We start from the raw sequence: 469,486 nt of genomic DNA on the forward strand, positions 1-469,486 counted from the left end.
TGCCTATAGTATTTGTAACTAACTCAGCTGCCTATAACCCTTTTTTCCTTCCTTCCTTCTTTCCTTCACCACCTTGTTCCTTTTCCCCATAAATACCTCCAAACAAATACCTCTTTCCTCAGAAGAGCAGGTTGGAGGCTTCGGGCTCCCACACCCCATCTTTGCAAAACTCATCACTTTAGTGCTCCCATGGTGAACAGCCAGACCTCCTTTGGTAACAACAGTGTCTTTCAGTCACCAGTCCCAAGGTGTTAGGGCCCCAGGCTGGCCGCACCCAGACAGAATAGAAAAGCTTCTTCCTGCTTCAAACCAGTCTCCTGGAAACCCTCTGCACCCTGGGTTCCTGGTACAGGGAGCCCACAGAAGACATCCTGTACCCCTTAATTGGTGCCCAAAACCACGGATAATGCCCTGTATGCACCCCAAACCCCCTCTCTTGTGGAGAGCCCCGAAATTTTTATCTCTCTTAGCAAGATCCTCCTCCCCTATCTTGACTCCCCTAGAAAACATGTCCTGTTCCCTCCCTTGGGGCCAGCGGTCTTTTCACCCTTGGCCTGACCACACGGGGTCATCGCTGTTTGCTTCAACCGTGCCTGACTCGGTGGCCTCAGTTGTGGCCCGGTTTAGCCTAACAAAGGGTGATGCTGTGAAGTTTTTAAATCACCAACGTATCGTAATTAGTTTAATGGCCACAGGCAGGCAGCTGGCAGCGTTGGTTGTAAGCAGCAATGGAAGAGGAAGAGGAAGCAGAAACTATTAAAGAGAAGGACATAAAGGGATTTATTAACACAAAATAGCTCAATAGCAGAACTATGAACATTTGTGGCTGGAAAGTGTAGCAATATCCATGCTTGTAACCCAACACGGGACCCACTGCACCCAGCCTCCCAGCTTCTTCCTATCCAACAGACAAGAAGTGATTTTTTTCTTCTCCCATCTCTAGGACAGTGGCAAAACAAAATCAGGTAAGAGCCACGTGGTGTCCGGACCGATCACTGCAAGGCTAGAGAAGGGTGCAGTTATCGTCAAAGGCGACACATGAATTCATATCAGGCATTTGGTAGTGTTAATTGGGACCAAGTGTAAGTGAACTGCATGGAGGCTCTGGATTTGAAACTCACGGTGTGGAGGAGACTGATGCAGGTGGAAACGCACATGAAGGGGGTCCTCACCCAACCCAGCTCCGGGAAACAGGACGACATGGTCGCTAAAGTCTTAAAACGTCTTAAAAATCCATCATCCAGCAGGCCTATCCAGCAGGCAGTGCACAGAGCAGACCCAGGAGGGCTCGGACACATCTCAGGAGAGTGAGAGATGCTGCTAACCCTGGCGCAGAAGTGCACACCTGAGACCCCGGAACTCTGGGAGGCTGAGGCAGGAGAAGCAGCAAGTTCAATCCTAGCCTGGGAACTTAATGACTTAGGCGGACCTTCTCTCAAAATAAATAAAAATAATGCTTTTAAAAGGATAGGGATATAGTTCAGGGTGAAGGCGTGGGTTCAATCCCCTGTACAACAAAAAGAAAAGAAAGAAGGATGCTAATGGAGATGCCTCAGCTGGTCTCTGTCCTAGACTTCCGGATCCCTCTAGGAAGGAGCAGGGATGGACGCCCACACTGGTTATGGTTCCCACGTAGAGTGGCCCCCAAAAGTCTAGGGCACACAGAGGTGGGTGTGGGGAAGAGCTAGACTGTGGATGCATTGGTAGCTGCACATGCCGCTGGCAGGTGGGGCCTGATTAATCGGGATGCAGAACACTGACGCAGGTTTTATCAGCGGAGCACCCTTAATTGGAAGATTGGAAATCTGAAGTCCAAAATGGGTACTCAGAGAAGTTTCAGGGTTTGAGGTTAACTAGAAAGACTCATGCAAAACAGAGCCGGCTGTAAACTCACAGACGCGAGGAAAGGCATGAGTGAGTGTGCAGAATAAAAGGCAGAGGTGAGCCAGGCAGGGTGGTGCACACCTGCAGTTCCTGATGAGGCAGGAGGGTCACGAGTGTGAAGTGTGAGCCCAGCCTGAATGACCGAGGGACTCGATCTGACCCTGGCTCAAAAACAGGAGCAAAGGGGTCGGGGATATAGTCAGCACCACAAAATAGCAATAATGGTAGTAATAGTAATTGTTAAAGCATTGCGGATACAGTTCAGTAGTAAAGCAACCCTAGGTTCCTTCCCCAATACTGAAAAAAAAAAGACCAAAATGAAAGTTGTTGAGAAAACAAAAATGACCCAGTGTAAGGTTATTTAGGGCTGGGGATGGAGATTTAGCTCAGTGGCATAAATGCCTGAAGGGCAAGCACAAGGTCCTGAGTTCGAGTTCTAGTACAAAAAACAAGAAGAATAGGACCACGGATTTAGCTCAGTGGCATAAGTGCCTGCCTGGCAAGTGCAAGGTCATGAGTTCAATCCCCAGTACCAAAAAAAAAAAAAGATTAATGTCCCCCTAAAGTAGACAGCCCAAGGAATGGGAGGGGATATAGTCAACCAAAAAACAAAACAAACACAGCATTAAGATAAGACAATTGTTATGCTACTACAAAAGAAAGAAGCTGGATCTATAATATTGGATACAAAAATTAACGAGATGATAAAAGACCTAAGTATAAGAGGTAAATTATAAAACTCTTAGAAGAAAATTATAACACTCTTTTTTTTTTTTTTTTTGTCTTTTTCCTTTTTATCGGTACCAGGATCAAACTCACAACTACCTGCTTGCAAGGAGGCGCTTATGCCGCTGAGCTAAATCCCCAGCCCCCGAAAATTGTAACACTCTTAAAAGATCTAATTATAATAGGTAAAATTAAAAACTCTTAGAAAAAAACATGCACATAAATCTCCATTTCTTTGAAATACTAAGCTAGATTTCTTACAAATGATACCAAAAATGGATGCAACAAAATAAAAAATTAGATTTCACCAAAATTGAAAACTTGTCTGCTTCAAAGAAAAGTATCAAGAAAGGAGTCAGGCATGATGGCACATGCCTATAATCCCAGCACTTGGGAGGCTGAGGCAGGAGGATCGCCATGAGCTGGAGGCCAGCCTAGGCTACATAAGCAACTTCAAGGCCAGCCTGAACTACAAAGTGAGACCTTGTCTTAAAAAAGAAAGAAAGGCTTAATGACAGGCTAGCCTGCTAGTACATGCCCATAATCCCAGCTCTCAGGAAGTGAAGGCGGGAGGATCACTAGGGGTTCAAGGCCATTCTGGGCTATGTAGTAAGTTCAAAATCAGCCTGAACTACACAGGGAGACCTGAGAGAAAGGGAAAGAGAGACAGACAGAGACAGAGACACAAAGAGAGAGACAGAGAGACGGAGAAACATCTAGAGCACATAATTTACACAGGGTTTGCGGGTGTGACTCAGCAGTAGAGTATTTGCCTCATTTGATACCCTAGTTTGAATTCTCAGCCATACAAAGAATGGAGTGAGGAGGAAGACAGAAAAAATAACACCTATAATTTAAGAATAAAATCCCTGCTAACTCCATTTTTCAGTGGGCAAAGATTTGGATAGGTATTTCTGCTAATACCCACCAATACATGAAAAGCAGCTCATGGCATCAGCCGTGAAAGAAATGCACTCACACCCAGTGCACACCTTGCCTTTACCAGCAGGGCTCTGTTCAAGAGCCCAGGTGAGGAGCGTTGGTGAGGACGTGAAGACACTGGAATACACCGCTGGCAGGAACATAGAACACGTCAAGCTTTAGAAAAGAGTCTGGCAGTTCCTCAAAAGATTAAACATAGGGTTCCTATGCAACTCCAAAGCTAGGAATAAACCTAAGAGTAACGAGAGTTTATGTCCTCACAAAAGCTTGTGCATAAGTGTTTGCAGCACTGTTCTTCATAATAGCCAAAAAGGGGCTGGGGATGTAGCTCAGAGGCACAGCATCTACCTTGCAATTGAGAGGCTGTGAGTTGGATTCCCAGTACAAAAAAATAAAATAAAATAAAATAACTAGCCAAAAAGTCCAAACCACCCGAATGCCCATCATGCGATGATAAACCAAGTGTGCCACAGGGGTGGCACTGAGTTTAACTGTCCCTCAAGGATCCTCAGGGATTGAGGCTTGACCCACAGGGGTGGTGTTGAGAGGTGAGATCTAGAAGGAGGTTTTTGGGTCACCGGGGGCACACCCTCGGTGTTGGTTAGGGCTATCTAGAGGAACACATGCACTATAAAACAGATGTCTGATTAGACAAGAATTTATTAGGCACGGTTACAAGATCAGAGGCAGAAGGACCTCAGTGGCCACCTGCAGGATGAAAGACGGGAGAATCTAAACAGCTGCCTTTGTGCTAGAGGACCAGAGAATCCAGGAGCAGCTAAAGTCAAGGCCTAGGAGCTCACCGCAGTCACCACTGTGACTCAACATCAGAAAGCCCAAGACTGTGCTAGAAGATTAAAAGAACCAGAGACCAAAGTCTGAAGGCAACAGCAAAGACCAGAGTTCCTCTGGGAAACAGGCAGATCTCCTCCCTCTCCTTTCCCTTTTTATTCCACCCAGGCCACAAGCTTATTGGCTGATGCCACCCACATCCTGGGTGGGTGCTTGCAGGCTCAGTTTGGGACCTGCATGTCCATCATTGATAGACACACCCAGAGCTTACTTAGCTGCTAGGTGGTTCTAATTCACGTCAAGCTGGCACATCACAATGAACTATTTTACACCCTTGAAGGGACTGTGGAACCCCAGTCTAGCTTTCTGCTCTGCGTCAAGAAGTGATCACTTGATGCAGCAAATTGGTGGGGAGCTCAGTGGTAGAGTATGCACTTGGCCCTGGGTTCAACCCCCTAGTGCTAAAATAAAAGATCACTTGGATTCCACCATTGCTATCTGCCACATGCCATAAGGTCTTCACCAGAGCTACACCAGGGCAGGCACCAAAGCCTCCTTTCCTTCATCAGCAGCCTGGGTCAGGTGTTTTGTTACAGTGACAATAAGCTGATTAATACATGTGGTGGATACACACACTGGAATACTATCTGGCTATAAAAATGGACAAAGTACATTATTCTCCTACAATATGGATGCAGCTTGAAACATGATACTATGGAAAGGTTACATTCAAACAGACACATACTGTGATTCGCTATAGGACGTGCCCAGAATAACCAAGTAGAGAGACAGAACATGGTTAGTGTCTGCCAGGGGGGTGGGAAGAATGGGGGGTGGGTGGGAATTGGCTGTTAAGAGCTCAGAGGTTATTATTTTGTTTTGTTTTGTTTTGATGGGTGATGAAAGTGTTTACAATTTTAAGCACAGCCTGGGAAACCATTGAGACCTTGTCTCAAAATTTAAAAAATTATTCGTGTGTTGCTGCCTAATTCCTATATGTGGTATTAGGCAGTTCTAGGTATTAGGTGTTAGATATATATGGCATAAGGAGATTGTCATGAAGCTGAAGCCCTCAAGAATGGGATTAGTGCTATTAGAAAAGAGGTCCGAGGAAGCCTGTTTGCTTCTTCTGCCATGAAGGTATCATCAAGCCAGGCAGGGCAGCATGAATTCATAGCACCAGGTACTCTTGAGGCTGAGGCAGGAGGATTGCCAGAGGCCAGGACTTGGAAGCCTGCCTGAGCAGCATAAAGAGGAGGAAGAAGGTAGAGGGAGAGAAAAAAAGGGGGCAGGGGAGGAGGGGAGAAGTCACCTGTGAAGCAGGCAGCCAGTCCCCTATGGACTCCAGAGCTACCAGTGTCCTCGTGGCCCCTTGGTTCTTGGATTTCCTGGCCTTCAAACCTGTGGCTCACACATTTGTTTCTTGCTCATAAATTCCCGGGCTATTTGTAAAAGACTCAGTTCAGGGTGCTCTGTCACAGCAGCCTGGGTAGACTAAGACAGGCAGGGTGTCCTTTGGCGGAAGGTTTCAGCCGGGTTCAAGAAGGACCAGACTTGTGCAGAGATCAACCCTGGACAACGATCACCCTTATCGAGCCACATCGCGCATGGCTTTGAGGGTTCAGGGTCACGGTTCCATCAGCGCTGGGCTGGCGAGTGGGCCATGGAGCCCCACGGGAAGATCGATCCCCGAGCAAGGCAGGGCCACCTCTGAAGGTTTGCGTTAGGCTCGCTTTGTCCCTGGGTGCGCTGTGCATCGCAGGAAATATGGTCAGAGAAGGCGAGAAATCTAAGCTCTGTTCCTGAGTTAGCTACAGAAAGGCAGGCCCGACATGCCCATCTCCCTGCATTGTGCCAAGGATGTAGGGCCAGATACAAAGTGATTTTCAACCCACTTGATGACAGGGGTTGTTGTAGTCAGTGTTTGCAAGGAAGGCTTTAATACAGGGCACATAGATTATAGGATTATTTTATAATATTCACCCAAAGAGTCAAATGTTGAAAAGAACAAGAGATGTGTCCACACACTAGAGACCCAAAGAGTCCAGCTGAGTGCCTGGTCCCATGGCAATGTCCTGCATGAGTCAGCAGAAGACTTAGAGCCCATGGCAATGTCCCGTGCAAGTCTGTATCAGGGATCTGCACTGGGAAAGCCCAAAGGTCAGCAGTGGAAGCTAGAAAGTCTGCACCAGCAGAATGAAGGATTTGTGCCAGCAGTCTGAGGTGTCTGCACTGGAGCCAGGAAGCAACACTCAAGATAAGGACCAGGGCTCCCCCAAAAAGAACCACAGCCATCCTCAGTGAGGGTGAGGAGCCCAGCTCCTCTGATGATAACAGCTGAGTTCATTTCTTTTTTTTTTAACCAGGGATCAAACTCACCACCTCGCCCTTGCCAGGCAGGCACTTACACCGCTGAGCTAAATCCCTGGCTTAACAGCTGAGTTCATGTCAGGAAGCCAGCATGACCAGCTTCTCCAGGAAAATCAACAGCACTGTCTCCCCCTCCAGGTCTCCTTTAATGCTGTTAGCGACAATCCTCAGGTGGGCCCTCCACACCCAGAACCACGCTGATTTGGTTCAGCTATGTGTTCAGAGGTGATCATTAGTTAATCCACGACAGGGATGGAAAAGAGGTTGCCTCGAAATGGCAAGCAGAAAGACAGAAATGACACCCAGGATCTGGAGGCAGATTTATTTACGTCCTTGGGCACTGGTCAGGATCATTCCTGGAATATCAGGCCCTGACCTCGGGTGCTCTGGGGCTTATACTGGATAAGCAAGCAGGAAGTACAGAGGCAGACTGGCCTGTCAGCTGGGGACTGGTTTATACAACGTGCATCACAGTGACCAGATAGGCATCACAGTGACCGGCTCTTTCTAAGAGACAGGAGCAACCGGAACAGGAACTATTTATTACTTGGGCAACTGAGAAACAGAAGTACATTGGCTGGGGGCCATTTTCTGTTACAGGTTGTCTCCCTTCTTGTGGTTATGGTGAACCTCAAGGTCCAGGGTACAAGCCAAGAAGGGAAGACTTAGATGTCCATATGATTGTCCAAGGGCTTGGACACACAGCTGATTTTTGTTCTGTTCTGTTTTGCGTTTTTGATTTTTTGGAGACAGGTCTCACTGTGCAGCCCGTGCTGGCCTTGAGCTCACTGTGTAGCCCCACTCTGGCTTCTAACTCACCCGCGTCAGCCTCAGTGCCGGGATTACAACTGTGTGTCACCACACCCAGGTGTCAGAGCTAATCCCCTGCAGGACTTCCGTCAATTCCTAGAGTCAGATATAGATTTAGAGTAATTTTTGGTTTATCCAAAGTCAGGTATAAATTTAGAGGACCCTTTCGCTCTGTAGTCTCCCATGTACACGATATTTGTGGTTTTCAGAGATTCATAAAAGCTGAGCTTGTAATGACCTGGCAGAGTTGCCAAACATCAGAGAGGGATTACATAGCCGTGCAAGCGAATTCGACCCCTGATGCCAGGATCGGGTGGCATTTACTCACTAAAAAAATACTCAGCCGACATCTTCTAAGTACCAGGCTCCATCAAGGCAAGTGACACAGAAGTGAATAACTGAAAACAAACAAACAAACAAAAAACAACTCCACCTTCAAAGAATTTGACTCAGTCCACAAGATCCTGCATGCTGTTCGCTAACACACATGCTACCATCTCCCACCTGTGTGATTTTGGAAAACTTCTAGACTCCCTTGCCATTTGAAAAGTAAAATAAATCTATACACTCTCACATATTACAAACAATAAGAGCTACGTCTTGTAGCAGTAAAGAAACGACCTGCAGTGGCACTGAGGCAGGTTAGGGTATGGCCAGCCCGCTGAGGAAGTGTGCATGACCTGTCAATCACAGAGATCCAGGACACACGCTATGGCTATTCTGGGACCAATCAGAGGATGCTATCTTCAATTCTGACATGAGATTAAGCAAGTTTTTGATTGGATGGCCTACATCTGCCATCAGAATGGGGATATAAAGCTTAACCTGGGATTGAGTCTATGTACAGAGAAGCTTGAAGTATTATTTCTTATTAGTAACTATTTAGAAGTTCAAATATTTCTTTTTTTGTTTTTGGTCTTTTTCTTTTTTTATCGGTACAGGGGATCAAACTCACGACCACCTGCTTGCAAGGCAGGTGCTTATGCTGCTGAGCTAAATCCCCAGCCCTTTCAAATATTCCTGAAATTATAAAATAATCAATAGGTATGGTTTATTTCAAAATTTTCAGTAACTGTATGAAGTCAGATAAAACTGCACTGTAAATAGAATGAATCTGAGTTTCTGTCTTGGGGAATCTTTTTGATGCATTCAGTCTGGTCATGGAAGCATGAATTAGACCTCAGAGGCTGTGTTTCATGACTAATCCCTGCATTCATTGTGCATACCCTGCATTTCCAACCAGCCATGATGAAACAGTACAACTCAGCAAGAAAGCCTGTCTAAACTAGATGTGCTGGCACACAACTCTAATCCCAGCACCTGGGAGGCTGAGGCAGGAGGATTGCTATGAATCTGAGGCCAGTTTGGTTTACATGGTGAGTTCAAGACTAATCTGGAATCCATAGTGAAAGCTGGTCTGGAAAAAAAAAAAGGGCTGTCTAACTTACACATGATGACAATACCAGCCAGTGCTGTCATCTGGGATGGGCCAATTTGGACACAGATCAATACACATGGGTGAAGAGCGTCACCTCCGACATGATGGTGGCTGATGACAAGGCCATAGGTCCATCTGTCCATTTCTACCTGCCATCACCTCTCTTCATGATGCAGTAGCTATTTGGGGAGAAAGCTTTGCTTATCCAGAAGACAGAATTTGTTTTCCAGTCAACAGATGCCTTCGATGGTAATTTAGCTGCCGATGAAATCTAAATAAAAGTTACTGCAGTCTGAGCACTCTCAGAACTCTGCTGTTACTGAGCATCTATCTCCTTCCCGGTTGCTGGGGGAACTGCATTTTAATGTCACCCATCCAGCCCTTCTTTCCTGGATGTAATTGTCGTTTATCTGATGCCTCGGTGGAAGCTGTTCAAATGTTTGGCTGCCGGCAAATATTTCTTGACATCAGTCCTGACAGTGACAGCTCTGAAGCAATTTTAATCCATTTAAAAATCCTACTCATTGTTAACTAACTAGAGAAAGACTCCTGTATACATTGAGAATATCTTTATTTCCAGAAGAAGTACCTAGGAAGACACATTTGCGTCTGTAAAAATGGGGTGCTTTCCAGAGCATGACAGGGTCTTGCAGGACTCCTCCAGAGAGGAGGCAGTATTATACACTGCTTTCTGGCAGGCACCACTAGACACTTGTCCCTGTATCCTCTCATCTCTTCTTTTATTGTTTTTTGTATTTTTGAGACAAGGTCTCACTATGCAGTTAAGGGTGGCCTTGAACTCACAGCAATCCTCCTGCCTCAGCCTCCTGAATGCTGGATTATATGAGAGCACCATCATGCCCAGCTCTTACCCCTTCTTTTTACTAAACCATCTCCAAATTAGTTCCGAGAGGTTATGTGTATGGACTAGCCCAAGAAAAGAAAATTCCATTTTCCAAACTCCCTGTAAGCTTCAAGAGCCAGGCACAGAGTTTCAAGGTGGGATAAAAGAACAAAAGATAAAGCCAGGCACGGTGCGCTCCTGTAATCCCAGCAACTTGGGAGGCTGGGGCCTCAGGAGGATCACCAGGAGCTGGAGGCCAGCCTGGGCTACTAAATGAGTTCAAGGCCTGCCTGGACCGTGTAATGAAACCCTGCCTCAAAAAAGAGCAAAAAGAAAGAATAAATAAGATGGATAAGAAGGAGATGAGGAAATCTTAACTCAAAATTATCCTTTTAAGATGACAGCAACTTCCAGGACCCAGCTGAACCAATCAAGGTGATCCGTATCTGTGCTCCTTCCCTTGGTTCAATTTATTTTTTTATTGTGTTTTCTTTGTTCAATTTAGGATCCTTCCCCCATCTCAAACAAAAGAAGAAAAGAATTTAGGCTCCTTTCCTTCTACGCTATCACAGCCCAAATTCCTCAGGAAAATGCAAAAACCTTAAACAGGTTTAACCATGAAAGCAAAAAGCAGGAACCTGATCCTGGCAAAAGGTTGTGCAAACCTTACTTGGCAAAGAATGAAGCTCTGGGCCAAAAGGAGAAACTGAGGAGAGATTTACCAGAAATCGCAAAGAAAAAAGCACTCAGCTGGATGCCACGAAGGGATTCAGGGTACCTCCAAAGGGGCAGAAACGTTCCATTCCAGGAAATAATCTGTCTCTCTCCTCATCCCCTTCTTTTCTATCTCTATTCTTTCTTTCTTTGGTCTTTTTTGAGGCAGGGTTTCATTACATGGTACAGGCTGGCCTTGAACTTACTTTGTAGCCCCCCTGTGTGTCCTATTAGATTTTTGCCTGTGCGGGCATGGTGGTACACACCTGTAATACCAGCTTTTAGGAGGCTGAGCAGGAGGATCACTGCAAGTTTGATGCCAGCCTGGGCTATATACTGAGGTCCTGTCTCAGACAAAAAAGAAAACAAATAAGTTTATTTCCTAATAAATCTCTTTATGCCTTTTGCTGACAAATCCTGAATCCTCCCCCACTCCCCCCCCACACACACACAGGTGTCAGAATGGGTCAGGGTCCTTATCTCTGCTGCAGGAGCTCCTCAGATACTGCACTGTCAGGACAGTTGTCACTGGAGTTGATAGATGGCTATTCTGGGAAGCCTTTGACAGGGGCAGGTGCTGCACTGAAGAGGCCTTTACACCCTTCCTCTTCTCTCCCACTAGGAGCCAAGAGCCACACTGGAAGTAGGGACCACACAGGAAGTCAGTCAGCAAACCACACTGGAAGTTGGTAGACCACATTTGAAGTCAGGGACCACGTCGGAAGGTAGCAGACCATGTTGTGCCCAGGAGGCTGCACGTGTACTCGGGAGGATGGAACAGAAAGACAATGCCCCAGACAGTTTTCCTGCACTGTGACAACATACCTGAAAGCCATGGACTGGAAGGAGTAACGGTTTGTCAGGACTGGCCCAAGAGTGACCTGAGAGAGACTCGACCTGCCCACTACAGACAATGGACTCTCTGTGACTGGCAAAAGCGCATCGCTGGTAAACAAGAAGCACGGACAATGAAAAGTTGAATGTAGGGCTAGGGTTGCCCTGCGGTTCCCTGATGCCAGCTCTGCATACCAACCTATGCAGCCTTCAACCCAAACGTTCCATCCAGATTCTTTTTTTTTGTCTTTTTCGGTACCAGGGATCGAACTCAGGACTGCCTGCTTGCAAGGCAGGCGCTTATGCTGCTGAGATAAATCCCCAGCCCCTCCATCCAGATTCTTAAAACTGTGCCCCAACCTTGACATCTACCTACACTCGGCCTCCCCTGTAGAATCTGCGGGTGTTCACTCCGATGTCAGCCTGCCTGCAGGTAGAGGAGTAAGATGTGATCTTCCCCACAGCCTCAGTGCTGTTCCTAGGATTTACTTCTGACCGGCAGACTCAATCTACAGCCAGCACACAGTGAGCAGCTCCTGCAGGGCTGTGACACCGGGAGCCAAGAGACCGAGGAGCAGGGTTGATGCTTGCTGGCTACAGGGCTGGCAGGCATGCCAGGGAATTAGGGCCCTGAGAAATAGGGCGTTACCCAGCCCTCAGTGAGAGCCATCAGGAGAGAACCATGGCCACCCTACTTTAGAATAACCCCAGGCATTTCCCACCCACCCCAGCCCACCCTACCCCAAGGTAAGGGACAGAAGCATGCGCACAAGGTAGATAGTGCTGATATGACCACGTGGTAGGTACCACTGCTTCCTCACCTTGGTAAGGTGTACATTTCTAGGTGGAGTTCAAGATGCTAATGAGACCCACACCACATGCTAATGAGATGCTAATGAGACCTGTACCACATGCTAATGAGATGCCAATGAACCTGCACTGCATGCAGAGGCAGGATGAGGAGGAGCACAGAGCCAGGCATGCTGGCTCCCATCTGTCATCCCAGCACCCTGTGAAGCTGAGGCAGGAGGATCACTAATTCAAGTCCAGTCTGGGCAACTTACCAACTTAATGAGATTCTGTTGCAAAATAAAAAATAAAAAGGACTGGAGATGTAGCTCAGCGTGAAGGCCTTTGGATTCAACTCCCAGTACAGTCAGAGGGAAGAAAGGAAGAGGAGGAGGGAGAAAAGAAGAAAAGAGAAGCAACTAAAGCTCTGTCTCTTGACAGCCAGGAGGCAAAAGAAAGAGAGATGGACGAAGGGGCTGGGACCCACATCCCCTTTGAGGAGACTCTGGGTGCCCACATCCTCTTCGGATCCACCCGGCCCCAAGCTGTGGACCCCTGCACCATAATGGGTGTCAGATACAGGAGATCTGGGAGACACTTAGGACCCAAACCCTAAAGACGGGATGATTCCGAGTCCCCAAGAGCAGAAAACAACTCACAGAGCCACTGTTGTCTCAGGGGCTTGGGCTCCCCGCAGGGGCCCTGCTGGGGCCGTCCCCAGTGGGCAATAGGAAATCAGGGTTAGACACAGGGGAGACTGCCATGCACCGGACACCAGCAGAGACAGCTGCGGGCAGCGCTGAGGACCAAACCTGGGCAGGCGCCACCGTTGAGGGGAGGTCTGTGAATCTGTACAGTGGGGAACTTGAAAGCCGTGCAAACCTTCCTCCTATTTCCTCTCCCACCTCCCTGGCTTCAATTAAGGTTAATTAAAGGTTTCTTTCCTATTCATTTATTGACTTATTGATTTACTTACTTATTTACCTATTGTTTGAAACAAGGTCTCACTATGCAGCTAGGCTGGCCTCAAAACTCCTGTTGATCTTCCTGCCTCAGCCTCCCAGTGCTGCCATCACAGGCGTGCGCCACCACCCTCTTCTTTTGGCTTCTTCTATATCTGCCCAAATCTGCTCTTTACATGTTTATTATAAGCACAAGAATCATTCTTTAAAGAAATAAACCACATCCAAGCTGGTGAGCTTGTATACATGCATATACAGGAAAATCTCCTTGCTAAAACCTATATAGAATGACACAGGAAGAAGCAGCTATAAAACTTGTGAATGTTTTCAGATGTAGTGGCACCCACCTGTCATCCCAGCACTTGGGAGGCTGAAGCAGGAGGATCGCTATGAGTTTGAGGCCAGTCTAGGATATATAGTAATTTCAAGCCCAGCCTGAAGTGCATAGTGAGACCTTATCTCAAATAAAAAACAAAACAAACAAATCCAGTAACAATAAGAAAATAATTTGTGAATAGCTTAGGGAGAAATGGTCTAACTGGGAGATCAATGAGATCCCCTAGAATGCTAACATCCCTTAATGTGGGCTTAAATGGTGCACCCCAAACTCCAATCCTCCTATACCTGCCAGTTCTCCAGAGTGGCCCCACCTCTGAGGCTATTTTTAGAATTCTGTGTTCTACTCCATACAACCCAAAATTTAGGGGACGGACAGAGCAGTCCCCAGCCTCAGGCATTCAAATCACCAACCTAAAACCCTCAAGGAGGGCAGATCTCTGTGGCCAGGGTGTGCATCGGAGGTGAGGAACACAGGTCAGGTGGAAAGAAGTGGCAGAAGGTGGAGAACCAGCCTTGGGGAGCAGGGGCCCCACACTTCCCTAAGCCAGGAGAGAAAGCCACCCTCTCGTTATGTGTGTGGCTTCCTCTTCATGAGGGGACCCATGGGGCAAAGTCAAAGGACCCGGTCCACCCAGAAGGAGCCTCAGCCAGACCAGGCTGCGATTTCATGATGATGTGAAGAAAGGGTCTAATCTGGCATTTGGCCCCAAGCGCGTGATCCCTGGGAGCTGCTGCCAGGACCTGCGAGGCCCAGGGCAAGAGCCTTACCCACCCTGTACTTCATCTGCATCCAAAATATGTGAGCAGCTGGGGTGGCGTGGTGGTGCACACCTCTCTCCCAGCACTTGGGAGGCTGAGACGGGGGATCGCTGTAAATTGAGTCCAGTCTGAGTTACATAGTAAGTTCAAGACCAGCCTTACTGCATACCGAGACCTTGTATTGAAGAAATCAAATCCCAGAGAGCATCAAGCTAAAGCCTGACTGACCTGGATTGCTAATCCTAGCTTTGCCCTTGGCTGGATGACCTTGGGAAAATACTTGATCTCCTTAAGCTCTAATTTTATCACCTATGGAAAGGGAAAAAATTGAAGATTAGAACACGTAGCCAGGCACAGTGGTGCACACATGTAATTCCAGCACTCAGGAGGCTGAGGCAGGAGGATCACTGTGAGTTCAAGGCCAGCCTGGACTACAGAGTGAGACCCTGTCTCAAAACAAAACATAACAAAAATTAGAAATAACATATGCAAAAGGCCCTGCCGACGGAGCTAAGTAATAACCACCACATGATTGTAGCAATAGCGATTCCTTATTTTTCTCCTTCTCCAACTCATCTCTGGCTTTGCCACCAAATAGAGCGAGCGAGGCTCTGGGGCGAGATTAAACACAGGCTCGATGCCGTTTGTGCAGTCGCACCTGTCTGTCCACTTAGTGTCCCTGCGCTGGGGATCCAAGATTATTTGCCTCCGGACACAGTTTCCCAGCAACGCACATCTCCAGCCAATTCAGGTGATTTCCTGTCATTGGCGGCCAGCTGGCTCTGCAGTGAGCGGCTCTTGCAAACATCCGCGGTATTAGGACTCTGCAGGTGCAGGGAAGCCAGCACCAATTCTGTTTACACGCGGCCTCCGCAGGGGTCCTCATAAGGAGCAGAGCCACCTGCAGCAGCCTCCGGAGTCTGTCCCAGGGGTGCGCTCCATAAACAGAGGGGCAACCTCTGCCCAGATTCTGACCCCCACGGGAAGCAGTGACCGTGGTCAGTGGCTGGAGACCCCTAGCTGTTCTCTGGCCTCTGCTCTCCCTCAGGGGTCAGGCTGTGGGCACCTGGGAGGCCATTGACAGCTCGGCCACCACCAAGCCACTCAACAAACATTGTGCATGCTTCCTCGAGTGCCTGGCAGATGTTCTTTGTTGGAAATTCTCCTATGGTTCCCAATCCTATGGTTTTGATTCCTTGCAGGGAAGACCTGCCTGCAAGGAATCAATTCATTCATTTATTACGTGGCTCTTTCAGTGATTGCTAGGCAAGCTTATCATATGTTTAACAGCAATATGGTTAACATTGGAAAAATTAGTTATTTTTTTGCTGAGCAAGGTGGCACAAGCCTGTAATCTCAGCCTCTGGGAGGCTGAGGCAGGAGGATTATTGTGAGTTCGAGACAAGTCTGGTCTACAAAATGAGCTCTAGGCCAGCCTGAACTGCATAGCGAGACCCTCTCTCAAAAAGACAAAAAAATAATTTTTTTTTGTGGTACCGGGGATTGAACTCACAACCTCACACTTGCCAGGCAGGTGCTTATGCCCCTGAGTGAAACCCCCAGCCCCTAAAAAGACAAAAAAAAAAAAAAATTTAAATAAATTTTTTAAATCGGTACCAGGGACTGCCTGCTTGCAAGGCAGGTGCTTATGCCACTGAGCTAAATCCCCAGCCCTAAAAATAATTATTTTTATAGAATTAAAAGCTCTTATCATTTACGTCAATATTACAATCATTTTTCTGCATTTTTAAAATCTCTCTCTCTCTCTCTTTTTTTTTTTTTTGTTGGTTTTGGTTTTTGAGGTAAGGTCTTCCTGTGTATTCCAGGGTGGCCTTGAACTCACTCTGTTTTCCATCCTGGTTTCAAACTCAGAGCAATTCTCCTGCCTCAGCCTCCTGAGTGCTGGGATGACAGGTGTGTGCTACCATGCCCAGCACTGTATTTCTTTTTAATCAATTTTCCTGTGCACAACCAGATATGCTTTTTTAATGCTGCTACACTCCATTGGTAACCTGCCCTTTTCTTTTACAACTATATTATAATTTTTTTTCATGTTACAATCTCCATACTTTTTTCTGATTTATTCTTATTTTTCAGTCACTTTAATTTTATGTATCAGTAAATGATTAACCTTTTAAATTTACTTCATGAGTACATCGAAACATAAAAATGGCACACTCAGTGGGGTAATATGTCACTTCCATACCTGGATCCACTGTGTACTGTTTAAATCAGGTGTAAATCTGCTTCCTCCAGCATTTACCACTCCTGTACAGTGAAAACATTCATACCCAGCACACATAAGGTCCTGGGTTTGCTCCCCAACCTCCAAAAGACAAATCAAACTCTGTCTTGGAGCTCTTGCAACACGCTGTTGCTCCCAGATACACCGTTACCTGGTGCCCTGGGCACCCGTACTCCTGGCATGACCCAGCTGGGCCTTGGGTGAACATACACTGCATTTTCTTAATACAGCTACTTCTAAAAGATGGCTTCTTACTGGAGGCACCTTGAGACCACAATGTCTTTTCTTTAACAAAAAAAAAAAAAAAAGGGTCTCATTCTGTAGCCCAGGCTGGGCTCAAATTTCTAGCAATCTTCCTGCTCAGCCTCCTGAGTGCTGGGATCACAGCTGTGCACCACCACACCTTGCTGAGACCACAGTGTCAAGTGAAATAAACTGGACACATGAGGCTTTATATATAAGGGTTTCTTTTATTTGAGGAACCCAAATTATACATAAAGAACAAAATAAAAGACAAGACAGCAGGACATAGGGCGGCGGAGCTTTCTCTGAGAGACAGGGGGTCAGGAGGTGGAGGGAGAGGAGAAGATGGGTGGGAAAGGAGTGGAGAAGAGCTCTGAACATGGACCAGCCCCACACAAGCAGTGTACATCAGGGACCACAATTCGTGTGAATAACGAAAGAAAATAAAAGGCCTCTGACCACGCAGTTAAACTGATAAAAATCTCTACACAGCAGAGCCCCCCAGGACGACCGCTGAGCCGGGATGGTGGGGCCACAAATTTGTACCACTTGCATATAAGCGGATTACCCTGTTTTAAGGCCCTTCCTGGTCCTCTCCCCTTTAACACCTCTCAGCAGCCCGAGCCGCAGCGGGAGGTAAATCACCCAGCCTCTCCCCACTTGGCAGCCGCTGTGCCTGTGAAATGCACACAGTGACACTTGGATGACTCCACTCCGGGAGAGTGAGACCTGTGCCTCTCAAGTACTGAGCAGGCTGTGGATGCCACTGGTGACACGTGTGCCTCACACTGCATTCGTTTCCGACTAAATACATCAGAAAGGGCGAGCAGGGCTTGCACTAGCGGCTGTCAGATGAGGCAGGAAGCCGTGTGCAGCTCTGCTGGCTTTGGCAGGAGCCCCGGGCCCTCCCTGGCCAGGCCACAGCCTATCGACAGCATCTCTGTACCCCCAACCCTGGTCAACTCCTGTCCCCAGCAGCCTGGCTGGCCGCTCCTCTCAGCTACCATGCAGAGTGGCCGCCTGCAAAGGGCATGTTACTTTTCCTCAACCCTCAGCTGCCTGCCAGACATCATTCCAAACAAGGCCTTGTAATGGAGCCTACATTCAATTGACTGTAGGCTATTTTTCAAAGATGCTGAAATGCATAGCGCTGGAAGGGAAGAAAAGTACTAGATCTTTCGGAGTGTTGCAAAGAAACATTTTAGGATTCTTGGGGGGGGGGTTGTGTGTGTATGTGTGTGTTTTGTTTTAAGACAGGGCTTACTATGAGGTTCAGGCTAGTCTCAAACTCACAGTGATCCTCCTGCCTCAGCCTCCTGGATGCTGGGATTACAGTGCCACCATGCCAGCTTCTCCTGCTGTTTCTTAACTCAGTGGGGACATTTGCTTTGCACCTACTGCCACAAGACAAGAATGAACCCTGGGTCATAGAGAAGGCACTTGTCCTCGTGATCTCCTGGGGTTACCTCTGTATCTTCCATCAATGTCTCTGTTCTGGATGCTGGAAAGCCCTCGGACTTCCCACCTGGAAAGGCAGAATTCCCTTCCTTGATTCTCACTTTGTTGCTTAGTGTTATTTCACCCTGTGCTGTTGGCGCTGGGACCCAGATGTTCTCTGCAGAAGCTGCTCCCCATTATAGATTTGCAGACTGAGGGACCCTGGTGAGGACATGGTGGTACTGGACAGGTGAGAGGTGGAGACTCAAAAGCCAGGGTTATAGGGGCTGGGGATTTAGCTCAGCGGCTAAGCGCCTGCCTTGCAAGCAGGCAGTCGTGAGTTCGATCCCTGGTACCGATAAAAAAGAAAAAGACAAAAAAATTTTAAAAGCCAGGGTTATAGCAGGGGTTCCTGGGTGCCTCGTGACTGCTGTGGCCTTGGCTTTCGTACCTGACCACAATTTCTTCTGGGAGAAGAGCTTTTCAGGGTGTCACCAAGCTCTGGAGACGCCGTCCTCCATGGCCCTGAAACCAAGAAAGCCGTGGCCCCGGCAGCCCCCTGCTGACGCCTCTGCCCATGTCCTGGTGACCAATGCTTCTCTGTGACCAGAAGTTCAGGGAGCTCTTCCTCAGGAACTGTGTGCTGCCTACGTTTAAAGGTTACAATTTGTTACAGTGAAGCACTCATTGCCACAAATCCCTCTCAAAATCCTCCCTGCCTTGGGACACATTCTCCCATGGTTCTGTCACTTTCTGCAGCAGCTCTGGAGTCCTCTTTCGTGCATGTCTCTATGAGGTACGATCAAAAGTAAGGGCAAGCACAAGGTCCCAAGTTCAATTCCTGATACCAGGAGAACAAAGTAAGTGAACGCTGCCACCGAGTGCCATCCGATGGAAAAGCAGGCTCATAACACCACACAGTGTCCTCCTCTGCCTTAATCCTCAGATCTGCCACCATGTGACTTGGGCTCTTCCCCAAGGTCAGAATGACCATGAAAGGTCAACATGGCATCTATCCAGGACAAAAGAGGCAGCAAGGACGGCACAACTGAAGACACCCACAGTGGACTCAGAATAAACTATTTTCTTCTTTCCCTTAAAGCGGAGTCATCACCAGAAGTCGGTCTCACCATGGAAATGACCCCAGCTCCTTAACCCTAACCGGAAGGCTTCCCCTTCCAAGCCTGTGTGTCCCAGGTCCCTGCTGGGCCTCCTCATCCCTGGGCAGCACTGTGACGACAGTAAGCTCTCCCTGGAGAACTCCTGTTCGACATGGAGGGCCTGTCACCTCCACCCCTACAGCCTCGGGCCAGTGCGTGGGGTCTCACCCCGCAGGTGCCAGGCTGTGACCCCAGCTCGCTCCTTGCCTATTCTTCCCGCCAGTTCTGGGTGTGTGCAGGGTCCCCAGCAAGGCAGCACTCATCCACGGCTCCCTGGAGAATTTGCTCACTTTCCTCATTCAGAAGCCTCCCCCTGGCTGCCAAGAATGAGACAAAATCAGAACATGTCGCATGAATTCAAGATTTCTTTCTTTCCCAAAACTATAAGATCGGGTAACTAACTAGGGACCTGAGTTCCTCGGTAAAAGGCTCTTCATTTGCTCACCGCTCCCGGGGGAAATGAGTGTTCAACGCTAGAAACACAGAGCTGCGAGGGAAACACGTGGCTCCGGCCCCTCCTGCATGTTTCCCCTGCTACTTGCCTTGCTCAGTGCGGTACGTGGTCCACCGACTGGGGCTGCCTCGGTGGCATCACCAGAGAGCGTGTTAGGAATGCAGACTGGCATCCCACCCTCTGCCTGCTCAGTCCCGCATCATAACAAGGTCCCCGGAGACTCATTCAGAAGCCTGTACCAGTTGAGTTTGGGCTTCCCTGTTCCCTTCAGGGAAGGGAGCCTTGTTCTCTCCTTTTATTAAATTCCCACCTCCTTGGTCTCCTGGCCCTTCCTGCCTTCCCCTCCATCTCGGGGCTTGTGTATTGTTTACTTTCTTTCTTTTTCATTATTCAAGGGGGTCTCCAGAGAGGCACAGGAAATGGATAAAACAGGCTTCCCATTTAGAGCTGTTTGCTCAGGCGTGCTGGGCAGTGGGGAGGAGACAGGCAAGAAGGCTGACAGGCATCCCTGGTCCTCAGGGTGCTGGCCCTGGGGTGTCTCCAGTCACCCTGGTCCACTGCTGGGCCAGCACTGAAATTACCCTCAAGACAGGAACAGGGCAGCCCAGCAGACGCAGTGACCATGTTTCTTTGTTGTGCTGGCTGTATTTCTTTTTTCCGGTACCAGGAATCAAACTCATGACCTTACACTTCCCAGGCAGGCACTTATGCCCCTGAGCTAAATCTCCTGTATTTTGTTTTGCTTCATTTGTTTTTTCGTTTTTTTTGAGACAGGGTCTTGCTATGTTACAAGGCAGGCTGGCCTTGAGATTGTGGAGATCCTCCTGCCTCAGCCTCCCGAGCACTGGCATGACAAGTGTGTGTCACCACACCCGACTGGTATTTATATTTTTAGCATCACAGTTGCTACTGCACATTTGTCCCAGGCAGTCATCCAAGTATTTGTGGAAGCAAACTTCAGTGTTACGAATGCTTTGCAGTGGACAAACCAAGGCTGATAGAAACGAACTGGTTCTGATCTTCTCATTGTTTGGGGTCTTAAGTTTTATCTAGGAAAAGGGAGGAGAGGGGAAAGGGAGAGGAGGACAGAGGAAGGAAAGTGGGGAACTTGGACTCGCTAGGTAGCTTGGGCCGGCCTCAAACTTGCAGGGATCCTCCTGCCCAAGTCTCTGGTGTGCACCACCACACCTGGCACTTTGCTTTCCATAAGAAATTGCAGGGTACGTTCTCCCCGCTGGAGACTGAATCCCCACTACAAGTGGCCGAAAGAGTGGTTCTCAAAATAGGCCACATGTTCGGGTCCTGTCAGCTAGGATCTGACTCTCTGCTGTAAGGCCCGGCTGGGACCCCCAGCAGGACTCCCACTCACGGCCACGGCCCAGGACCCCTGACCTGGACAACCTCCCCCTCAGGGTCTCTGGGCCCTGGGAGCTGAGGTGGCATCGCAGGCCTGGCTTGGGCATTCAGGGTTCCCCCTCCAGTGTCACATGAGTCCTTCTCAGCCTGCAACCCAGGTCTCTACTGTTGGACACAAATGGCTGTCGTAACTCTGACCTCAGGAGAAGGATTCAAATACAGCAGGGAAAGCGAGGTCAAGCCAAGTGCAGTGTGCAAACCTGGAATCCTAGCGCTTGGGAGGCTGAGGCAAGAGAAACACTGCTAGTTCTAGGCCAGCCTGAACTACACAGGGAGACCCTGCATCCGTCAGTCAGTCAACCAACCAACCAACCAAACAACCAACCAATCCTTTGGAGGTTGAAATCATTTCCCCATGCTGGGGAGTCAAGAATAGAAATTACCTACTACTGACTACAAATGCCACAGTGGGGTCTCTCATGGTGTGCTGGGGGACCCTGCCCTCTATTCTCCCCAGCCTCCAAAGTGAGTGTCTTACACAGCAGGGGTGCACTATAGAAATCCAGAGACCACCAGATACAATCTGTATAACTTACATTTCACCAGTACACACTCATCTGTGTGTGTGTGTGTCTTCTATCACATGTGTTGCCTCGTGACGCGATGGACATTTCCTACTCACCCAGACACCCTCATCAAGTCTTGCCACCCTCTCCCCTTTCCTTCTAGCTCTGGGGACTGAACCCACAAGCCTCCGCAGTGAGCTATGTTTGCAGCCCTTTTCATTTTGAGACGGGTTTCTCCCAGTCACTAAGCGGCCTAGGCTTGGCTGGAACTTGTAATCTTCCTGCCTCAGCCTCCTGGCATGCTGGAGTCACGGGTGGGTACCACTAACCCAGGTCCCACCACCCCTTTACCCTATCTTAACTGCAGGGCAGAGAAGCGACTGCCACCCCATCCTCGCGAGCCCTTCTGTCTCCCTCTGCAATTCTGGCACCCATTATGTGCTCCCCTTCTGTTTTCCAGAATATTCTCTGAGCAGAGCGAGGGGGTGTGTATCTTTTTGAGGCTGGATGTGATGGGTACTGAGACTTCCTGGGGTTAATCTGAGCTGCTAGTGCTGACCACTGGAGCAGTGTGGCTGTCCTGGGTCTCCTCACGGCCACCCAGTGAGCGCCACCTGGGCCTTTGCAGTTTGGGGCTGTGGGTGGCTAGCTGCCATGATTGGTCACCAACAAGTTCCTTCCAGATGGGTCTGCTTCCCCGGCCTGGGATCACTGCCTCAGGAGGGAGCCGCTGCGCCACCTAACTGGCAGGTCCAGTTGAGGGAAATTGGTCCCTTTCTGACAACTACCTAACAGTCATAAGGCTCTGCACTGCCTGCTGAGGTGCCTTCAGTCCCCATCTGGCTGCCTGAAGCTTGCTGTCCCATCATCATCCCACCCAGCAGGCCTCGCCGGCCTCTAAAAGGGCTGTGTGCATCTTAGCTCACTTTCTAGCTGGGCTGTAGTTTTGGTTTTTCTCCTTCCCTGTTGCATTTTAAGAGTTCTTTCTGAATTCCAGATACCCCAACTACTACCTGTAATCAGCTGCTATAACCTTTCATTTGGAGAGAGAAGAGGTCTTGAGGAGCCTTTATCTCACAGGCCACACTAACACTCCTCCCTGTTTAGAAACTAAACCATTCGTATCAGCCCGTGGCCAGCCGCTTCTACCACAGCGCAGGTTACATTCCCAGAAATCCCCTTCCCGCTACTAGGACCTTGCGCTTTCCAGGCAGGTGCTTATGCGGCTGAGCTAAATCTCCAGCCCACTTTCCTTTCTCATCCATGCCATAAAATAAGTTTATTTCTGGCTCTGTCTCAGCCTGCAGCTGGCTCCAGGGCAGGGCCGCAGGGCGAGGGGAAGGAGGCAGAATCCACAGAGGAGTGCACATTTACCCAGGCTGCTGTCTGCTTTTTAAGAGTTCTAAGTCATTGGGGAAATGTTAAAAATTGCTTATAGACTATCCCAATTTCCTTTCTTCCTTGGATTTTGTTTTTGCTTTTAAGACACAGGGTTTCACTGTGTTCACTCATTCTAGGCTTCTGGGTCCAAATCCACAGGGTTGAGTCAGGTGTTTTCTGGCTGTCCTTGTTTTGAGACAGGGTCTCACTAGGCAGCCCAGCCTTGAACTCACCCAAACTTGCCTTGAGTTTGCAATCCTCCTGCTTCAGCCTCCTGAGTGCTGAGATTACAGCCATTAGCCGCTACACCCTGCTGTAAATAACTTTATTACCATTTTAAAATAACTTTATTATCATGATTCACATAGCATACCTTTATCAATTCAATGTGCCCAATTCATCAACTTTTAACAGAATTGTGCAATTCCTACCACTACCAAGATTTCAGAATCTTTTCATGGCAAAGAACTCATCAGGGTGTGGTGGTGCATGGCTGTAATCCCAGCACTCAGGAGGCTGAGGCAGGAGGCAGGAAGACTGCCATGAGTTTAAGGCCAGCAGGAACTATATAGTAAGACTTTGTCTCAAAAACAGGAAGGAGGGAAGAAAGGAAAGAAACAAAGAAAGAAAACTGTGATCATCAATCACCCCCCCCCCCCCGAAACCACCTTCTCTCATCCTTCTCCGTGCTGGCCCTATTCTGATGTAAAGGAAATTCTAAGACCTGTAACCTGAGTGTATTAGGATCAGGAAAGGCAGGCCCCCCAGCTCCCCCCAGCCAGCTGCAAATTGTAAGACAGACATAACAGCCAGAAAGAAAGCTCATCTTCCGTGCTAACTTGCACCAAGGACAGACTCTGCCGAAGACAATGGCTGATTCTACTCGCTTCCCCAGCCCCTGACCTTCCTGCTGTGTGCTAAGAAACCATCTTCAGGCCCAAACAGGTCTGCCTGGTAACCTACTTCCCAGCCTATGTGACCAGGTACAAAGGAACCTGTCTCAGCCTTTTGTGCATCCTGCCTAAACATACCTAAGTGTCTGTCTAACCCCAAGGCTGGGCTGGTGATCTGGAGCTGTGTCCCCCAGCCCACTGCAGTAGTAAGAGCTCTCGCCAGCTCCTCGGTGCCTGCGGACCTTCCATCTGATTGGGTCCTGGTTTTTGCACAACACTGGAATTTCACGTATGTGGAAACATAAACTACGAACTCTGTCGTCTTTCGCTTTTGTGTCCTCCACACCCGACACCCATCAGTACTTCCCTTGTCACTGTCCAGTACCAGCCTACCATTATGAACATATCCGCTCATCCGCTGTCGACCATTTGGCTTAGGAAATGTACGGAAAAGTGGGGCTGTAAACATTTGTTGAGGAGGTTTTGCATGGACACGTTTTCATTCTCTTGGGTTCCCACCCAGCTGTGCTAGGCATCTCCCCATTTCATCTTTTGAGGAACTAGCACCTGGCACCCGTGGCTACACTGAGTATGTTTTCCTGTGCTTATTGGCCATTTGTAGGTTAAACTTCCTGCCTTAGACTTAGGTCATCTCTTTGTGATTGTTTACTATATATTCTAGATGTAAGCCCTTTATCAAATTTATAATTTTTCTCCATTCTATGGGTTCTTTTTTCACTTTCTTGATGTTCCTGGATGCCCCAAAGTTTTTAATTTTTATTTCATCTGTTCTGTTGTCTGTAGCTCTGTGGCCACAGAGAAGTTACTGCTCAATCCAAGCTCACAAAGATTCACAGGTTTCTTAGTAAATTCTTAGTAGCATTAGTGCTTCAGTTTAAGTCTTAATCCTTTTGGGAATCTTGTTTTGTTTTGTGTTACAACTTCACTCTTCTGAATGTATTTTGTTGTTCCGGCACTATTTCTGGAAAAATGATCCTTTTCCCCATTAAACTGTCCTGGAAATTTTGTCAAAAATCAATTGGCTGTCAACATGAGGGTCATTTCTGAACTCTCACCTCTGTTCTTCTGGGCTTGTCCTCCTGCCAAGCTGTCTTGATTACGGTGGCTCTGCAGTAAGTTTTGGACCTGCAATATATGGATTCTCCATCTTTTAAAAATTATTTTTCAGACTATTTTGGCTATTCTAGGACCCTGGAAGAATTTCTCTGTGAATTTTAGGATCCATTCATCAATTTCTGCAAAAAACCCAGCAGGGATTTTGATAGGAATGGCAGGGAATCTGTGAATCAGCTCTGGGAGTCTGGCTGCCTTAACAGTACTGCCTTAGCTCATACCTGGAGCTTTCCTGGAGAAAGGGGGGGATCTTTTCCGCCAGCGGTTTTATGTATGTGTACACATTACTGGGTATTTACATTATGTGCACACACATGCACACTGAAATGTAACACACAGGGCTGGAGGTTTAGCTCAGCGGCGTAAGCGCCTGCCTTGCAAGCAGGCAGTCGTGAGTTCGATCCCCGGTACCAATAAAAAGGAAAAAGACAAAAAAAAAAAAAAAAAAAGAAAGAAAGAAATGTAACACGCAAGGACCACATCCCTAAGAGTTACATACTTAGCACAATAACTGAGGAAATAAACACATGTCTACAAACATGCTTTTCAAAACGGTATAAATAAACCTTCACTTTAGGATCTTGAAATCAAATTCGTTTTGATGCATGCAGAAAACCTAGTAACAAGCAAGATGAAACAGGCAATAAATAGCAAAAGAGTAGTCAACATTTGCACAAGACCTTTCTACGAGTCAGGAGCTGCGAGCTTTTCTCCCTTAGTTGTCAGGACCTTGTGACTTAGATGTGACCCTACTCACTTGCAAGGGCTTGGAGGCTGGAATTCCCCAAGGTTCCTAGTGGGGATCCCTTATCCCTCCCCATCTCAAGGCTCACAACACCATGGCACAGGTGAGAAAACCAAAGACCTGAGCCTGCCATGGAAAACTCCAAGTTCCAGGCCAGGACGCACACCACCAGTGACCTGCAGCAACCTCTCTCACCTGCACTCACGGAAAGGTCTCATGGCTGGACCGCACCCACACCATCAATGACAATGGAGGATGATGGGAAAGGACACGTGCTAGAGGCAACTGACATGACGGCCCCTACAGTCCCGCTCTGGAAGCCCCAAGGAGTTGCCCCAAACCAGTGCAGCATTTGAAATCCCTACAGCTCATGCCATTTCCCTCCGCAGAGAGCCCACACCAGGCTCGCTGTCGCCTTTCATACCCCGTGTACTCATAGCTCACCAAAGCAGAGGAGCCTGCCCGGCCCGTCTCCAATCGTAACGAGTGGGTTTTCAAGCTTGACTGTGCTTTAATGTCTTTCAAAACCAGCTATTAATTCCAAAAATCAGCAATGTATTCCTTCCTAAGCTGAATCGACATGGGATAAGAGATACCTCTGTTCTGAACTTTCAGTCTTACTACTGTAAACCTATGAACCATCGCCAATTTCAAATCACCCTTCGTCTACCCGTCCCCGGCCACCTGCACTTGACCTAGGCTCCCCTTCTGCTCACCTCTGCCCACAGCAGCCACGTATGCGTGTGCCAGGCTGGCCCAAAATAACAGCGAGTTAAAGCCCTCCTCCAGCTGGAAGCACACACAGCTGCTGGCCACGCAGGCCTGCGTGGCAAGCAGAGGCCACTTTACCATTTGGTAGAAAGCACTCGCTTATTCAAAGCTGGCTCCAAGGAGAGGAAGCGGCTCCACGCCCCGGCACACAGGGGGCTGCTGGGCTCTTTCAGAGCCATGCAGGCCGGCCCAGCCCTGCACCTCCCAGGATGGCAATGCAGCTTCTGCCACCCTGTGGGTTTGGGAGGGAGCAGCACGTGTGTCCTAGGCCCGAGGGAGTCTGGAGACGACACTGCTCTCAAAAGGAGAAACCTCACTTTAAAGCTCCATCTTGGGGTGCGGGTGATGTTATCAAGACTTCAGGGACATACTCAGGAGCCACAGGGGAAACAGAGTCCAAGTCTTCTGGACCACTTCCCCCTAAAGGAGACACTGTGAACAGCCTAAGCCAAATATGGAAATGAAAGCATTTTATTTATCAAAAAAAAAAAAAAAAAAGGCTTACAGACAAATTTTTTTTTTTTTTTTTTTGTCTTTTTCCTTTTTATCGGTACCAGGGATTGAACTCACAACTGCCTGCTTGCAAGGCAGGCGCTTATGCTGCTGAGCTAAATCCCCAGCCCCCGGCTTACAGACAATTAACAGCAATATATGACAAATTTTTAAAACACAAACAAGAAATCGGGACTCATCAACAAGATTATTTACAGGTTTAGGGTGCACATTTAAGAAGAAATGTCATTCCCAGGTCTCTGGTAGCATGCGTGGGAGGAGCCGTGGCTGGTTCTCCCCAGGACTCGACATAAATAGAGCAAATACCTAGAAGGTAGTTCAGCCTGCAGAGATGTTAACACCCTGGTTTTGAATATGTTTGAAAATAATGACCCAGGCATAGTGGTGTAATCCCAGCACTCAGGAAGCTGAGGCAGGAGGATCTCTGCAAGTTCGAGGCCAGCCTGAACTACAGAGTGAGACCCTGTCTCAGAAAACAAATTAAAAAAAAACCCAAACTGGCTTACAGTGAACATGGCTATGGTTTCCACTGAACAATCACAATCGAGATGGCTCTGCTCCATCTGCAAGCAAAGCAATTTGCCAAGATGACTGTTTTTACAAATGTCATTTCCTGCACACTTTTCCCCAGTGCCGAGGTCCAGCTCAGGGCCCCACATGTGCTACGAAGTGCTGCACCCCAGAGATGAGCATCCCGCAGCTCCCTAGAAATCTAAGGCAGCAGTGCACGCAATCAAGACTGAGAAACAGTTCAGATTCATCAAAGAGGAGCAAAAACAGCTTTGTTTTCCCCAGGTCACTTCCGACCTTCACTCCTGCTTAAAAGCAAAGGCTGACAGTTTCTGATTAGCAGACAGATCCAAAGATTTTTGCTTTTTGGGCAAATTCAGATTTTCCTTCGCCGCTTCCTCCTGGCTTTCCGCGTCATGACTCCCATCCGCCCCGTGTTTTCGCTTCTTGGCTTTACCTCCGTCGCCGACAGCTCCCGCCTTGGCCTTGTTAGTCCACTCCTTGGCAAGAAAAGCACAGTGAGAAGGAAATAGTTTTAAGCAATAACAACAAAACTGAATAAAAATGATTTCTTTACATTTCCAGGTAACACTCTTACAGATAAGATAGAGTAATTCCTATCTAAATTATTAAGCTAACCATTAAGGGTTCTGATTATTAGCAGATCTTTTATTTTATTTTTTGGTGTTTTTGAGACAGGGTCTCATCATGTGGTTCAGTGGGGCCTGTGCTCACTTTGTAACCCAGGTTGGTCTCAAACTCACAACAATCCTCCTGTCTTAGCTTCCCCGGTGCTAGGATTATAGGAGTGAGCCCCCAAACCGAGTTTCAGATTTTTAGTCTTTAGGAAAGGAAATTCGCAACTGTTGGACAAGAGATTGATGTTCAGAATATTTAAGGAAATTAAAAAAATCCACAGACAGGCATGAACACCTGTAATCCCAGTACTCCAAAGAATGCATTCCTCTAAGAAGGCACTCGCGCAAAAAACACTTGGGATCAGGAATCAACAGGGAAAGGCAAGTCAGAAGCACAGCGAGATGTCACCTTACCCTGAAAACAGGTCTCAGCAAAACCCCCAAGGAGCGCATGCTCTGTAGATGGAGCACAGGTGGCCTTGCACCTGCTGGGGAGGTGCTGAAGTCTCCCCAGCACAAGGGCAGCCCCAGAGGCCCAGCGGCCCCAGGTGCAGATGCACCGGTGGTGGAGTGGGGGACACTGCACTCCCATGCTCCGCACAGCCAAGAGAGGCACCAAGCACGCAGTGACCGAGGAGCAGATAAAGAGCCTGCTGCCTTCTCAGTGCCATGCTGTCAGACACACCACAGAGAAGACGATGCCCTGACATTGGTAATGGAAAGGGAGATGACACTAAGTGAAGAAAGTCAGGACAAACACTGCATGCCTGCACTCATCTGAAGCCTGAAAGCATAAGCGAGCTGGGGACACAGCTCAGGGCACAAGGCATGAGGCCTCCAACACCGAGAAAAATAGACAGAAATGAAGAAGTCATGCTGGGTACAGTGGCACACACCAGCACCCGGGAGGCTGAGGCAGGAGGATCACTGCAAGCTTATAGGCAGCCTGGGCTATAAAGCGAGTTCAAATCCAGACTGAACTACACAGTGAGACCCTGCCTCAAAAAAAACAAAAAATGTTGCTCCCACAGAGGCTGAGAGGAGGACAGGTCACCAAGGCTAGGCAGAAGGGCTGGGGGCATGATGGGAAGGTCAGCAGCGGGCACTAAGCAGCCGCTATAAACAGTACTGTGTGGAAGGCTTCAAAGAGCTGGGGAGAAGGGTTGGCGTTTTCACTTAAAGCATAAAACAGTGTCTGCAGGGCCAGACATGCTGCTTCTAAATCTGATTTAAAAGAGATACAATGTATTCATGCACTGTAACCTAAAGGGTAGCCTGTTAATATGCACCGTTTTCATTTAGCAGTTAAAACATTGAAAACACGTCTAAAACATCACATCTTTTATTCTTAACTGCAAAGCACACTAAAAACTGCTGTCCTATTTCTATAATATTTCAGTCTAAATTCAGCTTGTCATTATTCGTATTAAGTAGAAAATTGTTAAGTGCTGGGACTTTTTGAGGTAACTGTAGGGTTTTTTTGGAGGTGGGGAAGGTGGTTTCCAATACTGGAGACTCAACGCAGAGCCCTGGCATTGGGTACAGACAATTTTTACTTATTGATATTTTAAGGTGCTAAGGTGAGGAGGCTGGGTAAGAACTTGCAATCCTCCTGCCTCAGCCTCCCAGGACCGCCATGCTGACTGCAGATCTATGTGTAACTGTAGGAAAGGTCCTGAGTGGCCTTGACCCAGCAGAATCAGTGCTAACATCGTTCAGAACCACAGTCGTCCTCACAGGCAGGGGAGGGACTCAACCTTTATCCCTCCAGGGGAGGGAGCATCCTTCATCCTCCTCCCAGCAGACTGTGTGACAGGCAAGCGCACCCGTGTCATCCCCGAAGCCTGACCCTGTGGCTCCCGCCCCACTGACCACCTGCTTTGCTTCTGAGTTACAACACACGCTGTCTGCTCCCACTCCGGCCACACTGCCACCCTGGAAACGCCATCTAACAGCCTCTGCGCACAGATCATTCATTCTTCAAGGGCCAATAAGGCACAGCATTTCATTCGTCTCTTACTCTTTCAAACTGTGATAGTTCCCTTCCTCTGCTTCACTTTCCTGGCCATTTACTGATCAGCCTCCACCCCACACTGGAAGCTGAAGCCAGGACCTTCACACTGAGCTGCAGCCCTGTCCCTTTTTATTTATTTATGGGATGGGTACCGGGAATTGAACTCGGGCCTCAACTTGCCAGGCAGACACTGCCCTGCTGAGCTAGGTCCCCGGCCCTTTATGCTTTATTTCGAGACAAGGCCTCTGGCTAGGCTGCCTAGTTGCCCAGGTGGGCTGGAACTTGTGGCCCTCTTCCTCAGCCTCCCGGAGCACTGGGATTACAAGTGTGCACTACATCTGGCTCACATCTAATTCTGAGCATTCAAAACCACATGCACAGGCTGCAAATGTGCCCCAGTGGAGGCTGCCTGCATAGCAGGTGCAGCCTCTGGGTTCAGGTGCTGTGTCTTTCCTTTCATTCACTCAGATGCCTAATTCTGGAGAATTAGGCATCTAATTTTCTAATTCTGCAGAATCTTTACTCCCTTTAAAAATACTGACAAAAAAGGGCAGGACACATATAAACTCAATAAACGGTTGTACAAGAGGCTGGGAGTGGGTAGGTCAGATTCTAACTTCCTCCTTACTCAAGACCTTCATGCATAAACCCCAGAGGGAGTGGCTGTGTCACTGTCATTGTGGCCCTGGGGAGGTGTCGGGGGTAAGGTCCTGGTGTGTGAAGCACAGGATTCGCAGCTTCCCAAGGCCAGCTCCTCTTCCCTCCCACGGCAGCTGGACAGAACTCTGATCCCGGTGAGAAAGGTGGGGACAGAACAGGACACCAGCTTTTTACCCAAAAAGACTGTTGTCCGGTAAGCAGGTGGCTTTTTACAATTCCACTTGCAAGGATCATAAAAACATGAATTAACTTTTTTTTTTTTTTTTAAATCTTTTTGAGACAGGGTCTTGCTATGCAGTTCAGGCTGGTCCTGAGCTCACTTTGTAGCTCAGGCTGGTCTTGAAGTCACAACGATCCCCCGAGTGCTGGGATTACAGGCGTAAACCACCTTCAATTTTACTTATTCATCATTTTTGCTTTTGATTTACAACTAATGGATCTTTTCTTGAGGGCATTTCCCAAACAACAAACATGGAGGAACTATACAAATATAAACACTCAACTGCCTAAAAATTAAACACTATCACTGAGCAGGAAATACTACAGATCCACATGTTTGAAACTGACATTTCCATTTATTAATTCCCTCTTTCCATGAGTTTTATGCTGTATTCAATTTCCTAAAACCAGATGAAGGCGCTTCTGTGAAACTTTTTTAAGCCTGGAAAATTCACAAAGATCTTAACCTCAGCCCAATTATCCTTACCTTCCTTTCTTCAGCTGACAAAACTCTAAATCGACTCATTCCTTCTTTGATTATGTCTGCTTCATCTGAAAAGTCAGGATTGTCAGACAAAATATTACTTCTATTTTCCTCCAGCCACATCTGGAACCCAGTCTTCGGCCTAAAATAGCAATTGTATTAAAAAAAAAAAAAAGATGATCAGTACACAGCATAAAGTTCATGGTTTGAGACAGGGTCACACTATATAGTCCAGGCTGGTCTTGAACTTGTGATTCTCCTGCTTCAGCCTCCCCAGTACTATAATTACAGGTGAGGAACACCACCACCTGCTCTAGCCACTTTTTAAATTAGTAGTTAACTATCAGTCTTTTTTTTTTTTTTTTGGTCTTTTTCATTTTTATCGGTACCAGGGATCAAACTCACGACTGCCTGCTTACAAGGCAGGCGCTTATGCCACTAAGCTAAATCCCCACCCCTTAACTATCAGTCTTTATCCACCTGCATAAAGTAAGGGAGACCCTGCTACCCTGCAAGTACTGGCACTGCTCTAAGTGTCCAGGGACCACAGGATTAATGTGCTGAAAAATCCACCACAAAGCTAACCCAGCGGTCACTCACGTATGTCCCGAGGGCATCAACACAAGCTTCCCGCCTCCCACTCCCTTTCTCAAGGCTGCTGGCTTCCACCCAGCTCACTTGGCCCAGCAGCCCCGGGCCACTGTCCTGACTTCCATGGAGTCCTCGGGACCCCTTGCTCTCTGGGCACCTTGACTGCTCTCTCCATTGGGGCACCCACATCACAGGCGCTATCTGTAAGTGAAGGTTGGGGAGCCTGCCCAGCTTCAGCAGCATACTCCCTGGGCATCCTTCGGGCTGTGAGTGACCACTGGTTCCTTCAGGACATGGGCCCAGAGGGCAGGGTCAGGCCAGTCAAGGGTGGCTGGGTCCCCATGTTTACTGCTGCTCCACACAAGGTTGAGTGCAGCCCAAAGGGCAGGATCAAGCACATGCATGACAAAGACATGGGGCAAACGGGCATGGTGATATCGTAAGGAGAGTCAGGCATGGTGGCCCACAACTGTGATCCCAGCACTGGGGAAGGAGAGGCAGAGAGGCTGTCGGTGTTGTGAGTTCGAGGCCGGCCCTGGCCACAAGGTGAGATCCCATCTCAACAGCAAAAAGAAAAAACATTTAAAAGGAAACAAGTGGATATAAAACTGTACCTCTAATACAAACCTCATTAAGTATAGAAGCTTAAATTCACTAAAGAAGCATCAGAAGAAAAGGACTACTTCCATAAAATAGTAGAATCAAGATGTCTAAACTTTTTAACTTTTAGAATAACAAATCATTAAGGAATATTTACAGTGCTCCACGTCTGAAAATTCACAAGTTTCAAGCAATCTTAATTTAATCTTATTCCCAGAAAAAATTACAACAAACAAAAATCAATGCTAAACAAACGTTCTTGAATTTCCAGTCATTAGAAGACTCACTTTAATCAAATTTGGGACCACAACACAGTCTGACTACCAGCATGCAACCTTTTCATCTAAACAGCTGTTTATCAAAAGAAAACTATTTTCTTCTGATTCAGTACATCAACATCTGTGACAAAATATCTGATTAAAGAAGTAAAATTTGGTATCAGTGACCTCGTGCTTGCCAGGCAGGTGCTTGTGCCACAAGTAAAAGGTGTGTTTTTTATATAGGCAGCTGATAGTATGGAAAGCAGAATTATCAATATTCTTAAGTAAAATTTTCACTTTACGATATTTTGACGGGGTGGGGATTTAGCTCAGCGGCATAAGTGCCTGACTTGCAAGCAGGCAGTCGTGAGTTCGATCCCTGGTACGGATAAAAAGGAAAAAGACAAAAAAAAAAAAAAAAAAAAAAAAGATATAAATTGAATTTTAAAAATGAAAACAATTTAACACCACAGCTAGGGGTGGGAAATTAGCTCAGTAGCTTAAGTGCCTGCCTGGCAAGTGCGAGGTCCTGAGCTTGATTCCTGGTACCCAAAACAAAACACCCCACAGTGCAGCTATTCTCTCCTACTCAAATTAAGCTACTTAAGAAAATGAGAAGCTGAATGTGGTAATCACAGCATTCTGGAGGCTGAGGCAGGAGGATAATCTTGAGTTCATGGGCACCTTCAGCTACATAGTGAGTTCAAGGCCAGCCTAATACACAGCAAGACCCTTTCTTGGAAAAAAAAAAGCTATATTCAATGCTAAAAGAAAAATGACACCTTTTAAAATTTAATCGATACATTTATAATAAATCTAGCAAACCAGATATCAAGAAATTTGTTAAGTTTAGGTGGGTGCATGTCTGCAACCCCAGCTATGAAGGAGGCTGAGACAGGAGGATCACTTGGACGTAGGAGTCTGAGGATCACTTGGATGCAGGAGTTTGAGGGCTGTTTAGAGACCTCACCTCAGAAAAAAATAAAGAAAGAGGAAGAAAGGAGGAAGGGAGGGAGGGAAGGCAGTAACAGACTTTAAACGTACTGCATTGGTGGATTGATAGGAAACGGACAGACAGGAATTCTCGTGCGGCTGGCGACACCTAAAATGACACATCTGTATAAAACCACTCAGTAATACCCAGCAGCATTAGAAGTGGATAATAATTGGAACTGCAAGAGAACTGGAAATATAATATATAAATAATATTACATATATATATTTTTATACATACACGTACTGCTTTCAGTCTCTTTTTTTTTTTGTGGTACTGGGTATCGAACTCACAACCTCATCGTTGTCAGGCAGGCGCTTATGCAGCTGAGCTAAATCCCCAGCCCTTCACACACATATTGTTTTGTGATGGTCTTGAGATGCAGTTCAGACTGGCCTCAAACCCATGGTGTTTCTCCTGCCTCAGCTTTCCAAAGGTTGGGGTGCCAGCACAGCTGGCTCTCATATATATTTTTTTATCTTCTGTTGTTGTTTCCTGTGCAGCTGTACTATAAAAGAACAAAACTGAGTCTGTGAAATGTCGTGTCCTAGTGGAATGTACCCACAATCTAAGGCACACTTAGCCAGTGCTGTGACTTCCTGATGCCACCTGCATCCAAGCCCGGCCGTGCCCAGGCCTACCCATGGCGCAGAGCAGCAGACGCCTGTGTGGGATTCTGGCTTGTAGCTAGGTGGGGCCCCGTGGGCACTGACCTCTGGGTTTCAGCATCCGGGGAACACGACGTGGGAGCCGCGGGGGCTGGGGAGGTGGTGTGCGTGGGTGTGGGGTCCTCTGCTTTCACTCCCGAAGGCTGGTCGGCCTGAGCAGCTCTCTTCTGGAAATAGGATGCTGCAGAGGCCTGGAAAACGAGCAGCGCGCTGAATCAAACAGACTTTTACACTACTATAAAAACGGGTTCTGTAAAAACGAACCCTGGCACACATGAAGGAGCATGCACGATTATTTAGGCTCCTTCTTGCAACAAGCGAGGCTTTAAGTTCTCGGCTGAAGATAAACATAGCCACTCGGAGCCCAAAAGCACTATATGCCACACTCGGTGTCTTCCAAACGGTAAAATGACCGGAAACAGAGAAGATAAGGAATAAATTCGGTGAACTGACCACACACATGGGGCGGAACACATGTACGACATCGGACAAACTCAGAACACAGACCAAGGGCTGCATAGGTAACTGCCTGATTAACAAGGGAGGCGTTAAAGCCTGCGGATGGACACCAGGGGCTCTGAGAATGAACGGATGGACGCACAGACAGACAGACACGAACAAGCAGACCCCTAATGGAACATATCCCCCCACCCCGAGCTGGACAATGAGGGACACCTCGGCTCCTCCTCGCACCCCAGACCTGCCGTCAGCCTCAGGCCGAGGGGCCAATTGGTACCTGCTTGGACTTTGGCCTTGGAAGCAGAGGCTTGATGACCGGGGACTTCTCGCTGCCGGCTGCCCGGTGCGGGGCACTGGGCTTCCTGGGCAGTCTGCTCATACTGTCTAAAATATTGGTTGAACGTGGTGGGTTCATGGCTGGGGCTGGCTCTTTGGAATTGGCCAACACCTAAGAGCAAACATCTCATGTTTAAAGGAGGAAACAAAACTCCCGCAGATTCATTTCTCCTTTAGATTTCTGTCCCATTCGTACCATGGTGTCATCTTTGAAAATGACTACGTAAGGTTACGATCTAAAGTGAGATAGTGTACACCCCTCAAACACCACATCCCCCAAACAGGATGCATGGCCCTAAGCTGCAAAACCCAGAAAGCAGAAAGCAGACGGGGAAAAAGGTTATCTCAGCCCTCACTAGTGAGCCAGAGCCGTTGCTCTCCAGGAGGCAGCGGGAGGTATTTTGTGGTCTGGCCATGTATTTAAATAATAGAAAATGTCACTGGGACTTTACCTTGAAGGGGTTCACCCGTCCTTGGCTGCCAGGAGTAACTGCACCTTCACAAAAAAGAGACCTTTATTCTAGTGGCAAATAGCAGATGACTTCTAACTTCTGTAACACAGTGAATATTTTTGTCTGTATGTGGTATATAAAAATACAGGTGCCTTGTCACTGCAAACTCTCCTTAACACAGATGACTTGGTCCCTACCCCTAGGGCAAAGCGATTACAATGGGAACACCCCAACTGCCTGAAGAGACGCCTCCACTCCTCCTCTTACTGATGCAGAGCACTGGGGACCCAGGGTCCCGCCTGTCCTGCCTTGTGCTTCACTTCCCCCAGCATCTGCTCCTCTCCCTCAACCACAGAACTGCATCGCTCAGCTGGATCCCGACCTGTGCTCCTGACCCTAATACTCCAAGACACCTGTTTGCCTCACAGCACCCTACTGCTCCACCCCGGTGGCTCCTCGACTCGGCAGAGGCTGGGTGCTCCCCACTCCCACCCTGTACCTTGGAAAGACTCCGTTGTGAGGCCTTCCTCGGGCTCCCCACCCATTCCCCAGAACTGCCAGGGTCACATGTGCTTAACATCATAAATATGCCTTTTAAGCTAACTGTTTTGCAAGTTAATTTTTTATCTCAGTAATATTTGTATACTACTTTTAAAGTAGGACCACAGTGCTGGGGATTTAGCTCAGTGGTATAAGCACCTGCCTGGTAAGCACAAGGTCATGAGTTCAATCCCCATACCAAAAAAAAAAAAAAAAAGTAGTACCAAAGTAGTACAGACACATTATTTTAAAAGTCAAATGGTGTCATAAGGATTCTGTAAAAACAACAAAACCAAACCCCAGGAGTCCCCTACTCTGCCTCTCCTGTCGCCGGCCTTACTCCCAAAGCAAGTACTTCTGACACCTCTTAAGTGTTTCTCCAGCACCTTGAATGCTTCCTTAGTGACACATATGTCCACACCACCTGTCCCTCAGCAGGACAAAACTGCATTAGCCAGGGACCAACCATGAGCATCTAGCAGGAGTTCTATATTCCTATCCAGCAAAATACCTGACACACACCAGGGATTCAATAATACCATTCAACGGTCAGTTTCACAGGTTACATCTCTGGCAAAACAACACTGAAACAAGTCCCAAAAGGGAAGCTGAGCTTATACAGATAAATCACTTTAAAATCACATGTAGGGGCTGGAGGTTTAGCTCAGCGGCATAAGCGCCTGACTTGCAAAGCAGGCAGTCGTGAGTTCGATCCCTGGTACCGATAAAAAGGGAAAAGACCAAAAAAAAAAAAAAAAACCCACCCTGACCTTACAGATTTACTAGGATTCCTCACCTGACTTAACAGCTGGCACATCAGAAGCACTGGCACTTTTGGAGAACGAGTTCTGTCCTAGGTGTGATTAAAAACAGCTCAACATAAACGAAAATAAAGCCATTCATATTATTCAAGAATCAGAATGCAAAGACAGCTTGGGAAGGTGCGGGGATTCCATGTCCCCAATCACACCGGTGGGGTCAGCCACAGCCCAGACAGCTGACATCTCCTGTTGCACACGTGTCTCACCGTGCCTGTGGGGTTCGGGGTTCTCTTCCATCTCGTCAGCACCACTGTCCTCAGCATCTTCTTCCACCTGGTTTCTTAGCCGTGGCTGGCCCCACTCTGTGGCCGTCCTGCTGTGACTAACGGACAACAGCACGACCCAGTGAGGTGCTGCAGAAACGCTGAGTGCCATCAGGACGTGCCAGGAAAGCGCCAACAACTGAATTTCCTTACCCGGCACTCAGCTTTTGTCTGAAATCCTCCTCTTCCTCCTCCTCCTCCTCCTCCTCCGCCTCGGTGGCTGCCAATTCAGCTGCCTTCTCTACAGCCAGCTCACTAAGTTTTTGGGCCAGTATTAATTTCCGAGAGCGAGAAGCATATTTAATGGCTAAATTCACAGCATTTTGAGTCATCAGATCTGCAAGTTCCACACAACGGAATTCTCGCTCCAGTTTACAAGAAAGCTAAACCGAAAAGAGGGGGAAAAAAACCATTCGAATTACATTCAGTAAAAACTGTTCAAAAACAGTACAGCTCTTTAGATACTGTATCTCATCAGTTCTAAGATGCATAATTTTACACCTTAACGAGTTCACATTTGGAAAGCATCTTACAATTAAAGCCCGGTCTGTCTGGCAGCAGTTTTTTTGTCTGTGGCTTAAATGAACAAAATTACAGTGCCATGTTACAATCAACAGATCAATAGCTGCTTCAGCTCAATGCTAGATGGCATATCATTTCAAGGTGCAAATTGCAAGGAAGGTAAGGAGCTTGTTTAAAAGTCAAACATGGCTCTCTCTCTTTTTTTAAAATGGGGGGGGGGGTCTCACACTATGTAGTCCAGACTGGTCTTGAACTCACTATGTAGCCCAGGCTTACCTCAAACTCATGGTGATCCCCGTCTCAGCCTCCTGAGTGCTGGGATTACAGGGACTAATGTGGCTTAAATGTTCTTTTAAATTAATTTCTAGGGGCTGGGGGTTTAGCTCAGCGGCAATAAGCACCTGCCTTGCAAGCAGGCGGTCGTGAGTTCGATCCCTGGTACCGATAAAAATGAAATGAAAAAAAAAATTAATTTCTAGCTGCTGCCTATCCTGATAGGGTAGAAAATGTGAAAAAACAAACTGTAAAAAATTCAGTTACAGGGCTGGGTAAAAGATTTAGCTAGCAGCATGAACGCCTGCCTGGCAAGCATGAGGTTGTGAGTTCAATCCTCCGTACCGCCACAAAAAAAGAAAAAAAAAAGTCAGTTATGCTGGGCATAGTGGCTCACATCTGTAATCCCAGCACTTGAAAGGCTGAAGTGGGAGGAGCATGATGAGTTTGAGACCAGCCTGGGCTACCAAGTAAGCCAGCCTGAACTGCATAGCAAGACCCTGTCTCACAAAAACCACACAAAAAAGTTAACTACCTTAGAACTGGTGCATAAATGTTGCTATATGAATTGGAGTGGGAAGACTTATCCTTAAATTTTTTTTTTTTTGTCTTTTTCCTTTTTATTGGTACCAGGGATCGAACTCACGACTGCCTGCTTACAAAGGCAGGCGCTTATGCCGCTGAGCTAAATCCCCAGCCCCTATCCTTAAATTTTTAAGTGTGTCTGTGTATGATCTTCAATTACCAGAAAAAGATACTCAACTTCCAAATGAGCAATTCCATGTTCCTGCTCTGTATTTTTATACTGCAATTATAAATGAACAGCATGCATTTAACGTGCTTTAGAAAACACTGCCCTTTGGTCTGAATTTTTGCCAATTCAAATGAGGTGACTCAGTTTCAAAGTGAGGAACCCTGCTAGCTGAAGCCCACTGAGGGTCTGGTCATTCAGCACAGAGCAGTTTGTCACTTGGGCCACATCGGAGCCCTCTGCACAGGTGCTGCTGGACAATACTGGCCCGCAGCCACTACCCACTACCCAGCCAGCGTGCCTTTAGGCAAAGGAGCAGAAAGGGAACGGCATGAGTCTCAGCGATGGGGCTGAAGGAAGCCACAGTCACCACCCCGAAGACTGCCAATCGGCTCAGCATGAGAACTGAAACTCAGGAACTGGGAGATTCTTGCTCCAAAGATAAATGCAGCCCAGTGCCCAAGGTACTGAGGCTGGGCCCTGGTTCCGGACAGATTTTACTGCACATGGCTTCTAACTGGAAGAGGCTGGCAGAAGGCAGGCAGATCTGAAACAGTGGCCGATCCACTGTCCCTGAGCTGCGCCTGTGACGGGAGCCTGAGCGGTGGCTCCGTGTCCTGGTCAGCTGTGATCATCGTGGTCAGCTGCAAACACACCAGGGCCAAAACCACAGGCAGTGGCACCAGGAGTTTATTTCTGTCCATCTCAGCTATGAGGTGATGTTTAACAGCAACGTCACATGGGAAACAGAACTCTTATGAAGGAAAAGTGTGGTAAGAACCAAGACTCTCAGGTGGTAGAACCTAGTGCTTATTCACATCTTTCAGAAATTTAACTACAGAAAACATCTACCTTTCATTTTTGCAGTGTATTTATTTTACTTACCGCAAGCATTTTCATTAAGAGCTCTTGTTGTTCTTTTACTGCTTGATTTTTAGTGCTCTCGTCATACTCGTAACCATTTTCAGCTAAGTAGTCCAGGTGGTTGTGAAACAGAAGCGAACGCCAGAACTGTTCCTACAGAATCAGATGAAAACGCTCAGCGCCAAACATTACCTAATACGGCCGATACCAAATATTTACCGTAGGATTCCAGTTTCTGGATGCTTTCTAAAAATCCTCTTTCTTGTAACTTTAATTTACAATTCAAATTCGAGTGACATTCTGGCTCAGCTGTCTCCTGTCCTTAAAATAGGAAGATGCAGGTGTCTCTACCCAGAGTGCTCTGAACAGTTTCCCAACCAGCGTGATTAATCTTGGAGAGCTTGGTAAGCTGGCACTTTAACTAGCAAGGGGACACGTTTCTTATTTAGAGACCCTGACTGCCCGATTTCAAATGATTTTTATGACACAGGGATAGGACAAGCCAGATGCCTTGGTCACAATGCAGCAGGCCCTACAGAACCTGGGGAGGGCAGCCCTGACGGTCCTAACCCTTTACCTCCTCAGCCAAGGCCCTGGAAGCAAGTGACAGGATAATACACGCTTGACATCAGTCATCATGGTGACTGTAAAACATCTGTGCAACCAAACTCACAGGGCCGCAGTGAGACTCCCACGTACCTCCATCTGGCCCTTCTCCGATGCGGTCTGACAGTACGGAAGCTTAAAGGGCAGCACAGCCACCGCAGGGCGTGGAAGGGTGGGGGGGAACCGGGAACCTTTACAGGGGATGCACCTGTCGGGGGAAGGGGGAAATTCACACCGTGAATACTTTCTGAAATGTCACAAAGCCGCTATCAATCAAAAACCATTCAAGAGTTAGTAAGCAGGAGCAGTAATATGACTCCACTAGCTGGCTAGACGTTATGTAAGACATTTCTTTTTAGGAAAGCAGGTTAGCCTGACGGGGCATGAAGATTATCCCTCCATGTTTTCACCTGCGCTTGGTTAAATAACCATCATGACAATCGGCCTCTTCAGACTTTTCTTAGCAAACTGCCAGCCTTGCAGATCCTACCTAACCTGATGAACTGGGTGACACACACTTGCCGTGAGGACGATATCAACAAGACACAAAGCTGACGCCATGGGTTCCCTCTTATTCAGTGAGAAACCCTTGGGACACACAGTAATGACAGGTTGACATGCCCCGGTGACCTTAGGGGCCAGTGAGACTGAAGCAAAGTGTCCAGTATCAATGGGAAGGCAGTCTAAGAGGCACCAGTGCCAACTTGTCTAAACCTCCTCTCACCAGGCTGAGACACTGAAGATAACCACCGTGGAAAGAACTTATGCTGTTTAATAAACAGTGCTCATTAATCACAGAGATGTGGGCACACATAGCTCTCAGCTTATGCACTCCAAATGGTAGGAACCCACTGGAAAGCCGTAAGTACACACTGGAAGGACTGAGGACCACTTCCTTGTGCTGATAAAGTTATTTATAAATACAGTGTTCTGGTCAAGGCTCCCAACACCTGTCCATTTAATGCACAGTACAGCCTTTCAGTCAGGCTGAAGCCAAGGCATCCTTGAAGGTAAACACTCAGGAGAAGTCAGGCCCGTGGGTTTTTTCCTGCACAGCTCCTCTTGTAAACGCCTACTAGAGCTGGTAAGCTGGTAAGAAGTGCAATACACTAATGCTCTTCAAAGGGTCCCTTTCTACGAGGCAGGAACGTCTTTCCTTCTTTTATGGCCACACAATAAAAACACAAACGTGCTTCCTGACTTCCGACCTGGTTCACCAGGCAGTCCTAGCCTCCTTCTCCACCTCTCCATTGTCCATCTGGCAGAAACTGGGGGCAGCAGAGTCAAGGCAGCATTGAGAAGACCTCACATCTGGGAAAGCTCTCGTCCCATGCAGGGTCACAGGGCGACGACGGCACAGGAAGCACGGTGACACGCATCACGTACATGTGAATAAAGGAGGACCGCTGTTTTGTCTGAACAGTCATTAAAATATGACTAAAGTATGACATCTCTTTAAAACAGTATTTTACAGTTCAAAGGCTTTGTTGACTTAGACACAGCAAACAGTTATTACAAAGAAAAAGGAGATAATGATTAGGATTTCATTAAGAGTCACTTTGTTTTTTGAGATAGTCTCCTTCCATGTTGTCTAGACTGATTTCAAACTCCTGGGCTCAAGTGATCTCTCCTGTCTCAGCCTCTTGAGTAGCTGGGACTACAGTCAAGTATGTAGCCTTTGGCTTTTAGTAGCCATTTTGTTCATTTTTTTTAAAACCATGCTGGGAGTTGAACCCAGAACACCATACGTGCAGGGCCTATGCTCCACCGCCGAACCACAGTCCTGCCTTGATTTACATCAAACCAGAGTGTCAATTCCTATCACCTATTACTTTATTTGGTTTAAAAACTTAAACTAGCTGGGCATGGTGGTGCACACCTGCAATTCCAGCATTGTGGGAGGCTGAGGCAGGAGGATCACAAGTTTAATTTTTTTTTTTTATTGGTACCGTGGATCGAACTCACAACCACGTGCTTGCAAGGCAGGCACTTATGCCGCTAAGCTAAATCCCCAGCCCCAGATCACAAGTTTAAATGCAGCCAGGCAACTCATTAAGATCCTGTCTCAAAATAAAAAATAAAAAAAGAGCTGGGAATGTAGCTCAGGGCAAAGGCTCTGGATTCAATCCATAATCCTGTCCCACTACCCCAAATCAGAAACTTGAGCTGAAAAATACTTTTCCTCTGTTAAATATCCTTCTAATGGAAGAAAAAGGAAATAAACATTCTGACTGCTAATTGGTGGATTTTGTCTACCATGAATGAGTTTTCTTGAAATGCTATCCCTAAACCATTTTGGGGAGGAAATGGGAAAAAATGAGCCACAGCTTCTAGAGAGACCAAAGTACTGCACTTCAGTTCTTTTCCAACCTGACCACGGAATTATTGTTTTATTCTGAGTTGAACAAATACCAAACAGCAGAAGACAAAGGCCAAGTCCAGATAAGCCTCCAGCTAGCGAGTTTTGCTTTCTCCTCCATGGGGCAGGACTCTGCTCACACCGCAGTCAGGGCCCTGCTCAGAGGCCGTGGAGACAAGCGCACGGCAGCACCAAGCTTTAATCCACAAGATACACACTCAGCATTGGGCAGTCAGAACCGAGACAAACCTCATTAGATCTACTTTTCCTGTCCATTAAATATAACCCTTCCGGGATTTTAAAAACTAAAGAGAAAAGAAAGTTTGCTGCTTGCAAAGAGCAAAGTAGACTCTAGCACAGCAAAATCAGATCCTTCGGTTATGAATTAAATTAGCAGTGATCAGAAAAACATCTTTAGTAGCAACTATAAAGGCAGATTTACTAAGCTGTTGTGAATTCAGAGGGAGGAGGGATGACACCGCTACAAACAGATTATTATATTCATAACTAAATAGAGATATTTTGAATTTACGACTGAATCTGTAAAAAGTATCCTGACAAAATGTATTTTCTTCCCTTTTAAAGGATCCCTGAACAAATGAAAGGATGACTACTGCTGTACTGGGTTAGAAAAAGTATTTAAAATGAAAAGATAGAACAAACAGGAGACATTAACCATGGAACCCAAGTTAAACACCGTAAGAACAGTGTCAGGCCCCTCTTCTCACATAGCTAACATCCAAGGCTGCTCGGTGCTAAGTCCTGCTACAAGCACCCCCTCCATGCGTCCTCTTCATGCTGAGCCTGTCAGATGGGGCTGTTTGGGTTTCAGAGGAAAAGAGGCCCAGGGTCTAAGCAGCAGAGCCAGGTACCTTCACCACCGGCACCGAGCATCGGAACTTCTGCAAGTGCTCAGACTCTTGGCTTGCCAGCAAGGATGGGCAAGCCCACCCAGCTGCTGGAGGGTTTTCTCCCTGGACTTTCATGAGTGGGAAGGAAACGCAAGCCAAGCTGCTGTGCAAAGTGCAGCCAGCTGCTATGACTATGCACTTTCCAATCTCTGAACACCACACAAGTTTATTTTCCAGAATGAAGCCAAAAACCAGGCATGGTGGCACATGCCTATGATCCCTGCACTTGGAGGGTGACACAGGAGGACTGCAGTGAGCTCAAGGCCAGCCTAAACCACCTAGTTTTTGAGACCCTGTCTCAAAACAAAAAGCCAGAAAGAAAAGGGCAAACATCCCGAAATGAATCAGCTTATCACCACAGACAAATTCATGAAATTTTCGGCACTCTCCCATTTCTGTGGCATTCGCTTCCGTCTCTTCCATCACTGCTCCGTATGGAAGGACGTTCACCCCGTCTCTCACTCACTCCCTCGGTTCCTGCCACTTCTTTATTGTAACACAGAAAATGCAGGTTTGGGGCCTCTACCAAGCCGTGAGATCTCACACACATTTCCTAATCTCTGGAACAAAGAGGAAAGGCTAGTGGGCAGGCAGGGTGCTCAGGGCTGACCCAAAGGAACCACGGTTAGCATTCTTGTACCCCTGTAGTGCGGCCGAGGATGCAGGTGCCCACATAGGTACCAGGAGATGCTCACAGACGGGTAGCCCAAGTATTCTCCACTTTATGGACTTAGATTTTATCATGTATGTAGGGGATGTGATTTGTAATTACAAATTCATATTTAAAATGTCAGTTTAGGTCTACAGAAGCTGCTGTTTCTATGAATTGTAGAACTACTAGCATTCGAAGTTGTGAAGTGGCCGATATCCAAAAAGACTCTCCTATCTCCCACCAGGCAGGACAATGTATAAAACCCTTCCAGATCTGAACGCTGCTTAGAACCCATTATTTCTTCATCCCATGCTGACTGTAACGGTTACATGTTCCCAGCTATCGTTACTGTGCCTTTTGTGTTTGTTTTTTGGGACAGGGTCTCACTCTGTAGTTCACAGTTGCCCAGGCTGGCCTTGAAAGCCTGGTGATCCTCCTGCCTCCCTTCCTCACGTGGTGGACATCTGCACTGTTTCAACTTCTGAGCTACTGAGAATAAATCTGCTGGGCATGGTGGTACCTGTAATTCTAGCACTGGGGAGGCTGAGGAAGGAGGATCACAAGTTCAAGTTCAATCTGGGCAACACTGTAAGTTCAAGGCCACCCTGGACTAGACAGCAGGAATCTCGTCTCAAAAAAAAGGAAGAAAAAAGAAAGAAAAACAACAGTTCTGGCTCAGCTGGCCAGGCCAGATCCACATTTCACACAGCACACACTGCAGGATGTGCCAGGGCAAAGGGCTGCCGTGTCTCTAACTCCGGCAATCTGTGCTCACCAGGGATTACCATGGCGTACGCCACACTGGCAGTGCGGGAACAGTGATTACCCCACAGCCTCGAGTGTCGGTGAGCTTTCACACTCTCCTCCTGGTGGCTCTCACAATTCCTGTCAGCTAGGAAGTGTACTTGGGTTGAGAGCTGTCCATCACTCAAGGGCCAGCTATTACTCCCTCTCTGATGTTGCCCTTTTGCGGCCGTTTCCACTGGCTGCTCCCAAGCTGACCGCCTCGGGTGATTTTCCTTTTCTCTGTTTTCAGTTCTGCGCTGGAGATAAACCCAGCTCGCTGCACACCACTGTGGCTCTGGTGCCCCAATCCAGACATCGCCCTGCACCCCCAGGCATCCCGAAGAGGCAAACTCTGGCTATGACTGGCCTCTGCCCTTCGATCTGCTCACCGCGCACACCTTGCTGTCTCTCACATCGGGGGCCAGATGACCCCAGTCCTCCAGGCGAGGCCCTTATTACAAGCCACATCTGAACTCCTCCTGTGTGCCCTGTAACACAGCCTCACTTTCTCACACCAGGAGGGCTTAGTCCCCCACCCTTCCGTTCATGTCCCAAAGCCACATCTGTAGCCTTCCAACCCCTCAAGGACACAGGTGTTTTTCTGATCATCAGGTCTTTTGTACATGCTGTTTACTCTGCATGGACATTTCACTCAATTTTTCGATGACTGACTCTTTAGCTTCAGGATTTCTGTCTGTCTGTCTATCTGTCTATCAATCTATTTATATCTGTGGCACTGGGATTGAACCCAGGTCTTAAGTCTCTAAATTGCCCAGGTTGGGCTTGAATCTGCAACCCTCCTGCATCAGCCACTCAAGAATACTGGGGTGAGAGCTGGGTGCCATCACAACCAGTTAAGAAGTCCCATTGTCAGTGCTGCCCCTGCTGAAAGTCTTTCCAAATCACCTGTCCCCACTGTGTCCCTCTATGAGCCTCCACACAGTCTGCAGAGTGACAGAATGCACCCCAGGTAGTCAGTACTACTTTCTGTGCTTCTGTTATCCGCCTCCCCAACCAGACTGTCAGCCTGGAGACACAGCTCCTCACTCCCCAGCCCCTCCACACAGTGCTGACCGAAGTTCTTTCCCGCTAAGAAGGAACCAAGTGTCAAAGAGGAAACTTCAATACAATAGTACAGTGCAAAACTCTATACCAACCCTCCACTACAATAACCATTGGCCAGTCCAGTTACTGAAATGCAAGGTGACCAAATAGTGCACATTTGTTCATTAACTTTTATAAGTCACTGTAACAGGAAATATAAAAATGACAGTCTTATTGCATCTATTTAGGAACTGCCCAAATGAAATGACGCCAGCCCCAGCAACACTCAGGACAGTCAGTATGTAAATGGACGCGTTGCCTGGTGACCCGCAGGTTGCACTGTAAAGTTGGCTGAGCAAAAAATAAATCTTCAAAATCAGTGCATTTATACACATTCAACTCTAAATCACAGTTTGAAATAGAAGATTTTTTTAGAACTAGAACTCCTTTCCCTATCTGGCTGCAGGATATGAAAGTCACACGAATCAACAAAATTCCTGTTTTGTGGAAGCAAAGCTTTTTGTAAATAAGAAGGGGAAGAGGGATTAAAGGGAAGGAAGGGGAATGGGAAAAAAAATCAAGTTACATAATGTATAGGTATAAGCCCCCTACAATGAATGTGATCATTATGTATATCTAAAATGTACCAATAAGCCAGGCTTGGTGGCTCATGCCTATAATCCCAGCACTCGGGAGGCTGAGGCAGAAGGATCACTGTGAATTTGAAACCACCTGGGCTACAAAGTGAGCTCAAGGCCAGTCTGAAATGCATTTGAGACCCTGTCTCAAAAAGGCAAATAAATAAATACATACATACATAAAAATAAAATGAACCAGTAAGGTTAATTTAAAAAATTGCTATTCTGTTCAGTAAGTTTTGTGTAAAGCAGCTGGTTGAAAACTTTAAAGTGAATACAAACATTTCTCATTTAATGACTATGAAAGCCAGTTTGGGCCAAGGATACCTGGCTGCCTGGTAAGTGCAACATCCAGAGTTTGACAGCTGGTACCCAAAATCAAACAAACAAACAAAAAAACCCACCAAAAAAAAAGAAGAGGAGAAGGAAAAGAAGGAGAAGAAGAAAGCAAGTTCCTTACTTGGGCTCACTCAGCCCCTACAAGGGAATTCAAGGCCTCTTTTACAAGGTCACCTTCGCCCGATCTGTGTCCACCCACCTGAGCTGCTGGGGGTGTTCGTGGATCCCCACCACCCAGTAGTGGTCGGACTTCCCCTTGCAGTGCTCCCTGGTGTCACACACAGGCGTCCATGCGTTGTCCAGCCCTCTGTTTAGCATCCGAACGCAGCCTTCAGAGTCCACATAGCAGGGAGTACCTAGGAAATGGCAAAGAGCTCACTCAGAGGAACGGCCCCACCTCCAAACCACATACCCAGGCTCCACTGTCACCTCAAAAGCAAAAAACAAAAGGCAAATAATCCAAGACTGCTTTCTGTAAAACTTTCTGATGTGCACAGCTAAGAACTTAAGGAAGAAAACAACTGCAGGTGATGGGACAATTTGCGCAAATAAAGAGAAAAACAGTTTCAGTGAACACTGTGCCGCCAGTTAGAGCATAACTATTTTTAAGCCCTTTTCAAGAAACAAAATACAGATGAAGGCCCTCATTAAGGGACTGGGTCAGTGCCAGCAGCTGATACAAGGTGGTGACATGAAGAAAAACGCCTCTGTCACTTTTTTCTCCCTTTTCATTGCTGACCTTTCCGTTCCCAAGGCCGAGGTGAACAATTCTCAGGAAAACAAGGAGGCATCACTGCTTCCCACTCACTTTGCAAACGTGCTGGGCAAGCGATCTAAAGAGCCCTTTTCTGTATGTGGCTGCAGACCCTCCTCACCATGCAACAACCAGGGTCCCAGGGACTGCATCTGTCCGGGGAAGGAAAAGCTACCTAAATGGAAGCTGTTACTATGTAAGTACCGAGGATCCTATCCCAGCAGGAAACTGATCTAGAAATGACTCACACTCTCCAGACAGTCAGGTTTTCAGTTATACAGACGAGGGGCATGAATCTCTAGCAGCAGAGATACTCAAGGCCCTGAGAGATGGCTAACGGGTGCTCTAGAGGAAGGTCTTCCTCCCTGTCCTCAGATCGGGGTGTGGGCCACCAGAACAGGTGGACAGTGGAAACAGTGCATGAGTTACAAGTGTAACCTTTAATTTGCAGTGCTACTTTAAAAAGGACAAAAAGAAAAGTGAGCTTTTATCATGTGATCTATTTAATCCAGTATACCTAAAACATTCCCATTTAACATACCATCAGGATAAAAGAATTGAGATTCTTTCCTATTTCTTTTCTCATACTAAGTTTTTGAAATGCAGAGTATTTTATACTCACATCCTAAGTCACATTTCAGGTGCTCCTCAGCTACCTGTGGCTAGGAGTTAACATAGCGGACAGTACAGTACTGAAAATCTGCTAGTCTCTGTGCACAATCTGCTGGAAAAGGCACACCTTCACTATCAATTTACATCTCCTCCTCGCTATCTACCCAGTGAATGTACATAAGAAACAGCTCCCTCTCTGCAAGTCTTCGGAGATCTTCAACATAAAACAACGGCTGTTTTGTCTAACACCTGCATTTTCCAGCTCTGCCAACATTAAAATACAGCAACTTAAGTGTAAATACAGGCAGTTTATCTTTAAAGAAATTATAAATACAACAGGGAAGAGATTTTCCTCTTGAAAATTATCTTGAAAGAAATAAACCGGTCTTGCCTTCAGCCGAGAACCCGACCCAGGTCAGGTGGGCTCTCCTTGTGAGTGGAAGCGGCTCACCGCGCAGAATCTGCCTTTTCTTCTTCCCCAACTCTAACAGCTGAACTCCAAGACACTGATCTCCATCGAACCCAGTACCTAGAAAATGGAATATCCGTCAGGCATCCAAGGTTATTCAGCAACACTGCCATCTACATTCTCTTCTGAACCGATTGTGTGATAATGTAAATGAACTGGCACCACGAGGGGAGCAGGAACAGAGTAACACGGTACACGGACTGTGCATAGAACCTGGCTCTAAGTGGTCATTTCTTCACTCTGGAAATACTTAGAGAACTTCCTAGATAGGGGCACTGTTTTAGGCAAAGAGGCTAACCGGGTCACTGTTTGCAGGAAATTCATGGATGTGGAACGGGGGATTTAGCTCAGCAGTATAAGTGCCTGCCTGGCAAGCACGAGGTTGTGAGTTCGATCCCCGGCATCACAAAAAAAAAAAAAAGAAAGAAAGAAATTCAGGGATCGGTAGAAGACAGACAAATCAAAAGGCAGAAATAGGCCAGGGATATAGCTCAGCAGCTCAGCACCTGCCTGGCCAAGTACAAGGTCCTGAGTTTGACTCCTGATACCAAAATAAACCACCAAAAAAAAAAAAAAAAAAAAGAAAAGAGAAGCTGCCAGAGTTACATTAGTAAGGTGGTACAGAGTGCCTGGCAGATAGAAGGGCTGCTCTGGACAGAACAGTTAGGGGTGGCCATGAGGAGAAAGTAAAACTTGAGCCAGAATAGGAACTGTAACTTAGGCCCAGCAAAGCCAATGTGAAGGGAAGGAAGATCACGGTAGGCACAGGGAAAGCTTGAGGAGAAGTTGGCAGACAGGAACAAGGTGTCCGTCCAAAGAATACAAGGTGTCCGACAGGGCCAGCACATGGTGCTGAGGGAAAGCGGCCGGAGGAGGCTGGAGCAGCCAGCGGAGGTCAGGTGCACAGGACCTCGATCACCTTGCCGGCTGTGCTGACTCCGCCTGCTGTCCAGCAGCGAAGGAGAGCGGGGTGGAAGAGTGATGACGGGATTCATGTTTTGAAAAGGCCACCTGGCTGCCCCAGGAAGCACACACTGTGAAACAAAGGAGCCGGAGCTGGAAGACTAAGCAGAGAGCCCGAAGGTGCAAACACCCCGCAGGCTGGAGCAGGTATGAGCAGAGGAGACACTCTTCCCGGTCACACTCTGCTAGAGTCCAAGTCTGGAGGCCCAGGACAGGGGCCACTGACAGCCGTTTCCAACCCATGGACAGACGGATTGTTCTAAGGCCACGGTTTTTGGTAAACTCCCCAGAGCAGCATCTCAATCTCAATGCGTGGGTCTGGGTCATGATATCAATCAGAGTATTAAAGAATAAAGAGTAAAATGGGCCGGGAGACTTTTGTTGTTCCACTTGTGGACACGCACAAAGTGGCAGGGCAGAAGCTGTTTTCCCAGTGGCTAAGCTGTGCAAAGAGTGAAATACCCTGACCCTGACCACACCAGAGAGGAAGGGCAGATTCCAGCTAAATGACAGCACCAGGCGGGAAGGAGGAACCAGCAAAAAGGTGAAAAACAAGCTGTTAGGGAGGAAAAACACTGGAGATGAATGGCACAGAAACCAAGAGAATGAAGTGTTTTCTACAGAAATGCAAAGAAAAAGAAAACAGAAGCAGAAGAAGCAGAGAGATCTTCTGTAACCGAGACAAGGTCAGCCGAGTGTAGGGTGGGAACTGAAGACAGAAGAGGAGGTGAGAAAAAGCAGCAATCTTGGAAAAGCCACATGCCAGGCGGCTTTGGTCCTCACTCAGGGCTGGTTAATTTGTGAGGAATAAGCTCTTGTGGTCTTTCAGTGGGCTCGCTGAAAGGTAAGACTCACACATGGGAGCAATGAACCAGACTCCACCGAGGAGCCCCGCTGCAATCCAGTTCTGTAAGTAGGATATTCCCACTGGCACTGCTATTGGTAAATACAATAAAATCTCCACATTCAAAGGTCATTCTAGCTGGGCGTGGTGGCACCCGCTGTAATCCTTGTACAGGAGAGGCTGAGGCAGGAGGACCACTGCAAATTCAAGGCCAGCCTGGGTTACAAAGCGAGCTTAAGGCCAGCCTGAACTGCATAGCAAGACCCAGTCTCAAAAAGACCAAAAAAAAAAAAAAAAAAAAGAAAGGAAAAAAAAATCATGCTGATGCAAACACTAAATGCAAGAGGAGACACGGGATATAGTTTAGAACAAAAAAAGCAGCAACAACGAAACAAGTAATTTCCATTTTTCTTCAAATCATGGCAAATGATGAAGAACTGCAAAAAGGCCTACCTCTGTGATAAACGACGAACAGCTGCTCTCCATGTCCCGCCAGCGACACCACGGGCCCAGGGAGGCTCAAGACCTCTTTCTGAACGCCCCCGATGGTGAAGAGCCGCAGGAGCAGGGCGCTGGTGGCGGCAGCGGCCCAGCCCTGGCCCAGGCAGATGGCTTCAATGTCCTCGTTCGGGGGCATGTCTACCATCCACTCTTTGCTGGAGTCCCAAGAACTGAAGTGCAGGCAGTGAAGCTTGCTACAAGACGAGACAGATGCATTCCAACCCTCACATGTGGTGGTTTGTGTCTGTGAAAGCTAATCCAGCCACTAGGCCCTGGAGAGTGTTTTCCTGTGTGCACCACTCATTCAACTCCTTCCAGAAAGTCATTCTAGAAGGTCTTACAGTGACCCCTATGAAAACCATTAAGCAGGGTAACAACTGTCGAGAGTGACTGGATACTGTAAATGTTCGTAAAACCAAACCATACTTTTACAACACAGGAAGCACCACAATCAGGCTGGTTTTACCTATTTACATATATATATATATATGTATACACACACACACATGCAAACACTAAATGCAAGAGGAGACACAGGATATAGTTCAGAACAAAAAAGCAACAACAACGAAACAAGTAATTTCCATTTTTCTTCAAATCATGGCAAATGATGGACTGCAAAGAGGCCTACCTCTGTGAGGTAGTGTATATATATACACAGCAAATATATATATATACTTTTTTTTTGTCTTTTTGAGACAGGATCTCATTATGCAGTTCAGGCTGGCCTTGAGCTCACTTTGTAGCCCAGGCTGGTCTCGAACTCACAAAGATCCTCCCACCTCAGCCTCCCAAGTGCTGGGATTACAGGTGTGAGACATCATGCCAGGCTATACCTAATATATTTTGAGTTTCTTTACATGCTTTAGCAGGTACTTACACAAACAGATAGGTAGGTGTGTACACAAAATCATGACAGAAAAGCCTTGCATGCAGAATGTTTTTTTTTTTAAAGAAAAAATATTTCCAGGCTGGGGCTTTAGCTCAGCGGCATAAACGCCTGCCTTGCAAGCAGGCAGTCGTGAGTTCGATCCCTGGTACCGATAAAAAGAAAAAAGACAAAAAAAAAAAAAAAAAAAAAAAAAATTTCCTCTTTTGTTTTATATAGCTAGATTACCTTCTCTGGATTTCTTTTCTTGACGCACCTGATTACTTCTAATGTCTTTCTCATGATTTGAGATTAAAATCTTTCTGATGAGATATATTTGCTCAGCAGCCAGGGATTTAGCTCAGCAGTTAAGTGCCTGCCTGGCAAGTGTGAGGCTCTGAGTTCGATCCCCAGTTACCTCCCCTCCCCCTAAAGAAGACATGTATTTGCACCTCTCTGCTCAAAGTCTGGTCTGCAAACTAGTTGTGGGTCACCTGGGAACTCGCTGGAAATGCAGGACCTCAGGCCCTGCCTCTGACTTCCAACCGGAACCTAAACCCTACAGACTCCTGAGGGGCTGAGTGCCTGTCCAAGCTGGAGAAACACTGTACTGGGTCATCTTAATGTTTTAATTGTCTACCCCGTGTACACATTACCCAGGTGCTTATTAGTTACTGAATCGACTCAAACGTATTAAACTGGGACTGTGGCACAAGGGCAAGGTGCTTGCCTGTACAAATTTAACTACAAGACATGGGAGAGAACATCTTAGAGAAGTGTTTTTTTTTTTTTTTTTTTTTGTCTTTTTCCTTTTTATTGGTACGGGGATCGAACTCACGACTGTCTGCTTGCAAGGCAGGTGTTTATGCCGCTGAGCTAAATCCCTAGCCCCCTTAAAGAGGTTTTTAAAAGGTACTACTTTTGAATGCAGTAGTAACTCATCTACACATCAGACTGTATACAATATGTAATTTACAGTATATAAACTATGCCTCAACAAAATAAATATTTTTAAAAAGAAAAATTCAGAGCCAGAAGTAGTGGCACATGCTTGTAGGCTCAGCACTCAGGAAGCTGAGGCAGGAGGATCAGAGATTTCAAAGCCATTTTAAACCCAATAGTGAGTTCAAAACCAGCCTAGAAGCCAGCTGTGGTGGTGCTTACCTATTACCCCAGCACTCAGGAAGGCTAAGGCAGAAGGATCACTGCAAGTTCAGTGCCTGCCTGGGCTACATAGTGAGTTCAAAGCTGGCCTGAACTACATAGTGAGACTTTGTCTCCAGGCAAAAAAAAAAGACCACCTGAAATGAATAGACCCTGTCTCAAATAAACAAACAAACTTTGCCAGGTGCAGTGACAGGTGCATATAGTCCCAGTGCTTGGAAGGCTGAGGCAGCAGGATCACCAGGATTTCAAGGCCACCCCAGACTACACAGTGAGTTCAAGGCCAACCTGAACTACTTAGTAAGACCATGTCTCATAAAAACAAAATACGAAGAATTTTAAAAAGCAGAAGAGAACCTCAGACAGAAAGGTATCTGAAAGGACATACATTGAAGTTTTAATAGTGGTTACACCTGAGAGCAGACTCTCACCATGAACTTTCACTTTTTAGAAATTCCTTATTTTCTTATCAATGAGTGTATTACTCTTCAATAGCAGTATTTAATAGCAGTAACACTGACAATGTAAAAAGTAATCCCGTCTCCTGTGCACTGCAAGTGATGCATGTATCATTTTGCTATGCAGTTCAGGAGGTAAAGAGGGGCAACCAGGGCAGGAACAAACATCGTATTTTACTAGCTTCTGTGGCTGAAGCAGCAATTCTCCCTGGCAGTGCCCAGCTCTTCCCAGTGACCCTGTTTACCTTGCCAAGTCATCCATACTCTCGCATGCCAACAAGATAGCTTCGTGGGAGAGGTCCGCGACCGTGTAGTTCAAGCTGTTGGCAAGGTGTGTGGCGTGGTGCACGGAGGTGTCGTGGAACTCCACGTCAATGGCATTGTCCTGCTCGTCATTGTAGCAGCGGATGATTCCGACAGAGTTCCACACCTGCAAAGGTGGAAGGTGAAACGAATCTGAAAACAGAGCCTCCTCAAATCCGCAGGGCACCACTGTACAAAACCACAAGACTACCACTCAAACTGCATCGAGGTTTAATCAGGGAAGCTACGGCACCCAGTGGAACCGTAAGTAGTGTCAGACAGCAGGAGTAGCATCGGACCTAAGGTATACACATGCACATTGACCAGCAACTGAAGTGTTTCACATTTAAAATAAACTACACAACTATATTAAAAAAGTACTTTATAATGGGCTTCTGAAAAACCAAACCATTTAACTCCTCAAAAAAAAAAAAATTCACAATTTTATGTGTAATATGGACACAAATGACATCAGACACCTTTCGATTCCAACTAACTGGTTTACATTGTAGAATAAATGTGTATTTTAAAGCAACACAAATTGATACCACTTGCAAAACTATCTTCCTGATGTACACTACAGGTTTACACTAAATCCTAAAGTTTCTAGTAAAATTAGTACTGACATTTTCTTTATAGATACAATATATAATAAAAGTTTACGCTAACAGGTTAATAAAAATTATTAGTAATAAATACTAATAAAATTAATATATATTATGTGAAGGTTATTGATGGCAACAGTTTTATTAATATTAAGCACATCCTTAGTATATAGACCAGGTCCACACTTTTCAAAACAAGAAGACAGGGGCTGGGGACTTAGCTGAATGGAGTAAGCGCCTGCCTAGTTATGAGTTTGATCCCCGGTACCAAAAAAAAAGGTAAGATAAGACGACAGGCAACTCCTTAGAATAGGAAACCTCAAAAACCAACAAACAGAAATATTAAACTTTCAAAGTTCTCAAATCTGAGGCAAGTAACTGATCATTCAACAAATACATACTTAATGCCTTTAATGCCGTATCTTGTTCTAAATGCTAGGATATCAACTTAAAAAGCAAAACCAAGCCAGCGAAGAAGGACTGGAGACACAGCCCAGCAGTAGAGCAACCGCCTGAAACACACTGGGCCTCGCTCCCAGTACCACAAACGAAGGAAAGAATCCCAGCGCCTCTCTACCCTGATGGAATGGCACTTCAGGGCGGGGTCCTGCGGGGCCATTTCCCTGCCCACAGTACTCATCTCTGTCCTTCTAAAACACCACACAGGAAGTTGCCTGCGAACACCTTCTACAGTGTTCTGGAATCACCGTGACTTTGTATATGGAAACGAAGGTACTGTGAGGAGGAAGGTTTGCAAGGATGGCTATAAGACAGTCATTTATTTAGGTCATCATGGCATTTTTCCCAGCAGAATTTTATTCAACTGATTTTCAATCATAATGTTGAAATGAGATTAAAACAATGAGTGAAACCAACTGTAAGATTATAATGAAATAAAATGGAGCGGGCCATTTCATCAGGGTTTTAAAAAAATACTTCGTTTTTTGGGGGGGTTACCAGGGATCAAACTCACAACCTCATACTTGCCAGGCAGGGGCTTGTGCTGCTGAGCTATATTCCTGGCCCTAAAAACATTTCTTATCCCATGAAATAGCACATAGAGAAACTGCTGGAGGGAGACAGGACAGTGAAATTCGGGTCCTGGACGCACCATGAACCTGTGGGTGAGGTAGGCGGGTGTGGACCCCGGCTGGAATGGCCTCTGCCGGGGAGTTGGCCTGGGCCCGTCCCACAGTGGCCTCTGGGATGCTGCTGGTGGCAGGCCACGCAAGTTGCCTGTGTGGTCCTCTTCCTCCTCTCTGAGAAGCCCGGACTTCAGTCCTGCACCATCTGTAACATGAACGGGAGAGCACTATGGACACAGGTGAGCTGAGCGAAGAAATGGCAAGCCCTCCATCGCCCCTGGTGACAGTGGCAGTGACAGCAATGCACTCCACCCTCTGCGGCCTCACTGCAGAGAGAGAGGGAGACCAAGGCGGCAGCACTGGTCCAAATCAGCAGCCACTGCGTGCCCAAACTACAGATGCTAACCGTGGTCAATGGCGACCCCTGCACAGGTGGTGCTGGGAGTGGAAGGAGAAGTGTACAGAAAGACATGGTTGGCAGGAAAGTGCTCGGGCAGTGCGTGTCCTACAAGCTGGGCCGCTCGACTCTCACCAGAACCCAGCTGACACGGTCCTGTGGCCCACGATGTGTGCCCACTCTCAGTGGGAATGAAGTCACTTAAGAGCTGAGTTTGTTACCAGTGAGAAAAATTTGAGCTTTCCAGCAAAACTCTGAAAACTGGAAAACCTGTATTTGCTCTCATGAGCCTGACAACAATCAAACATGTAAAAACTTTTTTTTGGTACCACAAATTGAACTCACAACCTTGTGCTTGCCAAGCAGGCACTTATGCCACTGAGCTAAACCCCCAGCCAAACATTTAAAAACTTGATGAGGTCAGTGACAATGATTTACATGAGGAAATGAAACAGGATGAATTCGAGGAAGGCCATGGACTTCAGTGAACCATTATCTTCCAAAGCACCACTGCACAGCAAAAAGCAAATAAGCAGAAATACAATCCATTCTAAGTTCAACCAACCAGTGGACTTCAGAGTAACAGAGCAGAAGTTCAGACTCCACAGTACAGTACTCTCTAGGAAACTGCCATTACCAGGTGTATGGCACACACCTGTACAGCCACTCAGAGGCAGAGGCGGGAGGATCACAAGTTCGAGGTCAGCCTGGGCAACTGAGCAGCACTCTTAGATTACCTCAAAATAAACAGGGCTGGGGCTGTAGCTCAGGGGTAGAGCACCTGCCTGGGTAGGACATAGGGAGACAGACAGAGACAGGAGGAGGGGGGATAAGAGGAGGAGGAAAGGAAAGAACAGCCAGCAGGTGGAGGGTACACACATCAGCTCAGTTCGGGGAAGTATCACAGCCTGTCAGTAACTCCCTGAACAGGCTACCTAAATACTTCTCCTTCATGAATTTCACAGTCGTGTGAGGTCGAACTTTCTTCAGGCAAAACTGATCCATGGCAACAAATTTAATCCACAAAATGAGACAATGCTGGTGTATCCTGTGACAGACATCACAAGCACTGCAAGGCCACGCCTCACTTTCTGTTTTCTGTGAAAACATACTCAGGTTTACCTGAGTTTCTATGTAATGTCTAAATATTTTTTTAAGTTTCTCCACTTCAATTTCTAATATAGTAAATAAAAAAGATATTGCTACATTACATAAACAAATGTTCTCTGGAGGCCTTCAGGATGTTTTTTAGAGTAAACTGCTCCTAAAACCAAAACATTCAAACAGGGCATGGTGGCTCACACCTATAATCCCAGCACTCAGGAGGCTGGGGCAGGAAGATCACTTGAGTTCGAGACCAGCCTGGGTTACAAAGTGAGCTCAAGGCCAGCCTAAATTGCATAGTGAGACCCTCTCTCCAAAACACACACACACACACTGAAGCCTGCTGGATCCAGAAACAGTGTGATTTCAGCGCAGGATGAACTTACTATGTAGCCCAGGCTGGCTTTGAACTCATGGTGATCCTCTTGCCTCAGCCTCCTGAAAGCTGGGGTTACAAGTATATGCCACTAACCCTAGCTCAAAACTTTTCTTTTTAAACAACTTTTTTATGGTGACACTTTATTTGGTAATGGTCAAATGTGTTATTTTTTCCATTTAAGTTGTCTTAACAGGTAATCTTTGAAGGTTTCAAATTATAATCGCATGTTAACAGATACAGTATTATTCTGCTTATTTCTCTTTGAGTTAGTTTGGCAACTTGCATCTGAGTAAGTTTGTCCATTTCATCTACGCTGAGGAATTTGTGAAGACAAACTTGTTCGTATTTCCTCTCATCTTTTGGTATCAGCAGCACTGCTGTCTCACAGAAATGGGTGACACACATAAACTGTCTAGTAGCCCTTTACTCTCACAGTTAAAAATAACACACTGCATTTACAGCACTCTTTTTTGTGTGTGTGCCGAGGATTGTACTCATAACCTCGAGTTTGCCAAGCAGGGGCTTACGCCACTGAACTAAACCCCCGGCCCTGGTATTATCTTTTCAACACGTACTCAATATAAAAAGTTGGCTGTGCTGTTGTGCATTCTTTTTCTCATATTATCTTTAAAGTCCTACCTGGTTTCACTTTACACTTAGAGCACATTTCAATCTGAGCTAACGTCACTGAACAGCTCCCCGCCACATGGACTGCCCACATCTACACGATCAAGGACACAGCCTTGATTTGTTCCTTATTAATCATGTATCTTCTCTTCATCACTTATGATAGTTATCCGTTTCATTGATCTTTACAAGGAAACAGCTTCAGGTTTTGATGATTGCACAGTTCTTCCAGCGTCACCTTTATTGACTTTTGCTCTTTTCTTATTTCCTTCCTCCTTGTTTGGAATTTGACTCCTTTTTCTAGTCTGGTAAAGCTGAAAGGTTATACAACATTAAACTTCTGTTTTGAGTCAGGGCTCCCTATGTTCAAGGCTCGCCCTTGAACTCACTATATCTCCCAGGCTGGCCCTGAACTCAGTGATCCTCCTGCCTCAGCCTCCAGAGTGCTGGGGATACTGATGTGTGCCACTATCCCTGGCTGGAAATTTTCTGACATAAGGATTCAATATGATTGATTTTCCTTGGTATTGTTAGCTACATTCTACAAGTAGAATAATGAATAACACTTTTAATAAAAAACTGAAAATATTAATCAACCAGGTAGAGTATCACATGCAAAAACCTAAGTCGTACCTACTGAATTTTCATCATCTTCTAGGATGTGGTTTCGCTGTCGAGGGTGACCTGAGGCCACCATGAGATCATCGTCATCCTCATCGTTTGTAATCCCTCTCGGAAAAGAGGAGATCCCCACTGCGTTGTCATCTAGAAAACCTCCCGCATCACCTTTATCGTCTCCATCGAACAGGTCATCGTACTCCTTTTCCACGCTGCTAGGGACCTCGAATAAAGAGATTAACAAAACTTAGGAATTATTAAGTAAGCTTCCTGGACAGACTTAACTACTCAATGGACAATCTTTTTCTTTTCTTTTTTTTGGGGCAATCTTTTTCTAACTGTTCAGGGTAGGGACCCAACCCAGGGCCTCACACATGGAAGGAACACGTTCTACCACTATCTACATCCCCAGCCCCAAAGGCCACCTTTTGATATGCATTTATAAATTCTGTCAGACAAATGCCTCAGAGAGAAGTATAACTAGAAAACATATTTATAAAGACTGTATTTACATTTCTGGAATAAGATTCAGTCCTTATTTTAAATGGCTTGTGGTCGGTGCCAGATGTGGAAGCAAATTTACAGTACACGCCAAAACAGAAGACAGGAGTTTATTCCTCGTGTCATTCCCCAGCACAGAAGCTACCCTGCGTTACTAACGAAGTCAGTCTGAAGTCTCTCACACTGTAAGACACTGTCTTACCCACTTTCACTTGGCATAAGACACTACTCAGGAAAGAGACACTTGCTCTTTGCAATCCCGGTTAAAGCTGGAGGGTTTTTAAACACAAAGAAACAAAGTGCTAGAACCAACACAAAAACAAGGAGCTAAGGAAACAGAACACAGACTTAATCAGCACTAGTTAAGAGCAGGCATAAAACCTGTGTAGGAGTTGGGTATTACTGTTACAAGCTTTAGCAGGGATCATGCAGTTCTTGCCCGGGACAGCGCAAACTACATAGACGCTAAGCCAAAGGAGAGTTACAGTCCTGTGGTCAAAATGCTGACAAGAACACCAATCACAAATTAAAAGGATTCTATCGCAAACCTTTGAAATGGACATAAACATGACTGAATTTCAGAAAATTAACATTCAACAAAATGGCAACAGAAAAAAACTTCTAAATTCATATAAACATGAATTGATGAATAACTAAACATACTAAATGCTGTAAGGTAAATTAACCAAGCCAGCAGCAGCTGTGCTGTGAACTAAAGTTGCCAAAACCTTCTTTGGGGTCTTGTTGGAAAATAGGGGTTTTATTATTTACGGTGAAGGCAGAAATAAATACTGCAAAGAATAAAAGTCAAAAGGACCGAAGGTCCTCAGAAGAGGTGACCCTTGAGCTAAGTAATTCTGGCTTACTCTACTTCTGTTTTTATCAATGTTCTCCTTCTGTACTGGTTTGTCAGTTTACGATAAATACGAGAAATCTGCAGAGCCCCAACTTCTCAAGCTGTTTGGTTTCTGGGCTGCTCTCTTTCCTTTGTGTACGCAATACTCCGGGAACACTTTCCGTTAGTGACCCTGACCTGTGCAGGACCTGTGCGGCAGGTCCTGTTACTCTCCTGCTGCGGAGGACGGGACAGCAGACACCCTCTTCCACCCGCTGCCCTGGTGTGACCAGCGCTCTGCTCTCCGCTGCTCCTGCCCACAGCAGTACGTTCTCAGTTCAGGTCAAGCCACACAGAGCACCTGGGCTACTCAAATCGCAGGAATACTGCTCATGGTGAGTACAAACTCTACAGCCAGCGTTTACAGCATGCATGGATTCACGCATTCTCCACAACAACCCCGCAGGCAGGCACTACTGCTGTCTCACAGATGCGCTGCTGTGGTCACTTCTCCTTCCCTCTACAATTTTTTGTTTTCCCACAAGGTAAGAATCTCTTCTCTCTTTCAGTCTTTTCTTCTGAAGGGATTCCCAAAGATGATTCTTCCTATTGCCTGTTTGGAAAGCATGAAACTGGCTGACAGAGCCCTGGAACATGAGCTCCGGAGAGCTGGGAATCTCTCCACGGAGGTCTCCACTACTGTCATTTAATCCTGCGGTTTCATTCAGTATCATTCCCTACCCGCCTTGCTCACTGCCTCTCAACTGTAATCAGCAGCCAGGGCCAGCGGCCTCGTCTGTTTCACCTCTGCCCGAGATCCAATCCCAGCATCAGCCAGAATGTACATAGGGGCAGTGGGCATCGCCCAGGGGTGCAAATGGACACTGAAACTGGGGGCGTCTATGTGCTCAATAAATCAACGCTGCTGCTGTTGGCCTCCCTTTCAGAAAGCCTAATGCGACCAGGTGGGGGTTCAGTTAAGACAAACTGAGCTGCCCCTGGGCTTCTCTCGCTGCGGTCTCAGGAGCCAATTCCTTGAGAAGCTACTTTTTGACCATCCTTCTGTCTGGCTTCCACACTTCTATTCCTGAGCTGGAGATTTAGCTCAGCAGCACAAGCGCCTGCCTGGCAAGTGCGAGGCCATGAGTTTGATCCCCAGTACCAAAAAATAAAAAATAAAAATTCTATTCCTTCTTGATTTCAACTGTCATCATTAACCTTAATGGATTATTCATCTGATTTTTTGTTTTACCGCATCAGGGTTTCACAGTTTGAGGTTTCAGGAAGAGAATAAAACGCACATATTTAGTAACATAATCTTTAACAGGGAGTCTAAAGTACAACTTGAAATAGGAAAAGGTACATATAACAGACAGCACAATGAACAGAAGCAGGGACATATAAAACAACGTGATGCACTGAAACCACTGGAGGACAGCACTATGACAGAGCAGAAGGGTGCAGGGTGCTCTCAGGAGTTAGGGCAAATTCAGAGCAGAAAGTGTGAGGCTCAAGCTGACACTGCTGCTGCACGGGCTCCACGCCATGGCTGTCAAACATTTACCTGACCATCTTCAAAATGCCAAAATCTTCAAAAGAAAATACCAAAATCTTCAAAATACTAAAAGGAAATACCAAAATCTTCAAAAAACAAAAAAGAAAAAACAGGGATACTAACACAGAATTGTACAATACAGAGGACATCCCTTGGAAAGATACTCTACAGAGGAAGCATTTCCTAGTAAAGTATCTGGAAAAAAAAAAGACAGGTTGAACGAGCTTAAGAGCAGTTTCCTAGATTACTGATTATTACTGGGTCTCTAATTCTGAATGAGATTTTCATTGTCTTTTTTTTTTTTGAGACGGTCTCACTATGCTTGTAGCTTGGGGTGGCCTTATACTCACTTATGTAGCCCAGGCTGGCCGCAAGCCTGTGACAATGCTCCTGCCTCAGCCTCCCGAGCACTGGGATTACAGGCATGTGACCCCATGCCTGGCTTGAACTGTAATTCTGTAAGACAGTCAGGTGGCCTATGGTGTCTTCCAAGAGCACAGCATACAGAAGGCTGTGAAGTGACGGCTCCACCATGCCCTCCTTACCTTGCTGCCCGACACCTTCTCGCTGGGCTCACACACGTTCTCCAGCAGCCCCAGGTTCCCCTGTGCATCTGTGTACGAGATGCGCCCACAGGTAGGGTGCCAGGCCAGGCCGCAGACTGTGTAGCCTTTCTCATGTTTCACCCTACAAATTAAAGAGTGGGCTCTTAACATACTGCCAGGAAGAACATCAGCTGAAAGCAGCTTCTGATAAATTTTGGTTAGAAAGCTGAAACAGCTTCTGACGATGCAACAGCTACACATTTTCATTATAGTTAATAACTGCAACTGTGAATGCTTCCTAAGAAAACAAAGCAAAAAGACTCACAGGAAAAAGTGAAGAACCTAAGATACACTAAAGCGTACCTTTCCACACAGGCTTTGGCTTCCACATCCCAAACTACAATTAGGCCGTTGGTACTACCTGCAGCTACATAGCGCCCACAGGGGGACCAGGTTACCACATTGAGGCTCTGTAAAGAGAAACAGTAACAATTCTAGGTAATTCGAATATTCAATTCATTACCAAATTCAAAGATTTACATCCCTATTCTATCTTATTTATTTGAAAAACGGAATACCAAGACACGTGTTTCTGTTTTTGAGACAGTCTTGCTATGCAGTTCAGGCTGATCTAGAACTCAGTTTGTTCATTTTTTTTAATCGTTCTTTTTCATTAATATTCACCTAACATTGGCAGTTATTGTTTTGTTTACCATGAGAAAATTATTGCACAATTTTAAAAGTTAAATGCAAGAACTACTGTTCTTACAGAAACAAGAGACAGTGCAAGGTGTCCTCTCAGCATCCACCTGAGACAAAGCAAAGCAGTACACGGAGTGAGCCTTACTGAGCCACCGCCCACCTACAGGGCCTCGGTCCCTTGATGACAAAATGTATAAAGTGCACCAGGAAAGAGTGAGCAAGAACAGAGATCAATGACCTTTCCAGGTCTAAATTACAAGGACAGAAAGAGTAGGGGAGATGGAGGAAGGGGAAAGGAAGGAGAGAGGGAAGACAGTGGTACAGAAACAGATTAACAAGATTGTCCTAAAATTTCAGAGACTACAATCCAACTCTGAGTAACACACCCTTAATAGAAGCCAATTACTGATCAGGGCATAGAGCTCAGCGGCGTAAGTGCCTGCCTGGCAAGTATAAGGGCATGAGTTTGACTCCTAGTACCAGGGGGAAAAAGAAGCCAATTACTGGTTCTCACAAAGGAGAAAAGTCAGATGGGTCCCACAAGTATCCAGTTACCGTTGCAACACCGGTGGCAGGGGCAGATGGGAGACACCAGCCACACAGCCTGCAGTTGGTCCCCACGTCCACTCACAGCTGACAGCAACCACGTTTGAAGAAGGAAGCGGAAGCTGTTTCCTGCGGCCCTGGAACCTACCTGAGAAATGGAGCCATCTGAAAGATCAAACTGATTACTCCAGGTTTCTCTTCTATACAGCTTCACAGACTTTTCCACTGGAACTGCCAGTAACTATTAGAAAAGGACAAGTTAAACAGAAGCAGATACTACGTTCATTGAAGAGGAAAATACGGCAGCAAACTCATCCAAATAAACTTATAAGAACCTCTGTTTCCACTCTTCCACTCTGTTTTCTTCTTCTAATGACATTTCTTAACAAATCTAGGCTCTTTGGACCTAAAAATTCATCCCATTTGCTAGAAGGAAACAGCCATAATCCTCTATGTTCAAGAAAAAAAGAACAGGAATTTGTCTTCTTAAGTAGCCTTCCAGAAAACAAATCAGTAGTTTAAAAAAAAAAAAAAAAATGGCAAGGGTAAGGGTCCAGCTCAGCGCAGAGCACAAAGCTTTAATCCTCAGGAATCCTCAGGACAAAGAAGAGAAAATTTGTGTGTTTTCCATATTCACCCTATACATATATGCACATATGAATGTAGTTAAAAACCGTAAAGCCATGTCAGCTTAATTAATTCTTACATTAATCAAGTTAATTCCTGTTTTCAAAGCGAAGAAAAAATATACACTGGGTTTTTAAACTATCATTTCAATGTGGAAAGTATATGCTTATAAGTCATGACTTAAAAAGGTACACATTTTTGGTCTTTTTCAGAGACAGAGTCTTGCCACACTGCTCAAGCTGACTACAAAAACTGGCTGCACAACCCAGGCCGGTCTTGAAGCTGGAACCCTCCTGCCTCAGCCCCAAGTGCTGGGAGTCTTAAGTGTGCATGACGACACAGGCTTACACAATGGGGTATGGTATGTTCAAAGTCCCCCTCTTGTTCCTAAATCCTATTTCCACTCTTCTGAGGCAAATGTAACTATAGGATACATGGAATGCGTATGTACATATATTTAAATATACATAAAAATATTTGTATTAATAAGCTAGCACCTCGTTACTGTCTCACAGTTTGAGGTCTTTTACTTAACAATGTATCTTATCCCCAATGAGGATATAAAAAGAAACTTCATTCTAACAATTGGCAAGACCCACACTTTGAAAACTATCAGGTTCACAGCCAGGTGTGGTGATGTAAGCCTGTAATCTCAGCACTTGGGAGGCTGAGGCAGGAGGATTGCCGAAAATTCGAGGCCAGCCAAGGCTAAAGAGTGAGATCCTACCTCAAAAAAACAATAAACCCTAAACAACAGTAACAAAAAGAGACTACCAAGTCCCTACAAATGAGCATTTGAGACGGTCTCAATCTTCTCCTCTATGAACCGTGGCAGAAGTTTTTGCTTTACACACTCCGCAGAGCACATACACGTGAACATAGTTACAGGATATGGGTCAAGCCCTCCTTGGGGTGCAGAGGGCAGCAGATATACGACTGCCACCAGTGTCTCTCTGCACACTGCCTCTTCCCGTGTCTCTTCCATTTTTTCACCAGGCCCTTACCAATATGTATGGACACTGCATCAGGAAGACTAGCCTTCGTACCCTGTTTCACACTGTTTCATCCTGGCTGGCCCTCGGTCCTAGTACTTATCATGCAAAAATGTTTATGCCTTAGCCAGGTTTCTGAAGCATTTCACGTAAATAGAAAGCTTGAAAAAGTAATACAGCAATTATCTCCAGATTCCTCACAAGAGGCCTCCGAGAAGCCCGTCCTTCTGGGCTCCTGGCGTCCAGGGCTTTGTTCCTTTTCTCCACCTTCAACTCCCACATATCCGCGTCTGGTTCTGTCTAACAGACATGCGTGTACAAGTCAGCAGCACACTTTCCACTCCCATGTTTTACAGTGTGCTCTAATATCAGATGGAATTAGACGCTTTCCGGTGCGCTCCCTTTCCAAACTTTCAGCTGCCACAGACTTCAGAACTCGCTCTGCTGGTCCTCCTGAACCTCTTACGGGTATTTTTATATTTAGTGCTGTTGACATAGCTGATTAATTTAGGGAAAACCACTGTCTTTCTATATATCAAAAGTTCTTTCTAAAAATGGAATCCATAGCCAATAGTGGTGGTGCACGCCTATAACCCCAGCACTCGGGAGGCTGAGGCAGGAGGATCACTTTGAGTTCAAGACCACCCTGGGCTAGTGAGTTTGAGGCTGGTCTGGACTACGTAGTGAGAAGCTGTCTCGACATAAAAAAAGAGGGATTTCTTTCTCCTAGACTACTTCTACTCCTTAGCAGCCTGTTAAAAGTTTTCATGCAGATCTTGCACATTTCATAGTACATTTATGTCCATTCACTTTATATTTTTTGACTTCACAGCAAAAACATTTTCCCCCACCGTATTTATAAATGGCTGTATTTCTACATAGGATTGCTTTTGCTTTTTTGTATTCATTATGTTTCCAGCTCCTTTACGGAATTTTCTTCTTTTGCAGTGCTGGTTGGGGATTGAACTCAGGGTCTCACATATGCTAGGCAGGCCCTTTAACACTGAGCTATTTGCCAGTCCTCGAATTTTCTTAATAGCAGTAACACTTTGTTCTCTATCTGATTTCTTAGGAGTCTCTTTTATATAGGCATCTGTTTGCAAATTGAAAACATTCTCTCTCTTCATAAACTTCTCGTAACTGGCTTATCTAACTGCATCTGTTAGTACCTTCAAACATGTTACTAGGAATGCGATGAGACACAATTAGACTGTTTCTATAATTATTCCATTAACCATGAATGTAGAGAGAAATCTAAGCTTAATTTGTAAAAGACACACTCCAAAAAGAATCTAATTCCAGGGCCCAAAAAAAAAAAGAATCATTAAAAAGCTGAATTGTTTCTTAAAACATTTAAATATTAATAACCTGGCTTGTGCTCCAAAATTTATAATCCAAATAGAACAGTTATCATTTAAAAAGTTATTTTTACACTCCAAATTGACAAAGATCAGAAATAATTCAAAGGCTGGAAAATCAAGTCATTTACCTTCCCACTTCCAGGCTGCCAAGCGAGTCTGCAGATGGATTTTGCGTTTATCACATCGTTGCATTTCTGTAACAGTGGCCAACTCACAGCACACGTCTAATTGTGAAAAAACAAAACGCATTTGCCTTTACAAGAATTCTCGCTACAGATGTACGCAGAACTGAATACGCTTAATAAGGGTTCTCTTATATACCTCAGGAAAACAAAAACCTAATACATTTAATTCTAATAAATATTTGAAAACTTAAATTCTATTTTTTCTTCTTTTGGTCTTCTGAGACAGAATCTTGCCACGTAGGGTAGTTCAGGCTGGTCTTGAACTCACTATGTAACTCGGACTGGCCTCAAACTCTCAGCAATCCTCCTGCCTTAGCCTCCCAAGTGTGAGGAGTACAGGTATGAGCCACCATGCCTGGCTTGATTAACTTAAATTCTTTTAATCTTCAGGAGTATGAAGAATAAAAGCTTTAATTAAGAGTATTTTTTGAGAGGAAAAAGCAAACAATATACTAAAAACACTCAATACTTAAAAAACTGTGTCTACAAAAATAAATAACATTTTATAAATAAAAAAATAAATAAATAAAACTTGAAAGTTTAGGAGAGAGGTGAAGGAATTGCAGCTACTGAGGGAGAATTTTCTCCCAGGCCACATTATTTCCAGAAATCCCACGTTTGCTTTTAAAATCTTGGAAAGGCTTAACCATTTCCTCTATACAGCCTTTAAAATTTGTATCAAGCTGAGTGAGAAGTTATATACATGTTTAAAATCAAGCGTGGCCCTTACCTTGTTTATCCTTATGTCCATAACAGTAAACACAAGCCCAACATATACTAATTATCTTGTTTATGCATAACCGTACCCTCCCAAGTAGGAAGCTTCAAAAGTAAAATACAAATCTATCATTCTCCTTGGGCCAGGGACAAAAGCAATTAGTTGTCTCCAACACAGCTACTTTTACACTTATTATTCTTTGCTACTCAGAGAAACAAATCAGAAAGAAAAATAGCTATCTGACCCAATCACACACAGGCAACACCAGACGTGCTACAACAGTGGGTAAAAAACTTTTAAATGCAAATGACTGAGCTTACCTGATCTGAAATTTGCCACACTCTGACACAGCCGTCACAGCTGGCTGATGCCTGTAGAGACAAACAGATTTCTCTGTCACAGCTAGAATGCCACAGGACGCTAGGTTCAACAGACTCGATCTGCTTTCTACCAACTGAGTAAAGTTTTTCTAATTCTGCATCATTTTCAACGCATTAAGAAACACACACACACACACACACACACCATGAAAAAAAAAAAAAAAAAGAATTACCACAAAGACGTCTTTAGGATCAAAAGCAAGACTCAAAACAGGGGCATCGTGTCCTCGCAGTGTCTTTTGCTGGCCGCTATCCGTCACATCCACGATTTTGATGAGGAAATCACTATAGACAGCAAGAGGAACAGGCAGGCCTAAGTACAAACACAAAGCCTCTCCCAAAAGCTCTGACTCAAACATTTCACAATCGGAAGGACCAATGCTATAATTTCTTTACAGATACTTACAAAATTGGCAACTGAAATTTATTGACCTTTACATTAAATTTTTTTTGTTTTGCTTTATAAAGATGCTTAAACACAAGTCAAGATTTCCACTATGTTAAAGTATAAACAGCGCCCAGATGGCTTCTTCAGTCTAAGCTGAAGCTTAAGCCTAAGCTTTATTATTTGTTAATCTAATTCCAGCCACAATCATATTTTCAATCTTTTTTATTTTCATCAGTTCGTGTCTGTAGTACACAGTGATTATGTTCACTGTGTGGAGGTGGGACATGTACATAGCACATCTTAATGGTTAGGGCCAGGGATGCAGCTCAGCAGCACAGTATCTGCCTAGCAGGCACCAGGTCCTGAGTTCGATTCCTGATAATCCCCAAAGTTCTTTTTACCTCTCCTGTACCTCCCTTCCCTCCCTCCCCTCCTCACCATCTCTTTGTCTCTTTCCCATTTGCAAAAGTTCTCTCTCCATTTCCTACATCTATCTTTTATTTTGCTCTTTAATTTATTTATACTTTGGGTTTCTCTTAGCCACAATCATTTTAGATTTTTTTTATTTAAAGAGAAAAAAAAGAAAAAAAAACCAGAAAAAGGGTAGAATACAGTTTCAAAAAAAAAATAAACAGTAAGAAACCACTAGTTGATAAATTACATATTGTCCTCTTAGAAATAGTTGTTCAAGTTACAAAAGTGAAGCATACAAAGTGAACATTCAAACAGCGAGACTACAAACAGTTCTGTTCAACGATCCAACAAAAACTTAGTAATATGGTTATCAATCCTATATACTTAAAACATATATGCAGTTATATCCTTTAGAGCAACTTTCTTTTCCCTCTTTTTTACAATAACAATTACACATTTAGGGCTACATTACTCCTATATTTCTTATTAATTTTTACTAGAGAACTACTAGAGACACAATGTGATATTAATAAATATGATTATTTATTTCACTAATGAGGATGGTCTCAAGTTGTCTCCATTTGCCTACGAGTAATATTCCATTGTATAAAAATACATCTTTTTCATCCACTCTGCAGTTGATAGGCATCTTGCTTGTTTTCAAGATTTAGTTATTACAAATTGTGCTGCTATGAACATGGGTGCACATATATCACTGTGAAATGACCTTTTCAGTTTTTCTGGGAAATACCCAGGAGGGGAATAGCTGGATTGAATAGAACTTTCAATCCTAGTCTTCTGAGAAATCTCCATACTGATTTCCATAGTGGTTGCACTGGTCTACACTCCCACCAACAGTGGAACAGTGTTCCTTTTCTCCCCACATCCTCGCCAACATTTGTAATCAGTTGATTTCTTGATGGCGGCCATTCTTTCCAAAGTAAGATGAAATCTCAATACTGTTTTAACTTGCACTTCTCAAATGACCAGTGATAGTGAGCATTTCTTCATGTATTTATTTGCCATTTGTATATCTTCATCTGAGAGTGTGTTCATCTCAGATGCCCATTTTTGGAGAGAGTCCTTGAATATGGGGGGCTTGATGTTTTTCAATTCTTGATATGTTCTGCATGTAAGTCCTTTGCCTGAGGAGTTGTTGGCTAAAATTCTTTCCCATTCTGTGGGTTTTCTTTCCACTCTGTTGGTGATTTCTTTTGAAGTGCAGTAACTTTTCAATAATAAGAGATTCTTTGAATAATATGTCAATTCTTTGAAGTGTTACTCAGGCAGTTTGTGTTTTGTTCATGAATTCTGTGCCTACCCCTTTGTCTCCAAGACTTCTGCCTACCTTGTCTTCTAGTAGATTTAGTGTTTCTCTTTTAATATTTAGATCTTTGATCCATTTAGACTTTAGTTTTGGTGATAGGCATGGGTCTAGTTTCAGTCTTCGGCATGTGGAGAGCCAATTACTCCTGCACCATTTATTAAAGAGGCTATCTTTCTTCCAGTGAGCATGTTTAGCCCCTTTGTCAAATATCAGGAGCCACGATCATTTTAAAAAGCACTATGCTTTTTATTCCACCTCAGCAATTCAACCAGAAACATCTTCTCTATGACAAGCCTGAAGAGAACCAATGAAACTTCCGATTGTACCTAAAGTAAGTCAAAAAGTTTGAGACCCATCATCATTCCCAATCTTTCTCAGCATTTATTCAACAGGTAGTCTGAAAGGCATAACATGTCACAAAAAAGCACAAATTTGTCTTTACAAACCATTACTAAATACGTGACTTAAATGAAAAGCAAGTTGATAACAAAGGAAAATAAACCAAAGAAATCCTAAAAATACAATCCTGACACAAAGCAACCAGGCCTTTTATTTCTGATGCTATTTTCTTCTGACATCATGGGGCCTCACCCTGAGCCAGCGGCAACTTTGGTCCCATCTCTGTTGAAGACCACGTGGTTGGCGTTGGTTGTGAAGCGTGTGAGGATGCCATCCGGAGCCCCCTCGGGGAACGTGTGCACCTGGACGGTGTTGTTAGAGACAGCAGTGACCAGTCTCCCATTCTGCAAGAGAAATCAAGGGAAGAAATGGTGGCATAGCAAATTCAAAGCAACTGGGGGGATTCCCATAGCTCAGAATCCCATCGAAAACAAAACTCTTCAGAAAGGTAGCTCCCGCCACGAGAAAAAATGTCCCACTCAGCGTCCAGCTTTCCAGAAATGTCCATTAGGAAGAAGAATTGGCTAGCTTTAGAAACCTGGATTCTCTCTTCACCAGCTGATCTTTTAGCCTCTCATTTTTCTCTTTAGTAAGAAAAATATTCAAGTAGTATTTTTATGGAGCCTAAATATAAAAATGAAGGAAACTCAAAAGGGCTTAGCAGAAAAGAACAAGGAGAAACCAGGAAAGCAGAGCTACGGCAGCCACTGTCACGTTCCTGTTTCTAAGATGAAATCGGCACGCCCTTCCGGAGTGAGATAAAGGGGAAATGGCCCACTGGAGGGATAAGCCCGTCAGCCAAGAAACAAAACTGTCACCCCACAAGGACTGAAAGGACAAGCACAGGATGGATTCTGCTCCGGAGCCTTGGAAACAGCTTGGAAACAGCCAAAACTCCCCAGCGGACCCCTTGATGTCAGGCCTTGGGACAGCTGAGCTGAGGGGCACTAATTCTCTAGGGCCTGAAGCCATCAGGGAGGTAGTGATTTACTGCAGCAGCAAGAGCGGAAGAATGTGAGGTTCCCGATCAATCTTTTGCACGAATGAAAGCAATATACTCTCACTGTCGGAGAAAAAAATAATATGAAAGTGTCCTGAGCACAGCGACTTCACCTAATCTTACAAATTGATCTCCACAGCCACTGGGGGACAAGCCTTAACCCTTCTACACCCATGAGTGTGTTTGTGTGTGTGTGTACTTTTAACAAGTATAAACAGCTTTTCAATAAGCATGTTTATCTTTTTCATTTATTTACTTTTTTGTGGCTACACAGTATGGCTTTAGCAGAATATATACAACGCCTTCTTTACCCATGGATGAAGCCTCAACTGTTTCCAGTTTTGCCACCACTGTATTATTACTAACGCACTTGTCCACATAAACTTCAAAGTGTGTATTTTCCTAAAGAAAGTAATCAGAAGTGATTACTGCTGGGTGTGATGGTGCACGCCTGTAATCCCAGAACTTGGGAGGCTGAGGCAGGAGAAACGTTGCTAAGTTCAAGACCAGCCAGGGTTATAAAGTGAGCCTAAGGTCAGTCTGAAATGCACAGGGAGATCCTGTCTCATAAAGAAAAAAAAAAAAAAAAAGTGATTGTTGACATCCTCATCTAGATACAGAGCATCAACTTGCTCTCACAGAGGGAACAGACATCCAACATTAATTTGCACTCCTCTGTTTATTGAGGAGAATCAGCTTATATTTAATACATGTTGGTCATTAATATTTTTTCTTCTGGGAATGTATATTTCATTATTTATAACTGTTTAGAAAAGACTATCTAAAGTATTAAAGACCATTTCATTTTCCTTAATGAGCCTGAGTTTAGAAAAAATATTAATCCTGTGGGAAGCCTCTTTACGTCTAAACAAAGTACACTCGATTTTAATTCATCACAAATAAAAACCTTAGCAGTTTTTAGATATTCAATTTCCAAAATCTCTCTGAGAGCTGGGTGTGGTGGCACATGTCCGCAATCCCAGCACTACGGAAGGCTGAGGCAGGATCGTCACAAGTGCAAAACCAGCCTGGGCTTCAAAGTGAGCTCAGAGCTAGCCTGAACTGGATAGTAAAAGTCTGTCTCAAAACGACTCCCCACAAAAAACTCTCTGAAAACATCTTCATTCTGGAGCTGGGGATTTAGCTCAGTGACCTAAGCACCTGCCTTGCAAGGGTGTAGTCTTGAGTTCAATCCCAGATACCAAAACAAAACAAAACAAAACAAAAAAATCTTCATTCTGTAAATGTCTATATCTCATTCCCAGATGTATCTAACACAAAACAGTCCTATTTTCTTGAATAATGCCATCAGCAATCTGAGTTAGTGTCTGAATCTGTTCTTTGCGGCCACAACATTAACAGAGGGGGTAATTTACAATGAGCAGAAATCTACTGGTTCACGATTTTGGAGCCGGGATGTCCAAGAGAAAGGGACTGGACCCGGTGAGGGTCACCTTGCTGTGTCATGCCAGAGAGGGAGATCAAAGAGAAAGAGGACCCTGCCTGACCTTTTATAATGACCTTGGACGGGCGGTGACAAACCCACTTCCACAGTACTGCACAAACCCTTTCCCAGAGCAGAGCCCCCTGGCCTAATCATCTCCCGTCTGGGGAGTTCAGTCACCAAACAGTCTTCTGGGGGGACACACTGGCATCACAGCAATGAGCTAGAAATGAGGTGCCCAAGGATTTAGCTCAGCGACATTCTGGAATACCATAAGAGAAAGGACAACGGGACACATCTATATTCAAGGGCTTGCCTGGTAAGCACAAGGTCCTAAGTTCAATCCCCAGTACCAAAAAAAAAAAAAAAAAAAAAAAAAACGAAAAGAAAAGAAAAAGAACTACCACTGAGGTTTCCCTCAAAGGCAAAAGGACCCCACTTTAACCTTTCTTAAAAGCATAATCTTCTACTTTTACTGTTCTGTTTTCATTGGCTTTACTGTTTTATTTTGTTTGGTTTCATTCTCTTTAAAATTTTTTAACAAGTGTAATTCACTGATCATCTTCAACAAACCATTCACATTTTACTTTTAAAATTCTGGGGCAAGTCATGGCATTTTTAGACATTCTGGAATACCGTAAGAGAAAGGACAACGGGACACATCTATATTCAAACTTCTATTAAAAGCATCTTCACTGCCCATGAAAACGGCACCCTGCACATTTCACAATTACCCTCAGAGCGCATGAGTACGCCTTCTCGCCAACGTTGATGGACTTGGGGTCATCGTCGTCCAAGTCTTTCCAAATCCGCACATCACCGTCACGTCCACAAGTCACGATGCAGCTGCAAAGGACACACATGCACGAGAAGTCACCCAGGTCTCCACGAACTGTTTCTGGGGCCCTTGACAGGTACTTTTAAATCAAACTGAAGTATTAGCCTATATTTTTTTTCTCAAGCAACCCTCAATACAGTAAGTGGTAACTCCATGTTTTATGAAATGGAGATGAGCTTAAAGTTCTATACAATTCTCTGACAGAAAATCCATTTGTTTTTGTTTTTCCCGTCATTTTTGAGGCTTCATTACACGATTCACATTGCCCTTGAACTCACTTTGTAGCTCAGGCTGGCCTCAATCTTGTGGCAGTTCTCCTGCCTCAGCCTTCTGAGTGCTGGGATTTCAGGTGTGCACCACCACACCCAGCTAGAAAATTCATTTGTAATAATAAAGTGAATTTTCAATCTCCGTGACAACAGGGGCTAGGTTTACCTTGCTCATAAATCCACACCGCCAATCTGACACATAAACTTTGAATTTTGTGATTTTTATTTTTTTAGTGAGGTTTTGCATTTATTAAAGGCAGGAAAATGCGTCCTGCAGACTGAGTGTGGGTCAACAAGTAGGCCAGATCTCCAGATCAAATGCCTGCTTGAGTAAGAGCCCAAATAAAAGCACAAGAATCGGTGAAGACCATGGAGAAAGATGGTGAGGTTTAGTAAAGGCAGGGAAAGCAGCTCACTCTGTAGATGAATGTGGGCCAGTTATAAGGAGAAAGGAAAGTCTGCTTTACACAGAAAGAGGACACAGTGGAAACAAAGCAACTTCCATCAGTGTTTGTTGAATGAATAAAAAACTGGGCCCCTGAGCTCGATTGTCCAGAGGTGATTATTCTATTAGCTGACTGCATCTGTCACAGTGGGTTTTTGGTTTGTGGTCACAGGGCTTTATACATGCTACAGATCAGTGCTTTGCTGCTGAACTACACGCAGACCACCACTGGTTTCAAAGCTCCACTCTTCCCCAGGCTGTTATTCATTCGGCGTATGCCACATTTGGACACATGTAAAAAAAAAGCAAAAACAATAAAATGAACGTGAGTTGTCCTCATTAAAAAAAGCACTGCTCTGATTGGTCAAGTGATATCAAGTTCCCCATCAGTGTCATCAGAGGTTCTCAATGAGAAATCACTGGGGGGACAGGGTGCAGCTCAGCAGCAGAGCACTTGCCTAGCCTGTGTAAGGCCCAGGGTTCCTCCCCAGCTCACATGCAAACACACATATGCAAAGCAATGGATGCCCACTGGCTACCTCTGTCCCCCAAAATGCTGGGCTTACAAGCATGTGCCACCACGTCTGGTTTTGAGATCTTTTTTACTACCTGTCTCCCGAGATTCATTGTCCATAAAATCTCCACATCCTTTTTTTAAAAAAACATCATTCCTGGGCTGGGTGTGGTGGTACAGGCCTACAACTCCAGCACTCTGGAGGCTGAGGCAGGAGGACCATTGTAAATTTGAGACTAGTTTGGGCTACAAAGTGAGTTCAAGGCCAGCCTGAACTGCATAACGAAATCTTGTCTCAAAGATCCCTGGGCTGGGGATATGCCTGGCAAGCTCGAGGCCATGAGTTTGATTCCTGGTACCAAAAAAAAGTCATTCTCTGAAGTCAACAGTGTTCTTTTAGGGTGCAGCTGATTTTCTTCCACACCTCTCTCGAAGTCCTTATCACTTTCATGCTATTGCCATGTTGCCCTCTCTTAAAAACGTTAAAAACAATGCAAAACAAAACAAAGCAAAAAAAAAAAAAAAGCATTTGAATTTCTGTTACCTTTGGATTCCTAAAGAAAAATTCCTCAAATCCTAAGGAGTTTAGCTTTTGGCTCATTGGTGTTTCTCTCTAACACCACTCCCAGCATAATTCTTGGTGTTATCTATGTAGCTGGAAACCTGGTACAGCTCTCCTCTAACAATTGTCCTTTATTTTGGACTCCCATGGTGCCCATGTATAATCCCATTACTGGGGAAGCTGAGGCAGAAGAATGACTGTGAATTCGAGGCCAGCCTGAACTGCACAGCCAGACCCTGTCTCAAAAGCAAAAACAAGATCGCATCTTGTTTGCACTATTGAACCTATAGACCCCAGCACACTAGACTCACACATTTTCCAAGAAATCAGTCAACACAGGAATGGCAGTGGAAACCATGCATCTGGACAGTATTGCATAGCAATGAGATTTACAAAAGAGATATCATTTAGGAATTAAGCAAAGAAAAATTTAAAAGTCAGAAAGTTAGGACAACTACTGAATCTCACAAGCAGGCAGAATCTAATGACCTGACAAAATTAATAAGAAAGACAGAGAAAACAAAAATTTAAGAAAATGGAGAGGGGTAGCTTGCATCTCTTTTCTCCACTTTTTATCTTTTCATTAGCCCATATTTGCAGTACATAATGATTACATTCCTCAAGACAAATTGGTATACATAACACATCTTAATTCTTTTTACTTCTCCTTCCATTTCTCCATCTCCCTATTTCCTAATATCTTTTATTTTGCTCTTTGTTTTTGTTTTTCTTTCTGTTTTGTTTGTTTTTTTGCTTTGTTTGGTTTGGTTTTTTGGGGACAGGTTCTCACTCTGTAATTCAAGTTGGACTTGAACTCACTATACAGAGTATGCTGGCCTCAAACCTGCGGCAATCCCCCTGCCTCAGCCTCCCAAGTGCTAGGATTACAGGCATGCACCATCATGCTCAGCTTGCTCTTTATGTTTTTGGTTTCTCACATAAAACACGTGGTATTTAAGCTTGTGTGTCTGATTTATTTCACTTATCACTATCATCTCAAGGTGCCTCCACTTTCCTGCAAGTAACTTAGATTTATTATTTATGGTGGGCAGAGTAACTCTCAATTGTGTATAAATCCCACATTTATTCACTCATTCATCTGTTGATGGGCGTACACTGCTTCCAAGATTAGCTGTTAAGAATGGTGGTAGCTTGCATCTTCCCAGTCCGTCTAGACATAAGATCTTTAACCTTTCTGATATGCAAAAACTACCATGACAGTCTGAAAGAAACAAACCGGAGGAAATTGCAGGTGTCCCTTTAGATTTCGACGTTGTTCCTGTCTGTGCGAGTCGTTCTTAGTGGCCTGCACATTTGCTGTGTAAGAAACTTTCCAGCACTCATACTTGGGACAGAAACAAAGCACCTCACCTCCCAGAGTCATCAAAACAGACGTCCGTGTGTCCTTCTGTGTGTCCGTATCTCATGGGCTTCTGGGTGGCCGGCATCTTTCCTCCTCAACCTGAAAGCCAGGGTCAGCGGGGAGGTGAGCGTCCCCCGGGGCTCCATCTCCCCAGTCCCGCTCCCCCCAACCCGAGTGGCACCAGCAGGTCACAGCGGACGGCCTGCCATGCTTCTAGGCGAGCGCGGGGAGCAGGAGCCAGGACTCACCCAGGTATACACGAAGCAACCTCACAAGAACCAACACCACTACAGCGCTTCCCGCGCTCTGGCGCGCTCCACACGCTGCGCCTGCGCGGACCGCCTACTCCCCGCCCCCAGCCCCGCCCCGCCCCTCCCCGCCCAGGTATCCACGGGGGTCGCAGGATGGTGACGTAAGCGTCGCGCAGGCAGCTGGTGGGGGGGGCGACGGACGGGAGGGGAAGAGCTGGTTGCTGGGGTGATGAGAGAGGAAAGGAAGGAGCCGAACGCGGAAGTGGTGGCGGCGCCTGGGGAGCAGGCGGAGGCGGTGACTGCCAAGTCTGAGACAGGAACCTTGCGTTGAGGGGAGGGGAAGGCGGGGGTTGGCAGAAGGGCATCCGCCTTCTAGGACCGACACGCGGTGCGGGAGCAGCCGGGCCTCCTTGTCTCCGCTTCCACGAGCGCCCCGAGTGATGGCGACGGTGATGGCGGCAGTTTCTCCGACAGCCTGGATGAAGCTGCGCTCCGGGAGGTGAGTGGGGGAAGGGTGGCCGCTGCCTAGCCTTAAAGGCCGGGGTCTTGCTCTAACCCTCCAGATTTCCCTCCCGGGCGACCCTATCCGAGGGCTTGGACGGATCCAGCCCCTTCTTGGAGCAGTTAGACAGATCTTTGGTCATGTAGAGAAAAAGAAAGGGAGTGCTAATCGCAGCTTTCATCTTGGCCTCCCTGATGCCCTCACCCTGTCATCTTTGTAGAGATAAAGAATTAATTAACGCTTACATCTTGCGACTGTGTCCACACAGTTCTTTTAAAAAGTAGCTTGTGTTTTCCCTATTCAGTTCTCATCTAAAGTGCACCAAAGTAGATCTTTGAATCTAAAAGGAGAACTAGAACTAAAGTGTATACTGAGAGTGCTTCATATGATCCTTACAATCTTTCTAAGGTTTTGGGCTTCAAGTTTGTGCTGTGTCTTGACATTCTCCATGTTGGTAGCCCGGTCTCTCATTGTGAAAATGATGATACTGTTTCATGAGTATGTTTCTTTGAGAAATTTACTAGATTTTTGTAGTATTCACCTTTCAGTTTCAATCAGACTTCATTTATGCTCTAAGAGACCTTTTTACGTTGATTTCCCTTTCAGTCTAGTTCCATTGCGAAAAGTTGCAAGCACAATTAGACGATGTTTTTGGCTTAGTGGCACTGTTTGAGGAGTTGCTTTTAGTATTAGAACTCCACATAGGCTTGCTTGAAACTGACGTTTATGCATGAATAAAAAGGAAGGGTGATTGGTTTAAAAAGAAATTTGGGATTGTGAGAGAAGAACGTGCTGCTCATTTTCAGCAAGAGGAAAAGGATTTGAGATGATGTCTGAGTAACTTAATTTTACCTAGAGCTCATTCTTTTTGAGGCAGATTGATTTATAATTTTTTTATCTGAGTAACAATGTCGCTGGAGAAAGTATGAGCTCTGGTAATTTTCGTTTCTATTTTAAATAGATCATGATGAGATTTTAAGAGTAATACCACTCAGCACTCAGCATAAGAAATATCTACAAGTTGAAAGAGTTACAGCTATAAAATATTTTAAATGCATCCATAATACCAGGTGACTTTAAAACTGTGAGTGATGTCCACGCATCTGCCCTTTCTGACTTAGCAATCAAACTATTTGATTCCCGGGTTAAAGAAAAACTTCCTTTGCAGATTTCACATGTATGAATTATCCTAAGCAATAGGATTGAATAATTCTGGGCTTTAATTTTAACTCTGATACACTGTGTGACCTTGAATATACTTTACTTTGCTAAGTGTCAGATCCCTCATCTCTGAGTTGGAGCTCTTACCAAATTGTTAAGAGTCCTAGGAAATAGTTATGGAAGTATAAAACTAACTGTTGTTCATGTCTTACACTACTAATGGAATACTTTGGGCAGGTTCTTAAGTGGGATTTAAATGATTATCCAGTAAAATTTGTCAAATATTAAAAGATGTATCTTTGCTTTTGCTAATGTAATATGTTTCACAGTTATGTTTGTTTCAGTCACATGCCCACAAATTTTAATGCCTTCTGTGAGTCCCGGTCCTGTTAAAAGAGAGAGATGTTCAAATCATACATACAAAAAACTGTCTAGTAAGACAGTCTAGGCTTTTTGAAATGAAATCAGTGCCACTGATGGGCGTCAGAGTTTTTCAAATGAACATAGCCATCATTAACAGTGTATGTCTCACCAGAGTGGGAAGCTGAGCAGACTGTGGATGATAACAAGGTTGAGGGAAGACTGAACGCAGTGGAGGTTAGTTAGCACTGTTATGATCACTTTAACACTCGTAGGCTTACACTGATTGTTGGTCTCCAGGGCAGTAGGTGAGAAAACCTGCACAGGTTATCATTCTACCAGCAGTGGTGTCCTCTGTATAAATACTGTGCCACAATCCTATAGAGTTTATCCAAGAGACTGTGTCAGTATTGCCTTAAGGAAGTTTTGTCTTTGTTTTGTGGCACGGGAGATTGAACCCAGGACTTTTGCGCAGAGTTACAACCCTTTTATCTTCAGATTTCTAAACTGTGTCTCTGTGCAGGCTGTCTAGCATTTTTTGTGGCCCTTTTTCACCCTCTCCTTTTCCTTAATTTTGCTGCTTGCCTGCTTCTCATATCTAAGAAAATGTTTTTTTTAAAAGTAATACTGTATTGATTTTCATTAATCTCCAGGTATGTTGTTTTCAGACATTTTAATCTTAATAGTAAGAACGTGTCCCAATTTTTACCAAGAACACAAAAGCTAAGTGAGTTAGGTTGTTTTGCGGCACTCAAGGTAAACCCAGGGCCTTGTGCTGCTAAGCCGTTGGCTGCACCACTGAGCCACATTCCCCACTCGCACCCCCACCTCTACACCTTTTAAAGGAGATTTCAAGACAGTGTGCACCTGGAAGTGGCAGGGTCAGACCTTTAGCTCCCAGTGGCAATTTTTACAATGCTTACCTTTAAATGTGGGATAGTGAAAAAGTGTTGGTTTTTAATTTTTAAATACTTTCTCTTTAGATTGAATTGGTCTCAGAATAAAAGAAGTGGCAAAAATGTGAAAATGCACTTGTTCTAGGTAATGGAAGTATATCTTTTCCCTCTCATTGTTCTGAACATCTCATGTATTATTTAATAAGCAAATATTGAGCGGTGTTGTTGTTATTGTTGGAGTTGTTGTTTTTGAGACAGAGTCTCACTACATATCCAAGCTGGTCTGAAACTCACCGCCAGGCAGGCAGTCCTGCCTCAGCCTTCCAAGTACTAGGATTACAAGTGTGCACCACCGTGCCTGGCACATACTGTTTTTAATAATTAGAAATTACAAATTGGAAGGGAAAATACATCTACTCAGTTTATTTCTTAAAATGTTTTGAGAATGTGTCTTCAGTACTCTGGTTCCTAAGATTCTGTTAAAATTGTTTCCTCTTTTGATGAATGCAAACAGAGCGATTCAGTCATGCTAATTAACATACTCATTGCGTTAAGTTTTTGTGGTAAGAACATTAAAATCTGTTTTAGCAATTTTAGAATGTGTGTTATTTTTAGCTGTGGTCACATGAAATGTGTTAATGCAGTAAAACTTAGTCCTCCACAGAATGCATTAATCTTTCAGTAGTGACCACTAGAATGCACATTGGGGAACACTGGATAGTCAAGCTAATCGGGCAAAAAAGTAGAGAAAGTGGGGAAACAGGGAAAGGAGAGGGAAAATCCCACAAGACAGGGATTTTCTTCTTTATTTTTAATTGCCATTACTGTAGTTATGTCTCATAAGATTTAGCTATTTTTTAAAGGACATATCTAAAACATTTATTGAACTTAATCTGTATTGTTTTTATGAGAAATACATGTATTTTAATTTTAAGCATTTTTCTGGATATGAACAAAGCCATTTTCTTTCTTTTTTTTTCTTCTGCCACACTCCAAGGAATTCATCTGTTGTTTGCTAACAAACAGATTCTTTATGTAGAACCTCAATGTTTCTGTAGACTCTAAATCCAGTATCATAGAATGTGATCAGAATGCTTTCAGGGATTTTGGGGGGCACACAATAGCAGGTAAACATGAAATCGTGAATTTGGTAGGGCTGAATTACTACCAGAATAATAGTTCATTTGTGATTTTTTTATGTAGCATACTAAATTTTTGTAAACTAAATTTACTTCAAGTTAGTATTTATGTGAATTCTGGTCTTAAAAATGCATCCACGTTTATGGACATAAATTCAATAAATACATAAAAATCTGTAATACTGTGTTATCTGACATCTTAGAGAATAAAAATAATTTTCCAGATAAAGCTTAACCTTTTATTAAGTTTTAATTGTTTTCCCAGCCTTATTCAGTAGAACTAAATATCATTTAAATCTTTTGTCTGTGATGGGTCACATGAGACAGTGATTTTGTTAGTCTAGTCATTGCAATTGGTAGTGAAACCAGGGAAAAATGGCTTCTGAATTTGGAAATTTGCTTTCTTTTTGAGATAGGCTCTTTCTGTGCAGTTCAGACGGGTCTTGAACTTGCAAGGATCCTCCTGCCTCAGCCTCCCAATTGCTGGGCTTACAGGAGTGAGTCACCATACCTGGCTTGAAATGGCTTTTGTATAAACAGTGTTTCAGCCATTTGTATCTCACTCATTAAAAAGTGATTTTTTAAAATGTCACTGTTTACTCCCCAGAGCATTGTAACATAGTTCCCTTTCATAAAAAATTAAATTGAATCAGGAACCAAAGCAATGATTCTCAGGCTGGGGATTTAGCTCAGCGGCATATGCACCTGCCTTGCAAGTGTGTGGTTGTGAGTTCGATCCCTGGTACCGATTAAAAAAAAAAAAAGAAAGAAAAACACACACACAAAAAAACCAAAGCAATGATTCTTTCAATCTCTTTTAAAAGGAAAAAAAAAGTGAGTTTGATCCCCAACACCAAAAAACAATTTTTTTAAATACATAAATAAAAAGAGGAGGGAAAAAAAGCTTCTTTGCAACTACTGTCAAAGATCTTCAACTTGGTACTCGTAATCCCGCTTACTGAGGAGGCTGAGCCAGGAGGATTGCGCTGTTCAAGACTAGTCTGGGAAATTTAACAAGACAATGTCTCAAAACAATGAAAATGAAGGGCTAGGAGTGTACGCAGCTCAGTGATAAGAGTACTTTCCTAACACGAACAAGAGTCCAGGATCAATCCTCAGCACTACAGAAAAAGACAAAAAAACAACCAGATAAAACTGCCGGAATTAATAATAGGCTGTTTGGAATGAGTCATTCTGATTCAGAGCCCTGCACAGCTTTGACATTCAGGTTTCACATGTGTAGGCAAGACACCAAAGGACCTTTTGTAAAAACCCTTTGGTCTTTATAACACTAAAGACGGTTTTGCTCCCACCAAAACTTAGTGATGTTGTTTCTGTTGAAAGTGGTGTGATTGAATTTTTATGTTCTAAGAATCTTGGTTTAATGAAGCTCAAGAAAGAAATTAGAAAACCTTTTCTGTTTTAAGTGCAGAGAAGTAACCTATACCACGATATGGCTAATTAAATGCATGTATTTTTTAAGAATATATTTGCTCAGCATCACTGCGAGACCCAGGCCAACCTGGACCACTAGCTCCATAGCCTCTGAGAGCCACTTGCTATCTCTGTGAACGTCATTACATTTGGAACACTTGTCATTTTGTGAAAGACGCATGCTTAACTCTTAAAAGTTCAACTACTTGCTTAAGGACTTTGGAATAACTAGCAAGCCTCATGTAATAAAATTTCCATAGTTATATCTCATTGCAGTATATTAAAGAGGTTCTCTTACTAAAATAACATAGCTATGAGAGGCAGAGGTAGGAGGATTGCCACAAGTTAGAGGCCAACTAGAGTTACATAGTGAGTTCAAGGCCAGCCCAAACTGCATAGCAAGACCCTGTCTCAGAGCGCGCGTGCGTGCACACACACACACACACACACACACACACACACACACAGTAACACACACCTATATCCCAGCTCCTCTGAAGGCTGAGGAGGAAGACCTGCAAGTTCAGCCTGGGCAGCTAAGTGACATCTTGCCCCAAAATAAAAAGTAAAATGGCTAGGGATGTAGCTCAGCAGAATAGCACCTTGCTTTCAATCCTCAGTACCACAAAAATAAAGGAAGAAATAGAGCTTACTGTACCTTGTCAGATTCGGGGGGGGCTGCCACTGTTCCCTCAGAAACAACATACCGTCTGACAAGTAACAGCCTGACAGTTGATAAGTAACAGTCTGACAAGTAACAGTCTAACAGTATTGTTATCACCCATGTATTCAAGTTAAATTCTAATTTTTCTACTTTTAGACAATCTAAATAGAAATGATACTTTCTTCCTACTTAAAAGCTAACAGCGATGTGGCAGAAAGTTTGTTTCCCAGCTGAGACTAGAACCCAGGACCTTATTATGCCTGCTAGGCAAGGGCCCTACTGCTAAGCTCCATCTCCAGCCTGTTTTTTTAATTCTGTTTTGAGACAGTCTCACTAAGTTGTCCAGGCTGGCCTCAAACTTGCCATCATCTTGCTTCAGCCTCCCAAGTAACTGGGATTATAGGGATGTGCTACTACATGTGGCTAAAAGTAGGATTTCTCCATCACGAACTCAGATTTCTAGAAAAAAAAAAAGCTTTGGAAAGGTTATGTAAGGCTGTGATTCTGAGATAATTGTGAAACAATAATCAGCCAGAAGATTTTCAGTGCATTAATTCTGAAATGTATGAAAAGTGTGTAAGTGTGTGGAAAACTTACATAGGACATTGGTGTTTTTCACTGTTTTATGGACATCTGCGGCATTAGCATCCTAAGTACTCTTCATCTAAGATCCATGGATAATTGATTGGAGCTATTACTTCCGAGGGGGCAAACCGTGCCAAAGTCAACTTGTACCGAAGGAAGGCTGGAGATTGTTCTCGGGAGGAAAATGACACATTGCCCTATAACTTCATAGTCTATTGATTCCAGCTGTATCTGGCATATTGATCATTTTTCACTTGAAAACACTGCCTGTGTTCCTCCAAATTATATTCGCTCATAAAAGTCTGTACTCTGTAGTTAGTATCAGGCTAGAGACAAGTAGTCTGATTTTTTCATTGTGAGCTGGGCAGAACTCACCTGTGGCTTTAACCAAATAGCGTATCTGATCTTTATTTTTAAATACAGGGAAGTACATGTTGGCATTTACTGAGTGCAGAACACACATAGGGGCCGAGTGCTTTATCAGTGCACCCTCACGCAGTCCCCAGCCTACAAGATAGGTGGCATCCGCCTCTCTGTATGCAGCACACTGAACTGAACAAGCCAGGTTGTGTGCCTGTCATGGAGCAGAAGTGACACCCAAAACTTCGTTTCTAGTCCTTGCCTTTGCAGCTGCTACCGTACCTGCATGGGCAGTGAAAATGGTATGGTGGCCACTCCTGACTGATAGCCTTCTGGTGAGTTTGTATGCATAACGTGATACTTGGTTTGACTTTTTCCACAATGAATGTGAATTACTTTACATTGATCAAAATGCTACACGCCCTGGATTTAACATTAAATGGAGCTGAAAACCTTTAGGTGAGCTAAGAAGTGCTGCAATTCTCAGTTATGCCACCCCAAAGGCATTTCCCCGCAGGTATTGTAACTGTTTCTAATAGCAACCGAGGTGTTTGTCACCCGTGACGGAGTGTCACAGAGGGGAGAATGCCAGAAGGTGCAGCACAGGGCAGGCTTGTTGACGGCCTCTGTGGTGAAATAGTCAGACACTGAAAGGTGTCCCGCAAGGACAGGGACAGTGCCAAAATGGGGTGCGGCTGGGAGGGTCATCTGATCCAGGACCCAAGTTAGGACGGGACAGTATGTTTACTGTCGTCATATGGGCCACTGGAAGGACAGGTACCCTCTCTAGCACAGTAATTCCCAGGAGGCCTCATGCAAGAAAGAAGAGGCCATGTGGTCCAGGGGCGACAGCAGCCAGCATCACAGCCTGACAGGGCCCCCAAAGATGATTTCATATGCAGCCATAAAGACTGTGGGAAGACTAAGACAGACCAGGTTCTATTTTGTTGGGGCCCCAAGAGCCTGTGATCCGAATAAATGTGGTTGGGGGTATTTTGTAGTGACCCAACCCGTATACTGCCTCTCAGAGAGATGAGCCACTGTCATGGGTACCTTGGGCAGCTGAACATGCTGTTCTTGCCTGCTGTCCTGAAGGTGCACTGTAGACAGCCACAAAGTCACCTAGTAGTCACTGTGCCTCCCCAGCCCTCCATGACTTTCCGGGCTGAGATCTGATAGAGGAGCTATGGGCCCAAATCCCTTTCACCTTACCTGTTGTGCGTGCTGAAGATGATCCACCCACACCCAAATCGGCCCAGAGTATCCCAGACAGAGCCAGTTCACCCAAAGCAATATTGTATCTCTCGAAAGGCACAGATTGGGGTCCAGAAACACTAGAGAGGCTCTTGCACTGTGGGACACCCCAACCTTGCCAGTCACTTTGGAATACACCTTCCTGCCAGTTCAGAGGCGGGGCACAGCTGCCGGTTCAGGATCCTAAAGCCTCTGGCACCCAGTTGTCTCAAATCCCTATACTCTCTTGGGCCTCATCCCTGCTGAAGCTGCTTTCTTTACATATCTGGACTTCAGAGATGCCTTTTTCTACATCTGCCTGGCCCCACAAAGCCAGCCAATCTTCACCTTCCAGTGGAAAAGTCCAGAAAATGATGACAGAGGCCAGCTGACTTGAACCAGGTTGCACTAGGAGCTCAGAAATTCCCTAACCATTTTTGGTGTGGTGCTGGCCACTGATCTGAGAGCCTTTCCTGTGGATCAGCACAGCTGTGTCCTGTTCCCGGATGTGGTGACTTGCTGCTGGCTGGAAGGTCTCAGGAGGATGACGTTAGAGGAGCTTGACAGCTCCTCACTCTCCTGTGGGAGGCTGGGTACAAGGTCTCCAGGAAACAGGGCCCAGATTCACCAGGAGAAAGTCCATTACCTCATTTTCCATTGGTTGCAGAGACAGGATTGATTTGAATCAGGGAAAGCAGGTAGTTTCCTCAGTCCCAGTACTGACAAGCTGCCGCCAGGTCCGGGAGTTCCTTGCAGCCACAGGTTTTTATAGAGTTTGGGTACCTACCTTTGGGATCTTGGCAAAACCCCTTGTAAAGTCAGCCAGTGGGGAGAACAAGAACCCCTAATGTGGGAACAAGTACAGCAAACAGCTCTCAAAGAGATCAAAGAGGCCTGGGACTTCCAGACGTGGCTAAGTCCTTCTTGGACATCAGCGAGCATATCGGCTAGGCAGTGAGTGTTTTAACCCGGATGTGGGGGTCATGGCATCTGCCAGCGGTATACCTCTGCAAACAGCTGGACTCTGTCACTCAGGGCTGGCCACCATCCTGCCTATAGTACTAGCCACTATGGCCCTTTGGGTGGCAGAGGCTGACAAACTGGGACAAGACTTGACGGTCTAAGGATCACATTCAGTGTTGACATTAAGGGAGTATAAAGGTCAATGCCGGTTAAGGTCAGGGTGGTTAGGTACAGTACCAGAGGATGCTATGTGCACATCCGCACAGATACCTGGGAGTGGTGTGGCACCCCTGCTGCTGTCAGATCGGGCCAGTCAGAGCGTGACTGCAACTGACCAGATTGGAGGGCCCTGCCCCCAAGCTGCCCAACACAGCACATTTCACTGGCAGTGGCAGTGTCATAACAGAGGGAGAATACCTTGCAAGATGTTCGCGGTAACCCCAAGCTTGGTCATTGAGGCCTAGTCTCTGCCAAAATGGGCCTTGGCACAAAAGGCAGAGCTTACCACACTAACCCACAGCCTCCAACTGGTGTAAATGTATACACAGAAGCCAGGTATGGTGGTGCGTGCCTGTAATCTCAGTACTCTGGAGGCTAAGGCAGGAGGATCACTGTGAGTTCAAGGCCAGCCTGGGATACATAGAAAGTTCAGGACCAACCTGAGCTGCAAAGCGAGACCCTGTTTCAAAAACATTCTCCCTCTCCTCCAGAAAGAGAAAAGCTCCAAATATACCTCCATGTATGGGGACCTCTATATAAAGAAAAGGGTCTAATAAACTCCAGAGAAAACATGAAACATGGTAGAGAAATCCTTGAACTCCTACATGTTGTATGGCCCCTTACAAGAGTGGCAGTCATGTCCTGTCAGGGACACCAGTAGGAAGACACCATGGCCACTCAGAGAAACCAGAAAGCCAACTGGAGAGCAAAGCTGACAGTTTCCAGGGGAAAGACAAGCCGTGGCTGCAGCTGCCACGTTTCCTTGGCCCCTGGCAGAATGGCATCCTATTGACAGCAGGGACTTGGCTTCAGATCGAAAATAAATGCTACCTCCCACGTGGCTGGTGAAAATTTGAAGGTGACAGGGTTGCATTCCCCAAGGCACTAACTCCAGCTTTGGTCAGAAAGTTGCCTCAGGACACCCCCACAGGCTGGGTGACTCTCCAGCAGGCCTGAGTGGTGTGCAATATCCCATGGCGAGGGCCCCAGGCCACTGTGGCCTGCACAGTATCGGGAGCCCCATTTAAAGATTCGGTTATGAACTCCGCTGAACTTCCCGAGGCCATGGCTGCACATGCTCATTAGTCTGTGTGCACCGTCTCAGCAAGGGTAGAGGCCTTCCCCACCATACCGAGAAGGGGTCCAAGGTGGCCGATTCGGCTGGAGAGGAGTCATTTCCTGTTTGGAAAGCCACAGACAGCGAGCAGACCAGCATTCCTCTTGGAGGTCGTGCAGCTGGTGACCACAGGACTAAAAGTTAGAGACTGCATGCAGCATGCTGTCCCCAGAGCACAAGGAAAATGGCACAAGTGAGCCAGACTGCAGAGCCACAGTCGAGTGGGCTGTGGAGAAATTCCCTGCACGGGACCAGCTGTAGCCCTGCTGAGGACTGGGTCTGGTCTCACCACCAGACGAACTGGGCTGTCCTCCTGTGTAATTCTCTAGGCACGCTGCTTTACTGAGGGAATAAAGGGGGATGTCATTCCTCACTTGCGGTAAGAGTCAGGTGTAGGCTTAGCCTTAGCCACTCTATACTAGCAAGTTAAAGAACAAATGCTCTTGGCTTTGACCTCAGATGCTCACTCTTTTAAAAGAGGAGATGCCTTGGGCATGGTGGTGCACTCATAAAAGAGGAGGTGCAGTGCAGGTAAAAAACAGTCCAATCCCTGAAACCCCTTTGGAGGGTCCCATTCTCTATCATCCTAGCACAGTCAAGGTGGCCAAGCAGCCCCTACATTCATCTCCGGGATATGGCTTCTCAGGACCACAGTTGTTAGAATTGCCGAGCCTGATGGAAAAAATGGCTCACTGTCCCCGTCAGAAGCCTACCATGCATAAGTCAAAGATTGAATAATTTAACCACCTGGAAAACTCAGGAACAGGGTCCCCAAAGGATCCTGAGCCAGGCCCCCACTCCTTGTCTCACTTCTCCCATTGCTGAGAGGCTTGGACAGCATTGGCACAGCCTCTGGGTATGCGGAAGGATGGCCCGCACTACACCTCAGCCGGCCAGGAGCAGTCCACCTTTTCCCTGCCCACTGTGTCCAGAGAGAACTTCCAGGTATCCAGGTACATGGAGACAGAGAAACTAAGCGAAAACTGCAGGTCCTACATATTGGTAACTAAAAGGACTCTGAATGGCCCCAGAGCACATGATCCAATATTACAGCCCTGCCATGGGTAGAAGCTGGGTCTTAGGGCTACCACACCCCCATTTATGTGCTGAACCACTTATCTACTACCACCAGTTGTAGAAATTATAGCTAATGAAACTGCCAAAGCCTTTAACTTGTTAACAAAACAGCTCGCCAAAATGTGCAATGCTACCTCTCAAAACCATCTTGCTTGCCTCAGAGGAGTTGGTGAAAAGTTTAGAGCAGTGGCTGCCTACAGATAGGTGATGAGAAAAACATCACAGAAGAGATTGCAGATCTGATACAGAATAAAAAATTGCTCATGTCCTGACAGACCTAGAATGCCTGGAACCCGGGAACACTTCCGGAGAGTCAAAAGCCTGGTTTGTAAGTGTTGTGCTCCGTAAGAGCTTGTCTGCTCCTACCTTCCTAGCTCCCCTGGTCACACACTCTGTCCCCAGCCTTTTTGAGGCATTGGTCAAAAGAAAAATGGCCACACATGAGAGATGCTGTAAAAATACAAACGTGTAGATCTAGATGATGCTCTTTGACCCAAAATAAGGCAGTCTGAGCATCAACGGAGGGACTGTGGCAGGCACCTTCTCAGAACCAAGAAAGGCACCGTGGCACAATTAGTTCCCAGATAGGACTGTGTCCTAGGACAGCTCAGTGACACAGATTGTACCCAGCCAAGCTGTTACAGGTCTGTATGTTACCATTTAAAAGAGGCAAAGACACAAAAATTGTGTAAAAAGCAAAACACCACCATGATGGGGGCTCCGCGAACCCCTGAGCCCCAGCTGGCACAAAAACTGAGAATCCTGCTACCTTTTAATCAGCAGGGGTGGCAGCAAGGCAAAGGAAGGAACCAGATCTGAAGTTTACAAAGAACTCACTGATTAAAGCTGGATGTGGTGGAGCACCCCTGTAATCCCAGCACTGGGGAGGCTGAGGCAAGAGAATCATTGGCAAGTTCAAGACCAGCCCGGGCTACAAAGTGAGCCCAAGGCCAGCCTGAACTGTGTAGCAAGACCCTGTCTCAAAAAGAAAAAATTCACTGGTGTATTATGAAATGTAAAAAATGAATGAGTAGAGATGGTCATAAAATATACTTCCAAACTAGAAATGATCCAGGTTTGAGCATAAATGATGACCAAGAGAAGACGCTTGGCTTTTTCTGGCCCATCCATCTTAGTCCTTGTCACATAGTAATCTTTTCTTTTCCTCTCCTAATTGGAAAGTGGACAACACATAGCTAATGATTTTTCTCCTCCCCCCCTTTAGATACATCCAGAAAGTGCCCAGAAGCTTCCTGTCAGAAAAATTGAAAAAACAGTATTTATAACATTGCTGGAATTTGTGGACGATTTGTTTAAGATGGCAGAAAGCAATGAAAATAGTAATAAAAATGTAGATGTGAGGCCCAAAACCAGCCGGAGCAGAAGCGCAGACCGGAAGGACGGCTACGTGTGGAGCGGCAAGAAGCTGTCCTGGTCCAGGAAGGGCGAGAGCTGCTCCGATGGGGCACCAGAAGGGACCGGGACCAGCACCGGGGCTGCGACGGGGACAGGGACCGAGCGGCCGCTGCGGGACAGGAAGCACAGCTGCTCCTCCCTGGAGCTGGACCTGGACCACTCCTGCGGGCACCGCTTCCTCGGCCGGTCTCTGAAGCAGAAGCTGCAGGACGCCGTGGGCCAGTGCTTTCCCATCAAAAACTGCAGCAGCCGCCACTCACCTGGGCTTCCGGCCAGAAGGAAAATCCACATCAGCGAGCTCATGCTGGACAAGTGCCCCTTCCCGCCGCGGTCGGACCTGGCCTTCAGGTGGCACTTCATCAAGCAGCACACCGCACCCCTGAGCCCCAAGCTGGACGAGTGGGGAGGCGCAGACCACGCGGCGCGCGAGCCTGGAGACAGGCTGCCGCAGCCCACCAGGGCCATGGCTGAGGCTGCCCGCGGCTGCCCGCAGCCCGGTGTCCCAAACCTCTGCGCCACACCCGGCTCCATGAGCAACCTGGCGTCCAGCAACAGCGTAGAGGACAGCGACATGGACTCCGACGAGGACATGGTCACGCTTTGCACGAGCTCCAGGAAGAGGAACAAGCCGAAGTGGGACGCAGACGAGGAGCTGCTGCAGCTGGAGTCACCCCCGAAGTACCACACCCAGGTGGACTATGTGCACTGCCTGGTGCCCGACTTGCTGCGCATCAACAACAACCCCTGCTACTGGGGCGTCATGGACAAGTATGCAGCTGAGGCCTTGCTGGAGGGCAAGCCCGAGGGCACCTTCCTGCTGCGGGACTCGGCGCAGGAGGACTACCTGTTCTCCGTCAGCTTCCGGCGCTACAGCCGCTCGCTGCACGCCAGGATCGAGCAGTGGAACCATAACTTCAGCTTCGATGCGCACGACCCCTGCGTCTTCCACTCCCCCGACATCACCGGGCTGCTGGAGCACTACAAGGACCCCAGCGCCTGTATGTTCTTCGAGCCCCTCCTGTCCACGCCCCTCATTCGGACTTTCCCCTTCTCCCTGCAGCACATCTGCAGGACAGTCATCTGCAACTGCACAACCTACGACGGCATCGACGCGCTCCCCATCCCTGCGCCTATGAAGCTGTACCTGAAGGAGTATCACTACAAGTCCAAGGTCAGAGTCCTCCGCCTGGACGCGCCAGAGCAGTGTTAGGGCAGGGCCAGGATGACTGCTGGCCTCGGTCTCATTCAGTGTTGTATTTTTACTCTGCCTCTTTCTACAAAGGCAATGGGGTAGGAAAGAAACCTCTGCCCTACATTTCCAAGTCAGTTTATTTTTCTTCTACTAATTATGTAATGTTATAGCCAAGAGGTTAGTAGATACTTTTAACCAGATGTTTGGTTTTTGTTTTTGCAATGTAGTTGTATACTTAAACTTTTTTCTTTACCTAATTTATGTATGGTCTGGGCATATTTGAAATTTGATAGGCATTGCAGATATATTTGAATATCCTTATATTACCGTTTTAAAATAGTTATATTTTTTGTTACATGTAAAGTATTTCATTAATCTATAACCATCAGTATTCCTAGACATAAAATAGTCTTTTCCCAGCCCCTTTCATTGAGTTTTGAAATTCTTTAGTCAAGTGTTAAAATTCATCCATAATAATGTAATTCAGTTTTTTAACTTGCTAGCAGGGATGTTAAAAGTAACAAAATGATTTCAAGTCAACTTTTTTGTAGGATGTTTTCTTTCCTTTTGTTTTGTTTTGTTTAGACAGGGTCTCCCTATGTAGGTCAGGCTGGCCTTGAACTCATAGCAATCTCCTGCCCCAGCCTCCTGAGTGCTAGGATTACACATCCCTGCCAAGATCACTAAATTTTTGATAATCTGGCCAATGAGAATATGACTTTCTGGAAATGCATTTATCCCACTGTGCAGGGTCTTTTATTACATAGCTCAGTACTTGCCTCTCAGCCTTTAAGCCATCTTTAAAACATAAATTTTATTTCTTTCTCACCAAGAACTTTAATGGTAACACTATTAGTAGCTAGTAGTTGCTACAGCAGCTGGGTTTTCTGTATTAATCTATGAACTATTGCTCTTGTATTAGGCCTTTTATACAAACCCAGAGCCTGCGCAAACTGCAGTTGATAAATAGACACAAATTTTTACTGATAACCAAAGAGGACCTAACTAGTGTTTAATTATTTTAGGTTTGATTTGAATAAAGGTTCAAGAAATAAACATGGAGCTCACTATTGAGAAAGCTTAATATTTTTTCAAACATTTTTTCCTGTTTTCAGAATTAATGTATGTCTTTAATGTGGCTTCAAAATAGAAGAGCATTTTGACAGCCACATGGCTTATGTCATACCCAACAGTAGGACAGAAGTAATAATATTTCGTAGAACAGGGCAGCACTCAGAAACGTCATTGGTCTCTGATAAGTAGACCCTGTCTCTTCTAAAAGAGTCAATGACTAGTGTAAACAGATTGCCTGAGCTTTCTCCCGGTAAGCTGTCTGCCCCTTTGTACAAGTTGGCATTTTTAACTCAGTTATTTCTTTATGATGGTGTAGCTAGATTAGGAAACTTTCTTCCACCTGGGTTGGAAGAACTTGACTCAACCTTTGCAAGTTAGGACAAATGCTGTTTATCTGTGTTGAAACAGCATTTCCCTGACCTGTAATTCTGCCGAAGTTTGCAGCAGTCACAAAATGAAACCAGAAAGTCTTCATCACCATTATCCTGTAGCCTTTGTGTTCTCAGTGGTCTCTGGGCGAGCATGGGCTCAGCCTCCAAGGGGAGCAGTGCCCAAAGCGGCACCTGTTCTTATGGTGAGGGGCTCAGCACATTGCGACACCAATGCCAGGGTGGGTGTCACTTCTACGGGTGACACAGACCTTCCCCACAGGCAGAAAAGTCTCACTACCTCATCTTACTATGGCGCTTTTGTCGATCACTGAGAATCTTCTCTTATTAACCAGTATCAAGCTTCCTAAATATCCATCTTTGGTGAAAGACAATTAATAGTGTGGTAAGACTCTACCCAAAATTATAGTTTTTTTTATCAGAATTTGATAAGACTTTCTGTTTCCGTGAAACAATTATTTTAAACACTTTTCTTTAAAAAAATAACTTTTTATCAGTACAGAAAAACCTAGGGGATGACTAGCTTATGAAAATTGTGTTAAAGGATAGTTTTTTAAAAGAAAATGAAATATAATTATGTTGTCTTTTATAGTGGTAAAATGTTTATATGAACATTTATCTTTTCATATAATTCAAACTGATTGCTTGTGATATATTTTCTCTTTTTAATTTTTTTCAATTCAAGTTATTAACAACTGTTAACATTTTTAAAATACTGCCAGATGCAGTATTTTAATGAGAATGGGGAAGACTCATTTACTCTGGAATGGTTTGTATTTTTCCTTTGGTACTTGCTAAGAAATTTGGAAAGTAGAAATATAAAGACCTGAGAAGGGAGTAACTTATCCTGAAGGAAAGGGAGGAGTTAGTTTTTAATCAGCATTTAAGGATCAGAATTTAGAAAGGCTACATACCCCCTTTCTGGTTTTGTGTGTGAGTATAGCATTTGCAAGACATGGGTCTTTAAAACCTAGCTTATAAGAAATGCTTAAAATATATTTCTTGTACTATATAATGAAAGTGAGGAAGTTTCAAGAAGAAAAATGTGATAAATGTGTTTGAAAAGCAGCATTCCAGAGCTGAGCGGGCACTGAGCTCTCTGGAAATGTGTAGCGCCTCTGATGAGATGGGCTGGTGCTACACAGCCAGATAAAATCCTCAGCTCCACCGAAGCGGCTCCAAGTGGGGAGCCTTGGAGCTGCTGTCTGGCTGACCGAGTCTGGCCCACACACCCAGCTCCCCCTGTGGCACATCAGGAAAGAAGCTGGGCTTCACTAGTTTTTCTAAAGCTTTTCAAGACGTACCCCATCCCCCCTATTCTAATTCAAAAAACACTTGTGGTTCAAACTGTAATTCCTGAAATTGCTGAACTAGATTTTCTTTTAGATTCCCTGAACGTTTTATATTGAGTCATGTGTTCTTTCTATAACTGTGCCATTCACCTAAATAATTCATAAAAAGAATGGTTTAATTTAAAGGAAGACCTAATAGGAAGATGAAAGGAAGCTTTTAGTCAGCCTGAGGCTAGATTTATTGATTTGGTGATCAGACCTAGGTACTTTCCTGAATTTCCGCTAATGGCCAACTGTGGTCAAAGAATGGCTTTTCAGTGAAAGTTCTGATTTCTTGTTATAAATTATATAAAGAGTGTTGTAGTAATTAGGACTCCTTTAAAAAGTAAAACAAATGTGGCAAATAGGACTTACATCATTGTACAAATTACATTTCTTTTTAGAAGAAAAACACATAAACCTTTATCATTTATTCATGAGCCAAAGCTATTAAGATAAATCAGGTTATCAACTTCCTGTCTCTGAAGTTTGGACCATTTTATAGATCCATGTAATGGAGCACTTCCTTCCTATGAAACACAAACCTTGACATCTAACTCTTACACTTTTTAATTTAAAGTATTCCTTGTCATTTTAGCTAGAACCAGAATCCAGTGAGTAGCTTATATGCTGATCTGGGTGGAACAGCTTTCACAGGAAGGCACACATAACTCCAGTGATCACTCAGTGTTTCAATGTAAAATAGCCTGTGTAAGGTTAGATAATTTAATGCTCAAGTGAATAATAAAAGATTTTAGGGCGAGGAGTCCTTATGTTTCTACTTTGGGAAGAAATGTTTTTGTTTTACACTTGGTCTTAGCCAAAAGGCAGAGAAATGGATGCTAATTTTGTTTTAACATAAGCAGTTTCCATTTTTATTTCTAAAGAATGAACAGAAAGCACAAAGGACTTTTCTTAATGGTCTACTACCAAGTCTGTCTATAGGATTCTAATATATTAAGATAGGGAACACAAACTGGCCTGTAGGTACAAAGACAGATGAATGATTATAATCTAAGAGAATGGAGTTTAGGATACATGAAATCTGTCTCAAGACTAAAGCATATTTATAATTTACTTTTGAATTTTAAATATTAATCCTAAATCTTCCTTTACCCTCAAACTATAAAAATACAGTTTTAATACCTGTCGCTTGACTTCGGCAGGTTCATTCTTCATGAAGGAATGACCCTTGGAACATACTTGAAAATAATTGCTGTACAACCAGTACAAGCAACTTAGTACTTGCTGTCAAGTACTAAGCCACAGTTTTCAGACTTGCCCGTTAGACTAGGCTGCTTGCTAGATCTGACAGTGGACATAACAGCACAGTTTCAGTCTGGCCTAGATTCTGCAGTTAGTTGAGCATTTGTGATTGTCTTCTGCCCTTTATAAGACCCGTGGAAAACTGATATTTGCCTAACCTATTTTAAAAGTTGATTGCATTTGCAGGAAATGAAGAGAATCCGTTTGCCATGTTTATAATCAAATCTAAGCTTTCAGACTTGAGAGCCATGGTGTAAAACTCAAGGAAGTTTACTCAAGTTACTTTGCTAGAATCGGATAAATTTTCCATAAGCCAAGTATAAACAACATATACTTGAATATACAGAGTTTAAGTAGCAAATTTGAACAGCGTTTATTTTTGTCAGACTAGTGTGATCTACCCCTTCCCAAAAGTAGTAGCTGATTTCCTCTCTTATTTCTTCATGGATGTAAGTTTAAATAATTTGAATAAATTTTCACTTAATTAAATCTTCATGTATGAAATCCAAAGTCTGTGTTTTGTTTTAAAAACATATCCTTACGTCATACATTGCACTTAGAATCCGAAAGGGAGAAACTGAAATGCCTGTATTACACACCACCAATTTTCAACACTTTTGTTTCTGATATATCACCTAGGGTCTTCAGAAGCAAAGGCTTTTGTTTCCAATATATCACCTAGGGTCTTCAGAAGCAGAGGCTGAGCACAAGATGAAGAAGGGATAGAGGCAGAAAGTAGGCTGGGAAAATGCAAGGCGGGCAGGACATGGCTACCAAGCCAGGGTGACCTGTAGACAGGCCAGTGGGATAGGATGCCTACCATGCCCATTACTGTGGGCCAGACACGGGGACAGCCCACTACCCATCACTGCGACACCTAGGGCCAGGTCATGGAGGTGGGCGGTCCCGATGGACACAATGTTTATGACCAAAGATTAGAGAAGATATTTAATGCAATGTTTAAAATCAGAACAAAAAAATTCTTATGAATAAGATATTAAAATTTTAAATCCAGCCAGAGCTTGTTATTGATTTTTCCTGTTGCTTCAGGCTCCAGTGACTCAAGACACTGCTGATGGCCTCCTGCAAGCCATGGGTGGGTCTCCCACATCATGGGTATTTTCCACAGCTCTGTTTCCCTGCAGAAAGGCTTGCACACTCCCCGTTCCTCTGTTGCTCCTCCCAGTGAGAGCGCTGTGCATCCCAGGAGGCAGAGGTGCACTCGGTGTTTCTTTGATTCATAGTCAAAGGTCCATCCCCTGACTGCTAACGGCTTACGTGTGTATATCATGTACATTAAAACGCGTAATAATGGCTGGGGATTTAGCTCAGTTGCAGAAGCACCTGCCTGGCAAGTTCGAGATCCTGAGTTTGATCCCTGGTACCAAAAATAAATTTTTTTAATTTTAAAAAATGTATATTGTGTGTATATTAGGCCATAGGATTTTGTTTTCTGAGACAATAGCAGTTCAGGCCAGTCTTAAACCCACAGCGGTGGTCCTGCCTCAGCCTCCCCAAGTGCTGGGCTTATGGCATATGCTACCACATCCGGATTAGGCTGTATAACTTTGACATCATCAGTTACTAGCTAGCAGTACCTTGAGAGCTGGGGTCATGTGTCAACAATTATCCTGGCCTAGGGGCTGGGGATTTAGCTCAGCAGCATAAGCACCTGCCTTGCAAGCAGGCGGTCGTGAGTTTGATCCCCGGTACCGATAAAAATGAAAAAGACAAAAAACAAAAACAAAAAAACCCAATTATCCTGGCCTGACATGGTAGATGTGAGCTGGGGCTGCTCAGCCCACGCGGGATCCTGGGTTCGAGCTTCAGTAGATAAGGAAACACCCTAACGAGCTGCAGACCCGCCTTAGCCTGGGCACTTAAGTAATCCAGGGAGAGCCTATCACAGAAAAAGGCTGCGTTCCTGCAAACGTCTTTCCATTCCCGCACTGACTTTCTAGGTCCGCTCAGTTTTGCCTCAGCGCCTGGGTTTCGCATCCAAACTGGCCCAGCTCGGGGGCTTGGCAGTAAAAGCCGCAGGCAGAGGGAATCTAGAACGTGCCCCCTGAAGCCAGCAAGTGAGCAGTGTCACCAGACAGCCGGGGACGCCTTCGGCAGCCGCTAGGGTGTCCTCCACACCGGCCCGACTCCGAGAGCCTCTGGAAGTTTTCGGCCGCCGCGGGGGCGCAGTCCCGCAGGGATCCAGCTGGGGGCACGCAAGCATAGCCTTCGGAGGGCGAGTACCGCCCAGAAGAGGCGGGGCTTAGCGCCCAGCACTTCCGGTTCCGGCGCCAGGAGGAGGGCGCGCTGCTTGTGCCGCGCTCCCGTCAGTCAGGCTGCGCCCGCCGCTCACGCATCCATCTGCCTGGGGCTCGTCGCCGTCGCTGCGCTCGGATCTTGCCAGGTGAGGCCGCCGCTGTGCTGAGGGGTATCCAGGGCTGGGCACGGGTGCGTGGGGTCGGCCGATCGGGGGCAGCGACGCGGGCGAGGCTCCGGGACTCAGGCGAGCGCGGGCCGTGAGCTCCCGGGGGCCGGGCCGCTGCTGCCGTCGTCTTCCCGCGCTACTGCCCCGGCTCGCCCTGGAGGGGACTGAGGCGTCGAGGACGCTGACGTCAGGCGGGCGGCCCCTCCCCCACGCCGGCGCCCGACCCGCTCTGAGGCCGGTTCGCTCCGGCCGATTCCCGACGCCTTTGTTCCAGGGGCGCCTCCGCCCGCATCTCCGGGCCCCGCCGCTACCGCCCCATTCATTAATTTCTCACAGGAGGAGAGAAGATCCCAGATCGATCCTTATGAGACGGCGCTGCAGGTCACGGGCTCGTGACAGCTAGAAAAGCTGCTCATCGAGGCGGTGGGTGCCTGCTCGGTCTCCGATCTTCTTTCAGGACCGAGCGGGGACCTCCAGACCGCCGAACCCTGTCCTACAGTAGTGCTTTTAACAGGATTCTTCCAGTGTGGCAGTATCAAACCAGGTTCCACTGAAAAAAAACATGCAGTAGTGCATCCCACTACTAGAAAAATACACACTTGGACAGCTGATGGTGATAAAGGTTTTGATTTCTCGAGTTCTGACTACAGGCTTAGGTGTAGAAACGGCTCGTGAGTTCTTTGTTCAGCAGTACTACTGAACGGGAGCGGGGAAAAATAGAAATTTCGGTTGTTGCTCATATCTCTTTGAGTCCACTGTTCAACACTGATTTGCTCCAGAAACGGTTTTGAGTTGCGCGTGTTGGAAAGTTCTTTTCCATTTTCCAGGAGGAATAGGTCTCTCTGTAGTTGAGAAAGATTTCAATAGACATCCTCCTGCCTCAGCCTCCCGAGTGCTGGGATTACAGGCAGGCATTATCGCGCCAGGCCAGGAATTTGTATTTTATGTAAGGGATAGGTGGCAGCTCCAGAGTTTGGGTTTCGGCCTGTAACTCGGGAAGAGTCTGGCACGGGTGAGGAAGGCCCTAACGTCCTGTCCTCAGTACCTAGGAAAGAGAAAACTCTGCAGCCATAGATTTGTATATTATCTCTAAGTGGGGATTGATAAAAACAATAAATAGCTTCAGGTCAGATTTTGCCACCAGAATTGTGTGCCAAATTTGGGAAAGTTTCTTTTGAGGGGCTTCTGAATTGAAATGGCAGATGGATCCATTACAGAGGTTGTGAAATGTGTTTGTTACTCAAAGCCACGCTGTGATTTGAGAGTTGTTTAAGCAAATCTGGGAGGTGCATTCTACTGGTCTTTACCTTTTGAGCCTTGGAGAGTCAGGCTGGTCCTGAGTCTAGCCAGCCAGTAAGGAGCTGCAGTTTTACCTAGCCAGTCTGAGCTGAATTTTATATGCCCATATACAAAAGAAGAGAGGAGAATTCAGTATTTGTTGCCTGCCCACTCATCTCCAAGCACTATATGAAGAGCTCGATGGAGTAGAGGTTCCCTTGGGTCCGCATTCAACATTACTGGCTCTTTATATGTCACTGAAGAAATTCACCAGCTAGGCTGTTAAGCCAAGTGATTCCAATCTTTTGGGTTTCTCTGATAAAATGTTACTATCACTTTCTTTTCTCTGCATTTTCCAACTGCTTATGCTTCCCCACTGCTAGGCAGACCTCCCTCCCAGCTTCTCCAAAGTTGTCCTTGTCCCGCCAGCTGCTCCCTGGTTTTGTTTCCTAGATCAGAGACACCATCTCTCAGGAATGTCCCTCCCATCTTGCTAGTGTCCCGTAGCCCAGCACTGCCTGGCACATGTGCTCCAGTGATTGTCTCAGTAAATGTTAAAGGTGTTACTGAGGATTTTAAATTTCTGAAACTTTGTGTCCCAGTTTCTTCAGTTAACTCAGTATTACAAAAAAACAGAATGTCCTCTGATATAGGAGCCAATACTAACTCTTGCCTGTTTCTGACGGAGAATTTGTCTTCCATAGGTACCATCCTCGTCCCCTTTACTAAGCAAATCACAAATGTCCAGGCTGTCTTAGTTTCTCTTAACAGATGTGTGTCTGGCACTTTACTGTTTGCTTATTAGTTCTCTGTGAGGTAGCAAGAGTTTATAACTGGCCGATTCCTGGAGTCCTGGAGCGGCATCTGTGGTTACTGACACACAGGGAGCCCAGCTCTCATACGTTCCCTGCGGCACTGTGTCCTCCTGCCTCTGAAGGCCATAGGAATTACTGAGACACCGTTGTGTAGTGTAGGTCAAAAATTTTGTCCTCTGGCTTAAAATTGTTATTCTTAGCTGTGCTTAGCAGTGATGCCTCTGATCCTGGCCCTCTGGGAAGTTGATAGCCAGACAGCCAAGTGGCTTATTTTAGCAAGGCCCTCTCTGTCTGTCTCAGAATTGGCCCGAATACACTCACCAATACCAGTAATTAAAAATAACTATTCTTGGGACTCGGGGACTAGCTCAGCAGCACAGTGCCTGAGGTCATGAGTTCCATCCTCATACCAAAAAAAAAAAAAAATTCTTGCAGCTCAGAAAATTAATTTTTCTGGATGATAAATAGAATGTACCATAAAGCTATAATGGAAAGTTTTGCAAATAGTTCTTGAATGTTGAAAAAAATGGAAACACTTTTTGATTATAAAAGCTTTGGACAAGTGTATCAAGATTTTTTTTTTTTTGTCTTTTTCCTTTTTATCGGTACCAGGGATTGAATTCACGACTGCCTGTTTGCAAGACAGGCGCTTATGTCGCTGAGCTAAATCCCCAGCCCAAGTTTTGAACAAGTTAAGGGTTACCTTGGCCTCATCTTATTAATTAGCATACTTTTGAAATGTTTTGAAAAAGGTTTTTAAGCAGCCTAGATGTCTCTGCATTCATTTTGCAACTTGGCTCTTGAAGCACTGGTGATTAACCTTTTTCAGATGCACTAACAGCCAAGTGGAATGGTTTATCTTCCACCCTTTTTGAAGTTAAAACTTTTAAGAGCAGAGTAATGAATCAGATGAATATGTAGAATTATTTCCAAATCTCCTGACTTAACTGAATATCATGTATATGTTTTTTAAGCGCCTCGAGGGAGCAGAGTAATTCTGAAAACTGAGCGGGCAGGCCACATGAAAGTGCCTGGGTCGCTGATAGAATGCTCTGGAATTAATGGGAACTTTGGTACAGAACAGTTTTCTGTTTCAGAGAGGCTTGCCCTGTGTGACAAATACAGTCAGTCATCCCATGGACTTTAAAACTGACCATGCATCGGTAGTTTCTTCTAGCATTAATCCTTTTTCATAAAATTTTTTAAAACATTTATTAGTGTGTTTGCAATACATAATGGTTACATTCATCTCAGGGAGTCGGTATACATACATAACACACCTTAATTTAGCATGTATTAAGAGTACCACTGAAGCCTCAATATTGGAATGAAGAGGTAATTATATCACCTGTGCATTTAAGATGTGCTTTTATAGTTTGAATAAGAAGCAAGGATATAGCAGGAGTGACCTAGGGTTTATGTTCTTTTCCTATGTTATTCCTCTTTTTTTTTTTTTTTTTTTTTTTTGTGGTACTAGGAATCCAAGCTCATAACCTTGCATTTGCCAGGCAGGTGCTGTGCCACTGAGCTATGTCCCTGGCCCTATTCCTCTTAATAAAACATAGCTGTAAATTAAATGTTTAAGTAGTCAAAGATGGCTCAGTTCACTAAGTCAAAAGAAAAACTGAGGTTGCCTCACTAGATACTGAAAGTTTCTGTTTCTGTTTTTGTTTTTTTGGTAGAGTCTCGCTTTGAAATGTAGGCTGCCCTGGAACTCCCTACTAGCCCAGACTGGCCTCAGACTCACTGTCAGCCCTTCTGTCTTAGCCTCCCAAGTGCTGGAATACTTACTTACAATATAAGAGACCGGGATGAAACAGAGGTGCCACAGTGCAGAGGGGTTTGAAGGATGCAGCCCACAGTCGCAGTAACTGGTGTGTGGCTAGGTGCGAACCCCTGCCCCGCCTGTCACTCCTAAGACTGCAGGCCCAGTAACTTACTTCACTTCCCTTTCTCCAGCTGCAAAACCTGGTGAGAACCGAACTTGCATCATGGGAAACACGCAATATGATTTAAATAGTGCAAACGTAAATATGCTACAAGAAAACAAAGCAGTGTTTTAGAAAATCTTGGCATGGCGAAGCCTACATCACAAAATCCAGAAGCATCATGTAGGGAAAATTAATAAGTTGCACAAAATTTAAACCTCTTAGTACCAAAAAAGACCCTCTAAGAACTGTAACAGTTTAAAAGGGGAATTTGGGAAGATAAGTTTTGACCAATAATAGGGTGGTTCCTTGGTGTCTTCCAAAGCAGTGAAGGGCAGAAGTGAGCACTGCGGAGTAGTGAGCAAGGGCCGAAGAGCAGCTGCTGTCTCCCTCTTGTGTAAATGTCAAAGGACTCACCAACTGATGCTGGATAGTGAGTGGAGAGGGCAGCAGTAAACGTTCAGGAGCAAGGAAAATGGGTGCCTTGCAGGAGCTTGGGGATGGGCGCCACTGTCAGACAGAAAGACCGCTGCACTTCGTTGCTCCTCTGCTTTAACATAAAGATCCACAAGGGTTACTCTTGCCTGAGAAGCCTAGAGTGTAAGGAAGGAGCAGTCGAGGAGGGAGGGCCCTAGGTAAAGAGGGAGAGAGCAGGGTGGGAGGGAGTAAACATGATGGCGATGCCACATGTGCATGTCCTGTTCCTCAGAGAATGCCCAGGGGTTCCTAAGCATGTACCTGAAATTGACAGGCCTGGCCCTGCAGCCCAGTGGTTGGTGCTGCCCAAAGCCCAGGATTCGGTTGCCAGCGCCAAAATAAACAAAACCTGTGAAAGGTAGTTCAGGGATGTCAGCAGATACACAGGAGAAGGATGAAAATGTGAGTGTAAACTGGCCTGGGCTTCTCAGGTGGATTTTAGGTTAGCTCGTGGCCTTGGAATTCCACTTCCAGGCCCTTTTCCAGAAAAAGAGAAGTATTCAGAGATGTTTGTGCTACACTGCTTAAAACAACCTATACTGTTCCCAAAACCCCTGTAGAATAAAGTCTACATCAGCCTGAGCTTTTGGCACACGCTTGTAGTATCAGCTACTAGGGAGGCTGAAGCAGGAAGGTCAGTTGAGCCTAAAGATTTAAGACCACACAGTGAGAACCAATGGGTAGGTACGGAGTCATTTTTACCTGATGTGCAGCCATTAAAAAAGGATGACAATGGAGGAGCTCTATCCGCTTCTGTGGAAAGGTGACATAAATGATGCAGAGCCCTTTAATTGAAAAAGTTGTATGCCTGAAAGCCCCTTTAGGAGTTTATCAGAAGTACTAAATACTCATTTTGAAATTTTCTTTCTTTCTTTAGGAAGATGTCTGATGACTTTTCGGTAAGTTAATATTTTTATCCTTGATGAAAGTTTTATTTTTGAAGAACAGCCCTGTCGGTAGGCCACTCATGTTTTTGCGGTACTGGGGATCAAACTCAGGACCCTGTGCATGCTAAACAATGGTCTACCATTGAGCCGCACCCCAGCTCCTTCCAAGTCTTATCTTATTTATTTATTTATTTTTCCAAGTCTTACAATTTAAAAAGATGCTTTTTGTGGTGCCTGGATTTGGGGAACATGCAATTTTGATAGATGGTTTTCCTTTACTTATATAGAGGGAGCATATTAGAAAATGTACCTGGAAGTACATGAGAAGCTTGAAATGAACAGTGTCAGTGTGACCCTGGCTTACATTATAGCTATAATAATCCACACGGCTCCGCGTGGAGTGCCACGGGTCAGCAAGCCCCAACCTCAGAATGCGGCGGCTCAGGTGCGGGCCTTGCCGAACCTGCAGGCCTGCCTCAGATTCCGAGCTGACCAGAAGCTGCTCCCGGTTCCTGCACGCACTCGATCCTGCCTACAGAGATCGCGCCACAGGGTTGTGGATGTGTGTGCAGAGGCACTGTGCTTCTACCCTAACCCTAATCCCAGCGACTGCCCTGTGCACCCAGCGCTTAGGCCGAGGCCTCCTATGAACGCGCCCCCTGCGGGGGGGCGGTGAGACAGGCGAAACACCTCTTGTCTTGCAGTTGGCAGATGCGCTCCCCGATCCCTCCCCCGCCAAAACCTCGGCCGTGAGCAGCTCGAAATCCAGCCAAGCCACCCAGGGCTGGGCCAGCTCCAGCCCCTGGAACAGCCCCAGCGCCCCTGCTTCCCTGCCGGCTGGACCCCCGCCAAGCGCGACGCCATCCACCGTGCCTTTTGGAGCTGCGCCCCCAGGAATGTACCCATCTGCACCGCCTGCCGGGCCACCCCCAGGCCCCCCTGCGCCTTTTCCGCCCTCTGGACCCTCATGTCCCCCACCTGGGGGTCCTTACTCCACCCCCACAGTGCCAGGCCCAGGCCCCACGGGGCCGTACTCCACACCAAATGTGCCCTTCCCTGAGCTCCCCCGGCCCTATGGTGCACCCCCAGACCCAGCCACCGCAGGGCCCCTGGGGCCGTGGGGCTCCATGTCTTCTGGGTCTTGGGCGCCAGGCATGGGAGCGCAATACCCAACTCCTGGTATGCCCTACCCTTCCCCAGGGCCGTATCCCACACCTCCCCCCCAGGCGCCAGGCACAGCACCACCTCCCGTGCCCTGGGGCACTGTGCCACCCGGGGCCTGGGGACCACCTGCCCCATACCCCGGGCCTGCAGGCTCGTACCCCACGCCTGGACTCTACCCTACCCCGAATAATCCTTACCAAGTGCCTTCGGGACCTTCTGGTGCTCCACCGCTGCCTGGCGGCCCCCACGTAAGTCACTTGTTACCTCTGCTGGGCAGCTGAGCCTGTCCCCTCCCCCATTCTGGACAGAAGGTTAGGAAGCTGCTAGGAGTGGGGGTGTATGAGCTTGCAGACTTGAGGAACAGCATTTAAAAGTATGAGAGCAGAGGTGTTCCTGGTACTGAGTACAGAAGGGAGAATTTCCCAGGATCCCAAGCCTATGCAGTAGAGATTGGACCTGGACGGTGGCCTGAGGCCTTCCGGGAGGTGCGAGTCCCTGGTTTTTCCATTCCTGTGAGTTTTCTAATACATCTGATTAGGGCATCACAGTGACACACAGGTCAGTAGAAGGCAGTCTCTGCCTGTGAGGGTGATGGAGATTTCCAGAGGCCCTTTGCAGCGAGCCTCCCAGCTGCTGCCCAGCTGCAGTTTTGTTACATTCTTGGCAGCCTTGGGCTGCCTTGCACTGCTATTCTTGATGGCCCCTTTAGGAGTCATGCGCTCTGTCCCCACAGCTGGAGTCGGATGGACAGTTAGGTTGAGGCGCCTGTCTGCAATGCTGTAACAGATTAGAAAAGCTTCTTAGGAAAGCTAAGTACATGTGTAAACACAGTCAGCACTTCTGCTTAGCCGAAAAGATCTGTTAACTCTAAGAGTTAAGAAGCTAATCTAGGGGCTGGGGATTTAGCTCAGTGGCATAAGCACCTGCCTTGTAAGCAGGCAGTCGTGAGTTCGATCCCCGGTACTGATTAAAAAAAAAAAAAGCTAATCTACAGCAGTTTTAAGGAAAAACAACCTGAAAGGATCCCTAAAACCTTGTTATTATAAATTGTTTATATGTCTGTTCTCTAAAAAAAATTTTTTTGCTGGGAGTGGTGGTATTTGCCTGTAATCCTTAGCATTTGGGAGGCTGAGACAGGAGGATCACAGCTAGTTCAAGGCCAATTGGGCTATATAGTAAATTCACTGCCAACCTGAACTGCGTAGCAAGACCCTGCCTCAAAAAAAGATTTTATTTTTATTTTGTTATTCTTTATTGTTTTTGTTTGCAAAGTGTATACCAAAATAAATGAAATAACTTGCTGTTTGGATTAGGAATCAGCACTTCTTTTAAACCACAGTGAGGAGTTAAATTCCATTTACAAAGTCTTGCCGTTGATTTCTTTCTCTATTGCAGTCCTACCATTAGGTTAACAATGGAAGAAGAGACAAAGCTTTGCTTTTGGAAGTGCGTGCGTGTACTCACGAATGCGTGTATAAAAGCTTCCCATCTCACTGTTCTCAGAAGGCATTTGTGGAAGACCAGGTCCGCCTCTCCGAAGATGCCTGCCCCGTACTTGGACATGTAGTGCATCGAACGGATACAATCAGATGTAAACATAGCAGTAAATCAAGCAGATGTGATTTTTATTTGGTTTTTGTGGAAAGTTAAAGTGATTATATTGAATAGCTATTTGCTAAAATTTGTTTAAATTATAACTATACACTTAAAATGTAAAATAGGGATTATTGTTGAAGTAATTTGCCATTGAATTGTAGATTCTAGGTATTTTTCTATAACCTCTTCCTCCATAAATAATTATGAAAACAATCACATTTTATTCTAAACACATGATGTGTCTCAGCATTTTGAGCTGCTCTGTCTATAAGGTGAATAACTAGTCCTCTTTGGGTTATATTTTGGATATACCTTTTAAAACTGGTTGTCAAATGTCAGGTTTATTAGCAACTGTTCGTTCTTATCTTGGAGCAGTTTGTAAAAACCTGCGTTTCGTTTATGCCATGTGGGTCGCAAAAATGTGCCATTTATGAAAACTCTGCTCGGTGCTGGTGACCAAATCCAGGGCCTTGCACATGCCAAGTAAGTGCCCTGTCTCGGGGCTCCCTGTCCGTCCTGACTTCCCCCTTTAACGCCAGCCAATGTACATTACTGCCTTCTTAGAGAACCATGCTACGCTGTGCAGTGGATGGCGAAGCGTGTATTACTTTGGGGTGAGCTCAAAGAAAGAATTTTGTCTTTTGTTGTAAACCGTAAACAAGCCCTAGGAATTGCTTTTCGTTCTTGCCCGACCTGAAGTGGACCTTGTGCCAGGCCTTACCTGCGGCCTCCCACCCTCACCAGGTCTCCCTGGCCCGGAAGCTGGGGCGCTCTCGGGCCCTGTTATTACAGAGCGGCCATGCTTAGAGTGACCCGAGTGAGTCAGGCCTGGCACCCTCTTTGTGCAAGAAGAGTCTGGGTAAGCAATAGCACTGTCCTTGCATGGTTTCCAAAATCTGTTCGTAGTGTTTCTGGCTGACAGTTCGGTTCTTTGTTGACAGGCAGATAAATAGATCATCTTTGAAAAGATCATCCAGAGTTCTAACACTGAAAACAGTAAGCTGTAGGTTCCCACGCTGGGCTTAGGCAGTGTCACTGTGTGGCTTGAGCAGTCGATGCTGTTTCTAACTGCAGTACCACCTGGTTAGCTTTCCAGCACCTGCCTCAGAGTCAGTCTAGATTTGTGATGGACTTGACCTTGTTTCATCAAATTGAATGTTGAAACCATGAATGTATCCATTGGGTCCTTGAAAGTATTGTGAAATTTCCAGATAGCTATAAGAAAACATTTATGCTGAAGATGTTTTTATTCTGAAATAAGATGTCCCGTGGTTCACTTCTCCTAAGATTAAAATAGCAGTTGCTGCCCATACAGTGGTGTGACAGCTGCCTCCTTTTAAGAGGGTGAGATGGCCACCTGTGAGAGGGACACTTAGCATGCACTCAGGCCTCGCTTCTTTCAAGTAGAGGAGAGATCCAAGCTTTCAGAAGGGACCAATGTGGAGACTCGCTTCGGTCATTCCCACAGTGAAATGTCCTTCGGCAGGTCTTACACAGTGCAGAATTGGATGGGTTCCTTTCACTTCGCAAGGACAGGTGGTAGCTGTTGGTGACACCCGGAGCTGGGGTCAGCAGCTGCCTGTCTCAGGACAGGTAACCTGAGGGCTCCCACGCAGCTTAGATTACCTGTTACTGTCAGAACGCCCGTTAGCTGGAGGGTAGGAGGGTAGGGAAGACGGCAGGGGAGAGGCTCTGTGGGTCATGACTGCCCTGCCTTGGGGTATGTTAGCCTCTCTGGCTTCAGATGCAGGATTTAGTGTAACACTGAGGACACAGAAAAGGGGAGGTAGAAGGTGTGGGGATCCATAATCAAGGAATCCATTGATAACAGGAAAAAATCTTTGTGCCAAAGGATTTATAAACCCAAGATTTGAGAAGTTCCAGCCAGGCATGCAGAGTGACTTGGCTGGTGACCTGAACCACCCAGCCTTTGCCCATTAACTGCCACATGAGCCATTGGCCTTGGGGCTTGTGCTGACACCTGCTGGCCCCTGCGCTTAGCTTCCTGCCCGCCCTGTAGCCTGGGGTCAGGCTGGCGGAGACCATCCCAGACCTTACAGCCCCTCTGAGCCCAAAAGTGTGTTTATTTGCAGCGTAAAGTCAAAAGCAAGTGTCAGTGGATAGATGGGACAATGCATCCAGGAAAGCCCCCATTTCCAAAGGAGCCACACTGGGCTGTGATTGGCTTGTGAGAAGCACGTTGGCCGCTCTGTTCAGTCTTCAGATGACTGTTCTGACATCAGGGTGTTCGAGTGGTTGAGATCACCCGTGTTTCTCAGGTTAGGTTCTTAGGTTTTGAAGTGTTGAACCCCAAAGTGACCATGCAGGTGAAAGTGAAGCGTAGTCACCAAGTCCCCATTCACACTTCTCAAGATGAAAAGGAATCCGCTGTGGCACCTGTGGCCCCTGTTGAGCACGGTGACAGCACAGTCCTGGGGCAGGTCAGGTCCCCAGGAGCTCCTGGCTTAGCTGGCCAGTGCTGTGCCATCCCTTTCCTGGAGAGCCAAGCAGAGGAAGCGAGGCTGGGCACCACGGATGCGAACCCTTTCCAGGAGGCGGTTGCCCGAGACACCGTGGCCTCGCAAGCGGGCAGTGCTGCACGCTCCGCGGGTTAACCACAGACCAGCTGAGCACCCGGAACTCCCTGGAAACTGCTGTGATACTCAGCTCGGCAAAGCAGTGTGACCGCGGCCCCTCCCTCCTGCTCAGAATGCTGCCCACACCAGAAGCGGAAACGGAGCCACCGCTGCAGTAAAAACGCCCGCCTCTGGCTATGGGGACACTGAGGACCTCACTCAGCGGGTGCGAGGTAGAGAGGCCTGTCGAGGACAGGGACGGGAGCAGCCAGGCACACGGGCCCAGATTTCTGAGCTCACAGTAAGCAACTGTCCACGCGGACCAGCAGAAGAGTGGGCTGTTACCACCACCACCACCCACCCCTCCCACCCCACCCCCACCAGCGGTGTGCTGGTGGCCTGGGCCTTGCCATCTACGGGTTGGGGATCACAGCAGACTTCTTATGTGTGCTCTGTTATTATAACAGTTTCATAAATTTTTTTTTTTTAATTTCTGGAAGTTGTGATTTTGTTTTTCATTGACTTAATGATAACAGATTTAATGTATGTAACCGTCTATGCATTTTAAGCTACACTGCCAGAAATGATTGGATTGGAGACCCACTTGTTTGTATTATGAACTGTAAGGCAACTTTGCCATGTTAGGTTTATTACCTGCTGCTGTATTTGTAAACAAAGACAAGTGTTGCTTTAAGAAGTCATTATAATTAGGAACAGACTATAGATGTCATACTTGATATTTTTGAAGATAAACTTGTTTGCTTTTGTGTACTCCACCTGAAAGCTTTTTTTAAAAATGTATTTTCATGGTTTCGTGGTTTTGCCATGTATTTTGTTCACCAGACCAGTTGTGGGCTTTCATTTTGGTTTGGTTTAGTTTGATTTGGTTTGGTTTCTTTGAAACAGTCTTGCTGTTTCAGGCTGGCCTCAAACTCGTGACTGTTCTCCTGCCTCAGCCTCCCAAGTGCTGGGATTATAGGCATGCACCACCACGCCCAGCTCAATTCTGGGCTTTCTAAGGCAAGTCCAGAGCCTCATTACTCATTACTTCAAACATTGGGTCATAAAGAAAACAAAGGAGCCAGGTGTGTTGGCACATGCCTGTAATCCAGCACTAAGGCTGAGGCAGGAGGGTTGACACGACTTCAGGTCCAGCCTGGAGCACATAGGGAATTCAAGACCAGCTGAAACTGCATAGTGAGTCCATATCTGGAAACATAAAAATAAGAAAAGGACCTGTAATACCTCCTTGTGTGTGACTGACATTCACTAAGAAATTGAAATAGGGTGCCTAGAAAGAGCCCTTCCAGGGGCACCCGTTGGGCAGTGTGGTGTCTGGTAGGATGGTTGCCTCTCCCTGCAAGGTGAGACTGCATTAACCAATCACCTGCAGGTGTGCAGTCCGCCCACCCCTCTGCCCTCACCCCAGCTTCTGTGATGAACTGCAACTGCTTTGGCCCCAGCTGCTGCACTTTCAGGGTGGGTGGAATCCAGCCTGCGGTTGCTGACTGCTTCCTTTGCAATTTGAGTTCTCTGGCCTTTCCCAGAACTCCAGGACAGTGAGGCTAAGAAGGTTTGGATGCCAGCATGGCGGTACACACCTACATTCCCAGCCCTCGAGGCTGACGCAGGAGCCCAATTTGGGCTACCTTGGAAGTTTGAGGCTAGGCTGGACCATACAGCTAGACCCTGTCTCAAACAAAAATAAGTTAACCTGCAGTAATTCTACTGTTGGAAGAGGTTTTTTCCTTTTTCCCTTATAATTGAGCACTACGGAACTGTGAATTTTAAAATTGTAGTTGAGGTCACATCCCTATCTTCTCCAAGCACCTCCCTAACATGAAGGTAAGAAATGGAAATCGAAAGCCCTTTCCTGAGCAGGTCCAGTGGGGTTTTGTCTGCTGGCCTTTGTGCATTGCCCGAGCCCTGAGCACACCTGAGTCTCTTGGCCCAGGCATCCATCTGCTCACAGCTGGTGTGTAAGGTGACTCCAAACCCTAACCGATAGTTCACTTCGAGTAAGATATCAGTGGGATCCCAAGGCCCGAAGAGATGAGGCCTCCCCTAGTTTGTTCCCATGCATTCAAACCCAGTCTCATATTCATACAAATTGAGCCGGAAAGAAGCAAATAAGCAGGGGTTAGGGCGGTCTCACTTTCTCTAGAGCAGCTGTACGCTCCTCATCAGGAGTGGAGTGAAGGGCTGGGAATTCAGCTCAGTGGCACAGCACCTATCTGGCAGGACTGAGGTCCTAAATATGAGTCCTTATTCCAAAAAAAAAAAAAAAAAAAAACATGCCTATAAATTCTAGCTTTAGGGAGGCTGAGGCAGAAGCGTCCCCATGATTCGAGGCCAGCCTGGGCTATATCAGTGAGACTATCTCAAAAAATGAGTGGAGGGGTCTTGTTGATGTCCATGTCTCCAAACTGAGGTTTGCTTAAGTTGTCACATGTCCTCAAGAGTCCTGGGCTGCCCAAGGCACCAAGCCGCACTTGCCTGTGAGCATCAGATAAGAAAAAGGAAACCGAGATGTTCTTGCTGTGGTTGTGTTTTGCATTGGATCTCATGTTGTGTAATGGTGCATGCCTTCAGGGAGGTAAGTAGATTTAAAGAGCAGCCTCTTTATTAGTGTGTTTTTTTTTTTCTTTGTTAGTATTTTGAGACAGTCTCCCTGGCAGCAATCCTCCTGCCTCAGCCTCCTAAGGGCTGGGACCAAGGCCTGAGGCACCACACCCAGCTAAGACATTTGTTTGCCCTCATTTATAGTTGATGACACCAAGGCGGGGTGGTTGGAGAGAGCACAGCTCCCGCATGGGGTGCAGCGGGGATTAAAGTCCTGGGTGTGACCCGCACCTGAGTCATCACAATCCCAGAAGCAGGGTGGTCAAAGCCCTGGGTCAGCATAGGCTGTGGGTTTGGGACCTTTGTGTGGGGAGCGGTGAGGGGCAGCATCGATTGTCCAATGAAGGAGAGGCCAGGCCCAGAGGTGCCACTGCACACAGAGGAGGGCTCTGTTCACAGCGGGTGGGCAGCCAGATGGACAGGAAGGGGGGGGCGCAGTTCTTGTTTTAAACTGGCCAGAGCACGCTGCGCTGAGGGCAGAGGTCTCTGCTGTTGCTCAGTCCCATCCTGCAGCCCCCCTCTCCCCCCACCATGCCTCTGATGATTGCGATCTTACCCAGGCTCCTCTGCGAGTAGGACAGACACCAAGTGAACCAGCACTTAAGCCCCAGGGGTTCTTCCCCTGCAGGGCAATGGGTTTCTGTCCCTGCCTGAAGGCATCACAGCCTTCTGGGTTCAGAGAGCAGCTCAGTTCCCCAGGGCTCGCAGTGGAGTCTGTTCTGAGCTGAGTTCCCCCCTAAGGTCTGTTGTGGGGCAGGCAGTGACCTGATCCCTGTGCTCCTTTACCTGACTCAAACAAGTGTCAGAACTACAAAGGCCAGGCATGGTTCGGACACCAGTAATCCCAGCACTTGGGAAGCTGAGGCAGGAGGCTTTGAGTTCCAAGATGGCCTGGACTACGTAGATAGTTCAAACCCAGCCTGCACTGCGAAGTCCCCAGAAGAGAACTACGTGGGAGAAGAACAGAGCATGCTCCCCAGAGGCACAGAGATCTGTCAGGTGTAGTGGGTAACCCTAAGAGTGCTAGGCTAGTCGTCTGTACTCCTGTTTCTTGCCAAAGTCCGATGTCAAGCTTGAGTGCTCAAAGTGACAGCACAGTGAAGGTTTAGCAGCCACCACGGCTGCGCTGTAAGTAGTGGTACCTCCTGGCTTGCCTGAAACAATCATCGCTTGTTTTCAGCATAATTATTAATAACACCCTAACTCCATATGCATTCTCAAAAGTGTCCTGGTTTTAAGACTAAATTCTATAGTTTTTAAATTTTATTTTTGTGGTTTGGTTTTTTTTTTTTTTTTTTTTTTTTTTGGTCTTTTTTTTTTTTTTTTTTGAGACAGGGTCTCGCTGTACACTTCAGGCTGGCCTTGAGCTCACTTTGTAGCCCAGGCTGGTCTTGAACTCACAACGATCCTTCCACTTCAGGCTCCTGAGTGCTGGGATTACAGTCGTGAGCCACCATGCCTGGCTTAAATTTTATCTTGTTTTATTTATTTTGAGGCAAGACCTCATTGTGTAGCCAGGCTGGCCTTGAACTCCAGGTGATCCTCTTGCCTTAGCCTCTTGAATACTAAGATTACAGGTGTGTGCCACTGCAGCTGGCTTGTATGGTTATTTTAAATATAAGGAGAAAGGTGTTTATAGCAGCACAGTTTGTAATAGCTAAATCTTGGAAACAGCCCAAATGCCCATCAACCGATTACTAGATAAAGATGTGAGGTGATAGAATTTTTCAGCATGGAAGAGAACCATCTGATAGGATTTTGGCACGGCTGAGAAGATAAGAAATATGAAATATAAATGACCTTTATTTTAAGAATGTGGAGAGAGACCCCTGGGTTCGTTTATAAAGGTCATTTGTATTTCATATTATCTTTTCAGCCACACCAAAATCTTATCAGATGGTTGCCTTCTGTGCTGAAAAATTCTATCATAAGGTTTTTTATGTAATGGAGTACTACTCTGCCATAAAGAAGAATAAGCTGGAGATACTTGTAGCTAAATGGATGCACCGTGAGGCCGTTCTCTTAAGTGAAATATATTGGACACATGTAAATACCACACTTTTTCTCTGGTGTGAGAAGTCAAAAGGATAAATAAGGAACAGAATGTGTAATAGATCTTGTGAAATAGGAAGAAAATGTTCAAATGGGAAAGGGAACTGGGGTGAGGGAATGAGAAAAGAAGGAAAAAAATGGAAACAAAGCTGTTGTAAATAAGGAAGGGGGAGGGAGGAGAGGGGGAATGAATGTACAGGTACAAATCCCCTAAGATGAGTGTGATCATTATGTGTACCTAAAATGCACCAATCAATTTATTTTTAAAAAATAAATATAGAGGGAAAGCCAGGCACAGTGGTTCACATTTGTAATCTCAGGAGTTCAGAGGCAGAGACAGGAGGATCCTGTGAGTTGGAGGCTAGGCTGATCACAAACCCCTATGGCAAAACAAAAATCAGGGGGAAAAGCTGGGTGTGGTAGTGCACGCCTATAATCCCAGCACTTGGAGGCTGAGGCAGGGGGATCCCCATGAGTCTGAGGCCAGGCCGGGCTGCCCCGTGCCAGGGACAGTTTTGTGTGTTTACCTCAGAATTGCATGCCTCTGAGTCACACATACTCGGTGGCACAGGGAGACACAGTGCAGCCCAGGCCTGGGACCAGGCCTCCTCGCAGCTCCTACAGTGTGTGTGCTTTTTCTTGGGCCTTTGGCTGCTGTGCTCAAACCTCGCCAAGTCCTCAGGAGCCCACATTCAAGTGCTCCTCATTCGTGGAGTGCTGAGAGGAAGGAGCTGTGGGGTTCCTTCCTGGGGTTCTTCGGCAGCAGGCTGAAACCAGAGTAGGGGCACACACCTGTGATCCCAGTCCTTGGAAAGCTGAGGCAAGAGGATCACCAGGAGTCCAAGGCCAGCCTGAGCTACAAGCAAGATCCTATCCCAAATTAGGCAGTGGCAGAGGGAGGAGAAAAAGGACCTGGCCAAAGGAGTAATTGTCCAGTTTTTGGAGCTGGAGGCATAAGTTTTTTCTTTGTGTGTGTGTGTGTGTGTGTGTGTGTGTGTGTGTGTGTGTGTGTGTGTGCCTGTGCTTGGTTTCATTTTGTTTTTTGAGACAGGGTCTTGCTGTGAATAGTTCAAGGTGGCCTTGAGCTCTGTGTAGCCCAGGCTAGCCTTAAATTTGCAGGGATCCTCCTGCCTCGGCCTCCAGAGTACTGGGATTACAGGTGTGGGCCACCACATCTGGCGGGGGGGGGGGGGGGATCGTTCTGAATACTAGTGTCAGGCTCCACTCAGCCTGCTTCCCAGCACCCAGCCACGTTGTTCTCAGCCAAAACCATGGCCCCAGTGGAGTACTGCCTTGGCACCCTCAGGACAGGATGTCATAAAGAAGAGATAAGGCAGAGCCAGAGGCTTCCCAGCGGGACATGTGACCACACCCAGGCTTTCATCCCTGGTTCCCACCCGCACATTCCCAGGACTTCGCTGCTGCGGTCTGCTCTGAGCTCTAACTCCCCCACCCCCATCCCCCGCTGAGGGCCTGGCCCGCCCCCAGCACCCCTCCCCCATCTCCTCACTTCCTCCCGCCCCTAGCCCCATAAAAGGCCCCGAACAGGGGGGGTGGAGTTAGCAAGCGGCTCTCAGTGGCTCCACATCCTGCAGGAAGGGCTGTTGGGGGACAATAGGGTGGGGTCTCCAACGCTGAGGGAGCGTTTGTCATGAGATGCAGTGGCCTCAGCTACAGTGACCTTGGGACGGGGCAAAGGCTGCTTTCACGCAGCTCTTTGTTAGAGAAGCAGAAACCCAGCCAGTTTCACTGGCTCACTGGGCAAGAAGCACTCTACGCCTCAGAGACAAATGGGGAATGGCGTCAGGGTCCTGCTCTGTTATTTTTATTTATTTTTTTATTTTCATTTTTTTTTTTGTCTTTTTGAGACTAGGTTTTGCCATGCGGTTCAGCTTGGCCTTGAACTCACTTTGTGGCCCAGGCTGGTCTCCACTTGACAGTGATCCTCCTGCCTCAGCCTTGTGACTGCTGGGATGACAGGCGTGCACCACTAAGCCGGGCTGTAATGCTTGAAAGAGTTTTGGCCCAGGCCGGGCACTGTAGCTGGAAAAGCCTCAGTTGGAACCAAGGAGTCCCTATCTCCCCCACCCCTAGGAGTTTACCTATGGCGCCAAAAGTATAGTAATAGGCTACTTGTGCATCCCTAATGCGCCCTCAGGTGTTGGGCGAAGGCGCTCAACATACCATACCCCACCCGGAACTAAGGACCACGCCAGCTTCCGCAATGCGCTACGTCCCTCTTTAAATTAGCCAACCCGTGTGCACTTCGTGCTCACTCCGTACTCTGTGGCAACTCCTGATTGGCCACAGCTGGATATAGTAGCCAGAGCCTGCGTCCCATTCCCGCCCTGCTTTCTCGTGGCAGCCTGTGATTGGTCACGGCCAAATATATAAACCAGAGCCCCCGTAAATAAACCAGCAGTTAACTGTAGTCCACAAAAGCGTCTCCTGTTTCATTGGGGCTGCGCCGGTCACTCAGGCACCACCCCTAACCTAAGCTACATGTATGCCCCCACTCCACGTGTTCCACGGAGAGATAGCAGACCCTGGGGGGGGGGGTGCGACCCAGGAGGGAGGTGGAGATGCCGCGCCCCAGGGGATCCTGGGTGTCTCTCCCCGCATTCTCGAAATAAAGGTCATTTATATTTCATATTTTTCAGCGGCCGCCGGTCCCCCACAGTTCTATCATGTGGTTTGCTCTGTTTCTTCCTGGGTGGAATGGTTACGCAGATGCGCACCTCCACGCCTGGCTCCTGCTCTTCATTTCCTGCAGGCTCAAGCATTTCCTCGAAAAGGCCCCTGGGACTCGGCCCAGTGTCATCTCTAATGCACCACGGTGCTCAGAGAGGGCAGAGGATGAATCCTGGAGGATCTGTGGCCTCCTTGGATGAAATCAGGCCATTTATGGATGGAAAAGGGCTGCAGTCTCTGCTGCTACAGGCGGGTTTAACAACCTCATAATTTTTACAGATTTTACGCTGCATTTCATTGTACTGAGCAGAAAACTACAGGGCGGGGAAAACGGCAGAAAGGGTGTTTTGTGATGTGAAAACCTTTGAGACCAATCTGCATGTTTTGAAGGAGACCATGAGAGCACGTGACTGAAATACTTTCCAAATCTAACACTGCATTTAGAAAATTCACCAGGCAGTGTGGTGGTGCCTACTTGTAATCCCAGCACTCCAAGGCTGAGGCAGGAGGGTTGCCATGAGTTCAAGGCCAGCCTGGAATAAAAGATGAGACTGTCTGGAAAGACATCCCGCTGAGGTGACGGGGGGGGGGGGGGGGGGGGGGGGGGGGGGGGGGGGAGCCCAGGCTGTTGGGCAGGGATGAGAGTGGCAGGAAACAGAGGCAGCCTCCCTGCCTGTCACCTGCTTGCTGCCATGGAGCTGCAGCAGCTGAGATGGGGACTCTGTGCAGAATGTGGCTCCTGGAGATGAACCCCTTGAGGAGAGGATTCTGTGGGGACACGGGGGCAGCTGTGTGACTCTGCTCAGCATATCAAGGTGCTATAGGAAGCCAGCGGTCACCTGCCACCTGCGTGCCTCTCGCCAGGGCCCCTGGAGTAACTGGCTCTGAGAAGGCTGCCTGAGAGTGCAGCTTGAGTTTATCGAACATTTATTCTGGACTATTAGCAAATCCGGTGTCACAGCGACAGAGAAGTCAGTGGACAGAGGGTTTGATGGTATTTTACATGTAATTTCAAAGTACTCAGTTCTCTAAAATGATAAGTGAAAGCCAGGCTTGGTGGTGCACACCTGTAATCCCAGCTCTCGGGAGGCTGAGGCAGGAGGATGCCCGGAGTTCGAGGCCAGCCCAGGCTACACAGTGAGTTCAAGCCCAGCCTGAACTACAGAGCAAGACCCTCTCTCAAAAAAAGAAAAGTGGGGAGGGGACTGGATGAGCCAGGTAGAGACAACACCTCTAATCCCAGCGATGGGAGGCTGAGGCAGGAAGGTTACTGTGAGTTTGAGGCCAGCCTGGGCTACCTAGCAAGACCTCATCTCAAAGAAAAAGTAAAAAAAAAAAAAAACAAAGAAAAGGAAAGGAAATGAATGGAAGGCGTGCGTACGAGGATTGAGGCTAGATTGCTGGTTAGCATTCAGGGCCAGGAGCAAGGGTTATACACACAGACAGCTGAAAGAGCCTAGAGCCAGCGCACGGCAAAAACCCACACGAGGGCCACCTGAGTGTGCATTAAATGTGCACGGCTGTGAGTCCGTGGCTACCTGTGTCCACTGCTCCGTAGCCTCAGCCTCGGAGCAGACCTCAGGGCCCTCCGAGAGGCCTGGGCCAGCCCCGGCAGAGCCAGCGTGCCGCACGGATCCCCTGCTTCCTCATCACCTGAGAGCCCTGCAGAAGGGTCAGCAGGGTCGCCAGGTGACCAGTATTCTACCCCGTGGGTCACAGACATTATTCATAACAGCCAAATGTGGGAACGCAGGTAGCGCCCACCAGCCGGTGATGAGAAGCCAAGGGCACCAGAGCCTTACGGCGGAGGAGGGGCTGAAGTTCCCACCTGTGCTGATGCAGGATGCCCCCACACATTTGCTGAATGACAGCCAGGGACACAAGTCTGAGTAAAGTTAGGGTTCCGTGGGCGTAAAATGCTCACATAGGTGAATCCATGGAGGCCCAGGGAGAAGGGGGTGAGTGGAGAGTGAGTCCTAGTGAGCACAGGGGCTTTTATTAGTCACTTTTTTATTGTTGGAACAAATTACCCAACAGATACTGCTTAAAGGAGCTAGTTTCAGAGGTTCAGTCCCCGGCTAGCTGTTTCCAAGGCAGGAACATCATAGCAGAAGGATGTGGTAGAGAAAAGTCACTTGCCTCCTGGCACTTGGAGAGAAAGGGCTAGCATCAGACTAGTCCTCAAGGTCACCGGCCCGTGACCTGCCCAGACTGTGCTGTCCTAAGCTGTAAGGTGTCTCAATCCAGTCAAGTTGACAAGCACTTAGACTGCCAGTTTCTTTTTAGGGGGCTGAAAATGTTACTGGGTAATCATGCACAACACTGAACATGAATTCATCACTTTAAGGAAATGAGTTTATGCCACATAGATTGTAGATCTCAATAGAGTTGTTTCAGTCTGTGCCGTGTTGCGTGTTACAGACTAAAAACCAAGGATGAATAGCTGCAGAAAAACTCCGGCATCAATTCCGGATTAAACAAAAACACACACAAAAACCTCTCAGGAAAGGAAGGGTAAGGGAAGGGGAGGGGAGGGAAGGGGAGGGGAGGGAAGGGAAGGGGAGGGAAGGGGAGGGGAGGGAAGGGAAGGGGAGGGAAGGGAAGGGAAGGGAAGGGAAGGGAAGGGAAGGGAAGGAACTTTTCAGCCGGTTTAGGGTCATCTATAACCAACCTTGTACTAAATGGGGAGAAACCAAATGCCTGTCTCCTACTCAGGCCGAGGCAGGGCTGTCTGCTTCCCTGAGTCTGTTCAGCACGGCACCTGGCTGGGATCAAGCCATAGGGCAAGAAAACAAAAGGCCAGGCAGACTGACAGGGAACAGTAAAATGTGTCTTTTCACACACCACCTAAGTATCTCTGGAGGAAACCCCGCAACAACTACCAAAGCAGCTGCTAGACTAAAATGGGCTGAGAGAGGTTGCTGGATAGGAGTTCAGTGTACGGAAACACCAACTGTACTTCTGTGTTGGGCTCTGATGGGAATAGAAAGCATTTTAAATGCCATTGACACTGATACAAAAGCTGTCAAATGCGTATCAGTAAAACTGAGAAGTGAGGGGCTGGGGATTTAGCTCAGTGGCATAAGCACCTGCCTTGCAAGCAGGCAGTCGTGAGTTCGATCCCTGGTACCAATAAAAATGAAAAAGACAAAAAAAAAAAAAAACAACTGAGAAGTGCAAGTCCAGGACACTGAGGACTGCGAAAGCAGCTGTGTGAAACTCCAGACCTAAATAAATATTCCACATCCTCCACTGTTAAAATGGTCACCTCTTTCCAGTTTATGTATGCAGTTCTAATCCAAGCTTCAGAAGGGTTTTCATACTAGTGGACCCCTCAGTTGGGGGAAAACTCTGCCAGGCATGGTGGTGCATCTCTGTAATCCAGCAATTGGGAGGCCAAGGCAGGAGAATCACCATGACTCTCAAAAACACAAAACAAAACAAAAAGCTAGACATGGTGGCACATGCCTGTAATTCTAGCACTTAGAAGGCTGAGGCAGCAGAATCTCCTTGAGTTGGAGGCCAGCCTGGGCTTGACATAGGGAAATCCTTTCTCCACACGAAACAAACAAACAAAAAAAAACAGCTTGAACTGTATAAGACCCTGTCTCAAAAATAAATAAATAAATAAAACTCTGGACATCTACTATGTGTAGAGAATCTTTGTGATTTTAATTTGAATTTGTCTCATGACTAACGATGTTGAGCATTGTTAATGTGCTTATTTGCCATCCATATGATTTTGAAGAAATGTCTGCTCAAATCATCTGCTTGTTTTTTTTCAAACAATTTTTATTTCTATTAATACATACTTGCAATGCACAGTTGGTACTCTCTACCACGTCCTTCTGCTATGGTACTCGGTACTCGGACATCACATACCTTACTTTTTTTTTTTTAATTGTCGGTACCGGGGATCGAATATGACGCTGAGCTAAGTCTCCAGCCCCCATCAGCTTGTTTTTAAAACTGGTAAATTTTTTCAGCTGGGCATGGTGGTGCACACCACTAATTCCAGCACTCAGAAGGCTGAGGCAGGTGAATCATTTGTGTTCAAGGCCAGCCTGGGTTACATAGCGAGACCATGTCTCAAATAACAAAAACAAAAACATAACCACAAAACGCTCATCGTACCAAAAGCTCGTGAGAATACAGAGCCACTGGGATTCAGACAATGGTAACGAAAACGTAAAATGGTCGGACCGCTTAGAAGACACTGGCAGTTCTTTCTTTCATTCATTCATTCTTTCTCTCTTCTAAAATAAGGTCTTGCTGTGTAGTTCAAAATGGCCTTTTAAAAAATGGCCTTGAACTTGTGATCCTCCTGCCTCAGCCTCCTGAGTGCTGGAATTACACACATGTGCCACCACACCCCGCTAAACTTTTTCTAAAATATCAGTTTTCCAAAACAAACCAGCCACCTACCATAGAAAGCAGCTAGCATTCTAGCATTGCGGGTTGCTGCAAGCCACACCCTATGGTCCTTGGGGGTCACCGGTTCCTTTCATGCCCCCTGACCTCTGGGGAATAACTCCCGCAAGCCAGCGCTGACAGTGCCTGGAACCTCATTACCCAGGGTCCAGACCAGGCACGACAGCTCCAGGGTTTGGGGTCCAGCAGAGAGCTTGACCTGAGTGCTGGCGAGCCTGGGGGAAGCGGCTCAGGATTGGTGGGAGCCTAAACCACAACCTCTGTGGAGTGCAGGGCGGCGGGTCCTCAAAAAACTAAAACTAGAAGTTCCACTCCGTGAGCTGTTCCTCTCCTGGTATCTTCCTGGCAGAGTTACAGGCACCTTACTATAGCAACATACGGATAGCACAGCTTGTCACCGCTGAACCTTGCAAGCAGCCGTGTGTCCATCAACAGAGGAACCATACAGACAACGTGGATTTGCACATCAGGGAGTTCTACTGTGCCATGAAGGATAAACTGAGTCATCTGTATGAAAGTGGATGCCCCTGGAGACCACAATGGTACATGAAATACATCAGACACACAAGCCTAAAAATTGCATGGTTTCTCTTCTATGAGAAACCCCACATATAAATAAAGAGCAGAATAAAAGCAAATAGGAGGCTAGGAGATAGCTCTTATACAGATGAAAAGGCATCAAGAGATGGAGAGAGGCAGAGAGAATTAAATGCACCAGTTCCCTGCACTGCATGGAACCATCATGTACTCAGACACGGGCTAATAAAAACAACAAAAAAAATTTTTTTAAAATTTTATTTAGAGAAAGACTAAATAAAACAGAAAATAGAAATAATACATACGTTCAGAGAAAAAAAAATAAACAGTAAGAAATCACTAGTCGATGTTTACATATCGACGTTTTACAAATAGTTCAAGGTACAAAAATGGAACATGTAAAGTGGGAATTCAAACAGCAAGACTGCAAACAGTTCTGTTCAACTGTCGGACAAAAACTTAGTAACATGGTTGTCAATCCTATACACTTAAATATACATGCAGTTATCCATGTCTTCATTTATGTTTAAACAAACTAAAGCAGGTTAAAATCATTCTGAACAAAAAACAGTATTCCGGGCTGGGGATTTAGCTCAGCGGCATAAGCGCCTGCCTTGCAAGCAGGCAGTCGTGAGTTCGATCCCCGGTACCGATAAAAAGCAAAAAGACAAAAAAAAAAAAAAAAAAAAAAAAAAAAAAAAAAAAAAAGAGAGAGAGAGAGAGAGAGAAATCACTAGTTGATGATTACAGATTGTCTTCTTACAAATAGTTATTCAAGATACCAAAGTGGAGCATATAAAGTGGGTATTCAAACAGTGAGACTGCAACTAGTTCTGTTCAACTATCCAACAAAAACTTAGAAATATGGTTATCAATCCTATACACTTAAACATACATGCAGTTATCCATATCTTCATTTATGTTGAGATTGAACAAACCCAAGCAGGCTAATATCACTTTGAACAAAAAATAATACTATTGCTGGGTTTCACATTATGACACTCCAGGATCAGCCTGGGCACTTTAGTGTCTCTTTTTCTTCAAAGTATCTATTCATTTCATCATGTGTCATAAGATCAGTTCTCATAAACTGTTTATAGATTCTACACATGCATGAGTCTTAACATGTATTTCTATCCTTTCTATATTAGAGGGAGAAACGAAACAAAGCAAGGCAAAACAAAACATATTCCTATAAACACATGAAATGAAATAAACATATAAGACCGTTGTACAGAGAGTTCCACCATGGTTCCTGTGTTGTCTCTTGTTATCTACAATAGAAATGGCTATATCATCAGACGTAGTATAATTGAATATATCAGTACATAACAGTATTAATAAAAACACAACTTTGTATATAGTATAGAACTTCAAAAACTGGCAGTTATCAAACCAGAATGCATATCATAGAGTCTTGTGATCTTCAGTGTAGTTGCCTATACTCTCAGACTTGATACTATCAATCATAACAGTTTTGAATAAAATCTTCTCTGCCTCATTTCTGTTATGCTCTTTTTTTTCCATCAGTTGTCTGCTTATCTTTTTCATTCTGTTTTTTGCTCCATTCATTGAGGCCTCTCTGTCACTGTTCCTGGAATCCTAGTACTTTTCTCTCTCTAGAATGCCCTGTAGTATTCTCTGTAGAGTTGGATTGGTGGTTGCAAATTTCCCAAGTTCCTCTTTGTCTTGGAAGCATCTTGTTTCTCTATTATTTCTAGAGACAGTTTATCAGGGTATATCAATCTGGGATGGAGGTTATTTTCTTTCAGGGCTTGGAATATTTCACTCCAGGCTCTTCTTGACTTGATGGTTTGTGTCGAGAAGTCTGCCATTATTCTGATTGGCCTTCCTCTATAGGTGATCTGTTTCTTGTCTCTAACAGCTTTTAATATTCTGTTCTTATATTGAATTTCTGGGATCTTGATTATTATATGCCTGGGTGTAGCTCTGTTTTGGTTGTAGGTGGCTGGAGTTCTGTGTGCCTCACATATCAGAATATCATTTCCTTTTCCTATGTTTGGGATATTTTCCTTAATTATTTCTGTGAATAACCTTTGTAGTTCCTTTGTTTGTACCCCGACTTCCTCATTCACATTCTTTATTCTCAAGTTATAAATCCTAGGGGCTGGGGATTTAGGTCAGCAGCATAATCGCCTGCCTTGCAAGCAGGCAGTCGTGAGTTCGATCCCTGGTACTGATAAAAACGAAAAAGACAAAAAAAAAAAAAAGTTACAAATCCTTTTGTCATCTTCTAGCCTTTGTATTGTTACTGCTTGTTTCCTTATTTTTTAAAAGTTTTCCCTTTCAGGGGCTGGGAATTTAGCTCAGCGGCATAAGCGCCTGCCTTGCAAGCAGGCAGTCGTGAGTTCGATCCCTGGTACCAATAAAAACGAAAAAGACGAAAAAAAAAAAAAAAAAAGATGATAACGTGTAACCTATTAACTGGTGATAGCTTACTGTTAAAAGGGGCTGGGGATTTAGCTCAGCGGCATAAGCGTCTGCTTTGCAAGCAGGCAGTTGTGAGTTCGATCCCTGGTACTGATAAAAAAAAAAAAAAAGTTTTCCCTATCATAATCCCACATTGCAAAATTGTCCTCCAGTTTGGATATCTATTCTTAGTTTCTTTCAAGCTGATATGCCACCTTTCCATAGAGTTTTTAATTTCCTGGTGATCTCTTTGAATCTGCTTCATGATTTCTATATTTTTAAAATATTCTTCACCAAATGGTTCTCTCCTTTGTTTGAGTTCCTCCCTTCTTCCGTCTGTGTCTGCTTGAGGGGTGCTTAGTATCTCTTTTATTAATCTTCTTATATCTTGCTTTACTTAGCTAAATATTTCACTTTTGAACTTGTCTATGAGGTCCCGAATATATCTCTTTATGTCCACTGGCACTGTGTCTGATATTGCATGTTTGCTGTTCTTATTCCCTTTGTATTTATTGTCCTGTGTCAGTGTTCTCAGAGTTGGGACCTGGGGACTTTTTGTTGTTGCTTCCTCTTCCCATCTTTTTTGCTTCTTTGTTTCTTTCTTTGTTGGTTACAATTCTTCTGAAGCACACTGGCCAGGTGACCCTTCCCACTGCAGTGCACTAGTGAGTTGCAGACAGGGACAGCGTATGCTGGTCCCTCCACTCTGGATCAGTCAAGCTGCTGTGGACTGTACTGTATTACCTTGCACTGCCTCCCCTCCAGATCAGTCAAACTTCTGAGGCTTCACTGGGTTAGTGTGGTTAGTGTGCACCACCACTGTAGGGACTTGATTTCAGATAACCTATTAGGTCTCAGCCAGGTCACGTGACCCAGGCCTAGCTCACTCCACCAATCCCATTAAGGAAGGGAACAACTGAGTGAAGTCACTGCTGTCCCTTGTACTTGCCAGTCCTGCTTGATCCCAGAATGTTGCCCACTGGAGGCCCCTTATGTATGGAATGGCTCCACTCCCGTCACTCACCACAGGTCAATGCTGCTATCTGGCCAACTCAGCTCTACTTTCAGCTTGCCGCCCCTCGAACTCAATGTATCTGCGCCTCCAGTAAGTCAAAGCAGCAGGATCTCGGACGGCTCAGCGAGTCGCGGTGAGACTACAGCCAGTAGTGGCGGGACCTGGCAATTCACAGTATTGGCCAGTCGTGGTGGGACCTCTGATGGTTGGCAAGTCGCCTTAATTTCTTCTTGGGAGGAGAGAATTCATCTCCCTCTGTTTGGGGCTCCCCACTCTGTATTATGTTGAATTCTAAGTTGACTGTCTCAGGGAGCCTCTGTAGCCAGTTGTTATCTATCTGCCATCTTTGCTCCTAGTCCCTCTAAAAACAAAAATTTAAAAAGGCCAAGTGATATCTTAGTGTTTGTCTCAGGTAAGAAAAGTAAGAGTTTGGGAGGCTGAGGCAGGAGGATCGCTCTGACTTGAGACCAGCCTGGATTCCATAGTGAGTTCAAGGTCAGTCGATCTGAACCTCAGAGGGAGACTGTCTCAAAAAAAAAAAAGAGAAGAAAAGAAAAAAGAGGGGGAAAAAAAGATAAACAAGAGTGCAAATAAAAATAAGAGTGATAATGGAAGAGATGAGAGACAAGGCCCTGAGTCCCTAGGTGCTGGGACACTGGCCAGGAAGCAACACTCCAGCACCTCCAGAAGATTCAACCAGAAAAACCCAAGGCGAAGAGCCCAGAGGGTGCCCTTTCAGGCCTGGGCAGCCCCTGTGCTCATCTGGGTCCTCCCTGCAAGCTGTTACACCTTTTCTCAAAGGGTAGGATGCTGACTCACATCTATGAACTGTCACCTTCTCCAGCAGTACTGCTGGCCCTGAGGAAAGGTCTGGAGGTGATAAAACTGTGTCATTAAATAACTAAAGAGGAAAATCCCCAGGGTGTGGTGGTGAAGGAACACCTGGTACTCTAGCACTCCAGGAGGCTGAGGCAGGAGGATCACCAAAAGTGCAAGGCCAGCCTGGGCCACATAGTGAGTTCAAGGCCAGACCCTTTCCCCTAAAAAAACAAATAGTCATACTAATAAAAAATAATTAACTTTGGATGCCTTTATATCATGTTACCGTCTGATCATAAAGTTAACATAGCATGGTGGCGCACGCCTGTAATCCCAGTACTCAGGAGACTGAGGCAGGAGGATTGTTCCAAGTTCAAGACCAGCCTGGGCTATAAAGTGAGCCCAAGGCCAGCCTGAACTGCATAGTGAGACCCTGTCTCAAAAAGACAAAGAAAAAACAAAAAGAAAAGAAGAGATAGGTTAATTACAGACACATTGGGAAACCTGGGCTGTGAGGCAAGAGTTAACCAAGTGCCACAGCCTAGCCACGCTGATACATAAACACATAAATGAAGCGTCCCAGGTTAGTTTTTGTTTGCCTAACCTCAAAGAGCAGATGAGACCAAAGCCGCGCCCCACCCCGACCAGCGCGATCCCCGGCAGCAGGGGGCGCTGCTTCCCATCTGTCGCATCCACAGGGGACCCAACAGGATGGCATAAGAAGTGGACACGGCTTTCTTCTTTTCTTTCTTTATTTCTTTCTTTCTTTCTTTCACACAGCCTCACTCTGCAGTTCAGGCTGGCCTTGAATACACAGTGATCCTCCTGCCTCAGCTTCCCAGGTGCTGGGATCACAGGTGTGTGCCACCATGTCCGGCACTGGACACTGCTTTCATTTTTTTTTTTTTTTTTAACAGCCCTTCATTAAGCCCAGCGCAAGCTTCAGCGTTGCAAATGCTTGTGAACTTTTCCCACACTCTCACTGAAGTGCCTCCTTGATGGCACTTGGGCATTGTGATCAGTAAGCCGGAAAACTTATTCTGGGGTGACACGTCCTCTGGGCGTCCCGGGGAGCCCCGAGGATGCTTGCAGACCAGGCTTAGCGGGGCCTGGGGAAGGAGGCCCCCGGGCTCCACTGCAAGGCGTGCAGGAGGCGGGGAGCTGGGGAGCTCCTAAGCAAAGGGTTCCTTTAGGTTTAGTTAACAATTCAAAAGCTCGCTCCTGTGGCTTTAATCGCGGCCAGCACGAGCCTTCCCAGGGGGCTTCCCGTCCCCGAGGGACCGCGAAGGTGCTAATTATCCAGGGCGGGCGGTGGAGCTACCCCGGGAGAGGTCTGCGTCTGACCTCAGCCCGTGTCTGCCCCAGCCGCCTTCCGGCCAGCGCCCAGGCTTCGGGAGGATTTCTGCGCATGCGCCGCCCCGAAGGGTGAACGCGCGCCTGAGCGCAGGCCCGCGCGCCTTCCATCAGCCCTAGTGCCGCGCTAAAGGCAAAATAAGAAACTCAACCCTTTTCTTCTTCTTCATTTTTTTTTTTTTTTTCCATACAAAGCCTCACTATGTAGCCCATGTTTGCCTTGAACTTCCTGGGGCTACGAGTATGCACCCCCACCCTGGCTGAAAATCCCCCTCTCTCTCAGCCTAGAGGTACCGAGGTACAGCTGCTACCTCCGGATCAGAACCCGGCGAGGCCTGGAGCAGCGGGCTGCAGCTGCAGGAACGGCAGGGCTGGCTGTCCCAAAGCCAGAATCGGAACCAGACCACAGCCGCCCCTAATGCATCCCGACTGTTTCTCGCAGGGCCAGGGTGCAGCAAAATCTCAAAGGACAAATGCCTAACTCCGGACAGCCAGGGCTGGCCACCTCCACCCTTCAGCCTGGGCCAGGGATGCGCCTGCCCGCGTCCACATGCAGCTGAAAGTTGCAACACGCAATGAAGTTCAGATGTATTTATTGGAGCCCACAGGACGAGAGCATGTCAGGGGCTGGACAGCTTCCAGAACCGGAGTGGTTCGGACAACTCTCTTCCACAGCATAATGGGCCGGAGGCAGACACTCACAGTGAGGCTTAGAAAACAGCCTCCATCGGCTACAACCTCGTTCACCAACTAGTCAGCCGGCCACATCTTTTTTTTTTTTTTTTTTTTGTCTTCTTTTTTTATCGGTACCGGGGATCGAACTCAGGACTGCCGGCTTGCAAGGCAGGCACTTATGCCGCTGAGCTAAATCCCCAGCCCCCTAGCAGGCTACATCTTAACCAGTTAGCTGTTTACAGTATAGCAAGCTAGCTGTGGAGTGTGAAGGACCAGCGGGAGGACTCTCCTGGAATAAAGAGCTGTTACCTCCACTCTGACTAAACCCGGCCCTGTCTCCAGGCACTGGTAGGTGCAGAGCTTGCTAAGCCGTTCCCTTCTCTCTGCAGTTGGCTCTGAGCAGTGTAATTAGGGCTGGCTGAGGTGCTGATGCGTAATCTTTGAAGCCTGGTGATAGTTGCTATTTCCACGCCCTGTAACTCCCAAAAACATGGTTGAGGGGGCAGGTACAGAGCCACCAATCCATGCTGTCAACTGGCCTCAAGCCTTGAGATAAGGGGTTATGACTTCCCAGGGCAGAGAAGTTTGCACAACAGAGCTGAAGCACCGCTCTGAACATTAATGCTACCTCAGCTAGCTATGCTATGCAGATCCGTCTTTCTGCATAACTCCTCTCTGTATATTGCAGAGGTGCTTTCTGGCTTCCTAGCTAGCTCAACTCATAGTACTTAGGTAATTCCCACCATTCTCCCAGTCACTCAGCCTCTAGTCAAACACAAACTTCCCCTGACAGAGATCAGGTCTGGGAAGGGCTCTCTATAATAGGGACCTCTGAATCCAGCCGAAGCTCAGCCCCTGAGCTAAACCCTGGATTGGAGTGGCTTTAAGCAGGTGCCATCCACATATCCCGGCCCTTTGGGGAACCGGAACTCAGGACTGGATTTGCAGTCTTTATTTATTTATTTATTTATTTATTGTCTTTTTCCTTTTTATCGGTACCAGGGATCGAACTCACGACTGCCTGCTTCCAAGGCAGGCGCTTATGCCGCTGAGCTAAACCTCCAGCCCCAGGATTTGCAGTCTTTTTAGACAAGGTGTCACTATGCAGTTCAGGTAGGCCTTGAGCTCACTTTGTAACCCAGGCTGGTCTCAAACTCGTAGTGATGCTCCTGCCTCAGCCTCCTGAGTGCTGGGTTACAGGCATGCGCCACCACATCCAGCTGTGGATTTCCAGTCTTGATACTTTATCCACAAGTGCAATGTCCTTATGGTCACCTGAAGGTAGCAGAAGAGAAACCATGGCTGCTCACAGATGGCACGGACAGGACACAGTGCACCAAGGGGTCTGGGTTGTGACCATTAAGGGGCTGACACCAAGAGCAACCTGACAGGGTCAAGTGAAGCAGGACATAGCTGTGCATGGCTTGGGCCCGCTGTGTCCCCAGGGCTCCCTGCCCTCCAGCAGCACTCCCGGCCTCCTGAACCCGCTATGGGCTTTTTGTTCTTGCTTTTTCCAGTACTGGGGATTTAACCAAGGGCCTGGCACCTGCCCTGCTACTGAGCTGCACCCCTTGCTGTCCTCCTGCCTCAGCCTCCTGAAGAGTGGGCTGGCAGGTGTGCAGCAGTATAATGGGCTAAGTGTTTTCTTATCTGACTTAGGTCCCTAATACACACACAGGACCTGGTCCTGTTCCGGTCAGGACATCCAGACCCAGTTCAGATTTAAAATCTGATTCAGGGCTAGGGCTGTAGTTCAGCTGCATAAGCGCCTGCCTGGCAAGCATAGGGTCCTCAGTTAAATTTCTGGGACCAACAACAAAAAGAATATTTGCTTCAATCAGCTCTGTTCACAACACACATCTAAACCAGCTGTTGGCAGGGGACACCCAGTTCCAGACCAGCCTGAAGAACGCAGTGACACTGTGCAAAGCAAAAGCAACAGGACGAGGCCCTCTCCCGCCACGCTCTGCTGTGCAAAGGCAAAGCCCCGGCAGTTTGCAGCCAAGTGGTGTCTAGGGGCACCGAGGACCGGAGAGTCCCAAAGGTGCCACCCGGGTTCCAGCAACATGGAGGCGGAACGGGCAGCTGGGCAGGCTCAGCTTCCCTAGTTATCGAAGCGGGGTTAGTGGTTCCTGGCCAGGGACCCGGCTGTGAGCCTCAGTCACCTGGGTCACGCTCTGGGTGGGTTTGGGTGGAGGTTAGGACCCAGTCCTGCACTTGTATTTAATAACACACAGTCACACACATACACACGCACTCATATGCACATGCACAACACATGCATATACACACGCACACACCTCACTCCCTCGGTCCTGCTGTTGCCCAGGAGTTTCCGCACCCCACACCCCCACAACTCATTTCTTCCTCTTCTGTCCCCGAGTCTCCACCCTGGGTTCCCCTGCCCTCTGCTCTGGGGACCCTGCCTCATGCAGGCCCCGTGCTGTGCTGGCAGCTTGGCCAGCAGCTGCTGCTCCCCCAACTTGGATTCCCTGCAGCGAGACCTATGCCTCCTCCAGGGAGGCCACAGTCCTGCATTCTGTCTTCCTGCTGCCTCAGCACTGATGCTGGACTGGTGGCCAGAGGTGTCCTGATGTGCCTCTGGGTTAAACTGAATCCTGTTAGTCACTGTGATGACGCCTGATTTCCCCGTCTCCAAATTCCTTTTTATTTTTATTTTTTTCAAATTCTTTGAGACAGGGTCTCACTATGTTGCTGAGGCTGGCCTTGAGCTCACTGTGTAGACTGAGCTGGACTTGAATTCATGGTGATCCTCCTGCCTCAGCCTCCTGATTTCTGAGATGACCAGTGTGCCACCATGCCCAGCCTTGCATCCAGATTCCTAGCTCATACCAAGCAGAGTGGGTCTGCAGGCTTTGTGGTGGAACTGTGTTTTTATTTTGTGGATTTATTCTTCCAGTACTGAGCCACATACCGAGGTTTCTGAGAACTCAGTTCCAGTGACAGGGAACCATTGAGGTGGCTGGACAGTTTCCTGGTTGCTCAATGCCTACAGGACACTGGCCAGGCTCACGGGGTGACCTTGCAAGCGACTGTCACCTGTCCCCGAGGAAGGGCAGGTGTCAGCCTGGGCACAGAAGAGCAAGATGTGGGACCCGCAGCAGCACTGGCACTTGTGTTAGCCTGGAAACGCTTTCGGGGTCAGGCAGGTTGGGGGCTGGGTCCAAGGTCCACAGAGAACAGGGCGGTGCATTCCTACAATAAGGCTTAATTGCTGGTTGTGTTCCCAGTACCAGGGCTGTATCCAGAATGTCCTGTCCTCGAGAAATGCATGCTGAGTTGAAGCAGACACTTTGTATCTACAAGTTCCTGTTAAGTCGTGTGAGGCCAGAGTGAGACCCTGTGTCGCCCTTCTTTCTTTTCTTTCTTTCCAGTCTGGGGTGACCTTGGGGGCCACTGTTTCACTGAGCACCATCTCCAGTCCTTTTTCTTTTTACTTCAACACAGGGCTTCAATTAGTTGCCTGTGCTTGGCTCTAACTTGTGATCCTCCTGCCTCAGCCTCCCAACATGCTAGGATTACAGGTATAAGCCATAGGTCTGACTCCCCTCTTTTTCACATGCACAGGGTTGGACTCCCACTTTTCCCCAGGGGTAAAGCAACATGAGGTCCTTACCAGATGCAGCTGTCCAGTTCCGGACTTGCTGGTTCCGGGCTGGGCTCGGGGAACCGTGAGCCCCAGTCAGCCTCTCTTCGGCGTAAGTTCCTTGGCCTCGGGTGCTTTGCTGTAGCAGCAGAGAATTGCACAGAGGCCAAGGGCAACTGAATCAAGCTCAGAGGCTCTGAGGGCTGCTCTTGCCATTCTTCTATAATTTTGAAAGCGGTCCTCAAGGCAAACAGAACAAGCCTGGAATCGTGGTCAGGTGCCAGGCTGCCAGTGGTCAGAAACTCGCGTTTCCCAGCTGACCGGGTGGCCCCAAGTTCCTGCAGGGCCCAGGAGGCCTGGTTGCTGGGGACGCGTGCTGTGCAAATTATGTCACTCCCTAGACCAGGAGCCCACCTTGGCTCCTGTGCTCTGGGCGGAGAGGCTTGCAGCCATGTGAGGTCAGCTGATTCCTAGGCATCCTGCCCGAAATGGAAGAATAGGGGGTACATGTGGGACTTGTGCTGGGACTTGATCTCTTTTCATGAGAACCTCACAGTTTACATTCAGTCTGCTTTTGTTACAGCTCATTAACCAACAGCAAGTGAATTAAAAAAAAAAAAACTGAGCCAGGATCTCTCTAGGTAGTTTAGGTAATCTTAAACTCACAGCAACTCTCCTGCCTCAGCCTCCTGAGTGCTGGGATTACAGGTATGTGTTACTATGCCAGCAGAAGGCTGACTCTTAGATGTGATAATCACTACCAAAGAGCAGGAATCCCTTGCGGTTCCCCTTTCAGTAAGGTAGGGCCTAGGGCATTCGGTTTCTCTAAGCAAGTGCTTCCTGGGAGAGATTCGTATGTGCGAGGCAGCCCATGGTCTGACATACATGGTTGCTCGTCTGGTGGTGGTCTCTAGCTATGAGCCTCTAGCTCATCATGGTGAATTTTTCTCTGCTTTTGTTGGCCAGGTCTCTAAATCAGTAATTGCAGAATTTCCTCCGTTTTGCACCCCTCCCCCACCAAGCTTTTCAGATTTTTTTTTTTATTCTTTTGAAATGTTTTGTTCTGGTAAGTGGCTGCGGTGTGGCAGACTGCGGCCCTTCCAGGGGGAGAACCACCAGCAGCTCCTGAGATCCGAGCCATGTTGGAACTTAGGATGCTGGGAAACCAAGCAAGCAGCTCGCCTCCCTGCTAAGCAATAATGAACCTACTGGTGCACGGCCTAGAGTCAAACATCCTACTTCCCCTACCCACTTCTCCTGTCCCCCCGACTCCTTTAGCAAATGGGAACCAGAAATCTGAGCATCTCCTGGGAGGTTGACGGTAGCAAATAAGGGGTACTCCCTTCTACTGTCTCTTTGAAGGCAAATATTTTTATTACTGTTTTACTCTATTCTGATTAACGGCACTGCTCTATTCAATATTATGTTTTGATAAGTTCTATAATGTTCTGTATTTCATTTTATTTTGATATACGTGATTGAATGAACAACTATTGTAAAGATAATGAAGTATACTGTGATACCTATTACTGTTATCCCGGTAACCTGCTATGAAGTTCTGTATCAATTTCACTACACGGTCTCAATTGGCTTTATTCTGTCTTGTTCTGTTGTATTTTACTACTTTCAAAATAAAATTTTAAAAAAAATGTTTTGTTTTGTTTTTGAGCAACTTGAATGTCTGCTCATACAAACCCAAGGGGCTGAAAGTGAGACCGACTTCTTCCCACGACCTCTAGGGGAGACATCAGCTGTGTTTTTGTTTTGTTTTTTGTCTTGTTTTTTGAGACAGGGTTTCTACATGCAGCCCAGGTTGGTCTCAAATTCACAGCAACCCTCCTGCTTCAGCCTCCCTCCTCAAGTGCCAGGATTATAGGCTTGGGCTACCCAGTCCCCTTTGGGAATTCTTAACCGTCTCACCTGCATGCAGAGGGATGGAGCCCTTGGGACTGGGGACAGAGGTTCACTGCCTTTTCCCTCTGCCTGCCTGTGGGGAGTGGCTTGGCTCCCATCTGGGTTCCTGCAGGGCAGGGCCCAGTGAGGCATCTGGCCTGAATTACCGGCCCTGCCCATGGAAGGCCCGGAAACCATGGGCCTTCATGAAGCAGTCTGAGTCATCTGGGTGTGGAGCCTGCCAGGTCACATTCTTGCAAAATAGGGAGCAGAGCAGAGCACAGTGCAGGGGAGACTCCAGCCAGCGCTTTGTAACGCTCTCTGCAGTCCGGTCCACAAGCAGTGCCTGTCTGGGAGCGGCCAGGCACACCTGCCACACCCAAGGCCACATCAGGCAGGGGGGCAGGAGGGCCCCACACACTCACACACTCCGTGAGGTCTGAAGAAAAGCTAAAGCCAGGGAAAGTGACCTCTGTCTTCAAGGTTCCTTTGGGCCACCGGGCCCCCAGACTGTCTCCAAGCTGGTCTTGTATGTCTGGCTGAACCATGTTTAGTAAAGTGCAGATGGCAGTCACAATCTTGGGTGCCCAGGCAGAGAGCTGCACTTCGGAGTCGAGAGCCGCTCTGAGTGCAGTGCTGGTGTGGAGCTGTGAAACTGGGTGAGGAAAGCCCAGCTCCATGCATTTGGGCGGGGATCTGAGGACCGGCCCCTGACCCCAAGGCCAAGCTAGTGCTGTCCTTTATGAGTAAAAGCTCCCAAGAGATCAAGCAGGGGGCACAACAGAGCAGAAGCTGACGCCTGAACCCTGGCATGATGTCCACACCCAGATGCCCGCTCCTCACCAGGGCCAGCGTTTCCTTAGCTTCATGCGCGCGCTCTCGTGTGAGGAAGCAGAAGGGCTCTGCTGCTCCCTGTGGTTATTTTTCTCCTGCTTCCTGAGCGTGGCTGGAGAGAAGGAAAAGCCCAAGAAGCCCAGGAGGACGCCACAAGATGGTCCTTGGCTTTGGCACAGCTTATGCCTTGCCCCTGTAGCGTGGGCCACCAAGGCTCGAGGTGGCTGGCCAGTCCCCTCTCCTGGCTGTGTCTCCGTATGTGTTCCTGACACCAGGTGTGCAATGCAAATTCACCTTTGCCTCTGGAAAAGCAAGTCAGAAGCCCACCTTCTGCAGGGTGGGACCCCAGAAAGCCAGGCTATCGTACAGTACTATGGGGTCTGGAGGGCTCAGTGTGCCAGAGCTATGTTGTCACATTGTACCCATTTTCACAGGTGAGGCAACTGGCAGTGCCTATTTGGCAAGGCTGGGCTGTGCCCAGCAAGGTTGGGGTTTGAATCCAGGTTGTTGCATATACAAGCCAGCATGCTGGCCATAGGACACGAAAATGGCGCCTGGTTTTCTACTGAGCTAACCCTCAGGCCATCTGGTCCTCCTTGGCCACCCAACATTTCTCAGATTTTTCATGTTTTATGTGAAGATATCTAGCAGTGATTGTGAAGTCACTGTGATTTGACGTTTAGCTTTTAGTTTTTTGTAGCTGGTATTGAACTCACGACCTCACGCTCACCAGGCAGGTGCTTAAGCCACTGAGCTAAATCCCCAGCCCTTGACTTTTATCATTTAAATAGATTTGATTTGAAAGCTAGTGTGGTGGCTCACACCTGAAATCCCAATATTTGGGAGGCTGAGGCAGAAGGATCTGCATGAGTCAAGGCCAGCCTGGGCTGCATAGCAAGACCCAGTCTCAAAAAGAAATTGAATTTTATATTCTAAATTACGTGGATTTCGCTTTTGTTTTGTTTTGTTTATGAGACAGGGTTTTACTGTGTAGTTCACACTGGCCCTGAGCTCACTGTGTAGCCAGAGCTGGCCTCTAGCAGTGTGGCCTCTCCTGTCTTGGCCAACCGAGTACTGGACCACATACCCATCTGGTCCTCACCTGTCTCTGGTTTTTGGTCTTTGTGACTGTCTGTTTATTTTCTGTCCTCATGGATGCACTTACCTGGTTTGGGAGAGCTCTGGATCAAGAGGTTCACACCTGACCCCGTTGGGGCATGGAGAGCCCTCTTTCTCTATAAAGCCCCACTTGGACTGTGCATGTGTGTGTGTTATCTACACAAGTGTGTTTGTTACACGTGCATGGTTTAACAGCACTGGGAAGTGTCCTTTGATTCTATTCTATTGTCAAAAACCCAGTGTGGAAAGTCTTGTCCTGGAAGATACAGGAGGCTGGGGCACCAGCCATGAGCCACCCGGGGCCACCTTGCTTAATCCTGAGTCCCCAGTCCGTGCCCAAGCAGGGGGTCAGGCCCTTCCTGGGTAAGAGAAGGGCAGGGAGCTCTCAGGGAGGCTGAGGCAGGAAGGCGCAGGTGACAGGGTGCCTGTGCTGAGATGAGACAGGAGTTAGGCCCGAGCGACATGTGCTGTCCCCAGCAGTCTTTGACCCAGGCTGGTGTTGATCAGGGCTATGACTCTGGCCATGGAAAAGGACAGTGAAGTGCCACAGAGGTCCGCTCTCAGATTTGGATTCACTCAAAGCAGCTGCAGAGCTGCAGATCTGGGAGGCCAGAGCTATGGGGGACCCGGAAGAGATGCTGGAAGAGGCTGTGAAGACAGTCAGCGCCACCAGACCAGCTCGGGGGACTTCAGAGATGACGATGACTGTCGTGTCCAGCCCTGTAGGCGGAGAGAGAAGGGCAGGAGAGGTTTCCAGAGAAACCTAGGCCAGCCAGTCTGAGTGTCTCCAAAGGAATGGGGAAGTGGGCCACGGGACGCCCACGTCACCAGAGACCCAGACACCGAACCAGACCTTCTCTCGCCCCGGTCCCCGCCCCTGTGTCTCTGCAGTCAGCCCACCAGGTCACCATGCAGTGACCGCCAGGCTTCAGATCCCAACTTTGTCACTTACATGTCCTGTGACTTGGGCCACGTTTTGTAATGCCCATTACAAGCATAAAACTACAAGGCACGACTGTGCCCTAGTATTTTAAGATTCATGATCTACTAAATTAACTTTGTCATCCAAGGGTGGGTCACATTCTACAGTCAGAAAAGACCGCTGTGATGCGGGCACTACTCCAGTTTCACTTATCCAGGTTATCCAGGGACTTTAGCACAAGCTGCCTAAGCTGCTGTTAAAAACCTTTATGCAGGGCGACTCCAATTTGTCTCTGCACTGGTAACGTTTGATCTCTCTGGGCCTCCGTTAGTATAATAGATGGCACTGCATGGGAACTGTGGGTAGACCAGATGGCCCATTCAGTTTCCTCTCTCTGTGGGGGCTCTGACCTTGGGATTCTAAATGCTGGGGATCTGACTCCCAAAGGTGATCCCTTCCGGTCCCTGCATCCTCCTGTATCTTTGCTTATGCTCCCTTCAGCTGCCTCCTCTGGCTTCTGTCTGTTGACATCACTGTCCATCACTGTCCCACACAAGCAAGGACGCTTGAAGGATAAGTCAGAACTCACTAAGAGAGCTCAGCTGGTCCCCGGGGCTGGCCAGAGACGTGCAGGTGACAAGAGAGAGGCAAAGCTGGGGGGCCAAGATCTGTGTGCTGTCTCGGGGGGGGGGGTGGGTGGGCAGTGACAGTTCCTGAGTGGGTATCACAGGCTTGAAGGCGCGGTCTAAGGAGACTGATTTACCTATGGCTGGAGGCAGAGGGTGTGTATTTGATAACCAAATAGACAAAGTCTGAATCTGAGTGGCAGCAGGCTAGGCCAGGCCAAGTGGCGCTAGGAAGTCTCAGCTTGGCCGCAGTGGGCACCCTGAAGCGCAGGAGGCTCGGCCTCGAGATCTACAGAGCAGACTGGGCACAGAGATGAAAAGTTGCCAGCTCTGGCCATACAAGGCAGGGGCACAGCTGAGGACCAAGCAGGGGGAGCAGAGCTCACGGCAGGAGAGCCACGCCCTGCCTGTGACAGCTTTCCTGCCCAGTCCTTTCTGCTCAGGTCAGCTGGATTCTAGAGCCTGGGACTGAAAGACAAACTCTCAAGCTCTCAAGCTGGGAGGAAGTCACCAACTGGCTTTCTGCTTGGCACCCAGAGCTTGGGCAGGGTATGCTTCGGTCACTGTTCACTGGGTTGATTTGAAAAGGGACAGTTGTTTCTATTGCTCTCCCCTGTCATAATAGTGCTAGGTTTTCAGTCTTCCTGGGTGACATTTTTTTGTGTCCTGGCCTTACAGTCTTAACAGAAAGAGCCTGGATTCCTCTTCAAATACCAAAGCCATCAGGCTGATTAGACAGACGCGCCGATCTCAATCACCCAGAAACATTTCTCCGTGAAAGGCTCTGGTGTGGGTGAGCCGCCACCCACAGTCACTTGGGCAACACCGAGGTCCTCTTTCAGGGCAGAGGTGTTGAGCAGCAGCAGAGCTCTCAGTGCTATCCTTATTTCTCTTTTCATTTTGTCTCTTCTGGACTCAGATAGCGCTGGGCTCCCATGGTTCAACGTCCAAGCTTTGACTTTATTATGATTGATATGCACTCAACAGAAACTGGGCTTTGGACGTTGGATTAAGGTCTCTCTCAGACTCTGACAGGCAGCAGTGTGATCCTCTCTCTTGATGCCGGGCTGCAGACACAGCTCCCGCCCTACCAGCCTCAGGACCCCAAGGGGAAACCACCAATACTCTTCACTGTGTTGCTAACCTAGGGAGGCTAAATTTTTTTTTTTTTTGTCTTTTTCTTTTTTATTGGTACCAGGGATTGAACTCACGACCACACACTTGCAAGGCAGGCACTTATGCAGCTGAGCTAAATCCCCAGCCCCAACGGGGGCTAAATTTTTAATTTAGGATGTTTTCAATTTACGATGAGCTTAATCAAGAGATAATGCCACTGTAAGTCAGGGAGTGTTTATAAACCATACATGTTTTGTTCCCTCTCACCAGGGCATCAGGAACCTTAGAACTAGATGTCTGAGTCAGATTCCCATTTCTGGGAAAAAATACTCAATCCCCCCAACTTAAAGGAGGAGATGTTTATTTGGCTCACGGTTTTCAGAGGGTACAGTCGATGTCTACTGGCTCTGAGGCAGAAACAGCATGGTAGGAGGGCCTGGCAGGGGAAACGTGCTTACTTCCTGAGAGCCAGGAAGCAGAAAGAAAGTAAGAGCCAGGGACAACAATATACTTCCGAGTCAGGCCCCTAGTGACCTCCTCCAACCAGGCCCTACCTGAACTCACTCATGAATTCAGCCATGAACTACCTCAGTCATGGATGAGTTAGTTCCCTGATGCATATAGCACCCCATGATTCAGTTGCCTTTCATATACATGAGACTTTTGAGGAATGTTTTAGGTCTGCATCATGACAAGGGAGATGGTAAGGGACAGACAGTGGGTGGACCCAGGACTCACTCATGTAGCTGATAGTGTCTGTGTTGGGTCCTCCTGGAGGGCCCACCCCTGACATGACTGGGAGAAGCTGGCTGTGCTCCCAACAGTCCCTTGGGGGTGAAGAAGGGATGCCTGAGCACCCCCAAAGTGTCCTAGTTATTCAGTGGGCAGCGTCCCTCTGCTAAGGGGCAACAGAGAAGGCAGTTGATTCCACTTTGGAGTTTCTTAGGATATTTCTCCAAATGTGCAAATGGCAAAACATGATTTACAAAATTATAGCATATTTTAGTGTTTGTTATTTACATTAAAATTGCAAAAAATTTTGCAAGAAGGATATTCTCTTCTTTTCCTCCTGTACGTGAATTCACAACCCACTTACAATTAGCACAAAAGTCTAAATTTAAAGCAATTTCTTGTTTGTTTGTTTGTTTGTTTGGTTTGATTTTTTTGAGACAGAGTTTGACTGTGTAGCCCAGGCTGGCCTTGAACTCACTATGGAACCCAAGGTGGCTTCAAACTCTCAGCAATCTCCTTCCTCAGCCTCCTGAGTGCTGGGTTTACAGTTGCACATCGCCACACCCCACACAGCCTGACTTTTAGTCAGGAGCTTCCAAGTCAGAGCAGGCTCACCCATAGCCACCAGGGAAGAAGTTCTCAGGAGACTTTCAGCTAGACCCATGATAACTGTCTCTAAAGCCTGTGGGGGAGAAGGAGGAACCCTGCTGACCAAACAGGAAGTGCACGATCTGATTTCCACTGTGATCATTTGAGAAACTGCAAGTACTCATTAAAAAAAAAATAACAGCCTGAGACCTAACCCAAAACACAAATATCACATGCCAGGTATGATGATGCATGCCTGTAATTCCAGCTACTTGGAAAGCTGAGTCAGGAGGATCACAAGTTCATCTCGAAATAAAAACCCAAAAAGCCTGGGATGTAGCTCAGCGGTAGAGCACTTGCCTGGCATGCACAAGACCCAGGGTTCAATCCCCAGGTCTACAAAACAGACAAACAAAACACGAACACATCTGCTGTACAAGATTCCGGTTTGGAGGGTGCAGGTGGAGAGCGGGCACTGACCTCTTCTAGAAGGAAACTGGAGCCCTGTGACCCTTCCATGCCTTTGGGTGGTGGACCTGGTTCCTGCCCCAGAGGATGGTGGAAATGCCAACGGGTGGCCAGCGATGGGGAGTGGCACAGGCAGAAACCAGCCCAAGCCACTCGGCTACCTAGAAAGTATTGATGTGTGAAGACACCTGCCTTTCAGAACATCAGATAAGCAAACAAGCAGGAAGATATATACCGCAAAAGGAGTAAAAATACTTGTTTGCTTTCCTCCTTTCCTTCCTTCCGTTCTTGAGACAGAATTACTATGTAATTCAGGCCAGGTTTGAATTGGCAATCCTCCTCCCTTAGCCTCCTGGCCACCATGCCACCATGCCTGGCCTACAATACATTTTTCATATCTCTCTTAATTATAAAGAGGCATTAACATGTAGCTGCTACTATTGTGTTTTGTGGTTGTTTGGTTTTTTATTTTGGCAAACAGCTATACATAATCCGGTTTTTCCACAGGCTTATGGCAAAGGAAAAAACATTTAAGCAAAAATTTTTTAAATCGTTAAGGAAAAAATACCCAAGTGGCAGGAATATTTCCCGCAGACCTGACCCCATTTCTGTCTGTAAACTACTTGTCTTCGGCACAGTCTGCCCTGCAAAGACCAGGAAGGGGTGCGGGTTGCTGGTGCTCACTGCAGTCACCGGGAGGTGGCAAGGAAGGGCCTGATTTCTGGCTTCTAGTGAGCAGTTCCAAAGGACGAAATCCTAACCCTAATCCTAGCGGTTGCCTTCTGTTCCATAGGACAGAAGGTTCTAGAACAGTGCTAACTCCAGCCTGACTTGTGCTTCCTGTCTCCTGACCGCCAGCTTGGTGCTTCTGAGCCTCGTGGGCACACAGGGCCGGGTGTCCCTCGTGCATGAGGAACCAAGTGGTCTCCTTCCTGGGCCCAGGACTCTGGGGACTCTGCTCCTCCATCCGGCTCTGCTCCTTCTCCTCCATGCCATGGCTTGGTGCCCTTCCTCTCCTCCTCCTCCCTTCCATCCTCCCTCCCTTGCTTTTGACCTCTGCCCGGTGGCAGCCTTTCCTTCCTGCTCTGTCCCCTCCTCCTCCCCACCCTTATCTCCCCTCCTTCCTCCTCCAGATGCCCAGTGGTCTCCTGGTCCAGTCGTGCGCTCCCCTTGTGCGCAGCCACGTGGAATCCTCGAGGCCTGAGGTCATGCGTTCCTCTGTTGGGCACCCTGGGCGCTCTGCGTGCGGTCAGAGCGCGGTTGGGGACCGCAGACCTGGGGTTGGAACTGCGCCCACTTTCTGTTCCCTTGGCAACCGCGTCTGCTCCTGTCTCCCTTTTCCCCAGCCCGCCCACCTCGGCCTCCAAAGCCCCATTGGAGCACAGCCAGGTGTCCACGCGCACTGCCCTCTAGGCCGTGACTCGCTTGGGAGGTCGAGCCGCTGAACAACACCAGTGGAGGGAGACCCCAGATCGGCTCTGCAGGAAGCCCAGGCCCACAGCTGTACTCAGGGCTTCCCCACAGCCCAGCTTCCTGTGGCAGCTTCTAGGAGATGTGAACCGCCCCTCCTCATCCTCCCGAGTATGGTCACCACCCTCTGCCTGCCAGGGCCCCGCGTCGCATCTGTCGGTCCATCCGTCGGTGTGGACTGTGCCATGGTGGGTTCTGGGAGGGAAAAAAGGGTCCACTCACTCCCGCTGTGATTGTGTTCACTGCTCCCGTTAGGGACCTGCGGACTAGGGGTCAAGACCAGGCCTGTGGACGCAGGGAACCGATGAATGGATGAATAAATGGATGGATGGCTATATGGATGAATGGATGGATAGATGGATGAATGAATGCATGGATGAATCGATGAACATACGAATGATGGATGGATAGATGGATGAATGGATGGATAGATAGATGGATGGATAGGTGAATGAATGGATGGCTAGATGGATGGATGCTTGTATGAATGGATAGATGGATGGACAAATGGATGGATAGATGGATGGATGAATGGATGGATGGATGGATGAATGGATGGCTAGATGAATGAATGAATGAATGCCTGAATGAATTGATGGATGGATAAATAGATGAATGGATGGCTAGATGGCTGGATAGATGAATGGATGGATGGATGGATGAATGGATGGATGGACGAATGGATACATAGATGGGTGGATAGATGGATGGATGGATGGATGGATGGATGGATGGATGGATGGATGAACTGGCAGCATGGGCAGTCACATCAGTCACACTTGAGTCCAGTGAACTCTGCCTGCTGACCCTGGCCTCCCCCCTGGGTTTCTACACCAGGAGCGGTGAGTCAGCTGCTGAGCATCTCAGCTGTGTCTCTGCCCCTAGAAGGCTTTCTGTGAAGTGCAGCAGACTGCACCACTCTCATCTCCACAGGCTTAGGTCTCCCTTTCCAACGCCAGATCTCTGGGACCCAATTTCCTTTCCTGTGCCAACCCGACCATGGGCACAGAGGCCCTGGCGACCTTGGATACTATCGCTCCAGGCCATGGCGGGCATGTGGAGGCTGGGTTTAGCCTGCAGGTTGGGGAGTCCAGGCCCTGTCCTGAAAAGCGCCCCACCGCCCACCCCCCTGGGGATCAGCTGCTCACAGTCAGTCTCCGGGGCCCTCTCTGCCCTTCTGCTTGCCGCCGAGGGTGCAGAAGCTCAGCCTGGCTGCAAACCTGCAGGCCGCACCATGGCTGCCAGCACCTGGCTGGTTCTTCCCGCCCAGCCGCCTGTGTCTGAGATGCTTATCTGCAGCAGCTTTGGGCACAGCCGGCGCCTCCCTCGGGCTCCGCCTTGTACGGAAAGGGCACGCTGGGCTGGGCCATGAAGATCCCGGGGAGAAACTCTAGGGAGCTGGGCCGAGATTTTGCAGGGAGCAGGACTGGGAGAGGCTGAGCGCGGGTGGCAGAAAGAGGCTGGTTTGTGCCGAGGGGCAAGGGGCAAGGTAGAGGCCAGAACTCTCGGGCACTGGAATGGGTGGGGAACCAGAGGGGGTCAGCAGTGATGGCAAAATTCAACGCAATGAGAAGAGGGGACAGGAATTAAGCCCTTCAGGCTGAGCTTGCTCTGGCCCACTGACAACTGGATCCATCTCTGAGGACTGACTTTCTCCTCCCCTAGTCTTTTTTTGGGAGAAAGAAGAGAGACAGGGTCTTGCCAGTAGCTGAGACTGGTCTTGAGCTCACAACAGTTCTCCTGCCTCAGCCTCCCGAGGAGTGCTGGGTCCACAGGTGTGCCCCGTCACACTTGGCCTGATTTCCTTTATCTTTCACAGAGCATCAGCTCTGACGAGCCAGCTTTTCTTAACTTGTCCAATGTAGCGTGTTTCTGGGAAATTTCACGTCTCTTTTGTCTTGAATTTCCCTCACTTTTTATAGGGCCACCATTTCCCTAGTCTCTCTGGCCAGCCTTGGAAATTCCATTTCTCTGTTAAAGTGGTGACTCCAGGAGTCAGGAATGGTGGCCCCCAACCATAGTCCTAGCCCTGGGGAGGCTGAGGCAGGAGGACTGTTGTGACTTTGAGGCCAGCCTGGGCTATGTATGAGGCCCTGTCTCAAAAACAAGACCCCCCCTCAAAAAAAAAAATAGTCAGTTTAAATTTTTAATTTTAATTTTTAAAAAATTCTTTCTTACAGGGGGTTTGGCTCAGTGATGTAAGCACTTGCCTGGCATATTCGAGATTGTGAGTTCGATCCCCAGTACCAAAAAATATATATATAATTTTTCTAGCTGGGGATTTAGCTCAGTGGCTCACGGGCTTGCCTGGTAAGTGCAAGGTGGTAAGTTCTATCTGTGATACCAAAAATAAAATTCTTTTTTCTACCAACTTATCTTTTTTAAAATTAGTACACACTTGCAAATACATCATGAATAATCGTGGGGAGTCCATAGGTATCATAACTCCTTCATCTTTTTAGCTGCCCTCCCTCCTCCTCTCTCTCCATCTCTCCATCCTGTTCCCATCTGTCATCTACCTTTCCTTTCAATCTTTAAAGTATGTGTACTTTGGGACTCTCACTAAGAGGAACCATGCAGGATTGAAACTCGTGCATCTGATTTATTTCACACAACATTATGGTTTCAAGGTGCATCCATTTCCCTACAAATGACTTTGGCTGATCCGTGTTTATGGCAGAGTAGTACGCTACTGGGTATAAAGAGCACAATTTCTTAGCCATGCATCTATTCATGGACGTACAGGCTGCTTCTGAGAGTTGGTTGTGCTGCTGTACATAGGAGTGTGCTGCTGTCCCTGCTTACAGTGTCTTTTGCCCATGGGGAGGTACTCAGAGGAGAGATGGCTTCTTCCAGCTTGTTTTCTTTCTCCTTTTTACTTTTTCATTTGGCTTTTATCACCTTCTCTCATGCATTGCTGGCTTTCACTGCTTCTCCTCCCGCAGAGGCCTTGGACCTGCCGTGCTGGGCACTGGGAGGCCTGCGCGGACCTTACCCTTGAGCCTCTCTTGATCTCCCCACACTGCCTTTGATTTGCCTTGGAAGCATAGATACAGGCTGGGGTGGGGCACGGTGAGCGGTTTACTGCGTGTGGACAAACCCTAAACCCCAGACACACCCCAATTCATCGAGAGCCGGCCTGAGGAGGGCCAGGGAAGTGGTGGGGACTACGGAAAGTGCCACCAGGTGAGCAGGTGAAAGGAACCTACTAAGCAACAGGGTCCAGCTCATTCTGTCCCTGAAAGGTTGGACAGAAAGACAAGGTGTGACTCTGCCCTGTCTCCATGGAAACCTGTTTGGCCAGTACAGTTCTCAGGTGTAGAGCCCAGCCCCGGGAGGGCACCACGCCTGGCCACAGGACCCCATGACTCAGCGCCATAAGGTTTATGGCACTTTTCTAGGAGACAAAAGGGCACCTGTGGGCAGAGCCTCTGGGCGTCCACAGGGTAATCATCTTTCACCCAGGGGGTGGCACATCGGGCTACAGCCTGAGCCCTGCTGTCACTTTAGGTTTGAAGGTTGAGGCCAGGTCTCACTAAGTTACTAATTGCTCAGACTGGATTCCCATTTGGGACCCTCCTGCCTCAGCCTCTCACAGTGCTGGGATTACAGTGTGTGCTGCCACACCTGACTTCCCTCTCCTCACATTATAAAATCATCAGCTATTTTGGCAAGCACAGGTGTCGTGTTGGAACCAGACAATACCTAGTGTGTTCTCTGTGTGAGACTGACGGAGCAGGCCCTGCAAAGGCTCTCCGGTGTTCTAGACAGGTCATGAAAGTCAGCACTTGGGATTCTGTGCTCAGGTACGAAGGGGTTGGGGGAAGTAAACATCTTCCCAGAATCAGCCCATTGGGCTGCTGCGGTAAAAACCACACCTGGTGGCTTCTGTACAGCGGAATTCACGTCTCATGGTCTGGGGCTGCCGGATTTGGTGTTTGGCGAAGAGCTGTTTTCTGGCCCCCTGGGTGGCTCCTCACGGTGTCCTCGAAAGGGTAAGGACCAGGGACACATCTTGCTTGGGCCTGTCTTCTAAGGCCAGCAGTCCCCCTCATGAGGGCTCTGTGTTCATCACCTCTGGCCTCCCAAAGCTCACACCTTGAAAGGGCTGAGGACTTCAGCAAGACCTCTCCCTCTGAGCTGGAGGGAAAGTGAAGAGGAGAATTAGCTTTTCCTGCAGAAGCCGGGCTGAAGCTTTCATTGTTTGACAGCTGCTCCCCAAGGAGCCACTTCCAGATTAGCTCCTGGGGTCTAAATAAAGTAGTCAGTGTTCCTGCAGCCGGCTACCTGGGGAACCGCACTGGGGAGGTTTCTGTTTGCTGCTGGCTTGGCTTCTACTAATGGAATTCTCCCCTTGTTACGTGTTCTATTTATTTCTTCACCACGGGGCTGGGGCCAGGAGCCAGGGCCCTGTGCACCCGGGCAGAGCACTCCACGGAGCAGCCCCTCAGCCCCACTGTCTCTGAAGAGCACGGAATACCTAAGCAGGGGTGAGAGCCTCAGAACCACCGGGCCAGGGAGCCTGCTGGGTCTGTCAGCTGTGCTTGCCCAGCCAGGGAGAGAGGGCAGGTCGGGAAGCCAGCAGTGAGCAGTCATACAGGTCTCTAGGCTGGCCTGGAGGTGACTGATGCCATGGAAGGAAGGACAGTCTACCAGGAGCAGCGGCACAAGGAGGCCAGGAAGGCACGAGCTGCATTCTACACAGTGTCACAGAGGCAACAGTGGATCCATCTCCCCTTTGTCCCATGCAACTGCACTGGTGATCCGTACTGCTCTCCCTTGTGCTGCAGGGGTGCCCGTGCCCCCAGGGCCTGTGCTGTGGTCCCTCCTGTTCCCATCCCGGCCTTCCACACCCCTTGCTGGTCCTTACATCCACTTCCCTCGGGCTCCCCTAGGTGTGTTCAACAGTAAGCATTCCTGCTCCAAAGGGGAGCCTTAGACCCCGACATGCTCTCAACCCCATCTGCGTGATGAGCTCAGTAATCTTTATTCTCCGTTCCTAAAGTCTTTACTTTCTTGTCCTTGAGATGGAAATCAAAAAAGAATACCCCACATACGAGTATGTCTTAAAAGGACAAGGCCCCAAACGAGTTATTGATGAATATTAGCTGTTGTGGTTGTGATGCAAACTTTAAAAGCACCATTTTACAGCCAGACATGGTAGCACACTCCTGTAATCCCAGCACTTGAGAGGCTGGGGCAGGAGGATTGCCACAAATTCAAGGCCAGCCTGGGCTACATAGTGAGAGACTGTCTCTCACTATGTACAACACTATGTAAAAACAAAAAACAAAAACCCATCTTACATAAATAGAATTAAGACTTGTTATGCACATGTACCAACTCTCCACAAGGAATTAATTATTATGTGCTGCAAACATGCATTAATAAAAACAAAAACAAAAGATTGCATCTTGGACATTCTTTTTTCCCCCATCTTGGATATTCTTATTCATTCCGATGTTTTTACCCAGCTAAATGTGATCAAATGAATGTCAGTTGTCCCGTGATCCCGGTCCCTTGTAACAACCTTTCCCACAACCTTGCCTTGTTCCATTGCTGCCTCTAACAAGGGTACTTTGAGTTTAAGGTTTCCTGTCTTACAGGACTCTCCTTCAGTCTTTTCTTTCTTCCTTTTCTGAGACAAAGTCTCCTGTGTAGTTTAGTGGCCTTGCATTTGTCTATTTCAGCCTCCTGAGCGCTGGGAATCCTCGCTTCTTGGAGAAAACAGATTTTCTGGAAAGTAATTCATTCGTTCGTTCATTCATTCAACAAACATTACTTGAGAACCTACTATGTGCCTGAGAACGGATTATACACTACAGCTGAGGATGCCGAGGTCCCCAGGGAGGCAAACACTGAAGAACTGAGCGTTCTCAGCGCTAATCCGAACCGATGTTGGGTCGGGGTCAGGGTCAGTCAGCAGAAAGGCAGGGGGGAGCCCCAGCACCTGGGAGGCCGAGGAGACGCGGAGTGGGGTGCAGGCTCCCCAGTCCCGCCCTGCCCTGCCCTGCCCTGCCCTGCCCTCCCCTCTGGCCGCGTCCCTGGGCGTGGCCGGGAGTTGGCTGTGTCCCGCCCCGGGGAGGGGAGGGCGCTGGGCCCGGTACTTGAGCACAGCGCTGCCTGCGCCCTCCCGCAGCACCTCGGGCCGAGCAGCAGCACAGCAAGGTGAGAGGGGCCCGGGTCGGAGAGCGCCCGAAGGTGGGAACGAGGTGGGAGGGGGACACCGCTGGGGGCCTGGACCACCCCCTGCCGCCGCCCGGTGAGGTCGAGCCGCGGGTGTAGACGGCTCAGGATCCCAGAGAAGGCTCTGCTCAGCTCAGTGCAATTGGGTCAGCAGCCTGGTCCCGACCCGGGGCCCCGCAGAGCGCCGCTTCCGCGACCCCGGCCCTGGCCCGGCCTCTTGGGACCCCCGCTACTGCCTTCTCCTGGAAGGAGCCAGCGGCGTCCACCCGCGGACCGTGCAGAAGACACCGCGGGGGCGGTGCTGCTGCAGACTTAGCGGCTCGAGCTTTGCTCTCAGTGACTCATCTGGGCGCCCGTGAGCCGGGTGTGGTCAGTGACTCAGAGCGGGGACACCGGAGTCATGGACACGGGCGCGGCCTGTCCACTCCGGAGTGTCTGGAAAGTGGCTCGGGGCGCTGGATTGCATGCAGGGCGGCGGGACGCCTGCACCTGCGTGACACGGTTTCTAGAGTCCTGCGGCCAGCCCTGGAGTTGGGCTCAGTGAATTTCAGGGGCACCTTGGGGATGAAATTAACCACCAGGGCACGGGGCTGGCAAGAGGGGGAAGAAAGTTCAGCAACTTGCAAGGCGCTAACTCACCTGACTCTAAGCCACCTGCGTGCGCTGCTTCTGTTCAATAATAAACTTTTCTGTATCGATAACCTCTGCTTATCAGGGGCACTCTACCACTGAGCTACACCCTGGCCAGTTTTTCCTTTTTGACTTTGAGACTGGGTCTCACGAAGTGGTCCAGGCTGGGCTCCAACAGGTAATCCTCCTGCCTCAGTCTCCGGAGGAAGCCGGGATTGCAGGGTTGTACCCGCGCATTCAGCCAAGTCTCCTTTCCAAGGATTCCTTGAATCCTTTCCAAGCAGGGTCTTTCATTCCCAGGACGGCACGCAGTCCTTGTCCTTTGGAGGACTGGAGCTGTAGGCAGTAGAAGAGGGGACACTGCTTGTGGGTGGGCCCCCAAACGTGTGCTCTGCTAGTCTTGCTGTGTCGCACGTCTGCACAGGGTCTTGCTGAAGGCCTCGGCGCTGTCCAGGGGAACCCGGCGCCCCCTGCCTGGCCAGGGAGGCGCTCCTTTTCCCCGGCAGGTGCTGCATGCAGAGGGCGTCACTTGCGAATCTCACACTGACGGTGACTCCTAGACCTGAAACTCCGAGGCCACGCCTGCGCCACCTCCTCCACTGTGATCGTTTTTTTTGGGGGGTCGGGGGGAGGGGTTCTAGGGCCAGGGCCGGCCGGTAGCGCTGCGGACTCCGCACCGGCACTGGTTTTTACTCGGTTCTGCTCGAGCAGCTGAAGACCCGGCCCGGTGCTGTTGGCCAGCTCGCTGCTGGCCGAGGGTCACGCTTCCCCGGCTGCTCCCCGACCTTTCCAAAGGGGAAAGTCTGTACCCGAGGAGCACAAGTGGCTTTCCTTTCCTGGCTGCAGCGGAGGGGGAGGGGAGTGGGGAAAGGTAGTCCTAGGAGAGGAGGGGCTCCTTTCTCCCCGCTTGGCATCTCTCCCTGTGGAGCAGGAGGTAGAGCAACCAGTCTGGGTTCCCAAGGAATGTAGGGGCTTCCTGGGCCCCAGGAAATACCCCAAGGCTAGCCGTTTTATGAGCAGGGATTCACAAGCGTGGGGCCCGGTGCCCCCCTCCTACCGCGGCAGCTGGATTAATTGCTAGGTGAGCGGACAAGGGCAGAGTGGGGTGCAGACTGCTCTTTATGAAAGGGAGGAGCTGCCCACCGTTCCCAGGCTCCCAGCCTGCTCACAGGGCTGCAGCTCAGGTGCAAATCCCTTACTCCAGAGCCACTGGGAGTGCCTTGCTAGTGGAGACCTGAGTCTCTCTGTCTCTGTCTCTCTCTTCCTGGCTCTTGAAAACTTTCTGATTCTGGAAGAACCAGGCTGGAATTCATTCCTTTACTATCTGTAGAGGAGGAAAAGTTTTCATTTCACCGTGTCTCTCTACAAACTCCATTTTTTTTTTTTTGTATCTGGAATTGAACTCAAGATCTCACTTGTGCCACTGAGCTATATTCCTGGTGTAAACTTTATCTTTAAAAAAATCAAAACAAGAACAAAAGCAAACGTCCAGGCAAGTCAGGAAGATATTAATGTGAATAGATTTCCCAGCCCTGGAACTAAAGAGCTGAGCTTGAGAACCTGGACAGCAAAGAAATGCGGGTTATAAAAAGAGATCTCGGGCCAGCCATGGTGGTGCACGCCTGCAGTCTCAGCACTTGGGAGGCTGAGGCAGGAGGATCATCATGAGTTGGAGGCCAGCCTTGGCTACCTAGTGAGTTCAAAGCCATCCTGAACTGCATAGCGAGTCCCTGTCTCAAAGCAAAACACACACACAAAAACAGATTTCATGGTTGGCAGTTGACATACTCAAAATAATTCACATCCAATTTTTGGAAAAGTACACTGTGTTGGGTAAAATGTAGTTATTAATAGCAAAGTGACGTGGGAAATGGCTCCCGGCTGTTGAGTGAGGCTTTTAGCTGGTTTCTGGACAAAAACATGACCTCGCCTTCAAATTTGTTTACTGTTTCAGTGTATTGTGGAGTTCTAGATGAATAAGCCAGAGACGTAATTTCTCAGTGAAGACTTGCAGAGGACTGCAGTTGGAAAGGCCAAAGTGCAGAATTTTAGTTTAGTTTGAGACAGGATCTCACTCAAGTCCAGGCTGGCCTCGAACTCGTGGTGATTTTCCCATCTCAGCCTTCCGACCACGCCTGGCCTGGGATTTTAAATTAGGATAGGATAAGCCCCGAGTGAGTGTCCGCAGACTTGGGTCACTGTGTCAGCTCTCTGGGCCTCAGTTTCCCCACTTAGGGTGGGAATATTAATTTTCTGGGGTCCCTGTTTCCCCTGGCAGGGGACCTGCGGTGGGGTAGATGGAAGCTGGGCCTATGCTGGGCTTCTCAGGTCGCTTAGGACCGCTTGGGAGGGAGTAGAGGTTGAGCTGGGTGAGTCTCCACTGCCCAGATGCTGACCGACACTTCTTCATCAGCAAGGACCAGAGGCCGCTGGAACTGCCTGGTCAGGTTTGACTGACCTGGGCAGGGACATTGCCTAGGGCCGCACTTGCTGACCAGCCTGGGATTGCGCCTGTGTAGGTCTCAGCCCCGCCCCGTTGGGGGGAGGGGGGGGCTGTGCGTAACTCTGCACCTGAGGGGCGGAAGCTGATGACAGTGCACATGCTCCCGAAGTGCACAGGCTAGGTGGCCAGCCACACGGTCCCCCGCCCCGATGACGTGGGACAGAGGCAGACAGCAAGCCCCCACGCAGTAGGGACATTTCAAAGAAGTCAAAACAGTGAGCACAGTGCCACACCACTCAAGAGGCTGAGGCAGGAGGATCGTGGGGAGTCTGAGGCCAGCCTGGGCTACACAGTGAGACCTAGTGTAAAAAAAAAAAAAAAAAAAGAGGAGTCCAGATGCTGAGTTATTGTGGGGCCTCTGGGGTGTTGTCCAGGGATGGGAAAAATGGGGGGAAGCCAAAGGCACTGAGCTCTTTCCCACCTTGAAGTTCAAGTTTGTTTCCCTAAAAAAAAGCTCTACTTTTTTGTTGTTGTTGTTGCCGGGAATCAAACTGGGGACCTCATGCTAGGCAGGCAGGCCCTGTGCCTCTGAGCTCTACCTCTGGCCCCTCTGGTTTCTTAAGGGAGGTGTCCTGTAAGAGCACTTTCTGGGGCCAGTGGTTCCCAGCAGCCTGGAGGCTGCCTGGTGAGGAGCAGCAAAGCAGAGGCGCCCCCACCTTCGCTTTTAGAGGTCCAGTAACAGCCATGAGGCGTGAGAACAGCTGGCGTGTGTAAAGGAAGCTCCCACTGAGCCCTAGGGGAGCTCTGCTTAGGTGTGATTTCATAGGAAAAGTCAATACCGTACACTTTTAGACCGGGTGTGTTGGTACACTTGTAAAACCAGCCCTTGGGAGGCTGAGGATCTCTATGAACTCAAGGACAGCCTGGGCTACATAGCAAGACCTTGTCTCAAAAACCAAAAATGTACATTTTTAGGACCTGTGAGTAGTCAACCTTGTCTTGGGGACAAGGTAATTTCTTAAAATGACGTCAAAATAGAACATATCTTCTTTGGGGGGGGGGGTGCAGGCTGGAATGAGCAAAGTCACTCTGGGCCGGGTAGCCCGGCCGATAGCGTCCCCGCTCCTTAGAGGTGTTTAAGGTCCTGTGCTATTGACTCAGCCTGTGCCTGTGGGGTTCAGAGCTGAGCCCTTTAGGATGCTAACATGTGCGCAAAGGGGGCCCCTATAGGAGCACTTGGTGACCCCCTTGTCTCTTCTCCCCACAGAAGGATGTCGGACGGCTTCTCGGTGAGTGTCTCCTGGCTTCCCAGCTATGTTCCCCTTTCTGCAGGGCCAGCTTGCAGGATTCACTTCCCTTTCCCCTCCCCACTGGCGGTGCCCTGGCCTCCCTGGTTCAGTGGGGGTTTGTGGGCTCCAGCCCTTTCCCAGCTGCAGATGTGGGAAGGAACCAGGTGACAGTGGCCCCCTCACCCCTCTGTGTGTGCAGTCAGCACCCAGAGGAAGTCTGGGGCCTGTGTGTGGAGCAGAGCCAGCTCAGGCCAAGGGAGAATAAAAATTCCACTAGCGTGGGATTCCACAGTTTAATTTTGTTTTCCCACAGTCTAACTTTTTGAGACATGCTTTCACTATGTAGTCCAAGCGGGCCTTTAACTTACTACGAATCTTCAGGTGACCTGCCTGCCTCAGCCTCCCAAGTGCTAGGATCTCAGGCATGGGCCACCCCACGTGGCTCTAAAGTCTTAATTTCAGCCTTTGGAATTCAGCACTGTGGTCAGGTGGGAGAGAGCCATGCTGATGTGAATCTCACCATTCACCGCATTTCTCCAGCTGCTGCTTAGGTAGAGTGGGCCAGGCCGGTTTTCTCCTTGTCTTCCATCCTGTGATTGCTGTTGTTTTTCTTTGCAGCTCAATGATGCCTTATCTGGACCTGGACACAAGAACCAGCAAGGATGGCCTGGGGCCTGGGGGAACCAGCCCGGGGCAGGGGGATACCCAGGGGCTGCCTATCCTGGTGCCTACCCTGGGCAGGCTCCTGGGGCTTACCCTGGACAGCCGCCTTCTGGGGGCTACCCAGGCCAGGCAGCCCCTGGCGGTTATCCTGGGCAGGCACCAGGTGCCTATCCAGGCTCCAGTGGGCCTGGCTCCTACCCTGGGGCCACACCTGGGGCCTACCCTGGGGCCACTCCCTACGGTGCACCCTCTGGACCGCTGGTAAGTTGGGGCAGTTCTCGTGTGAACTTGGGGGCCCAGGGCACATTCAGGGAGCCCTGGGCTGGGACCCAGCTCCTAGGGCCACCTCTGAGGGACCTGTCACAGGCACATGTCAGCCCAACTGCAGGACCTGAGCTTGTATTGAGCTGTGTTTACTGTTAGTGTAAGAAGGTGTCACATCTTCTAAAGAGCAGCAGGTGTTGGGGAGGGGAACAGGAAGGCTGGTGCCATCCTGTGGCCCAGAATGAGCCCTGGCAGATTCCCATCCATGTGGGCGGCTTAGGGTCCTCTCGGCCCTTGGCAGGTCCCAGAAAGGAGCGTCTTCTCCTCTTGGTCATTTTGCTGTTGTTATCACTGTATGTCCAGGATCCATCCCTCTGCAGGCCCCGAGCGAGGGGATCCAAACCACAACTGTGTCACAGTCACACTTATGAACCGTGATGGAGCTTTGGCAACATCACTTTCTTCCCCCAGGCAAACGGGACTCCAGGCTGACGGCCCTGTCCTTGTTCCTTTGCAGACAGTGCCCTATGACCTGCCCCTGCCCGGTGGAGTCATGCCGCGCATGCTCATAACCATCATGGGCACAGTGAAGCCCAATGCCGACAGGTAAGGGGGCGCTGTGCACGGGTTATGGTACAGAGGGGGACTCATCGTGCTGTTTAATAGGACTTTAAAAGTCTACACCGGAGGATCTCGGCTGTGCCATCACAGGGCACCCCGCGGTTCTTAGGGTTCCTATCTCATTTTTCTAAGTGCCACTCAACAGTAAGTAACATATCCGTGTTCTGTATTTTGCTGCGCACTTTGTCATCCTGGCTGAGGCAGGCAGGGGGCGCTGCTGGCACAGGCCTGGGACCACAGTCGGCTAGGTAGGTGGCTGCCTGCGTGCCTGGCCCTGTCCCGGAGTTAGCCCCGGAGACGCTGACCAGTGCATGCCTCTGTCTCCCGGCCGTGCGCACAGCCCGCTGGAGAGGCTGGGGGTCCGTCACGTCACTCTATGTGCATCAGCGGGAGCCGCCTCCGCCCGAGGCGCAGGTCCCGACCCGATCTGATGATTTTCACTCACCGAGCCACTCGCCCTCCCCGGCCCCTGTCCCCTGTGGCGGTCACTGGCATTCTTTTCTTGCACAGTAGTCCAAGCCATGCTGAGTGTTCCTGCTTGGACAAACACTTGTGTGAACTGGATTCCTCTCTGCCTGCGCCCCCACCACCAATATAATGTGTGCACCTGTGACCAGATCTCTGTCCCCCTGCTGTGACTGCAGCACAGAACCCATGCAGAATCCTGGAGGGGGGGGTGAGGTGGGGGGGTGTTACTGCACGGGAAGCTTAGTGCCAACAGCACTAGAGATGTGGTCCGAGCACGTGGCTGTTTTGGCTGAATGTGTGATGGTAGTAAACTAAAAAATTGTTGCTTGGTGCTGCAAGTTTTTTTTTTTTTTTTTTCTTAAGCTTTTTCAGACAAGGCCTTACTATGCAGTTCAGGCTGGCCTTGGGCTCACTTTGTAGCTCAGGCTGGTCTCAAACTTGCAATAATCCTGTCTCAGCCTCTGGAATGCTGGACATACAGGCGTGCTACCACACCCGACTTTAATTTTTTTTTTTTGGCACTGGGAATTGAACTCAGGACCTCACATTTGCCAGGCAGGCACCATGCCACTGAGCTAAACTCCCAGCCCCTTAAGCTCTTTTTTGAGACAAGGTCTTACTATGTAGTTCAAACTGGCCTCTAACTCAGGATGAGCCTCCTGCCTCAGCCTGCTGGCTCACCTTACCACATGTTACACTGGGCCCAGTATATTTTCTGGTTTGAACCCATTGCCTGGCTTCTTTGCTATCCACTCGAGATGTTTTGCTGTGCGTTGCGATCAAATTTGCCCAGGGAAACCTATGACCCTCCGGTCACTTTCCTCACTGCTCTCTGGTTCCCTGCAGACTGGCCCTGGACTTCAAGCACGGGAACGACGTGGCTTTCCACTTCAACCCGCGCTTCAATGAGAACAACAGGAGAGTCATTGTGTGCAACACCAAGCAGAACAACGTCTGGGGGCGGGAGGAGCGGCAGCAGGCCTTCCCCTTTGAGTTCGGCCAACAGTTCAAGGTTAGCCACAGCCACTCTTACAGCGGTTTTGTCTGCTTCCCATGGGGAATTGCTGCAAAACCCCACACATTGCAAGCGTTTGGGAGACAGGGTCTCGACACTTAGTTCACCTAGCCTTGAAATCACTATGTAGCCCAGGCTGGCCTCGAACTCCTAGATCCTCCTGCCTCAGCCTCCCAAGTGCTGGGATTATAGGCATGTTGTACCATGCCCAGGGAAAGTTGCTTTCTTTGGATAGAGCAAATGTAGGACATTGTGAGTTCAGGCTACCCTGGTCTGAAACAAATGGGTATTTCCCACAGCCCTCCCCCCCCCCCCGCCCCCTTCGTAGTTTTGAGGCAGGGTTTTGCTATGCAGATCAGTCTGGCCTTGAAATCACTATGTAGCCCAGGGTGGCCTCAAACTCCTAGATCCTCCTGCTTCAGCCTCCTGAGTGCTGGGATTACAAGATGTGCCACCATCCCTGGCCCTACTTCCCTATTTATTCTATTTATTTACTGGTGTTTTGGGACAGGGTCCAGTTATGCAGTTCAGACTGGCTTTGGACTCACTGTGTCCCAGGCTGGCCTGGAACTCAGGACAGTCCTCCTGAGTGCTGGGATTACAACCATCACTCCCAGGTCCCTCTTGCAAATCTGACAGACAAAGTTACATAGATGGGTCCCGTGTTCCATGGTGCTTTGCAACACGGATCCCATAGGGGCTATGGGAGGTGACGAACCGGTACTGACTGTTGTTTGTGCTTTGCAGATCCAAGTGCTGGTGGAACCGGACCACTTTAAGGTGGCGGTCAATGACTCCCACCTGCTGCAGTACAATCACCGGGTGAGAAACTTCATGGAAATCAACAGACTGGGGATTTCTGGCGACATAACCCTCACCAGTGCGTCGTACACCATGATATAATCCGGAAGGGCAGATGCTCCAGTAAAGAGGATCCAGTCCAAACCTTACCTGTTCAAAGGCTTCAGGCACATTGCAGGTGGAAAGTTTTACATTTGTGCATCAATATTCTCCTCAAAAGTCATTCATTTAATAAATGTCACGCTAAGAGTCACCTCTCCCCCTTGGTCATTTCATTAGAGCAGTTTACACTCATTTACAATGGAAATGCAAACATGGAGCAATGCTGACAGTACAGTGGGGCTTCCCGCCAGCCCACGTAAGGAGAAAGCAGTAGGGCACGACACCATGCACCTGTAAATCATGGCACTCTACGAGGCTGAGGCAGGAGGATCCCAAGTTTGAGCCCAACCTGGGGAATTTAGCCTTAGTCTCATAAAAATGGGTTGAGGATGTGGCCTAATGGAAAGGCCCCAGGTTCATTCCTCACAACTGGGAGATGCTGCAAAGAAATAGCCTGGGATCTCCCCGGAGGAGACACAGTGGAAGTGGGAGGAGCAGGAAGTTCACCTGGGACACTTCCTGTCTGTGTTCTGGCTGCCTAGCAACAGGGAAAGCTAAGGAAGGCGGGTTGGTGGTTTTACTGCAGGAACAGGGAACATGGTGGCATCCTCTAGAGGTCTGCACAGCCCCAGGTGCTACAGGCCAATCACTGTGGACTTCCTGATGCAGCCAGGAGCCTTGGTCACCAGGTGGATGCAGGGCTACTGCTGCTGCTAATCACATAGTCAACTTTTTTTGGGGACAAGGTCTTACTTGTAGCCCAGGCTGGCCTTGAATTGGCAGCAATCTTCCTGCCTCAGCCTCCTGATTGCTAGGATTACAGCCATGCTGTTCCTTGTGGCCATCGAGCTGGAGGCTGACCACATTTCAGAACTGGGCTGTGGTCACACTGTGCCTCCCTGCGCCCCCCTTTATTTGACCACGATTTTCTCTCCAGCTCATCTCCTACACACTTGGACCTGCAGCTGTGGCAAAGCGGGCTTCCCAGGAGGCAAAGTAGGGGCAAGAGGTGGGGAGCAGGAAGCTGGAGGGGAGTGCAGGGGACTGAGAGGTGACAGAACAGGGGAGCTGCAGGGCTGAACCCATCAGGGTGTCTGGACTCTGGAGGACCTGTCAGATGCGTGGGGCCCGCCTTCAGTCCACACCCGGGTCCACCGTGTACACTGCAGTGGAGTATTCCATCCATGAGATTCCGTACCCTGACCTGATGCTGGCTCTTCTGCTCATGGCTGCATGGAAGGGCATAGCTTGCGGGGGAGGGGGCAGCATCTTGGCCTAAAATGACTGAAATTCGGAGGCATGGATCCTTCGTCCATAAAATGGGGACTTTTGTAGGTACTGAGGATGGAAGGGGCTGGGTGGTAGACCTCTCCCTTGCATGCACGAGGCCCTGGGTTTGATCCCCAGCACCACACACACACAGTACAGGGCATTGTAACATTCCAAAAAATACCAGTGGCACGTGGGACTGTCAACTGATAGATCAATTAAACAGAAGAGTTCTTATTCTGAGCTCATTTTGTGCCTAAGATTTCTTAGAGCCTGAAGCCGAGGAACAAGTCCTCCAGGGACAGGGCTGTTTGCCTCGATACTCGGGCTCCATTTCTGGCCAGCGCTGGCTCTTTTCAGGTGGCCTCGGTCTCTGAGGGACCCCGATGAGGGCAAGGCCATGCTCCGCAGGGAGAGGTGACCTTGGGCCCCAAAGGACCAGGCTTGGGGAGCCAGCACCCAGGACAGTGAGCCCTGGACAGAACGCTGGGCCTGGGTCACTGTCAGCTGTCAATGCTCAGTGTTGCTCTGATAACACATTCCTCAGCCTGTGAGTCTATTACTTACCGGAAGAACTCAGGCCAGACAGAAAAAATACACACTCGTAAAAGTTAGGGATTTCTAAGGGTTAGGCTCAATGGCCAAAATAAATCCTCCGACATCAGAAGCAGACACGAGCTGGGTGTGGTGGGGCACCTGTGGTCTCAGCTGCTGGGGAGGCTGAGACAGGGCACTGCAAATTTGAGTGCAATTTAGAGAGACTCAGTGTCAAAGCGAAAAGGGCTGGGAATGAAGCTGGCTGTTCTGGTGAGGGCAGCAGGCACTAAAGTGTCGGGGTGATTTCTTGCTGAAGGTCTCCCCATCTGAAAAGGTTAACTGTAGGATGGAAAGTGAGAGAGAAAAGGAAGGCGTGGACCGAGCCCCTCCCTGGCACCCTAAACCACCTTCCGAGTGCAGGAAGCTCGGCGGAGGACACAGAAAACCCTGGAGAGGCAGGCGGTTAGGAGCCTGTGGGACAAAAGGCAGCAGATGTTCTGATCCAGGTGTACAGATCTGCGCACCCTACACAGTGCACTCGGCTCTAAGGCCACGCGGCTCACACTGAGGGGGCAAGACCAAGTCTGCTTTTTATTATTCTGTGTGGTAAGTGTACAAAGCCCCCCACCCCCCAGAAGGATCCCGCCTAAAACACACTGGGCTGGCCGCTGGGCAGGAAAACACCAGGACGCCGGCAGAGAGGACTGCACGGGGTGGACACCAGTCTCTGTCTTCCAGATTTCCAGTGCAACTCATCCCCAAGGCAGACACAGGCGTGGATTTGTGCAGTCACACATCTTCTAGCTGCTCTGCCGGAAAGGGCTGCAGCGGGGAGAAGGAGATCAGGTTCCCGCCGAAGGAGGCCAGTCGGGTTCCTTGCAGTTTCCGTCCTGCCCAGGCTGAGGGGTCGATGCGGGTTGGGCCTGGCTGGGGAGCAAGTCACAGACGTCACTGAAGCCGCTGGGTTTCCCTAGGCCTAAAGGACCATGGATAGTTACAGAAAGGGACAGCCTGCGATTGCGGGCTCAGTCCCACCACCTGCCTCCCGCAGCTGTGTAGATTCTGCAAACCCGCAGCCCGCAGAGCGACATCATGGGCCTTTCTTTGCTAGTGTGATCAGTCCATGCTTCCGCTCAAGCTTTTATCAGGCTCAGTGGTGCAGGAATTTGGGCCTAAACAGCCCACCCTCTCCTAGGGCATCTGTGACACGAGCTGTCACTCCAGAAATCAGGCTTTACCCAAGCAACCATGTTACCTGAGAACTGTCACACTCAACTCTCCACAAATAGTTAAATGTGTAAGGCATGCTCTAATGTTGCTGTACAAATGTAAGCCAGATGTGGTGACCCACACCTGGAACCCTAGCACTCTGGGAGGCTGAGGCAGGAGAATCATGAGTTCACACCCAGCCGGGGATGTAGCTCAGTGAGAAGAGCCGAATTCAATCCTTAGTACCAAGGGGGAGGGGTACGTGTGCACTTAAACCCAAAATAACTAAATTAGAATATTTAATCTGGAAAAAAATTATGAAGAAACCAATGATTAAGAACCTTTTTCAATGAGCAAAATCAGGGGCTCCAATAAGCCGCCATGTCCCAGGCTCTGCAGGGCATCACTGGGCCCTGTGCTCGCTCTGACAGCTACCCTGGAAGCTTCCAGAGTGGGTGCTCAAGGGGAGGCGTCCTCTCCGGTCACATGCTAGAACTGCCTGACCAAGACTGAGGCCACAGCACTACGTCAGCTCACTGCAAGGAGGGAGGAAATCAGTGTGGTAACTCTCCGCAGCAGCCAGGTGAGGTAACATACACCTGGAATCCCAGCGCTATTGGAGGCTGAGGCAGGAGAGCTGCAAATTCGAGGCTCCCTGCCCCAGTTCAGGTGATTTGGTAATTTAGCAAGAGAGCTTCAAAATGAAAAATAAAAAAGGGACCCAGGCTTGGTGGTGCTTGCCTGTAATCCCAGCACTTGGGAGGCCGAGGCAGGAAGATCATCGTAAGTTCAAGACCAGCCTGGGCTACAAAGTGAGCTCAAGGTCAGCCTGAACTACACAGTGAAACTGTCTCAAACACACACACACACACACACACAAAAAGAGAAAGAGAGAGAGAGAGAGAGAGAGAGAGAGAGAGAGAAATAAAAGTAAAAATCGGCAGGGGATGTAGCTCAGTGTGAAGGTCCTAGGTTCTATTCCCAGTGCTGAAAAACAAAAAAATATAAAACAAACCCAGGAAGAAAGAGGCAACTATTTCATCCACAGCACAGTCTCCACATCAGAGGCTAATGCGAACTTAGTTATTAAGGACACAGGATCACCGACACAGGATTAAGGACACAGGATTCACCATTTTAGAAGTAGAACACACTCATACTCCACTTCAACGGGGTGAAATGCATACACCACTCACTGATGACCTGCATCTGTGTGCTGTGCAAGCATTTTATCCCTCGACTTTGGGGGCGGGGTGGGGGGGGACAGGGGAGGTTTCCTAGGCAGGCTCCGCAGGGAGCTGACGCCCAGGGCCTCCATGGCAGGAAGCAGAGGGCAGTACTGTGCTCCACGAGGAGCCTGCAGCCAGCTGGGCAGACAGACACAGAGGCCAGGAAGCCTCTCTCCAGTGAGCCGAGGGACAGTGTGGCTTCCTGACTGAGAGGGAATGACCCAGAAGAACCAGGACGAAAGTAAAGGTGGACACCTGGAAGGGGGCAAGGTCTCCCCAGAGCAGCAGGACATTGTACTGAGGGCCAGGCTTTGCTTTAACCCGTCCTTGGATGCCTCAGATCCCTCCTCTCACTAACGGAGGCCATGCATCGCACACCCGGTACCCACCGGATCTGCAGGGTCAGATCTGACCCATAAATCAGATGGGAAAATAAACCTTCAAGGGTCAACATCTGGAGAGAACTAATTTTATAAAAGGAACAAATGCAGACAAAGCTTGTATAAATGGGGAGGGGCAGAAGGTTTGAGGGGACAGGAGGGAGGGGAACAGGAGAAAAGAATTAAGATACATTGTGGACAGGTACAGCTTCCTTGAGATGGCTGTGATCATCATGCTTGAAAAATATGCGCTAGGACTTCCGGGAGAACATGGCAGACAGATAGCAGCAGCTACGGAGGCTCTCTGAAAGACCCAGCTTAGAATCCAGGAATGGTGCGGAGTGAGGAATCCTAAGCAAGAGGAGATATGCCCTGCTGATCTAAGAACGAACTGGGCTGAGAGAAACCAACTGGGAATGCAATCCTGGTGCTGTAACAGGAACAGATAAAGCCTCAGTGTGGAAGCTGGAGCGTGCGCCATTGGAAGCCGCGATTTGGGTTTCCTGCCGCTGCCGCTGCAGCTGCGTCTGAATCGGCTCAGCAAGGAGAGAGACACGCGAAAGCTCTGAGAACGGGAATCAGTGAACGGAGTTGAGAGCGGGACGGGCGGGGAGCCGTGCATCAAACTGCGGTGAGTGAGAGAAACTGGGACTCTTCCACGGTCTAGGAGGCTCCAAAAGAGGACATTCTGGGACCAGGCAGACTTGCCGGAACAGGGCACTGTAGTGACTTCAGTCACATATGCCCCTCTCAAGCGGGATTGGTGAGGAGTGCCTAGCTTACGTGACGCTGCTGGCTAAGACCCAGTAGGCTAGCACAACCCAGGTCCCAGGGCCTGAAGGTGACCTGGAGGGGCGGGTCCCGCATAGGCTGCCCGATCCGTAACTCCCTGGTGTGCTGGGGTGGGCAGGAACGCCTAGCCGGCACAATTCAATCAGACTGTGGCCAACAGAGAAGGAAGCTGGGCCTCCTATATACGCTTGCATATATAGAACAAAGAATATGGGAAGAGGGAGCAACAAGAAAGGCCCCTTGGCCCCCAATCCTGAGAAAAAGGCAATAGCAGACACAGCACCAATAGACATAAAGCGCTATCTCCAGAGCCTCATAGACGAGTTCAGGAATGAAGTTATTAATGACCTGAAGCTAGACATAAGCAGAATAGTTAGAGAAATGCTAAGTACCACCCAAGAAAAAACAGATGGTGGAATGGAAGAACAGAAAAAGAGGGGAGAATTGTTTGATGGAGAAAATAGAGAAAGCATAGAATACGTGAAGCAGGTTCAAAGAGATTACCAGGAAACTAAAAACTCTATCGAAAGCTGGCATAACAGCTTGAAAGAAACTAAGGACAGATTATCTGAACTGGAGGGCAGATTTGTAATATGGGAGCATGAAATGAAAAACTTCTTAAAAATAACAAAGAAACAAACAGCAATAATACAAAGCTAGAAGATGATAAGAGGATCTATAACTTAAGAATTAAGAACATAAAAGAAGAGCTAGGGACACAAACAGATGAACTACAAAAGCTATTCACAGAAGTAATCCAGAATTTTCCTAATTTAGCAAAAGGTAAAGATACTCAGATGTATGAAGCATCTGAGGACCCCAGCCACCTACAACCCAAACAGAGCTACACCCAGGCATATAATAATTAAAATTCCAGAAATCCAATACAAGAACAGAATACTAAAAGCCGTCAGAGACAAGAAACAGATCACTTACAAGGGAACACCCATCAGAATTACAGCAGACTTCTCGGCACAAACCATCAAATCATGAAGAGCGTGGGGGGAAATAATTCAAGCTTTGAAAGATAATCACCTCCAGCCAAGATTGATATATCCTGCACAATTATCCCTGGAAATTGATGGAAAAACAAGGTGCTTCCAGGATGAAGAGGAACTAGGGGAATATGCAACCACCAATTCAACTCTACAGAGAATACTGCAGGATATTCTAAAAAAGAAAAACACGAAGAATCCAGAAATAGTGGCAGAGAGGCCATAATGAATGGAGCAGAAAACAAAATGAAGAAGACAAATGGACAACTAATGACAGAAAAAGAGCTCAACAGAAATGAGGCAGAGAAGAATGGATGATAGGAACAGCTATTTTGGAGAAAACAACGTCGTAATAGGTAATGCTGATTTAGTATCATCTTGTTTTGAAGTCTCATCAAGCTTTTGTTCTTCTGTCTCCATTGGTCTTAACATGTTGTATCTTATTGGATTTTATTATATGTGATAGTATAAACAAAAACTTTTATAGACAAGGAGATTATACAGAAACCATTGTTCATTTTCTGTTAGTTGATTCTAAATACCTTGTAATACTGTCATTCTCTTGAATGGTTTTACATTGTTTTGATATATTTGATGCTACAGTATATGAAGTTATACTCAAAGATTTCAAGGAAAGAGACAATATGGTAACTACTTTTATGTCGGGATTATCTTGTGGTGAAACACTATTTTACTTAAATGGTTATGTTTTGATCTGTGCTGTTTTGTTGTTATGCCCTCTTTTTATCTCAATCTCCATTTTATTATTTACTTTTTTATTTTTATCCTTTTAATTAAGGGAAAAATAAAAAAAAAAGTAGGATATATTATAGTAACCCACTTTGATTTACTATTAACTTGATTTGAAGCCCTGTATTGCTCTCACCATCTTGTTTTGACTGATGTTCCTCTATTCTGTTTTGCTTGATAGTACCAGGTTAGAAAGTTTAGGCAACAGCTGTGAAGATAGTGGGATTCATTATGACGCCCATTCTGGTTGACTATTATCTACTTTTGAAGACCTGTGATGTCTCCAATGTTTTGGTTTTGTTGGTTTCGTTCTTCACTGTTTTGTTCAATTGTATTATAACTGATGATATAGGCAATTCTATTAGAGATATTATGGTAACCATTGTTGATCACCTTGTATTATGTTTTTACATTATCTATTATGTTCACCCTTTTTATTTGAGCGACTCTGTTCTGTTATGTCACATTTGGTTTTACTCTCTTCTAAAAAGAGTAATAAGAACTGTGGGAGCAATAAAACCCAAAATGTGTAATAGTCATTGTACAAAAGAGAGGAAAAGAAAGTGCTCTAAACGATATAACTGCATGTATATTTAAGTGTATAAGATAGACAATGATATTACTGAGTTTTGTTGGATCATTGAACAGAACTGTTTGGTCTCACTGTTTGAATGTCCACTATATAAGCTTTAATTTTGTAACTTGAACAAATATTTCTAAGATGACAAAATGTAATCCATTAACTAGTGATTTGCTACTGTTTTATTTTTTTTTCTGAAATTCTGTATAACTTGTACCCTTTTTCTGCTTTTTTCTTTTTCTCCTTAAATAAAATTAAAAAAAAGAAAAAAGAAAAAAAAAAAAAAAAAAGAAAGAAAGAAAGAAAAATATGCGCTAATAAAAAGTTTTCAAAAACCCCCGTGGTGTACTAAAGTAGACGAGCATAGAAAGTTTCTTTGCAGTTTTAGAAAATTAATAATAAATGGATTTCAGAGGAAACAAAAACAATGACAAGATGTCAACTTTAAACCTCACATACAAGTTGAAAAGTAATAATTCACTTTATAAAACAAATTGAGAGCCGGGCACCCCTGTAATCTCAGGAGGCTGAGGCAGGAGGATCGTTGTGAGTTTGAGACCAATCAAGACTACAAAGTGACATCAAGGCCAGCCTGAACTGCAGAGTGAGAGACTTTGTCTCAGAAAGATAATCAATAAAATGTATGTCACATTAGCCTACTCAAAGTTGTACATAAAATAAAACAAGTCTAGAAAACTAAGACATATCAAATTAACTTGGAAAACTTACTGAATCAAGAAGGTGGTATTCAGTGGTGACAGCTTCGGTATCAAATGGTACTGGAAAACAAAAGAAAAATCATTGTTGACTGTAAAGACTTCTCACAGAAATGGACAAAGCTTTGAGAGACACAAAGTTTTACACATCAAAGACAAACACACAGGCTGTTTTGTGCCATATATATATATATATTTTTTTTTCTTTTTTCTAATTTCTTGGTAAAATTCTTTTTTGTTTGTTTGTCTTTTTGAGACAGGGTCTCTATGCAGTTCAGGCTGGCCTTGGGCTCACTTTGTAGCCCAGGGTGGTCTCGGAACTTGCAACAATTCTCCTGCCTCAGCCTCCAGAGTGCTGGGATTACAGGAGCACGCCACCATGCCCAGCTTCTTGGTAAAATTCTTATCCTTACTTTCAGAATAGTTTTCTACAAAAAAAGTCTCATGCTGAAAACATTAAAAAGCCGGGAAACATCAACTATTTTATGAGGCACTGACTGTGAGTGTCGACTTTTCACCTCTCACCTTCAGGACTGGCACTGGGAATTACTGACGATAACTAATACCTTAATCCGTGTTCATTTCAAACAAAGCCTACCTGCATTTTAAAAGCCCTCACCTGACTGAGAGGCTGTCACTGCTGCTTCCTGCAGGGCGTCACTCTGTGACAGTGAGCTTTTCTCAGGACTGTCCATTGGAGCATCCTGGGTGGTAAAGGAGGAATTCAGCTCCATCCTTTCCGTGCCGCCCGAACTCTCCTCTTTAGCAGTGGTCGGGTCACTACCAGCAAGAAGATGCGAACTCACTGCTTTGTGGGATAAGTAATTCATCTCCAAGTCTGTCTTAGTTACATCCTGAAACTAAAAACAGCCATTATATTTAAGTACAAAACACTGAAACAAAGAGCGAGGGATTTAGCTCAGTGGCTCAAATGCTTTCCTGGTTAAGTGTGAGGTTGTGAGTTCAATCTCAGCACCAAAAAACAAAATAACTGGAACAAAGTCTTGCTGCTATTAAATGTAAAACAAAAACCAACAACAACAGAAAATATTTTGACATTTTGGACACAGCCGAAGAATATTACCCTACTCTACTGTCTTGCTTTTTAAAATCTTTTTCATCTTTTTGAGACAGGGGCTCACTGTGCAGTTCAGGCTGGCCTTGAGCTCACTTTGTAGCCCAGGCTAGTCTTGAACTCACAATGATCCTCATGCCTCAGCCTCCACAGTGCTGGGATTACAGGCATGTACCACCATACCTGGCACCGAGTTGCTTTTTCACAGTGACCTCAGATAACATTATAGGAATATTTAGGAGCTAAGAGAAGTTTTCACTAAGAACCTGCACTGGTTTCCAACTTGATTTGAGAATGGCAGATGTTTTCTGTGCAGAAACAGGCAGTGACTATTCCAGACCTGCTGACCCTTAGATTCCGCCTCTATCACTCAGATGGACCAGGCATCCCCAAAAGCAGCCAGATACAATGCAGACAAAGGAATGTGACTGCATCACCATGGAGCCTGGTTTACACAAACAGTGGCCAAAGTGCTCCGGTTCCAAAGTCACAGGACGGGATCTGAAGAGATGTAAAGCCCCTGCGGTGTGAATGGTCCATGGATGTGGCTTTGTGGGGCTAAGCCGATCGGAGGGTACCCCGGCCTCTCCAGCATGGTGATGGGACTCACCTGGCTCACTTTTGTCAAGTCTTGGGATCCATGACACTGCGCATCTTCCATGGCACCACTCCTGAAAAAGCAAAGTGTCCCACTCAGTAATTCAGCCCATGGCCACCGCCCCTGGGCGTAGGTTCAGGGACAGAGCTTGGGGAATGGGTTAGCAACAGGACCCGAGGAGACCCGTCTGGCTCAAGGGTCCTGGCCCTCACCCCAGCAGGACTTGCCCAGCCCTGAGTCGGGGACACCCAGACGGCCACGCTGCTTGTCCCTGGTCACACAGTACATTCTGAGAGCGAAGCACTTAAAATGTTTCAACCTCTCCAAAGTTGTTTTTTCCAAAATATGCTTCATCTTCCTAATTTCTAAATTCACTGTCCTTTACCTGAGAGTGTTGGATCTCTTTTTTGCTACTGGGGATCGAACTTGCGACCCCCCGCTTGCCAAGCAGGTGCTTATGCTGCTGAGCTACATTCCCGGCCCGAGTCTTGGCTCTTTCAGCATGGTTTGGGGCGACTGATCAACACAAGTGAGAGAGGATTTATAAGATGATCTGAATGCAATTCTGGATCCTTCCAGGGTGAGGGGGTGGGCGGCTAGTGCAGAGAAGCACAACCAATTGGTGTTTTAGGACCCGCAGAGTTAATACTAACAGATCTCACCCCACCAAGGCCGAATCCTTTGGGAAGACATTAGCAGGCCGAGGCTGGGAGCTGCTGTGTCACCAGTGTTGTGCTAGGGGCCTGCAAGGTGCCTGCCTGCACCCACTTGGGTCTCAGTGCGGAACGGCTCCAGCAAGGCCGGAAGCTGGTTCCGCTCCCAGCACCCGAGATTACTCCTCTGCCCATCGCTGTGTGGGACTCCAGGCAGGGAGACCCCAGCGAGTGCCATGCATTTGTGCAGGGGCAGAGCTGTGCAGTGGGAAGTCAGTGGGCACATCCAGCTTCGCCAACCTTAAGCTCAATTTCAGGGAGTTAAACAAATTGCAAATTTTCCTACTTGGAAATTAGGGCCGCAGCATCTCACAGGATTGAATGGGCCTCTGCTGCAGTCTAATTGCCTCCTCTTCTGAGGGTGGGGTCATCATGGCATCGGAGGTCGGGGGTCATCAGAGGAGAACAGGGCTCAGTTCACTCAATGGCCCCTGAAGTTTCTTAGTCAGTCACTGAGCCGGATTCTCCATCCAGCTTAGGGACTTGATTTTTATGAGATGGAGTCTTGCTATGCTGCCTGGACTGGTCTCGAACTTGTAAGCTCAAGCAGCACTCCTGTCTCAGCCTCCCAAGTCCCAGCTTCCTCAGCAATGAAAAGGAAGGTTTTTAACCTCATTTCCCAGGATCTCTGTGAAATGTTATTAAAAATATATGTCTCACCACTGCACTGGTTTGACTGAACGATATTTTATGCGCCCTGGGTTAAACTCTTAAAAACACATGAGAGAAATAACCTGCTCTCAGGAATTTCTGCCAATGAAGACTTCTCCTCTCCATGTCCACTCTGGGTGCCTCGAGGGCCAGGGCTGTCTGGTGATGTCCTCTGTCTCTGAAGGTTGGTGTCAGCTCTGCTCTCAGGAACTACTCTGGTGACAGACTTAGGCGACCCAAGCCTTTGTGACCGGCGTTCGCAGGAAAGCACTGGAAGACAAGAGAAATCAGCACCAAAATGCTCGTTCCATTGTCTCTATTAGACAGTGCAAACCCCACTGAGCCCTGCTTGTTTCTCTGTCGGTGTCAGAGTCCTGTGCCAGACAGCGTGGAGCCCTCAGTAGACTTGGGCTCCTGACTGACACCCACTGCTGCGACAGGAACAGGAATAACCTCCAAGGGCGGGGCTCCACAGGGACGCAGGGAACCAACGCACACAGACCAGTGAGGACATGCAGGGAGCTGCAACGCAGACCTGCAAGGGCTCCATGACCGAACCAGCCAAGCGGTAGGAGCCACCACTCAGGAGAGAGGAGCTGCTGCAGATCGACTGCCCACACCCGGCCCTCTCCACCTCTGACAACTAGAGGTTTATTTCCAGAAAAGGGTGACACGGCCGGTCTCCGGCTTAGGGGATACCGGACAGAGTGGAAAGATGCCACGTGGGAGACAGGAGTGAGCACTTCCTGCCAAGCCGCTGAGATGCTCAGCTTCCTTCCTGCTACCTGGCTCTGGAGTTGTTGGCAGCCAGAATACAAAAGGGGGTGAAAAACTATGGCGAATGCTTTTTTTGGGGTGTGTGTGTGTGTGTGTGTGTGTACCAGGAATTGAACTCAGGACCTTGCACTTGCCAGGGAGGCGCTGTGCTGCTGAGCTACATCCCTGGCCCCAATATGGTGGATGTTTGTATTTTAAAAACTGGTTACAGTAAAAACCACACTGCTATTAACCTCCATCACCTCACACCCACCCACCCCACCGTTCCCTCTGCTTTCTAAAGCAGTTTTCCGAGTCCTCTTTCTCTGCTGTTTTTCCTCACATGAGCGCTGTCACCCAAGGAGAGGACCTGGGAGTACATGCAGTGCGCCCTCACCCACACTACTCACTGGCTCTGGGGTGTGGGACTCCGGGCTTCTACCCAGGCAGGGTGACCATTCGGGACAGAAGCCATGCAGGGGACAGCGAGCAAAGACACTCAGCACAGAGGACTTGGGAACTGCTCCAGAAAGCGGCAGGGCCGATGGGACGAGTGTTTGGAACAAGGGGAAAACACCGGGGGACTTTGCCAACCCGCCCTTTCCTGTAACGCATTTTTCAAAATTTAAACACAAACTGCGTTTTCCAACACTGCCTAGGGCACAGGTGAGAAGCACCTCCCTGGGGAAGCCGCGCAGCCTTCGGGAAGAGTTAAACAGCCATGTGCAGTCCCAGGGGGACCACCCAACTACCTCGGCAAGGGGCCTTGCGCCCCATCTTAAACCCAAGCCAGCAGTAATGGAGCAGATGCCCGAGGAGAGCTTCTAACACAGGGACAGAGACCAAGAGCAGGAAACAGAAACGCTCTCCACTGAGGAGAAAGGAAGCCCAGTTACCCTCACCCCTAGAAAAGATAAGACCAACCAAACTCAGGAAACAGGAAACGGGGGCAGAATGTCAGATAATGCAAGCTGGGCATGGTGGTACATGCCTGTAATCCCGGCTCTCAGGAGGCTGAGGCAGGAGGATCAAACTGTGAGTTCATGAACAGCTTGAGCTACAAAGTGCGCTCAAAGCCAGACTGAACTGTACAGCGGCACCCTGTCTCAGAAGACACACACACACACACACACACACACACACACACACACACTCTACAGTCAGAAAATGGTACATTTGGTGAATGGGGAAGACTCCTCAGGAATTAAAAATACTAGGCTGGGGATGTAACTTAGCGGCACAGCTCCTGCCTGGCAAGGGTGAGGCTTTGGGTTCGATTCCCAAAAAGCAAAAATCCAGAAAAACAAAAACCAAATATGACGGCCAGTACGAAAGCCGAGAAAATCTCTCAGTACATAGAAAAAAATAGTAAGAAAAGGAATGAAGAAGATAAGTATCTAAAAAACAAAACATTTCTTTAAAAAAAAAAAAAAAAAAAAGATCCAGCCTTGGTTAGAGATGGTACAAGGCTGCGGTGAGGCCGGAAGGGAGGGATCTGGGTGGCCTCTCTGCAATCTGCTATCTCTGAGGAGCTCAGGGCCCTGTGTGCTCTGTAACCAGACTTCAATTGCAAACGATGGGCTTCTGCACAGACTCTCCATCTGTGAGGAGGAGGCCGCCTGGGGCAGGCAGCTGGCAGGTGCAGCACTGCCTGGCCCTCCGGGGTCATGACGGAGGTTCCTGGGTTCAAGTCCAGCAGCTTCAAGTAGAAAGAACCGAAAAAGCAAATAAAAACCACTCTGGCTCCCCCACTCACCCACTCCGACAAAGAGGTCCTGCCCACAGAGGTGATGGTGGAGAGCAGGGTAAGTGAGAGAGGTTGGCCTTCAGTTTCAGAGGGTGTGCCCCATGGACACTTAGTGGCCTCTAGTGGACACCTACAGCTTATATACAAGGAATATCAACCGAGAGAACGACATTTAATCTAATCAAAGTAGCTTGAAAAAAGTTTCCAAAAAACAAAAAACATTAAAACGGTTTTCTAAAGTATTAAAGACTAGTTCTGATGGGTGTGGCGGTGCACACCTGTATCTCAGCACTTACGAGGCTGAGGCAGGAGGGTTGCTGCGGGTTTGAGGCCAGCCTGGGCTATACCTTGAGGATTCAAGGCCAGTCTGAATTGCATAGAGAGGCGCTGTCTCAAAAAACAAACAAAACCAAAACAACCAAAACCAAATCAATGAATCTCTCCCATGAAACCAGTTTGACTAGAATATTTTCAAATTGGAAACTTAATTCATTAGTGCCTCCCAAACACATTTGCCCAAGAGCTTTAACTCTGATGACCACAAAACTGAGCCCACCTTCCCCAGGGGGTATTAAAGGCCCCACTGGAGAAGTGCCCACCCCTGGGGCCCACTCTCCTCCTCTTCCCTTGCTTCCGTCCACCTCCCTGGGTCCAGAGACCCAACCCCGGATTACTGACCTGAGAAAGACTTGGCCGGGCTCTCGACCCTGAAGAAGCCGGCGTCGAATACGATGCAGTCGGCGGCCCCGGCCTCGGCCCCCTTAGTGCCCTGTCTCAGCCGCTCGCGCATTGCGTTCTTGACCGCGGCCAGACGGCTCCTGGCGGCCGCACGCGCGCCGTCCTCCGCACTCCGCTGGCTCCCTGTGCAGGGGACCGGCTTCTTCTGTAAAAGAGAGGCCTTGTATGCATGGAGGCTGCCTAGTGCCCTCTCATCAGGCCACCGTTCTGTCAAAAGTGAAGGCTTAACGCTTAAAACGAATATCTATAAAATATCACGAATTCACCCTTTGTTTTTTTTTTTCTTATTTTGTTTTTTGTCTTTTGGAGGTGGTCCATGCAATGTAGGCTGTCCCTGAATTCCCTGTGTAGCCCAGACTGGCCTCAAACTCAAAGTGATCCTCCTGCCTCAGCCTCCCGAGTGCTGGGATGGGGGGCCTGTACCACCACACCCGGCCACCATACATAAGTGAGTTCCCAGCATGTGCAAAGAATCTGGGGCACCAGGTGAGGACAAAGCCCTGATTCTAGGCACCTGGTGCTCACCGGGATAAACACAGATGGGGGGTGGGGGGGGATGCCTCACGGCCTCGCTGCTGCGGAGGTTAGCACCCAGAGGTCCTCTACCTCCATGAATTGCTGCCCCTCTGCCATGTACCACCCTCACCTAGGAGCCAGCGGAGTATGGGCTGAAACCTCCACAAACTGTGAGCTACACAGATCTTTTCTCCCTTAACTTTGGGCACCAGGTATTTTGTCTCTGCATGGAGGAAAGTAACCAAGACATAAAGCAAACCAAGAAATTAAAATATTGAGCCAACAGTAGCCTATAAAATGCAGGAGGAGAGCGCCATCTGCTAGTCCCAGACCCGCAAGACTCTCCCTAGATAAACACCCATTACCCACACCTCTGATGACCTGGTATTTCTTAGTAAGAAATAGAACATTTTTCACTATTGAGTGGATTTGAAATTATTTTAATTATTTAGATACTGCCCTCGCTGTCCTTGTCATGAGACTTCATTAATAATCATATTATTACGTGGGGAAGGTGGGGAAAGGTGTTTGGGAATTGAACCTTTGCACAAGGCTACGTGTTTTTTGCACAGCCCTTTATGTTTTTGTACTTCTCAGGAGCTCACACAGCCAATAAACACATGAAAGAAAAGGCTCCACATCACTGGTCATTAGGAAACTGCACATTAAAATGAGAGTGGGATTTCATTTTACTCCAGAAAGAGTGGCCACCAAAAAAGCAAATAACAACAAATGTTGGCAAGGCAGGGTAGAACAAGGAGGCTCTCTACTAGGGATTGTGGACATTAGCACAGAGACGCCTCAAAAACTAAAACTAGAGCTTCCACTTCACCCAGCCCTTCTCTTCCTAGGTATCTTCCCTGGGCTGGGGATTTAGCTCAGCAGCTTGAGTGCCTGCCTGTTAAGCACAAGGTCATGAGTTTGATCCCCAGTGCCAAAAATAAATGTTTTTTTTTTTTTTTTTTTTTTTTTGTCTTTTTCATTTTTATCGGTACCGGGAATCGAACTCATGACTGCCTGCTCGCAAGGCAGGTGCTTATGCCGCTGAGCTAAATCCCCAGCCCCAATAAATGGATAAATAAAAAATAAATTCCTAAATGGGCTAGATATCTTCCCAAAAGAGCTGAAGACATCCTGTTACAGTGGGCCATGCACACCCAGTTTATAGCCGCACAACTCATAATGGCTAAGTCTTGGAAGCAGCCTGTGTGTCCATCACCAAATGAATGGGTACAGAGAAGGTGGAATTTACACTCCAGGGAATACTACTGCCATAAAGAAGGATAGAGCTGAGTCATTTTGTAGGAAAATGGACACATCTGGAGACCACAACAATATGTGGAATAAATTAATCACGCAAGCTTAAATACTGCATGGCTTTTCTTGTGCGAGAAGCCCAAAATAAAAAAGCTAGTAGGGAGATCTTTCTCAAACAGAAAGAGATCAAGAAATGGGGGGATGGGGATGAAGAAGGAATTGGGATGTGTTTTCTACATGCACAAACTCCTCACAACAAAGGTATCACTGTGTCATGCAAACATATACTGATAAATAATAAAAGCTGAAAATAAGCCAGGCATAGTAGCGCACGTCTGTAATTGCAGCACTTGGGAGGCTGAGGCAGGAGAATCGCCACGAGTTCAAGTCTAGCTGGGGCTACACAGTGAGTTCAAGGCCAACCTAAACTACGTAGGAAGACCCTGGCTCAAACCAACAACAAAAAGCAGAAAGCAAATAAAACCTATTACACCTACAGGTACACAAGGCAGTCTATAATCAAGAACATAGATTCTGGAATGGGAACCTCTGGCCAGAAGCCCAGCTCCACTTTAGCAAATGACCCGGTGGTTCTAGGTCTTGGATTGCAGGCTCTCTGGCTGTGGGGGTTACAGGAGTCAGCAAGAGTAAAGCTGCTGGGCTCATATCTGGCACACTAAACATCACATACGTTATCAACTAAGCCCCTAGCATTCTTATCACAACCAGACCTTTTAGGCGCAGTTTACAGAATAAAGCTGATGCTGATGGAACCTGCTGTCCGGGGATGTGCAGGGCTCCCCAGTTTAATTATGGCCCTTACTTCCTTCTCCCCAGCAATGATTGCCTTACATTTTGTGCCGATCATTTCCTGTGCTTTCTTTAAAAGCAAGCAGGATGCTGTGAAACTATAAAGCATGAACTCAGAAGCTAAACGGTTTTTAAAACTTAAAAAACAAAAAAACAATCAGGAGAGTCTGCATTAGAAACCGGGAGAGGACTGGAGATTTAGCTCAGCAGCTCAAGCACTTGCCTGGTAAAGTACAAGGTCATGAGTTTGATCTCCAGTACCCCTCCCCCAAAAGAAAAGAGACCTGGATATAAACCTCACAACTCACCCGTAAGACTTTTTTGCTTGTGGTACTGTTTTGCCATCCGGATTCTTCAAGTTTCATCAGATTGATGAATTTTTTATTTACGTCTTCTATCTGTTAATAAATAAAGCCCAAGTTTTTATCAGGTTAATGCTGCCATATTACAGGTATAAATGAATGAACTAAAGGCCCAAAACAAAGCTGAGAATGGCAACTCATAAATGCTGAGCTACTAAAACTGAGTCTTCTTTAGTGTACAAATGAAGAATTTTTAATTGTAGGGGCTGGGGATTTAGCTCAGCAGCATAAGCACCTGCCTTGCAAGCACACAGTCGTGAGTTCAATCCCTGGTACTGACAAAAAGTTTTTTTAATTGTAAAACTGTCCTTATCTTTGGTCTTATAAACCTCCAAACTCTGTTACATAAAGGATGGACATAGATAACTCTCCTAGATTATTTTCAACTGCTATAATGGAAGGAGATGTCTGAAATGGTTTTGTTTCTGAAGTTATATAATACAGAGATCATCTTTTTAAATGTTGCTTATCCAGTTCCCTAATGAAGGACGGCTTGGTTGCTTTTATGCTTTGGAAATCATGAATCATACATGCAAAGTTTAGCTGGGTGTGGTGGCACAGCTCCTGCAATCCCAGCACTTGGGAGGCTGAGGTAGGCAAGTTCAAGACCAGCCAGAGCTATGAAGTGAGCTCAAAGCCAGCCTGAACTGCATTAGCGAGACCCAGTCTTAAAATGACAACAATAAAAAACAAAAACATACAAAGTTTTAGTGGACAGCAGCTCTATGCCCATTTGGATAAAGGTGCAGGTGGTAACTGCTGGACCCTGTGTTAAGTGTTTAGTGGCCAAAGATGCAGCCGAGCTGCTTCCCAAAGGAATGCATACTTTGCCATCCTGGGAGCACCCAAGGAGCCCTCTGGGCAGCCTCATCAAGTGGCAGCTTGGCCCGCCTGGGCCTGGGCCTGGGGCTGCCTGCAGGGTTCTTACAAGCATGCCCAGTGCTCCTGACCCTGTTTCACAGGTGTGCTCACCACCTGCTTCTCTTCCCCGGGGAAGCAGGTCTGCTGCCTGCTTTTTAATTTTCGTGTTCCTGTGTTTTCTTCCCAATTTGCAGCCATGGTGATGGATTCTAGAGTCCTTGCATGCTGGGCGGGTACAGTCTATCCTGGAGCTCACCCAGCCCTGCTGTCCATCTTCCCGCTGCTGAGCTGAAGAGTTCTTATGTTTTAGATGTCTTTCAGTGGACATGTCTTCAAGTGTTTTTCTCCCAAGCTGTTGCTTCTCATTTATTTTTTAATTTTTAAAATAATCTTTTGGTACCAGGAATCGAACTCAGGACTTAGTGCTTGCCAACGGGCACTGTGCTGCTGAGCTGTATCCCTGGCCCCTGTGGCTTCTCATTTAGAAGAGTTAGGCAGAAAGCTTCCTGGCAGGACGGAAATCAGCATCTCCACCCAGGCACTGCAGGGCTCCTTCTGGAAGTGAACCCTGCTCACAACCCTTCTGCACACCCACACCCCCTCTTCACATGTGTCCATGCATCCTCTTAAAACACGGAAAGGGCAGAGGGACCCAGGCCTCAGCAGTTAGCCACAGGTGACTTCAAACAAAGGAGCCAATCGGATTCAACCAGGAAAGGCTATTATTCCTGAATGCTCAGGGTGGATATGCATCCACAGAACAAAGTTAGACCCTCTCAATTCACACGCAAAAACTAACCAACTAAACTGAAGACCTAGCTGAACGGCTAAAACTATAAGAAAAAAGCAAAGAAGAAAATCTTTGCCGAGAGGCTGAGGCAGGAAGATCGCCACGAGTTTGAGATCAGACTGGGCTACATGGTAAATGCAAGGCCAGTGTGAACTACATAGTGAGACCCTGTCTCAAAAAATCTTTCAGGCTTGTAGTTGAGCAAGAGTGCTTAGGCATGGCCAAACCACAACAAAAAAGAAAAAAATCTCATAGACCGAATTTCACCGAAGTGTAACACATTCACATTTTTAATAAGATGATTAAAATCACAAAACAAGGGGGCTGGAGATTTAACTCAGCGGCATAAGCACCTGCTTTGCAAGCAGGCGGTCATGAGTTCGATTCCTGGTACCGATAAAAAAAAAAAAAAATCACAATATAAACCTAGAATTCTCCTCGTGGCATAATGAAAAATAACCCGATCAGGTATTTCATGCGTTTGTTCATTCATTTTTTCTCAGAGCTCTGAGCCTCTCAGTGCTCGGTCTGAGCTACTACTTCTCAAGCTGCCATGTAGAAGGTCTTGCTATATAGCCCAGGCTGGCCTTGAACTCGTGGCAGTCCTCCTGCCTCAGCCTCCCAAGTGCAGGGTTTATAGGTGTGCACCGCTATACTAGTAGATTATGTTAAATCCCTCCTACACTTGCTGCTGGCCACTTCCTCAGTCCCTTTCTAGGGCTGCATCTTAACCCCTTCTGCTCTTCTTAGCCTACTCGATCTGTGAGGTACACTCTCACCTTCCTGAGAAGATAGTCAGGAGAGGAAGAAAAATGCGGTCTGAGAAATGCCTGCTCAGCCTCATTCAACTCGGGACAGAAGTCCAGGCTAGAAATGACTTTTGCTTGGATTTTCTGGGTCTTAAGATTGACAGGTGATCTCAGCACTCAGGAGGCTTGAAGTGAGTCTGAAGCCAACCTGAACTACATAGTGAGAGCTGTCTCAAAAAGCAGATCACCAGGAGATGCTGAACTCGCTTATGCATCCTTCTCATGCTGCAACCCTCTAGCTCTCCCTCCTGGAGAGTTCCCTGAGGGCACTGCCTAACTTTCTAACTCCTCTGCTTTGCTCTTATTGTCTAACCTCACAGGTGCTTGCTGTGGTCCTGTGGATGCTCTTTTAAGTACTTTTGTTTGACAGAGGAAACACCCGCTCCCTTTGGGAATCGTACCACTTGCTTTAAAAGTCCTGCTCCCCTGACACAACCCTACTGACTTCACCCCAGGAGCCGCTACCCTGGAGGTCTGCTCTGGGCTCTGCCTTCTAGATCCAAGGCGCCCCTGGGAGCTGGCAGGGAGCTCAATGGTGGAGTCCAAGCTTAAATGCATGAGGCCCTGGGTTCAATGCTCAGCATGGCTGGAGAAGAAATAAAACACTCTCCTTCCAATGTCTGTTGTTGGCTATTAATCCTTAAAATGGCATTTTATATGTGCATTTCTAAAATAAATTCGAAACTGAGTGTGGTCACGCCTGTAATTCCTGTACTCGAGAGGCTGAGGCAGGAGGATCATTGCAAGTTTGAGGTCAGCCTGAACTACGTACATAGCAAGACTCTGTCTCAAAAAGACAAAATAAATAAATAAATAAAATAATATAAACAAAATAATAATATAATAATAATATAATATAAATAAAAAAATATCTCGACAAGCCAGAAAGCATTACCTGACTCCTGAGCCTTTACTAACTCTAACAATTTCCAGTACTGTAGAACTTTCTGCTTTAGATTAGACTGAATCGCTGTCTCTAAGTTGCTCACCATTTCACAACCCCTCTGGGACAGAGAAGCCCAGCCACTAATTCAGCCCAAGACTGGCTCACTCCTCACGTGCGGATCGCCATGGACTGCTTGAGAGTTGGATATAATACCGATTGCTAATCACACAGAGTAAGCTGACGACACAAGGCAGACGACGGTCAGCAACACACCTGGATAGATAGCGCTGCTTCCAAAAGTTCTCAGCAGCTCACTAATCATCACGGTACCCAAGCGACCATGATGCCTCCCTTAAAAACTCAGTGGATGCATCAAAGGATGTGGGTGCCTACCTGAAAACTAACCATATCCCAAAACCCATCCAGGTCGGTGCAGGTGGTCTCCTTCTGGCCACGTTTATATTCACAGTCGTCCACCAGGCCTTCAAACTGCTTGAACCGCTCCTTCATGAGGAGTCGTGTTTGGCCCACTGCTGTGCGGATGAGCTCTTTCGCTGAAGGAGGAGAGGGGTTCAGAGTTAGAGGAGAAAACAGGGCCTGTGCCAGAGCCAGGCATTGGGGGAAGACTTCATCCTAAATTCCCCAGGGTTTACCACCTCGGACCTCACAGCAAGACAAAAACACTTCATCCTACAAATGTTCACCATCACCCTGGCCTCTACCCATGCCTAGCATGCCAACTGCCACACATACTGAGCAGCACTTTTTTTCTTTGTCTTTGTGAGGCAGGGTCTCACTATGCAGTTCAGGCTGGCCTTGAGTTCACTTTGTAGCCCAGGAAGGTCTCAACTCTCAACGATCGTCCTGCCTCAGCCTCCCGAGTGCCTGGCTCTCACACGGTGTATTTTTATAAGAATTCAGCCTCGAAGAACACACTGCACACAGCACTGAACAGAATCCACACTGAGAGTAGCACACGTGTTTTTTTCCCTAAGCAGCTTTGCCAAGTAAGATGAAGGAATGTTTCAGAAAATATTGATTCAGTAATTTCCAGGGCTGAGGATTTAGCTCAGCAGCATAAGCGCCTGCCTTACAAGTGCGAGTCGTGAGTTTGATCCCCAGTATCAAAACAAAAACAAAACCAAAAAACAAATAAATGAAAAAACAAAGGTAGTAATTTCCCTGTATTCAAAAAATATTTCTGTATCACTAAGCAATACTAGAAATTGATGTTACCCATAAAGTCATAAAAAAAAATCTAATAATAAGTCTTGCACCTCTTTAGCACAGTGATAGTGGGAAACAAAACTACAAGAAACGGGAAATTTTGCTAGCAGCTCTAGATTTCCATGCTGCGGATGAATGTGATCATGTTAAGGAAAGAAAGCCAGGACGTCTTGGAGACACAGCCCCTCACCGTCGTCGGGGATGTCTAGCTCGAGCTTCCGGTCCCAGTCCAGGCAGTGTGAAGTTAACTTCTCAGTTTCAGAGCGGAGGATATTTCTAAAATTAGACACAAGACCGTGTGACAAGAGCCAGGTTAGCATGATGACGCAGAGCACAAGGAAAGTCTAAGAGGGGTACACGGTGTTAGTTTCCCAGAATTGCTTTTTTCTTCTTGGTACCCGGAATCGAACTCAGGACCTCTGCCACTGAGCTAAAGGCCCAGCCTGGTGCTTCACTACTTAACGAATGGCACCAAGCGTTCACTTCCAAGCTAACATTTTTATCTTGATCTGTGCTCGTTCCCCTCCATTAGCTTACTACATTAAATGCTTATATATATTATTATTATTATTGCTATTTTGTGGTTCTAGAGATTGACCCCAGGGCCCTGTGCTTGGTAGGCCAAAACTTCACCGCTTCATGGTGTTTTGCATTTTTAAAAATTTTATTTTTTGGCCTGTTTGAGAGAGGGTCTCTCTATTCAGTTCAGGCTGGCCTTGAACTCACTCTGTATCCCAGACTAACCTTGAACTTGCAATGATCCTCCTGCCTTAGCCTCCCGAGTGCTGGGATCCCAGGCGTGCGCCACCATGCCCAGCTCCTTCGCTATGTTTTGGAGCCAACATCCCATTAACCCTCCCAGGCGGGCAGAAGCTTGCAATCTTCCTGCCTCAGCCTCATTGGAAGCTGAGGTTACAGGTGTGTACCAACATGCCCAGCTAAAATCAAATAGTTTACCTGGGGCTTGAAATATCTAGACATTAATATGTAGCTATTGGACTGGGGACAGACGAACCTGAAATACGGCACATCGTGCTGTGGCTCGGGGATCTGACCTCCACAGGTCTCCAGCGGTAAGGCTTTGTCTCCAGACAGGCCGTCGGGATCTTCAGGAGCAACTGCATTTTGACTTAAGCCACATTCTACAAATAAAGCTACACATAAATCTCAAAATAGCAATTCTAAAATGACATCCTTCACCAAAGAACTTTTTAAAAAAAGTTTTCAATATTCTCAATGCTACATTTTAAGTTTGTTTTTTAACAATTATGAAGTTTATTTGAAAAAGTAAAAGTGATGAGTCTGAGAAAGTGGCCCTGAGGAGCGAGCACGGGCTGAGGAAAAGAGGAAAAAGCCAGATAAAGTAGTCCACACTGGAGGGTGGGTATACGGCTCAGTAGTATAGGTGCTTGCTTGGCAAGCGCAAGGTCCTGAGTTCGATTCCTGATGCCACCCTCCCCTCCCCCAAAGTCCACACTGGAGGACATGGCGGGCTTGCAGGATGAAAGCCAGCAGAGTCTAAATGTAAGTTTTGATTCCTACCTCAGTTAGTTCACTCACCACATCTATTCCAATGTGGTTGGCGGTATCTTTCATCTTTTAAAATCATTGATAAATTATGATCCAAAAATATCAGCAAAAATCCAGACTAAAATACTGTACCTTCTTTGAAAACTGTTACGGAATCCAGGGGACATAGGAATGAATCCTGCTGCACAGTCTTGGTAAAAGTTTTACATTTTGGGGCCAAGATTTCTTTTCTTGTTTCTTGCATCTTATCACTGAAAACAATGACAAAAATGTATTTCATGGGTCCATATATCCAATTGCAGGGTTTAAAACTGTGTTGCTATCTAAAAGTCTAAACTAAAAGACATATTTCTACTTTAAAAAAAAAGTCCATTCTGGAGCAGAAAATTTTAAAACCTGCAATTAGAATGCCACTTACATTAAATTCTAACGAGAGCCAAAGATTCAGGAGTTCTCTCAAGGGAGCCTCACAACTCCGTTGCCTTGGAGACCGAATGTACAGTGGACCCTTGAGCTATGCTTGGCCTGACACATGAACCACTTGGGTCTTGACCAGAATTTTAGTTTTAACTTGGGGCCAGAGTCTTGAGTTGTGACCCGAATGCCAGCTGCCTGTGCTTCCAGATGGCACAGATATAGACTGAGCCCTGACAGAGCTCTGGAAGGAACATTGCCACCTCCTTTTCTGCATGGGGTTCATTGGGAAACCTGGGCCAGGGTGTCTCCAAGGACACTGAGTGCTGCCTGTGACAGGAGAGGCTTGGAGGGCTGGAGAGGAGCCTGAGGCTCCCATTGACAGCCTGAGTTGCAGCCTGAGTACAGCCAGCCCTGGGAACACACTGGGTTCCCCAGTCACGGTCCACCCTGTTTGCTGCCAGCCAATCTCCAAAAAATGATCGTGCCTTGTCATTCAAAGATTCCACCCTATTTCCCAAGTGTTAGAGGTAATTTCTTAAAGGAACTTTGAGCCCAAAATAGCCAATCTGACCTACACTCTTTTTTTGGTCTTTTTGAAACTGGCTTTGAGCTCACTTTGTAGTCCAGGCTGGTCTCCAATTAGAAATGATCATCCTGCCTCAGCTTCCCGAGTGCCGGGATTTACTGACCTACATACACTCTTATGGCAATTTTCTAAGTGTTACAATTAAATCAATTATGGTGAGAATAATAGCAACGATAGGAAATATGAAAACCGTCAAGGAGGTTTGAAGCAGGAGGATTATTTAGAGTTTGAGACCAGCCTGGGCTACAAAGTGAGCTCCAGGCCAGCCTGAACCGCATGGCGGGATGGTCTCAAAAAGACCCCCCCCCCAAAAAAAAAAGCCATCCGGGGCTGGGGATTTAGCTCAGTGGCATAAGCACCTGCCTTGTAAAGCAGGCAGTTGTGAGTTTGATCTCCAGTACCAATAAAAAGGAAAAAGACAAAAAAAAAAAAAAAAAAAAAAAAAGTTACCAGAGCCTTCTACACATTCCTTAGAAATAGAAATTTTAATTATTTTTTTCAACATACTTCTCTAGCTAAAAATGCACAACCAATCAAGATTGGCACCTGCCCCACCCTCCCATCGGGCAGGACACCCAACTCACCCTGAGGGCTGTGCGAGGTTCCAGGTGAGGCTGGGCGTCAGGAAAGCCTCGGCGCTCCTGGGCGTCATGGGCATCACCTGATAGGTCCTCACTCCCTCCAGGGGCTGGAACACGAAGTCTTGAGGTGCGAAAGAATTCTTGCCTCTTGTCTTCGGGAGGTTTCCCGGCTTCGCTAAGACTCTGTCTGGCTCCGTCTCCTTTGTGGCACTGGTATGTGACGAATCTCCTTCACTATGGACTTTAAAAGAAACGGCCTGGATATCAGGAAGCAGAGCACAGTCAGAATTTCTAAGGATGCAGTCAGGCCATCTTCACAGGCTTGAAACTGTGACAATGGGGCTGGGGATGTTGCTCAGGGTAGAGCACTGGCCTAGCATGCAGGAGGCCCTGGGCTCCATCCCCAGCACTGCAAAAAGACTGAATGAAGGAGTCAGGTGGGGTGGTGCAGGCCTGTAATCCCAGCACTGGAGAGGCTGAGGCAGGAGGACTGCTGTGAGTTTGAGGCCAGCTTGGACTAGACAGTGAGACCTTGTCTCCTAATCAAACACAAGAGTAGGTATTTAAATGTAAGTTTCAGAGGTATGTATGCTGCTGGTTTTTAAACTTCTTTTAGGTTTCATTTTTTGATCTTTTTGAGATAAGGTTTCACTATGTAGGTTCAGGCAGGCTTTGAGCTCACAGCAATCCTGTCTCAGCCTCCCGAGGACTGGGATTACAAATGTGGGCCACCATGCCCGGCAGCTTTCTGACTTTTAACAAGATCTGTACTCAAACTAAAGTACTCCAATGTGGACAAGAGGTTAGGCGGTCAGTATACCTGGTGTGCTCCTTAGGGGGAACAGAATCTCAGGGCAGAGCTACGGGGCCCAGTTGATCGGCATCACCCACAAGGCAGGATTGCTGTCTGATGCTCAGTAAGAAGCTAGATGAACTTCTCTCTCTTTAGCACCACCTCTGTGTGTTTAAGGTGTCACAGTGAGGATTACAAACACAGAGATGGGAGGCTCAGGCTCAGATTAGGACTTTACTAGCAGCATGCCAGGTGCTCGCAGAGACCTTAGCTTTCTCTCTTTTTTTTTTGTCTTTTTGAGACAGGGTCTTGCCGTGCAGTTCAGGCTGGCCTTAAACTCACATTGTAGCACAGGCTGGTCTCAAATTTACAGCGATCTTCCTGCCTCAGCTTCCTAAGTGTTGGGATCACAGGAGTGTGCCACCATGCCCGGCTTTAGCTTTCTAACCCTTAGGAGCACTTTGTAGGGATTGTCTCTTAGAGACAGACAACAACCCCAATGCAGCTACGCCCAAGCAGAGATGATATCCCAGACTAAGGGAATCCAGCACATTTTACCCTACTCTGTCCTACCTAGTATCTACTTTTACATTGTGGCTTCTCTGTTGTTTTTGTTATTTTTCTCCATCTTCTATTTGTTAACCACATTATGGGACTAAGAAATGCTCGCCCTGCTTCCTTCCGGTCTGAGGGGCTCCCCTGCCCGGGCAGGTTCACCTGAGTCCAGCGTTAGGAAACAGCAGTGCCATGCAGACGGGAGCTCGTGTGTGTGCCCTACCTTGTCAGCTTTCGTTTCGACCTTTGCGGCGGGTCTTCCTCTACTGGGTGCCTTTCTTTCTGGTTCATTATCTAAAATTAAAATGAAATAAAACATCTGTCTTGACAAGATACAAAATGGAAAGTAAAGAAAAAAAACAACAATAGGAAGCTATGACTTGAAGGGTTTTTCTGATGGAAAGTTTTATGATAAAAAGTGAAATGTCCTGATAAAGGTCAAACGAAACGTGCCTTACCTTTTTCTTTTTCCTCTGAATGGCAAATATATATTTATTACACAGTTAGGAAACAGAAAACTTATAATCCTAGCTATTCAGGAGGCTGAGGCAGGAGGATTGCAAGTTCAAGGCCAGCCTGGACAACTGAGTGCTTCCATCTCAAAATTTAAACAATCTACAAGGGTTGGAGCCGGCTGAGTGACAGAGCCCTTGACCAGGACCACACCCACATCCACACCCTAAAACACCCTCCATCCCATCACCAGCACTGCAGACTATGCTCTTCTAGCTTTTTTCCATATCTGTGATATCACACATTGTTTCACAGAGCTTCGACCTTAGTTTGACCTGTTTTTCTTTACGTACTTAATACATCACTGCTGACATCATTAAGTGTTCTTTGAGAGCACTGTTCTTAGTGGCTACATTATATCTCACCAGGGGCATGGAGTAACTTTCAATTTGTTTTTTTTGAGGTCTTGATGTATAGTGCATGCTGGCCCCTAACTCCCAGAAATCCTCCTGCCTCAGCCTCCCAATCTATGGGATTACAGGCATGCACCACCATACCCACCCAGCTAAAATTTCTTAACACATGGACTAAAGTTGGAGGGGATGTTCATTTTTAATTTGAAGCACAATTTATGCTGATTCGGGGCGTCAGCATCTCGGTGCCCACTGTGTGTGGATTCTCGAGGCACAGAACAGAGCTCAGGGTTAGACCCTCTCATTTCCTTCTCAGAGAGCACAGGCTGACCTTAATAATTAAACACAAACACCTGAAGGACCAAAGCATTGTAGGTTAGCCAATTCCAATAAACAGTACTTAGCCAGGCTTGGTGGTACACGCTTGAGATCCCAGCATTCTGGGAGGCTGAGGCAGGAGGATGATCAATTCAAGCCCAGCCTGGGCAATTCAGACTTATGGGACCCTGTCTCCAAATAAAAAAACTGTGAAAAAGCCCAGGATGTGACCTGATGCAAAGGCCCCCAAGTCCAATACCAAAATGAAAAGTTCCTCACCCTGGGCAGCCCTCGTGACTGGCTTTCTGACTGTGGCAGTGGGGACGGGCCTGGGGACCTGCTTGGTGGCCTGAGTAGCCGATCGTGTCATCCTGATGGGCACCGGAGCCACGGGAGTCACAACTGCGGGAGGAAGCACCAAATGTCCTGTGTCATTAGTGCACATCGGTGCAGCAGGGGCGGGACCCGCACGACACAAGGGGCTGTCCCCACCTTTATTTTCTTTGTCCAGTGCCCTCCTGTGAGCGGCCTGTCTTCCTCCAGGGCCGGCCACTTGGACATCACTCGCAGCAGGGAGCTATTTAAGACATGAAGATGATTCCTATGTGAATCAGAGCATCCCATTGCTAACCTAGAAAGGGACCCGCACCTGAATCCTGGCAGTGACAAAGAATCCAACAACAACAAAATGCACTGACTCAAATAAAACTAAGAAAAGGTTTTTTGTTATGCAAATCTCCTGACAGTCTCTTACAGAAGCCCAATATTGATAAAATATAGTAAACTAAATGATTAGGGACAACTGATCCTGGTCGGGGATTTAGCTCAGTGGCAAAGTGCTTGCCTGGCAAGCACAAGGTCCTGGTCCGATCCCGGGTACTAAAAAAAGAATAGCTGATCCTTCATTCTGCTGTCCCGAGGGGGTCTCATTTCTGGCTAGGAAGCCTCCCCTGGCCACCCCAATCCTCCCGCATCCCCAGCCCTTTCTTTCTCCATCTCCCCCACCCAGACATTTCAGTGTCTGGCGACTACAGATTTATTCTTTTCTTGCCAGTCTTAGGTGAAAGCTCCACCAAGCTGGGAGTTTTGGTTTCTCTCTGTTGATTTTTACGGTTTGTTGTTTTTTCTCGTTACTGTGATCCAGAGTCTACTGAAATGCCCGGAACATGGTGGTCATCTGGGTCTACCGAACACAGGTGACCCAGCTTCCTGATCTGCTAAGAGGGACCCCACTCCCCTGCACTTATTTTGGGGACCTCCCAGAGCCCCGCCTGAGATGGGATTTAGAGGAGCCCGAAGACTCAAAGGCCCTCCAGCCACCACCTCCACCATGTTTTCATTCCTGCCTGCATTTCCGACAGGCAGCCGGCAGCACCCAGGGACGCTGGCTGTGGCAGGATGAGGGCTGCGGCGTCTGGGGGACCCGTGGGCAAGGACTGCTTCAAGTGGAAACATCCTCAGTGTCTCCCGGAAACTGCCCCAAAGCATCGCGTGCCTAGTGATCACTTTACTGCCTGTTAAGTCAAGGGAATCGGTCGCTGTGTTTGAATCTGACATTTGATTAAAAACAATTAGTTGGCGACTTTACCTTAGAGGGTTCCACTTGGTCCCTGGCCTTGGATCTTGTGATTCGTACAGAAGATGGAGCAGCCTTCAAAGCATTAAAGGATCAAGTCAAACATGATGACAACAAAGACAACTGGGAGAGTCCATTTTCATGTCTCATTATAAAATGAAACTCCTGGTTTAAATTTTATCTTTACATACCCCCTTTCCTGATTCTGGCTGGAATGTGAACTGTGTTTAAGTTAGTATCTTCAAAACTTAGATTTCTTAGGAAAAGAAGGTACTTGAAGCCACATTTCCCAGGAATTAGAATCCTAATTAACAAGACTGGCTGATTTGCCAAGTGTGGTGGTGCACGCCTATAATCCAGCAACTCAGGAGGCTGAGGCAGGAGGAATACAGTGAATTTGAGGCTAGCCTGGACTACATAGTGAGTTCCAGGCCAATCTGAACTACACAGAGTCAATCTAGATAAATCTAACACACACAAAATATACCTAGCTACATCTTTCTACTGTGAACTATACCTATCAGTTTTGGTTTCTTCATACTATCCTGAAGTCAAACTGTACTCAGAATAAATAATCAGAAATCTGCTAAGTAAATTAATGAGATTTCATGAGGCCCAGAAAAGCAGGTAATATCTTGGGCCTTTACACTATTAATTTTTTTTTTTTGAGACAAGGGTCTCGCTATGTAGTTCAGGCTGGCCTTGAACTCATGGTGATCCTCCTGCCTCAGCCTCCTGAATACTAGGATCACAGGAATACATCACAAGTTGATAATAGCTCCACCTCATTTATAAGCCTCCCTTCAACTCTCATAATCTCCAGGATAAATACCAAACCCTGTGGCACAGCGTGATTCAGCCTGGCTCTGTTTTCCTACATTTATCTTATCTCAATCTACATATGTGCCAGGGGTTTAGCTTAGTGGTGGGTGTAAGCGCCTGTCCTGGCAAGTGTGAGGCAGTGAGTTCAATCCCCGCCGCAAAAAATCACTACATATGTATCAAGAAACATGGCAGGTATGGTGGTACACACCCCACATCCCAGCTACTTGGGAGGCTGAGGCAGGAGGATCTCAAATTCAAGGCCAGCCTGGGTACCTTTACAAGATCCTACCTTAAATTTATATATATATATATATATATCTGATTATGTGAATGAATAAAGGGACCAAGGGGAAGGGTTTATTTCAATCATTTAATCTCTGAATCAAAATTCAAGATAAAAAAGAACTTATTCCTCTATACCAAACTAAAATTATACATTTACCTTTTGGGGTTCTTTGGGGGCAGGGTACCGGGAATTGAACTCGTGACCTCACATTTGCAGGTGGGTGCCGAGCAGCTGAGCTGCATCCTGTTTGCATTTACCTTTTTCGGCTCAGCTTTCCTGACACAGGGCCCTGATGAAAGGAAGGCGGGGACGTCGGGTGTAAAGAGGCCCACTTTAAACACTCCCCGCTTGGCTCTCTCCCTCTGCTCTTTCAGTTTCTGGAGCTTCTTGTCCTCTTTGTATTTCTGGAGCATTTGTTTGCGTTGATCACTTAGAACAGTTTTCAGCGACTCTAGCGGGAAGGAAAGAAAAACCCGACCACTGCATTTCAGATAAGAAGCTTCCCAAGAGCTGGGAAGGTTGTTTCTGCCCCGCTGCAGGCATGGCTAAGGTCACTTCCAGTCCAGGCTCTGAAACACCACTCCTCCTCCTGTGCACCGGCTTCCCACGGCAGGGGACGAGCCTGCTGGCCAGGACAAGGACCGAATAGGGGCCTCATTAGAGTTTCTGGCTGATCCCGACTAGAAGGAGTTAAAGCTTCACTGGAGAGGGCACAGGTGACAAGAGGGGCACAGGTGACAGGAAGAGGCCTGAAGCCAGGACGGCTCCTCTCCCCATCTGTGATTTGATGTCAGGGACACAAAGGGGAGGAGGGCTACAAACTTCAAGGAAAACTTATAAAGAAATCTGCATCCTAGACCCACTGCGTCCTTACACCAGAGCTGTAGCCCTGCCTCATCTATCCCAGTCACCCCTCTGCAGAGCTCCATGGAGAGCCGAGGCCCTGACCAGGCTGGGCTGGCCAGTGGTCGAGTTCCATCCATGAAGGCTGGGGGCCAACCAGGATGAGACAAGTTCCCAGGTTCAGCTGGAGGGCAGGTCCCTTCAAGAAGGAAGCTGAGGACAAAGGGGTGCCCCATCTCCGTCCTCAGGGTGCCCCCACCCTCCCTCTCAGGGCAGCCTCTGTCTTCTGTTTTGTTTCTTCTCACAACTTTTAAACCTTGTTGCTTTACTCCTCACTGGGGCTGCGGAGTGGTGGTGTGCACCCCTGGACACGGCTCTTGTGTGCTGGACAGGTGACTGTCACCTCCTAGAGGCCACCCCCATAGCCCCCTGCACTGTAGGGTCCTATGCCTCCTGTGTGAACCACAGGGCTGTGGGAAGGTGGGGCAGGACCATCAGACCAGCTCCACCTCACTGCGAGAATCAAGGCGCCCGCCCAAGGCAGCACCACTCAGAGCTCCAGGGCGTGAGTCCCAGCAGCAGACCCTCCTGCCTCAGCCTGCCTTTGAGATGATCCTTTCCTCCACACCTGCAGCTGCCTTCACAACTACCCAGCTCTGCCTGGCATAGTAGTGCATGCCTATAATCCCTGCACTGGGGAGGCTGAGGCAGGAGGATTACTGCAAATTGGAGACTAGCCTGGGCTAGAAAGTGAGTTCAAGGCCAGCCTGAACTGCAAAGTGAAGCCCGGTCTAAAAAGACAAAAAAAAAAAAAAAAGGGGGGGGGGGAGACAAGAAGTTGTTCTACTGAAGAAGTAAGAAATGTTCTGATTTTTTAGATTGGTTACTTTGAACTGAAGCACTTGAAAAAGTCAGTCTCTGGGGCTGTGGGTTTAGCTCAGCGGCATAAAGCACCTGCCTTGCAAGCAGGCGGTCGTGAGTTCGATCCCCAGTACCGATAAAAATGAAAAAGACAAAAAAAAAAGAAGGGGCCACAGATGCAGCTCAGACAACTTGCCTGGCAAGTGTTAGGTCCTGAGTTTGAGTTCTGGTACCAAATGAGAAAAAAAGGACCAAAAGAAACAAGGAAACAAGTCAGTCTTAAAGCTCTGAAGTCTCAAAAAATAAAAACAAAAACATCAAACTAGTGCTATGGAGACCTCCTATATCCTATTTCCCCATTTTCATGCTTCCTGCTCCTGAGAAATACTATGCTTTTCCCTCTCCCTAGAGGGCCAGCCCATTTCCTTGACCTTCAAACATTTTGAGTGATGAACTCACTCAAAAACGCAAACTAAAGAACCCTAGAGATTCCCGCTCCTGGGACTAACCTGGGGCCTCATACACACAAGCTTTCTACAAGCCCATGTGGATTAGTAAAACAGTGTAATTATCCACAGGGAATGGCTTTGGCCTAACTAGGCCTGTGCAGTTATTTATATAGAAAACATCAGGTTATATAGAAGGAGATCTCAAAATTGTTCCTCTGGTCAAAATCACCCCAGGCCCACAGGAATTAAACCAACTTGTAAACTTGTACTCTTAAAAAAAAAAAGTACAGTGCTTTGGTCGGGGATATAGCTCAGTGGTATAGCGCCTGCCTGGCAAACGCAAGGTCATGAGATCGATTCCCAATACCAAACAAACAAACAAAAAACTCCCACAAAAGTATGAGAGACTTTAATTAAAATAATAACTAAATAGAAAAATAAAGCATAAAATACAGATTCCACTTACGTGGCTTGATATTGGACTTTTCTGGAACAAGTTCTTGAGATGTCTCATGTAATTCCACAAAAGCCTTGCTCTGTGAGGTTGGAATATTGACATCTTTCAAACCGAAGTGTCTGTTGCGTTCGTACTCCTTATGTCTGTTTTCTTTTTGAGACAGAGATTTCCTATGAGCGAGTTTAGTTCTGATCATCTCAGTACTTAAATCCTTTCTGTGACGGCTGACAAAATACAAAGACATCCTGGCAGAAAAAAATAGAAACCAGCTTACATGGGTTTTCCTTAAGTTATTTAAAACAATCGAGGTTTCCAGTTAGCTCCTGTCCCATCTCAAGAGGCCACAAAAATAAAAATATTAATACACACAATGGGCTAAACGTGTGACCAAGAGAGGAAAAGAGAACATTAGAGGACAAGATACTACGAATGACTTTGTACTTCTGAAGGGGCGCTTGCTTGGCAGTGAAGTGGAACCCAGGAAAACTACAGCCAAGAGGCCCTGCGATTACCGCAGAGCACACTGGAAAGAATGTAAGTAAAGATGAAAACAGAAAAATTAAGCTGTTAATAGAACAACTTCCTTAATCTGACGGTGAGCACAAGAGGCCTATCATTTCTTCTCAATTAAAATAAAACAAAAACATTCAGACCATGGTGATGTACCTTGTAATCCCAGCACTTGGGAGGCTGAACCAGGACTGCCACACATTCAAGACCAGCCTGGGCTAGATAGTGAGGCGCTGTCTCAAAAAACCAAGACAAACAAAAAAACTCCCAGCAAAACTAAAAAATAAAAACTCAAGATGTCATGAGTATTTAAGATGAGAAAAAAGGTTTTTAGGGACTTGTTTGCCATATTATTATTATTATTATTATTTTTGTCTTTTTCCTTTTTATCGGTACCAGGGATGGAACTCACAACTGCCTGCTTGCAAGGCAGGTGCTTATGCCGCTGAGCTAAATCCCCAGCCCCTGCCATATTATTTTTGTGCATGCAAGCAATCACATAATTTACCTGGTATAGACCCTTATTTTAAAGCTTGAGTGTGGGAAGCTGAGGCAGGAGGATCACAAGGTCAAAGCCAGCGTGGGTAATTTATGAAGATTGCCTCAAAATAAAAGGGTGAGCTGTTGAGGGGCTGGGGATAATAGTTCAGTGGCAGAACCTTTGCCTAGCATGCAAGAGCTTCTGGACTCAGTTCCCAGTATGACACAACAAAAACCACCTCTGAGAATGTATTCAAACCAAGCAAGGCTAGTAAAGGCAATGTCATTTGAGCTAATCACGCGTCAGACTGAGGAGAAGAGAAAGTGGTCCGTTTGAGGGGGTCACCTATGCAGCTGGTAGCAGAACTACCAAACCAAACCAGAGGAAATAGAATGGTTCTCCAGAATGAAGATCTGGGAGGGGAGGGCAAAGAAAAGAGAGTGAGGCTTTGTGATTAGGAGTGTGAAAAAGGCAGAAGTAGCTGGGTGTGGAGGTGCATCCCAGTAATCCCAGCATTCGGGAGGCTGAAGCAGGAAGCAGGAGGATTGTCGAAAGTTCAAGACCAGCCTGGGCTACAAAGTGAGTACAAGGCCAGCTGAACTGTATAAGGAAACCCTGTCTCAAAAAGAAAAACAATAAAAAAAGTATAAGTACTGAGAATATAGGAATAGATTGTTTCTCTCTTTACACTCACATCTGTCAAGCAGGCAGTCAATCTAGCGTGGACATCAGTTGAGTATTCACCTCAATCTATTCTGATTGTGCCCACCGGGAAGGGTGTGCAGGATCCCACAGAGGATGGGCTCAGTCCCAGGAGATCCCCCCACCCGCTACACCCCACATGACGCCAATGCCAGCCGCAGATTGCTTCAAGGCCCCCACCCTGCCCTGCTCAGGTCGCACTAATTGGCCAGAGGGCCTCAGAGAACTCACACCTGAGGGCTTATCATAAAGGACTCAGGTGAGGAGATGCTGGGGACCAGGCATGGAGCCCCTGGGCTCACCTCCCTCCAGCTGTTTCTCTCCATAGACCCTCACAATCTTCATCATTCAGGTTTTTACAAAGGCTTCATGACAGCCATGACTGAATCACTGACCAGAGGAGACAAACTCACCATCCAGCCACTCTCCCCTCTCTGGAGGCTCCAGTCATCTTTCCTGTGCCCAACCATGTACCTAAACTACCTGGTCTCCTGCTGCCTGCAGCAGTCAGTTCACTAGCCTGTTTATTCAGGTCACTAGCCTGTTTATAACAACACTGCTTTCAGGAGTCCAAAGATTTTCAGAGTTGCAAGCCAAGAAATAAAGAGAAAGACCAAATAGATATTTTATAATGTCGCAGGCCTACGATCTACTCCAGAACTAAGAAGTCTCCTAGGAAACTTCAGAAAAATGAATCGATGCGAGAACGTAAAAAAGGAAATGTTACATATAATTAGCAGCATACAAAAAAGCCAGAATCCATCTGATCTGGATGCTAATAACATCCTCCTTAACAAGCCCAGGGGAAATGATAGTGATTGTGCTTCTTATGGAGAACTCTACGATGTGATTTGTTATCTCCTACAAATATTAATTTGCTGAATACTGAAGAAAAGCTGCAGCCTGTATCTGGTCATTTGGAAACACCCAGAGCTCACGCTAGAGGCGTACTTGATTACCCCCTTAACCCTAGAAGGTACACACAGTGGATCAGCATTGCTATCCTGTTAGCTGCTCAAGGGCGCTGCTAAAACCCGGCGGCCCCAGGGCGAGTAGTCTGGCTCTCAAACCCAGCTGGGCTTCCCGGGGCTCCCTATTGTTCCTTGCACCCCGAGAGAGGGTGTCGCTCTGGTTTACCCAGCGGTTCCCAAAGGGGTGGTTTCAGTGGTCACGGCATCTGGGAGGAGCTACCAGAAGTCAAGGCCGGACCGGGAATGTAAACGTCACGCTCCAGCGGCGAGACACTGCTTGCCGTGCAGATCGCGGCAGCAAGCTCGAAGTCTCCCGGAGGACCAGCTGGCGGCCTTGGGCGGGCGAGAGGGCGACTCAGCCCCAGCCGTCCCCGGAGCCGCGACTAGCCCGCAGCCCCCGGCGTTCTCTAGAAGCGGAAGGCAGCCTCCACTCCAGCTCTTCAGCCCCCACCTACCTGAGGCACCTTCTAGCGTGAAAGCTCAACCAGAGTGAAAATAGGAAAGCCTTTTGGCTCAGGAGGTCCTGCTTTGCCTCCGACGCGCTGAAGCCTACTAGTGGAGCCCAATTCAAACTTCCCGCCTGGAGCCTCTGATTGGAGGGATTTCCTAGCACTTCCGGGAAAAGCGCCCGCCTCTTCCTTTGGGCGTGGCTTGCGATTGGCTCACTATACATCTCGTTTGAATTGATTGAAACGAGAAGGGGCGGTTCTGGAGCTGGTTGGGCGAAGGGAGGTGGGACCTCAAGGTGGGAGGAGCTGGGGTGGGGCAAAGGGGCGGGGCTCAGCCGCAAGTTTCGGTGGCCGGAAGGGGCTTTGCAGGGCCTGTCTCTATAACCCGAGGTTCGCCGGTCCCAGAGGAAGGACCAGAACCCCAGCGGGGAGCCGCCCAAGTTCAGTGTTTAGTGATGTCCTTATGTAATCGCAGAAATCCGCTTATTGGTTTGCTTTTTGGTTTTTGTTTTGGGTACTAGGAATCAAAATCAAGGGTTTCACGTTGAGCTGCAACCCAGCTCTTTATTTTTTATTTATTTTTCTTTTTGGTACCGAGCAGCGCTTTATTTTTTATCTTGATACAGAATCTTGCTAAATTGCCAAGGTGCTCAGGCAGGGCTGGAACTTGCGATCCTCTCGCTTCAGCCGCCCAGAGTGCTGGACCACAGGTATGTGCCACAACCCCGGCTTTTAAAAAAATTTTTTGAAAGCAAGTGCTTGCCCTCACAACCCCTTCTTACAGCGTCAGCTGTGACGTCGCATACTTCTTTTTGTAGTCTTTTTTTTTTGCTGCTATTGTTGGAGGCAGCTGAGTTAGACATATCGGTGAGACAGAGCTAGGTCTTCAAAAAGCCAGTGCATAGACCCAGATACCTGGCAACTGTAGGGGAGTCAGACACTTGCTGTGGGCCAGGCCTCAAGACAAAGGCCTCAAACAAATGCACCCATATCCTAAGGATTTATATTCTAAGTCGTTCCCTATCACCCTGAGGAAGCCAAGAGTCCCATTCCCAACCCCCTAGGGAAGAGTGACACTCTAAGAATGCCTGCTTTCTTGCTCTCCTGTCCCCAATTTCATCAATTTTACCTGAACCACCAATCTTATTGGCTAACTATAGTTATGTTCCACCTTATGCTCTTCTGCTTTGTGAGTTTCCAGACTTGGACCCATCTCACCCCCTGATTTTGCTCTATAAAAGTCCCTGGAAAAGACAAAGTCCTTGGCAACCTGCTCCAGACCCCTTCTGTCTCTCTCAGACAGAAGCTTTCTTTCTCTCAATAAACATATTCTACTCTTAACCTCAGTTGTTCCTAAAATTCATTCTTCGATTTTAGAGAACATGAGTTCGTGGCCATAGTAGGTTGGGAGTTTCATTCCCCTATATCAATATAAAATGTATTGATGATGAAGAGCACAGTTTTAGTTTAGTTTTCTTTTTAGCGTACAAATTGATGAGTTTTTGCTAAGAGTGTACATTAGCAGCCGGGCTTGATGGTGGCACAGTCTTGAATCCTTGGGAGGCTGAGGCAGGAGAATTGCAGTTCAAGGGCAACCTGGGTGACTTGTGTTCATCTTCACAGCACAGCCTTGCCTAGGTCCTCTCCTGACAGAACTGTAATCAATCAATAAGATTGCAAATATAGATGCTTAGGTAATATTGAGCCAATAGGAAGTCACAAGGTGGGTGGGAGGTGGGCCAAGGCCACAGGATGAAAGAGTAAGATTACAGCAAGTATTGTCACTAGAGTAATATTGATTAAATGGGGATCAGTGGGCATCCAGTCGCACAGCAAGCACACAGGGGCAGACCAGGGCCTTCCTGGGAGGGCTGGGTAAGGAGGTTTGTCGCCCACCCCACGGTGACTGATGCCTGCTTAGAACATCAGTCATTGCTGTTGTCTCTAGGGGAAGCATGTGGCTGAGGAGTTCTTTTTCCTGAAGCCTGACCCTCAGTGAATATGGCTCCAGCCACAGTTGGCTTCTGCGGTGATGTCTCGAGGGCCCAGCCTGTCTGACTGCCTTACAATATTTCTACCAAACTTAGCTATCTATAATATTTTCACCTGCTGATGCACATCTGCATTATTTCCAACTTGGAGCTATGAACGAGGCTGCTGTATAAACATAACCTCATGAGTGTCTTTGAGGTATTTCTCTAAATGGGGGATGTCAGAGCCATGCTAGGCAGGCCGACTTTATCAAACATCGTCTGACTTCCACAGAGTTGCTGCACCATTTTATCCTCCTGCCAATGACAGATAAGAGCTTGGGGTGTTCCCTTGTGCCTTATAACTTTTGGGATCATCAGTCTTTAATCTTCCTCGAAGAGCCAAAACAGTATCAGACTTTAATCTTGCAGTTTCACAATAACTGCTGATAATGAAGGGTTTTATTTTTTTTTTTTTTGGTCTTTTTCCTTTTTATTGGTACCAGGAATCGAACTCACAACTGCCTGCTTGCAAGGCAGGCGCTTATGCTGCTGAGCTAAATCTCCAGCCCCAATGAAGGGTTTTATAAAAAAATGTGGCTATTGACTTTTTATATCTTTTTCTTTTCTTTCTTTTTCTAAATTTTTTTGAGACAAGGTCTCACTCTGTATGTCAGGCCAGCCTTGAACTCATGGTAATCCTCCTATCTCAGTCTCCCAAATGCTAAGACTACAAACTTTTTATATCTTGTTTCCTAAAATGTTCAAGTCTTGGTTTTTAGTTTTTGTTTTATTTTATTTGGTTTCTTTGAGACAAGGTCTCACTATGCAGTTTAGGCTAGCCTTGGGCTCACTTTGTAGCCCAGGCTGGTCTCAAATTCACAAGGTTCCTCCTGCCTCAGCCTTCGTGCTGGAATTACAGGCATGCACCACCATAACTGTCTGGTTTTTAGTTTTTAAAATGGGGTCATGATTTTTTTAAATTTGGATTTTTATTTATTGAACTTGTAAGAATTCTACCCTGGGTACCAGTCCTTTGATAAGAGATTTATATTTTCAGATTTATACATGTGCATAACGTACTGTGATCATTCCCTCCTGTCCTGTGTTGGGGGTATTTCAATGCATATATTTTGATCATACCCATGTCCTTACCTATGTTTCTTACATTATTCTGTCCATGGAAGGTGAGATTACCATAGGCTGTATAGTTTGTGGGACATATTCCTGGGCCAAATATTTGAGCACTAAAACTTTAACAGCCTGGGGATGGTCATACAAAGAATGAAGATACGGTGTTATCTCCCTAGGATGAATGTAATCTTAGATACTGCAACTATGCTAATAAAATTTTTTTAAAAGAAAACTAGCTAGGTGTGGTGGCACACCCCTGTAATCTCCTAATGAAGCAATAGTCTCATGGTCAGCATCAAAAATGTAGGATTTGGGCTGGATCTGAGGAGGTATTGATGGCCCAGTCTCTGTGTTAAACATCAGAGACGAATATTGCTGTAATGTCGCATGGAATCTTTGCCAGCTACCACAGTGTACGTTATGGTGTTGCCGAAGGGCTGCTTTCCATTCTGTGAATCCCTCTAGGGAGGGGTAGCTTTACAATCTGCTGTTGATGCTACATCTTAATGACAACATACTCTTTTTTAAGGGGGTTGGGTTTTTTGAAACAGGATCTTGCTTTGTAGTTTAGACTGGTCTCAAACTCACAGTGATCCTCCCGCATCAGCTTCTTGAGTGCTTTTTTGGGTTACAGGTATGCACCACAGTACCCAGCTAATAATACCTTATTCTTGTATACTGGGATCTCTTTCTCAGTGGTTTACAGGAATTCTTTAATTTCTCTAGATTCACTTTATACATTTTAATTATTTTTATAAAGTAGACTCTAACCTGATTGTGTTGTATTAATATCCAAACCTCAAAGGACTTGGCACCTTTCCATTATCACAGCAACGAGAGACTCCATCAGAGAGGTCATCAGCCGTAAAGCTTTGCTTCTAGTTGGAGATCCTGCTCAGAAGGTCTTCTCTTTTTTCACTCTATGGTATCTTTGAGAGTCTCTCATAATTTCAGGTCAGTATCTTAGCACATGTGTCCTCTTCTGGGTTGAAGATCAATGGCTCACATAAATTCTCACAAACACAAATCTTTGAAAACCTAGAGAAAATGTGCAAAACACTTCCACACTGTGTGGCTTCTCATAGGTCTCACAGGTTTGTCCCTTCCCAGCTCCATGAAGGCTCTCCCCATGCCCCGCGGGAGCTCCCGCCCCTGGAGGCTGGACACTCACTTCCTGAAGCTCTCCCTCCACTCCAGGGCCTTCGATCTCCTGTGTCTTTAGATTTCTGTCAGGGCTCCGGGGTGGTTTCAAGCACTCGCAGGCTGAACATCCTTGGCCCTTGCATTTAGAGCGGGCTTTCTCTTTCCCTGCATGTCGCCTTGGGAACCCTCTGCGGGCCCAGTGTTACCATACTGCCCATCGCAGTGGTCATTGCTTTGGTCTGCACATGTCCCTGTCCTCTTTCTCCATGGCCCTCTGCCAGGTTTCTGATTGGAAACAATCCCCAGGGACCCATTCTGAGCTTGTGGCATTTTTTGTGGTTGCCTGGAGCTGCTTGGCTAATGCAGGACTGTCCCTCTGGGAGGCAGGGTAGGGCTGGTAAACCTGGAAAGACCCGCTGGCTGGGGGTGATGCTGGAGACTTTTCCTTGGGTGGCATCTCTTACCTTTCCACAGTTAACTGCTTTCTTATGCTGTGTCTCCCTCCCCTGGGTTACCGTTTCTGGTGGACCTGTCTCAGCGACAGCTGCTTCTACAGGACGGATTCACTTGGGTGTGGCAGCAAATCTGAGCCAGCATATTGCTTTGTCTCACCCAGCATCCTTTGCTTTACTTTACTTTAAAAAAAGCTCAGTACCTGCTTGTGATGCATAATCGCGCTTCTCTTGGGGACTTGGCACTTTTCACTTCCCTTCCCTCCACTCCCTTAGCTCTCCATCCTAGTGCCACAGGGAGGCGAGGCAGTGCAGTGCCCCTGCGCAGTGCCCCTGCGGATGGGGCAGAGGCTGAGCCAGGCTTGGAGTCTTTGCCCTTTGTGCACTAATGCACCCCAGTGGGCGTCTTGCTGAGAAGCAGTGAGAATAGTCCCACCCAGTCACCCCCTAAGTCGTGTGAGGACTTCCATTCCCACCGCCGGTTCACAAAAACCCTTCATTTCTCCAGATCCTCATGGACATTTGCGCGGCAGCCTCAGCCCCCTAAGCCTTTGGGATGGCATGGCTGGCATTTCCCTCTGGATCACTGGGCTGAATTCATGTTGCTGTATTTATCACTCAAGTATGCCTTGAAGTGCCTGCTTCTAGACTCTGAATGTTTGCTTATTGACTCACTCATGAGCGGTCCTAGGATGTTTTCTCCCAGTGTGTGGAATAAATGTGGCATTAGCCACCGGCCGACATTTAAGCTTTTGAAGGTATGGACTGATGTACGGAGGTTATGATTGGAATGTTGTACCTAGAGCCACCACAAATATATTTACAAAAAATATTACCAAGATTAAAGTGCAACACCAAAATAACTCCCATAACACAAATAAAGACAGCAATGAAAAGTGGAGAAGCTAGAATCAGATATGGATAGAAAGCAAACAATTACAGAATCAGACATGCGTGGTGGTGCACACCCATCATTCCAGGACTCGGGAGGCTGAGGCAAGAGGATTTCTGAGTTCAAGGCCAGTCTGGGATACATGGAAAGACCCTATCTCAAAAAAAAAAAAAAAAAATATATATATATATATATATATACCCAAAACTACGTACTCAAATCCAAAAGTATTACCTTACATGGAAATGGTCTAAGCACAACAGTCCAACACATGATCCTAATTTTAAAAAATGCTTATTGTTGCTTTGCAGCTGTTAAAGCAATACTTTACGTGGAAATAGATGATCTATGTCTACATAGAATACCAGAATTAGCTTTTTTTTTTTTTTTTTTTTTTTAACTTTTTGAGAAGGATTTCATTAGGCAGTTCAAACTGGCTTGGATTCACTCTGTAGCCCAGGCAGAACTCGAACTCCCAGCAATCCTCCTGCCTCAGCCTCTCGAGAGAATTAGCTTTAAAAACAAAACAAAACAAAACACATCGTGACCTCGGATCAATAGAGGCCGCTGGCCTGGATGGAATGACGTGTGATAATTGCTGGCCATTCCGAAGCCGGGCTTCGGCTCTCTTAAGCAAATGATGACAGCAACTGACAAACTGTCGTGGAACTGTCTGGACCGGACGCAGGCCTCGCCCTTCTCTGCAGCTCCAGCACGCCTCCTCCTTGACGTCCTCCTCTCCTCGTCCTGCTCCTCTTCCTCCTACTCCTCCTCCTCCGAGGGCGCCGAGCCCACTCCTAACCGCGGGCAGCCGCTGCCCGCTGAGCGGACCAGCAGCCTGCTCTGCCCCCTGGTGGCCGCATGACCGAGCTCCATGGAGGTGAGCTGCCCTTTCCCAGCGTGGCCGGTTTGCTAGTAAAGGAGGTGGGGTGCGGAGTTTCGCTCATAGGAAATTCAGGGAAATACTGAATTTGTGACAATGTGTCGTTTCTATACCAGGCATCGGAATAACTGAGTTCTTCAGCTGAATCGGCTGTAAAAAAAGTAATGAAATCCACAACTTTCTGAGAAAAGCTAGAGTAAATGACTATACCATACTACATTTTACCCCCAGGGCTGGGCGTGCTGAGACACATCTGTAACCCAGCTACTCAGAAGGCTGAAGCAGGAACATTGCAAGTTTGAGATCAGCCGGGGCAATTTAATGAGACCTTGTCTCAAAATAAAAAAGAGGGCGAGGCTGGAGGATCACAAGTTCTCTGGGTCTTGTGAATTGTTAAACCGCCCAGGTTGGGTTTGGATTTTCCTCCTCCTGGCTCAGCCTCCCAGAGAGCTGGGATTACAGGCATGCAGGATTACCCCTGGCTGAGCTTCCCATTATGGCGAGTGTTCACAGGGAGGCTGAAATGACTTCAGATCTTTCAAGGCTAAGCAGCCCCAACAAGTAAAAATTCACAGTCTGAATCTCAGCAAGAAAACAAAAACTCCTCTGGGAAAAATGTCTTTCACATGCGTCCAGGAACTTCCCAGCCTGCTCCTTGTTCCTTTCTAATTCCTGGCGGTGATGGGATTTCCTGAAAGGTCCCCTGGTGCTGACATTTTGGAATTTCCTGTGGTTTCCAGTTTTCACCTCCTTCCAGAGCAGTAGAAACTCGTGCGGGGCAGCTGGCCCCACAAACGATGTAGTTAATAACTGAAATTCCACGATGCATACTGATTGGCCTCGACAGCCTTCGGGGGTCAGACACAGGGCTGGAATTTGGGCTCTGCCTCTTCATCACTGAGACCCAGGGAGCTACTCGAACTCCCTCAGCTTCATTCTCCTTAAAAGTGGAGCACGGATACCCCTCCCACAGCGTGCTATAGAGATTAAATTTGCATGGGAGGCATTTTGCACAATGGCTGCTCAGTAAATATTCTAGGTCAGTCCTGTGTTGTGCAGCAGAAGATGTGTTTTTTTGAATTAGTGCCCAGGTGTTACACAGACTGCAGGATTTCATTTGCCACCTTGGTACATGCACAGCACATGTGTGTGCACGCACGGCATCTTCCTGCACTCATGGAACAAACTAGCAAAGTGAATTCACCATGAACCCCAGTGGATCATGCAATGGCACAATGGCATTAAACGTATTTATGTAGTTTTGCGTGTAATATCTATAGTATATATTTAAATATGCATTTCAAATCATAAAATCCACCCCTTTAAAGTGTACAGCCTTAGCATATCTACGGAGCTGTATAATCATTGCTATCTAATTTCAGAACATTTTCATGGGCCCCAAAATAAATCCTAAACCTGTTATCAGTCAGTACCCAGCTGGGGATTTAGCTCAGCGCTACCCAATTCCCTTTGGCCCAGCTCCGGGAACTACTATCCACTATGAATGTATTTTTAAAACATATTCTTGCCAGGCATAGTGGAGCCGGCCTGTAATCCCAGCACTCAGGAGGCTGAGGCAGGAGGATTGCTGTGAGTTTGAGGCCAGCCTTAGCTACGTGGTAAGACTCTTACTCAAAACAATACAAAACACAAACAAACGAAAAAACCAAAACAAAACAAAAAACAAAACAAAACAATAACATTCGAAATAAAATCTATCTTCAAAGGACACTGGTTTCATTAGGATTGCAAACCACTCTGGTAGGTACATTTCCTCTGGCCAGTTCTCAAGTTTTATCTTACTCAAAATGAATCTATTTAATGTTTTCAAGGCAGTCCTGATTTTCTTGAATACTTTGCATATTCTCTGATGGACATAATTTTCTGAGTTTTGTCTTAAATACACATACTGGGCTAGGAATATAACTCAGCAGCCTAGCAAGCATGAGGTCCTGAGTTTGATACCTGGTACCAAAAGTCCCACAACAAAACAAAACAAAAACCAAAAATGCACCTACAGAGAGGACAGAGAACAAACAGGTTTTTTTTTTTCTCTTTACTTTCAAAGATTTGCCCACTGGTACTAGCAAAAGTATGCTTTTGTTGTTGTTGTTATTTGTTGAATAAAATGTAAGTGAGTTATTAATATGTAAATTAAAACTTTTCAGAGTATAACAGAACTATGAAAAATAAGACTAGAAATAGGAATATTCAAATGTTTGTAGAGAACTCTGAATTCTGGAATTCTTGAAAAGAAACCCCACAAAACAAGCCAGGCCTGATGGAGCATGTCAGTAATTCCAACACTAGGGAGGCCAAGGCAGGAGGAATATGGTGAGTGTGAGGCCAGTCGAACTATGTAGTGAGGCTCTGTCCTAAAAAACAAAACAATAGAGAAAGGTGTGAAGGCACACACCTGTAATGCCAGCACTTGGGAGGCTGGGGCAAGGAGGATCATTGCGAGTTTGAGACCAGCCTGGGCTACAAAGTGAATGCAAGGCCAGCCTGAACTGCATAGCGAGACCCCTTCTCAAAACAAACAAACAAACAAAAAAATAGACCTTCCACAAAACAGCTGCTGTGAAGAATAGCAGATTTGGGTGACAGAAACAAGGCTAGCAGTCACCAGTACTTTTTTTTTTTTTTTAATCGGTACCAGAGATCAAACTCACGACTGCCTGCAAGGCAGGCGCTTATGCCACTGAGCTAAATCCCCAGCCCCTAGCAGTCACCAGTATTAACTACACTTTGCAGTTGGTAAGGTGGCAGAGCATGAAGTGAGATTTTTTGTTTGTTCGTTTTTGTTTTTTGAGGCAGGGTCTCCCTGTGTAGCCCAGGCTGACCTTGAACTCAGGGGTGATTCTCCTGCCTCAGCTTCCTAGGTGCTGAGATTACAGATGTGAGCCACCACACCTGGTTTGGGAGAATTTGAATTTAAACCCATGAATCTGAGACCAGTCTGGGCAACACAGCAAGATCATCTTTCAAAATGAAGAAAGAGAAAGGGGACAGAGGAAGGGAAGAAGCGAGGGCTGCAGAGCTGCCATCTCTAAGTTTATCCTGCTTGGAGTTTGGTGAGCTTCTTGGACATAGAAACTCATGTCTTTCATCATGTGCTGTCATTATTCCCTGCAAACCGTCTTGTAACACCTTTTTCTCTCCTGCCTTTCTGGGACTCTGATTACGTGTGAGTCAATATGCTGAAAACTCTCTTTCCAGTCTCTCAGACTCTGTTTACTTGTGTACATTCTTTATCTTTTTATTCCTCAGTTAAAAATTACTATTATTATTATTTGAGGCAGCGCCTCACTATGTAGTTCAGGCAGGCCTGAAATTCAACGGTGATCCTCCTGCCTCAGTCTCCTAAGTGCTAGGACTACAGGCCTGCACCACAATGCCTGGCTGTAAAACTTTTTCTAGTTATTGCATTTTCACCTGCATATTTTTTATTTCATTCCTCTTCCTAATTTTGTTCATTCATTTGCTCTTTCTTTCTTTGCTAGCATTCTCTATTTGGGAAGACATTGTTCTCCTGGCCACCTTGTGCTCTCTGAGCATATTTAAGATGGTTAAAGCTTTGTCCAGTAGATCCAGTGCTGGGCTTCCTGAGCAATAATTTCTATCAATTTTCCCCTTGAGGATGAGGCCATTGTTTCTTTGCAAAGTGCTTTGTTGAAAACTAGAGGCCTTGAATACTATAATGCAGCAGTCCTGGAATAACGTTCCCCTTCTTCCCACATTTGCCACTGCTGTTTGCTCTGGCTTGTTTGCTTCTTGGTGACTTTGCTGAACTATCACAAAGTCTGTCACTTTTGTGTGTAGCTACTAAAGCCCTGTGATCTGCCGGTGTTCTGACGGTTGATTCAAGTGCCTGGATCCAAGAACAGGGAAAACAGAACTTCCCGGACTGGAGACAGCCTCTGTGCTGACCGTACGTCAACACTCAGCTGGCTACTTGCAGCTTTGCCTTGGCCTTCCTCACGGAGCCTGATGTAAGAGTGGATGTCCTCTCGGGGCTTTCACGTGTATGTCTAGCCCAGGGCCTGCACATGGCCTTCTTGATTACCTGGTATACGTAGGAGTCCCCCCCACCTTCTCCTGTGCCTGTCCCTTTCTATCCTTTTTCTTTCTGGGGGTTTCGCTCTGTTTATTACTTCTGTTATTCACTTCCTAAAGATGCTGGCCTGTATTCTTTTTTTTTTTTTTTTTTTTTAACTCTGGAAGAGGGTTTTGATGGCCTGTATTCTTAACTTTAAGTGCTTTCATCAGAAGTAGGCTGTGTTCTGGGCATGGCTGCACAACTCAGAACCTTGGCTACTTAGGAGGCTGAGGCAGGAGGATTGCAAGCTTGAGCCCTACCTGGGAAAATTAGAGGCACCCTGTCTCAACAGTTTAAAAAAGGAGGGTGTGGGGGCTGGGGGTATAGCTCACTGTGGAGGCCCTAGGTTCAATCCCTAGTCCAACAAAAACAATAAAAGGCTGCATACATTTGTTCTTTCAAGGTGCCTCAAAATTTCATAAAGTAGCATCTGAAATCAAGTCCCTACAGCAGTGGCGCACACTAACCACACTAACCCAGTAAAACCTCAGAAGTTTGACTGACAGCGCAAGCCACAGCAGCTTGACTGACCCAGAGGGGAGGCAGCACAAAAAAATACAGTGCAGGCCACAGCAGCTTGACTGATCTGGAGGGGAGGAGCCAGCATACACTGTCCCTGTCTGCAACTCACCAGCACACGGCATTGTGAAGGGTCATCTAGCCAGTGTGCTTCAGAAGAATTGTAACCAACAAAGAAAGAAACTGGGGCCTCCTGGAAGAAGCAAAAAAGATGGGAAGAGGAAGCAACAACAAAATCCCCAGGTCCCAACCCTGAGAACGTTGACCCAGGATAGGTAAATACAAAGGAGAATGAGAACAGCAAACATACAATATCAGACACAGTGCCAGTAGACATAAAGAGATATATTTGGGACCTCATAGACGAGTTCAAAAGTGAAATATTTAGCCAAATAAAGCAAGATATAAGAAGATTAATAAAAGAGATACTAAGCAGCCCTCAAGCAGACAAAGATGGAAGAAGGGAGGAACTCAAACAAAGGAGAGAACCATTTGGTGAAGAATATTAAAAAAATATAGAAATCATGAAGCAGATTCAAAGAGATCACCAGGAAATTAAAAACTCTATGGAAAGGTGGCAAATCAGCTTGAAAGAAACTAAGGATAGGTTATCCAAACTGGAGGACAATTTTGCAATGTGGGATTATGAAAGGGAAAACTTTTTAAAAATAACAAGGAAACAAGCAGTAACAATACAAAGGCTAGAAGACAACAAAAGGATCTATAACTTGAGGGTAAAGAATGTGAGTGAAGAAGCTGTGGTACAAACAAAGGAACTACAAAGGTTATTCACAGAAATAATTAAGGAAAACTTCCCAAACATAGGAAAAGGAAATGATATTCTGATATATGAGGCATATAGAACTCCAGCCACCTACAACCAAAACAGAGCTACACCCAGCCATATAATAATCAAGATCCCAGAAATTCAATATAAGAACAGAATATTAAAAGCTGTTAGAGACAAGAAACAGATAACTTATAGAGGAAGGCCCATCAGAATAATGGCAGACTTCTCAACACAAACCATCAAGTCAAGAAGAGCCTGGAGCAAAATATTCCAAGCCCTGAAAGAAAATAGCCTCCATCCCAGATTGATATACCCTGCTAAACTGTCTCTAGAAATTAATGGAGAAACAAGATGCTTCCAAGACAAAGAGGAACTTGGGAAATTTGCAACCACCAATCCAACTCTACAGAGAATACTATGGGGCATTCTAGAGAGAGAGAAAAGTACTAGGATTCCAGGAACAGTGGCAGAGAGGCCTCAATGAATGGAGCAGAAAACAGAATGAAGAAGATAAGCAGACAACTGATGGGAAAAAAAGAGCATAACAGAAATGAGGCAAAGAAGATTTTATTCAAAACTGTTATGATTGATAGTATCAAGTCTGGAGAGTACAGGCAGCTACACTGAAGATGACAAGACTCTATGATACACACTCTGGTTTGATAACTACCAGTTTTTGAAGTTCTATAGTATATGCAAAGTTGTGTTTTTATTAATACCGTTATGTGCTGATATATTCAATTATACTATGTCTGATGATATAGCCATTTCTACTGGAGATAACAAGAGACAACACAGGGACCATGGTGGAACTCTTTGTACAATGGTCTTATATGTTTATTTCATTTCATGTGTTTATAGGAATATGTTTTCTTTTGCCTTGCTTTGCTTTGTTTCTCCCTCTAATATAGAAAGGATAGAAATACATGTTAAGACTCATACATGTGTAGAATCTATAAACAGTTTATGAGAACTGATCTTATGACACATGATGAAATGAACAGATACTTTGAAGAAAAAGAGACACTAAAATACCCAGCGCTGATCCTGGAGTGTCATAATGTGAAACCCAGCAATAGTATTATTCTTTGTTCAGTGTGATATTAACCTGTGTGGGTTTATTCAATCTCAGCATAATTGAAGATATGGACAACTGCATGTATATTTAAGTGTATAGGATTGATAACCATATTTCTAAGTTTTTGTTGGATAGTTGAACAGAACTAGTTGCAATCTCACTGTTTGAATCCCCACTTTATATGCTCCACTTTAGTATCTTGAATGACTATTTGTAAGAGGATAATCTGTAATCATCAACTAGTGATTTCTTACTGTTTATTTATTTCTTTGAAATTATGTATTATTTCTACCTGTTTTGTGTTTTGTTTAGTTTTTCTTTAAATTAATTTTTTTAAAAAAAGACATTATAGTACCCAGTGCTGATCACAGAGTGTCATGATGTGAAATCCAGCAATACTATTATTGTTTGTTCAGAATGATTTTAACCTACTTAATTTGTTTAATCTAAACATAAATGAAGATATGGATAACTGCATCTATATTTAAGTGTATAAGATTGACAACCATGTTACTAAGTTTTTGTTGGACAGTTGAACAGAACTGTTTGCAGTCTTGCTGTTTGAATTCCCACTTTACATGTTCCATTTTTGTACCTTCAACAACTATTTATAAAACGACAATATGTAAGCATCAATTAGTGATTTCTTACTGTTTATTTTTTTCTCTGAACGTATATATTATTTCTACCTATTTTCTGTTTTGTTTAGTCTTTCTTTAGATAAAATTTAAAACATTTTCATAAAGTATATATAAAAGTAATAAATAAATAACTATGCTAGAACACAGACTAGTAAAGAGTAGACTAAATACAATGTAGAAAGCAAAACAGAAAGAAATATAAGAATAGGATTTTGTTTAGATAAAGACCAAATCAGGCAGAGGGAAACAGTGTCATCACGTAGGCCTACACATGTGGCCAATATCCAGAGCAGAAGCGAGGTCTAAGCGCCCACTTGGTGTGTGTGAGGCCTTGGATCCACATGCCACAAAAACAAACGGAGAAAACAAAACACTCCGAACCATGTTAGGAAACGATTAAAGCAAAATTTAGGCTCTGGTGCCCTGGGAATGGGGAGGGCCTGAAGGCCTTGGCAGTGTGCAGAGTCCTTGCTTCTGGGACAGACAGACGATGCAGTTCTGTCTCTTGTCAGAGAGTTTGTTGGTGACTCAGAGCCCCTGGCTTCTTCCAGGCTGCCTTCTGCATTTGGGTCACATTGAAGAATGGGAATTTAAGGAATAAGAACTTTTGTTCAACAGAGTATATATTAATAAAGTGAAAAGACAGCTCAATGAAAGATACTTGTCATATATGCATGTGATGAATTCATATCCAGGATATCCCCAGGATTCTAGAAATATACAAGGCAACAAGCGGCTGGGTGAGGTGGTGCTTTCCTGTGACCTCAGCGCTCCAAAGGCCGGGGATCCACAATGTCCTTGGGGAAATGGCCGCAGGAGGGTGAGAAAACAAAGAAGAGACAAAGCTGGGGTCAGGTGGAGGGGTCAGGGGAGAGGTAGCCCTCTCTCCTCAAGGGAGAAAAGGAACTGCCCCCTCACTGCAGGGGCGTTTATTCATATATTTAACAACTTAATGTCACATGACACCCTGTTGTCCTAGCAACCCAAAGTTCCCAGTGTTCTCTGGGCTGAAGTAGCTTCTTTACCTTGCTTGCCCCAGGTGCTCTTAGTTCTTGGGATGGTCATGCCCCAGTCTTGCAAGTGTGGTCAGTTTCCAGCTTCAACGGCTTCCAATATCTGGAGGCTGAAGCAGGAGGATTACTGTGAGTTCAAGGCCAGCCTGAACTACACAGTGAAACTGTCTAAAAGACTATAACACTAAATAGATGCTTTGAACAGGTGCTTCACAAAAGGGGGAATGCAAATGGGCAGTAGACATGGGGAATGGCTCTAACACACACAGTTATAGGCAATGGGGATCACAGTCACAGGATACACTGCACACTCACTGCTAAAATGAATATACCTGCCAGTGTTGGAAGGAGACAGGCCAGCAGAGGTAGCGGTACTAATTGTCATCACTACTAAAGAAGTTGGGCATACCTACCAAGTTGAATATATGCCAATCCTAAGACTTACTCCCAGGAATATGCCCAAGAGAAATGTACACATATTATTCCTCAAAGAACACGAACAATGCGTCATTAGCAGCACTATTTATACGAGCCCTAAACTGCTAACCCTGAAGTCTGTTAACAATAAAATGGGAAGGTAAATTATAGTATAGTCACACAATGGAGGCTATACAACAATAAGAATGATTGGGTTGCCAGGCATGGTGGTGCACGCCTGTAATCCTAACATTCAGGAGGCTGAGGAGGGAGGATCATTGTGAGTTCAAGACCAACCTGGACTACATAAACAGACTCTGTCTCAAAAAAAAAAAAAAAAAAAAAAAAAAAAAAAGCACACCTGTAGTTCCAGAACTTGGGAGGCTGAGGCAGGAGGGTTGTTGTAAGTTTGAGACCAGCCTGGGCTACAAAGTGAGTTCAAAGCCAGCCTGAACTCCATAGAGAGATCCTGTCTCAAAAAGACAAAAATAAAAGAGAGAGAGAAAGGAAAAGCATGATTGAACTATATGCATTTATACAGTAGGAATAAACCTCACAAATGTAATGAACTGAAGGCCTCAGAAGTGGAAGGTGCCATTCTATGGTCATGTTTATATAAAATACACAGTCAGGCAGAGTCAGTAGCTAGAAATCCAAGGGGGGTCTGCCTTGCAGAGGGAGTAAACTGGAATCAGGCATGCGGGAGCCTCTGGGATCTAGTAATGATCTATTTCTTCCTTCGTATAGTGGTTACACAGATGTGTTTCATTTCGTAAACAGTCAGTGAGCCACACACTTCGGGTTTTGTATTTTCCGTATCTGTGTCTCTGTACTGTGTTTTTCAAACAAGAATGTGGGTGGGGCCCAGATCACTGAGGACAGCAGTGGGGAAGCGGGTTTCCAAGTCATCGGGTCATCGTGTGTGACTCCTAGAGAATGAAAGCCAAAGTGTGGACTAGTATGGGAGTGGGGAGTAAAACATCCACCTGATCAACGGGGAGGTGCTGGAGAGAAGGATGGGGAAAATACACTTCTGGGGTTGATGATTCTTTCCCTCTGCCTTGGTTCCCTATTGAAGTTTAAAGGATGTCATGAACTGTGATGCTAGGAAACACAGAGGTTTTGATCATTTGGGAAGGAGAGAGGACAGAGCTTGGATGATAGTTGCACCGATTGTTAGGGACAGGCCCACCATGCGGGCGGCAGCACAGGAACTCATCGAAGTTGTTCTCTCCCAAAGGTTTCCATAGCCTCGGCCAGCATCAACCGAGGCAGCCAGGAAGTGAGCGACTCTCGGCTGCCCTCTAAAATGGCGATGCAAGACATCACCACTGAGCTGCACTGCCCGCTCTGCAAGAACTGGTTCAGTGACCCACTGATGCTGAGCTGCGGCCACAACTTCTGCCAGGCCTGCATCCAAAACTTCTGGAAGCTGGAAGCCAAGGAAACGTTCTGTCCTGAGTGCAAGATGCTGTGTCAGTACAGCAACTGCACGTTCAACCTGGTGCTGGAGAAGCTGGTGGAGAAGGTGAAGAAGCTGCCCCTGCTCAAGGACCAGCCCCAGTGCTCGGAGCATGGGGAGAACCTGAAGCTGTTCAGTAAGCCAGACGGGAAGCTGGTCTGCTTCCAGTGCAAGGACGCGCGGCTGTCCATGGGGCCATCCAAGGAGTTCTTGCAAATCCCGGATGCTGTGCGATTCTTCACGGTATGTGGGCCTTGCGCCGGGCCCTTGCGCGGCGCCCTAAGGAGCCAGGGGGGTTTTCTATGGGGCTTCCTGTCTCTCCCACCTCACTGCTTTAACCAAATAATAATGAGAAATCTTAGAGTGCCCTGAAGATACAAAATGGTTTGCAAAGTTTCTTCTCTAGAATGGTCCTTGGCTCCAGCCGACCCCTTCACTCTCACATGGTGCACAAGAGGGATGTAAGAAGACACTGCTCTTGGTCTAAGTCTCAGTGTTTGGTCCAGTTTAGAAATAATAGGACAGCAGAAAATAAAAGATAATGTAGGACTGATGGATCACATTTGTGATTCATGACAGTTTAGGATCGCTGAGAGGATTAGAGAAAGCTAAACTAGAGGTGGACAGTGAAGGAATGCAAGGATTTGAGCTAGGAGATCATTCCCATTCAGATAGGCAGAGGCAAGGTGCAAGTGTACCAAGTGAGAACAGCAGAAATGAAAGAACAGACGGTAAGGACGAGACAGAGTGACGAAGTAGATAGAGCTCCATGGACTCCTCACGCTGGTGCAGTCAGCTCAGGAGAGGACACAGCTCAGCCTTTCTGCTGCTTATGACTTTTAGGCTTTTGTGGTGCGGGGAATCAAACCCAGAGCCCACCTATGCAGGCACTGAGAGACAGCCTATCTTAGTTACAATTCTTCAGGGAGCCAGGACCAGGGTACAGGATAAGAGAAAGGTTTTTGCAGTAAAAGCCTCCTTTTCCTGGCACCCTGGGCTTCGGAGATACCCTTGGCTCCCACACTGGCATGGGTTAATGCTGTCTGGTATTCCCAGGAGGAGCTCGCCACTTACCAGGATCAATTGGAGGCAACCCTAAAGGAACTTCAGTCTCTCAGGAACAAGCAGAAGGATGCCATTGCTTCTTGCAAGGTGAGGAGCAGAGCAGATGGGCCATGAGCTAGAACTGGATTATACCTCCCTTAGAACTTCAAGAGTTCAAAGGTGCCTTCCATATATTATCCATGTGCCAAGTGGCACCTGAGCTATAGAATTAGAAAACTGACAGAACAGACTAAAAGGAAATATGTTCAAGGAATGGATTCTGTGTTAGTTAGCTTTTCACTACTATGACAAACTACCTGAGATAAATGATTTAAAATGTGAAAGTTCCAGTCTGTGGCTGTTCAACTCCCTTTAGACCTGTGGTAAGACAGAAACATCACAGAAGGGTATGACAGAGGAAAGCGGCTTAGCTCGTGGCAATCAGAAAGCAGAGAGAGAAAAAGGAAAAGGGGCAGATAGGAAAGGACTGGGGACAACATGTAGTCCCCAGGGTCATTCCCCATCACCCACTTCCTTCAGCGAGGCCCGACTCTTAATAGCCTGTTCAATTATGAACTTGTCAATGAATTAATCCATTGATGAAGTTAATGTTCTCATGATTCAGTCACTTCCTGAAAGCCATCAGCTGGCCTTTGGGGAGTTTTTAGGTCCAAATTGTAACACTCTATGACTGTCCTCACAGGCTCCTATCTATCTCTTTGTGAAAAATGCATTTAGTCCAGCTCTAAGATTTGCCAAAGTGTTCAGAGTTTCAGAGTTACAGTCCAAGTCCAGGGTCTCCTGTGAGACTCAAGATGACTCTGGACTGAATGATACACTCCCAAAATAACGAGTCTCCCTTTCCAAAAGGAAGGGATCAGGTAACAGAGGGAAGTAGCCTGAAGCAAGACCGACCCACAGCAGACAAATACTAACTTCTGTGTCTTCATGTTTAGCATCCAAGGCACGCATTGGTACAGTGTGAACCCCGTGGATCCTGACTCACCCGGTCCCTATGGCCCTGATCGCAGCGGCCCATATAGCTGCTGTGCTGGGTGGGCTGTACTCAGTGCCTATGCTTTGCTTGGCAGATGCTCTGTGCTCCTGGGATCTCTAATTTCCTGGGGCTCTACTGCATCCTCACTTTCTCTCTCAAGGCTCCATATATCACCTGCTCAGGGGTTGACTGCAGGAATTCTCATCCTGTGCGTATGGTCCTGCTTCAGCAGGGAGTGTAGGGGCTCTCTTCTTGAATAAAAGGTTTAGACATTTACATCCTTGAGCCTGCCATGGACATGGTCTGGCTGATTCCTGAGATGTCCTAAGATATCTTTCTTTTAGTCCCATCTAGTCTTCTAGTCCCATCTTTCTTCTAGTGCAAAGCACTTGGTGTTTTTTGTATTGTTTTTCTTTTCTTTCTTTGGTGCTGGGGATCAAACTCAGGACCTTGTGCTTGCTAGGCAGGCGCTTGCACCACTGAGCTGTATCCTTGGCCTGTTTTGTTCTGGATCTCACTGTGTAGCCCAGGCCGGCCTTGAACTCACTATGTAACGCAGGCTGGCCCTGCACTTGCCATAGCCCTCCTGCCTCAGCTTCCCAGGTGCTAGGATTGCAGAAATGCACCACAATGCCCAGCTACTTGGGTTCTTTTTCTTTTTTTGGTACTGGGGATCAAACTATGACCTTGTGCTTGCCAGGTAGGCACTTGTGCCACTGAGTTAAATCCCTGGCTGGGTTCTTAATAATGGTGCTAATTTCTTCTGCAATGATACCTTCTTTGGCCTTAGCTTACATGTGTTTCTTTTTGGGCCAAATAGCAAAATTTTTAAAAATTTTTGTTCTGCTCTTTGCTCCTGAATCCCATTCTGTAAATCTGGCTGAAAGCTGCCAGCAATACCTATGGCACAACCTACCCCTTATACTGCCTTAAAATTCCCTTCCCCAAATGAACTAGTCCATTAACTTTAAATTGAGCCTCGTACAAACTTTTAGGGTATGGACAAGATACAGGCAAGTTCTGTGACAGAGTGTAACACAGATGATACAATCCCAGTACAGCGCGCGTGTTCGCATCTGAAGTCTCAGGAGCATATTCTTTCCTATTGCATTCTCATCAGCATTCTGGACATTTAAGCCCACACCAGAATTTCCATCAAGTTTTGTTTATGGCATCCTAGGGTTTCTCTATCTGTGTTTTTCAAACTCCTCTTGTGTACCAAAACTACATGGACAGATACAGACCCCACTCATCAGTCGCAATTTTCTGTGTAGGGTCAGCTCGGGTTTTTTTTTTTTTTTTTTTTTTTAAGGAGGGCCTTTATTATGTAATTCAGGTTGTGCTTGAACTTGCTATGTAGCCCAGGCTCTTAGTGATCCTCCTGCTTCAGCCTCACACGTGCTGCGATTACCAGTGTGCACTACCATGCCTGGCTAGGTCAGCTTTCTGATGCTGTGACAAAGGAAGAAAGGTTTCTTTAGGCTCCTGGCTTCAGCTCATGTTGTCTGGCTCCACTGCCTTAGGTTTGTGGTGAGACAGAAGCATCACAGCAGAGGGGCGTGGCAGAGGACAGGCACTCACCTCATGGCAGCCAGGAAGCAGAGAAAGAGGGCAAGAGTGAAGGAGCCAGAAAAGGAAGGACCAGAGAGGAGACACAGTCTCATGCCCAGGACCCATGCCCTTCACCAAGGCCATTCCTCCCCACCCATTCAGCTCAGCGATGGCCGCACCAATAGGTGAAGCCTTTGCCCTCGTGATCCATCGCTTCCTGAAGTGCATAGCTGGCCTGTCGGGGGCATTTTGGATTTAACCCAGAACAGGCTGCCAGCAGTTGATGACAAAGCGGATTAATTTCCCCCTTAATATCCGGCTCCTTTTGCTAGTGGGGTCACTGTGGGACTGAGGGATGACTGTGGGACTGAGATCTGTCCAGTCTTTTTATGGAGAAACAAGGCATTTACCAGAAAGTGCCACTAAAAATTGCCACATCCAAAGAAATTATTTTGCTTCCTGGGGTTTATAACTAGGAATCCTTGACCTAGACCTCTCACATTGCATGCCTTTCCAATCTGATTTTCTCTTTCTTAGCAGTTTCTAAACTAAATAAAGCTACTGTTTATACTTCCAGTCCCACCAGAGCTTTAGAACAGTGCTAAGGGTTAAGAGTTGGCAGATCAGTCCCTAAGTTGAGGAGCTACACTGGAGCCCCATTTCTGCATTAGTTATCTATGTAGAAGAGCCTTCGCTGGCATTTGGCATCAGGAAGAGGAAATACATAAGCTCAGGGAAAGATGGAAAGAAATATGGCTCTGCAGAATTTTCTTCCTGTTGTAAGAGTTCCTAGTTCAATTGTTAGAGTCCACACTGATTCATTCAACAAATATTTATTAAGTGGGTCAGTTATTATGCCACATTCAAGGAGTAGGAGATGTCAATTAGATCATGTCATCAACAACAATAAAACCATGGTGATTAGTACTACAAATGAAACAGGGCAGGCCAAGAACATACAAATGGAGGACCTAGACAGTGTGCTCCCAAGAAGTCACTTATTAAAAACAGAGAATCAAAGGATTAGTAACAACCAAGTGAGGAACGGGAGGGGACTACAAAAAACAAGCCCAGAGAAGAACGTTCTAGGCGGAGGAAGGTGCGCACAGGAAAACCCAAGACAGGAAGTTAGCCGCTTGCAAAATCAAGAGGAGAACGATGGAGTTGGTCTGTTCTAAGCAGGATAATGCTGGAGAAGCAGACACAGGCTCAGCCGTGTAGAAATGTTAAGCATTTTAACTTCACTCTCTCAATAGAGAAAAATCATTAAGGGCATTAAACAGGACACACTGTCTGATTTCATTTGCAAATCTCTCTGGTGGCTGCGTGGAGACAGGCCTGGACAGAGGCAGGTGATGACAAAGCTCACAGTTAGAGGACTCCTGCAGGGGTCCCAGAGAACAATGGCGGGGGCTTGCACTAAACCGCAGTGGTGGTGCAGAGACTTGGAAATAATGACCAACTGGGTGCGGAAACTGATCAGACCGGAGAGGCAGTGTCAGACAGGGAGCTGCTGGAGGATCTGGGGCTCAGAAGTTGGTTGAGGCCGGAGATACGGTGTCATCATTAAATGACACTTAGAGCTGTGACAGGAGAGGATCTCGCCTAGCAAGAAAGTATAGAATGAGGAGGGGAAAACGCCTGGGACAGAATATCAGGTAGTTCTAACATTTAGAGACTGTTAGGGAAGGCAAACCACTAAATGAAACGGAGGAACAGTGGGAGAAAAGTACAAGGGAAACTGGAGAAGTGTGACTCCAGAAGAAGAGGTGTCAAGACTGGAACTACAAAGCTGGGCATGATGGCACATGCTTGTAATCCCTGCACTCTGGAAGCTGAGGCAGGAGGATCGTTGTGAGTTCCAGGCCAGCCTGGGCTGCAAAGTAAACTCAAGGCCAGCCTGAACTGCATAGTGAGAGACCCTGTCACAAAACACCAAAACAAATCAAAACAAAACAAAGACTAGGGCTGCCATTAATAATGATGGAATTTGGAATCCAAGATGAACAAGAGGAGACGTGAAAATAGAAGCCTATGAGTAGAATCAGAGGGTCGATGAATCCAGAGTTTGAATTTGATCTAATAATTGTCTCGGTGGGAATACCTGAGTGAGCTCCGAGCATAAAATGTTATTTTGAAGGTGGTACAGACACCAGGCTGGTAAAACTCCTAGGCATGGTTATAGGAATGAGGAGTGGACACAGCAAATCTTTAGCAAGGTGGAGTGGGAGGACCCAGGATCGAGGAGGGTTCCACTGAGGACACAGAGGCAGCCCAGGAATTTCAAGTACTCCAGGCAACAGTTTCGGGGCTTCCCACGAGGCGCATCTCCTGTCCCTTTTATATGCTCCTGGCGGTGGCAGGAGCATCCGTAGTTCTGATTTCTTCACACAGACAGCGCAGGGGAGCAGGATAGGCGCAGTCTCACAGTACCGCTTGGCAGGTATTGGTGCGACCATCTAGGAAGGTATTATTATTCAACTCCACGATGTTATTTATTTATTTACTTATTTGTTTGTTTGTTTTTTATCTTTTTGAGACAGGGTCTCACTATGCAGTTCAGGCTGGCCTTGAGCTCACTTTGTAGCTCAGGCTAGTCTTGAATTCACAATGATTCTCCTGAACTGCATAGTTAGAGACCCTGTCTCAAAAAGAAACAAAACAATTTTAAAGGGATTAAAGGTGTGAGCCACCATGCCTGGCTTCCACGATGTTATTTAGCAGGGCATTGGTTATCAGTACTGCCACAAGAACCCAGAAGTCACTTTTGCCTAATTCATCCTAAACTATTTTTATAGGAGGCAGGGTCTTTTCTGAGACAGGGTCTCACTATGTGGTTCAGACTGGCTCAGCGCACCTTGTAGCCCAGGATGGTCTCGAACTTGCAATGATCCTCTGCCTCAGCCTCCTGAGTGCTGGGATAACAGGCGTATGCCACACACCCAGCTCTCATCCTAAACTATGAGGCCAGTTGGGAGAGTAGGAGTAGGCTTCCCAAAAGGCTCTGCTTTGCAGGGCTGCATGTTGACGCTTGGCAGCTACTCACAAGCATTTTCCCCGCACCGGTGTTCCCCAAGTGGTGTCCATGTGTGTGGTGTGGGTCCCCAGTGCTGCCTGCTGGTCTCAGTCATACCTGTGGTGATCCTGGAGTTTGCAGGAAGACAAGGTCCATCTGCAGGAGCACGTGTCCTTGGAGTTTCTCAAGCTGCATCAGTTCCTGCACAATAAAGAAAAGGACATCGTCAATGCCCTCCGCGAGGAGGGCAGAGCCCTGAGCGAGGAGATGGAGCACAGCCTGAGCCAGCTGCAGGAGCAGGGTGCCCATGCCAAGGCCCTGCTGGCCAGCATCAAGAGCCGCATGGAGCAGCAGAACGCCTTCGAGTTCCTCAAGGTGAGGGAGAGGGTGCGCCCAGGTGTGGGTCCACTCAGATGGGCCGGGCCGGGAGGCCTTAGGAGGTACTGCTTTTCACCACCAGGGCCAAACGGAACACGGAACAGCTATAGGGCTTTAAAAATATTCTCTAGGAAAAAAGCAGCAGGCTGCTTGGCTTTAACGCAGAAAGTGTTCCTTGCTTCCTCCTAGAAAGCGAGAATCAGATCCCATTGATAACACCGCAGAGTGCAGAACCACTGTTGGCCTTTTCCATAACAAACCCTGAAGATTAGTCAAAGATAAGAATGTGGTGGTCGGTGTTGAGACTGTGGCTCTCAGCAATCACACACAGGCCTTTTGGAAAAGACAGGAGTCCAACTTGGGCCCCTTACAGTGGTCCTGTCCCCTCAGTGACCTAGTCAACCAGAGGAGACTGAGGGTGGCATGGCCACTGTGTTTTGCCTCTGAGACTCTTTGGAAGCACCTGTAATCCGAGCTACTGGGAGGCCAAGACAGAAGGATCACAAGTGTGAGGCCACTCTGTACAAAATCCCGTCTCTAAATAGTCAGAAGGGCTAGACAGGTGGCTCAATGGCAGAGAATTTGCCTGGCATGTGCAGGAGACCCTGGTTCAGACTCAGAACAACAGCATTTAACTCTAGTTATGGTCAAATTGGCTTCCCTCTGGCTCCCTCTAAAAGGAAATTCTAGGAAATCAAAGCAAGGGAAGGGCAGTTTATCCTGGGGGAGATGGGAGGTGGGGATCAGCAAACGCACAGGGAGGGAGGAAGGTGCTGGAAATCAGCTGGGTTCCACCTGTGCAGGATGGGAGTACTGAGGATCAAATTCTGGCGGTGATCAGAACCAACAGAGAAATTTCTGGAACAGACGAGCAGGCACCTGACTTCTGTCTTTCTGCTTTCCTCTCTTAGGACATCACAAACCTCTTGAAGAGGTAAGTGTCTCCCCACGGCACTCCAGTTGGATGCCCTTCCTGCAGTCCCTGGAGAGCTGCCGAGTCTGAATGACTTCCCTCCCCTGCAGCTTGGGGAAAGCAAAGAAGGAGCTGGTGCCCCGAGGGCTGATCTCCCGGAAGTTGGCCCCCGGCCTGTTCAGAGGCCCCATCCAGTACATGATCTGGAAGGAAATGCAGTCCACTCTCTCTCCAGGTATCATTGGGTTGGAATGGCTGGTGCCCAGGGCTTGTCATCTGTGGGACCTCTTCCGGCCGGGATTAGCTCTTCAAATTCTGACATGGGGGAAGGGTGGTGTTTAGTGGAAAGGAAGCTCACTGTTATGACTGAATTTCTTCCATTGCTCTTATCTAAGAATGTATGACTCCACAATGATATTAGAATTACTTCTCCACCTGTGATTTTGTTTGATTGTTTGATTGTTCTAACATGGCAATCAGCCAGAACTTTTATCCTGGTTTGTTAGATCAGCTGTATGAATCTCTGGGGTCTGTTTACCCTGAAGAAGGTTTCTACATGTGCTCTTTGTATATATATATATCTGTTTTGTTTTGTCTTGTTTTGTGACAGGGTCTTGCTATGTAGTCAGGTTGGTCTTGAACTCACTATGTACCCCAGGCTGGCCTCTGAACTCCCAGTAATCCTCCTGCCTCAACCTCCCAAGAGTTGGGATTACAGGTGTACACCACCACACCTAGCTTTACATGTAGAGTCTTGCGTTTGGTGGTCAGAGCATAAAGCACACTTATGGACTTAGGAAATAGCTTGGAGTACTTCATTGCCTCTGAAGAAAACCAGTAATTTCAATCAATGTGTTTAAAAAGATTACTAAGTTTTTGTATTTCTATATATTCCAAAGGACTGAATGCGGCAAAAAAACCAGAACTGGTATTTCCAGAACATTCAATTATGTTTCTAAATTTAAAAACTTTTTATAGAAATAAAAATGTAAAGTTTTTATAGATTGCAGATAGACTTCTCATTATTGGTGTGTAGATTTCATTAAAATCACAAATATATCCCTGTTAATAATTTGTCCAGGTAATTAACACTGGAAGAAAGTCAGCTTTATTGAGGCATAATTCACAAAGCATAAAATTAGTCAACTTTCCTTGTGTAATGTACAAAATAATGAGTTGTGACAAACATATGCAGTTATGCACATGTCTCCCTAATCAAAATATGGGAAATTTCTATCCCTCTAAAAGAATTCCCACATGAGCCTCTGCAATCAGTGCCTCCCTTGTTCTCCCAACCTCTGACACTCAAGGATGTGCTTTATTTCACGTTCGATGTGTTTTCTTGAAATTGTTGTACAAGTGAAATCGTATTTTGTGTCTCATTTTTGCACTTAGCACAATGCCTCTGGGATTCTCCTATGGTGTTATGTGTATCGATATTTATGTTTTATAGATATATTAAAATTTGCTTATTCATTTACCAGTTGACGTGTATTAGGGTAGTTTCCAGTTTGGGCCATTATGCATAAAGTCGTGTGACTCTCTGTTTACATACTCTTGTGTCTTAATTTCTTTGGAGTTCAAATCAAGTGGCAGGATTTCTGGGTGTTCGCTAAATGTCATGTCTAATTTTATAACACACCAGAGAACTTTTATTTTATCTAAAATAGCAGTATCATTGCACCTTTCCACCTGCACTGGACAGCAGCCCTAGTTCCTCTATATCCTTGCAAAACTTGCTGCTGTCAATTTTAAACTTTTATTATTTTATTGGAAGTACCACAGTATCTCATTGTGGTTTTAATTTGTACATCTATAATGATCAACCTGGAATGCTGAGCAGCTTTCGACCTGCTTCTTTGCTATTCATGGGTCTTGTTTTGTTAACTATATAGTCAATCTTTTGCCCAGCTTTTATCGAGTTGCTTTAAAGCTGAATTACAGAGGGTCCAAGTCTTTTCATCAGATGTATGTCTGAGGGGTCCGGCAGCAGAAGTCAGAGAAAACCAAGAAATAAAGTTAACGTGGAATTCGAGGAAGAAAGTGTCAAAGAGAAACACGTGGTCATCCATGCCAGACTGCAAGAAGATAATGAAGAAAACTACTGGACAGTGCAAGTTTTAAGCACCTGGTGATTTCGAAGAAGGACAGTTCCAATAACGGGTTAGGGAGAAGCGACACTGCTGCATACTCAGGAGTGGTTCAGGGATGAGGCGGCAGTGAAAGGACGGGCCGCTGGCTTGAGAGGCCTCATTGAGGTGAACAAGTGCATAGGAAGAGGCAGAGGAGACTTTCTTTGCAGTGCTAGGTTTGAACCCAGGACCTTGTGCATGTTAGGCAAGTAGGCTAAACCTGAGCTTCAGAGAGGACTTTACAGAGAAACACACTGGAAGGGACAATCCATGGAGAAAAATCGGTGCTTCCAAGAAAGGGCATGGGGCAACCCATTCGGACCCCTCCTGTTGCTCAGGAGCTGTTCCTTTTCCCAATAAATTTTCCTACTCAGAAAGAAAGAAAGAAAGAAAGAAAGAAAGAAAGAAAGAAAGAAAGAAAGAAAGAAAGAAAGAAAGAAAGGGCATGGAATGAAGCTGGGTGGGTGACGATATAGCTCAATGGCACAGCACTTGCCTGGCAGGTGTGAGGTCATGAGTTTGATTCCTGTTACCAAAAAAAAAAAAAAAAAAAAAAAGAATACAATGAAGCTTGGCGTGGTGATGCATGCCTGTAATCCCAGCACTTGGGGGGTGCTGAGGCAGGAGGATCTCTGTGAGTTTGACACCAGTCTGGGCTACATAGTCAGACACTGTCTCAAAAAAGCAAAACCAAAAGAAAACAAACAAACAAAAGAAAGGCATAAAATGAGAAGGGGCCCAGTAGATGGAGGGAGGGGGAGAGACAGAAAGGGAAGGAGAAGTAAGAAGAATTAAACCATGCTATGTACAAGTACCAACTCTCCACAGTGGACGAAATCATTATGTACAGCGAACGTGAAAATTCGAAACAAAGGAGAAAAGGTGTAAGTGGGGGCAGCTGAAGCCTTCTGCTCAGGGAGGGAGGCAGCAGTGGAATAGAGAGTTGGAGGAGACAGTAGAAGATTCTAAATTGTTGAAAAGAACCAGGGAGAATTTGACCTGGGAAATACAGGATCTGTAGGCAGTGCTGACGGTCTAGCAACAACAAACATATAGCAGCATCCACCCGCACCACTGGGTGACTTCCTCCCGCTGTCCTCAGAGCCAGGGCAGGAATGTGAATGGGTAGAGAGATGCAGGTCTGCAGAGTTGTTGAGAGAAAGATTTTAAATCAGGAAGCAAACAGGTTAGGAGAAATCAGGAGCTCGGTGTGGTGGTGCACACCTGTAATTCCAGCACTCAGGAGGCTGAGGCAGGAGGATCGTTCGAGGCCAGCCTTGGCCCTGGTGGAGACCCTGTCTCAAAAAAAGAACAGAACAAAACCCCAAAACAGACAGACAAGTTAAGTAATGGTTGTGGGAAGATGAGAGCTGCAAAGCTCAAGAAATAAAGGAATGGAATATCTGAATCGAATGTTTTAGAGAATGACTGGTCCTGAGGGATGGCAAGGTCTGGAGGTCACTAGTAGACACTGGAAGTGCCGTGGAATGCAGGTCACAGGCAGGGAACTTAAGGACCTTCGCGGAGGGAGAGAGGGACGGGGGCTGCAGTAAAGTGGACCCGCTAGGTGAGGCCTGTAACCCGAAGCTCCCGTGTAAGGAGAGAGGCCCTGAGGAAGGTGGATCTTCACAGCGGGAGAGGATCATGGTCTGGGAGGGGCACTGGCGGCAAGGGTCTGTAGTCTCTGAGTTAGAGAATGAATTGTCAGTCCCGTGGAGGCTGTGTATTTTGAAGGGACGGAGTCCCAAGGTGTCTGTGGGTGTTTGTTTGTTCTGTTTTTGTTTTTCTGAGACAAGGTCTTGATATGTAGTCCAGACTGGCCTCGAACTCTCAGCAGTCCTCCTGCCTCAGCCTCCTGAGTGTAGGGATGACAGGCGTGAGCTACCGTGCCCCACCACGGTTACCATGCAAGCACAGCTGTAAAGAGAGAGTTTTGTAAGCAGTAGCTGTTGGAGGGCTGGGAAGGGAGTGAGTTGAAGAGCAAAACGGAACCAGGTCCGGCTGGAGCAGGAGGACAAGCAGTGAGAGGATGTACGAGGGGGATGGCAGGGATAAGGGCGCCAGAGAGGATGAGTCACTGCAAGGGTTTGCATTCGGGTGTTCATGGAGGATGCCGGGACACAGGAGTAGCACACCCAGCTGGTGTCAGGGTTCCACGTGGACCTCCAATAAATGGACCTAAACACAGAGAACACGTTCAGATTTTAAAGATAGATGAGGAAAGATGCAGAGATTACATCCTGGTGAAGGAGAAGAAGGGTGAAGATGTAAATCATAAGGCCAGGCACGGTGGCACACCCGCACTAGGGAGGCTGAGGCAGGAAGATCACTGCGAGTTTGAGGCCAGCCTGGGCTATACAGTGAGTTTAAGGGCAAGTATGTGTGAAGCCTTGTCTCAAAAACCAAACAAACAGAAAAATCCCGAAAACAAAACAAGCCAACTCAGAAATAAAGAAGTCAATAACTTCATGGTGATAACCATTGTGAAGAAGAGAAAGCAGGGTACACCCAATAAATAATTTCATTGGGAGAAACTATAAAGCAGAAGACCAAGCAGTGATGGCCAGAAGGCTGGCCAGAGAAGGGGAAGGTAACTCCCTTCCCCTTACATCTATTGTGCATAAAAAAGTTTAAAGAATTTTACAGTGGACACTCCTATTCGTACCTAAGATAGCATCTAACATAAAAGTTTATGGACTCTGCATGAACAAAGGCCAAAGTACTGTGCCAGGAAAGAGTACTGGGGTGAGTGCTGAGAGCCTGAAGGAGGAATGAGCTAGAAAATGTGGACGAGCTGTCAGAAGGCAGGAACCTGGACCGAGGTAAATCAGAGCATGCGGTAGTGATGGGCCAGAGCTGGGTGGATCACCTCCACTAGGATCCGGTTTGATCTCAGGTGGGGCAGGAAGCAGAAGAGCTGAGGGATCTGCAGAGAGGCAAAGCAGGCTGCACCGGGGCAGGAGCGCGGACTGAGGGGTAAAAGGCTCCTGCAGCGGCTCTAGCCAGCCAGTGTGTTCATGAAGAGGATTGGGGGTACTGACACTCAAAGCACAGCTACCTGCGGGTGTGTGGGGCCGACGGAAGTTACTGTGACAAGCACGACACGAGGAGGAAACGCAGGACACAAAGCAGCTGAGTGCAGATCATCTCTAGAGCCCGAGTGGGCTGACCTGGCTGCAGGTGTCAGAGCGTGGCCCGAGCGAGCTGGGGCTTGGTAAGAGGTCCTGAGGGCGTCGTCAAAGAAATTCTAGTCCTCGAATTAACAGATGAATAACCCAGATTGTAAGGGTGCAGGATGGGAGTCACCTTATAGAGAAAAATCAGGATTCTAAGCCTCTTGTTGGATAGAGGTCCCTGTTAGTGATGGCAAAGACCCAGGCTCTCCTGGAAGATGGCTGAGCTCTCCTGACCTCCTTCCAAGGATGAACAGATCAGGTAACAACAAACATATGCACTGGCTCCGTGTCCCCCATGGTCAAATTCCACACTGACGTCTGGTTGTCTTGCAGCTGGAATTTGTGTCATTAGCGTTCAGCATTTCCATCTCTGTGGACATTTCTCCTTTCTACAAAATGGGAAGCCTCAAGTTCTTCCAGGTATTTTGGAATATACAGTAAACCTACGGTGCTACAGTACGGAGAATACTTCTTCCCAATCAACTGCACTGTCACCCAGTGCCGCCCTCCCTCCTCTCTGTCACCCTCCCCTGACTCTAGTAATCACTACATCTACGTGATCGACTTTTTAAAGCTTCTGATATTTTGAAAATCTCAGCGTAGCTTGAAGTTATACTTTTTGTTGGATACAATGTAATTACTTATCTGATATTTTAAAGGATTACAAGGTGAAGACCCAATTTTGTAATATTAGATTCACCTGACATGACATTCCTCTTTCAGATTGCTATGAAAGTTCTTCCAATGGCTGGGCATGGTGGTACATGCTTGTGATCCCAGCACTCAGGAGGCTGAGGCAGGAGGATGGTTGTGAGTTCGAGACCAGCCTGGGCTACAAAGTGAGCTCAGGGCCAGCCCAAACTGCATAGCGAGACTCTGTCTCAAACAAACAAACAAACACCCTCCAAGTTCATTCTCAATTTCTGCACAAATTGTCCCAAATTAGTAAACACACTCGTAGACCACATTCAGAGCATGAAGTGCTCTGGGTTGCTAGGTTTCATTATCTGTTAAACCAAATATAAACTTCTCACCATGTGTGCCTGAACCCTAACAGCTTCTCTTAATTATCTCCACAAGGCAGGCTGATGCTTTCTCTTCCACACAAGCAACTGTATTTAACCCACTTTCCCCTTTGTTGACCCACAAAGCACTCGAAATGCATGTCATCCATGCTCTGTCACAAGAAAATACTTATTTTCCTTAGAAAGATTTTCTAGAGCCTGAGGATACAGCTCAGTGGCATAAGCACCTGCTGGGTAAGTACAAGATCCAGAGTTCAATTCCTGGTACCCCCTTGAAAAGAAAGGCTTCCTAGGATAACCTTACCTAACTTTCACCCCATCAGTCCTTTTTGTATTTCTTAGTACCGACTGACATTATGTGTATTGCTTCCTTGGGTAGACATAAATGGTTTCACTGTAAAGCTTGATTTTTGCCCTAAATATACAAAAGTCTGGAAGTAGAAACACAGATACCTAAACAATAAAAAAATCTGCAAATGCTGCCTGTGGTATATTTAAGACTCTGGATGTACATGGGGACAAAGCACTGGTCTAGAAAAATGCTGTCCCAGATCAGAGACATAGCTCAGCGGCCAAGCACCTGCCTTGCAAATGCAAGGTCCTGAGTTCGATTTCTGTTTAAAAAAAAAAGCAAAGAAAGAAAGAAAGACCCTGTCTTATCCCGTGGCAGCTGCACTCAAGGCCCTTCCCCACGTCCTGCTTTCTCTTCTTTTCCTCCTAGGCCTGTACCCCTTGACTCTGGACCCTAAGACGGCTCACCCGAATCTAGTGCTCTCCAAGGACCGCACCAGCGTGTGGCACGGTGATGTGAAGCAGACGATGCCCAATGACCCAGAGAGGTTCGATTCGAGCGTGGCGGTGCTGAGCTCCAAAGGCTTCACTTCTGGAAGGTGGTACTGGGAAGTGGAAGTGGGGAAGAAGACGAAGTGGACAGTCGGAGTGGCCAGGGAGTCCATCATCCGGAAGGGCAACTGTCCTCTCACGCCTGAGCGGGGATTCTGGCTCCTGAGACTGCGGAACCAGACGGACCTTAAGGCTTTGGACCTGCCCTCCTGCAGCCTGCAGCTGACCGGCAGCCTGACCCGGGTGGGTGTGTACCTGGACTACGAGGGGGGGCAGGTGTCCTTCTACAACGCCAGCAGCATGAGCCACATCTACACCTTCTACAGCGGCGCGTTCGGAGAGAAGCTCTACCCGTACTTCTGCCCCTGCCTTAACGACGGCGGGGAGAACAAGGAGCCGCTGCGCATCGTGCACCCGCAGTGAGCGCTCCCGCCGGCGCATAGATTCAAGTGTTATTAAAGAAGCGTTGCAATGGTTTCCCGGTCTCGGGGGGTTATCTGCTCCACGCGCGGGGATCGTCAGCACCCAGGACTCCTGCGCGGAATTCCACGCTCAGCTTCCTCCGTGGAGGATTCCCAGCAGAGCGACCTTCCTGCCTTGTTCCCTCGGCAGATGTGAGCGTTGGACCCCTGGAAGACTTTGCAGATATGCCCTGAAACGACCATGGCACGGTTTATTTTTCCAGCCTACTCAATTAGACTTTTCACACGCGCACTCTGTGTGTGTGTGTGTGCGTGTGCGTGTGTGTGTGCGTGCGTGCGCACTGGGGATTGAACCCCGGGCTTGCACACCGAGCTGCAGGCCTAGCTCTTTTACAGCTGTTACTTTGGATCTCGCTAAGTCCCTCAGTGGCCCAGGCCGGGCTCCTCTTTCCTCGGCTTTGTGCCCCACCACACCCAGCTTCCTGACTACTCTCCTTCCTAGGTAATTACTTTTTTTTTTGGCACTGGGGATGGAAACCACAACCTTGTGTTTCCCAACAGGCAATTACGCTGCTGAGCTAAACCCCCAGCCCTAAGTAATTGCTTTTTGATATACATTTTCTTCTCCTTTATTTTCTAGAGCTTGTTATTGTAATTTTCAAAAACTTGCTGCTGCTGGGTGTGGTGGTACATACCTATACTTCCAGCACTCAGGAGGTTGATGCAGGAGGATCACCTTGAGTTCCAGGGCAGCCTGGGCTAGCTAATGAGCTTAAGGCCAGCCTGAATTACAGAGTGAGACCCTGTCTCAGGAAAAAAACAAGACAATGACAACAAACTTGCTGCAGAGACTACAAGAAAAAAGTAGGAGATGGTCTGTGTTAGATGATAATTTTGTTTTGAATTTTCTGAAGATACTTTTTAGTCTAGCAAATCTGACTTTTTTCTTGCTGTCTCAGTCTGCTTTCCTTGCATTATGTAGCTATGGAGCACTTGTTTTTCTCTGTTCAATAGTACAGGCCTGCCTCACCACTGACTAAAATGTGATTCACCTCTAAGGTATGGTCAATACAGAGGAAAGTCATTTGACCAAGAATCCACTTGCAAAATATAAGCAGTAGCTGAAACTCATTATCCTTAGGCCAGAATGGATGCAGATTAGATTCAGTTTAAGATGCTCAGGCTCCACTCAAGACCAGTTAGAAAAACTCTGTTGCAAGCAGAGCTGAAGCAGTCGTAGTTTCTAGAAGCTCCTGGGTGATTCAACTGTATGGCTGGAACAGAAAACCACTGAGCTAAAGGAACAGGGCTTTAAAAAAAAAAAACTTTCTGTTTAAAAAAAAAATGAAAATTTAGACTTGGGAATGTAGCTCAGTGGTACAGTGCTTGCCTAGCACATGTAAGGTTCTGGGTTTAATCCCCAGTATCACAAAAGAAAAAGAGAAAGAAAGAAGAAAACTTTAAGCTTACAAGAGTTGTACCTTTGTATGGTCACCTCCTGTTACTTTCCAATTATTAATACCATGCCACGTGCTGTTGGTCTCCATTCCTGAGTCTATAATTATTTTTGTTACCTTTGCTGAACCATTCTAGATTAAATTACTTATCACTTAAGATCATCCATATTCTTGAATATATCAGTGAGTATCTCCTAAGAACCAGGTGTTCCCTTACATAACCAGAGTATTATCAAATTCAATCTAAGGCCCGTCTGGGCTACATAGGGAAACCATGTCTCAAAAATAAAATCAAAACAATCAAATTCAGAAAATGGAACAGACACAATATTACTAGCTAATCTACAGCCCATATTTAATCAGTAAATATTTCTCATGGTGAGTTCTTAGGAACAGTGTAAAGAATTTCAAGTAGCATTACAGTGAGTTTGGGGGACAGAAGAGGACCTACTTGCTACTGTTAGAGTTCTGTGTAACTGATATCTAAAGTCTATCTTGGGAAAAGAAAGGACTACAAAATTCAGAGAAAGGGGAGGTCAACGTGTACTGAGAGAAAAATCCTAAGGAAAAGTTGTGATTAAGTTAGAGATAGGGAGGATGAGTAGGGGGAAACATTCTATCCTAGATTCTGAAAATAGATGTTCTTTTTTTTTTGTACTGGGAATTGAACTCTGGACCTTGTGCTTGCCAGGCGCTTGTGCTGCTGGGCTATATCCCTGGCCTAACAGATGCTTTTTAAAGAAAAAATTTTTGAGACAAGGTCTTGATATGTAATTCAGGCTGGCCTTAAACTCAATATGTAGCCCAGACTGGCCTCAAACTTGAAGCAATCCTCTTGCCTCAGCCTCCCAAGTGCTGCAATTACAGGCATGTGCCACACTCCTGGTAGAAAAATAACTCCTTAAGAATGAATGTTTGGGGGCTGGGGATTTAGCTCAGTGGCATAAGCACCTGCCTTGCAAGCAGCTGGTCGTGAGTTCAATCCCTGGTACTGATTTAAAAAAAAAAATGAATGTTTGTTGCTGGGCATGGTGGCACATGGTCACCTCCTGTTCCTTTCCAATTATTAACGCCATGCCACGTGCTGTTGGTCTCCATTCCTGAGTCGATAATTATTCTTGCTGTTACCCTTGCTGAACCATCCTAGATCCATCCATTATCCATACCCTTCCTCCCAGTATCGCACACATAATCCTCATTCGTGCATTTTAGGTCTAATCAGTTCTGAAAAGCCTCACTAAGAGTGCCTGAGGCTTTGGGGGGCCATATAGATGCAAGCTGTAACAAGTACAAAGTTTAAAGCACCAATGTCTGATTTCCTTGCTGTAAACAGGTTCTGAATGGTAATTAGAATACATAACATTCGCTTGATATTTGTGCTACAGGTATCTTAGCCCACTTTGTGGCTTGCATGTTCACTCTAATTTTGGTAATTTGATTAAGAGATGACGAATGCAGTTATATTTACATATCTTTTCTGTCATGATTAATATTCATGCCTTGTTTTAAAAAGCTTTTCCTAGCCAGGTGTGGTGGCGCATGCCTGTAATCCCAGCACTTGGGCTGTGGCAGGAGGATCACCATGAGTTTGTGGCCAACCCGGGCTCCATAGTGAGTTCAAGGCCAGCTTGAGCTACATAGTGAGATCCTATCTTGAAAAAAAAAAAAGAAAGAAAGAAAAAATCTTTTCTTACTCTGAGGCTAGAAAGATATTCTCCTGTGGTCTGCATTAAAGGTTTACCTTTTGTATTTTTTAAATTCTTAGGGTACTGTCAACTAGACAGCAGTGGTAACTGTATATTTACATATACTTAACTTAAAAATATATGAGGAAAAAATTAAGAGACATACAAGAAGAAACTGATAAATCCATAATTAAAGTACAAAATTTCTACATGGCTTTCTCAGTAATTGATGGAGAACCAGACAAAATGTTTAACAATAGGGCTAACAAGCCCAGTGGGCACCTGAATAACAGTGTATTCAAGACTCAAGAACATCCAACAGCTTCCCAACATGCTTCTTAAACATACTCAGGGGCTGGGGATTTAGCTCAGTGGCATAAGCACCTGCCTGGAAAGTGTGGTCATTAGTTTGCTCCCCGGTACCAAAACACACACACACAGGAACCAACAATAAGCTGACTAGTTATAAAGAAAAATTTCAAATTCCAAAGGATTCTAACCAGACCATGTACTTTGTTTAACCCCTTTAAACAAGGGATCAAATAACAAATAGCAAATTGTATGTATTTGGAAATATAAAAGTATTTCAGATCTCACAAGTCAAAAACTTCATACTGGAAATACTTTGAATTGAGTAATAAGAAAATTGTAGGGGACTGGGTTGTAGCTAAGTGATAGAGCACTTGCCTAACATGCATGAGGTCCTAGGTTCAACTCCCACTAACATGAAACAAAAAGTTGTAGTACACAGTTTAAAAGGAAATTTACAACTTTATCTGTTAGAAAAACAAAGGATGAAAATCAATCTATTTCAAGAAACTAGAACAAAAATTTGATATCAAGGAAAATAGAATTTATATAAAGCTGAAACTGACAGAGAAAATTGCCAACCCTTTGAGGAGACTAAGAAAAAACATGAAGGGACAAAGCCCTATATGGTAGAGCTGGATGTGGTGGCTCCTGCCTGTACTCTCAGCACTTGGGAGGCTGAGGCAGGAGGATCACCCTGAGGCTAGCAAAGTGAGTCCAAGGCCATCCTAAACCACATAATGAAACTGTCTCAAAAAGTAAGGCGCGTATGGTGGTGCATGCTGTAGTCCTCAAGAGGCTGATGCAGGAGGATTGTGAATTCCAGCCTGGACCACATAACGAGCTCAACTTCAGTTTGAACTACATAGCTGATCCTGAAGAAGTAAGAAAATGGAAGAAGTAAGAGGAGGAAGAGCAGGAAGAGGAGGAGGAAGAAGAAAAAGGAGGAGAAGGAAGAAAAGGAGGAGGAGTAAGAGGAGAAGAAAATACTGAAAAAGGTCCTCATCTTTTGGAGATTCAAAGTGAAATTTTATATATGAGATGATAATGCGTTTTGCTTCAAAATATATTTGATGCCTCAGGACTGGCTCCTATGGCTGTACCACACTGCACAGTAACTTCCAATCCTGAAACTCAACAGAGCTAATGACGACCTCCTCCACCCTCACACCTCAGTTCTATGCAATAGCAACCATGCCTCTCCTGCCTGCCTCAGGCCTTTCCCGCCTTTTGCTCTTAACCAATCAATGAGCTAGACCTGGATCCACGGACCAATCAGTGATATCGGCTCTAGGCTACTACTTCCGGTCCTCAGGGGCCAGGCGGCGCCATGTTTCAAGGGCAGCGCGGGTGGTTCTGTGGCAGCGTGGGCCAGGACCTGAGACAGATTTGGGGTAGGAAGCCGGCAGAGGTGCCGCGAGAGCTGAGGGGAGTTACCAGGTTGCCCGTGGGGTTCACCATGTGCTTTTTGTCTCCACAGTGGCGGAGGGCGGGATGGTCAGTGACCTGGCCGCCGCCGACTTCCTGTTTAGCTGCGACGCCTCGCACCCAGACACGCAGAGGTACCGGAAGTCGTGGCCGCCCCTTGTGGGTGGCGCAGGAGTGAGGCAGGAGACAAATTCTCCTATGTGGCCGATACCCGCCACCTGCCCGCTGTCGCTTCCCGCCCCAGTATCCTGCATGCTTTCCGCGTGGTCCCCGCTCCTGCCCTAATTCCGCCTCTGTGTTTCCGCACCCCCACTCCTGCGGCCCTTCCCAACCCGGTTTTCAGCATCTCCCAACCAGATGCACTGTCACCCCAACCTGGTCGGACCTGGTGCGCCCCAAGACCGAAACCTCCCTGGCCCTGCCGCGCGGCGATCTCTGCCCCAGGAATTAGTCCCGACCGCCGCTGCGCTGGTAGCGCCCCGTTAGCATCCGCGGCCGCTGCGCCAGCGGACTCCGGTGCCCGCACCTCCTTACACCCCTCCCAGCCTGGCGCTGTCAGATCCTGAATCTGGGGTGCACCCACTGCGCCCCGCCCTCCGCTGGCCCTGCTGACTACCCCCAGATCGGGGTCTGGCCAGAAGCCTCCATATTCCCCAGTTTTTCTTCCAGAGCCGAGGCTGCCTGCGCTGTCAGTACGGGGTCTGCTTTCTCTTCTTTTCCTTCCTCCTCTTCCTCCTGTCTTTTCCCCTCTTTCTTCCCCTCCTTCCCATCTTCCTCCTCTACCTTCTTTCTCCATCTTCCTTTTTCTTCTCCTCCTCTTCTTCCCCCTTTCTCCTTCTTCTCCATCTTTTCTCCTGTAATTCCCTTTTATTGCTCCCTTTTGCCAGGACTAGGAGAGATGTCTTCTCTGGGTAGAATTCCCTGACTATCTGCTTCCTCGTGCCTTAGAATTAATGGATCCCGCTTACTGTGATGACTATGGATAGGCTGCTGGTTCTTTTTGGCTTGATGATTGATTGAGATGGGATCTGACTATGTAGTTCGAGCTGGCCTTGAACTTACTTTGAAGCCCAGGCTGGTGTCCAGCTTGAAGTGCCTCCTGCCTCAGCCTCCCGAGTGCTGGGATTATGGGTGTGCACCACCACATCCGGCAGGTTGCTGGTTCTTAATAAACTGTTGATGTCCAGGTAACCATACTGTTTTAGATCAGTTTCTCAGTTTGTATAATAATTTACCAAGGGTCTAAAGCTGAGACTTGCCTAGACTTAGGCCCATCATAAGTATACCCTGTAATATTGGGGTCATTTGTTTTTTCTTTCAATTTTAGTACATGTGCTGCTGAAGCAAGCACTATTTCCGAAGGTTGAATATGTTCTTATCTCATAATCTAAACGATTTCTTTGCTTTCTCATAGAATTTATCAGAGCCTTGATTACATAGAAGATAACGCTACAGTTTTTCATGCCTACTATCTCTCTGCAGTAGCTAATGCTGAAATAAAAAACTCAGTGGCTTTGGGTCATTTCATTCTGCCTCCTGCCTGCCTGCACAAAGGTTAGCAAAGTTTATTCAAGCAACAGCTGTTGGCCTAATCCAGAGAATCCCTCATTAGGCAGCCAAATTCACATTTGTTCTTCTTGTTCACAATCAGAAAATGTTGAGTTTTATATCATTTAATAGAAGAGGGAGGGGCATGGGCTTGGGGTCAGGTTCCTTGGGTGCACATAGCCTGGCTTTAGATATTCACGGTCATTGAGTGTCCCCTGTAGGCCGTGTTCCCAGTCAGGCGCTAGGCAATCCACGGGTACCCGCCTAGGACTCAGCGCTTACTGGTTTCCAGTCTTTAGCAAGTTATTAAACTTCTTCCACATTGTTTTGAGCATAAAATGAGATATATATGAAGGCTATGACATGGAGAGCATGTAGTATATTCTTTGCTGGTTATGAGTCTCTTCATGACTTTTATTGATTTTCTTTAAAGGTTAGTTTGGGCAGTGCTTGGGATTGGGGCTGTGTTCTGAGCCACATGCCCAGCCCCTTTATCATTTTTGTTTTGAGACAAGTTCTTGCCAAGTGTCTACATTGTTTAGGCTGAGCACCAGTTTGCCATACTCAGCCTCCCAGAGAGCTGCGATTACAAACATGCATCAGTTTGCTTGGCTTGTAATTTTCTAGAAGTATGTTCACATTTTTCACACCAGTGTGAAGTTGAAAGGGCAAAATAAATAAAGTGCTTCTCAGATCTGTGTTTTTGTTTTTCTTATTTGGAACTTTCTAGTTAAATTTTAAAGATTTCCATATTTATTTACATATTGATTGATTGATTGATTGATTGATTTTTCTGAGACTAGGTATCATTATGCAGTTCAGGTTGGTACTGAGTTCACGATGTAGCCCATGCCAGTCTTGAATTCACAGCGATCCTCCTGGCTCAGCCTGTAGGATTACAGGCATACACAACCACTCCCAGCTTCCTTTCCTTTCTTACCTTATTCATCTGTCCAAATCCTACCTATCTTTTTAGAGCTAATTTGAAATATTCCAATGTGTAGGTTGTCATTATTACCTAATGCTTGATATGTATCTTGTTTACCCAATGGTTATATGTCCATCTCAGAAAAGACCATATTGCAAATTTTCAGTGAGGAGAGCATTAAAACAGAAGCTAGCTGGCATAGTGGTGCATGCCTGTAGTCACAGAACTGGGAGGCTGAGGCAGGAGGACCACAAGTTCACAGCCAGCCTGGGGTACGTGGTGAAAGCCTGTCTATTAAAAAAAAAAAAACCCTACTGCTATCAAAGTAAGCAAACAAACAAAACAACCAAAAAATTTTAAAATATTTTTATAGAGGAGCCTTTATAAACCCCAAATATTGGTTCTTCTACAGTTGATGTCCCCCAAAGACTTAGATTTAATTTATAATGCTAAATTTTTCTAAATCTTTATTTAAAAAACTTAATGACTAGATAAGTGAATCGATTTATCCAGAAAGTGTACTGATTAGTATCTACTTTCAAGGAACTCATATTATAGAATGGTCATGCAGTCTAATTTTTAAATTGTCATTTCTGTTTGAACTTTAAAAATTTTAGTTTTTATTAGTAAATGTTTACAGTACATAATGATTAGATTCATGATGCAAACTTGGTACATTTATATAACATACCTTAATTCTTTTTATTGTTGTAACCTAGTTCTAACCAATGCACCTCCTTTCTGTTCTGTATGGGCCGTTTCAATAGAGATTAAAATTCCATCTTCAGTAAAGATTTAAGTTTCAGCTCCTTGTAAATCCCCCTCCCCTCCCCATTCTTTTTAGGTTAAGTCTCCTTGTCCCATAAAAGCTTTAAGTTTCAGTTTCTTGTAATCCCTCCCCACCCCCTTCAGCCTATCTGCAATACAATGTGCTGTCCTTAAGAAACGTTTAACTACAAGGAAGTTATCAGACTGGGTCAAAGTTTGCAACACTTTAAAACCCAACCCTTTTAGCTGTAAGGCACGCAGTCTCGATATTGACTGCCGGAGATTGTGTCACCAGGCCTGGCCTAAAATAAAGCCTTTGCTCCCTAAATTTTAATTTCTTGCTTCCTTGGGTTTTATTCCAGGGTCCGAGCTATCACATTTATATTCCTTGCCCTTCCCTGTCTGAGTTTAGCATTTTAGGTTACCATAGGTTTTATTTTTGTTTTTTTTTTGAGACAGGGTTTTGCTGTGTAATCTGGGCTGGTCTTAAACTCACTACATAACCTAGCCTGGCCTCAAACTTGTGGCAGTCCTCCAACTGCAGCCTCTTGAGTGCTGGGATAGAGGCATGTGACACCATGCCTGGCTGTTACCATGTATTTAAATATTTTAAAATTGGTTTTAAATTAAACATGTTCCTTTAAAGAAATAAAAGTATGTTCTCACTTCAGTAGCACATTCACTAAATAAAAGTATGCATATTTATCTACTTACACATGAAATTAATTTTTCTTTTTTGGTACTGGGGATTGAACTGGGTACTGTGCTACACCATCCTTTTTTTTTAAATTTTGAGACAGGGTCTTTCTAAGTGGCCTATGCTGACCTCCAACTTATAATCCTCCTGCCTCAGCTTCTCTAGTAGCTGGAATTACTGTTTGTCACTGCACCCAGCTAAAGTTAATTTTTGGAATATATCTTATTTACCTAATATATTCAAAATATTTCAGTATAATCAATATAAAATTATTTAGATATTTTACACTTTGTGATACGAGGTCTTTAAACCCCAGTTTTTAGTTTACATTTAGAGCATATCTTGATTTGGATTAGCCATACATTGTAGTACTCAGTACCCATATTTAGTGAGGTGCTACCACACTGGACCTAAAAGTCTAGAATAATATTATACTTCTTGTCCTCTGATGATCTGTAGAAACTTCTGAAATCACTGAGTTAGGAAGATGATAGTAGTTTGACATACTGAGTATTACAGAGTTCCTGCTTGCTATACATACTGCTTATCTACTTTTAGAAAAGTAAATTCCGGGCTGGGGATTTAGCTCAGCGGCATAAGCACCTGCCTTGCAAGCAGGTGGTCGTGAGTTTGATCCTCAGTACCGATAAAAATGAAAAAGACAAAAAAAAAAGAAAAATAAATTCTTGAGTGTCTGTGATTTACAAACAGCAGTTTTATACTTTTTTTTAAATTGTACAATTGTCTTTATTAATACTTGGCCTAATAGAGGCACTCATTCCAGCATGATTGCAAATTTGAGGCCAGCCTGGGCAGCATGGTAAAACTCTATTTCAAAAAATTAAAGAGTTGGTAATGTAGCTCAGTGGTAGAGAGCCCTTGCCTACCATGCGCAAGACCATGGGTTCAATCCCCAGTACCACAAAAACAAAAAATGGAGAGACTCACATGTGAAAAAGACATTCTAATACAAGTTAAAACAGTGAGTCTTATAATAATATATTAGAATTGTCAGGAGCTTGTTAGAAATGCAAATTCCTCATTTTCAGCCCTTGGAGGCTGAGGCAGGAGGATCCTTGCGAGTTTGAGACCAGCCTGGGCTACAAAGTGAGCTCAAGGCCAGCCTGAACAGCATCATGAGACCTTGCCTCAAAAAGACAAAAAAAAGAAAAAAAGAAATGTGTATTCCTGAGCTCCTCCTCACTCATCTGATTCAATAGGAATCTTATTTTTAACAAATATTTTAGCTGATTTTGATGCAGGTGGAATAAGACTGGCCTAGAAATTTCAAATTTCATGCAAAATTCAAAAGTTACTTTAAAAATAGTATTGGATTTGTTTTTCCCACCACAGAAATAAGAAGAAAAATTGGTAGTTTTATTTGGGAACAAGACCAACAATGTCCGATAGAAAAGGTAAGAGTAAAAGTATTTGATTAGAATCTGAAATTTTGAATATTTCTGAGAGTAGTGTAATCTTAAAATGTTTACTTGTGATATGTTAGTATTGAGATAGAATAACTTAAAGGCCATGCTTTTATTTGACATTAATAGTGGTACATTGATAAATTGAGGATTTTTTAAATAAATAAAACTAATCACACAGGGCATGGTGGCACATGTCTGTAATCCCAGCCCTCTGGGAGCTGAGGATAGCCACAAGTTCAAGGCCAGTTTGGGTTGCATAGTGAGTTCAAGGTCAGTCTGAACTACATAGCAAGAGATACTGTCTCAAAACAAACAAACAAACCTGAAGACTATTGACATATGAAGCTTGATAGCTGGCCTGCTATCCCAGCACGTGGGAAGCTGAGGCAAGAGGATCACCTCGAGTTCAAGGCCAGCCTGGGCTACATAGTTCAAAGCTATGCAGAAGACCCTGTCTGAAAAAAAAAAAAGGGCGGGGGGAAGGTTACTATTAGTAATTTTTTTAATTTTTATTTTTTGTACCAAGGATTCAACTCACGACCTGGAGCTTGCCAGGTAGGCACCTGTGCTGCTGAGCTAAATCCCTGGCTGCTATCAGTAATATTAAGAGAACAATGAGTACGTGGTGTTTACCAGCGCTTTACTGCTGGTGTAGATTCACTGCAGGTGTGCTCTACATTTGTTAAAAGTTTTATCCACAGCAGTGCTCTAAAAGCAGAAAAAAGGGGAAAGTACAGAAGGATGGGGAGGAAGAAAGAAAAGATGGCTGAAAGGAAAGAGAAAAAGCATCAGATGTAGAAATAATAATAGCTAATAATGTAGGAAGAATGATAGAATAAAAATTCCCATTACAGCCACTAAAATACTTGATTTAGGCAAACATCATTAGTGGTTGCTAAAACCATGATCTCAAATTACCACCCACGGATAATTTATTAATTACACACAGTCAATTTATAGCAGACAGGTCTGGGCCACACTACCCAGCCAGCTGATCAAGTGTAGCCTCCACCATACTGAAATAACTTCATTATGGTTTGATGTGATATTGTAAATATACAGTATAGTCTGTGTAGTATTCTTATTGAAAATGGTTAGCCTGAATCAATGAGACAAATCCACAAGTCAGTAAACTGGCCCAGTCAATGTCACAAAAAACAAAAGGCAGGAGGACTGTTATAGGTGGAAGTTACAAACCTTGGTCAGATTCTGTATCTCAGTCCAGAGCATGTGTGTAATCCCAGCACTCAGGAAACTGAGGCCGGAGGATCACTGTGAGTTCGACACCAGCCTGGGTGACATAGTGAGTTCAAAACCAGCCTGGACTGGACAGTGAGACCCAGTCTAAAAAAAGATTTTGTAAGTTTTAAGTCAACTACAGAAAATATACGAAAGGCATTTTGAGGGAAACTGGGAAAATGGACTATATATTAAGTGATACTGAATTAATGACAGTTTTATTGTGTGATAATGGTATAAAGACCTAAAGGATTTTTTTTTAGAAAACTCATGTTAGATATTAAGAAGTAGAATTATATCTGCAAATGTTTTCAAATGGTTCATCAAACATACAGAGGGGTGAGGCTGAGGGGTTAGCTCAGCGGGGGTAAGTGCCTGCCTTGCAAGCATGAGCTCATGAGTTCAATCCTGGGTACCAAAAAAAAAAAAAAAAAAATACAGAGGGACACTCAAGGTGGCAAAAATATAAAGCTAGATAGAAGGTATATAGTTATTTATTGTACTATTATTGACAGTTTCAGTAAATTTGAAATATTTCAGAGTAAGAAGTTAATGAGAATTTTTGTATGTCCAAGGACAAGCAATTATTATATATTTTATATTTCTTTCATCAGTCATTTTTCTTTCCAAAGCTGGGGGTGCTGGCACATACCTACAGTCTCAGCAGTTGGGAGGCTGAGGCAGGATTGAAATTTTGAGGCCAGGCCTGGCCTACATAGAAAGTCTCAGGTCAGCCTGAAGTACAGAGTGAGATCTTGCTTTAAAACATACAAACAAGGAGGCTGGGGATTTAGCTCAGTGGCATAAGCGCCTGCCTTGCAAGCAGGCAGTCGTGAGTTGGATCCCGGTACCGATAAAAAGGAAAAAGACAAACAAACAAACAAAAAGCCATACAAACAAAACAAAACACACCCAAAACATCACCATTTAAAAATAGTAGCTCTGTTAGTATCTTTGGCTGGGAGATAAAATGTATGTTCACCTAAGGAGGAAACACCTGTTCTTTGATTTGTCTCAGTGTCCTCGGGGTATGAACGAAGATGGAATGGGTATTATTTGAGAGTAATTACTGAGCATACAGAACTTTCAGGCTTAAAAAGATCTTAAAGATCATTAATTTGTTTAGTTTGTAAGTAAGAAAACTGAGGTGAATGAAAGGGAACGACCTTAGTTCACGTAGCTAGATAGCAGACTGGGACCAAATTTTCTTTGTTTCAACTCAGTGTTTTTCTACTAAAAGTTTAATATAGTATGCTTATACTCACTTTTTTTTTTAATTTTTGGCTTTTTGAGACAGGATGTAGTGCAGGCTGGCCTTTAATTCACAGTGTAGCTGAGGTTGGCCTCAAACTCATGGCAATCCTCCTGCCTCAGCCTCTGGAATGCTGGGATTATAGGCATGTGCCACCAGGCTCACCTGCATGCACTATTGATTCTATAAATTGTTTTATTACATGCTACAGGATTTTGAAATATTTATCAATGTTGGATACCAGCTAATTATAATATGATCAGTAAATTTAGTAAATTGGAATAACAAGGGTAAATATTAAGGTAATTCAAAGCGCATTATTATTGTTTGGAGTGGTTTTATAACTAACTAGACTTTTCCTAATGATATTTTAGGTAAATGTAATAGTTACCAGTATGTGAGTCACTTTCAGTCTTTTGGAAAAGCTTAATGTATTTTAATTCTTCCAAAACCTCATAGCTAAACACTTTTCTGTCATTTTGGGGTAGAATCAGTGTGGTCAGCATTCTTCATACTTTTGATTTGTGATTCACAAGGAACCTAGAGACCTTAAGTTAAGCATTTTAAGAAAGTTTAGAACAGTAACACTTGCTTGTGTCCTTATATTGGTGACAAAAAGAATTATTGTGCTTGCTTCAGCAGTACATATGCTAAAAAGTGACGTCACCATATTAGAAAAACTTCAAAAGTCTAAAGAGAACAGCGCCAGTGTTTCCCAGCGTAGCCATCACTGGTATCTACAATATTGTAGTCTTCTTTCTTTATATATCCCTCGATGCAAATAGCATAGTTATATGAGTGTTATTGTACTGTCTGTCTGTCTGTCTCCGATTTCCTTTTTCCCCTTTGGCAGGGACATTATCGACTGACTTGTGGTTTGCTGGCTTGTTAAAGTGTGATTCCTTTTGCTGTCCACAGCATGATGAGGTAACATCAACTGAAATAAATGCCGTCAGGGAAAACAGTGAACTAGCCACAGAGAATGAAATGGAATTATCCAGAAGGTACTGAATCCTTGTACTTCACTGATGCTCGGTTCAGGGTGGGTAACCCAGCACTGATTGCATGTGATCTCATCCCATAGGATTGATGTCACCATCACTGTCATCCCTATTTTACAGAAAAGGAGACCTAGGGTTAAAAAGATTAATTTGCCCAAAGTCATACAACTTGCGGTCAGTGTGGGGAAGCAGGATTTGAGCCGGGTCGGTCTAATCTGGGGCTGTGCCATGACTGTGCCATGGGCCCTGCAGGAAGGAAACAGGTTCTGTGTATGTTACTATGGTAACAGTTATGTGCTTTTAAGAATATTTTAAAATAAAAATTTGGCAGTAATTTCAAAGTTAACAATTTCTCCCTTCCCAAATTATAGTGTGGTTACTTTGGCCTAAGAAATTCAATTTAAAAGGCAATGAAGCATGGGCTTGCTCTGTATTGGGGGAGTCTGAGAAGCCCCTCTCCATGCAGACTTATGCCTAACTCAGTCCTACTTCCATATCTTACAGTTCGCAGTTTTTCAAGTTCACAGGGAATATCGGTTACTCAAAAGTTCAGTGTTGGCTGGGGATCTAACTCAGTGACAGAAGCACCTGCCTTGCAAGTACAAGGTCCTGAGTTGGATTTCTGATACCAAAACAAAAGTTTGATATTTGGCTATAATAAACAAATATTAATTTTCTATCTTCATGTGACAGTTAATGGACTTATTTACTTTTTCCACTTTAGGTTTTTCTTTCATTAAGGCTAATTTACTTAGCATACAGAGAGGTCTTACAAATCTGGGAAAATATATCCAATCCAATAATAATAAAATTGACAAAGGATGTGAATATACCTTAGGTAGCATATGCCTAAAGCCCCCTCGTGTGTGTGTATGTGTGTGTGTGTGTGTGTGTCTGTGTGTGTGTGTGTGTGTAGCCACCAGAAGGTGTAGTGAGAACGTAAAATAAACCATGACCCAGATCTCTGGGAGGCTGAGGCACAAGAATCACAAATTTGAGTCCAGCCTGGGCAATTTAGTGACTTAGTATAATCCTGCATCCAAATCAAAAATTTAAAGAGAACTGGAAATGGAGCTCATTGCAAAGGCCTGGGGTCTAACCTTCAGTCCCGCCAAATAAACAAATACATAAGATAAAGCTAAAACAAATCTTGTTCTACTTTTAAGATAATATTCTTCATGTAAATTCTCAAATGTGGAATTTATTTATTTATTTATTTAGTCTTTTTGAGACAGGGTCTTGTCATGCAATTCAGGCTGGCCTTGAACTCACTTTGTAAACCTGGCTGGCCTCTAACTCACAATGATCTTCCTGCCTCGGCCTCCCCAGTGCTGGGATTACAGGTGTGTGCCACCATGCCTGGCTCCTACTGCAATTTAATAGATGAAAAATGGCGTTTTATTTTGTATTTTTCTTAGATTACTAATTGTTTTGAAGCTCCTCACATTTATTAACATTTTGCATTTCCTTTTCTGTAGCTTTTATCCTTTCTCAATTATTTTTTAAAGTCAGAAATCACTTCAAAATCTTATCGTATCTCATGATTTTCCCAAATACTGGTTTTTCATTTGTCATGGTGAAGTATAGGAGTATTAGTTAATAGAGTCTCAATTATTTGAAGCTGAAAAGCAGAAGTGCTCTGATCCCTTAAAATAGTCTACACAGTGCTTTTTTGGTAGTTAAGACTGCATATGTACATACACACATACTCCACATTTTACTTAATTCTATGATATCATTTGCTTTCACTGATACTGAGAAAAAGACCCATACCTTTACATGCTCAGTAAACATCTGATTTGCGAAGTTGCCAAAAGAACCAAAAACTTCTGTGTAGGCCCTTCTATTACTCAGAAGTACAAAAGATGTTTACAGTTAATATTTTAGTAAGACTAGAGTCTGATCAAAGAACCATTAAATTACAATATGTATTGCCTGAAATAAATTAGTAAGTTCTCAATTATAATACAAATCTAAAAGATATATAGCATGTTATACACACACACACACACACCTTGGTACCCGATTGCTTTGAAACTCTTTGGATTTGGCACTCAGTGCATCTTGACATGAGAATTCTGTCCTGGACCCGTCATTTGTTTGGGACTGGATGTACAGGCCAGCGCTCAGACTTGACTGCCTCGTGACTCACATTGCTTCTTCCAGCCCCCAAACAATTTTTTTCCAAAGTGATTTGGTGCTCATCAAGCCTTCCTGAAAGCATCAAGGTCCCAGTGTGTGTGCATGTGCACATGTGGGCGTAAGCACATGTGTGTACAGTATGCACATACACATATGTGTGCATGTATGTATGTTTCATTTTATAGCACAGAAGATAATCTTTTAAGGACTCCGGTTGTGGAAAAGCAGATGTACTTTCCTCTGCAGGATTACCCAGTGAACAACATGGTAACAGGTAACTTAACCCTTAGGGTGAACCCTGGCAAGGGAAGAGAGGTGGGGCAGGGTGCAGGTAGCGCTGCTATTGTATGTCAAGTGCTCAGCCTGCAGAGTCTCTCTCCTCTGTAGAAACAGGTCACACAGTAAATAAATTCAGCTACAGAACGGGCCCAAGGAAGCCCTCCTATCTGGTGCTCACCCATGGTCTTTAGGAAGGGTAAACCATTCCCTTGCTCAGACAAATCAGTGCGTGCCTGCTATTCTGGGATCAGGTCTTTTTTGTGATCCGATGTAATTATCTAAAGAAGGTCTTTTCTGTTTCATCCAGAGATATTTGGATACTTTGATCTATGTAGCATGAAATGTTACCCTTCCCATTGCTGAGACAAAATACCCAACACCTAAAGTCAAAGGGGGAAAGGCTGATTTAGCTCACAGTTTGTAGAGGTTTTAGTCCATGATCAGCTATTTGCAAGGCAGAGTGGCTTAAGAGGGGCAACCATTCATGGCTGCAGAAAGCAGCAAGAGCAACAAGGGAGAGGAGACAAGTCTCTTCCTGTCCTTTATATCGTATGCAGGGTACTGGGATTAGGGTGGTGCTGATCCAATTAAAGGACTGACCCAGCAATCCCCGCCCTAATCCCAGCACTCTTAATCCCAGCATTACACTAGGAATCAATCACATGCTATAGATTCACCCACCTCCAAAAAACACTCTATGGCTGCATGAGGCTTTGTGGAGACATCGAGATACAAACCATAACAATGACAGTCTTTTCTTTTAGTCTTTTTTGAGGCAGGGTTTCACAATGTAGTTCAGGCTCGTTTTAAACTCACTTCATAGCCCAGGCTGGCCTCAAACTTGCAGCGATCCTCCTGCCTCAGTCTCCCAAGTGCTGGGATTACAGGCATGAACCACCACACTTGGTTAACAAGAGCAATTTTAAAATACTGAGTTTTTAAAAATTGTTTTAAAAACATGACAATGTTAAGAGCATAGGTTTTTGAAGGGATTTAAAAATAATTTGTATTATGTATCATTTTTTCTTATTCAGCAGTATCAAAACTACCTCTAGTAGCAATATATAAATCCCTAGTGACCTCTAATCATTTCTTCTGGTCGTTTTATTTTTATTTCTTTTTAATTTGAGTACAGAAAATATCCCTTTGAAAAGCACTTTAAAAAGAAGTTTTAATGTATAGTTTGGGGGTGTTTGGGAGAAATCAAAGAACTTGGCTGCCTAGTGATGATAATAGAAGTCAGTCCTGGGCCCCTAAAGAGGTTTTTTTTTTTTTTCTTATTTTGGTCTTTTTGAGACAGGGTCTCACTATGCAGTCATGCTGGCCTTGAGCTCACTTTGTACCCCAGCCTGCTTTTGAACTCCTATTGATCCTGCTGCCTTAGGCTTCCAATGCTGAGATTACAGGCATGAGCCACCATTCCTGGCTCCCTTGAGAGTTCTTGTGGGCTGCTGAGGACAATAAACCAATGAAGGCCTGGAATCCTGAGAATGGCAGTGTCTGGCAGCTGCTCAGATCTACCCCAGGACCTAGACCTTCAGCTCACACGTGGGTATCTGAAGCTGTACGTGTGGCATAATGCTTGCACTGACTGTGCTTCAGGTAGCTCCACCAGCAGGAACTAAACATCTTGTGTTCCTTGGATTCATCAAATACCAAGTAATTAATAAACAGCTCATTGGTAAACATTAAAATCAGCTGTGCAATGAAGACTTGCTTCCCTAGCACCTGCAAAGGGGAGAGTCTCATGACTTACTGTTAGGTAAGGGCAGGTCAGGGAATTTCTTCATGACCACCTCCAAGGCAGAAAGGAGAAGAGACTAGAGTTTGTATGCCCCACAAAGAGGAAGAGAAAGTCTAGTTTCCATGGGCTGCTCCAGATCGGGATCATGAATAAGAGTAAAAAAATATGTATGATAATATCATACCTACCCTTCTCAAGGGAATATTTTACAGATGTAATTTTTGTTTCTGTTCTTACATGTGTCTTTAGAAACCTCAGTGTACAAGTGCAAATAAGGAAACACTGACTTTTCTTCACTACTTTATTTTATTCAGGTCACCGGGCGTGATGGTCCACACCTGTAATAGTAGCACTCAGGAGGCTGAGGCAGGAGGTCTCTATGAGTTCTTGGCTACATAGTGAACTCAAGGACAGTCTGAACTACACAATGAGACCCTGTCTCAAAAATATGCATATATATTTTACACAGATACCCAGCCATTGTGCTAAGACCATGAGCATGAAACCTAGCAACAGTGCTTCAAGTGTCATGCAAGGTACCAGCTCCTCAGGATGAATATGTAATCATTGTGTACTGCACTAATAAAAATAAGGATTAGAAGAGATCTAATAAAATAAGTGGCCATTATTAAAAATAGACAGATGCTAATCAATTTTATATGGTTGAATTCATAGTTTATTAACTATGAATTTATTATTTATTATTAAAGTAACTAAAATATATGCACAGATTTCTTGTTGGCCTTGATGGCAGTGGCGTTCTAAATTCAATCGTACTTGAGCTGTACCCAAATTTTTTCATGTGATACTTGCTTTTAAATTAGATTTCACCTTTAGTATAGACCACAAGCATTTGTATTACCTAAAATATAATCATTCAGATAGTAAGCAATTGTGTTCAAGTAATTGCTTAAAGTCTTTGAGTCTTTAAGCTCTCTACATTTGCGCAGTTTCCTCTTCTGATACTCATGTCTATTTCAGATTATTAATGTAGAAATAGCAATTTTTCTAATTAATTTTTCACTAAAGAATGTTATCCCAATCCCAGCACTCAAGGAGGATCATTGCAAGTTTGAGACCAGCCTGGGCTACAAAGTGAGTTCAAGGCCAATCTGAACTGCGTAGTGAGACCCTGTCTCAAGAAGACAAAAACAAAAAACCCCCCAAAAAACACAAAAAACAAAAACCAGGAACATTATCCCAGTGTTGGCAGCATTGTCTGCTCTGATAGGGAAGGAGAGCTATTTGTGCTCTTAGTAGGTAGATGAATAATAGAAAACTCTAGGTGTTTACTCTCTAAGCCAGTTACTCCTTGGTTGTCTTGTTCTAGGTACTTTTTTGTTCCAGTTCCCACCTGAACATCATACGCTTAGTCAAATCAGTCAGTCAGAAGTCCATGGTTTAAGTGGCCATAGTGGTCCGTGCCTGTTATGGCTGTGTCTGGGGGTCCCCCCAAGCCTCATGCACTTTCAGACGGGGCTTCTTTGGAGGTGGCTGAATCCGGAATTTGTGATTGATTCGTAGTGCGATGTTGGGATTAAGGGTGTGAGGGTCACGCCGGGCCCAGGGCGGGTACTCTAGGTACAATAAAGGGATGGACAGAAAGAGGCTTGTTTTCTCTCCTTCTTGTCGTATTTGTTGTCTTCTGCCACCAAAAGCCATTGGCCCTCTGCTATGTGCCATCCTGCCTTGGAGCCAGCTGATTATAGACTGAAACCTCCACAAACCATGAGCTAAACCATCCTTTCCTCCTTTAATTTTGGGTGTTTGGTGTTTTGTCTCAGCAATGAGAGAACTAAGACAATTTCTGTGCTCCCATCTATTTGGGAAGGTACAGCAGGAGGATTGTCAGTTTAAGGCTATGGGCTACATAGTGATGCCCTGTATCCAAAAGTAAAATAAAATAAAATAGTGACTTAAAAGTGGTAGAAAGTTATAGGGCAGGGGATGGGAGGGGGAGAGAATATATTGCCTGATAATGATCAGATTTCACAGACAATATTCACTGGATTATTTAATAATCTTTTAAATTCTTTCCTAAAAAACATGTTTTAAGGGGCTGGAGGTTTAGCACAGCAGCATAAGCGCCTGCCTTGCAAGCACGCAGTAGTGAGTTCGATCCCCGGTACCGATAAAAAGGAAAAAGACAAAAAACAAAACAAAACATGTTTTAAAAACCTTAAAGACACTGTGTTAGCTTTCCACCACTGTGACCAAATGGCTGAGAAAGACAGCTCAAAGGGTCTCAGATGTTGCAGCCAGTAGTTGGCTGCTCTTGGTGGCAGGGCCAGGGTGCAACTGAGGAGAGCGGGAGTGTGCACCCTGCTTCCCAGGCAGCCACGAGCTGTGAGTGCCTCAGAGCTCAGCCCTGTTGGGGAAGTCGGGGCCTCAGGGTCCCGTAAGTTCCTCAGACCCCAGCAGCTGGCCACTACACTGTGCCTTTAACACGGGGAGGCCTTTGGGGGACACTTTGAATCCCAGCCATGACACACTGAAAAGCAGGTATTATAAGATTCAAATGTGTATTATGTGTTTTCCCCCCGTATTTTATAGGTTACATATCAATTGATGCCATGAAGAAATTCCTTGGGGAGTTACATGACTTCATTCCTGGAAGCTCGGGCTATTTGGCATATCATGTTCAGGATGAAATTAATATGTCTGCTATAAAAAGCCAGTTGAAAAGGAAATGTTAAGTTAAATTGGGCATTTATTTTGCATGAAATGTCACCAGAGATACGCATTTGAGACCTGGAAACGGGAAGGGGCGGAGGAGTAGAGAAACCTGTCTCTCCGTGAGGCCTCAGTGAGAATCATTTCATCTCTGGGTTGTGACATTTGTACTGGACTTTCCCGGCTATGCAACATGTCCACAAATTCCGAGCAGACAGATTGTCTTTGAATACTGTATGGGCCTCTCTCTCTGTCAAATGTTTTTTTAAATTTAATATTCTATTTTTTCTAGGGTCAGTATTGTGAATGTAAGGGTTAATGATTCTGGTTGTTTTATTTATTTATTTATTTAATTTATTTTTCTTTTTGAGACCAGGTCTCATTGTGCAGTTCAGGCTGGCCTTGAGTTCACATTGGCCCAGGCTGGCCTTGAACTCACAGTGATTGGCCTCAGCCTCCGGAGCACTGGGATTTCAGGCATAGGCCACTATGCCTGGCTTTGGCTGTTTCACTTTGAATTTAAAAGTTAGAATGCTACAATTGAGCTCTGAGTGTCAGCATAGGGAGTAAAACATCTTAACAGTTCATTCTTCTCCCCGCTGGTTGCCGATGCTGAACACCTGGGGAGGAATGGCTCTGAGCCTTAGTCCTCTGAGATGAACCCGCAAGACACCGAGATCACCGCTGCACAGGGCCTGGGAGGATGTGGGGGCGAATGCACCTACAACCATGGTCACCCACGTCAGGTGGGCCCAAGTCTCCCCGTGCTGCCCAGGCTGGCCCTAGCTCCCGAGCATCGGGGACTTGGGCGAGCCGCTGTGCCAGCTTGCGGTCCTAGCGTCTCGGCGTGATTCCCGTCTTCATTCGTGTGCGGAGGCTTGTGGAATAATTACATTTTGGAGATGTAATGACCTGTCTTTCGCAGCTGTCATCTTGTTAGAATTGCTCTTTCTTCTAGAGATGTACAGTGGCTGCAGACTGTTTCCACCGGCAACTTTCCCTCATTTATTTCTGTGGCTAAGCCCTTCTAAATCTGTAAATTAAAATAAACACAGTTAATCATCTTTTCCGGAAACATATTAAACGTTCTCTGTCCTGCATGCTTTATCTGAGTTGTTTGCTGATGGCTTCTGTCTTAGTTACTTTATGCTCGTCGCTGAGACAAAATACCTGAAGCCCAAAGTTGGGAAAGGAAAGGTTTATTTCTTACAGTTTTTGGAGGTTTCAGTCCACACTCAGTTGGCTCCAAGACAGGCAGGCATGGCTGGGCTGCAGTTCATGGTGACCGCCCACAGCAAACTCGAACCAGCAAAGAGAAAGACACACCTTCTTCCTGCCATTACATCACATCCCGGCTCCACCCCTATGTGGGTGCAGCATTGACACCATCAATCCAAGCACTATACAATGAACCATCACAAATGGACAATGCAAACTCATGAGGCCTGGGGGACACAAACATAAACCATGACAGCTTCTTACATAGCAACCAAACATGGGGGCTTTAATCGGTAAGAGGGTTACATAAATGTACACCATGTGCACTAGGGTATCTTGGAAGAGCGTATTCAGTATTTCTCCAATACCACATATGTTGATATAAGAACTACAGTGTTTCCCAACTAAAACTGATTTCATCCTCACATGTATAAAGGAAAAGTCAAATGCAATATATATACCCTTGAAACAGCACAGAAGCAACAAAATCAGTGGATACCATAAACCTGTCAGGAATTAGAAGCACACAAAGAAAAAAAATAGGGAAAGATAAACTGTCCCTGAAAGTTTACCGCCATAAGTGGAAGGGAAAGGTACTGTGCTTTCAGGTACTGTCCCTTTGAATTGTTTCTTCTCAGGGGAAATAGCTCAGCGTTTAACAATAGCAGAGTGGGGTGGCACCTTTGTCACTGTGGCTTGTTCCACAGCCTCTCCCTGGACTAATTTTGTCTGTGTTTTGTTTTTGGTGCTTGGAGTTGAACCTTGGGCCTAGTACATGCCACAGTCCAAGTTTAGCACATTTTCATCCCCCCAGAATGAGCCTGCTGCTCCTTACAAGTCACTCTACACACCCCGAAACACATAGCCACCCCCATCACTGACCTCCCTTCTGTTTCCAAGGTTCATCTATTTTTTCATACATTTTACACGAACGTTATCGTGCAGTGCATGCTTGCTTTCTGGACTTGGCTTTTACTTAGCATATTATAGTCAGGGCTTTTCCACTCTCTGGCGATTGTAATGCTTCTACGAACCCTTCATGTACAGATTTTGTGTGGTGTGCGTTCTGTTCCTCTTGGGTCAGTGAATAGCTGTGTTTAATGTTTTGAAGAACTGTCACATTGTTTTCCAGAGTAGCTCTGTCATTTTCACACACACCCCCCCCCGCCCCCCGCTAGCAATGGTCGGTGATTTCTCACTTCCTGGACAGCACTTGCTGTCTGTGCACTGATTTATGTTTGGCTGCAGCACTGTGCACTCCAGGGCTGCTCTCCTGTGGAGCTGCACCCCCAGGCCCTGCTAGCAGGTGTGATGGTGAGCATCTTTTTACATAACTGGTGGCCAGCTTTATATCTTTGGTCTATTCAAGCCTTCTGTCCACTTCTAACTTGGGTTGTCTTCTTATTATTGAATTCTAAGAGTTATTTATACTTTCTGGATACAATTTGCTTACCATATGTGCAATTTTCAAATCCTTTTTCCTAATCTGTGGTGAGGTTTTTGTTTGTTTTTTTACTTTTTGTTATGTTATGTTTTGTTTTGTTAAGGCCCTCATGTAGTTCAGGTTGGTCCTGACTTCACTATGTAGCTCAGACTGGCCTTGAATTCATAGGGGAGTCCTCCTGTCTCAGCCTCCTGAGCCTGGAATTACAGGTCTGCACTACCATGGCAGGCCCTTTCTTTATTACTGATACACTTGGCAGCATAAAGATTTTTAATTTTAATGAAATCCATTTTTTTTCAACAGGGCCTTACTCTGTAGTCTAGGCTGGCTTTGGACTCATGATGTTATGTTGCTCAGGCTGGCCTCAAACTCACAGTGATCCTCCTGCCTCAGCCTTCCAGGTTCTGAGATTATAGGCATGTACTACCATACCTGGCTTCCCTATTTTCTTCTGTTATATTTTTTATTTTATTCCCAAGAACCCTTTGCTTAGCCTAAGATCATGTAGATTTACTCCTACATTTTCTCCTAAAAAAGTCTTATGTGTAGGTCTTTGGTTAATTTTGAGTTTTTTTCTTTTTGATACTGGAAATCGAACTTGTGACCTCACACTTGCCAGGCAGTTGCTTACGCTGCTGAGCTAAATCCCCCGCCCCAATATTGAGTTATTTTTTGTATGTGGTATGAGGTGGGAGCCTGGATTGATTCCTCAGCATGCAGGACTCAGTTTTTGCAGCGCTATTCTTTGAAAGACTATAATTTCCCCTGCTCACCATGTACAGTCTCGGGGTTCCATCCCCAGCACACACACCCCCCTGTATTTTTCTCTCTGTGATGATGATGATGATGATGATGGTGTGTGTCTGTGTTTGGTACTGGGGATTGAACTCAGGGCCTTTCTAAAATTTAGAAACAGGGTTGCACTGAGTTGCTAAATTATACAAGGTGGGCTTGAACTTTTGATTCTCCTGCCTCAGCCTCCCAGAGTGCTGGAACCACAGCTCTGTGTGATGTGTTATTATAAAGAATTAAACATTGCACATATATATAACATAAAATGTAAAGACTCTTAGGATGCCACCTTGAAAGGTAATTGCTGAAACAGTACTATAAATAGCCTGGGCTAAGTGACCTCTGAGGGAACTTCTAGATTTATGAATTTATACAATTTTACTGAGTAAAAGAATCCCCAGAAATGCTATTTAGCATAACATCCCTTTAGTGTGAGTGACTCCCTAGACCCTCATGTGAAGGCCTCACTGCTGAGTGCTGTATCTCAGTGTCTTGTCACCGGAACCCACTTAAACTATCAGCTTTATTAATCTATAGACGTTACATATCTGTGTTTTTAATTTACTTTATATTCTGCATTTTGCCAAAGCAAACATATTCATGAGTGACCCCAGACTGCTACCCTGGCGTGGAGAGGGCTTCGTGTCTCAGCAGGCTTGGCCTCGGGGTGTGACCTGGGGTCTCCCCCAGCCAGGCTGCCCCTCCGAGTGTGGGGGAGGTGAGTCAGCCCCAAACTACAGGCAAACTGTGAGGACCTAGGGGGGTTTCCTTCATAAGGCAGTGAGTGGTGACCACCAAACCAGTACCTTTTGCATTCAGAGTGGAGCTCCTGGGTACAGGAATCAGTGGAGTTAGGGGCCTCTGTGAGGCGGTGCCTGTGGCCTCCCTGCCCTAAGGGGCTGGAAAACAGGCACCCACAGTAGCTGAAGGGGAAGGAATGTGCTCACCCAAGACTGTTGTGCAACTGAATTTGGAAAGAAGCTTTAAAAAGCTTTCTTAACAACAAGTGCTTGGAATAGTTTCTGCTTCCTTTTTTTGGGCAGGGGGGAAAGGGTGAGACAAGGTTTCCCTACCTACTGCGGGCTGGCCTTGAACTTGTCCATGGTGGCCCAGGTGGACCTCAATCTCATGGCGATCCTCCTGCTTCAGCCTCTCAGTGCTGGGACTACACAGGTACTCCACCACACCTGGCTGGAGTACCCTTTCCAGTGAACAGCGCCAATGTAATAGCCCTCATTTCTTCCTAAAAGATCTATCCAAGAAATGTTATTTACCTAAACATATAAATAATTACCTTAAAGGTAAGCAGTTAAATGTCTCAAGTAGAAGCTCAAAATTGGCAGTATGGCTTTTAAAGGTAATTGTATGCTGGCCTCAGATGGGGGCTCTCACCAGAGGGCCCCCACGCGACCTCAGAGCTGCGTGGGGTCTGTGAGTCCTGCTGGCCTGGAGCGTCTCTGCCTCCTTTTCCTCTAGGGCTCCTGGTCCCCCAGGCTCCTTCCCCGCAATGTGCGGTGGTTTCCCAGATCGCCCTTCTTCTGAGAAGCTGGAAGCAGCCGTTTTTTCTGCTGGCCGGTGACAAGCCTATTCTGTCTTGCTGAGTAAAGTGACACAGTGCCACTGTAGACCACCTGGCATGTGAATATTGGGATGGTCGTCTCTGTGCAGACCTTAGGTTGGGCTGTGGAGGACTCTCCCAGAATTTCAAAGAACTGGAATTACTCAATGTTGTGTGTCTTCACTGCAATTAAGCCAGAAATCAATCAAAAGCAGTAACTGCTTTGATCAGTGTACACTGTCATCCTGGCACTCAGGAGGCTGACGCAGGAGGATCACTATGAGTTTGAGGCCAATCAAGGCTACATAGTGAGTTCAAGGCCAGCCTGGACTATAGAGCAAGTCCCTATCTCAAAAAACCAAAAATAAATAAATTAAAAACAAAACAGTAAGAGGATGAGTATAGTTGCTTAGGTAATATTGATTAAATGGGCATCAAATGGAGAAGCCGGTGATGTAGCAACCACAGGACGAGAACTTTCCTGGAAGGGCTGGGTCAGGGAACTCTGGCCCTCAGACCAAGGTGCAGATGCCTGCCCAGATGGCCAACTACTGCTGTCCATCGCCCGGGACGCATGAGATGTGGTCATCCCCCTGGTCCTGAGGCCTGACCTTCACCCAGCGACCTCTGACTAAAGGACTCTGCAGTCTCTCATTTCAGGGGAAAGTGACACCAGTAAATGAGCCCCAGGGTTAGAGGGAAGCACTTCAGTGCTCGTGGGAAAGTGCAGGGTGACAGGAGAGAGAGGTGGCCTGTAATGTGTTGACCGGCGCAGCCCCAATGAAACAGGAGACAGGAGACGCTCTTGTGGACGACAGTTAACTGCTGGTTTATTTATGCGGGCTCTGTATTTCCTGGGTCAGTGGACAAAGGTCTCATTCCAAGATGGCCTCTCCTCCCGTTTTTTCACAAAACTCCTTTCCACAGTTACCAGCCACCTCTCTGTATCGTCAGTGTTCAGTCATTATAGAGGAGTATCTGGAAAAAAGAAAACTAAGGAATACTGAGACAACTTGCAAAGAGAAAAGATTTATTTTGGCACGAGGTTCTGGAGATTTCCATCCAGGATTCAGCAGTCCTGTTACTTCAGGACCCTGGCCAGGGCGGCCTGTCCAAGATTTCCTGAGACAGAAAGCAGAGAGACAGAAGGGGCTGGGGCCCCACCGTCCCTGTGTGGGCAAACACCCAGTCCCCTAAGGATTCCCTGCCCGGACCTTCCCATAAAAGACCATAAAAGCACTTCCCTGTGGCTCCACCCTGTGCCCAAGCCTCCACCTCGGGACCCTTGAGGGACACTACCCACTTCTGAACTGTAGCCCTCTCTGCTGCTAAGTCCTCTGGACACTTCGGTTTCCATATTGATTTCTTATCAGGATTCGGCCCTTGGCCATTTTCTTCTTAAAACATTGCCTTTTCCTGTGACGGCTTCATTTAGTCTCAGGTTCTTTCCTGGCCCCTCTTCCTTTTTCTGCTCTCTCAAGTACACTCTGGTGCTTGGACCTGAGCTGTCTTTTTTTATACTGTACTCTCTCCCTGGATTGTCTTCTTACTGGTTTGAATGTGGTTATACACCAGTGGTTTCCAAGCTGAACCTGGCCCTTTCAAGGACATCAAATATGCCCTGTCATTTCATTCAGATGCCTCACAGGGGTTTAAACTTGGCCAATTTAGAAATCATGGCTAATCTTTCCCCCAAATCCACTGCTCTTTTCCTGGCCGTGCCTATATCAGATGATAGCACCTCTGTCCATCCTCAGTCAAGCCAGAAATCCGGAAGCCAACCTTTTCTCTACCTTCTCCTCCATCCACAATCTAATCCTGTTTCAATTGCTATGGGAATTGTCTTCAAAATAAACCTTGAGGCCATCCATTTCCCTCCACCTCTGCTTGCACCATTTACCCAATTTCATGCTGTCTCCCCACCTGGCATCCAGCAGTGACCTTTAAGGGTCTCCTTGCTTCCCTTCTTCCTGTGCCCACTTCCTGCAACCAGTACTGTCCCCACTACCCCAAGTGCCCGTCTCCCCTGGAGTTGCTGAACTCCTGCTCTCTGAAGCTTTTCCAAGCCTTTCCAGGGCTTTCTTTAGGCTGTTAATGGAAAGCACGGTTCCCCAGCAGGGCAGCCTCTTATCACTATCACACACGGCACAGGAATTCACTAATTCAGCTTCCCCTGGTAACCTTGGTGCCCAGTTTTCCGAGACCTCACAAGGCTTTCGTTTGGTTGTTTTTCTCTTTGTTGCTATAAATAAGTAGATCTAAAAAAAAAAAAAAAAAAAGTAGATCTGAGTCTCTGAACAGTTCATAACCAGATGGAGAGAGCCAGAGATCAAGATTATACCACTGTTCTGACCTTTGGAGCACCAAAGGCCAACCACACACTGATTTTTCTTTTGTAATACAATTCGTTATGCAATCCAAATTTGCAGCAACTCAGGCTTTAGGATTATGAGTTGTCTCCTTTCTTCTACATGTGGCTTCAGAAGATCAAATACTGTGGCTTAAATTTTAAATTCCAAATAAGTTTATCGGTACCGGGGATCGAACTCACGACCACACGCTTACAAGGCAGGCGCTTATGCTGCTGAGCTGAATCCCTAGCCCCCCAAATTTTTCACAGCAAAAAAATCTACTCAGTGCAGTGTCTCCAGGTGTTTTGATATTTGATGAAATTAAACAATGGCCGGGAGAAGTTCTGTCCGTTAGGTCACTGACAAAGGAAGAGCCAGTCTGTTTTGTTGTTTGGTTTCGTTGTTTTGTCTTTTGGTTCAAAACTGCAGTCACTCTCTACCACTGACCTATGTTCCAAATTCCATTTAAAAATTTTTTTAGACAGCATCTTACTGAATTCAGACTAGACTTGAATTTGTGATCCTCCTGCTTCAGCCTCCCAAAGTATTGAGGTTACAGGTGTTCTCCAATATACCTTGTTCAAAGCTAGGCTTTCAAATTTTGTTCAGTTAATGCCTGGAAATGCCTGTTTTATTAATACTGATGTTAGGAAATTATGCGTAATTGTTTCAACTTGTTTAAATGCTATAATAATAGTTTACTTTTTATTTTTATTTATTTATTTATTTATTTGGTACCAGGAATTGAATTTATGACTGCTCACTTGCAAGGTAGGCGCTTATGCTGCTGAGCTAAATTTCCAGCCCCCTACATTTTTATTTTTAAAACGTTAACTTCTTAAAGTAAAATACTTTAAATCAAAACAAATTCTCTTTTTTTTATAAAAGAGAGTTTAATTGTTAACACTCTTCTGTTTCCTTGAGATGCTCTGGAGCCAGGTGTGGTGGCATCTACCTGTAATCTCAGCACCCAGGAGGCTAAGGCAGGAAGATCTTCATGAATTCAAGACTTGCCTGGGCTACTCAGTGAAGACCCTGTCTCAATAAACTACATAAATAATTAAATAAATACATGTGCTGGTGGTTTTCAGAGATCTTCTTTCCTTTATTTTCCTGTTTGTGTCTTAGTACCCCCCCCCCCCTTTTTTTGGTCTTTTTCCTTTTTATCGGTACCAGGGATTGAACTCACGACTGCCTGTTTGCAAGGCAGGTGCTTTATGCGGCTGAGCTAAATCCCCAGCCCTAGATTCTACAACTGGATGCTTGCCTGGTAAGTCTTGTCAGGTGTGTCAAGGATCAGACTTGAGAATGAGGTAGGTAATGCAGCCTGTTGTTTCCCTGGACACTGGGTTTATGGTGATGTGTAACGATTTTACTTGGAACACTTAAATTTTATTCTTTCACACAGTTTGGTTCTGTTTTGTTTCTATGATTGCTTGTTTCGCAAAGGCGATTAACTAGTCCCTGGAAGGATCCTTCAGCTCTGTAACATATTTTATGAAATTTCATGCTTCCATTATACTTTGTTCTTCCAATCTGTGTATGGGATTCCCAAGGCTCTTGTATTTGGAAGGCTTGAAAGGGGTACAGACTTTAAAGTGCTATCTATTCTGGTTTCGGTATTAGCTTGTGGGTTAAATACACCTCTAAATTTTAAAATGGCTGAGCATGAAGTCCCGAAAGCGTGCCCCTGCCCAGTCCGTCCCATGGCCTTCTTCTCTTCCCTGCATCCCGCCCGCCACTACTGGGGCTCCACGCTCGCGCCGTCTCCACCGGGCAGTATAGTGCCGGGGCTCTGATTGAGAAACCAGGCCTTGCCCGGCCCCACGCCTCAGGGATAGGGGCGTCCCCCGCAGCGCTTGGCACAGGGGCGCATCAAAAGTCCCGGGGCTGGTAAACGCACGGGGCGGGGCGGGGGCCGGGATGGTGGAGGCACTAGGAAACGCAATCCGGAGGCTGCTCCGAAAAGGACGCGCCCTCGGCCCGGCTGCGGGGACCTCAAGAGCAAACTCGGGGACCCGAGGTGGGGTGGTGCGAGGAGGAGCCCCACGGGAGCAGCAGCCACCTAGGAGACATGCTTGTGCTCCTCAGATTCAGGCTTGTTGCGCGCAACCTCGGCGCTGGGCCGAAGACGCATTCCCGACAGCTCCGCCGACTCCCCGAGCCCGCCGTTCCAGATCTAAACGCAGGCTTGCTGGCCGCGACCTCCGCGGACTGCTTTCGGTGGAGTTTAGCCCGCACAACGAGGATTAGAAAGCCCGAGCCCAGGTACCGTGGGGCTCACTGGCTGACTCGAACGGACGCCCCGCCCAGACAGCCCCGCCCCCGCTCAAACCCTGCCCCCACGCGGGTTCACACCTCGCCTTACGCCAAGGTGGCCCCGCCCCACACGTAACCCCGCCCCTCGAGAGCCCAGATCCCGCCGTCGATGCCAATGAGGCCCCGCCCAGCATGTAGGTCCCGCCCCCTCGAGGCCCAGATCCCGCCGTTAAGGCCTACAAGCACCGCGCAGGGCCCCGCCCCCTGTCAGCGCCGAGGAAGCCCCGCCCCGGTCGCGCTCGCTCACGAGGCCAGGCCCCGCCTCCAGCCCCTGACTACACCACTCACCGAGCTGGGACCAGAATCACTGTGCGTCCCGCCGACTCCAACCTTCACTACCGCGGCTCAAGCGACATGGCGGCGCCGGCCAAGGCCGAGAACCTGTCCCTGGTGGTGCACGGCCCCGGGGACATTCGCCTGGTAAAGGACACGGGGGCCCCGCGGGGACGGCGGGCGGGGCGGCGTCCGCCGTGTCGCCGCCGGGAGGGCTCAGTCCCGCTCGGTCCCCTCGGGTCTGGCACGTGGCCACGCTGGGACCGTTGCCCGGGTTGCCCGCGGATCAGAGCCTCCCTCTGCAGCCCTGGGCGGACAGGCAGAGGCTCCTGATGGTTAGGGTCGCAAGGGTCCCCGCGCCCAGTGTCCTCCCTACATCAGGTTCCTCCCCCAGATTGTGCTTTGGACTCTCTCGCGTTACCTTTAGGAATTCGTGCTTCTCTCTTTCCGCCTGAGACCCAGCTCGTGCCCCTGAATACAGAGGCCAAAGTTCAGGGAGCTGCTGAGTCAGCGCTGGGCTCAGGCCAGCGTTCCTTCGACAAAGTCCATCCCTGAAGGGCCTGCGTACCCCCCACCCCCCAGGAGCATGCACCAGCTGCTCCGGAGGCGGAGGCAGAAGGGTCACAGGTTGAGGCCAGCCTGAGCAATTAGTGATACCCTGGGGATGTAGTTCAGTGGTAGAGAGCCTCTGGTGCCATCTCCCGTGTTGTCAAACAAAACAAAAAAAAACACAAACATGCTCCAGAATCTAAGTTGTAGAAGAGATTCCAGTTATCCAGCTTAACAGTTCCCGAGTGGCTGAGAATCTGTGGCTGTCACAGAGTGCAGCGGACTGAGTTTGACAGCAGCCTTCGTTTCCTTTGTGGGCCTTCTGTGAGTTTGAGGGCCCAGACCAAGAACTGTTGCCTGGCACCAACTGCCTTTCCTAATTAAAGAGCATCCCATCGTGATAAGCTCAGTTACCTAACAGAGCCAGGACAGGGACTCCAGAGTACAAACACACACTAGCACTGTTTCCAGTGGCTCTGGGGACTCTTCCTGAGGTCCTAAAGGAAAGTAACACTGTTTACATGCCGGAGGAGTCCACCCAGAAGGCAAAGGGCCACCTCTTTCTGCAGCTTACAGAGAGTTCCAACTCACTTTGTTTTGCAAACATTTACCGAACCAGCTGTACCTGCCCTGTGCCCAAAGAGGGGGAGGACACAGCGCTGGATGCAGTGCAGGCTCACATACTTCCCCAGGGAGACAGGAGTAAATAATCAGAGCCTGCCATGGCTTTGATGGAAGCTGAAAAGATGAGCTGGAGGGCATACTGTGGCTTCTCTTAAACTCATAGTCCACCCTCAAGGGAAGACACTGGCCATGTTTCCATGGAGGCAGCCTCAAGAAGGGCATAAAGGTCACCAGCAGAGACATGTGCTGTGTCAGGCCACATGCAACCCAGCACAGACCTGGGCCCTTGCAGACCTCAAGTGTGGTCCACCATTCCAGCAAGGTTTCCTAGTGGGGTGGCTCAGCTCCTCAAACCCACTGGACTTGAACTCACTGTGTAGTTCAGGTTGTTCTTCAACTCATGGTGATCCTCCTGCCTCAGCCTCCTGAGTGCTGGGATTACAGGTATGTGCCACTGCATTTAGCTTAACCCTCTTCCTTAAGGCAGATGGGCTCAGGGAACTGGAGACAAAAGTGAACCTTACATTTCCTGAGCCAAATAGATGAGCTCAGTAGTGGCAGCTGTGGACTCTTTGGCCAGGCTGGATGGGAAACAGAAGATGTTCAGGGAAGGGGGAGAACTGGCAAGTTTTCCCTTCTGCGAGGAGCCCACAGGACTTAACATTGAGCTCTTCCAAACAGAGCAGTGCAGGTTGCTGATGAAAGGGTTCCCTGGCCCTTCGAGTATTGCCTTTTTTCTTCCTATCTTGCCTGCACCCAGGCAAGTGCACTGGAGGCTACGTGGCGCTAGAGCAGGAGTCCCAGCCCCAACCCCCCCCCCCCACCTCCAGCTCACACCGGGTGCAGTGGCCACACAAAACAAAACTCAGGCTGTTCTGTGAAGGTGGTAGTCACCTCACCACAGCCGGGGATGGAGCCTTAGGGTGCTGAGTAGATTCTGGGTGCATGGGCCTGGGGACACTGGAATGTGTAGGAACTGGTGATTTTCTTTCAAAATATAGAGAAAAAAAGCTCCAAACATGTAAGATCTAAGGACCACCCTCTCCTGTTTTAGACAGAGGAGGTTGGAGACTTCCAGGAGAAGAGGTAACCAAAGAGAAGCCTAGAGCCTGTCAGTCAGTGCCATGGGCTTGCTGAGGTCCCCTTCTAGCGGGCACCACCACGGGGACAAAGCCAAGTGGGACCCAGCAGGGTTTAGTTCAGCTTTGGGGCTGTGAAGTGAAGTGTGGAACTCAGCAAATTAGTTCCTGCTTCAAACTACTGGTCTTGTGCAGGGTGACTATTAGAGGGAGGATTGGGAGGTGAGGATTGTGTGACAGGGCTGTAGAGTAGACAGCGACCATGTCCACAAGCACTGAAGCATCTTGGCAGGAGCAACAGTAAAGAGCCAGACCTTAGGCCACAGGTGCAGGGACAGTTCTCAGATCGTCATCACAGTGCCAGGCCTGTGACTCCGCGGTTCCACTGGAGACTCGTGCTAGGCACGTGCCTCTGGAGCTGTCTGATGGGAGCTGACTATATTTCCAATCGGCAATGGCCAGTGTTTGTTGGCATGGCAACAGATGTGTTTTTGTTTTTGGTTTTGGATTGAAAAGGATTGAAAAGACCCAGGATATAGCTCAGGTCATAAACGCCTGCCTGGCAACAGTTCTAACCACTTTTGTGCATTGCATCACAACCAGCAAGGGTGCAGGGCTGCACACAGCCTCCCTGCTTCCTGAAAACCAGCTCTTCTGGACCTGAAACAACACAGTCCAGGCCCCAGCACCCTGCAGGGGAGGTGGGGTTTGTGCTGTGCTTTGCTCTAAGACAGAGCAGGTAGTAAAGAAAAAACAATCAGTAAACCTGATGGGTTGATGTTGCTTAATTATAGAAGGAAGGGGAAATGTGTACCAGTGTTAAGTTTAGATGTTAATCAGCAGTACTGCAGTGATATTTTTTAAAAAGATCACCCTTCCTGCAGTACAGCCTGTTAGATATGTCCTATTCTGGCCCTGTGTGCTCTGCTATTAGAATTTCAGAGGGAGAGAAAGGAATTGTATGAGGCCCACACCTGGGCATCCTCTCTGTCTCCCCACTCTTTATTTGTTTTCTTTTCTCCAGTGCTGGGGATCAAGCCCAGGGCCCTGCCCTGCTAGGCAGGTGTTCCAAATCTGAGCTACATCTCAGCCTGCATCACACCGTTTCCCTGTCTGTGTTTGCCTGCACAGACAGAGCCAGCCGCTTCTGCAGCATTGGATTGAACGATGGTCACTGAGGAGTTGCTGGTGTAAGCCTCAGGCATTCCTGGGAAGCCAGTGATGCAGGCTGCTTGGCCCCAGGGAGTTTCAGCGAAGCTTAGCAGTCAGCAGTCACTGAAAGCAGCACAGCCAGTTCCTGCAGAAAAAAACGGTGGTAGCAAACAGCCCAAAGAATTCTGCCCTTTCTCTCTCTCTCTCCTTTTTTTGAGACACAGTCTCGCTTTCGCAGTTCAGGCTGACTTTAAACTCACTTTGGGGTCCAGGCTGGTTTTGAACTCATGGCAATCATCCTGCCTCAGGCTCCTGAGTGCTGGAATTGTAGCCTCCCTGCCTTGATGTAAGCTGTGTTTCAGCAATGAAACAAAACCCAAACCAGCTAAACCACGTCAAGTACTAAATAAGAAATGAAGTCCAGCAAACTGTATCTCTGCCTGCCTTTCCCAAGCTGCAGGGAAAGGCCTGAAAGGCCCAGGGCCACCGAGCTAACATTTTTATCTCAAAATTGCAGAAGCAGGACACACCACCAATAAGGTTTTATTTATTTATTTACTTATTTGTTTTGTTTTGTTGTTGAATCTAACTTAGGACCTTATGCTACTAAGCTATATCCCTGGCCCAGGATTCTAATGTTATGCAAAAGTAGCCCTGGAGGAGAAACTAGAATTGTGTGCGTGAGGGAACATAATCTTTTTAAAATTACACGGCAAGCCGAATGTGGTGGTGCATGTTTGTAATTCTAGCTACTTAGGCTGAGGCAGGGCAGTTGTGAGTCTGAGGTAAGACCATGCAATTTTATAACTTAGTGAGTTCCTGTCTCAGAATAAAAAAAAGGTATGGGGGTGCAGCTCAGTGGTCAAACACTTTCTGTGAGTGTGCAAGGCCTCAAGTACTGCAAGAAAAGTAAAGCTGCATGACAGGAAAGTTAAGAAGGAGAAATAGGTACACGTATATACAGTACTGGCATCTAGTTTTGGAGTCTTTTTGCATGGCTGTTAAGGCTGGCAATTTTCCCCAAACCAGATTTAGATTAAGGACATTATTTATGAGGGAAAATGTGCAGATTTTGCAAAGTGATATTTGGCTTAACACGTTTAAAAACCACACACATATTCAGTTACACAGAACAGAGCCCTGGGAACAGTTTTACCTTAATGCAGACTGGAACTCAGCAGCTTAGCGATTTGCTCAGCGTAAAGAAACATTCATACATGATGTAAGGTTGTCGTGTTCTTACATTCTGAGTTGGGGGAGCTTTTGGATGCTGCACGCTGCTGAGAATGAAATCATGCTTTAATTATGCTGCCAGGGTGTAATGCCAGGTGGGCAAAGACCTGCAAGGGAGAGGAAGCCGTCTTTCTGACAGGGAAGGGACCTTGCAGCAAGTGACACTATAGAGTCACTCCCAGGAATATGACTGCCCATGGGAGATTGTCTTGATGTCCCCAGACACCTTAGGCCCAGCGTGGCCAAACCTTAGTCACCCTGAGTTCCCACAGGATGTAAGGGGCCTCAGGATCTCACTATTCAGTTCACGCTCACCTTAAACTTGCTATATAGCCCAGTCCTTGAACTTGATCGATCCTCCTGCCTTAGCTTCCTGAATGCTGGGATCACAGGTGTGCACCGCCATGCCCATTCATAGAGATCTTGAAGTCCCAGGGAGGATGACCACATGCAGAGGGGCTGCTCTGGGAGGGACATGGGATTTCCCAGGGCCACTGGGGACTGTAAACAGATTTGCATTTTAGGAAGATTGTTATCAGCAGAACAAAGGCTACATGGAACCAGCCCAGGCAGAGGATCAGCAGCCTGGGCTTTGGGAGCAGGCTAAGCCCTGGCTTTGACCCCATGTGCCGATAGGAGGCAGAACAAAGCCTGCTGGGAGAGAATGGTCACTGGGAACCTTTGAGTTTTCTTCCCACCTGCCAGATGCCCTTCAAAGACTCAAGGTCAGGGGGAATGTGGGGAAGCGAAGCTGACAGAGGGTCTTCTGCTCCATCAGCATCACAGGGGCCTGGCATGGGGAGTAAGCAGCAGAGGCATTGGCCGGGACCTGGGGCTGGGCAGCGGCTGCCTTCCCAGTCTCCCCAGTCCTGCGGCTGTCTGTCTCTCCTGCCTTAACCTTTTTGCACGATTTACAGAAGCAAGCGAAAAACACTGGGGAAGCTCCACATGGTGGTGGACAGTTGTGATCCCAGCACTCAGGAGGCAGAGGCAGGAGGATCCCCACAAATTTGAGGCTAGCTTGGGCTCCATACTGAATTCAGGCCAGTCTAAACTACATACTGAGACCATGTTTCAAAAAACAAATGCACAGCAGAAAACACTTCTGAAACCTTGCTTCACTTCCTGCCATATCTGAAATTCTGCTTCACTTTCTTACAAATCCCATCCTTTTAAACTAGTCAGATATTAAGGGTAGTACGGAAACTACAGGAAAACAGCTTCCCCTCAAAGGAAAGACAAAAAGACCATTTGCAGAAGGACAAGGACACCCAGTGTTGGGTCACCCATGGTGATGTAATCATGGAAGCAGAACTTTGATTTTATGTCTTTTGTAACGCGAGCAAATCAGTTTTCTTTGGGGTGGGCCCTTGTTTTTTTGACTGTTTTGGAGATTTGAAGGCAGAAATCAAGATCCATGGTCATGTGACCACCCCGTGCAGCACAAGCCAGGCGCCTAAGGGCATCAGCAGCAATTCTGAGGGTCGCCTGCAGGGGGCGCCCTCATCGGGTTCCCCTTGGCTGGGGCTGGGTAGTGCCTCAGGCCAGGTGTGTCAAAGGCCAGGACTTGGGGTGCTGCTGAAAGAGAGGAGGCTGCAGATAGGAGATGCACCCTGCAGCTCCCCAGAGTGTCTGTGTGGGAGCCGGGATGAGCATTTAGCAAGCGAAAAGTCTGGGGCTCTTCCTGGAAGAGGCTGTGGGGTGCCGCGGCTGGAGGGGCCGAAAGGTGGGTGGGTGCATGGGGTCAGACAGATCCTTGGGACTCGAGGGAAAGGGCCGCAGCATTGACCTCAGACCCTGGAAACCACCCAGGACCTTGTCACCCCTTTCTCACCATCACGCAGGCAGAGAGAGATCTCATTGGGGAACTTGAATAGTTCAGGGCCCACAGAACCTTTGGGAACAAAGAGCGTGGTTGTAGGAATGAAACAGGAAAGTTGAGGAGGCAGGTGTGTGGTGCTGGGACTCGAACTCAGCACCTTGCCCTGCTGGGGATGCCTTGCCCCGGAGCCACGCAGCCAGCTCCAAAACCCCGGGAGCAGACAGGTGAGATGAACGACGGGGCACCACCCCGGAACCTGACACAGGCAGCATGGAGACAGGACCGTAGCCAGCCCAGAGCAAGGGACCCTGGGAAGGGTGCACTGGTCGTTTGAGGACCCAGCAACGTGGGAACCCCGCTGTATCAGGGTCGTGTGTCACGCCCCCAGGCTGACTGCATGGTCCTGTGCACAGGAAGGGGAGGCAGGGGCGGGCCCTGAGCTGTTGGGGTGCTCAACGGCTGCAAGGAGTGGGGGTGAAGGTGACTTCCGAGAGCCCAAGAAAAGCCAGGCGAGCTGTTGGCACAGCGCCCTCTCGTGTCTGGCCAGGCAGGGTGCCACGCCTTTCTGAGGTGTCCTGGCTGCTGCCCTGAGCCTGGGAGGAGAGGTTGCTGGGATGCCAGCAACAGCAGGCGGAGAGTGGGGACCCAGGCCTGGCTTCAGTCTCCATAGACTTGCGGTTTCAGGCTTCACCCAGTGTAGCATAACTGTATTCAGCCTAATGTCACATGTGGGGCCGGCGACTTCTTTGAGCTAGGTGTTGGTGGCAGTTCTGCTAAAGGTGACCGTTTCTAGATGGGTTCTGTTCTTCTTTGCTCACCTTTAAATTATTGAGATTTAAAAAAAAAAAAGCTGTCTGGAGTGCGCTCCCCGTACACTGGGATGCCAGCTTTGCTTTTGTTCATTTGTTTGTTTGGAGATGGGCTCTCACTATGTTACCAGCCTGGCTTTGAATCTCAGGCTCAAGCAATCTTCCTGCTTCAGCCTCCCAAGCAGCTGGGACCATAGGCACATGCCAACAGGCCCAGCAGCCAAGTGGGCTGTTTTGGGCACAGCTTCACCATTTACTACCTTAGCTGTACTGCAGACAATTTGCTCAATCCTGCAGTCCCTCAGTCTTAGCCTCTGGCAAATGGGATCATAGGATGTGCCAACCTAGGGGCGTAAGGCGGTTTAGATGAAATGGTGCCTGTAAAGTAGTTAGCACACAGCACCTTAAAAGCAGGGCTCCATTGCTCAGTGCCAACCCACGAGCCTTAGCAATCATAGTTGCTTGGGCTTTCTTTCATTTGAAAGCTTCAGGTAGCCCTGTGCTTCCTCTGTGGAGAGGGCCAGTCTTCAAGACTCAAAAAAGTTGTTTAACAGGTACCACCACCTGGCTCTGATACCGGCCTCTGTATGTGGTGCTGAGAAGCTGGCAGGCTTGGTCTTTGGGCTGGGCATGTGGTGCATGCTTGTAATTGCAGCTAATCAGGAGGCTGAGGCAGGATTGGGAGTTCAAGGCCAGCCTGGACAACTTAATAAGACCCTGTCTCAAAGATAAAGTGTAGCTTAGTGGTAGAGCACTTCCCAAGCACACACGAAGCCCTGGGGTTGAGCCCCGGTATGAAAAGCAAAACTCAAATGCCGTGATCTGAGGCACCCAGGACTTTATTTCCTACCTCGTTCTCGAGACAGCGTGACAGCAGCCAGCAGCCTCTGCAGACACGAGAGGCTGTGGACACAGCAGCTGTGGGCGGTGCCTCCTCACCAGAGTGATGGCGCTGCAGGTCAGCAGAGGACAGGTACCCTGCCTCTGGGGTGCAGCAGGGATGCTCCCACTGGAGGTCCAAGAGTCCACTGTCGGTGCTGCCATGGTGCCCAAGGCCGCCGACTGCCCAGCTGAGGGGTCCCTTGCTCTGGGCCTCGGTGCAGGCACAGCAGGTGTGCTGCTGCCCCTTCCTGCTGTCCCCTTCCTGCCCACAGGGTGACAGGGAGCACGGCAGTTTGGCTGCCTGGGGACTGCCTTGTGGCCAGAACCGTACCTGTCTGTTTGGCGTGGGAAGGAGTGAATTCTGCCACTGCTGCTGCTGCTGAGCAGAGTACTAGTAGGGCCCCAGATGCTTTCTGAGCCCACAGGAGTGGCCAAGAGGCAGCTCTCATGTGGTCTATCGGGAAGCAGCCCTGGGGCCTTTCCTGGGGCATAGACCCCGCCAGGCAAACCCGGGCCTTTGCATGGCAGGCAACCCGAGGTCCCTCCCACCCTAGTGCATCTGGCTGGCTCGCTCCTGGTTCCTGGACAGGCTGCACCAGAGGGCAGCGTCCATTGCTGTCCACAGCTCTTCTCCGAGATTGCACTTTAGGCTCCTGGGCAGTGGTCGTCCCAGGGAGGGCGGCTTCAGCACTTTGTCCCTTTGCAACAGCACTAGGGGCGAGGAGAGTGGTTCATTGTGCACCTGCCAAGCTCAGTGGGCTCCAAGGCTGGACTGGTTGCTCCCTTGGCCGGTGGCAGAGGCTGGACAGGCTTTTCCAGCTGTCGGTCACGGAGCCACTTCCATCCACACCCACAGCAGTGTGGGCTGAGCTGTGTGAGTTCTGAGAAGCATTTTTGTTTTTTGAGACAGGGTCTCACTCTTTAGTCTAGGCTGTTTCTGGCTTACTGTGTAGCCCGGACTGGTCTCAAACTCACGGTGATCCTCCTGCCTCAGGGTTCCAGGCATATGCTACCATGCCTGGCAAGAAATTTTTAAACAAACCTCACTTCAGTTTTTTAAAATGGGAAATGCTGGGGAGGCTGAGCCATGATGCACTTTGATGGCCTTTTCTGTTTGTCTCTTTTAGGAGAACTACCCCATCCCGGAACCCGGCCCAAACGGTAGGTCCTGGGGAGGGAACTGGGCTGCATGTCTTACCTGTTTGTCTGGAGATGTGTGTACTCCTCTGCTCCTCTGGGCCTCCTGTTTCTGCTGTTGCTCCCATTAAAAAGCAAACACACTCCAGGGCGCTGGGGCTGGAAGATGGCAAATTCAAGCCCAAGCTGGGAAATTTAGTGATTTAGTGAGATCCTATCTCAGAATACTTTTTTTTTTTTTTTATTTTTTTATTTATCTCAGAATACTTTAAAACAGCTGAGGATGTAGCTCTGTGTGAAGGCCCTCAATTCATTCCCCAGTGTTTTGTTTCACTGTGCAGCCCAAGCTGGCCTCAAGCTCACAGTGATCCTCCTGTCTCAGCCTCCTGGGTGCTGTGATTCCAGGCATGCTGGTGGCATCAATCCCCAGGATTGCTGACTTGTTCCCGAGTTCTCAGTAGGAAGTACAGGGACCAAAGGCAGAGCCATTCCTTTTGTGCCCTGGGTGCCACCCTGGGGTGGCCAAATTGTGCCCTCACCGTAACCCAAACACTGAAGAGCAGTGAGTCCACAGAACTTGATCTTTTAATCAGCCTAGGGAGCCCAGAGCAAGCAACTTCCAGGAAGGCCAGGGACTGTGGGCTGGAGTAGCCTCCTGTGAGCAGGAGGACCTGTGGGAGCCCTAATCAGCCAGGCCCAGATCCGGCGCACTGTGGGCAGGGCGCCTGGTGCCTCTGCCCCATTCCTGCAGGCCTCGCACCCGGAAACCTGCATCTTCATCTGAGGGGCTGAGAGCAGAGCGTCTGCAGATTTCCAGACCCTGCCATGTGGGTCCCCTTCCTGCCCTTGGGCTGTGTCCCCACTGCCCCCCCCCCCGTCCTGCCCTGATGCAATTCAGGGAGAAGGCCCGGAGCCTTGCTATTCAGAGGTCAGTGAGCTGTTGACTGACGGCGATAAGACGAGAGCCGCACTATCAGAGAGGAGAGGTCATGTAGATTTAGGGTTACACACCGAGCCTGGGATATCGTGTTCAGAGGAGCCAAGGAGACACCTCACTGTGTCCTGAGGAGTTGGCGCCGACTGGAGCGCGTACAGGGATTTCCTCATCTCCGGCCAGGCCAGACCGGAAGGGGTAGGTCCTGATGAGTCAGAGTGGGCTTCTGGCTGTCTGTCTGTCTTTCTTTCTTTCTTTGGGGGGTCGTGGGAGGATTGAACCCAGACTCTTCACATTGAGCCACATCCCTAGTCTTTTGGTGTTTTGTATTTTGAGGCAGGGTCACAATGAATTGGTCAGTTGCCTGGGGTGTGATTCTCCTGCCTCAGCCTGCACCACCGCACCTAGCAAAGTTTTACTGGTGGTGCTAGGGGTTGAGTCAAGGACCTCAGGCCTGCTAAGCAAGCGTTCTGCCACTAAGGCACATCCACAGCCCTGATTGCTTTTGAACTTTTGCTAATTTGTTTCATTTTTTTGTAGAGCATACTTGACAAAATCATATATTAAGGTGTACAGCAGTGTGTTTTGAGATCCACAAGCGCTATGAAATGTTTCCTACAACCAAGCTAGTCAGTGCTTCGTGTGCTTAGAGTAATTATTCATTTCCTGCACTCAGAAACATAATAGCACAAGCCAAAAACTGTTCTCAAAGAAAAAGAGATGTGCCCAGCCTTCTAGGCCCCAAGACAGATTAAGCAAGCCAGATTCTGGGCCAGTTCTTGATACTGTTCTACGTGAGTGCCCCCCCCCCCCCTTTTTGAGAGATAGTCTCATTATGTAGTGCAGGCTGGCCTTAAACTCAGGGTTATCCTCCTGCCTCAGCCTCCTGAGTGCTGGGATTACCAATATGGTCATTTTTATCAGACAAAACTGGTACCTCTTCAGGAGTTATCTCAGTTGATGTGTTCAGGGGTGTCATTATTTTAAACTTGGATACTTGACAAAAGCAGTACCACCAGCCAGATATGGTAGCAAGCGCTTCTAATCCCAGCAGTCAGGAGGCCGAGACGGGAGGACCTTTGTGAGTTCGATGCAGTGAGACCCTATCTTAAAAACAGAAAAAGCAGTCCCATCATGTGTGCCTTTGTCAGAGCCCTTGGAGGGGACGCGTCAGTTGAAATTTTGGGATGGTTTTTTGTTTTGTTTTGAGCTATGTAATTCAGTCTGGCCTTCAAGTCCTTATGTAGCCCAGGCTGGCCTTGAACTCACTGTCACTCTCCTGCTTCAGCCTCCTGAGTGCTGGGATTACAGGCCTGTGCCACCATTCTTGGCTGGGGTGTTTCCAGCGAAGCTGCGCTTTTTTAGCAAACGGTGAGCACGAGCAGCTCCATGTGAGTGTGGCCACGTGTTGCTGTGCTGAGGTTCTGCCGGCCTCGTGGGGACTGAATGAGGATGGGGTGCAGCTCAGTAGTTGTCTAGAACAGTTATCTCCCAGAACAAAACAGTTTGTTCTCCTGAGTGGCTGGTACACTTCTTCCTAATATCTTGTTTACACCTGATTGCTCAGGCTCTCCAGACAAACAGAACACACAAGATACGCGCGTGTGGGTAAATGTGTGCGTATGTAGGGAGGTAGGCGCGGGAGTGGAGAGGGAAGTTTGTTTTAAGAAACTGGCTGCAGTGATTGAGGGCGCTAGAGGTTTGAGTTTGGTAAGGCAGGGTAGGGCAGTAGCCTGCAAAGCTCAGGTGGGGTTTTTATGTTAGAACTCCAAGAATTCTTTTCCTGTAGGAAATCATAGTCTGCTCTTAGGACGTTCTTCAACTGCTTGGACCAGGCCCACCCTGGTTATGGGGTAATCTGGTCTGCTCAAAGTGTCCTTATGCTAATCACACCTAAAAAATACCTTCACAGCACACCGAGACTGGAGCTGGACCAAACAGACCTGGTGCACACACAGTCACTTTACTCTGCAAGGGCTTTTCTGCCTTTCCAGGCGGAGTGGGGCTTGCTCTTCCATTTCTTTCCCTTGTGGCTGAAACCGAGCAGCCAGCCCTGCCCAGAGCAGAGGGAAAGCACCGTCCTCGTCCTCTCCCCTCTCCCAGAGGTGCTGCTGCGCATGCACTCTGTCGGCATCTGTGGCTCCGATGTTCACTACTGGCAGCACGGGCGGATCGGGGATTTCGTGGTGAAGAAGCCCATGGTGCTGGGGCACGAAGCGTCGGGGACTGTTGTGAAAGTGGGGTCATCGGTGAAGCACCTGAAAGCAGGTGAGCCCAGCTGGGGAGCCTGTGGCCAGCAGGGAGTGTGGTGGGCTGGGGGCCAGGCGGGCGGCAGATGCCTGGAGCGGGATGGCCCATGCATCCTGAGGGCAGCGAAGCTCCTGGGATGCAGCCTTTGATGTTTACATGGGGGGCACCTGTGCTTCCCTGGGCTTGCTGACTTTGTTCTCCCAGGGGCGGCAGCATCAGCCGTGGCTGGCTCTGTGGTGCCCCTGTCATGGAAGGCAGACCAAATACGGGAAGAAACAGCACCCAGAAGGTTCAGAACGCACTTTATTACCCTAACAGGCTTTGGACTAGGGTCTCTCCCAAAGTGCCAGAGTCTGCCCCAGCAGGCTTTTGGGACTTGTAAAGGCAAAGTGCTTGGGGAGGTACACAGGCAGATTCGGTGTAAATGCTTGGAGGGCTGGGTGACACCACGGGGTGCTGAAGGATCTGAACATCTCAGGTCACATCATAAGGCTGTCAGCTGCACAAAGGCAGTAAAAACACCTCAGGTTACATTGTAGGGCCGTCAGCTGCACAAAGGCAGTAAAAACGGGTTCTGCAGAAAAAAGGATCTTATCAGGCTTGCCCATGTCCGCTGGGCTTGGCAGGCATTGTTTTGTCTAAAATTTTAATTCCCTTTCCCCCTGGCACACTGGGTTACACCCAGCTGTCTAGACACAGCTGGCCTTTGGCCCTAGCTTTGCTCTGTGAACGAACAAGGGCACCGGTGGCCTAGAGGTGACAGCGGACTGGAGGGAGGCATGGGTTTGCAGAAGGTGCCGCCTGCCCTGCATTGCTTACGAGGCTGGCTGAGCCCAGCCACGTAGAAGGGGTTGGCAAGCTCAGAAGTTAAACCTGGGTCTAGTTTGGACTCCTAAAACAGGACTAGCTGCGCATGCTGGTGTACACCTGAAAGCCCGGCAGTCTGGGAGGCTGAGGCAGGAGGATCACAAGTTTGATCTGGGCTACTTAGTGACTTGGTGATACCTATCTCAAAATAAAGGATTAAAAAGTGTGAATACCCTGGGTTCAATCTCCAATGCCACAAAGCACACAAGGGAAGGTGAAGCGGAACCAGGAGGCAGAGGCGGCCCTGGGCGTGGGCACAATGCTCTGGGGCTTCTGTGCCACTTCGTTCTTTTTTTTGTCTTTTTGAGACAGGGTCTCTCTGTGCAGTTCAGGCTGGCCTTGAGCTCAATTTGTAGTGTAGGCTGGTCTCAAACTCACAGCGATCCTCCTGCATCAGCCTCCTGAGTGCTGGGATTACAGGTGTGAGCCACCACACCCGGCGCCACTTCCTTCTTAATAAAGGCTTTTGTTAACTGGTCGTAGGCTTTGATGTGAAGTTCTAATGAACTAACCCAGAAAGAAGAAAACTGCTCATTGAAGGGGTTGGGGATTTAGCTCAGCAGCATAAGCACCTGCCTTGCAAGCAGGTGGTCGTAAGTTCGATCCCCCGTACCAATAAAAAGAAAAATGAAAAAAAAAAAAAAAAAAAACTGCTCATTGAAGCCGGGCGTGGTAGTGCATGCCTGTAACTCCTGCACTTGGAAGGTTGAGGCAGGAGGATTGTTGCAAATTTGAGAACAGCCTGAGCTACAAAGTGAGTCCAAGTCCAGCCTGCACTGCACAGTGAGATCCTGTCTCGAAAAGACAAAGAAAAAAAAACCATACTCATTTTAACCTGTATTTCTCTTTCCTTTCTTCCTCGCTTCCTTCCCCTTTCCTTCTTTTTCTTTCTTCCTTTCATTTTTACCCCTCTCTTTTTTTGTTGTTTTGTAGCCCAGGTTGGCCTTGAGCCTCCTGCTTTGCCTGCCAAGTTCTGGGAAGACAGGTGTGCGCTACCGCACCTGGCCATGTGTTTCTGCCTTTTTCTGAGTGTTCCTTGGCCGTGCATATTGAGCACATTCGCCCTGGGAAATGGCATCTGTCCCCGCTGCGTCTTTTGACTTCCTCTTCTCCTCTCCCACTCCTGTTCCTTTCTCATCTCCTGCAGTCTCTGCACTTCTTCGTGTTGGTTTATACAGTGTAAACCAGGGGTCTAAGGTGTGGCACTGCCCCGATTTATACACAGCCCAGCTACCCATCTGTGGCCTGGGTTTCCCCTGCAGTAATGCCAATTCTAGTCATTAGGACTGTTTCACAGATACTGTCACCACCCTCAATGAGCAGTAACTGTTTGCCGAGACTCTACAATCTCCTGTGAGTGCTTTCTTTTCTATCTGTTTGAGATAGGGTCTCACTATGTAGCCCAGGCTGGCTCAAACTCACAGCGATCCTCCTGCCTCAGCTTCTTCTTTGGGAACTTTCAACACAAAAAGAGAGCTTAGCGCTTCTCTCTGGAAAAGGCAAGATGTCTCACATCCGGCCTAGGTCCCGACGTCCTGTGGGGCTCAGGAGGGCCCGGGCCCTGTGCATATGACCGTGTCAGCGTCTGTCTCCTGCCTGCAGAGGCCTGGCTGGTTGGTAGCCCGGCAGTGCTAGCCCAGTGCCTGGCACACAGGGGACCCTTGCTGGATGGTGGTCCGGGTTCTGCTACCTGCAGAAAGCTCTCCCCACTCGGTGGCTCTGTTAGCAGGCGGTGTGGCATCCTGGGCCTGGTCACTCCAGGTGTGTCCCCTCCCCTGCATCCCTTCTGGTCTCCAGCATCCCTGCTGGCTGCTGAAAAGGGAGGTTTCTCCTGCTTGCTGTGGAGCTGCTGCCCCTCCCAGGAAGTGGGGGCCACCAGGGCTCCTGGGGCGTGAGCCGCACCAGCAGTGCGTGTTAAGGCTTTTCTTTTTGAGACATGGTCCTGCTATGTAGTTCAGGCTGGCCTTGAAGTCACTTTGTAGCCCAGGCTGGTCTCAAATTTGCAACAATCCTCCTGCCTCAGCTTCCCGAGTGCCGGGCTCTCAGATGTGCACCTCTACGCCTGGCTGGTGTGTGTTAAATTTCTAAAAGTGCGTTTCTTTTCTTTTCTATCTTTTGCTTATCTTTCTTTCTTTCATTTATCTTTTTTTTTTTTGAAAGTATACAACAGAACAAGTCAGAATAAAGCCAAGTAAGATTGTACAGTGAAATTGGTACAGAACTTCACAGCAGGTTACCGAGGTAACAGTAATAGGTATCATAGTTTATTTTGTTATCTTTATAATAGTTGTTCTTTCAATCACGTATATCAAAATAAAATGAAATACAGAACATTATAGAACTTATCAAAACAGAATATTGAATAGAGCAGTACCATTAATCAGAAAAGAGCAAAACAGTAATGAAAATATTTGCCTTCAAAGAAATGGTAGAAGGAAGTCCCCCTTATTTGCTATGGCCAACCTCCCAGGAGACGCTCAGATTTCTGGTTCCCACTTGCTAATGGACGGGGAGGGGGAGAAGAAGGAGGATAGGGGAAGTGGGATATTTGACTCTAGGCCATGAAGCAGTAGGTTCACTATTGCTAAGCAGGGAGGCAGGATGGTCATTTGCTTTCACAGCGTCCTCAGTTCTAACATGGCGAGGATCTCAGGAGACACTGCTGGTTCTCCCCCTGGAAGGGCTGCAGTGGGCTAAACTACCACCGCTTACCAGGGAGGGGAGGTGCTGGCTTGGCTTCCCAGAGTCCTCAGTTCCAAAATGGTGTGGATCTCAGGAGACACTGCTGGTTCTCCCCCTGGAAGGCAATTTATCTTTTTTTGAGACAGGGTCTCGCTATGCAGTTCAGGCTGGCCTTGAGCTCACTTTGTAGCCCAGGCTGGTCTCGAACTCTCAACGATCCTTTCACCTCAGCCTCCCGAGTGCTGGGATTACAGGCGTGAGCCACCACGCCCGGCTTAAAAGTGCATGTCAGTACAAGACACTTGCCACGAAGTCTCTTGGAATCCTCTTCCACGTGTCACACACACCTGTCCCACGGTTCTCACCCCTTTCTGAAGCAGCGTTGAGTCCTGTCTCCTGAGTGTCTTTAGCTACGCTGTCCTGGCAGCCTCACTGATTCAAAACATTTCCCTGTCATGGTCACTTTGATGTTGGGGAAGAGCCAGAAGTCGCAGGGTGCCAGATCCAGTGGTCAGGCAGGCAAGGATGCAGGGGATTTACTGTTCCTGTGAACTGCCTCTCCGCTGGGGGGCTCCACAGATCACCCTGCACTGTTGGCCACACCTCAGAAAGACACCGAGGAAATAGCACTTGCAGAGCTGCTGCAGAAAGTGGAAAGGACCATGGGACACATGCATTCCCGTGAGGGTGAAGACTGCTGGGGAATCAGGACTGTGTGTTCTGCTTACTGCAATGAACTGGTACATTTTGATCCCAGTGTGTGCACTGGCCTAGTGCAACGGGAGATGAAGTCCAGCAGGGGCTTCAGTGTGTCCCAGCAGCAGGGCAGCAGGACCTCCTGCAGGGTCACTTCCACCTCCTCCTAGCATGGAGCAGGGACTGCACTGGGCAAACGGCTTCTGGGGCAGGATCTCTGAGAGCCAGGCCAGCAACAGGGCCCAGGCTGCTCAGACTCCACCTTCCCCTGAGGACAGAAAAGTGTCACTTCATCTTTGCCAGCACCTCTGACTCACGGTGTTCAGGGAAATGTTAATCTGACAATTGTGTCCCAGGGTTTGCTCTGCTCCAATTTACAACACTTATGTTTAGCAATAAAAATGTGTCTAGCACAGTTATGGTGGGGTAATATATGGAACAGACAAGTCACCTCCAGGGTTTGTCATCCTGGATGAAGAGGCAAGACACTCCTAAAAACACCCAGAAGAACCAGGTGTGGTGGAGTATACAGCCCTCGGGAGGCTGAGGCAGGAGGATCACAGTAGTTTAAGGCCAGCCTTGGCAGAGTGAGATGAGACCCTGTCTCAAGAAAACAGAGACAAACAACCCAAAAAGCTGGAAACCACTCGATGACTGACAGGGTGAGGGCTAAGCTGTTTGTGGTGAACTCACACAACAGATCATCTAGCCACAAAGTAGAGCAAACTGTAGATGCCACGGTGACTGGAGGTGAAGGATGCAGAGGGGCACCACCCAGTGATCCTGTTCCATGCTGCCCTGGGGGCAGGCAGTCCCAGTCGATGGTGGATAAAATCAATATATTGCTTGAATTGGGAGTGTGAGAGATTGACTAGGAAGGGGCAGGAAGAGTCAGCTTGCTCTCTCCTCTCTTTCTTTCTCTCTAGACAGGGTCTCATGTAGCTCAGGCTGGCCTCAAACTCAAGGAGATACCTTCTGCCTCAGCATCTCGAGTGCTGGGATTACAGGTACCACACCCAGCTAAAGTGAGATGTCTGAGGCAATGGTAGGTTCTGTGTCTTAATGGAGATTTTCATTACACAGGTGAATTTGTTTATAAGCATTAATCTAATGATCCACTTAATACATTCCATTATATCTAAGTTTTAATTTTAAAAAGAAGGAGTAAGTGTTGGGCTGTAATAAGTGGAAATGCAGTTTTGTTTTGTTTTATTTATTTTTGAGATAGAGTCTCACTGTATGCAGGCTGCCCTTGAACTTGCCACATAGTCCAGGCTGACCTCAAACTCAGTTCTCCTGCCTCAGCCTCCTGGATGCTGAAGGCTGGACTTTAAGGGTGGACTGTGCCAAGGTCTGCATCCTACTTTGAAATGCATCAGAGTAAGAGCCTGGCCATGGAGGACAGGGCAATGGGAGGGGTGGCCTCGAGATACGGCATGCGGGGCTCGGGTCCCTGGTCCCTATAAGAGGCTGAGTGTTGTTCCTGGATTCTTTGGCCTTTGGTGTCTGTCTGAAATTCTCATAATAAAAGACAGTTTAAAAAAAAAAAAAAGGAAATGAGAGAGCGGTACTGGGGCTGGCTTTCCAAGCAAGGCAGAGCTCGTCCCACTGGGAGAGGCAACACACGTTGGTGTCCGTCTCTCTCTGCTGCACCAGAGCCTGACCCACAGCAGGACCTTGGCCTTGGCAGTTCTGCTAACCAAGAATCACTCGCTCCCAGTTTATTGTCTAAATGCAAACAGACTAAGCCAAAATCAGGTCATGTTACAGCTTTTATCTTTGGAATGATCTTGTCCTATATTTTCCTTTTCTCCTTCCTTTTCTTGTTTTTGGTTTTGGATTTTATTTATTTATTTATTTACGTATTTATTTGAGACAGCTTCTTGCTATGTAGTTCAGATTGGCCTGGACCTCACTATGATGTAACCCAGGTTGGCCTCAAATTCCTGGTGACCCTCCTGCCTTGGCCTCCCGATTGCTGGGATTGCAGGCGTATACCACCATGCCTGGCTGTCCTGGCCCCATAGTTTTAAAGTAGGTAAAGGGCAAAGCCCCCGCCCCCATGCTCCAGCTGTCCCTTTGGCAGCAGCATGAGACAGAGCCAGTCCCGGTTGGCCTAAGACCCGGCCGTGTCTGTGTTGCCTGAGCTGCGCAGTGGCCGGGAGCTGAGGGGGCAGGTGGCTGGTGCAGGACGGGGCATGTAGGCTGTTGGGAGGGCTTGGCCCTTTCTTCTGGAGCGGGGGCTCTGCCTGTATCCTGTGTCCCCTGAGAAGAGCTAAGGGCATGCTGGCTTGGAGGCCCTGGCCCTGGGGTGAAGCTGAGGCTGAGGCAGGGTTCCCCTGTGCTTCTGCTCCTGCTGTCCAAGGCTAGAAGCAGAACCAGGCCGAGTAGGGTCAGGTCTGCATCCCTCCTTGGACATGGGCCCCCTTCGTTTCCTTCCAGGTGACCGAGTAGCCATCGAGCCTGGGGCTCCCCGAGAAGTAGATGACTTCTTCAAGATTGGCAGGTACAACCTGTCACCGACCATCTTCTTCTGCGCCACGCCCCCTGATGACGGGAACCTTTGCCGCTTCTACAAGCACAATGCCAACTTCTGCTACAAGTGGGTGCTGCCCTTTCCCTCGGGCTGCCGGGGGACCTTCCTTCTAGTTTCCTGTGGGGATTTCTTATTCTTTCAGCTCTTAATTCTTTTGATGCTGCTGTTGAGACTGGGTCTCGCTATGCAGTTCAGGCTGGCGTTGAACTCTATGTAGCCCGGGCTGGCCTTGACTCATGGCAGTCCTCCTGCCTCAGCTTCCTGAGTGCTGGGGTTTCAGGTGTGCACCATCATGCCTGGCCTTTTTGGTGTTCTTGTTCCTGGGAGGAGTGATGAGGAGGTGCAGGGCAAGTGCTTAGAGCACCCCAGGCCCGTGGGAGGCCCAGCCGTGCAGGGCAGTATCTGAGACCCCCAGTGGAGCCTGTCCTGTCCTCTGGAAGGTGTGGGGAGCAGGCAGATCTGGAGGCTCATGGGACCCTCTGAGTCCCTCGCTAGCAGTAACAGCATGTGCCTGCCCGCAGGCTCCCCGACAACGTCACCTTCGAGGAAGGGGCCCTGATCGAGCCGCTCTCGGTGGGGATCCACGCCTGCCGGCGTGGTGGAGTCTCCCTGGGGAACAAGGTCTTGGTGTGTGGAGCCGGTAAGGAGCAGGGACATCCGGCTGCAGGTCACTGAGTGGGACCTGGTGTCGCTCTAGAGTCTTCCCTGGGTTGTGGAGGCTTGTGGGAACCGGCTCTGGGCTACAGAAAGGAAACCTGTGACCTCCTGGGGAGCGGGACCTTTCTGTTCATTACCACAGTGAGCCTGGTGGTCATGTCTTGAACCCTTGGCAAAAACTAGGGAAACAGTGTTGGTAGCAAAGCGAGGGTGGAAATCCTGGTCACACTCAAGAAGTGTGGCCTGGCCCGGCCTGTGCATGGGGGGCCCATGCACTGTTCCCCAAGCCCCCACAAGGAGCCCCAGTGGCCTCACACTGAACCAGTCTGGGCTTTTAGGTGCTGGTGACCCAGACAGCAACCGTGCTCCCTGGGTATCTGCTGTGTCTCAGACATGTCATGGCCAACCACAGGGTGACGAGGAAACGCAGAAACCAGGGTGGGTCAGGGAGCAGGTGGCCCTGAGGATTCCCTTTGTCAGGCCAAAGCAGGCGGCTGTGGGGCCTCCAAGGAGGGACGGTGATGCGGCACCCACTTCTGTGGCCAGCAGACTGCAGACTGGGGGCTGGGCTGTGTCAGCGCCTTTTTCCCAGAGAGAAACGCGTCCCCTGCATGGCGCTAACAGGCACCCGGACCAAAGCTCCTACAGGGCTTCTTCCCCGCCAACCCGAGAGAGCTGTGTGATAAATGCGCTTCATCTTACCTACGCTTTTTAATTCTCTTTTACTTTAAAGAAAAAACATTCTGTCAGTATTTTGTTAACAGATGCAGCTACAGAATAACTTTTAGTAGGTGTGCGGTGTTCCTCTGTAGTATTTGTAGCTAGTCAGCCAGGTATGATTTCCCAGCTTTTGGCTTATGAAGTTGTTTCTAAGGGGTTTGTACACACGGGAAAGACCTTTTTCTTTTCTTGCAGTCCTGGGGTTAAACCCAGGGCCTTCAGTATTGAGCTACATCCTAGCCCATTTAAAATTTTTACTTTGAGATAGGGTCTTACTAAGTTGCCACGGCTGCCCTCAGGCATGTGGTCCTCCTGCCTTAGCTTCCTGGGTAGCTGAAAGACATTCTTTACTGCCCGTTCTGTGGGTCTGGGTTTCCTGTTAAAGCATGCAGGTACTGGTCCTCTGCATGGGCCCTGCAGAGGCTGTGCATGGCACAGACACCTTCTGTCTTCTGTTTGTTCAGGGCCGGTCGGGCTGGTCACCTTGATCGTGGCCAAAGCGATGGGTGCAGCGACAGTGGTGGTGACTGGTAAGAAGACTCGAGTCTTGTTGCGTCCTCTTGAGGGGAATGGGTGTGAGAGCCATGCCCTACCAGTGTCTGTCACAAAACCCGGAGGCAGGTGCTTTGAAAGAAAGAGGTTTGTCCAGCTCACCATGCTAGAGGTGGAAGTCAGGACTGGGCACCCCTTGGTTCAGGCTCAGGTGAGGCCCTGGTGAGAGAAGCCTGGGCAGAGGCAGGACCAGAGGCAGAGCTACCTGGGAGAACCATGTCACCCTGAGGGACCAGCATATGTCCCTTCCAAGGACAGTTGCCCAGGGACCCAGCTACCTGGCCCCAGGCCCCACCTTCAAACCACCACGCCAGAGGCCAGGCCTGCAGCACATGAACCATTAGGGAACAGACCACTTCCGGGCTGCAGTACTTCTGAGAATCTGGGTTTCTTTTTTGAGACACAGTCTTGCTGTGCAGTTCAGGGTAGCCTTCAACTCATAGCAATCCTCCCACTTTAGCCTAAGTGCTAGAATTGCTGGCATATGCCACTGTACCCAGCTGAGGGAGTTTGGGCTTCTAAGGGGCTTCATCCTCTGATATCCGGGGTGATAGTACTGAGAAAGTCCATGCATAGGTGACTACTCGGGGCTCAGGATGTGGCTCTTGAGGCCCTGTATTCGTGGGCCCTGCCCTGGGAGGAGGCTGCCCTGCCCTGGGAGGAGGCTCAGTGTGTCTGTCTGTCCAGCTGCCAATGTGCATCTGTGCCTGAGACACAGAGCTGCTGGGGCCTGGGAATACACAGTGGGAGGGGAGGGCATCTGCATGCAGGGCCCGGGCTCTGCACCTCCGGGCTCTTTCCTTACCAGTCAGCCCTCCGGGCTCTCAGCTGAAAGGGACTCCTCTGCCTCCAGATCTGTCTGCCTCTCGGCTGTCCAAAGCCAAGGAAGTGGGTGCCGACCTCGTCCTGCAGGTCTCCCAGGAGAGTGCCCAGGAGATCGCCAGCAAGGTGGAGGGGCTGCTGGGCGGCAAGCCCGAGGTCACCATCGAGTGCACCGGGGCAGAGAGCGCCATCCAGGCGGGCATCTACGTGAGTGGGTGGAGGGGAAGGCACCCTGTCGCCAAGTGCCCCCAGGGAAGAGTTACCCGCTCCCCTGACGCCCTTCCTGAGTCACCCCAAGGTGTCAGCCTGATTACAGAACCCATCGTGGATGAACGTCCGTGGCCACACATGCAGGGCAGGGCAGCCTTCCAGATCTCACCTGGGATTGTAAAAGGAGGATCAGCAAAAGGAACAGGAACCAGGACTGGGTGGGGGTGGGAAACCCCTTGAGCTGTTGCTGAGGAGGGCTTGATACAAAATGACAGCTGTGAGTTGGGTTAGTCACTCAGGGGAGGCGACTTGGCAGGGCTGTGCTGGTCATGGCTGCTGTGCCCTCTCCCAGAACAAGGAACAGAGAAGCTGCTGGCCATGGAAGGGAAGCTGGGATGGGGGCTGGGAGTGGTATCCCCAGATCAAAGTATGAGGAAAAGGATGACTGTGGGCGCCCCGCCCTGCCACACGCACAGGGTCCAGGCAGCCTGAGGTACCTTGCTGGACACTGGGACACCATCAGTCAGCACATGGCCAGCAGCGCCTGCCTTCCTTCTGAGTTACTACAGCTGAGGCAGAGGGCCGCTGGGCAGCATGGGACTCAGGCCTCATTGGACACAGCCGCTGCCCTTCCATTGCCAGAGTGGCCAGTGGCAGGAGGGTGGAGCAGGGGCCTGTGTCCTGTCCTGTCCGCTGTTGCCACTCTGCCTGCGCCGAAGAGGTTTCTGTGGCCTGTTCCCCGGGTCGGCTCCTTTCCCCAATCCTCGATGGGCAGGGACAGGAATAGACATTTCCCTGTGGCAGTGCCAGGCGATTTGCGAGTCAGCCCACACTTCAGTAAAACATAAAGCAGCCAGTGCTGGCTGAGGGAGCCCAAGGCCCAGCTCACCCCGTGGGGCTTGCCCTCCTTCCCTCACCCCAGCTCTGCTACATGCTCCCTCCCCAAAGGTCTCCTCCCTGCTGTCACCTTCTCCCCAGGAATTCGAGCTGAGCCATTGGCTTTTCTACAACTCCCTGTTCTTTTCATTGAGCGTCCCTGCACGTGCCACCATGTCTGCTGCTGCAGCTCAGTGCCAGGGCACTGTGCATTGTTCTGTCTCTCACCTGCGGTCCCCCAAAGCTTCTGAGGCAGACCTGGTACCTGCCCGCAGTCACTGGAAATTGTGGCAGCCACGCCAAGCTTCGAGGCGCTGGTGTTCCTAATGCCATGGCCTTAGCAGGGCACAGCACTGGTTTTCCAGATAAATATTCAGAGGTGATGCTTTCATTGGCTTTTGCCATCAGTGCCAGGAACAAAAATGAAGCCAGTTTAAAACCACATAATTCCAAAAGCGCATGCCTATAATCCCAGTGCTAAAGAGCGGAGGCAGGAGGATTACCTGGTGGTCAAGGCCAGCGTGGGTTTCATAGTGACACTGCCTCTCATGTAAAAGGAAGAATTCCCAAAGTCTAATTGTAGGCTGCTCAGTAGGGAGAGAGCTGGGAGGGCCTGAGCAAAGTCCCATCTTTTGGGGTGCACTCTAGAGGAGGAGCCAGTGCCAGGAAATGCAAGGCACACAGTGCCTACATTTGGCAAGCATGGAGATGCACTGTGCCCGGTTCTGCACTAGCGAGTGTACTGTGGGGGAATTGGTGAGGGCCGCTGGCCCAATTGGCACTCTGCTGAGTTGTGCAGCTGTGAATGAGCCCAGCGGTGTGGCTGCAGCGGCCTGCTCTGGGAGTCGGGGACCCTTACCAGCTGCGAGAAGCTGTCTGTGTGCCCACAGTGTGATGTGACCTACGGATGTTGTCGTGTTTCTCCTCCCCTGAGCGCTGTCCTCTTCCTCTTCAGGCCACTCGCTCCGGGGGGACCCTGGTGCTGGTGGGGATGGGCTCCGAGATGGCCAGAGTGCCCCTCATCCATGCCGCCATCCGGGAGGTGGACATCAAGGGCGTGTTCCGATACTGCAACACGTGAGTGGGCCGAGTGAGCCGGGTGCCGGGAGCCAGCAGGACCAGACAGGCCCCACACGGCCTCTGCCACCCGTGGCTCTGCCTGTTTGCTCATGGGGCGCTCCCAGGCCACATGGATAGCCACATGATATGATAGGGACTCAAGGCAGGACGTGTGTCCTTGGCAGAGGGAGGGCTAGTCATGCTGTCCTGGGGGCCCTGCTCCTCACCTGGGGCTGGAACTGAGCAGACCTCCGTCCTCCCCTTTATGTGGAGAAGGGGGGAAAAGAGGACAGAAGCAGACATGGGATCCTGTTGCCTCCCTCCCAAGCGCGAGCCTGCACTGGGGAACCAGAAGCTCTTCACGCACCCATGTGTTGTGTAGCTCCTTGTGGTCCCTGCCAGGACCCCCATCCAGGATGTCCTCCGAGAGGCTACAGCTCCTGCCCTTGGCATAGCACCAGTTTCCTGCTGAGCCTTTCCCGGGGGCCTCTGTGGTCCACCATGTGCTTTAATGCCGAGCAGTGCTGGGCTTCCCTGGAGGGGCAAGTGATTGGGCACAGTCACTTTGAGGTGCAGTAGCACCAAATATAGGAAAGCTTTTTACAGTAAAAGACAGGGCACAAATCCCCCTCAGTCCTCCCACTCACCTGGAGCACACTCATCCCATTGTCCTTGCCGATTTCTGCAGCAGCTCTGGAGTCCTTTTCTGGAGGGTCTTTAGTTGCACTGTCGCAGGTGCCTCAGTGTCATGCATGGGTTTAAAATGCTTCCCGCTCAGGGTCATTTTGACTTTGGGAAGGAGCCAGATGTTGCGTGGAAGTGGATGCCCTGAGGGTGGAGGAAGGGGACACAGCGTGACACTCCTGTGAGAGGCCTTCTCACTTTATGGGGCTCAGCAGCAGTATTCACTGTGTTTTTGATCACATTTCATAAAGACCCTGGGGAAACAGGACTTCAGAGCTGCTTCAAACTTCTGAGTGGCCTGAGTGTGTGGGATTCACGGCAGTGCATGTTTCACTGTAAGGTTTTTAGAGTAGAGATATCGTCCTGCGTTTTGATCACACCTCATATATCTGCAGACCACAGGCCACTGGGTCCCTCTCTCTGCCTTTGGTCTATGAAATCCCCCTTGCAGAAGCACAGTGCTGGAAACCAGCCGTTCTTGAGCTGGGCCCGCCTCTGTCGCCGAAGCCTAAATGTGATACCCGTGATCTTTTGCAGGTGGCCAATGGCCATTTCGATGCTTGCGTCCAAGTCCGTGAATGTGAAGCCCCTAGTCACCCATCGGTTTCCGCTGGAGAAAGCGCTGGAGGCCTTCGAGACATCCAGGAAGGGAGTGGGGATAAAAGTCATGCTCAAGTGCGACCCCAATGACCAGAACCCTTGACACCAGCTGGGCTGTCACCCTGCCCCCCATCTTGGGGCTCAGTGGTCTGGAGGAGAGGCTGAACTGTGCTCAGGACAGTAAGAATAATAACGTGGGGCTGGGTGGCAGCTCGGGCCAGACACTTGCCAGGCAGACGTGAAGCTTGGGTTAATCCCCAGTCCTACTGAAAAATCAAAAAAAATCAAAAAAGAAAAAATGTAAGTGATGAATGTGATCCATTGCCAAGGGAGAGCCTTCCAGAGGAGCAGGTGTGCCTTAGGATCGCAAGCAGAGACAGCTGGACACCTTGCTCTTGCCAACCAGGGTCAGGCCCCCTCTTCAGGAAGGGCCCTCGGGTTCTGGATCCACTGTGATGGGCTGAGTGACAAGGAGAGACTGTCATCGAGTCCCACCCAGCCGCCCACCACTGCGGCTGATCATGGGCAGGTGTGGGTCAGGGGTGCTCCGCTCTGGATGAGAAAGAGGGAAAGAGGAGGGTCTGACTTCCTGGGCCCAGGACGGCTTTGAGATCAATCAGAAGGCTAAAAGCTAAGAAGCCCACAGTCCCGAGATGTGGAATAGCAAGGGCCCTTCTAGACCTGCTAGAAGACAGGAGCCCCCTCCCCATTGCTAGGCAACTGGAAGACTTCTGCCTGAGGGCATCGCTGGGGGAAGACCCGCGGGTCTCTTCAGGTCTGCCCACCCTGCAGAATCTGCATCCCTCCATGGCCAGCCAGAGATCATGGCCAGGCCATTGCACTCCATCCTGGTTATTGGAGACAGTAAACTTTCCCCTTCTCTTAGTCACTGGGTACTGTGTACCTATGTTCCCATCAACTCAGGAGCCTGAAGCAGCCTATCTGCAAGTTCAAGGACAGCCTGGGCAAACTTAGTAACATCCCATCTCCAAACAAAAAGGGCAGCAATATAGCTGGGTTGTAGAGTGTTCTGGGTTTGTTTTGTTTGTTTGCTTTTGAGACAGTGTCTATCTACATAGTTCAGACTGGCCTTGAACTCACTGTGTAGCTCAGGCTGGACTTGAATTTGTGGCAGTCCTCTTGCCTCAGCTTCCTGAGAACTGGGGTCACACCTGACTGTGTCCCAGGTTCTTGGAAAAAGCCACCAAAAAGGCTCTTGGTACTTTGCTGTCTGCTGGGAAAGTCATCTCTGACCTTGTCTTCTATTATAATTATGAGGGTTTTCTGTGTAAGATTCAGACCCAGGTCACAATGTGCCCTTCTGGACTTCGAGATGATTAATCAAGAATGAGGATATAGAGGCTGCCACTTAGCTTGTGCTTCGGCCCTCAGCCCTCATCACTGCTGGCGTGGTGGGAGGCAGTGGGAAGGGCTGTGTGTTTGCTTGTCCCTGTACCAGCCCCGCAGGCCTGGCCCCCGGTGCCCAGAACTCCCCCAGCTGCTCAAGTCGCAAATCCCGTGCATCTGCCTATCTAAGGAGCAGCGGCCACCACGCCTGGCTCTCAGAAGGAAGAATCCCAGGACTCCTGTCCTGTGCTAAGAAGAACTGCACTGACAGCTGGACGTTTCCTACCTGTCCTCCCTGGCTCTCCCCGCAAGCCAGTTATCTGCCGGTTGTTTCAAAGATCATGAAACAGAAATAAAGTGATTCTGCCAAGGTCCCTGGCTGCATTTCTCCTCTCACCCGGTGGAGGACAGGAGGCCCTGAGGCCTTGAGCAGCCCCTTTTCCCTTCTCCCAATCCTGCTTGGTTAGGGCCACACTTGCCACCTGACTTCTCTCAGAACTGTCCTCCTACCAGGCACTATGGTGCACACCTATAATCCTGGCACTCCAGGAGGCTAAGTTGCCCAGCCTGGGCAATTTAGCAACTTAGTGAAACCCAGTCTCAAAAGAATTTTTGAAGACGGGGATGTATTTCAGTGCAGAGGTTCTGGGTTCCACCCCCAGTACCTGAAAAAGAAAAAAGAAAGAAAGGACAAAGGAAAAAACACCCTCCTTCCAGCTCGGAGGGCCCCAGGTTGCTTTAAGTGGGTGGGAAAGTCTCCCTCTAGATAGAAGCTGCCTGATAAAAACTCTGGGGCAAGGGAGAGGAGCTTCACCGAGGAGCTGCTGCTCCTGACCAGCAGGACGGAAGAAGGCCACCAAAGTGGGGACTGCAGGAGGGACAGTAGGACAGGAAGGGCCACCAGGACCAAGATGTCCCTTTCCTCCCGGGGGGGCTGGGACTTGCTTTTCTGAGCCAAAGTCCGTGGTGTCACCAGCTTCCAGCTCCATGATGGCTGTGTGGCTGTGAAGATGGGCTGATTGAAAGCTGGGGGTCCCAACCTGCTGCTCTGCACAGATCACAGGGCAGAGAGTGGGAAGAGGAGACCTCTTGCTCTTGCTCCGAGCAGCAGAGTGCAGTAGTTTGGCAGCAGAGTCGCCCTGGGGACCCCTCTGTACCCCAGCCCAGAGGCTTGCCCCCTGCTTGCAAGGGGCTGCAAGAACCTCTTGTCAGCCCACAGAGGGCTCAATCAATGTTGACCGACTCCGTGAATCAGTCCCGGAACCACGCGTGTGAATTTCCCAGCAGCTCCCCGACCTGGTGGCTTCTGTGTGCTCTGGCACCAATTAAAGTCAACACTGCGGACCCCGCCCTGGTGGCACTCCCAGCATGTGGGTGGCTTAAGGTGTGGGTGGGGAGCCTGAGAGAGGGACCCTGCCGCTCCCTCCAGGGTGGCCACAGACGCCCTTCAGAAGGGCGCTTGGCTCCTGTGCCTCCTTCTCCCTCAGGCTGCCTTTGTCCCCTCGATGCCTCTACCCCACCCTCCACCCCCGCCCAGATGCCAGCCACGACCCCTGCTGGGCTCTGTGCTGCTTCTCAGGCCATCTCCCCTCTCCCCTGGTTTCTGGGTGCCTTGGGGAACTGCCTTTTTCTTGCTAGTGATGTCAGTCTAGGCTCAGGGTACAGAGGCCATAGGAAGACAGGAAGCAAGACCTGCCTAGGCTTGGGCTGGGCTGCGCTGCAGATAGGGAGGGGGCCAGAGGGGCCCCATTAACCCCCATCTGTACCCCAAAGTACCCAGGAGGAGCGGATGCTGCTGCCTCTCGGACCTCAGTACTTTCTTTGGCACAGCCATTGCCATGGTGATGCTGCCCAGCAGCGTCCAGCCTGGCAGGCCCAGGCAGGGTCACCAGTCCATCCTGAGGAGGGCTGCCCCTGGCTTCCCGTGAGGGTGCTGACTCCCCACAGGGTCTACCCTGACCCACTCCTGTGGGAGTCAGCTGCTTGATGTGTCCAGATCTCCGCAAGGTAGCGCACCCCATTATCACACTGTAAGCAAATAAGCAGAGGAGATGAGTGGCGAGGAGGGTCACCATGACCACTTCCCCAGGTTGTGGCCACATCAGGTACTGCTGGCTCTTCCCTGGCATCTCTATAAAACTCGTATGTGACTTACAGCCCAATGGAAATGTGTTTTCCCTACTTTTTTCATTTTTGCCTGTAAGACTGTAAAAACAATCAGGATTATTAAATAATTCCTATTTTTTTATTTGTTTTTTTTGACACAGGGTCTCTGTGTCACACCGTATAATGCAGGCTGGCCTTGAATTTACTTACATAGCCCAGGCTGACCTTGAGTTCATGGTGAGTCTCCTTCTTCAGCCTCCCAAGTGCTGGGATTACAGGCGTGCACAACCATGCCCAGCTAAATAACTCCCAGTATTCAACCAAATGAAATTAATAATTCCTCCATATCATCTAATAAACTATCAATTTTCCCCAGTTATCAAAAATAACATCATAACCAATCAGTTTTCCTCAATTATAAAAAAATTACCTTTTTACACTTTACTTGCTGAAGTGGAGGTCTAACAAGCAGAGTATGGTGATACTTGCCCATAATCCCAGGGTTTGGGAAGCTAAGACAGGAGGGTCACTGTGAGTTCAAGACCAGTCTGTTCTACATTACAAGATCCCATGGGCCACTGTCAATCCAAAAACTAAAAGAGAATTTAAAAAAATCTAAACACCTCCCATGTGGTTAATAAGTTAATGTCTCCTTTAATCCGGCGTAGTTCTCTCAGTTTGGGTTTAGATGCCATTATTATGTTGAAGAAACCGTGTCTTTTGCCCACACCCTCACTCTAATCACCTAATCACCGTACCCTGCTGTACAGAGGTACTGTCGTGACGAGGCATACCGCACTGTTCGGGGCGTCTGGGTGGTTCTCAGGGTTTGCTTCTCTGATGAGGTGATGAGGACGTCCTCATCTACCCATCTTTTGTACACTTATTTCCTGCAGTTACGTTTCGGAATGCAACCAGTTGGGCTTAAGAGTACAAGCATTTTATTTATTTACCTTTGGTGGGGCCAGGGCGTGAACCCAGGACCTCACGCATGCTAGGCAGGCACTCTGCCTCGGAGCCCTGCCCCCACAGCGAGCATGTCCATCTACTTGTCACCCAGCTGGACAAGAGCGCACAGTGTGCATGTGGTGTCTGTGGAAAACCTCCAGGGGGTTAGCGGAGGACTCAGATGGGGGGGTGGCAGCTGGGCTGCTGAGGACCCGACTAAGGAGCCTCCAATTCTCCGACCTCATGCCAAGCTTTGGCTTGGGTCTCACCATGCCACACTTAGCCCGGTTTCTTTGTCTGTGGGCCTCAGTTTCCTTGGGGATACTCTTGGTGTTCCGCTCTGGCTCCGGGCCTTTTGCCAAGATTAGATGCAAACAGCCCTTGACAGAGCTGGCGTGGGTTTGCAGGTCCTGTGGCCTGGCTACCATGGAGCAGTGGCCACTATCAGGCAATGAACTAGACTGAGCTTGTCTCCCCCCCGCCCCCCACCTAGCAACAGCTCAAATCCAGGAAACAGCGGGTTCCACTCACCAAACACTAATAAAACACTGGGCGCTGGGTGATTTCCCTTGCCACTGGGACAAAACCCCTCCTCATGAAAGGACAGGTTTCTTTTGGCTCACGCTTCAGTCCACAGGCAGCTGGCTTCGAGGCAGGGCCCACCTCAGAGGACAGTGGTGCTCAGCCTGGTGTGGCAGGCAGGAAGCAGGGTCAGAGGGCAGGAGCCGGTGAGGGAGAGGAACAAGCCCCTGTAATCCAAACCCCCCAGAAGCCCGTCTGTGATCACCTCAAGCTTTAGGGGGCCATCTAGACATACGGGTTCAGGATTAAGGGTGGACCATGCAGAATGTTTCCTCTCAGCTCTGGCCTCTCCAGGAGGAGGAAATCCTTGCCATAGAATGAATGACCTCAGCTATGAAGACGCAAACTTGAATTCTCAAGAGTTCCAGAGACATGGCAGTTAGCGGGACCCTTGGAATTTTATCTTCTGAGTGATTCGAATACAGTCATTGTCATATTGTTTATTAATTTTGGGCTTGTGTAGCCAAGCAATATGGCATTCTGTCTCACTGGGAGGTTTGTGCCGTCTGCTTTTTATGACCCTGAAATGAAGTCATTCCTTTGTGTCCCACACCCTGTCTGTGGGGTAGGACAGGGTACCTGCCTTGACAGTGTCTATTCCAGGGCTGAGGATTCTGGGGAACTTCTTGGGAAAACTGTTATCAACAAGCAGCAGGTCAACAAATGACCAGTCAGTGAACGAGGAAGGAGGGAGACCAGGAACTCACCATCCAGGGCAGAGTGATGAAGTGACTCAGCCTCTGGACGCTGGGGCCGAGGGTGGGAAGCGGCTGGGCCTCCACACAGCACTGGGACAGACAGGTTCTGGCCAGCGCTCCCTGGCCACCCCCAGTGTGGCTTCCCAGGCCCACATTCTAAGAGCCCATACCTCACCGCACACCCTGAGCAAACCAGGGCCCTGGGAGGGCCTGGCTCGGGCCAGAATGGGGCTCCAGAGTGAGTGACACTGCCCAAGGCCTTGGAGGAGGTGACCCTTTCAACTGCCTCACTGGAAGGAGACAGGCATCGCTGGGGGCTGACTGGGGATACGGCTGTTTCTCGCTGTGGCCTGGAATGGGCGGAGGCAGAGGAGGAAGAAGTGGATAGGCATCAGATTCCTCTTATGTCTGTGACCTGTCTGTGACCTTGAGCGACTCGCCGACCTCTCCCAGCATTTGACTGCATCCTTCAAATGGGATAAATAATACCTGCTTCACGCAGGGTCACCCCTGGGACACCTGCAGCTCTGAACCTAGTATATGGTGCCATGATGGTGCGGTCACATGCTCAGGCCCTCTCTGCCCATGCCGAGAAGGGCACGAAGGGTGGGCGGTCCCAGGGTACTTCTGGCTCTGAGCTGTGAGTCTGCACAGGGGCCTGAAAGTATGTGAAAAGTTCCCAAGGACAAGGCTTCAACCTGTCCTGACCCAGCAGCCTATGCTCTTCCATGGGTGTGCCAGGGCTACACAGATGGCACCTGCTTTACTCTGCTCCTTGGAACCACCCAGAGGAGCCCTGGTGTTCTCTAGACAGGGACTCCTAGAAGCCACAACCAAGCCTCATACTGCATTGTGGAGGTGCCCTTCTCCGGCTGGCACCTCGCCTGGCACACACAGGAGCAGCTCTGTAGCCAGCCCTCAAAGCATGGGCCAGGGGCTAGCCCGACTGCTCCCAGCAGCCTCCTTGGTTTGGGGGAAGTAGCAGTTTCCCTGTGGTGGGATAAGAACAAAACCAGAGCAGGGCAGCATCTTGGGTTCCAGCCCCTCCCCTACTGAGTTTAGAAGAGCCTTTTTTTTGAGATGGAGTCTCCCTGTGCAGTACAGCCTGCCCTTGAACTCATGACGATCCTCCTGCCTCAGACTTCCAAGTGCTGGGATTGCAGTCATGATAAGAGCTATTTAGGTGAATAAATTCTTTTTTTTTTTTTTTTTAAATTTTTATTTAAGGAGAAAAGAAAAGAAAGAAAAAAAAAACAGTGAAGGGGTACAAGTTATACAGATTTACAGAATAAAAAAATGCGCAGTAGGAAATCACTAGTTAATGGATTACATATTGCCATCTTAGAAATAATTGTTCAAGTCACAAAATTAAAGCTTGTAGAGTGGACATTCCACCAATGATACTGCAAACAGTTCTGTTCAATGATCCAATAAAACTCTATGATATCATTTTCTATCTTATACTTTTAAATATACATGCAGTTATATAGTTTAGAGCACTTTCTTTTCCTCTCTTTTGTACAGTGACTATTACACATTTTGGGTTTCATTGCTCCCACGGTTCTTGTTGCTTTTTTGGAAGAGAGTAAAACCAAATGTGACATAACAGAACAGAATCGGTCAAGTCAAAAGGGTGGACATAATAGATAATATAAAAACATAATACAAGGTGATCAACAATGGTTACCCTAATGCCTCCCGCTATTTCTAATAGAATTGCCTATATCATTAGTTGTAATACAATTGAACAAAACCGTAAAGAATAAAACCGACAAAACCAAAACATTGGAGACATTGTAGGTCTTCAAAAGTAGATAAAAGTCAACGAGAATGGGCGTTATAATGAATCTCATTATCTTCTCAGCTGATGCCTAAACTTTCGAACCTGATACTATCCAGCAAAACAGAATATAGGAACCTCAGTCAAAAACAAGATGGTGAGAGTAATACAGGGCTTCAAATCGAGATAATAGAAGGTCGAAGTGGGTTACTATATTATATCCTGCTATATTTTTCCCTATAATTAAATGGGTAAAAAAAAAAATAAATAAAAAAGTAAATAATGGAGTGGAGATTGAGAAAAAAAGAGGGCATAACAGCGAAACAGGGCAGATCAAAACATAACCATTTAAGCAGAGTAGTGTTTCACCACCAGCTAATCCTGACCCAAAGATAGTTACCATATTGTCTCCCTCCCTGAAGTCCTTGAGTACAACTTCATATACTGTAGCATTAAGTATATCAAAACAATGTAAATCCATTTAAGAGAATAACAGCATTATAGAGTATTTAAAATCGACTAACAGAAAATGAACAATGGTCTCTGTATAATCTCCTTGTCTTTAAAAGGTTTTTTCTTATACTATCGTACATAGTAAAATCCAATAAGATACAACCTGTTTAGACCATTGGAGACAGAAGAACAAAAGCTAGATGAGACTTCAAAACAAGATGGTACTAAATCAGCATTACCTATTAAGATGTCATTTTCTCCAAAAAAAGCTGTTCCTATCATCCAGTCTTCTCTGTCTCATTTCTGTTGAGCTCTTTTTCTGTCAGTAGCTGTCAGTTTGTCTTCTTCGTTTTGGTCTCTGCTCTATTCGTTGTGGTCTCCCCGCCCCTATTTCTGGGTTCTTTGTATTTTTCTTTTTTTAGAATATCCTGCAATACTTTCTGTAGGGTTGGATTGGTGGTTGCAAATTCCCCCAGTTCCTCTTTATCTTGGAAGCACCTCGTTTTTCCATCAATTTCCAGGGACAGTTGTGCAGGATATCTCAATCTTGGCTGTAGATTATTATCTTTCAAAGCTTGAATTATTTCTCCCCATGCTCTTCGTGATTTGATGGTTTGTGAAGAGAAATCTGCTGTAATTTTGATGGGTCTTCCCTTGTAAGTGATCTGTTTCTTGTCTCTTACAGCTTTTAATATTCTGTTCTTGTATTGAATTTCTGGAATTTTTATTATTATATGCCTGGGTGTTTCTCTGTTAGGGTTGTAGGTAGCTGGGGTCCTGTATGCCTCATACATTTGAGTATCTTTACCTTTTGCTAAATTAGGAAAATTCTCCTGGATTATTTCTGTGAGTAGCTTTTGTAGTTCACTTGTTTGTATCCCTACTTCTTCTTTTATGTTCTTAATCCTTAAGTTATGGCTCCTCTTATCATCTTCTTGTCTTTGTATTATTGCTGTGTGTTTCTTTGTTATTTTTAAGAAGTTTTTCATTTCATTCTCCCATGTTTCAAGTCTGCCCTCCAATTCAGATAGTCTGTCCTTAGTTTCTTTCAAGCTGTTATGCCAGTCTTGGGTATACTTCTTGATTTCTTGATAGTCCCTTTGCACCTGCTTCACATACTCAATGCTTTCTCTGTTTTCTCCATCAAGCAATTCTCCCCTCTTTTTCTGTTCTTCCACTCCACCATCTGCTTTTTCCTGGGTGGTGCTTAGCATTTCTCTAACTATTCTGCATACTTCTAGCTTCAGGTCATTGATAACTTCATGCCTGAATTGGTCTATGAGGCTCTCTAAATGGCGCTTAATGTATATTGGTACAGTGTCCACTATTGCCTGATTCTCAGGATTGGGGGTCGAGGAGCCTTTTTTGTTGCTTCCCTTCCCCATATTTTCTGTTCCTTATAAAATGTAATCTTACACAGGAGGCCCGGCTTCCCTGCCTGTCAGCTACAGCTTGATCGAATTGCGCTGGCTAGTTGTTCCAGCTCACCGCTGCGCCCCAGGGAGTTGCGGAGGAGGCAGCCTACGCGGAAGTCGGTCACTCCTCCGGGCCACCGTCAGGCTCTGGGATCTGGGCTAGGCCAGCCTAGGGAGTCCGCGAGCAGCGTCCCTCCGGCCAGGTACCTTTCACCAATCCCGTCCGAGAGGGAAATGCGTGGCTGCAGTTGCCACCGCGCCCTGCTCTTACAGGACTGCCCGCGCCCAGAAAATCCTCCGCTGGAGTCAAACTGCGGTAGGGAGTCAGTTCCTCGCTCACCTCGCCACCAGTCAGCCTTCCTTCCTGCCCGTCGTGTTTCCGAGACCGTTCCCAGACGCCCGTTCCCAGAGCTCGGGGGTCGCGTCTCTCCTTGCTGAGCCGCTGTGGAGGTGGCCGGCCGCCGCGCGGCGGGAAATCCAAGCCGCGGTTTCCAATGGCGCGGAGTCGAGCCTCCACACCGAGATTTTTCTGTTCCTATTTTAGCGCCAGGACTGTATTCCAAGTTGGATTCTCTCAGCCCAGTTCGTTCCTGAGTCAGCAGAGCATATCTCTACTGGTTCGTATCTCCTTAGTCCGCATCATTCCTGGCCTCTGAGCCGAGCCTTTAGAGAGTGTTCAGTAGTTGCTGTTGTCTGTCCGCCATGTTCTCCAGAGTCTAGGTGAATAAATTCTTGAGGACCTGGGACAGGAGTCCTTGAACTATCTCTGGGTCTGCATTCCTCTATGAATGGGATACTAAACTGTGAGCTTCGAGAAGGCAGAGGTACCACCCTACGGGTCATTCACATCTGCAGGACTGTGGGGTTTCCTGAGGTCTGGGGGCAGAGAGTTAGAAGACTCACTTTCTTTACAGTGCAGATTCCTCTGCTGTACAAACCATCAGGGTTTTGTGTCATGCACCTGTATCCCTTTTGCAAACAAGAATAGGGCTGTCCAGGCTCAAATGCAAAAGAGGGGAAAGGTGGCACAGGCGGCCACAGCAGGCCCTGGGTGGCCTGGGCAGGCCCAGCAGTGGCATCCCGGAGCCCCAGGGCAGGTGTGGGAGCCGCAAGGGCCCAGGAGCCCAGGAAGCAGCCAGCCTGAGAGCCAGCTCGTAGCCTGGCGCCCTGTCCCAGGGTCTGGGGCTTTTACACCAAGGGCTTTGTTTGCTGACAGGGACATCCTCAGCAGCTCCCTTAGCCACACTTTGTGGGCTGACCGGGGTCCACACCCTTGATCTTGGGGGCTCGGTTAACAGCTGTGGTCCTGGCATCTGCGCTTGTGCCCTGCTGGGCTCTTCCTGGCTGGCCCTCTGCCCTGTGTACGGTTTTGTTGAGAACTTTGCTCTCTGCTTCATTTTATGTCATCATTAATTTTTCAGTTTGGTTTTTACCATTAGACACTTTCTGGGAACTGTCCTCTTTCCTATTAATAACTTTTCTCCAGCACTGGGACGGACCCCAGGGCCTTATCCACGCTGGGCAAGGCTGTCCCCCAGCCACGTCCCCACCCAGTGCCGGTGAGCCCCACGGACAACGAGCGATCTTTTAATCCTGCAGGAGGATGGGTTTGAGGTTTCCTCCTTCGGCCAGCTCATCCCCTGGTATTCGATCCCTGCCTGGAAAAGCTGCCAAGCCCTGCTTTTACCCCTGCAGTGGTTCACACAGGAACCCTCTGCCTTACTGCTGTTTTCCTCTTATTATTATTATTTTTTTTATTATCACGTTTGTTGCCCGCAGCGAGGATGTCGCATCTCGTCTTTTTCCATCCCTCACCCTTCTCGTGCCCCCTGCTCCCTCCGCCTCTTGGTCCCCTTCACATTTGCAAAAGCTTACTCCCATATTTTATCTTCAGTTCTTTTTTCTTTCCATCCACTTTCCTCCCTCTCCCCATCCTTCCCCCTTCCATCTCTTGTATCCCTGTTCCCATGTGAGAAAGATCTTCCTCCTTCCTGTTTTTTATTTTGCTCTTTATATTTTGGGTGTCTCACAGAAAACAAACCATGTGACAGTTATGCTTGTGTAGCATATTTGTGTCCTTCGTATTATGGTCTCAAGGTGCACCCAGTTTTCTACGAATGCTGCAGGGTGATCCTTGTTTATGGCACAGCCGTACTCCATTGTGTAAATACCACATCTTCTTCACCCATTCATCTGTCAGTGGGCAGGCGGGCATTTCCAAGATTCAGCTGTCATGAGTCGTGCTGCTGTAAACAAGAGTGCGTGGATCATTGTATATGATGATTTTAACTCTGTTGGGAAGATACCTAAAAGAACAGCTACATCAAGTGGAATTTCTAGTTCTAGGTTCTTGAGGAGTCTCCATACTGGTTCCCATAATGGTGGCCCTGGTTTACATTTCCACTGACAATGTAGAAAGTTCCTTTTTCCCTGGCCTTTGTTTTGATTTCTTGATGGCCGTTCCTTCTGGAGTGAGATGGAATCTTGGGCACACGTCTAATCAGCCCTCAAGCCATTAGAGGCTCTGTGGGCCTCACACACCTGCAGCTGTGGTCCCACGCTGAGTTGTCCGAAGGCCCCTATTTGTTAAAATATTCTTCCAAAGGGGAAAAACAGCTGGATCCTGACTCTACGTTGCCAATTCCTTTTTCTTTGGTTGGGGGCTTTCCTTTCAAACTGTTCTCTTTTCCCAAGGCTTGAAGTGATGGCCAAAGACATTTTATTCCAGCCTCATCCAGCAACACTTCCCAGCCACCCCCACCCCAAGCTCTGGCCCATATGACCCAACCCATCCTGATCTTGCAGCCCGCAAATCAAGCAGCTCTGCAGGGAGCTGTCACAGAGTGTCACGCTGCTCTTGGGCTTTGCAGAACCATCTCATCTTGCCCTCAAAGAGTTCAGCAGGAAATTGAGGCTCAGAACATAAGGGAACCCACATAAAAGTAACCGGCACAGCAGGGTTTGAGCTCCTACTTGGTGGCTCCAAGGGTCATTCTCTCCACTGCAGTGACATTGTACCTTCTTTTTTTGCATTATGAACAATTGTTTAATTTGGCTGTATTTAGACCTCCCATGCTAGCATTCTTGGCATTGCTAATTATTTGTTTTCCTCTCTAGTGGAATTTTAACTCAGCTGACAAATATATAATTCCTGCCTTACCTCAACTCTCACTTTCCCTAGAGGCTTCCCTGGTTAACGATTTGACATATATTCTTGCAGACAGAGCCCAAACACTATGCATATACACATATCAATGTAAACGCACACACACTGTACTGTGCATACACACAGATTTAGTTTTGCTAAGGTTGAACTATATCCTAGTGCATCCCAGAGTAACACATGTGTAATGTGCTCCTGGGTCGGTACAAATGGATCACATCCATTCTTTCAATTGTTTTCCACAGCTGAAAATTGAACCAGTGACCTCATACGTGCTAGGCAAGTGCTCTGCCACTCACTCACATCCTCAGCTCTGGTCTTTCTAAGAGTTTGTGCTGACATCATTGACAGGGTGCAAACCACGGCGAACCTCCCATGCACAGCACATGGGGCCGTCTATGGGCACTGTGTCTATCAACCTGGCGATCCATGGGCTGACCGATGTCACAGCCAGGACCTCAATCCTGTACTCGTATATCTCACACATTATCATTCTGCTGTTATTGGGTGTTTAGATATCTTGTTATTATAAATGCAATGAATTTCCTTAGAAACATCTTTTTTAGTGGGAGAGGGTATAGGGAATCAAACTTAGGTAGGTGCTTATGCTGCTGAGCTATATCCCTGGCCCAGAAATATATCTTTCCATATACATATAAACATTTCTGTAAGATTCTTAGAAGTTGGGCTTCTATGCTGAAGAATAATAACCCAATTTATTGAGTCAGCCGTATGCTTCTTTGGGGTTGGGATGGGAAACATTTTATTTCCTTTTTCTATTCTTTCCTTCAGGATAAATGCTGTTAGCTCAGCTGGACATTTGTTTTATATTTCTTCCTGATTTCTCCTGTGGTTTCTTCCTAACGCACTGGTTCCTTTTAACCACCTTTACCTTCTGGTGGTGAAACTGATTTTTAAGTTTTCATTTGGACACAATCAGCCACAATTTAAAAAAAAAATAAAATTTGTGGTGAGTTCTTTTTTTTAATTTTAATTTTAATTTTAAAGGGGGTAAAATTAAACACAACAAAACAGAAGAAAATAGGGCATAAGAAAGCAATTTTAGAGATATAAATTTCAAAGCTAGACGACCTGAGATCTTCATTGTCTATCATATTGTCTCTTGTTTTCTTCCAAATAGTTATCCATGTCTTCGCATACAGAGAATTGTTACAAAACAACATAGTATAAAACTGATCCAAACAGAATGAGGAAGGTGATTTAGGTCTTCAAAACCAGACAATAGGGAAGTCAACAATGGCTGTCGTAGAGTCTCTCATTCTCTTCAAAATAGCTGTCCATGGGTGGGGGGTGTTTGGTTTCCTGGCGCTCCAGATCCCAGCACGGGTCCCAGTAAACGGAGTTCTGGCCAATGTTTGTAATCTCAGCACTTGAGAGGCTGAGGCAAGAGGGTTTCAAGCTTAAGGCCAACTTGGATTACACAGTGAGACTTTATTTCAACAAAAGAAAACAAAACAAAACAAAGAAATTTGAAAAGAACAACAGTCATCAAGGTAACAATTTAACTTGGGATTTCTCTGTGCCAGCCTGTAGTTCTTGCATGTGTAATTACAGTTTTAAAAATCTCTATTTTAATCTATGATTATGAAAGCAATATATACTCATTAGTTTTTTAATCACAGAAATGTGTAACATAGATAACGAAAGTTACTCTTAGTTCTGCTCCACCTGCAGGGATAAACACTATTAAAATTGATAATAATTATATTCAAAATAGAGCTATCATTCTTCTTTTTTTTTTATATCGAGAATCAAATTCAGGGCTTGTGCTTGCCGAGCAGGTCTATGCTGCTGGGCTATATTCCTGGTCTGTCATTTATTTTCACTTAAAGGTAAATCTTTTTTTAGTAGTGCAGGAGCTTGACGCCAGGCCTCACCCATGCTAGGCCAATTCCCCACCTCTGACCTGCCACCCAGGTCCCATAATGAAACTTAACTGTTTTATATGGTAATAAAATCTGACTATAGTTTTCTAAAAATGCATTTGTTCAGATTCGAATCCATATTTGATGCTTAATTTCCCCCTCTTACTTCAGTGCACAAAAGTATAAAGAAGAAAGTAAAACACATCACAGAGTAGTAACTTCACAGAGTAATAACTAGTACTACCTGTGGCCTTTTCAGCTGTCAACATAAATCCTTGTGTGAATTTCTGGTTATTTTCCTAACAAAGTCCCACAAGAGGAATTAGATTTTAAACAATGTTCAAACATTAAGATGCTTGGCCAGATGCCCAGGATCAGAGACTGTCCACCTAGTGAAGTACACTATAGTGGCTACGCAATTTCCCCCTTGGCCGTGCGGTTCCCTCACTGCTGGTTGTCTACACGATCGGGGTGTCTCCCAGGGCAGCGCAGAGAGCTGAATGAGAGAGCCAATAGGGAGGGACACAGCGGAGATGTCCCCTGCTGTTCTCTCGCTGACCTTCAGTCACTCCAGGCAATGTGACGTCCCTGTGCTCCAAACAGCCCATCCTGAGCCGCCGCTCCAGGAAACACCCCAAAACCCGAGTCTTCCCAGGGCTGAAGCCTCTTCCCAGCCCAGGCCAGGTTAGCATCTTTTCCCCAGGAGGTGGTATGGTAAAGGGACCACCTACTGTAAGGCTTCCAACGTGGAGGGAGCGGACGTCAAACCGGGGCTTGGCAGATCCAAAGGTACTGAGAACATGGGGTCGCTGCTCCCTGCTGAGGATGCAGGGAGGTCTGGCTGAGGAGGGGGTGTGTAGCTCCAGTGTGGACCAGCGCGCACCACTGAACATTGACTCAGGACCTCCAGTGACTGAGGAGCAGCCCTTAATCTGTTACCGTGAAAAGCTTGATCTGTGTTTTCTTCCTCGGTAGGCAGGGACTGGAAAGCAGTTTTTGCTCATAACCTCAACTCCATTTTGTCCCACAGATGCCCAATAGATAAATGAAAGTAGAACAAAGCTCGATCTTTGTTTTGTAAAACGTTGGATCCAATCTCTTCTTAGCTGTGTAAAAGCATGTTGGTCATTTAGGTCTTCTTAGCTCTGTGTAAGAGCATGTTAGTCATTTAGGGTTTGTCTGTCTAAAATCTGGCAAACAAAGTTGGTCTCTCCTCCTCCTCTTTCCCCTTTTTTTTCCCTCTTCCTCCTCTTTTGAGGTAAGTTCTCACTAGATTTCCCAGATTGATCTTGAATTGATGGTCTTCCTGTCTCAGCCTCCCAGACAGGTGGGATTATAGGTGTGTGGGAGAACACCCAGCTAAACAACGTTTGTGAGTCCTAAATTTACCTATTTTACTCCACCTTCCTTGAAGACACTAGGATAAGAGATTTTCATCCAGCTGTTCCCAGAAGTCCCCGACACCCATCCAAGGTGGCAGCAGAGAGGCCCCAGGCAGGCACAGTCATTTTTTGGGAACCAACTTGCCCCTCAAGTCAGCAGAATTCCCCTGGAGCAAAGACAGTAGGCCTGAAGTGATGATGCCTGGACACTGGCCTCTCCTCATTGTTAACGGGTGGACCTGGTCCCCTCCTCACCTGTGCCCCTCAGTCCTCACACTGATCTGGTCCTCTACCTTTTCTTACTTTCCTCTCTTAGGGGCCGGCTTAAGCTCTGTCAGAGCCCTACCCTGCTTCATTCTTGCAATTAACACTTTCCCTCTAAATTCCTGCTGACAGCCTCTGTTCTAATTTCTGTTATAACTGAAGCAAGGACCCATACACACTGGTGCGGGATCTTCTTCATCCTTGAGAACTGAGCTCCAAGGACATTTTCTGAAATCTCCCTGCCCTCCCACCTCCCCCCTCATCTCAGCACCCATGCAGTGTAATTTATGAGGAGCTTCTCTGCGCTTAGCTATGCAGGGTACAAAATGGCCGAGCGCCATCATGGTCCTGATCCCCAGGGGCATCACCTCAACAGCAGAGAGGGACTTGGAGCAAGGTCTATGTGACTGCTTGACTCCTTCGCCTCAGAACTGGCTCTTGGAGGGCTAGGGATACACCTTGCATTCTTTTGGGGACTTGGGGGACTTAGTATAACCTGCATTCACAGCAATTGTGCAGTAAACACCACTGGGAGAATTAATAACGGAAAGCATGTTACAAAAATGCTGGACTGGATAATACAGCACGGGGAGCCCTGAACAGAGGGAGAATTCTCTCACCCCAAGAAGAAACTAAGGTGAGAAAAACCAATCAAACATACACTACTATACACGGTGCCAGCTGAGCCACCGTGCAGCCCTGAGCACCTCCGGGCCACTGGTGAGACAGGCCATCTCCATGCTGCCGCGTTTCAGCTGCTGCCTCCGACTATGTTGCCAGGAGCCTGCCGGAGGCTGGGGGAGTGGAGCGACTTGGTGCCCACTGGCTGCCCCCGCCGCCGCCGCTGCCACCACTGCCGCCTCTCCAGATCTGGGCCGCGTCCTGGAGGGTGAGAGGAGGAGGGCAGGTTGCGATGTTGTGGGTGCAGGACAGGACCTGCTGGGACGCATCACTGCCTTCGCACTCGCCACTCACTTGAGGACCTGACCCGTGGTGCTGGTGCTGAGTGGGACCCCGCCGCTGGAGCACCCCCAAGGTCCCCGGGCAGGTGAATATGTCTTCGCTGCTGCCAGGCCCGCATGGCCAGAGCCCCACGGAACCACCGCAGTGAACAGAGCCCAGAGAATCTGCTTCTGAAAACACCTCTTCAGACAGTAATCAAAAATACAGAGCCAGAACTTTCTGGTTTCCTGCCATGATCAGCCAGCTTCAGGGTGAGTGCCCTGAACTGTGCCCTGAACTCTGGACTGGGCAACCTAGGGTGAGTGTCCCTGTACCATCCCGAGCCCCTGGGAGGGAGTTTCGGATATCTCAGATAACAGCAAAGTGGGGAGGGCAGCAAAACCCCAGTCAGCATGCTTCAGAAAGACCCTAAGCAACACGGAGAGGGCCAGAGACCCCCCCCCAGACACACCTGTCTGATAGAAACCAGAAACATGACAAGAGACAGAAATTTTAAAAAGCCTCCTGCCACTGACCCTGGAAAAATAAGCCCAGGAGAGATAAATACAGAAGAGAACCAGTGCAGTAATCATGCAATATTAGATACAGCATCAGCAGACATAAAGAAATACCTTCATGACCTCATAGACAAATTTAAAACTGTACTTCTGATCCAAGTGAGGCAAAATATAAAAAAGATTAATTAAAGAAATGATAAACCCTGCCAAGAAACACAGATAGAAGAACAGAGGAAATCAGAAAAGAAAGAGAAACCTTTGATGAAGAATATAAACAAAATCTAGAATACATGAAACAGATCCAAAGAGATTACCAGGAAACTAAAAACTCCATTGAAAGCTGGCAAAATGCCTTGACAGAAACTAAAGTTAGCCTTTTGAAACTTGAAGAGAGATTTATGGTATGTGATCGTGAAAGAAAAGATCTAAAAATAACAAAGGAATCAGGAAGAAACAATTCAAAGGTTAGATGACAAGAGGATTTATAACTTAAGGATAAAAAAAAAGTGAGCAAAGAAGCAGGAGTAACTACAAATGAACTGCAAAGACTATTCACTCATATAATTAAGGAAAACTTCCCAAGCGTAGGAAAAAGAAATGATATCCAGATAAATGAGGCATATAGAACTCCAGCCACCTACAACCAAAACAGATCTACACCCAGACATATAATAATCAAGATTCCAGAAATCCACCACAAGAACAGAATATTAAAAGCAGCCAGAGAAAAGAAGCAGATTACCTACAAAGAAAAATTATCAAAATAATGACAGACTTAACACAAACTCTTAGATTGAGAAGAGCTTGGGGGGAAATAGGCCAAGCCCTGAAAGAAAATAATCTCCAACCAAGACTGATGTACCTGAAAAAAACTCTCTCTCAAAATTAATGGAGAAACAAGATATTATCAAGACAAGGAGAAACTATGGGAGTTCATGGCCACCAACCCAACCCTACAAAAAATACTGAAGGACATTCCAGAGAGAGAGAGGAAAAAAAATACCAGGATTCCAGCAACAGTGACAGAGAGACTTCAATGAACGGGGCAGACAGTGGAATGAAGGAATAAAGTGGACAAATAATGGCAGAAGAATAAAATAGCAGACATGAGGCAGAGACGGTAAGCTATAATCTTTAATATAGATAGCCCTGATACTCTAACAAAAAAAGAAAACACAGGCAGAGCATCAGATTAGGAGGCAGGATCCATCAAGATGCTCTGAATGGAAGTACACTCAACCTGAAAGAGGGTTAATAAACTGAGCATCAAAGATGAGAAAACAATGCTAAATGTGACAGGAACCCAGAAAGAAATAGGGACAACTCATCCAGAAGCTGTGGATAGATTGGAAAGCTATGACACGTTTGGGCAGTGTAGAACTACACAGCTGGAAGGAAGGAAAACCTTGTGACTTTAGTAAGTACAGGAGTACAGCTCACGATCAAGCTCAGGGGTAAAAAGGTTTAGCGACACTCAGATAAATAACAGGTTGGCCCCCTAATCTAAAAACTAAAGGAGCTAGTGGGACCCAAAATATACAAAGCACCCTGAGAAAGGGAAAAGGGAGGAACTGTCTAAAAAAGGAAGGCAGAGGACATTGTTAATAGTGTATCAGGATTTAAAAGTCACAGTAGTCTTACTGCTCTGTTTAGTTTGATTATATTTTGTTCCAGTCTGTCTACTCATATTAGATTTGAGGGCACAGACAGTTAACCCAAAAATAGCAGGTTATACCACAGTAACTATCCTTGATTTCCTATTAACTTACACTGAAACCTTCTCTTACCATGACTGATCTTCTTTGAAGCTGGTTTGTTAGACCGCTGTTTAGCTTCAACTGATTTCATTTGAATTTGGTATGCTTGATAGTATCAAGTTTAAGAGTAGAGACAACTACTCTGAAGATGACAAGATGTAAAATATATCCATTCTGGTTTTGATTATGAACTGCTTTCAAGTTGTACAATGTCTTCAAAGTTGTGTTTTTATTAAAATAGCTATTATTTTATGCCTGATGATGTGGACAATTCTATTGAAAATAGTAAGAGAAAGCATAGTGACTACTGTAGATCACCTAATATCATGGTCTGTTGGGCGCAGGTGCTCAACATACCATACCCCACCCGGGACTAAGGACCACGCCAGCTTCCGCAATGCGCTACGTCCCTCTTTAAATTAGCCAACCCGTGCGCACCCCGCGCTCACTCCGTACTCTGTGGCAACTCCTGATTGGCCACAGCTGGATATAGTAGCCAGAGCCTGCATCCCATTCCCACCCTGCTTCCTCGTGGCAGCCTGTGATTGGTCACGGCCAAATATATAAACCAGAGCCCGCGTAAATAAACCAGCAGTTAACTGTCGTCCACAAGAGCGTCTCCTGTCTCCTGTTTCATTGGGGCTGCACCGGTCAATGGTCCTATATGTCTTTTTCATTTCATGTTTTTCTAGAAATTTATTTTGTTGTCTTATTTTGATCCGTTTTTCCCTATAATACAGAAAGGTTAGATATACATGTAGAGATTCACACATGGGAACAATTTCTAAACTATTTACGGGGACAGATTATATAATACATGATGTAATGAACAGATACTCTGAAGAAAAAGAGACAGTAAGAAACCCAATGCTAATTCTGTAGCATTCTAATATAAAATCTAACAATACTATCATTCACTGTTCAGAGTGATATTAGTCTAGTCTCTCATGATGTTCAATTTCAGCACACGTAAAGATAAAGATAGCTACTACAAAGAGACTGAGAAACATTATGGTAGACATTATTGACTTCCCCAAAATCAGGTCTTGAAGGCCTAAAAAGCCTTCATCATCCTGTAATGATTTGATTAGTTCTATAATGTTAAGTATATATTCAATGTATGTGAAGATGGGGACAACTATTTGGAAGAAAACTAGAGACAATAAGACAGACAGTGAAGATCTCCAGTGGACTTGCTTTGAAATCTATGTTTCTTTAAATTGTTTGCATATAAGCTGTTTTGTTCTGTTTAATCTTACCTCTTTAAGATAAAAAACAAGTGTGTAGGACTGATAACCATATTACTAAGTTCTTGTTGGATCATTGAGCAGAACTGTTTGCAGTGTCATTATTTGAATATCACTTTGTATGCTTTAATTTTGTAACTTGAGCAACTATTTCTAAGATGACGATATGTAACTTTTTGACTGGTGATTTCTTACTGTTTATTTTTCTGAAATTCTGTATTGTTTCTACCCTTTTTTTTGTTTTTTTTTTCTTTAAATTAAAAAAAAATGCTGGACCGAATGGGCACAGTAGTTGTGATAACTCGGACCCCCGGTATAAAATCCAAGGAAGCAAGAAATTAAAATTTGGGAAGCAAAGGCTTTATTTCCAGGCGTGGTGTCAAGTCTTTGGGAGCCAATTTGGAGACTGCGCACCTGACAGCTAAAAGTCAGGTCTTTTATCTTATAAATCCACAAACAGCTGCTGGTCACACAATGTAAGGAAGGAGATGGGGGTGTGACGCACTACAAAGCAGAAACAGCAATTGCAAGTCTCCCTGCATACAAGCAAGTTTAGATAAGAAGAAATCTTGTTTTTCTTAGCAAAGAATAGAGAAGTCTAACAGCAATTAACAACTTTAGTTACCTTACTTTAGCACCACAACTGTTATTTGTAGAGGGCAACAATGGTTAACATATCAATTAGGTAAGATTTTACAATTCTTTACACGGGAGAGCATTGATTAGCATATTAATCCTTTACCCAGAGGGAAAAGGAACACACAGGTATTGCTATGATACAAACGAAGCTATTTTGTGAAGAATAGTACATTCTAATACAATCTAATGCAATTAACACAATTTGTGACAGGCCACCGGGTAGGGAAGGGGGTTGTCAGGAGCTGTTACCTCAGGCCTTTGTTTTATGGCCTTTCAGGAAGTTAAAACTTAACCTAGTTAGATGTGAAGGGAGAAGGGGAGGGGAAGCAGCAGGTGGACTTATACAGAACAGGCTTCAGCGTGATAGTTAGGGGGGCTTAGCTTATAACAGTAGTGAGTGCTTATCATCCTAGCACTTGGGAGGCTGAGGCAGGACGACTGCAATGAGCTCGAGGCCAGCCTGGGCTACATAATGTGTTCAAGGGCATCCTAAAATACACAGAAAAACCCTCTCTAACCTCCCCACCCCTGCCCCACCTGTTTGACTGCTCCTTGCTCTCTTTCCTCTCTGTACCTTAGAAAGATCAGGATGGAAGGCAATGACGGAGGGGGTCACAGGACACGGGCTCAAATCCTGACCTGGCCTCTCCCTAGCTGGGTGAAGAGGATGCCTCACGCTCTTGGCCAGACTCATTTTGGTCACTAAACCTCCTCTGGTGAGCTATCCTGAGGACCAAGTGAGGTGATTTATGTTGCTGTCACAGGAAACCTGTCCCAAAGACCGTTCACTCTCGGAGGAGTGCTGAGGAAAGTATCTTTCACAATATAGGACTTGTGCTTTTCTGCCCGCTGTGCACACCCCATGAGTGCCAGTTTGGGCTGGACTGCCGACCTGAGCTCCCAGATCCTGCTAAGCTAGTGCTGCTGCTGTGTCCTGTCCACCACCACCATGATGATCTGTCAGGACCTCATCTGCTGCAATGAGATGGTCTCCGGCACTGACCAGATCCGAGAGATCACGGGCAGGCTGTGCCTGGATGTAGAAGACAAGATGGTCAGTAGAACAGAGGGGAACATCTGTGACTCACTCATTGGTGGAAATGCTTCCACAGAAGGCCCAGAGGGCACAGGCAGTCACTGGTGTTTATTGTGTGCACCATCACTAACAGGAAACCAGCTTCACCAGAGACCTTCGAGAAGTACATCACAGATTTACAAAATCAACCCAAGGCAAACTTGAAGGACAAAGACCAGAAAGAGCAAGACCATTACAGCAGGGGCGCAGAACAAATCAAGCACATCCTTGCTAATTTCAAAAACCATCAGCTCTTCACTGGTGCAAACAGGAATCAGATGGTGTGACAGCTATCCTGGTCTCCCATGAGGATGGTGTGACCCTGTGTATGGTTTTCTTTAAGGATGGCTTAGAACTGGAAAAACGTTCATGGATTCGGCAGTGACCTTGGCTCTATCACTTGTCCTAACTGGCTGCTGCTTGTCGTCCACATAGCATGGGAATTTTAGACAAATGGGACTGATGTCATTACGAGTGCTTTGTTTATTTTGACCATGATCTGTTTGGATTGGAGGCATATTTTTTAGGAAAAAACACACATCATGTAGGTTGTCTAAAAATAAAGTGTGTTGAAACTCATTTGAGAGAATGCCTCTTAGTTTAACACAGGCATAAACTAGGCCTTTTGTAGTGTTTGTGGAGAAGACAGAACCTGGTCACAGACCATTGCTCAAGAGCATCAGACTGTGCAGACAGTGTCTGCAATGGAGACCACTTCTGAGGCTGGAGCACAGGACAAGAATCAAAGCGTTGGTTCTAAGTTGCTGTGAAGGGGAAGATTGTGCTGTGCACAGCAGAGCCCACATTTGAAGCGGAGCCTTGTATGTTTTATCACCTACAATGCAAGTAGTTATTTTTTTCTGGAAGAGATCACCAAAAGAATAAAAGGACTTAGCTGGAAAAAAAAATATATATATATATATGACTTCCTCCGTGAGACGATGAGAGCAGATGGGAAGAGTGAAGCCTGAGACCTGCAAGATCTCAGTCCTCGACCTTGTAGTAAACACTCAGGCACCTGCCTTTGGGCGCACTGTGGCATCTCTGCTGGTGCGGAAAATAGAACCTGGGCCACTGGCCCAGCGTTCTGTGCACAGCTGGGCCTGCCCATGGGTCTCATGTGAGTCGCAGGCCCTTTACAGCTTGCCCAGAGCCAGGGGGGAGCCGGGCCACTCCCCTCATCACCTTCCGCTCCTCCTGCCGGGCTGTGATGGGTGACTTTCGGGTGATACCAGGTGGGGAGCTGTGGGAAGCCGCCTATGAATGGCGCCCATTTCCTGCTTCCGGGTTCTTCCCGGCCTGAACAAGCCCGCCAAATTGTCATATCTGCCCAGTTACCCGTGACACTAGCCTATCAGCTTGTTAGGCGCGCTTCTCTGTGATTGGATACTGCTTCCCCTTATAAGAGGTTGTTCCTGCCCCCAACGGGCAGAAGAGGAACCAACGTTGAGGGTGGCGGACCTTGTTAGGTCCGGTTCGCTGTACGCAATAAAGTTTGAGAGCTGATCCTGCTCGAGTTTGGTCTCCTGTCTCCCGCGGCTCCGGTCATCTGGTGGCCCGTTTGGGGAAAAAGGTAAAAGACTCAGCGACGTGCCTCTTCGGCCGGGAGGTGCGATTGCTGTCGCCTGCGGTACGACGGAGGACCTGGCCCAATAACAACGGAAGGCCGCGAGCGCCTCTTCTCTTCACCCTGATCAGCTACGTGAGATACAGCGGTTCCCGGGACAGGTGAGTACTGGGTCACCTGGGTTGGGTGGATGCACCTAACAGATTTTGAGCGCCACACGAGTGGACGCCGGTTTTTTTTTCTTTTCTTTTCCCTTTGCATCTGTTTTGCTTTCGCTTCGCTAATACAGCCCGACAGGCTTTTGATAGAGCTCGATCGGAATGCTCAGAGGAGCCCGGAGCCACTGCCGATTGTGGGTCTCCGGAGGACCCTCAGGGCTCTAATTCTGATTCGGATTCGGAAGGCTCAGAAGAGGAGGTCGTCTTTGCTAAGCATGACCCTCCTACACCGTTAAAAGAGGAACTTAGGGCTCGGGAAGATAAAAAGGGGAACCAAACACCACCCTGCCCGAGCTACTCCACCTTACGGGAGGAGCTTAAGCCCTTCCGCTCCTTGGCAAGCTCGCGACCCATGGTCGCCCCCTTTCGGGGCGCCAGGCCCCACTGCACCGCCGTGGCCGGAAGAGGAGTTGCTCCCTGGGCTGCCACCACAACCTATGGCACCGCCCTGGTTAGAGGGAGAGCTACTTCCTGGGTTGCCTTCTGCGCCCCCATCTGGGGAGGGAGGAGGACGTTCCTTCTACCAGAGGGTATGGTCGCGGCTTCCCTTTGAGTGTTCCGGTCTCCATGCATTCCCAGTACAAGTAGGAGGCAGGGGAGGAGGAGGATATTATGAGCCCTTAGAAATTAAACAACTTAAAACTATCAAGGACGCAGTTTCAGCTTATGGGCCCAATGCGCCATTTACCATGGCGCTTTTAGAGGCATTGGCAGGTCTGCTTTTAACTCCTGGAGATTGGACCCAGCTGGCACGTGCCTGCCTCTCCCCCGGACAATATTTAGATTGGAAGTCCTGGAATGAGGAATTCTGTGTAGAGCAGGCGGCAGCCAACAGGGAAAATAACCAGAGAGAGTGGAACAGGGATATGCTAAAATTATACAAGGGCAGGGAGAGCCATTTTCAGACTTTGTGGCCCGCATGCTTGAGGCCGCTAACAGGATTTTTCCAGATGCTGAGGCGGCTCACCCTCTCATAAAACAATTGATTTTTGAACAGTGCACTAAGGAGTGCCGTGATGTCCTAAGAACTAACAAAAATAGGTCCTTAAGAGTGGACACGCCTGTGCCGTGAATTGGGTGGCCACGGCCTAACGCCCAAAGGAAGAATATCATTGGCACTCTTTACCATAATCATTCCCCTGCCATGGAACATAGCAATCCGTCCCCAACCGACAAAGGGCTGGTGAGATGGAAAGATGTCCTTACAGGACAATGGATGGGCCCGGATCCAGTGGTTAGCTGGACCCGAGGTGCGGTTTGTGTTTTCCCACAGGAACCAGGCTGCGAACCGCTGTGGGTCCCGGAAAGATTGACGCGAGCAGGAAACTCCCCACCAGTTCCTGATAAAGCACAGGAGGATAAGCCCGCGGACACAAGTCAACTCGACCCTTCTGGGACCGACGCTCAGCGCCCGAGACCATCTACAAACTAAAATGTCTGGTTTGGAGCTTTTTCTATTCTGTGGGTTCCTATTAATCACCCCTGTCTGCACAAATTTGACCAACACTGTTAAAAATATGACAGCTTGGCTGCAAGACACCTACCTACCTAAGTTTCACAATTTGTCCCTCATAGTCGGTCAGGAACTTGACAGTATGGACGGTATCCAACTAGGTCCGGTCGGGTTTGATTTGTCAACTTTAGGCAGTGTTGTGGCCAGTTTGTGGGAGCGCGTCACCTCCTGGTTCTCCTGGCCCAACCTGACTACTTGGATCCTGATTGCCGTGGCCATCCTAGTGGGGCTTGTGGTTATTAAATGCTTGTTAGATCGCCTCATACAAACTCAGCAGCAGGTTAAGATCACAGCTATGGCAGCCATGCAAATGGCAGCAGGTGGCCCATCAGGCCAGCAGGCCGCCGCATATCTCCTTCACATTGCAGAACATCAGCTATAAGAGCTGAGTGGGCAAGCCAATGACGGGTAAGACGGGAAAAGCCCTCCCGGTCAACCTAAGACAGGCTCCACTCAGATATACATGGCCTATAAGGCCAGGGGTCCCTCCCGGAGTCAAATTATTGGCATTGAGATGCGAGACCAAGGGTACTGCAGTGCCATCCGCCCCAAAGGTTGGGGGGAAGGCAGGAATGAATGTCTATATGCATCCAGGTTCGGTTCACAAAAGCCTGGCCCTGCGAAAAAATGAACCACTCACCTTGAGCATGGTCCTGGCGCAAGGATATGCACAAAACAGGGTGATGCACAGCAGGGTATAGACCTCTACATTCTCTCATGCCTCGGCCTACAAGGTAGGCCCACTCCTAGGTGTCTAACAGCAACAACGTCATAGACACCTTGGAGGGACCCACAGACCATCCTATTTTAATAAATAAAAAAGGGGGAGATGTGGGAAGCCGCCTATGAATGGCGCCCATTTCCTGCTTCCGGGTTCTTCCCGGCCTGAACAAGCCCGCCAAATTGTCATATCTGCCCAGTTACCCGTGACACTAGCCTATCAGCTTGTTAGGCGCGCTTCTCTGTGATTGGATACTGCTTCCCCTTATAAGAGGTTGTTCCTGCCCCCAACGGGCAGAAGAGGAACCAACGTTGAGGGTGGCGGACCTTGTTAGGTCCGGTTCGCTGTACGCAATAAAGTTTGAGAGCTGATCCTGCTCGAGTTTGGTCTCCTGTCTCCCGCGGCTCCGGTCAGGGAGCTGTGCTGATTGTGGGCTCAGGACCTGGTGGGATGCAGGGAGTGAGGGCACCTGGGGACCTGAGAAGGCAGACTCAGCGGGGACACAGGTCCGGTCCAGTTAGGACACCTGACCTCACTCGAGCCCCACACACCCCAGATGCCTCAGAACAAGGAGCTCGGCCATCCGAGCCTCAACTTCTTCTGCTGACAGTGACACTCATGACAGTGATCTTTGCTGCGAGGCAGGAGGAAGGGTTGGCAAAGCAGCTGGCCTCTGGGTGAGCTTTCTGAGTTCCAATCTAGTCCTCTCACTTATATTATGGGTAACTTGCAGACCATTTAAGCCTCTTTGTGTCTCAGTTTCCTTATCTCTAAAGTGGAAATTAGGGTGATACCTACTGAGTAGCTTGTGCTAAGGGCCAAGTGAGCCATGAATTTCACCAATGTAGAGTGCCACTGGGCACATGCAGGCTGGTATGGGTGTGGAGGTTGTTACAATCTTATCATTACAGATTCTGGGGTCTCCCCTTAATCATCTCATCTAAAGAGTCACCCATAGTCACTCATTTTCATTTCATTTTATTATCTTCAGTGTTTATAAATCTCCTCCTTCTCCTTTTATCTTTGTAATTGTGTGTGATTTTTTTCTTTCTTTTTGAGACAGGGTTTTGCTATGCAGTTCAGACTGGACTTGATTGTACTTTGTAGCCCAGGCTGGTCTCCAATTCATACTGATCCTCCTGCCTCAGCCTCCCGAGTGCTAGGATTGTAGGTGTGCACCACCACACCTGGTTTCTGTGCTTCTACAAACATGCACATTCTATAAGAGTCAGGTCTGTGCCTGGGATGTAACAGATGCTGGTTGCTGGGTGTGATGGCACGTGCCTGTGTGTAATTCCAGCATTCCAGGAGGCTGAGGCAGGGGGATCTCAAACTCAAACCAAGGCTGGGTCACTTAGCAACTTAATAAAAGCCTATCTCAACATTAAGAAAAATAATAAAATAAAATAGAAGGAACGGAGTATGCATCTCAGTGTGGAGGCCTGGGTTTGATCCCCAGTACTGCAGACAGAAGGTGATGATAGATAGATAGTAGACTAAATAGGGGCTCGGCACGTGTCTGTTGAATTATTTCACTGGACCTTCCCAAACCCTACAAAGTGGATGCTCATGATGCCCCCTTCAATGGGGGAGCAAAGTGAGGAATGAAGTGCTTGCTTGAGGTCACCTTGTCAGAACTCAAGCCCAGTGTGATTCCAGGGCCTTCGCCATGGCATTTCCTGTCCAGAACCACCCTGGGTCCTGGCCGGGCCTTTCCACCCGAAGCCAGGCATATCCCTCTCCTGTCCCCTGGTTCCTTCTCCACGTCTGTTTCAGTAGTCTCACCCTCATGCTATCCCTGAGGGACTGGGCTGTGTCCCAGGGCCCAAGGGTAGCATCTGTCACCCAGAGGAGAGGAGGTTTGCTTCCTTTAACGATCAGGATGAAAATTTTCACAAATTCCCTCTGAGTCACTCTCACCTCATCCTTTGGCTATGTATTTCCCCGAGTGTGACCTCTGCTCCGCATACACTTTTATGACTTAGCCTTCTGAAGCTGAGTGTGTATTGCCTGAAGGCCACCTGGTGCTGCCCTACAGTCCCTGCCCGAAGAGAGTGCAGTGGGACTTTCTAGAAAGGTAGCATCGTCTGGGGCTGCTCCTCACAGGCCTGCAAGTATTCACCTTTTAGCCCCTCACCCAGGGACTCTGAGGACCTGTGCGGGACAGACAAGGTGTCCGGCTGGCTCATGTGAACACACGCCCAGCGCTGACGTCCACAGCCAGGCAAGTTGAGTGCTTCCCAGGGCTCCTCATGGTCATGACACCATGTCCCACCTGGTGACAGTGTCCCCATCTCCCGTCCCCAGCCAGGCACACAGCTAGCAGTGCCCGAGGTTGGGGTCAGAGCTGGCCAGAGCCCCGTCTTCAGTGACCACATTGTCTCCAGCGATTGGGACCATCCTGCAGCCTAGCATGGACAGCTGAGCTAGGATTGGGCACACATGGGGAAGTTTCTGGAAGGGAGTGAGAAGGCACTCATCTTACTGGGTCAGATCTGGCAATCAAGTTCAGGCAGAGGCTTAGGGGCCTGGAGATCAGGATAAGGGATTGGTGTCACCTGGCAGGGGACAGGAGGTGGGGACACTGTAAACCGGAGGATGAATAATCACCGCTCGCTGCAGTTATGTAATAGATTCTTAGACATTTCCTCATCTGCGCAGTTGTTGGGACAGCATTGCTATCTGGCTTCTCAATACCTTCACAGAGACGTGAGTAACTGGGGCGACGCTCTAGGATGGGTTAAGGGGCTTCCCTCTGCGCTTTTCACATGCAGGAGAAGCATCTGCAGCCCAGGTCTTTTGCATCCCCATCTGGTGTTTGTCTGGTTTCACCAGAGATGCCTTCAGTACACAGGCTCAGGAACCAGCCTCTCTGTAAACCCAGAGGGGAGCAGAGGCTCACTAGGGGTGAGGACTCGGCCTGAAATATCACCTGCTACACATTCACTTGCCTGGAGAAACCCCACGGCCAGACAGAGCCAAGGGAAATGGTGCGTAGTGTTCACCAGACAGGACACCCAAGAGTGTTCACAGCAGCTTTATTTGTAATGACCCAGGAACCGCCCCAGTGAACTCCAACAGGGCCTACCAGGGCCTCAGGGCGGCGGGCAGTGGGGCAGACACTGGGACATCAGAACTGGAGGCACCTCTGTCCCTTGGTGTCCTCCTCAGGCTCCTGGCCCTCTGGGACCAAGCAGGCTGGGGGTGGGGCTGCTCCTTGCTGGAGCTGAGGGAAGAGGCCCAGGGGTCTGAGGGGAGGCCGTCGGGTTTCAGCTAGGCTCTGGGAGGATTCCAGCTCAGATACCCGACTCCCTCCTCCTTCAAGAAAACACCACAGCAAAAAAGAGAAACAGGGCTGATGGGAAAGAACCAATGTTTGCATACTTGCACTTCTACAGATGGCACAAGCAGACTGGCGACCCACAAACCTCCCTGGCTGGGGCTGGGGCTGGGGCTGAGGCAGCCTCTTCCCTCTCCTCCAGCGTGGGACAGACAGGCCATGGGGGCAGACACTGACAGCAGGCACTGACAGCAATGTGGGCGGCAGAGCCAGGGCAGGACCACCGGCCTGGGACAGGGAGGGCAGGCCTAGAAGTTCTCATAGTGGTGCAGGAAGCGTGCGCGGTCCTGCCGGTTGATGAGCTGACAGGCCTTCTCCACGTTCTTGGTCATGCCTGGGGGCCCGCAGCTGAACACCCCGATCTTGTACACCTGTTGGGTGATGGCGAGAAGAGAGGCTGGGATCCTTGAGACACTCGCTCCCCACAAAGGTCTGCTTTCTACCCCAGTCCCCAAGAGGAGGCTTTGGCTATTGGGGGGCTGAAGTCCTCCTCCAACCCTCGATGCCACCCCAGGGCCGGAGCTGGGGCTCTCTGCTCAGAACTGAGCTGCACAGGACTCAGGGCCAAGACAACCAGCAGAGGGAGAGCAGAGGTCCGGGTGTGAAGGCCGCACTGACCTGGGGGTGCACCTCCTGCAGGGAGTTGAAGAAGGCCTCGAATGGCGGCCGGCCAAAGTGGGTGACAGAGCGCAGGCCCGTGAACAGACTCCGGTTCAGCACCTTCTGGAAGTGCCGCTCACAGATGTACTGGGGGGACACACGGGGGTCACAGCCAGGCCTTGGGGCCGACTCTCAGCCCCGACAGCCCGGCCTGCACCACCCCCCCGCCCCAACCCCCGGCCTACCAGCATGGTGGTCCTTAGGTCGAACTTCTCGGCCAGCTGGGTGATGTAGATGTGCACGGAGACCAGGTCCTGGAGGTCGTTCTCCTCCACCTCCCGGATGATGTCAGCCAGCCACTCGAACTGCCGCTGGGTTCGCGTCACCCAGATGAAATAGATCTGGGGAGCACGGGGCTAGCTCAGCCCAGGATCCCTGCATCCTGCATCTGGGCACTTTCCCAGAGAGACAGGGAACTCCCAGGTACCCACAGATGCCACCAGCTATCTCTGGGCCTCTGAGGGACAGATGCTAGCAGGGGTCCCTGGCTACACCTGTGCCCTCCATCCCTCCAAGCCCATCATCTCAGCTGCTGGCTGTCAGTGGCCCCTGCAGATCCAGCACCTGGGAGCCGGAAGCTTTCTCCATTGCCCTGAATGGTGTTGCTGGGAAGCACCGAGCCACCCGCTCCCCCTCTGAAGAAAGAAGGAGGAACGCCCACCTTTTTACAGAGCATCTGGCTGCCCAAGGATGATTTGAAGACCAGGTCTTTGAGGATGGAGGCAAAAGGGGTGACCCCGATGCCCCCTCCTACCAGCACCGACACCTCGAACTTGTGCCATTCCTGGTGCCCCTCTCCAAACGGTCCATCGAGGTACAGCTGCCAAAAGGAGAGAGAGATGAGGGGGGCCCAGCCTCACCCCACCTCTGAGCCAGGATTGGGCAGGAGTTTTGGAGGGCATCCTAGCCTCTCTGGGGTTCTCTAGCCTCCCCCAGCCTGGTGTTGGGTGGCTGGAGTATCTAGGCTCAGGCAGGGCAAGCAGGGACCCTCTGCCACAGCAGAGGCCCAGAAGCGGGGTACCTTTGGGTAGGTGGCACCTCCATTGCCTGTCAGGGGCGTGTAGAGCTCCCGGAGGCGGGTAGTCCAGGGCCCCACTGCCCGGATGTGCAGGCTGAGTGTGTCCTCGTGGGGTGCAGAGGTCAGCGTGAAGGGGTGGTACTCATTAGTTCCCAGAGCCAGGCAGGCGATCCGCACCCACTGCCCTGACTTGTACTCGAAGCCCTGGGGCCGCTGGAAGCGCAGGTGGGTCACTCCTGGGGGTCATGGGGAGGGGAGAGAAAAAATCAGAAGCCACTCCTGGTCCTTAGGGACTGACCTGTCCTTCCCATCCTCCTGAGGCCCAAGGAGTATCACAGGGCTCTGGGACCAGGGCAAACGGGAGGAACATCTCCCTTTCTGTGTTCTGGGTAACACAAGAGTTGGGGTTCTCTGCTCCCTGTTCAGCCCTTCTCCTCCTTTATTTGTCCTCCTTGTCCTGGAGAAGAGTCCTGGCCTGCAGGATGAAGGGACCTCGGGAGCCATGGGGTCCCTCAGAATTCACCAGCTGTCCCTCCCTTGATCTCTGACACCTAACACTGTCCTGCACCTCCAGGAGCCCTGTTTGGGATTCGGGGCCATCTGCCTAACCACGGGGGTGCTGCTCAGAGAGGACACACGGCTCCCCGCCTGGCCGCCCTGCACCTGGCCACCCATGTTGGGGTCGGAATCACCCTCAAATCCTCCTGCCTTGCTTTTGCTGCCTCCCACAGTTCCTGGTGCCCCACTGTGTGCAGGACCTCAGGGGCAGGCCCAGCCCTTCCGAGTGCTGCACTTCCACCAGCAAAGCTTCAGGGGTCCCAAGTCGATGTGAGGCCATAAGGATGTCGGAGGCCTGAGGCTCCAGTGAGGCCCAGGAACCCACGTCTGGTTCTCCGCACGCAGGTCAGGCCAGGCCGGTACCTGAGGGCAGCAGCTCGGCCTTCACCACGCCGATCTCCACCTTCTTCCGGCTCAGGCTCACCAGCTTGTCCCCACCGTAGATGATGGCCGGGACCAGGAAATAGATGTGGAAACTGGGCAGCTGAATCAGGGCATAGCTGCCGTGGATAATGAGCTAAAGACACGGCCAGTTAGTGCAGCTCGGGTCCAGTCATGAGCGGGTCCCCCACCTCGGCACTTCCTGCTGGGTGTCAGGCCTGGCCTAATCCCTGGGTTGGTGGCATAGGCTTGAGTCTGAAGCCACAGAACTCAGGGGTTCAGTCTGAGCCCTTGGGTCTAACGATCCCTCCTTTACCGGCCTCCCAGCCCATCCAGATTCTCGGCCCCAGCCTGGCCCTCACCAGGGCATAAAGCAGGACGTAGAGGTGGTGTGTCAGCCAGAAGGCCTGGAAGCTGCGGCGGCGGAAGTGGTGGGAGGCGAAGACATACATGATGGCCAGGACCAGGAGCAGGAGCACCCCTGATGTACCTGGGGACAGGAAGTCAATCAGAGGAACCTGGGACTTCAGTCTGGGCTGAAATACGCCAGAGCGCACTGCCATTCTGCCCTCCCTCCCTCTCATCCCAGGAGAGGCCGCAGCCGGGGCTGGACATGAACCTCATGGCCACTATGAACCAGTGTGTGTTCAGGGAGGCATCCTCAGGGGAACCCTCAGGTCCCACAATACCTGGAACGGTCTCGAAGAACCACCAGTAGTACTTCGGGGGAATCTTAGACCTGGGGAGCAGAGACCCAGTGAGCTGTACCAGGGCGGGAGGATGCCACCACGGTCACATACAGGCTGCCTCTTGCTGCTGGCCTGGCTTCCACGGCCAACGAGTTCCCATGGAGCACAGCACCAGTCCCAGCACCCGCCCACTGCACTGCCAGCCCCTTTCCTCTCGCATCACTGTAAGCTCCCTGGTTGTAGTTCCCCTTGGCTCCTGGAGTGCTGAGATTATTACTCTACAAGTCATGAGGGCTTATGCTTTGCCCATTCTTCTATTCCTGGGCACACAATAAATACTCCATACGCAGCTGTCAAGAGACAGTATCTCCACATTCCTATCTCTGGAGCCAGATGGACCGCAAAAATGCAGTCCATAAGTGCCTGCCCAGTGAAGGGACTGTGAACCAGGACAGCAGGAGCCTTGTGCCAAATACCTATGGGAAAGAATGCCAGCTTCTTCCTGCTGGGCCCTTCGGGATGGAGGGCAAAGTGACCCCCTCCCAGCCATCCCAAGTCAGAGCTCTGCAGGAGCAAGGGTCCCGGCCATCTACTCCTCGTCTACCCTGAGGCCCGCTCCGGGAGACCCCGCACTGACCCGTCAATCACAAAGACTTTGGGGAACACGCAGGCTAGCAGGCTGGGGGGGCTGACTGAGAAGATGTAGACGTTGAGCACATGGCCAACACTGTGCAAGACTGAAAGAGAGGCTCACGTCAGAGCCGCCACATGGGGTGCACTCTCCCAGCCCTGAGGGACAGAGGAGGAGGGACAGGCTGAAGGACCCCGGGCTCCTCGCCAGTCCCCCTAGGGGGCTGCGTGCGCACTGGCTAAGAGCACCGCGCCCATGGCGATCCAGCGGTGGAAGTCCACGGCGGCATCAAAGGGGATGTAGCGGTTGAGGAAGGTCTCCCGCAAGAAGGTGATGAGGTTGCGGCACATGGTGAGCAGGATGTAGGAGAACATAAAGGAGACGCTGGCCGCCGTGCCCCGCGACAGGATGATGCCCACGTACGTGGTCTCTTCAATGTCCGTGGGTGGCGAGGCGAAGGCGTAGTCTGCGGCCAGAGTGGGGTGGGTCAGCTGGGCCGGGTGAGCCAGGCCCGGGTCGGGAGCGCTCCCCTCTTCCCAGGCCCTCACAGTAGGCTCGGTCCGCAAAGAGGCCCACGCAGATGGCCGAGAAGATGACAGTGCACACAATGTGGCGCCGGTAGTTCTCCACGAAGCGCTTGAAGTGCTGCAGCTTCTGGGCCACGAAGCCCCTCGGCATCTTCTCCTGCAGGGCCTCCGTGTACGGCCGGGGGCCCGACCCCAGGGCCCTTTGAGGAGAGGGGGTGGGTGAGAGAGGAGGACCTCCCTGGGTCTTTAAATTTCATAAAGACTTGCGAGTCCCCAGGGCCACCCATGCAGGCAGGCCAGGTGACCTCCAGGGCCAGGATGGGCCATAAGAGGAAGGCAGGAAGCAGCCTCCTGTCCGACCCTGACTCATCTCTGCCTGCCTTAACAACCTCCCTTGACTCCTCCTCCTCCTCCTGCTCCTGCTTTGTTCTGCAGCCCTCGCCCTGCCCCTGCAGCAGGAGCCAGGAGACCCCTCACTACCATCTCGGTGCTCCCTCTGAGCCATGCCCTTTGCCTGAAGAACAAGGTCAGGGTAGAGAGAGAATAAAAAGTCACCCCAGCCCTCTAGGCCCCCATGGGGTCAGGAACAAATGGAATGAGACTCAGGATGGTTCCTTTAAATCAAGGGGGTGTAGGTAGGGCCCAGAGCCCTTGGGCCTTCTCTCCATTCCTCAGTGGGCCCCAAGATCTCGGAAACACTCACTTTTTGCCAAACCTCTTCTTCAGCTCAGGACTGCCCAGCTCAGGGGTCTCTGAGGCAGGGAGGGCCAGGTCCAGGGTTCCGGAGCTGAAAAGGAAATGTTCACCCCATGTCCTGACAGCCTGGAGAACTGCCAGGCCAAAGCTGGGTGGGGCAGGAGTGGCTCATCTGTTGTCTGGAGTGGCAGGGAGAGAGCCTGGCTTTGCAGCAGCCCGAACTGGAGTTGGGGTGGCCTGAGCCCAGCCCACTGGCCAACCCTCCTCCTCCCTGGGATATTCTGCAGGGGATGGAGTGCCTGGCCAATGTGCCCCCTGCTCACCACTCTCCTGGGGTCCGAGTGATGAAAGAGACCCGAAAGTTGCTGTTTTGCTTGGAGACGTCTCTAAAACCTGGAATGGAAAAGGGAGTCTGGCCTGGCTTCCCCGTGGGGTAAGTTGGGGGGCACTTGCTGGTGACCCTGTCATGTCCTGAGCCTTGGTTCTGGTCCTGTTCTCCTCCTTCTCCATGCTGAGCAGATGGCAGTGCCACCATATTTGATCAGATAAAGAGGTACTACTCCCTGCACAGGGGCAGCCAGCCTTTCTAAGTTTCCTTTTTCTTTTCTTTCTTTCTTTTTTCTTTTTGTCTTTTTGTGACAGGGGCTCACTGTGCAGTTCAGGCTGGCCTTGAGCTCACTTTGTAGCCCAGGCTGGTCTTGAACTTGCAGCAACCCTCCTGCCTCAGCCTCCCAAGTACTGGGAATTCAGGAGTGCACTACCGTGCCTGATTTCTTTTCTTTTTTTAAGACAAGTTCTCACATTGTAGCCCAGGTTGGCCTCAAACTCATGATCCTCCTGCCTCAGGCTCCCAAGTGCTGCCATTACAGGGATGTGCCAGTTTTTGTGTCCTTTGCGTAAAGAAAACAGTGACACTGCTGTGGCTATGTACAAGCCAGGACAATGCCCCCGGCTGGGAGTGGCGTGCAGGCTGGCTTTCAGCGAGCACCTCTGTGCAGACTGGACATGTGTAGATGGTGGCATGGAATACCATGCCCTGCCCAATCCTGGATACCAAGCACCGGAGAAGAAAAAGCCTCAGGGCCTGTGCATTGAGAACTCTCATTCTGAACACATCCTTTATACACACACACACACCTTTTCCTCTGCCTTTGCCCTTGATGCAGAGCTGCGTGAAGCGTAGCTCGCTGTTGTGGTCCCGCAGCAGGAAGTGGAAGTCCTCCCAGGTCAGCTCCTCCTTGTCCTGGAAGCCCGCCTCTCGGAACATGGACTCCACCACCTCAGCCAGCTGGGCCTTGGACAGGCAGTTGTTGGAGATCTCGATGAAGGACCTGGGGGACCCAAGAGAGAGCAAGCAGCCTGTCACCCACAAGGTTGGGCCTGGGGAGGGGCAGGGCATGACCATGTACTGTGGTCACCGGTGACCCAGGAAATGGCACCAGCAGGTGCTCATCAAATCAAGGCAGAAATAATTTGACCTTAACCAGCTACAAAAAGCAGCTCTGGAGCATGGGGATCTACTGCTGGGACAGCATCTAATTACTGCAAGGCCGCTCAGGGTGCCGCACCCTCCCTTACGGCCAGCTCTTGGCTTGCATCCTTTTGTGGATGCATTCCAGGTCACCCCCTCAGACTCCCCTTCCCCAGCCCCAGCGAAAGGGAAGGGATCAGATGGCTGGGCAGGGGTTCTGCCGCAGAGCTGCTGCTTCCTGTGTCTGCACACAGCTTGTACACCCTGGAAGCAGACACCGCAGGCCACAGATGGATCGACGTGTCTGCACACTTGGTCTCACTGCACTGTGGCCGAGGTGGTGGCCATGGTCTTTCCTTAGCTTGGACAAACCATCTATGCAAATGTGTGCACAAGTCCAGCAGAGAAAGACCTGGGCCCGGATGGTACAGCAAACACCAGGCATTGTTCCACCGAGACTCAGTCAGACCTGCACTGAGGGATGGGCAGAAGGGAGAGCTCAGCCACAGTGACACAGTGCTGAAGGACGGACTGCAATGGGCTGGGCCTTCTGGAAGCCAGAGCCCAGGTGAGGCAGATGCGGAGGGACGGGGCTGGGATGGGGAGTATCCAGAGTGACGCTAAGGGGCTGCCGGCTATGTGCCAATCTCTTAGCATGTGGGAAGCTGAAGAAGCCCACCTCAGATCCCAGAGCGGGCCGTGCTACCAAGGCAACTTCAGGATGAGAAGCTGAGGGGGCTCCAAGGACAGAGACCAAAGTCATCCGCCCATCATTTCATTGCTTGGGACACACAGTAAAAGATCTGATGTACTGTGGTCACCGATGCCAGAGGACTTTGCTGGTTGGTCACAGGGGTGTTGGGTTTCTCACTATGCTTGGTTATTTTTTAAACTAACGAAACCTTTCTGGCCGAGGCTGGCAGTACAGAAGCCGATGCTCTGAGGGCCTGGGATGCAGTATCCGGTCATCTCACTGACAACCTGCCTGCTCTGCTTCCTGGTTGAGCCATAGGGACATATGCGCCCATACCGCAACATGGTGAAGAACTCGTCCTTGGAAAGGAAGCCGTTCCCATCCAGGTCATACATGGTGAACATCAGGCGCGACTTGTCCTCCGCGGAGCCTGGCAGAGAACGGGAACACAGCTGCCTCCCTGCCCACGGGTCTCTCTGATGGCCTGTTGTCCCCCAGGCAGGCCTTACCTTTCATGAAGACCACCAGGATGTCCAGGAACTCCCGGAAGGACAGGTAGCCATTGCCGTCCTTGTCAGCCAGTGAGAACATGGACTCCACAAACATGTCCTGCGGCTTCAAGCCCAGGGACTCTGCAAACTCGGCCCTGCTCAGCTCACACGTTAGGGCCTCATGCACCTTCCTGGACGAGTCCAGGGGCAGGGTCCCCGCATCCGCCTGGTTGATGTCCAGCACCTGCACTCGGGCAGCAGCAGAGGGAGGGGGAGAAGGAGAAGCTTCAGAGAGTTGGCAAGGTCCCAAAGTTCACTTCAGAAAGGCGGAAGGAGCCCTGTTCCTGGTGCTTCGGGCATGGTGGCTCGAGGTTCTGCTGGGCTAGGGGACAATGAACCTCAGAGCCTGCCCGCGTCCCTGGGGACCCAAGCGCCATGGCATTGAGGGTAGCACAGTGGAGGGGGCGGTTCGAGGTGGAAGACACCGGGGCAATGCTGGTTGTAGATGAGGTGGACCAGAGGGGAAGATGGGAGGTATGTGTGCTCTCATGTCAATCCAGCGGGGCTGCCCTGAATCTGGACTCTGCCATGAGCAAGGAGTTTAAAAGTCACGAGGAACCACTGTTTGTTAAATGCGTACGACACCCTCAGGCCAGGTGTGATGCACAGAAAGGTGATTTTCAAACTCCAGCCAGTAACACAGCCATCTCGATCTGGCTGGGGAGGAGACTAAGGACTTGCATTTCTACCATTTCTAAGTTCCCAAGCAAGGTCAACAGCAGGAGGTCCAGGGCCAACCTTTATGGGCCTTAGAGAACGCCTCTAATGGACTATCCCACCTCACCCTCAACACAGACGTAATCACAGCTTTATAGATGAGGAGCTGCAGGCCCTGAGGGGAGATGATGTGATCTTGTGTGTGGCAAGGCCAGGTCACACCTAGGGCCATCCAAGTGTGGGAATTTGGTTTGTCCATTCCAGGCCAGCCCCCTCCCTTGGGCTGGGTGGTCACCAGGGGGCAAGAGCACGGCACCTGAGCAAAAAGGTGTCTGAAGAAGACCTCCAGGATGCGGCCCCGCTGCTGCTTGGTCACTGCCTCCCTGAGCAGCTGGGTCTCGCCCATCTCAGCCACACGAAGGCCCAGAGCCCAGCACTCGCACAGGTCCCGCAGCAGCTGCACGAAGGCGCCACGCTCCCCTTCTGAGTTAAACTGCAGCACCTGGGTGAGAGGGAGACCCCACTGCAGTGTCCGGAGCTGGGCTTCCATCCGGGACAGGACAGCAGCCTCTGGGGTCAGGGCAAGCCTGCAGGTCTCTGCCAGGAGTTCCTCTCTCCAGAAGGTAGGCTGGGCCATACCAGGTCATACTCCTTGGGGACTTTGAGCAGCAGGGTGCGGCAGCCTCGGTTGCTGGACAGGATGAGGTGGACCTGCTGTGGGGGCCGCAGCTGCACGGTGCGGAGCACGGACAGATGGCTGTCCAGGACCTGCAAGCTCCTGTCTGGGAGCAGCTGGACGGTGACAGCATAGCTCCTCTCGTTGGGGCCTGGCCACTCCATCGCTGAGGCAGGAACAGTTGGGCAGCAGTTGAGCCCCACAGCCAGCTTCCTCCTGTCCTTTCCCTCGGGGCCGGTCTCCCCTCCTCCCTCACCCCTCAGCCCCTGCTCACCCATCACCCCGTCCTTGGCCACTTCCTTTTTTATACTCTCTTTGCCGCTTCTTTGCAGCCTCTTGCGCTCTCGATTCCGGAAATGGGCAATCACTCCAGCGCCAACCAGGCTCACTGCGGGGGACCAGAGGGCCAGTGGGGTGGAGAAGTTGGCCGCCACCACAGCCCTTCTCTTCCCAGCCTGGCCGGGAAGCAGCACCAGGAAGGGGTTCCTTAAGCAGGCAGGTAGGGAGCGGCCTGCGGGGTCTCAGGGAAGCAGAGGACAGAAGGGAGAAGAAGCCCACCTAGCGGGAAGCAGCAGAGGGTCACGATGATCAGGCCGTAGCCCGCGCCGCTGCCCTCGAAGTAGTCAATCACAGTGAGGGACACACAGGGGGGCAGGCCATTCGTGGTGAGTTGCCGGGGCTGTGGGCAGGGGCCCCCTGGGGGACAGGGCATGGAGGGCCCAGTGTGGAGGTGCTGCCCCTTGGGCAGCCCCGCCCTCTGCTCGCTCCACTCTCCCCAGCCAGCCTCCCTGGACCTGGCTCCTCCTCACAGCCCCCTTCCTTGTCCCACTCGTCCACCTCTGCCTGTGCTATCCCTCCCCGGCCTGGCTCCCTGGACAGCAGCCTGTGATTCCGCCCCGAGGTCTCAGTCCTTCGCCTACTGTCACCCGTGGTCCCTCAGGCCACCAACCTTCATTCCAGACAAAGACGTTGGGCTGCAGGGTCCCGTCATTCACCCCGGTGACAGTGACCAACACGTCCCGCAGGGTGGTGTTTCTGATTTCCGAAATCTCCTCCTCGGAGAACAGCCTAGGTGGGAAGGGGCAGGAGGGGACTCAGGCCTCCATCCACCCAGCTCTGCGGAGCCAGATGGGAAGAGATCCAGAGGAGGCGTAACGGGGGAGGTGGCCCTTGAGGGCCTTTAGGGGCTAAGTCCAGGCAGGTCGGGGGCCCAGCCAGTCTCACCTGTTCCTGGTGTTCTCAAACCAGTATCGGTCACCATCCCGAAGCCGCACAAACTGGTCGAGGACAATGGCGCTGAACAGGGGTCCAGGGTCCCCATGGCTCTCCAGGAGCCCACCTAGGAGAAGCTCCAGACGCGACAGGTCCTGGTTATACAGGGCGGCGGTGGCCTCCAACACCTGGGTACCGTGGGTGGTATTAAGTGTGTGTGCACGTGTGTTGTGTGTAGTCAGGGGGTGATCACAGGTCTAATAAGAGCCCGTGTCCCTACTATGCTGAGACCTTGTCAGGCACCTGAGGACCACCTCCCATGCCCAACACTAGCTGGGGGCCCCGGAGCTGGACAGTGGCAGCTCCCCAGGGATGACTCTCTGTGATGGCACAGCAGAGCAGTGAGGGGCACACAGAACACCATGGCCTGCCTCACACCCACGAGGATTAAACACGCTGACACAGAAGGACTTAGTGCAGCCTTGCCACAGGACAGCTTCAGCGGCCACCACTGTCATCACCATTCCTGACCTGGGGGTCCACGTGGGGGCCGAGGTCACTCCAGTTCTTCGGAGGCTCCTGTCCGAGGGCTTGCAGGGCCTGGCTGTAGCTGGGCAAGCCCATATCTCGGCCGCGCTGGATGCTGCTGGCCACGTAGTCCGTGCGGGAGTACTTGCCAGGGCCAGGCCAGTAATCTGGGCGTGGAGGGACTGGCTCACTGCTGCCTGCCTGGCCACATCCCTGCCCCTCCCCTGCACTGCTGTGTGAGATCTGTGCCTGTATTGACCTTGTCCTGGTTTGGGGACCATTGTCACCAGGTGTCACCATAGCCAGTTTTTCTGGCAAGACTTTTCCTCTCAAATTCAAGAGGGATTTTGGCACCAAGCAGAAAACATTCCGCCCCGTGCCTCCTTACCTTCAGGGCTGGATAAAAATCTCTAGGCACCTGACTGGGCTCAGCTGTGGGACCCCCATCTCCCCACACTTAGACACAGTTAAGACCAGGGCCATGTGGGGCTGAAGGGTAAGGAAGAACCCTCCACACTCCCTTTCTACTGGCTGCTGGATATCTGTGCTCGTGTCTGTGTCTCTGTATTCTGGGGACCCCAGCTCTGCCCACGAGGACCCAAAGGACCCCCTAACCCCCATGCCTTCACCCCTCAGGTCTTCGACCACTATTCTGTCTTCCCTCTCCGAAATCTGGGAGGCCATGCCCAGCAGCAGTTCATCCACCTCCTGGGCACTGTTCAGATTGGGGTTCTGAAAATAAACAGAACATTCAAGGTAGGCTGTGGGGTCCTCCCACAAAGATCAGACCTTCTCACCCCAGACCATTGCAATGCACTTTAGTCTCTCTTTCTTGCTCTTTCTCTTTGTCTCTCTGAAATGGGTCTTGCTATGTTGCTTGAACTCCTAGGCTTAAGTGATCCTCCTGCCTCAGCCTCCTGAGCAGGAGGGACTAGGAGTATGAGACCCCCACATTCACTTCTTCCCACACTCTCTTGAGCAGTTGCCCCCAGATAGTTTTCCCTGCCCTTCATCTCCCACCAACCTATAGCAGCAACAAGCAAGAACCAAGCCTGCTGCTTTTCCATTGTGTGAAGACACTGACCAGACCCTTTGTGCCCAGCCCCTGCCCTGCCCATGCTGACCTCCCGGCTCCAGTAGCTGTTGCAGAGCCTGAGCGCTGGAGAGCTGCTGAAATTTGTGCTCAGGACCTTCCGGAATTGACAACTGGCGTTTCTGTGAGATTCAGAAGCCGAGTGGGTGATGAAGGAAGCCAGAAGCTAAGGCTAAGTGGGGCTGAAAGGGGTTGGCCAGGGTTGGGGGGGGGGGCTGAAATTCCTAAGCACAGCAGGGATTTGGCAGAGGACTTTATTGAAGGCAGAGAAGGCTGTTTGTCCAGTATGGGGAGAGAAAGAGAGGAGAGGGGTACCCAAAAATAACACACTTAGCACCCCAAACTTTTACACTGGGAAAGCTACTGAGCTCCTCTGCAAAGGCCAAACCTCCCAGCCCAGGGAGCTGTTTCCAGCTCCCTGCATTCTGCTTCCTCTCTCCAGTGGAAGCCCCAAGACCACTCATTAGCACATCCGACAGCAGAGCGCTCCAGTCCTGCCAGCCCTCCAGCCCTGCAAGCCCTCCACACCTCATGTACACTCCAGGGGGCACCATGGTGGAGAAGAACTGCTCTGAGGCCACCACGAACTCTGGGGAGACACTGGGATCCAGAAACGGGCGGTACCCTGGGGGCAGAGAAAGAGGGCACACCATTGAGACTTTAAGCTCCCCACGCCCACAGATAACCCCCAACCTCCAGCAAACCCTCTCTTCTCCCACCCTCCCCTCACCTTCATACTCTGGGGGTGTCTTCCCCAGGAAGCTGGGCAGCCACTCGTACATAGCGATGCTCTGCGGGTCACAGAGGGCACAGAGAAGCAAGGCGTGGGACAGCTGGGCAAAGAGGAGCTGGCGCTCACCAGAGAGGAACCCCACAAAGGAAGGGGCGCCCCAAAACCAGAGGGTGGAGGAGGGGTGATCCTTGCCTAAGCAGCTCTGGGTTCCCAATCACCCACGGGAGCTCGGGACAGCCGCTCCGCAGGAAGCACAGATTTACCCCCCACACACATACACGCGCGCGCGCGCGGGGCCGCGGGCGGCAAGGACCTGGTAGGTGGCCACGACCCTCTTGCGCGCGTGCTGGAACAGCTCCTCGTCGCCCCAGCGCGGGTGCTCCCGGGCCAGCCTGTCTGCCCACCAGTTGTGGAAGCGGAACCACAGCAGCCCCAGCGCCTGCACCAAGGGGTCGCGGTTGCCGCGCTCGGCCCCGAAGGCTGCGGGACGCGGGGGGCGCGGTGAGCGGCGCGCTGGGGGGAGGGGCAGGGGCGCCCTCCTCCGCTGCCCCGCCGCTCTCGCCCGCACCCGCGTACCGTACAGCCCCCGGGGCCCGCCCTGGCCCGTGGCGGGGTCCGGCGCCGTCCACACGAACTGGGCGTCTTGCGAGCCGCGCGGAAAGGCGGGGTCGCGCCCCGACGCCAGGCGCCCCCCGGAGAAGCTGCGCAGCGCGTCGCTCCGTGAGTGCGCGGACCCGTAGATGGCGCTGCCGTCCAGCCAGCCGGTCACCTGGTTGGTCTGGGGAGGCGGGCGGGCGGGCGGGGGTCAGGGCGGGCGGGAACCCCGGCTCCGCCCCGTCTCGGACCAGCTCCGGCCCCGCAGCCGCCCCGGCCTCACCAGGTCCCGGGGGTTGCTGGGGCTCTGTCCGGTCTCGGGGTCCCAGCGGCTCCTCTGGAAGGGCAGCACGACGTCGCCATGCCCGTCGGGGTCGAACACGGGGTCTCCAGGTGGGATGCGGATGTTTAGGAACTCGGCGGGGCAGCCGGGGGTGTCGACGCTCACCACATCCGAGAGCACGTGGTAGCCTGGAACGCACAGGGCACACACTAGTGTATGGGTGACCCAGTCCCGACCCTCTTGACACAGAGCCAGTGTGGCCTCCGAGGGTCCCCAAGAGTCAAAACACCGAGGCCCAGTGCAAGGATGGCTCAGACCCGCTGCTTAATCCCAGTGAGGCTCGATGTTACAATATGCAAAATGGGAATACAAGATCCTCTTATCCTCCTCGTAAAGTATTAAGAGGATCAAACGAGACAGCTAAAGCAAGAGTTTCCCCATCTGTGGAGCAAAGAGGTTAAAAATCCTATTGGGAAACTCGGTCCCCAAGAACTCAAGTGGGGACAGGGGTCCGGTGGCATCCCCCCACTGAAGTAAAGTGTAAGGAAAGACCAGAAGAGTAAAGACCCTTTTTTAAAAATCGGTACCAAGGATCGAACTCACGACCGCCTGCTTGCAAGGCAGGTGCTTATGCCAATGAGCTAAATCCCCAGTCTGGTAGTAAACACTCCTGCATCAACACCCCAAATCCTTTCAAGATGAAGGCAAGCTTGCAAGCTGCGAGGTGTGTGTATGTGGGGGCCGGGAGGTCCCTGTTTCCAGGGAGCTTGGCGGAGCTGCAGTAGCGACCCTAGTGATCTCTTTCGCTCTTTCCCTCGCACCAAAGGCGAGCTCAGCTCCAGTCCCCCCTGCCCCCGCCTGCTGCTTGAACTCACCGAAGAAGACACCTAGCACTGTGCGGTTGCGGAGCGAGGACAGCCCTGCCGGGCCCTGCGTGGCGGCGTCGCTGAGCCGGCGCGGGTTGGGCAGCAGCGGCTCCTCCATCGCCTGGTACACGCCGTCCGCATAGCTGGCTGGCACGAGGCGCTGCAGCCGCGAGCCTGCAGGCGAAGACGAGCCGGGTTCGCGCGGGGCGCTCGATTTCCAGGAAGCACCAAGCGCATAACCGTAACCGGCCACCTCCCTCTACGCCCAGCTTTACCCAACCCGGCCCTAGAGGTGCGTAAGAGCTCGTCGCCCGGGCAGTTGCTCTGTGGGTCGCGTGCACCTCCCTGGCTCCCGGTTCTGCACGTGGGATCTACGAGACACACACGTACCCGCAGCGCCGCGCTCGTGATGCCTAAGATTGTTGAACCAGCCGTCGTAGCGCTGCACTTCCCAGGGCAGCGAGAGCGCCTCCTGGCCACCTGTGGGCACAGAGACCCAGCTTCCCCTCTGTGCGCATCCCGAACGACCCTCCAGACGCCCGGCGGCCTCCAGGGCCAATGCCTGTGCTATGTCAAAGCAGCCCTGGGAAGTTTCCCACCCTGCTTACCCTCGCAGAGATCTGGCCCACCTTGCAGCTTAGGGGAGCCTCTTGACTGCCCCCACTCCCACGAGACACTGGGGGGCACCACACAGTTAGGGGTACCTGCTACTTACCTGCTGGGTCCAGGGGTCCAGTGAGCAGCGCCCCCAGGAGCACCAGTGCCTCTGGTCTTGCACGGAGCATGTCGAACCCGCAGCCAGCGGGTGAGTGGTGAGGGACAGCGACTCCCGCAGGGCCGGGGATGAGGTGAGCTGACAGCTTGCACTTCCGGAGTAAAACAGAAGCATCAGTGCCCCCCCCCCCGTAGCCGCACGCCGGGCTTCCCAGCACAGCCGAGGCGTTTTCCACCCCTCACCCTGTAACCTCGACCACTGGACTCCTTGGGACACTTCAGCCCTGAGCAGGACAGGCTGGGCCCAAACCCTAAGAACCCCGCTTCCCCCGCCCCTCCAGTCTCCCCGACACTACTTCTCCAGGAGGCATAGGAAAGAGAGACCAGAGAGCCCCAGCTGGGACCACAGCTCGCTCACCCTCCCTCAGTGAGCACCCGCCCAAGAAGAGCTTGGCTGGGAAAGTCAGGTCCCAAACTTTGGTCTCGCCTCGGCAGTTCAGACTCTTCTCTTGGAATCTTTGTTTCTCTGGTGGTTTTTGCCTCTATTCCAGTCCTCGGTCCTCGGTTTTCCCGGTTACACTGTCGCCTTCTTCCTGGGCTCTCAGTCTCACTGGTGCGTGGGTGCCACCTCTAGCAGACGGGGGCAGCAGGTGTGAATATCTACACCTAGGGATTCCCTCCCGCCGAGGAGGCGGGGCCTTATTTGCATATAGCTCTCCACCCCTCATTTGCATAACCTCTGCGGGGGCTGGGACCCTGGGGCTTGGCTGGGACACCAACGCTGCTTGCTGTCCGGGAGCCTATAAAACCAGTCTGGGTCCCTCTCCTGAGCCAGCGCAGCCAGGCAGGCAGCTGGGCCACGGCCACTGAGCAATAACTCTGCTGGGTGGCTCAGCCCGGAGCGCATCAGGACAGCCAGGCTCTGCCTCCACGCTTCTTTAGCGGTGCACACTCGATCGCCCTCCCTGGCTGGGACCCCCTGCTTCCTCCCGCACAGCAGCGCTGGACCCGCGGCAGGATGACCGCATGGAACGTGCTGCCCTTCTACCCGCAGCCGCGACACGCCGCGGGCTTCAGCGTCCCGCTGCTCATCGTCATCCTGGTGTTCTGCTTCCTGGCCGCCAGCTTCCTGCTCATCCTGCCTGGGATCCGAGGCCACTCGGTAAGGGGAAGCCAGAGCGCTGCTCACGGTGTGGGCGTCCTGGGTGGCCGACAAACGAGGAAGGGGCTCTCCGTAAAGGTCAGGAGGAGCAAATTTGATGGTCTCGGTGCAGCAAGCACCACTCCCCAAGGACGAGGAGAGAACCCCTCATCCAAGATCTCCTGGAGAGGGACCCCAAGTAAACAATGAGAGAGCTGCTGCGGGAAAGGCGCCAGGTTGGTCGGGTAAAATTGTGCTGCAGGAGCCTTATGTCTCCCTTAGGGCTGCATGCTGACCGTTGGGACAAGGGGACAGATGCCAGCAGCACAGACTGTTGTTCCCCTTGGTGTTGGCTTGATGTGTGTGCAGCCCCCTCCCAGCCCCCAGTCTTGATCTTTGTTGGTTTCCCAGGGAACGGGTGCAGCTAAGCCTGACAGCATTTCCACCCCCTCCATTTGACCTCCCTCTTCTGAGGGAGGTGACCTCTGCCTGCCTAGCACTTCTGGACTCATCGGGGCAGTGCCTGGTCCCGGAGGGGGCAGGGGTAGGCACCAGGCAGCTGGGGGCAAGAAAGCAGCGGGATTGGACAGGCTGGGCGGATGTGCAAATGAGGCTGGAGAGGTGGAAGCACAGGACCAGAAATGTGAGCGGCTCAGGGGACTTGCAGGGCACACACACCGACCTCAGCGTCCAGAGGTCAGGAATGCAACCACACCGAGGTGGAGTGGGGTCAGGAGAGGTCTGCGGCTCCTCGGGCAGTGCCCATCCTGACCCGAGTGGCTCTACCTGCAGCGCTGGTTCTGGCTGGTGAGAGTGCTGCTCAGTCTGTTCATAGGGGGAGAAATTGTGGGTGAGTGTGTGGTGCACCCCGGAAGGAAGTGGGGTCGGGCACAGGGAAAATGGGAAAGTGGGGTTCTTTACTACTACCTCTTCCCACTTTGCTTGCTGCTCTTCCGAGTGGCCCTTCTGCTGCCCTTGCCCTGCAAGCACCGCGGGTCTCCAGACCGCCTTCTCTGCCCCCTCCAATCCACTTCGCTAAAGCCTGTCTCCACCGCGTGCCTCTCCCACAGCCGTGCATTTCAGTGGGGAGTGGTTCGTAGGCAGCGTGTGGACCAACACATCCTACAAAGCCTTCAGTGCCGAGCGTGTTCAAGCTCGTGTGGGCATGAGCGTGGGCCTCGTGGGCATCAATATCACATTAAAAGGTGAGAAGGGGCAAATGAATTCCGGGGCAGAGGGAAATGGGGGACCTGCTCATTCACGGGCTCCAAAAGCACCACCACCAAACCCATCCCCACTGTACTTCCCCTATTCGAACCGAACCGACTCGTCTCTCCGGTTGCTGGCCTGGAGCACGTCCTGAAGACTCTCCGTCTTGCTCCGCAGGGACCCCGGTGCAGCAGCTGAACGAAACCATTGACTACAACGAGCAGTTCACCTGGCGTCTGGACGAAGACTACCACCGCGAGTACGTGCGCGCGCTGGAGAAGGGGCTGCCGGACCCGGTGCTGTACCTGGCCGAGAAGTTCACGCCCAGCAGCCCGTGCGGTCTGTACCGCAAGTACCAGCTGGCGGGACACTACGCCGCGGCCCTGCTGTGGTGAGCGCGGTGAGCGGGATGGGGCGCGCCGAGCGGGGCACGGGGGTCCGGGGCTCGCCGCGCCCACCCTAGGCACGAGCGGGCTTGCAGCGTCTTGGGGTCCGCCTGGATGGTGGGCGCTTGGAGACCCTGCGGCGCCCCCTGCCGTCCCAGACCCGGTGCGGAGCGAGGCTGCGGGAGCTCCGTCCGGCCCGGAGCGCCCGGCTCACGCCCGCCGCGCGTCCCCGCAGGGTGGCGTTCTGCTTCTGGATCATCTCCAACGTGCTGCTCTTCATGCCCGTCCCTCTCTACGGGGGCCTGGTGCTCCTGGTAACCGGCGGCTTCGCGCTCCTCGCCGTCTTCTCCTTCGCCTCCATTTCCAGCGTGCCCCTGTGCCGGTTCCGCCTCGGCTCAGCCGCGCTCACGCCTGGCTATGGAACCGCCTTCTGGCTCACGCTGGCCACGGGTGAGAACCGGGCTGAGCGCGCGCTTGCCAGTCCACAAAGTGATCACAGACCCTTTGGGAGCTCAGAGGGCAGAGGGGCGCTGGTTGTAGGTTGTTTAGTTTGGTTTTTGAGGCAGGGTCTCTCTAGCTAGTGCGGGTTGGTCTCGAACTCGCGGTGATCAGAAGCCTCAGCCTATGGAGCGCAGGGATTACAGGTGTGCGCCACTATGCCCATGTCACATACAGAGGGGACGCCGGAAGGGGTCAGCGTCTTGCCCCGCTGGCCGAGTAGGCGCGCACCCCGCAGCCTTAGAGGTCTGTCTACAGTGGGCGCGTGCGTGGGAGGAGTGATGGCGCGGAAACTCGAGAGGAAAGCTCTCCGAGACTAAGGAACAGACCCGGGTTCTGGTCTGGACCCCCGATCACCCCACTGTCTCCCCCTGCAGGCATCCTGTGCCTGCTGCTCGGAGGGGCCGTGGTGTTTCTCCACTACGCCTGGCCCAGCGCCCTGCGCGCCGCGCTGGATCAGAGCGCCCCGCCGGACTACCGCAGCCAGGCGAGGTCAGGCTCGGCTCTCGTCCTCAACAACCCGCTGCACCAGCAGTTCACGCCCCCTGACTTCAAGATCACCACTAAATTGTGACGGGCGCCACCCCCCCCCCCCCCCGCTCCGGACTTTACCCCTTTGGAACCTCGCGAGCCGGCGGGCAGTGGGCGGGGGACCCCGAGGGACTCGCGCAGGTGGAACTGAGGGACGCGCAGCGGGGACGCTGCGCTGTGCACACATGAGGGAGCTGTAAATAAACTTTCTTCTTTTATTTTTAAAAACTCCCTTCGACCACTAATTGTCATAGTTTCCCGGGTTCTTTGCAACACATGCCCTCGGGAGGCTTCACTGGGCTGGGGCAGCCACTTCTGCGTCCTAATCATTCTCTGCCCGGGCGAAACCGGAAACCCAGAAAGGCCCTGGAAAGGCGCCCTCTAGTGACGCCGTGGCGGAAACAACCTTGAGCCGCCCTGCGATGGGTGAGTGGCAGTTGGGTGACCAAGCAGGTCACCCTCCCTCCTGTCTGGGTCCCCTTCTCCACCCTGCTGAAGGAGGTCCTGGAGTGGATTCAATAACTCTTCCCAGTTGCCTTCTTTTGCAGTGGTGTCTGTGGACCGAGGGAGATGTCAGCAAGGCATAAAAATGTAAATCCGGGGACTTTTATTTTCTGAAATGTCGTTGGTAAATCCTATAGTCTTAATGAGTCTATTTGGGACCTGAAGATCAAAGAGGATGTGGTTAACGCTGGAGCTAGGATGAGATGTCTGGTGATCTCCTTCCGGTGTAGACAGAGAGGACACACACACACACACACACACACACACACACACACACACACGAACACCCAGACACTTATGTGAGGCAGGCAGAGTCTCAGCAAATAGCACCCGGAGGAGGCCCAGCACCCTGGAAAGGCAGCTACTGGGCAGAAATAGAGGCTGGGCTTGCTGTCACCATAGCAACAGGGTTGCAGAGCATAGAGGCTTTGGGGTTTGTTCTCTTTGGCATCAGTAGGTGGGCTCCTGGGAGGTGAGGCTCTGGTGCCACCACACAGCTCAATGAAGAGCCACCCAGGGGGCCGCCCACAGTGACATGGGCATCACTGAGCACAGCTGGGCTCCCCAGGCTGCTGCTCCTGGCAGCAGGTCTCTGAAGAAGCCTGTGACAGAGGGATGTCCTGCGGCTCGGGGCTCTGGGTCATGGGCCGGTATCAGGGGGTCAGGAGCTCCCCTTCCTCTGCGATCCACTTGAGGGTGGGGTCCTCAGAGCTCTGGTTGAAGAGGGCCTTCAGCCTGTGGGGCTGCACCCTGTGGGCCACTGCCATGAGCAGGCCCAGCAGCAGGCAGAGCAGTCCTGGGGACACAGGCGGCAGGTGGCTGTCTTAGTGCCCACGTGGCCCCTGGAAGCAGAGTCTCAGCCTCACCAGCCCTCCGAGCCCTGCTCCTCCCTCTCTGGCCACAGCCCCAGGGAGGGGGATAAGTGGTCAACTGAGCCTCACCTGTGGCCAGCGTGATCCAGAAGGCAGGCCCATACTGGGTATGCAGCTCCACTGTGCCCAGGTGCAGGCGACAGGGTGGCGAGAGGGATGTGGCCGTGGAGAAGAAGAGCAGCGCCAGCAGCTGGAAAATGCCCGTGGCCAGCAGCATGTGGCCACCATAGAGCAGCACAGGCATGGACAGCATCACGTTGGTCAGCAGCCAGCAGAGGAACGCGACCCTGCAAAGTGGAGTCATGAGGACCAGCTGGGACCTCTACCTGCAGTGGAGGCTGGAGGGGCGGAGGATGCCCCAGTGACATGAAGTGGGGATTGCCAACCAGGCACCATGGTGACAGATGCCATTCTGTCCCATCTGGGACAGCCAGGGCCTCCAGGTTCCTTCCCCTCCCCACTCACCACAGCATGGCGGAGGCGTAGTGTCCTGCCAGGCGGTACTGGTTGTACAGGCCACAGGGGCTGTGGGGACCAAACTTCTCGGCCAGGTAGAGGACGGGGTCTGGCAGCCCCTTCCGCAGGGCTCTTGCGTACTCCTCAGCATAGTCCCAGTCCAGGTGCCATGGGAACTCCTCATTGTAATCAATGGTCTCATTCAGCTGCTGTACTGGGGTTCCTGGGGGAGCAGGGTGGCTGTGTTCCATGGGGACCCATGGGCTGCAGCATGGATTCTCCTGGGCTGGGTGCCACCTACCCTGGGCACAGGCCAGGAGCTGATCCCAGCTGGCAGACTCCTGGTACCCGCAGGTCCTCCTAAACCCAGGGCCAGGGACACTGCAGCTTTTTGGACCATGCTAAAACTGATTCCCAAACAGAGCAGGTCCCCCCTCCCTCCCAGGCCAGAGGGCGCTCACCAATGAGCGTGATGTTGACTCCTCCCAGCCCAACCTGCAAGCCCACGTCGGCGCTGATCCGCTCAGGGCTGAAGGCTTTGTAGGTCACGTTGGTGCTGACCCGACCCACTGACCACTCAGAGCTGAAATTCACGGCTGGGGTTGGGAGGTGAACACACAGGAACTCAGGGAGGGCTGTCGGGAGAGCTACAGGGCTGCATGCCTGCCTGGACGGGCCATCCCTGTGACCCACTAACCAGCCAGGGTCTGGCTCCTAGGAAGCCTGCCAACCACCCATGCGGGAGGAAAAGATGGGACACCATCCAAGCTCTCTCCCACTCACACTCTGCACCCCCAATACACACATTTAGGGACCGTCACTAGCACCTGGGAGGAAGCATTACAGTAAACCATCACAAGCAAACACAGCTTCAGCATGGACACCTTCTGTCTGTCCAGGGTGCCTGATTGCTAAAGCCAGGAAGGCCGCTCTCCTGGTCACCTCCATTCCTGTCCCAGGGACCTTCCGCCAGCAATCATTATGCCCAAAATAAAAATATCCTGACAGGTGTAGAGATGCATCCAGGCAGCCACTCTCTGGGCAAGATCTGGGAGCCAGTAGGAAGCAGGGAACTCATGGGGAAATGAGAAGAGGGGCCGCTGCCCAAGTAGGAGAGGTGGACACTCACCCAGGATCACAGCCCCGATGAGCAGGCTGGTCACCACCCGCAGCAGCCAGAAGAGCCTCTGAGTCACAGGGAGGGTGGTTAGAAAGCAGCACCCTCCTTCCATGTCCCCCCCGTGGCTTTTTCCTTTGGGGCAGGGGTGGGAATTCTACAGCTAAGGCCACACGGCCCATGGTGATCAAGGAGGAGGGGTGGTGGTGGTGTCTGGGGCCTGACAGCGGTCACCTGTCCGCTCAGTGCACGATGGGGAGCCCTCTTCCCTGAGCCCCTTTGCAGACAGGGTCTGGACCCCTCACTCGAGGGGTCTTCAGGGCTGGGTTTGCTTCTTACCGTCTTGCCCCGGATGCCAGGCAGGATGATGACAAAGGTGACCAAGGCAGTCAGAAAGATGGTGATGATGACGGCCAAGGTGGTGTCCATTGGGAAGGTTGGCTTGGGGCCGGTGTAGAAGGGGAAGGTGTGTCCCAAAGCAGCCATCGTGGCGGCAGTGTGCAGGGAGCCAGTGCTGACCACGACATTGAATGGATTGAGCGTCCTGCATCCGCCAGGCACCGGTGCTGGTGCTGGAGATGCAGTCCCTGCCTCTGGAGCTTACCATTAATGCCTGCCAGAACCTCCCTAATGACCCTCAGCCCTATCTTTCACTATCTTCCAGCTCGACAGAATTAGGGTCACAGCAGTCGCTGTCTGCAGCCTGAGCGCCCCTCCTAACCCGCTTTCCTCTACATCAGTGCTGTCCATGCCCTGGAGGCCTCCCTGGCCTCCCTGTTCTTTCCAGGACCCTCTTGAGAAATACAATTTGCTTTTATTTCTCTCAGGCCTTAAGCACAAACAGATAGGTTGCAGGGCATAAAAAGAGCTAAATTTCCTACCAAGCGGAGGTGTGAGGGTGGGAGAAGGGACAGATGACAAATGGATTGCCTTTTTCCTCAGACCTCTCAAAGAACAAAGACCAACAAGCTCTGGTGCTGACTGAGTCCAGCTACTCATCAGAGGATAGATCCCCAGCCTGCAGCAGCCCACACTGGCCTGTCCAGCTTTCTCAGATACCTTGGCTCCTGTTCCGGTGACTTGGGAATGACTGAACTTCAGTTCGGTTGAATAATTACTCAAGGGCACCTGGTGGGCACCTGGCCTCCACCAGGCGGGGAGGGGGCTGGGCCAGTTGCTCTTCTATCCACAGGTCTCTGCGCAGATCCCCGGGCCTGCTTTCAGCTCAGACACCAGCTTTGGAGTTCCCTGCCTGTCCTCTAATCTCAGTTTCAACTTGAGTCTGTCCCTTTGGAGATAAGATAGTGGGCAGTGGTACCCGAACTTGTTGTGTTTAGTTAGATCTCAGATAGAATGGGTCATGAAACACGCCTATGACTGTGTGTGCCACAAATAAAGGAGGGAACAAGGCACTGCCAATTAAACCTTGACAGCCATTGTTGGCAAGACACACCTCAAGTGCCCAGATGTCAAAATGTTTTTAAAAAACAAAGCACTTCGAATCAAGGATCACAGTTCTGTGCATGTTTCTAAATGTGATCAACACTGGGGTCTGAGCCCAGGAGGCTCCATAATGTAATCTGATGTTGTTCTTGCTAAGCACTGCAGTGAAAAGAACAAACTTTGGAGCCAAGAATTCCAGGGGGTTTGAATTCTATCTCTACTTTCTTCCAGCTTCCTTGACTTCTACAGAGACCTGGATTTCGTTGTTGTTTTTGGTACCGGGGATTGAACTTGTGACCTCATGCTTGCCAGGGAGGTATTTATGCTGCTGAGCTAAATCCCCAGCCCCAGAGACCTGGTTTTACTGGAAAAAGATGATGCCTTGTTCACAGGTCATCATGAGGACGCCGAGAGACTGCGCATGGAAAGGGCCCAGAGCAGTACTGAGAACTAAAAGCTACGGAGCAGGAAGGAGGGGCATTGTATCACCCTTCCCATCCACGCCTGCCATCACTGTTAGAGCCTGGGGCAGCATCCGTTCTGTCTGGGTCTCCGCAGGTCTCCAGTGCCTGACATCATAACACCAGGCAGGTGACAGTCGGCTTGCTCTGTGGTTTCCCCCTCTGTCCTGGATGTAATGATCTCCAGGTCCCTTCCAGTTTGAATGCGGGGATTCAATGCTCCCCTCTCAGAGAACAGGTCTCTGTTCTCTCTCCAGCTGGGCAAATCCAACCTCCTGGATCCACCCCCACCCCCACCCCTGCCCGCCTTCTCCATCTCTGCTCAGTTATCCCCTGTCCCCTGACTCTCTCTAGCTTCTCTTTGGGGTCTGGCTCCTTCTCCTGAACACAGTTTCAAACGTCTCCCATTTTAGTACAAAGAGACCTCTTTGGGTCTCCCAGGTCCCCTCTGCTACACCCCACCCTGTTTCAAAAGAATGATCTGTCGGGCTTTCCTGCGCTGTCTCCTCGATCCAATCCAATGTGATCACTGTCCTCACCCCTGCCTGCCTTTCCCATGATGTCACAAAGTGAAAAATCCAAAGGGAACACCCCACTTTTCACCCCTCTTGAACTTCCCATGGCATGCGGGCCTGCAGAACACACACTCTTTGTTCATTCTTTTAGCTCCCCCATGCCCAGGACCTCGTGTTTCCCTGGGAGTCTGGCTTGTGCCATCGCTTCCCTGGCCCTTCTGCAGTTCTTCTTCCCTGCTCCCGGGATTCTGGATCCCTGGGCAACCCCAGTGGTTGCAGCAGCTGATGGTTCTCAAAAGTCCCCCTGGACTCCAATATCTAGCAGACCAACAATCTCCCCTGGACATTCTTTGATATCTCGAATGTGACAGGCCCCTCCCAGCACTGCAAAATGATGCAATGAGGTAACACAGGTGCCAAACTGAATTCACTGTCCGCCCATTGTTTTTAGTCTCTGTATCTCTTTGGCAGCACCACTAGTTATGAGTCAACTAAGCCAGAGCAGGACCATGTTATCTCCTAAATATGCCTTGAAATGATTCATATTTTTCCCAAAAGCCTCTGCTTTGGTTCAGCCTCACATTGTCTCCCTTGGTGCCAGAATAGTTTTCTTAATAACTAACTCTTGTCTGCCTGGAGTCAGATCTAAACATCTTAGGGGTCTGGCCCCCTTTTCCTATCCCTCCATTCCCACCTCTGCTCATGCATGGCCCAGCCTAACCCAGAGCCACACTCGCTGCTGGCTGAGTCTGACACGCTCGGTGGTCAAGCCTCCTTCAAGCCCTTGTGTGTGTTGCCTGCTCTGCCTGGAATGCGCTTGTCCCTTGACAAACACCTTTTCTCCTTCAGGCCTCAGCTTGTTTTAGCTCTTCTGCAGCTCTTCCTCTGATGCCGGAGTCCAAGGCGGAAGTTCCCTCCTCTAATGCTCTAATTGGATTTTGAGCGTATCTGCATGATCATAGCAATTATACTGTACTCTAATTGGTGGACATTGTATCCTTGTTAGACTCTAATCTCCTTGAGGGCAAATACTTAATCTTTCCGGTTTCCCCCCCCCCCAACCCTGTCTGGTGGCAAATCTGGATCAAATGAATAGGAATGAATTCTTTCACAGGTGGCTGCTTCTGACTTCTCCCACAAGGGGGAGCTCTGCCTCATATAAAACTGAACTGAGTATCCCCAGCAGGGTTCCAATATTCAGGCTTCTACTAATCGTCTCAATTTTCAGTGATTTAAGAAAAAAAATCTTTAAAAAATTATTAGAAGCCACTTCTAATAAACGGAGTCTCCAAACTAGCAAAGACCAGCAAGAATGTTCACATTTAAGAGAAGATGAAACATACATCTCAATCCTAGCTGAAGGCAAGTAACTAGGAATTTCTGAGTTATTTTGTAAAATACATGCTAGTGACACTTATCTTAAGGCAGATATTTACTGGCCTAAGAGTTCTTTTATTTTTTATTTATGACACCCAAGCCACTATATTGTTATGAAAGGCTATAGGAAGAAGGGCTATAAAATCTAGAATATCCTGGTTAACGAGACAGGCAGATGAAGCAGGCTGTTAATAGCAACCTTATGATATGTTGGAATTTCAAAAGCAGATATTTGCAATGTAAGCAGATAATTAACAATGTAATTTTGGGTCAGGATCACATAAAGTATTATTCCTGCATTTATCTTAATGAAAGATTATAAAATTTTTTTTTACAAGACTGGCTTCTCTCTATTAATATGCTTCAAAGAAACTCTAATAAAACATTTTCCATATCCAAAATACAGAAGGGCACTGTTCACATATTTCCATTTCTCCCAAATATTTATTAAATATGACTAGAGAAATAAAGGCAATCGGTGAATAAATTGTCTGCTTTATCACTTTACTTTCATGGACCACAATTTCCTTAACCTGTGTTATCTAATTTGAAGGTAAGTTTTCATGACCTCAATCTTAATTTGTTCATCGTTAAGCTACAGGGCTGGGCATGGTGGTACATGCCTGTAATCCTCGTACTTTCGAGGCTGAGGTAGGAGGATTTTTGCAAGTTCAAGACCAGCCTGGGCTACAAAGTGGGCTGAGAGCCAGCCTGAACTTCACAGTGAGACCCTGTCTCAAAAAAAAAAAAAAAAAAGGTTTGGGGTCCCTCCTGAATAGTGGCCCTGGTGAAATGCCCTTATCCTCCCACCCACTCGTGTTTCCCTGGGGCCAGTTTCCTCCCTGGCTTATCAAGCAGGGCTGACAGAGGAATGGGTTCTAATCTGACCAAAGTCAGGTGTCCACTCACTTCTGCCCCAGCACAGCACCAGGTGCACACACAGTTCAGACTGACCCAGGTGACACAGTAGGTGTATACATCAGAGACCAGACTGTCATGCTCAGCAAAACAGTCACCTGGGAAGCACCTGCAATGAAGTTGGGGTGGTGTCTCACTGGGATGGGTCAACTTCCACAGTAGGGATTCTTTTTCCCCACTTGGTCTGGGGTGGTGTAAGATGAAGTGAAGAAAACTCAGCCTAATGCAAGCTCTGGTCTTCATCACTGGAGCCATGAGCTATCTGCACTTGGTGGCCTCTCCTGCAGCCAGTGAGACTGCCTTCCTGAGGACTTCCTGCCTAGCTCCCCGTCTTCCGGGAACCATGCAAGACTGTAGAGTCCCTAGGAAAGGCGTGGGTGACAAATCTTCATTCTCCCGGAGCTCTAACGGGCAGTGCCTAGTTACTGGAATGAGACAGTTCTTGCCAAGGGTGGTGGAATGCCTGTAATCCCAGCACTCGGGAGGCTGGGGCTGGAGGATCTCTGTGAGTTCCAGGCCAGCCTAGGCTACATAAGGAGTTCAAGGAAAGCCTGGACTACGTAGGGAGACACTGCCTCAAAAAGGAAAAATAATGAAATTTTACAGCTCTGGCCAGGCACAGTGGTGCACACCTGAACCCCAGCACCGAGGGAGGCTGAGGCAGTTGGACAGAAAATTTGAGACCCTCTCGTCTGGGCAATCTAGTGAGACTACGTCTCAAATTAGAAATTCAGTAACTAAAAAAGGCTGAAGGTGTAGTTCCGCGGTAGAGCACCCTGCGTTCCTGCTGCGCTAAAGGAGCAGTTTAGTGCAGAAAAATAACAAGACTGAAAAGTGTCGCGGCAGGATGTGGTCGGGAGCTCGGGAGTGGCGAGTCCTGCAGCCCAACCCACCTAGACTCCAGTTAGGAGAGGATGAGGGTTCAGGGTCTGCAAGTCCTGTGGCCTCCGTGGTCTCAGGAGATTCAACCTTTGCTCAGGAGATTGAACCAGGGCTCCCTGATCAGAATTAGCGCTGGGTGCACCCAAGCCGTGCGCCCCTGGGGGTCAGAGCAGGAACAGCGCTTCGAGGCCGCCCGCTAACCCTGGCTAATCGCCAGGACCCGCAGCCTCACCAGCACCCGATCCGGCCCGGTTCCCTACCTCCCCTCTCTCAGTCGGTGGGTGCGCCCGTGGCAGCCGCTCGCCTCTCCCCGTGCACCTCGCTCCCACGCCGCGATCCTAAGGGGGGGGGGCAAAGGGATCCCATGCCCATGTTCGGTCCCCGAAAGCGCGTGCACCCTTGCTTTCTTTCCTAGCTCCATGAAGGACCAGGTTGTGGCCGGACTAACCGGGTCTGAATGTTATGCGCCTCATGAAGCCTCCGACTGGGCGGCTCAGCGCGCATAGACCCCTCTACTGTGTGGCTTCCCGCAGCATGCCTCGGAGCCCCGATCTGTGCCCCTTATTCCGCAACATTCCTTGGACCCCTAATATCAACTCCTCACCCTCGAGGCATCCCCTGGACCCCAATCTCTGCCCCTCACTCCCGCAGCATCCTTTGGAGCCCCGATCTCTGTTCCTCTTACCCCACGCCAGCACCTGGGCCGGCCCAGGGCAATCGAGCTCTGCAGGTCCGGTCTGGCACGCGCGGTTCGCAGGGCAGTGATCCCCAAGATCCCACCCAGGAAGCTGGACGAGGGGGTCCCACTGACTGCTCCCTCGCTGTGACGCCTGGCCCGGCTGACTCCTGGTCCGGCAGCGCGGACCCGGGGACCAACCGGGTGGTGAGGATCTGGGCGCGCGCGGCCCATCCGACCTGTGGAGCAGACTCGCCCTTCGCTCCGCCCACGAGGCTGCAAGAGCCCAACCCTCGGCGGGACGGGACGGACACCCCACCCGAGCCCCGTGAGCCCACGCTGCCGCACCTCGGGCGCCCCTCCCTTTCGGGGTGGGGACCTTGGGCGACCCCTACGCGCCGCTTCTTCCTTCCCTAGTCGCCCACAGCGCCCCAACCCTAGTCGCCCCCTAGCCCCACCCCCAACCCTGCTGCCCCGGCCCCCCGCTCGCCGCCCCGCCCCGGCCCCGGCCCCGGCCCGGCCCTGGCCCCAAGCCCCGCCTGCCTAGCTCGGCGCTGGAGAGGCGGCCCGACGCGATCTGGAGTCGGAGCCTACTGGGAGCGGATCTGCAGCCTCGGAACAAAGGCGGCGGCAGCAACCCAGGTCAGATCCCCGAGGGGCCAGTGCAGGCGGGAAGGGAGCTCCTGAGTCAGGCGGCTAGGGAGTGAACCCCGCCGTGGCCAGGCTTCGAGGGAAGGGCTCCCGACCTGATAACCTAAGGCTGAAACGGAGCCTGCTGGCGCCTGAGCTCTGCCTCGCCAAGGCTTGGGGAGACTAGAGTGCCGGTCACGGTAATGAGGGAGACCTCGTCTCCTGGGTCTAGGAGGAGCTCCTTCTGGGGAGCACAGCACGCCAGGAAGGAACTCTGGCTCCTGGGGTCTAGGCTGTACCCTTCAGGCTCCCTGGAACAGGTTGGAATCTCTGTAGCTTTAGTTCATCGAAAGCTGACCTACCTCTGGGTCAGGGTGTAGGATCTTAAGCTGGGAAAGCGGCCACGCGGGGCAGAAGCGGAGAGGCCTGCGTGCCTGAGGCTTCCCGCCCCACCTGGGGCTGAGCCTTCCTTCCAACGCTTTGGGAGAGTTATGCCCCTGCGTTGCTTGGCAAATCAGTGCAAGGGCACCACCCACAAAGGGTAGCTATTAGCTGCCCACCCTCCTCTGCAGCACTCCTCAGTCTGCCATGAAGGCTTGCTCCATGCTCCTTGCCAAGGAACAGTACATTCGGGTTTGGGGCCCTGGATCCCGAGGGATGACAGTAGGGGAGGGGAAGGACCGCTGTGGCCACTTGAGCTCTGTGTGAATGGCCCAAGGCCAGCATCCCGGCAGCTGCACAGGCTGCACGGGGTACCACGCTGGCAGGACCTAGGCTTTTAAGACGTAGGTAAGGGAAGGTGAGAAGTAGAGAGGACTCCCCTTCCTGGGTCCAGAAGCCCCGAAGAGTGGAGTCGGGCTTTCTCTGGGCCACTTGCTGCTTCCGTTGGTTTTCCTGGGTTAGTTTGTGGAGTTGGGGAGCAGGGCACAAAGCCAGCCCTAAAACATAACCGTCTGGGCGGCAGTTCCTCCACCCCCGAGTCTGCCCGGAGGATGACTCCAGCCTCCTCTCTCTGTGTCACAATCTGCATGACACTTGTCTTTCCCTCTGAATTTAACCTCATTCTCACATGTGACTCTGGCAGACACGCTGGGAAGTAAACAGTTCGGGTCCCATCAGATACAGGGCTTTGCCCGAGGTCCCACGTGTACGGGTGGCGGTGCCAAAAGCAAGGCTTTCCACCCAATGGGAAACAGGCTTTTGTTGGCTTTGTTCACCCAGCTCTGGTGCCTCCCATACCCACTGGATGCCCATTAAGTGTCTGTTGAATGGATCTAGGGAAAGAGTAAATCTTTTGTTCTATTCTACTCACTCCAGCCTTGGCCCGCAGCAGCCTGGATTCGCAGAGACCTGCGGGGGCCTTGGTCTGATTCTCCCGAATGGCTGGTAGTCAGTATCTTGTCCTCTCTTTCTCCAGGTGCCCATTTCTGTGGGGGATTCTGACACCTGAGCCGTTAGTCATATTTGCATCATGGGCTTCCACCTGGCTGTGGCGTGGGCCCTCCTAGTTGGGCCATGGGCCCCTGTGGGTAAGTACAGGTTAGGGGAGAAGTGCGAATAGGACAGGAAACCCAGCACCCTCTGGGCTTCGCTGAGGACAACAGCTGTGTCACAGCCATCCCTGTGTCCTGGTCCCTGTACATGGTACTCATGTTGGACACATGGATGGATAACGGAATGAAAGTTATTGCCAAGTACACACAATTAGGGCATCCGGATGGAGAAATGACTATGACCCATTTCCCATGTCATTCTTTCCAGTTTGGCAGGGAGCTTTCTCTCGCCTCTGTCTTCTCTTCTCATAAAACTTTCCTGACCTGCCACAGGGAAAGGTTGATTAGAATCCCGAGTCAGACTCCCAACGCTGAAAGAGAATTACCAATGTTTTTATACAGCATGATCAAACCCACAGTTCAGGTGATCTGAGATTCCTCTTGTTATCTTCAGCGTTGGACAATCTCCCCCCTGCACTCGGAGGCTGCTCCCTGCAGCCTGGGCCTCTGAGGAGGGAAGTGGGCTTAAGGTACCACAAATTAGGTTAAACAGAGGAAGCCCTCACTCATTAGGGAGGAGAGATGCAAAAACAGGAAGCAGAGGAGCCCTGCGGAAGAATCCAGGCTGGCTGGGGGGACAGGACGGGAATGTGGTCCCTGAAGTTCTCCCTGGCCACACACTGTCATTCCTCCTGGCCCTCTCCTTTCCTAGGCTGTGGTTTCTTTTGCTCCCCAGCCCTGACATCCTTCCTCTAACCTGTCTTCTTGCTGTACACTGCCCCCAACAGTCCCCTCTGGTTCTGCCACCAGTTTGTCATAGTGATCACGTGTGTAGCTGTCCTAGTTCTGCCCTGAAACCTGGGTCTTTAGCCAGGTTCTTTATTCAAACATCAGGGCCTGGGTCCTTTGCCCTCCCCAAGCCCCTGGCAATATGTGTGTTTTTGTGTAGTTGTGTGTGTGGGCGTGGGTGGACCATCCTTTGTCTGAGGACAATCATAGCAATGGGTCTCCCTCTAAGAGTCCTTTTCCTTCCTCTACCTTCTGACCAGAAGAAGAAACTTCTAGTTTGGGGGAGAGGATTCGGGGCAGGTCAGCTGGTTGACTGCGCAGAAGGATCCCCACCCTTCCAGATTTCGGGCCTTTTCCTCTGTCCCCTTCCAAAGCTCTTCCCCCACCTCCGGTTGCTCTGACCCTAGTTCTCGCAGGGTACAATAGAATCAAGAGCAAAAATTACATGCGAAGCAGATGTCTCAAGGGGAGGAGGGCAAGGCGATCCACATGACTAGAGCAGTTGCCAGTCCAGCCCAGGAAACTGGGAAAAAAACCAGAGCAGCAGCACCGCACCCCTGCCTGGGGCAGCGGGAGAGGACCAGGCCCCAAATGGCACTGCCCTGCCCAGAATGACTTGTCCTGCTCAGGTATGGGTGTGGCAGGCTCTTGCGTGTGGCATCCTTGGACTGGGCATGGCTTTTGTGCTGCTGTGCTCCCCAGGATCTGGTGGTCACGTCCTCCTCCCTATAGGCACTGTGCTCCTCTTGAGGGCCATGTGTCACCAGGTGCCGCATCCTGCTGGGACTCTGCCCTGCCTTCCCCCCTGGGCTACCCAGCCCCTTGCACACGGACTTTCCTCTTCTCCTCCAGGAGCCCCGGGCCCCATCTCATGGGAGGTGCAGCGGTATGATGGGTGGTACAACAACCTCAGGGAGCACAGCTGGGGCAGCAAAGGTAGGTGACAGTTGACAGGACAGAGAACCAGGGTCGGGGTGGTACCTGCCCCTCCAGGGGGAGGGCTACTCACTCCCAGAGTTTTAGGATCATAGTGTAGAGGGAACTCTGGGAGTAAGGGAGGCAAGATTGCTGCTGAGCCAGGTGTGCTACCACAGGCCTATAATCCCAGCACTCTGGGAGGCTGAGGCAGGAGGACTGCAAATTCAAACCCAGCCTGTGCTATTTAGCAGTTTAGTGAGACTATCTCAAAGTAAAGAATAAAAAGGGATGAGGATGTAGAGCAGGTCCTGAAGGCCCTGGGTTCGATGGATCCCCAGTACTGCCTAGATAAATCCAGTTGCTCTCTGAGAATGCATCCCTAGTTCTGCCCCTTACTTCTCCCATGCCAGGCTCCCGTCTGCGGCGCCTAGTCCCAGCCAGCTATGCCGATGGTGTCTACCAGCCCCTGGGAGAACCCCACCTGCCCAATGCCCGGAAACTCAGCAACACCGCCCTGCGGGGCGTGGCAGGCCAGGCCTCCCTGCGGAACCGCACGGTGCTGGGCGTCTTCTTTGGTGAGGACCTCTGCTTTGTGCTGGGGCCTGCTAGGGTTCTGGGAGAGAGGCCTGGGGGAGGGGGTCAGTTGCACCCCTCCCTGTCCTAGGAGTGGTCAGAGAACAATGAGGGTCTGAGAGTGGGGGTGTGGCATGGGTTGGGCAGGGTGGGGGTGCAGGCGGAGGGAGGGTGGGGCAGAGGCAGGGCCTTGAAAGTTGTCAGGCAGGCTGTCTCCTGGAGCCCTCTTGGCCCAACGGGTGCTAGGACCAGCACAGGAAGGGCTGTGGCCCCAAGTGTTAAGGGGAGGTCATCCAGGTGGCCAGCAGGATGCTCTGTGACTTCCTCATCAGTGTCCGACACTCTTGAAGCCCGAGCTCCTAGCTGCGTGTTGGGACGGGTGTAGGGTACCCCTCACTTGGGCACCTCCTGGTTACCAAGGAGACCGGGATGACAACATTCAGACTGTGCGGGCACAGCACGCTGGCCAGGAGAGGCCTGGGCGGCGAAGCACGGGGCTCTGACTGGAGCTTGCCGGGGACAGAGGGGCGGGCTGGTCGCAGGGCAGGGCAGGGAGCCCCGGGGGACCTAGCGCGCACTCCACTCGTCCCCAGGCTACCATGTACTCTCGGACGTGGTGAGCATCGACACCCCCGGCTGCCCCGCCGAGTTCCTCAACATCCGCATCCCACCTGGAGACCCCGTGTTCGACCCCGACGGGCGCGGCGACGTCGTGCTGCCCTTCCAGAGGAGCCGCTGGGACCCCGAGACCGGACAGAGCCCCAGCAACCCCCGGGACCTGGTGAGGCCCGAGCGGCCGCGGGGGCCCAGGCTGGGCCAGGACGGGGCGGAGCCGGGGTTCCCGCCGGCCCTGACCCCCGCCCGCCTGCCTCCCCAGACCAACCAGGTGACTGGCTGGCTGGACGGCAGCGCCATCTACGGGTCCGCGCACTCACGGAGCGACGCGCTGCGCAGCTTCTCCGGGGGGCGCCTGGCGTCGGGGCGCGACCCCGCCTTCCCGCGCGGCTCCCAAGACGCCCAGTTCGTGTGGACGGCGCCGGACCCCGCCACGGGCCAGGGCGGGCCCCGGGGGCTGTACGGTACGCGGGTGCGGGCGAGAGTGGCGGGGCAGCGGAGGAGGGCGCCCCTGCCCCTCCCCCCAGCGCGCCGCTCACCGCGCCCCCCGCGTCCCGCAGCCTTCGGGGCCGAGCGCGGCAACCGCGACCCCTTGGTGCAGGCGCTGGGGCTGCTGTGGTTCCGCTTCCACAACTGGTGGGCAGACAGGCTGGCCCGGGAGCACCCGCGCTGGGGCGACGAGGAGCTGTTCCAGCACGCGCGCAAGAGGGTCGTGGCCACCTACCAGGTCCGCGCGGCCCACGGCCCCGGCCCCGTGTGTGTGTGTGTGTGTGTGTGTGTGTGTGTGTGTGTGTGTGTGTGTGTGAAGCCCCCGAAGGTGATTGGGAACCTAGAGCTGCTTAGGCAAGGATCACCCCTCCTCCACCCTCTGGTTTTGGGGTGCCCATTCCTTTGTGGGGTTCCTCTCTGGTGAGCGCCAGCTCCTCTTTGCCCAGCTGTCCCACGCCTTGCTTCTCTGTGCCCTCTGTGACCCGCAGAGCATCGCTATGTACGAGTGGCTGCCCAGCTTCCTGGGGAAGACACCCCCAGAGTATGAAGGTGAGGGGAGGGTGGGAGAAGAGAGGGTTTGCAGGAGGTTGGGGGTTATCTGTGGGCGTGGGGAGCTTAAAGTCTCAATGGTGTGCCCTCTTTCTCTGCCCCCAGGGTACCGCCCGTTTCTGGACCCCAGTGTCTCCCCAGAGTTCGTGGTGGCCTCAGAGCAGTTCTTCTCCACCATGGTGCCCCCTGGAGTGTACATGAGGTACACAGGGGCTCAAGTGTGTGTTTTGGGGGGCAATGGTCGCAGTGGAGGAAAATCTGGGTGCAGCAGCCCCCAGCCTATTATAATCCAAATAATTGTATTTTGTAATCTTTTTTCTTGTCTCCAAGAGAAGACAAGAAATTTTATATTTGTAAATGGAGAAATTTTATATTTGTAAATATAAGAGAATATTGGGGCTGGGGATTTAGCTCAGCGGCATAAGCACCTGCCTTGCAAGCAGGTAGTCGTGAGTTCAATCCCGGGTACCGATAAAAAGGAAAAAGACCAAAAAAAAAAAAAAAATAAGAGAATGTTATTGGAATCCAAGAGGATATTATTGGAATCCTGGCAGTAAATTCTAATCTACCACCTCCAGAGCAACCCATGGCGAGAATAAAAACCTTAAAACATATTTATAGTGATGGGCAGCCAAGGGGTTCCAAGTCTGGCCCAAGTGTGGATTCAGAGAACAAAGGCCTTGATCCAAAGCCTCACCAGAATTATAATCTGGTGAAGAACACAGCATTTGAATGATTTAGGAGGCTGGCCTTGCTTCAGTGTCTGAAGTGTAAACTTGTGTGGCCTTTTATCTTGAGGCTTGGATCCAGTTGACATTCCTGGAGCTATGTGGCTCTGCCATTTGGCTGTGCTCAGCCATTTATAGGGCACATAATGTGAGGAAACAGAAAACTGTCATCTGTACACATCAGTATCTCAGCTAACATTGCTTAGAGCCAATTGAAGGAAGAAGGAAATAGCATAGACAGCTCTGTACACATCAGTACTTGGGGACAGGGTTTATTTTAACTAATGCTGAAACAATTGTTCTGCATTCAAAGGGAGCCGCCCAAGAAGTCTCCTGCACAGCCAGGGCTGCCAGTCTGAGCACTCCCATTCCTGTGAAACAGTGAATGCAGATGGGAGGGGAAAGCTTGTCCTAAAAAAAGGGTCACTGTGGTCTGTAAACACTTTTCATCCGTTCTTCTGCAATGGGTATATTTGTTCTCCGGTAAAGAGCAGAGTTGTTGAAACTTAGGTCATGGAGACTTCATGAAGACCCCAGCCTGAACTTCAGGGGCATTTTTTAGCTATAAGCACAAGGCCTGGGATTTACAAATTTTGGGGAAGGAGTTTTAAAAATGTGTGCAGTCTGAAGAAAAATATTGGCCCCAAAATAATACAAAAGGAACTTTAAAATAAAGACATTTTTGAGTATTGAATATTTGAGTAAAAACCATGGATGAAACATTGGCTTCTTGAATTTTGTTTTTGCAGTTGCAGTATAATTTAAAGCAATTCATAGATTAGATTTGCTCACTCTATAACAATCTCTGGGTTTGTTTGGTGGTGGCCGAGAAATCATATGCTACTGAGTTACCCAAGAGGAGTATTTTCTAAAGAAAAATTTGTAAATCGTTTAAAAATGTGTCTACATAGCTGGGTACAGCGGTTTGTACCATAGTCCGAGCTACTCAGGAGGCAGCGATGAGAGGGAGGTTCAGGCTGGGAATTTAAGGCAAGCCTGGGTGATCACATGAGACCTTGTCTCATAATAATAATAATAATGATAATAGTATCATTTATTGAGTGCATTAGTCCCGGCTATTCTGGAGGCTGAGACAAGAGGACCATTTACTTGGGCCTACGAGTTCGAGACCAGCTTGGGCAAAACAGTGAGATGTTATTATCACACACAAAGGGGCAGGACGACTCCATGTTAACACACTTCATAGCTTCATAGGTCCATAGATTCAGTCAATGTCAGAGTGAAGGTGTATTTTATGTTATGTTATTTTATTTTTTGGTACTGGGGGTTGAACTCACAGTCTCATGCCTGACAGGCAGGTGCTGTGCCGCTGAGCTATGCCTGGCCCACAAGATGTATTTTTAAAAACTGTTTCTGTACTGTAAATGAACAGCCTTTTTTTGGGTCACTGATCCTTGAATAATAAAGAGAGGACAGTAAGGAGCAAGAAGATGAGGGAGAAAGAGACCAAAGGCTCTAGGACTGCGTTTTTAGATGTTTGATCTAGGGTGGGAAGGGATCTTCCAAAAGCCAGCTGGCTGGGGACCTGCTGGTCAGCTCGCCTGACCACACCACTGTGTAGACTGAGCAGCCGGGCTTCTGGTTGCTGGTGTCTGACACTCAGACCAAGGACCGGGTGGCTTTGGTTACCTCTCCTCTACTCCTTGCATTTCAGGAACAGCAGCTGCCACTTCCGAGAGGTTGTCAATCGGAATTCAAGTTTCTCCAGAGCTCTGCGTATGTGCAACAGTTACTGGAGCCGAGAGGTCAGGGCTGGGGGCACACTTGTGTGAGTGTGGGAGGTCTGGTGTGTGTGTGTCTGAGAGCAGGTGGAGAGCTGGATAGTAGGCTGAGGCAGCAGCTGGGATGGGCTGGGGTGAAGGAGGCAGCCCCAGGAACACGGTCAAGAGTGAACCTTGCCAGGCATGGTGGCAAATGCCTGAGATCCCTTGGGCGGCTGAGTCAGGAGGATCACTGCAAGTTCAAGGCCAGACTGGACTATACAGTGAATCCATCCAAGCCAGGCCAGTATATGTGCAGAGCACTGATTGTGAGTTTAAAGTGAAGTCAGATACTTCGTGGATGTTTGGAAAGGAAGGAGAAAGGCTGAGCACCAAGGAGACAAGAGCAAGGTACAAACTCAGTCATGGAGCTCACTGACCTTGTCACCCCAAGTGTGAACCGCAGCCTTGGCCATGCTAGGCACTGTGGAGCTGTACCCCCAGGCCCGTTTTATTAAGAGGAGGAGACTGGTTCTGAGGGGTCCTGTGGCCTGCCTAAGGCCCCCGCAGCTAGTTGGTAGCACGTCTACTGATGTGGATGCTCTGGTGCCTTTGCCAATCAAGCAAGGCCCCAAAGGGGAAAGGAAGGTTTTGGGGACCCGAGTGCTGGGAGAGCTCTGTCACCAGGCACAGACCTGGGATGGGAGCAGTACTCATCTGAGGGGAGAATCCACCTGTTGGGAGCAAAGGCCCAAGGAGGAGCCAACAGACTGAGTGGTGGAGGAGCCTGACCGCCTCAGCTCCATTAACCCCGTCTCTGCCACTTCCCACTCCCAAAGAACCCGAATCTCCAGAGCGCTGAGGACTTCGATGAGCTGCTGCTGGGCATGGCCTCCCAGCTGGCTGAGAAAGAGGACCACGTGGTGGTAGAAGACATGAGAGGTGAGCCAGGCTCTCCCCTCAGGCTGTGGGCCTCTGGCCCCTGAGGGCTGGGCAGGGAGGGTGCCCTGGGCTGGGAGCCTGGCGCCACCACCACCACCACCACCACGGCTTTCTCTGTGTAGCTTGGATGTTCCAGGCTGGGTTCCCCACTCGCCCTCTGGTCTCTTATTGCTAGATTTCTGGCCTGGGTCGCTGAAGTTTTCCCGCATGGACCATCTGGCTGGCTGTCTGCAGCGAGGCCGGGATCTGGGGCTGCCCTCTTACACCAGGGCCAGGGCTGCTCTGGGGCTGCCCCCCATCACCCACTGGGAGGACATCAACCCCACCCTGTCTCGGAGCCACGGCACAGTGAGGAGGGCTCAGGACTGGAGGGAGGGCAGGGGACCCCAGCACACTGTGGTATGTAGAAGATGGGCAGTGACACATAGGGCTCAGGTGAGGACCCTCCCAGTCTCACACTCAGGATGGAGGTGACCAGGCCAACAGCCTTTGGCTTCAGACTCTGCGTTCTCAGATCCAGCCACTATTTATTGAGCACCTACTGTGTGCCAACTCCTGACTAAACGGGGAGGGAGTCCCTGCACCTGCCACTTTGCTTGCCAGCCAGCAGGCTGCCTTTGGCCTCCACCACCATGGCCAACTTGTTTATTTTGGTGGTTTTTAAGACAAGGTTTTGCTACATAGCCCAGGCTGACCTTGAACTGACTATGTGGCTCCAGGCTGGTATTGAATTAACTGTGTTCCTCCTGCCTTAGCTTTCTGGAATGCTGGGATTACAGGCATGTGGCACCACATTGGGCTGGTATTTGATTTTTGAAAACATTTTTAGCTCTAAACAGAAATCATTTACAACACATGATCTACTGTGTAACTCTGATTTTGCCCTTTCGACTGTCATGTTTTTTCTAAGTGCAAACTGTAGCAGGCTGGCAGTCTGCGGCAGTGGAGTTAGGAGAAGGTTTCCATAAAGAGTTAGCTTTGTGGGGCGCTCAAGGCGGTGCCTGGGGCACCAAAGCACTCTGCTCTAGGGAGCTGCTCTTCCGGTCACTTCCTGTTAATGTCCTGGGGCTGATCCCAAGGCCTGCTGCTTTGCCCGAGGCTGGGTGCTGGGCCCTCTCTTTCACATGTGTGTCTTCCTGGTCCCAGGTGCTGGAGGCCACAGCGGCCCTGTACCACCAGGACCTCTCTCGCCTGGAGCTGCTCCCAGGGGGGCTCCTGGAGAGCCACGGGGACCCGGGACCCCTGTTCAGTGCCATCGTCCTCGATCAGTTTGTGCGGCTTCGGGATGGCGACCGCTACTGGTTTGAGAACACCAGGAATGGGTAAGGCTGGCCGGGGGGGGCCCCCCACCGTTAGATTTAGATACCCCTCCCAGGCCTTGATGCCAGGCCTCCCTACTCCTTCGGTCTTGTTTCTCTTCCTCTCTGGGCTTGGCCACCTTCATCTCTCTCCCAGCCCCATCTTCCCATCCTCAGGCTGTTCTCGGAGGAAGAGATCGCAGAGATCAGGAACACGTCCTTCAGGGAGGTCCTGGTGGCTGTCACCGGTGTGGACATCAGTGGCCTGCAGCCCAATGTGTTCTTCTGGGTTGCAGGTGAGTGACCTGGAGTGGCTAGAGGGCGCTGGATCCGGCTTTGAGCCCAGTGACCTGTGGTTCTCTCCTTAGGATCTGGGGTGCAGGCCGGGGGGGCTACCATGGGCAGCTGTATGGGTCCGATCTGGGCTCCTGGAGACCAGCAGACGGGCCTTGCATTCGGCTGGGATGTGGTGGGGGCCTGGAATAGCGTGAGGAGGGCCAGGTGCAGGGGGATACCCTGGCCTGCCACCTGGTCAAGGGCAGTGCTATGTGTGCACGTGTGTGTGTGTGTGTGTGTGTGTGTGTGTGTGTATGAGGAGCCAGAGGCTACGCTCCTTTTCTCACCCCTCTGTTATCCGGGAGGCAAATGCCAGTCTTGCTACACAGTGCCAAGGGTTACAGCCCTTGTCCCCTACTCCCTGGAGCACTCACCCCCTTCCTGCCACCCTTCCCTGCTTCCTCTGTGGCCCAGCGCCCAGGGTCTGCCTTCCTCTACCTCCCAGGGGACCCCTGTCCACAGCCAGGCCAGCTGAGCACTGAGGGCCTGCCAGCCTGCGTGCCTCTTGTCATCCGGGACTATTTCAAGGACAGTGGCTTTGGCTTTGGGCTCATCATTGGGATCCTGTGCTGCTTCCCCCTAGGTGAGAAGACTGGGGTTGAGGTGCAGGCTAGGGAGGAGGGCCTTCTAGTCCGCAAGCCATGCCAGGTGCTGTCCCTTTGGGCAGGACCTGTTAGGGGATGGAGCATGAGTAGAGTGTGAGCCAAATAGAGTCAGCTCCCTGATCTGCCTCCCCATTCTCTGTGGAGCCCTGAGGGCCCAGCCAAGCCTGGTCCGGAGCCTGGGGAGTCCAAAGTCCACAGCCGTGTGCAAGATCCTGGGCCAGGGGCCCTGTCAGGGGTTGTTGCAGGCCCAGGCAGACCAAGTTGCTGGTAGCGGTTTGGGACTTCAGTCTTCTGTAGGGCCGAGTCAGGGTCAACCAGCAGCCCCACAGGCTGAGCCTAGGACGTGTAGCTTGAGGGCTCTGGACCCTGTCTCTGTCTGGGAAGGGGCAGGACTCAGTGACACTGGCCAGATGGACAGGTGTCTGGATGCCACCAAGACCCACAAGGGACGCAGAGTGGTTCCTCCTGTAGGTCCTTTCAAGCAGAAGTGACTGAGCATAGACTTAGGAGTTGGGGTGGGAGCCAGGCCGTCCCCCCAGTCCTCATGTCCCCAAGTGTCCTTCTGCTTCTGCTCTTCCAGTGAGCCTGCTCAGTGCCTGGATTGTGGCCCGACTCCGGATGAGGAATTTCAAGAGGCTCCAGAGCCAGAACCGCCAAAGTATCATGTCAGAGAAGCTGGTGGAGGGCGTGGAAGGTAGACCTGGGGCCCGAGGACCAGGAACTGGGACAAGGCTCCCTTTCTAGGGCTGGCGGCAGGCAGGGTAGCGGGAAGCCACAGTGACCTGAGGTAGAAGCTGGACCATGGCAGATTCTAAAAATCTCTCTACTTTATGTTTTTCTTCTTGATATGTAGGAATAATTGTAAATCTCCTAGGTTTGTGCAGAGAATCACACTGAGTGTCACTCAGGATGTGGCTGTCCCCATTCCCTTGGGGGCTGAAGCAAAGCAGGACTTTCAGGGATCAGATGGCCCTCTTCAGTGCCCAGGGAGGGGGCAAGAAGCTGGGGGCCCCTGGTGCTGACCTCAGCTGTGGGTGCCTCTGACCCTGCTGTGTCACCCGCAGCTCTGGAGTGGCAGGGCCACAAGGAGCCCAACCGGCCGGTGCGGGTGCACCTGCAGCCTGGCCAGGTCCGAGTGGTGGATGGCAGGCTCACCACACTCCGCACTGTGCAGCTGCGGCCCCCACAACAGATCCACCTCGTCCTGTCCAGCAACCGTGGCCGTCGTACTTTGCTGCTCAAGGTCCCCAAGGAGTACGACCTGGTACGGGCTGGGGGAGGGAGGCAGGGTACCACCTACCTGTCGTACTTGGTGGGATCTAGACACCATTGTCCTGCCCAGGGCGATTTCCTTTCCCCACTCCCACAGGCAGGGTCAGCTCCCTGCTTGTCCTCCAAGGTCTTGGCTGGGGGTGTCTTGCAGAGGCCACGCCTTCTTCCCTACCCCTTTATTTCAGGACCTAGTGAATTCTGGGGGTACTGAAGGGAAGCCACACTGGGATGCTGACTGTAGACTCCACCTGCCCGGCTCATGGTCTCCTCCATCCTTGGCCTCTCTGCCTTCCCAATTGGAGAAGAGCAGGGGCTCTGTGCTCTCATCCCCAAGGGCTGGGTCCGCATGTCAGCCTGCCCACTGCTGCTTTCTCCTGCAGGGTCTCCCCTGACCCCCTCCACAGGTGGGCGCTGCACTCACCCTGCTGCCCCGTAGGTGCTGCTGTTCACCACGGAGGAGGAGCGGCAGGCACTGGTGGGAAACCTGCGGGCTGCCCTGAAGGAGAGCGGGCTGACCTTCCAGGAGTGGGAGCTCCGGGAACAGGAGCTGCTGAGGGCTGCAGTGACACGGGAGCAGAGGAGCCAGCTCCTGGGGACCTTCTTCAGGCATCTCTTCTCCCAGGTGTGTAGCGGACTCCCATCTGTGTATGACTGCACCTGTGGGGTGTTCTGACCTGCAGGAAGCCATGGCGAGTCCCGGGAAGCTGGAAGTCCTGGGTTCCTGGCTAACCTTTCTAAAACTTAGCATAAGTTGATGTGTCCCCCACCACCGTGAGAGTCCTGTCCCTAGCTAGGGAGGAAAATTCACAGGGTGCAAAACAAAAACACAAAATGCAGAGGAGGGGGAGCAGCGTGGTAGGGTGCAGTGCAGCCTGGTTCCCTGCTGTCGGCCCACCGGGAAGAGGGGACCTGAACAGAAAAGAGGACAGTGACAGTGACTGGTGAGGGCAGGAAAGCAGTTCCCGAGTGGCCTTGTCTGGGTGGTGGGGAAAGGGCTGTGTGAAGGTAGAGGAAGGTTGTGGAGGGGAGATCGGGAAAGTCAGGGCTCCACAGGAAGGAGGAGCAAGGAGTGAGCAGAGCTGCTCTCTGGATGGATGAAAAGTAAATATTTGAGCAGGAGCTGAGAGGGCCAGTGTGGGAGAGGATTCGTGTGGATTCAAGCTACTGTTTTACGGAGCCTTTAGTCGTTTGGATTTACCCTCTAGCAAGCTGAGGGCTGAGGGCGCAAAGGGCCCAGGAGCTTTGGACCAGATCCCAGGGCAGATGGGGCTTCTCTGGGAAGCCCCTGCTCGGGGATGATGACGTGGGTGCCTGCGATCTCTGGGGGCTGCTGCGGTCTCCCAGCTTTCAAAACATTTCCTGCACAACCTGTTGTTCTCACAATAACCCTAGGAGATAAGTAGGGCGGGTGAGGAAGTGAAGCCCCAGGCCATGCAGTAAGCAGGTGGCAGAGCTGGGATGTGAACCCAGGTCTCAGCCCCGGGCTCTTTCCACTAAGGCACCTTATCTGAAGCTGGTTCAGAATCAACAGATAGGCTTGGAGTGAGGCCTGCAGTTGTCAGGCAGGAAAGGCAGGTACCGAGGCCTGTGGCCTTATCTGCCATTAGGGCACAGCTCCCAGACAGTCCAGGATGACAGCTGTCTTCCTGAGCCAGAGGAAGCCTTGCTTTTGATAAAATTCTGTTAGATCTGAGTTGGAGGAAGCCTCACAGGGGATCAGCTGACTCTGAGCTCCCAGTTTTTCTCAGGAACCCCAAGGCAAGACCGCAACCCAGAAGGGAGGCAGTCAACAAACAAGGCCGCCTCTTGGGCTGCCTCAGTGTTCCGTTTCTACTCTACTGTGTGTGTCTGAGCACAGGATGGCAAGGGTGCTCCACGATTTCCAAACTGTCTGGTGTTCAAGTGAAGACAAATCTGGGACCCGTTAGTTCCACTTCCAGACCCCCTCCTTGACCCAGCCCAGGACTCCATACCATACATATGGTCCCTGGGACCATGCAGGGGCCGCTAGGCAAAGCTTCACAGTGTGACTTTGCTGGTCTCTTGGGCGAGGAAGCCTTGACCCTTCTCCCCCTCCCTCTGCTGCTGCCCGAGTGCAGGTGCTGGACATCAACCAGGCGGATGCGGGGACCCTGCCCCTGGACTCCTCCCAGAAGGTGCGGGAGGCCCTGACGTGCGAGCTGAGCAGGGCTGAGTTTGCAGAGTCCCTGGGCCTGAAACCGCAGGACATGTTTGTGGAGTCCATGTTCTCACTGGCTGACAAGGACGGCAATGGCTACCTGTCCTTCCGGGAGTTCCTGGACATCCTGGTGGTTTTCATGAAAGGTGGGGGGGAGATGGGGACCCGAGGTGGAGGCTGGCTGACCTGTTGGAAGTAGGGAGCATGGGGGCCAGGTCTCCAGCCATGGCTGATGCCTGGGGGACCCAGGTAGGGGTAGAAGCAGAGTGTCCTCTGCTGCAAGGGTTATTGTACCCGTGGTTTGGGCAGATGGGCTGCAGTGCTCCTTGTGGCCCCCCTGCCCCAGGAACCCCTGAGGAGAAGTCTCGCCTCATGTTCCGTATGTACGACTTTGACGGGAACGGCCTCATCTCCAAGGACGAGTTCATCAGGATGTTGAGGTGGGTCCCCTAGGACAGCCAGGAGACAAGGGGACAGAAGAGGGACAGCAGAAGGCTAGAGGGGAAGTGGGAGCCTTCTGCTTATCCTGGAGACCTGATGGGCTGATCTGGGGCCTACCTCCAGGTCCTTCATCGAGATCTCCAACAACTGCCTGTCCAAGGCCCAGCTGGCCGAGGTGGTGGAGTCCATGTTCCGTGAGGCGGGCTTCCAGGACAAGGAGGAGCTGACCTGGGAGGATTTCCACTTCCTGCTGCGGGACCACGACAGCGAGCTGCGCTTCACACAGCTCTGTGTCAGAGGTGGGGCCACGTGGGGGACCTCTCTGTCCTCCTACCAACATAATCGTTCAGTGTCTGTCTGTCTTGTCCATGATAGGAGCCCAGGATGGTGACAAGGCCTCGTGGGGTCAGGGTGGGCGGGAGATGGGGGTACAGTTCTGTTTCCCTGGCTTCCTGCCCATGCCCTGCAGGTGAGGTGTCCAGGCCAGGGGGAAAGTGTTTCCTTGTGATGACCCTACCTGAGCTGGCCCCAGTCCTCTTGGCTGGCTGGCTGGTTCTGGCCCGGGAGGTGTCTCCCCAGGCTCAGTGCTGGTCTCCCACACTTGCATTGCACCTGTGTGACTCAAGTGGGTGGAGTCTGCAGGGGGGGGAGGTAGGTAGCGGTTGAAGAGCTCTCTGCAGCCTGCCGTGCGCTGTCACAGTGTCTTCTCAGCCTGAGAGTCTCACTGGGCATGTTGAGACTGAACCCAGCTGCTCCCAGAATTATGAGAAGGCAGCTGTGACAGCAGCAAGTTTGACAAGACGGGGATGCATCTCTGGCCAGGGCTGCCTTGACCCTGGGTGTGGGGGCATTGGCAGAGGAGCCCCAGAACCCTGATTCTGTGGCTTCACCTTTTACCCAGGCAGCCTGGTCAGTGGACAGGAGCAAGGGAGAGGCTGGAAGGGAGCCAGGCACAGAACCCAGGGCCACCCAGCCTGGCAGGAATGGGAGTTAAATAGTATTGTGCATTGACTTGCTTAAATTTGAGTCATTGCCTTGCTGGGTTATTTCTTCCTGCTTTTACTTTAAAAGACTTTGAACTACAGAGAAAGAGCAAGATTTGTGCAAACAGCCCTTCCCTTCTACCTCCATCGGCCACCAGTTACTATTTTATGACCCTAGCTGTTTGCCCAAGCATTTGAGAAGGCAGACATCTATCTACTTTAAACATTTATCTGTTTATTTAAACACTTTGGCCTGAGTTAGAGACCAGGATTATCTTGGGGTGTCTTTGTTACTTTCTCATCACTGGAACACAATACCTGACACTAAAGGAGGAGCCGTTTATTTTGGCTCATGATTGTAGAGGGTTAGTTCATAGCCCAGTGGCTCCATGGCAGGGTGGCAAGCAGAAGGATGATTGTTTGTGGCATGGTGGACAAGATGCAGAGAGGTCAGAGAGGATCTAGGGAGGGAGATGACCCTTCCAGGTCAAGCCCCCAGTGATCCACCTCTTCCAACCAGACCCCATCTCCTCAAAGCAAGTGAACTATCAGTGGCCATAGCCCAGTTACCTACCAAAAGCCCTCCCTATGAGCACTTGAGGCTTTGGGGACATTTTAGATCTAAACCATAACACCTTTCCTAAGGACCTGGCTTGGCAGTTCAGTCTTGACCTATACCCAGTGCCCAGCCTAGACAGGAAGAGTAGATAGCCCCTGGCAGGGGAGCTTCCCCCAGTATTTTGTTATGAACAGTTTTAGAGGCAAGTAGAACTTTAGTGATCTCCCCTGTACCTACCACCTCGCTCTACATTGAACTCTTGGGAGGTTTCAAACTGGAAGGTCTTAAACAGAGTTCTAGTGGCCTAGGGGTTTTGCAGGCAGGTTGCGTACATTTCCTGAACTCTACTTCCATCCTTGATGCTGGTCCCGAGACCCACTTCCAGGGCAGCCTGCTTGCCCAGTTTTGTTTTGGACCTTCTCTTTACCCTCCCACTGTCTGGCCTGGTCCAGCTGCCACATGGGAGGGACAAGGACTCTCCTGAACCAGGCCTGCCTGGGCTCTGCATTTTAGGGGTTGAAGTGCCGGAAGTCATCAAGGACCTCTGCCGGAGAGCCTCCTACATCAGCCAGGACAAGATCTGGTGAGGCCCTGCTGGGAATGAGAAGCATGGCTGGGACCAGCACCCCCCCCCCCCCAGAGAAGGCCACCCAGCACTCTAGGCAGACACTGCCCCGGCACCCTGGCTGGATTCATCTTGGTGGACCTCAGCACTCACTTCTGCCTGGCCCAGATGTCCCTGTGTGGACACAGGCATAGGTTTGGGCCTGTGTGGGGACTCCAGAATCTTTCCTTTTGGGGCCCCTGTGCGAATCTTGCTGTCCTCCCCACCCAGACCCTTGATCTTTCCTTTACAAAGTAAGTGTGACAGGACCAGCGGCTGAGGGGGCCCGGGCCCTCTTTCTCCTTCCTAGCCCCTCTCCCAGAGTGAGTGCCCGCTGTTCCCCCAACATCATGGAGCCGGAGCTGACCCCGCAGAGGCTGCAGTGCCCCTCAGACACGGATCCTCCCCAGGAGATTCGAAGGCGGTTCGGCAAGAAGTATGCCTGAGTCGCCGCCCCTGCAGCCATCCATCAGTCAGCATTCCATCAAGCGGGCGTGCACTGCTCAGACCCTGCCCACATGGGTGGCCCCTTGAGGAAGGTAGCAGGGACTGCAGGAGCTCAAGGAGGCTCTTGCCTCTGCCTGGGAGTCAGAGAACCCGGGGCTCGGGGAGAACCTGCCAGGGTGCTGGCGGAGATGGGAAGTGCAGACAGGAAAGGGGCCTCTTGGGGCCGAATGACCCTGAGCAGCTGTAGCGCCCGGAGGGGGAGGGGGTTTGATCTGGTGCCCTGCCCCGACAAGCCTCGCCCCCCTCCAAGTCGGGACCCTCAGGAAGTCCCCAGCCAGGCTAAGGCTGCCATCCCGCAGGGTCACGTCCTTCCAGCCGCTGCTGTTTACCGAGGCACACCGTGAGAAGTTCCAGCGCAGTCGCCGCCACCAGACGGTGCAGCAGTTCAAGCGCTTCGTGGAGAACTACCGTCGCCACATCGGCTGCGTGGCCGTATTCTACGCCATCGCCGCCGCGCTGTTCCTGGAGCGCGCCCACCGTGAGTGTGGCTGCGCACGCCAGCTGGGGCGGGGCTTGCAAGGAGAGGGGCGGGGAAGGGGTGGGGCATGAGGTGAATGACAGCGGTGGGGCGGGGCCTAAGTAACGCGAAGGACCGCCCTGGGGCGGGGCCTTCAGTGAATGACAGACGCAGGAGTGATGGGCAGGCTCTGGGACAGGGCCTGCAATGAGTGACAGCCGTAGACAGGGTCTTCGAAGAATGACAGCCCTCGGGTGGGGCCTGCAGTAACTGTTGACCTGGGGGCGGGGCCTAGTTTGACAGAGGCTCTTGGGGTGGGGCCTGAGGTGACTGACAGGCGAAGGGCCGGGCCTGCTATGGGTGAAGGCCACCTAGGGAATAGCACCTATTGGAGTCAGAGTACAGGGTGGCCTATGGTGGATGCCAGCCAGCCAGGACCTGAGGACGTAGGAGCAGGACTGTCCCTAATCATTGATCTTCCACCTGCATTCCCCTTGTCCGCAGACTACGCCTTTGCCGCCCACCACAAAGGCATCACGGACACCACCCGCGTGGGCATCATCCTGTCACGGGGCACCGCGGCCAGCATCTCCTTCATGTTCTCCTACATCCTGCTCACCATGTGCCGCAATCTCATCACCTTCCTGCGGGAGACCTTCCTCAACCACTACATCCCCTTTGACGCCGCTGTGGACTTCCACCGGCTCATCGCGGGCACAGCCATGGTGCTCACAGGCAGGGTGGCCCCTCCAGGCCCCTCCCTCTCTCCTCCCTTCCCATGCGTGTAAATCGTCCTGGTGTTCTATTCTAGAGGACACAGATGGTCCTAGCTGTGGTATGGTGGCAGCAGGTGATTAGAAGAGAAGGCACATGTTTAAATTCTAAAACCTGTTACCCGAAAAGGCACATTGTTCTGAATCCCCCTCAAAATCCTGCCTTGCTTGGAATGCACTTAAGCCATGACCCTAGCTATGCTCGTCCTCATCCTCTGCTTTAGTTATGCCGTGGTGACTGCCTTGATTCAAAATGTTCGTCTCTCAAGGTCATTGCGACTTTGGGGAGGAGCTGGAAGTCCCGCTTGGTACCAGACCTGGTGAATGAAGGGGATGAGGACACAGCATTGTGTTTTCACTAGCCCTGCCTTTCCAGCAGATGGTGCTTGGCAGCACATTCACTGGGTTTTTGATCACTCAAAGGGATCAAAACAAAGACAATCATGAAAGGGGATTTCCAGAATCACTTTAGAAAGTACTGATGGAGGACCGGGACAAGTGTGTTCAAAGCCTGGAGAGGATCCTGAGGGGGATTCGGGGCAGTGTCTCTTATTGCGGTATTTTTTGGTCTGTGTGCTCATCAGATCTCTTTGCCCCACGTCATAAACGCAGAGCCCTTGCTGCCTCGGCTGTGGGTGTCTCACCAGACTCCTGCTGACAAACACTCACCCCTGGATGCAAAAACATATCTCTCCCAGTTTCTGCGTTTAAAAACATGAAAATCAAAGGAAGGTGCTTCTAGTGGTTTAGCTTGAGAATTATGTGAGCGTGTTCATGGGTGATTTGGGGGAGGACCAGCAGGTTTTTAGTTGTTCAGTCCACAGGGTTCCTTTTCCAGCCCCCTCCCTCCCCAGCTCTGTTTGGTGAGGATCCTCCCCTGGGAAAGGTGATGAGCACCCTACGGAATACCCTGGGATCACCATGCCTGTCTGGTCCCCCTTAGTCTTACACAGTGCCGGCCATGTGGTGAATGTGTACCTATTCTCCATCAGCCCGCTCAGCGTGCTGTCCTGCCTCTTCCCTGGCCTCTTCCAGGACAACGGGTGAGTGTATGTGTATGTGTGTGTGTGTGTGTGTGTGTGTGTGTGTGTGTGTGTGCGTGTGTGTGCACACAAGCGCACGCACTCACACACACGGGCTCCTAGCAGATGGGAAGACATATCCTCTTTCCAAATCTGGGGCAGCCCAAATTTTAACCCCAAGTCAGAAGCAGCAGAGACTGGTGGTTGGTCAGGGTACCTCTCTGAGGGTCCCCAGAGAGCATCTCTCAGGATCCCCGCTTGCTGTCCCTCCCTACAGGTCAGAGCTTCCCCAGAAGTATTACTGGTGGTTTTTCCAGACAGTACCAGGTGAGAGCCCCTCCACTCCGAGTTCCCAGGCCTCCAGGCTCTGGTCTGTTGGCCGCAGCAGAGCCCCCAACTAGCTCAGCCCCGCCCCCTGGCCTGAGGGAGCCAGGCCTCATCCCCCTGGCCTGGGGCACTCATCCAGGGCAGTAAGAGACTCTGGTGACTCTGCATTCCAGTCCTCTATTTGGGACTAGCTCCTCCCCACATTGGACTAACTAATCCACCCTACGACCCCTACCTGTACTGTAGCCTTGAGGAATGCTGCACCCCATTTGTGTGAGGCGGTCAGGCTATTTGTGAGGCCAGACAGGAGCCCCTCTCTTATAGAATGTCTTGGCAAAGGCTGATTAGGGGCGTATGCCTAGCTCTCTGTAATCCCCCACTTTGGAGCTATTAGCTGTGAACCTATTTATATTTCCAGCCCATTCCCTTCCTATACTTGCTGTATTCGCAGCATGGATTCTTTTAAATTCTTTCTGAATCCTAAAACGTTCAGCTTTGAACTTCGGAGGCTGCTTGGGAATTCCTGCTCTCTGGGATTGAGGGGATAAAGCTGGGTTCACACTCCCCTTCCCACTATGACTTTACAGGCTCTGCTGAGATCCCTTCTTAACCTTTGCTCTTCCATTCTGCAGGGCTCTAATCCTCTTAATTTCTGCCTGTCTCCTCTTTGATTATCCAAAAAGGACCCTCTTCTGTGACACCGCCCCCCCCATCAGTGCCTGGCTGGGATCCTTGATAAAAGAAAGGGACCCAGGGCTGAGAATGAGCAGGGACTATGTGGTTCCCCCCAGCTTACTAATGGTGCCAATGCTCAAGCTGTGTCCATTGGCCACCTCGTGGATGGTGCAGGGGCCAAGACCAAGCCTTGTCCCACTAGGCCAGGGCCAGGGTAGTTGGGTGTGGTGGCACACACCTGTGATCCCAGCTACTGGGAAGACGGTGCAGGCGGATGCAAGTTCAAGGCCATCCCGGCAACTTAGTGAGACTCTGTCTCAGTATTTAAAAAGCAAGAAAGAAAGTGAAAGAGAAAAAAATGAGGAAAGAAGGGAGAAAGAGGGAGGCAGGCAGGCTGAGGATGCAGCTCAGTTCGAGGTCCTTGCTTCATGATGTTGTGGGGCAAAAATAGCCCCAGGGGCAAGGTTCAGGGCGGTGAGTGGTGGACCTGAAAGGTTCTTCAGGTCAGTGCTGTCCGGAGGAGGACAGAGAGGGTGCTGGAGAGGAGGGAGAGGGGACCCCCCCTCCTCCGCCTGCCATCCCTGGTTGATGAGAACAGCCCTGTCCTGTTCCCTTTGCAGGCTTCACTGGGGTCGTGCTGCTCCTGGTCCTGGCCATCATGTATGCCTTCGCCTCTCGACACTTCCGCCGCCACAGCTTCCGGGGCTTCTGGCTGACACACCACCTCTACGTTGTGCTCTATGTCCTGGTGAGGACTTGGGGCTGCAGGCTGGGCCAGCGCCAGGTTGCACAGTGACCCTCTTCCCCACCCCCAGTACTTCAAGGGTCTCCTCCCCTCCCTCGTGAGAGATGGAGGCTGCAGGTTGGCTCCCGTAACCAAGCCCGGGGTGGGGGGGCAGGCTGAGCCCACTGGACCCCCTTGTCGCTTGTTGTCTCTCTGCCTCTGCCTCTGGGGTCAGGTGTTAGCCGCTGGGCTCATTGCCTCACCTAAAGGAGCATCACGGGTTTTTTTTGTTTGTTTGTTTTTTAATTTTTAATTTTTTATCAGTACCAGGGATTGAACTCATGACTGCCTGTTTATGTCTCTGAGCTAAATCCCCAGCCCCTGAGCATCATGGTTTTTTAAGTGGGTTCTGCTGTTTTTGACTCTGGTATTTTGGGGTACATTAAGCAAACCCCACCCAGCCAAATGCTACCTCTGAAATTAATGAACTGTCTCAGAACATCTTCAGCTGGATTGCTAAAATGGACTTTCTTTTTTTGTTTTTTTGGTGAGTTTCGCTATGTAGTTCAGGCTGGTCTTGAACATGTGGTGTTTCCCCTGCCTCAGCCTCTTAAGTGCTGAGACTACAGGTTTGTGACACCACGCTCAGCACAAATTGCACTTTGAGGTCTGCAGTGTCTCCCTTCTTTTTAATCTGGGTCCCATGCTTGCTTTCTTTTCTTCTCATCTTCCCTTCATCCTGCCCGAGTTTGTCATCAGCAGTGTCACCTGGTTAGTCCCAAACTGGCTCTGCCTGGAGCCCTGTGCTGTGGCTCTTCCTGGCTGCCTTCCCCAGGGACCCAGGCAGTTTCCCAGAGAGCACCCTGAAGGCTGGTAGAGAAGACAACCCAAGCCCCAGGGTCCCGCATCTCCACACCAGATGCCAGGTGACTGGCTGCCAGCATCAGAACCCATCTGAGCACCCTCTGTTCTCAGGCCAAGCTGCACATGGGGGTCTTTGTTCTGAAACAAAGAGTGGCACATGGTCGCCTGTCTGGCTGCCTCCTCCCAGCTCCGTCCTCTCTGACAGCTGGGGGCAGGGTTGTTCCCAAATCCCTGCGCTCCCTGCTCACCCTTGCACTTGAGCCACCATGGTGGCTTAAGATTTTCCTAGAACTGATGATGTCTGTTTCCTAAGAAATTGCTCCCTTCTTTGGAAACCAAAGCTAATTCATTTGTCCTGCCAAATAATGGGTGGAGGCCTGGCGCCCTGGGCCACAGCGGCTTCATGGGCCATCACTAGTGATCAAGCAGCATCTTTGGAGTCAGGGAGACTCAGCCAGCAGCCAGCCCATTCGCCCAGGATCAGGACCCCTTGCTGGCTGTTTCTGGGTTCAGAGGACCCATCCCGTGGCAGGGCCAAAGCACCCTCCTCCTTCCATCCTCCTGGGCATGCTTGATCTGCAGCAGAGAAGGAAGTGATAGGAAAGGAGCCAGGACAGAGCAGATGCTGGGGCTGGACGCCAGCCTGCTGATTCGGGCTGAAGGGCAGGGTTGGCGCTTCAGAGGCAGCTGTCTGCTCCGCTGCCCAGGCTGCCAGCCAGCCGGCAGTCTGCAGCAGCTTTGCGGTCGAAAGCACAGCAGCAGAAAATGGGATATATAAGCAGAGTGTGAGGTCATCCAGTCTTTGTGCTTGCAGGGGTAGAGGCTTCAGAAGGGCAAGGCAGCACGGGCAGGGAGGATACTGGCTTGGCACCAGGTTTAAGCCTGTGCTGTGTGGGGGTTGCGGAGGGTCTCACCTGCCAGCCCTGGGTGAGGCAGTGGAGGTGGAGACTCAAGCCCTGCCCTTAGGAACTTGGGGAAGTAATAAAAACAAACACAAGTGCAGGCCTCCCTGCTGAGCCCAGCGTTCCCACTGTGAGAGCAGAGAGGAAAGTTTCCTTTGGGCTGAACTGGCCAGGGGGGACTGGGAAAGTCAACTCCTTGGTGATAGGGCTGAGTGGTCCCTGGAGAGCCATGCAAGGTGCAGGACGGGCCTGAACCCAGGATTGGGTGGGGACACCTGGGATTCTTATGGGTGAGGAGAAGTGGGCTGGCCATGGGTGGCACAGGACAAAGGGGTGGTGGGACATGCTGCGAGCAGTGGCTATACTGTAGGGTGGGGCGCAGAAGGAAGGGGCTGCACCCAGGGTTGGGTGGCAGGAGTGGCGCCGGACAGGAGCTACAGAGTGGGCAGGAGTGGCTGAGCAGCAGAGCCTCTGAGGCAGGGGTGGTGGTAGTGGTGGTGGCAGGGACCTGGGGCTGCGTCACTAGTGTCCACAGGCTGCCAAGAGCAGGAACAGACATGGTCAGGAGGGATGTTGTGGGCAAGAGCTCAGGACCCAGGCTCAGGAGCAGTAAGCAGGAGGCCTGGGACAAGCTGTGTCTGCCACTGTCAGGCAGAGGGTCAGTGCAGGACAGTGCCTGCCACTATCTCATGGCTTCTCCTTAGGTGTTCTTAGCTCCCAAAGAGAGGGACAGACTGGGGATTCCTCTCTCATAGGTTCCTAGTGTTGGTTCTGAGGGCATGTCTCCAGCCCAGCGGGGACACCACAGCACGCATGGCTGTCCCCGGGGAGTCAGAGAGGATGGAGGGACACTGAGGAAGTGTTACGTCTGCTGTGACCTGCAGAGGGGGCAGAGGCAGCTACGAAGGACCAGGGGAAGGACAGCCCGGGCAGGGGGAGCAGCAGGTGCCAGAGGAGTGGGCAGCGGACCTAAAAAGATGTGTGCGCGCCACCTCCCCACTGTGGACACAGACACAGACATGGACGTAGACACGTATTGCTAAAGGCAGAAGTGGGGGGCCGTGGAAGAGCAGTCAGGGTGGAAGCCTGCAGGGTTCGGTGTAGGTGGCGGTGGGGATGGGGAGCAGGCCCATTTCCTCAGATTCCCACCGATTTCCATTCTCACGGGATGCTGGGGGTGGAGTGGGGAGCTCAGAGGCCTGAGTGCATCCTGCTCCCTGCCCCGCCCCCACCGCCCCACCTGCCTGTCCCTGGGCCTGAGCGGTGCTCTCTGGTCCCCAGCTCATCATCCACGGCAGCTTTGCTCTGATCCAGCTGCCGCGCTTCCACCTTTTCTTCCTGGTCCCTGCACTCATCTATGTGGGGGACAAGCTGGTGAGCCTGAGCCGGAAGAAGGTGGAGATCGGCGTGGTGAAGGCCGAGCTGCTGCCTTCAGGTATCAGCTTGGAGGCTGTCCACCTGTACCACATCTTCCGGCCTGGCCCTGCAGAGGGGTCTGTCCGGGCCTGGCTGAGCAGCCTGGTGGGAAGTGCTCTTTCCCGAGGTGGTACCCCTGCCCTACTGCCCTGGCCCTGCATGGGTGATGGGAGGCCCTCCCTGTCGTATCCCAGAGGTGGAGCTAGGGCTTGATGTGGGGACTCTGGAGCCCACACCCCACCTGCCATCCCTGCCCAGGAGTGACCCACCTGCGCTTCCAGCGGCCCCAGGGCTTCGAGTACAAGTCAGGGCAGTGGGTGCGGATCGCCTGCCTGGCTCTGGGGACCAATGAGTACCACCCCTTCACACTGACCTCTGCACCCCATGAGGACACACTCAGCCTGCACATCCGGGCAGCAGGGCCCTGGACCACCCGTCTCCGGGAGATCTACTCACCCCCGACTGGTGACAGCACTGCCAAGTACCCAAAGGTACTCGGTAGTCTGAGACGCCCTTGGTCGATCCTCACAATACCATGTCCCTGCCAGCCTCCCCTCACCCGCATCCCTGCCTTTCGCTGCTGGCCAGTCCTGGCGTCAGAGCTTTGGTAGTGGCCGAGCTGAACCCCAGCTCTTTCCCTCCCTGTAGCTCTACCTCGACGGTCCCTTTGGAGAGGGGCACCAGGAATGGCATAAGTTTGAGGTGTCGGTGCTGGTGGGAGGAGGCATTGGGGTCACCCCCTTTGCTTCCATCCTCAAAGACCTGGTCTTCAAGTCATCCGTTAGCTGCCAAGTATTCTGTAAGAAAGTGAGTGTCCACTCCTGCTAAGCCCGTACCCCAGCCCTCCTGGGCCCTGCTTGGACCTGTTGCTGTTCTCGGTCCCTGGGTTGGGCAGGGGCCAGATGGCCTGACACTGGTAATGTCACAATAACCCCAGACAGAGCTGGCTTGCTGATGTGTGCAGGCTCCTGCCCTTGGTCACGGGGGATCATGTGGGGTTGCCTATGAGAGGCTCTGGGACACTGAGGGCCAGGAGCCGGCAGGGCACGGCTCAGGTGGGGCTGGGTGAAACCCCGCTCAGCTTTGGGAGGGACAGGAGGTGGCAAGGCAGGCTGGCCTCTCTGCTGGCTTGGGCCCCTTCCCTCCAGCTGGGCCAGTGGCAGGCCCCTGCTTGTTGTGGGGCCAGCAGATGAGTCAGGGAAGCCAGAACAAGCAGGCAGAGTCCCGGCCCGTGTGTCATCAGCACTCAGGCGGTGACAGTGCCTTCTCCTCCCGTGCCTGTGACTGGAGCGCAGCCTCCACCGAGCAGGGCCCATAGGAAGGTGTGCGGGACAGGCTGGCCCCAGGCTGCTGCCCCGACCGACCCTCACTGCCCTACTCCACCTCTCCGACCCCACACCTGGATTGGGATGCATGTGCGCATGCCACGTCCCAGGCTGTTGTGGCAGAGGCCGGAGAGCTTGGTCTGGGAAAGCACCAGGATGCGGGATGCAGGGAGCCTGAGCTGAGCTGCCCCTTGCCCCCCAGATCTACTTCATCTGGGTGACGCGAACCCAGCGGCAGTTCGAGTGGCTGGCTGACATCATCCGCGAAGTGGAAGAGAACGACCGCCAGGACCTGGTCTCCGTGCACATCTACATCACCCAGCTGGCCGAGAAGTTCGACCTAAGGACCACCATGCTGGTAGGCTGGGGGGCGAGGGAGGGGGCGCAGGCCAGGTTGGCGGGGCTGAGAGTCGGCCCCAAGGCCTGGCTGTGACCCCCGCGTGTCCCCCCAGTACATCTGTGAGCGGCACTTCCAGAAGGTGCTGAACCGGAGTCTGTTCACGGGCCTGCGCTCTGTCACCCACTTTGGCCGGCCGCCGTTCGAGGCTTTCTTCAACTCCCTGCAGGAGGTGCACCCCCAGGTCGCTGCACCCCTGCCAGGCTGTTACACCTTTCCTCTCTGGGGTCCCAAACCTGCATCTGCCAGGGAGGGAAGTGGCTGCTGCTGGGAACCCGGGCCCCAGGACATGGGGGCGGGGCGCAGTGGGTGGAAAACGGGGATGGGGTTCACACAGAGCTCCTCAGCTACTCTGCGCCGTCAAAGAGACAGAGCTAAATAATCCAGCTGCTCCGCGCCATAGACTCAGCCACATCGCCATTAATACTGAGTGAGCCCACCCCACGTACCCAGCAAGCCTTCCTTGGGGACACTGGGGTTTCCCAATGGTGTCTGCGTGATCAGGGAGCGGGCCCTGCCGCTGGACGACACCGGAGACCAAACAACTTATTCCTTGCTACAGGTCCGGAAGATCGGGGTGTTCAGCTGCGGACCCCCGGGCATGACCAAGAATGTGGAGAAGGCCTGTCAGCTCATCAACCGGCAGGACCGCACCCACTTCTCCCACCATTATGAGAACTTCTAGGACCCTCCCCAGGGGCTCAGCCTGGTGCCCACAGCCACCCCGTACAGCCTGTCTCTGCCTTTCACCGCCCAGCGCCCAGCGCTCAGCGCGGCCCAGGCGGCTATGCTCAGTGGTCCTGTGTGGCTCTGGGGGCCCCCGGATGTGCCCCAGCCTGCAGAAATGGAGGAAATGTCCAAGAACCCAGGACAAGCAAGCTGCAGATTTGGGACACAGTGAAGCCTTTTCTCCCTGGGTACGAACAAAAACAAAAGGCAACAAGTGTGTGCATGCCAGTGTGCACACATGCCTGTGTGTAGGTGACTGAGGCTGCAGACCAAGTGAGGCCGCAGACCAAGTGAGGCCGCAGGTGCTGGCATCTTGCAGCCCCCATTTGGAAAGGTCCCCACTTTCAGAAGGGCTGGCAGTTTACAGGAAGCCCTCTGAGGCCTAAGCCAACGTGCCCCTTCCTCCTGGGACAACCCTGCGCTCCGAGGTCAGACCTCCGCCCACACCTAGCTGTGCAGCGCCCAGCACCCTCTGCTCTGGCTCCTTAATAAATAAATCAGCTTGCCGCTTCAGGTTTCCTTATCCGGGCCAGGGCAGGGTGAGGAGAACGTACTCACGCCAGCAGCCAGTCTCCACTTGGTGAAGGAGCCGCGTAGGGCTAGGCGCCCAAGGGTGCCTTTACCCGTGCAGGGCCTGGAGGGGCAGCTCAGGAGGGCAGAGAGGGTGTGGGGCTCTGGAAAAGGCTGGGAGAGGGGACACAACCTGAGCTAGCCTGGCTACATTGGTCAGATCAGCACATATACTTCCCAGAAGCCCCTGGAGGGGATTCCCACTCTTTGGGGTTGGGACCTGGCTCTCGGGCAGCCCTCCCAGAGCTCCAGCGCAGCAGGGGGGGGGCGTGGGGGGCGGTTTGCCCGCCCACTCGCGGGGGTGGGCGGAGGACCGCGAGAGGTGCAGCGCCAGGGGGCGCTCCCGGCCAGCCCGCGCGCTGCAGCCTCCAGGCCCCGGCTCTTTGTCCCGCGCTGCCTCTTCCAACCGAGGACCTTAATGCCGCGATCGCCTTTCCGCGGCTGCCTGTCTGCGCGCGCTCTCTCGCGCGCAGGGCCGGTAGGACGCAAATGTGCCTGGCAGGATCTATTTATTTATCGCGGTTGGCCCGGAGCGGAGGCGCCCCGGGAGCGCGCGCGCACTTGCCCCCCGCAGACCCAGGGCCCAGGGCGGGCGGCGCCTCCCGAAGACCTCAGGGTCCCCGGGCTCCGGACAAGCCCCCCGTCCAGGGCCCCCGCGCCTCCCTCGTCACAATAAATTAAGGAATCTGCAGCGTCTACACCCCCAGAGCGAGGGGATGCCAGGTGGCGGGATCAAGTTCCGTGGGACCCTCCAGGCCCTCAGCCAGGTGCCCAGACCGGATCCGGGTCTGTCCCGGCATCCTGCCCCGCGTCTACAGAGTCCGGATGGCCACGGGGTACAGCAGCGACATGTGCTCAGCCCCCTTGATGGGTAGCTTGCGGCTGGCATAGTGGTGCACGATTTCCGGCACGCTGCTGAAGGGGGGGCTGTTCTGGCCCAGCACATACTTGTGTTCCTTGGTCCGGGACAGCTTCATGTGCATGAAGCCTTGGCTGCTCCTGCGAGGAACAAAAGACCCGGGTATAGGGTGGCCCAGGGCGCTCACCCAGGCACTTCAGCCCTCAGGGTGCCCCCAGGCTCCAAAGTCAGCAGGGAGCTGGTGCGGGTTGGGCAGGGCAGGGTGGGGGCAAAGGTGGGGGCACTGGTGTAGGCTGGCCTTCAAGTGCATCCCTGCACCTTCTTGGGCCCTGCACCAGCTCTTGCCCCTGCATGCACCCTGGGGGCTGGAGTGACATCCAGAAGCTGAGGCTCCACTGCTCCACCCATCTTCCTACCCACCCTGGGAGTCGCTTCATGCCAGGGCCCGAGGGGTCCTGGGGCTCTCAGCCTGGGGCAAGGACATGGGAGTGAGCCCTGCACGCCCAGGCACAAGTATCCAAACTACCACCCATGTGGTTTGCCAGGTCCCAGCCTGAAACCCACAGGCTGGGTAATGGCTTTTTTGGAGAGGCTCTGAAGCTTGCCAGGGCCAGGACTGAAACTGGAGATAAGGGCAGGACTTGGGGGTCTGTCCTTAGGCTCCCATCTTCAGAGGCCAGGCTGGTAGTTCACTCCCTGGGCACAAGGCCAGCAAGACAGCCCTGGCAGCCTGCAGGGTGTGGGGTAGCTCCAGCCCCAGGAGGCTGGGTGAGGTCAGGGTTTGAGGCTCTGCAGGACTGAGATAAAAGCCTGGGGCTGGCACTGACAGCCTCTGTGGGCAGTGGTGAGGGTCCCCACACCATGTGCCCCTCTCCACAGCCAGGCCACAGCCTTGCCTTCCTGACCTGTTCCCCAGGTGGCACACTGTACTTTCTCCTGCAGGTCAGCGGAGCCAGCCTCCGGGGCATCCCAGACCACCAGAGAGGGTGGCTGGCCCTGCCTCCCCAGCCCAGGTTCTCAGGATCCATTAGGGCCCAGGAAGGCCCTCACCAGACCCTGGGGGGCCGGGTGGGACTGGCAGGCCACAGGGCTAGGGCTGGCCAAGCCTTTGGAGGAAGCTGTTTAATTACTAGTGAAAGCCCTTCCATTAGGGAGAGAAGAAAAACCATAATTGTATTTCAGAGAAGCCATTTATATGCAAACGAGGCCCTGGCAGACAGAGGCAGCCGGTGAGGGCAGATCAGCCTGGGCTGGGGTGTGGCCAGGGCTGGTCAGCTGGCTCCCAGTCTGTACTGGGGAGCCAGATCCCTGCATCTCTCCTATCTCGGCCCAGAAGCCCTCAGGGACACATGGCAGAGCCCTTCAGAGTCAGATGGAGCTGTGTTCAAACCCCACGTTGGAGAATATATATATTTGTTTTCTTTTTTTGGAAACTGTTGTTCCAAAATGTTGTTCTTTCTGGGCTTAAGTAATCCTCCTGCCTCAGTTTCTGTACTAGCAAGGGCTCATGGGTATACAACACCACGGTCTGCAATAGCTTGGGCTTGGGGATTTGATTTAGCCAGTGACCTTACCCCTGAAAGCAAGTCCTAACCCCCTTAATCTATTTTGTGTGTATAAAAAGAAAGCATTCTGATGATGGGCAGTAGTTGGTATGGTGCATATGCTGTTGGAATCCAACACAAATTTTAGCTGTAATTATTTGAAACAATATGCCATGTGAAGTTTTGTAAACAAAAAAATTATTATTTTTTTTGTTTCTTGAGACAGACTCGGTGTGGAGTTTAGGTTGGCCTTGAACTTGCTCTGTAGCCTAAACTGACTTCCAAGTCTATCATCCTCCAGTCTCAGCCTCCAGAGTGTTAGGATTACTGCTGTGTACCAGCTGGTTTATCAAATCCAAGTATAGGACTCAGGTTACCTAACTCAAGTTTGGCGTTTTTTTTTTTCTCTCTCTCTCATATCTTTAGATTTTTTGAGACAGGATCTCACTCTACTCACCATGTAGCCTGGCTCTGAATTTGCAATGATCTTCCTGCCTCAGCCTCCCAAGTGCAGGGATGGGATTACAGGTGTGTGCCACAAGGCCTGGAATTTTTCTTGCATCCTTTATGGAAGTGGAATGAGAACAGCCCTCTCCCTGGGTAAGTGTAGTTTAGAAATTCCTTAACTGTCCTCTTTAAAATCTTGTTTTTGAGACAGGGTCTCACTGTGCTGTTCTGGCTGGCCTTAAACTTATATAGCCTAGGATAACCTCAACTCAAAGCAAACCTCCTGCCTAAGCCTCCTGGGGCCACAGTTAGTGACTACCAGTAGCCTTCTGGACTGTGGCTGAGGCCAGGAGGGCCAGCCCCATGTCCCAGACGCCCCTCCCCAGGCCCACTCACTTGAGGGACAGGGAGAAGTCATTCTTGCTGGTCTCGCTGTTGCGCACCAGGTAGCTGGCCTCCTTGCACAGCCGAAGCAGGTTCTCGGCATCGGTTCGGCTGATGGCCCCGTGGTACCAGCTGTGGGAATAGGGGAGAGGACACGTCTGTGAGGCCTGGCCCGCCCTGCAGGGAGCCCGTGCAGCAGCCCGGTGGATGCAGACACGCACACCTGGTCTTCCAGAGGCAGCGCGGGGTCCGTCCACTCCCCCAGGGGGCTACTGGGCTCGGTGCCCAGGGCCTTGGCTGGCTTGGGGGTTGCTGCAGGGAGCCGGGGAGGTGCTCGCCCCTTCTCCTCCCGGCTGGGCGACAGGCAGCTCTTCTCAGATCCTTCAAACTGGGCTGCGGGGAACGCACGGGTCAGGGACGTTGGGGACCCTGGCCTCCAGTGGCAGCCACAGGGTCCCCTCCCCGACTCGGGACCGGATGTGTGGATCCCGGGATGGGGCTCAGTTTCCCTCACCACCGGCCCTCTGGGGAGGCAGCTACCTGGGAAACTGCTTAGCAGCTTCCTCAGGAGCAGCTGACAGCCCCCTGCCCGCTCCAGGGCATCGGCGCTGATAATATTGTTTCTTTCTCCTCCTCAGAGTTCATTACCTTTCTCCAAATCACCCTGCCAAGCCATTCTGCAGAAATGACTTATCGATTGGAGAACAATTACCCGAGTCCCTGGTGCATCCTGACAGGCTAATCCTGCCCACGCCGCCAGACAGCTGCCTGCCCGCCACCCTTCCCTGAAGCCCGGAGTGGGGTCTGCCCTTCCAGGCTTGGGAGCCCACCGGCTGCCCCAGCAGGTCCCAGGTCAGGACCCGCAGGCACATGATCACTGTCCTCCACTGGCATTCACACAACACCCCCGCTGGCTCTGGGGTGCTAAAGCACCCATAGCCACCAGACACACCCTCAAGGCACCCACTGCAGGCTCAACTGAAGGTGGAGAACTTTCTGGGCCTGTCCTTCTCCCAGTTCTCTGTCTTTTACCATTTTCTTCTTTTGAGAAAGGGTCTCACTATGTAGTTTAGACTGGCCTTGAATCTACTATGTAGCCCAGGCTGGCCTTGAATTCATAGTAATCCTCCTGCCTCAGCCTCCAGAGCCCTGGGATTACAGGCCTGTGCTCTTTTCTATCCTGCTCTTTATTACTTTCAAGCCCTTACTATCCTGCAATCACCAGCTGCAGGGACAGACCCTCTCCATCACACCCGAGGGTTCAGTGCCAGCGCCCCGCCTCCACCCCAGGGGTACATCGCACTGTCTAGCCAAGCTCTGCCCAGGAGCGTGGTTCTGCCTGGTGGGGAGGTGGATGCCTGTAACCCCTCCTCGCTGGGAGGCTGAGGAAAGTTCAAGCCCAGACTGGGCCACCGAGCAAGAGTGGGTCTCAAAGTAAAAACCTTTTACAAAGGGCTGGGGATGTAAAATATGTGGAATTCTGTGGCATGCTGGGCACATCTAGCTCCAGGAGAGGAACATGCATTCTGTCCCCCCCCGGCTCCCAGGCCAGTAGGTTGTGTTTCCTAGCCCCGGCCCACCTCTGGGCTTCTCCAGCCCAAGTCTGCAGGGGCAACAGGACCTGTCACCCTGGACCCACCCCCCGGGACCCACCGCTGCTGTCCTCCGTGCTGAGCTCGGGGAGGGGTGAGGCTGGACCGGAGATGTCCCTGTCCCCGTCGGGCAGGGAGGGGCTGCTGTCCAGCTGTCCCACAGGTGGAGGCCAAGGTAGGTCTTTGATGACCTTTATGTCAACTGGAGCCAGCAGCAGAAGGAGGAGAAAGACAGTGACAGAGACGGAGACACAGAGAGGCAGAGGTTGAGACACAGGACAGCTGAGGCAGGAGGGGCAGGAGCAAGACTGTCACCGGTAGAAGGCATGGGCAGGGCTCACCAGCAGCCAGGTGGCCCCTGCCTCCCTCCCACCTCTCACAGCCCTCAAGGGCCCAGAGGGGTCAGGAAAAGAGGAGAAGCAGGAGGGGAGCCGGTGTGTCTCCCTTGCACCCACCCTGGGGCCCAGGCTGCAGACTGTGCCAAGGGGGACAGGGACAGATGCTGTCTTTAAATTTAACGCCTGTCCAGGGAAGAGGGACACTTCGGGCAGCTGCAGGGCTGCTAACGAGGTTTCCTAATGACGGCCATAGATTTTCCCATTAGGCGATCCAAACAGTATTGATCTCTGGGAGATAAACGGCCCATCCTCGAGTCTGTCCTCTGTCCTCTGAGGCCTGTGCTTTACAGGAAGCCAAGGAGGGAGCTGTTGCTTCCCAGGCTGGCTGCGGGGTGGGCAGGGGCTGGGGTCTGCTGTGAGCCGTGCTCGGCAGTGCCACAGGGACAGCTGATCCTCGCTCAGCTGTCAGGAGACTCCTCACAGCATCCACAGAGTCCCCCTGAGGCCACAAATACGGTGTGCAGAGCCCTCTGCAAGGAGCCACAGCCTGGGATTGAGTGACACACATATGCGTGTTTGTGCACACACACACATGCGTGTACACACACACACCTGTGCACACATGGCTGCTGTACCCTCTGACGTGTTAAACATCGTCGCCCAGGCTCACCCGCAAAGGCTTTGGAAATCCTCTCCTTCTTCCACTCCCAGGGCTGATCATACTCCTCCGGGGGCCTCTCGTCATCCTCTGGCAGGCGAGACTCCCGGGGCCAGGGCGCAGCCTCACCCTCGGGGCTAAGGGCTTCCTCACCCGGCTCATAAGGGGTGTCATACAGAGGCAAGGGCTGGGCGGCTGGCTCCTTGGAGCCCCGGATCTCTGCCAGGAAAAGGACACAGGAGAGGTGTGAGTCCAGCCAAGACCCAAGGGGAGCCCAGCAGCCACACCTCCTGGGGCTGTCACCTTCAAAATTACTCTGGGCTGTAGAAGGTTTGGAAGGAAGGGGAGGGCAGAGGGAAGAAAAGGACACCTTCCACACCAAACACTTGAGGGCTTTTGAAGCACAAGGCTCACAGGAGACAAGCTCTAGAGCAAAGGACAGAAAAAGCATTCCCTGGACCGGGCATGGCAATCCAGTATGATTGAATTCCCAACACTCAGGAGGCTGAGGCAGGATTCCCTGTGAGTTCAAGGCCAGCCTGAACTACACAGTGAGACCCTGTCTCAAAAAGAAAAAAAAAAAAAAAAAAGGGTCCCATGACACATAGCAATTGCTGAGCAGCTCAAGCTGACGCGTTTCAGGGGACTGAGCCACAGCCCTGCACTGGCCCACTGCCTCCTGCCCAGGGCCACGCCCTCCCGTAGGCCCTCCCCCTTTCCTGCAGCTCCTGCCATGCTTTCCCTGTGGCCTCCTGTGCTCCTGGTCACCGTCATTTTCCCCACCCTGGCCCTGACCTTGCCCGATCCCAACACCCAGGGCATCCAGTCTTCTCATGGCCAGAGAGATGCTTCCATGATGTCACGTTCCTTCCAACCTTCTCCCCAGCTGCTGAGTTTTGGGGATCCCCATCCCCCAGGAGAAGCCAAAGGGCACCATGGAGTGGTGGAAGGTGGCCACTGCTCTCCTCCTCCACTCCGGCCCAGCGCACGCTCTCCTTGGACCTGACCCATGTGCTTCTCTAGACTCCACCTGTCCCTTGCTGGCACAGGACGACTTTCACCCCACTTCTCCCTGTCCAGATGATGGCCACACAGGGATGGCGGCACTCCAGGAGCTCTACCCCGGCCCAGCTTTGCTCTGTGCAGATCTTAGAGAACAGATTGGCCCCGGGCCCTCCTCCCTGGGCAGCCAGCAGCCCCAGCCTGAGCGGGCGACTTTAGCTCTGTGGCCAAGAAGCCCGAGGCAGCAGACTGCTGAGCCTTACCTTCCAGTCCATTGACACTTCCAAGCTCCGCTGCCCGTTTCATCTCCTTTTTCAGTTATCTCCAGGCTCAGCGGAGGAAGAAATGGCCCCTTAAATCCCCCAAATTTCCCAACAGCCTAACAGTCTGATTCCTCCCTCTCCTTCCCTTCTGTTTTTGAGGCCCTTGTCTGAACACAGCGTCCCCCACGCAGTCCTGCAAGCCTTGAGCTACAAAGCCCAGCCTGGCCTTCAACTCAGCCTTGAGTGCTGGGATTACAGGCGTGTACCACCAAGCCTGGCTCGAACTTGACGCCCAGTTCTTCCGATCCATTCTGCACACAAAGGACTCAGTAATCCTCTTAAAATGCCATATTTATCCTTTCTTTCTTGTTCAGGAATTGAGGATGATTCCACACCCCTTCTGGAACACATCCAAACACTTCACTGCAGTCTTGGAGGCACCTCCCCGCATGGCTGGCCCCTCTTAGCTGCCCTGGATTGTTGCTGCCCGGCCAGCCTCAGGACACCGGTGCATAATACCCATCGCATCGCTATTTCTACTTGTGTTTCTGACAAAATGTCAATGTTCCAAATTCATAACAGCGCCTCAGAGCTAGTGACTGTCTTTCCAGGAGCATTGGCTCGTGGCCCATGCTACTATCCTGCCCTTCTGATCCTGAATGCTTCTGTCTGACTTTCGGTTGTGAGGTCCTCTTACAAATCAAGCTCCTTCACTAAAGAATGGCCTTGAAAGCAATGGGCACCCTCCCAAGGGCCTGGAAAAGGGCCTCCCCCGTCAATTTCCTTGGGACCCATGCATTAGTTCTGAGACCTGGGGGTCTACGGGAGCCTGCTCTATAGAGCCCAGGTCTTGGGGGACCCCTCCACTGTGGCCCTTCACTCACCAGCCATCATCTTCTGGGCTTCGTAAGGCTCCATATAGCCGTCATTTTCAGGGATCTTCTCCGGGGCCCCTGAGGCACCTGCTGACCCTTCCCCCATCTCCTGGACATCAAACGGGTCTGCATAGTCTTCTAGGATGGCTAGCTGTGGGGCGGGGCATGAGCAGAGCAGGCTTCAGATGTCGGAAGGGCAGCCCACAGCACAAGAGTCCTGGTCAGGCCTGGACCCACCCCAGAGCAGCTGAGAGGTCCCATGGGGGCTGCCTTGGGCTCCCCACCTTTCTTCTTGCTAACTGCATGTCCCTGCGCTGTATCTGATGCTACATGGCCTGCCTGAGGATTTCCCCAAGATAAGCACCTACCCCAAGCGGTTCAAAAGGAATCCCAAGCCCTGGTGACGGAAGGCATGGAAAGGCTTCAGAGAATGGGCAGGGGACAGACAGGTGGCAAGAACGGGGTCCCCAGACATGGAACAAACAGGAAAGGAAGTGGAGAACATACTGTGCTCATAGCTGCCACTGCCCTGCTGTGTGACCTGAGTGACATCCAGGCTTGTAGTACCAATCCCACACGCAGGAAATAAAGGCCCAGGGCAGTCAGGGACCAAAACCCCCAAGATCTTTCGGTTTATGGAAGTGGGGCACCTAGGACTGGAACTTACACTCTGTCACCTCCAGCATCTTGACTGCGCTGGGAAAGACACAAGCCTGGGGCGGCCCCAATCCCCCTGGCTTCCGGCAGATGGGGCCAGGCCAGGGGAATTGGGGCCTCCACCATGCAGGTGCTGCTCTGTTCCCAAGATGGGCTCTGGCCACTCCTTCTGTCCCCACACCTTGTAAGTCGGAGCTTACCACAGCCACTCACCCTGCAGAGGCGCCCAAGGTGCTCAGGGTGGGGCCTGGCTTGGGACAATGGGACCTTTCTCCAAGTTGGGCACAGGCTTTTGGGGCGTGGGGATGACAACAGTGGAGACTGAACTCTGCTCAGGCCAGGTGGCTCTGGAGCCTGTAGCATGGGGAAGGGCGACTCCTGTGTTTCCCCAAATTGGCCTCCCTGCTTGGATGACTGCCACCTCCTATGGCCCTGTCACCAGCACTGTACTCCCCTGGCTGGGAGCTCCTTGTTCTGGGCTCTCCAGCTCCAGCAGGCAGCTGACATGCAGCAGGCACTGAGAAATGCTTCCAGCCATCGACACTGACTGCCCTGGAGCCCTGCATCCCTAGTCCTCCTCTCAGGTGGCCGGGCTCCCCACTCTTCCTCAGTACAGTCCCCCACCACCGCCAAGGGACTTTGGGGTCCACTACTGCAGAGCCTGAGCTTGGTGCAAGCTCCTTAGTGCTCTGAGAAAAAGCCCAGAGTTAAAAAGACTCCCCGTTCCCCTTGGCTTCTCTCTACCTGCCCAGGATTGCGTTGCCAGGAGCTCAACACTGCCCTTGCGGGCATCGCTTTCTGGTAGCAGATGTTTGTTACTGGAGGTCTTCCTGCCAGCCCAGCTTCCCAAGGGCCTGAGCCACGTTCACCCCAAACACCCAGTGCCTGAACCCTCCCTGAGGTCACTGGGGAGGAAGAATGGACACTGGGGAGGCTGTGTTCCCAGAGGTCCCTACTCCCAAACCCCCTTCCCTCTTCAGACCTGGTCAGAGCCACAGGAAGTGTGCCCCGCCCAGGCCTGGAGCTGAGCCTCTCAGGCTGGTGTGAGCCTCTCTGATGCCAGCCCGCAGCACCCGTGGGCAGCCAGGTGGCAGCTCAATGGCTCCTCTGTTCCACTCCTGGCTCCACACCCTGCTCCAGGAAGCCCCAGCCCTGGGCCTGAGCACCACCCACAATGCCCAGGAAGGCCAGTAGCCCAAGCACCTGCCTTGCACCACAGAACCCAAACTGAGGCCCGGGCTGCCTCTCCAGGCCTAGGGCACCTCGAAGCTACCACAGTTTGCTGCTGTTAATGGCCCCATGGCCTCCATAGCTGTGTCCACCAGGGCCTGGAAGAGCGGACACTTCCTGGCTCCTACAAGGCCTCCTTCTCTGACCACACACCATCCTCAGGAGTGATCCCAACTTCCAGATCTCCATTCACCCTGACCCTGAATGACCAGCAGTGGCAACAGGATTAAAGCTTGGGCTGACATCTGGGCACACCCTCAGACCCAGAACTGGACTGCCAGAACACAACTGAGATGCAGAGTTGGCCCTGGCCCCCCCTCCTGCCACCCAGCAGGCTGCCCAGGACCCTGCTCTGCATCTGTTCAACAGTAGTGCCTCCCAGGGCAGCTCTTCTCTCTGACTTGCTTCCTGCACATGTGACCTGTCCCCAACCTTCTGCATGGGGCTCCAGGGGTGCAAATCCACAGCAGGGATAGGGAGGGCGCTGGAGTGCCAAAGGCTGGCTTCACAAGGTGCTCAAACTACAGCTTCTTCAGTCTATGTTGCATGTCTGGAAACCTCTGTCTTCCTCAGCTGGAGAGCGAGGAGGGACTTGAACTCATCTCACAGCGTAGGGAAGAGGACACAGATCTGTACCCGTTCTCAGCCTGGGGGCTGGCGTGGGGTTCATGGTCAGTACCAGGCGACTCTGACGACCCCTTCTGTGTGAGCCTTGTGGCAGGGACACAGCTTGTCAGAGTGGGACACAGGGCTCCTGACTGCCAGGAATTTAGGAAATGCCACCTCTTCGCACCTGTCCTGTGGCTTACACTTTACTTTAGTGGCTGGGGGTGTAGCTCAGTGACAGGGGACTTGTCTAGAATCACTAGGCCATGAACTTTCTAGCCTGCATGAAGAGGTCGCTCTAATTTTTGCCTATTTCAGTATTTCCAAGTGTCTAATCTAACTATGAAAGTCTTCTGTCACTGAATACCTAGTTTACCCGATCTGCCGGGGGAAGAATACACTGCTTACCTTTCCCCACTCAAACTTCTGGTGTGCACTGCTTTTGATTCTGGGGACGCCCTCACCCGGTTCATCTGCCTGGAAAGCTCCTTTGACATGAAACACATTGCTTATTTTTCTTTCTCTAATTACAAGAACAACACCATGCTTACCAAGATGTCACGCATCACAGGCGTACGGGTAATGCTGCTGCCCCTTCTGAGACCCTTGGGTACACTTGTGGCCGCCTTGGGATGGAGGGAGGGGTCATTAGCGATCCCCGGCACTCAGGAGATGGGAGACAGTGGGCTCTGCACAGAACAAGCCCCTGGCTCTTCTCTCAGTCTGCCTCTTCTTGCTCCTCAGCAAACACTTCCCAGGCACCCGTTCAGGGCACAGGGCTGGGAACCTCCACTGCGCTACCTACTAGCTGGGAAACTGTGTGAGAATGTTCAACAGTTCCATGCCTCGGTTTCTCTATACAGAACTCCACAAGAGTACGACAGTCTTCTTTATAGGGTAGCTGCAAGGATCAACCAGTCTAAGACCTCAAAGTACCAGGCCAAGACAGGTGCTCAGTAAATATCAACCACTATGTCATTCAAAATGAAAAGAAGCCAGGGGTGGTGGTGCAAACCTATAGTCCCAGTACTCAGGAGGCTGAGGCAGGAGGATTGCTATGAGTTCCAGGCCAGACTGTGCAGCATGTACCCGTCAAGCCTCCATCCCAGCGAGGGCTTACCCAGCTCAACCAGGCTCTCCTGTCCATGGTTCTCAGGGTCCCAGCTGTCACTAGCTCACACAGGCAGTGTCAGGACAGAGCTGGGGCCGAGTCACTCACTAATCAAGCTGACAAGTGCAGCAGACATCTCTCCAACACAGTGAGGACCACTGTGCCAGGCAAAGTGGGTGGGTTACCCATATGATCCCCTGGGTACCCACAGGCCTCAGCTGCCCTCGAAGCACCAACAGTAGCACTCGGTCAGGTCAGGCCAGAGGCAAAGAGGTCCTCAACCTGGATTCCTCCCATCTCCTACCTCTCTTTCCCTCCATTCCTCCTCCCTCTTCTTCCATCAGAGGTATGCTACTTAAGTGATCACACCCCCAGTTCACCAGGGCCACAGGAAGGCAAATGAAAGCTATCATGCCAGGCATGGTGGTGCACACCTGTAATCCCAGCACACGGGAGGATGAGGCAGGAGGACCGCCATAAGTTCAAGGCCAGGATAGGCTACATAGTGAGCTCAATGCCAGCCTAAACTACATCGCAAGACCCTGTCTCAAAAAAAAAAACAAACCAAACCAACAAAGATACTCACAAGAGGCAAGGACCAGACCTTCAAAGAATAAGGTCCCTTTCCATTCCCAGGGCAATGCAATGACACATTATACGGGAGAACACTAGTTAGGGACCTCAAGGTGGGACTGTTGTGCTTGGCTGTGGACACTGACTGTCTCCCCCACACCCCTCTCCTGCTCTCAACACTACCTGAAGGTTGCAAACTCTACAAGATCCCCAGTGGCCATGCACGATTGATTCCAGAGGCTGTGCACCCCCGGTCACCTCCACCCCCAAGCAAAGAGCTTTCAATATAGGGCTGTCTTGCAGTCTGTGTCACTTGCTCCCTCCACCATCCGTGCATTTGGCATGATGGAGGCAAGGGACCCATTGTGCAGATGGTCATAGGCAGCTCACCCATCCCCGCCCCTAATTAGAACAGGTCCTCCTGTTGAAGGTCACTGAAAGTGGGCGGAGCATTCCCCACTCTTTCCCCTCTGCCAGGCATGGCCGGAGTGGCAGGACAGGGGCTCAGTGCCAGCCAGGGCTTTTCCTGCAGCCAGATGGTGAGGGCCTGCCTGTCCGTTGCATGGCACTGCTCCTGCTGCGCCCACACCTGCCCTGCCTGGCTATGCAGATGGCCACCCTGGGGCCTTGCCAACCACAGTGGGCACAGTCAGAGCCCTGTGTGGTGCACAGTGGAGGGTTCCAAGCCCTGGGGCCTCTCGGGATCCTGTTCAGGTCACTCTCTGTTCCTAGGTGCCCTGGGCTCCTTCTGCATTGGTCCCGTGGGCACCGACAGACGCCCCTCCATCCACTGATCAGCTCTCACAAGGTTCAGTGCCAGTGTCTGGGAAGGGAAGGCAGTGCAAGGCACATGGCGGTCCCCAGTCCCCATGGGAGGAGACCCCAGAGTCATAATCGAGGGGCCATGCAGAAGCCAGAGGAAAGAGGACACACAGTGCCGAACATCCGCCCTACAGGAACAGGGGACACCTGAGGCCCAGGGGGGCCCAGACATGTGGGTGAGCACATGTCACCGGCACCTGGCCTCAGCTATGCCTAGGGAGGCCCGCCATCCCCCAGGCTCCATGCCCAGGGGTGGGGAATGTCCTTTCTACATGGCAGGAAGCCCTAGGTCAGGGACCAGAGTGAGTGTCCTGCCTGTGGCCAGCCTCGGGTGACATCCGCATCCTCATCACACCCACTGGAGAAACCACATTGATGGTGTGGCTCCTTGGAGAGCCTGCTGGATTTCATTCCTGCCACTGTGATGGACAAAGACCTCTCTTGTCTGCTCCCCAGATCGGAGCAGCCCCAGTCCCAGGCTGACTCAAGCAGAGCCCTGGCTGTCTCGGGTCTGTCCACCTGGCTGTGGGGGTATAGCCCCCTTGTGGTCTCTGGGAAAAGATGCACAGGGAACTGCAGCGAGGAAGCCCCTGGCAGTGGACAACTCTTGATGCAAGTGTTGTGTCAGATACCCAGATAGCAGGACACAAGCATGAGCCCATCGGAAAAGCCCACAGCTGGCGAACAGCCTGTTGGGTCGCTCAAGCAGAGGCACAGAGGATGAGGGTGGAGGACAGCACAGGCCCATTGCCCACAGGCAATGGTCAGAGAGGTGGCAGGAACAAGGCTTATACCAACACCACCACTGTCACACGTGGCAGGGGACATGAGCAAGGAAGAGGTCCTACAGCCTGGGGACCGGCCCTTGAGTCTTGTTCTGCAGCAGGGGAGGGCCAGGATGGGCAGCCGAGCCTCTGGCCTCAGAGTAGGAAGGGACAGAAAGAGACACACTCAAAAGAAACAGCACCACATTCCTGAGGCTTCAGTTCTGACCCTGCCACCTCTTGGAGCCAGGATTTGGATTCACACAGCAACTCTGCTCTAAAGAAGGTGCTGAAGGCATGCTCTCTCCTCTCCAGAGGGAGCTCAGCTCACAGGGGTGAGGGAAGGACAGGGCCGGGCACAGTGTCATCTTCCTGGGACTTACAGACATAGATCCTGGGGGTGGTGCTCAGTTGTCACTATGCCAGGGAGAGGCAGGCGATGTCCCCGAGAAGTGGTCAACTGCTCTCCCTCCACCCCAGTGCCTGCAGGCCATGAAAGGTTCTGGGCACAAGGAGGCCAAGGGGAGAGGAGGAATATGTCTGTGGCTTAACCTCAGCGGGGCAACAGGTCCTGGACAACTGTCCTCCTATCTGGAGGAACATGGAAAGGCATGGGCTTGGACCTCAGTGGCCAACATCTTGACAAGAGCCACGCAGAGCCCAACCTGGCCTCCTGGGACCTAACACCCAACAGGTAAGGCAAAGGCCCACTCCCAGACTGTGTCCACAGGGAGAAACCCTGGCCCTCACCTCCTTTCAGGAGCTCCAGCACCTTCAGGATGCTTAGGCTCCAGGAGGAGAGAGGAAGAGGAGCAGCAACGGCGGGAAGGGAAAGCTTTGCTAGGTTCTGCCCTTCAAGATGGGTCAGAGATCAAAGGGCTGCAAGTGGCAAAGCACAAAAAGGCCAGAAACCAGCAAGTGTGTGTGTGTGTGTGTGTGTGTGTGGCCAGAAACCAGCAAGGGTGTGTGTGTGTGTGTGTGTGTGAGAGAGAGAGAGAGTGTTCCTTCGTTCCCGTTAGAATAAAGGCTGTAAGACGAGGCTGGGGGTGGTATGAGGGGGGTTTTACAAGGGGAGCAGAGCCCAGGAGGGAAAAGGCTGAAAGAGGGGGGCACCGGGGACTCTCTCGGATCAACCGGTGGACAATCTGAACAATGGTGGCTTTAGACGCCGAGCCTCAGGGTCGGGCTTCGCTGGCGTCCGCTGTAAACCCGTGACAGCGCGAGGCCCAGCTCTGGCCAGGCCACCTTTGTCCCTCCTGCAATCTCCAGACCTGCGACCACCTACCCTGGCGGTTACCCCCACCCAGAGCGCACTCACCCGGTCGCTGCTGGCCGGGACTCCTGAGATCCGCTCCTCCGGAGGGGGCGCCGGTGGCCCCGGGGTCTCGACCCTGATCAGGCGGTGCGGGGGTGAGCCGTGGCGCGGAGGCGGCGCGGGGCCAGGGGCGGCGGGGGCAGCGAGGACGGCGGAGCCCGACGGGCCTCCGGAGTAGGGGTCCTCGAAGTCGCGCTCCCGCTGCAGCCGGTAGGCGGCCAGGATGTCCGGGGGCGGCGCGGGAGGAGCGGCTGGGCAGGGCGCAGGGGGCCGGTAGTCGGGCTCCGGGGGCGCCGGCTTGCCGCCCCCGCCGCCTCCCGCCCCACGGAAGCCCAGGTGCTCCCGGAGCCACTTGGCCACGCCGCCGCTGCCTCCCCCTCCCGGACCGGCGCCCGCCCCTCCCGCACCGCGGCGGGACCCCCCCGGGCCGCCCCCGGCCCCCCCCTGCGCGCGCGGCGCGGGGCCGGAGCCCGCGGGAGGAGCTCCGCTCAGTAGCATGAGGCCGCGGAACTGCGCACCGGCGGCGCGGCGGCGGCGGGGGCGGGGTCGCACGGAGGGGGCGGGGTGTCGGGAACAAGGGAGGGGTGGGCCGCGCGTCAGGAACAAGGGAGGGGCGGGCCAAATGGCGCGGGCGGGGCGTCAGGAACAGGGGAGAGGCGGGGCCTAGAAGTAGGCGGGGCTTCGGGAACAAGGGCGGGGCGGGGCGCGGGTGCTGCTCTGGGCGGACTGCGAGTGCCCCACGTGCCGCCTCGCGTGCCCCGCGAGTGGCGCACCGCCCAGATCGGTTCTCGCCCCGGCTCCCAGCAACCGGTGCGAGAAGCGGACGAGGGACCATCTGCCCCACCCCCCGCCTCAGGCGCCATGCGTCCCTCCTCCCCCTTCCCGAGGGCCTTCTCCCGGAAAAGGCAGCCTGGATGGACGGTTTAGGGTAGGTGTGGGGGCGACCGAGGCACCCCGAGCTCCGCCAGTCTGTAACTGTCCACTCCCCAATCCAGCTCGCACCCTGCACCCCACTCTGCTTTCCACTCCAAGCAAACACTTCTAGAGTGCTGTCAACTCCCCAGGGCACCCACGTCTCCCGTGTTGTTTGCACGCACAAGCACCCCTCGCTCTCGGCTCACACACACACACAGCCCTGTGGCTGCGTGCATACCCGCAGGAATCCCCCCCCAGAGTTTCACTGTCAATCAGATTCCTGACAGAATGGAAACCGACAAGTCAATAAATCAAGTCTGGAGAGTATTCCAGCGTTGTCCGTCAAAAACCGGTCAAGCGCTAGGCGGTTCTGTCTCCTCACCAGAAGCGCTAGGCAGAAGCTGAGGCCCTTCTTGACTCCCCTGGGAAGGTGTCTCTTGTTTGTCATTGCAGGCAGGCGAGAGCCAAGCGAGGCCACGGAAGGAGGGCTCTCCAAGCTGGGGAGAAGGAAGCCAGGCACCGGTGCACCTGCAAACTGCGAATCCCCAGCCTTCCCAGGGCCTTGAGGCTCAAGACATTGGTTAAATTTCCGTTCCGTTCTAGTGGGTGCTGAATACCTCAGACTTTGCCTCCTGAACTTCACACAGATTCCTGTGTGAACAGGATTCTCCTGAGGGTCTTGTTAAGCGGCATGTTTTGATTTTTGTTTTTGAGACAAGGTTTTCATAAGCACTTCAGAACTCACTGTTAGCTCAGGCTAGCTATCCTGCCTCAGCCTCCCCAGTGCTGGGATGACAGGTGTGGGCCACTGCATTTGGCTGAAATGTAGGTCCTGATTCTGTATGTATGGCTGGGAGTGCAGCCTCAGATCTGATGGCACGGAGGAGTTGGACAGGAGACGACTGTAGAAAATCTTCAAGGAATGCAGTAGAGAAAACGTGTGTGCACGTTACCCGAAGGTGGACAGTATTAGTGAGCAGCCTAACGGCGGGCACGCCTAACCCACGCTGTGAGAACGGGCTAGTTAGCCCCTTGGCCAGGGTCTCCAGCCTCCGCCAAGGGATGGACTCAATGGCTGTGGGCAGCAGCCCATGTTTGGGCGAGGCCCTCCCACGCTCCTCCTCTCCTGGAAGGGAAGGCCCATGGGTTAAGGGAGAAGATGGTAGGAAGTGGCTTTAAAAACTGCAGTGTTTATTTTATTATTATTATTATTTTGTACCGGGGATCAAACTCAGAACCATGTACTTGCAAGGCAGGCGCTTTGCACAGTGTTTATGATGGGAGGTGTAGGTAGTATCCAGGCTTCTGAGTGCTCCAAGGAGCGCAATGGAGCCCGGAGATCCACGCATGCAGGGTGAGGTTAGCCCTGACACGCAGGGGCGTGAAGAGTTCCTGCGGGGTGCACACAGGCTGAGGAAGCCGCGCGAGGTGAGAGTAGTTACCTTGCTTAGGAAAGGCGTCGCGGTATTAAAAAATGGCTGGGTCTGGAGCACCCCATGCACTGGCGCTTGTTGCAATGGAGACATCAGTGTGACTCCTCACTCCCAGGAGGGAGTTCCTGGAAACAAGCAGTGTCAGTGTGTCGTGGGCCACGCAAGTGGAGGGGCACCCAGGATATGGGGTGCACCTTCTGGGAGGGCTCCTGCGAGACCCAGGGACTGGCAGGTGCAGCACATCATTGGGCTTCCACTGAGAGACAGGTCCTCCCGGCACCGCACCCACCAGGTACAGGGATCGGTTTAACAAACGTAAAGTGAACAAAGACGGTTTCTCTTACAAGTTTTTAATATCGTGATTGTTGGGCGTACAGAATGTTACATACTTTTTTCTTAACATTGGTTACTAATTTTTCCCATCTTTGCTATATGGCCTTTATTGTTTTCTTCTTTAAACCTCCAGAAAAAGCTGGGTGTGGTGGCATACGCCTATAATCCCAGCATTTGGGAGGCTGAGGCAGGGGGTCTGCTATGAATTGGAGGCCAATTTGGGCTGCAACGTGAGACTGTCTCAAACAAAGCAAAATAAAACACAACAAAATGCACACATAAAACAAAGAAAACTAAAAAATAAAATAAACCAGGAAAATTTGAATAAACTTGTATACCCTAGATTCATCATTTCTAAACATTTTGCCATATTTGCTGCCCCCTTGGCAGACCTCTCTCCTAAGAATAAAGAATTCTGTAGGCCTACAAGACCATTATTACAGTTAAGAAATTAACACTTGTTTAACAGTATTGTCTACTAGTCTATATTAAATTTTTCATTTCCTCCTGAAATGTTTTCTGTTTCTTTCTCAGTTGAGATTCAATCAAGGACCAGGTGTGGTGGCACATGCCTATAATCTGATCACTCGGGAGGCTGAGGCAGGAGGGTTGCTGCAAATTTGAGGCCAGCCTGGGCTCTGTAGTCAGTCTGACAGCCTGAACTACATACAGAGATCTTCTCTCAAAAAACACACAAAAAGAAACAAAAAGATTCAATCAATGCTCCCTACTATATTTGTTGAAGTTTCCTTAGTCTATTTGAATCTTAAAACAATCTTCCCTTTTTTTCTTTCTCTTCTTTTTTCCTTTCTTTTCTTTTCTTTTTTTTTCTTTTTTTCTTTTTTTTTTTTTTGGTTTTTGAGACAGGGTCTCATTATATAGCCCAGGCTGTCCTTGAACTCATAGGAATCCTCCTGACTCAGCCTCCCAAGCACTGGAATTACTGGCACCTGGTCCACTTGCTTTTTTTTGACTGGCTCATTTTTAACGTCATTTATCGTATTGAAGCATCCAGGTCCATTGCCACTCAGAATGTCCCACATTCTGAGTCTTCCCATAGTTTCTTTTTGACTAGATTTAAGTGAGACAGTTCCAGAAAGACCACTGCAGAGGTGATACTGTGGATTCCCCAGTCTGTCACTGGCAGGCATGCAATGTCTATTGTCCCCTTATTGGTGACATTAGACTTGATCACCAGGGTATTAAGAGTACTCTGGCGCAATAGAGAAGCAAAAGTACAAAATGAACAGGTTTATTGAGTTGAGGATGTGGAAAGGAGCACACGACCCATGGCGCTGGGCTGCCTCCTTCAACCAGACACAGAGGCAGAGGGTTCTATGACCTCTGACTGAAGTGGCACATGGAGCGGATATTGATAATGTGTGAGGAACCAACTGGAATTCTCTGTGCATGCAAACAGGATGGGGAGCTGCAGTTAGGGTTGAAGAAGAAGCAGGAAGTGGTAGGTGGTCCCGCTTTGGCCTTCTGCCACGTTAGACCACCACCATAACTGTACAGTAATTTATACAGGGGCAAAACTCTTTCACAGGGTAAGGGAATGTCCAGTGGATCTCTCCACTTTAATCAAAAGGAGATGTGGTGACACATGCCTGTACCCCAGCTATCTAGGAGGCTGAGGCAGGAGGATATCAAGCCCCAGGCCAGGCTGGGTTATCCTCAAACGCAGACAACAAGGTCTAGAAGTGAGGTGTTTGCTTGTGGTTTCAGCTTGCATTGCTGTTCTGTGTTCTGTGAAGCAGCAGCTTGCTCTGTCTTCTCCCTTTCCCTGGGTACCATGGACTGAGTAATTCATTATTTTGGAGAAATTATGTACTTATTTATGGTGCAGTACTAAGGATGGAATCCAGGCATCACACAGAGCTATAACCTCAACCTTTTATTTTTTTATTGTAAAACAGGGTCCTGCTAAATTTCCTAGGCTGGCCTGATACCCGAGATCTTTTTGCCTCAGCCTCCTGGGTTGTTGGGAGCAGCAAAGAACACCACTGTGCCCGGCTTGGAGAGACTAATTTTAATTCAACATAGTAGAATCCATTGTCACCATTATACCACTATTTTTTATACTCCAATTGTCTCTAACTTGGTCAGTGATTGTTGTTTCTTTTGTTAGAGTCAGTGTCATCGATCTTGAAAGCACCTACTTGCTCTCCATTACTCAATGTTCTGGATTCACCTTGCAAGCCTGGAGACAGATTATTTTAAGGAAATCTTACAGTTGGAAATGGCATTTAAAACTGACTTTATGTTCTTTAAATGGCTATTTAATATCTTGTCAAATGAACATACCTTGGTTCAGTCCCACATTCTCTTAATGTGTTGAGCATTTAGCCTATTTCCAGATCCCTTTTTTCTATCTTTTTTTTTGAAGGTAGTTAAATACAACAGAACAAAGCCAACTGAGACAGTGTAGTGAAATTAGTACAGAACTTCACAGCAGGTTACCAGGATAACAGTAACAGATACCACAGTATATGTCTTTATCTTCACAATAGTTGTTCTTTCAATCACATATAGCAAAATAAAATGAAATACAGAACTTATCAAAACAGAATATTGAATAGAGCAGTACCATTAATCAGAATAAAGCAAAACAGTAGTAAAAATATTTGCCATCAAAGAGCTGGTAGAGCGAAATCCCCTTTATTTGCTCTCTTGCATATGGTCAACCTCCTAAGAGATGCTCAGATCTCTGGCTCCCATTTGCTAATGGGGTGGGGGTGGGGGAATGGGATGTTTGACTCTCAGCCTGTGCACCAGTAGGCTCACTACTGCTTACCAGGGAGGCGAGCTGATTGCTTGGTTTCCCAGTACCCTAAGTTCCAACATGGTGCGGATCTCAGGAGACGCTGGTGGTTCTCTCCCTGGAGGGGCTGCAGCCTGCCCCACCACAGCCACTTACCAGGGAGGCGAGCTGGTTGCTTCTTTCTAAATAACTTTTTCATGAGCATCTTTATGCTGGTAATTGTCTTAGTTTGGGGTGGTTTCCTCTGGCAAGAAGCCTCTTGGGGCAAACTTGACTCCTGACACACACTGCCCAGTGGCAGTCATGGCGGGATTTAAAGGTCACAAATGACCCAGCAGTGCCAAAGTCATTCATGCTGTCTCATTTCTTTTCCTCCTTGACATCTTTCTAACACCAGAGTCTGACTTCCCCCTTTCTTGAGCTCATCTACTGAGAGTGTGACACTCTCAGCCTTCTCCCCTCAGGTAGTCTCTGTTTCCTCCTCTGGCTCCAAGGCCCTGTCCTGTGTCACTTTCCCTCCTGGATGCTCCTGTTTCTGGTCTTTGGAGGCCCAGTGCTGCCCGGACTTCTGGTCCTTGTGTTTTTGTCTCCAGTCTTGCCTTGGCGCAGCTCCTGGACAGGGCAGCTGCTCCCCACTACCCATACTTACAAGGTTGGGACTCTGTTCCTTGGGAATCTAGATGCTGGCATGGAGCTTCACTGGGTCAAGTTTTCTTTTCCCACATAGTTTTGGTCAACTGGGTGTTTAATTAGTTGACATTGGGAGATCGCATAGAAACTTCTTCATATTTCTGCCTTATCCTGAAACATCAGGCCATCTAGTGCCGTGGGCTCAAATTCCAGTCAGGGACAAAGAGCAGAAGCTCTGGTCGGTGAAACATTAAAACATTACCCCAGAACATGGCCCGGGCAAGGACATAAAGGGAAAGAAATAAGGAAGGAAAGAAGGAAGGAGACGGTGGAGGAAGGGAAGACCTAGTGGGCTATACGTTACTAGAAAAATGGGAGAGCATATTTCTTTTAGTGAAATCACAGACTATTTACATTTAATGTGAAAATAACATGATTGTTTATGGAAAGAATGCAACATACAATGGTGAAGCAAACCTGGCTGTTTCATAGCCTTGAACTATTTCGGGCAAGGCTGTGTGCGTGATTACTGTGTGAGTCCCTGTGCAAGCCTCAGCCAATCCACCTTTGGCGCACTGGAACTGTCTAACGCCAAGGGTCAGTGGTTGTGACCTGAGCCGGGTCTCGACATTCAGAGAAGGGGAAGAAGGGAGTGGAGGTCCCAAAATGGATGGCCAAATCAGTTTCCTCTTCCACACTCTGCGTTCAGGCTGCATCTCTGCCTTTCCAACCGGAAATCAAAAGAGTTCTTTTCCCAGTAGAGCCCAGGTTCCCACTGAAAGGTGTGTAATGGACTTAGGGAAAAGTGATAGGTCAAAACAGGGCATAAAAATTTATGCCCTCGGAGATGTGAAGACTTATTGTGCCTTCCGTTTAGACATTTATCCTGGAACTCAGCCATCAGCCCCTTACAGTACTAAATCCAGTGAGAAGGTGAACAGACCGGACAATTGGTTACCAGTCTCCAGCTGATGTTACATTCGCTAACAGGGCACAAGTTGACCAGTGCAAGAACCTTAAGCAGGAACAAAGCAGAAGTTTCAAATGAAATGTTGCAGTTTCTCAACAGAGAATTATGTCCTACAGTCTGAATTTCAGAAGCACCTAACATTGGCCTTGCACATGGCAAAGACAAGTAAACTGGTTGTTGCAGTCAGGGGTTGCAAAGAAAAGTTACATATAGGACACATAATTTGTAATATTTTATGGTGGTCATCCAGAGTCAAGCACGGGAAGTGCAGGAAATCTGTCCACACACCAAAGATCTAGAGAATCCAGCCAAAGACCTAGATTCCAAGCAATGTCCTGCATGAGTTTCGCTGAAGACCTAGAGACTATGACAGTGCCTCCCATGAGTCTAACTGGAGTCCGTGACAAGGACTCGTGCAAATCTGTCTCATGGATCTGCATTGGAAAGGCCCCATGGTCATCAGTGGAAGCTAGGAAGTCTGTGCCAGTGGGGTGAAGGAGCTGTACCAGTAGGTTGAGGGTTCTGCACTCGAGCCAAGAAGCAATGCTTAAAGTAAGGACACCAGGGTGCCCCTGAAATGTACCACAGCCATTCTCAGTGACAATGAAGTTCCGAGCTTTTCCAACAATGACAGTTGAGTCCATATCAGAAAGCCAGCGTGACAAGCTTCTCCTGGAGATTGAACAGTACGTATCTTCCCCTCCAGAGCCAGGAAGCAATGCTCAAAGTAAGGACCAGAGCTCCCCCAAAGTGAACTGCAGCCACTCTCAGTGACAACAAGGTCCCAAGCTCCTCTGATCATAACAGCTGAGTTCTATCAGGGAAGCCAGCATGGCAAGCTCCTCCAGGAGAACCAACAGCTCCAAACAACACCACCACTTAGGAGAATCCATAATGCAATGCTGCTCTTCTTCTCCAGGTCTCCTTTTATGCTGGCAACTTTCCTTAGGCAGGCCAGCACCACAGTGATGTGGTTCAGCTGGTGTTAAGTTGACCACCAGTTTTAAATCCACACACTGGTACTGTGGTGTCAGTATTGCACCATGGTGGAAATATTGATAGGGAAACTTGGACACAATGGAAACCTAAAATGAAAGCTTCCAACAAAACCAAATGTGGAGTAGGTGTTGGTGATGAATTAGGCAACAGCTATGATGTCATCTGAAACACAAAGCGCGGGACAATGGGTGTGTTTTAGTCAACTCTAAACATGTGTGGCATAGTTCGACAATATACAAAGAAAATAACAAGCACAAAATATCACAATTTTCTCACAGGACTGGGACCAGAACTCAGAAGAGATCACTGACAGCAGAGGAAAAACAAAACGTTTCTGTCCAGGGAACTATGCCAAAAAATTGTGAAGCACCCTGGTGAGCTGACAGGTGAGAAGGCAGGCGCAGCATCACAAAGACTATGACAGTAGGAAGACAAAAAAGATATCAGCTGTGCCATACAAAAAAGTACAGAGGAGCCAGGTGTAGTGGCACACACCTGTAATTCCAACACTCAGGAGGCTGAGGCAGGAGGATCGCCAGCCTCAACTACATAGTGAGTTCAAGGGCAGTCTGAATTACATAGTGAGACCCTGTCTCAAAAAATAAGTACACGAAAACAAAACCTACGTGCTATCAGTGTAATTCTTGTGTATGGTACATGCAGTTGTCATGTGTGAAGCCTGCCTTGGGTGTAACAGTTGAAGCAAAGTTTATTTTTGTAGTGCAGTACTAGAGGTACTTTCATTGTGGATCACACGAACTTATTTCTGATGTTATCTTTTAGGTTTGGAAAGGAAGTATACAGCTGATACGAAAATGTTGGTGTCTTTTCTCAATGCATAATACATATTAAGAATTTAATAATTGATTCCATTGAGATTTTATATTCTGGTTAACCACAAACTATACCTCCTGACAAAACAGCAAGACCAGCAAGATGTCAAGTATGTCCTACAAAAAGGCCAGGAAAGCAAAACACATGTGGTGTCAGTGTAAGCAAAGCCTTTGTATGGAGCGTGTTGTCATATGTACGGACTGCTTTAGATGTGATAAGTGTATATATATATATTTCTTTCTTTTTTTTTTTTTTTTTTGTAGAGTGCTACTGGTATTTTCCTTGTAGTTCATATGGGAATTTCTGAGTTCTTTTTTAGACTTTGTACACCAAAAAAGCAGTCAATGTTTAAAATTTGGGTGCTTTTTTATAAACACTCAAGAAACATAAAAAAATTAAAAACATTATTTCTGTCATTTTTTTCTGTTAAGTACTCATTGTTTAATATCACAAAACTCATAAAATCATAGTCAACAATTCGCCAATAGAAATATTGTAAGGAATAAACGCAGGTCGTGCATATACCTTGACGACAAAATTAGTGTTAGGCACCAAAACAAAACCTGATCGTGGAGCTGCTTTGTCCAGGACACGAGAAAAAAAGGTCAGCCCCCTTGCCGTGCCATTGTTCCCACAATGCCGTGACTCGGATTCGAACCGAGGTTGCTGCGGCCACAACGCAGAGTACTAACCACTATACGATCACGGCGAGCTACCGGGGACCTGTAGGAGCTGCTCTCTGATTGTTCTCTTCAACAGTCGCAGGCTCCTCCCGTCCTTACGTCACCCGAAGGGCGGGATTCCCGCCCGCCAAGGACAGCGCAATTGCCGCGTCCTCCGGTGCTAGTTCTGGGCTTTGCGACCGCCAGCGGGGCCAGAGTCGGGCTGATGACAAGAGGGGCGCGCCTTGGAGACCACCTTTTGGACACTGCGGCTTTCTTAGGGGTCCCCCTCCGTCCCTTGGCGATCTCCCCGCGAGCCTTTGGGACCTGCGACGCGCACTTCTCCAGGGTCGTGGGGGCCTTGCAGAGGGGACCTGGAGGGAGCCCTTTCGAAATGGGGGCCACCACCGTGCCCTGCGGGACTGCAAAACCTTGCTCCTTAACCAGCGCTGGCTGCGAAGCGCGGCCCCATCCTGCTTTCAGGTGCTGCTTAAGGTGGCCTCCTCGGTGGCGCGTTCCTACCGGGGCCCTGGGGACACCCCATTTGCTTTGGAGAAAATGCGCGCCTTCGGCCCGGCCTCCTGTGCTGCGCCCCCGGCAGGGCACCGGAAGCTGGCTCCTTCAGTTCGAGCTGGAGTTAACGTCCACGCCAACCGAATCCACTCTGGGCCGTTTTTCCGAATGTTACACATTCAGGATAAAAATGAAGGGGAGTGACAAAACGCAGTCCCCTTGCCGTGCCATTGTCCTCACAATGCCGTGACTCGGATTCGAACCGAGGTTGCTGCGGCCACAACGCAGAGTACTAACCACTATACGATCACGGCGAGCTACTAGGGACCGAGAACTGCCTCTCAGCAGCTCTGCTCTTCTCTGTTACAAGCCCCGCCTCCTCGCACGTCACCGTCACGTCATTAGTCCCGCCTGCTTCAACCTGGTTGGCGCTGCCCTGCTGGCTCCCGGGATGCTCCTCTGTGGGGGCGTGTGGGCTGGGTCAAGACCCCTCCTTGCAGAATCAAAGCAACCATTTAAGTCACTAAAGGGCTCAGCATGACGGCCAGCATGCCGCTGCGTGACCGGGACCCGAGCTGTCAGTACAGTCTGAAGTTCAAGGAATCCTTCAGGGCGCAAAGCTTTTCCAAGCCTCGCGCTAGCGCGCTGGATCCCGCACGCACCTGGGGTTGGGGGACCGATCGCTCTTCCCTTCTTCGGCTTGGCCGTGAGGGCTCAGGACCGAGTAGGGTACGGATCCTATTTAATAGCCCAATAAAAAAGCCAGCACAGAAGCGAAACCGATCGAGAAGAGTCACCCTTGGGCGCGCCGTGTTCGTGGCGTCCCGGTAGCTCGCCGTGATCGTATAGTGGTTAGTACTCTGCGTTGTGGCCGCAGCAACCTCGGTTCGAATCCGAGTCACGGCATTGTGGGAACAATGGCACGGCAAGGGCGTCCTTTTAGAGTCCCCAAGTCGTGCTCCCTGAAGTTAATTCCTGGTCTTCTCCCTGGCTAATTTTGCAAACTATTAGGTTAGGGCAGAAATAACAACAGGTCAAGTCTGTCCCTTGTACAGGAAGCTCGAGTGGTGCACTTGCTAAGAAACCAGCCGATCTCCTCTTCCCTGCTAAGTGATTATCTTATTCTTGGATATAATGGGTGTGACCCTCTTTCCTCATTTGGCCTCTATCAATGACCAAGTCATGCACTAGGTTCTCCAAAGCCTCAGGCTTGCTAAAACTTTAACATTTGGGAGCTCAGGCATTACAGAGACAGCGTGCAAAAGCACTGATATAGATCTGCTATGCAGAAGAAGGTGGAGGGAGTGGAGGAAGGGGAATAAAAAAATCCAGATGTGTTATATCCGTGTACCAGCCCCCACACATGGACTGATAAAAATAAAAATTAAAAACCAGGCTAGAAGAATGCTGATTAGAAAACACACTGAATCATTTTGGGGTCAGCTCCTGTGAAAACTATGACAACAGGAGAGCAATGGTTCCAGCAGCCAGCCTGAGGGGCGCTAAAAGGAGGGGTCTGTGACCTGTGCCACATCTCCCAGCTGGTAGATGACTGGCTGTTTCCCCCTGCACGCATCCCCCTCCACTCTACCTCTGGTTTAAAGCAAATTCAATCTGTTCGTTTGTTGTATGTGTCCTTAAAACACCCCAGCTCGGCAAATTCAGGTCTGTCACTGAGCATTAGGCAAAGCAGAAGTGAGCTTTGGATCTGCTTCTCGGGAGGCTGGTGGCTGCAATGTCACTGTGAAGGGGGTGAGGAGGAGGGAAGGAGAAAGGCCAGAGTGAGGAACAAGCCTTCCTGGCTCCCCCAGGAGAACTGGGGATGGCCTGGCAAGCCAGGCAGCATTCCCAGGAGATATGGACACAGTAATGGGGTCGTGAGATCCGTTAGCCAAGACTTACTTGTAATACAGAAAATCAACACACTGCTTCAGGTCATGGGTCCCTGGCTCTCCTGCTTTCCAGTTCCCTGGATGGGGTGAGTTTAAAGGCACCACAACTGCACAGCTCAGGCATGAGAGAGTCCTGAGCAGGACAGATCAGGGACAATGAGCTTACCGAGCTTTGGATGAACTGATATAAGAGTGATCTAGAAATCAACATCACTAATGTAAGAAAGAAGGGGTCAACGGAAAGGAGCTAAGTCTGTCCCTTGGCACCTCTCCGTATAACCTCCCTGCAAGCAAGCAGCTTTCCAGAGGAAAGAAGTCAAGAGCCGTCAAGCTGAGTATTTCAAGTAAGAAACAAGTAAGCAAGCCCCGGACCTGCCAGATATCAGCTACCCACCGCTCTAGAGGAACCGCTCTAGCCACCCACCTCCCAGGCCCGGAGCACAGGAGAGGGCAGAGCTCCCTCCATTATGATTTCAGGCCTAAAAACCAAGACTTTTTGCCTATTAATGCCGGCATTAGAATTTAGGACCCAACACACTAAGCACAAGTTCTACTGCTGAGCTGCCGCCTGGTCCCTGAAGGTCCACTTTGATGATGATTTGACTTCCCGTCCATCTCTTGTAGACACAGAGACCAGCACTGTTCTGCACAAGCCTGGGAGCTCCTGGGCCCTGTTCTCCTCCCCCCAGCGTTTGGGTCACACTCTGAAGAGTCTGCTGGGGCTCATTTCCCTGGCACCTACTCACCTCTGGGGGCACTGCCTCAGTCGCCCCTGTCTGAGCAGCTGGACACCACCCTCCCAGCCATGGCCCCTTGTGAGTTTTGATTGTGGACTGTGAGTCCACCCCCCACCCCCACCCCCACCTGCACAAGCCCCCCACACCCCACCCGGGGTTACTGGGTTACCCTCTGAGCTCTTCCTGGATCTCAACGCTAAGGAACAGCACTTACTAGCTGGGCCAGAGACTTAATGTCTATGCCACAGTTTCTTCATTGTGACATGGGAGTGGGGAAGTAGCCATGTTTTGAGGAACAAATTAGTTCGTATTTTGTAAAGCAATGGTGCTTGGCACTGATGGGGCTCTACTGAAGTTTTTACTTAAATAAACAGGTGGGGGTGAGACCCAATAAACCGACGCCTTCCGAATGAACGCAGTGCGATTTCAGCGTCCCGACTTGGGTTGCTCTGTCAGCGCTCTGATTACTGCCCTCGGCACCCCAAGTATGTTTTGATAATCTGGGGATTATCCTCAGGACTAATTTATAACCATACAAGTAAATCCACCTCGATATTTATCATCACAGTCTAGTTTCAAGTTATTTTTGACTGCCTTTAAATCTAACCTTCAACGAAAAAGTATCACCTCAGAGGTTTTTTGTTTTTAAAAACAATTTTAAAAAATGCTTTAAACAACACCCCAGCAAAATATGCTTTGGGTCTTCGTTACTTTTCTTGCTGCTGAAGCAAAATACCCAACACCCGCAACTTAAGGAAGGAGAGATTTATCTCTGCTCACGGTTTGCAGCTTGTAGCCCAGGCTCCAGGAAAGCGCGGCCTTGCATCCTAAGAAGCGAGGAAGTGAGGGTTCCAGAAACTGGGGAGGAGCAAGACCCTTTCCAGGCCACGCCCACAGTGCACGCCCCTCGGGTCAGACTCCGCCCTCAAAGGTCACATTGGCTGAGAACTCATCACTGGACTACTCCACTCATGTGCATCAGACTCCCAGAAGTCAATCACCTCCCCCAAACTTCAGCTATGAGGCTTTGCAGGGAGACCTAGATTTAAATGTGTAGAAGTCAGGGCCAATCATGAAGGAGGCTTTGGATTGTTGGCAGCAGCATAACTCATTTTTTGTCATAAAGGGCCATAAACATAGGTGTGTCTAGCCCACATTTACTATTTAGAATATTTCTAGTGATGAATTTTAATTTTATTTGTTTGTTGGTACCCGGGAATTGAACTCAAAACCTCTCACTAGGCAGGCAGGGGCTGTGCCCTGAGCTGTATTCCTAACCCCAATTCCCACCTCAGCCTTCCCAATGCTGGGATTACATACATGAACCACCATGTCTGGCTCAGCTGAGATTCTTGAATCCTTTTTTTTCACTAAATCTGGGAAATGATAAACTACTGTTTGTTTAAATATTTCTTGTCTCTCATCCTACTTTGTGTCAGGTATAATAGACTTCTTGATATTTTCCTGTAGTTTATTGAGATTTGATTACTGTTATAAACTCTTTTTTTTAAATTAAAAAAATTTTAGACAGGTTTTGCTGTGCAGTTTAGGCTGGCCTTGAACTCACCATGTAGCCCAGGTTGGCCTTGAATTCATGGAGATCCTCCTGCCTCAGCCTCTTGAGTGCTGGGATTACAGATGTGTGCCACCATGCCTGGCCTATAAAGTCTTTTCTCTCTATGCATCTTTTTTAAAAAAAAATTTTTTTTATCGGTACTAGGGATTGAACTCATGACTACCTGCTTACATGGCAGGTGCTTATGCCGCTGAGCTAAATCCCCAGCTCCTATGCATCATTTTGGATAATTCATATTCTTGTGTCTTCAGATACATGGTTATTTTAGCCTCCAAGTGGCTAATTTACTGTTAACCCTACCCAACCTATTTTTTCATCAGTATAAATTGCATTTGTGTCTTTTTATATTGCTTTTTAAAATTACAATTGTGTTAATTTTTCCATGTTTTCAAAATACAATATTTATACTCACTTAATGTTTCTTCTGTTAATCTTTTTCAATCTATTCCTAGTGATTAATTTGCATTGTAGTTATAAGTTCTTTATATATAATTTCTTATTGGATACTGGACCCTGCATTTTACATTAAGCGTGGATTTTGTCATATTTCTTTAAAGGATGTTGGTTCTGTTAAATATGTGGTGTCAGGTGAATACTTGTAAGGCTTGCTTTGCAGTTTCTTAAAGTCAGTTCTACAGAAATGTTTATCCTAGGACCAATTTATCCCTAATTTTTTTTTTCATTTGTTTTGCTTATTTACTTATTTATTTGGTGTTTTGAGACAAAAATTTCACTATGCAGTTCAGGCTGGCCTTGAACTCACTTTGTAACACAGGCTGGCCTGGAACTCACAGGATAATCCCTTCTGAGTGCTGGGATTACAAGCATGCACCACCACACCTGGCCTCTTACCCTCATTTCTGATGCTTGATTTTTTTTGTTTGTTTTTTCACACCAGTACCAGGGATGAACTCATGACCACATGCTTGCAAGGCAGGTGCTTATGCCGCTGAGCTAAATCCCCAGGTCCTGATGCTTGATTTTACTGGCCAGTAGTAACAAACTATTCTCAGCTCCGCGTGAACTATAGACATTACATGGCTTGGTACATTCTAGCACTTTTGGAATGGGCTTCATGCACTATGTACAGAAGTTATTACTCAGATTCAAGAGTCCTCCATGGCTCTCCTTTGCGTGTAAACTGAGCAGTCACAAGGCTCACCTAATGTGTTTGTCTTTCTCAAGGATCACAGTTTCACTAGAGGTGGTCAGTGCATATGGTGAAATATATGATGTATGCTTAAATTTTAAAATTTGTTTACAGTGAAAGACACATTGCCATTAATTCCCCTCAAAGTCCTCCCTGCCAGCGCGGACGTCTTGGTCTACCATTCTTGCTACTTTGAGAAGCAATCCTGGAAGTCCTCTTTCATGAGCATTTTCACTGACCAAAAACATGGTAAAAGCTTTTGCCAAGGGCCATCTGACAGAAAGGCAGGCTCATGAACACGTTATGCTGTGTCCTCACCACCTTATCCACTGCATGGGCACCGTGTGGCTTCTGGCTGCCCCCAAAGTCAAAAAGATCACGAAAGGGGAAGGTTTTGAACTGACTGAGGATGCTGAAGTAGCCAGGACAGCACAGCTCAGATACTCAGGAAAGTGGACTCCAGCGCTGCTCCTGAAAGTGGGGAGGATGATGGGAAGAGCATGTTTGAAGTAAGGGGGTATCGTGAAGGAGCTGAAGGACAGTGTGTCTTTTACTGTAATAAACTTTTACAAATGTATGCATTTACTGTATTTTTCAGTCAGATCGTGTATGTTACCTGTTGTCCAGGGTCTGAAAATTGACATTTTATATGTTTTGTCCAACTTTCTAGTTTTCTGGGAGGGGAATTACCATGACAGGTAACTTCTCCCAGATCGAAACACAGATCGGTGGGACAATCTTTTTTGACTCTTTTAACAAGATTTTTGGAGCTCTCTGCTTGTATCTGTGCCAATTTTGGAAAGTTACTGTCTTCCTGGAAACTCGTCTTCTTCTTCAAGTGAAGCAGGAGGGCTAGAATGACCTTGTGAACCTGTGACCGCTGCCTTGTCTGCGACTCCATTTTATTACCATCTGCTGGAGCCTGTATGTCTGCCCACTGCCACCAGGGAATAAAACCAGTGCTGTGGCTCTTCCATCCCAGAGAGCCCACAAGGACCACTCCCTGGTGGAGTCTAACATGCAGAATGGCCGACTAAGGGCTCCAAGAAACATCTTCCAGATTTCCCAATTCTTGGGACACAGAAAAAAGGCCAGGTTGTCAGCAGCCTGGCGTATCACACCATTTTAGGCACTCAACATCCATCTATCTCATGTTCAGACAGGGAAGGTGACAACGTAATGTTTTTGCCTGGTATTCCATGCATGTCTCTCTACAAATGAAGGCGACCCTGCCACCTTCCCTCAGCAGGGCAGATCTGAAGTATTATAAGTCTTTTATCTTCTCTCTAGGATGGTAAGTCTTTTTCTCCTTTTCATTTTTGGTCACCCTCTCCCTTGATAGCCTGTAAAACTAAACTACAAGGCTCAACTTGGGTGTTCTGGCACATGCCTGTAATTCCAGCGATCTGGAGGCTGAGTCAAGAGGATTGCTGTGAGTTCGAGGCCAGCCTGGGCTACATCCTGAGACCTTGTGTCAAAAAACCTAAATAAATAAAAGGGAAACTATGATCAACTCACCCAATATGAAGCTATGGAAAGTATAGTGGGGGAAAAAAGATACTAATAAAAGAAATAAATATAAGGGGCTGGGGATTTAGCTCAGCGGCATAAGCTCCTGCCTTGCAAGCAGGCAGTCGTGAGTTCGATCCCTGGTACCGATAAAAATGAAAAAGACAAAAAAAAATATAGATAAATTATGGACAAAAATATGCCTATCTCCTAAACATCATATTTCTTGAGTAGCGAAGAGGCAGGGGTCGGAGTCTGTAGTTTTCTTCTGCCTCTACCTGTCCACATTGGAATGGTGACACCCTGGGGATTGTCACTAGGCTCTGCTGTTGGTTGACGTGGAGTCACAGGTGGGAGCCAGGCCGGTCCTGCTGAGGAGTCCCCATTGTAGTGTCACTGTATTACCTCTGCCTTCACAGCCACCGTGTGAGTCCACAGAGCGAGCCATGTGGTACCTGGAGAAACAGACTGAAGACACTGAGTTTTCCAGCTTCCTGTTGCTGTGACAAAACACCCGAGGAGAATGACTTGAAGGAGGGAGGTTTAATGTGGCTCACAGTATACGCCCACAGCCAGCTGGCTCCAGGCCTTCCAGGCTACACTGTAACAAGGCAGAAGGAGAGAGAGCTTGAGGAACTGGCAGGGGAGGACAGGGGCGAGACACCGGCCCCAGAGGATGCTCCCCTGAGCCACTGCCTTGAGGTGGGCCCCATCTCCTGCTTCTGTCACCTCCCGGTAATGCCATCAAGTTATGGATCCATTAATGGATTAAACCACTGGTGAAATTGGAGCCCTGTGATCCAGTGCTTCCCATTGACTGAACCTAACCGGAAGCAGAAGGCGAGGCAGCCCCCACACAGGGCAAAGCGGGGTGAGGACAGGGGACAAAAGCTAGCCTGTGCGCTGCCGTCGTGGTGGCTCCGCAGACCTAGACATACTCGGATGAAGGTTTTGGAGGCACGCATTTTTCGAATCCAGGAAGATGATGCATAGTTAACCAGTGATGGAGGTGTCTGAGGCTCAGAGCCTTCTGCTGACCACACAGGGCCTGTGTCTTACTACGTAGCCATGATCTTATGTGGGGCACTCTTATGCAGCTATTTAACCTCTGCCACTCTGAGAGTCTGCTTTTCCCACTGAGATCAGAGACCAGAGGATGCCTAGAACACACACTCAGAATTGCTGGACTGCATAAACATCCCATGAGTTAGCTGTTGTTACCTACTTCCCCAGAGCTTTGCTGGAGTCCACTGACTTATCCTTCTGCCTATATTTTATTACTGCTCTCTTCCAGGTGTTGGAATGATTCCATGCTTAACACTGTAGCCAGAGTTATTACTTCCAAGCTCAGAAAGGCTGCTTGTTGTACAGACTAAATATCCCCTCAAGAAGCAGAAGGATCTCACCGGACGTGGTAGTGCACACTTATAATCCCAGCACTTTCGAGGCTGAGGCAGGAGGATCATCACATGTTTGAAATCAGCCTGGGCTGCAAAGTGAGCTCAAGGCCAGCCTGAACTGCATACCAAGATCTTGTCTTAAAAAAATAGAAGCAGAAGAGTCCCCAAGATTCTCCATCACCTCCATCTCTGAAGTTGTATTATTAGCAGTGAGGAGGGCAGAAGCTCTTATGTCTCTAACAAGATCAGAGAACATGAAATGGTATCGGGGAAACCAGCCCAAGACGGAGGCAATCCAGAGACCGGGGTTCCAGTGCCTGGTGTTGTCCTTTGAGCACTGTGTGTTTTCAAGGGCAGCCATGACAGAGGACTGCATGGGGGGAGCTATAATCAATAGAAATGTGGGATTTAGCTCAGCAGCATAAGCGCCTGCCTTGCAAGCAGGCAGTCGTGAGTTCGATCCCTGGTACCGATAAAAAGGAAAAAGACAAAAAAGAAAAAAAAAGAAAGAAAAGAAAAGAAAAGAAATGTGTGCTTTCCTGGGTTCCAAAGGCAGAAGCCTGACCCCACGCCGTGGCTTGGTTGTGCTTCCTCTGAAGCCTTCCTTGCCTCTTTCAGCATCCCCTGAGGCCTCCTGATGGTGCTTCTCACATGGCTGTCTCTTCTCCATCTCCTCCACCTCGTTCTTCCAAGGACATTTGCCGTGGATTTGGGGCCTGACCGGTTTGGCTCTAATCTTCTCCCAAAGGCTGGTGCTTGCAGGGCTTGGTGCCAGCAGATGGCCCTGTTGGGAGGGGGTGGAAGCTGGGCAGGTGGAGACTCTTGGGGGGCACACTCTGTCCCTGGCGGCTGGGCTATAGCTGGGCTATCTCTGTCTCTGTCTCTGTCTTTGCCCTTCCCCTCCTTTCTGGTCTCCGTGAGGCGAGCAGCTTTGCACCGCTGTGCCCTGCCACCATGATGTTCCCCCCACCATGGGCCTAAGTGTGATGGAGCCGGTTCTCCAGGGACTGAGCCCCGAAAACTGTGAACCAAAATAAATATTTCTTCATTGTAGTTGATTCTCTCGGGTATTTGTTGCAGTGACAGGAAACTAACACAGGGCCCACACGAAGCCCTGGGAGATCTTATCTTGAAATCATTAACTTTATTACATCTGCAAAGACACTTTTTCCAAATAACATCATGAAGGAGGTTTCAGGTATTAGGATTTAGATAACTTTTAGGGGGCCACTTTTCAACCCTCAGCTTCCTTGTCTGGGCCTTAGTTTCTCCATCTGAAAAATGAAGTGGTTGGATTATATGTATCTTATTTTTTCTTTTCAAATTTTCAAGACAGGGTCTCAGTATGCAGTAGGCTGGCCTTGAGTTCACTTTGTAGCCCAAGCTGATCTCTAACTTGCAGTAATCCTCCTGCCTCAGCCTCCCGAGTGCTAGGATTACAGGCAAGTGCCACCAAGCCTGGTTCTGGACTAGGTGCTTCTTAAACATTTATTGTTCTATTAATCTTTACTTCTTCTACTCAAGGTTATACAAACAATGTCACCCTTCACAAACAGGTAGGAGAGAGCCAACAGGTGACCACTGCATGATTCCCAAGAGCGTAGCCCTCCAGGTAGTCAGGAGACTGGCTGCAAATCTAGCTGTTGCCTGGGCTTCATGCACAGGAAACGGAAACTGGCTCTCGCCCTGGTGTCATTTCTGCTTCAGCAGGTTACAGTCACATCTGCAAGAGGAGCCAGCCTTTCTGGTTCCTCAGCAATGGCTCCTGCAGGTCCCTGTCCCTGCGTACACAGCCAATGTGTTCCCCGTACCTTTAGCTGTCTTGGGTCTCAGAAGGTCCCCGTGAAGATTTCGTGACTCTTACAAAGGAAATGTATTAGAATGCTCTGTTTACAGATAAAATGTATTCGTCAATTATCTGGGTAAATGTGAATGGCTGTTTGGGCCGAGGGGACACGAGTGATTGTCAGTACTCTCTTAAGGAATACTAACCGGGAGGGGCTCCCACTGAGTGATTTAGGGTCCTGCTTTCCTCGCAACCAGTGAGGCAACGAAAGTTCAGCCAGGAGACACCGTGGCCATCTGTAATTCTCCAGAGTATGACAGAAGGTGACGATCCCTAACACATCCCCAGAGGCGTTTTAATGAGGTAGGAGGTGACGATTTGATGGTACACAGACAGTGAATCTGGTGACACCTCCAAACAGTTGCAGACAAAGACCAACTGTGTTTGCGGGGCTCCCTTTCTGATTTGTGGTCACAATGTTGGCTGTAATCAGCTTGGAAAGGGCAAGTGCATTGGGGGCCACTGTCCAGCACTGAGGCCACCCCAAGGTGCACTTGTAAAGGTACTTGTAAAGGTACAAGTTGTCCATGGCGCAAGTCTTAGCCTCCTGCTCCCCTCCCCCATCTTCCGCCCAGCAGATTCCACCTGGGCTTCCTCCCCTCTCCTCTCCCCAGTATTCTCCCCACCCTGGTCCCACGTGGTCCCCAAACCCTGGGGCCCTTTACCTTCATTTAAAAGATAATCAGTTAATCATTTAAGGTTTTATCTTCCATGCTTTAAGCTATTTATTGGCCTGTGCAAAGCTTATGCTGTGTCAGCAGGTACTGTATTGATAGTCTTCCGTCTTCTGGGGGAGATGGGAAAACTCTCAAGTGAGCAAACCTGATTTGCTGATTTCCGTTTTGAAAGTGTGTGTCTGTAGACACCAGGTCTGGCTGCTGACCTTTCACATCTGGGGCTCCCCAGAACCTTCTTCCTACCTAACTTAAATATATTTCTTTATCCACTGCCCCTCGGAGGCAGCTAGCTTGCCTGCCAATTTGTGGAAGGTGGTTAAAATATTTTCCTTCTCCTCTATGTGCCATGAACATTTTATTGGAGTTCCCTGAAGCCAGCCTCCTTCCTGGTTGAAACCTGAGGCCAAAATGGGTCAAAAAAGATTCTTTGGGTGCCCCTGGGTGTTACCAGTGCTCCTGTCTCAACATTATCTGTTTAATCTGAGACCCAGCAAAGCAGCCGTGGGGGTGGGCAGTGGGTCCAGTTATGTGGGCGGAGTAAAGAGTACACCTGGGGAGAAATCGGGGTCCTCACCCGATGAGCTAGAGCAACAAGCTGTCTGGCCTCTCTTCTTACAAGGACATTAATCCTATCAGATTAGACAGGGTCCTATCCAGATGACCTCACTGCATTTTAATGAATTTTATTTGTTTGTTTGTTATTGTTGTTGGTGGTCTGGGGCTTGACCTCAGTCCCTTAATACAGAGCACATGCCCAGCCTTTTTGATTTTTTATTTTGAGACAGTCTTGCTAAGTCCCTCAGTTGCCCAGGCTGGGCTTGAATCATTGGCTTCCACAGATAAATTCTGGGGGAAAATGCAGTGACAGAGAAGGCTTAATCTGTTCTGTGAGCCAGGAAATTTATGACAGATTAACCCGTACTAGAGCAAGGGTCCCACTGTTCTGGGGCGTTTTGTTTGTTTGTTTCTGGTTATTGTTATTTTTGAGACAAGGCCTCCCTTATATAGCTCAAGCTGGTTTTGAACTCGCGGCAGTCATCCTGCCTCAGCCTTCCAAGTGCTGGGATTACAGGTGTGTGCTACCACACCAGGCTCTCATTTACTGTTCTGCAATCTGGGTTCAGGTGTAAAGCTTATAATCACTGCTTGGGGTGGCGAGGCCCTCCGGTGTTAGCTTCACACACTGTGTCCTCGATGGCCTGAAATCTGTCCCATGTGAGGTCCCTTTGCTCTGCAGCTGTGTCCAACACCTCGTGGCTTGCTGGTCCACAGCCTGGGCCAATGGACAGTGTGAATTTAGGGTCCCAAGAAGCACTGCTGACCTCTAGAACCCACCACAAATTTTAAGGAGGCTGGCGCTGACCCAGACATTGAGGAAATAATCCCAGGCAAGACAGTCTGCCTCCTTCTCTTGCTTACTGAGTGTGAAAATCCCCTTAATGGGATATAGTCTGTGGTGCTCCTAAAAAACAGCAAGAATATCTGACATTTACTAAAGACTGCCATGGGCTGCAGAGCTTTCAAAAGGTGAATTTAGAAAAATGATCTAGTTACTTTAAATGAGAAAAATGTACCATTTAATTTGATTATGTATTTGTGTGTGTGTATATAATTTATTTATTTATTTTGAAACAGGGACTCACTATGTAGCGTAGGGCTGGCCTTGACCTCACTTTGTAGCTCAGGCTGGCCTCAAACATGTGGTGATCCTCCAGCTTCAGACTGCCTCTGACTGTTAGTATTTTATATAATATATAATTTAAAAGAGTTGAAATGTACATATAGTGTACTATATATGATAGCTCAGAACAGCTTTTTCTTGGAAAGTGTGCTGCAGGCCTCTGTGGGTTTGTTGATCACAAAGAGTCCTGTTGACCAAAAAAAAAAAAAAAAAAAAAAAAAAATCAACTTGGTGTCGTTGTTTGGGTCAAACCTGGGATTCCCAGTTGGAGAAAGGAGCTCTCTCTGATTCCTCTATATCCTAGCCTTTTCAGTTTTTAACTATTTATTTTAAATGTTTATTGAAAAACAACTTTACTTCCATTTCAGGGTGACAAGCAAAACCAAAACAAATCATTTACAAGGGTATTAAAATATAAAACAGTGAGAAATCTCACCACAAATTTAGAAGATCTATGTACAGAAAACTAGAAAGCATTACAGAGAAACTGAAGATTTCAAGAAATACATTTTAAGATGAAACACTTAAAGATAACAATTTCCCAAAAAACTGATTTAATAATCTAACTCTAATGAAGATTCCAGTGTTTTTAATTAGCAGGCTCTTGTAATTTGATGTGAAAATAAGATAAAATTGACATGAAAATCCAAAAGAGTTGAAATCATTAAAACAATTTTGAAAAGGAAGAAAAACTTTGGAAGGCAAATATGACATTTTTTCCAGAAAAATGGAAAAATGGAAAAAAATGGAAAAAATGTCATTATATACATATAAAATCTTTTTTTTTTTTTTTTTGAGACAGGGTCTCACTATGCAGTTCAGGCTGGCCTTGAGCTCACTTTGTAGCCCAGGCTGGTCTTGAACTCGAAATGATCCTCCTGCCTCAGCTTCCCGAGTGCTCGGATTACAGGCATGAGCTACCCCATCCGACTCTATATATAAAATCTTATTTACTCTTTTGGCTTCTCACACCATGGAGACAATATGAAGTTTAGTCATGTGAGTCTGACCTACTTCACTTGTGAGTATGGACTCGTGTTGCATCCATTTATCTGTTCTTTATAGCAAAGGGATACTCCACTGCATAAAAACATCACATCTTCTTTATTCATTCCTTGGTTGATGGGCATTTGAGTTGTTTCTGAGATTTTGCTAGTACAAATTGTGTCATTATGAACATGGTTGCACATGTATTGCTGTGGTACAATGTTTTCTTTTTCTGTTTTGTTTTAAAGGAAATGAAATAAAACAGTAAAATGGAACAAAACAAGGCAGTGAGAACAATACTGAATTTCAAGAACAAGATAGAAGGAAATCCTCCATAGTTGCTATATTGCATCTTGTTATCCTCTAAATAGATGCTCAGACTACTGGCTTTAGACCTACAAAGTCAGTCAGACAACACAAGCATTAAGTTGTCTTTTTACTTCAGTTGCCATCATCTCAGCCTGTGTTCCTCCGAATCAGCTGGGGGCTTACAGTGAGGGAGGGCCCTCTTGTCTCCTGGCCCACGCACCAGCTGGCTCAAGGAGGATGTGGTTTGGCCTCTTGGTTCTCCTCCTGGCTGGCATGGCTGCTGTAGGACGTTTTTAATTCTCCTGGGAAGATACCCAGAAGGGGAATAACTGGGTTGAATGGCATCTCCAGTCCCAGTTTTTTGAGGAATCTATGCACTGATCTCCACAGTGGTTGCACCAGTCTACACTCCCAGCAACAGTGGAGAAGGGCTCCTTTTCTCCCCAAAGCCCCTTCAGCATTTGTTGATTTCTTCATAAGAGCCATTCTTCTGGAGTGAGATGGAATCTCACTTCATCTCTTGAATGACCAGTGATATTGGACATTTTCTCACCTATTTATTTGCTCTTTGTATTTCTTCCTCTGAGATACGTTTGCTCATCCGAGATGCCCATTTTTGAATTGGGTCTTAATTTTTTATTTTATTTTGTCACAGGGCCTTGCTAAGTTGCTAAACTACCCAGCCAGGCCTTGAACTTGCAAGCCTTGCACAGTGCTGGCATCACAGGTGTGTGCCTCCACTCCTGGCTTGAAGGTTCCTTTTCCTAACTGTCCCTTATCATTGCCACCTCTGAAAAGATCCCACCAGCCTGCTCTCATGTCGAGACCCCATATTGTTCCCTTTCCTCCCTCCCTCTCCACCTGCTACTCCCAAAACGCTCCCATGATTCCCACATTACTCAGGAGGACACCACAGCCGCCACCTGCTGAACCCTTGCTGTGTACGGGCACTACACTAAATGTGTCACAATAAATACCTCTCACATAGCTACTGCCTGCTACACTCCAGGATCTCTGCTCTCAAGGGGTTTCATAAGCCAAAAGTCAATACAAATTTTTGTGAAATATATCTTGGGGGGATACTAGAGCTTGAACCTCAGGGACTCTCACTGAGTTACAACCCCCATTCTTTTTATTTTTTATTTTAAGACTGTCTCCCTAAGTTGCCCTGGCTGGCTTTGAGCTGCCTCAGCCTCCCAAGTAGCTGGGATTTACAGGGCTGGATCAATTTTTTTTAAAAAAAATCAATTAACTTTATTCATGATTCTAGAATCAAGTAACATTTCATTCAAAAAAACAGATTAAGTGCCCCCCATACAACTTTATTGTTGCTGTTGTTCTGGTGCTGGGGATGGAACCCAGGGTTTTGCTCACATCCCGAAAGGGCTCTACCACCTGGCCACATTCCCAGCCCTGCGTAATTCTTCAGAAACTCTACTGCTGCAGCAAACATTTTTTTCTCCTGGATACAAACACAACAGTATGATAAGCTGCAATATTAGAGAGATAGGCAGGTGATGTCACTCCACTGACACAGGCGTAGTTTGGGGGTGAAAGAGGACACAGAGTTCCACAGTGGAGGTGCCAGACCAGAGGCCAAAGGGCTTTAGGAAGAGGAAGGTTCTGAGATGGATCTTAAAGGAGGACGGTTTGTGGATGTAGGCGTGGATGGCTGGGCAAGATGAGAACAGAGTCTGGGGTAGTAGCTCAGCTCTGCCCTTTGACTCTGGCAAATGACATCTCTCCTAAGTCCAAGTTTCCTTCTTGGAAAGCCGAGAGAGCGATGTTATCATCTTTTGGAGTTTGTGGTCAAGATAAGTTAAGGAGTGCAGGCGAAACTGTCATATCTGAAACTCAAGAGAGGGATCTAGCTAAAAAACAACAAAATGAAACAAACCCCAGCTCTCTCTCCTGCATCTTTCCACTTAAACTAGTCATTAAAGAATAATCTTGACACCTTACTGTTTACACAAATGGCCTTTTCCCTTTGACTTCTGTTCTAACTTGGTGTTTCTGGGCCCCGCCCCCTCAGCAGATGTGACACTCATCATCTCTGCAAAGCAGAGGTGGCAATCGAGGTCCCAGGGAGTTAAACACCCCTGTCCCCACTCACGAGGTCACTTAGCCAACAAAGCCTCGGACTCTAAACCTTTCCGTGCTTGCCTCGATAGCAAAGCAAATAACTAACAAAAACCCCAGGTGGGGACTAAACCCTGAAATGCTTTCTGCCAAACACAGCATTGCTTCCTTATGACTCGCTCTCCAGCAAAAGGGGAGACATTCACCCACGGAACATTCACAAGGTCAGGAGTGGGACACAAGAACCGACTTCCTCAGACTTTGTTCCCCTCTCAATTCAGCTGTGAAAATCATTAGCCAACTATAAATCAATAAGGAACACCAAAGGTCAGCCTGTGGCAATTAGAACTCGGCCCCAGGGCCTCCTGTGCAGGGAGATGGTGAAGGATTTTTCATCCACATCCCGGGGAGACCCGAACTCCAGGAGGCTGTGATGTGGCCTGGGACTGAGCCTGGGCACCCGTGTGGCACAGCCTCCCTGTCCCCTTTCCAGCACAACCAGACTCCCTACCCTGTCACCAGCTGGGCTCTGCAAGGACCAAGCAAGGAGCCCAGAAGGTGGTCTGGGTGACTCTGCCTTAGGAGCTCTCTGTCACACCTGCAAAGAGAGATGGGAGCAGGAGACAGAGGAACAGAGAGAAGGAGTGGAGGAAGAGAGGCAGAGTCAGGGTGCTGCTGCAGGGGAGACCCCGATTTGCTAGGGTTTGGGATCCTATCAGTTTGGGTGGTCTTTCAAGCTGAAGTTTCTCTCTCTCTCTTTTTTTTGAGACAGGGTCTCACTATGCAGTTCAGGCTGGTATTGAACTCACTTTGTAGCCCAGGCTGGTCTCAAACTCACAAGGATCCTCCTGCCTCAGCCTCCCAAGTGCTGAGATGACAGGCATAGGCCACCAGGCCAGGCTCTCAATCTGGAGTTTCTTGATACTCTTTACTGAAACAGCAAGTTATCTGGCTCCTGGGGACACATACACCACCATCACCACCACCACCATGCAGTGCACTGACCTTGTACTCTACATATGTGAATTACAAAAATGATGGGGTCTGGGGAAACACTTTAAACCTGCTGTGTTAACTGTCCCCAAGGCTTGGTATTCAGAGACAGCCTTGCCCCCGCGTGCACACAGAGAGCCATGTCCTCTGCGCTCACCCCAGCCACTTCTCCTTCCAGGGGTCTTTCTACGCTGTCGCTGGAGCGGGGCACAGAGGCCTACCACTTAGCTCTGCTGCAAGGTCGGAGGAGGCGAGCTACAAAGTGGGAGAGACCAGCCTAAGGAACACTTGTTCTGCCTGGAGGGTAGGAGGGAATTGGCCTATTGAGACGAAAGCAGTTTTTCTGTTGTTTCTTTTGAGACATGGTCTCTCCCTACAATATGCAACCATCCTGCTTCAGCTTCCTAATAGCACATATCGCTGTGTCCAGGACATGCTGCTATTGAGTGGATCATCTCAGTGGAAATGATCTTCAGGCTTTTTCAAAAGCGAAAATGTAGAACAGAGGTCAGGGCTGGAGAGGACAGGGTGTTGTCTCCACACAGGTGGCAGCTGTGTGACAGGCAGACATGCATAGGGTCCCTTCGAAACCACCACCAGGTGCCTGCCCATGGCAGACCACCTGTGCTGCCCATGGCTGACCACCTGTGCTGCCCATGGCCTGCATTGTTGGTGCTAGCAGGAAGATCTGGAAGGACCCACTGGGTGTAAGAATCTCCACTCCACACCCACAGATAGCAGCTGTTTATGACACTGCTTGGAGCCAAAGCCAGACAGAATTGAGCAAGAAGAGGGACCAGGGAGGCCACCAAAGACCCCTCCTTGGCACCTGGGTTTCTTCTAGTGACTTCTCGGAAGCAGGAAGATTTTCCCTTCTGCATCTTCCTCCACTGATAACAAAGGAAGACAGCGTAAATCCCCACCTCACCTCAGCCGGGTGGATGGGAACAGTGACAGAAGTCATACAGGAAGGGTGACGAGTTACCGACCACTGCTCTGAGAGCTGCACTGCCCTGAGAGCTGCACTGCCCTGAGAGCTGCCTCTGAGTGCACAAACATGTGCTTCACTGAAGTGGGGTGAGGGGCCCGGGGATTCAGCTCAGGGATGTAAGTGCCTGCCTGGCAAGCGCAAGGTTATGAGTTTGGTTCTGGGTACCCATCCCAAAAAGGTTCGTGTTAGTATTGTTTGCACAATGAAGCGCGGTGAAAAGCAGTGGACCATCTGCTGCCCTGGGGAAGTCAGGGCCTCATGGGAGAGAACACAGTGGGCAGTCGGGCAGCTGGTCAACCACAGCCTTGCCATTAGGCAGTGTACACCCATCCCCCAGTCTTGCTCTTTTCTGATTGGGTAAACGGGGCTCTTTTCTTTGACTTCCCACATCAGTTTTATTTAGATTCTGTTTGTTAATTTTGACAAAAAACATTCTGTCATGGTGCTGATTTGAACTGACTGGAATATGTAGACCATTTGGGGAAGACCTGGCATTTTAATAATATTGAGTTTTCTAAGTCATGAACACAGTTGGTGTGTCCGTTTACTTGGCTTCTTTGATTTCTTCCACTAGACTCTTAAGGTTTTCAGCATAGTCTACATTTAATCTGAGGCATTTCATGCTTTTTGGTACTTGTATAAATGTTATTTCACTTTTCAGTTGTTCATTGCTGGAATCCAGAAACGAGCTTGAGTTTTGTTTGCTGACTCTAATTAATTTCTTTTCTTTCTTTGTTTTGTTTTGCCTTTTTGGGATAGGGTCTTGCTATGCAGTTCAGGCTGGCCTTGAGCTTACTTTGCATCCCAGATTGGCCTTGATCTCACAATGATCCTCCTGCCTCAGCTTCCTGAGTGCTGGGATTACAGGTGTGCACCACCACATATGACTACCTAATTAATTTCTTATTAATTCTGGTAATGCCTCTCTTTTCATGGTAAGTGCTTTGAAATATTTTAGATGTAAATCATCATGTTGTCTGTGAATAAAGACAATTTTATTTCTTCAGTCCATATGTCTTTTGGGTGTTTCTTTGTCTTACTGTGTTTGCCAGGACTTGGCATGATGTTGAAAGATGGTGGTGAATTCAGTCCCGTGCCTTACCTGAGTGAGAACGCATTTAATTCTTCACTGTTAAAGATGATGATCAGGGCTGGACGTTTAGTTCAGTGGCACAAGTGCCTGCCTGGCAAGCATGAGGTTGTGAGATTGATCCCTGGTACCGAAAAAAAAAAAAAAAAAGAGAGAGAGAGAGAGAGAGATTGGTCCAGAGATACAGCTCAGGAACATAAGCACCTGCCTGGCAAGTACAAGGTACTCAGTTTAATCCCCTGTCCAAAAAAAAAAAAAAGATGAGGTTAAACTGGGCAGGGTGGTGTGTACCTGTAGTCCTAGCTGCTTGGGAGGCTAATGGAGGGGATCACTCAAGCCCAGGAGTTAGAGACCAGTCTAGGCAACAAAGCAAGACCCAAATTCAAAATAAATAAAGAAGCAGACAAGCAAATAAATAAGATGTTAGCTGTAGGGTTTTGTTGTCGATGATGCCCCTTATGGAGTTGAAGAAATCGCCTTTTTTCTCCCAGTTTACTGAAAGTTTTTATTGTGAACACTTTCATATAGCACTTTAAATACCATTTTCTGCATATATAGGATGATGATAATGTGGCTTTTCTTCTTTAGTCTGTTGCTGTGGTGAATTGTGTTATTTTCAAATGTCGAGCAGGCTTTTATGCCTGGGATAAATTCCCCTCGGTTTGGATACACTTTCTGTATCGCTGGCTTTGATTTGCTACCATTTTGCTGGGGATTTTTTCCCATTATGTCCCTCTGGCTTGCTAGCCCATAGTTTTCTTTTCTTCTATGTTGCTACGTGGTTTGTGTCTGAGCGTAATTAATGCTGGAGCCCTGCTGAGGCATCGGCTTCTTTTCTCTTCTGTATTCTGGGAGAGTTTGTGAAAACTGTTTTTCTTCTTCCTTAACTACTTGCTAGAATTTGAATATGTAAAAATGTCTGGGTATGGAGGTCTCTTTGTTGTGAGGTTTTTAAAAGTATAAATTCAACTTTTAAAGATTTATTGTTCTATTGTGGTTATTTCTTCTTAAGTCTTTTCTTTTCTTTTTGAGACAGGGGCTCATTGTGGAGTCCAGGCTGGCCTTGGACTCTCCACACCATCCTCCTGCCTCAGCCTCCCAAGTACTGGGATTACAAGCACGTGCCACCATGCCTAGTCCTTTTTAAGTCTTAAGTGAAGTTCAGTTCCAGGCACCAAAATAACAACAGCAGCAGCAATAATAACAACAACCACAATAATAATAGCAGGGCCAGGATAAATGTGGGGCACAAGTCTCACTTCCCCTTCTGTGCAGAGTCACAGCCTGCCACTGTTTATTGCTCTGTGAGGCCTCCGGCTGATGCTTGATGCACCTCTCAGGCCCTGTTAGCTGTTTGGGCAGGAGGCATAGTGAAAAAGCAAGCTCTCTCCTAAGACCTCAGCCAGAAGCCCCGTGCTCCAGGAGCTAGGACAGCCGTCAGGTCGGCTGCCACCAGAAGCAGGGGAGCTGGGGCCTTGCCCCCACTTCACCCAAACTAACCATACAGCTTTAGACAAATTGCTCACCCCCTGTGAGCCTCTACTGCAGACAGAGCTGGCAGCTGGCTGGCTTGCCTTACAGGAAGGCCTGGAGATGAACAGCACAGGGCCAGGAAGACTGCAGCCACAGTGAGCTAGAGTCTCCTACTGACTTTTCACCCCGTCACTGAGAGAGAGAGAGAGAGAAGAGAGAGAGAGAGAGAGAGAGAGAGAGAGAGAGAGATTGAGAGAGAGAGCCCTGAGTTGGGAGGGAGGTCGAGGGACCCTGAGCTGGGAGAGTGGAGCTAGCTGTGGGTTCTTGGTAAGTCACCCTGTGCTTTTCAATATGTTATTACAGAGCGTTGATCAGTGCAGCTGCCCTGGATCAAAGCACAGACAGTGGAGTCCCAGCGGTTCATCCAGGAATGTTCTGCCGCGTGAGTCTCCTCCTCGTGCTGGCTACAAATCCGGATCTCTGTGGTCTGCACTTGGACAGTGAAGACATGGGTTTTATACCTGTCACAGGGAAAGGAGGAGGGCGAGAGCAGACAGATGTGATTGCTGGCATTATTCCCCCAGGCAGACCACGGCACTCTGTGTCTATCCTCATGCCTAGACCCAGCTCCAAACGGACAGATATTTAAAGTAAACATGAAAGAGAGACAGACAGACAGACAATCACAGAATGAGCAACAGTCACACTGAAGCGACAGACGTCAGCCTGCAAAGGTCTGTGAGCAGATCAGCTCTCAACATCCACATTCTGTTTTCCCAAGGGTCCCTTAGCAGGCTCTCGTACTATCCCACAGTGACAAGATCGTCTACACTTTTCCAGGTCTTTTCTTTTGTTTAAATTACTTAATTTTCACCCTAATCCTGTGAGATAACAACAGACAGGACAGGGAAGACCAGGGTCCAGGGGGACAGCCCAGCCTGTGATCCAATGGACGCTTTCTCTGGGAGGGAGTGTGAGTGTGTGTGTATGCACACGTGTGTGTGTGTGTGTGTGTGTGTGTGTGCACAAGGAACTAGGGAACCAGAAGTAGGTGTCCTTGTTTTGGTGATGGACTCATCACCTAGTACCAAATACTCTAAGCCAGGGTGCTGTGGCGCTGGCTCCAGGACGTACCTGTGTAGTGGGACGAGTTCCACAGTGATGCTGCAGGGTAGGAGCTCAGCAATAAGTCCAAGGTCTCCTTCGACAGAGCATCTTATTGGAGAGGTGGCCTTGGGACAGAGAACTCGGCTGCCAGGTAGGTGAATCAGGATGGGTATCAGATGCAGAAGGAACAGCATTAATGGAGGGCACCAGGGAGCTGGGGTGTTCAGGGAACAGCATACAGGGGAGTATTTACTGGAGGGTAGAAGTAGCGGGAAACAAGATCACTTGGAGAGTGTGTGTGTGTGTGTGTGTGTGTGAGTGTGCAGATGCTAAGGTTTGCACCCAGGGCCTCACACATGCTCTGCACAACCCTAGTCCCTGACAATTTGAAAAATTATCTTCCCTCCTTTCACTCATTCTCTCTTTGCCAGATCCATCACCCACCCAGTCCTGTGGATCTGTCTCTTTGTCTGTCCTCTTCTACCCTGTGGCAAATATTCACAACACTGATTGAATGGATCGATAACGGAATTCCCAGGAGTCTTTCGGCCCGAACAGTTGCGCTTCCGAGTGCAGAGCCCTTTCCCTTATGCACAAGCCAGTTCCTGGAACAGCAGTGGGCACAGTGAGCCCGGCAGAAGTTCTTGGGGAATCCTCAGACCTGCTGGCAAGCCCCAAGAGCCTGTAAATCATTAACTTGGGAATCGCCTTCCCCTACAGGAGCAAAGGCTTGCAGAGGAGGAGGGGACAAGACAGGAGCCCAGCCAGGATGGATCTGCAGCCCAGCCTGCACAGCTGAGAGGGTCCTTAGTGGCTGAGGAGGCGCCTACGGATCCCGCTGGCTGGGGTAAGCAAGGGCAGGACAGATAGGACCCTGATTTGCTGGCTTTCTTTAGGGGTCAGAGAGAGAGAGAGAGACAAGATCCAGGTAGCTCTGTTCTCTCATCCACACCATAAAAGCCGGGTACCGGATGCTTAGGGAAATTGCAGTCGGAATGTTGGAAGAGACCACAGTTTTTAAAAGCGATTTCCAAAAGATGGAAAGTTTCTGCCAGGTAAGGAGATGGCGTGGCACCAACCCGTCTCCTAAACATGACAAGTCCTGTGTTAGGGTTGCTTATCTCCAGGCACAGGTGTTTGCTTGAGTGTCTTGCGCTTCTGTTTGTTTTAAAACTTTCCTTGTCTGCCCCCATCAGGGGTGTTCACACCCATGGGTCTGCACGCAGCCTTCCTTACGGTGCTTTGCACTCAGGAAGCTGAAAGCTTGGTTGTCTGTTTTGTCTGCAGCGTGTTGGGAGCTGGGGTTTTCTCAGCTCTTCTCTCGGTCTCCATCTTACCTAGTCCAGTGCAGTGGGTCCTCCCCTGGGAAAATGGAGCTGTGTCGCTGGATCCTGCTTCTCTTTGTTTTTTGAAATAGGATCTCACATGTAGTTCAGGTTGACTTTGAACTCATAGTGATCTTCCTGCCTCAGCCTCCCGAGGACTGGGATTATAGGTGTGAGCCATCACACCCGGCAAGAACCTTCCTTTGAAGATGTAAACAGGGTCTTTGTCTGTCTGTTTGGAGACCAGGTTCTTGCTGTGTAGTTCAGGCTGGCCTTGAATTCACTATGTAGTCCAGGCTGGCTTTGAACTCTCAGTGATCCTCCTGCTTCAGCCTCCCAAGCAACAGGGCCATTTTTAACCCAGGTCCTGAAGCCTTGGGACTTCCCTGCCCTTCATTTCCCCTCTCCTATCTCATTACCCTTTTCTTGCCTACAACCAATAAAAAACTGAATTCTACCTTTCATTATTTATTGTATTAAAATTCTGGGGGTGCTGGGATTTAGCTGAGTGGCATAAGTGCCTACCTAGCAAGTGCACACACACACACACACACACACACTGCACCTCTCCATCAGTTTTTTTGTTCTTTTATTTATTTATTTATTTTTTGATACTGGGGATTGAACTCACGACTGTGCACTTGCAAGGTAGGCGCTTATGCCACTCAGCTAAATTCCCAGCCCCATGTTCTTTTTGTTTTGTTTTGAGGCAGCATCTCACGACGTAGTTCAAGCTGGCCTTGAACTCTTAAGTGACCCTCCCGACGTAGTTCAGGCTGGCCTTGAACTCTTAAGTGACCTCCTGCCGCAGCCTTCCAAAGTGCTGGAATCACAGGTATGCACCCCCACATCCAGCCCCATTCTCGTTCTTAAGGAAATCAACTCTTTAAAAGAATTTTATTAACTTTTTGTTTGTAAATTGATTAATTTACTTTTGGCTTTTTGAGGCCAAGTCTTGCTATGTAGTTCAGGTTGACACTGAACTTTGTTGCTCAGGCTGGCTTCAAACTTGCAGATCCTCCAGCCTTGGTCTCCTGAGTGCTGGGGTTACAGGCGTGTGCCACCACGCTTGACTTTGTTAAAGATTTCAGTTTTCCCAGCCAGTAAGCGGCCCTAAAAAGTCTTACTACCCCTGCAAGATGGAATGATTCGCCCTCCGGCTTTGGCCCTGTCTTTCAGATGAGCACAGAAGATGGACAGAGGCAGTGGAAGAGAGGCCGCTCTGTCCAGGATGGAGCAGGGCTACGAGAACCCGGGTCTGGAGCTCTGGGTAACTCACCGGTGTTCCCGCCTGGCCACAGGTCTCTGGCTGCTTTTGACCCCCTCTGTGGCAGGGCTACTCGACTGAACCCAGTTCTACTGTGCCCATAGGAGGAAGGGGCAAACCCCGAGGGAGCCAAGAAGCCGGCGGCACCAAGACCTCAGCCGAGGTACAGATGTTCTGAGCCCAGGTCCGTGGGGCCAGGGCCTGGGGCGGGTGGAGTAAGAGCAAACGCTGAAACGGGAAAGAAACCCACAGCCCAGCAGGTATCTGGTATGAGTTCATGTTCTCTAAAGTTGAAGAATGAATTTTAGGAACAACGGAGGTTAAGAGCAGAATATATTTATTGACGGAAAGAAAGCTTCTTGTCTGAGAGAGACACAAGGGGTCCTGAGTGGGTTGCCAAAGTCCCTGTCTTTTCTAGGGCTTTTATAGAGTAAAATCACGAGGTAAAGCAGGTCCAAGATGGAAACTCACAAAGTGGACATGAGGTGGGACAGAATTATGGCCAACCAATAAGATAATGAGTATAATTGCTCAGGTAAAACTGATTGAGATCCAGTAGGGAAGTGAGTCACCTCTGCTTTTCCAGCTTTTCTCTTCTAGCCTTCGTACTGTAGTTGTCGTGTATTTTACCCCTCACATATATATCATAAATGCCATTCTACGGTTACTATTATTTATTAACATATTGTCTTCCCTATCCCCCAGTTTCAATGTATCTGCACCTGTGTGCATGTTTATCTTTCTCCTTCTTTATCAATATGTCCTCCTCCTCCTTTTCCTCCTCCTCCTCCTCTCCTTCCGGTGCTGGGATCACACCTTGGGCCGCACACGTGCTAGCCATGCACTCTCCTGTTGAGCACCACATCCAGCTCTTTCTAGGCCGTTTTCCAGTCCCTTCCTTCTCTATCCTCTGCACAAGGCCCTCTCCTCACACCACCTTCTGCCTCAGATGAGTCCCCAGTGTGTAACCATCCTCAGGCTTTATCCCCGAACAAATCAGCCTGACCTCAACTTTGTGATACCTTTTCCCTGCGTGGTCAAGTTTCCCGGCAGGTAGGATTTGTTTGTTGTTTCTGTGTTGCCCTCTGCCGCACACTTCTTAGCTGAGTACAACTAATTTCCACCACCGAGAAACTGAAATGATTTCACTGGGTGATGGTGAAGCCTACCTGTCACATTTGGTGCACACCCACTGTCACTGGGCACTTCTGCTCAGTGACCTTCTAGCCTCTCTTGCAAGCCCGTGTGTGTGTGTGTGTGTGTGTGTGTGTGCGCACGTGTGCACGTGCAAATCCAAGGCTTCTCACATGCTAGGCAAGCTCTCTATCCCCGACTTGGACCCCTAGCTGCAGCCAGTGTTTTATTGACAGCCAGAGGTACAGCCGTGAGAAAAGGGGTGTATGGCATTGCAAACAAAAGCCCCATAGCAGGCAGAACCTGAGCCCATTACACCAAGAACACCACACCCTGGGGGCCACACATGCACCCACCGGTGGACCCAGAAGGCCAACGTCTGGGGAGGGAATGGGGAGCTGGTGTCCTACAGAGAGGACATGTGCTGTCTTATGAGGGACAGGATCAGTGTTAAAGCGGAGGGTGGGCCGTTACCACCCAAGACAATTCATCCTCAGAGCCAATGGCAGAGCTCCCAGGACCTTGTATCAGGTACCATCTCCCCATCCATCTGTCTTCCCTGAGCCTCTGCCTCCCCCCGCCCTCCTTGGTTTGCTCCACCCTGTCTGCAGGCTCACTGTTAGTCTCCTTTGTAGTCAGCTCCCCCACATCCCTACTGGCTCTCTCTCTCTTTTCATTAACTATCTAATTTTCCCAGGCTGGGTTTGAACTTGTGATCCTCCTGTCCAGCTTCCCAGAGAACTGGGATTATAAGCATGCACCAGCCATCATGCCCCGCTCTCATAGATGCTAAGCAGATGCTGTTCCCCTGAGCTGCCTCTCCCAGCCCAGCCAGCTCACATACCTTAGCACCCTTTCCCTTCCCTGTCTGGGTTGCTCTGTTTAGATGCTCAGTGGCTCTCAGTATCCACAAGGCAATGTCTGACTTCCTGCGCCTGGTGAATCACCAACAAGACCTTGCATCCTGCCTCCTTCCCAGGCTTGCTCTCCTCCATCCCCCATATACAAGCTCCTGGGACCTCAGAGATGAAGACTCTCACTTCCAGAACGTGAGGCTCACTCGGGCATCATTGCCTGTTCTGGAGATGCTCCAACCCTCTCTGCCTCCCTGAGGTGCACACACCTAGCAAATCCCTCCCCGCTTGCAATCGAGTCCTTTTGTCTGTCTTCTCCGTTGTGGGAATGTCTCTGCATTTCACAGGCATGGCTCTCTGTTCTCTGTTCCCTCTTCTCCACTCTCTAGCTCCTGCTAATTTTCAGTTTCTGGAATGGTCCCTCTCAAATTTAGCCTTTTGTCTGCAGCTTGGGGGAAAGGGTGGCTCTGGGTTTTAAATCCCAGCTCTGCCACCTGCTGGCAGGCAGGTTTCCTTGCTTGTAAACTTGCAAAGCCATTAACCCAGTGGTTATTTTAGGGAAGATGGTGAATGAGGCTTTGAGGTAGCCCTGTAAAATAGTGTCTTGTCCCTGTCTTTGTGGGCAGGCTTTCTGAGTAAGCCCACGTGTGCTACGTTCACCCTTCTGTCTCCACTTGGCACTGGGTCATTCTCCTGGAAACACAGCCACTCACCTTTTCTCTGTCAAATCTTGCTATGATTGTTTCTGTGCCACAAAGTTATCATCTGCCTCTCCTCTTCGAAAAACCATTTTTTTCCCAGCTTCCTCAAGCTTCACAGCTGCTCCTGCTAAGTGTACTGCGTCTCCTTATTGTCCTATTGGCTGGCTCTTCTGACTGCCTGGTCAGAGGGGTAGGGACGACCTGAAGGGCTGGTGGGGCAGGAAGTCTGAAAAGCTGTCCAGGTCCTATGCTGTGTATCAGTGCCAGTTCCCAGGGAAGAGGCGGCCCATTCTGACCTGGCTCTATTTTTTTCCATTTGTGCCTAAGCCTATCATTAGCAGCGGAAGCAACAAGAATTCCTTAGCCCTCAGATTCCTACTGAAATCATTAAAAGATTTGTAAATGGGGCAAACCATAGTATCACAGGAAGTCCACAATGGGTATAAGTTGTCTATAAAAAACCCAGAGACAGTTTGCTTGCTGTAGAATTACACCAAGGGGCTTGGCCTGAAAAGCCCGCTGGAGGGAGAGTCCGGAGAGCACCTGCCTCGGGAGGCTGCTCTGCCTGTCGGAGCTGCTGCTGCCTTAAACACGGAGACATAAAGATTCTGGAAGGAGGCAGTGGAGGGTGGCTTGGATGGCCTGCCAAAGTCCCACCGCAAGAGTTCTCCCTGTCTGTGGCTTTGGGGCTCCATGTCCATGTGAGGAAGATCTGACATCTGCTGCTGTCTGACTTGGGTACATCAGGCAGACCTGTGGGAGCTGCCGGCGGGAGAGCTCTTTCCAAGGCAGCAGCCACCACCACTCAGCAATGTGGCCCCTGGCTACGCTCTGGTTTAGGGTCCCTCTGCCTGGGCCATTCCTTCCTAACGCAGGGCCTCTGCCTCCAGTTTAAGTCAGCTGGCTGCCCACCTGCTAGGCCTTTGCCCTGCTTTCCCTGGCTCCTCTGCCTCTTGATTGGCTTTTCTACCTTGATTCCAAATATTCTTTTGCTTCTAAAGCTGTTTCCATTGGTCGCTTTTTAATCCATGCACTACACACCAGCTCTTTCAGTTCAGCTGAACTCACAGCAAGGTTCTATCTGCTGCATTGTCCTCCGACAAACCCTTTCATGCCATTGTCAGTATAAAGCCTTGAGGCCCTTTTAAGTGGCCACTTCTGCCTTATGCATACCACTCTTTGGTCCTGGTTGACTCATTCCTTTTAGTTTTTGCTTCACGTTACAACTACAAAGACTCACCCAAGACCACATTGCCCATGGTCACTAGCACTGGATTCTCTGAAAGCTGCTCCAAGTTTTCCATTTTAACTGCCCAGTGCCTTTCAGTCCCAAGAGCTCCCTGTCCCTGACTTGGGAGAGTTTCCAAATCTTGTAAATGGGGCCACTGAGAAAATGCATACACACTGTTATGACTTGTGTATAGATGTCCCCCAAAGGCTCGTGCAGTCATAGGTGGGTTTTTTTCCCCCGAGGTGGATGGATCTACTGGGTGCGATGCTAGGTTCAAGGGCACTAGGATTAAGGGTACAAGTGCTATCCACCCTGAGAAGCCTGCGTAAGATATGAGGAACAAAAAGACACTGTTAAGGTCCCCTGTTGCTTTTGTTACCTTCTGCCTGCCGTCAACTGCTGCTCCCTGCCCAGCCTGACTTGGAAAGGGCCAATGATCAGTTGAAATCTCTATGAACTGTGAGCCAAATTAATCTTTCTTCCATTAACTTTGGATGTTGGGTATTTTGTCTCAGCAGTAAGAAAAGTAACACGTCTTGGTGCTGGACCTGACTAATGTCACATTCAGCTAGGCTGTCCCATCTTGTCCCAGAGGCTGCAGACAGCAAGCATGTGCGCGACAGGGCTGTCAGTAGTCAGCACCTGCACAGCCTCTCATGAATACACTTCTCAGCGGATGCAGGCTTCCCAGCAGGTTACAGCTAAGACACTGGAACTCACCACCTACCAGTTACACCTCCTAACACCACACAGACACTGATGCTCACACAGCACCATTACACAGGGTAAAGAGCTTGGTAGTATTGCAAGACCCTGCCCCGTGCAGGGTACTGGGACCAGGCTTCCATGAACTGCTTCTCAGCTGCTTCAAAAGAATGACAACACTTGTTTTCTCTTTTTGCTTTTGAACATCTCTTATTTATGAATTTCCTTTTTCAACCAGAGACCCAGTTCCAAGCTGGAAGTCTGGGATCATGTTGTTCATAGGTTTTGCAGAAATGAATAGAGTTCATTTGTTTCTAAAAGTACCTACTGGACTTTAGTTCCAAGAAAATGATGGGTCTACACTCGGAAGATGACAGCGAAACTCTTATCTAGGCCTGGGATTTCTATCAGCGCGTAGCCCAGTGTGTGCCTCCTCGTTTTGCCATGGTCTTGTTCAGCTGCGTTTGCTTCGGTGTACCAGAGTCGCCTAGTGTGTCAGTTTGGGCCCCAGCAGGAGAGAGATGGTGTACTTAAGTTAGGGTAACTGGATGGGGCTTTGCTTACAAACAGACAGCTGCAAAGGTACATGCAAGACATGTGGAACACTGGACAAAGAATACCAGACAAAGCTAAGGCTTGAAGCGGTGAACAGTTACTATTTCTGAATGGATGAGATGCAGGAGAACCCAGCAGGAGCCAGGCGAGACCTCCCTGCTCTATACACTGACCTCAGCCTTTCTGGACCCTGGTCCACCATGGAGTTCCACTGGTAGAACACAGCTTGCTAAGCCAGAGGGCATAGAGTCTATTGGTGCCATCCCAAAACATGGATGGCCAAATTGCCCCTCAGAAGAATTGGCCTCTTCTGAATAGGATGGCTGAGCAGTGCCTGAGGGAAGGAGCGATCCCTGCTCTGCCCACCATTCACTTCCCTGGTAGGAAACCATCAGGGATGTCCACGGTGCAGGCTGACTGAGCCTCTCTGACCTGCAGCACAGCACCCTAGCAGGTTTCAAGCTGGCCTCTTGGGCATGGCTGGGATACTGCTAAGCTTTCCCCAGCTGAGGACTTTTCTTCACTGACTAAGAACAAGTTGTGCCTTCAGCCAGGTCATCTAGATCCTGCGATTCCGTACCAATGGGATGCAGTGATCCTTGTGTTTTAACTCTGGTTCTCATCAGGAGGAATGTACAGCCTTTTGTTAAGGCAAGAAGCTTCTGTGCAAGACATGCCAGGCTGTTCCGGAAGATCCTGTTGGGCCTCTTGTGTTTGGGTGAGATAACAAGGATTTATGGGAGGCAGAAACACAATCATTTTGGAATGGCACCTTGTGTCATGGTGATTACTAGGTGGAAAGCAACTTTCTTTGCAAAGTGACCTGGAGGCTGTTTGATGGACAGCTCCTGATTCCTTGCAGGCAAACCATAATTTATTCAATTGCACCTTCAGGAACAAGTAAAATCTGACAATAGAAAAATTTTCAAAACTGTGTTATTTGACAGACTTAAAATATTTCTGAGAAGATGGGTTTATCTTTTTTTTAGTGTCTTGATGTCACGCAGAGCACAATTTCCTGTAGTCTTTTATGAGAAAAGCCTGTATTATACATTATGTATTTGCTGGCTTACTAGTAAAAATCGCTGATATAAAATGTTTTAAAAAGACTGCAAATCTCTGTCTAAAACAATCTGTCGTTGATGTACGGCTTTTGATGTCAACAACAGAAGCAGCTGAGATGGTGACAACAAAAATTATATTTTGGGGTGGCTAAGGGAAGATGAGGGCCACATGGCATGGCAGCCTTGTTAACATGATTGCTGTTGTTGTGGTCGGCGGTGGAGAGGGTCCAACCCAGGACCTCACACAGGCCTGGCACAGGCTCTGCCGTGGAGTTACACCCTCAGCCGCGTGATTTACATGGCTTTGCTCAGGCTTAGCCTTTAAAGGTTTTAATGCACAGGGGTGATAAAGTTTTAAGAAGAGACGAATGGCTTTTGAAGAGTCTAATGGTGGATGCTCTTGGAACTCGCTCTGAGGGATGGAGAGAGGCCGAGAGAGAGTGAGATTTCACCAGGGACCCGGGAACAGAGGCGGTCTTCAGGACACACTGGAGAGTTGGAGTGGCCTTGGGAGTTTGGGCAGAGAGCAGTTAGGCTCTCCTGGCCGAGGAGGCTCTGTTGTGCTGATCTTCTGTGCCTCCTCTTTTTAGCCTATGCTGCCTACTTCCTGGCAGCCTGCATCTTGGATTTCCAGAGAGCACTGGCTTTGTTCATCATCACCTGCCTGGTGATCTTAGTCCTGGCTCTCCACTTCCTGAAAAAGTTCTTTGGTGGAAAACTAAGCAGCTGTCTAGAGCCCTTGAAAAACTCTCGCCTGCGATTTTGGATGAAGTGGTAAGAATCTCCATGCCCCTGGCCCCACGACCCATGCCAGACTACAGTCAGTTTCTCCTTTTTCCCTCCGACTCTTCCAGGAGGATCTCTCAGGCCCTCACCTAGGCCGTGCAAAACCCAAGGGCAGAAGGAAGGCGAACGGCAATGCCTGGGCGCTCAGCCCAGTCTTGCGGCCTTGGGTCTCAGCATTGCTAAGACAGGCTCAGTTTTGGAGAAGCATTTAAGTCTGTTTAATGTTGCAACCATGTCAGAAACGAGCAAAACCATGTTTCTCTCCAGTGAAGTCAGCAGAGCATGGAGGCTGGCCACTGCGTGGTTATCAAGTTAGATAGTGATCACCCATGTCTCCCTTAGATCGTCAATATTTTTATGCCTTCCCCTGTCTGGTTCTCCAGAGTTCCTCCACCCATCGATGTCTCTCACAATCCTTTGGGCTTTAAGAGCAAGTTTACCATTCAGTATTCACCAAAACTGGGTTCCAAGCAGCTCATCTAACTATGCCACGCATACAGCCTTTAACCCGAGCCAGGAGCGAGGATGCCTCTCAGATTTTCCATCTGGTCCCTGTGTTAGCTGACTGTGCACGCACAGGTAGGAGGTGTGAAGGATGCTTGCAACAGGATAAGCTGGAGAGATGACACCTCCTACCCGTTGGGCCGCTGATTTATTAGACCCTGGGGAGACAGAGTGACAGTGACTTTAGTCATTACTAAGACAGGTTCTCGAAGCCAGATTTCTTCATTTTACGTAAAATAGGTTTACAGTGAGAAGAGCCCTGTGTTTCAATCATGACCTGTGAGTGCCGTTTTTTTTTTTTTTGTCCTTTTTCTTTTTGAGACAGGGTCTCTCTATGCAGTTCAGGCTGGTCTTGAGCTCACTTTGTAGCCCAGGCTGGTCTCGAACTCACAGGGATCCTCTTGCCTCAGCCTCCTGAGTGCTGGGATTACAAGTGTGAGCCACCACGCTGGGCGCGCCGTGAGGGCCTTTTGTTGTTTTGTTCCAGAGCTGTCATGCTTGAACTCGACGCTTTTTTGTTTTGTTTTCACCTTCGATCTCTCTCCTAATTTTTCCCCCTTGGATTTGAAGGACTGAAATGTTCCAATGGAGAAACCAGTCTGGCACTAATCCAGCGTGTTTGGTACCCAAAAAACCCACGAGAGCATCAGTAGTTGATGTGTACCTGAACCTTTCCTTTGGCCCTTGGGATGGTCAGAGATTGGGAGGAACCTACATTTGCTCTTCATCCTGCAGTTCTAGTATTTTGATTCTTGTTGGAGCAAGATTCCAGAATGAAACTTTGTGTTACATTTTATTGATAGGAAAACTTCAGGAATAGGAAATCACGTGATCTGTGTCCCCCAGTTAGACTCTCTAACTTTGTGAGTAGAAGCTTCAGGAAGGAAGAAGGGAGGCAAGGGAACTGCTAGATGAACGGTGCTCGAAACATAGTCCTCTGTGTGGTCAGCAGGAAGTGACGGAGTTGGAGTTGTGTCACTCGCCTTCTGTATTTAGAGGTGATTGTTTGTCATTACTCACTGGGCCCTGACGTGATCTCGGCTTTCCTCTTTCAGGGCGATCGCAGGTGCCGCTCTGGTCGGCCTCATCCTGTGGCTGGCTCTGGACACAGCCCAGAGGCCGGAGCAGCTCATCTCCTTTGCGGGGATCTGCATGTTTCTCCTCATCCTCTTTGCTGGCTCCAAATACCACAGTGCAGTGAGTTGTGGGTATGTGGGTGGGGCATACATAGTACGCCTTGTGGTGGAAAATGACACCATGAACCCACGTTTATAAAAGCACATTTCGTGATGGCTAAATCTTGGAAACAACTCAAAAGACCATCAGCTGTGGGATGGATAAAAAAAGATGTGGTATTTTTATACGATGGAGTATTACTCTACTGTAAAGAAGGATAATCTTGAGGCTTTAATAGGTAAATGCATGCAATTTGAGACCATACTCATAAGTGAAATAAATCAGACTCACATGTGTAAACATCTTATCATTTACCTAGTGTAAAAAAAACCTGAAAGAGTAATAAGATCCAAAGTGTGCAATAGATATTGTGGAAATGAAAGGGAAAGAAAGTGCTCAAAAGGAAAGAACACCTGGGATAGGGGAAACGAGAAAAGGAAGAAGGGAAAAGATTATATGCATATAGGTGCACATCAATATGTGTGTATGTTTATATATACAAAATAGATAGCTATACTACTCATCTCTGTAAGTTCATCATAAAGAACAGTTTGTACTTTCACTGTTTGATTTTTTTTTATCATTTTTAATGCCTAAATCTTGTAACTTGAACAACTACTTCTAAGATAACCCTATGCAATATTAATACTTGTGTCAGCTTCCTACTGTTTTGAAATTTTATATCATTTCTATCTTTTGTTTTGTTTTTAAAATTAAAAAAAAATTACAGCATGAGCTTAAGCTTTAACAACTGTGTTACAGTCAAAGACACATTGCCTTTGACCCCGCTCAGAAGGCTCCCGCTGGCTTTGAACACACTTATCCCGCTGTTTTGCATTCTGAAGCAGCTCTGCTTTGTGAATGGCTTTAGTGGCACCGGTGTGGCTGCCTTGATGCTCAGGATAAGTTAAAAACACCTCGTTCTCGCGGTCCTTTTGGCACTGGGGAATAGCGGGGAGTTGCAAGGTGCCAGGTCCAGCAGTGAGGCAGATGAGGACACCCTGGAAGGCCTTTGTGAGCTGCCGTCCACTGGACAGCACTCAGCAGCAGCAATGAGTGTTTTTATTACACGTGGTAAAGACACCCCCAAAAGAAGACTTGCAGAACTGCTTCAGAAAGTGGCAAGAACGATGGGATAAGAGTGTTTGAAGTAAGTGTGGCTATTTCCAGGGAGCTAATGGCAGTATGTGTTACTGTAATAACTTGCGGTTTTTCTTTGGGGGGGTACTGGCGATTGAACTCATGATCTTGTACCTGGCAGGCAGGTGCTTTGCTGCTGAGCTAAATCCCCAGCCTGTAATACCTTGTTTTTGATCACTTCTTGTATACATGCAGAGGATTCATTACCAAAAGTGTAGAACTATGTTGTTTGCTTTTTTCTGGTCCTGGAATTTGCCTTTTAAAGAGTTTTGTCTCTAAGTGAACTTTTAAAGCTTTCAGAAATCAGGGTCACTTACTTTCCAATTGTAGGTCACAATCCATTAGTGAGTCTTGATGTAAGTTTGGTGGATATAGGCCAGCAAGACAGAACAAAGGGGGAAAAATAAGGAAATAAAATAGAATAGAGGATCAGGTTGCACTGCACATAGTAACTTTAAAGTGTTGACTTATGAGGTTTATTTGCATACATGAATATGTATGTATGTGTTTATCATCTAACTTCTGGATACATTTTAAAAACCATATGGATGCACGTGTCTATTTGTTACTGCCTTATTTTTCCTAGCTGTATTCCAGCCCTGCTCCCTATTCCATCCTACTCTAGGATGCTGTTAACATGCTAGGTTGGTTCTACCCAGAGTCCATGTACCCATTTTAAAATTCGAGCCAGGTAATGGTCAGTAACTCATGTCAGAGGACTTTTCTTATTGATCCTAGGTGCCTTGGAAGACAGTGTTTTGGGGCCTGGGACTCCAGTTTGTCTTTGGGATCTTGGTCATCAGAACCGATCCTGGATTCATTGCTTTTCAGTGGCTGGGAGACCAGGTTCAGGTATGGGAGATTCAGTGTGAAGGCTTTGTTCTTGGAGGACCCTTGAGAAGGGAGATTTGAGGGACATGAGAGGATGAGGCTGTGTCTGCTAATGATGGTGGTGGGAGATAAGTGGGGGAAGAACAGAGAGTAATGGAGTACAAATAAGAATATGAACAAAGAGAGGTGTCTGCTGAGTCTACCATTCAAGGTGTGACTCTGGGGTCATATCCTGGCCAGGAGCCATCAAAGGGAGGCCACGCCCGGGAATGGAAGGAGGGCCTAATCACACACGAGGTGAGTCCATCTTCCCATGTCCTGCCTGGTTTCATACCTGTTTTCTGTATTTTTTCCTCCTTTCAGATTTTCCTGGACTACACTGTGGCCGGCTCCAGTTTTGTCTTCGGAGATGAACTGGTCAAAGATGTCTTTGCTTTTCAGGTCATAACTGTTTTTGTTGTTGTTGTTGTCGTTTTGGTACTGGGAATCAAACTCACGACCTCACGCTTGCCAGGCAGGTGCTTATGTTGCTAAGCTAAATCCCTGGCCCTGGTCGTAACCGTTTTATGGGCAGGAAAGATGGTCAGGGGCGGAGCAGGCACATAGAGAATGAATGTGCATCCCTAAGAAAGAAAGTTTAACTCAGCCATAAAGGAAACAATATCCTTTTTTTTTTAAAATCGGTATTGGGGATCAAACTCACAACCATATCCTTGCAAGGCAGGCGCTTATGCTGCTGAGCTAAATCCCTAGGCCCTGAAACAATATCCATCTTTTGCCCTTTAATCCTATCCTGAAATTGTATAAAATAGGGGTGGAGGAGAAGGTCTCAAAAGTATTTTCTTGGTGGTTTAGTATCAGTGCAATAGTAGGTTTGCAATGCATCTAAAATTTATTCTTAAGTGCATCGTTTCAGATGCTCTTGGATGCTGAGAGCTGAACCCAGAGCTTGGTTCACATTGTACTCACAGTGCACACTGTACATATACTGTGCTCTTACCACCTGCTTGCCATTCTCATTACAGTCCTTAACAATCGTCATTTTCTTCGCGAGTGTGATGTCCATTTTATACTACCTGGGGCTCGTGCAGTGGGTAGTTCAGAAGGTGAGTCACCTTCCCACCCCAGGCAGGAGATGGGCCTTCTTCTTGGGATGTGTGCAGGGCATGGAGATGACACTCTGGTACTGCTCCTAGGTGGGACCCAGAGTGTGAGAACCCATGTGAAAAGGCAAACCCTTCCCAGCATGCCTGATCTCAAATGGAGTGTCAGTCCTATTCCCACTCCTGTGACGAAGTGTCTGAGAAAGGCCACTGAAAAGGAGGATTGATTTAACTCAGCTCACGGTTTCAGAGGTTCCAGTCCATGGGAGCCCTAGTGTTTTTGTTTTGGGGCCTGCAATGAGAGGCAGAACATCACGGCAGACAGCACGGTGCAGCAAAGCCAGGGAGCAGAGAGAGAGAAAAGGGGTCAGAGTCCCAGTGTTCCCTTCAAGGCCACTCTCTCAGTGACCTAACTTCCTTCCACTAGGCCCCACCTCCCCATAGTGCCATAGGCCTTCAACCCATGGGCTTTTGTAGATACTGTGGCTTTAAACTACAGCTAGGGGTGGGCGCAGGCCTCAGGTCAGCTGTGGGGCAGAGACACTGGGCTCAGCCACCTCTTTGAGTTTCAGTGTACTTGCTATGTAGAAAAAGAGGCCTCATCTCTGGCCCAGGCTCTGCTGGTAACTTGTCCTGTGGTCTCATGACCGCTGCCTCCCTAGGCCTCAGTTTCCACATCAGTAGAATGGAAAAGGAGGGGTTCTGCTAGATGTTCTCCAAGACTCCTGCTCATGTTGACGGTGCAGATATCTGTGTTCTTTTAGATCGCCTGGTTCTTGCAGATCACCATGGGCACCACGGCCACAGAGACCCTGGCTGTGGCAGGGAACATCTTTGTGGGCATGGTAAGCACCCCGAGGCTTTTCAGTCTTTTTTTCTCTGGAGAACTGAGAATTCAGCAGCAAACAGGTTTAGAAAACCATACCTCTTTATGAAAGGCACACGAGGACGGTAAGACTGCAGTGCTGGGGGACTGCAGAGCCCCAACGAAAGAGCGCTCAGAAATCCTAAGAGGACGCAGCTCATCTGTCACCATCCCTCATGCCTCTTAGTATCTTCCTGGGCCCACTGAACCTGAATGGTGACTCAGCTTCGTGCACAGGGATTACGGGTTTTCTGGTCCAAATCTCATTTCCCTTCAGGATCTAGCAGGGGGTTTGATCTACATTTGGTTTCTTCCCATGATTCCCTGTGATCCTTGTTTTGGGGGTCTATAAGGAGGCAATAGCTTGTTTGCCTCAGTACAGAGACCAGACTCTTCCCCATAATGCCTGGTTGTCTGTAAGGAGTACGTACTCATCCAGGCTAATAGCTGATCAGTTCAGTGTGGGACACGGTGGGGTCAAACTGACAAAGAGTTAGTATGGAGGTCTTTCTACCCCAGCCCTAGGCTGAAACTTGCTTCTGATATGTTCTCAGAGTACTCTGGATACTTCTACCATATAATCTTGCACGTTTCATTGAAGTGATCCATAATCAGCTTAGTTTCCCCTACTAGACTTTAAGCTCTTAAGAGTAGGAGCCACCTTATTCATAGGAATATCCTTAACAGCTAGTACCAAAATAGGTATATAGTTGGCACTTATTACATGATAGCATAGTTTACATAGCTGGGCCTTCATAAATTCATAACATTTTCATATACATTGTTTCTCTTGATTATTTCATAAGGAGTTCACTTAGGTCAGTTCTTTGCAATTTAATGAATACTTTGCAAGCATCTAATGTGTACTCAGTAAGTGTATGCTATGAACATTCAGAATGAACATTCAGTAAATGTATGGATTTAGACCTTGAGAACCTGCAAAGGAAAGATGCCGTTTAAACTTCCATCACAGTTTAAACCATAAGACAAACACACACAGAAGCAGCCAGGATCAGAGGCTGTGAAGCAGACACTGGGAAGACCTAAGAGGCAGAGCTTGGGGCCCGCACACCAGCACTGGGTCTTACCTGCAGGGAATAAGATTTGCACCAGGACAGGACTCACACCAGAGGAATAAATGTCTAATGGGTCCAGTTCCTGGGCGGGGGTGGGCATGCTGGCATAGGAGTCACACCCTTTTGGAATCTATCCTTTTTCTGTTTTAGACAGAGGCACCTCTGCTCATCCGCCCCTACCTTCCAGACATGACCCTGTCTGAAATACATGCCGTGATGACTGGAGGGTTTGCCACCATTGCAGGCTCTGTGCTTGGAGCCTTCATATCCTTTGGGGTAGGCACAGTCTGATGATGGTTCCCAGGGAGCCCCCATCTGTGGGTTCTGCAGAGACTCATCCCGGGTCTGGCCCCACAGATTGATGCACCATCCTTGATCTCGGCCACTGTGATGGCTGCCCCTTGTGCTCTGGCCTTGTCCAAGCTGGTGTATCCAGAAGTGGAGGAGTCCAAGTTCAAGAGCAAGGAGGGGTTAAAACTGCCACGTGGGTGAGTCTCAGGGGCCTTTTCACATGCAGACCCAAGAATGGCCCTGTGGTAGCAAAGATGTCATCACCCTGTGGGAAAAACATGATCCCAGGTTTTGTCTTGCCTTCTTTTGTTGATTTGCTTCTGTGGTCTGGTCTTCCACCTGCTGCTAGTGTCTGTGTGCCATGCATCAGTGCCATTTCATGACAGTTACATCTGATACTGCTTCAGAGTAACTTCCATGACTAGGGTCACTGAGGAACCTGCTCACCTCTCATCCTGGCCTGGTCCCCACCTCCTGCACTAGAGGAAACAGTGGAAATTCTCCTTATTGAGGGGCAGAGATGGCTCTAGATATCATACCTTTTTCCTGTGCCCGATAACCACAGGACAGAGAGGAACATTCTGGAAGCTGCCAGCAGTGGAGCCATAGATGCCATTGGTCTTGTTGCTAACATAGCAGCCAACCTGATTGCCTTTCTGGCCATTTTAGCCTTCGTCAATGCTGTTCTCTCCTGGATGGGGGAAATGGTGAACATACATGGGCTTACTTTCCAGGTAAAGGGATAAATGTGTTGACTGTCCCTCTGTGGTTAATAGTGCTTGAACTGGGGTGTCCTACTGAGAGTGAGCTAAGAGGAAGCATGGGAGGAGAAAGGGAAAGAGATTGGGCCAAGGCTGCAGAGAAAGCCCTTGGGATGAGTGTTGCAGCTTGTTCTTCACCTTCCTGGGGTACCTCTGTTTCATTCAGGTCATCTGCTCCTACGTGCTAAGGCCCATGGTCTTCATGATGGGTGTCGACTGGGCAGACTGTGGGATCGTGGCTGAGATTGTGGGAGTCAAGTTCTTCACCAATGAGTTTGTGGCCTATCAGCAGCTGTCTCAGTACAAAAACAAACGCCTCTCTGGAGTGGAAGAGTGGCTGGAAGGCGAGAAGCAGTGGGTTTCTGTGAGTGACAATCCCGAGAAGCACACACAGCTTGGGCTCTCGGCTCTGGTGTTTGGTGGTAGTGACCATGTGATGCAAACGCTGGCTGTGGAACGGCAATGCTTTCTAGTGGTGCAGGCCTAACCACAAAGCAAGCAGAACTGTGTATGCAGCAGCCTCCTCTTCCATTGCTCAGCTACTTTGAGGTCTGTGTGCCGCTTCTTTCCTGTTCTCTGCCCCAATTTCTGCCTGCAGTGTAATTGTTGGGTCCTTACCATGTCCAGGGAAGACAGTCTTTTTTGATGAGTTAAGCCTCCTTCTTCATTTATAAGTGATAGATTTTTCCGTGGAGTGGTAGAAAAGCAAAAGTGAAGAAAAGAAAAAAGATAAAGGCCTTCCTTGTGGGCAAGAGAGGCCTGCAGCAGAGTACAAGATTCCCTCGGAATAGACAAAAGAGGCTGCCAGCTTTTATTCAGTTTGTTAGATGGTGGAGTTTGGAAGGGGCAGGCAGAGTGGTGTTTTGACAGCTTGATTGGGGGGATGTTGGTGCAGGCACAAAAAGCAGGGAGTGCAATTTTTCCCGGTTCGGAAGAAGAACACGGAAGTCAGTGTTGAAGGGAGGCACAGTCCAGCGCCATGTTGGGCAGGCACCACGCTGAGCCCTGGCAGTGCTTCCCAAGGGTGGAACCCATCAGTAAGTTACAATGACCTGATCTCCTTTTTCTTCCTCTTGTCTCTCTAACTTTTCCTTTTCATCACTCAATCTTTCGCCTTTATTCAGTGATACCAGTGTTGAGTGGAGAAGCCCATGGTAGGAAGCAGTTGTTTCCCAAGACCCTTCTGTATACACGAGGCTCTGAGTACGATGGGGCTTTCATCACGATCACGAGAATGCACACAGGGGATTGAACTGATCTACTTGTTTATGTGCGTTTTCCCTAGGTGAAAGCTGAAATCATTGCAACATTTTCGCTCTGTGGATTTGCTAATCTCAGTTCCATAGGAATCACGCTGGGAGGCCTGAGTGAGTTGTTAATTTTCTCCAGCTTCCTGACAAGTCAGCCAGACCCCAGCTCCTATGGTGGGAAATTCCAGCAGCTCAACACAAGTTGGGACACGCACAGATGCTGACAGAGATGGGCCCTCTTAGGCTGCAGTTAACCCAGAGCTAAAGCAGTCCAGCTATCTGGCTAGGGAAAAAGCCCTTAGTAATCTCAACTTTAGTTGCTTTTTTTCTATTGTTATCGAAGTTCCCCGAGCAACAAAATTTTTAAAAATTTTTTCATTTTTCTGTGAGGGAGAAAATGATATGATGTTTGTTTTGCCATTAACTGGTCATAGTGCCTGTGTAAGTAAAGATTTTTTTTTACTACTCAGCTTTATTCTGAAATTAGGCTGATCTCTAGTTGTCTTCACAGAAACGGGATTTGCACAAGGAATCAAAACCACAAACGAGCTGGCTGTAATCCCATAATCCTAGCGTTCTGGGAGGCTGAGGCCAGAGCATCACAACTTTGAGCTCAGCCTGGACATTTTGTGATTAAGTGAGAGCCTGTCTCAAAATAAAAAATTAAAAAGGGTTGGGGTTTGACTCAGTGTGACAGTCTCAGGCTCAATCCCTAGTAACACATAAACACACACATACATATACATATAAATGAGGGCAACAGACTTGCACGACAGATTCAGCAAATAGAATATTGGATCAAATGCTGAAAGTCACCCAGTGTGGGAAGAGTGAGTCTACTTTGCTGCTGGCGATAGGACTGAAGGTGGGTGACGGTTGGCAGAAGAGCAGGAGCAAGATGAGCTGGTCCTGGTGGGCAGGGGTGAGGGCATAAAACAGCAGATCTAGGTTAGAAATGGAGCTGGTCAGTGCCTGCAGAAACATCATTTTCATGGAAATCATATTCTGCGGTAGAATCATTAAATTTATTTATTTGAGAGCTGAGTGAAAAATTTGAAGGTGAAATAATTTCCTTCTGATTCATCCTTTCCCTTCTGTTAAATACCTGTCTATCCTGTTCTAACTCAGATGCCTGGTAGTCAGCTGCAAGAAGGCCAGCTAATAGTGAAAGACTCGTCTGGCTAAGGTTTGGGTCAGTGTTGCCATTTTAGTCTATTAGCTCAAAATGGTCCATCTAATTTCGGTTCAAGCTCAAGTATGAAAACCTCAATTGGCAACTGGCAGGCATTTATCCCCACCTGCACCTTGTGTGACTCAGACAGCTTGGAAATGGTCACAGAGCCACTATAGTGAGAGTCAGACGTGTTATTTTTGTCAGGGGAAGCCTCAGGACCAAATGCACACCTAGGCCAGTGCTGGCCAGCCATAGGTGGTCAGTGGGAGGTTGCTCTTCCTCTGCTGAGCTTTTCTTCTCCACATCCTTATACATGGGAGCTGGTGGCATAGAACTGATGTTAGGGTGAGGAGGAGATCACATGACTTTGTTTTGTTGTCTGCAGCATCAATGGTACCCCACCGGAAGAATGACTTGTCCAAGGTTGTGATCAGGGCCCTCCTCACAGGGGCCTGTGTGTCCTTCATCAGTGCCTGTATGGCGGGTAGGTGCCTCTGGGCGGTCTTCCAGTGAAAATCTTGTCCTTGGATCATGGGAAGCTCGCTCTCGGAGTACAGATACCACCACCCACCCCTTAGATGTATAGAAAATGTATACAGAGTGCTCAGTTAAGAACTGGTACAATTCTTATGGAAATTGGTATGGAGATTCCTCAAAAAGTAAAACTAGAAATTCCATTTGGGCCAGCCATTCCCCTCCTAGATACTTTCTTGAAGAGTTAAAGTCATCCTATTACAATGATCCTCACATACCCATATTTACAGCAGCACAACTCATGACAGCTAAACCTTGAGAGCAACCTGTATGGCCGCCAACAGATGAATGGATACAGAAAGTGTGGTGTTTACACACCATGGAGCACTACCATGCCATAAGGAAGGGTGAATTCGAGTCATTGTTAAGAAAACAGATACACCTTGAGACCATAAGGTTAAGTGAGATAAATCAGACAAGCTTAACTATCACATTGTTTCTCTTTTATGAGAAACACAAAGTCTAAATAAATTAAAGAACAAAATAAAAGATAGAGAAGATCAAACAGGAAGGTGGATCTTTTGGAAATGGGAAGGGTGATGAGATGAAGACACAGACCTAAGCTGTGTGATGTCCATGGACATTCCCCACGAGGAATATACCCATTAGGTGCTTGAACACGGACCAATAAAAACAAGAACTCATAGGAAAAAAGAGCAAAGATAAGGAGCCTCGAGGAACCTGTGTCAAGCCTTCCCCTTGGCATCTGTGTCTCTGTGTCCAGGGATCCTCTACGTGCCCAGGGGAGCCGAAGCCGACTGTGTCTCCTTCCTGAACATGAGTTTCTCCAACAGAACCTATGAGACCTTGGTGTGCTGCCGAGAGCTTTTCCAGAGGTGAGCGAGGCAGGACCCTTCTCTCTTTTCCATCAGCGAGCCTTCTGGGGCAGGAGAAAGGGGGCCTTGATAGCACCCTGCATAAGAGCAGACACAGACAGAGACCAGTTCATCCTTTATCAGGTGCACCTTTGGTACGAGCTCCTCTGTGCCCAGGTGATGGGTTCTCTCTGTGGCGGAGGCTACTGACGAGCAGAGGGGCATGGTAAAAAAAAATGACGAGCTTTGTCACACAGAATGAGTGTTACTGAGAGAAGACAAAGTTACATGTATAAAACCGTGATGCATTCACAGAACGTAAAAACGGGCTTATTTATCAATGTGTAGCGAAGGAAAAGAATGTCTCCAGAAAGCCACCAGTTAAAAGGTGAATTATAATCTGGGGAGGTCATTGGTTTGGCCTAGCTTTGATCACTGTATTCTTATGGTGATCAATGGACTCCTTAGTCACATATGGGGGTCATTAGCAACTCTCTGAAATCTCTGAAAGAGATGTTTGTCTAACTAATTATACTAATTCAGCCTGAGCTGTTTTCCTTTCTCAGAAGGAAACACGGGGCTATTATTACCTTGCTTTGTGGAATAAATTCTGTTGGAGATTATTGCTAGACATCCATTTTGCCTCAGGTCTCTGGAAAGGAAATGTTCTAGACAGGCTTTGGTTAGGAACTGGGCATGGGAGTAGACGACATGGTACAGAGCTCCTGCTGGTGTTACTGCCAGTATTAAAGAGAGAACACATTTCATTGGATCTAGTTTATTTAGTCATGGTGGATGGATGAATCTTGAGGCTGTGGTTTTGTTTCCTGCTGCCTGGTAACAGTTACTGATGTGCTGTTGACTTGTTTGTTTGTTTTTCCTGACACACTGACTCTCTGGCTTTTCCTTTCAGTACTTCTGCAAATGGTACCAGTCCACCTTCTTTCTCTGGTCCTTGGGAAAACCAGGAGTTCAGTGCAGTGGCGCTTGCTAACTGCTGTGAATTCTACACCAACGCTGTCTGCACCTGAGCCGGTCAGTTCTGCTGTGTGGCTAGAGGCATGTATGCACTCAGGGTTCCTGTTAGAGACCACTACGAAGCGGCTCTGAGCAGGATTTAAATTTTACTAATTGGCTGTCTATGTTTATCTGTGAGTCTGTCCTAGGCCTCGGCCCCTTGCCTGGCGACAGGAGCTGATTTATAGTAAGTGAACCTCTATGAATCATTGGTCTGGCTGAGGCCTGTAGTGGCCTGTGAGGCCAGAGATACCTCAAAGGGCAAGAGAAGGCCACAGCTGGTGGGCACTCTGGCTCCAATCCCAATTAACAAGGTAGAGACTACAGCTACAAAGATTACTCCTACAGTCTCACTTCTACCATGTCTTCATGATAAGACAGTGCTACTGAATTGACTTGATTCATGACTTAAAGACGTCCTTGAAGATGACTCCCAAGGTCCTGCTCATTGCCTGCACTTTCCTCAGGATCTCTGCCCTTTTGTCTTTGGTCCTAATATAAGTGGACTGATCCAGAGAATCCTTTGTCTTTACCCTTGAAGTCTCGAGCTTAATTAAGGGGTTTTGACCCTCCTGGAGCCCTAAAAATCATAAATTTGTCTCTTTTTATTTAACCTCCGCTGTACACTCATTTGGGAAATCGGGGGTCTAGGACAGAACCTGATAGGTTCCCATTCCGATAATGAATGCATTAGGATCTATGGTAGTAAAAGATTCATTTTGGTTCACTGTCTCCCCAAAATGAAAATTAGCATTTGTCTTTTGGTTATCTGGGTGAACCAAATAGGAAATTCCGCATGGGTCCTCCTGAGCTTCTATTTGAAAAAAGAAAACGTTACTCTATCAAAAAAAAAAAAAAAAAAAAAATCTTGCTCCTAGTTGTGAGCTTGAATCTCCTAGTTGCCAATTTAAAAATATATGTTGTCATGTGCTATAAAAGAGATTTAGAACGTGTTGTGTCTAGAGACAGAGGTGGAAGGAGCTATATTTCTTGGAGTTTTGTCGATGAGCTGGGCTTATATTACTGAAGTTAGCTATAAAAGATATATGAATATTTAATGGTAAAAATTTCCTGGTTGTCATGTATTTGTAAATCTTCAAACTTCTTGTCACCAAACACAGTAAACAAAAAGTTCTTCCTGTACACAAACTTCTCAGGAATGTGTGTTTGTTAAAAGGTTCTTACTCTGTTTAATCTTCTCCTTTCCTGTCAGACATACTTGCTCTCGGGTTGCAGAGAACTTTAAACCAGCGGTTTTTAGCGGGAAGGGGGGCAGTTTTGCTTCCCAGGGGGCATTTGGCAGGGGCTCCAGACAAGAGAACTGGGAGGATGCTACTGACATCTACCGGGAGAGGCTGGGATGGCTGCAAAGATTCCCACAAGCCCTGGTCAACCTTCCACACCGAAGGATTCTCTAGGCCCAAATATTAATGGCACTGAGACTGAGATTCACAATGTTTAACATATATTCATTTACTAATATTATTTACAATATAAATAAAAATGGGCATAGGAGTCCTAAAAATTACACAGAATTATCATCTGGCCCAATAATTTCCTTCCTACTTATATATTCAAATAACAAATCTGGTATATAGACTAGTACATGTGCATACATAGTCATAGCAACATTATTACAATAATAAAAAATGGGAGTAGTTCAAAACTTATCAACAATGGATTGGTAAACAAATTGTGGTACAGACATATAAAGGAATTATATCTACTCATTAAAAGGGTGAAGTACTGAGACTTGCTATGAGGAATGTACATGAAAGGCTGTTTACACAGACCAGAATAGATCAATCCAGAGACAAAGCGCAGACTAACGTTTGCCAGGGATTTGGGCTGGGTGTGTGGGGAGTTTAAATAGTAACTTCTTAATGTGAATGGGGTTTTACTTTGGGGTGATGGCAGTATTTTAGAACTATATAGAGGTGGCGCTTGCACTGCATTATTGTACCCAATTGTTAACTCGAAAATGGTTAATTTTGTTATGTGAAATTCAACTCAGTATAAGAAAAAAATGTTCCTTTAGTTAATCCTCCTCATCCAACTTCCCAGTTCCGTGAGCTCAGCCTCTTGGTTTTCTTCTCAAATCTCCATTCCTCTGTTTTTCCTCTCATGTTTTTCAAACTTGACTTCAAAAAGAAGCCTCAAAAAAATTGCTTCTTGAACTGCAGATTGATTTTTTTTTTTTTGCCCTATGTTTGGTTTCTTTCTGAGACAGCAGGATCCAATGACTGGTGGTTGTATTAGTCATTTTCCTATCACAGAGACATGATACCAGACACCCACAACCGAAAAGAGGAGAGGTTTACTTTGGCTCACGGCATCAGGGGATTCAGTCCACGGTTAGCTGGCTCCACGGCAGAAATATGGTGGAAGGGTGTGGCAAAGATGCTTGGTTCATGGCTGCTGAGAAGAAGAGCAGGTAACAGTGCCAGAAAATCAGGCACTAGAGACCATACAGCACCTGAGGTCATGTCTCCATGACACACTCAGAAGGGTGCTTTACTAACCTGCTAGGTTTCTCTTACTCCAGTTAAGTTGACCTATCATGATTAATGGTCACAGGGCTATTGGACACTGGGGTCGATTCACTGAGTTCTCAGATATGTGATGCCACTTACCAGGGTGATGATCTTGGGCAAGTTCCCTAATTCTTCTGTGTCTTGGTATCTTCGACTGTAGCTGGGGATAGGGAGACCTACCTTATAGGCAAAGATTGTGTTAGAAAGGGTCAGTGTTCATCAAAGGCCTAGTGTAAGTCAGCTACTGTCGTTAATATTTAAGGAGTGGGGTTTATAGCTATCAATTTGTTGTTACAAAAATCCATCTCATACAAAGATGCCTATGGGAAAGGGCTGTTCCTCATCTCCAGGGCTAGCTTTTAATTCTCAGTTTCCTATTTGGAGTAAATTTAGTCTAAATTCTTGTACTTAGGGGACTTGCCATAATACTCATGGGAAGTATAACAATCTTAATTAACATCAGCATCTGATAATAGTCTTAAAAGCCAGAGCTAGCCTGGTCAGCTAGTGCACGTCTGTAATCCTCGCACTCCAAGACTGAGGCAGGATTATTGTGAGTTCAAGGCAAGCTTGGGATACACAGTGAGTTCAAAACCAGTGTTGAAGACAGCAAAACCTTGGCTCAAACAAAACAAAACCAAACTCCAGTGCTGGGCCAAAAGGCGCACCTTGGTAGAAGACCCAGGATAGAAGTAACCCAGCCTGACGTGGAGAATCCTGGGATGTACAGGATTTGGGCCAATCCCTCTGGGTGTCTGCCCTGAGAGTGGTACTGGAAGCACACGCATCCGTGGAGCATGTGCATCCGTGGAGCATGCGCATATCTGCATCCATGGAGCATGTGCATCTGTGGCTTCATCGCTAGGGCATGAGTCAGACACAGAGGAACGCAGACTAAGTGAGGAGCTGGGAAAGAATCCTGACAGAAGACATCGAGGATCGAGAGATATGAGAGCGTGGAAAGGGGCTGTGCTGGCCCATGTTGGTGATCGTGTGGAAGGGGGAGGGATGGTTTTGTCTCACACACTCTGCTAAATGCTCCGCAGTCCACCTTGCTGGTTTAATATTTGTGGATCTCTTTCCAGGCCAGCCCACATAGCTCGCATTCATTTTATTTGCTCCATGATATTTCATATAAAGATGACCCAGTTAACAGTTGCCTTATTGTTGAATATTTGACTTGATGTATTTGGCCAGTTGTTTCTAGAGCTTTTGGCTGGTATGGGACACACTGAGTGAAGAGTTGTTTTGGGCTGCATATAAATACTATATATATATAGCAAAGCTTCCTTTATTTTTAAATAGTTTTATTATAATGTATAAAAGAGGGGGCAATGTAAAACATAATGCTAGTGGAATATTTTACCTTGTTTTGTGAAACTAATGCATCAGTTTTCTCTCAGATCACCACGCAGTTGCTAAAAAAAATCACACAATAATGTTAAAGGTATATAAGATCTTACAAGATTGCATGACTGGCTGTCCAGGGCTTTGGACAGCCACAGGTGGATTGGACATGCATGTTCTAGGACCCAGTTAAAATGGGCAAAGTTTATGTCTGACTTTTGACACTTTCAGATGCCTGGATCTAGTCTTGATGAAAGTCTTTGGTTAAGCAATTGATTGTTGACATTGGCTGTTAGAGAAATGCAAATTAAAACACACACACACACACACACACACACACACACACAACCTCTGGCTGTAATTGTTAAAAAGTCAGGAATAAAATGATTGAGAAACACAGATGTAGACCAAAAGCCCTGACCTAAGTCTCTTTCTGGTCACGTGGGGGCTCTTAATCTCTCTGAGGCTCAAATTCCACCTCTTTATAATAAAGATGATGATAATCATATCCACCTTAGAAGTTGCTAGAAAAAGCAGTAATGTGTGTATGTGAAAAACAGTAACTTGGGTAAAAGGTAAGGTTTTCCAAGAATCTTCTGGCAAGTGGTCAGCATGTCAGGACCCTGAGCAGGGCCTTCGCTCCTCTTCCTGGGGACAGGGGTTTGCTGCTGTCCACTCCTGGCACTGCCCGAGGAGCTTGATGTGTTTCAGCTCCCCGCTTCCCACTGCAGACACCGACTCTTTGAGGGAGGCACTATACTTATCTCAGTTTTCTAAAGGAGGAAGAGTATTTTTGTCTGTTTTATTGTTATTTTCTATTGCAGCAAGCTGAAAAATAGTTGCTATAAAGACTTTCAAGCCTCTCAAGGATAGAAGGGTTTTCCTGGGCGAGTTATTTGGATCAGAGCTCCAAATAGGGAAGCCCATGCCAGTAGAGTCCCAATTTGTTTTATTACCAAAGCCTCAGGACTGCCTGTTTAAACAGCAGCAGCATCAACAACAAAACAGCAGAGTTAGGAAAAATACTGGAACAAAGTAAAGGGAGAGAAAATGCTAGTGAAATAACTTACATAAAGCAGTTGTGCAAGATGTGGTTGAAAAGCATGCAGTGTTTCAGTTTGGCTTTCTTTCTTTCTTCTTTCTTTTTGAGACAGGGTCTCACTATGTAGTTTGGGCTGCCTGTGAACTCATGTAGCCCAGGCTGGCCTTGTACTTACAGCAATACTGTCTCAGCTTCCCAATGCTGGGTTTATAGGCCTCCACCATGTCTGACTGGCATGTGTTTAAATTTTAAAAAGAAAGTATCACAGTAAAAGACACACTGACATTAATCCCCTTCAAAATATTCCTCCTCGTTTCGAGCACATGTAGTCCATCATTCTCACCAGTTTCTGAATCAGGCCTGGAAGTCCTCTTTCCTGAATGTGTTTAGTTGCACTGTTTTGGCCGCCTGGGTGTCTTGAATAGATTTCAAGGTCATTTTGGGGAGGAGCCAAGGGTCACTTGGTGCCAGGCCTAGTGAAGAAGCCAGATGAAGACACACTGTGATGTCTTTTATGAGTGTGCTTCACCACTGGGTCATATCTTAGTTACTTCTCTCCTCACTGAGATGCAACACCTTACACTCACAGCTCTAAGGAGGAAAGACTTATTTTGTAGAGGTTTTAATCCCTAATCAGCTGGGTCTCAGCCTCAGAAGGCTGAGAGAAGAGGAAGAAAGAGAGAGAGAGAGAGAGAGAGAGAGAGAGAGAGAGAAAGGGATTGAGGAGATATATCCTCCCAGGCCACATCCTGGGCTTCACCTCCCATCACCACTTTTAGCTATACACTCATTAGCAGATTACACTATGGTCCAATTGCCTTCCTGAAGTACCACCTGAGAGTGCATGAGGTTTTGGGGGGACATCTAGCTATAACCTATAACACATGGCACTCAGCTGCAGCATTCACCAGAACTTTTAAAATCACACCTTGTGAAGACACCCATGAAAGAGGGCTTCCAAAACTGCTTCAGAAAGTGGCAAGTGTGATGGGATAAGCGTGTTGAAGGTAAGAGGAAATCTTTGTGAGGGCGCTTCCTGGCGATGTGTCTTACTGTCATAAATTCTCAAAACTTTCAACATTTACTGTATTTTTTGATCCTCCTTGTGCTACCTGGTGTATAGGAAACATTTAACTGATGCATGTCATCACTACATAAGTCAAAAAGCAATTGGGAGGTGGCTTACTAGGTAGCAGGTAGAAAAGGGGAAAATAAAAAAAAAAAAAAATAGAGCAAAATGGGGCCGGGCTAAGGCCATTGTGAAGAAGTGACCAGTGAGGACTCCTCGGTGGTGGATACAAGAAAGGGATGCTTAAAAACAGGGGTTTTTAGTATTTACTTTGAGGTCAACTGCTTTCACCTTGGTCTTAGAGCTTCAGCGAACATCTGTGCAATTTTGAAGTCAAGAATCCAGGCGCTGTGCAGTGTCTGTGGAGTGGGGTGGGTACCCCAGGTGGCAGAGATAGCAGTCACACAGAGCCACGGGTTGTAAGGAGAAAGACAGGGTGTCCCAGAAGCCTCAGGGTATTGGGGGCAATATACAGGATGGAATTTCAAGACTATTTCTGAATAAATCTTAAAAGATAAAGGACTCTTCAGTACTGAAAGACTTCAAGGCCATCAAGACAGCCCAACCATTGTACTTCCTGTAATTAGTTTATATAGCTTGTGTTTATGTCATGTCTTTCCACTGGCGTTTATACTTTTGGAGTTAGAAACTGCGACAAAGGAATTAAATTTACATAGTATTTTAAATATATGAATTAATTTTCTTCACAGGAACTCATCGAAAGTGTCACAACCTTTTTGTAATAGCTGACAGGCATCCCGTGACCCATTTCCCTAGAACCAGATACTTGTGAAAAACATTTGTTATCAATGGGAAAGCAAGGCTTTGGAAATCTGTTAAAAGCCACTTTGGTTATAGCTTAGATTTTCATCAGACTAAATAACTTTGACCATTAAAAAAAAAAAAAACTCAACTCTTTCTTCCAGAAAACCAAAAGCTATATTTTTAAAGACTCAAAATTTAGTTTGTCACTGCCTGAAAGTTCATGTCTATCACATTCTTCCAGAGATTTCTTCTAACTGTAAAAAGCTTTTGAAGCAGGAGCAAAACTATTTAAACAGTTTTGAACAAAGGCAGAGAAGGGTTTTTTTTGTTGTTGTTGCTGTTTTTCATGAAATTATATTTCCATTTGCCAAGTGCTCTTGTTCCCTCGGGGAGGTAAACGGTATGTCCGCGGCATAGAATATCTTATAAAGAGAAATTGGAGAAGACATTTCTTTTTTCCCATAGTGACGAGAATCAGACTTGAATTATTCATCAAATGGAACAGATTTCTTTATGGTTAACCAAACTCAGAGCATAATGTAGCAAATTTCTCAAAGAAAATATTATTCTTAATGTATCTGACACTTGAAGGATCCTATATTCCTGATTTCAGAAGCAAATCTAGGACTCTGTGAATAGAAAACTACTGTTTAGCTCCCTGGCTATAAGTTATAGAATAAAAAAATATCAATTTATTTCCTTAGTGGCTTTTGGAGACAAGTCAAATATTTAAATATGTGTTAAGGTGGTGAGGGAAGGGAAGGATTATCATTTGTCATATTTTCTTTCTTTCTTTATTATTAATTTTTTTTTTTTTTGTCTTTTTGAGACAGGGTCTCACTATGCAGTTCAGGCTGGCCTTGAGCTCACTTTGTAGCCCGGGCTGGTCTTGAACTTGCATTGATCCTCCTGCCTCAGCCTCCTGAGGGCTGGGATCACAGCTTGTGCCACCACATCCAGCTGTTTGTCATATTTTCATAAAAACAAAATACTCGACTTCCTTGTGCAGCTTGTGTGGCTTGGGTGGTGGCCTCTGGGATTGTGAAGTCACTGCAAAGCCATTTGGATGCCTGGTTGCCCCAGGCTGCTGTGGACCGTAGCCCACTGTAACGAAGACTAAAAGGAGATGTTCAGATGAGTCAGGAGTGTACCAATCACACATATGAATAGTTTACTAATTACTAGCAATAGAGGACCTTTACTAAGTGAACACTAAATGCCAGTGCTAGCTGTTAGGTGAATGTATCCTTCTCAAACCACACAAGTAATCTTAGTCATAAAGCCATTCCCACAATCCCAGCGCCACCCTGTCCCCCACAACTGAGGTGGTCCCCCCAACCCCCAGCATTGGTGAGAAGGAAAGGCCGAAGGACCCAGACACTGGCCGGGAGGAACTGCAAAGGTTCTGGTTTCTCAGGCTCTCCGGGAGGCCTGCAAACTGCCACCCGCAAATGAGGAGACATTGCTCATGTGGGAGACATCCTGGGTGGCAGCTCCTTCCTGTCACCTTCAGGGATGCATTCAAAGATTAAGCCAAAAGCTTCACTGCCCATGAAGCCATCTTGACAGCACATTCCTTCATGGTTGGTTTCTCCATCCTTCCTTCTGGTCCTCTCCCCCTCACACTTTCTTCCCTGGGATTTTACCAATCGACAAGGCATTGATCATAAAAAAAAAAAAATCAAACTTTGTTTTTTGGAGCCCTAGACTAGGAAAATGATGGTACAAGAAAGGGCTTTAGGATCCAGGTGTGTTGGCACACACCTACAATCCCAGCATTGGGGGGGGGGGGCGGTGCTGAGGCAGGAAGACTGTTGAGACCAGTGTGGGCTACCTAGTGAGCTCAAAGCCAGCCTGAACTGCATGATGAAACCGTGTCTCAAAAAGACAAAAGAAAAAAAAAAAAAAAAAGGTTTCTAGGAGCAGAACTTCAAAGTGGGATTTCAGAATCAAATAGCCCACCTGTTCAAAGAAAATGGGAACAGTTTTTGTGTGGGGGAGTATGTGAGTGGAACAGTAAAAATCCCTGGCACACAGTGACGTGGTATCTGTGTTCCTTTCCAGGATTTCCTTACCACCCGCAGGTTCTCCTAGGACCGCCTGCACTTTGAATCTGTTTCCCTGGCTTCTCCTCTGCCTGAGATGCTTTTTAGCTCTCTCTCTTCATCCTGCCCATCTCGTGGCAGACTCTTCCTCCTTTCTGGCTCTCAGCCATCACGGTGTTAGCCACCACTGGTCTGGAGTCCTGGCTCTAGTTCTTTAATCATAGGCAGGTACAGTGGGATTGTGGAAAATTGCTCACACTTTTTAGACCAGTGGCCTGAGATTTTAAATCCTGACATCACCTTCGGGTGAGAAAACCACTGTGATTATACCAGCCCAGTAGGGTGTTGGTGAGAATGAGTAATAATCTGATCCACGCAGCACTTGGTAGAAGATGCTAAAGCAAATAACTTATTTTTCCCATTACAGTAGAATCTACTTAGACACACAGCTATCTTCTCTAGGTCGTGTCTTTTGCCTAAAGTAGTCTTTCCTCCCAGACATCTGTCTTTCTACTGGTACCTGCCATTCTTTTAGGCCCAAACCTGTCATATGGGATGCTGCAGATGCTCATATTTAATCAGCTGCTAGGTCCTGTCTTTTTCTCGTCTTCCATGCCCCCAACCCCCAGACTTACATTTTAGAATTTCTTACTTAGTTAAATGCTATTGTCTCTGGCTGGTCTCAAATACCAGTTTACTAATGTCAGTCCTTCGTGGCCAAATTCTCCATGGGGCCATTCTAACCATAGAATGAAGTCTAAATTCGTTGGCATATATTAAAAGTATCCATGTTCTGGACCTGTAGTTGCCAGATTTAGCAAATGAAAGTACAGAATGCCCAGTTAATTTTGAATTTTAGATGAACAAATGATTGCTTTTTTAGTATAAGTATGTCACACGCAACATTTGGAGCATACTTACGATGATAAGTTATTCACTGTTCACCTGAAATTCCAATTTATCTGGGCAGTATAAATTTCATCTGGCAAATTCATTGGCCTTTATGACTCTCCTTGGTCCTATAATTCAGTATTCCCCACAAGCACTGGCTGCTCATGGCCTCAGGCGTCATGCTGCTCACCGGTCACACCTGGGGCTCAGGTGACCAAGGGTGGGAAGATATTGCATCATCTTTAGAATCAGAAACATGTGAGTTTGAACCTCAGCTGTCTTGCTTACCAACCCAGCAGGTGGATAACTGACCCCTCTAAACTCAGTTTTCTCCTCTGGAACTAGACTACTCCTAACAGGAGAGTGGCTGTAAGCACCAGAGCTCCACAAGACCCAGGACAGTTGTTAGGATTTATGTCTAGATGGCTCCCCCAATCCTCATGTGCTCATAGGTGGGGCTTTGGGAGGTGATTAGATCACTGGGATGTGATAGTCAGCAGTGGGTCATCCACAGATGAATTTATAGCTAAATACGATATTGAGAGTTGAAGCCTGGTCAGAGGAGGCAGCTCACTGGGGGCGTGGCTTGCAAGGGTCTGTCTCTCTCCTTCCTCCTTGATCTCTCTGCTTCCTGCCACCATGCCATGAGCCACTTCTCTGCCATCCTCCTGCTTTTGAAGTGAGCTGACTATAAACTGGCACCTTTACAAACTGTGACCCCAAAATAACTCTGCTCCTTTAGTGCTGTGGATGTCAGGTATTGGGTCTCAGTGATAAAGTAACTAAGACAGCAGTCAAGGTCTATGTTATGTGGCAGTTGATCACCAACATTGCTGCTAGGATTTCTGTAAAAGCAGACCTGTGTCAGTCAGCTCTTTGGGCTCTTATGGTTGGCCATGATTTGCTACAAGATACTGTGGTCAGAATTAAAGTTGGAAGTTGCAGAAGTTGGAGGTGGGGGAATCTTTCTAGGTGCACTCACCTTGCAAGGGCAGGTTTCTGGCAGCAGGAATAAAACAAGCCGTGTTTTTGGAAGATCCAGGCACAAGGAGTCATGGGGCTTGCCAATGCTGGTGCCATCTGCTCCCACCGGCCCACAGGTCCTTTCTCCTGCAAAAGCTCCTTTCCTTTACCCTTCTCAAGCTGTTCCTGTCACTCTCATTACTATTTTTGGAAAGGGCCAAATGTCTTTAGAAAATCATCAAATTTGCTGTTTCTGTGTCTGGACATGAGGCTCAGTTTACACCTGAGTAACTCTCTGGAAGCAGCACTTTCAACCTCCCCAGTCACCTCCCAATCACCAGATTCAGTGTATCGTGCGTGTGTGTGTGTGTGTGTGTGTCTGTATACATGTATGGTGCTGGGCTAGAACCTGGGGTCTTCACCCTGAACTACAGCTCTTTTTATTTTTTAGTTTTGGGCAGAGTCTCATTAAGTTGATAGGTGACCAGGCTGGCCTCGAACTTGCAATCCGCTCAGTCCATTCTTTGTTGCTGTAGTTGAACCTGTGGGCTGTTCAGATCTCCACATTGCCCTGTTCTGGTTTTCCTCTTGCTTCTCTGACAGATCCTTCCACATCCCTTATTCCTGCCCTGTGGAATGACTGACCCTTCTGAGTAGGGTGGTGGTGGAGGAGGAAGTATAGCTCCTCCCTCCCCAGAGTTCACTGGCATAAGTAACACCGTAAGAAGATGGAAAAATGGTTTATTACTACAGGAAGCTGAGCAGGAATCATGTATAAACTAGAATCCTGGCTGGAGTTGGTGGTTCAGTGGTAGCACACTTGCTCAGCCTGCATAAGCCCTTGGGTTCAGTCTCTAGTACCAAGCAATTCCCAAGAATCAGGACTAGAAACCTGTAGGAATCTCTGCAGCACAACACCTAGCCTTGACTGAAGGCAGCCAGCTGGGTACCACTTTACAGGAGGACAGCAGAACCAGAAAGCAGGAGGCCCAGTGGCTGGCCACCTCGGCTTTGGCACCCTGGCTCAGCCTAGCAAGGGCTGCTCCATGCTGGCAGGAAGGCAGGGAGGTGACCTCGGCCTGTTGGGAAGGCCATACCAGAAGGATTTCCGGCTCAGTGCTCCTGCAGTTAGACTGCACACCCTGGTGGGCCACTGGGTGGAACTCGAACTCTGCAGCACCCAAGTGAGGCAGACGCCTAGGTTTCCTTCTAGAGGAGCAGAGCAGCAAGCAGACCCAGTTCCCAGGTGCGGCTTCAGTGCCCGCTTACTCACTGCAGGGTCCCAAGGCTGTTGCTCCCAGGATCAGAGCAGGCCACCCACTGCTCCAGTACCAATCATCAAATTAGAGAGGACTGCTGGAGATGTCGGGGCAGTGGGAGGCTGCCAGAGCCACAAGTCTGCTCAGGCAGGACAGATTCTGTAGTATTAAAAGAAGGGCTTGTGCGGAACGTGGTGGCACATCCCAGTAAACCCAGCACCTGGGAGGCTGAGGCAGAAGGATTGCCAGCAGTCGGAGGCCAACCTGGGCTACTGGTGAGTTGAAGACCAGCCTGGAAAGTATAGTGAGACCCTGTCTCAAAAAACAAACAAGCGACGAAAACAAAAACAAAAAGAAGGGCTGTGTGCTGTGGGGATGGATTACAGAGGACAGTTTGGAGGCTATTGAGAAAGGATTTGATGAAACAGCAGTAATGGAACTTACTACTCAGCAGGTGACAAAGTCAAAAAGTCAACATCTCACAGTGACGGATATAACAGGGATGTAAGGGGGAGCTGCCTGTCTACCTGGACAGACATGATCACATGGGGTGTTTCGTGCCAAGACAGTGCTGCAGCCCCCAGGGAAGAGGGGCAGGAATCACTCAGGTAGCTCCAGCGAGCTGAGCAGTCCAGGTGGACAGTGCGGCAGTGCCGAAGCAGGGTCACTGGAAGTGTGGTGCTTGGCATTGCTAGAGCAAGGCTGTGCTTGCGCATGCGCAGGTGATGTCCCTGTAGGATATGCGCGTGACGCGCACGTGTAATGTGCGCATGTGCATGTGCTGCACATGTGAGGTGCGCATGTGCATATGATGTGGCTGTGTGAGCAGAGTCGCTATTGTTTGCTAGGTGCTGTTTCCTGTGAGGCCCTGCTGGGAAGATGATGCAAGGGCATATCATGGAGGGTTGATGGGAAATGTTAAGGAGTTTAGGGGTTTTTTTCCTATAATTTTGAGCTACACTATTAGATTTTCTTTTTGGAGAGAGCGTCTTGATTGCAGTGTGGATGAACTGGAGATGGCTGAAGCTATCAGGCTCAACCTGTGAGCCAGCAGTGAGGCATCACTGTTTGTAATAAAAATATTTTAAAAATTCTACCCATGAGCTATATCCAGCCCCTTCTATCATTTTTTATTTTGAGATATGGTCTTGCTAAGTTGCCCAGGTAGGACTAGAACTTGTGATCCCCCTGCCTCAGCTTCCCAAATTTATATTTTATACTCAGCCCAAGACAGTTCCTCTTCCCAAGCCTGGCTTGCCAGTCAGAGAGCTGCTGCAATAGCCCAAGGGCAGGATAAGGGCGGTGCAGTGGGCACCATGGTGCCCAGCCCAGATCGCCTTTGTCCATCTAGGGCCCCAGTCCCCAGCGCGAGGCCTGTGGATGCCAGCGGCTCCCACGCCTGCCCCCTTCTCCAGGGAATCAGCCTCCTCTGGAAGCAGGCACCCACCCAGGAATCAAGATGCTTCCCTTGGCCACGGTGGCCTCAGGCAAGGACAGGTCACGAGGAGTAAGAAAGACAGACTCCTCTTACTTGCTGTGACCAGGGGTTTAGATGCCTTACCTTTGGGTTAGGGCATGCCGCACTCTGAGGCCATGCATCCTTGCAGGGCGCTTTCCTTTTCCCCATTAGCTTCTCCAGCTCCTACATAGGTTTTTCTTAAGCCCCGCGCAGATCATGCACATTTGGACTTCGCTTCCGGGAAGCTGACATAAGACATCTGGAAGTTGGTGTGGATGGAGACGCTGGGTCACAGAGCCATGCGGAGTCAGGGCAGGGGAGGGAGGAAGAGTTCAGACGCCCCTGCCCTCACCTCGCAGCCCGGGGTTCCCCTGCTTACTGTGCAACACAGAAGCTCTAGAGTGAGGGCAAGGGAGAGAGGGGTTTGTTTAGTTTCAGGCGTGCTGATTTGGAAACGCACTTCAAAGGTCTCGACCACGGATTTTCCATTGTAGTAAGGGATTGCTTAATCATTTTTTTTTTTTTTTTTTTTGTCTTTTTCCTTTTTATCAGTACCGGGGATCGAATTCACGACTGCCTGCTTGCAAGCTTATGCCGCTGAGCTAAATCCCCAGCCCCTAATCATTTTTGTGCTATTTTAGCAAATTAGCTTTCCTACTTCTGATGCTGGGAGTCGAACCCAGGGCTTCATACCTGCTAGGCAGGAGCTCTGCTACGGAACTACGTCCTCCTGGACAACCCCCTTAGAATTGTAGGTCTCCTTAACATGCGAATGAAGCTGAATTTTCCTTGGTCCTTTTTGGGGGAGACATCATTCTAGGCTGGGAGGTTAACACATTCACCCCGAGCTCCACCCTCACGCCCAGTGTCTGTGGCTGGCCGGAGTCTCTACTTCTGACTCTTCCTTTGCAGGATACCCAGCTCCACCTCCTCTGAGAAGTCTGGCGCAGACTCCCTGAGAGTTTGCACTGATTTCTCACTGCCTTTCTGATGGATTTTCTTCCCTTGACTTCTTACTTAAACTATTCATCCCTCTTCTACTTCAGATCTCGAATGGAACGGCACAAATGGGCCGTTTTTGGTTCTCTAAAGGACTCCTCATTTTCAGATTAGGAAACTAAAGACCCAGCAGCACAAATCAGAATGATTAGATCTCAGAAGCGGCTGTATGTCCACCCACAGATGAAGGGATAAAGAACGTGTACCACTTCCACACCATGGAGTACTTCTCTGCTCTAAAAAGGATAAATTTGAGTCATTCGTAGAAAAACTGAGGCACTTGGAAGCCATAATTTTTTTTGGTACCAAGGATCAAACTCTATCTTGCACTTGTCTGGCAGGCGCTACCACTGAGCTAAATCCCCAATCTCTGGAAACTGTTAAACGCGGTAAATTAAGACACACAATATAGTATGACTTCTCTTATATGGGAAACCTGAAGTATAAATAAATCAAAGATCAAAATAAGAGATACACAATGGTAAACCTGAAGGCAAATCTTCTGCAAGATGAGAGATGGAGGGAGAGGGAAGGGAGGGAAAGGGAAGAGACACAAAGGGACGAACATGTGTCAGGGCACGAACTCCCACGATGAATGTAATTGTTATGTACGGCAAACAAGCACTCATAAAAATAAAAATTTTAATACCGCAAGGCCCAGAGAGGTTGAGATTTTAGTAAGTACTGAATGCTCAGCAAATCATTCATGTATCACATTCTTCAAAAGCCCAAGCTTTATTATTATTATTTTTTTAAGAAACAAGAAGCCAGACTAAGTGATTCATGTGCTAATGAGCAGTGGAGCTGGAATTGGATCCCAGGAGATCAAACTCTAAAACTTATCTACTTAAACAAGTAAAGCAATTATTACCCAGAGGCGAGGCCTTTTATTTTTCTTTTTAAAGCACATCAGGGTCCCTGTATCTTAAGCCCAGGGCTCATATATTCTGGGCAAATTTAATTCTGTATCACACGTGAGCTGCACACAAACTTACTTCTCTGCTTCCAGCTCATTCCCTCTGTTTCATCCTATAGAGAACTTTAGTTTCCAGGGAGATGTGTATTTGGAGAGTCTCTGCTCAGGTGGGAGTGAGGGATGCTGTCCTTACAGCTCTGAATGTAGCATTGGGTTGTGGAGTAGGTAGCCAGGTGGGAGAGGGAGGAATTTAGGACTGGAAGCTGAAAGTTCCTGGAATCACCATTGCTGCTGTGCTTAGGTTCAGTCTGTTGTAATTCCTTTCTACTCTCAGTCCCCAGACTGCAGGAGTGACTTAGGCAACACTTGAATTGATGAATAATCAGCTTTTATTGTAGTTCCTAACTCCTACTTAGACCAGTATGTGGACTGGGATTGGCCATCTATCTTTCTTTCTTGCTTGCTTGCTGGCTTTCTCTCTCTCTCTCTCTCTCTCTCTCTCTCTCTCTCTCTCTCTCTCCCTTTCTTTTCTTTTCTTCTTTCTTTTTATTACTTTTCTTCTTGCATGTCCAATCCCTGTTGCAGTGACCTGAGCCAACACTGGGGCAAAACCTGATGCACAGACAGCAAATGGCCTGGTTCCAAAACTGGTTTTAAGTTTTAGGTTAATTTATTAAAATTAAGTGTATTTTCTTCTTCCAAGAAGTTGTTTGAATGTATATAGTCCATGATTTAAAAAATTCCAAATAAAAGTATGTAGTTAAAATTTTATATTTAGTTTTTAATCTTATACCTATCCTGTAATAATTTAGTATATTTTAAGTATTTATACATTTGTACAAATGTAAGGTGTGTATGTATCTATATCTATTCCTATAATTTTTTAATAGCATAAATAAGATATTTTGTCAGGTAGAGTTCCAATCAGGAAACAGAAGTCACACATTATATAGAGAAAGTTTAACACAGCCCATTATTGTCTTGTGCTCTGGGTGACTGATTTGGGAATGGCAATATGCAATGTATGTACCATTACTGTCCCCTGATCGCTGTGTTTTAAAATTTATTTTTCTCTTTGAAATAAAGTGGATTTGGAAAAAAAAATATATATGTATATGGCATTATTTTGTAGTAACAAGGATTAATGAGTCAATGGATAGAATTTAAAAAGAATTAAAAAAAACAGCAGATGGAGGTGGTACTGAGGTTCTGGGGTGCTATCGGGTCCTTTCAGAGATTCTTTCCAAGTTCTTGACCTTAACAAAGAATTGGACAGGAAACAAAATAGCAAAGTTTTTACATTTAGTAAAGCTATTGAAGGTAGGAAAAGGATGATGCTCTGTAGAGTGAGTGTGGATCAACTAAGGTAGGAAAATATGCTTTGTACAGTGCAAAGCAGGACAGTGAAAAAACCTCACAATGGAGGTTATTGGCCACCATCTTTTGTATCCCCCATTTTGACATCAGTCCTAGGCTGTCCAATCAAAAACCTGCTTGATATTGTGCCAGGAAAATTGAAGACAGTGTTCTCTAATTGGCCCCGGGTGGAGGACTTGGACGCTATTCTGCCCATGTGACCTAGATCTCTGTGTTTGACAGGTCACACCCATTTTCCAGCCTACTGCCCAAACCCTAATCTCCTGTCTCATAGAGAAGAGTAGCTACTTGTAGGGCAGAGGCAGAGGAATAAATTTGGAAGAGTTCTGTCCCACCAAGATGGCTAATCAGACTCTACAGGAGAATGTGGCCTATTGGCTGAAGCAGACTACAGATGCCAAAGAACTCCCTTGGTGGGGAGACTTCAAAGGATGCTGTTGATACCCTAGGAAGATGCCCCAGTGGGGTGCTATTGACCCTGGATGCTAGACAGCAGCACTGAAGAAAATAGTAAGAGAAGATGAGAGAGAAAAAAGGACAGGAAGACTGGCAAATTAAAAGATTAGACTGATGACTAAAAACCTAAGCTAACAGTCTCGCTTCCTCCCTTGTTTACAAGAAATGTCCATGTTGTAATTTCTCCAAATCATATTCAGTTATGTAGTCACATTTGCCTCAACTAAGATGCATTTCAAATCGCAGAATTAGAGGTTGGAGAGACCTTAGTAACATCATGCAAGCTCCTAGCTACATGTGGTTACGTGAGTACACTGATTTACCCCCGCTGCCTACCCAAAAGTATTCTAAAATGACAGTATCTTCAAAATGCACAAACCCACAAGGACAAAGAAACTGGATAAGATGACGATAGTGACCACATTTTGGAGGCAATGTCAGCTGATTCAGCAGCGTGGGAAGCCTAGCCAGGACCCAGAAAAGCTTAGGTGTTGGGGTCCCTGAAAGGCAGGAAGTGACAAAAATACGAGACACCCCCGAGGACAGGTGTGCTCTAGTGAGAGTGGGAATTCAGTGATAGCCTGTTAGACATGAGATCTCCGTTCCTTTCTCCACCTCTGCTCTGAGACCGCTACGGCCTGGCTCACCCTCAAACCACAGGCGATTGGAAAATTCCTATTTGGGAAAACTTAGTGGCTCAGGAGGGGAATATTCTGCAGCTTAATAAGATCATTCAGTGCTGACCAGCCCAGTCTCTCTCCCCGCCTCACCCCTGCACTTAGTCTCATTGTTCATACTGAGTTTTAGTTTGATGAGTGACCCTCCTAGAGCCTCCTTAAGTACATGTTTGTTGACTGTAAGTACAGTGTGGTACCGGGGTCTCTAGAGGTTCTTCATCTTGTTTAATGGGTATTTTCTCCCCATTCCGACTGGATTTTGCTCTTAAATGGGTAAGCTCTCCTTCAGACATCTACAACTGCCTCCCCCATGAGAGGAGAAAAGCACCAAAGGGAACCTGGGACATTAAGGCCATGAAGCTGGCAGGAAAACATGTTCTTAAACATGTGTTTAAAAAACATGATCCATTTTTGTGGTTAAGAAAAGATACAGTATCTCCTCTCCCCTAAAAAAATAGATTTTTACAGAAAGGGACATGCAGAAGGAAAGAGACTGCTGGAAAATTGAAAACATCACAGTAGAAAAATCCAACAGAAGAGAAGGGAGCAAGGCACACAGCTCAGAGGCAGTGCAGGCGCTTATCATGCGCGGGGCCCTGGGTTTGGTCTCTGGCACCAGGGAACAAAAACAAGCAGATTCCCCCAAAAGAAGGAGAATCAGATGAAGTGACTCTGGAAACCGAAACTCCATAGCCCCACGGCTTCCTGTTTACATTTTCAAGACTTAACCTCTTCAGTTTTGCTCCAGTATAACAGGGGACTTGACAGGAAAGTCTTTTATATGGCAGTAAAAGATGTAAATAGTTTTTCTTATTCTAGGAATTCTAGGAATCTCCCTAAAACGAATATCAAACTGTCCGGTTTACCATCAGGCGACACTTTGCTCCCAAAGGCTCTTTGAATCCCTTGCCCCAAAACCCTTGCTTGGTGTGTGCACCAGTCCTGAACCCTCATACTGGCCGGATCCTGATTGAGCTGGATCCTGACTGTGAGCAGACCTGCCTTAAGCCAGACTCAGAACCTCATAAATAGCCAGACTTGGTGACTGATGCAAGCCTGAAATTCCAGCAGTGTGGAGGCCAAGGCAAGAGGATTGCAGGATTGAGCCCTGCCTGGCAACTAAGCAGGATCTTATCTCAAAATAAAAATAAAATAAAAAGGGCAGGGGTGTAGCTTGGTGGTAGAACAGAGCAGGGCTCAATTGTCAACACCAGTACAAAAGCAAACAAAGACTGTAAATATCTCAGCCCCTCCATGGTTCTGTTCTCTGAGAGGCTAACAGGGTGCTCAGCTGGTTTAATCAATGGCTATTTTGAGGCTATTTTGATAGAGCTAAAATCATTACTTTCCAGAAGCTAATTTAAGAAAAATAGATGGTGCGCCAGGGATTGAGCTCAGTAGCTCAGGTGCTTGCCTGGTAAGTGCAAGGTCGTGAGTTCAATTCCTGGTACCACCCCCACCAAAAAGAGAGGGCAAATGGATAAAGACAAATAATGTATAAGATCAATTAAAGCAGGGGCTAGGGATTTAGCTCAGCGGCATAAGCACCTGCCTTGCAAGCAGGCAGTCATGAGTTCGGTTCCCGGTACCGATAAAAACGAAAAAGACAAAAAAAAAAACCAAAAACAAAGATCAATTAAAGCATCTAGCATCTAGAAAGAAGTGCCAACAAGAGAAAAATGGAGGGGAGACAGTAGAGAAAAACATCTGAGAAATAATTCAAGGTTTCCCAGGATTGAAGGATATAAATTTCCAGTGCAGAAAGTAGGGGAGAATCAAGAGACTCAAAATGGTTAAAAACCATTTTTTTTTTTTTTTTTTTTTTTTTTTTTTTTAGTTGAAACACCCAGAGCCAGAGGGAGTCCTTGGTGTTCTGTAGGTTTCTACCACCAGATGGCAGGAATGCTTCAAGGGGTCTAATTCTTAAATTTCATTTTAAAAAAGTCTGTATGTCTCCAATGCAAGGGAAAGAGGTGGGCTCAGTTTGGATTCTCTCCATCGGGCCAAGCCTCAGAGCCCCAGTTCTGGGGCAAGGTCCCCACGCAGTCAGCCTGGAAGAATGGGGCCCTTCTCTCTGCAACTGTGAGGGGAAAAAGACTTCTAAGAGACTCGACTCTGAACTGTGATTGTCCATTGTGCAAAAAAGATTGCTGTCATGCTGGGGTTCTACAAAGCACGCATTCATTCTCACTGCAGGCTTTATCAATGCCAGCTAGATGCCAGGCTCTGTGTGAGGCACCAGGCATACCTTAGCGAAAACAATCAAATGTGGCCTTTGTCTCTGTGGAGTGTAAATTCTGAGGCGACAAACACCCAATAAGCAAATGCACACTTATTTAAACACACTGTGAGCAGCGCCTAAAAGGCGAGGGCCAGGTACTTGGGGAAGAAGAAACTTACTGGGCTCCTCAGAGGAATTTGATGGAGGTCAGGGCAGAAGGACACAGCCTGGTTGGGACTCCACCACCATTATCATGGGTGGGAAATAAGATGTTTGGATGAAGACGGTGTTGGGAAAAGGGGGGATAAAAGCAGAGGTGTGGTGGGTCCAGTTCACAGGATAATGTCATTGTCTGGACCCAGGAAGTTAGTAGATGCATGAAAGGTATCTTGCAAATCTCTGGCTGATGGGGTGAAGGCTTGTAGAGAAAGAGGCTTTGGAGAAGGGAATGGGGTATTTGATCAAGAGCTCAGCATGGCTCACCTGTAACCCCAGCAATTTCAGGTCCAGCCCCGGGAGTTCAGTGACTTGGCAAGAATTTATCTGGGTTATGACAACTGTTGATCCAGGTTAGGATGAGGCTCGCTTTGATCTTCTGCCTTAACAGAATGGTCTGGCTTGATCTGACTTACTTGGTTTAAATTGGCTCACGGTTGGCATTCATTAGGTTAAAAATTACTTTTTATTCGATTTCCTTCTGATGCAACAGACAATCGCTTACAGTTGTCTTTTTGAGACGGGCATTTCAGTTCATCGGGCCAGCCTCGTCTGTGTTTGTTGTTAGGTGTCTGTACTGTGCTCACGAGGCACATAAAGAAGCTTCTGGAAACACGAGCCTCGTGCTGGTGGGTGCCTGTGAGTGAAATCACAGCAGAGAGCCTGAGCGGGACTCTGAGATGGGAGAGGCGCAGACTTCTCTCACCGAGTCCAAAGGGAGCGACCATAGTTGTCAGCTTTTATCTCCAATGTGATGCCTGGTAGCAGTTTACTTGCTGGGCTAGGAAGAGAAAGATCGCTCATAGTTTTTTCTGGAATCTAGACTTTCATGCTCTCTAGGACTTGAGCCCTCATATGACCATTTCCAGAAAGCTGCGATACACAGGGCCCATGTCACTGGTCTCTTTGGGAAAAGACGCATCTCGGTGTCTGGTCTCCTGCCTTTTTCCTGTGCGCATGCGTGAGTGTGCATGCATATGTGTGCGCATGCTCACGTGCGTGCGTGCGTGCGTGCGTGTGTGTGTGTGTGTGTGTGTGTGTGTGTGTGCGTGCGTGTGTGTGCGTGGACAAGCCCTGCACTTGCTCCCAAACAGTTCAGATGGCTGCTTTATCATTGGCCGTGGGAAGGAGCAGCCTGAGAGAGATTCAGTTCCCTCGCCAATTTCCATACTCCACGATTCTGTGTCATAATATATACGTTAGAAGCTTATAATAAAAGCATAGTTAGAAACTGTGTTATTTTTACTGTTGTATGATGCACAATCTAAGCAAGAGTGTGCTTTTTCTGCAGAAACGGTGTAGACAAGTCCTCTTCCCGTTCCCGTTCCCGCCAGGTGGCCGTCCCTAAGCGGGTCTTGCATTGAAACCTCACCACTCCCACTGCTCCGAGGCCAGAGCGCTCTGTGCTCAGCAGAGGGAGCCCCGAGAGCCCGGCCCAGGCGCTCCCTCCCCTTCTCCTCCTCCGTTGGGCATTGCTTTTTGAACTTGTGGCCTGTGTTATGGATTTTTCAGAGAACTCTGTCCTTTAAAAAAATCTTTATATGTGCAAGTCTGATTTTTCCTGATCCAGAACTTATTATTTAATAAGCTCCCTTGGAAAGTAAGTCCAAAGTCCCGCGGTACGCCCCTCTGCACTTTGCCTGTGGTACTAAGAAAAGTTGGGCTGCACCTGGTGCCTGAGCGCACCAGTCTCCCCCCATAGAGCTGTTCAAACAAGGTGCACTGCCCGGAAGCCTTTGAAGTCAGCAGGTGTTGTTCAATGCTTTGGAAAAGTTCAGAAGCAGCGCACCGGTTTTAATGTGTAAAATAGCTTTAATGTGTTATTATCCTCTAATTTTGTCCCTAATGCTAAAATTTTCTCCGAAAATCTACACCTGCTTCAGAGTATAATCAGTCGCAAGAACAGAATAATTGGCCTCAGTGTTTAAAAGGAGACGGGAAAAGTGTCAGAACTTGCAAGTGACGTTGTGATATAGCTGGGAAACCGAAGGAAATCAAGGCAAATTATTAGAAATAATAGAGACATTCACTAAAGCAGCCATGACAAAACAGGTACGTAAAGGTCAGTAGTATTCACGGCTCCAACCAAAGTCAGTTCAGAAATATAATAGAGAAAATTATTATATCCACAAATAAAAGCAATAAAACCAGATTCTTAACAAGAAGTTCCTAAATCTAGATGGATAAAATTTAAAACAGTAGAAGACATAAAAAGACTAAAGCTGAAGAATCCATCTTATGTTCATTTCCCCTTCGTTAATCTATGGATGGATAAAATCTCAATGAATGCTACAGCTAGACTATTTTCTTTTGTAATTTGACTTGAATTTCAGTTAAAGGGGAAGAGGAATTGTGTGAAATTATTGATCAGCAAGGAAATTTTTCAATAGTTGTAAAGGAAGAGTTGTTTCTGGTAGCTCAGCTCCATGGTGACCTCAATAATTTCTGCCTTCTCTTTTCACACTCTGTGTAGTCCCCTCCCTCATGGTACCAGGATAGGGCTGCCAGGTTAATGTAGAATGCCCATTTGGGTGTGGTGGTGCCTGTAGTCCCAGCACTTGGTAGGCTGAGTTAGGAGGATCACTTCGAGTTTGAGGCCAGTCTGGACTACATAGTGAGTTCAGGGATAATCTGATCAATATAGTGAGACCCTGTGTAAAAAACAAAACAAAATAAGCAACAACAAAAAATACATGTATTGAATGCCCAGTTAAATTTGAATTTCAGATAAATAATGCACTGTTTTATGGAGTATTTCTCTCTTTTTTCATAGGGCATTTCTCAGCAATTGCATGAAATATTATTTCCAACTTCCGGGAGAACATGGCGGACAGATAACAGCAACTACCGGAGGCTCTCTGAAAAACTAGGCTCAGAAGCCAGGTATGGTGCGGACTAAAGAGACATAAGCAGGTGGAGTTATGCTCTGCTGACTCAGGAACGAACTCGGCTGAGAGAAACCAACTTGGAATGCAGTCCTGGTGCTAAAACAGGGACAGAAAAGTCTCGCTGCTGAGGCTGGACCCTGCGCCATTGGAAGCCACGATTTGGGTTTCCCGCCGCGCAGTGGCTGGCTGCCTCTACATCAGCTCGGCAAGGAGACAGACACGCGGAAACTCTGAGAACGGGAGTCTGCGAACAGAGTCGAAAACAGGACAGGCAGGGAGGCATGTTCTGACTTGTGGCGAGGTGAGTGAGAGAAACTGACACTCCACCACAGTTTCATTCCAGCGGATTTTCTGGGCCCGAGCAGTCCTGTGGGAGCAGGGTGCGGTGGCGACTCCAGCCACACATTCCCCTCTTGGGCGGGATTGGTGAAAAGTGCCTGGCCTCCATGACGCTGCCGGAGGACCCCGTAGGCTGGCCCAAACCAGATCCCAGAGCCTGACGGAGGCCGGGAGGGGCGGGCCCCCGCGTAGGCTGCCTGGTGCGCAGTGGTGAGTGGGAACACCTAACCGGCGCAATTCGATCAGGCTGTGGCTGACAGGGAGAGAAGCTGGGCCTCTCATATAAGCTTGCATATATAAGGAACAGAGAATATGGGAAGAGGCAGCAACAAGAAAGGCTCCTCGGCCCCCAATTCTGAGAAACAGGCAATAGCGGACACCGCACCAATACACATAAAGCACCATATAGAGAGCCTCATAGACCAATTCAGGAATGAAGTTATCAACGACCTGAAGCTAGAAGTATGCAAAATAGTTAGAGAAATGCTAAGCCCCACCCAAGAAAAAACAGATGGTGGAATGGAAGAACAGAAAAAGAGGGGAGAATTGTTTGATGGAGAAAACAGAGAAAGCATAGAGTACGTGAAGCAGGTTCAAAGGGACTACCAAGAAACTAAGAAGTCTATCGAAGACTGGCATAACAGCTTGAAAGAAACTAAGGACAGACTATCTGAACTGGAGGGCAGATTTGTAATATGGGAGAATGAAATGAAAAACTTCTTAAAAATAACAAAGAAACAAACAGCAATAATACAAAGACAAGAAGATGATAAGAGGATCCATAACTTAAGGATTAAGAACATAAAAGAAGAAGTAGGGACACAAACAAATGAACTACAAAAGCTACTCACAGAAATAATCCAGGAGAATTTTCCTAATTTAGCAAAAGGTAAAGATACTCAGATGTATGAGGCATACAGGACCCCAGCCACCTACAACCCAAACAGAGCAACACCTAGGCATATAATAATAAAAATTCCAGAAATTCAATACAAGAACAGAATATTAAAAGCTGTCAGAGACAAGAAACAGACCACTTACAAGGGAGCACCCATCAGAATTACAGCAGATTTCTCTGCACAAACCATCAAATCACGAAGAGCGTGGGGGGAAATAATTCAAGCTTTGAAAGATAATAATCTCCAGCCAAGATTGAGATATCCTGCACAACTGTCCCTGGAAATTGATGGAAAAACAAGGTGCTTCCAGGATAAAGAGGAACTGGGGGAATTTGCAACCACCAATTCAACTCTACAGAGAGTATTGCAGGATATTCTAAAAAAAAGAAAAATACAAAGAATCCAGAAATAGTGGAGGCCACAACTAATGGAGCAGAGAACAAAGTGAAGAAGACAAACTGACAGCTACTGACAGAATAAGAGCTCAACAGAAAAGAGGCAGAGAAGATTGGATGATAGGAACAGCTATTTTGGAGAAAATGACATCTTTATAGGTAATACTGATTTAGTATCATCTTGTTTTGAAGTCTCATCTAGCTTTTGTCCTTCTGTCTCCAATGGTCTAAATAGGTTGTATCTTACTGGATTTTATTATGTACGATAGTATAAGCAAAAACCTTTTAAAGACAAGAAGATTATACAGAAACCATTATTCATTTTCTGTTAGTCGATTCTAAATACTCTGTAATGCTGTCATTCTCTTAAATGGTTTTACATTATTTTGATATACTTAATGCTACAGTATACGAAGTTGTACTCAAGGATTTCAAGGAAAGAGACAATATGGTAACTACTTTTAGGTCAGGATTATCTGGTGGTGAAACACTATTCTGCTTAAATGGTTATGTTTTGATCTGTGCTGTTTCATTGTTATGCCCTCTTTTATCTCAATCTCCACTCCATTATTTACTTTTTTAATACTTTTTTAAAATTTTTATCCTTTTAATTAAAGGAAAAAAAATAACAGGATATATTATAGTAACCCACTTTGACTTTCCATTACCTCGATTTAAAGCCCTGTATTACTCTCAACATCTGGTTTTTAACTGATGTTCCCCTATTCTGTTTTGCTGGATAGTATCAGGTTCGAAAATTTAGGCATCAGCTGTGAAGATAATGAGATTCATTATAACGCCCATTCTCGTTGACCTTTATCTACTTTTGAAGACCTACAATGTCTCCAGTGGTTTGGTTTTGTTGGTTTTGTTCTTTACTGTTTTGTTCAATTGTATTATAACTAATGATATAGGCAATTCTATTAGAGATAGCGGGAGGCATTATGGCAACCATTGTTGATCACCTTGTATTATGTTTTCACCTTATCTATTATGTCCACCCTTTTGACTTGACCGATTCTGTTCTGTTATGTCACATTTGGTTTTACTCTCTTCCAAAAAAGTAATAAGAACCGTGAGAGTAATGAAACCCAAAATGTGTAATAGTCTTTGTACAAAAGAGAGGAAAAGAAAGTGCTCTAAACTATATAACTGCATGTATATTTAAGTGTATAAGATAGAATATGATATCACAGAGTTTTATTGGATCATTGAACAGAACTGTTTGCAGTATCATTGATGGAATGTCCACTTTACAAGCTTTAATTTTGTGACTTGAACAATTATTTCTAAGATGACAATATGTAATCCATTAACTAGTAATTTCCTACTGTTCATTTTTTTTCTGCAAATCTGTATAACTTGTACCCTTTCTCTGCTTTTTTTTCTTTTCTCCTTAAATAAAATTAAAAAAAAAAAAAAAAGAAAAAAAAAAAAAAGAAATATTATTTCCAAAAGTTAATTCATTATTTATTTGAAAAACAAATATAGCCAGGAATATTAAGTTTTTACTTATTAAATCTGACAACTCCATGAAACCATGGTTGGTCTATATAATAAATAGCATATTCTAGAAGTAATGATATGTCCTTTCTGAGATTAGGGTATAGCAGATGGTGACTGTCTTTGGGCTCTCTCTCTCTCTCTTTCTCTCTCTCTCTTCTTTCCTCTCTCTCTTTCTTTTCTTTCTCTCTCTCTCCTTCTGTCTCTCACTGTGAAGGAAGCCACTTGCCATGTGTGAGCAGTCTAGGGAGAGGCCCACACAACAAGGAACTAAAATTTCCAGCCAAGCTCAAGGAAGTAACTGGGGCCTGCCAACTGTGTGTGGGTTTAGAAATTACAGTGATTAAATACTTTGATATGTTATACAGAAATCTGCACTTCAATTAACAGTGTTGAGAGTGTGTATTGGGAGTTTTGCATAGGATATACACATCATTTTAAATTAATGTGAAAAAGATTAATTGGTAAATAACACTGTCCTAATTGTTTAACTATTCATTAAATTATTAAATTTTATAGTATATATTAAGGTATACACAAGATATGTTTAGACAGGAAAGTGACCACACAGGGAAACAGATTAACATATCTATGTTTTCACCTAGTTTTTTCTGTGTGTATGATAAAGGCAGCTAAAACCTACTTATTTAACAAAAATCCCTAATACAATTTTATCATAGCTCTCATTTTGTTCATTAGATTTCTTGACTACCTCCACTCTTCATATTGTGACCCTGTGTCTTCTCACTTCCTGTATGGTTTTCTATCTCTAAATATTTTATTTTTTTCCTAGATTTCATGAACAAGAGCGATCACACACTATTTTTCTTTTTGTTTCTGGCTTATTTCACTTAGTATACTATTATCTAGGTGCATTCATGTTGTAACGAATAGCAGGGTCTCCTTTCTAAAAATCGCTCATATATGACACTCTACCTCAGATACCGCATTTTATCTGTGTGTTGACATATATTTAGGCTGTTTCTACACGTTGGCCTCACAGATAATACTGCAGTGAACGCAACCACCTGTAAGAGGCATTGGTTTCTTCACTGGGCATTTACCTAGGAGAAAGGTGCTGGTTCACTGGCTACTTCTGTTTTTAACTTGGTTAGGAGCCTCCACACTGTTTTCCAGAATGGCAGCATGAGTTCACATTTCAAAGGTGTATTAGGGTTCCCCTTTCTCCACATCACCTAGCCAAAAAGGAAAAAGACAAAAAAATAAATAAATAAATAAAAGCTTCTTACCTCTGGCCTAGGCTTTCACATGACATGAAAAGAGATCTTAGAATCCCCCAAAGCAATGTTTGAAATGTTTTTATTATCCCTTTATTCCCTGAGACAGTGCTAAGCAGTATTTACAAATTACCTGGTTGGGACCCTGAAAATCATAAAGTGAAGTCCACTGAGTGGACACATAAGTAGTTTCCCTCTCTTTCTCCAGCCCTGCTGTCTCCCCCCACCCCCTTATTCCCTCTAGAGGGGAGCTATGGACGTTAGAATTCCTCTTCCCCAATGTGGGTCATAGGGACAGAACCCCTTTTCCTCAGAGCCAGCACAAAACCGAAAAATATCTCCTGACTCTCCCCCACCGTCTGTGTGAGTGGTCACAGGAATCTCCCTGACCTAACTGGCTTGACCATGGATCACAGGATGCTCACCCCGGAAGGGGTCCTGCCCCAAACCTGAAAGGAAAGAATCCTGCATAGAGAGGCCAGTCGAGCATTCGCCTTTCAGTCTTTTAGCATTAGCTGGTACCATATGGCTGTGTGGCTGATCCTACTTCATGGAATCTAAGCATAAAGATGGAGGGCTCACCCTGGAGGGGTGGGGATATAGCTCAGTGGCACAGTGTCTGCCTGGCAAGCACAAGGTCCTGAGTTTGATTCCCGGTGGCTCCCCTCAAAAAAAGCCAACGACAGTTAACCTTGGGTTTTTGTATCTGCTAAATATGAGAATATCTGAACACCTGTGCAGTCCAGCCACACCCTCAGGCTCCTCTGCCTCACGTGGTCCCAGAGTTGGACAAAGTTTGAAGATAACCTTCATAAGCAGTACTAAGTGACGGCTCGAAGGAAGGAGAGGATGAGTTCTGGTCTCTTTTAACACCTCCACCAGGCAAATAGTGTGGGGACTTGGTAAAGTGCATCATAACTCTTAGCCTAATGTAGGGCAGTTTCAACAGTGAAAGCCACATACAAGTTCGTTCCTTCATTGCAAGCACTGGGTGGAAAGTCCAAAGAAGCATACAAGGCTGTACTTGTACTAAGCCGTGTTGAAAGTTTGGAAGAGAATGGTGTGAAACCCTCCAGCTCAGCATAAAATCTAACACAGCATTGTTTAGAAAAGCAGACAGATTTTAGGTGTTTTCTCCAGCCTGATATTCCTGAAGTGTGTTTTGTTAAACTTCCCTTTCTTAGTGTTTTTGTCACTATTGTTATCATTCATAAAAGTAGCTTGTCTTCAAGAGTCTTGAATAGTCCCTGAAAGATCTGAAACTTCTTTTACACAGATAAATACAGAAGTTATAGTAAAATCTAGAAAACCATCTGATGTATTCTAATTCCGTACAATGTGAGTATAAATCACAGCATTTGTGAATTCAAGAACATGGATTCTTACAGCTATGACTCAACTGTTTAATTTCACACACAAAATAGATAGCGACTGGTAAGTTAAATTTCAATTAGTGCCTGAAATTTTATCCATCTGTATATCAACAAAGCTTCTATAAAAAGGCTGACTAAATTAATTTTTAAATTTTGATTCTTTTTCTTGTTTTAGTCCCTGCCAAAGGTGCTGATAGGCACTAAAATTTCTACAAGTAAGTAGAGAGCAAAGAGGAAGATAGAGAAGGCAGAAGCCACACACATGCTCTCTCGCCTTTCAGAATTGTAAGCTCCACCCACAGAATTAAGGATGGTACTGCACGTGAAAAATGTCACATCAATTTTCAAATCTGTACTCTGCAGGAGGCCAGGTTCCCTTGCTCTTCTTAATATTTTTTCACCCCTTAATCTATGTTTTTCCCGCTTAAATTAGAATGTTATAGAGCACTGTGGTGGGAGGGAGGGAGGAGTGGAAATCACCACGTGTACTTCATGTATTTGCAACCCAACCGGGGCTCCACAAAGACCACATAAAATACTTGAGAGTACAGCATGGACTCCCTGCTTTTCTGTTCTCCTTTAAATTCCCATAGGATGACAGGACATTTTACAAGTGGGTGTGTCTAGCTTTGTGAAGACCATAGCAGGAGGTGTGTTCCTACAGAATGAAAAGCATGAACACTAAATTTATAGAAATTAACAGGAATCAGGGCAGTAGGAAAGAATGATATCAGTTCCCTGTGCATGTGAGGAGCAGGGGAACACAGGATTTGTCATGGAAGGCAGAACAGAAAGATGCATGACCTAAGCAGACACATATGCTCAAAGATCGCGTGCTTTCTCTGCTATGAGAATCCCTAATCATGAATGAACAAAATAAAAGCTGGGTAGCAGGAAGTTGGGAGATCAGTCTTCTCAAATGGGAAGATCAAGAGACGAAGGAGAGGAAGAGAAGGGAGGGGAAGGATATGAAAAAAGAATTGAGATGCATTAGGTGCACGGACCAACTCCACACCTGGAATGTAACCCTAGGTACTGCAAATACAGACTAATAAAAAATGCATTTAGCTATCGAGAAAATACAATCTTGTTCTGCACTGGAATGTTTTGGAAGTTGCAGGAGACTGACAGTCAGAAGAGGAGAAACAAGTAAGGAAGAGGTTGCAGTCAGATGTAGGGAGGGATACATCAAAACAGCAGGTTTGGACTTTTGCTGTCCCGTGGTAAGCTTTAGGTTAAGATTTGCAAAGCTGGCATTCTAAAAGTTGCTTTGTTTCTACCTAGGTATTAATTAAGCCACCCTTAAATGCATTTCTCACAAACAGTGGTTAACGGGGTCAAAGACTGTCATTTTTTCAATTTTTGTAACACTCTGTTAAAAAAACTAAGCATAAATAATTTGTAGAATTATCCCCAAATCGAAAGAATTATGCACCACTGAAAGGACCAAGTATGTACCAAGAACAAACACCTGGGTTTAGTGAATAGCATCCCATACTTGTTTTGAAACATTTCCAGTCATTGCTCATTTTAATGTTATCTTGCTAACTCCATCGTATCCTTTAAGAGGAATGATTGGCAGATCCTGGACCTCTTGAGTTTGTCCTGTAAGGATTCTAGACACAGGATCTGGGATTTTCAGCAGCATCGTCAAGCACAAACCTCTTCTGTTTGAGTTTTTATCAGCATCGGGTTGGCGTCTGCTAATCTTCCCAGCTCATCTGATTACATCCCTGAGCCTGAATTGGTTTCCTTCCCTCGCTGAAGAGGAATAATGAGAGAACGCTCCTCCACGGCTGCCTTCCACAGGCTTCCCCGAGTGCATCCCTTAACTAATCTCTGCAGAACTGTTTTTTGGTCAAATGCCAGTTCAGGTGCTGCTGTGAATGTATTTTGGGGGTGTGTGTGTGTGACATTTAAACCAGCAAATTTCGAGGAGAGCAGATCTTTCCATCACACAGTGGACCCTGAGCAATCAATCATTAAAGGCTTTAGGAGCACAGAAGAGTTTCCCGAAGGAGAAAGAATTCTCAAGCAGCCTACCTGAGCGTGGTTGGTTTCTCTGCCCTGTGGTGCGTGGACCTGCACTGGCAACATCAGCACTTACCTGGCTCTGCAAATCTCAGATGGCAGGATCCAGTGACAGACATTCTGACAAAGCCATTGCTCAGTCCGTGGTATCTCTATCTTCAGTTCTTTGAGGAATCTCCACACTGACTCTCACAGTGCCTGCACTAGTTTAGGATTTCCTTCTTTGAAACTCAAATTGGAGTTTCTAATTGACATCAAAAATTTGCATTTATTTCTTCATGTATTTGTGAGTTTCCTTAGCTTGAACAGGTTTTTATTATGTTGTGGTTTTGATTTTGTACTTTTATTACTGCATGTTTATAATACAGACTAGTGCTGATCTAGGGAATTAGTGCAGGCATAGGACACATCTTGATAATTTTCAGTCTCTTCTCTCTTTCCTGACCCTTATTCCAGGTCCCTTTCCCCACCTCCAAGAATTTACTTTCTATTTTCCTATCATCATTTCTTCATTTTTAAATAATCAATGAATTATATTTTAGATTTCCCATATAAGAGAACATGTGATATTTAACTTTCTGAGTCTGCCTTACTTCATTTACCATGAAAGGCTTAAGTTCTATCTATTTTCCTGCAAATGACATGATTTTGTTCTTCTTCATGACTGAGTGGTATTCAATTTATATATATATATATATAATTCTTTAGTCTATCCATGAGCATCTAGGCTGTTTCCACAGTTTAGCTAATGTTAATTGCACCACTGGAAACAGGGCTATGCATGTACCACTATAGTGCAATGTCTTCCTTTGGGGAATACACCCAGGGAGGGCAGGGATAGCTGCCTCAGTGGTATCTCTCTTCAGTTCTTTGAGGACTCTCCACACTAACTCTCACAGGGCCTGCACTAGTTTATATTCCCACAAGTGGTGCAGAAGGGTGCCTTCCCCCACATCCTCACAAACATCCATCATTTTCTGTGTACCTGATGGAGGTCGTGCTGGCTGGGGTAAGAAGGAATCTCAACGTAGTTTTGATTTGCATTTCTTTGATGCCCAGAGATGTTTTTTCATGTACTTGTTGGCTGGTTATACTTCTTTTGAACATTGTCTATTCAGTTCAATTGCCCAATTTTTGATCAAGTCATTTGTTTTGGAGGATGTTATGGCTTGTGCCTAGATGTTCCCCAATGCCTCATGTAGTCATGGGGGCAGGTTTTTCAAAGGAGACTGAATCTAGAGTTTATGATTGATGCATGGTCCAGTGCTATGATGAGGGAGGGAATGCTACACCCGAGGTAGCCTGCCTGCAATACAAAGGATACAGAGTCTCTCCTCTCTTGTTGCTTTTGCTGCCTTTAACCACCATGAACTATTGCCCGCTGCCATGTGCCTTCCTGCCTTGGAGCCAGTTGATTATGAACTGAAACCTCCACAAACTTTGAGCTAAATCAAACTTTCCTCCTTTAACTTTGGGTGTCAGGTATTTTATCTCAATAATTACTTAGTAATAACTAAGATGGGTTAATCTTTTTAAATTATTTACACACTAGATTTCAGTCCTCTATTGGAATAGCACCCTAAAGTTCATATAGAATCAGAAAAGACCCAGCCTAACTAAAGCAAAAGAGCACAGCTGGGGGTATCACAATATTTACACACTAGATTTCAGTCCTCTATTGGAAGAGCACCCTATTTCCCCCACTATGTAAGATGTCTCTTCACTCTGTTGTTACCCTTGATGGGCAGAAGTTTTTAACCTGAAATAATAGTGTTTTTTTTTATCGGTACCGAGGATTGAACTCATGACCGCCTGCTTGCAAGGCAGGTGCTTATGCTGCTGAGCTAAATCCCCAGCCCCAACAGTATTTTTTTTGATCCTTGATGCTGTTTCTTGAGATACTGCAGCATAGGAACTCTTTGCCTATGCCTATGGCTTCAAGTGTTTCCTCTGTTATCTTCCAGAAGTTTCAAAGTTTTGCTATTTTATACCTAGATTGTTTATCTATTTTTATTTTATTTTAGTACAAGATAAGAGACTGCAGTCAAGCTTAAATCTTCTACAAGTGGATATTTGGTTTTCCCAGCACTATTTGTTAAAGACACTGTCTTTTCTCCAGGATGTGCTTTTGGCATCACTGTCAAAAAAGTGGAAAACATACTCTCCTGTCTTTAAACAAATTACCACATTGCAGACTTATACTTATTTTAAACTTATTGATGCATTCATTCGCTCATTTTGGCGATGCTGGGCTTGGACTTGGACCTCACACCTGCTGGCCAAGCGCTATAGAATGAATGCAGAACCTGTGTAAGAACAGTGACCCACTGAGTAATGGGGGAGCTGCAAGACTGAAGGAACCTGACCCTTTACATCAAACAAACAAACAAACAGCCTCCTTCCAGTTGCTCAGCAGGAGAGGCAGAGGGTGACTGAGAGCAGTGGTTGGACATTGGATATACCTGAAAGGCAGGCAGGTTCGCGGGTAGTATTGAAGTCCAGGGTGAGGCCCAGGTTGTTAGCCGCATCCCTGGAAACGGAAGTGACCGTGCTTGCGGAGGAAAGGAGGGAGGCAGGTTCTAGAGGAAAGGCCAGATGCTTGCTTGGGACAGGCCTGGTCCATGCAGCGGGACACAGAGTAGGTCATGGGATGGCAATGGAGACAGAGCAGGACCAAAGGTGTGAGTCGGGGGTCACACACAGGGAACCAAAGGACACAAAACCGAGATTCCCAGACAAGAAAATGCGTCTTCTGAGCCCAAAAGCTGGAGACTGACCTGGGGCTCTCCTGTGCTTGACCGCAGAGACAGGACAAGGTGACCCGCTGTCGCACGCGAATTCTTTCTTGTGTGCTCCCAGGCAACCTCCAGGGGTGACAGCCCAGTCAGAGAGGTGGGTGTGATCCTCCAGGGTCCTTAAGAAGTCACCACCCGGGCTCCTGCAGCCGGAGGGCAGGGCTGTGGCTGAAAACATTCTCTGGGCCTGGAGGATGCATTTTCCTGGGCATCCACACATATCTGACCCAAGCAACTTCTGGGTGCAGAATAGACGGTCAGGGGACCTCCCCAAGACAGTTATGACCATTTCCAAGTGTCGGATCAGATGAAGCAACTTTTTCTCTTTACTTTAGAGGTAGTTATTTTCATAGAAACTTAAAGCTGTTTACAAAATTGTAGGAGAAATTTTAGTTTTTTTAAAAAGAATTCAGACCTTATCTTCAATGTCTATGTTAATGATGAATTCCAAGTAAGTAGGAATCTGCAGTAAGCCCATGCTTTCTTCCAGTAAATAAAACCTTCCTGTCTCCATTTCACTGAAATTCTCTACATATTTGGCAATGCTTTATTAGCCTATTTTGAATTACTACACTGTAATATTAGGAAATACAGTTAAAAAAAAACAGCTCTCTACATAAAAATATCCTATCAGTTTGATTTCTAAATAACTGGGAAGACTTTCTGTAGTATGGCTTACAGAAGTTTTAAATAATTGATACCTTCTTAGACATTCCTTACTTACACAAAGAAAAACAATTTAATTAGGAATTTTTGCAGTATTTTTCACCAAATTACCCCTAAGAACAGAGGAGAGCAGAGGCGAATTCTTGAAAGAAGAAGGGTGGGGCTGGAAGGCCCAATGAAATAATAAAATGCTTCTGAAGTCTCCTCCTTAAGTACTAAAGTCTGAACTTTTCAGTTTATATCTTAGTAAGACCGTATTTTAAAATATGTTGGAAAAGCTTTTGTAAATAAAGATGGGAAGAGGGGTTGAAGGGAGGATGGGGGAATGGGGAGAAGAAAGTTCCCTACGATGAGTGTAATAATTATGTATACCTGAAATGTAGCAATAAACTTAAGGAATTAAAAATATGCTAAAATCTTTTATTGATTGATTGATCAGCTGATTGCAGCCCTAGGCATTAAACCCAAGGCCACACACTTGCTAAACTGTGCTCTGCTTCTGAGCTCCATCCCATGCCAATTCAAATGTTTTAAATTATCCTTCTGGGAGGGAAAACAGTGTGCTACCCCTCACTGATTGAGTGAAAAAACTGCTTTTCACTGATTCCATGCACGCTGGAAAGCCTGGCTGACACAAACGCAGCTGAC

At 48.6% G+C, this 469,486-nt stretch overlaps 14 protein-coding genes, 5 long non-coding RNA genes, 3 other non-coding genes and 1 pseudogene across 37 annotated transcripts; 14 read left to right on the forward strand and 9 right to left on the reverse strand.

Annotated features, from left to right (window-relative positions):
* Window positions 1-27,042: 27,042 nt before the first annotated feature.
* On the reverse strand, window positions 27,043-77,366 carry Wdhd1 (WD repeat and HMG-box DNA binding protein 1). 2 transcript variants are annotated; one of them, XM_063247944.1, is made up of 26 exons: window positions 77,264-77,366; window positions 77,024-77,114; window positions 73,759-73,870; window positions 70,773-70,924; window positions 68,226-68,337; window positions 67,993-68,043; window positions 66,898-66,993; window positions 63,938-64,030; window positions 62,905-63,011; window positions 62,542-62,683; window positions 59,121-59,328; window positions 56,007-56,185; window positions 54,233-54,417; window positions 51,450-51,667; window positions 49,112-49,249; window positions 47,554-47,710; window positions 40,719-40,833; window positions 40,041-40,172; window positions 37,763-37,992; window positions 37,553-37,668; window positions 37,322-37,378; window positions 35,986-36,029; window positions 35,475-35,645; window positions 34,784-34,929; window positions 31,629-31,767; window positions 27,043-28,110 (listed from the first exon to the last, which is right to left on the reverse strand). In XM_063247944.1, exons 2-26 carry the CDS (start codon window positions 77,098-77,100, stop codon window positions 27,910-27,912), a joined length of 3,378 nt encoding a protein of 1,125 aa, XP_063104014.1. In that variant the 5' UTR covers window positions 77,101-77,114; window positions 77,264-77,366; the 3' UTR covers window positions 27,043-27,909. The 2 variants fall into 2 exon arrangements, with proteins under 2 accessions (XP_063104014.1, XP_003471886.2); XM_003471838.5 differs by having other exon boundaries at window positions 51,450-51,691.
* A 112-nt stretch (window positions 77,367-77,478) lies between these two features.
* Socs4 (suppressor of cytokine signaling 4) lies at window positions 77,479-96,154 on the forward strand. Its single transcript, XM_003471839.5, has 2 exons — window positions 77,479-77,765; window positions 90,202-96,154. Exon 2 carries the CDS (start codon window positions 90,295-90,297, stop codon window positions 91,600-91,602), a length of 1,308 nt encoding a protein of 435 aa, XP_003471887.1. The 5' UTR covers window positions 77,479-77,765; window positions 90,202-90,294; the 3' UTR covers window positions 91,603-96,154.
* Mapk1ip1l (mitogen-activated protein kinase 1 interacting protein 1 like) lies at window positions 91,440-109,600 on the forward strand. 3 transcript variants are annotated; one of them, XM_063247952.1, is made up of 4 exons: window positions 91,440-91,563; window positions 103,445-103,466; window positions 104,159-104,866; window positions 106,014-109,600. In XM_063247952.1, the coding sequence occupies exons 2-4, from the start codon at window positions 103,449-103,451 to the stop codon at window positions 106,023-106,025; spliced, it is 738 nt and encodes a 245-aa protein (XP_063104022.1). In that variant the 5' UTR covers window positions 91,440-91,563; window positions 103,445-103,448; the 3' UTR covers window positions 106,026-109,600. The 3 variants fall into 3 exon arrangements, with proteins under 3 accessions (XP_063104022.1, XP_003471801.2, XP_063104019.1); XM_003471753.5 differs by lacking the exon at window positions 91,440-91,563 and adding an exon at window positions 97,905-98,048; XM_063247949.1 differs by lacking the exon at window positions 91,440-91,563 and adding an exon at window positions 98,093-98,492.
* A 34,626-nt stretch (window positions 109,601-144,226) lies between these two features.
* On the forward strand, window positions 144,227-145,250 carry LOC134475923 (uncharacterized). Its single transcript, XR_010047240.1, has 2 exons — window positions 144,227-144,596; window positions 144,687-145,250. It is a non-coding gene; the product is annotated as an uncharacterized LOC134475923 (long non-coding RNA).
* Window positions 145,251-146,839: 1,589 nt separating this feature from the next.
* Window positions 146,840-155,423, forward strand: Lgals3 (galectin 3). Its single transcript, XM_003471840.5, has 6 exons — window positions 146,840-146,958; window positions 151,317-151,338; window positions 151,957-152,262; window positions 152,783-152,871; window positions 154,201-154,366; window positions 155,117-155,423. The coding sequence occupies exons 2-6, from the start codon at window positions 151,321-151,323 to the stop codon at window positions 155,270-155,272; spliced, it is 735 nt and encodes a 244-aa protein (XP_003471888.1). The 5' UTR covers window positions 146,840-146,958; window positions 151,317-151,320; the 3' UTR covers window positions 155,273-155,423.
* A 2,227-nt stretch (window positions 155,424-157,650) lies between these two features.
* Dlgap5 (DLG associated protein 5) lies at window positions 157,651-191,753 on the reverse strand. Of its 5 annotated transcripts, none has more exons than XM_063247956.1 (19): window positions 191,588-191,753; window positions 188,478-188,713; window positions 186,116-186,309; window positions 184,760-184,822; window positions 183,664-183,748; window positions 183,451-183,573; window positions 182,211-182,281; window positions 180,643-180,896; window positions 179,188-179,306; window positions 178,541-178,679; window positions 177,716-177,801; window positions 176,692-176,852; window positions 172,899-172,988; window positions 169,948-170,152; window positions 166,850-167,036; window positions 165,415-165,475; window positions 164,349-164,589; window positions 163,743-163,792; window positions 157,651-158,005 (listed from the first exon to the last, which is right to left on the reverse strand). In XM_063247956.1, exons 2-19 carry the CDS (start codon window positions 188,710-188,712, stop codon window positions 157,868-157,870), a joined length of 2,502 nt encoding a protein of 833 aa, XP_063104026.1. In that variant the 5' UTR covers window position 188,713; window positions 191,588-191,753; the 3' UTR covers window positions 157,651-157,867. The 5 variants fall into 5 exon arrangements, with proteins under 5 accessions (XP_063104026.1, XP_063104035.1, XP_063104042.1 ...); XM_063247965.1 differs by lacking the exon at window positions 191,588-191,753 and adding an exon at window positions 190,154-190,171 and having other exon boundaries at window positions 157,651-158,001; XM_063247972.1 differs by lacking the exon at window positions 191,588-191,753 and adding an exon at window positions 190,154-190,171 and having other exon boundaries at window positions 157,651-158,054.
* Window positions 191,754-197,806: 6,053 nt separating this feature from the next.
* Trim69 (tripartite motif containing 69) lies at window positions 197,807-226,924 on the forward strand. The gene is made up of 7 exons (XM_063247988.1): window positions 197,807-198,052; window positions 207,853-208,317; window positions 209,131-209,226; window positions 214,824-215,057; window positions 215,972-215,994; window positions 216,084-216,208; window positions 223,028-226,924. Exons 1-7 carry the CDS (start codon window positions 198,047-198,049, stop codon window positions 223,570-223,572), a joined length of 1,494 nt encoding a protein of 497 aa, XP_063104058.1. The 5' UTR covers window positions 197,807-198,046; the 3' UTR covers window positions 223,573-226,924.
* On the reverse strand, window positions 212,484-229,455 carry LOC134475924 (uncharacterized). Its single transcript, XR_010047241.1, has 3 exons — window positions 229,234-229,455; window positions 214,800-214,883; window positions 212,484-214,125 (listed from the first exon to the last, which is right to left on the reverse strand). It is a non-coding gene; the product is annotated as an uncharacterized LOC134475924 (long non-coding RNA).
* Window positions 228,233-245,232, forward strand: Terb2 (telomere repeat binding bouquet formation protein 2). Its single transcript, XM_003471756.4, has 7 exons — window positions 228,233-228,416; window positions 228,503-228,584; window positions 229,865-230,004; window positions 233,745-233,806; window positions 237,228-237,313; window positions 239,638-239,726; window positions 244,029-245,232. Exons 1-7 carry the CDS (start codon window positions 228,353-228,355, stop codon window positions 244,169-244,171), a joined length of 666 nt encoding a protein of 221 aa, XP_003471804.1. The 5' UTR covers window positions 228,233-228,352; the 3' UTR covers window positions 244,172-245,232.
* A 4,733-nt stretch (window positions 245,233-249,965) lies between these two features.
* LOC134475927 (uncharacterized) lies at window positions 249,966-254,282 on the reverse strand. The gene is made up of 2 exons (XR_010047245.1): window positions 254,119-254,282; window positions 249,966-250,138 (listed from the first exon to the last, which is right to left on the reverse strand). It is a non-coding gene; the product is annotated as an uncharacterized LOC134475927 (long non-coding RNA).
* Window positions 254,083-281,254, forward strand: Sord (sorbitol dehydrogenase). 2 transcript variants are annotated; one of them, XM_003471841.5, is made up of 9 exons: window positions 254,083-254,250; window positions 263,381-263,414; window positions 266,428-266,592; window positions 273,262-273,421; window positions 273,877-273,995; window positions 275,197-275,262; window positions 276,138-276,313; window positions 278,148-278,269; window positions 279,473-281,254. In XM_003471841.5, exons 1-9 carry the CDS (start codon window positions 254,185-254,187, stop codon window positions 279,636-279,638), a joined length of 1,074 nt encoding a protein of 357 aa, XP_003471889.1. In that variant the 5' UTR covers window positions 254,083-254,184; the 3' UTR covers window positions 279,639-281,254. The 2 variants fall into 2 exon arrangements, with proteins under 2 accessions (XP_003471889.1, XP_023421690.1); XM_023565922.2 differs by lacking the exon at window positions 266,428-266,592.
* Window positions 281,255-301,611: 20,357 nt separating this feature from the next.
* Window positions 301,612-302,122, forward strand: LOC100733515 (translationally-controlled tumor protein-like; annotated as a pseudogene).
* An 861-nt stretch (window positions 302,123-302,983) lies between these two features.
* LOC134475928 (uncharacterized) lies at window positions 302,984-306,127 on the forward strand. The gene is made up of 2 exons (XR_010047246.1): window positions 302,984-303,465; window positions 304,796-306,127. It is a non-coding gene; the product is annotated as an uncharacterized LOC134475928 (long non-coding RNA).
* A 2,650-nt stretch (window positions 306,128-308,777) lies between these two features.
* On the reverse strand, window positions 308,778-325,095 carry Duox2 (dual oxidase 2). The gene is made up of 34 exons (XM_003471842.5): window positions 324,747-325,095; window positions 324,330-324,480; window positions 324,005-324,094; window positions 323,624-323,788; window positions 322,749-322,936; window positions 322,448-322,649; window positions 322,185-322,351; window positions 321,869-321,929; window positions 321,667-321,763; window positions 321,170-321,260; window positions 320,675-320,777; window positions 320,049-320,212; window positions 319,530-319,705; window positions 319,255-319,373; window positions 318,864-319,001; window positions 318,580-318,693; window positions 318,269-318,471; window positions 317,946-318,131; window positions 316,931-317,156; window positions 316,758-316,851; window positions 315,394-315,587; window positions 314,580-314,649; window positions 314,264-314,347; window positions 313,582-313,760; window positions 313,269-313,499; window positions 313,040-313,139; window positions 312,403-312,452; window positions 312,076-312,203; window positions 311,696-311,849; window positions 310,778-311,010; window positions 310,418-310,576; window positions 309,942-310,097; window positions 309,715-309,843; window positions 308,778-309,467 (listed from the first exon to the last, which is right to left on the reverse strand). The coding sequence occupies exons 2-34, from the start codon at window positions 324,397-324,399 to the stop codon at window positions 309,345-309,347; spliced, it is 4,644 nt and encodes a 1,547-aa protein (XP_003471890.1). The 5' UTR covers window positions 324,400-324,480; window positions 324,747-325,095; the 3' UTR covers window positions 308,778-309,344.
* Window positions 325,096-325,310: 215 nt separating this feature from the next.
* Window positions 325,311-328,325, forward strand: Duoxa2 (dual oxidase maturation factor 2). Of its 2 annotated transcripts, XM_003471757.5 has the most exons (6): window positions 325,324-325,490; window positions 326,262-326,319; window positions 326,540-326,674; window positions 326,856-327,069; window positions 327,300-327,514; window positions 327,940-328,325. In XM_003471757.5, exons 1-6 carry the CDS (start codon window positions 325,347-325,349, stop codon window positions 328,134-328,136), a joined length of 963 nt encoding a protein of 320 aa, XP_003471805.1. In that variant the 5' UTR covers window positions 325,324-325,346; the 3' UTR covers window positions 328,137-328,325. The 2 variants fall into 2 exon arrangements, with proteins under 2 accessions (XP_063104107.1, XP_003471805.1); XM_063248037.1 differs by lacking the exon at window positions 326,262-326,319 and having other exon boundaries at window positions 325,311-325,490.
* A 352-nt stretch (window positions 328,326-328,677) lies between these two features.
* On the reverse strand, window positions 328,678-337,692 carry Duoxa1 (dual oxidase maturation factor 1). Its single transcript, XM_063248042.1, has 8 exons — window positions 337,324-337,692; window positions 336,899-336,976; window positions 331,382-331,556; window positions 331,055-331,112; window positions 330,387-330,521; window positions 329,935-330,148; window positions 329,539-329,756; window positions 328,678-329,393 (listed from the first exon to the last, which is right to left on the reverse strand). The coding sequence occupies exons 3-8, from the start codon at window positions 331,526-331,528 to the stop codon at window positions 329,251-329,253; spliced, it is 915 nt and encodes a 304-aa protein (XP_063104112.1). The 5' UTR covers window positions 331,529-331,556; window positions 336,899-336,976; window positions 337,324-337,692; the 3' UTR covers window positions 328,678-329,250.
* Window positions 337,693-337,846: 154 nt separating this feature from the next.
* Window positions 337,847-365,662, forward strand: Duox1 (dual oxidase 1). 4 transcript variants are annotated; one of them, XM_063248049.1, is made up of 34 exons: window positions 337,847-337,956; window positions 339,362-339,473; window positions 341,079-341,162; window positions 341,555-341,719; window positions 342,311-342,498; window positions 342,595-342,796; window positions 342,893-343,059; window positions 343,310-343,370; window positions 343,476-343,572; window positions 345,774-345,864; window positions 346,659-346,761; window positions 346,937-347,109; window positions 347,908-348,083; window positions 348,237-348,355; window positions 348,841-348,978; window positions 349,581-349,694; window positions 350,065-350,264; window positions 350,709-350,894; window positions 352,372-352,597; window positions 352,798-352,891; window positions 353,016-353,191; window positions 354,948-355,017; window positions 355,349-355,474; window positions 355,845-356,023; window positions 356,507-356,737; window positions 357,719-357,818; window positions 358,075-358,124; window positions 359,420-359,547; window positions 362,571-362,724; window positions 362,964-363,196; window positions 363,354-363,512; window positions 364,233-364,388; window positions 364,483-364,611; window positions 364,990-365,662. In XM_063248049.1, the coding sequence occupies exons 2-34, from the start codon at window positions 339,416-339,418 to the stop codon at window positions 365,110-365,112; spliced, it is 4,656 nt and encodes a 1,551-aa protein (XP_063104119.1). In that variant the 5' UTR covers window positions 337,847-337,956; window positions 339,362-339,415; the 3' UTR covers window positions 365,113-365,662. The 4 variants fall into 4 exon arrangements, 2 of the variants coding, with proteins under 2 accessions (XP_063104119.1, XP_063104121.1); XM_063248051.1 differs by lacking the exon at window positions 363,354-363,512; XR_010047259.1 differs by lacking the exons at window positions 358,075-358,124; window positions 363,354-363,512; window positions 364,483-364,611; window positions 364,990-365,662 and having other exon boundaries at window positions 364,233-364,378.
* A 183-nt stretch (window positions 365,663-365,845) lies between these two features.
* LOC134475935 (uncharacterized) lies at window positions 365,846-370,553 on the forward strand. Its single transcript, XR_010047262.1, has 3 exons — window positions 365,846-366,204; window positions 368,556-368,729; window positions 369,599-370,553. It is a non-coding gene; the product is annotated as an uncharacterized LOC134475935 (long non-coding RNA).
* On the reverse strand, window positions 366,219-381,279 carry Shf (Src homology 2 domain containing F). 3 transcript variants are annotated; one of them, XM_005004552.4, is made up of 7 exons: window positions 380,770-381,279; window positions 373,698-373,839; window positions 371,561-371,767; window positions 370,614-370,754; window positions 369,182-369,353; window positions 368,973-369,092; window positions 366,219-366,725 (listed from the first exon to the last, which is right to left on the reverse strand). In XM_005004552.4, exons 1-7 carry the CDS (start codon window positions 381,262-381,264, stop codon window positions 366,539-366,541), a joined length of 1,464 nt encoding a protein of 487 aa, XP_005004609.3. In that variant the 5' UTR covers window positions 381,265-381,279; the 3' UTR covers window positions 366,219-366,538. The 3 variants fall into 3 exon arrangements, with proteins under 3 accessions (XP_005004609.3, XP_063104136.1, XP_063104138.1); XM_063248066.1 differs by lacking the exon at window positions 370,614-370,754; XM_063248068.1 differs by lacking the exons at window positions 369,182-369,353; window positions 370,614-370,754 and having other exon boundaries at window positions 366,516-366,725.
* Window positions 381,280-390,281: 9,002 nt separating this feature from the next.
* Window positions 390,282-390,353, reverse strand: Trnah-gug (transfer RNA histidin (anticodon GUG)). The gene has a single exon. It is a non-coding gene; the product is annotated as a tRNA-His (tRNA).
* Window positions 390,354-391,061: 708 nt separating this feature from the next.
* Window positions 391,062-391,133, reverse strand: Trnah-gug (transfer RNA histidin (anticodon GUG)). Its single transcript has one exon. It is a non-coding gene; the product is annotated as a tRNA-His (tRNA).
* Window positions 391,134-391,653: 520 nt separating this feature from the next.
* Trnah-gug (transfer RNA histidin (anticodon GUG)) lies at window positions 391,654-391,725 on the forward strand. The gene has a single exon. It is a non-coding gene; the product is annotated as a tRNA-His (tRNA).
* A 21,318-nt stretch (window positions 391,726-413,043) lies between these two features.
* Window positions 413,044-435,624, forward strand: Slc28a2 (solute carrier family 28 member 2). Of its 2 annotated transcripts, XM_063248081.1 has the most exons (19): window positions 413,044-413,163; window positions 414,355-414,476; window positions 414,821-414,911; window positions 415,013-415,071; window positions 420,715-420,806; window positions 421,743-421,926; window positions 423,498-423,639; window positions 425,497-425,610; window positions 425,953-426,030; window positions 426,615-426,695; window positions 427,457-427,537; window positions 428,784-428,909; window positions 428,991-429,121; window positions 429,490-429,658; window positions 429,852-430,049; window positions 430,971-431,052; window positions 432,495-432,593; window positions 433,368-433,479; window positions 434,372-435,624. In XM_063248081.1, exons 3-19 carry the CDS (start codon window positions 414,834-414,836, stop codon window positions 434,487-434,489), a joined length of 1,944 nt encoding a protein of 647 aa, XP_063104151.1. In that variant the 5' UTR covers window positions 413,044-413,163; window positions 414,355-414,476; window positions 414,821-414,833; the 3' UTR covers window positions 434,490-435,624. The 2 variants fall into 2 exon arrangements, with proteins under 2 accessions (XP_063104151.1, XP_063104159.1); XM_063248089.1 differs by lacking the exons at window positions 432,495-432,593; window positions 433,368-433,479; window positions 434,372-435,624 and adding an exon at window positions 431,447-431,626.
* Window positions 435,625-469,486: the final 33,862 nt, after the last annotated feature.

The sequence above is a fragment of the Cavia porcellus genome, unplaced genomic scaffold (assembly GCF_034190915.1).
Source record: "Cavia porcellus strain 051 isolate PalLab524CR breed Dunkin Hartley unplaced genomic scaffold, mCavPor4.1 scaffold_1, whole genome shotgun sequence".
In the NCBI taxonomy this organism is placed as follows: Eukaryota; Metazoa; Chordata; class Mammalia; order Rodentia; family Caviidae; genus Cavia; species Cavia porcellus.

Excerpts from the sequence above, each read along its gene's own strand:
- Wdhd1 (XM_003471838.5), bottom strand. The coding sequence starts at position 77,100 with ATGCCGGCCACCCAGAAGCCCATGAGATACGGACACACAGAAGGACAC. Across the intron at positions 59,329-62,541 it reads AGAAGGTGTCGGGCAGCAAG|GTCCCTAGCAGCGTGGAAAA; the intron begins GTAAGGAGGGCA and ends TCTTTATTCGAG. Across the intron at positions 35,646-35,985 it reads GACGGGTGAACCCCTTCAAG|GTGTTGGCCAATTCCAAAGA; the intron begins GTAAAGTCCCAG and ends GTTTGCTCTTAG.
- Socs4 (XM_003471839.5), top strand. The coding sequence starts at position 90,295 with ATGGCAGAAAGCAATGAAAATAGTAATAAAAATGTAGATGTGAGGCCC.
- Lgals3 (XM_003471840.5), top strand. Across the intron at positions 152,263-152,782 it reads GTGCACCCTCTGGACCGCTG|ACAGTGCCCTATGACCTGCC; the intron begins GTAAGTTGGGGC and ends GTTCCTTTGCAG. Across the intron at positions 154,367-155,116 it reads AGTTCGGCCAACAGTTCAAG|ATCCAAGTGCTGGTGGAACC; the intron begins GTTAGCCACAGC and ends TGTGCTTTGCAG.
- Dlgap5 (XM_063247954.1), bottom strand. Across the intron at positions 182,282-183,450 it reads AGTCACGAGGGCTGCCCAGG|ATAATGAACCAGAAAGAAAG; the intron begins GTGAGGAACTTT and ends TTTTAATTTTAG. Across the intron at positions 180,897-182,210 it reads TCGAAACGAAAGCTGACAAG|GCCGTTTCTTTTAAAGTCCA; the intron begins GTAGGGCACACA and ends CCTGATATCCAG.
- Trim69 (XM_063247988.1), top strand. Across the intron at positions 209,227-214,823 it reads ATGCCATTGCTTCTTGCAAG|GAAGACAAGGTCCATCTGCA; the intron begins GTGAGGAGCAGA and ends TGGAGTTTGCAG. Across the intron at positions 215,995-216,083 it reads ATCACAAACCTCTTGAAGAG|CTTGGGGAAAGCAAAGAAGG; the intron begins GTAAGTGTCTCC and ends CCTCCCCTGCAG.
- Terb2 (XM_003471756.4), top strand. The coding sequence starts at position 228,353 with ATGTTTCAAGGGCAGCGCGGGTGGTTCTGTGGCAGCGTGGGCCAGGAC. Across the intron at positions 230,005-233,744 it reads TCCTGCCTGCCTGCACAAAG|AAATAAGAAGAAAAATTGGT; the intron begins GTTAGCAAAGTT and ends TTCCCACCACAG. Across the intron at positions 233,807-237,227 it reads AACAATGTCCGATAGAAAAG|CATGATGAGGTAACATCAAC; the intron begins GTAAGAGTAAAA and ends TGCTGTCCACAG.
- Sord (XM_003471841.5), top strand. The coding sequence starts at position 254,185 with ATGGCGGCGCCGGCCAAGGCCGAGAACCTGTCCCTGGTGGTGCACGGC. Across the intron at positions 273,422-273,876 it reads AATGCCAACTTCTGCTACAA|GCTCCCCGACAACGTCACCT; the intron begins GTGGGTGCTGCC and ends GCCTGCCCGCAG. Across the intron at positions 276,314-278,147 it reads CCATCCAGGCGGGCATCTAC|GCCACTCGCTCCGGGGGGAC; the intron begins GTGAGTGGGTGG and ends CTTCCTCTTCAG.
- Duox2 (XM_003471842.5), bottom strand. The coding sequence starts at position 324,399 with ATGCTCCGTGCAAGACCAGAGGCACTGGTGCTCCTGGGGGCGCTGCTC. Across the intron at positions 313,500-313,581 it reads CTTTGCGGACCGAGCCTACT|ACTACGCCTTCGCCTCGCCA; the intron begins GTGAGGGCCTGG and ends CTCTGGCCGCAG. Across the intron at positions 312,204-312,402 it reads GTTCTTCGAGACCGTTCCAG|GTACATCAGGGGTGCTCCTG; the intron begins GTATTGTGGGAC and ends TCCTGTCCCCAG.
- Duoxa2 (XM_003471757.5), top strand. The coding sequence starts at position 325,347 with ATGACCGCATGGAACGTGCTGCCCTTCTACCCGCAGCCGCGACACGCC. Across the intron at positions 325,491-326,261 it reads CTGGGATCCGAGGCCACTCG|CGCTGGTTCTGGCTGGTGAG; the intron begins GTAAGGGGAAGC and ends CTCTACCTGCAG. Across the intron at positions 326,675-326,855 it reads CATCAATATCACATTAAAAG|GGACCCCGGTGCAGCAGCTG; the intron begins GTGAGAAGGGGC and ends CTTGCTCCGCAG.
- Duoxa1 (XM_063248042.1), bottom strand. The coding sequence starts at position 331,528 with ATGGCTGCTTTGGGACACACCTTCCCCTTCTACACCGGCCCCAAGCCA. Across the intron at positions 331,113-331,381 it reads CTGGCATCCGGGGCAAGACG|AGGCTCTTCTGGCTGCTGCG; the intron begins GTAAGAAGCAAA and ends CCTGTGACTCAG. Across the intron at positions 330,149-330,386 it reads AGTCAACATCACGCTCATTG|GAACCCCAGTACAGCAGCTG; the intron begins GTGAGCGCCCTC and ends CTGCTCCCCCAG.
- Duox1 (XM_063248049.1), top strand. The coding sequence starts at position 339,416 with ATGGGCTTCCACCTGGCTGTGGCGTGGGCCCTCCTAGTTGGGCCATGG. Across the intron at positions 345,865-346,658 it reads ACAGTTACTGGAGCCGAGAG|AACCCGAATCTCCAGAGCGC; the intron begins GTCAGGGCTGGG and ends CCACTCCCAAAG. Across the intron at positions 346,762-346,936 it reads GGTGGTAGAAGACATGAGAG|ATTTCTGGCCTGGGTCGCTG; the intron begins GTGAGCCAGGCT and ends TCTTATTGCTAG.
- Shf (XM_005004552.4), bottom strand. The coding sequence starts at position 381,264 with ATGCTACTGAGCGGAGCTCCTCCCGCGGGCTCCGGCCCCGCGCCGCGC. Across the intron at positions 370,755-371,560 it reads GATTTCCAAAGCCTTTGCGG|TTGACATAAAGGTCATCAAA; the intron begins GTGAGCCTGGGC and ends TGCTGGCTCCAG. Across the intron at positions 369,093-369,181 it reads CTGCCTCTGGAAGACCAGGT|CTGGTACCACGGGGCCATCA; the intron begins GTGCGTGTCTGC and ends CTATTCCCACAG.
- Slc28a2 (XM_063248081.1), top strand. The coding sequence starts at position 414,834 with ATGGACAGAGGCAGTGGAAGAGAGGCCGCTCTGTCCAGGATGGAGCAG. Across the intron at positions 420,807-421,742 it reads GTTGGGCCTCTTGTGTTTGG|CCTATGCTGCCTACTTCCTG; the intron begins GTGAGATAACAA and ends TCCTCTTTTTAG. Across the intron at positions 429,659-429,851 it reads TACATGGGCTTACTTTCCAG|GTCATCTGCTCCTACGTGCT; the intron begins GTAAAGGGATAA and ends TGTTTCATTCAG.